General features: G+C 35.9%; 8 protein-coding genes, 1 long non-coding RNA gene and 7 other non-coding genes across 21 annotated transcripts; 11 read left to right on the top strand and 5 right to left on the bottom strand.

Annotated features, from left to right (window-relative positions):
• Positions 1-89,878: 89,878 nt before the first annotated feature.
• Positions 89,879-92,476, top strand: LOC140172084 (uncharacterized). Its single transcript, XM_072195432.1, has 3 exons — positions 89,879-90,419; positions 90,551-91,108; positions 91,473-92,476. The coding sequence occupies exons 1-3, from the start codon at positions 89,879-89,881 to the stop codon at positions 92,474-92,476; spliced, it is 2,103 nt and encodes a 700-aa protein (XP_072051533.1).
• A 32,692-nt stretch (positions 92,477-125,168) lies between these two features.
• LOC140171178 (uncharacterized) lies at positions 125,169-133,864 on the bottom strand. Its single transcript, XM_072194376.1, has 2 exons — positions 133,643-133,864; positions 125,169-129,031 (listed from the first exon to the last, which is right to left on the bottom strand). The coding sequence occupies exons 1-2, from the start codon at positions 133,700-133,702 to the stop codon at positions 127,331-127,333; spliced, it is 1,761 nt and encodes a 586-aa protein (XP_072050477.1). The 5' UTR covers positions 133,703-133,864; the 3' UTR covers positions 125,169-127,330.
• Positions 133,865-159,928: 26,064 nt separating this feature from the next.
• On the bottom strand, positions 159,929-416,777 carry LOC140172083 (tachykinin-like peptides receptor 99D). Its single transcript, XM_072195431.1, has 5 exons — positions 416,597-416,777; positions 308,523-308,654; positions 258,588-258,725; positions 161,823-162,935; positions 159,929-160,324 (listed from the first exon to the last, which is right to left on the bottom strand). Exons 4-5 carry the CDS (start codon positions 162,582-162,584, stop codon positions 159,929-159,931), a joined length of 1,158 nt encoding a protein of 385 aa, XP_072051532.1. The 5' UTR covers positions 162,585-162,935; positions 258,588-258,725; positions 308,523-308,654; positions 416,597-416,777.
• Positions 208,684-210,614, top strand: LOC140171176 (uncharacterized). Its single transcript, XM_072194373.1, is given in 4 exon segments — positions 208,684-209,074; positions 209,076-209,302; positions 209,305-209,652; positions 209,655-210,614. Coding segments are annotated over 4 exon segments (1,782 nt in total). The 5' UTR covers positions 208,684-208,796; the 3' UTR covers positions 210,584-210,614.
• Positions 416,778-465,899: 49,122 nt separating the features above from the next.
• Positions 465,900-474,536, bottom strand: LOC140172111 (uncharacterized). Its single transcript, XM_072195454.1, has 4 exons — positions 474,460-474,536; positions 472,270-472,407; positions 467,970-468,138; positions 465,900-466,368 (listed from the first exon to the last, which is right to left on the bottom strand). The coding sequence occupies exons 1-4, from the start codon at positions 474,461-474,463 to the stop codon at positions 466,275-466,277; spliced, it is 405 nt and encodes a 134-aa protein (XP_072051555.1). The 5' UTR covers positions 474,464-474,536; the 3' UTR covers positions 465,900-466,274.
• Positions 474,537-489,034: 14,498 nt separating this feature from the next.
• Positions 489,035-498,212, bottom strand: LOC140171175 (uncharacterized). The gene is made up of 4 exons (XM_072194371.1): positions 497,965-498,212; positions 493,152-493,289; positions 490,530-490,698; positions 489,035-489,706 (listed from the first exon to the last, which is right to left on the bottom strand). The coding sequence occupies exons 1-4, from the start codon at positions 497,966-497,968 to the stop codon at positions 489,628-489,630; spliced, it is 390 nt and encodes a 129-aa protein (XP_072050472.1). The 5' UTR covers positions 497,969-498,212; the 3' UTR covers positions 489,035-489,627.
• An 18,266-nt stretch (positions 498,213-516,478) lies between these two features.
• Positions 516,479-524,553, top strand: LOC140171173 (uncharacterized). Of its 5 annotated transcripts, XM_072194367.1 has the most exons (16): positions 516,479-516,864; positions 518,009-518,146; positions 518,380-518,535; positions 518,793-518,948; positions 519,203-519,358; positions 519,616-519,771; positions 520,026-520,090; positions 520,127-520,199; positions 520,455-520,610; positions 520,865-521,020; positions 521,276-521,431; positions 521,686-521,841; positions 522,096-522,251; positions 522,506-522,661; positions 522,924-523,106; positions 523,340-524,553. In XM_072194367.1, exons 1-16 carry the CDS (start codon positions 516,776-516,778, stop codon positions 523,359-523,361), a joined length of 2,130 nt encoding a protein of 709 aa, XP_072050468.1. In that variant the 5' UTR covers positions 516,479-516,775; the 3' UTR covers positions 523,362-524,553. The 5 variants fall into 5 exon arrangements, with proteins under 5 accessions (XP_072050468.1, XP_072050467.1, XP_072050471.1 ...); XM_072194366.1 differs by having other exon boundaries at positions 520,026-520,199; XM_072194369.1 differs by lacking the exons at positions 520,026-520,090; positions 520,127-520,199 and having other exon boundaries at positions 516,480-516,864.
• A 13,808-nt stretch (positions 524,554-538,361) lies between these two features.
• Positions 538,362-538,435, top strand: Trnaa-ggc (transfer RNA alanine (anticodon GGC)). The gene has a single exon. It is a non-coding gene; the product is annotated as a tRNA-Ala (tRNA).
• A 676-nt stretch (positions 538,436-539,111) lies between these two features.
• On the top strand, positions 539,112-539,185 carry Trnaa-ggc (transfer RNA alanine (anticodon GGC)). The gene has a single exon. It is a non-coding gene; the product is annotated as a tRNA-Ala (tRNA).
• A 362-nt stretch (positions 539,186-539,547) lies between these two features.
• On the top strand, positions 539,548-539,621 carry Trnaa-ggc (transfer RNA alanine (anticodon GGC)). The gene has a single exon. It is a non-coding gene; the product is annotated as a tRNA-Ala (tRNA).
• Positions 539,622-540,558: 937 nt separating this feature from the next.
• Trnaa-ggc (transfer RNA alanine (anticodon GGC)) lies at positions 540,559-540,632 on the top strand. The gene has a single exon. It is a non-coding gene; the product is annotated as a tRNA-Ala (tRNA).
• Positions 540,633-540,862: 230 nt separating this feature from the next.
• Trnaa-ggc (transfer RNA alanine (anticodon GGC)) lies at positions 540,863-540,936 on the top strand. Its single transcript has one exon. It is a non-coding gene; the product is annotated as a tRNA-Ala (tRNA).
• A 364-nt stretch (positions 540,937-541,300) lies between these two features.
• Trnaa-ggc (transfer RNA alanine (anticodon GGC)) lies at positions 541,301-541,374 on the top strand. The gene has a single exon. It is a non-coding gene; the product is annotated as a tRNA-Ala (tRNA).
• A 234-nt stretch (positions 541,375-541,608) lies between these two features.
• Trnaa-ggc (transfer RNA alanine (anticodon GGC)) lies at positions 541,609-541,682 on the top strand. Its single transcript has one exon. It is a non-coding gene; the product is annotated as a tRNA-Ala (tRNA).
• A 10,846-nt stretch (positions 541,683-552,528) lies between these two features.
• Positions 552,529-565,616, top strand: LOC140171172 (uncharacterized). 2 transcript variants are annotated; one of them, XM_072194364.1, is made up of 8 exons: positions 552,530-552,892; positions 553,264-553,359; positions 558,158-558,283; positions 559,515-559,640; positions 560,836-560,961; positions 562,257-562,382; positions 563,686-563,787; positions 564,094-565,616. In XM_072194364.1, the coding sequence occupies exons 1-8, from the start codon at positions 552,804-552,806 to the stop codon at positions 564,113-564,115; spliced, it is 813 nt and encodes a 270-aa protein (XP_072050465.1). In that variant the 5' UTR covers positions 552,530-552,803; the 3' UTR covers positions 564,116-565,616. The 2 variants fall into 2 exon arrangements, with proteins under 2 accessions (XP_072050466.1, XP_072050465.1); XM_072194365.1 differs by lacking the exon at positions 563,686-563,787 and having other exon boundaries at positions 552,529-552,892.
• Positions 565,617-570,479: 4,863 nt separating this feature from the next.
• LOC140171171 (uncharacterized) lies at positions 570,480-574,899 on the bottom strand. Its single transcript, XR_011861574.1, has 3 exons — positions 574,379-574,899; positions 571,795-571,886; positions 570,480-571,062 (listed from the first exon to the last, which is right to left on the bottom strand). It is a non-coding gene; the product is annotated as an uncharacterized lncRNA (long non-coding RNA).
• Between the last annotated feature and the right edge of the window lie 1,817 nt (positions 574,900-576,716).

Below are 576,716 nucleotides of genomic sequence, written 5' to 3'. Positions count from 1 at the left end.
TAAGTCACTAAGTTAGGATCTCGAGATCCTAACTTCGTGATTTAGAGCTTGTGTAACAAGCGCCATCATTTGAAAATTATTATGCTGGTGCTTGCAACGCAAGTTCTAAATCACGAACATGATGCAGTCATGTCTACAGTAGAATTCATCTCGACCTTTGCAGGACTTAACCCCATTAAAAGCTATTAAACCAAGATAACACTCATTGAAACAGCTCAACTGATTAAATCGGATCTTCTCTGGTTGTGCACAAGTGTCTGTTTTCATGTGCGATATCGCAATAAAGCTGGTATTATAGCTTCAGTTGGGTAACCGATTATAAAGGAAACGAAAGGAAACAATGGTATGTGTAGCTTTGTTCACGAAATGAGACAATTGCCTGCTTTTTGTAAACCAGCATTCTTGAAAATGAGCAACATAATGATTGTTGACTTAACACGGTTTGGAAATAATTTCTTCATATTTTTGGATTATCTGTCGTTTACATATCCTTCCTAAAACACCAAAGTACGAATATTTCCAAACGTCTAAATTAGCTAAAATTTAGGACATGTTACAAAACTATATTGTCTAGAATTTTAGAAGAGTACTTTTAATATTGGCCGGTTATTTTTCACACAGCGACGTTAACTAGGCAATGTACTATTACCTATAACATTAACTAAAACACCAAAGTACGAATATTTCCAAACATCTAAATTAGCTAAAAATTTAGGACATGTTAAAAAACTATATTTTCTAGAACTTTAGAAGAGTACTTTTAATATTGGCCGGTTATTTTGCACACAGCGACGTTAACTAGTCATATCCCCATACTTTTAACGTAGGGCTATTTGTAGAGGTCACGCGTCAATGGGAAAGAGTACTGTGTATTGTGTATAGGAAAACGGACAGTAACTGCAGTATGAGTTACGATCTCGAGATTATTATAGGCTTGAAACCTGTGCAAACACACCTTTCGGATACGCGAGAACAATGGTAACTGAAGTGGGGCGCTTACACATCACTTTATACTCGTCACTTATTAATAGTCATCTGCCAGGTAAAGCGTTAATATACTGCCAGGTCAGTTGCCGAAGCTTTTTGTCCCAAATAATGATACCACTTGTTTTTATAAATAGCCTGTCGGCATGAAAGAAACAATAATTTTCGTAAACTATATGTCTCCATGTTTATATAACTTCTTTGGTAGTGCACTAACATGTTGTTTGGAGCTGGATCGGTGCTTTTTGAAAGACCGCAGAACAGCCAACAGGTTAACCATCGCCAACAAGGCTATAGAGTGTCCCATGCCTCTGCCGGTCGACTACCTCCTTCTGCAACTCCAACGTCCTTCCAGGCTTTCCTATCAGAACTCTTATCAAATCATAGCTGCAAAAAGACGGTTAGCTTATAAGTACTCTTCAAAGACGAGTAACAGACTGGAATAAACTGCCGTACCACATCACCATAATACAGGACTCCAACAAATTCCAGAAAGAAACAATTAACCACCTAATTATCAAGAAATAAAATATTAAGGGCATTATACATTTAGAGTGAGACCTTATAAGAAACTGTTGAAAGTTTGTGGAATTTGTTTGCAATAATTGTCATTTGTCTGAAGCCTTTTTCATACATTTGGAATATAGTCTACAAATTTTCAGCTATTTAGGTAAGAATTGACATTGATAATATTGAATATAATAAATGTACATAGACCTTGTTACATCCTTAATCTAACTTTACAGACAATATTGAAATGGACTTTAAATAGTAATTTTGAAATTATTTATCTGCGGGGGGGTGTGGCAAGATTTACTAAATTTTGACGTCATCATTGATTTATCAAGTGTGATGTGCCCAGAGTAATTTAATTTGATCATTTATCTTTGTTTACAATTTAAAGCTATGCCATGAAGGACCATTTTATGGATAGGGAATCCCCTAGAATGTAAGGTGGATATGACATCATTTTTGGAAATTCCCCAGGAAGTGTTGTAATGTGAAAGGTTTAGGCTTGGGAATTTCTAGATTACATTATAAGTTGTGAAAGTAGTAATTTGCTATTAATATAATGGGATTTTTTGGGTGTTTAGTATGTAAGAAAAGGTAAACATGATTTTTATTTTAGGGAAGACAGATAACGGAGAAGATCTAGAATACGTCAAAGTGCGCACCTCTTCCAAGAAAGGAATACATTCTTCTGTCGATTTGCAGAAGTCTAGTTTATGAAACAACACATCTGCCAATGTAAGTGGAAACATGGGGACTGTATGTAGGCAGACCTGTTTTCCATTAGAAATTGTGTGACGGGTGAAATGAGCACCAGTTTGTAGATTGTCATCTGTGCGAGGATTTTATATGCAAAGGATATAAAAGTCTTCAGTGGACTTCGCTGAACAGTGATCTGCGCAGGACAAGTGAATGGATAATACATCAGACATTGTAATCAACAACAAGAAGAATGCTGCTGGTTAAGTAACATTACTAAACAGTGTATTTGATTGATGCTGACTGATTGTGTGCCATGTTCACTCACAAAATTATTGTTAACTCATACTTTACTTTCGATTAAAGATTCAGACATTGTTAACTTAATCAAACAGTGTGTTTTGTTGTGCACTATGAAGTGAATTAGGGTAAAAGGTGTTTTAGCCTTGAGTCATTAAAGACTCGAAACACACGTAAACACACCCCTATGACAAATAATTCCAAATGTTAAATATATGTTATCAAGCAATATATTGCACGTGGTTATGTTATGATATAGACTCAAAATTCCTACCATTTGTGTAGCGTGGACTACTCTAGTCCCGTGGTTGCAGCGCACGAATGTCATGCACTTAATTCAAGTTGGAACCTTGGCAGGGGAATATTTATTGTATTTTTTTCTAACCAGTACTGCTGTCACATGTGTGTTTTGCTTACGACAATGGTTGTTACCGCATTGAATGACATAAGCATAAGCCACTATCGTCTGCGGCCTTTGCATTATCAGGTTAGCGCCCCCCGTTTCACAACAAATAATATTTCACACTCAAAAAGATGAAGTAAATTGTACTCAGTACTCAGATTTTGTTTCCTGATCAGGCGTTGACATCAAATGTTTCCATGTTCACTATAATGTCTAAATGGAACCAGTGATAGCGTACTATTTTGGGAAGCATAATAACCCAATTCAGTTCATATCATGGTTAAAAAAGGTGATATATATTCTGATTTTCCTGATATGAAATCCAAAGGCGTACCGACCGGGGAGCATAGGATAAGTCCCCACCCCCCTCCATAAGCTCGAAATACCGGGACAAAATTGACCAAAAGTTGTAATGTACATCTTTCTTTGGCCCGGTCCTAAGCGACAATTGTCCTCAGTTTGGCCCATTTTAGCATTAACTTCGCGCGTATTTGTCCCAGTCATATTAGGACCAGGTCAATGGGACGATTGGGAAATTTTGCCCACTCTAGCTCGTGCCCTCGGTACGCCCCTGATGAAGCCCAAATCTTACATATAATTTATCAAGTTCATTTCCTGTAGGACTGCAGCCCTAATACTGAAAGCACTACGGAAAAAAATTATTTGAAGGTGCTTTATGTTACTTAAAAGAAATATGAAGCAAAGAGTATTCGTGAAATTGGAAGGAAAATAATACACTTTGGAAAATCAAGGCGCCATCCGTTAACAATCGCATCCTGTAAATCATCGCGAACTCTTAAAGGTGAGTATTGTACAAAATGATGGTACAAAGTCATGGATATTTTTGATCTATGAATCAAGACACATGGATCCTATGGTAACCACGCAACTGCTAGTTTCAGTTTCAGTTTCAGTTTCAGTTTATTTTCACCATACAATATAATACAAAGCAAATAATGAAAGAAAACATTGGTGGGGCGACCAAAAAGAGCAAGGCTCGAAATGTATGGTCACCCTAGAAGTTGCAAATGATGATAATTATAGATTACTACCTTAAATAACTACTAAAAACATGACAACTACAAACACGGAACAGGACTGGGTAAGTGCATAACAGGACCGGACAGGACATGTGCAACTAAACACTAAGGTGAAGGCAGTGATGATGGCATATAGCAAAATTCAAATTAACTATAAGTTACAGGTACAAAATAAACAAACCAATTAAGTTACTGATAATATGACAACAGATATGACTTATATTTCCTTTTAAATACATACAGTGATTTGGCATTCTTTAACTCATGTAAAATTGTATTCCAAATCAGAGGACCTTGTCTTCTAATTGTATTTCTTGCTAAATCAGTGTTGAAATTATACGGACGATAAAATGAGGATATGCGGGTGGGGTAGCTGTGAAAGGACCTGTTTTGAATGAAATAATCGGCAAAATTAACTGGAAGGTTATTGGAAGCATAGTTGTGCATAAATGAACAAAGGGTCAATTTGTGGATGTCATAAATAGTCAGAGTATTAAAATTCTTAAATAAAGGTGGAGTGTGCTCGAGCCAGTGAGAATTTGAGCAGATCCTCATAATTCTTTTTTGTTTTAGATGGATTGAGTGGAGATTGGTGTTATTTGAATCTGCCCAAATTAAATTACAATAAGATAGGTGGGGAAGCACAAGAGTATTGTATAATGAAAACAATGTTTTGGAAGGGAGAACTTCTTTAAGGCGATACAAGATACCACACTACTTAGATAAAATATTAACAACATTTGAAGTATGTTTTGACCAAGTTAAAGACTCGTCTAAGAGAACTCCAAGGAACTTTGTATGGGAAACTCTGGAGATTTTGACTCCGTCAATGAAAATATTTAAATCATTATACACACGATTGCTATACCTGTTTTTAAACATAATGTAATTTGTTTTGTCTACATTTAACGACAACTTATTTGATTTAAACCATACAGAAAGCTTATCTAATTCCTGGTTAACAATAGTTATTAAATCAGGGAGGTTAGCATGCGAAACAATAACATTTGTGTCATCTGCATAGGTTACAAAAGCAAGTTTATCAGAAGAAAAAGCAATGTCATTTAGGAAAATGATGAAAAGTAAAGGGCCTAAGACTGAACCCTGGGGCACACCACATGTTATATTACGATATGATGAGTTACATTCATCTAAACAAACATACTGAGTTCTATTGGTAAGGTAACTCTTGAACCACTCGAAGGCACTTCCTCTGATACCATAATGATGAAGTTTATCAAGAAGAATGTGATGATCAATCGTATCGAAGGCCTTCGAGAGGTCCAAGAAGATGCCCATTGTATGTAATCTTTTATCAAGGTCTGTAGCAATCTTATCATAGGCGGTAATGAGTGCCATGTAAGAGGAGAGCTTTTTTCGGAAACCAAATTGACAATTATGAAGCAAATTATGACATTCAAGAAATTTATACAATCTTTTATGAATAATACTTTCAAAAATTTTGGAAAACACAGGTAAAACAGATATAGGACGATAATTGTTACATAAAGTAGCATCACCAGATTTGTAAATGGGAACGACACGTAGCCCGGTATGTCGCCCTCTATATTATAAAATGAGACCCACATCATGATATGCCGCACTGTAAACGTCAGAAGGAAATTGCATTTATGAAATACGACAAAACAAGGTTTCTCGATAATGGGTCAATGTTTCTACAGGAGGCGCTGCTGACTACGTGATCTGGCTAATTTGCTTTATTGAAATGAATTTGTAAATCAATATGGATCGTTCTGGTTATGAAGGGAAGTAGAAACATCGCTGCTAAATCAAGATCGTCATTTTTGAAACATTTGGAATTCTCTTAATGGTATAAAGTATTTTTTCCAGTTCATCTCAATTGCTAGTACTCATTTTGTTTCTATATTGGTTCAGTTTTCAGGCTTTGATAGAAATAACTTTAAAAGGAAAACAAAAACTACAACAACAAAATACTCTTTACGTGCCCTTATCTGGGGTTAACGACCCTTATCTAGAGTTAAGGCACCTTATGTGGGGTTTAGATGCATTATCTGGGGTGTATGTTCCTCATTTAGGGTTAAGGCACCTTATTTGGGGTTTGGACTGCTTTATCGGGGGTCTACGTCCCTTTTCTGGGGTTACGGCGCATTATCTGGGGTTTAGATGCCTTATCTGGGTTTAGACTGCGATATGCTAAGGTTAAGGCATCTTAGCCACAGGTAAGGAACGTAAGCCCAGGATAAGGCCGTCTAAACCACAGATAAGGCGCCTTATCCTTAGATAAGGGATGTAAACCCAAGATAAGGCAGTTTAAACCCCATGTAAGGGACATGAACCCCAGATAAGGCGGAAATGACACACTTATGCTTCTGCTCTCATTCAAAAATCACATTTACGCTCTACCAAATGGGGGCCATCTTGGATTTCTGGGCAAAAATTATGTTATAACGTCAAATTAATGTCAGATTCGGATTTCTTGGGGTCGAATTACCGTAAAAAGTGTCGTTGTACACGATTTTAGGTACCCTAGTTCCAAACTTATTTTTTCAAGATGGCGCCGGCGGCCACCATCTTGGATTTCTGGGTAAAAATGAGGTCGTAATGTCAAAGTAATGTCAAATTTGAAATCCTTGTGGTCGACTTATCCACAAAAGTGTCTTTGTACACGATTTTAGGTCCTCTGGTTCAAAACTTAATTTTTCAAGATAGTGCTGGCCACCCTCTTGGATTTCTGGGTGAAAATGATGCCGTAATGTCAAACTAATGTCAGAATCGGAATCCTTGTACTCGACATATCCGAAAAAGTGTCTTTGTGCATGATTATAGGTGCTCTGGTTCAAAACTTAAATTTTCAAAATGGTGGCGGCGGCCATTTTGGATTTTGGCCTCTAGCTAAAAATGCCGGGATTTTCGCGAGGGACATGGGGGCTATGTTTTTTCTAAATGGTCCATAGAAGTCGAATCAATCATCAAACCTTACTAGCCAGAGAGTGGTCACCAAATTGAAGTTTTTGGCCTAACTACGCCCTTGTCCATAACGAAATACCTAAGGTTGTGGTTATTGCCATCCAGGTACTCTATAATACAATAACGCTAGCAGTTCTGTTAATGTAGATGGAAGTATATCTGCAGTTTAGCTCGATATGCAAGTTTTATGATTGCACTAGCAGATTACAACTGAAACAACATTTAATGTGTAAGAGATCAAAATATCAAAACTCGACCGCCGGTTGACCGCCCGTTCCGCGCGGTTTACGGCTCCCTAACTAAACCGATAGAGTACCAGCAACGACAATTTATTTTATTCAAAAAAAATACCAGCATTCAATTTTTACTGATTGCTTTTCAGAGCATTGGAATTTGTTTGGGGTCACTTTTATGAAATTTACTTTTACGCTCTGTCTCAGAGATGAAAGTTAACAAATTAAAAGACACCAACCAAATTTGTTAACTTCATATTTTCAATTTTCCTTGGTCTTCAAATACCAAGTGCCATTTCCCTAGAAGGTTCGACATACTTCCATTAATTAACTTCTTAGAGCTGAAAGTTAACAAATTAAAAGACACCAACCAAAGTTGTTCACCTTTGGTGCTGAAATACCAAGTGCCGTTCGCATAGAAGGTTAAAATACTTCCATTATTTTAGCCTTGGCTTTTTATACCAACATTTCTGTATCAATATCTGTAGGGTGTTTTTTTTAAGAAGAACATCAAATTTGATCACAGTCTCTATCTGCTCCTATATTCTCGTTGCTAAAAAGCAGTGGTTTTTGTTGTTTTGTTGGAGTACAGCAGCTTTGTTTACATAATTTTCAATAATTCTCTTGACCAAATGATATTTTATGGTCATTTCAGTTTGGTACAGAAATCCAGATTTAGTTGATGTGTGTTGGTAAAATTGGCACAGATCCTTTATGTAATTCCCTCTATTATCATGCATGTCTGGATAAATCACACAATGGGAGTTCAAAATGGTGAGAACGTACTACTCAAACCAAGAATATTGTTCAAAAGCCGCCGTCTATGTCTTAAGGGTATGTTTTGCGTGAAACAAACCCATTACTTAGTACTCCTTCCATTAGGCATAATACATGTTGAACATGCTGAATTATTTCAAGGTTTCCTTGATATGTCAAACGATAACTAAAACTTGATCAAGTTAATTCAGGCAACATGAGATATGGAAAATAATAATTGATTTCAATGATCTCCAAATATATTTACATATTCGGCCAATATTGTGTGCTATGATTTTAATTAGGTCACGATCTGAGTGGATTCATGGAACATGTATCATCTTTTGCAAGTAATACTTAGCTTCAGGGTTATTTGTGACAACAATTCATAAAGCATTCTCTCTCCTCTTGTCTATCGTCTAGAAAGGAGTCTCTTAATTAAACCCTTATTCTATAAACCCATCTAAATAAAGGTCTACTTTAAAAGAGTGTCCCCTTTTTGTATAATACCTGATGGTTGGTAGGGACATATTGCCTGATGCCGGATTCAATAAAAAAACAATCCATAGACCAACCATGCACCTAGAATGACGCTTAACATTTTGTTTATTTTGTTTCTCTGCAAAGTCTGATTCGTTGACTTCTCTCCTGTAACAAATGTTTTATAACAGGTTTGATGTTTACAGATGCCACGGGCTATTAGTAATGTTGCGATGCTGAAATAAGGAACCTTTTTGTTTTTGCGTGTCGAAGTTACAAGGAAGAGAAGTGAAATTTATGTGTCCTATTCTCTATTTAACAGGTCAGTGTCTTATAGAACACCAACTTGCGTTGTACAATGGATAGATCAAATCAAATCTCTCCCCTGTCTCTCTCACTTACTCATTCCTGCTCCATAAATATATCCACCAAAAACACGTTGCAAACGGAAAGAATGCAGGAAGTGTCAAAAAGCGCCCATTTCTGTTACCTTTATGAAACTTAGTCTCATTTGGAAAAAACAATTATTGAAGTTTATCAAGTTAAAACAGGTAATATTTACGTTACTCACGGGTAAGTAGACTATGCCATAGTCGAATTTTGAGAAATTTAGAAATAGGCCTATGTTATCAATCTCGATAATATAATGTAATAAATAGTCTATAAGCAAATCTAGTTGCCCTAGATGTAGGGATTCTAAGTGATCATTTGTGTCCTGCCTTACTTTTGTTTTTTAATATTTTTTGAAAGAGGGCTCCCTTCATGCCTACCAGTGATTTTCTAGCAGTCTGTTTTATTTTCATGATTTTGGAGAATTGCTCACGTTACTCACGAAAAATACGACTATGGACAAACGATTGCGGTTAAGTCAGTGACGCTACAATGAGAATAAAATTGGCTCCACCCCTTGACCAATCAGAAACAGCGAATAGTTTCCGTCTCGTCCATAATTGTACAGGGGTTCTTGTATTTGGCAAAAGATAATACAATTTATTTAAAGAAAAATCAACGGTGGTACAAATCGATCAAGATTATATTTAGTATTTACTGTGATAAATATCGAATAATAACCCAATAAATAAGAAATACCTGTATGGAAAAGTCAAATTATACAACGCCAACTATTTGTCATCCCCGTGGGAAAGTGCAGCAATTTATTTGCCAAAATCGATCAGCAGGAGAAAATACCCCCAATTTGCATATAGCATCTATCTTGGCCTGTTTACAGGTATCACGAACCTCACTTGTGTAGTGCACAAACCCACAACTGAGTGCAAAATATTGGCATGAGACAGGACATTATTTTTAAAAATAGGCCGGCAAGATCACATCACAACACAATGTTGACTTTTCTGTTATTTTAGGGGCTGGCATTTTTTTTTTCGGAAGGGTGGGGGTCATAGATTTTTGGAAAGAAAAATAGGGGGGTCATTAAATATTTGATGAGATAGTTTGTTTATTTTTAATTCAAAAAGACTGATTTCAATACAATTTTAGTCTGTTTAGGGCTAAGGTGTATTGGTGGGGGGGACATAAAATTTTGTTGCCGAAATAGGGGGGTCGCAATTTTATTGACGCGAATGTTTTGTTAATTGCGGCCCCGTAATTAGCACTAGTTACTTCAGGTGCTTTTGATATTTAATGGCATGCCGAAAGACGGAAAGAGCCTCGTTTTGTGTGCCGTTTTGTCCGGGCCTTCATGCAGCCAAACCTAGCTAGCTACGTAACGCTCAAAGAAGATGTATAGTAGGGTGATTCACAAAAATGAAATTGGTATTTTTCAACGGGACACCCCTCATTTTGTTCATTTTGGTAATAAAATCATACCTGCAAAATGTGAAAAAATTCAAAAAAGTTTAGGGGTGCTACCGGTCAATGAACTTTTGTACACAAAGTCAATGGGATTTATGAGCCATTTTCTATAAAAAAAAAAAAAGCCATGTTAATTTTCCCTGATTGTGCCAAAAATATTTGATCATAGTGTGAGTAATGTCCTTAAAATAAATGCTAAAGAAAATTGTAAAATGTTAACCCGCTTTCCAGAAAATTGCATTTTGTGAAAACTGTTACATTTGGGGCAAGGCAGTTGCTGGAACAGCCAAAATATTATGGTACTTGGCTAATATAAAGTTGTGTTTATGGGGCTCTAGTTCTTTCTTTCTTTTTTTTAAATGTATGTAGGTTTGTAACTGTAAATTATGTTATTCAAGTGTTGAATGTGTGTAGGTTTGTAATTTTATGTAAGTGTAGTGTAATGTTTAATGTGTAATCCAGTAGTAAATGTGTCTTAGCCACTCTAGCTCTTGTCACAAGTACCTTGCACAAGGTGTAGTTTTGAACTGGCCACTATCCAATGTTGTGACCCCAATTTATATACATTTCTTTTCAACCATGGTGAATCTAATCCTTCCTGTGGTCATTCAATTCAAACAATACAAATCTTCATCAGGTATGGCCATAATGACCACCCTGATACAGATGTATGGATTGGGGTAAACTAATATGTGAAGAATTTTAATCTTTTTTTTTTATCAACAGTTCAGTTCAATAAGGTATATATTTGGGGTGCCTGGTGGGATTCCAGGGGATATCCCAGGGTATTCTTTTCTTGAGCTACACTCCCTCTGTCACTTTTGAAACATTTTTTATTATTACAGTCAACTCAGTCTGCCGCCTGGACAACCAATTCTTTAGAAATGCTTAGTCGCGCTAAAAGTCGATCGATACATGTAAAAAATCAGCACAATTCAGAGATACACCTTTTGCTATGAAATTAATTTTCTCGGTCAAATATAAAGCAATATTTTTTTTTCTTCAGTAATGTCAGTTAAAAACTTGGTGCTTGGATATACATTTTTTTAAAATCCTGGTGTTAAAATTAAGCATCAAATTGTGTCTTTTAGTGTGATATTTTTGATTTTTATAGGCCTTGAATTCGCCTGCGAGCTTTTTACGGAATTCATGTTTTAGCGTCTCAAACTAACATAGTTTGCTAAAGAAAGATATTTCCCACCTCTGTAAAGCACATCGTGTGGGTCTATATGTTATAGTTTTGTCAGAATTTCCGTTTTTGTTTTACCCTTTTTCCATTCAGTCTCCGAAAATGTCAAACTAAGTAAAAAGTAGGCAATGGTGAGTACTTTTATCTCGAGAGCAACCAGCTGAAATAGTCGATATTTCCTTTGTTGTTATCCAGGTCAATTTTTCATTGAAAGCAAATTGCCCGACCAGCGATTAAATCCCCAATTGGGTGTTCTGGTTAAACATGATCAGTAGGAGCGCTATAGGTCTGGGAATTTCTTTGCTATATTGAAGTTCTGGCAACACTATAGCCATGCCGGTATTCCTATTAAACCCAGGGATATCGATCCACAATGCTAGTACTAGCCTTTAGATTTCACGTGTTGATTTAGAAATTTTTCAGCCGACAGTGAAAGATGGTGAAATCAAAACGGAAATTCTGACAAAACTATGATATATAGCTCACGGTGATGTGCTTTAGAAAGTTGGGGAAAATCCTTCATTAGCGAACTATATTACTTTGAAAAGCTAAAAGGTTGATCCAAGAAAAAGCTCGCGGGCCGAGCTGAAGCCTATAAAAATCGAATATCTTACACTAAATGACTGAATTTCAGGCCTAAGTTTAACACCAGGATTTAAAAAAAAATCAGTATCAAGCATTATAGTTTTCCAGCCATTTACTGAAAAATGAAAATTATTGCTTTTCATTTGGCTGAGAAAAATTTTTACACTGAAAAGGTGTAACTCAAAATTTTGCTCATTTCAACACCAATTTCGATCGTTTGTATTGCCTCATTAAATGACTGAGTGAGCCTTGCAGAACAAAAGAATCGGTTGTGCAGGTAGCTGACTGAACTATGAACTTTAATTTGGTAAAACCCATGTTTTCACAAAGTAAGGTATATCATTGAACATTTACTTCAGTTTTGCAAGCCTGGTAGACTTTTTAGGCCCCGAAATAAGCGTTTGAAATTTTTGACAAAAAATCCCATTGACTTTGTGTACAAAAGTTCATTGACCGGTAGCACCCCCTAAACTTTTTGAATTTTTTTCATATTTTGCAGGTATAATTTTATTACCAAAATGAACAAAATGAGGGGTGTCCTGTTGAAAAATACCAATTTCATTTTTGTGAATCACCCTAATGTATAGTCCCTATCACTGGCTACAAAAAGGCCATATCAAAATAATGTCTATCAGGTAAATAGTCATCCGAAATTCTAAAATAGCTACAAATATAGACGGATTAAGAGAGGCATGAACTAATTTTCCCATTATTATGAAATATTTATCTTTAAAAAAATGATTACTACAATAATTTAATAATCCGCACAATCGTTCTCCATGTGTCGCGAATAATTTCTTTCCTTGAAGACAATATTGTCCCTGGCTAGAACTATCGATGTAAATGCGTTCATATTTTGCTTCCCAAGGTAAACTCACATTCCCGGGGGGGCACTTCAATATGAAATGGATATAGGTGTAGGGCTGGCACTTTCGCATCAAGGGGCATTCGGTGAGAGCAAAATGTAAAAAATATGGGGTCATTGGGTGAGAGCATGATTTTTGGCATTCGGTGAGAGCAAAATGTGAAAAATATGGGGTCATTGGGTGAGAACATGACCTTTTTTTTAAAAGGAATCTTTGGGTGAGAGCTAGACTATGCCATAGTCGAATTTTGAGAAATTTAGAAATAGGCCTATGTTATCAATCTCGATAATATAATGTAATAAATAGTCTATAAGCAAATCTAGTTGCCCTAGATGTAGGGATTCTAAGTGATCATTTGTGTCCTGCCTTACTTTTGTTTTTTAATATTTTTGAAAGAGGGCTCCCTTCATGCCTACCAGTGATTTTCTAGCAGTCTGTTTTATTTTCATGATTTTGGAGAATTGCTCACGTTACTCACGAAAAATACGACTATGGACAAACGATTGCGGTTAAGTCAGTGACGCTACAATGAGAATAAAATTGGCTCCACCCTTGACCAATCAGAAACAGCGAATAGTTACCGTCTCGTCCATAATTGTACAGGAATTCTTGTATTTGGCAAAAGATAATACAATTTATTTAAAGAAAAATCAACGGTGGTACAAATCGATCAAGATTATATTTAGTATTTACTGTGATAAATATCGAATAATAACCCAATAAATAAGAAATACCTGTATGGAAAAGTCAAATTATACAACGCCAACTATTTGTCATCCCCGTGGGAAAGTGCAGCAATTTATTTGCCAAAATCGATCAGCAGGAGAAAATACCCCCAATTTGCATATAGCATCTATCTTGGCCTGTTTACAGGTATCACGAACCTCACTTGTGTAGTGCACAAACCCACAACTGAGTGCAAAATATTGGCATGAGACAGGACATTATTTTTAAAAATAGGCCGGCAAGATCACATCACAACACAATGTTGACTTTTCTGTTATTTTAGGGGCTGGCATTTTTTTTTTCGGAAGGGTGGGGGTCATAGATTTTGGAAAGAAAAATAGGGGGTCATTAAATATTTGATGAGATAGTTTGTTTATTTTTAATTCAAAAAGACTGATTTCAATACAATTTTAGTCTGTTTAGGGCTAAGGTGTATTGGTGGGGGGGGCATAAAATTTTGTTGCCGAAATAGGGGGGTCGCAATTTTATTGACGCGAATGTTTTGTTAATTGCGGCCCCGTAATTAGCACTAGTTACTTCAGGTGCTTTTGATATTTAATGGCATGCCGAAAGACGGAAAGAGCCTCGTTTTGTGTGCCGTTTTGTCCGGGCCTTCATGCAGCCAAACCTAGCTAGCTACGTAACGCTCAAAGAAGATGTATAGTAGGGTGATTCACAAAAAATGAAATTGGTATTTTTCAACGGGACACCCCCTCATTTTGTTCATTTTGGTAATAAAATCATACCTGCAAAATGTGAAAAAAAAATTCAAAAAAGTTTAGGGGGTGCTACCGGTCAATGAACTTTTGTACACAAAGTCAATGGGATTTATGAGCCATTTTCTTTACAACACAAAAAAAGCCATGTTAATTTTCCCTGATTGTGCCAAAAATACTTGATCATAGTGTGAGTAATGTCCTTAAAATAAATGCTAAAGAAAATTGTAAAAATGTTAACCCGCTTTCCAGAAAATTGCATTTTGTGAAAACTGTTACATTTGGGGCAAGGCAGTTGCTGGAACAGCCAAAATATTATGGTACTTGGCTAATATAAAGTTGTGTTTATGGGGCTCTAGTTCTTTCTTTCTTTTTTTTAAATGTATGTAGGTTTGTAACTGTAAATTATGTTATTCAAGTGTTGAATGTGTGTAGGTTTGTAATTTTATGTAAGTGTAGTGTAATGTTTAATGTGTAATCCAGTAGTAAATGTGTCTTAGCCACTCTAGCTCTTGTCACAAGTACCTTGCACAAGGTGTAGTTTTGAACTGGCCACTATCCAATGTTGTGACCCCAATTTATATACATTTCTTTTCAACCATGGTGAATCTAATCCTTCCTGTGGTCATTCAATTCAAACAATACAAATCTTCATCAGGTATGGCCATAATGACCACCCTGATACAGATGTATGGATTGGGGTAAACTAATATGTGAAGAATTTTAATCTTTTTTTTTTATCAACAGTTCAGTTCAATAAGGTATATATTTGGGGTGCCTGGTGGGATTCCAGGGGATATCCCAGGGTATTCTTTTCTTGAGCTACACTCCCTCTGTCACTTTTGAAACATTTTTTATTATTACAGTCAACTCAGTCTGCCGCCTGGACAACCAATTCTTTAGAAATGCTTAGTCGCGCTAAAAGTCGATCGATACATGTAAAATCAGCACAATTCAGAGATACACCTTTTTGCTATGAAATTAATTTTCTCGGTCAAATATAAAGCAATATTTTTTTTTTTTCTTCAGTAATGTCAGTTAAAAACTTGGTGCTTGGATATACATTTTTTTTTTTTCCTGGTGTTAAAATTAAGCATCAAATTGTGTCTTTTAGTGTGATATTTTTGATTTTTATAGGCCTTGAATTCGCCTGCGAGCTTTTTACGGAATTCATGTTTTAGCGTCTCAAACTAACATAGTTTGCTAAAGAAAGATATTTCCCACCTCTGTAAAGCACATCGTGTGGGTCTATATGTTATAGTTTTGTCAGAATTTCCGTTTTTGTTTTACCCTTTTTCCATTCAGTCTCCGAAAATGTCAAACTAAGTAAAAGTAGGCAATGGTGAGTACTTTTATCTCGAGAGCAACCAGCTGAAATAGTCGATATTTCCTTTGTTGTTATCCAGGTCAATTTTTCATTGAAAGCAAATTGCCCGACCAGCGATTAAATCCCCAATTGGGTGTTCTGGTTAAACATGATCAGTAGGAGCGCTATAGGTCTGGGAATTTCTTTGCTATATTGAAGTTCTGGCAACACTATAGCCATGCCGGTATTCCTATTAAACCCAGGGATATCGATCCACAATGCTAGTACTAGCCTTTAGATTTCACGTGTTGATTTAGAAATTTTTCAGCCGACAGTGAAAGATGGTGAAATCAAAACGGAAATTCTGACAAAACTATGATATATAGCTCACGGTGATGTGCTTTAGAAAGTTGGGGAAAATCCTTCATTAGCGAACTATATTACTTTGAAAAGCTAAAAGGTTGATCAAGAAAAAGCTCGCGGGCCGAGCTGAAGCCTATAAAAATCGAATATCTTACACTAAATGACTGAATTTCAGGCCTAAGTTTAACACCAGGATTTAAAAAAAAAATCAGTATCAAGCATTATAGTTTTTCCAGCCATTTACTGAAAAAATGAAAATTATTGCTTTTCATTTGGCTGAGAAAAATTTTTTACACTGAAAAGGTGTAACTCAAAATTTTGCTCATTTCAACACCAATTTCGATCGTTTGTATTGCCTCATTAAATGACTGAGTGAGCCTTGCAGAACAAAAGAATCGGTTGTGCAGGTAGCTGACTGAACTATGAACTTTAATTTGGTAAAAACCCATGTTTTCACAAAGTAAGGTATATCATTGAACATTTACTTCAGTTTTGCAAGCCTGGTAGACTTTTTAGGCCCCGAAATAAGCGTTTGAAATTTTTGACAAAAAATCCCATTGACTTTGTGTACAAAAGTTCATTGACCGGTAGCACCCCTAAACTTTTTGAATTGTTTTCATATTTTGCAGGTATAATTTTATTACCAAAATGAACAAAATGAGGGGGTGTCCCGTTGAAAAATACCAATTTCATTTTTTGTGAATCACCCTAATGTATAGTCCCTATCACTGGCTACAAAAAAGGCCATATCAAAATAATGTCTATCAGGTAAATAGTCATCCGAAATTCTAAAATAGCTACAAATATAGACGGATTAAGAGAGGCATGAACTAATTTTCCCATTATTATGAAATATTTATCTTTAAAAAATGATTACTACAATAATTTAATAATCCGCACAATCGTTCTCCATGTGTCGCGAATAATTTCTTTCCTTGAAGACAATATTGTCCCTGGCTAGAACTATCGATGTAAATGCGTTCATATTTTGCTTCCCAAGGTAAACTCACATTCCCGGGGGGCACTTCAATATGAAATGGATATAGCTGTAGGGCTGGCACTTTCGCATCAAGGGGCATTCGGTGAGAGCAAAATGTAAAAAATATGGGGTCATTGGGTGAGAGCATGTTTTTTGGCATTCGGTGAGAGCAAAATGTGAAAAATATGGGGTCATTGGGTGAGAACATGACCTTTTTTTTAAAAGGAATCTTTGGGTGAGAGCCGAAAAAGCGCCACAGAAACCTCGAAAATCGAATTTCTAGTTCTAAATGGCTTCAAATGTCTTTGTTTTTTCAAAATAAGTAACAAAATCAGTGGTAAATGAAAGATGCTGTGCAAATTGAACTTGTAAGGGTCTTTGGGTGACAGATCAAATGGAAAAATAGGGGGTCTTCGGGTGACAGAGCATGTGTTCATAAAAAATATGGGGTCTTTGGGTGACAGCGATGCTGAAAAAGGGGGGTCTTAACGGCCCTACATACGCGTCACCTCCAAAGTTGGAGTGCCCCCCCAGGCTCAAATTGTGCGCTTCTTCTAGTCTGGGATTTCCCACCCGACAAAAAGTCCTAGCAAACGGTGCTGCTTTGGTAGAAAATATATTTCCCATATTATATCTAGTTGGTAGCTTAGGAACCGGGGGGGCTAGAATACTCTTCATCCCCGGCCCCTCCTCCCCCCCCAACAATTTCAGGTGAGTGAAAAAATGTCATTAAAATCCAGAAAACTAGGTATTTTTGGCAAAATTTTCTGACCTAAAGGGGGGAACCGCCTCCCAGAATGGGTCATCAACAAATTCCATTTTGTCAGCCACCCCCCCCCCCTGCTAAAAATCTGGGTAGAATGTCGAAAACGTCTTTACCAGCCATGGAATGATGAAGGACTTCTTCTGAGCCAGTTTACAATTTTGAGAGAAAATGAGAATGCATGATGAATCACAGTTTTTTGTATCGCACCCGGCCGGCCTCATCAGCAGAATTCCCTGAAGAAGTCTCGGGTGATATTGGCCATGTCATGGTCCGTCTCTAAACAGCGGAGCTAAATAATTATGTTTATAAATCAATTTAGGTATATTTTTAGCCGGTAGAGACACACTTTTGAAGTTATTTACCCGATCAGGATTTATCCACACACGTACATTGTACATTATGTGTACACACACGACACGTGTATGAACGTATTTGACTGGTTCATCACATATAAACAAACTTTGAAGTTTTACCGCAAGAGAGCCAAACACCACGGGAACAGCATAAAATGAGGTCACAATTATGCAAATGAAATTGATTACTATCGAGAAAATTGTAAGGCCCCGCCTACACAAATGCTGCATCACAATTGGTTAATTTATATGAAAATGCATTACATCATGCTATTCTTAGTAGGCCAAAAATCCGACATTCTTGCCATAGGGGCCTGTGTTAAGCATTTTGACCGCAATCGAATGTCAGTAGTCCACTTGGGTATCAAGCTAACAGAGGGCGTACGGTGACTGAATAGATCAGGAAAATCTATCAATTGTGCACACAATCGGAGTTTTAAATGCAAAGGTAATTCTGAATATGCACAATGGCAAGTGGACTACGGAGAAGTCTAACGGGTAAGGTGTTAGCTAATTTGTTTATCGCTACAATGAGCTGAAAGGATGGATCCCTGATTAGCTTAAGTCATTAGGTGGCTTAGTTGAGCGTATGCACCGGGTGGAAATCTACTGGTAAGACGAGAGCAGTAGCGTAGCCAGCGGGGGGGCAGGGGGTGCAGAGTGCCCCCCCTGACAAAAAATGAAAGAAAAAAGTGCCCCTCTGACAAAAAATAAAAGGGAAAATCAGAAGGGCAAAGGAAAGAAAAGGGCAAGGAGCCCTTTTCTACCGAAATTCAGCCCGAAAATACACAATTTTTCCGCGCTACGCGCGCATATTGCAAAGATTAAGCCCTTTCCATCCTGATAATGGGCGAAAATAGTGTATTTTTTGCGCGCTACGCGCCCACATCGTCCCAATAAAGCCTTTTGTCTCTATGTATTGTATGATGCAACTGTAATTTTTTTCGTCTGTGCCCTAAAAATTTGATTTTGCCCCCCCCCTGACCAAAAAAGCTGGCTACGCCCCTGGACGAGAGTCAGCATAGCACTATATGACAATGCAAAATGAAAAAAAAAAGAGTAAATTATACTCAGTTTCTTTTAAACATTATAGCATAGTAAATTATAGGTAGTGAAACCCACGGTATAATGTGTTAATATTTTGCTGCTCCTGACAACTTCATAGTAGTGTGGTATGCTGTTAATAATCCTCATGTCGAGCCTTTATCATGTGAATATATTTGGATGATTTTTAGTGAAACTTTGATTGTTTTTGTAATCGTATTACACTACTTTAACTAACCAAAATAATTTCAATTCTAATCTAACATTTACAAGAGATGATACTTTAAAATGAGAGATAAAAGGGACAAATAATGACTTTTATTGCAAATCTCTCGATTATTAGATTGGAATTTATGACTATAGTGTTACTCTGTTTACATACCCAATTGAATAATTGAATTATTATTCGCTTCATTCATTTAATTTTTAGGGATCACCATAATCACTGAATCCTATGCCTATATAAACTCAGCCTGTATTAGCCTATATCGAAAAGAGGAAACCAATAAGTTTATTTGAATTCTTTTCGGGAATTTCTTGAACAAAATAATTCGCCTAATTGTACTCATAAGGACCCGCTTGAAGCCGTTCAATTAATTTAAAATTGTAAACACAGAACATAGTGACATAAAAACATTGATCGCAAATGATTCTAAGAAGGAGGAATAAAATAAATGTAATATTCATGCGATTGTTAAAGTGATTGTAAACTGATTGTTAAAAGTTTGCTAAGTACAACTAATCTTAATTAATTCTCTGAAATAAGCTAAAGACGTGTTTCAACCTTGAGAAATCGGGTCTAACCTTCTTAAATTATTATAATACTATTTATACGTCAGCAGACAAATGAAGAAGTAAAATAAAAATAAAACAACAACACAACGGCAACATTTACTTAACATCAAAAGTGCCTAGATTAATTCGCCGAAATAAGCTAAAGACGTGCTTCAACCTTTTAGAAATCGGGTCTTACCTAAAAGTTGTAAATATTTTACTCAAAGTGTATTTCTTACCAGTCTATAACTTCAGTGACACACTTTCATGACAGTACTATATATCGTGTCTCGTCACCTCTGCTTCAATAAAGCATCAGATTTATTGACAGTATTGCAACCTAACCTTACATAATACAACAAAGTAAATTTTGCTCTGATCTGGTTTGCTCAATCAAAGTCACGAATGTTTCCTATAAACGTGTGTCTTTTTTATTAGCCAATTCAATATGTGTAACCGGTGGGACTATAAGTGACATAAGAAGATCATAGAATCAAACCAGAACTTCATAAAATATTAAATACGACAGTTTCTGTTTGAGAAAAAAGCAAAGAAAAGATGTTGACATCACAAAACTCCTTTTTGGCACGCACACTTACTCTTAAATCTAGTTGTAAGATTAAAATGCTTTTGATTCAAATGTCACTATTTTCTAGGTCGACATTGGAAACGAGCGTGAAATAAGCCAAAATCGTGTGACTCAGAAAATGCGTCTAAAAATAACAGTGAGAAAAAGGGAGAGCGGGATATGGGCAGAGAGAGAAGACGAGTGATGAGAGACAGAAACAGAAATAGAGACAGAGAGACAAACAAAGGGGACACCTTAAGTGTATTCTCCAAAATACACTTAATATCGATGGAAAAAACACACCACATGCTTCCCCAATACCGGATTCCCGTAGATACGTACTCGTCGGATGTTCGTAATACAACATGAATGTGAGGTGTACTTTTGTCCGTGGGGGTGGAGTGTTGCGGAGTAAGCATGCGCGTATTTTTTTTTTTGGGGGGGCTTTGGGGGCGCCAGCCCCCCGGGGTCAAAGCAGGGGGCGGCAAAATGAAGGGGCGGCGGAAGAAGAAGGGGCGGCAAAAAGAGGGGCGGCGGAAGAAGAAGGGGCGGCAAAACGAATTAGTAAAGATAAAAGGGCGGAAAATGTGAAAAAATTGGACTATACATCAAAATGTGTTGCTTTTGGGGCGGTAGCGCCCTTAAATCCTTTTTTTTTTGCTCTTCACTTTTCAAACGACCGTAAAAAAATTAAGGCAACCTTTTCGGGATGTTGAGGAAGGGCGGCAAAATTGGATTTTCTTCAGCCCCCCGGGGAAGGGGAGGCCACGGTACGCTACTGGCAGAGGATGATTTAAGGAAGCCCCATCATGCACTGTAAATGTGTTATCACTAGAGTTTCAACTGCCACTTTACTTTTCAAATCCCATTGAACTCTGTGCAAAAGATGTTGTTTTAGAATTGCCCGTGTGTCGTCATTATTTGGTCGATTTCAGATCTAAAGTGATGTATGCATGAATGATAATTCACACCTTCTGTAGATAACATAAAATGTGAAATCGACCAACTATTTGAAGGTGTATTTATTGTAAATATATCTGTCCAAATTCAAATTTAACCATGCACGTGTGTATGCAGTGGGCGGGCAGTGGTGTCATGTTTACGCACACAGCTGTGCTAACCGCAAGACTTGCTGGGAAGTGCTTAAATCATCCTCTGCGCTACTGGTAAGTATTTGCGAGAGTGTGTGTTAGCCTACTTCTGTCTTTTTGCAGCGTATGCTCGTGATAAACAAGTTATTGCTAGGGGGAGGTGTGTAAGTAAAACGATATTGTTCAGTCTCTCACATCCCTGTTCAGGGTAAGTCGTTTTCTTATTCGACTTAATACCTACGTACTTAAAGTTTGTTTAAGTGAAGAGTGTGTATTTACCCTGCTTACCTGTTTGTCTACTTTGCTGTTTGAAACTATTTGTCTGCTGTTTCCATTCAAATGGCTGCATACATGTCACAAAGTTAATCCTACATTCTTTTATCACTGTCACATCCCTGGTGAAACTAATGTTCGCACCCTCCACTCTCTACATTCAATTGAAATTGGTGTACGACTACTAGGTTCGAATTCAATGCTAGGAACGACTAATACATACAAAAGAATAATATATGTCCATTTATGACAATGGCAATCCAAAACACGGACTCCTCCTTTTACTCTGCATGTGAGGTAACACGTGATAAAACGATATTGTGTGGACCTTTGTCGCCGTATCAACTCTCGCATCCTTTTTTCACGATTCGGGTATGGACACTTTCTATAATAACCTTTTCACTCTAATTTGGTCCTCGCTGATTTGGTATTGACATTGGTCTTTTATGATGTGAAGAAATATCATTATTTGGGCCTTCGTTATACCTATCTTCAGCATTACTCAATGCTACCTGAAGGGATAGGCTTTTATAGGTGCATTTCCTTCTGTAGCTGCGATAATCCGTATGTCTATCATCTATGTCTGTATTTTCGGAAAATCCTTTTAACCAGTCTAACCTAATATTATCATACGCTTCAAATCGTGTATTAATATGTTTGTGATCACGTGGTTCATCCACGATTATCTTTGAGAGAAATGTCAGCAGCTGCTACACCATGTGCGATTATAAACGTACTTTGAGTTCGCATGGTTTTATGGGTTTATTTGGTTAGGAACATTATTACATAGTTATAATGTCAGCTCCAGCGAAGAAGATAAATTCAACCACGTGATTAGGCTCGCAATAACATCCAAAACAAAGTGTCTCTTACGATTTGTGACGAAGTAGAACGCGTATGGCCACTTCACCGGGCGAAAAAACTACACACTAAATCGAAATGTGAAGGCATATACCGTAACACACGTGTGTTCCACTGTTAGACTATTAAAACAGTTGCAAGTGTTTAGTTATAAACTAGGTCTACACAGTAAATATTTTTTACACTCTAAAAACAATACACTATTACAAATCAAAATCTAAACATCTTGATAACTTTGAAAAAAAACATGCGAAAACATTTAGAATTTTAAAAATCAACGTATTCAACGCCCCAGCAGAATGTAAATATCATGTGCCTTCATTGTATCGGTGCATAACGCTTGTAATTTGTTAGAATATATAGGACAAACGGAAAGGTATTAAATTACAAATAATGCAAAACTTCAAATATTTTACAAGCCAGGCATAACACGATTTGTCGACTTAGTATATCGTGTAGATTGGCCCACAATAATATTGCACCTTCCACCTTACACAAATTTAAAACGAAGAAAAACAATCTCACATTTACACAAGCGCGAATAAGGACAAAGTTATTGCATAAATGCAAAAAAAGTAAATATATCATTTGAAATTATATCCCCTATTTAATTACAAATATACAAACCAAATAAGGAATGAAAACACCACACAATTTGGAATTGTCAAGTTTTCATTGGTTTAAATAATGCAAATTCGTAAAACAAATTACAACAACCACTTGAATATTTGAAGATAAATATTGAGCTAAACACAGAGATTCCCTCAAGTTTGATGATCAAATATAAACACAGCAAAATTAAAAAGTCTCCACTAGTTCCATCCCCATTTAATCAGAGTCTGATAAGTTTATGGTAAAATAATCTGTATAATAATTTTCTATACACTTTCCTTCGAAGGTTGATACCAAATTTGATACCAAAAGTTTAATCATCGTGAGCACAGGAACCGTTGTTTGGAAATTCGTGCAATTTTAAAAATGACAAATTACGAATTGACCACGCAAAAGCCAATGCATGGTATCAGCTTATTATGTGGCCTGAAGCAACCCGTGCAGGAACTATTGTACACTTGCCTGGGCACAATTGAAAGAGCGGGGTATTTGATTTGCATTTTGACATGCATGGGTAAACCTTTAACCGGCATAGGCATAAATAGGCATTCAGGCGACGTAATTCTTGGCACTCACGTTAGCTCCGCTACGTGATACAATTTCCTATGTCATTTTTAAAATTGAACGAATTTCCAAACAACGATTCCTGTGCTCACGATGATTAAACTTTTGATATCAAATTTGGTATCAACCTTCGAAGGAAAGTGTATAGAAAATTATTATATGAATTATTTTGCCAAAAACTCATCAGACTCTGATTAAATGGAGATGGAACTAGTGGAGACTTTTTATTTTGGCTGTGTTTAGTTACAAGTCTATACCTATGTTACCTTGGATAAAGCGTGATGCTCTGTTTAATTTACGCTTTATTTTCGAGCTAGCATTCTGAATGTGTGTCATCTAAATTCAAAATTCTACTTGCTAAAATTTGAAAAACAATCCACAAAGAAGCACCGTCCATCGGAGTGGACCAGGTCCCATAAGTTTCTCCATTGCATATTACAGATTAAGTATAAGGAGTGTAACATATGTAAGGCATGGCTTCAAACTAAAACGCCAGTTCTGCCCAGGGCGCCCGAGGGTTGACCGGTTGTTGCGTTTTGAAGCCACCCTAGCATAAAGCATATTGCAATCAAAGCATAAAGTAATTGAATAATAAATTATTTTTAGCAGATGAAATAAGGATGAGAGTAGATGTCAACAAGATGCAGTAATCAATCAGTGCAGGTTATTTTTCGAACTCCAGTCTCATGTTTTCCTCACATAATTACAGTTCTCGACAACGTTGCGCGTGTCACGCGTGTGTGGCGTAATGCCGACGCACCCTCTCTGGTTATCACATGTAAGAAGAACAAGGTAATGCGATACTCTCTCGCTCGTTTTTTTTTTTATGGTATAACAGTCACCCATAATAATCTCCTTATTCAACCAAAGCAAGGGGATGACACTCTTATTCACATTTTCATTTTACAACGCAAACCTATATCGAATCCCGGTGGTTTGCAAATAATGAAATGTCCGCATCCCAGATCAATTAAACCCTGGTATGAATTATTTATTAGCTTTCGCCACGATCCGTTTTGCAATAACATAAAAGCACTTCAAATAACAGCCCGTTGAGTTCAATGAACTACGCCCTGAAACCGATGGAGAAGTTCCCCGTAAAGAAGCTCTCCCATTGACCTCTATACAGGTCAGTGAGCTCTCCATACACAAATGAACAAGTACAATAGGACAAGGCCAGCACCTATGACCTGTTATTTTGAAGTCTTCTAAAGCTTAATATCTTGAAGATTAGTATTCGTTTGTACATATGGACTGCGCATTTATGATGCAAAATATTAGTTCTTACATAAAATTACAAAATATTGGTATTATGACACACGGTAGGTGATATAAAACGACTAATAAAATCATGTCATCATGACGTCATGTCAAAGGTTCATTGTATCCCGTATGTTTGTCTAAATTAATTAATATTTTCAGAACAATTTCTACACCCATTTAATATGTACTCAGGTGGAACCCGACTTTTCTTAATTTTCATTTCTTTTTATGTAACAAATTCAGGTTTTTCCATTGCGCGGGGCCGCCGGGCAATACAAATTTAATGCTAACATTGAATAAACGCGGAATTAAGAATATGCGTTTCTAGTATATACAGCGTCTGACTCTACCTGAGGACCTAGCCTGAGACCCATGGGCTCCAAGAATGGCTCTCCATACACAAATGAACAAATACAATGAATGGTCGCCATTGCTCTCCATACACAAATGAACAAATACAATGGAGAGTCCGACTGCCATGCAAATGAGCCAAGTGTCCTCTCAAGGTATGCTCTGTGTTCAAAGTATGATCCAATCAGGGATCGATATAATGGGTTAGGCATCGTAGTATTACGTAACACACCGAAAGATGTAGTTTAACTCTAGACAATAGGCGCCATATTGCAGGAGGGTTAGAGTTCATAGAGGAAACGTTAAAGGTTAGTAGATTAGGTCACCCAGGCACATCACTAATGTGTTTCACGAGTTGTAATACCGACAGGTAAAAACATTGATTTTGTAAAATTCTCCCGATTTTTTTTTTTTTTTAAATAAGGTTAGTACTTCAAACCATTCTTTGATGAATCTATGCAATATGACGGTAATTTTTGAAACATCTAAGAATCAATCTTAAACATCTTCATGATATTCATTTTTTGCGCATGGTCAAAGCATGCTCTTGCGCTATCCACAGACTATCCGGTGGAAACTTCAAAGCAACGATCATGCGTTAATATTTACAAAATGGCGAATGATGTAGTTTAAGTCGAACAATAGCGTGACCGGCGTGACGTAGTTTTTGGCATTGTTCCTATATGCACTTTTACCCTCCTGATCCAATTCAGCCAAATCATCACTGCCGGCTTTGGGCAGGTATGTTCATGTAACAAACGTTCAATACTATGTTGACCTTCTTATTATGAATGAGCTCTACTATTTCCCAAGTAATATCTATTATAAGGTGGACTACTCGCGTACTTTTAAAGCTAATAAAGTAGAGAAACAAAATACAATTGACTCTTTTACTCGTTATTACCCAAATTTTAAACCTCTAACATCCCTTTTGAGGTACGCATTTCGTTGTGCAATTTACACATTTTGACGCAATCTATAACGCTTTGACGTATTTCGTCGCGTAATCGACGCAATTAGTTACGCTTTGACGCAAATTACGACGCAATGATGCATTTTGGACGCAATTCGTTACGCTTTGACGCATTTCACGACGCATTGACGCATTTTTGACGCAATTCGATACGCTTTGACTCATTTCACGACGCATTGACGCATTTTGACGCGATTTGTTACGCTTTGACGCATTTTGTTACGCAATCGATGCATTTTGATGTATTTGTGCATTTTGTTGTATATTTGGGGTGATGTATCGAAAAGAAGAAACCAATAAGTTTATTTGAATTCTTTTCGGTAATTTCTTGAAAAAAATAATTCGCCAAATTGTACTCATAAGGACCCGCTTGAAACCGTTCAATTAATTTAAAATTGTAAACACAGAACATAGTGACATAAAAACATTGATCGCAAATGATTCTAAGAAGGAGGAATAAAATAAATGTAATATTCATGCGATTGTTAAAGTGATTGTTAAAGTGATTGTTAAAAGGTTGCTAAGTACAACTAATCTTAATTAATTCTCCGAAATAAGCTAAAGACGTGTTTCAACCTTGAGAAATCGGGTCTAACCTTCTTAAATTATTATAATACTATTTATACGTCAGCAGACAAACGAAGAAGTAAAATAAAAATAAAACAACAAAACAACGGCAACATTTACTTAACATCAAAAGTGCCTTACCTAAAAGTTGTAAATATTTTACTCAAAGTGTATTTCTTACCTACCAGTCTATAACTTCAGTGACACACTTTCATGACAGTACTATATATCGTGTCTCGTCACCTCTGCTTCAATAAAGCATCAGATTTATTGACAGTATTGCAACCTAACCTTACATAATACAACAAAGTAAATTTTGCTCTGATCTGGTTTGCTCAATCAAAGTCACGAATGTTTCCTATAAACGTGTGTCTTTTTTATTAGCCAATTCAATATGTGTAACCGGTGGGACTATAAGTGACATAGGAAGATCATAGAATCAAACCAGAACTTCATAAAATATTAAATACGACAGTTTCTGTTTGAGAAAAAAGCAAAGGAAAGATGTTGACATCACAAAACTCCTTTTTGGCACGCACACTTACTCTTAAAATCTAGTTGTAAGATTAAAATGCTTTTGATTCAAATGTCACTATTTTCTAGGTCGACATCACAGCAGCTTAAGGGAGTATCCCATCATGCATTGCAGTATATCTGCATGCCCCATAGCAAATGTATACAAAATATAAACAAGAGCCGCTTAGATATTGAGAGCTATGGATAGTTTCACAATACTTTAGGGGTCATATTTTTGCAAACAAAAGTCTAAGCTTCTCTGATTTAAGCAAGTTATTTAAAGTTGAAGTGAGGGATTTTGTGTACATTTTCTATGGCACATTAGGTTCTATTATGGTACCGCAAAGCATAATGGGATACTCCATTCAGCTGCTGTGGGTCGACATATTGGAAACGAGCGTGAAATAAGCCAAAATCGTGTGACTCAGAAAATGCGTCTAAAAATAACAGTGACAAAAAGGTAGAGTGGGATATGGGCAGAGAGAGAAGACGAGTGATGAGAGACAGAAACAGAAATAGAGACAGAGAGGCAAACAAAGGGGACACCTTAAGTGTATTCTCCAATATCGAGGAAAAAACACACCACATGCTTCCCCAATACCGGATTCCCGCAGATACGTACTCGTCGGATGTTCGTAATAGAGGCCTTCAGCCTTTCGCCATCTTGTGGGTACAAATGATACGCGTGTTCATGCGTCTGATACTACGCGCAGGTCGCAGCTTGCCACGCAGTTGTTACCACGCATCAACGCGATGATTTTGCTGTTCACGCATGGAGATCGAACGACCATCGCACCGTGTACCCACAAGATGGCGGCATATGACGTCACGCTGACGGCCTCTATACAACATGAATGTGAGGTGTACTTTAGTCCGTGGGGGGGGTGTAGGGGTGGAGTGTTGCGGAGTAAGTATTTGCGAGGGGGTGTGTTAGCCTACTTCTGTCTTTTTGCAGCGTATGCTCGTGATAAACAAGTTATTGCTAGAGGTGTGTAAGTAAAACGATATTGTTCAGTCTCTCACAGAATAATGTATGTCTATTTATGACAATGGCAATCCAAAAGACGGGCTCCTTCTTTTACTCTGCATGTGAGGTAACACGTGATAAAACGATATTGTGTGGACCTTTGTCGCCGTATCAACTCTCACATCCTTTTTTCACGTTTCGGGTATGGACACTTTCTATAATAACCTTTTTACTCTAATTTGGTCCTCGCTGATTTGGTATTGACATTGGTCTTTTATGATGTGAATAAATATCATTATTTGGGCCTTCGTTATACCTATCGTCAGTATTACTCAATGCTACCTGAAGGGATAGGTGCATTTCCTTCTGTAGCTGCGATAATCCGTATGTCTATCATCTATGTCTGTATTATTTTTCGGAAAATCCTTTTAACCAGTCTAACCTAATATTATTATACGCTTCAAATCGTGTATTAATATGTTTGTGATCACGTGGCTCATCCACGATTATCTTTGAGAGAAATGTCAGCAGCTGCTACACCATGTGCGATTATAAACGTACTTTGAGTTCGCATGGGTTTATTTGGTTAGAAACATTATTACATAGTTATAATGTCAGCTCCAGTGAAGAAGATGAATTCAACCACGTGATTAGGCTTGCAATAACATCCAAAACAAAGTGTCTCTTACGATTTGTGACGAAGTAGAACGCGTATGGCCACTTCACCGGGCGAAAAAACTACACACTAAATCAAAATGTGTAGGCATATAACACGTGTGTTCCACTGTTAGACTATTAAAACAGTTGCAAGTGTTTAGTTATAAACTAGGTCTACACAGTAAATATTTTTTACACTCTAAAAACAATACACTATTACAAATCTAAATCTAAACATCTTGATAACTTTGAAAAAAACATGCGAAAACATTTAGAATTTTAAAAATCAACGTATTCAACGCCCCAGCAGAATGTAAATATCATGTGCCTTCATTGTATCGGTGCATAACGCTTGTAATTTGTTAGAATATATAGGACAAACGGAAAGGTATTAAATTACAAATAATGCAAAACTTCAAATATTTTACAAGCCAGGCATAACACGATTTGTCGACTTAGTATATCGTGTAGATTGGCCCACAATAATATTGCACCTTCCACCTTACACAAATTTAAAACGAAGAAAAATAATCTCACATTTACACAAGCGCGAATAAGGACAAAGTTATTGCATAAATGCAAGAAAGTAAATATATCATTTGAAATTATATCCCCTATTTAATTACAAATATACAAACCAAATAAGGAATAAAAACACCACACAATTTGGAATTGTCAAGTTTTCATTGGTTTAAATAATGCAAATTCGTAAAACAAATTACAACAACCACTTCAATATTTGAAGATAAATATTGAGCTAAACACAGAGATTTCCTCAAGTTTGATGATCAAATATAGTTACTAGTCTATACCTATGTTACCTTGGATTAAGCGTGATGCTCTGTTTAATTTACGCTTTATTTTCGAGCTAGCATTCTGAATGTGTGTCATCTAAATTCGAAATTATACTTGCTAAAATTTGAAAAACAATCCACAAAGAAGCACCGTCCATTGGAGTGGACCAGGTCCCATAAGTTTCTCCATTGCATATTACAGATTACGTATAAGGAGTATAACAGATGTAAGGCATGGCTTCAAACTAAAACGCCAGTTCTGCCCAGGGCGCCCGAGGTTGACCGGTTGTTGCGTTTTGAAGCCACCCTAGCATAAAGCATATTGCAATTAAAGCATAAAGTAATTGAATAATAAATTATTTTTAGCAGATGAAATAAGGATGAGAGTAGATGTCAACAAGATGCAGTAATCAATCAGTGCATGTTATTTTTCGAACTCCAGTCTCATGTTTTCCTAACATAATTACAGTTCTCGACAACGTTGCGCGTGTCACGCGTGTGTGGCGTAATGCCGAGGCACCCTCTCTGGTTATCACATGTAAGAAGAACAAGGTCATGCGATACTCTCTCGCTCGTATTATTTTTTTTAATGATGATGGTATAACATTAACAGTCACCCATAATAATCTCCTTATTCAAAGTATGATCCAATTCAGCCAAATCATCACTGCCGGCTTTGGGCAGGTATGTTCATGTAACAAACGTTCACTACTATGTTGACCTTCTTATTATGAATGAGCTCTGCTATTTCCTAAGTAATATCTATTATTATAGGTGGACTACCGTTGGTATTCCATTAACAGAGACCCTATGATACGTATGAGCAACCTGGAGGCGCACCTGTTATAGCTTTGCTAAGGGATATAAACAGAAGGTTGCGGTGAAACAGTGTATCTTACAATATATTCCAAATATGCAAGCGAATTTGTGTCGTATAGATACCGTGGTATGAATATGTCAACATTCATAACAAACGTGAAATTTATTACCATAAGTAAACATCGCATAACATGGAAACCCACAATTATTTATACGAACTATTGTTAATGTACAAGATGGTCTAAGTATACATCCGAGTAAAATTAAAATACTTGCAAATGTCTTTTTTGTTTGAATTATGACTTGTCAACGTATGGTGAATATTTATAAACTTCGCTATCAATAAATTGATTTTCTTAAAAGTGTATATTGTCAAGTTGAATCAACAGAGTGCACCTTTACATCATTCATAAATATACAATATGATATTAATAAAGGACATTATTCAGAGAGAGCTCTTGAATTTTATGATATTAAAACTAGTCTCTAAATGTAAAAAAACCGGATTGGTTAGAGTGATCACTCTAATCGCAACGGTAGATTCATGCGCGGTGGTTCAAATGGACTGATTTTGCCCTCGCCCTCTTCTTGATCCATTTGAGATTGAATTGCACATCTTCCCAGATTGAATTATACTCTTTCTAGAATATCTCCCTTTTTTGTCTTACTCTCTTTCATAATTAATGGCGCTAAAACATTGAGCTTTCGCATGTATACTTGACGCAAATTTTTAACAAGACTTCGGAACATTAAATTAAAAAAAACTGTTATGAAGGACTATGTGACTCAGTGGTCGTTATAAGCATAATATGGCAGTTTCTTTTGATAGACCTTTGTTGCAGAGTAACCGGAATCAATTAAAAATATCGACAAACACTGACAAACATATTGCGTGAATATTGTCGTTTACCCTTAAATAATTCATACTTAACGTTATTCATGCAAAACCTCAGTTTTAATTCAGTTGCAAACACTTGCTGTTGAAATTCATGACCATAAACCACAGAACACCTTGTCATTCACAACCACCCATATCCCAGGCAAACACAAACACTCTTGCCCCCTTTTCTTGCAGCCGCATTGACCATCTAAGCGACGTTAACGTTCCACGGCAATGCAGGTTCAAACTCACGTGTTATGCTCACAATACTCGTGACGTACAAAACAGATTTGAATTGGACTAAATTGTTATTTTATATACAAAATACGCATCCTTTAAGCACGAGAGTGTTACGAAGCACGTGTTATAGTTACTATGTACTTGAAGTGCATCTAATGAATCCAGATTGATCCGAATTCAAAAGCATCGTGTGAATAACCATCAATATAGTCATGTGTTGTTATAAATCAATGGATTTGGGACAGGAAATGTCCATTAGTAGACCATTCACGATCTAAGGTTGAAAAAATTATTCTTGGCTGCTGCATGATACGCATTTTTATAACTTTGCCTGCACCAATTGCACTATATTTCTATATCATCAAGAACTAAAGAGATAATTAGGGACCCAAACTTATGCAATCAATATTGAATCAAAACGGTTTAGGGGGGGCTAGGGAAATTCTTTTTTTCGCTGCCTTTGGATTTTAATTAAGAAAAATCCTTAGACCAACCAAGCATCTCACAATCTCATGCATTTTTATTTCTCTGAAAAGTCGTAAAATTTTATCTGATTCGTTGACTTTTCGAATGTAACGAATGTTTTAGAACAGAATTGATGTTTACAGATGCCACGGGCTATTAATAACGTTGCTATACTGGAAATATGGAACGTATTTAGTTGGTTCTATGATTGTGCGTAGACTTGTGTTGATTCAAGTTACAAAGAAGAGAAATGGAAATTTATGTTTCCTATTCTCTCATTTGACAGGTCCGAGTCTAACATTTTAGAACAGCAAATTACGTTGTTTTGTATTAAAAAGATAGATAGTATAACTTCTCCTCGCTCTCCATTTCTCATGTATATATATCAGGAGAGAGTGCGATTGGGATTGGGAATTTCCCTTCGCAGTGAATATTGACTAAAATGGACTCGCGCCGCTAATTAAAACATTTTTCATTCAGAGTCAGATATATATCCACAACGTGACGTCATCGGGTCATTGCAAATGAATTGTGCACTGATTCCAAGCTAGTTTTGATTTTCATATTTTTGCACCTTCCCGATGAGCTATTTCAAAAATTTAAAAAAGGAAATATTATCATTGATATCAGAACTTAAATATTTTCAACAAAATGATAATATAAACTTCAATGCTCCATATGACCTTGTTCTTGATACTGGGCACCCAGACGGTCAGGGCTTAAAAATATCAAGGCAGCAAGACCGGCAGGGCTGATGCCGGAAACTCCCAGAGTGTATAGTGTCCCTGCAGAGAAAGAAAGCGTCAGAAACCTTAATGTAACATTGACCAACAGTGGGTGTGAATGTGTAGGCAATTACAGTAGAGAAAATAATAACATGTATATAGTAGGTAGAGTGCCCCCTGACAAAATATGAAAGAAAAAGTGCCCCTCTGACAAAAAATGAAAGAGAAAATCAGGAGGGCAAAGGAAAAAAGGGGGCAAGGAGACGGTTCAGTCTCAGGAATAACTTATATTACCGGTAATATTCTCTTCTACTGACAACTTACTGACAAGCAATTCTCAGCTCTGAGCACTGTCGAACCTTCACATTTTTTAAAATTAAAATATACTTCGTGTTTAGAGTGCTCTGACGTCTTCTATGTTGTATTCCAAACTTATTTGCGAATTTTGTACTGTTTTTGCATCGTATTAGGTTACTTTATATACCCCATAGACTGCTTTAAAATCTAACCAAGCTTTACCATGAAATGATACTTTAAAATAAAAGATAAAAAGGGAAAATAATGAATTTTAAGACACATTTTTTGATCATTAGATTAGCATTTATTACCAGTATTATTCTGTTTACATACACAACTGAATAATTGAGTTATTATTCTGCTGTAACTTATTGAATTGAATCCAATTATGTAAGTAGGTTTACGGATTCCTGTGCCTAAATCGGTCTGTTTCCCGAAAATCAGCCAATAAGTCTCTTTTGATTCCTTTGGGGAATTCGAAACCAAATAAACCGCTAATTGTAGTAGCTTACTTCAGTACAACACCGACTGAATAAATATTAGACCCGTTTGAAGCCGATGTTTCGGGGTGTAAAAAACCCAGAAAAAAGCAACATAAAACAATGATCACAAATTATTCCACAATGGAGGAATCAATCAGGTGAATTGGCTGGGGAGAAACTGAGTAATATGAGAATGCTTAGTACCAAACAACTCAAGGACAAGGTTAAGTAGAATTCAAAAGAATAGCAAAAATAGCAAATTTATACATGAAAGCAAAATATCTTGACATCGCAATATGCAAAAATAAATTATAATGGCATTCAAAGGTAACAACTTGCAATTGAGGAGGTTGGAAGCTGAAGATTTTGTTGCAATTGTTTTTTATAAATCGTGTCTTATCTTACATTACATTATTATTGTGATGGTATAAAGCTTGTTGAATAAGAATCTTTTTTGGCACGTACACATAATATTTTTTTCTTAAGTCTGATTTTAAGATTAGAGTAGTTTTATTAAAATGTCACCATTTTCGAGGCCAATATATTAGCAATATTAGTGACAAAAAAAAGGAGAGTGGGATTTGTACACAGTGAGAAAATAAGAGAGAAGAAAGAAGAGATAGAGAGAGGAAAAAGAGACGAGAGATAGACAAAGGAAATTAAGAGACAGACAGAGAGAAGACATCCATAATACACATAAGATCGAGGAAAACAATCGTATGCTTCACTGATATCGGATCCCCGCAGGTACGTACTCGCCGAAAAATGTGCCTGGAACATGACTGTGAGGTGTACTGTTGTACGTGTGTGACTTTTTACCAACTACATGAGGATAAACCACCCAGTGGTGTAGCGTCATAGTGGCACAGGGGTGGGGGTGGGGGCACCCCAATCGATTGCAAAAATTGCCAAAAAAATGGCCCGTGTCCCCCCATCATGGTCGGTCCCCCCCCCAATAAGATGACCCATGCTATGCCACTGCCTGCACCCTATGACTTCCACAGTTGTCGGAATAAGACCCCCTTGGTTTACGAAATGGCCGGTATCCAGTGGATGTTCTCGACAGTTGGGTGGTAAATTTCGGTCTGCGCCGGTCTTGGTTGGGTATTTTCTGGTCACTGAAAAAAAGGTCCATGGTTGTAGGCCTTTAGAGGTAGGTGTATGGAGAAGTAGGTGGGTCTGTAGCCAATAGCACCAAAAGACGCCTAAGAAAACCGGACGGAACCGGCGGTCAACCGCCGGTCGAGTTTTGTTTTCATCCATAACCTTGGACGTCTAAGATGTAATCTTAGACATCCAAGAATTTTGTGGTAGACTTAAGTCAACGAATCACAGGGCCAGAAATCACAAAAACAATCATCTTGAAATAATCATGAAATTTTGTGTTTACGTTGTGGCCAAAAATAATGGTGAAATTTTTATTGTTTCTTCGGCCAATTTTACACTATAGGGGATGGCATTTTCTTTGTAGGGGTTGACCACACACGGTTGACATTTTTTATCCACTTCAAAAATGTTTTCTGTTCATCCCGATTGCTCAAGTGACTGTAGCTGAAGGGTACATCCCTCCCCCTTTTAGATTGTCGGCATGGGCGAAAAATTGAGGTCAACAATTTTACAAATATCCCCCACATATTTGGGACCTACTTTAGAAGAAGATGACAACTCGAACGGATTATTTATAAGTGAACTATACGATATATTGGCATGAAATCATTTTTTTCACAATAAATCATTTATGAAGTTCACTACTACGGCATCGGTAATTTAATTATTATTCGCTTCATTTGTTTAAATTTTAGATAGGGGTCACTGATTCCTGTCCCCAACTCTATAGCCTATATCGAACAGAATAACCCAAAAATTTATTTGGATTCTTTTTGGGATATCTTGACAAAACAATTCGCCCAATTGTACTAACTTACTGTGAATTATTTGAATAAGTATGGGACCGGTCAATTAATTTACAAAAATAGTAAACACAAAACAAAGTGACATAAAAGCAATGAACGCAAAACAATGATCCAAACAACGAGGGATAAACTTAATGTAATATTCATGCGAGTTAATTACAGAAACTGTGATTATTAAAAGTTTTTAATGCACTTAATCTTTGTCTGTAGGAACTGTGCTTAGTAAAATACTCAATTCGGAAGGTTAAGTAAAGTATGAAAGAATAAACAAACATAGCAAACTAGCAAAGACAATTGCGGGCAAACAAGCAAAAGAAAAAACACTTGCTTATCATCAAAAGTACCCAGATGCGGAGAAACATGCAAACAAAAAAAGCAAAAAAACACTTGCTTAACATCAAATTACCTAAATTAATTCGTCGAAATAAGCTAAAGACGTGTTTTAACCTTTTAGAAATCGGATCTTACCTATTTATACCGATTGCCAAGACTAGAGACAAAATAATGAAGAAGTAAAATGCAAGTTGTAAATATTTTACTCTTAGAAATATTTCAATATCCATTAGGTGTATTTCTTACCAGTCCATAACTTCAGTGACACACTTTCATGACAGTACTATATATCGTGTCTCGTCACCTCTGCTTTCATAAAGCAATATATTTATTGACAGTAGTGCAACCTAACCTTATATAATACAACAAAGTAAATTATGCTCTGATCTGGTTTGCTCAATCAAAGTCACGAATGTTTCCTATAAACGTGTGTCTTTTTTATTAGCCAATTCAATATGTGTAACCGGTGGGACTATAAGTGACATAGGGAGATCATAGAATCAAACCAGAACTTCATAAAATATTGAATCTGTTAGAGAAAAAAGTAAAGACAAAATGTTGACATCACAAAACTCCTTTTTGGCACGCACACTAGTGTCTAGTAGTTTAAATGCTTTTGATTCAAATGTATCTATTTTCTAGGTCGACATATTGACAGCACGCGTGAAATAAGCCACAATCATGTGACTCAGAAAATACGTCTAAAATAACAGTGAAAAACGGGAGAGTGAGATATAGACAGAGAGAAGACGAGAGATGACAGACAAACAGAAATTGAGACAGACAAACAAAGGGGACACCTTTAAAGTGTATTCTCCAAAATACAATTAATTTCGAGAAAAGATAAAACCCGCATGCTTCCCCAATACCGGATAAATTCAGTAAATTTTCATCGTCAACCGTGTAATTGAATGAGATTATTTTGAAATTTTAAAACGCTTGAAATATCACAAACAAATAGGCATATGTTAATAAATAATATAAATACAAGCTAAAACCGTTGGGGTTCGATAATGAACCCCACAAAACTAACCAAGTTTATTAAAAATGCCATACGGCCGGGCGGTTTCACAGGTTACCGGCTCGATCATGTCATCCACCACCTGCGTCGGATGATCGTAATACAACATGAATGTGAGGTGTACTTTTGTCCGTGGGGGTGTGTAGGGGTGGAGTGTTGCGGAGTGAGTATTTGCGAGAGTGTGTGTTAACCTCTACTTCTGTCTTTTCGTAGCGTTTGCTCGTGATAAACAAGTTATTGCTAGAGGTGTGTAAAACGATATTGTTCAGACTCACACAACCATGTTCAGGGTAAGTCGTTTTCTTATTCGACTTTACGTACTTGGATTTTGTTTAAGTGAAGAGTGTGTATTTACCCCGCTTGCCTGTTTGTCTACTTTGCTTTTTGTCTGTTGTGTATATTCAAATCGCTGCATACATATCACAAAGTTAATCGCACCCTCCACTCTCTATATTCAATTCAAATTAATTTACGAACCCGAGGCTCGAATTAATGATATGAACATACAAAAAGGTATGTCCAGTTATGACAATGGCAATCAAAATCACGGACTCCTTCTTTTACTCTGCATGTGAGGTAACACGTGATAAAACGATATTGTGTGGACCTTTGTCGCCGTATCTACTCTCACATCCCTGGTTTCACGTTTCGGGTATGGACACTTTCTATAATAACCTTCTTACTCTAATTTGGTCCTCGCTGATTTGGTATTGACATTGGTCTTTTATGATGTGAACAAATATCATTATTTGGGCCTTTGTTATACCTATCTTCAGCATTACTCAATGCTACCTGAAGGGAGAGGCTTTTATAGGTGCATTTCCTTCTGTAGCTGCGATAATCCATATGTCTATCATCTATGTCTGTATTTTCGGAAAATCCTTTTAACCAGTCTAACCTAATATTATTATACGCTTCAAATCGTGTATTAATATGTTTGTGATCACGTGGCTCATCCACGATTATCTTTGAGAGAAATGTCAGCAGCTGCTACACCATGTGCGATTATAAACGTACTTTGAGTTCGCATGGGTTTATTTGGTTAGAAACATTATTACATAGTTATAATGTCAGCTCCAGCGAAGAAGATGAATTCAACCACGTGATTAGGCTCGCAATAACATCCAAAACAAAGTGTCTCTTACGATTTGTGACGAAGTAGAACGCGTATGGCCACTTCACCGGGCGAAAAAACTACACACTAAATCGAAATGTGTAGGCATATAACACGTGTGTTCCACTGTTAGACTATTAAAACAGTTACAAGTGTTTAGTTATAAACTAGGTCTACACAGTAAATATTTTTTACACTCTAAAAACAATACACTATTACAAATCAAAATCTAAACATCTTGATAACTTTGAAAAAAACATGTGAAAACATTTAGAATTTAAAAAATCAACGTATTCAACGCCCCATATATATTTTCAAGTAGAATCAACAGAGTGCACCTTTTACATCATTCATAAATCCAAAATATTATATATATGATTGATTCCATATTAATAAAGGAAATTATTCAGAGAGCTCTCTTGAATTTGATGATATTAAAACTAGTCTCTAAATGTAAAATATTGAAATTTCACTTTTTTATGGATTGTCTTCAATAATCACTCCAATCGCAGCGGTGATTCCATGTGGGATGGTTAAAGGGTCTGATTTTGCATGATTTTGATCTCAGGGGTTGGGGGTTGGCGCCCCGTGCCCCTTCTGGATCCGCCCATGAAAGGATTCAAAATTCACTCGTTTGAGAGTGAATTGCATACTTTCCCAGAATGAATTACATTCTTTCCAGAGTGAGTTACACTCTTTGCTTTTTGCATAGTTAATTACACTCTTTCTAGAGTGAAATATCGTCTGTCTCAATCTCTTTGCTAAAAATGATGCTAAAACATTGATAGAGCTTAAGTATGTACTTGACGCAAATTTTGAACAAGGCCTCGGAACTTGACTCGTCGTTAGTGGTCGTTACAAGCATGACAGTTTCTTTTTATATAATTTTATTTCATAGTAACCGGAATCAATTAAAATATTGACAAATACTGACAAACACATCGTGTGAATCTTGTCGTTTACCCTGATATAATTCATACTTAACGTTATGTTTGCAAACCGTCAATTTTAATTCAGTTGCAAACTCCAATCTTGCTGTTCAAATTCATGACCATAAACCACAGAACACTTTGTCATTCACAACCAGCCATACCCCAGGCAAACACACTCTTGCCCCCTTTTCAAGGCGACATTAACGTTTCACATCAATGCAGGTTCAAACTCACGTGGTGACGTACAGAACAAATTTGAATTGGAATAAATTGTTATTTTGTATACGAAATACGCATCCTTTAAGCACGAGAGTGTTACGATGCACGTGTTACTGTACTTGAAGTGCATCTAATGAATCCAGATTGATCCGAATTCAAAAGCATCGTGTGAATAACCATCAATATAGTCATGTGTTGTGATAAATCAATGGATTTGGGACAGGAAATGTCCATTAGTAGACCATTCACGATCTAAGGTTGAAAAAGCATTCTTGGCTGCTGCATGATACGCATTTTTATAACTTTGCCTGCACAAATTTCACTATATTTCTATATCATCAAGAACTAAAGAGATAATTAGGGGCTTCTTTGGTGGTCCCAAACTTATGCAATCAATATCGAATCAAAATGGTTTATGTCGCGGTTTAGGAATTCAACGTACACATTTTGAATTGCAAGTCATTCATATTTATTACAGACGATAAACACATTAATGTACTTTTTGCAAGGATTTTATTTTGTGGAGAGGTATTACTATGTCAAGAGTTGGTCCAACCATGCCAACTGTGAGCGTATCATGTATAAATAGTTGTATTAACCGACCAGTAGTCAGAAGCTGGAAAGACAACAGACAAACAGTGCTCCACGCAGCGACGACGCCTGGGAAATAATTATTTTGTACAGGAAGGTACTAAATCAATACCCGGGATCAATACACGTGTAACTGCTATACACGATTTGATATTCAGACGATAAATCTTTGGATACCGGGGTAGAAAATGATGAATATCTCGCGTAATTTTTTTGTTTATAAAGAAGCCAATTTCAAGGCTTGCACTTGAATATATGTGTTGAAAGAATATGATAGTCGTTAGCTTGCGTATTGTAAAAGAACTGTGCGTTTTAACTCAAAAACTGACAAAAATTCTGATTTTATATGTGGAGAACAAAAAGAAAATGACAGCTGCCCTCATTCGTAAACACTTGGGTCACGGAAGATACACGGTACTATAGCGCAGCGTAGGCCACTGGTGGAGGCAGTCTAAAAGCAGATGACGTACCATGCTCACTGACATCTATAGAGGTCAGTCACCAGGCTATTGTCAATAGCCTTAGTCGGATGTCCCTCGGCCCATTATGCGTCTCATAACTATTAAACAGGTCGGAACAAAATGGCCATGCGTGGCTGTGGATTTGATCTACCATCATGGCGATTTCTGCCATGAAGATATCGGGGCGATGACACTATGCCTCACAACCGCGACCATATTATGAGCATCCCACAAGCGCACACGGGAACACACGAATGTACACCAACATACAAACCCCCATACAACCCCATACACTCCCCGTATACATCCACATGCATCCATTCCCCCAACCACCCCAAGGTGACCATCTAAATTTCGTTGATTCCAAATGAGAGCATTCTATGAAATTGACAAATGTATTACAAATGAATTCCGAAATGGGTAGTTGTAAATTTAGTAACGTATCGAAACGTATGGAAATGGATGGAAATGGATGGAAATGGATTGGAAAAGGATAGGAACGGGTCGAAAAGGATGAAAATGGGTTGGAATGAATCAAAATGGGACTCGAAACATCTCGAAATGAGTACAATAAGAGCTAAAATTTGTCAAAATGTGTTTTCTTATCCCGTGTCTTCATTTGTTTTCTTGTCTTCCCTATTTTTGCATTTCTTTCTTTTTTGCTTTTTCTTTTCATGCAAATAAAATTCAAATACTAGTAATGGAAGGAAGAAAGAACAATTAGGCCTCGATTTTCTTTTAATTAATCAATTAACGCAAGAAGTAAATAAATGAAGTACAATTCTTCTTTAATTAAGAATAAATAAATTGATTTTTAGATTAATATGAAAAGATATTAATTAATTAAATAAATAGTTGTACTTTATTTTTCTCAATGACATTATTTATTAGCATTAAATAATAACTCCATGATCTAATGAGGTGTAAGTTGGAACATAATGACTTGACAAGCATTACAAAAAAAATCAGGTTTGAAAAAAATTGACCAAACTCAATTTAAAAGTTCGTACAATTAATATGTCTTTAGGGACCGATCGTTATTTACGGCAGGGGGGGGGGGGAATGGGTGTTTTGGCAAAAATATCGACAAAAAATTTCACGTTCCCCCCTCGCGTCCGCTCAAAATTTTCGCGTTCCCCCTCGTTTTCCCAACATTCTCCATTTAAAATTTAACAATCCCCCTCTTGGTTCAACTAAAAATTTCAGGTTCCCCCCTCAAGACCACAAAAAATTTCGTGTTCCCCTAAATTTACCCATTCCCCCTGCCATAAATAACGATCGCTCCCTTAACTTTTGATTTATATATATTTTATAGGCATATACCTGCATGTGGGAGGATATTGCTGGTATGAGTTTCCAATTCCCCTATCAAATACACCTTAAAATGTGTTTAAATTTAATCTGAGCATAAAATTCTAAAATAATTTGATTTATATGATTTTATAGATATCATATCTATAGACCAATTTGGTGAATGAATTGTCGAAAAATACACAATTTTTATCAAGACAATTTTCACCAATATTTTTTATGATGCAGTTCTTCTCCAGGATTGTTACTTTCTATATATAGTACCAGTAGTACTTAATAGCTGATGTACTATAGTACTTCAAAAAAGAATTTTAAAAGATTTATATTTCAATAAAGACAATAATTATCTTGAAAAGTTTGCAACTGGTGTATGCATGGACATTTATTTACACAAATTATGTTGAAAATCTGTTTTATGTAGTAATATTACATTATGGCCTTGACCTATTGAGATCTGCCAAGGTTTCATGCTGCTGTGGCGGCTTTGTATAACTGGCCACACTGTCCAGTGATTTGAGCATTTTGATCGACGGGTGAAACAAATTTTGACGAATTTTAGCTCTTATTGTACTCATTTCGAGATGTTTGAGTCATATTTTGATTAATTACGACCCATTTTCATCCTTTTCGATCCGTTCCTATCCATTTCCATCCATTTCCATCCTTTTCCATCCATTTCCATACGTTTCGATACGTTACTAAATTTACAACTACCCATTCCGAAATAAGATGGCAAAATTTTCGAGCCAAAATGAGGTCTGGTTATTTAAAGTGCTTAGGAACGGGGAAACCCTCAGAGTTGATTTTGATGGAACGTAGGTGTGCTGTGATGCGGTCATATAATAGGAGAGATCAAAAAAAGGGTGCTGGATGTGACAACCAGCCATTGCTTAAGGGGTCCAAAATGAGCGTTTATTGCGTTTCGACAGTATTTTTTGTGGGACATGAGAGCACCTCAGACCTATCGAATTGCATTCTGAATACGAAGCATGTCTTTCTGATATCAAATAATTTTCATTTTTAAAAATCACAAAATAATACAAATTTTATAACAAATTATAAAAATTTGATATTTTTCAAATTTTTGATATATAACAGTCCTCGAAGTAAATTATATAAATCTAATGATATATTCTTAAAGTGTATGTAGCAGGGAGGAAAAGCCGACGGTCAATTGAAAATTTTGACATTTCGTATTGAAGATATGGATTTTAAAAAAAAAAAAAAAAAAAAAAAATTAGGTCTTTTGGGAAAAAAATCCATATCTTTAATACGAAAGGTCAAAATTTTCAATTGATCGTCGGCTTTTCATCCCACCTACATACACTTAAGTATAAATCATCAGATTTATAAAGTTTACTTTAAGTACTGTTAAATATCAAAAATATCAATTTTAATGATTTGCCATAAAATGTGTATTGAATTGCGAATTTCAAAAATCAAAATTATTTGATATCGGAATGACATTCTTCATATTCAGAATGCAATTCGATATGTCTGATGTGCTCTAATGTCCCAAAATAAATACTGTCCAAACGTTCATACCCCAGCCCTTAAAGGTTTCTTCTTCTTCTTCTTGTCTGAAAGGGAACTCTTAATCAAAACCCTTATTCTATAAACCTTTGTCTAAATAAAAGTTTGCTTTAAAGCGAGTATCAACTTTCTGGATAAATACCTGATGGCAATGACATACAGTATTGCCTGGTACTGGATTTTAATTAAAAACAATCTTTAGACCAACCAAGCATCTCACAATCTCATGCATATTATTTTGTTTCTCTGAAAAGTCGTCAAATTTGATCTGATTCGTTGACTTTTCTCCTGTAACGAATGTTTTAGAACAGGATTGATGTTTAGAGATGCCACGGGCTATTAATAACGTTGCTATACTGGAAATAGGGAACGTATTTAGTTATATCAATGGTTCTATGGTTGTGCGTAGACTTTTGATTCAATTTACAAGGAAGAGAAAGGTAAATTTATGTTTCCTATTTTCTCATTTGACAGGTCCGAGTCTATCATTTTAGAACAGCAAATTACGTTATTTTGTATTAAAAAGATAAATAGTAAAGCTTCCCCTCGTAGTAAAAATTGTAGAAATCAGTAAAGTCAGAAATTAGTTAAGTGAGAACAAATGAGTTATGTAAATATATAATGTGATGAAATCAACGAAGCAAATAAAATAAAAGATAAAAAAAAGCTTCCCCTCGCTCTCCAGTTCTCATGTATATATATCAGGAGAGAGTGAGATTGGGATTGGGAATTTCCCTTCGCAGTGAATATTGACTAAAATGAATACGCGCCGCAAATTTAAAAAAAAAATTCATTGACTTTCAACTCACTATATTTCTTTTAAGACGGAGAATAAACTTTACATTCAAGAATAAAATTGTAATCATGAATAGCTACATATTTACGATGGTATCAGATTCAGTGATTTATTTAAACATATTTTAAATCTATTTTTAAATAAATTAAATACCGTTCTCTTTCATGCTCTTTCTCTCTCTTCTATCTCCTTCTGTTGCCTAGCCGTCTCCATCCGATATGATTGTCTGTCTTGTTTCTTTCTCGTCTAAAGATAGTCTTGCTCTATGTCTGCCTCGCATTCTCTTTCTAATTGCGCGCTTTAATTGTAAGTGAATGAATGAATGAATGAATGAATGAATGAATGAATGAAAGCGCTACATGTATACATGATCTGCATTTTTGTATGCGGTTTCTTGAAACCTATATTATGGTCTGACAGAATGTGTTAAGCGTACTGCAATCGCAAAAAATAGCAACATCCGTCCGGCACCTCTAGTCAATGCGTAATTCAATTGCATAATCCGTTGGACTGGTTTTCGATTTCTTCTTTGTTTTCATTTTCCTGGTACTCGTGTACCCTATCTATTTGCGATGGATGATGTATTAAGGATGGGTAACAAGTAGAATCGCCGCTAGGGTTGAGACACGTGTCATTTAGTTTCTAATTTCAAAGCAAGTTTACGATAGTCGACAAAAACGTGTTTTCTCTTTTAGCTGTACTTTTCTTTGGCCATTATTTTAGCATGTCGAAATGCCGCTTTCTTTGTATTTAAATCTAACCCCTTGTTCTAATCTCACTACCTCTAGCTTCCCCACCAAACAGTAATGGGTACTACTACAGCCACACATGAGCAAAAGTACGTGAATTGAACACACCTGATAAATGGGGGAACAAATTTGTATATTAAATTATAATGTTTACGTTATACAGTAGCTTATTTTCCTCGCTACAATGAGCGCAAAGGATGGTCCCCAGATATTAGTTCGAGTTATTTGGTAGCTTAGTTGAGCGTACAGTTGAAAAACTACTGTGGAAATCAAATAGTGTTCCACAAAGTATAAAAATAATACTTTTAAAATGTTAACTTTCAAGCCTATACTACAGATTATAATAGAGGTGGAGAAACCTACGGTTTAGTCTCAGGAATAATTTGCATTACCAGTAATCACTGTCGAACCTTTAACATTTAAATATATTTGGTGTTTAGAGTGCTCTGACGTCTTCTTTGTATTATTCCAAACCTATTTGTGAAATTTGTACTGTTTTTGCATCGTATTAGGTTACTTTATCTACCCCAAAGACTGCTTTAAAATCTAACCAAGGTTTACCAAGAAATGACACTTTAAAATAAAAGATAAAAAGCGAAAATAATCCATTTTAAGACACATTTCCTGATCATTAGATTAGCATTTATTACCAGTATTATTCTGTTTACATACACAACTGAATAATTGAGTTATTATTCTGCTGTAACTTATTGAATTGAATCCAATTATGTAAGTAGGTTTAAGGATTCCTGTGCCTAAATCGGTCTGTTTCCCGAACATCAGCCAATAAGTCTGTTTTGATTCCTTTGGGGAATTCGAGACCAAATAAACCGCTAATTGCAGTAACTTACTTCAATACAACACCGACTGAAAAAATATTAGACCCGTTTGAAGCCGATGTTTTGGGGCGTAAAAAACACAGAACAAAGCAACATAAAACAATGATCACAAATTATTCCACAATGGAGGAATCAATCAGGTGAATTGGCTGGGGAGAAACCGAGTAATATGAGAATGCTTAGTACCAAACAACTCAAGGACAAGGTTAAGTAGAATTCAAAAGAATAGCAAAAATAGCAAATTTATACATGAAAGCAAAATCTTGACATCGCAATATGCAAAAATAAATTATAATGGCATTCAAAGGTAACAACTTGCAATTGAGGAGGTTGGAAGCTGAAGATTTTGTTGCAATTGTTTTTTTTTATAAATCGTGTCTTATCTTACATTACATTATTATTGTGATGGTATAAAGCTTGTTGAATAAGAATCTTTTTTGGCACGCACACATAATATTTTTTTCTTAAGTCTGATTTTAAGATTAGAGTAGTTTTATTAAAATGTCACCATTTTCGAGGCCAATATATTAGCAATATTAGTGACAAAAAAAAAGGAGAGTGGGATTTGTACACAGTGAGAAAATATGAGAGAAGAAAGAAGAGATAGAGAGAGGAAAAAGAGACGAGAGATAGACAAAGGAAATTAAGAGACAGACAGAGAGAAGACATCCATAATACACATAAGATCGAGGAAAACAATCGTATGCTTCACTGATATCGGATCCCCGCAGGTACGTACTCGCCGAAAAATGTGCCTGGTCAGCCTGGAACATGACTGTGAGGTGTACTGTTGTACGTGTGTGACTTTTTACCAACTACATGAGGATAAACCACCCAGTGGTGTAGCGTCATAGTGGCACAGGGGTGGGGATGGGGGCACCCCAATCGATTGCAAAATTGCCAAAAAATGCCCTGTGTCCCCCCATCATGGTCGGTCCCCCCCAATAAGATGACCCATGCTATGCCACTGCCTGCACCCTATGACTTCCACAGTTGTCGGAATAAGACCCCCTTGGTTTACGAAATGGCAGGTATCCAGTGGATGTTCTCGACAGTTGGGTGGTAAATTTCGGTCTGCGCCGGTCTTGGTTGGGTATTTTCTGGTCACTGAAAAAAAGGTCCATGGTTGTAGGCCTTTAGAGGTAGGTGTATGGAGAAGTAGGTGGGTCTGTAGCCAATAGCATCAAAAGACGCCTAAGATTATACACCTAAGGGATGAAATGAATTGTTTTAAACAATGAAAACCGGACGGAACCGGCGGCTAACCTCCGGTCGAGTTTTGTTTTCATCCATAACCTTGGACGTCTAAGATATAATCTTAGACATCCAAGAATTTTGTGGTAGACTTAAGTCAACGAATCACAGGGCCAGAAATCACAAAAAACAATCATCTTGAAATAATCATGAAATTTTGTGTTTACGTTGTGGCCAAAAATAATGGTGACATTTTTATTGTTTCTTCGGCCAATTTTACACTATAGGGGATGGCATTTTCTTTGTAGGGGTTGACCTCCCCCTTTTAGATTGTCGGCATGGGCGAAAAATTGAGGTCAACAATTTTACAAATATCCCCCACATATTTGGGACCTACTTTAGAAGAAGATGACAACTCGAACGGATTATTTATAAGTGAACTATACGATATATTGGCATGAAATCATTTTTTTCACAATAAATCATTTACGAAGTTCACTACTACGGCATCGGTAATTTAATTATTATTCGCCTCATTTGTTTAAAGTTTAGATAGGGGTCACTGATTCCTGTCCCCAACTCTATAGCCTATATCGAACAGAATAACCCAAAAATTTATTTGGATTCTTTTTGGGATATCTTGACAAAACAATTCGCCCAATGTACTAACTTACTGTGAATTATTTGAATAAGTATGGGACCGGTCAATTAATTTACAAAAATAGTAAACACAGAACAAAGTGACATAAAAACAATGAACGCAAAACAATGAAACTTAATGTAATATTCATGCGAGTTAATTACAGAAACTGTGATTATTAAAAGTTTTTAATGCACTTAATCTTTGTCTGTAGGAACTGTGCTTAGTAAAATTCTCAATTCGGAAGGTTAAGTAAAGTATGAAAGAATAAACAAACATAGCAAACTAGCAAAGACAATTGCGGGCAAACAAGCAAAAGAAAAAAACACTTGCTTATCATCAAAAGTACCTAGATGCGGAGAAACATGCAAACAAGCAAAGGAAAAAAAACACTTGCTTAACATCAAATTACCTAAATTAATTCGTCGAAATAAGCTAAAGACGTGTTTTAACCTTTTAGAAATCAGATCTTACCTATTTATACCGATTGCCAAGACTAGAGACAAAATAATGAAGAAGTAAAATGCAAGTTGTAAATATTTTACTCTTAGAAATATTTCAATATCCATTAGGTGTATTTCTTACCAGTCTATAACTTCAGTGACACACTTTCATGACAGTACTATATATCGTGTCTCGTCACCTCTGCTTTCATAAAGCAATATATTTATTGACAGTAGTGCAACCTAACCTTATATAATACAACAAAGTAAATTTTGCTCTGATCTGGTTTGCTCAATCAAAGTCACGAATGTTTCCTATAAACGTGTGTCTTTTTTATTAGCCAATTCAATATGTGTAACCGGTGGGACTATAAGTGACATAGGGAGATCATAGAATCAAACCAGAACTTCATAAAATATTGAATCTGTTAGAGAAAAAAGTAAAGACAAAATATTGACATCACAAAACTCCTTTTTGGCACGCACACTAGTGTCTAGTAGTTTAAATGCTTTTGATTCAAATGTATCTATTTTCTAGGTCGACATATTGACAGCACGCGTGAAATAAGCCACAATCATGTGACTCAGAAAATACGTCTAAAATAACAGTGAAAAAACGGGAGAGTGAGATATAGACAGAGAGAAGACGAGAGATGACAGACAAACAGAAATTGAGACAGACAAACAAAGGGGACACCTTTAAAGTGTATTCTCCAAAATACAATTAATATCGAGAAAAGAAAAAACCCGCATGCTTCCCCAATACCGGATAAATTCAGTAAATTTTCATCGTCAACCGTGTAATTGAATGGGATTATTTTGAAATTTTAAAACGCTTGAAATATCACAAACAAATAGGCATATGTTAATAAATAATATAAATACAAGCTAAAACCGTTGGGGTTCGATAATGAACCCCACAAAACTAACCAAGTTTATTAAAAATGCCATACGGCCGGGCGGTTTCACAAGTTGCCGGCTCGATCATGTCATCCACCACCTGCGTCGGATGTTCGTAATAAAACATGAATGCCCGCACTATGTGAGGTGTACTTTTGTCCGTGGGGGTGTGTAGGGGTGGAGTGTTGCGGAGTGAGTATTTGCGAGAGTGTGTGTTAGCCTCTACTTCTGTCTTTTCGTAGCGTTTGCTCGTGATAAACAAGTTATTGCTAGAGGTGTGTAAAACGATATTGTTCAGACTCACACAACCATGTTCAGGGTAAGTCGTTTTCTTATTCGACTTTACGTACTTGAATTTTGTTTAATTGAAGAGTGTGTATTTACCCCGCTCGCCTGTTTGTCTACTTTGGTTTTTGTCTGCTGTGTATATTCAAATCGCTGCATACATGTCACAAAGTTAATCGCACCCTCCACTCTCTATATTCAATTCAAATTAGTTTACGAGCTCGAGGCTCGAATTAATGATATGAACTTTACTATAACATACAAAAGAAACAGGTATGTCCAGTTATGACAATGGCAATCAAAAACACGGACTCCTTCTTTTACTCTGCATGTAAGGTAACACGTGATAAAACGATATTGTGTGGACCTTTGTCGCCGTATCAACTCTCACATCCTTTTTTCACGTTTCGGGTATGGACACTTTCTATAATAACCTTTTCACTCTAATTTGGTCCTCGCTGATTTGGTATTTACATTGGTCTTTTATGATGTGAACAAATATCATTATTTGGGCCTTCGTTATACCTATCTTCAGCATTACTCAATGCTACCTGAAGGGATATGCTTTTATAGGTGCATTTCCTTCTGTAGCTGCGATAATCCGTATGTCTATCATCTATGTCTGTATTTTCGGAAAATCCTTTTAACCAGTCTAACCTAATATTATTATACGCTTCAAATCGTGTATTAATATGTTTGTGATCACGTGGCTCATCCACGATTATCTTTAAGAGAAATGTCAGCAGCTGCTACACCATGTGCGATTATAAACGTACTTTGAGTTCGCATGGGTTTATTTGGTTAGGAACATTATTACATAGTTATAATGTCAGCTCCAGCGAAGAAGATGAATTCAACCACGCGATTAGGCTCGCAATAACATCCAAAACAAAGTGTCTCTTACGATTTGTGACGAAGTAGAACGCGTATGGCCACTTCACCGGGCGAAAAACTACACACTAAATCGAAATGTGTAGGCATATAACACGTGTGTTCCATTGTTAGACTATTAAAACAGTGTTTAGTTATAAACTAGGTCTACACAGTAAATATTTTTTACACTCTAAAAACAATACACTATTACAAATCAAAATCTAAACATCTTGATAACTTTGAAAAAAAAACCATGCGAAAACATTTAGAATTTTAAAAATCAACGTATACAACGCCATAGCAGAATGTAAATATCATGTGCCTTCATTGTATCGGTGCATAACGCTTGTAATTTGTAAGAATATATAGGACAAACGGAAACGTATTAAATTACAAATAATGCAAAACTTCAAATATTTTACAAGCCAGGCATAACACGATTTGTCGACTTAGTATATCGTGTAGATTGGCCCACAATAATATTGCACCTTCCACCTTACACAAATTTAAAACGAAGATTTACACAAGCGCGAATAAGGACAAAGTTATTGCATAAATGCAAAAAAGTAAATATATCATTTGAAATTATATCCCCTATTTAATTACAAATATACAAACCAAATAAGGATTGAAAACACTGCAAAATTTGGAATTGTCAAGTTATCATTGGTTTAAATAATGCAAATTCGTAAAACAAATTACAACAACCACTTCAATATTTGAAGATAAATATTGAGCTAAACACAGAGATTTCCTCAAGTTTGATGATCAAATATAGTTACTAGTCTATACAAAGTATGTTACCTTGGATAAAGCGTGATGCTCTGTTTAATTTACGCTTTATTTTCGAGCTAGCATTCTGAATGTGTGTCATCTAAATTCGAAATTCTACTTGCTAAAATTTGAAAAACAATCCACAAAGAAGCCCCGTCCATTGGAGTGGACCCGGTCCCATAAGTTTCTCCATTGCATATTACAGATTACGTATAAGGAGTATAACAGGTGTAAGGCATGGCTTCAAACTAAAACGCCAGTTCTGCCCAGGGCGCCCGAGGTTGACCGGTTGTTGCGTTTTGAAGCCACCCTAGCATAAAGCATATTGCAATTAAAGCATAAAGTAATTGAATAATAAATTATATTTAGCAGATGAAATAAGGATGAGAGTAGATGTCAACAAGATGCAGTAATCAATCAGTGCATGTTATTTTTCGAACTCCAGTCTCATGTTTTCCTCACATAATTACAGTTGTCGACAACGTTGCGCGTGTCACGCGTGTGTGGCGTAATGCCGACGCACCCTCTCTGGTTATCACATGTAAGAAGAACAAGGTCATGCGATACTCTCTCGCTCGTATTTTGTTTTTTATATATGATGATGGTATAACAGTCACCCATAATAATCTCCTTATTCAAAGTATTATCCAATTATTCAAAGTAATATCTATTATAATAGGTGGACTACCGTTGGTATTCCATTAACAGAGACCCTATGGTACGTATGAGCAAGTTGTAGACATACCTGTTATAGTCCGTAAATAAATTCATCAGGTTTGCAGAAATTCAGAATACAAAGTTCGTTTTTCAAAACCAATAAAATACTGTTTTTCACTGACCTGACAGTTTCGAGTGTCTTGGGCGACACTCTTCTTCAGAGTGATCTATGTCCACACACCTCCGGCGGATTTCGGCCTGTAGGGGGCGCACTACTCGCGGAGATGATTGGGTCATAGATGTGACTTAGAAAATGGGCCCCCTCGTCTCTGTTCATGACTTGCGGGGATTTCTTCCTTATCCAGATGGATTCCATAATTCTTCTTGATCTCGCGTCACCTTCCTTGCTAAGGATTTTGGACCCTTGCCAATCGATGACGTGATTTTGTTGTACAGAATGATCGGCTATGGCAGATTTGCTGAGCTCACTTTCGGACTGTTTTCTGGTCTGACGGGTGTAGTTCTTTTTCAAACCCGTTACTTTGTCCGTTTCTTTCATGTGTTCACTTAATCTCGTGGAAAATCGTCGCCCGTTTCACCCACATATGACTGATTACAATTTGAACAAGGGATCTCATATACACAGTCTGTTGTAGAGTCCGGATCCCTCTTGTCCTTGGGGTGGACGAGCATTTTTCTCAATGTAGAGTTGAGTCTCATCGCTGTAGCGATTCCATGTTTTTGGAAAATCCTATTGGCCTTCTCCGATAATCCGCTGACATAAGGTATAACTACCAGTCCTTTGGATATCTCGCTATTTTCACTTTTCTTAGATGTTTTCATAGTCTTTTTATTTGCAATCTGTTGTTTCACCTTCTTGAAGGACCAATTTGGATAGCCACAGAGACTAAGTGCTTTTTTGATCTTTTCCTCTTCTTGTTGTTTGTCATCCTCGTCCGAAACTAAATTATTCATTCTGTCCATTAAAGTTCGGACAACACCCAGCTTGTGGTGAACTGGGTGATGAGACTCAGAATTCAGCAAATCTGCCATAGCCACTCTTGCCCCCTTTTCTTGCAGCCGCATTGACCATCTAGGCGACATTAACGTTTCACATCAGTGCAGGTTCAAACTCACGTTTTGTGTGCATAATACTGGTACTACGTATAGAACATAATTCGTCGTACTTGATGTGCATCTAATGAATCCAGATTGATCTGAATTCAAAAGTATCGTGTGAGTATCCATCAATATAGTCATGTGTTGTTATAAATCAATGGATTTGGGACAGGAAATGTCCATTAGTAGACCATTCACGATTAGTAGACAATTCACGATTAAAGGTTAAAAAGCAAATCTTGGCTGCTTCATGATGCGAATTTTTAAAACTTTGCTTGCACCAATTACACTATATTTCGTTATCATCATGATCTGAAGAGATAACAATTAGGAGCTTCTTTGGACACAAACTTATGCAAGGAATATTGAATCAAAAACGGTTTAGGTCGCGGTTTAGGTATCACAAGAACAAATTGTGAAGTCTTTTATATTTTAATATAAAACATGATAAGAAAAGGCTGACTCTTTTGCACATTATTGCACTTCTTGCAAGGATTTTATTTTGCTGAGAGGTACGGCTATGACAAGAGTTGTGGCAACCATTCACCTGTGAGCGTAGCATGTATAAATAGTTGCATTAACATAATCATGATGGTAGTCGGAAACTGGAAAGAAAACAGACAAACAGCTATTTTCTGGAATAGCCCAATGTACACCATCATACAAACCCTATAAAAGCCTATCCATCCCCCGAATACATCCACACCCCTCCCGCCCGTACACCCCAGCACACCCCCACCCACACAAAGTTGACCCCACCTAAGCATATTATGTTTGTATAGAATAATTAGTTAAGTGAAGTGTGCAGAAATCCGTGTTTAGGAACGTTTACCTTATGAAAATACTGTGGAACAACCATTTGTTTATCGCTCTGACGACTTCAGTACTTTTCATTGATTCGAGATGTGAGCATTCTATGAAATTGACAAATGTAGGCCTATTATACTCTTCACGCCTTCTTGGTTCAGGATGATATCTTTTGAATAGTGGCTCTAGATCACTCCAATACTCTTCACAGAATTCCGAATAAGAGTGCACAATTTCAGAATGTTGGCTCGAAAATGAGGGTGGGTTAAAGTGCTTGGCAACGGGGAAACCCTCAGAGTTGATTTTGATAATTTTTGAGATGCTGTCATGAGAGTTCCAAAGAAGGGGTGCTGCATATGACACCGGCATATGACAACCAGCCATTGCTTAAATGCTGCTCCTTCTTGTATGAAAGGGAACTCTTAATCAAAACCCTTATTGTATAAACCTATGTCTAAATAAAAGTTTTGCTTTAAACCGAGTATCCCCTTTCTGGATAAATACCTGATGGCAATGACATGATCCCAGCAAAACAAAAACGTTTTTAAAACGTTTTAAATAAGTTATATTTTGGGTTTTGGTTTAGGTAAAAACGTTTTAATAACATTAAAATGTCGGGTTATATAAAGGTCATGAAATCGTTTTAAAACGTTTTGTATGAAAACACACTACAACAATATTTTTAAAATGTTTTCGAAATGTAATTTTTAACTATTTTTGCAAACATTTTTGGCCAAATATTTTGTCAACACTTAAATAACATTATGTTAAAATATTTGCACCCAACAAACACAGAAATGTTCTTAAAATGTTTTTTACAAAACGTTTTAATAACATTTAAATGTCGGGTTATATAAAGGTCGTGAAAACATTTTAAAAACGTTATTGTAAATATTTTGGGCAAACATTTTTTGCAAAATATTTTTCAACCCCAAAATAACATTCTGTTTAGAATGATTTGTACCATGTTTTCGAAAATGTTTTCGAAATGTTATTAAAACGTTTTTATACCCTTTATATAACCCGACATTTAAATGTTTTCTGTATAACATTTGTGTTTGTTGTGCATTAAATTACCAACAAATGTTATTTAATGTTATGAAAACGTTTTATACCATTAATGTACCCTTTATATAACCCGACATTTAAACGTTTTCTGACAACCTTTTATAACCTTTTGCGAATGATGTCGAAAACGTTTTGTGTTTGCTGGGATATTACTTGGTACCGGATTTTAATTAAGAAAAATCCTTAGACCAACCAAGCATCTCATAATATCATGCATTTTTATTTCTCTGAAAAATCAAATTTGATCTGATTCGTGGACTTTTCTCCTGTAAGGAATGTTTTAGAACAGGATTGATGTTTACAGATGCCACGGGCTATTAATAACGTTGCTATACTGGAAATAGGGAACGTATTTAGTTATATCAATGGTTCTATGGTTGTGCGTAGACTTGTGTTGATTCAAGTTACAAGGAAGAGAAATGGAAATTTATGTTTCCTATTCTCTCATTTGACAGGTCCGAGTCTAAAATTTTAGAACAGCAAATTACGTTGTTTTGTATTAAAAAGATAGATAGTATAACTTCCCCTCGCTGTCCATTTCTCATGTATATACATCAGGAGAGAGTGAGATTGGGATTGGGAATTTCCCTTCGCAGTCACTATTGACTAAAATGGACACACGCCGCTAATTATAACATTTTTCACTGACCTTCAAATCGTTGTATTTCTTTTAAAACGCAGTATAAACTTTACATTCAAGAATTACAATAATAAATATCTACATCTTTACGATGGTATTTGATTATGTGATTTTTGTAACATATTTTAAAGAATATTTGAAAGAATATACAGGAACTGTGTACATTTGTGTGTACTGCGGTACGGGGTCAGATATCTTTTCACAACGTTATAAACAGAAAAAGGTTCCCGCAAATGAAATGCGCGCTGATTCCAAAGACCCCAAAAGCTAGTTTTGATTTTCAAATTTTTGCATCTCCCCGATGAGCTATTTAAAAAAAGGAGGAATATTATCCTTGATATCAGAACTTTAAAAGGGCATTTCGTGATCCACAGCATCATCCCCCACTTTTAACAAAAAAAGTTGAGATTTTTATACCACTGGAAACCTCTGGCTACAAAATGTTTATTTAGAAAATATTTCTTGCAGATTAATTCGTTTATCAAAGATATCGTGAAATTTTAATTTCGTTCTGGTATGCCAGAACGAAATTACAACACATTGTCTATGGAGCAGTGTAATACACATAATCATGCAGAACTCCCAAACGCAAAATCGGAATCAACTGAAATTTTGGGAATAAGCTTTTTCGTGGATATCTACTGAAAAATGTCATAAAAAGAGGATGCTAGGATCACGAAATACTCCTTTAATATTTCAAACAAAATGATAATCTTCAATGCTCCATATGACCTTCAATGTTTTTTCCTGATACTGGGCCCCCAGACCGTCAGGGCTGTAAAAACATCAAGACGGCAAGCCCGGTAGGGCTGATGCCGGAAACTCCCAGAGTGAGGATTTGCAACTAATGGAGTTGACCAACATTGACCAACAGAGGGCGTAGAGAAAATAATAACCTGTATATAGTAGGTAACTTAGGCAAACAGTACACGCTGTATGCCTACGTGTGAATGGGGTGCAATAGAATGAAGAGCAATCTGTGAGTGATATCTGCATATGTAGCATTGATAGCAACATAAGATGAAATAGAATCAACAAGTGATTTAATTCGACACCCAATTCTCTTTCATGCTCTTTCCTCTCTCTTCTATCACCCTCTCCTATATGTTTGTCTGTCTTACTTCTTTCTCGGTTAAAGATAGTCTTGCTCTCTGTCTGTCTCGCTCGCTCTTTCTAATTGCGCGCTTTAATTGTAAGCAAATAAAATAAACGAATGAATGAATGAATGAATGAATGAATGAATGAATGAATGAATGAATGAATGAATGAATGAATGAATGAATGAATGAATGATTGATTGTAAGCGCAATACATGATCTGCAATTTTGTTTGCGGCTTTGTGAAACCTATATTATGGTCTGACAATTACAATAATAATAGCAACATCAGTCTCAATAACATAGTTTTTCCGGCACCTCTAGGCAATGCGTAATTCAATTGCATAATCCGTTGGACTTGTTTTCGATTTCTTCTTTGTTTTCATTTTTCTGGAACTCGTGTACCCTATCTATTTGCGATGGATGATGTATTAAGGATGGGTAACAAGTAGAATCGCCGCTAGGGTTGAGACACGTGTCATTTCTATTATCAAAGCAAGAATGTACTTTCTCTTTTGGCTGTACTTTTTATTTATCCATTATTTTAGCATGTCGAAATGGCGCTCTCTTTGGTGTTTAAATGTCTGTCACACTACACCGAATAGGTCTTCCGTACAAGAAACGGATGGCATTTTAGTAAATCCGTTGTTGTTCGTCAATGATCGTTTTATGTTCTTTTTATGTCCTGCTATCATCCGCCAAATGCGTTTCGTGTTAGGTGATGTTCGTTAAGTCCGTCGGCAAGTTTGTGCATGCACAAAACTTGAAACGGAGTGTACCGAATACACAAGTTCGGTATTTATCCGATGTGTGTTCGTATGGTGCTGCATATTGCCGGAGTTTGTTCGCTCTCCTTTCGTTCATGTTCGTTCATTGTTCGTTGCACTCGGCCCGTGTTCGTTGCAAATACGTTCCTGTGAGGCCTTCACCACCGGATAGCATATTTTTGCATTCGGTGATGTACGTTGACCCAGACCGTCTTAGTGTCACACTACACCGGATCGGTCTTCCGTATAAGAAACGGATGGTATTTTAGCAAATCCGTTAGTGTTCGTCAATGTTCGTTTTATGTTCTTCATATGTCCTGTTATTATCCGCCAAATGCGTTTCGTGTTAGGTGATGTTTGTTTAGTCCGTCGACAATACGTTTCAAGTTTTGTGCATGCACAAAACTTGAAACGGAGTGTAATACACATGTTCGGAAGTTGTCCGATGTGTGTTCGTACTGTTCTGTATATACCCTGGGTTTGTTCGTTATTCTTTCGTTTATATACCGCGGGTGTTTGCAAGGTTTCGCAGGCGCTTGTGTCGGATGTAGGCCTGTGGCGAACATGTGCATCGATCATGGGGGGGCTTTCTGAAGGGTGTGTGACGCAATATCATATTTCCCCCAGTACTTTAGTGACTGACAAGTATAAAAAGGGGAAAGGAGAGAAAAAAGAAAAGAAAGTGAGAAAAATTGAAGAGAGAAGAGAGAGAAAAAGTTAAATTGCACGTAATTTAGTAGTAGGCCTATGCATGTAAGTAGTATTGAGGGAGGGGCACTTTCTGAAGGGTAGAGGACGCAATATCAAATTCCTACCAGTTTTAGTGATTGACAAGAAAGAAAAAGAAGAGAAAACATGGAAAAGGTTAAATTGTATACGTTATTGAGTAGGCCCAGGATAGTAGTACTAGTTTAGCCTAAGTATAGGCCTGTGATTATTATAGACAGTGCTTAAATGTGGTTCCTTGGCCCAAAAGCCTGTGAAAATTACTGCCGGCCAGTCCATATTATGCAGTCCATATTATGCAGATATTTTGTCACCAAAGTCAGTATTTAAGACGGACTTATAGGTCTATTCCTGACTTTAACATATCAATCCATGCATGCTTTACCTGAAATTACGAGTCTGAAGTCTTATATCTAAGTGTCAGTGGATCAGTGTAACATTTTAAATTTTGCAAATTCAAATCGGGCCTTCTTTGTTTTTTGTTTAAGGCAATAATAGTGTAAAAATGATGCACTAAAAACAATTTTCCAAATTTTCCATTTTAAAAACTAAATTTATACACAATAGGCCTATGCCTAATAATGTAAATAGGCCCTACTGTCCCCATGCAAATGGCTTCAATTGGACCTTCATTTTCAAAAATGGACAAGTCTTCCTTTTTGCTTCTGCTATGGACATCCACGTGTTATTTTTGAAACAATTGTTTATATTATACAATAATGGTGAAAACTTTTTAATGGCTTCAATTAGGCTTTCGTTTCACCAATTTGCGGCTGTTTCAAACTAAAATAGTACCCAATAATAGTGCTAAAATTAATAAAAAAAATGACAAATGGCTTCAATTGGGCCTTCATTGTCCAAAGGTTTCTCACCTCTATTGCCCCCGGACGCTGGTTGCCCTGATATATCAGATTTGTAGCCCTTTTGTACTTATTAGCCAATATTTGACCATTTTCGTCAAAATTTACCCCTTAAAGTTGTCTTTCCCCACTTTGTTCACCCTCTGAAAAAGTGCTTGCTACGTCACTGCCTCTAAGGGGTCAAAACCCTCTCAAACACCCTCTCCTCCCCACTTTTCTGATAGGGTGGACGTCCCTGTTGGTGCCACATGCGACGGATTCGCCGGTCATTTGTCGGACGTTGAACGATTGAATATAAAACGCCTGCAGGATTATTAGCGGCCACAACGCATAGAGAAACGAACGGGAATCGGACCCCCAAATCCGGACATTTGTCGGACGTTGACCCCCAAATCCGGTCATTTGTCGGACGTTGAACGATCGAAAATAAGACGCCTGCAGGATTATTAGCGGCCACAACGCATAGAGAAACGAACGGGAATCGGACCCCAAATCCGGTCATTTGTCGGACGTTGAACGATCGGATATAAGACGCCTGCAGGATTATTAGCGGCCACAACGCATAGAGCGACGAACGGGAATCGGACCCAAAATCCCACCGAATCTTCTGCCGGACGGGTGATTTTTCCACCGAATAAAATGTTTTTGTATTCGGTGATGTACGTTGATCCAGTCCGTCGTAGTGTGACAGACCTATTAAGTCCAACCTCTTGTTCTAATCTCACAACCTCTAATCCCCCATCAAACAATAATGGGTGCTACTACAGCCACAAAAGCCACAACATGGCAAAAGTACGTGAATTGAACACGCTCGAGTGGGCCGGTAAATGGGGGAACAAATTTGTATAATTATAATGTTTACGTTATACAGTAGCTTATTTTACCTCGCTACAATGAGCGCAAAGGATGGTCCCCAGATATTGGTAGCTTAGTTGAGCGTGAAAAACTACTGTGGAAATCAAATAGTGTTCCACAAAGTATAAAAATAATACTTTTAAAATATTAACTTTCAAGCCTATACTACAGATTATAATAGAGGTGGAGAAACCTACGGTTTAGTCTCAGGAATAATTTGCATTACCAGTAATCACTGTCGAACCTTTAACATTTAAATATATTTGACTTCTTCTTTGTATTATTCCAAACCTATTTGTGACATTTGTACTGTTTTTGCATCGTATTAGGTTACTTTATCTACCCCAAAGACTGCTTTAAAATCTAACCAAGGTTTACCAAGAAATGACACTTTAAAATAAAAGATAAAAAGCGAAAAGAATGAATTTTAAGACACATTTCCTGATCATTAGATTAGCATTTATTACCAGTATTATTCTGTTTACATACACAACTGAATAATTGAGTTATTATTCTGCTGTAACTTATTGAATTGAATCCAATTATGTAAGTAGGTTTACGGATTCCTGTGCCTAAATCGGTCTGTTTCCCGAACATCAGCCAATAAGTCTGTTTTGATTCCTTTGGGGAATTCGAGACCAAATATACCGCTAATTGCAGTAACTTACTTCAATACAACACCGACTGAAAAAATATTAGACCCGTTTGAAGCCGATGTTTTGGGGCGTAAAAAACACAGAACAAAGCAACATAAAACAATGATCACAAATTATTCCACAATGGAGGAATCAATCAGGTGAATTGGCTGGGGAGAAACTGAGTAATATGAGAATGCTTAGTACCAAACAACTCAAGGACAAGGTTAAGTAGAAAGAATAGCAAAAATAGCAAATTTATACATGAAAGCAAAATCTTGACATCGCAATATGCAAAAATAAATTATAATGGCATTCAAAGGTAACAACTTGCAATTGAGGAGGTTGGAAGCTGAAGATTTTGTTGCAATTGTTTTTTATAAATCGTGTCTTATCTTACAATATACGTCTAGCCCTTTTCTATTCACAGATTATCCATTGTATTCCTTTTGTTTGAGGTTCGTTGCCTCGACCATTACCTAGAGTAATGGAGGTAGCTAGCTGCCCAGAGACCGTTATCAACACAATAGCTCAAGATAACGGTCTCGGGCAGCGAGCTAAACAAAAGGAATACCATGGACATTCTAGAAACACTATGGAAAGGATCAGATAGAATTTTGGAAAAAATGCATTTACAGCTCGATTTAAATGCAAATGTTACATGGCAAGAGAAAATTATAGAGGGCGCCTGCAGTCCGTATAACAGTAATTCATATAACACCACTGGTGCTCAGTTAGATTTATGCAAATTAAATTTTAATTAGCCTAACGAAGTAAATATTCATAAATAAAAGTAACCCGTTTCGTTGAATGTAAACTCAGTACATGTATATAAACTTGCCATTGGTTTTCAGAAGGGAATCTGCCTTTATCCTTGCCCAACCCAAAAACGCTCAACGGTCCATGCAAGTTAGCTGCTAGGCAAGAACCCCCGGGATACTACCCGACCAGGGGAACTTCGCAAACTAACCTGCGGTACTCATTACAAGTCAAGAGGCTGGGGGTGCAAAGCCTTACTGTGACCTACCCATAATGGGGAGCACCATTGGACACAACGTTACCAGGTCTTACAAATATCTGCTTATACTCACAGTTTTCTAAGATATAAATTTCATGGTGTTGAAACAGATGGTAGTCAAAACGTTGAAAACTCTATATAATTTGCATTATTCATTAATCATTTGAATAATAATGGTCACGGGGTGAATAAACTCCAGCGGATTAAAGCAAGTGAATAACCTACCAAACCACTTCAAATACAATTGTCAATTGTGATCAATTCTGTATTGATTTGATAAAATCACTTGCATTTGTCATTAAATAGACTCGCACGCAGGACACATGGGAAGAATATTACACTATCTCGAGGTGTTTTTATTTTGGGAAAAAACCCACAACTTTTACAAAATAATACATCAGTTTTTGCCATTTGTTTTTTTTGGAAAATTAATACACTTTTACAACAAATTCGTTTATTTTTGCTCGCCGTATATGTAAGATAAACGGTTCAAAACAGACCATCACCATAGATAATCGGTGTCTTGTTGAGGTATGGTTCGCATGTTAGTCGCTCGGAAGTCATAGTGGCACGGGGAGGGGTCACCCCAATCGATTGCACAAATCGCCAACAAACTGTGTCCCCCATCAGACCCAGTACCCTCAATCATGGTCGGTCCCCCATTATGATGACCCACGCTACGCCACTGCCTGTTACTTAGGACGTCCACAACACCCTAGGAAGACAACATTGCAAAGCATCGTTTGATGGGGTATCCAGTGGATGTTCTCGACGGTTGGGTGGTAAATTTCGGTCTGCGCCGGTCTTGGTTGGGTATTTTCTGGTCACTGAAAAAAAGGTCCATGGTTGTAGGCCTTTAGAGGTAGGTGTATGGAGAAGTAGGTGGGTCTGTAGCCGATAGCATCAAAAGACGCCTAAGATTATACACCTAATGGATGAAATGAATTGTTTTAAACAATGAAAACAGGACAGAACCGGCGGTCAACCGCCGGTTGAGTTTTGTTTTCATCCATAACCTTGGACGTCTAAGATGTAATCTTAGACATCCAAGAATTTTGTGGTAGACTTAAGTCAACGAATCACAGGGCCAGAAATCACAAAAAACAATCATCTTGAAATAAACATGAAATTTTGTGTTTACGTGGTGGCCAAAAATAATGGTGAAATTTTTATTGTTTCTTCGGCCAATTTTACACTATAGGGGATGGCATTTTCTTTGTAGGGGTTGACCACACACGGTTGAAATTTTGTTGTCCACTTCAAAAATGTTTTCTGTTCATCCCGATTGCTCACATGACTGTAGGTGAAGGGGGTTTATGGGCAATTTGTTGTAATGTAGTTCCCCTCCATCCCTCCCCCCTTTTAGATTGTCGGCATGGGCGAAAAATTGAGGTCAACAATTTTATAAATATCCCCCACATATTTGGGACCTACTTTAGAAGAAGATGACAACTCGAACGGATTATTTATAAGTGAACTATACGATATATTGGCATGAAATCATTTTTTTCACAATAAATTATTTATGAAGTTCACTACTACGGCATCGGTAATTTAATTATTATTCGCTGCATTTGTTTAAATTTTAGATAGGGGTCACTGATTCCTGTCCCCAACTCAGTCTGTATTAGCCTATATCGAACAGAATAACCCAAACATTTATTTGGATTCTTTTTGGGATATCTTGACAAAACAATTCGCCCAATTGTACTAACTTACTGTGAATTATTTGAATAAGTATGGGACCGGTCAATTAATTTACAAAAATAGTAAACACAGAACAAAGTGACATAAAAACAATGAACGCAAAACAATGATCCAAACAACGAGGAATAAACTTAATGTAATATTCATGCGATTTAATTACAGAAACTGTGATTATTAAAAGGTTGTTTAATGCACTTAATCTTTGTCTCCAGGAACTGTGGTTAGTAAAATACTCAATGCGGAAGGTTAAGTAAAGTATGAAAGAATAAACAAATATAGCAAACTAGCAAATACATTTGCGGCCAAACATGCAAACAAGCAAAATAAAAACCATCTCAAAAGTTAGGTCTTTACACTGGGAAGCTTTCTCTTGCGAAGGCACCATGTCAACAATGCCTAGAAATGTTGCTTTTTGCCTTGTACGTAATTTTTCGCCGTTCACTGCTATTCCCTTTCTCCGATCAACACCAGATAAATCGACCTTCCTTTTACGCGCTAATTAACCAATCAAGGATCGTAAAGAATTTGATTGACAGTGACGTCAGACGCAAACTAGTCTTTTTATCTTTGTCTTCAATTATAAAGACGTGCTTTAACCTTTTAGAAATCGGATCTTACCTATTTTTACCGATTGCCAAGACTAGAGACAAAATGAAGAAGTAAAATACAAGTTGTAAATATTTTACTCTTAGAAATATTTAAATATCCCCCGGGGGAGGCACTCCCTATCTGAAATGGCAGGGATGTGCCTCGGCCATGTTAAAAGTAGGGGGCGTTCAGGTCAAATGTACAATTACAAAAATATGGGGTCATTCAGTACACAACCTGAATAAAAATGGGGTCATTCGGTATGAAACTTTGAAAAAAGGATGGTCATTGGGGTAACAAAAAGTAAAATGGGAGTCATTGAGTACAGGATTGCCAAAAGAGTATCATTAAGTACACATAAATAAGTGCCAAACTGCATAAAAACAACTTGGCCACCTTGGAAATGTGAAAAATCTCATTATTTCTGGAGGAGAACACAAATACCATCTAAATTTGGGAATTAAAAGGGGGTCATTGGGTATAGCAGGAAATAGAAAAAGGGGGTCATTGAGTACATGAATTTTTTAAAGGGGGTCATTGGGTAATAGGTATAGGTATGACCATAACACAAAAAGGGGGTCATTGGGTACAAGCCGGTTTGAAAAAGGGGGTCTATCCCGAGGCACATGATGCATATCTGTCATGGAAGTGCCCCCCCCCGGGAAATATCCATACGATATTTAAGTGTATTTCTTACGAATCCAGAACTTCAGTAACACACTTTCATAACAGTAATAAATATCGTGTCTCGTCACCTCTGCTTTCATAAAGCATCAGATATACCGGGTCAGATATACTGACATATTGCAACCTAACCTTACATAATACAACAAAGTAAATTCTGTTCTGATCTGGTTTGCTCAATCAAAGTCACGCATGTTTCCTACAAACGTGTGTCTTTTTTATTAGCCAATTCAATATGTGTAACCGGTGGGACTATAAGTGACATAGGAAGATCATATAATCAAACTGGAACTTCATAAAATGTTGAATACGACAGTTCCTGTTTGAGAAAAAAGCAAAGAAAAGATGTTGACATCACAAAACTCCTTTTTGGCACGCACACTAGTGTCTAGTAGTTTAAATGCTTTTGATTCAAATGTATCTATTTTCTAGGTCGACATATTGGCAGCACGCGTGAAATAAGCCACAATCGTGTGACTCAGAAAATACGCCTAAAATGACAGTGAAAAAACGGGAGAGTGAGATATGGACGGAGAGAGAAGACGAGAGATGACAAACAGAAATTGAGACAGACAAACAAAAGGGACACCTTTAAAGTGTATTCTCCAAAATACACTTAATATCGAGAAAAGAAAAAACCCTCATGCTTCCCCAATACCGGATCCCCGCAGATACTTACTCGTCAGATGTTCTTAATAAACACGATTACATGCACTATGCAAGGTGTATTTTTTGTGCATGGGGTGTGAATGTCTGGAGTGTTGTGGGTGCAGGGGTGCGCGTGGGGGGGGTTAGCTTCTACGTCAGTCTTTGCGCAGCGTTTGCTCGCGATAAGCTATTGCTAGATGTGGGTAAGACAACATAATTGTTCAAACTTAGTCGTTTTCTTATTTGACTTAAAAGGGCATTTCGTGATCCACAGCATCATTATTTCACTGGAAACCTCTGGCTACATAATGTTTACGTACAATTTCGTTCTAGTATACCAGAACGAAATTACAACACATTGTCTATTTTCATAATTATGCATAACTCGCAAACGCAAAATCGGAATCAACAGAAATTTTGGGAATAATGTTTTTTTCGTGGATATATACTGAAAAATGTCATAAATGTCTAGGACCAAGAAATACTCCTTTAACCTACGTTCTTGAATTTTGTTTGTTTAAGGGAAGGGGTATGAACGTTTGGACAGTATTTATTGTGGGACATTAGAGCACATCAGACATATCGAATTGCATTCTGAATACGAAGAATGTCTTTCTGATATCAAATAATTTTGATTTTTGAAATTCGCAATGTAATACACATTTTATGGCAAATCATTAAAATTGATATTTTGGATATTTAGCAGTACTCGAAGTAAACTTAATAAATCTGATGATTTATATTTTAAAGTGTAAGTGTAGTATTTTAAAGTGTAAGTGTAAGTAGTTGGGATGAAAAGCTGACGATCAATTGAAAATTTTGACCTTTCGTATTGAAGATATGGATTTTTTTCCCAAAACACCAAAAAAATTAGGTCTTTTGGGAAAAAAATCCATATCTTCAATATGAAAGGTCAAAATTTTCAATTGATCGTCGGCTTTTCATCCCAGCTACATACACTTTAATACTATATCATTAAATTTATAAAATTTACTTCGAGGACTGTTATATCTCAAAAATGTGAAAAATATCAAATTTTAATAATTTGTCATAAAATTTGTATTATATCGTGAAAATTATTTGATATCAGAAAGACATTCTTCGTATTCAGAATGCAATTCGATAGGTCTGATGTAGTTGATGTGCTCTCATGTCCCACAAAAAATACTGTCGAAACGCTCAAAACGCTCATTCCAGTTCCCTTAAGTGAAGAGTATGTATTTACCCCACTAAACCCGTTTGTCTACTTTGCTGTTTGAAACTGTTTGTCTGCTGTTTCCATTCATTTCTAAAAATGTATAGGACAAACGGAAAGGTATTAGATTACAAATAATACAAAACGTCAAATATTTTACAAGCCAGCATAACACGATTTGTCGACTTAGTATAATCTTATAGATTGGCACAATAATATTGCACCTTCCACCTTACACAAATGTAAAACGAAGAAAAACAATCTCACACTTACATACCGTGATATGAATATGTCAACATTCATAATAAATTTGAAATGTATTTCCATGAGTAAACATCAAATAGCATGCAAACCCACAATTTATACGAACTATTTTTAATGTACAAGATGGTCTAAGTATACAACCGAGTAAAATTCATTTATTATCTGAAATGAAACTTGCAAATGTCTCTTTTGTTTGACTTATGACTTGTCAACATACGGTTAATATTTATAAACACTTAGCTATCAATAAATTGATTTTCTTAAAAATATATATTTTCAAGTAGAATCAACAGAGTGCACCTTTTACATCATTCATAAATCCAAAATATTATATATACGATTGATTCCATATTGATAAAGGAAATTATTCAGAGAGCTTTCTTGAATTTGATGATATTAAAACTAGCCTCTAAATGTAAAATATTGAAATTCCACTTTTTTATGGATTGTCTACAATAATCACTCCAATCGCAGCGGTGGTTCCATGTGGGATGGTTAAAAGGGTCTGATTTTGCATGATTTTGATCGATTTTAGGGGTTGGGGGTGTTCAACAAGACCTCGGAATATTGAGTTAGAAATTCTTTATGAACGACTTCTTTATTCAGTAGATAGATAGATAGATTTATTATTATCTTTTCACTCATTACATGATACAAGAAAAATACATAAGAATAATACATTATAAAGATATAAATAATAATACAAATATAATAATTATGGAAATGCATAATACAACGATGAGTGAAGGAATTACAGTAAAGGCCCAAAGGCCTGTAGCTCTGTAACCCTTGATACAGGTATATGGCATTTATTTGACATGGCAGCAGGTTGGTAGACAACAAAATGCCGAGTCCAACCAACCAGCTGTCATGTCCATCAATGACATATCCTATGTTAACATTTAAGGAAAAAACAAATAAAAATAAAAATGCACATATCAAAAACTAATTATTGAAGTAAATTAATGAAATTAGTGAACAAAATATTGGTGAGGTACACATGATTGAAAGACTAAGAATAGCTTTGCATAAGATGTTGTTTATACTTTTTCCGGAATTGCTTCACTGATGACGAGCACTTGATATCAGAATCAATAGCATTCCAAAGCTTTATACCTGCATATTTAATAGATTTCTCACAAAAGACTTTCTTGACTCGAGGTAAGATGAGATTGTTTCTATATCTAGTGTTTATAGCGTGAATTTCAGAGTGCTTTGTAAAAAGGTCGTCAAAAACATTGGGTAATAAGCAATTTGTATGTTTATACATGAATGTCCCAAGCTCTAGAGCGTACATATCTTTGATGCTTAAAGTATTATATTTAAGTAACAGAGGATTAGTTCTAGATCTGTAATTACTGTTACTAATAATACGCAATGCTCTTTTTGAATTTTAAACAGATTATGAATATATGAAGAGCAGGCACATCCCCATGCTAAAATACTATAATTCATGTACGGCAAGACTAACGAACAATATAATGTATACAAAGCTTCACTGGGTAGAAAATGTTTAACTCTGTTAATAACGCCGACATTTCGAGAACAAGTTTTAATGACATTTACAATATGCTCCTTCCAAGTAAGATTTTGATCAATTTGAAGGCCTAGAAACTTTGTGCTGGTGACTCTTTCAAGAGGGGTGACTTCACTATCATTTGAGTCAAGACAAAGATGTAGAGTATAGTCAGAGCATGTATTTTTACCACTGCCAAGTAACATGTAATTGGTTTTTTTGGCGTTTACAGATAGTTTGTTTACTTTAAACCATCTGTCTATATGAGTAAGCTCTTTATTCATTACTGTTTCTACCTCCTCAAGTTGGCTGTGTGAGAAAAACAAGTTGGTATCATCTGCAAAGGATATAACATCGAGAGAATTTGTAACGAGATGGATATCATTCACATACAGAATAAAGAGCAGTGGCCCCAATATTGACCCCTGAGGCACGCCACAAGTGATATTTTTGCTCTCTGATGAAACACCATTGTAAGTTACAAACTGTTTTCTGTTACACAGATAGTCTTTAAACCAGTCATAACATACACCTCTAAAGCCATAATGGTATAGTTTACTAAGAAGTATTGAGTGATCAATTGTATCGAACGCTTTCGATAAATCCAGGAAGATACCAGCAGTAAATTTGTTTTCATTTACTGCGTCCGTAATTTTATTCACCAAATCTATCACTGCCATATATGTACTGTGGTTCTTTCTAAAACCATATTGGCGCTTATACAAAATGCTATGTGTATCTAAGTATGATACAGATCTGTTGAATACAAGACGTTCAAGAATCTTTGATAGAATGGGTAAAACAGAAACAGGACGATAGTTTGAAAACAAATCACATTCATCCTTCTTATACAGGGGAATGACCTTTGCTATTTTAAGACTGTCTGGTACTCTGCCAGTGGAAATGGATACATTGAAAATGGTTACAAGTGGATGCACTATTCCAGGAGCTACCTTTTGATGATGAATGAACCAAGACCATCCTGGCCTGGACTTTTATTTGAATCAAGTTTATTGATTATTTTGAAAATTTCATGTTCAGTGATGGGTGTAAATAGGACGCTGTTGTTGTTCGCAATCTTACTCTTTGAAAGAAAATGTGAATAGTCAATGCCAGGAATACTGTCAATTGATTGACCTAGATTTGGACCAATGTTTACAAAGAACTCGTTAAAGCCATTAGCAATATCCTTTGAATTAGTGTAAACTTTATTTTGTCCCGAAATTTATTAGACTGTTTTAAAACTTTATTCTTATTCAAAATATTTTTAAAGTTTTCCAAGTATTTCTCATATCATGCTTGTAATTTTCTAATTTATGAGTGAAATAATTTTTCTTAGCTTTCCTTAGCACTGAATTTAATTTGTTTCTATAAAGTTTATATCGATCTTGTTTATCGGCCGTTCGGTGTTTCAGAAACGATTTGTATAATTTATTTTTATGATTAATTGAATTCAGAATACCTTTAGTTATCCATGGCGAAATCGGCTCATTTTTCCTCCTATTTTTAATTTCTTGGTGGGAATACACTCATCATATAAAATACTAAATTTATCCATGAATTTATTATACATTGCGTTAGCATCATTTGGTGATTGACAATTTAAGAATTCATCCCAGTTGACTAAAGAAAGTCTGTTGTTTAGTAAGTTTATGTTATCATCTGTAAATTGCCTTTTATAGTTACTTTTATTTTCTTTGCATAGATTATTTTTTTACTATTTAAATCAATATTAGTCCTGGCAAAGATTGGAAGATGATCACTGATATCTGCTACAAATATACCAGAATGATACTGAGTGTTGTTATTCGTAATTATGTTGTCAATAATAGTAGCAGAAGTTTTGGTGATTCTGGTTGGCTTATTAATTATTGGATGAAATGTATAAGAATATACCATGTTCAGAAAATCGCCTATTGGTCTATGAATCTCTTCCTTCAGCAGGTCTATGTTATAATCACCGAGTAAGTAGCTGATTTTATTCTCATTCGAAATTTTATTCAAAGTATAATCAAACTCAGAGTTGAAATGGGCAATGGGGTTATCATTTCCCGGAGGTCTGTAGATAGCTCCTACAATAATATTCTTGCAATTTTCTCTTTCAATTTCGACAAACACTGATTCAAATGTTTGAGATGTTATTTCAGTTAAGTCAGATCTAATTTTGAAATTTATGTCATTGTGAACAAAAATGCCAACACCACCTTTGGGTCTATCTACTCTGTTTTTATACACAAATTGGTAACCTGGTAGCTGAAAATAATCAGGTGGTGTACATTTAAAGTAAGTTTCGGTGACGGCAATGATCGAGAACTGTTGGTTGATGGATTGCAACAATAACTTCAGTTCATCAAAATGCTTGTTCATACTGTCTATATTAAGATGAAAAATTGAAAGACCAGATGTACCTTCACTGATTGAGCTCGAGTTGTTAACATGACTGTTAAAGCTATCATAGGTGAAATAAGTGCTGTTACAGTTTGTGTTTTGCTCGCTTTCATTTGAATTGAGATCATCATCATCTCTTAGAGGATTAAAACACAATTGATCATAACAATGAATATTATCAGCATTAACATGAAAGTCTGCATCTGATCCTTCAATAGCATCAGTGAAATCATCATCATCACTATAATGATTAAAAGGAAAATTAACTATTCTTGTGGTACATTCAGAACAACTCCAAAGATTTGAAGATATTTCATTCCTGTTTACAAGGATGCAATCATTGTGAGCATAACCATGACATACAATGCAGTAATTATGGTTGTTATCAATTTCATTAACATATTTGGAACAAATAATACAGATGTGTGCATTCAGCATTTGAAAGTAATTTAAGCTAACTAATAAGATAAATAATAAGACAAAATTACACAAACAAACAATATACCTGCAAAATTATTTTTTTGCAGCACCTGGTCTCTCGACCAAAATGAAATTTTTTTTAAACATGTCTAAGCAATCAATTTTAAGGAACTGAGCAAATCAACACAGTAAAAATTTGTCTTGCACCTGAGACAGTAATTCAGATGATTTTAAACTAAATATACCAACATTTTATGAAAATATAAATGAAGCAAAATCGTTTAACTGGTTGACCATAACCATCGATGAAAACAACTAAATAGCAATATATAAAACGAATTGACAAATATATCTTGAAATTATCGATGTATGTAGATGGCTGATGCAGATACTGGTATATTATCGAGTGCCGATAATAGGGTTATGTTTACAACAAACAAGTTAATCAAAATCTCATAAATTATGGCACTCTCAAAAGAAGACAGATTTGAAGTGTTAAGTGGTATAAACTGATGATCAATATAATACACTGTAAAACTCAACCACTTGTATAGAACATGGTGAACTGATTTACTCAAAATCATTGCACAAAACATAATGAGGTAAATCATATGGAATAGAAAATAAGTTGAAATCATGGAAAATGCATGCAAGCCGTAACGTCCAAATTTAGTGCAAAGGAGGAAAAATGCAAACAATTTCGTAGACCAATTGAAACAAGGGCATTCACACTGTAATTAGGAATCCCGTTCTGGTAAACATAAACAATACCTTGCACAATATGATTCAAAATAAACTTCAAACACATTTGATTTGAACATGTGTTAAAGAAATCACAATTAGATTGAATGTGATTGATCAAACAAATAATATGAACAAAAGAATTCAAACGCAGTAACGTGGTTTTACACGAACTCATTGCATAAAATGGAATGATGCATAGCATATTGAATGGAAACAAAAATCATAATCATGAATTCATGTACCATAACGGGGTGCCAAATTTAGTGCAAAGGAGGAAAATGCAATAAAAGGAGGAAAATGCAAAAAACAATTTGCATAGACCAATTGAAACAAGGCCTTTACACTGTAATAAGGAATCCCGTTCTGGTAAACATAAGCAATACCTTGCACAAAATATGATTTAAAATAAACTTCAAACACATTTGATTTGAACATGTGTTAAAGAAATCACAATTAGATTGAATATGATTGATCAAACAAATAATATGAACAAAAGTACTCAAACGCAGTAAACTGGTTTTACACTGGTCGTTACAAGCATATATGACAGTTTCTTTTTATAGAATTTTGTTTCATAGTAAAAATATTGAAAAACACTGACAAACATATTGCGTGAATATCGTGGTGTACCCTTAAATAATTCATACTTAACGTTGTGTATGCAAAACCTCAATTTTAATTCAGTTGCAAACTCACATCTTGCTGTTCAAATTCATGACCATAAACCACAGAACACTTTGTCATTCACAACCACTCATACCCCAGGCAAACACAGACACTCTTGTCCCCCTTTTTTGCAGCCGCATTGACCATCTAGGCAAAACTAACGTTTCACATCAATGCAGGTTAAAACTCACGTGTTGTGCGCACAATACTCGTGACGTACACAACAGATTTGAATTGGAATAAATTGTTATTTTGTATACAAAATACGCATCCTGTTAGCACGAGAGTGTTACGAAGCACGTGTTACTGTGTACTTGAAGTGCATCTAATGAATCCACATTGATCTGAACTCAAAAGTATCGTATGAATATGCGTCAATATAGTCATGTGTTGTTATAAATCAATGGATTTGGGACAGGAAATGTCCATTAGTAGACCATTCACGATCTAAGGTTGAAAAAGCATTCTTGGCTGCTGCATGATACGCATTTTTCAAACCTTGCCTGCACCAATTTCACTATATTTCTATATCATCAAGAACTAAAGAGATAATTAGAGGCTTGCTTGGACCCAAACTTATGCAATTAATATTGAATCAAAACGGTTTAGGAATTCAACGTACACAGTTTGAATTGCAAGTAATTTATATTTATTACAGACGATAAGAAAAGTCTGACTTTTTAAAGACATTAATGTACTTTTTGCAAGGATTTTATTTTGCGGAGAGGTATTGCTATGACAAGAGTTGATCCAACCATGCCAAATGTGAGCGTAGCATGTATAAATAGTTGAATATATGAATACAAAACCCACCCAAGTCCATACGTTGGCCAAATTGAGTTAAGCATGGGAAATTGTTGCTATACATAGGCCTGTCATATGTATGAAATAACACCTCAAATTCATCCTTTGTGTCTATTGAGCATGTGAGAAATAGCATGTATGAAAGAACCACCCAATTCCGTGATTTGAGTCTTGTAACACATTGATTGAAATCCAGTATGTATAAAAGTCCACTTGTAACACATTCATTGCTGGAGAGTGACTTTTGAAAGAAAAATGGGTTTAATAAAGGAACGTGTGGTTTATATTACATGGCAGAATGCTTATCAACATTATACATACCTGTGTGCTTTATTTTGTATTATCTTACTAGTGGTAATCTCATTCCAACGTTGTTGTCTTTGTATATGATTAAAAAAAACACCCAAGTCCAAAATTTAAAATGAACCCTACAAAGTCCCTGAAATGCTAATCGTCATACTTTATACAGTTTAATACACTCATTTGCACGTAAAACTTACCATATTGACCAGGTAAATCTAACTTAAGGAATTAAAATGATACACAGGTTTTTTTCTCAAAATCACTTCCCATGGACTTGGGTGGCTTTTGTATTCATGTATTCAGTTGTATTAACCGATTAGTAGTCAGAAGCTGGAAAGACAACAGACAAACAGTGCCCCATACAGCGACGACGCCTGTGAAATAATTATTTTGTACAGGCAGCTACTAAATCAATACACGGGATAAATACACGTGTAACTGCTATGCACGATTTGATATTCAGACGTTAAATCTTTGGATACCGGGGTAGAAAATGATGAATATCTACCGTAATTTTTTGTTTCTAAAGAAGCCAATTTCAAGGCTTGCACTTGAATATATATGTTGAAAGAATATGATAGTCGTTAGCTTGCGTATTGAAAAAGAACTGTGCGTTTTGAACTCAAATACTGACAAAAATTCTGATTTTATATGTGGAGAACAAAAAGAAAATGACAGCTACCCTCATTCGAAAACACTCGGGTCACTCGCGGTACTATAGCGCAGCGTAGGCCACTGGTGGAGGCAGTCTAAAAGCAGATGACGTACCATGCTCACTGACATCTACGGAGGTCAGTCACCAGGCTATTGTCAATAGCCTTAGCCGGATGTCCCTCGGCCCATTATGCGTCTCAAAACTATTAAACAGGTCGGAACAAAATGGCCATGCGTGGCTGTGGATTCGATCTACCATCATGGCGATTTCTGCCATGAAGATATCGGGGCGATGACATTGTGCCTCACAACTGCAACCATATTATGAGCATCCCACAAGAATGCACACCAACATACAAACCCCATACATTCCCCGTATACATCCCCATGCATCCATTCCCCATCCACCCCAACAAGGTGACCTCATCTAAATTTCATTGATTTGAGATGAGAGCGTTCTATGAAATTGACAAATTATTACTCTTTACGCTTGCTTTGTGCAGGATGATATCTTTTGAATAGAGGTTCTAGACCACTTCCATGAACGGTGCATCTTCATAGAATTCCCAATAAGATGACACAATTTCAGAATGTTGGCTCGACAATTAGGCCAAGAAAAAAAAATGTTTGTTTGTCCTTTCCCGACCGACCGAAAATCACGAAAATCTTGGGTCGCGTTTTTATTTTTTATTTTTTTCCTTTATAACCTCAAAATTTGTAATTTTTGCCAAAAAATCATATAAAAAACAATTTATACTTTTCTAAGATATTTTTGAGCGTTTTTGAAACCCAAACTTTGCCAAATGATGCCTAATGACTACGATATGTTTCCATGACTGTTCTCATTTTTCTTTGTTTGTGTCTTGTTTTTGAAACAAGTGGGACGATATAACGCTGTTTACATCTTAAAAAAAAAAAAAAAAAAAGAAAAAAGAATCGACCTACCGACCCTCCTGATTTTTTTCATGAAAGGGCAAACAAACAATTTATTTTTTTTGGCCTTAGGGTGGGTTAAAGTGCTTGGCAACGGGGAAAACCTCAGAGTTGATCCTGATGGAACGTTTAGGTGTTCTGTGATGCGGTCATGTATACATGCGGTCATATATATGCGGTCATAAGAGTTCCAAAGAAGGGGTGCTGCATATGACAACCAGCCATTGCTTAAAGACTTCGCCTTCTCCTTGTCTGAAAGGGAACTCTTAATCAAAACCCTTATTCTATAAACCTTTGTTTGCTTTAAAGCGAGTATCAACTTTCTGGATAAATACCTGATGGCAATGACATGATATTACTTGGTACCGGATTTTAATTAAGAAAAATCCTTAGACCAACCAAGCATCTCACAATCTCATACATTTTTATTTCTCTGAAAAGTCGTCAAATTTGATCTGATTCGTTGACTTTTCTCCTGTAAGGAATGTTTTAGAACAGGATTGATGTTTACAGATGCCACGGGCTATTAATAACGTTGCTATACTGGAAATAGGGAACGTATTTAGTTATATCAATGGTTCTATGGTTGTGCGTAGACTTGTGTTGATTCAAGTTACAAGGAAGAGAAATGGAAATTTATGTTTCCTATTCTCTCATTTGACAGGTCCGAGTCTAACATTTTAGAACAGCAACTTACGTTGTTTTATATTAAAAAAAGATAGATAGTAATGCTTCGCCTCGCTCAGGAGAGAGTGAGATTGGGATTGGGAATTTCCCTTCGTAGTGACTATTGACTGAAATAGACACATGTTGCAAATTTAAAAAAAATCATTGACTTTCAATTCGCTGTATTTGTTTTAAAACGCAAGAATTGTAATCATGAATATCTACATATTTACGATGGTAATTGATTCTGTGATTTTGTAACATAATTTAAATAAATTAAATACCATTCTCTTTCATGCTCTTTCTTTCTATTCCATCTCCTTCTGTTGCCTAGCCGTCTCAATCCTATATGTTTGTCTGTCTTGTTTCTTTCTCGTTTAAAGATAGCCTTACTCTCTATCTGTCTCGCTTTCTCTATCTAATTGCGCTCTTTAATTGTAGGCGAATGAAATAAACGAATGAATGAATGAATGAATGAATGAATGAATGAATGAATGAAAACGCTATACATGATTTGCATTTTTGTACGCGGCTTCTTGAAACCCATATTATGGTCTGACAGAAAGTGTAACGCGTACTGCAAGCGCAATAAAAATAGCAACATCCGTCCGGCACCTCTAGGCAATGCGTAATTCAATTGCATAATCCGTTGGACTTGTTTTCGATTTCTTCTTTGTTTTCATTTTCCTGGAACTCGTGTACCCTATCTCTTTGCGATGGATAATGTATTAAGGATGGGTAACAAGTAGAATCGCCGCTAGGGTTGAGACACTTGTCATTTAGTTTCTATTTTCAAAGCATGTTTACGATAGTGGATAAAAACGTGTTTTCTCTTTTAGCTGTACTACTGTGTCTGTTTATCGAAAACAGACACACACGGACCAGTACTTACAATTCGGTTCTAATCACCCGCTAATTCAGAAACTCGGCGTGGTCAATACTTTGTTCCATAGAGCTGATTCCATCATTACCAAGGACTCCGACAAGATCACGGAATATCAACATCTGCGCAAAGCTCTGGGTAACTGTGGTTACCAGGACTGGGCTATAAACAAGGCCCTGAACAAGGATAACACCAAAACCGCTACCACGAGCACAAATCAGACGGAGAGAACTACAAGTATCACTATCCCATACCACGGTGATTTGTCTGAGAAACACAAAAGAATTTATCGCGACCACGGGATCACCACTCCCCGCACCACTCATTTTAAACCTACAAACATGATCCGCCAGTCCTTAGTGCATCCCAAGGACAAGGGCAGTATCAGTGGAGTGGTCTACGGGGTACGCTGTTCGGGTGAGAAAGCCTGTCAGGACTCCTACATAGGAGAAACCGCCCAACCTCTTCATTATCGCATGCTACAACACCGCAGAGCTAGCTCAGGTGGAAACGGCTCAGCGGTTTTTCTACATCTGAAAGCCAGCGGACACCACTTTGACACCAAGGATGTCCGTATTTTAGCATGATGCACTTATGGTCCATGGCAAGCCCGATTCGACCTTTGTGGCATTAAACCCAGTTAACAGGATATTAATCCAGTAAATCGATTCAGTAAAGCAAATAAGCTCATGCATTCGATCACTAACGACAACCAGCTTCGGTCGATTACCCCAGCTGCAGCGTGTGTAAACTCTAATTTGCATAGAGGCTGTACGTGAAATTATTGATTGGCTCCAAACAAAGGATTTGAACCGGTGCACCGTAATCATGTCGCAGTGCAGTCCATTCAATCAAATGTTGTCATCAACCTATTTGATCGCAGTGCATTGTTATGTGTGTGAGACGAACTGTCGCGGTTGATTGCAATCAAACAAACGATGTCTTATGTATTACTTTGTTCCGTGATGAAAATCGTGATGTTTTATTTAATCACTCTCGAAAAAAGCATTTCTTTTGTAGGCCTATTACTTTGTTATGTGATGAAAATCGTGATGTTTTATTTCATCACGCTCTAAAACAAACGATTTCTTATGTATTACTTTGTTTCGTGATGAAAATCATGATGTTTTATTTCATCACTCACGAAAAATTGATTTCTTATGTATTACTTTGTTTCGTGATGAAAACCGTGATGTTTTATTTCATCATCACGCTCTAAAACAAACGATTTCTTATGCATTATATTTGTTTTGTGATGAAAATCGTGATGTTTTATTTCACCACGCTCTAAACAATAATTATAGTTAAATGCATTTTAAGAAAAAATCTTATTAAAACAGTATGTTGTTTAGAAAAATGTAGAGTGATGATGATGATGATGATGATGATGATGATGATGATGATGATGATGATGATGATGATGATGATGATGATGATGATGATGTCTCCAAAAGTGTCCCGGTTTTTTTTTCTTGCCCTAAATCGTGCGTATCTATTAATAAGGCACTTCAATAATCAATAATCAGTCCGTGACGGCCTCCACTAACTAGCTACTAACTTGGGTTATGGGCGCTGAATTTCATGTTCACTGTCACTTACTCATTAGCGAAGTACGACCCTTTTTCAACCACCTACAGTACCCAATTTCGGCATACTATGTAAGAAACTCATCATGATGATCGAACAGAGAGTACTTTAAATGTAGCTTGTACCGTTTTCAGCTGTTTTCGTGTGGCATTCTTCAGAAGTGAGCGGTCCGTTTACCAAAATTTTCGGTCAAATCTCCATTCAATTAACACGGGACGTTGGCTAGCTATGTCTTGCCCTCACTCACTATTTTACCAAAGTACGAATATTTCTGAGCATCTAACCTAGCTGTAATTTTAGGTCATGTTAGAGGAATATATTTGCTAGAAGTTTTTGAGGGTACTTTTAATATTGGCCGGTTATTTTTCACACATTGACGTTAACTAGACAAATGCCTATTCTTCTAACATGGCACGATTTGTACAGGTCACAGCTCAATGGTGAGAGCACTGTGTATTGTGTATAGGAAAACGGACAGTAACTGCAGTATGGACCGTGAGCAGCGTTGGTTTGAGCGGGGTGTGAAAGAGGCTATCTAGGTGAGGGCGGAGCAACCATCTGTCAACCGTGGAGGAGGCGTCCGGGCCAAGCTGTCACACGGCTGGGACCGAATCATAAAGGACATTCCTCGCCGATTGTCATCAATACCGGAAGAGTCCGGTACTCAAGGTCATTTGCATCACAACCCAGCTGAAGACTGAATATTTCAGTCGCAACGTCGGTTCGTCCGTAAAAATTGGTATGTCTGGTTGACCAGATTTAATTTAAACTAACCAAGCTTTAGCAAGAGATAATACTTTAAAACAAAAGATAAACAGTGATAATAATGAATTTTAAGACACATTTCCTGATCATTAGATTAGCATTTATTACCAGTATAATTCTGTTGACATACACAACTGAATAATTGAGTTATTATTCTGCTGTAACCTATAGAATTGAATCCAATTATGTAAGTAAGTTTACGGATTCCTGTGCCTAAATCGGTCTGTTTCCCAAACATAAGCCAATAAGTCTATTTGGATTCCTTTGGGGAATTCGAAACCAAATAAACCGCTAATTGTTGTAACTTACTTCAGTACAACACCGACTGAATAAATATTAGACCCGTTTGAAGCCGATGTTTTAAGGCGTAAAAAGCTAGAACAAATCAACATAAAACAAATAAATGATCGCAAATTATGCCACAATGGAGGAATCAGTCAAGTGAATTGGCTGGAGAAACTGAATAATATCCCAGCAAACACAAAAACGTTTTAAAACGTTTTAAATAAGTTATATTTTGGCTTTTGGTTTAGGCAAAACGTTTTAATAACATTAAAATGTCGGGTTTTATAAAGGTCATGAAATCGTTTTAAAACGTTTGTATGAAAACACACTACAACAATATTTTTAAAATGTTTTCGAAATGTCATTGTAAACTATTTTTGCAAACATTTTTGGCCAAATATTTTGTCAACACTTAAATAACATTATGTTAAAATATTTGCACCCAGCAAACACAGACATGTTCTTAAAATGTTTTTTACAGAACGTTTTAATAACATTTAAATGTCGGGCTATATAAAGGTCGTGAAAACATTTTAAAAACGTTTTTGTAAATATTTTGGGCAAACATTTTTTGCAAAATATTTTTTCAACCTCAAAATAACATTCTGTTTAGAATGATTTGTATCAAGTTTTCAAAAATGTTTTTGGAATGTTATTAAAACGTTTTTATACCCTTTATATAACCCGACATTTAATGTTTTCTGTAAAACATTTGTGTTTGCTGTGCAGTAAATTACCAACAAATGTTATTTAATGTTATGAACACATTTTATACCATTAATGTACCCTTTATATAACACGACATTTAAACGTTTTCTGACAACCTTTTATAACCTTTTGCGAATGATGTCGAAAACGTTTTGTGTTTGCTGGGATGAGAATGCTTAGTGCCCAACTCAAGGACAAGGTTAAGTAGAATTCAAAAGAATAGCAAAAATAGCAAAATTATACATGCAAACAAAATCGCGACATCACAATATCCAAAAATAAATGACATTCAAAAGTGACAACTTGCAAGTGAGGAAGTTAAAAGCCGAAGATTTTGTTGTATATTTTTGTATAAATCGTATATATACATTACTTTATTATTGTATAGTAGCGATCACCAAGATTATAATCAATCAAAAAGTGTAATGCTTGAAGAATAAAACTCATTTTTTGGCACGCACACATTTCTTAAGTTTGATTGTAAGATTAGAGTAGTTTGATTCAAATGTCACCATATTCGAGGCCAATATATTAGCAATATTAGTGACAAAAAAGGAGAGTGGGATTTATACAAAGTGAGAAAAGAAGAGAGATGAAACTAGATAGCACTGTTGTGTTTGACCAAACACGAATATCTATGACTGTAATTCCCACCCTAACACCCCAACCCACCATGAAAAACTTAACCCATCCTGACACCCCGTAATATGTTTAATGCTAAAAGGGCTATCAGTATACAAATACAGGACATTGTAGCAGCTTTATTTACTGAGTAACGGCCGGCCCTATGTTTTAACATTTGGGGTCCTGGGGCCCATATTATGAAACATATGGGGCTCTTATATATCAATAACAATATAATGCTAAAGACCTATTAGGGTGCCAAATGTGAGCCCAGTAGCTACTTTATTTGCTGAGAAACGGCCGGTCCTTTGTTTTAACATTTGAGTCTCTGAGGCCCTAACTTTAAGCATCTGGAGCCAAAATGGGCAATAGGCACATCTGCAAGTTAAGGCCCATAAATGTGCCACATATGAGCCCTTGTTCCCTTGTAGTTTTAGACCTAGCCTTGTAAGTCTGTTGCCCCATATTTAAATATTTCGGGCCCTGTGGCCCATATTATAAGACATATGAGGCTCATGTATACCTGTAAATATAGAGTTGCCCGATTTTAGTTTCACCGTGCTAAACCTAAGATTCGGGGGCTATATCCTGGTTTTGCGGGCTATTCCTAGGAATGGGCTTCAAAACCTTAGAATAGCTACCCGGATTTGAGTTTTGCTTGGCTAAACCCAAGATTCGGAGGCTATACTATAGTATTGCTATTGTTGCCCATTCTTAGGAATGGCCTGCAAAACCCTAGAATTGCTACCCGATTTGAGTTTTGGTGGGCTATTCCTTAGTTTGGGGAGCAAAACCCAAGAATGGGCTGGCGAAACCTGGGTATAGCGACCGATTCTTGGGTTTTGCTCGAAATGATACACTTATGCTTCCATACACGTACTCCCCATTCGATTGCAAAATTTAGGAAAAATGCTGAAAACGGCTTGATTGACCGCCGGTTCCGTCCGGTTTCTATTGTTCTAAAAAATGGAAACCGGGCGGAATCGGGCGGAACCGGCACGGCCCTGATTTGGTAAAACGATCTAACTTGAAATTGGGACATTTTGAGATAAATTCATATCATGGGTAATGTGACGGCGCTCTTTCCATTGGTGACATCCTAAAATCATCACCATGCCACCAAATAATGAGATTTTTATATTTTCTAAGACATTAGATCTGTTTAATAATTTATTTCATTCAAAAAGAAAAACGTCAAGTGTTCAAACTTTAAAGCTCTTTTTCTCGAAAGAGCGATTTTAATTTCAAGTTAGATCATTTTACCAAATCAGGGCCGGGCAGTCAACCGCCGGTCGAGTTTTGATTTCATCGCTAACCTCTAAGATGAAATCTTAGACATCCAAGAATTTCGTGGTAGACTTACACCAACGAATCACAAGGCCATGAATCACAAAAAAAATCACAATCATATTTAGCGTATTCAAGTATCGACCAATGCAATCTTGGGCGCCTAAATATTTAGACAACATTCAAGATTGACAAAATTCCATGATTAAAGGTGGTTTAAGATGCTTGCTGTTAGTAATTTCTGGCTCTCTGATTAGTCGATTTAAATCTACCTCGAAATTCCGACGTCCAAGATTTAAAAATCTTTGACGTCTACATGATCGTCTTTGGATTTTGTTGGCCGTCTGTAATAAGCTTGTTATTGATATATAGATGTTGTAAAAGGACATTTTTTATAGTAAGTCATTTTCTTATTTTACTTAATAGGCCTACCTACGTACTTGAATTGTGTGTGCTTAAGTGAAGAGTATGTATTTAGCCCGCTATCCTGTTTATTTACTTTGCTATTTGAAACTGTTTGCCTGTTATTGTTTCATATTGCTTCGACTGCTTCGAAGTTTCTCTTACATTGTAATTTTACAACTGCATGAGGTTAAATGTGGCAAAACGATATGCTTAGACCTTTGTTGGCGTAGCCTAAATAGAGTAATAGAACGAGTCCATGTTTTGCATTAGCAGCAGGCTCATGATTTTCAGAATTGGACACACCTTATTCATTTGTATTTTATTTATAGTAAACTTCATATCATTAATTCGAACTCTATGTCAGACACTAATCGGGGGGGGGACACTTCAATTTGAAATGGATATAGGTGTAGGGCTGGCACTTTCACACGAAGGGTCATTCGGTGAGAGCAAAAGGTAAAAAATATGGGGTCATTGGGTGAGGACATGATTTTTGGCATTCGGTGAGAGCAAAATGTAAAAAATATGGGGTCATTGGGTGAGAGCCGAAACAGCGCCACAGAAACCTCGAAAATCGAATTTCTAGTTCTAAATAGCTTCAAATTTCTTTGTTTTTTTTTCAAAATAAGTGACAAAATCAGTGATAAATGAAAGTAGCTGTTAAAATTGAGCTTGTAAGGGTCTTTGGGTGACAGATCAAATGGAAAAATATGGGGTCTTTGGGTGACAGCGCCGCTGAAAAATGGTGTCTTAACTGCCCTACATACGCGTCACCTCCAAAGTTGGAGTGCCCCCCGGGACACTAATCGAAATTTTGTAATATGGACACGTTCTTTACTTGCCGCCTGCCTGCCCCAATGTATGTCAGTCTGTCTGTCTTGTGATGTGCCCTGAGTAATTTAATTTGATGATTTATCTTTGTTTACAAAGTTACATGAGTGATGACATTTTGGAGGATTCCCCTCTTAAATTGAGCAAAACAAATTGAATCATATCTAATTTGGAATATTTGGAAACCCCCCTGAGGTTGTAAAGTGAAGATGATGTCACGGGATTCCCCTCAGGAAGTGATGTCAGGGGATTCCCCTCAGGAAGTGATGAAATGTGAAAGGTTAATGTTATAATTTAGACTTGGGAATTTCCCAGACTGCAGAATAGTGTGAAGGTAGTAATAGCCTATTGATAGAATGGGGGTTTTCCCAGTGCTTGATAAACTCCTCAACAAAAGTTTGGAAAGTTTTTTCAAGCATCTGTATCTCCAATTATTTGTGACATATTCATATCGTGTTGCATATCACTGGGTAGCTACAATACTCCCCTTGACAATGACACCCCATTTGAATCAATGACATTTTTCACGGCTGATTACACGCCTTGTGAATGTAGTCAGTCAACATTAATAGGTAAATTTTCACGGGAAAATTTTCTGGACACGTGACCAATGCGTATCAATGTGAGTGTAACCTCGAGCCTGATCTCTGACCCCCGGCGGTGACCTTGCTATTCAAGTCTTAGTAATTTGAATTGGAATAGTATTTTGACCGCAATTTTGATAGAAATGTGTGCATTGCAAATTTTTTGAATATTATGTTATCTTAATTTTTTCACAATATCATCAAAACGTAATTTCAAAAATATCTATCTACGGAAAAAAATATTTATCTACGGAAACTCTTACCATAACATTATTAACTTGCGACAAGTAACTTATTTTGCCTCAAAGGAAGAATTCTTCCTATTCTAATACATTGGAAGAACACCCGCTGTGCTCGGGGTCACATTCCATAATGCTAATATGTCTGCGCCCATGGGTGTCACGTGTCCAGAAAATTTTCCCGCGAAAATTTACCTATTAATTCTGACTGGTAGTGGGGTCTTAAACAGAATTTGCCAAATTGACCATTATTCTGTGCTCAAACAACGCTAGCCACTAACCTCAATAGCGGCTGGAAAAACCACAGGCAGCCACAATAGTCAGGCACCTTCTCCTCATGCTGCTCACCGACCTGGTTACACTTTACTGTGGGATGGAATTCCATTCTTCAACAAGGATTCGTCGCAGGTCATTCAATGTGGTTGCAGATGGGCTTCTCTGGCACGCACCCCGGTGGGTTCAGTTTGTATTTCAAGGTAGGACGTATGACCGTTCCAGGATTTAAAAATTACCCCTATTTCACGGGGAATCGAGGACATTTGCAGCAATTTTACCCCCTATTTTGCGCGAAATCAAGGAAAATTTGCCCCCAAATACCTCCCCTATTTTTATCATTTTGAGGACGCATTTTCATTTCACCCCCTTATCACGAGGAATCAAGGTCATTTTTTCGAAAGAAATACCCCTATTTTTACCATTTAAGGACGCTTTTGAATTTTTACCCCTATTTCACGCGGAAATGAGGACAATAACGAAAACTGTAGCGGTAACACACGGACGAAAGTCCTAAAAATATACCCTATTTTTCATTTCAAGGACAATTTTGCTCCAAAACACCCCTAATTTGGACAATCGCGAACAATTTTGTCCTCGAAAATTCCGCGGACATTTCTTGAAAAGTACCCCTAATTGGAACCATCATGCGTACACATTGTCAGTGAAGACTGAACCCACCGGGGCACGCACAGCACGATCAAGCTGGTCCCACAAGTGTTCAATCGGGTTGAGGCCTAGCCCCCGGGTCTGGCGAGCGGTGTCATCTTGGGGGATTGCATTAGGTCCCAGATTGTGAAGTTATGGGATTGCAGCTTGCTGCACAGAATAATGGTCAATTTGGCAAATTCTTTTTGAGACCCCACTACATTCACAGGGCATGTACTCATCCGTGAAAAATTTTATTGTTTCAAATGGGGGTGTCATTATATGCAACACGATATGAATATGTCACAAATAATTTGAGATATAGATGCTTGAAAAAACTTTCCAAACTTTTGTTGAGGAGTTTATATAAGAAAATGTAAACACAATTATTGACACAGTTGATAGTGTTGATCTGGGCTAGCTAGCTAATATGCTTACAGTCCAATTCCTTCAAAGAAAGGAAATTGCAAACCAGAAATATTGTATGTAGTCAAAGTACTACTATTTGCCAGTGTTGTGGGAGAAGATCTAGAATACGTCAAAGAACGTACTTCTTCCAAGAAAGGAATATATATTCTTCTGTCGACTTGCTGAAGTCTGGTGTTTTGATTCAACGCAACTGTCAATATAGGTGGGGACAACTGCATCGTAGTCCTGCTTCCTGAAGATATTGTGTGAAAGGTGGAAATAGCACCAAGTTTGGAGAAAGCAGCGCAAGGAGTTAAGTTTGGAGAAAGCAGAGCAAGGAGTTAAGTTTGGAGAAAGCAGCGCAAGGAGATAACGGTTTGGAGAAAGCAACGCCATTTTTGTGTGAGGATTTCATACACAAGGATATTTATAAACGCAAGTGTATACTGGACTTCACTGATTTTCGCAGGACAAGTGAATAAGGATATATTACATCAGTCGTCCAGAACATTGCAAGAACTTTATGATCACCAAGAAGAAGAATGCTGGCTAAGTACTAGGCCCATTCTCAGATAAAGCGTCCAAGTTTGGGCTCAGGAATTGCAAAATGCCAACCACGAAGAATTCGTGAAAATCATTCAGAATCGTAAACTTTAATAGTTTCAGAACACAAAACAATGCATGGGTGATTTTTCAACAATACTTCATTTTTGAGCAATATTACTTGTACGCATTGGGGGTAACGTATCAGTGGTAACGTATCTGTGAAGCCCTTTCCCACTTTTGTCTTAATCGTGCAAGTGTAAAAACTTACCGACTTAATACCCATAATTGATCAGTCATCACCCAATGTACTGAATTCTGGTATGGTATTTGGCTTCATTTATCACAGCGTTTTTTCCGAGGGGAGTAGAATTTAGGTAACGTATCTGTGAACGCATGAACGTAACGTCAGGATTTTTTGCCATTAATAGACCTGATTTTTTACTTTGAAACCATTGTGTTATGTACCACATATATAATATAACTATAGAGCCTGCTTGATCCATAACATATGGGAACATTCATATAGCCAGTTATTTTGACAGATTGTTATTCATTAGAAATATGGTAACGTATCTGTGAACAATTTTGGCGACATAGTCTCAAAGACCTGTTGGAAAAATTTAATAACTTGCGTTGTGATGTTTTATACTTTATAATTAGGGCATGATACCACTAATGAAAAGTACCTATAATCCATTATTATGCGCGCATGTTTAACGAACAGGGACACATTATACGGAACTGACCTTGGCTGGCGACATGGAGGAAAACAATGGACATGCATAATCAGCTTTATTGTTTTATACTTTCTAGGCATGTTACAACCTCCAGCCCCACACATTTTAGAAAGCAACTCCTAAGTATTAGTTATATTAATAAAAGTCATTTCTTTCTGACGAAACAAGTCTGAATACGACTTGACACTATGGGCGACACAGATTTGGCTTTTTGGACACTTTATCGGAGAATGTGCCAAATACGACTCGTAACAGTCTTACTGTCGGCCTGTTTGTCTATCTCTATCGGTCTCGTTATATCGTTTTGTTTGCGAAAGCCGTGTTCTACGTTTTCACTCCTGCCTGAAATATTTGCCTTACTTCGTTGATAATCTATGTATGTCTATCATTATGTGTCTGCATCTTCATGTGTAAGGTAAATCCATTTAACCAGTCTAACATAATATTATTATAAGCTTTAACGTGCATTATTCTGTTTCTGATCACTTGGCTCATCCACGATCCTCTTTGGGAGAAATGTCAGCATGTGCGATTAAAACGTACTTTGAGTTTGTATGGGTTTATTTGGTTAGGAACATTATTACATCGTTATAATGTCAGCTCCAGTGAAGAAGATGAACGTAACCACGTGATTAGGTTCGTGATAACATCCAAACAAAGTGTCTCTTACGATTTGTGACGAAAGTAGAAGGCGTATGTCCACTTTATCGGGTGACAAAACTACACACTAAATCGAAATGTGTAGGTAAATATACACATGTGTGCCATTGATACACTTTTAAAACATTACACGCATTTAGTTGTACGCTAGGCCTGCATATTGAATACATACTAAGAAATCGCAATCTCTCTGATAACCTGAAAAAAATTCATTTAGATTCACTTCCAAACACACTTCATTGTGACGATGCAAAACACTTTGAATGTTTGGAAATGTAAGAAAAAACACAAAGAAAAGTAAAGATATTATATTTACAAATGACGGCAATCTTGTAATGTTTTAAAAGACATTCATAAAATTATTATAAAATTTAGTACAAGGTGTCCCATGAAAATGTTACATGTAAGAAATGAATCGCATTTTGTGATGCTACAACAAAATAATGCAATTTTTCAGATATTATTTACTCAACCTATGTGCGCAAGATGATAGTGGTGTCAAGATTGGCTAACCATCAAAATATCGTACAACGAAAGTTGAACACAAGCACACCTTTGTTTTCATAATTTTTTACTTATTACTGTTTATTTTTCTCTTATTTTTTTCATGGTTGAACTTATTGCACAATGTGTTTCACATTGAAAAATTAAATATTGTACATTGTCTCTTGGTGGTAACAAATAAGGAAAGATGAAACAAGAACACGTTTTTGGTGAAGGCGACATGAAACTCTTGAAATAAAACTGAACAAGCTTTATGCTCTGTTCATTGGAATAAAATACTGCATCTGCCATGCTATGGCTACATCTATTCGAATTTCCCGCTAAAGGCACCGTGCTGTGACGGTGGTAATGAGCCTTGTGTTGCATTAATGTTCAGGAATGGTTGGAATGCGGGCTAATTACGTAAGTTGTGAACTTCACATTTACAGGGGTACTAGTAAAGTGTGCATAGATTATGTCATGAAAAGATATTTATATCTAACCATCTAACATTAACTTTTTTATTTAAATCTTTTTTAAACTTATAATTAAAATCTACTTGTAACCTTTTTTTGCGACACCCGGACCATCATGATTGTTGACTGCTCCTTCTTCCTCAAATAAATTGAAGATAAGAAAAAACAAAATCAAATTTACATAAATTACAGAAAGATTATTATATACAAGAAAGTAAATATATAATTTGATATTTTATCTTCCATTTAATCAATTTAATCAAACATTTGCAAATAAAATATGGAATGAAAAATGAACTTGTTAATGGTTTAAATAAAACATATTGCATGTTCGTAAAACATATTGCAACAATAATCACTTCAATATTTGAATGATAAATATCGAACTAAAAGTTTTTTAAAATCCTCTCAAGTTTAATGATAAAAAAAATATGCTTACTATTTTGCACCTATTTTAAGTTGCACTGAATAACAGGCATGATTCTGATATAGTGTCTTCTAATTCGGAATTTCATTTTAAACTACATTAAAATTTGGAAAATATTCCATGAAGCTGCACCGGCCATAATGAGGGTATACATTAAGGCTAAACAGTTACGAAATCGCCAGTTTGGTCATTCGGCTGACTTAAATATAGGTTAAACCACATATAGAAGTGTTGATATGAATAATCAATGATTTTAAGCGGATGAAATAAGGATAAAAGTAGATGCTTTAACTGAACCAATAACATGCATTAATCAGTTGTTATGTTATTTCTGAGACTCAAGTCTCATAATTTGCTTACATAACTACAGTTCTCGGCACAATGGTTTCACGCTTGACGACGTCCGCGCCCTGGTTATCGCGTGTAAATTGAACCAGGTCACTCGATGCAAAGGGGCTGGTTCATTTAATGACATCCTACATCGGCAAAAATTGCGAGGGGATTCTAGTAAAGGATGTAATACCAGACCTATTGTTATTCCATTTACCCTAAACGCAAATTATCAGGGCCCCTATCGATGGTATGCACACATTTTTAAATAGACTGCATCTCCTCATGGAAAATGTAGAACAATTTTGATCTGCCTCAATCTGGATTCAATAGCAGTATATAAATAACTTAAACACGTCAATTGGTCGTTTCAAGGTATTAGGATTTGTTTTGGTTTTTCTATTATCCTGCCTAAGCACTTGACTGACGTTATTACTGATAGCATTGTCTGTACTCTTTGTTTACAACATTAAAACTGGTAGAGAGCAGCTTCGGTTTTCATTTCAGTTTAGTACATAATCGTGTAACCGCAGAATCAATCAGTTTGAAGTTATCTTGATCAAAAGTATACAAAAGAAGTGTTTAAATTTCGCAGTGCAATATTCACGAGGAGAGAAATCGAACAAGTCCATCTTCATTTGAAAGCGTGGTGTAGATGTTCGAATAATCCTTGGATTATGTTCCTGATATAACAAGGGTCATTATACTAATTTAGTAGGTGTATGACTTACTCTAATGACGGCAACGATTTATTAGAATATTGTTAAAGCTTTTATTAATGTTGTCCTCCACACCCTTATTAAGATTAGGTTAATTGAATGTTAAGCCCACCGGTCCCTAATCGCCTCTCTGTAATTACCCAACTCCCACGTCCTCGAAGATTGACGTAGACTGGAACCCAGTGCATGTCAATCGCGTATACCCTGGATAGCTCAGCTTTGCGGCTGAGTGAACAGACGGGAGCAATGGGGGCAATACACTGGAGCCAGCCGGTTCCAGTGTATTGTTTAGTCTTCTTCAACATCGGACTAAGGGTGAGGAATCCCTGACAGAAACCTCTACTGACACCACGTCCTGCCAGCGCGTCGGTATATGGCAAAAATCCCTCATGAAACTATGGAAGACAAAGAAAAAAGAGGTCGTAAAGCCCATGGCCAGAAGGGGCGCAAACATCAAGGACCTGGTGATTGCAGATTGCCCAGTCGTGACATAAGATGTGAATCTTTGTATGGCGTCACACAGTCAAAGCCAATAGGAAGCTGTGTGACTGATGATGGTCACAAGATTGGACAAACACAACTCAACATATGTACATATAATACTAGAACATTGAGAACGGAAGAATCACTTGAATCATTGCTAGACGAACTGAAAGACTTCAAATGGGACATAATTGGACTATGTGAAACAAAACGAGAAGGAGAGGGCATTGAGGAACTCAAGGGAGGTGCTTGGCTCTATAACCAAGGAAAAACAGAGGCAAACAAAAATGCCAAGGAATTGGATTTCTTATCCACCCAAAATTCATAGACTATGTAAAGGACATGAAATATTACTCAGATAGAGTGATCTCTCTCATAGTACAGTTGACAGGAAACAAACAGCTTTGCGTAATTCAAGTGTATGCACCAACATCGGACTACGACGATGAAAAAGTTGAAGAACTCTACGAGGAGGTAAATAAGGCGATAGAAGACAGCAAAGCTGAGTACACCATAGTAATGGGTGACTTCAACGCCAAGATAGGAGAATGTCAATCTGGAGAAGAAGCCATCATGGGAAAGTTTGGAGTTGGAGAACGAAACAAACGAGGGGACATGCTACTTGAGTTTGCTGCGCAACAAGGACTTATCATTGCTAACACATACTTCAAGAAACATAAAAACAGGTATTGGACATGGGAAAGTCCCAACGGAATTACAAAGAACCAAATCGACTTCATCCTAAGTAGCCAGCGTGGAATTGTAGAGGATTGTTCTGTCATCACGAGTGTAGACATTGGTAGTGACCACAGGATGGTCAGAGCAAAGATACACATAGACAGGAAATTGGCAAGACTCAAAATCATTAGAAATCAAAAGAAAAGCAAGTTAAACATACTGAAACTGAAAGATTTGAAGAATGATTTTCAACTGGAGTTGAAAAACCGATTCGCATGTCTGGACATAGAAAATGCAGATATAGATACCAAATATGAGCTTATACCAATACAATAGTGGAGGCAGCTGAAGAAATAGCGCCAAGAGAGAGAAAGACCAAACAGACCACAGAGGAGGACAAAGCAATCGAAGAGTTAGATAAGAAAAGGAAAGAACTTAGAGAAGTAGAGGACAAATCACCAAAACAGAAGATAGAATACTCAGAACTAGTCAAAACAGTGAGAAAGAAAAGACGAGAAAGAAGTAGAAAGAGAAAAAAGCAGCAAATTGAATCCATCCTAGAAAGTGGCAAGGGACCAAAACAGATTACAAAAATGAACAGCAAGAAAACAAGAATTTGCCAAATGAGACAAAAGAATGGAAGCATAACCACAGACAGAGAAGAAATTCTAAATGTATGTACAGAATTCTACCAAGACCTGTACAGCAGTAAAACAGATGAAAACAGCGGAACCAGAGTACCCACAAAATCAACCGATGACACTGAAGTACCAAATATAACAGTTAGAGAAGTGGAAAAGGCAGTAACACAAATGAAAAACAATAAAGCACCTGGACCTGATGACGTATCAAGTGACATTTTTAAGATAGGAGGAGGAGATCAACAAACAGCTGGTGAAACTTTATAATCAAATCCTGAAAGACAAAAAGATTCCTGAGAAATGGAAGGAGGCAAAGATCATTCTACTTCATAAAAAAGGGGATAAAGCAGACATCAAAAATTACCGGCCGATAAGTTTGCTTTCTCATGCATATAAGATATTTACCAGAATAATCCAAAACAGGATCCAAAGAATACTAGACGAAAACCAGCCAAGGGAACAAGCAGGATTTCGGGCAGGTTTCTCAACAACAGACCATCTACACGCATTAAACCAGCTGATTGAAAAGGCGAATGAATACCAACTAAAGCTTTGTGTAGGGTACATAGACTATGAAAAGGCATTTGATTCGGTTGAACATTCAGATCTTTTTGCAGCCCTAAGAAGAATAGGAGTCAATGAAACCTATGTGCTCATCATAGAGGATATCTACACAGATGCAGTAGCCACAATCCATTTGGACAATGATGTGTCAAACCATATTCACATAAAGAGAGGAGTGAGGCAAGGGGATACAATATCACCAAAAATCTTTACAGCTGCCATGGAAGAGATTTTCAAGAAGTTAGATTTGGAGAAGCAAGGAATAAATATAGATGGAGAATGGCTGACAGACCTGAGATTCGCAGATGATGTTGCTTTAACAACAACATCAGTCAAGGACATGGAGATTCAATTAAATGGTTTGAACAGTGAAAGCAAGAAGATCGGTTTAAAAATACACAAAGGAAAAACAAAATTCATGACAAATTTCGAAACAAATGAGCCCATTGTAGTTGAAACTGATGAGATAGAAAAAGTAGAAAGCTACAAATATCTTGGCCAGACTGTGAAGCTGGAAGACAACACGAGAGAGGAAGTTCTAATCAGAATTAAGGCTGGCTGGAGCTGCTTTGGCAGATATAAAGACATTCTGTGTGATAAAAAACTATCAATGATATTAAGGAAGAGGGTCTTCAATCAATGTGTGCTGCCTACAATGACATACGGCTGCGAAACGTGGACAACAACTAAATACCTAGAACAAAAACTGATAACAACACAGCGGGCAATGGAAAGAAGAATGCTGAATATCACAATACGGGACAAAATTAGGAACACGTATATAAGAAATAAAACCAAAGTCAAGGACATTCTGGAGAAAATAAAAGAGGCAAAATGGAGATGGGCAGGTCATCTAGCAAGATCAAATGATAACAGGTGGACAAAACGACTAACAGAGTGGCAACCTAGAACAGGCAGAAGGCGAAGGGGAAGACAAAAACGCAGATGGCGGGACGACATTACATCATACATTGGCACAACCTGGGCTAGGATAGCGCAAGACAGAGAAACATGGAAGCTTCATGAGGAGGGCTACAGCCGACATGGGCTGACGTAGCCAGCAAGGCAAGGCAAGGCAATTGAATGTTGCTACAATTGCATTATTGTTTGATTCCAAGACATGGAGATCTGTCGAGTTAACATCGTATTATGATTACATAGATATTAAATATTTATACTTCTACAACTTTACATCTGTTTCCCTGTTCGCTTATTTATTATCCCGGTTATACTGTGGTCAAATATAGACCATCGAAATATTTTCTTTGTAAAATTGACATTCGACGAAATTTAACAATAACAATTTTGAAAAATTGGCAACATTGTCAGCTGTAGTTTATGTGAGTCTGTAGTAGATAATGAAGTGAATCCTTTCTATAGTATGGATTTGTAACCGATTGCCTAAAACCTACAAAGAGGTTCAAGTCTATATTGACGTATATCATGTATATGGAAAGACTTTGCACTATATCAGAATTGTATAGCTATAAAAGTGTTTTCATTATGTACAAATGATATTCACATATTGGGATGGATTTTAAAAACTAGAAAAACAGTACTAGGCAAGATGAATCTACAGGGTTCAAAAGAAATAACTCCCCCTAAATTTACAAAACATTTCTTTGCATAACTTGACATACATTTGGTTGATTTGGAAAAATTTAAAAACCTGTGAATAGAGGAATCTTTTTGCTACCCTCCCAATTTTCTTCTTTTTGAAAATCATTTTTTGTTGGTCAAAAATTATCACATTTCCCAAAAATGATGCTTTCAAAAAAAGTTGCACTTTACCACATTATGTACAAAACGTTCTCGATATTAATGTTAAGGTTGATTTAATTCTTGTTTTTTTTCCTTCACCTTTCTGTCTCTGATCCTTCAGGCATCCATGCAACCATCATTCAGTGCAAACCAAAGATTTGTTGAACATAATTTTCGCGTAAAATGAGATTTTCTTTGATGTTTTTAATCAGCAGTTGCTTCAAAATGATAAAATCACTAGGGTGGAGAAATGAGCTCTCCACGCATAAATTTGACCAAAAGGGTGAACATTTACCTGTAGTGGGTCAGTTGAAGCATCTTGCATTTTGATTTAAAATGATGGTTTTCTTGGATAAAAATGTAGCACTCATGATGTGGCCACTAGAGGTTGGCTGCATGCAGTTGGATGCTGACTTCCAACCTCCAATCTTTGTTGGCCATTTCTTTGTCATGTACGCATTTTCTTTGTCATGTACGCATTTATTCAAGAGAGCCGTTGCTATAGATCTTTGCAACTGTTTCAGTCTACCATTTGCAAGTAATTTTTTTTATCTATTCTAGCCAACGAAAGAAATAAGCATCACACTACAAACCTTATTTCAACTCCTATAGTGATTTGACCATTTTTGAAGCACCGACTAAAAACCCCATTCATGTCAAAATTGATGTCAATGAATCATTGTTTTATACTGAAAGGTGATTGCATGGGTGACTGAGTAATCGGATACATAAAATTTAAGAAAATTAACTAACAATTAGGTCAATCAAACCATTGATCACGTTGATATCGAGAAGGTTTTTGTACATTACATGTATAGGATGTTGAAAAGTGCAACTTTTTCTGAAAGCATCATTTTTGGGAAATGTGATAATTTTTGACCAACAAAAAATGATTTTCAAAAAGAAGAAAATTGGGAGGGTAGCAAAAAGATTCCTCTATTCACAGAGTTTTAAATTTTTCAAATCAACCAAATGTATGTCAAGTTATGCAAAGAAATGTTTTGTAATTTTAGGGGGGGGGAGTTATTTCTTTTGAACCCTGTTGATGAAAAAGCATTTTTTTCATTTTAATGTCAATTATTGGCATGCATAATAATAATAATAATTAAATAAAAATAAAAAAACAAAACGCAATAGGTTGCAGCTGCAGAAGGCTAACTGGAATTCCTATACTTCTCTGACTAGGCATAGATACTTTACTTGAATGATAGGAGCACTCGCATAGTAATAGTGGACAAGTCAAAGGTTTGTGATTTCACTTGAGCGATTAAGTTTGCCGCCGGCGGCTTTCACGAATTGAAGAAAATTAGTTGCGGACACCAAGATACTTAGTACTGTCATGAAGAGAGAGAATACAGAAAGAGGGAGAGAAAGAGAGGGAGACAGATTGAGATTGAGAGAAAGATAGAGATAGATGGAAAGGGAGAGAGGAATGAAGGAAGAAGGAGGAAGAAGGAAGGGAATGAGAAGGAGATGGAATTATTAAATGGACACTGTCAGACAATACTGATGATTTGTAAGGTCAGGTGCATAATCAAATCAGACATTATGTGGGGCTCTTATTTTGTAATCGTTTTGAAAAATACTTATTATGGTATGGTATGGTATGGGAGTGGTCTTGTCTAGTAATGGTGTGACCTTAAAATGAGTGTGGTCATGGCTGTTTTGAGAACATTGTAGACGTTTGAAATGGATAAGAATATTGAATGATATGATGAAATTGACATCATGCGACAAACGCCTCATATGATCGTGTTGGGTCAAGATTTAGTTGATGTGCTTGGGGATGATAATTTGCACACATACACATTCATTTTAGTATTACCTTATTATAATGCTTATATTCGCACGATGCATCGATGGGAGTTGTAAATATGGTGAGTTCGTGCTACACAAGCTTACACATGTGACATGTATAAACGTACAAAAACTACGTCTCAGGGGTACACGTATTTCGGGTGAAACAAACCTATTACTTAGTACCTCCATTAGGCATACCATATTGAACATGTTGAATTCTTTCAAGGTTCCCTTGAAATAATTTTAATTAATTAATGTCCCTAAACTGACGATATCTCTAGCGATAACTCAAACTTGATCGAGTTAATCGATGTAAAATGACATAAGAAACATAGTAGATGTTTTCAATGACCTCTAAATATATGTACATAATCGACCAATTGTGTTCTATGGTTGTCATTAGGTCACGATGTGGACGGATTCATGAAGTATATATCATCTTTTGTAAAGCAATGCTTATCTTCAGGGTTATTTGTGACAACAATTCATTACAGGCTTCTCATTCTTCTTGTCTGTCTTCTAGAAAGAGGACTCTTAATCAAAACCCTTATTCTATAAACCTATATAATATAAAGGAAAGTTTGCTTTATTGTAGAGTGTCCTATACCTGATGGCAGGGACATATTGCCTGGTGCCGGATTCAATTAAAGAAACATCCATAGACCAACCAAGCATCTGCATCTGAGAATGAGGTTTAATATTTAGTTTAATATTTTTCTGTAAAGTCGTCAAATGTGATTCTTTGACTTCCTTACCGAAATATTTTTGAACAGGTTGATGTTTAGAGATGCCACGGGCTATTAATAATGTTGCGATGCTGGAAATAAGTAACGTATTTGGTTATATCAATGGTGCTATGGCTGTGCGTAAACTCGTGTTGCAAGGAAGAGAAGGGACATTTATGTTTCCTATTCTTTCATTTGACAGGCCAGAGTCAAATTTTTAGAACACCAAATTGCGTTGTATGAAAACGGACGCACAACGTGATAGCTTTATTATTCAGAGCTTCACATATCCTTATTCAGGTGGATAATATTATAACCGGGATATATAGGGGTGATGACTGGGTACGGGGAACTAGCTGATGGCTCAGGTAGAGCCTTAAGGTATCGCAATAAACACAAAGCTTACAGTTTCCTCTTGCTAAACTAGAGTATCATTTTTTTTCAAGTTGCTCCTTCTTTGACCTCAAAAACGTACTTGCCTATATTTATATATAATTCAAAACAAATTTCTGACAATAACAATTTTAAAAAATTGGCAACATTGTCAGCTGCAGTTTATGTGAGTCTGTAGTAGATAATGAAGTGAATCCTTTCAATAGTATGGATTTGTAACCGATTGCCTATAACCTACAAAGAGGTTGACGTATATCATGTATATGGAAAGACTTTGCACTATATCAGAATTGCATAGCTATAACAGTGTTTTCATTATGTACAAATGATATTCACATAATTTATTGGGATGGATTTTAAAAACTAGAAAAACAGTACTAGGCAAGATGAATCTAGAAGAAAAAGCATTTTTCATTTTAATGTCAATTATTGGCATGCATAATAATAATAATAATTAAATAAAATAAAAAAACAAAACGCAATAGGTTGCAGCTGCAGAAGGCTAACCGGAATTGCTATACTCCTCTGACTAGGCATATATACTTTACTTGAATGATAGGAGCACTCGTATAGTAATATTGGACAAGTCAAAGGTTTGTGATTTCACTTGAGCGATTAAGTTTGCCGCCGGCGGCTTTCACGAATTGAAGAAAATTGGTTGCGGACACCAAGATACTTAGCACTGTCATGAAGAGAGAGAGAGAGAATACAGAAAGAGGGAGAGAGAGAGAGAGAGAGAGCGAGGGAGGGAGAGAGACACAGATTGAGATTTAGAGAGAAAGATAGAGATAGATGGAAAAGGAGAGAGGAATGAAGGAAGAAGGAGGAAGAAGGAAGGGAACGAAAAGGAGATGGGATTATTAAATGGACACCGTCAGACAATACTGATGATTTGTAAGGTCAGGTGCATAATCAAACCAGACATTATGCGGTGCTCTTATTTTATAATCGTTTTGAAGTGAGAAATACTTATTATGGTATGGTATGGTATGGTATGGGAGTGGTCTTGTCTAGTAATGGTGTAACCTTTAAATGAGTGTGGTTATGACTGTTTTGAGAATATTGTAGACGTTTGAAATGGATAAAAATATTGAATGAAATGATGAAATTGACATCATGCGACAAACGCCTCATATGACCGTGTTGGGCCCAGATTTAGTTGATGTGCTTGGGGATGATAATTTGCACACATACACATTTATGTTGGTATTTCCTTATAATTCGCACGATTGGAGTTGTAAATATGGTGAGATCGTACTACACAAGCTTATTCATGTATAATGTACAAAAACTACGTCATAGAGGTCCGACGTATTTCGCGTGAAACAAACCCATTACTTAGTACCTCCATTAGGCATACCATATTGAACATGTTGCATTCTTTCAAGGTTCCCTTGAAATCATTTTAATTAATATCCCTAAACTGACGATATCTCTAGCGATAACTCAAACTTGATCGAGTTAATTGATGTAAAATGACATATGAAACATAATAGATGTATTCAATGAACTCTAAATATATTTACATAATCGACCAATTGTGTTCTAGGGTTTTCATTAGGTCACGATGTGGACGGATTCATGAAGTATATATCATCTTTTGTAAAGCAATGCTTATCTTGAGGGTTATTTGTGACAACAATTCATTGCTTACAGGCTTCTCATTCTTCTTGTCTGTCTTCTAGAAAGAGGACTCTTAATCAAATTCCTTATTCTATAAACCTATATAATATAAAGGAAAGTTTGCTTTATTATAGAGTGTCCTATAACTGATGCCAGGGACATATTGCCTGGTGTCGGATTCAATTAAAGAAACATCCATAGACCACACAAGCATCTGCATCTAAGAATGAGGTTTATTATTTAGTTTAATATTTTTCTGCAAAGTCGTCAAATGTGATCTGATTCTTTGACTTCCTTACCGAAATATTTTTGAACAGGTTGATGTTTAGAGATGCCACGGGCTATTAATAATGTTGTGATGCTGGAAATAAGTAACGTATTTGGTTATATCAATGGTGCAGTGGCTGTGCGTAGACTTGTGTTGCAAGGAAGAGAAGGAAAATTTATGTTTCCTATTCTTTCATTTGACAGGCCAGAGTCAAATTTTTAGAACACCAAATTGCGTTGTATGAAAACAGACGCACCACGTGATAGCTTTATCATTCAGAGCTTCACATATCCTTATTCAGGTGGTGGTATTATAACCGGGTTGATGACTGGGTACGGGGAACTAGCTGATGGCTCAGGTAGAGCCTTAAGGTATCGCAATAAACACAAAGCTTACAGTTTCCTCTTGCTAGGCTGTGGTATCATTTATTTCCAAGTTGCTCCTTCTTTGACCTCCAAAACGTAAGCCCTGCAAACATCTTTCTTAACCCATCATCACCATGAATAATGTTCAAAGTTCAATGTTCAAAATAACGTATATATCGCCTAATATCCAAAGATAAATCAATATTCAGTGTATTTTACATGGAACAAGCTCTGAATTTTAAGTATTTTCTTAAAAGTGTTGACATTGTTTGGTGCTATTTTGTATGAAGTAAGTAAGCTCCAAAGTGCAGCAGAAAATGATCGACGCCAATATGAAACAAGGTTTAATTTGGTGTTTGAAGTATAAGAACATCAAAGTCAGCCATCGAATTAAACCACGCTACATCATTCAGGAAAACTAATTTTCATAGCCCTCATCTACAACCCCACTGTCACTCACGGACTGTCACTTCGCTTGTACTTAAATTTTAGAAACTAGGCCAAACCACATTATGGAATACTATACAAAAACAATTAATAACCAACAGGTTCTTTGCCCTGTCTCTTTGTCGTGTGACATCATATGATAGTAATAAACAAATAACGTAAGGGAACATAAATATTCAGTACACCATAGTTTGGCTGACAAAATTTTAAACATTTATATGGAAACTTACAGAATGCAAGTTCTACTGGCATTGCCAGAATCAACAGTGAATTTCAATGCTGTGTTGTTATTTTGTTTTTCTTAATTAAATCCTAAAATAGACTTGGTCAATATTTTATGAAAACCATGTCATTATTTGCTCTATGGTTTGGAATAACCTAAATAATTATGTACAAGCCTGTTCACGAACCTTGTCTATCTTTGTCTTGAGGGGGTTATATTCAATCAATATCTAGACATGTTATAGGAATACTATTATTGACAGATTGACCGGTATACTCGAGTTAGCCTGCTCGTTTCCAACCAATATATTTTTAACATTTTACTTTAAATGGGTGAAACAAACATTTAATGAGCATATTTTCAAGGACACGTTTTGATTTTACATGCAATAAATATTCAAATGAGTACAAACATATTTATTTATTTACTTATTGCATCATATTTACCCAGGGTGGCCCGATCAGCTAAAATGCTGTTCTTACACGCGCCCTGCATAACATTAAAAAACATACAGATACATTGAGTAATATAATAAAGCATAAACATATAAAGCACAATTGAAATAGAGTATACCAATTTACAAGTACTTAAACTAATATAATGTTAAGAACAAATCATTACAAAGTAGAATGACTGAAAAGCTGACACCTGGAATAACAGGACAGCAGAAAACGAAGATGGGGAGAGTGTCATCAAATTAGTTGAATTTTGTCTGAACACCACCCTACTTTGTACTCAGAGGGAAGTGTTATCAGCAGAAAGATGGATGCGCGATTGGAAGCCCCTGTAGCACCCACGTGGTCAACGCATACATGAAACTCTTCGAATGGAAAGATTTGTCATCAGCTCCTCACCCTTCGCAGTTGTTTCTTTGATATGTCGATGATACATTATGTGTGCTAAAGACCTCACACGTGGAAGAATCAAGAGTCACATCAGGATTATAACATTCAATTTACCAGGGAGGAAGAGGAACAGGGGCAACTTCCTTTCTGTGATACTCTAATCGTGCGTGTTAGCGAAGGCAGTGTCAAGATCTGTGTTTTCAGTTGCATCACCTTCTGGAACACAAATTAAGTGTGGTCAGGACGCTGAAGTGAAATAGTGAAGGATTCTTCGGATAAAGAGAAGGCGGTATCGCACATCGAGTCAGCGCTCCGTAGTTGTGGATACAGAGATTGAACCTTCTTACGTGCTCGCGAAAAGAAAGACAAATCCAACTCACAGGAAACTGCCCGAGTGCTCGAGCAGGGCCTTTACTGTCACCTTGCTTGAACGACTACGTAGAGCGTTCAATAGAGTAGATGTTCCAACTGCCTTTAAACCTCATTATACATTACGTCATACCTTAGTTTCCCCGAAATACAAGGTCGACAATTTGAAATGGTCGGGAACAGTCTTTAAAATTGCATGCTAAGATTGTCACACCACATACATCTGAGAGTCAAGCAGGAAGCTGGTATGAGACTTGCGGCACACAAGTCCAAAGCCGCTGGCTCTAAATCGGCCGTACAAGAACATGTGAAAGCGAGTAAGAACACGCACCAAATAGACTGGGACAACGTAAGAGTATTGGAGAAACAAACAAAAGGCTTTTCCAGGAGGGTCCTGAAAGCTATCCAGATCAAGAAGCAAGGACCGTCATTGAATCGAGACACGAGATTGGAACTAGATGTGGGACAATCTGGACAAACCCAGTGGCACCAGGGGCAGGAATATTCCGACTTCGGTGACGTCATCGAGTGTGATGTCGCTTGATCAGGTTGGCCTCTAGCCGTTTCCAAGACAAACATCAGAGCCAACAACATTGGCTGACGATGAGGAAGTTCCTCGAAAGCGCTTCCAATAAGCGAAATAAACAAATAATGCTGCAGTTCAATTTAAATTACTTTCCAGTACAAATATGCTTAGTTCTTAGGCGACTTTTCATGCATTTTAAGAACCTGAGATTGTACGGTTTTAACCGTATACTTAAAAGTATTAGAAGTTAAGTATAGAAGTAGTGTGTATCAATATCAACAAAGATGAAATATAAACATCGGAAGTTTGTATCCCCAAAAGTATTGGCAATATGTTTTACAAAATTTCAACTTGATGTATTAACGCGTTCACATGAGATCAATACAATCGATGTCATGTAAAATGTCTTTAAAATATTTATCAATATAATGACGGGACATTAAATTGCTTAGAGCTATGTATAAGACACCAACCTACTTTTCGTTAAATGTGCTATATAGTCCATACGCCTTCATGGAGTCAGTGATTTAGATACAGTTTTTAGTACAGGTTTGACGATCACGTGACAATTCGAATCATCATATCGAAATATCACGTGGGTAAAAATATCAATATCGATATCAATACTATTCGTCAATTCAGCCTCAAACCAATTCACCCACATGCTAATTCGAACCCTGTATATTGAAGTACAAAAAAGTTGGCCAAAACTATTTCGTGATTTTCTCCATAACCGTTGTTTTTACACCAAATCTGTATATTTAGATGCCTTGATGTCTTGCATTCGGTCACAAACCAATTCGTTGTACGTTGTGCACTTAACCCTCTATCTTTTAAACCAAATATCCTAAAGAGTCGTGTGATATGTCGAACTTTTCCTCAGGTCATAAAGAACAAAAAAAGTCAGCGTTCGCGTATCTGTACTATCATGCCGCAGTTATTGTGGCCCTCACAACACGGGCTTCCGGTGAGCTGCCGGTCCTAGGAAATGGAATATTACTGATAAATATATAAAGATGGCAAAATCAGTAAACCAGTTTAAGTTACAAATAAAGAAAAGTCTAATAAAAATTACATCTAATATTTAGGCATTATTTAATGACCTCACCCATCCCCACCCATCTCCACCCCAACTATCAATTTCTTCTGTGAACTGTGGAATGTCTATATGAAATGTTATAAATATTTATATTGCTTCTTTCTTTGCATGTTCTTCTCCTCTTTCTTTTATTTGTTAGCTTTGTGTAATTGTATGTTGTAACTTAAGGCAGTGTAAGGGGGCGCTCGCTTCAGGCCTTTTGAGCATCTCCTCATTCAAATGTTGTGTCTTTTATATATATTTTGTATATCGATTTGTATGAAAATAAAATGATGATGTATGATGATGATGATGTACATCATTTCCTACAGAGTCGTGAGATATGTCAAACTTTTCCCTTAGTCATAAGGAACAAAAAAAAAGTCAGTGGTCGCATATCTGTAGGATCATCGGTTAATGAGATATAGTCACTTTTTTTTGTACGTTGTGCACTTAACCCCCTTGTTTTTTACTTCTGGATATCGTTTGGAGTCAAATGATTTTTCATTTTAAAGCTTATGATATATTTTCTAAACACGAAATAAAACAAAATTGACCGCCAGCCGACTTTACAGCTGTTTCGTGATGGACGGTCACATATATTCATTAACATATTAAATCGTTTATCCCTTTTGGTCGATATTGAATTGGTTTGTGGCTGACTTAGCTTGGGCCAATGCATGAATTGGCATATGGCCAAGTCAACTGTGGACGAATTGGTTTGGGCCGAATCGACCTGATACCAGGAAATGCCGAAAAATTACGTACTTTTACAAGGCAAAAAGCAACTTTTCTAGGCATTGTTGACATGGTGCCCCCGCTAAAGAAAGTTTCCTACTATAAAGACCTAACTTTTGAGATGGTTTGTACGGTTTGAAGGTGCAAAATTAACAATAAGCTTAAAATAAGACGCCGTTAACGCCGGTTCATCATCAACGACTTTGACAGATGACGTCATCAGACGCAATCTCTCTCTTGATAATATCGACATGGACTAATATATAGAGCACGTAGTGTGATGGACTGGAAACTTCACGCATCGATCTGAGGACAGCTTTCAAACATAAGTCTTGATAGTAATACGCTGTTTTTCTGGTGGCAACAGCATTTTTCTACAGTCACGTGATAATGGCACCGGCCGATAATACACTGGGGAAGCCGACGGTGTCCACACTTCTTTTTTTTTTCCTTTTTCAGCTTTTTGTATTTTATCTGTACTTAGAGCTGGCGGGGGAGAAAGCATAAAATACATTCAGGAAAAAATACAACTCGAACCAAAGATCAAGGCTCCATTTCAAATTTAAACCTAAAAAATCACTCATTTTTGAAACCGGACGTTGTTCAAATTTGCGCCAAAACTTCAGCTCTGAAATAAAATATTGGGATTTTTTCTCATATTCCTTCATGTAGACACTTGCCAGAAGCAAATGAGCTGAAAACGGGCGAATTTTGACAATTATCTTTTGAAAATAAAGCCACAACAAGCTCAAATAAGCGGTGGACTATTTTAACCGAATTTCACTGGTACATAAATCGTGGAGTGATTTGGTGGTGCGCCCTCTGAAAAGATTTGAAGAATAGAAGGCTGACGTTGCGCCAAAACATGTGGGCCTATTTAATGATATACGAGGGGCAGTCAGTATATTTTAAGAGTTGACTCGTGACGTCATATGTGGATTGTTTTCATGGCATTTCTCAATGATTACATAAACAATGTACCTTTGTCTTTCAAACAACACATGTAAAAATTATATCATACACATGATTACGTAACATCATTAGCATAAAATCAATATACTAGGGACACTGCCAAATCACGCAAAAAGCGGGCCTTTTAAATTACAGAAAAAACACGTGTTTACAATGTCCGAAAACAGCAAAAGTACAAGGTGCATATGGCTAGTTTTGGGCAGAAATAAACACTAGGTCCTCCGTTTGCATTTGGTAAAATATGAGACTTGCCATTAAACTTTGGTGGAAATGGGACGTCTGGAAACTTCAACAACTTTAGGGCTTGAATGGAAGCAACATTTTTCTGCAAAAATGGCGAAAATGAAAAAGCAGTTATTACAAATGACATTAATTATCTCCAAAATGAAACAGACTAAAATATAATGACTGGTCACGTGTGAGAGCTGGTACTCAGTGCGATGATAACTGGTGCAAATGAAACAACAATCTGCGCATTTGCAGGTGGGCTGACCGATACAACATGGTGGAAATGCACGAAAATTGCTAAAATAGGGCCTAAAATATTACAAAATGCTATGAAAATTGTAATTTAAATATTCATATGAATTTTTATGGATGATCTCAACCTGAAATGAACAGAAAAGTTTTAAAAATAAATTTCTCATTCAAACGATGGCCGCTCTCTTTGTACCACTACTTTTTGTATAAATGTAACAATGGTACAATAACAGTTATATTTTAATCACGGATTCAAATATTTTCTAGGGAGACTCCCGTTTAAATGTTTGGAGATTAGTCAGCAGAACTGGAAAAAAATTTAAATTTCCACGTTTGCTATTTTTGGCAATATCAAGATTTTTAAAGAAAGAAAAGCCTTGTTTTTGTCAAAAATAAGACATACTTGACCACGCATTTTAAATAAACTAAAACCTTTACAGCCCAACAAACATAGTTTAATGAACTGGTAGTTTGTGTTCTATTACTGTTCCAAAAGGCAACATTCTCCATTCTTTAATTTCCGAGAAAATATAGAAAATACAACAATACCTGATTTCAGCCTCTTATTTCCCTTAACAAAAACGCCTCAATTTCACCAGGTGACTCTAGACCATTGATTTTATGCTAATGCTGTTACGTAATCATGTGTGTGATAGAATTTTTACATGTGTTGTTTGAAAGACAAAGGTACAGTGTTTATGTAATCATTGAGAAATGCCATGAAAACGATCCACAAATGACGTCACGAGTCAACTCTTAAAACATACTGACTGCCCCTCGTATGAACTACCACTCATGTTCTTGTCAGCGCTACAGTGCAAAACTTCTCTTTAACATTACATTCAAACTGAGACATTGTAAATTGGAACTGACACCAATTTTTTTCAGGAATACTTGTTTATTTTATCTCTTAATGAGAAGTATATATGAAAACATTTTCAGATATGAAATGATGCATGGAATCCACCAGCATAATAGATTCCTGCAAAAATGAGCATTTTTTTAAAAAGAAACTCTTTAACATTTAAACTTATTTTTTACGAGTAAGGCATACGGACTATAAGTGTCATGGTTTATTCAGCTCTTCTGGTGCAGAAATCAAATACCCTTTGTGGATATAGTTATCCAGGTGGCGAGCGGCATGATGAGCGGAGTGAGATGGCAAAACCGCTCAGTCGTATGGCATTTCCCATACACTCGGCCAGTTTTGTGGGTACATTATCGAACCCCAACGGGTTTAGCTTGTGTTAATATTATTTATTAACATAAGCCTATTTGTTTGTGATATTTTAAGCGTTTCAAAATAATACCATTCAATTACACGGTTGACAACGGAAATGTACATTTTTTACAATTTTATAGAATTCGTGGCGTTCACCACCTGTAGTTCTCATTAATACTGATTGCTTTAGTAAAATGTGACCTACTTTGTAGTTAACAGCGATACCCATTAGGCACTCTAATTGTTGTGTATGAATAATACATACAAGGGATTCATCTTAAGCTAGAATCTGAAGGTGACAGTTATTCAAATTAAGAACATAATTGGAACAATGATTGAAGCTCCTCACTTGATAATATTAATACTTGATACTAGAGATCATATTTATACGAAACAAAACCTATTAGGCACTCTAATTGTTCTGTATAAATAACACACACAAGGGATTCATCTTGGGCTAGAATCTGAACATGCTGAAGGTGACAGTTATTCAAATTAAGAACGTAATTGGAACAATGATTAAAGTTCCTCACTTGATAATATTAATACCTGATGGAGATCATAATTATACATCAGTACGTTGTATTTCGTGATGCTTTAGCATATCGAGGTAACAGATAAATAATTGAGAACCGATATCGTATGCTAATAGATATTATACTCTCTTCCCCTGCGATAATGTATTTATTCAATATATAGAACTTTTCTTTTACACAATTAATCACCCCACTGTATATCATACACATTATTAAACCCAAAACTGTGATATTATGGTTTATTGGAACCAAAATGACGTGCCACTTAAAACTAAACATTTAAAAAAAGTTTCAATGCTTTGAACGACTCACTACCAATCAAAATATTCCAAGTGCCGCATGGAATAAATCAAACATGTTTTGAAAAACAATCACCACACCGATCAAATTTGCAAGTTTTTGTAAGCAACTGCCAATCAAGTTGAAAACGTGATATCATAAACTCAATGCCACATGGAAATATTCAATACCTGTTTTGAAAAATGATCATCACAAAGACTAAATTTGCTCGATTATATGATGTGATAATAGACTTGGTATACTGCTTCAATTCGCTTAAAACGTTTTAATAAATTGGTTAAAATATGCTTCAAACAAGTAGATCCATGGTTTACAAGTGTCGTCTGCTTTTGCGTTCTTTATTTTGGTTAAAAATTGGTAGGCCTATACTGGTGGGGGGACTGGTGGGTGGCAAAAAGAGCAAAAGGTAGGTATAGAGAAAGTCAGCATCTAAAAGTCTGCATGGCACATCCCCTTCCAAATTCAAAGATCGCGGTATACACGTCACGTGGTGATACATTGGCCCTACGTACACTTTTTATAAGCTTTCTGAATAAAATTAGTGATATATTTACTAAACCTCTTGCTATTTTGTTATATCTTTTCAACACTTTAAATTTTGTTTATGGTGCGTCTACGATTCATATTGATTGTGAGCCACCAATCGAGCATTTGAATTCATATTAAACGTGATTTATGTACAGTCCACAAAATAAATAGGATACCATATTGTTTGAAGGATTGCATGTCCAACTAGAATTCTAAAAAAGATTTAAATGAGTGCTCCTTTCGTCTTGTGTCAATTAAAGATATTCCTGACTGAAATTGAAAACTGAAGATATGATTACAAAAGCGTTGTTAAGTCTAAAAATAGAAATTGCACTTTTGGTTTGTCATGTTGTTTACCCAGATATTCCATGTATTTCCATACTACAATTGATTGATTTGTGCAAGCGTTGTCATCTCAAAACTAGTCCCTTTGTTGTGGTCTCTTCTAATAACATTACCTTCAATAATGACACTGTCGTTTTAGTTTTCTTTCAAATCTCAGGTATTAATTAAGATATCAAATTCAGTTAACAATGATCAAATTAAAAATACGACAGTAGCGTTCAATGTGCTCTGTGCTAAAAATGAGGAACATTGGTACTTTTCTTTCTATTACTGTCATAGTACCAAATAGCTGAGGTGTTAAGTCAACATATTAGGACAATATTTCTGCTGATGACCCCATATGTTGACAAGGCTGAAAATAATAAGCCGTAAGCGTGCAAATTAGTGACACATCTTGTGCGTCACTTTTATTTTGTCAGACGATATCGCGTCAGGTATACAAGTTCGCCTATTACTGTTCAAAAGTGAACTTCGATGTAAGGGATCTCGTAAATTATTGCCGCCGGTGGTTCCAGTGGTACCCGTTTTCATAGTTGCTGGGGCTGATTCATTGATGGAGATGTAATGACATCGGGCACTTGGCTATTAAAACAGCCTTGATGAGTGTCTAGTAATGGTTTGAAACCATGCGTTTCTTGGAATGAAGAATACCATAAACATGATAAATCATACATAATTGTTACACGCAATTATATTTTTTGGACTACAGCTTTGCAAAGATTCAACACTTTTTTTTTTATAGAACTACGACTCTTTTACCTACCTATTTTGCCTGCTTTGTGCATATGAACCGACATTCGATTTATGTTGCTTAGCAGAAGCGTGAAAGTTATTTTGAATTCATTGTCGATTACATGAACATACATTAGGCTACATGATATCTTTGCTTTTAAAGTAACCTCACTTTCTTTTGATTTAGTTTTGAGAAGCCCTTTGAAATGAATGAGAATATTAAATGAAACTTGGAAATTAGCATCATCCGACAAACGCCTTATATGCTAGTGCTCTGTCCAGATTGAGTTGATGTGTATTCATATTGATACACAGACCCTTGAGGTAGTTCCCAATCATACTTATTATTGCGTCTGGACAAATCGCGTGACGATAGTAGTGAATATGGTGAGTCGAACGTACTAGTCATAACAAATATTGTACGCATCTGTCTACGTCTTAGGGGTATATTATGCATGAAACAAACCCATTACTTAGTACCCCATTAGGTATACATGCTCAACATCAGGTAGGCAGATGCTACATGATAGCATCAAACAAATGACGCAAGGGAACGTAACATGACATTTCTCTTCATCTTAGTTTGAATGTGAATATACCAGGGGGGTGGTCTTTGAAAAATCGATTTCGGGGTCCAAGCATTTGAAATGTTCAGTGGCGTATCAGGGTCAGTTGGTCAGAGGGGCAAAGACAAAACTATTTGTGGTGGACATCATTTTGGTCGGTTTTACTGTGATAATTGCGCGTAAACATGGTAAATTGTTTTTCAATTGTACGGTGATATTTTGTGTTTGCCAGAGCATTTGTCAATTTTACACTATTTGTTCCTAAAATGAATGTGTAATTTTGTGTTCACCGAGCCAAATTGGGACGGGCCAGTTTTAAGGAGTGAGGGGTTGAGTTAGCAAAACAACGCATTGGGGGAGGGGAGAGTTCAACGCCTAACCCCTCCTCTCCCTACAAAGACCACACTGGAATATACCAAAAATGCGTTATAGAAGTTCATAGAATGCAAGTAAAAATCGGCAAAATTGATTGCCGGAATTGTCAGCAAATGTCGATGCTGTGTTGTGCGATATTAGTTAAGGGATTCTTAAAATAGGTCCGGTCAGTATTTTGTGAGAATCATGTCTCTATCTGATATATGTTTTCGAATAACGGTAAATATATACAAGCCTGTTCACGAATCTTCTCCATCTTTGTCTTGAGGGAGTGATATTCAATCAATATCTAGGCATGTTATAGGAATACTACAATGACATAAGCCGATAAGGCAACAGATTGACCGAATACCCGAGTTAGCTTGCCCTTTACCAACCAACATAGGGTATACATTTTCAACATTGTCAATAGCTTACTTTTTTAATCATAATTTTACATTTTGAAGTACATATTTGGAATTTATAAAAGTATGTATTTGAATAAAGATGAATATGTCTAATTTTGGTTAGGTATTTTGTTGTCGTAATTCAAGAATGTGAGATTAAACATTGAAGTATGGAAGCAGTGTGTAGCAATAGTACAAACACAGGAAGTTGTTCCCAAAGGTACGACATTTATGTTCTACAAAAATCTAACTTGTTGTCGTAACGCTTTCACAGGCAATCAATAACTTCAAAATCGATGTCATATCTATTAATATATAATAGAACATAACATTTCTCAGGATATGAATAATACTTTAATTAATTAAATGTTGTAATCACTTGGGCTTGACTGCTGTGCTAAGTACTGTGATTTATGCAACTGCGAGTATATTCCATTGATGTCGCACTGAAATAAAAGTCTAAGGTTAACAGTTTGTAATAGTGATAACTTGAATTTTTCCAGTTCTGATCACCGCTGTTTGGTTGCAACATATTTTATTTCATTTTAAACTTTAGTCTTGGGTATTGATAATACGTAATATTTCTTCTTTATTTTTCTTCCGTTTACATATTATTCTACTTATTTATCTGTTTTTTCACAAATTATTATTTACTAATTTAAGCGTAAAAAGTTACTTTTTCAGAGTCTGAATAAAGCGACTTATGTCAATATGACAGAGTCCATTGTTTTTTGATTTTATAATTTGTTCATTTACTCAATGGGTAATTAACAACTCTTCACCACCTCTAAATATGCAAATTAGGTTTATAATAAATAGTGCCTACAATGTCCTAATTTACTTAATAATATCACTCATTTCTTTAGGGCAAAACTGGGTGTGATCTTAGCAGCCTCTGCCATCCTTTAATTCATGGGCGTAGCCAAATAAGCTCGCCCATTTTCTTTTCATTTGCATTCCCGATTTTCTCTTTTAATTATTTGTCTGGAGGGCCTCTTTTCTCTTTCCTTTTCCCCCCTGCCCCATCACGCTTGCATCTCTACTGCTTTCATTACATCCTGTTTGATTGACCTAATACCAATCCCTTTTTCAACTGACCAGAAACCTTTCAGACCCAACGGCACTGCAAGAACAAATCCTTTTCCAACCGAGATAATACCCATCCGAAACTTTTACAGGAGTCATAGGTTAATAAATGCCTTGTTGGGAGTGAAATTTTACAAAATAATGTACGCGTAATAGGACGCATTAACATCTCTGTACAAGTGCATTATTTTGTACAATTTCATGGGCAACAACTATAATTACGCATTTATTAACCTATTTTATACACGAGAAAAGACACGTTATTTTTGCTGTTTTTATAACAAAATTATCACTAAAGATGTGGAAAAATACAACCAAATATAAATGGATCAACCCACCTGAAAAATGAATCAATCCTACGCGACTCGAACACGTGCGAAAGCACTGCGAGTAGTACGCGGAGTTATACATAATCAATGCACTTCGCGTACTTTTCTAACTGCTTTTCTGATTGGCTGGTTTGTTATAGGAGTGTATGAATATTATCTTAATCAAATATCTATTTACCCATTTACTCACATATTGCTAGTGTGACTATATTATTTCTGGCACTACGTCGATTCAAGTACTCTTTTTGGATCATTTATGCTGATTGCTTTGGCGGAATGTTGCCTGCTTGAGGTTATGCAGCTGTAATTGTTCTAAATAACAAATACAAAGGATTAATATAAGTCTTGAGGTAGAATTATTTGGAACATATTTGGAACAATGAACTGAGACGAACTAACTGTATTGAAGCTTGTTATTCCGTTATGCTTCTTCATATCGAGGTATTGGTGAAATAAAGGTTGCCAACACTAGACAGGATTAGATTTGTGGACGCTTCACGTCAATTTGATGTCATGTGTTACGTCATGTGTTACGGTACCTTGTACGCTCTCGTGGAAAAAATGAGTTAGCTTGAAATTCCCCTGGACAAGGAACTTACTGCTAATTTGTCTCGTTGTAACCCGTACGAAACTCGGGGAGCTGATCCTGGTTGCGATGGTTATTTGTGGAATGTCTAGGGTGTGCGCTCTTGAAGCAGCAAAGTCCCTGATTTGTTGTTTAATGGTTTATGGAATGATGTGGGGCCGTAGTGGTCAGCGACAACCTGTAAAGTGTGCTGAGGCTTGTGGATCAACGTCTAGGCGTTTTGTCTATGCGTAGCACTATAAATCACTGCGCTTTTTTGTTAACGTACCGCGTTCACGAACGCAAACCTAGTCCTGTCTGCTGTTTACTTACTCGTAACTCCTACGTGATAGAAAATCAGTCATAAAAGAATGATCAGGTTATTTTTTACGAAGCAAATCGCTATCTTTCAATTGATACAAGCAAACCAGGGCAATATATCATGCAAGATAAACAAAATGTCAATACCTTGTTAGTCTGATCAGAGTTTCTTTAAGTTAATGCCTCTTTGAGAATACCTGTCATTAACGCTGATTGGTTTGGTAAAAAGAATGAAAGTACGGCTTCTTTGTGGTCAACCACGCTAAACATTAGCTATTAGCTGGTTTCCGATTGTTTGTAATAACAATCGGAAGGGATTTAAATACGTCTCGTTTGGGTAAAATGCAAATGTGATATATTTTAGGAGGAATATAATTAGAACAATGACCGTATAAGTAGTAGACTAACTAGATCACCATGTAGGTGTTTTACTTTTGCATTCACTAATTTGCACTGCTGTCAGACGCTCTGAACGATTCTTTGAAGCGTTTTGGTATAATCCATGTTTACATTTTATAAGTCTTTGCTAGATTATAAAACTGAATAAAATGTGTTACATTGTACGCTTGTGGCTGGTGTTAGTATGCGCATATCTAAAAGGCGGGTCTCTTATTTTGAATCTTTCAAAACAAATTTGCGATCTATTTCGTAGCCTTGTTGCTATTTTCATGTCTATTAGCACATTAACTTTTGTATATGGCGTGTCTAGTAGTAACATGTATTCATATTGATTTCGAGCCAACTCTATCGAGCACATGAATTCAGATTAAACGTGATTTATGTACAGTCTGCAAATAAAAGATTCCTTTTAAAGACTGTTTAAATTCGACTAAAAACTTTTTAGATGTGCGCTCCTTTCTTATTGTCAATTAAAAACACCACTAACTACGATCTATAATAAATGCATATCACTTGTTGGGTGCATTAGACGCATCAAGATCTCAGTACAGGTATTTTTTATAACAAAATTGTCACTAAAGTGTTGGAAAATACAAGCAAATATAAATGCATCAACCCGCAAGAAAAACGAACGTGTCCGAAAACACTTCGTGTAGTACGCGTAGTGCGATCCCGTGCATATACGTACACAATCAATGCATTGTCTGCATTTTTCTAACGCTTGCTCTGATTGGTTCTTGCTTTTTAAGAATGTATGAAATGACTTTAAAAGCGTTTTTATCTCTGAAAATATAACTTGCACTTGCTTGTCAGATTCGATTTATTTACACACTACAATTTTGTTCAAACGTTCTTACTTATAGCATTACAATTTACATAGCTAAAACCCAGAAGTGCACATTTTTTTTCAATATTGACAATGTATTTTTAGTTTTCATTCACAACAAATGTATTAATAAAGAAATCAAATTCTGTCAGCAATGGTAAAATAAAAATACAATAGCGTTGAAACGGAGTCGTGTAAAGTAACTGGTACATTGTATCTCATTTGTTTTTAGCATTGCATACGCGTTTCCAACAACGTTTCCACAAGACCAGGAACTGAATTGGGTTTCACCAGGTAACAGGCATAACTTGCCGCAGAATATCAATTTCAATTGTTGAATATACCGTTCCTCACACTATGAATATATTCATGTTGCAGAAAAATTAACAATCCCAAAGGAACACTAACAGTAATGAAATATTTGTTTTCATACAATTTCCAAAGTTCACAGTGATCTGAGTGGGGATATATATGCTAAGCTATGTGAGAGACACCTGCCGTTTCTCGACGATTCATCTCTTTTGTATGTACAGAGACAAGGGTAAACATTGTTTCCGAATATTCAATATTTCATCGCAAAAGTAGCTACATACATGTATTAGTAAACACATCACTCATTACGCTTTACAGTTTTTTAATCTTAAAAATGTATTAAACTCTCTTAAATGGGAACCCTATAAATAATTCTGTATATAAGTTTGTAGATATAGATTACTCTTTTCCTAATCGTTATTTTTAATCAGTAAATAAAATCATTATTACATTTTTGTGATCTCAGATGGCATGGCTTTTTGCAGCAATTCGTGCGAATCCGGGCTGCCGATAACCCTTCATTGCTCTACCTCTTCTGCCTCTAAAGCCAAAGTAGGGAAACATCAGCCAAACTTTAAAGTCGTTATTACCCTGTTCAATTTGGTTGACTTTTGATGTATACCTCTCCGAATATAGATCGTAGATTGATATTGATGTGAGAGACAGAAATATTGTGTGAATAATTAATTAAAATTATTAAAATCCACATCATAAACATGACGAAAAATAGAGGCTTTGCAACGATACCAATATCATCAATGCAGTGATGGAATAAAGTGGGGATGCATGCATGGGGCTACCTATCAGGTCTTCCGCATAGAAGTGAGTAGCACTTAAGGCGGGAACGTTATGTATGTTTGTATTTGGTGTGATATGCGAAAAACCCTGATGATCCCTTGCCCTTTATCGACGCTACATTACGACAACATCGTGTGATTTAAAGAGAGTGTACTTTAGACTGTACTTTAGACAGCATATTTATGCTTGGCCCTTTGGGTGGTTTTATTCGATATGTTTTTGACTCGAATGAACGTTTCATCCCACACAATCATGTTTGTTTGTTTGCAGCAGCGGTCTGGCTAGCAATATGTACTGTTGCTATTGCATGCTATTCATCACTTCTACTCTTCTTGCTCCTTTTATAACGTGTTACTTTTACAATTGCACCAAATTTTATATATTTTGTTTGGTCACAACATAAGGAGGTTTAGATTTATTACGGATTACGTAAGTGAGGATTTTTTCTGTTAGGTTTACGTTGTATTATAAAGTCCTAGGAATATTTTCGTATGTTTTGATCTTGCCACCATCGCTTAGTTTTCAACTCTATACGTTACGATCTTCCGAGCTTTTATGCAGACTAGTACTTCAAGTTCCAAAGAATTTGGATATTTTATAATTTTGACTACCTGTTTGACCTTAATTACCCGCTACCAAATATGCAAAACACTTTGAAGAGGTCAGCACAGGCCAAATTGGTTCAATATCCTTCAGGCATGCCAAAACACTTTCAAACCTTTGTTCCAATGATTTGGTCGCCAGACATTAGTACTGGTCTTTTATTAAATCGTTGATGATGTTGTGTTTTTGATGTTTTTGTTTTTATGTTTATCTTGGTTTCATTTTCTTCATTGACTCAAAAGATTCCATTCATATTCCCCGAAACAAATTAACCATTTGTAAAGTTAGTTAAGGCATGGGGTATGGTCACAAAACTATGCCACCATCTGCTCAATGGTTTGGAATAACTGTAAATATAAACAGGACTGTTAACAAATATTCCCCATGTTTGTCTTGAGGGACTGATATTCAATCAATATCTAGGCATGTTATGGTTCAGGAATATTATAAATGAGATACGAAGAATAGGCAAAGTATCAACCGACATCTCTGTGTTAGCCTGCTTTCTTTACTCATTATTTTTAATCAAAATGTAAGCAATAAACCTAACTACACTACAACTACAAGACCTGCAATACCGTTGCCCTAATTCTAACCAAGACAATACCCATCCTAAACTTTAACCGCAGTACCGTAAAAACTCGATAGTTAGCATATGTGCTTACTATCGAGCGCTTTTAAAACATGCACATATGAAGAGCCCCATCCACAAAAGTGTAAAGGGTTTTGAGCAATTCATCGACACACATAGTTCTTTACGAACAAGTAAACCTGCAAATTTGTTTCTCAACTCCAATGATTTCATATGTGCTCGATAGTAAGTAATTACACACTATACTGCCATGCCAGTGCAGTGTAAGACTTGTGGATCTATGTCGATTCAAGTATACCTTTATTATTTTGTGCTTTGGTCGCATGTTGCCTGTTTGTGGTTAACAATTAAATATTAAAAGGTATTTGTACAAGTCCTTGGAGTAAAATGAGTAAGTGACAGGTATGCAAATCAAGAATATAATTGGAACAATGGACTAAGACGAACTGAGTTGAAGCCCGTCACTTCAGAAGAGTACGAGGGTTCAGAACCAGCTACAAAGCCGTGACTCACTATGATCAGCTCACAAAAATAAGTTTAAAGTTGGCTCCTTGCTTTGATCTTCAAAAATCAATATTTAACCCAGAATGTTTTTTGTTTTCTATTGAATTTTGTCATGACTAATGAACCCTATCTTTTATAGTGCCCTGGCGACTTTATACTCATTTTGTGGGAGCAGGTGATTGTGAGTTGAGGCTTTCTACTTCTAAACCCTCGACTGCATTTGAAGCATAATACAGGCTTTCCCATGATACGAAAATAAGTAGAAAGAAGTACCAAATAGCTGAGGTGTTAAGTCAACATATCAGGACAACATTTCTGCTGTTGACTCCATTATGTTGACAATACTGAAAATAATAAGCCGTAAGGGTGCAAATTAGTGACACATCTTGTGCGTCACTTTTATTTTGTCAGACGATCACAATATATCGCGTCAGGTATATAAGTTCGCCTATTACTGTTCAAAAGTGAACTTCGATGTAAGGGATCGCGTAAATTATTGCCGCCGGTGGATCCAGTGGTACCCGTTTTCATAGTTGCTGGGGCTGATTCAGTGATGGAGATGTAATGACATCGGGCACTGGCTATTAAAACAGCCTTGATGAGTGTCTAGTAATGGTTTGAAACCACGCGTTTCTTGGAATGAATAATACCATAAACATGATAAATCATAAATAATTGTTACACGCAATCATATTTTTTTGGACTACAGGTTTGCAAAGATTCAACACTTTTTATATAACTACGACGCTTTTACCTACCTATATTGCCTGCTTTCTGCACACGGGTGCATATGAACCGACATTCGATTTACGTTGCGATGACTCAAAAGATTAGCAGAAGCGTGAAAGTTATTTTGAATTCATTGTCGGTAACATGAACATACTATTACTAGTACATACTTATACATTACATGATATCTTGGCTTTAAAAGTAACCTCACTTTTTATTGATGGAGTTTCGAGAATAATCCAGCCCTTTGAAATGAATGAGAATATTAAATAGAAATTAGCATCATCCGACAAACGCCTTATTTGCTAGTGTTGTGTCCAGATTGAGTAGATATGTATTCATATTGATACACAGACCCTTGAGGTTGTTCCCAATCATACTTATTATTGCGTCTGGACAAATCGCGTGACGGTAGTTGTGAATATGGTGAGTCGAACGTACTATTAATAACAAATATTGTACGCATCTGTCTACTTCTTAGGGGTATATTATGCATGAAACAAACCCATTACTTAGTACACCATTAGGTATACATGGTGAATTTGTTCAAGGTGCCCTTCAGGTAGGCAGATGCTACATGATAGCATCAAAGCAATGACGCAAGGGAACGTAACATAACATTTCTGTACATCTTAGTTTGAATGTTAATATAACAGGGGGGTCTTTGTAAAATCCATTTCGGGTTCCAAGCATTTAAAATGTTCAGTGGCGTATCAGGGTCAGTTGGTCAGAAATATTTGTGGTGGACATCATTTTGGTCGTGTTTTACCAAGATATTTTAGTCTAAAATTGAAGTGCTATTTTGTGTTTTCCAGAGCATTTTTCAATTTTACACCATTTGTTCCTAAAATGAAGGTGTAATTTTGTGTTTACCGAGCCAATTTTACAAATTGGGACGGGGTCAGTTTTAAGGAGCGATGGGGTTGAGTTAGCAAAACAACGTATTGGGGGAGGGAGAGTTCAACTCCTAACCCCTCCTCTCCCTACAAAGACCACACTGGAATATACCAAAAATGTTGAAGAAGTTCATAGAATACAAGTAAAAATTGGAAAAATTGATTGCCGGAATTGTCAGCAAATGTTGATACTGTGTTGTGCGATATTAGTTAAGGAATTCTTAAAATAGGTCCGGTCAGTATTTTTTGAGAATCAGGTCTCTATCTGATTATGTTTTCGAATAACGGTAAATATTATACAAGCCTGTTCACGAATCTTCTCCATCTTTGTCTTGAGGGAGTGATATTCAATCAATATCTAGGCATGTTATAGGAATACTACAATGACATAAGCCGATAAGGCAAAAGATTGACCGAATACCGGAGTTAGCTTGCCCTTTACCAACCAACATAGGGTATACATTTTCAACATTGTCAGTAGCTTACCTTTTTAATCATAATTTTACATTTTGAAGCACATATTTGGAATTTATAAAAGTATGTATTTAAATAAAGACGAATATGCCTAATTTTGGTTAGGTATTTTGTTTGCGTAATTCAAGAATGTGAGATTAAACATTGAAGTATGGAAGCAGTGTGTAGCAATAGTATAAACACAGGAAGTTTGTGTTCCCAAAGGTACGACATTTATATTCTACAAAAATCTAACTTGTTGTCGTAACGCTTTCACAGGTAATCAATAACCTCAAAATCGATGTCATATTTATTAATATATAATGGAACATAAAATTTCTCAGGATATGAATCACACCATTTTACTTTTTTTAAAGTTTGACAGAGGCGGGGTTCGAACTCATTTGAACATATAATCGCAACTTCAACAAAAGCCTACCACGTGACAAGCAAAGGCAGAAAATGTACCATATTTTGGAATTGTATTTGCCTAAAAACATTAATGTGTATTATAATAGAGCTACCATTATTTATATTGTTGAATTCTTAAGCGCATACAGACAATTAATACGAGGGTACTATGATACACATAAATCGATTTTGATTTCGGCCATGTGTTCTGCAGTACATCGCGTCGGTTGCGAGGTATGGCCAGTCAGTCTACCATTTTTCTTGTATACACGTTCGATGTTGTTATCAATTATTTAAAAAATCCACATTAGACCCCAATTTTTTGTCAGGAAATAAAAGATTAGATTACCATAAAAAGGAAACAGTAATCTTTGGTGGGGTCTAATGTAATTTTTACATAGAATTGTCAACGTTTTTTCTATCCTTATTCTTGCTCAATTCAAAAAATATTTTGGCCTATATAAAATTGAATAAAATTCTCTGCCTCTTAAACGACATCAAGTGTGCCACAATTTGGTATCACGAATCGTTATATATGATGTGCAGTAAATATTCATATATTCTTTTATACATAGTATGCTTCAATTTTGACACAAAAAATATTTCATTGAAAACCCTCTCACTCGCCTATTTAAATAAGGTAACCACGCTTCCCTAGAATGGGCAATAAATTAGCATTAAAAGTTTTCTTATTTAGCAGCATTCTAGAAACTCTTGCCGTTTGACGAATAGAGGAGTAGATATGAATAATACTTAAATAATTAAATGATGTTATCACTTAGGCTTGACTGCTGTGCTAAGTACTGTGATTTATGCAACTGCAAGTATATTCCGTTGATGTCGCACTGAAATCAAAGTCTAAGGTTAACAGTTTGTAATAGTGATAACTTGAATTTTTCCAGTTCTGATCACCGCTGTTTGGTTGCAACATATTTGTTTTAATTTGTTCATTTACTCAATGGTAATTAACAACTCTTCACCACCTCTAAATATGCAAATTAGGCTTAAAATAAATAGTGTCTACAATGTCCTAATTTACTTAATAATATCCCTCATTTCTTTAGGGCAAAACTGGGTGTGATCTTAGCAGCCTCTGCCATCCTTTAATTCATGGGCGTAGCCAAATAAGCTCGCTCATTTTCTTTTCATTTGCATTCCGATTTTCTCTTTTAATTATTTGTCTGGAGGGGCTCTTTTCTCTTTCTTTTTCCCCCTGCCCCATCACGCTTGCATCTCTACTGCTTTCATTACATCCTGTTTGATTGACCTAATACCAATCCCCTTTTCAACTGACCAGAAACCTTTTAACGGCAATGCAAGAACTAATCCTTTTCCAACCGAGATAATAACCATCCTAAACTTTTACAGGAGTCATAGGTTAATAAATGCCTTGTTGGGAGTGAAATTTTACAAAATAATTAACGCGTAATGAGATTTTGATTCGTCTAATGCACGAGCCCCGAAGAGGGGAGCGAATAAGACGCATTAACATCTCTGTACAAGTGCATTATTTTGTACAATTTCATAGGCAACAACTATTACGCATTTATTAACCCATTTTATACACGAGAAAATTTTTGCTGTTTTTATAACAAAATTATCACTAAAAATGTGGGAAAATAGAACCAAATATAAATGCATCAACCCACCCGAAAAATGAATCAATCCTACGGGATGCGAACGCGTGCGACAGCACTGCGAGTAGTACGCGGAGTGCACATTTATACACAATCAATGCACTTCGCGTGCTTTTCTAACTGCTTTTCTGATTGGCTGCTTTGATATAGGAGTGTATGAATATTATCTTAATCAAATATCTGTTTACCCATTTACACACATATTGCTAGTGTGACTATATTATTTCTGGAACTACGTCGATTCAAGTACTCTTTGTGGATCATTTGTGACTGGACACCTCGAATCAGCCGTAAAGTCGGTCCGAACAATTTTGTTTTATTTCGTGTTTAGAAAATATACATCATAAGCTTTAAAATGGCATATCATTTGACTTCAAACGATATCCAGAAGCGGGGTTATGGTTTGTTGAAATCTGTTCCTTCAACAAAATTGTAAATTTTTTCGGTTGTACATGTGTCTCTTTTTCCACATTTCTGGTAATAAATATCAAACAGTCATAATTGGCGGTCATTTCAAATCATCCCCAAGTCAGTGAGGTTCAGGAATGTCCTCTCATTGTTAATTGGTGGTTATACATACCTAGACAAAATACAATGCTTTGTTATCCACCACATGTACAGGATTTAGCCAAAGCAAACAAAGGAAAGAACTATTTAAAGGATTCTATAGAAATAGGTAGAAGCTTATTATCCTCTTCAGCAATAGGATTATTAATTGGTTTAAACAGTGTTTGATGAGATACTTGTCGCGCCGAATGGAGATACCTATGAATACGACCTTCACGCATATTTTACACTGTAACTCAGAATACAATTTGCCGAGTTTACGGCTCATTCGTAGTGTCGACTCACATTTATGCTGATTGCTTTGGTGAAATGTTGCCTGCTTGAGGTTATGCAGCTGTAATTGTTCTAAATAACAAATACAAAGGATTAATATAAGTCTTGAGGTAGAATTATTTGGAACATATTTGGAACAATGAACTGAGACGAACTAACTGTATTGAAGCTTGTTATTCCGTTATGTTTGTTCATATCGAGGTATTGGTGAAATAAAGGTTGCCAGCGCCAACACTAGACAGGATTAGATTTGTGGACGCTTTACGTCAATTTGATGTGATTCAAGCGTGCGGATTGGTTACAGCAGTTAAAGTGAAATTAAATTCACGTCATGTGCTACGGTGCCTTGTGCGCTCTCGTGGAAAAATTGAGTTAGCTTGAAATTCCCTGGACAACTTACTGCTAATTTGTCTTGTTGTAACCCGTACGAAACTCAGGGAGCTGATCCTGGTTGCGAAGGTTATTTGTGGAATGTCTAGGGTGTGCGCTCTTGAAGCAGCCTGTCCCTGAATTGTTATTTAATGGTTTATGGAAAGATGTGGGGTGGTAGTGGTGAGCGACAACCTTTAAAGTGTGCTGAGGCTTGTGGATCAACGTCTAGACGTTGTGCCTGTGCGTAGCGCACTATAAATCACTGCGCTTTTTTTTAACCTACCGCGTTCACTAACGAAAACCTAGTACTGTCTGCTGTCTACTTACACGTAACTCCTACGTGATAGAAAATCAGTCACATAAGAATGATTAGGTTACTGTTTACGAAACAAATCACTATCTTTCAACTGATACAAGCAAACCAGGGCAATATATCATGCAAGATAAAGAAAATTTCAATAACTTGTTAGTCTGAACAGAGTTTCTTTAAGTTAATGCCTCTTTAAGAATACCTGTCATTAACGCTGATTGGTTTGGTAAAAAGAATGGAAGTACGGCTTGTTTGTGGTCAACCACGCTAAACATTAGCTAATAGCTGGTTTTCGATTGTTTGTAATAACAATCGGAAGGGATTTAAATACGTCTCGTTTGGGTAAAATGCATATGTGATGTATTTTAGGAGGAATATAATTAGAACAATGACCGTATACGTGGTAGACTAACTAGATCACCATGTGGGTGTTTTACTTTCGCATTCACTAATTTGCACTTCTATCAGACGCTCTGAACGATTCTTTGAAGCGCTTTGGTATAATCCATGTTTACATTTTATAAGTCTTTGCTAGATAATAAAATTGAATAAAATGTGTTACATTGTACGCTTTTGGCTGGTGTTAGTATGCGCATATCTAAAAGGCGGGTCTCAAAGTGATACTTATTTTGAATCTTTCAAAACAAATTCGCGATCTATTTCGTAGCCTTCTTGCTATTTTCACGTCTATTAGCACTTTAACTTTTGTATGTGGCATGTCTAGTAGTAACATGTATTCATATTGATTGTGAGCCATCTCCATCGAGCACATGCATTCAGCTTAAACGTGATTTATGTACAGTCCGCAAATAAAAGATTCCTTTTAAAGACTGTTTAAATTCGACTAAAAACTTTTTAGGTGTGCGCTCGTATTGCATATATCACTTGTTGGGGAGTGCATTAGACGCATCAAGATCTCAGTACAAGTATCTTTTATAACAAATTGTCAGAAGTGTTGGAAAATACAAGCAAATAAACTGCATCAACCCGCCCAAAAGCACTTCGTGTAGTACGCGGAGTGGGCGCCAGTGCATATACACAATCAATGCATTGTCTGCATTTTTCTAACGCTTGCTTTGATTGGTTCTTGCTATCTAAGAATGTATGAAATGCCTTTCTATCTCTGAAAATGGAACTTGCACTTGCTTGTCAGCTACTTATAGCATTACATAGCTCAAACCCTGAAGTGCACATTTTCCTTCAATATTGACAATGTATTTTCAGTTTTCATTCACATCACATGTATTAATAAAGAAATCAAATTCTGTCAGCAATGATAAAATAAAGAATACGACAATAGCGTTGAAACGGAGTCGTGTAAAGTAACTGGTACATTGTACCTCATTTGTTTTTAGCATTGCATACGCGTTTCCAACAATGTTTCCACAAGACCAGGAACTGAATTGGGTCTCATCAGGTAACAGGTATAACTTGCCGTAGAATGTCAATTTCCATTGTTGAATATACCGTTCCTCACATTATGAATATATTCATGTTGCAGAAAAATTAACAATCCCAAAGGAACACTAACAGTAATGAAATATTTGTTTTCATACAATTTACAAAGTTATTTGAGTGGGGATATGCTAAGCTATGTGAGAGACACCTGCCGTTTTCGACGAATCATCTCTTTTTTATGTACAGAGACAAGGGTAAACAGAAGTTGTGTACTCGATATCAAGTTACCCATATATTCCAATGGTCAAAACACAATTCGTTGGAATTGTTTCCGAATATTCAATATTTCATCGCAAAAGTAGCTACATACATGTATTAGTAAACACATCACTCATTACGCTTTACAGTTTTTTAATCTTAAAAATGTATTAAACTCTCTTTAATGGGAACCCTATTAATAATTCTGCATATAAGTTTGTAGATATAGATTACTCTTTTCCTAATCGTTATTTTTAATCAGTAAATAAAATCATTATTACATTTTTGTGATCTCAGATGGCAGGGTTTTTTTGCAGCAATTCGTGCGAATCCGGGCTGCCGATAACCCTTCATTGCTCTACCTCTACTGCCTCTAAAGCCAAAGTAGGGAAACATCAGCCAAACTTTAAAGTCGTTATTACCCTGTTCAATTTGGTTGACTTTTGATGTATACCTTAGCAAAAGGATAAGAAAAGACCCCTCATGCGCTGATGATGCGCAGTGATTATCTCTCCGAATATAGATCGTAAATTGATATTGATGTGAGAGACAGAAATATTGTGTGAATAATTAATTAAAATTATTAAAATCCACATCATAAACATGACGAAAAATAGAGGCTTTGCAACGATACCAATATCATCAATGCAGCGATGGAATAAAGTGGGGATGCGTGGGGCTACCTATCAGGTCTTCCGCATTGAAGTGAGTATCAACGCACTTAAGGCGGGAACGTTATGTATGTATGTATTTGGTGTGATATGCGAAAAACCCTGATGATCCCTTGCCCTTTATCGACGCTACATTACGACAACATCGTGTGATTTAAAGAGAGTGTACTTTAGACTGTACTTTAGACAGCATATTTATGCTTGGCCCTTTGGGTGGTTTTTATTCGATATGTTTTTGACTCGAATGAACGTTTCATCCCACACAATCATGTTTGTTTGTTTGCAGCAGCGGTCTGGCTAGCAATATGTACTGTTGCTATTGCATGCTATTCGTCACTTCTACTCTTCTTGCTCCTTTTTATAATGTGTAACCTTTACAACTGCACCAAATGTCATATATTTGTTATGTCGCAACATAAGGAGGTTTAGAGTTATTAAGGATTACATCAGTGAGGATTTTTCTGTTATGTTTATTATAAAGTCCTAGGAATATTTTCATATGTTTTGATCTTGCCAACATCGCTTTGTTTTCAACTCTATACATTACGATCTTCCGAGCTTTTATGCAGACTTGTATTTCAAGGTCTGCGCATCCAGATATACAAGAATTGCAAATCTTTTTGCCATATTATGCTGTGTGACAAGTATTCATTACACCGCAAATATCTTAAACAATATATTTAGCTGAAAAAGGGGTTGGGTGGGGAGGGCAAAATATGACTAAACATGCTTCCAACATACTTCTAACATTGTTTCAAACTGTCCGATTGCTTGAATTGATGGGCAATATGTTTGGCACACTTTGACAATGTGGTGGCACTCTTCATTGCCGTTCTGAGAGTTCAGCGACCAAATCTTTGGAACAAAAGTTTTGATAGTGTTTTTGGCATGCCTGAAGGATTTTGAACAAATTTGGATTGGGCTGCCATCTTCAAAGTGTTGATTATTTTGATTGGGGGTGGGGATGGGGTAGAATTAAGGTCAAACAGGGGGTCAAAATTCTAAAATACATTTGACCTTGAAAGTACACATGTCAAATTTGTTCAATATCCTTCAGGCATGCCAAAAACACTTTGAAACCTTTGTTCCAAAGATTTGGTCGCCAGACATTAGTACCGGTCTCTTACTAAATCGTCGATATTGTGTTCTTGGTGTTCTTTGTGTTTTCGTTTTTATGTTTATCTTGGTTTCATTTTCTTGATTAACTCAGAAGATTCCATTCATATTCCCCGAAACAAATTAACCATTTGTAAAGTGATTCTTAAAATAGGCTCGATCAATATTTTATAAAAACCATGTCACTATCTGCTCAATGGTTCGGAATAACTGTAAATATAAACAAGACTGTTTACAAATATTCACCACATTTGTCTTGAGGGAGCGATATTCAATCAATATCTAGTCCTGTTATAGTTTCAGGAATACTATAAATGAGAAGTATAGGCAACGCATCAACCGGCATCTCTGTGTTAGTCTGCTTTCTTTACTCATTATTTTTAATCAAAATGTAAGCCATAAACATAACTACACTGCAAGACCTGCAAGACCGTTACCCTAATTCTAAGTACAATTAGCGAAACTTGTTTTTGTTAATTGGTGTTAGTCCCGGTATCGATCGACGTTGAGGGCGTGTGCATTGGCCGTTGACGTCACAATTTGACTTCGGAATAGTTTTGATGGCCATTCTTTCAAATGAAAACCCACCCTACCCGCCCTTGTTTCGTTTGGGGGAAAAAGGGGTGGGGCGTTGAGGGCCTACTTTTTGGAGCCTGAGCGGTTTTTTCAGATTATTCGCGTTGGTGGGGACGCGCCCCCTTCGGGAACAAATAGGGGTTGTAGTACCCTCTTAACGGGAGTAGTATTTAATTACACACATACTGCCACTGCCAGTGCAGTGTGAGACTTGTGGAACTATGTGGATTCAAGTGTACCTTTATTATTTGTACTTTGGTCGCATGTTGCCTGTTTGTGGTTAACAATTAAATATTAAAAGGGATTTGAACAGGTCCTTGGAGTAAAATGAGTAGGTGACAGGTATGCAAATCAAGAATATAATTGGAACAATGGACTAAGACGAACTGAGTTGAAGCCCGTCACTTGAGAATAGTACGAGGGTTCAGAACCAGCTACCAAGCCGTAACTCACTATGATCAGCTCTCACAAAATGAGTATAAAGTTGGCTCCTTGCTTTGGTCTTCAAAAATCAATATTTCACCCACAATGTCTTTTGTTTTCTATTGAATTTTGTCATGACTAATGAACTCTATCTTTTATAGTGCCCTGGCGACTTTATGCTCATTTTGTGGGAGCAGGTAATTGTGAGTTGAGGCTTTCTGGTTCTAAACCCTCGACTGTACTTGAAGTATAATACAGGCTTTCCCATGATACGAAAATAGCCAATGTAATGACGAAATAAAGTGGGGAAGCATGCATGAAACTACATCAGATTATCCTCCTTTAAGTAAGTATTGATGCACTAAAGGGCGGAGAATGTTATGTATGTATGTATTTGGAGCATTGTGCGGAAAACCCTTATGTTCCCTTGTGTTGTATTGACGCTTCATTACGTCAACATCGTATGGTTTAGAACAGCTAAGAGAGTGTACTTTAGACAGCCTATTTATTCTTGGCCCTTTGGGTGTTTTTTATTTGATGTGTTTTTACATGAATGAACGTTTCATCCCAAACACTCACATCATGTTTGCTTTGCAACAGCGGTCAGCAACGGGTACGGTAGCGTTGCTATATTGAGTAGTTCTGCTCGCTTACCGAAGACACACTGGCGTTTTAAGCGAAACAATGAGGGATATATATATATAGATAGGCCACCTAGATTGGGACATAATAATAATGAAGATAAAGCAGGTAGCGTCTTACGTAGATACCAATGTAACACGTATGTCACACATAATTGTCTCTTTTACTATTATTCAGGTTTTGCATTGCGGGCTTGCGGGCAATGATTTGCTTTAATTCTACGATGCAATCTTCCGCTGCAAATAATGTGCTTTAATGCAGACTGGAATTTAGAGGACTGTCGCGTCCAGAGTTACGAAAATTGCACACTTGCTAGAAATAATAGTTCATTGCTTGAAACGTTTTTTTTCCTAAAACGTTTTATTTCCTAAAACAAATCGGTCATATTGTACCAACGACTTGTCTGATAAGGAGGGTAATAACCTTTGAATCAAACTGTGGCTAACAATGTTTCCCACATGACAACCAATATTGTTTCATCAGGCGAAGGTCACTTGCTGAACAAGGGCATCTGATGAAACTGATTCCCCTCTGGGTCATATATTGTATACTATAAATAGGGCTTTGATGTATGACAAATTGCTAAACTGATCGTCTCAGGACAGGAAATAATTAATTTCGGAACTAAAAGTGAGAAGAGTTGCTTAAACTTTGAAGGGACCAAACCTATAGCGAAATGTAAAGTACAGGGTGTCCCTGAAAGAACTGTATTGTCGGGACCTGAATTATTTAACGCATAAACCAAACATAACTAAATAATAGATATGGATGCGGAATATATCAGCTATCCACATACTTTTTGAAATTTGACAATTGACCGCTCCGTTTTTGAAATAAAAGAATTTTACGAAACTACCTCATTTTCAATCCGTTCAACGGAGTCAAATATCTATCAATACAATATACGCCTCATGCGCTGATGATGCGCAGTGATTATCTCTCTGGATATAGATCGTCGATTGATAATTATTGGATCCATGGAAAGGCTTGAAAATGAGGGAGTTTCTTAAAATTCTTATATTTCAAGAACGGTGTGGCCAATTATTTTCAAAATTCCTCAACCACACCAGTTATTTAGTTATTTTTAGTTGTGGCGTTAAAATACTCAAACAATTTAAAAAGTTTCCGACGATACAGTTCTTTCAGGGACACCCTGTATCTTGATTACATAAATTTAATCCATTACGATTTATATTGCTTAAATATATTGGTGTGAGTGAGAAAGGAAACTTTAATAAAACTCACTTTGAAATTAAAATTTCACACGCCATGACTACAGAATGAAACCGATATAATTCCATGATTGGGTAGAAAACGTAAATCAAGACACGTGTTCCAATATCTCCGTACACGGCATTCAAGACCGGAGATAATGTGCTGTACCGATGTATTAATACATCTCGCTCTAACGCTAATTGTAACCATTCCGATACGCTAATGGCAGCTAGGTATGTCAAACAAATTTTCGTTAATTTTGACAATGGGTATCTTAAAATGTAAATACTATGAGCACCTAGAAGGAATTGCGTCAGAACCCATGTATTCACTATACACACAAGGTCTTCAGCACAATAGCTCATAACGTTATAATAGGTGATATTTAAGTTTTGATCTTCGATGGTGGTAACAGCTATTGTTGCAATCAGCTTAAACAAAAACCAAAGGAAAACCCCAGCAGTAGTGACAAGTAGCAAATAGTCATTGGTAGACAGTGATGCAGGGGTGTGGTTAGTGTTTTTGTACATTTTATACGCTGAAATCGTACACAAGATAGTTAGCGGACCAAAAACCACAACTTTGACTCCCAGGAGAATGTACATTCTGTCAAACGGGCGAAGACTGTCACCAACGTATTCTAATGGACCATCGCGTAGAATAAGTCCAGCAATTAGGTAACTTACACTTGTTATCACAGATAGTAAGACACCAACTCGTTTGGCAGATTTGGGGAACAATGTGCTGGTATCTTGTAACTCTACATTCATCATTGACCTTAACATAGTGCGGTCTGATACAGTATCCCCATCATTAGACAGCAAACGATGCTCTTGGCTTTCCGTTATAATTGAATCATAGTTACGATAAGGAGAATAAACTTCATCATCAGTTCCTGTTTCGTCTTCAAAACAGGTTCGTCTTTGTGGTTTCTTTCCTATTGATGACCACATATAGAGAAGGATACCTACACATGTGGTTAAAAACTCGATAAAGAATGGTTCTAAAAAGCTTTGTGAAGTTTCCAACGCATTAGTTGAATTATTTGAATGACCAATGTTTGGTTGATGCGCAATGTCGGCTACGCTACTGAGAGTCAGAGAGATCCAAGTCCAGACTTTATCAGCTATCATCATCGCGATGGCATAGTGTAATGCAGTGACGTTTCGTAGTAATGCGCCTTCGTACATAATAAAGAAGATCATCTGAGCTGCTAGTGAGATCAGATGTGTCACATCATCTGTTATGACTACTATCGCTTCAACTGTGGTTTGATTATATGACATCTTAACTAAATCAATTATCAAATATATAATGCCTCCTATTCCAAATAGTACAAGTTGAAAACGATGTATATTTATATTCTCGTGTCCTCGGGAAGGTGATGATAGTGAAATATATTGCCCGTTAACGTCTAATGCTGGATGAGTTACACGGTGATTACTGTGACTCTCCGTTGGAAACTGTACATAACCTTTTCCTTCTATCTTTTTTCTTCCAATGATGAGGCCCAAACTAGTTGTAGCCACAGACAGAGCAAACATTCCACCAACTACGGTGGTAAAATTGGCCACATTAGTCGCAAAAGCTCTCGGATGATAAGATGGTAAGACCAAGACGGGAGCAAAGGCGAGAGCTATTCCTAAGGTTCCGAGAAGAAACACCAGGAGAAGTGCTGAGTGGTAATTCCCATAACTTCCTGATCGCTTGACCCAGTTGTTCTCTTCCTTTACATTGTTCGAAACAAAAGAAGATAAAGTGTAAATATTGTATAATATTTGAATTCTTCAATGAAAATTCTTCTTATTTATCATGCTTAGGCTTGTGTTTAGAGTAGAACTGTATATTGATATTCTAATAATATGAATTGCAGGCCCATCAATTAATGTTAAAAACGTGGATTAAGTTTTGAGATATATAACACTGCAATGTCAAACGGTGTACTATTAGTCTAGTCAATCTAAACAAATTAGTGGTGTCACTCACCACTAATTGCAACAGAATTTTTGTCACTTTTGTACATTTTAGAGATGTCCCTTGAACATCATACCAAAAATATACTAAAATATACTTGGTGGAAAGGTATTTTTTGGCGGGAAAAGGTCATGCAGGGGTCAAATTTCAAAATTGCTTTAATCTTTTTAAAAACTATACCAAAGCATTCCTCTAGTTTTAAGGATTCAGAAAAAGTATAGTTTGTCATATCTGTGATGTACCATTCTCAAGTTATAAGCAAAAAGGTCAAGGGTCAAATTTTGGGCTCCACGTGGGTCAACTTCGAAAAAATGCTCCGATCTCCTTTAAAATGGTCTAAATGTGTTCGTCCTTTAAAAACACTCCAAAATAAGAATAGTTTGCCATATCTTGGATGTTTCGTTACCTAGGTAGCAGGGTAAAAGTGGTCATTGACCATTGAACTCTATTGACCCCGACCTAGTTTTCGATGTTACGCATGTAATTAAACAACCGAAACAGTGCAAATATTCTTTAAATGAATTATGTTTGCAAGCCGAACAATTTGAGACCATTTTGGTTAAAATCAGACAATTTTAGTTTTTTGACCTCTGTTGAACACAATATTTGACCTTTGACCTTTTCGGTTATAACTCAAGAACCGTACATCACAGATATGGCAAACTATACGAAAATGATTGGAGCGATTTTGAAATTTGACCCCTGTATGACCTTTTCCCGCCAAAAACTACATTTCCACCAAGTATATTTTAGTATACTTTTTGTATGCTACATCTCTAACATTCATAGCAGTGAAAAAAATCTGTTGCAATTAGTGGTGAGTCAAAACCCACTTTTATTGGACTATATAATAGCAAACAAGTTAACACATTAATAGTTTACATACATACACAAATTAAACAATAACAATGACACCGCCGCGCCGTCAACGTCGATGCCAACTCCGTCAGTAGTGGTAGAAGTTGTACGTGTAAAGTCAATGGGAAGGCAGTGAAATCACATATTATTGATTGTGGGTCTGTATGCCTTGATGAGTGGGAATTCCCTAAATGAGTCATGTAATCTTGTCATCTTATCTTCAAACAGTAAAATCCTTCTTCTTCGTGACAATAGTAAAGAATAATCATGTAAAGATATACAAATGAAAAAACAATACTTTGGTATATAGAGTGTTTAATTGTTGCCATTTTAAAGTTACACTCTGTGGATTGAATTAAATTAGACCTAATAATAGACCCTCCCTCGGGTTAATGGACCCTCCCAATCTGTAGGCAAGTTGCCTTCCACTTCCCAGCATTTTGTGGGAATTCATTTTTACCGATCCTGGGTCAGACGAGTTTTCTATATATCACGTCCGTGGTCTCACTGTCTTGCCGTTTGTGTAAGCGGCTACTTAGCCTGACCAATCAATGTAGATCTCAGCAAGCAAGGCGATATTTGAAATGGGTTTTCATTGATAGTCTATTGATCATAACCAACGCAACTTACAATAGAACTGGGTTATGCATGTTATGTACCTACCATATTTGAATTGACAATGGGGCGGGGCTATCCTAATTGACGCAATAGTCACGTTACATAGCTTGATAAGGGAGTTTACTATCAAAATGTAACAGTCTCGGATTAAGAGAGCTATTATAAAAAATAAACAAGTCGGTATGTAGATTAATTGAGTTTTCGTCGACACAAAGTACTCTAGAAGCACTATAACTTTGTTGCTGGTAGTTAGGGCTAATTGGTGTGTTGGTATTAATCTTTGGAGTGAAGGAGAAGGTAGGTTTTAGCTCTAATTATTTACTCAGAGATGGAACCAACACTATGGGACTGTCTAACCTAACAACGGACGTTTGTTACCAGAGTGCATTAATCGCGTGATCAGACGCAATCTTATAATATTAAAGTATAATATAATGTATAATATTCAACATATTACAATTTAAATCTATATATGTTGAAATTGGCGAAATAAAGTAGAAACCCATGCCGCTTGAAATCGGGGTAATTCATTACGGGACAGTTCATTGTTGGCCTTAAGATCCAAACAAGGTTTGTTAAAAAAACTTTTCCTTGTTATTATGATCGTCCCTAGGAAATCTTTTTGTTGTTGTTTTTAAGTTGACTTGACGAGATATTGTCATCTCATCTTCTTGTCTTTAGAAAGTTGACATAACAAGGACTTCTCGGTGGCACTTTAAGTTTCCATAACTTATATAGAAAATAGTAGTAGCATCCTCTTTTGTTGTATTCGAGACAATTCCTATGCATTTAGATATGATTTAGTGTTAATTAATGAAATTGAACAATAATAAGGTCATATGCATTGCTAAGTTGATGTATGAAAAACATTACCAGAACGCAATTTGTAAGTCACATTAACCAGTATGTTTCGACTATATTTATAAATGCGTATATATAAATACGCACGTGACCCTTGGGGACGACCAGCAAGCGTGACCAAATCCTCATGCCATTGACATGGATAGGAACTCTTTAGATAAATACCATCAAATATAAGTATTAATTGAATTGCAAAATTATTACACCTAAGGGGACTCCGAATTTGTAATATGTTATCAAAAACAACATTTTGAAAGCATTTGCCTACGAAAAATATTTATCGACGGAAACGTTTATAATAATATCACAAAGTTAAGCAAAATAAACAATTTTGCTGCACAGTCTGGTGTTGTTTACCACCTTTGCATTCAAATGTACGGGAAGACCATCCGCTGTGTCGGAGGTCACTTGCAGACCTTCTACAAGCTGTTATGGCAGCGCGGTGGTTGTCACGTGTGTATTTATAAATACGTATTTATAAATTTAGTCGAAACATACTGTTAAAGTACTGCCGGATTCAGTTTGATACTTTTCTTGATGTATGTATTCTCTTATTTCCCAGTGATGTATTTGTGCTTTTGTCTATCAGCATAATGGATTTTACATGTATGTCACGCAAGTATTCTTGTCTTTCTATTTATCTACATGTAATTGTCAAATGTGGGACTTACGTATAATTACATTGAGTTAAGGAATCGGATAGCAACTTTTGCACAGTATTTTTTGTGGGACCTGAGAGCATATCAGACATATTGAATTGCATTCTGCATACGAGGAATGTCCTGATGATATCAAATAATTTGTTGAAATACGCGATATAATACTAATTTTATTGCAAATTATTAAAAATTGATATTTTAATTTCTTTTGACTTTAACAGTCCTTTATAACAGTCCTTTTTAACGGTACTTTATAAATCTAATGATATGTACTTAAATTGTATGTAATTGGGATGAAACATTTAACCAATAGAAACTGAGCATGTAAAGGAATAAAGAGCTTAACAAGGAGAACATGGAAACTGCAAATTAAAAAAAAAAGCTTCTGAAAATTTCCTCTTATACAGTCAAGAATACAAAGCTAACAAAGTAAGTCAAAAGAACAAAACATTGACATCTCAAAAAACAAAGATCAATATGATACCCAGGAATGATGAAATAGCTTAGCAATCGGCATGACTCATTAGTGGAATTCCCACCCATCACTAGGTATACCAGACCCACAATCAATAATCTATGACTCAACTGTCCTCCCATTGACCCTACACGTACAACAGAAACACACAGGCCTACAAACACACTCGATGTGGGGAACTACTTCCGTCACCATAAATGACCCATACCACCACCACCGCCTGACCACCGTCTTCGCCACAACCGACACCGCCAAAGCACCACCACCACCATTACTACCCTCGCAGCAACATCAACATCAAACAAAAGGTTTCACTTCCTTTCGTGTCATGTAAAATATTAGACAGGTCCATCCCAGGAAAAGACTTTTCCTAACCACACTTGGCACATATGTTGCTTGGGTTAATATGATCAAAAAAAAAGCCCACGGGCTACCTCGATTTTTCCTCTAAATCCAAGATGGCGCCCAAAATCATTTAAAAAATAATGTTTTGACATCTTTATGTGAAGTAAATGCCATCATTTTCGCCTAAAATGTGTAAGCAAAATATACAAACATATTAACTTCAGACAATGTCTCATCACTTGACCTTGAAATATTTGAAACGGCTGCCATTTACAATGTTCAGGTTAAAAAGTGTTTATTTCTTGGGATGTACCTGCTTATATTCCGTAAACATTTACATACTTAACTCGGGGAAATAATTGAACACATCATCGTTAACAAATTAATCACAACAAAATTAAAGAACAAGTACTCGAGATTCTACCCGCAAGTATGGCATCATGTTATATATTTAACATTATAATGACATAATTTGCAGTATAGCATACTGAGTTACAGTGACTGCTAAACTAACTAATCTGTTTCATAAACGTTATATCAGTTCTTACCTGGACATAAGGTTGGCTTGTTCTAACCATTTCAGACATTTTGTTGCTAATATGGTGCATAAGTTACGGTGTCAGGCACATTCTAAATCGATACAAGGAAATACGTTTCATGTCACTAACTTTTCGTGTTTCTACCTAGCCTTACTTGGACCTACAGACCATGAAACTGCCGGCTAAAACTGTGTTTTTGTCTGTCACATTGACATTGAAACCGCTAGCCTATACATGATCTACAATGCGTGTCAGCATGGTTTGTTGATTCAGTTAGGAAAGATAACATTTCCTAACCACGCAATATGTTTCCTGATCAGGGTACATATGACTTTGTTTAGTTATATTTCTAAATTTGGCGGACTAACCATGTAGTAGTCACGACGATTTAACGGGCGATTTAAATTCTGATCGGACATTATTTCTTTTTTGTACACTTGAACTACCGTGTTTTTTTATTTGAACATTTTTTCACCAAAAACAGTAATCACTTGAACGAAAGAAATAACATCAAAATTGTTATATATTGATTATTAGGAGTGGACTTCTATCTTTTAACTATGACGGGCCAATATAATCTACCAAAAAACGTTTCAAAACGTAAAAAGCGGCCAAAGTTTAAAAAATCTTTCCTGTGTGGCTTTTCACCCTTTTTTAAACTTGGTCCCATTTAGTAAAGTAGTATTAACATGAAGAATGAGTCCTAATTTTTACATGCAACAATGTACTCTTATAGGTTTAAGACTGTTCGAAAGCGGTGCAATATGACGTAGGCTACCGTATGTATTATCAAAAACATTTCAAGGTTTATGTTTTATTATATTGCGTGATCATAAAGAGTAGTAGAGTATTATATATACTTAGCAAATTGACTGTGTGTCAACCTGCTACATATAGGCCCTACATCTGTACATAAGGCGCAGAATCGCACATGACGATGAAGAATTTAACAAAGTGAGTATTTGCTACAAAATACATTATAACGTCTATACGGAAAAAAACTTCAATTACGCACGAACATTAATTCATTTGCTCTACAAAATAAACATTGACAACTAAGAAAACCAACAAGTAGCCTATAGATGACTTCGTATGTGTCTTTAAAAACTTTCATAAATGGGACCAAGTTTAAAAAAGGGTGAAAAGCCACACAGGAAAGATTTTTTATACTTTGGCCGCTTTTTACGTTTTGAAACGTTTTTGGTAGATATTAATTCTTTTTTGAGATAAAAAATATTGCGCGCTAAGTGGTTCTTTGTAGCCATGCGAGGTGAACTAGTTGGATATCCATATTTCGCGGTTAATGGTGCTTTGTAGCCCTGCGGGCAAACTAGTTGGATATCCATATTTCGGGGTGAGTGGTTTTTTGAAGCTCCGAGGGGCAAACTAGTTGGATACTGATCGGTCACTGATCCGGCATCATATTAACGCTCTACACAACAGGCGAGTATCAATAAGGGACCACACTACAGTCATGTGTAAGGGCAGTCATGTGTTAAGTGGTACCAAAGGGCAGTCATGTGTAAAGTGGTACCATTGTACTCACGTATCCCAAATGTGTGCTTGTGTGGGTCTGAAGTATATAAGGAGGCTTTAGCTGTCGATGCAATCATCTTTACCACCCACCTGACGTTAGGCGTTTCATTTAAATAAATTGAATGCTCTCGCTGATCGATTACACATGAAGGCTGCCATGTCCAGTCCATATATCTATATTACACTATAATGGTAATCGCTATACGTATACATGTAAGTATAAGTATAGGCCTATAAAGGTTGTTTTTAAGAAATTTCCATTTTTATTTTAAGAAGGAGATTGGTATAGAAATAGTGGCATACCCAAAGAGGGAAAGGGGTTGGGGAGGGGCAGATTCACCTCTGTGAGAAGTCTTGGGAGGGGAGGAGAGGAAGAGGGGAGGAGGGTATATGGAGAATGAGAGAGGGCTGGAGGAAGGGAGAAATAAAAAGATATAATAAAGACAAGTAGATAAATAGAAATATAAGGAAAATGATGGGAATGAGAGAGGGAGGGTGAGAGGGGACAATGAGAGCGAGGGAGTGATAAAGTGTAGGCATAGGAAAGAATAAGTACAGAGAAGGGAAAAGAAAGGAATGATGAATACATTTAATAATAATTATTAGGCCTATATAATAACTAAACACATAACAGCACCGGGCAGCCATTCGATGATGTCAATGCCTTTATTCGTTACGTAATTAAAACGCCCAGTCAGATGTATTTCACACCTACCAAACACAACTCACCCAATTTCGCAAACTGGACGTTGAATGTACACTCTCATGAATATTGATTGGCAACATTTTCCAATATGTCAGCGCTCTAATCGGAAACAATAGAACAATAGACCCTGCAGAGCGTTGTGTTAGCCCTCCAAGTTATAACATCGTTCACTTTGTGTTGAACATTGTATGTGGGCCTCGCTGTAATAACATAAAGATCAGTATGATCAGTGTGGTATCACAGAGCAGACCCTTGAGAGGGTCTGCTCATTTGGCTCATTTGCATGGCAGTCGGACTCGCCATTGTATTTGATCATTTGTGTATGGAGAGCAATGGCGACCCGTCATTGTATTTGTTCATGTGTGTATGGAAAGCCACTCTTGGAGCCCATGGGACTTAGGCTAGGTCCTCAGGTAGAGTCAGACGCTGTATGTACTAGAAACGCCCATTCTTGGTTCTGCGTTCATTCAATGTTAGCATTGAATTTGTATTGCCCGGCGGCCCCGCGTAATGGAAAAACCTGAATTTGTTACATAAAAAGAAATGAAAATTAAAAAAAGCAAGGTTCCACCTGAGTACATATTAAATTGGTGTAGAAATTGTTTTCAAATATATATATGAATTTAGACAAACATACGGGATATAATGAACCTTTGACATGACGCCATGATGACATGATTTTATTAGTCGTTTTGTATATCATAATACCAGTATTTGTAATTTTATATTATATAGAACTAATATTTTGCATCATAAATGCGCAGTTCATATGCACAGACGATTACTAATCTTCAAGAGTTCAAAATAACATGTTACTAAGCAGGTAATAGGTACTGGCCTTGTCCTATTGTACTTGTTCATTTGTGTATGGAGAGCTCACTGACCTGTTAATAGAGGTCAATGTGATAGCTTCTTTATGGGGCACTTCTCCATCGGTTTCAGGGCGCAGTTCATTGAACTCAGCGGGATTCTATTGCAAGTGCTTTTATATTATTACAAAACGGATCGTGGTTATTGCCTTGACAAATCTAATACATAATTCATACCAGGGATTAATAAATCCAGGGGTGCGGACATTTCATTGGTCGCAAACCACCGGGATTCGATACAAGTTTGCGTTGTAAATGAATGCGTGAATAAGAGTGTCATCCCCTTGGCGCGATATTTGATTTCTGAAAATACTCAAGTTGCCGTTCAAAATGCCTAAAAATCATCTAGATATTGCAATACTGTCTAAAGTGATGTAAAATTGTGGCAAATTTGTATGATTTATCGCACATAATTTCTGCGTAGCGTGGAGAATCATTTACATAGGATTTTGGAAAAAAATGTGATAATTTTAGGGAAATATAGAATGGCGGAAGAAACAAATAAAACATTTTCCTGGAATGTGTAGACCATACTCTTTCTGTTCCTATTGATTTGGATACTGAAATAATTCTTAAAATGAAGCTGTTGGGTGATTTATGTTGGCGTTTCTAGAGTGTGTCATTATTAGCAAACATCTAGGGATATTGTTGAGAGGGCACTCGATTCACGAGATTTCTTTTGCAAGAACGCCAAAATAGCACGAATTTTGTTGGTTTGCGACTGAAGAGTGTCCGCACTATAGATTTCTGCCATGCAAATTAGCTAGTGTCAGTGGGTAAGAAAGTGGCATCTTTTGAATCGTTAAGACAAGCCACATAATCTTATGTAAAACTCTGCTGGGTGTTTCGATCATGTATTATGCGTGTTTGGTCAAGTGAGGGTAATTTGTAAAGCATCAACTTGTGAACAAGTCATAGAGGGTTTGATCATGCTGATGATGTTGCCATTTTGGACGACTTCTGAGTGTTTAAAGCCCAAAATGAATGAATAAAATCGTGTATGAGATATTTGCGGGGATATTTGGGTGCATTGGGCACTTATGGGTTGGGTATAATAGATTTCTATGTATACAATTAAGTCTGATATATTTTCGATGGAACATATATTTTCACTTGAAAAGTTAGTAGTTTTCCGAATTGCAATTTCTGAATATTATATAAAAGGTGAGAATAAGACTATCAATGTAAGAGTATGGGATAATTTTGATTGTTAATAAATACGAAACGCCGGCGGTAGACATCAGCAATATCAGGGATTGCCGCGATTCTTGCAGTAGCTTTAATGAATAGAATACAATAGTGGATACAATAGCGGATACAATAGCGGAACAATAGAGCTCTCTTACGGGCAAATAAACCTCGTCGCGTTTTGCTAAATTTCACTTCTTCTTTTTCATGAACTAACCGTTATTTTTTTAAACTTGTGGCAAAACTTCGACCGAAGTTTTTAATGTTTACAGGTTACGCTAGCCTCGCTATGAATATAAATGAGATTCTGCGAGACCCTTCGTGCCGAGTTAACATCACCGTATGGCCAATTTGTGTACATGTACAGGGTGATTTTGTACGAAATCTAGAAAGTATTATTTTATCTGCAGTAAATGAAAATATCATTGAAAAGAGCAGATTCCGAACGTGTAAATAAATTGTTAAAACAAGAACTGTTGTATTTGCTTTCTGCAAACCCGAGTTATACTCATTTGAATAAAATCACCCATTTTTGTAGCTGCACACGGTTTCTCTTCCCAAGCATGTAGTCATGATCATGGTAGTGTGTTGACTGGTATAGCGCGATATTCAAACGCAAAATAAAGTTGTGTGGCAGGAGTGGTTTCGATCAATAACGCCTAGCAGGCTACATCATGGCCTAAAGACTTCTGATTTAAACGAACCTTATAATGGAGATAAAGATTAACCAATGGTAACGTTTTCCTACACCACCTAAAGGGGAAGAACATCTGCTGGTGGCGTATGTTGGCGTACATCATTAACCTAAATATATTTCTCAAATGAAATCTGCATGCATAATGAATTATACTCACTTGATAGAAATTAAACAAGCAAGAATATGCGACTGGTAGCAAAGCTGTGCATCTTTTATTCAAAATTCAATTTAGTCAAATAGATACAACTTCATAATATTCACATTATGTATACATGTAAAAAACGCAACAGTTCGTTTTATGAACAAAACAAAGAATCAAATGAGCTTTACTTTTTACTTTTGTACTTTTTTGCGAAATATATAAATCAAAACTAAGTCATCATGATGCAAAGTCGAGCATTGTGACCTCTGTCGCACGTGCGTGTTGATATTGTAATGACGTCGATGTTTGTTTCTTTCTCAAGGGATTTTGGAAAATGACAAAAATGGCAAATTATGGCATGATTGTTTTGTGATATGCACTCGATGTTAAGAATAAGCAGACACGAAACACAACAGTTTGTCCCGTCTCAAGTTGAGAGTAACGCCATGTTGGATTTCGCAGTGGCAGATTCAAATTTAGCACGCTAACCTAAGCCAGCGGGGCGTATATACACGCGTAGAAGAGCGACTTGTTCGTACGCTGGCGACGTAACCGCGTAAAGTCACTGATTCGAATCTGCCGCTGCAAAAAAGACTAGTCAAATTATGAAATCACCCATTCACATGCGTTCATCTCCCAAAAGCTCACACAAAAATATATCAAAAGTCCCAGAAAATCAAATTTGAAATGTGGGCAAATCTTGTTTAAGATTATTCCTCTCGTCTTAAGGGATCCAAAATGAGCGTTTATTGCGTTTCGACAGTATTTTTTGTGGGACATGAGAGCACCTCAGACCTATCGAATTGCATTCTGAATACGAAGCATGTCTTTCTGATATCAAATAATTTTCATTTTTGAAAATCACAATTTAATACAAATTTTATGACAAATTATAAAAATTGGATATTTTTCAAATTTTGATATATAACAGTCCTCGAAGTAAATTATATAAATCTAATGATATATTCTTAAAGTGTATGTAGCAGGAGGAAAAAGCCGACGGTCAATTGAAAATTTTGACCTTTCATATTGAAGATATGGATTTATTTCCCAAAAGACCTAATTTTTTTTGGTGTTTTGGGAAAAAAAATCCATATCTTCAATACGAAAGGTCAAAATTTTCAATTGATCGTCGGCTTTTCATCCCACCTACATACACTTTAAGTATAAATCATCAGATTTATAAAGTTTACTTCAAGTACTGTTAAATATCAAAATATCAATTTTTAATGATTTGCCATAAAATGTGTATTACATTACATTTCAAAAAATCTAAATTATTTGATATCAGAATGACATTCTTCGTATTCAGAATGCAATTCGATATGTCTGATGTGCTCTAATGTCCCAAAATAAATACTTTCCAAACGTTCATACCCCAGCCCTTAAGGATTCAGAAAAAGAATAGTTCGACATATCTCCGATATACAGTTTTCAGTTATAGGGCAAAATTTGAATTCCACATGGACAAAAATTGAAAAAAAATTCTGATTTTGATAAAAATGGTTTTAGATTGTTACGCTTTGATCAACTTTGAATTTCATCTCCTGCATAAGCGGTCGTTTGGATTTATGCAAATTAAGCACTCTTTTACTACTCGGATTTTCGGGTTCTTTTGATATGTTATTCAATATGCTTTTCTGAAATGACTGGTTGCAGTTAGTGGTGGTTAAGCCCTTTTTTCTTAATAAGGCGTTACTCTTAACTTGAGACGAGAAACACTATATACATTATAGAATTGCAGATTCATACGTAGTGGTAATAAAATAAAAGCAATTTAAATTAAACTTCAACACCACTTGTTTATTTTCGCTTACCGGGAGCGCTTTCGAGGAACTTCTTCGTCATCAGTTGATGTTGGTAGCTCTGATGTATTTCTGGGAAACGGCTACAGACCAACCTGATCAGGTGACATCACACTCGATGACGTCACCAAAGCCCTGTCCCTGGTGCCACTGGGTTTGATCAGGTTGTCCCACACAGGACCTTGCTTCTTGATCGGGATGGCTTCCAGGACCCAGTCTATTTGGCGCGTGTTCTTATTCGCTTTTACGTGTTCTTGTACGGCCGATTTGGAGCCAGCGGCTTTAGACCTTTAGACATGCAATTTTGTAGACTGTTTCTGGATTCCGACTGTTTCAACTTTTCGACCTTGTCTTTCGGTGCAACTAAGGTCTGTCGTAATGTCTGATGAGGTTTTTTAAAATGCAATTGGAACACCTGCTGTATTGAACGCTCTACGTAGTCGTTCCGAGGTACCTTCAGTGTAAGGCAAAGTGACAGTAGGCCTAAAGGCCCTACTCGTGGACTCAGACACAGTTTCCTGCGAATTGCATTTCGTTCTTGGCACTAGCACGTAGGAAGGTCCAGTCTCTGTATCCGCAACTACGGAGCACCGCCTTGATATGCGAAACCTCCTCTTTATCAGACGGATCCATCACTATTTCGCTTCTATGAATCAGCGTTCTGACCACATTTAATTTGTGTTGCAGTGTGAGTTGGTTTTCTGAAGAATTTAATCTGCACACTGCCGTCGCTAACCCGCACGATTAGAGTATTGAGGAAACGAAGTTGCCCGTCTTCCTCTTCCTCCCTCGTGAATTTAATGTTATTGTCCTGCGTATTGACGTGACTTTGAATTCTTCCACGTGGGCGGTCTTGAACACACAGAATGTATCATCGACGTATTGAAGACACTAACGTGGAGGGTGAGGAGCTGATGACAAAACTTTCTTTTCGAAGGATTCCATGTACGCGTTGGCCACCAGGGGCTACAGTGATCCATATTAAGAACCAAGGACCTTCACTGAACCGAGACACAGGATTGGATCTAGATCCTGTGTGGGACTTCGGTAACGTCATCGAGTGTGATGTCACATGATCAGGTTGGTCTCTAGCCATTTCCAAGAAATACATCAGAGCTAGCAACATCGGCTGATGACGAGGAAGTTCCTCGAAAGCGCTCCCGGTAAGCGAAAATAAACAAGTGGTGTTGTTTAATTTAAATTACTTTCACTATACATATTGTTGGCGTATTATTATTAGCAATAGTATAGATGAGGTGACATCAATGTTTATCAACAAAGGCAAGGGACTGGTATCATCTTTATGCTTGAATGAACCCCATGTAACCACTACACTGTTTAATAGTCTTATTGTGATGTGGCGGGAGTTTTAAAAACACGAGCCCTGAACAAAATATGATGCGCGCGCATACTGCCAGGCAAAAAACAATGGAAATTGTGATGATGCGTGCGCATACTGTCAGGCATTGACGTCAGAAGTCACATCATCTATAATGGTATAATTAGCGAAGTAAAACACCACAATTTCTGTTTTTTTACTTTGTAGCGTGATTGTTTTAGGTCAAATATTTACATAATAAGTGTAATGCTATAACTTAATGCATGCATTCAGTAAGCCAAACGAACATGATGCAGTCATGTCTACAGTAGAATTCATCTCGACCTTTGCAGGACTTAACCCCATTAAAAGCTATTAAACCAAGATAACACTCATTGAAACAGCTCAACTGATTAAATCGGATCTTCTCTGGTTGTGCACAAGTGACTGTTTTCATGTGCGATATCGCAAATTTAATGTATTCATAGCTTCAGTTGGGTAACCGATTATAAAGGAAACGAAAGGAAACAATGTTATGTGTGGCTTTGTTCACGAAATCAGACAATGTCGTGCTTTTTGTAAACCAGCATTCTTGAAAATGAGCAACATAATGATTTTTGACTTAACACGGTTTAGAAATAATTTCTTCATATTTTTGGTGTTATCTGTCGTTTACATATCCTTCCTAAAACACCAAAGTACGAGTATTTCCAAACATCTAAATTTGCTAAAAATTTAGGACATGTTACAAAACTATATTGTCTAGAATTTTAGAAGAGTACTTTTAATATTGGCCGGTTATTTTTCACACAGCGACGTTAACTAGGCAATGTACTATTACCTATAACATTAACTAAAACACCAAAGTACGAATATTTCCAAACATCTAAATTAGCTAAAATTTAGGACATGTTAAAAACTATATTTTCTAGAACTTTAGAAGAGTACTTTTAATATTGGCCGGTTATTTTTCACACAGCGACGTTAACTAGTCATATCCCCATACTGTTAACGTAGGGCTATTTGTAAAGGTCACGCGTCAATGGGAAAGAGCACTGTGTATTGTGTATAGGAAAACGGACAGTAACTGCAGTATGAAGCACCTTAAGATGCCTCTTCTTACAACAAAACCAATACTTGCTACAAAAGGATTGAAATAGGTTGACAAATAGTAGCCTCATTAACAGTCACCTGAAACGATCATACTAAGCACCCCATCCTTGTGTTTACTTATAGTAGGCAGTGCTTATTATACAGGAGAAATAGGTTATTAAAGCTACAAAAGCAATTCATATACAATTGTATGTTGATTTCGAATACTTGATTTTTTATTTGTGTGTAAACGGACGTATCTGTACAGTATTTCCCCTCTACAGTGTACTTTAATTTTCGACGGACGATGTGGAACAAGACGTGTGGCGTGTACGTACACCAGGTTATAATTTAAACAAACGCTATATAAACACTATATAGACTGTGTAGCTACGAACACGCGGGATTACAGTTGCCTCTACGCGTTGACATCCGGGGTTGACATCACCGATTGCGCGGATTACTAGTTGGGAGATTAAAATTAGACAAAATAATGCAATTGCGCTGATGTTGATGCGTCTAATGCACGAGCCCCGAAGAGGGGGAAGGGGGGGGGTGCATTAGATGCATCAACATCAGCACAAGTGCATTACTTTGTCCAATTTAATTTATCTCGCAACAAGTAATACGCGTTCATTAACCTATTTCATAACCTATTTCATATGCTGTTTTTATAACAAAAGTATCACTAAAAAAATTGGAAAACAGAATCAAATATAAATGCATCAACCCGCCTGAAAAATTAATCAAGCCTAAGCGACGCGGACGCGTGTGTAAGCCCCGGGGTGTAAGTACTGCGCGTAGTACGCGGAGTGCACATCATATACAATAAATGCATGGTTTGGATTTTTCTAACGCTTACTCTGATTGGTTCTCGCTATCTAAGAGTGTATGAATAATAGATAAATTTCTACTCTTAGCCTAATGATTTTGAACGTTCAGTTCTTGTAATGCTAAGAGTAAATTATATCTTTATTTTCTACTTTGTATTCTACTAAATCGCCCTTTTGTCTTCGCTATCGTGAAAACAGATAAAGCAACAAACGAAAAAAACAAAACAACTTCTGACAGAGATTTTTTTGCAGATATCACCTATAACATTTGGATGCGTAGAAAATAATTCATATCACCGCAAAACAAGAACTTGTGATATCTTGAAGTAAACATGTCATTGACCATAAAGTGTACCAGTCATGTGAGATATCACACAAAGTATTGCTGACAGGACATATCTTATTTTTTAATACCCCTATGCCTACTAAATCTCATTTCAAAAAGTTGATTAATCAATTATGAAATAGCAGAGTAAATGAAAAGTGAATTTTACCAGGTTTCCTCTCGGAGCTTAGTGTTTGTAATCTCTTTATGTCCGCTAGTCGAACAATTTCAGGTAGAATTGAGCAATAATTCACTTGGGTATTATGTCAGACAGGCACTTAAAGGCCGTATCCATCGGGAAATCTGATTGTAACGTTAAGGGGTATGCAGGAATATTCTATATTCAAATTCAACTATTTGCCTTACTGAAAGAACAAATGTTAAGGGCGTAAATCACCAAATAACTTCTCCATTGAAAAGCACGTAAAAATCACCTTTTTTAAACGGCGTTTTCTACCAGGCGTGACAATATTTTTCACTTTTTAACGTCATCCCTGTATTAATTAAGGACTGAAATTTCATTTAAGCTTCAATTTTGGGGAACTTTATAGATTCAGTTTTTATTAAAAAATGTTGAAAAGCGACGCCGCTATTTCAACGCCAAAACTAGCATTAAGACTTGTTCCGTTAGCAGTAATTCGGACAGGGCCTACTTTTCTTGTGAAATCGATTTGTATAATTTCATATCTATTTTAGTCATTAATAGGTTAGCATCTTTCATTTAAATCACAACATGCCATCCTCACGAAGAACATGGTCCCTAAGGACACCACATTGTCTCATGTAGCCATATACGTTTAACCGGAACTCATCACCATTGCACCTTTCGCGCAGTGATTTAGTGTAATACGCCCTTAATCTTTCCACAGAGTAGACCAGTGCACATAAACGTTGAAAAAACCCAGTGCATCCGGCCGGATTCGAACCTTACCTAAGATTAGTTTGCATTAATAGATCAATAACATAACTGTCCATAGGTCTATCATACATTGCTACTTTGTAAATAAATAAGACGCAATCTTGTGTAAAAAAGAGAAAGCTCATTTGAGTCATTTAGTAATTAGATTGACTCAACTTTGATTAACGTTAAATAATAATTTATTCAGCGTTGAGCACCAAGTGACTCAATCTGCTGAGTTTTACCCTTTCTTTTACTCAAAATTGAGCAATTTGTATTTAACAGTGCATGCAAGCGTAAGTATGAGTATGGTACCCGAATTCAACTGCCTTGCTCGCCCGGGTTCTCTTTGTCCACGGGAAAAATAAAACACCACAAGTTCTAATAAAGATTTATCTCATTTGAAAATTTAGTTTCCAAATAATTCATTGCTTTGGTAAATGTTCACATTGAAATCGTTGTAATCTGCGCAGAATGGAGAGTAGAGGGGAGTTCGGAAGTTTACTTTTCAAAGCAATGTTTCATAATAATAATGTTTCTTTAATATTTGAAATTACACATATCAATGCGTCAGTATCTTACGTAAGGCGCCATGCAATAAATATTTGTGCCGGGGGAGGGTTTTTCCAAATCGCCTGGAAAAGATTGCTACTTGAGGCGTATGCTTCACCAGCTTCGCACAGCTTAAATTTAGATTTGCATTGTCTACATTGGTGATGCGAGCGTATCGGGCAGAAATGCATATTGTAACCTTTTCAATTTTTCTCTGTAACATTTTATTCAGTAATAAGTTGCCAATCACACTTCACGGATTGTATACGGATGATGTAACACATGGAGGCACAATGACACCTGGGCATAATACCTTGTCTACCAAATTAGTTTGCCTACTCAATTTTCCGCCTAAAATTCATTTCCCCGTTTAAACCTCAGGGGCATACAATTAGGCTATGCCTATGTTGCTGAGAAATTATGTGCCTTGGTGTTTATTAATTGTTGATCACACGCACCTTTTATAGGTTGTCACAAATTAGGCAGCATTATGTATGGTCACTACGAGATGTCTGGTGTCTCACTGTCTTTGTATGTCAATATATAAGTCATCATAGAATATTGTTGATTGTATTGGTCTAATATGCATGCGTGGTACGTCCGTCACATAATCATGGTAATTATGGGCAAACTACAAACACGATTTAAATGTTCTAAACAGGACATTGAAAGTGAATGGGCGATCAAGTATAGTTTTTATAAACTCCTCAACAAAAGTTTGGAAAGTTTTTTCAAGCATCTGTATCTCCAATTATTTGTGACATTCATATCGTGTTGCATATCAATGGATTGCTACAATACTCCCCTTTACAATGACACCCCATTTGAAACAATTTTTCACGGCTGAGTATAAGCCTTGATCATTATTCTGTGCAGCAAGCTGCAATCCCATAACTTCATAATCTGGGACCGAATGCAATCCTCCAAGATGACACCGCTCGCCCCACATAGCCACGGTAGTCAACGACTAGCCTGCCTACAGAATATGGGAGTAGAGTCAAAATGGCCTGCCATCAGGCCAGACTCCGGTCAGACCTCAACCCGATTGAACACTTGTGAGACCAGCTTGATCGTGCTGTGCGTGCCAGAGAAGCCCACATGCAACCACATTGAATGACCTGCGACGAATCCTTGTTGAAGAATGGAATTCCATCCCACAGTAACGTGTAACCAGGTCGGTGAGCAGCATGAGGAGAAGGTGCCTGACTATTGTGGCTGCCTGTGGTTTTTCCACCCGCTATTGAGGCTAGTGGCTAGCGTTGTTTGAGCACAGAATAATGGTCAATTTGGCAAATTCTGTTTGAGACCCCAATACATTCACAAGGCGCGTACTCAGCCGTGAAAAAATGTTATTGTTTCAAATGGGGTGTCATTGTAAAGGGGAGTATTGTAGCTATTCAGTAATATGCAACGATATGAATATGTCACAAATAATTGGAGATACAGATGCTTGAAAAAACTTTCCAAACTTTTGTTGAGGAGTTTAGTTGCACCAAGTATTCTTACATAGAAAAATTGTTCGGACACTATGAACAGGTATATATTCTGTAATGATTAAGTATTTTAGAAGCCTGACTGTGTGATAACAGAGTTCTTTATGTACAATTCCAAGAAAAATGAAAGTGTTAGACTCACAAACCTAGTGACGTTTTACCACTATGAGTGAAAATAAGCCCCTCGTATTTATTCAGAGTGTCTTTTCATTTTCTTTCAGCCATCTAGTGGTCTTGTAAGCGTCGATAACTTTTGAGTCATCCCAATTGATGGAATGATTCAATATATTCAACTTACTCATCACGCCATCTACGGCGATAAAGGAAACATTCAGATCAGGGAACGCTGAATTATGCAGGGCTGTCAACTCTCACGCATTGGCGGTGAGTCTCACGCATTGGGTCACTTTCTCACGGTCTCACGCCAAGGTAGTATAATCTCACGCCTAGGTAGTAAATCTTACGCAAAAAGCTAGAAAATGAGTAAAATCTCACGCATCGTCATGGATAATTTGTTGCTCCTACCCCAATCCCCCCACCCCCCCACCCGCTTTTCACATTCCCGAGCGCCGTGGCTGACGGTGGCTCAAATATTCATGGTACAAAATTAACATTGGAGACGGCAAATCCCGGTACGCCTCTGTCTCACGCCAAGTAATTCCAAAAAGTTGACAGCCCTGATTATGGGAAGGGCGACTGGAATTACATCACGAGATGATGTATCCTAGGTCTGGATAATAGATGCCATTAGCGGCAATTTTGGTTCCTACATGATGTTATTCACGTGTCGTAATACTTCAGTACAAAAATGCATTAGTTAACAGGTTTACCATTTTAAATGATAAGTTCAGCATATAATATATTCTGTAGTAAATCGATAGAATATGACGGTGATTGTTGAGGTATTATGTAATTCCAGTCACTTGAACTTTTTATTTTTATTTATAACATTCGGCCGAAGGCCCGAAGCCAGGCTAAGCCCAATAGTGCCCATCCGGATATGACGGGACAAGGATATGGGAAGAGGTTCGATTTTAGAGGCAGGAGGAAAACCGGAACACCCGGAGAAACACCTACGAGGACGAGCATGGATCGGCAACCAAACTCACATGTGACACCGCCCGCATGGAATTGAACCCGGCCACAGTGATGAGAAGCGAGCGAGAAGGCCAATACACTTGATAAGTGTTGTAACCATTCGACTCGGCATTGCCCTTATGAACTCTCACCCTCCTGGGCAGATGTGATGGGTTGCTACACTGACGAAACCACTTGTGTAGTGGTAACACTCAGAACGCTACTGACCACCCTCGATTGTTATGCATAAGCGTACTGGAAGTCGATCGCAACATCTTGTTGTTGACAAGATGTTGCGATCTGAGATTGTTGCTTTAACATTCATTTTTACGTTAAATTTACATACTATGAGCACTTTGGTCCAGTGATAGTGTTAATTTTATCATTCCTCGCACCAGGAAATGTGCTGGGGATAGAGCCTTTTCAGTGACTGCTCCAAAGATTTGGAATAGCTTACCATCTACAATCAAGAATGCTATCAGCCTGGACTCATTCAAGTCTTTGATCAAAGCTCACTTATTTCCTTAATTTTTGCTGCCATTGCTTTCTGTTTCTGTATTTTTGTTTAAACTTTTTGGTGTTCTTTTCTCTTGCGCCTTAAATCCCTAGGCAAAGGCGCATATAAATACTTGTTGTTATGTTATGTTATGTTAAATATAAAATAATAATTGTATATTTTTCAGTATTGACAGATAAAACCGGTGCTTGGATATACCGTTTTTTTATCCTGGTGTTAAAATTAGGCATGAAATTGTGTGTTTTAGTGTAAGATTTTTTTGTTGCTTTTACAGACCTGTATTTGGCTCATGTGCGCTTTTTTGAGGGTTAACTTTATAACGTTTCAAACTAATATGGTTTGCTAAGGAAAGATTTTTCCCAAGGCACATCGTACCGGACTATATATTATAGTTTTGTCAGAATTTCCGTTTTGATTTTACCATTTTTCATTTGCGACTTTCAAAATGTCCAACTCAGAACTTTAGTGCGAATGCAATCAGCAGAAATAATCGATATTAATATTTTGGCATTCAGAATCACCAATCCATGGGTATATTCAAGCGTTGATTTAGAACAAAAATGGCAGTCAAAACGGAAATTCTGACAAAACTATGATATATAGCCCGGTATGATGTACTTCAAAAAGTTCTTTCATTTGCGAACTATATTAAATTAAGTTGAAAAAATATTGAAACCAAAAAAACTTCACGGGCGAAATTAAGAGGTGTCAAAATCTAGAAGGCTAAATTTCACGTCTAAGTTTAACACCATCATACAGATACAGTATCAAGCAGCATGGTTTTCTGCTGATATTTACTGAAAAATGAAAGTTATTGCTTTCATTTGGTCGAGAAAATATATTTTAACGTAAAAAGGTGTAGCTCACAATTTTGATCATTTCAACACCGAATTCAATCGGTTCCAGTGCTTAAATAAATGACGGAGTGAGCCTTGTATAACAATAGCCATCGAGTGACCAGACTTCTGAGTGGTAAAACGTCCCAAAACATGTGAGTCCAACACCTTCATTTTTCTTGGAATTATACAAAAAGAACTATGTTAACAGTTGAATATAACATTCCAAATGAACTTGTTCAAAGCCTGACTATTTGTTTCCATAAGTCCTGCAGCACATACCACTCACTTGTCGAGAAGTTAGATATTTTAAAGTGTTAAACTTTAAACTAAAGAAAAGAACGGGCATACCACGACGGCTTGCAATATTATAAAAAAATTAGAAAAGTTGAAAGAAGTGTCCAGTCTGCTTTCTGTATGCACTAGGGTGATTGACAAAAATGAAAGTGGTATTTTTCAACGGGACACCCCCTTCATTTTGTTCATTTTGGTAATAAAATTATACCTGCAAAATATGAAAAAAATTCAAAAAGTTTAGGGGTGCTACCGGTCAATGAACTTTTGTACACAAAGTCAATGGGATTTTTTGTCAAAAATTTCAAACGCTTATTTCAGGGCCTAAAAAGTCTACCAGGCTTGCAAAACTGAAGTAAATGTTCAATGATATACCTAACTTTGTGAAAACATGGGTTTTTACCAAATTAAAATTCATAGTTGACTGTAATAATAAAAAATGTTTCAAAAGTGACAGAGGGAGTGTAGCTCAAGAAAAGAATACCCTGGGATATCCCCTGGAATCCCACCAGGCACCCCAAATTTATACCTTATTGAACTGAACTGTTGATAAAAAAAAAGATTAAAATTCTTCACATATTAGTTTACCCCAATGGTGATACCAGCTTTTGAAATCTTACGTAATAGTAACTATCAAAATCCATACATCTGTATCAGGGGTGGTCATTATGGCCATACCTGATGAAGATTTGTATTGTTTGAATTGAATGACCACAGGAAGGATTAGATTCACCATGGTTGAAAAGAAATGTATATAAATTGGGGTCACAACATTGGATAGTGGCCAGTTCAAAACTACACCTTGTGCAAGGTACTTGTGACAAGAGCTAGAGTGGCTAAGACACATTTACTACTGGATTACACATTAAACATTACACTACACTTACATAAAATTACAAACCTACACACATTCAACACTTGAATAACATAATTTACAGTTACAGAAAAAAAAAAAAAACATTTAAAAAAAGAAAGAACCAGAGCCCCATAAACACAACTTTATATTAGCCAAGTACCATAATATTTTGGCAACTGCCTTTAAATGTAACAGTTTTCACAAAATGCAATTTTCTGGAAAGCGGGTTAACATTTTACAATTTTCTTTAGCATTTATTTTAAGGACAATACTCACACTATGATCAAATATTTTGGCACAATCAGGGAAAATTAACATGGCTTTTTTGTGTTGTAAAGAAAATGGCTCATAAATCCCATTGACTTTGTGTACAAAAGTTCATTGACCGGTAGCACCCCTAAACTTTTTGAATTTTTTCATATTTTGCAGGTATGATTTTATTACCAAAATGAACAAAATGAGGGGGGTGTCCCGTTGAAAAATACCAATTTCATTTTGTGTGAATCACCCTAGTATGCACTCTGCATCTGGAGAGAGTAGTTCGGAGTCATGTTTCTTTAAAGGAGAATAAGTAGTCAAAGGTTATATACAAAATGTAAGCGAAAACATCTTAAATGCGGACTTTTTGTTTGTAACAATACTATTTCGGGAACAAAGAAGTCAGGTGCAAACAGATCAAAGATTGTATTTTAATAAGTAACAGTTTATGCATAACCTTGATTGCTGTTGATGTTTTTAAACACTTAAATCAATGTGGCCATGCATCATTTCAGAGCAAATTTCTTACTTGAATGCTCTTGCGCGTGGTGTGTTGCTAATCTTCGAGTATCGAGTTTCGAGTTCGAGTATCGAGTTTCGAGTTGCAATTTTCGAGTATCGAGTTGCAATTTTCGAGTATCGAGTTGAAATTTTCGAGTATCGAGTTGAAATTTTCGAGTATCGAGTTGAAATTTTCGAGTATCGAGTTGAAATTTTCGAGTATCGAGTTGAAATTTTCGAGTATCGAGTTGAAATTTTCGAGTATCGAGTTGAAATTTTCGAGTATCGAGTTGAAATTTTCGAGTATCGAGTTGAAATTTTCGAGTATCGAGTTGAAATTTTCGAGTATCGAGTTGAAATCTTCGAGTATCGAGTTCAATTTTCGAGTATCGAGTTGCAATTTTAATTTTCAATCTGCTTTTGAAGTAGGCTATAGGATGTCCCTCTCCGACATGAAGAGAAAGCACAAATGTTTAACCCTTCTCTATCCAATTTGTTATTACGTTCTCCACGGAATTCGTAAAAGCCCCGGTAAAAGCACACTAGTTGTTCATAAAAAGGGGTAGGCCTACTAGTGGATAGGTATTAACCTCGGGGGTATTACCCTCCCGAAGTATTTTGCCTTTCATATATAGTAAATATGGATTTCACTCGAATATTGATCATTTTGTAGGTTTTCGAGTTTGTTACTCGAAATGCGCTCAAATGAACGAAGTTCGAGTTAAACTTTTCTGTTGCAATGATGCATTTGTCGCACATGCGGCCCTTAATCAAAGTGGTAAACACATATTATTAGGCCAAATGTTAATCTAGATTGATCTGAAGTATTTTGCCTTTCATATATAGTAAATATGGACGAGACTCGAATATTACTCATTTTGCAGGTTTTCGAATTTTTAACTCGAAGAACGCTCATTTTGCAGGTTTTCGAGTTTGTAACTCGAAATGCGCTCAAATGAACGAAGTTCGAGTTAAACTTTCCTGTTACAAATGATACATTTTTCGCACATGCGCATGCACAAAAGAAATGTGTGCTAAAGCTTAAATAAAAGCGTTTTGGGTTACGGTAAACTTATCTGTTGGGGTGTTGGATCCCGGGCTGGATACCACGATACCACCCCTTCGTTGGACTATATGGTTAATCTAATGATATGAAGTAAATTTAGTTTACCTTACATTATGAGGTATGAATGAAACTCGAACATTTAAAATTTTGCAGATTCTCGAATTTAAAACTCGAAGTAGGCTCATGTTAAAGGTTTTCGAGTTTGAAACTCGACGTATGCCAAAATGAACGATTTTCGAGCTATATAAAAAGTAGAGGGTGCTAAAACTAAATAAAAGCGTTTTAGGGTTACGTTAAAGTCATCCGTAAGGGGAGTTGGATACCACGGTACCATGCACCCCCTGCGTTAGAGTAGGGTTAATCTAATATGATGTGAAGTAGTTTGCTTTTCATTATAATAGGTATAAATGAAACTCTAAAATTAAACATTTTACAGATTTTCGAGTATAAAACTCGAAGTAGGCTCATTTTGCAGGTTTTCGAGTTTGAAACTTGAAGTATGCTAAAATGAACGATTTTCTAGTTTGAATTTTCTGATGCAGATTTTCCTTTTTTCTCGTTATCCACGAGCCCTTAATATAATGGTAACGTGTATATATCCCGGTATATTATATAAGTTAACCCTAGTCTAATTTTAGTCATTCTTGTATCAATGTATTCCTACTCTGGAGGGTAATACCCCAGAGGTTAATACCTATCCACTAGTAGGCCTACCCTTTTTATGAACAACTAGTGTGCTTTTACCGGGGCTTTTACGAATTCCGTGGAGAACGTAATAACAAATTGGATAGAGAAGGGTTAAACATTTGTGCTTTCTCTTCATGTCGGAGAGTGGACATCCTATAGCCTACTTCAAAAGCAGATTGAAAATTAAAATTGCAACTCGATACTCGAAAATTGAACTCGATACTCGAAGATTTCAACTCGATACTCGAAAATTTCAACTCGATACTCGAAAATTTCAACTCGATACTCGAAAATTTCAACTCGATACTCGAAAATTTCAACTCGATACTCGAAAATTTCAACTCGATACTCGAAAATTTCAACTCGATACTCGAAAATTTCAACTCGATACTCGAAAATTTCAACTCGATACTCGAAAATTTCAACTCGATACTCGAAAATTTCAACTCGATACTCGAAAATTTCAACTCGATACTCGAAAATTTCAACTCGATACTCGAAAATTTCAACTCGATACTCGAAAATTTCAACTCGATACTCGAAAATTTCAACTCGATACTCGAAAATTTCAACTCGATACTCGAAAATTTCAACTCGATACTCGAAAATTTCAACTCGATACTCGAAAATTTCAACTCGATACTCGAAAATTGCAACTCGATACTCGAAAATTGCAACTCGATACTCGAAAATTGCAACTCGAAACTCGATACTCGAAGATTAGCAACACTCTTGCGCGTGTACACAGATGTCGTCCAGGATATGTCTATTCTAAACAATAGCGAGCAACATAATACTAAAATACCTTTTATTTTCATGATCACGATTGCCGCTTTTTTTAATACTCGTTCTGAAATATGTACTGAGTGTCTGTCGGTGCGTAGTGGAAAGTGGGGGTATGTATCTGATTGTCTGTCGGTGTGTCTGGGTGTCTGTCTGTCTGTCTGTCTGTCTGTCAGTCTGTGTGTCTCTTAGTCTGTCTGTCTTTCCAACTGTTTTTTGATGCATTATTGTTGCCAAAAACGAGCTCTGTGGGTGGGATAACTGGGGGGGGGGGGTGCGCTCGCATACGTGCTTTATTTGTATGTGTGTGTCAGCCCGTTTTATTTTTAAATCTTTTTAAAAATCTTTGAAAAAATCTTTTTGCCGTTTTGTTTATAGGGGCCTATTTGTTTGTTTTTCTTTGCACGTGCGTTTGTGTTGCTGACGGTATGAGTGGGTGTTTAATTTTATGAGGATATTTTTTGGTATCAGCCTATTGGTGATTGCCTGTCGTTGTATCATTGCCTATGATCTATATTAGATAAAGACGAGCCGCGACGCTTTCTTGATTAGGATTCGGGAAGAAAATATGATCTTTTTTTATCCTCCATCGCGTGGATGTGGCATAAGTGTAGGATAGACTTACGTGTGGTGGGATGTGGAGGTGGGGTGGGTTAGTTTTGGGTGTGTATTGCAACAATAAAGTAAAGGTTTCCAGAGGGTCTACCTTGTAGAGTTGATGGTATTTTGTGGTGTGTGTTGTCCCATTGTTTTGTTGGGTATTTTGTCAGTGCTTTAATAGTCCATAGATGGCACACACCATGTGGATGCCATTTACACCATTAATTGGAACATTTCCTACCGTTGAAATAATTTACTATAACTACTCATGTCTAGCATTAACGTTCAGTGACGTCCGCAGGTTTACAAAGATGGGTGGCCACGGATATATTCCCTCGACTGTTGGACCGACTGTTCAAAAATGTTTGGCTCGTTTGACAGTATTTTAAGACTGAACAGTAAAATAAATGATCAGTATGCCTCGACTATATTTATAAATACATTTTTATAAATGCGCACGTGACCACCTCCGCGCTGCTATAACAGCTTGCAGACAGTAAGTCTCGAAGAGACCTACAGCATAGCGGGTGCACTGCCTATATATTTGAATGCAAAGGCTGAACTACACGAGACTATTGTGCAGCAAAATGTTCTATTTTGTTCACCTGTGTGGTTATATTTTAAACGTTTCCGTCATTAAATATTTTTTCCGTCGTCAAATACTTTCAAAATGCTGTTTTTGATAATATATTACAAATTCGGAATCCTGCCATGTGTAATAATTTTGCTATTCAATTAATACTTAAATTTGATGATATTTATCTACAGTGTTCCTATCCTTTTCTGTATAGTGGTCAATGCATGAGGATTTGGTCACGCTTGCTGGTCTGGGTATGTCGTGCCCATGGCTCAATTGCGTATTTATAAAACCGTATTTATAAATATAGTCGAAGCATACTGATTATAGGGTCTTTGTAATGAAGTCACTCTGTCTGGTCTCTTTAGTATAGTGTCAGTAGGAAGCGATTAGTAGTCAATAAGATACTGTTGTTGGAAGTCATTTAAAATAACATTTGTTATCTTTAAGCAGTCGTGATTATAAGCTTGCGCTTGTTTAGGTGTGGGGAATGCAACACCACTGCTGTAAATATTAAATGTCAGGTCCGTAGCTTGTCCGTACTTTAACCCAATTTTAACATTGGCACATAATAAAGAATAATGTTTGATATCTGTCGTCAATCCCGAAAAGAAAGAAAGAAAGAAAGAAAGAAGGGTAGATAGAAAGGAAAAAAAGATAGAAATGAAGAAAGAGAAAGAAAGAAATGAAAGGAAGAAAGGAAAGGAAAGAAAGAAAAGAAAAGAAAAGAAAAGAAAAGAAAAGAAAAGAAAAGAAAAGAAAAGAAAAGAAAAGAAAAGAAAAGAAAAGAAAAGAAAAAAAAAAGAAAGAAAGAAAGAAAGAAAGAAAGAAAGAAAGAAAGAAAGAAAGAAAGAAAGAAAGAAAGAAAGAAAGAAAGAAAGAAAGAAAGAAAGAAAAAAGAAAGAAACAAGCACACAAAATACGAAAGAAAAAGGTTGTCGCAACAAGTCACCGAAGTCTTGCAAACAAGTCGTCAATTTCGTACCTGCCATTCACCGATTAGATAATATTTTCTCACAGTACCTTAAATTTCATATTTCACGTCGATACCTGAAAATAGCCCCATACACCATATAATAGAATACATTAATGGATCTTGTATTTATAACCGACAATGACCGATAGCACAGCGAAGGGCGTTTAAAGAAAAAATTCCCTTTAAAAGGGAAAGCCAGCCTCAATGTAGAAGAGGTCTTGTAATTAGTTTTGGTCAATGTGAAAGGCATTTTTAGGATCACGCTTACATCTACATGACAGTCCACCAAACCATCAACGATGAGAACATGCACACTGAAACAGCAGAAAACATTAATTCCTAATCTCATGTCAACTCTTTTAATTCATTACATGTACTCCAAATTGTTCTGGTCTGTTTGTTTTGTTGTTGTTGTTGTTGTTGTTGTCGTTGGTTTTTTTGTCTTTTCAGCTTTTTACCCACGATATCTCAATTTCCAATTTTGTAATACCAGAACTTACGAACTCAATATCTTCGCTTAGGAATGTCCGATTTCACTGCTTTCGATATATACACTGCCGGTTTGAGTTAACTTACATGTACATTTTATTTTAAAATAACTTAATTAATTCGCAATGTATAGTTTAAGCCTACTATATTATAATAGATAGTGGCCAGCACATTTATAAAGGACTGGTTACTCACTACAATCTTCACTCTTAAACTGTGTTTTTCTGAATGTGCTGATCATGTTGATTGCTAGTCGGAAACTCCTGCGAAGCTATGGACATGGCATCTTACATACTCCATTCTATAACAGTCTGCCTAGTGCCTTGTGTGTTTTCTCTTCAATCATTTTGTTGAATGTAATTTTATGAATCAAATAGTTATGTGTCATTTTATTTATAATAAAGAAGTTATTAAATTAATAAAGTAAGACAATTTATTTATCTATAAGTGCATGTCAAATGGGGTACATTGTTCAATACTATATGCATAAATTATGCCCATATTATAGCTAGGCCCTAAAAACTTTATTTTGCATCGGATTTTTCCCGTTGAAAAGACAAAACTGATGTTTATGATAGCAACCATTTCATCAATAACATTTTGAGTCATTTTTATCCATAAAACGACACAGGATATGATAGATAACTACTTTCACATCAATATGGTCCATATGATCACATATTGTTGAGAATCTGTGATATGATCCGGGGATATGATGAAGATTTTGATTCTATAGATCTGTTATCAACATGAGATCACGCTGTTCAGTGGTCAAGGAGTAAGGACCCCGGTCAAGGACACTGATATGACATCATAGGTGATGTCAGATTTTCTTCTGCTGACCATATGATGCTATATATATTAACTATTATTGTTACATTTAGGCCTTTAAACTTTTAAAGTCATAATTAATTAGTTCAAACATAACTTTGGTAATACTCACTCGTTTTCGTTCGTTGAAACGGCAAAACATACTTACTTTTCCTAACAAATCGAATTAAAATATTTAAAAAAAAATTTAACCACAAAAAGTAAAAAAAAAAAAACATTCCAATACCACTAAAATATAATCTCTTGAGTAAACTGACCCCAAACCTGAAACAGGTACCAGCCCCGAATGGGCTGGCGAAAAGGAATGAGTACCCAAACATTGCCTTGTCATATTGTCGTGTTACAAAGGCCCGTCAAGTTGTCTACCTGTAAAAACAAGTTTGCAATACAATATTCGGGACAATATTGTCATGTTATGTATCGTATTATCAATCAGAGTCAACCTCGGATATTTTGAGTCGCGCTACTATCTTCGAAACATTTATTCGCACTCATGTTCTGAAAATGAAATTCGCTACTTAAAAATGCCTTGACATAAAAATAAAATATAGGTCATTTCAATAACAAAAAGTGAGATACTTGTTTAATGTTAATATTCGATTGTTAGTATCAATTTACACTTTGTAACGCTCAATTCAAACATTTCTTTGACATTTTAAGTTAAATGCAAACCATGTATCGATATTTCTATGTAACGCATCATGTATTGCTGCACCATTTTGTCAATATTCTTGCAAACCGCTTCGGCGCCGTTTAATACTTTTCTTTTTAAATTGCCCTTTCGAATGCGCTACTTTATTCATGTTTTTGTTTACACATCAACTAGATTCAAGCACATACAAACAAATTAAACATTTGATAAATTAATGAGAAACCTAATTGCCATTGCAATTCATGTTACATACAGCAAAAGAATGAATGAAACATATTTCTTATTATCACTTCTATTCTAGATTTAATTGTGACCTATAGGGTGCACACCGATAAATAGAAATTCTCTAAAATAGCGTAATGGTCGAAAATCAAAGTATTCGGACTTGACTCTTATTTATTCCTAATTAATATGATTTGCTATTTCAATGTTAAGCGAATTGCGCAGTTCATGATATTTTAAAAGCTTTTGCCTAAACTCCCAAAATGGGAGCACGGAACTACGGTAAGCCAAATAATTAAGGTACCAATTATGTTTACCCCCTGTATATCCTAAACAAAGACAGATATGTCATAATTGGAACCAGCGGCCAATAGCTGCATGTTTTAGCTCGAATTTAAGACCTCATTTGTTGAAATTGTTCTAGAATAAAAACACAACGATCCATTGATTAGCACGTTAAAACTAGCGTCGTGCTTTCATTGATTAGAACACAAATGTGCAATTTTTGATTTCGTTTCTTCATTAAGTTTTAGATCACCATTTCTTTAATCATCAACCAATTTCAACAAATGTCTGAAATAAGAGCTAAAGAGTAGGTATTGGCTGTTTGTTTTAATTTTGACATATCTGTTTTTATTTAGGATACACAGGGGTGAACATAACTGGTACCTTAATTCATTGGCTTACTGTACTTCAGACCTGCAATGGTGACCAAATGACGATTTGTAGCTGGATTTCGTGAGTTTTCGCCACACTAGATTATTCAATCTGACCTTAAACCTAAAGAAAATGCTACTCTTGAAAAACTGTGAAACTCAATGCCACTTTAAAAGCAGGCCTTCAACACAATAAGTCTATGGAGATATATTAATTGGTGTGTAACCTGTATTCGTAGCTCGTTGTTCTTTTCTACAGGTTTATCTATCCTTTTGCAAAATTCAAGCACACTGTAATTTCGGTTTGATATAAAACATATTTAACTCAACAAGACACTGTACATTGATAAGTTTTAATTTCACATTAACCATTATAATATATACTTCAAATTCCAGCTCGACCATAAAAGGCGTTTAGATAGTAGGGCTGGATTAAGACTTTTGTAGTTTTATGAGAGGGAAGAAATAGAACTAGAAATAGAACTCGAAATGTTTTAACAATCTAGCTGACCATGATGTTGATGAAATTGTAAACAAGGTGCGACACTGAGTTCCGCAAGTTTGGGTCACTTTTGCAACAATTATTGATGGTTTAACATTCGACCAATTTAAGGGATAAAATGGTGTGAATGAAATGGAGGTCTCTGAATCTACGGGTTTAAGCTATTACGGAGACCTCCTCACAACATGCACAATGTCAAAATTTCCCCTCTCTGCCCTCTGGTTTAATACCATGCTTAATCCAGCCCTTATTTGTACCAACAGTAGCGTAATTGTCTTAATCTAGGGGGCGCTGAGGGGGAAACATCATTCAACAAGGGAGTGAAATCGGGACGTAGACACTTTTATAAAACAGTCAGCTTATTATGTCGTTTGGATAGGGGTCCTCACTAATGTCCACTCCCAGATTTATGCCACTGTTAACTGATATCTACACCCATAGATTTTAAATTAAAATCTATGCTACACCATACTATGGTCTGTATTGTTGTGTGTCCGCGGTGTCCGTCTTACGCTAGGCGATTGAGAATAATCTCCCAATGACCTTGAAACCACGAGTTCTCGATGTTTCTGATGATAGATTTTTGGTCCGCAGCCTTTTCCACGGCACATGCCACCAAGAAATATGCATTCAAACACACCTTTAAAGCCCTGACGGAACTTTGCGTTCATCCAGCAATATATGAGTGGGCTATGACAGCAGTTACTCATTGCAAATAACATGACAAGAAGATAGATAAGTTTGATGTAGTAGAAGCTGTGTATGTAGGGGAAGACATCTTGAAGAATTGTGAAGACGTGGACTGGAAAATAATTCATGGCAAATAACAGCACAATTACAGCAAACATCTTCACTAACTGTAAATAAAATATAAAGAGAGAACAGAGTGTAAGTGAGTGACAACTTGTCGTAATGGCTGCAGTGATTGGAAAACATGGGCCTGCGACGTGAGTAGCGATCTAATGAGAGTGATATTGCATAATTATATTGGTGATGAAATTGCGACGCGCTATTTACCCGAGGGCCCTTGGCGTGATCTAGTTGAATTGGTCAAATTGTGTGGTAGTCACGTATTTATGTTGTAGATGGTTAGCGACTATTGAACCTGTGGCGTTAACGCATTGGAAAAAAAAAGGCAAATATATAGCCTCTAAACATAGTATAAATGAGTTCTTTTCTTCCTTTAAATTGGTTAATACATAGTTTAACTATTTTGCTTACCAGCCTCGGGGATTCATTTGAAAAATAGACGTGTTTTTATAGTAATTTTCTTGTTACATTGAAATTTAAAATGAAATTGCTGATGGAAGTAGCGATTGATTTTAAGCCAATGAACGGGATCGTACTTCTAAGATTATACATGATAGATATAAAGAATGCATCTCATGTTTACAGCAATATCAACTGACAACGAGACGAGTACATAACAAATTATTTACGATATATTGATCGAATCAATAGATATCCACATTTGCGGTCATGAGCCTTGTCCGCAGCACGATATCACCGTAAAGGCTCGAACCAAAAACATTGCAATCATGAGTCCATCACGTCCTCGTACACTAGAACAAACTCTACGTCTAGTCTGCTCAAGTCGGCATATAGCAAGCTAGTATAAGAGACGGTTTGAAATAGGCAAATGGTCGTCCCGATTCTCGTAAAAGGATAATTACTCCATCTTGAAATTAAAAAGTGTCTAAGAGTTTTGAAAATGCCCCAAAATGTCAGCAGTCGATAAATGCGGCATGTAATATCCCAAAATGCTTACCTACTAGGTTGCATGAACACCGACAAAACATTAGCCTTTAGGTTACCTTATTCTTACACAAGTCATATCGAATGCTCGATACTTTGTGTATGAATTAATCTTCCTGTATTGAAGCCACTGACATGACAAATTAATACGCGGCATAAGCTTTCTATAGATATTTTGATGATGGCATCGGGTGACTTTATTTCTGGTTTCATATGATAAAACATACTTCATAATGTTCGCTGTGGACTTCTGACATTCTCAGCCAGACTAGGAGTAAGATATCAATAAAGATAAAGGTACAGACTACCTCTCAGCTGAAAGAAATTATTTAGAAATTCCGTTTAAATTGGAAATATTACCATCGCATGGACTAGGAAAGAGGTTAAATATATTTTTGGAACACAGCTACAAATCACTTGCATTAACTCTGCCAGTTAGTAATTTCAGTGATTAAAATTAAGTAAATATTATTAATAAATTGGTCTTTTATAATTTCACAACGTGTGTTTGCACAATATTGCCTGCATCAATGTTTGATTATTAAAAAATATATCAAAGTGATTTATTGAACGTATTTAGTGAACAGCAACTTTTCATACCCTTTTCTTTGCATCTGTTCTCTGTTTTGCCCCTGTATCTTCCATTTCTCCGAGAGTTTTTTGACCCCATAGAATTTTTCCAATTCTCCAATATCCAATCGCTAGTACAAAAAACGACAAAAAGTACTGTAGTACCATTCCAAGTACACTGTACACTCTACTGTTCCAGTTGTTAGATTCTAAACAAGAGCTAATGCCATTTCCGCTTTGTACTGAAACGTAAATTGCTATCGGCAAAGCCCAAGCGCATGCGCCGATCCAAATGAAGGCAATCATGTATTTTCGTTTTGAAGATCCCGAGCGAGTTTTCACTTTCAAAGGATGTACAATTGCAACATATCTATCCATTGTCATTGCGACAAGAGTATAAATACTAACAGAAACTGACACACTTTGTACAAAGCTTACAATTTTACAAGTTGCAATGCCAAATGGCCAGGTAAAATACAATGTGGAATAAAAGGTAAAATTCACACAAAAGATTGCCATTAAGATATCTCCGATTGCCATATTGACAATAAAATAATTAGTTCCGGTACGCATGTGTGGATCAGAAAGCACAATGTAACAAACTATAGCATTCCCGCCAACTCCGAGGACTGTTACGGATCCAAAACAGACGGCGAATAATACTTGTAACCAAATTGGCTCCTTGTAATAAAAATCCAAGAAATTATAAGTTGCATTCGGGTCTCCAGTACTTAGGTAACTATCCGTATCGTATGTTGTTACAACGTCGAGTAAATCAGAAACATTCGACATGTTAAATTATTGTTTTAATTCCAGTAGATTGTTATTAGGGTAATAATTCCAACTTTAAGTAACACTATAGAGATGCTAATCTGAAACGTAACTACATCGATGTTTATACTGGTTCGTTGTTATCATTTGCCTAGCTTCTTGAGTTAGTGAAATGACACCACTGGTTTTGAAGAGGCTCCTACTCATCCACCTTCTCTCTGATTAACGCCGCAGAGCATCTACAAGGCATGATATATCCACGTCAACATAGTATCTCCTCGTCTTCAACAATTTCTGTTTTGTTTACGACGTAAGGGTCTCCTATTTAAAACCCGTCAGCCATCTTGAATGAGTATCTTGAGTGTGGATTACCTGAATAAAAATAAAAATATAGATATAATATTCAGATTACAATATACTACCGAAATAAACACAAACATAGAAAATATCAAAGAAAATGTTTAAGTCATGCGTAAATAATGCTGGGTAATATCATTTGCAAGAACAAAACATGACCCGGTTTATAGAAGTGGGTTGTATTGTGTTTGAAACTTAACTTACTCTTCTGAAATATTAGAATAAATAATAGAATTAGGTAAAGCAGAAGAGAGAATCGCGTTATTCAAAATTTGATGTATTAGACTGATGTAAGGTGAACTTTATAAATTTACGCGCTACTCTGCCCTGTGGAAACTAACGTAATCATCTAAGATGCTACTATGATTGAGAGAAGTGGCTTAAATTTGGCAGGCCCTAACAAGATGCTGTATCTGACTTGTTAGCTGGATTTATAATCCAAACGCTTTGCATATGTAGCGATTCGTATTCAATATAGCAACAGAAACAACCCAGATTATTGGTCAGATTTCAACCTAATGAAATATGATGTTTTTTATGCCTTATGGTTTGTTATTTGGTCACGTGACTTCAAATAGTCACGATCCCATCATCATTGACTACTAAGCATTAATACAAGATGCAAGACCTTGAGATGCGTGGTACGTGTATCTGTCACTATCTGTGCTAATTATACCAGGGATAAAAGTAACATAATATGTATATAACTTACATACGGAACCTTGCACCGATTCGTACATTTAAATCAAATGAATTAATATGAATGTCAAGTGTTTAAAAGTCTCTTTCTCAGCGTGAACACCCATAGCAAAACACATCAAAGTATGTGGAAAATAAGAAACATTTCCGTAAATATGTAAAGGATATACATTCAAATATTTCAAAAAGTATTTCAATTTAATGAATAAACATGAAAAATACAATTTGATTGAATATCGATGAGTGCACAATACGAAACACAAAATGAAATGCATCCATTATTAATGATCTTCTAAACAGTATTTTACCAAGTTCCAGTGAACCCGAATTATCATTGTACGTTGGTGACCTTGAGATTCGATCTTGTGGTTTAACATGCGAGGCAAAGATATGAGGTAAAAATCTGATAAACATGGAAGAGTCTCACCAAACCAAATTTACTGTTAAATATTTCACATGCACAGCTAACTTTGCTTCAAGTTTGTTTAATGTCGAAGAGTTGGCGTAACTTCAAAGTACTTTGCTAACAATAAACAAATGTATACTGCATAATCAATTAAAGTACCCACTAATTAATCCTCATCCCTGGCGACTGGTCTCTAGATTTTGAAACCATTTGCACCTCACAACTTTCTGGGTATACTAATCAACAACGTATCATTAGGGTAAAATTACTCGGCGTCTTTTTGGCGACACAAAAGAAAGGTGAATTACTCGAGCTCCTTAAGCGTCACACCTTACACATTGTCCCAATGCAATGTGCGTTTTTCTCTAAAGGTGTCACGTGAGATGCACACAAAAAATTCTACTGCGTACGATTTTGTCCATTAGCAATGCATTCTGGACAATAGAGCTTATGGGTTGTCTGTAATTTCGTATCTTAGCACGAATAAAATCCGTGATATAAAGTGGTGTATAGAAAGGATGAAACCGACACTGCCCTGTCTGGTCGCTTAATAAATCTCTGTGTTCAGGCCGAGTTTCGTGACTAGAGCTATTTACACAAATTACTCTGAATCGGACACCGAGCTGTGACCATCAGCTTATGAACATTGTGAGAGGCTTTATAGCAGCTAGCTAGATTCGACTATTCGGATTGCAATGAGGTTAATATACTTTATACTTTTCACAAACATTTATCACTTAGCACTCATGATGCGCTTTAATTATTACCTGGTAAAGGTGCAATATTGGCATTAGTTTTGCGTCTACTATGGTTAAATCATTACTTGCTTTCCTGACCATAGAATACCGAACGAACGTATATAAGAGTAATAATGATAATGGCAAACGAAGACGAATTAACCTTTTGAAAGAAGAAAGAGAAGAATAAGAAAAGGAGACTAAAAAGTAAAGAGAACAATGATCAAAAGGAAAAGAACCACAAGAAGTACGCGAACATGAAAAAGAACTATTATCGTGTCACAGGAGAACAAAATGTCCTCGTCAAAAAGTTTATTATTTCTACTTAAAGTTCTAGTTCAAATAAGGCAAAGGTGCCCTAACAATCATTCCTACCAAAGTCAAGAACATAAAGTCAGATCGACTCCTTTTATTGGGCCCAAACACGAAGCTACATGAGACGATTTAAGTAATTATGTAATGCTATCAGCATTCACGGGTCGCTCAATAGTCTGGTACTTCGTGACAGTGGCAGTGCGGAGTTAAACAGATAGCATGTCCTGAAGGCTTCTAGCTATTTTAGATACTTCAAAACAAGGATATCTTATTTAACTTAAACAGGACCGTCATCACTAAAGTGCAAAAATGTCAAGACCAATATAGAAAATTGACCAAAATACAAAGGATATCATCATTGAATTGTTTTCATTCAATTTCCACCGGTATCACAGCATTTGGAATCATCTCCATCCTGAAATGCGCATAACTTTACTCCACCTAGAATTGGTAGCATCTTAGATTCATGCAAATTAAGGCTCATAAGTGCGTTATAGCAAATTTGTTAGATAACCCAACATGACACGTACATTTGAGGTATCTTAGATTTCTCCACTTTTACTATGAAAATGCATGGGGTGCGAAGAATTAGTTTCAAATTGCTTGCGGTCAATCATTATTTGCTTTTCTTATTATAGCTTGCTTCTAATAACTTGAAAAGGGATATTGGTTAAACTTGAGATAAAATCTTTACTGAGCTACAAATTTATCACATTTGTCACTAAGACATATAATCAGCATATACTATTGGATTTTTTATGATAAATTGAAGCGACCTTAGGACTATCTACATTGAAAGGCACTTGAAGATTAATTTTCATCTCAAATGCTGACATGGCCGAGATCTGGATCAAATAAATAGCACCTGATATAACCAGCCGTCTGCATGGTGAGCATCAGACTTCTTACGGCCGCAGAACTAGCGCCACCGTATTCGTATTAAATAGGAGCATTAGTCAATATCATATTGACTAATCCGTCGTTACGGTGTTTTCTTTCAGACCAGATAAAGTATATTTACAACAGATTTCATTGATTTGACTTATATTAAATCTGCATCTGAATCGTGCACAGATTTAGATCTAAACAGCTGGTTTTTTATAAAACTTTTAAAAGATTGTATACACCGTTGGCCAAACTTTTAAGTAAGTTTTAATGACGTGAAAGGCTCACGTCATCACCATGCGATTTTTTGCTGCCACGTTCTTATCTGATATGTTAGTTAATGTTGAAGTGATATATTTCCAAAATGCGGTAAAGCCTGCATTCTGCCTCGAGCAGCCTAATTATCGATTCTTAGCGTATCGGTAAGTCTGCTAAGAACGAATCTATTTGGAATAGAGTGTGGCGCATCATATTGGGGAAGGATTACAATGACTCTAATGAGGCATTGACGAGCATAGGTAATATATAACCTCTTAGCTGATCTTTGTACAACATTCTTACTACTGCCTTCAAATCAAATATATTCAGGAGTCGGTTTCACCAATCCAAGAGGGTCATATGCCTGAAGTCTAGAAAAAAATTTGACGAATAAAATTGCAAATTTTGGAACAACTCAGTTCCATACCTTATAGGATTTCGCAACGGCAATGGATCTGCTTGATTTTATTTGTTGTTTCAATTAATCTGAATCCTTGTTATTAGCCTGTTGTATCTTTCTATAGACGAATTCCTACACCTCAATGGCAGCCATAGCTGGGTCCCCGTCGGCGCTATCTCACCTACAATGTGAAATGATGCGGCCTTGGAGGGTATTTTAAACTGCATTCTATCACCCGTGTAACACGTAGACAAAAGAATGATGACAGTTTACAACACAAAAGAATCTAACATCGAATTTTAAGCGGCTTTAATCCAGCCATTTGGGCAGTCACAACACCAGTTTGGTGCTGTGGGGACCCAGTGATGGCCGACCAAATCCTGACCATGACTTGGCTCGTTGGATTCGTCTATAGTGCAATTAACCATGCAATATAATTACTTGATGCAATGCTGATATTCCTACGTCTGTAATACCCCTCGTTAAAGCAATATTATCAAGAAGTGTCACGGTTGTTTGATGTGATCATTTCCCAGCAAACACAAAACGTTTTCAACATCATTCGCAAAAGGTTATAAAAGGTTGTCAGAAAACGTTTAAATGTCGGGTTATATAAAGGGTATATTAAGAGTATAAAACGTTTTCATAACCTTAAAAAACATGTTTTGATAATCTACTGCTCAGCAAACAAAAATGTTTTACAGAAAACGTTTAAATGTCGGGTTATGTAAAGGGTATAAAAACGTTTTAATAACATTCCAAAAACATTCTTGAAAACTTGATACAAAACATTGTAAACAGAATGTTATTTTGGGGTTGAAAAAATATTTTGCGAAAAATGTTTGCCCAAAATATTTTCAATAACGTTTTAAAAACGTTTTCATGACCTTTATATAACCCGGCATTTAAATGTTATTAAAATTTTTTGAAAAAAACATTTTAAGAACATTTCTGTGTTTGCTGGGTTCAAATATTTAAAATAATGTTATTTAAGTATTGACACAATATTTGGCAAAAATGTTTGCAAAAATAGTTTACAATAACATTTTTGAAAACATTTAAAAATATTGTTGTAGTGTGTTTTCATACAAAACGTTTTAAAACGTTATCATGACCTTTATATAACCCGACATTTTAATGTTATTAAAACGTTTTTACCTAAACCAAAAGCCAAAATATAACTTCTTTAAAACGTTTTTAAAACGTTTTTGTGTTTGCTGGGTTATTATATTTTTCCAACAAAAATTATTATAATGTTCAATTCTAGACCTGAATAATACCAACAGCTATCACACTAATAAAAGGTGTATACACATATATTTTGGAGCAATTTTTAACATAGTTTCTACATCAAATTATTCATCTTTTTCTGATTTTTTGTGATAATTCTAATTCTATAAACTGTAGATTTGTGTACAAATTGAGGGCGCTATTTAGCCAAATAATAAGACTTATACCTTACATTTTATGATAAAAAGTTTTTGAAAATTCCTTGTCACTTGTTAGTCTGTTTGCTGTTGTTATAACACCATTTTACAAATGTCTATCTCTTGTAAACAAGATTTTGGATAAATAGCGCCATCATTGTTCAACGTTTCTTAAAAATTACTCAGTTTTACATGTCATCAAACAACCGTGGCGTAGCGACAATAATACTCTCTTTATTTGGATCAGTTTGTCTGTATTCATATGTAAAGCTTGGTGGGATTTTGATTTAACCCAAGTACTACGAAAGGGGCAACCCACTTAGGATTTCCATCCGGCATAAGGAACGCACATGTTTACTCCCAAACCACTTAAGCTAATCGTAGATCCACTATTTGCGCTCATTGTATAATAACATGTTTACACCATCACCTTAGCCGGTGTACAACCGACCATTAAAAATGAAGGCGGGGGTTGTTCAGGGTCACCATAGGTTTTATAGGTTTCTACAGTAAAATTCATGATTTTCATTTTGCTTTTGTAACAGATATCGACTTTGTACTTGGTAGTTAAGTTGAAAAAATCATTTCCTTTCATATATAGGAGAGATATTTAGATGAAAATTTTGCCTATACATTACGTGGGGAATGTTTGTAATTATTTTGGTAATACCGAATAGAAGAACTATACATGTATGTCCTGATTTTGTGAAAATAACTGCGAATGTGTGCTCTTTATAATACTTTAAGTAAATAAGAGGCACTATAAATTACGTAAATTTACATTGATTCGTATCAAGCTGGATAACTTGCAAGACTGCAATTTCAAGAGATGCTCTTAATATTCAAGTAGTGCAAATACTCTGCATTCTCACAGTATCTAGTATCTCCATCTGTGCGAAAGTTCACTTAATTCTCAACGTGCGACAAGCTGTCGTGACTCATTAATTCATCGTAAGCAACTCAATAACGTTTATTCGAAATACAACCTCTGTGAAACTCTGTCTGTCTGTGGGGTCGGGTGTGTGTCTGTCTATCTGTATGTATCGCCCTTAATGCAGGGGTGTAGCAAGCGGATGGACAGAGTTGACGAAGTACAGGGGCCCGAATGTTTAGGGGCCATGAGCAAAACGAAAATAAAATAAGGGCTGATGAAGGAGATGTCAAGCAGGTGGACAGAGTGGACGAAGTACAGGGCCCGAATGTTTAGGGGCCCTGAGCAAAACGAAAATGAAATAAGGGCTGATGAAGGAGATGTTAAACAATTCCTTGTTCATTGGCCTCGAGGCTCTTGCTTACTCTCTTTCTCTTCTCTTATAATTGAAAGCTCTCTTGTGATAATAAGTTTAATTCTCCACTCTGCTATTGTATTTATTATTATTCCCTCTCAATATCTCATCTTTCCTTAATTGTCGTAATTTATGAATTCAATTCTTACAAGTTGAACTATTCTTCCTACCGATATAATGATCAAAGACAACATTTATGAAAGCTGTAAAATGTATGTTTTAGGAGCTCCACGTACCATAAATAACAGGATAAACGTAAACATAATTTGGTTCCTGCGAACATGTGGCGAGTTTACTGTTATAACAAACTATATAAAAAAAACTAATAATTATTTTTCCACACATATGCGGGTAATCAAGTAGACTGCGAGTATTGCACCTGTGTTATGTAATTGTTGTTGGATGCATTCCACAAGATATAATCAATGCTTATTGTGTGAAACACTCAGTACATGACAGCAGGATTTGAATAATCGGAATAAATGTGACGTGAAATCAATCGTAACATATTGTCATTTCAATACTTCTGTTAGTTTTGTATGATTTTATTTATTTCGTCATATTTTCGATAGTAAGAACTCATATTGGATTAAATGTCGATGACACTTTCTTACGAAAGGAAGTGAAGGACCAGGAACAAATAGACGAGTCGTTATCAGGCGAGATTGTTCCTCAATGTTTTTAGATAAAACACGTACCAACAATGTGAATAGGTAGAAACCAAGATTATAATAGTGATAAAATAATAGTGATACATTACCGTTACATCCAAGACAATCGTACCAACTATTCTTAGAATCTTAAATATGGTATATTAGTAGTTTCATCACATACTAGCAAGGAAAACAATGTTATCAAGGGAATGAGTATGACATTAGCTAGATCACCTCCAGTGTTAATGCATTACACGCTGCTAGAGATATTAAACACATTGAAAATATTGTGTTATTTGAAACATTGACTGTTTAAATGACATATAAACCAATACTAGGCATGTTTTTACTAATTTGAAGGCATTTTGTCATCGTGAATCTAGAAATAGTCATGTTCAGAAAGATTTTCAATTTTATAATTTTGGTAATTTTACTCCGTGCATGTAGTCTACTTCAATAATAGGTACGTGATATTGTGGAGTTGCTCTTAAGTATGCGTTGACTTAAGTCTTTAATTTCTGATACAATAACATGTCGACGACGAGGCACGTGCTATAGACACTTTACACCTGGCGTCAAAACATAGATGAAAACAAAGCAAAGATGTTGCTACAAAATGAAGACGTATCCGAACTTGCCGACAGGGCATAACAGCTATTGCGATTTTTTCATTTTTATGTGAGGTTTTTATTTACCATGCAGGCTATCAGAACTACTTTGTGAATTACTGTGTGTGAAAGGTGATGACACCAATAGCGTGAAAGCATTTTGTTTAAATATTGCTCTGTGTTAAATCAATCTTTTTTTAAAAGCTTGACACCAATAGGGATTACTAATCCTGCATAAACCATTAACCAAGGTTTTCGGGTTCATTGAATCAGTAGTTTCGGGTTCATTGAAATGCACTCTCAATAGTTTGAATATCGTCATAAATCAAGTTTAAGATGTATAGTTGGGCACAGCCGGTAACTGATAAGCCCGAAACCGACCTGATAAGGATGTCTTTTTAACAAGTATGCTTTCATGATCATGTAACTTTACACATAAATTTGGCATACTAATGCTATATACTTGTTCTGTAACTATTCAATGGGTGCCACAACTTAACACGCTCTGCGTTTCTGTGGCATCCACATCTCACACACCAAATTATTATAGTATTATTTTGTAATACTAAAGTATATTGATATTTCTAGTATCTCATTTGTATATTATTTATTATGTAGGCTATATATTACATTATACTTGTACCGATGTGTGTTGTGATGAAAATAAAACTGAACTGAACTGAGCAGGATACAATTTGACATTGTAGTCAATATCGGAAGTCTTTGTTCATACACAAAAACCTTTACTGCAATACTTGTAGTTTCATTTTATAACACTGGTGTTTTATTCCCTTTTAGAGACAAAATATTAATAATTATGCGGGTTTCCCCGTCACTTTTAAGCTACTCCTACTAATTTCAAATATTTATACAGGGCCTATACGCTTTCGCGTGATCACTGACAGTGCATTTAAATAAAGGTGCTGCAAATGTAGGAAAATCAACATTGCTATCAAAATTGTATCAAGTCAAGCAGCACAAGAAGTGTTTCAAAACGAGTTAGTTTCAACGAGACGCGGTAATTACGTGCAAGGGTTGGAACATCTTGAAGCTTACTGTCTTTTTCCAGTGGTACCCAACGGTCATCTTTCTTATGTACATGTATCACGATGTGTTTTGTTGATTTATTAACATAGTGTATAAAGCGGTTGTTGAACCTTTACAGAAACCGTTAAAATGTAGCACATGTACATTTATTTGTTTAGAATGCGCAAGGTGTTACAACTTAATTTACTGCAAGAATGTTATTTGTTTCAATCCTCTGCCCGATGTTAACTCATTCATAATATTACGTCTACGTAAATAGAATTCCATGAAAAAATACACATATTAAATATAATATGGTTTCATTTTTCAATTGTTTGGAATTACATAATAATTTCAGCTGTTTAACAAATCTGTCAAGTACGACGTATACATGTTGATTTCATAAAATTAAACTCAGAAAGTTGTTCTTTTTATAGGTAACATTGATCAGATAACGAGGCAAAGTAAGCACTTCATATTTAGTAAAGATCCGCGCACAAGCGGATTATTAGCTTTAATATTATCTTCCATATTTAGACCATCTGTCTGAATCGCAATATATAACGCAGCGTCAAATTTATAAGGCGAATGATCACATTACAGATGACACGCTAAAATGAAATAAAGTATATAATATGTATATGATGTACATGTAAATATATACTGTATAATGCTTGGGCTTTTAAGCCAATAATTTGTCAAAAGTAGCCTTGATTCAAATCGTCGTCCTTTCCTTTGACGCTAAACATACCAAAATAGTGAATTTTTTAAGCCAGAAAAATTGATCTTGAATTTTTCTAGGCAGAAAATTAGTCTTCGCCGAAGGCGGAGTAGGTGGTAGTCTATCGCCGGCGAAGGCGGCAAGATATGCCAGAAAAATAGTCTCCGCCGAAGCTGGAGAGTCTAGGTAAAAACACCATACAAATATTCACAAAATTAGTCCCCATCGAAGGCGGAGTTGGAGTTGATCTACCGCCGCCAAAAGGCGGCGAGAGATACAAAAAAAAAGTCGGCGGAGAGTTTAGGCAAAAATCCAATAGTGCCGAAGGCATGATTCCTTCACTTCAGACACTTCAACATTTCCATTTACTATCCATGGACGCTAAGGACTTGCAGTAAGTCTAGTCAAAAGGAAAGTGTGAATTTAACACCCAATAATATATGCTATATATCACTAGCTATCAATACTTGTCAGTTGTTAATAAAAATGTTTAAAGATAAATCATAATTTATACAGAAAGTCACGAGTAAATTTGATATCTATTCATATAAATTAATATAAAGCAGGTAAAATAGAGTACGCATGTTTTCACATTTAGTTGAACTTAAAACATGTCAATAGCTAATTAAAGAGAAACACGGGTTAGAAACAACCCGCGGTCATTAACTACAGTCACCGTGAAAGATTATATCCTCAAGTATAATTCTTTGTCGTTATACAAACATAACGATAAAGTAATTATAATGATTACCCCTGCCAAAATAAATCAGGTTGAAACAACATATCATGGGGCGCTTTATGATATAGATACTATCAGTTTCAAGTATAAAATCAGGTCATGAAGGTCTGTGTTATTTTGTGCATTTCCCCTGTGCTAAAATGTATTTGTAACCTATGCATCTATCTTGAAGTAGACAGAAAGAAAGTATCTCGTAAAAATTTAACTTAAGGCCAGAGCTGTTACTGCCACAACTTTTATTAGACAAAGAGGTACAAACATGCAAAGCTTCCTTCGGTGATTCTAGAAATGGATGAAAAAAAATAAATATCCATTGACACCTATTAAAATCGATAGTGAAATTTAAGTGACGATAAAAACGACTAATTTAGGTCCTGGTTATCATTGCTATCAGCTTGCAAGGAACAGATGATAAAACAAATAGTTCGCTCATCGAGTCACTAACAGAGCGCACTTGTGTGCGAAATTTTAATTTGTTGTGAAATATGAACTGGTGCTATTAGGTATCTTACCACTTAAAAATAAAAGCATTTGCTTCCGATTTATTTCAAGCTTTTACAGTGTACGGAATTTATTCAAATTGGGTATGGTAATAACAAAGATAAGATGAAAGCTGATATTGTTAGAAAAGTAATATGCATCATTTTAGATATACAGATAGTACACTGAAAATATAAATGTTTACGTTACTGTAACACTTCTTAACACATGAACATGTTTATTAATTTATAGTGCGCTACGCACAGGCACAACGCCTAGACGTTGATCCCCAAGCTTCAGCACACTTTACAGGTTGTCGCTGACCACTACGCCTCCACATCATTCCACAAACCATTTAACAACGACCCAGGGACTTTGCTGCTTCAAGAGCGCACACCCAAAGGCATTCCACAAATAACCTTCGCAATCAGGATCAGCTCCCCGATACGAGTTTCGTACGGGTTACAACGATACAATTAGCAATAAGTTCCTTGTCAAGGGGAATTTCAAGCTAACTCAATTTTTCCACGAGATTAAATTATTTAAGAAAAACTAATACAAGTGCTATATGCTCAAGGCATCGCTGCCCGGGGAGCGTAACCCGTGTGGCTACCGGTAATCGTGTGCCTGTCATGCGGGGGTCTGAGGTTCGACTCCAGGGGGTGCCAAGTGACTTATGTGTTCATCTTCTCACTTTTTCGTTTGTTCTTTAACTTCCGATAGCAAAAAGAAGTGTTAGGGTTAATCACGTACTTTAAAAAAATATATTTAAAAAGGGAGTTTTAATTGGAATAGAGAGTTGTAATTACTCTCTTAGTTTTACACCTTGAAGTCAAGCTTGAATCACAAAAATTGAGAACCCTGACATTTGACAGCAAAGGATATGTGAAGGTCACTTGGCTGCACATGCCTTCAAGGTACCGTATTCTATTCCATTTTCGTGTTCTCATTTTACTTTATTGTCAGTTTATATAATAACTTTAATTGGACTATATTGTTCGTGTCTTAGGTTACGCAGCGCTTGTATTTTCCTCCTATTCTCAAAGTGGCATGATTTATGCCATTGTATTCTATATTGACATTGCAGTTGAAAGTAAATTGAACCTATATTCGTGTGGATGTTGATGTAGACACCGTGTTTTAAAGGTAGGTGACCTCATCCTACAACTTACCACATCAAACTTGAGATTTGGCCATGAAAGCGCATGATTGTATAAACGATATACATGTACGAAATTAGAACAAAATTACACTATCTCATCTGTACAATAATGCTGATCAAAGGTATTGGCAGTATTTGACTGTTTCTAAATAAAAAATAAAAAATAAATTAATACTGTAATATGTAAACTTGATGTGGACTAAAATAAAACTTAAATAAAAGGTTAAGAACATTAAAGCCACCCTTTAAAGCCTGACATGTACAAGTACAAAATTTCTTGTTACCAAGGTTACAGTAAACTGTGTTTTTTTTTCATTTCAGGTAAATATGTAAATAAACATTTACAATGTAATGTTGTAAAATATACAGCACTTGGGCCTACAGCAGTTTTTTTGTATAATACACCTTTTGACAATTTAGGCCAAATGTCCATACTTCCCACTTTTCAGGACGGATTGACTCCGTTGCCGTTTCCAATAACCCCGATGACAGTAAATGTATAATACTCTTAAACGTACATTCACGAAGACGACCACGTGCTGCGTTAATATTAAAATGAAAATCAACTGCCTTCTACCGCCTCTTCCGTTTTCTGCACTTCTTGGGTGTAGGTTATTCTTGTTTGTTAACGACCATAGAGAGACTAGCTTAAGGGGACAGATGTCTTCTCAACCTCTGCTGCACCGCTTACCGACTGTAGAATGATGTCTAGCTTGCTAAGTGACCAAAATATTTTCCTTCTTCTGATTCCTTGGTTTATTTAGAATATATTGACAGACTACTTTTGGCTCACTTTTAAATTAATATCGGATGGTATACGGCAATTGATTTTTATGCTTATTTATTTAGTCCTCTTTAAAACCAATCTTCTTCTTCTGTAATATTTACAATTTGATTTCTTGTTCTTCTGAATTTGACACATATATAAAATGTGTCGGTATAGTGCAAACTTTGTTCATCACGGATCTCCAATGAGTTTTTTTAGAAGCTGGTTGAAAATATTTGGCAAGACATAATTCCCTTCATCTCTGTTCCGCATTTTCCCTTCGGCGCCTGATCTAACGAAAACGTAAGGTAAGTAAGGAAAACATCTCCAGTCCCATGAGTATAATATTGATGGCTAATGTTTACATAGAAATATAACTTGGATATTTGGAAATATGACACGTATTGTTGCTGAACTTTCGGAGTGTAGCGTATGTTTCGATTCAATACTCGATACTCGAAATATAAGACTCGAAACTCGAAATATGAGGCTCAAAACTCGAAATTTGAGACTCGAAACTCGAAATATAAGACTCGAAACTCGAAATACAAGACTCGAAACTCGAAATACAAGACTCGAAACTCGAAATATAAGACTCGAAACTCGAAAAATTTAACTCGAAACTCGAAATATGAGACTCGAAACTCGAAATATAAGACTCGAAACTCGAAATATGAGACTCGAAACTCGAAATATAAGACTCGAAACTCGAAAAATTTAACTCGAAACTCGAAATATGAGACTCGAAACTCGAAAAATAAGACTCGAAACTCGAAGTATAAAACTCGAAACTCGAGACTCGAAACTCGAGACTCGAAAATTTGAATCGACACTCGAAACTCGAAGACAAGCAACACACCAGTTTAATCTAATCAAGTAGTAGCCTGGATTATTATGTGCTGGACAAGGATGGGTCAATAAAACATTAATAGTTAGGGGAAAAAGTTCACTTTGGTGACCACTCTCTGGCTAGTAAGGTTTGACGATTGATTCGACTTCTATGGACCATTTAGAAAAAAAATAGCCACCATGTCCCTCGCGAAAATCCCGGCATTTTTCGCTAGAGGCCAAAATCCAAAATGGCGGCCACCACCATTTTGAAAATTTAAGTTTTGAACCAGAGCACCTATAATCATGCACAAAGACACTTTTTCGGATATGTCGAGTACAAGGATTCCGATTCTGACATTAGTTTGACATTACGGCATCATTTTCACCCAGAAATCCAAGATGGTGGCCGGCACCATCTTGAACAATTTAGTTTTGAACAAGAGGACCTTAAATCGTGTACAAAGACACTTTTTTGGATAAGTCAACCACAAGGATTTCAAATTTGACATTACTTTGACATTACGAACTCATATTTACCCAGAAATCCAAAATGGTGGCCGCCGGCGCCATCTTAAAAAAAAAAACAAGTTTTGAACCAGATTACCTAAAATCGTGTACAAAGACACTTTTTCCAGTAAGTCGACCCCAAGAAATCCGAATCTGACATTAATTTGACGTTACAAAATAATTTTTGCTCAGAAATCCAAGATGGCCCCCATTTGGTAGAGCGTAAATGTGATTTTTGAATGAAAGCAGAAGCATAAATGTTTCATTTCCGCCTTATCTGGGGTTCATGTCCCTTATATGGGGTTTAAACTGCCTTATCTTGGGTTTACATCCCTTATCTAGGGATAAGGCGCCTTACCTGTGGTTTAGACGGCCTTATCCTGGGTTTACGTTCCTTACCTGTGGCTAAGATGCCTTAACCTTAGCATATCGCAGTCTAAACCCAGATAAGGCATCTAAACCCCAGATAATGCGCCGTTACCCCAGATAAGAGACGTAGACCGTCGATAAAGCAGTCCACCCCCAAATAAGGCGCTTTAACCCTAAATGAGGAACATAAACCTAAGATAAGGCATCTAAACCCCACATAAGGTGCCCAAACTCTAGATACGGGTCGTTAACCCCAGATAAGGGTCGTAAACCTCAGATAAGACATCTAAACCCAAGATAAGGCGCCTTAACCCCAGATAAGAGACGTAAACTCAGATATGACAGTTTAAACCCCGATAAGGCGCCGTAACCCCAGATAAGGGACGTACACCTCAGATAAACCAGTCCCAACCCCAAATAAGGCGCCTTAACCATAAATAAGGAACATAAACCTAATATAAGAGAAGTAAACCCCAGACGGCGCCTTATCTGGGGTTTAATAATAATAATAATAATGTACACTTAATAAAGCGCCGGTATCCGTCGAGAGACGCTCATGGCGCTTTGCAAAAAACAACCAATGTACAAAGATACAAACATATTATAACAATTTTAACAAAAACAGTTCATCAGTGTTGTATAGTTCATGATATACAAATCTTGAGTCAATTAAAAGCATTTTGGAACAAATGTGTTTTCAAATTTGTTTTGAAACTACACAAGCTCTTGGCAGAGCGAACCGAAAATGGCAGATTGTTCCAAATGGTTGCAGCTGAAACATGAAATGATCTGCTGCCCCACTGGTTTCTGGCAACTGTTTCTTGAAGAAGTCCTTTTGTAGTAGAACGGAGGTTACGAGTTGGTGAATACATTTCTACAAGTTCATTTAAATATGCTGGAGCTGATATATACAAGATCTTGTAGACAAACAAGGCTATTTTAAATGTGATTCTTTGTTCAACTGGTAGCCAATGCAAGTCATGTAAAACAGGTGTAATGTGCTCACGTGGTTTTGTGTATGTTATAAGTCTGGCAGCAATGTTTTGAATTCTCTGTAGTCTGTGCAGTTGGGTCTTTGTGATGCCATGCAACAGAGAGTTGCCAATGTCTATCTTGGATGTTATGAAGGCATGTACCATCATTTCGGCAGTCTCCCTGTTTACATGTCTACGAATACGACCTATGTTTCTAATGGACGCATATGCTGCTCTACACACTGTTGTAATATGGTATTCCATAGAAAGGGATGAGTCAAAAATAACACCCAGGTTTCGAACCTCTGATGATGGGATAACATTAGCATTTCCTACCCTGATATGTGGAACATGGACTTTTGCAGTTTGATATTTTGAACCAATAACCATGAACTCTGTTTTGTCATCATTCAGTTTCAAGTAGTTATGGGACATCCACAATTTTACCTCATCAATACATGTTTCCAAGCGATTGATAGCAGCATCTACGCTACATTGGTCAGGGTCTACAGAAATATATCTGGGTATCGTCCGCATAGCAATGGTAATCAAGACCATGGCTTTGTATAATGTCACCAAGTGGTAATGTGTATATTGAGAAAGCGCTAGGTCCGATGACAGAGCCTTGGGGAACGCCATAGTCAAGACGGACTTTTTCGGACCTTTCATTATTTATGCACACAAGCTGATATCTGTCATGCAGATATGATTTAAACCATTCTAACGCTACGTCATCAATTCCAATTTGATATTTCATTCGATGGATAAGTAATTCATGGTCCACAGTGTCAAACGCTGCAGATAAATCTAATAGCACTAGCAGTGTGATTTTCCCATTATCCATTGCTTGAAGCAGGTCATTTTGTACTTTAAGCAAAGCAGACTCGGTACTATGGTGAGCACGATATGCTGACTGGTGATCATCACATAATCCATGTTCTTGGTGGAAAGGGTTTAATCTCGCGAGAACTACACGTTCAAGAGTCTTGCTGAGGAAGCTTAGGTTTGAAACAGGCCGGTAATTTTTAAGTGTATTATGATCTAAATTCTGCTTTTTAATGAGCGGGCGGACATGCGCAGTCTTAAATTCCTGTGGCACAACACCCGTTTTCAAAGAGTGGTTAACAATGTCTGTTATCAGCGGAACAGTAGCACTGGCACATTTTTTTAGCAGAGAAGTAGGAACTGGGTCTAATTCACAAGATTTTGTTGGTGATTTGAACAAAATGTCTTGGATTTCCTCTTCTGAAGCAGGTGCAAAGTTGGTGAGATGATGAAGTGGTGCTACAGGTTCATTGCATGATAAGTCATCGGCAATCTGAAAACCATTTCTGATTTTCTTAATCTTTTCAGTGAAGAAGTTACAGAACTTGTTGGCAAGGTTTTTATCTGAGTCACAGTCTGGGAGAGGGGACTCCTGCTTATGATGAAGCAACTTATTTACAATGCTAAAAAGCTGTTTCTGGTCATTGGCATGGGCTACGCATAAGTCATTATAATAATTGGCTTTGGCTTTGTACAATTGATGATCAATCACAAGTCGCGATTTCCGCTACTTTTTCTCCAGTTCTCTGCGTTTCTGCTTTTCAGCATGGATTTCATCATTATACCAGCTGGTGTTGGGTCTGATCGTTACAGTTCGCGTTTTTGCTGGAGCATGTTTATTAAGTAATGCGCTAAGTTCAAAGTCATATTTTTGTGTTTTGCTAGACAAATTTGAGGAATTGGTTGAAAGGTCAATGGTAGCAATATCATCACATAATGAATCAATGTCTATTCCATTTAATTTGCGAGCAGTAATTGACTTGGTGATGGCCGATGGCTTCTTTAAAAAGAGATTACATTTGACCACGTAATGATCTGAGAGTCCATCAACACCGTGAAGATTGGGGAAGACTGGTGGATCAGATATGCGTGTGATGAGCAAATCTAATGTGTTTCCATGTATGTGTGTTGGGAAAGTAACGTGCTGTTCGAGTCCAGTAGCAGATAACACATTGAGGAATAATTTAGCATCCACAGTTTAGACTGCCATATCTGAGTTTACGTCTCTTATCTGGGGTTAAGGCGCCTTATCTTGGGTTTAGATGCCTTATCTGAGGTTTACGACCTTTATCTGGGGTTAACAACCCTTATCTAGAGTTAAGGCACCTTATGTGGGGTTTAGATGCCTTTTCTGGGGTTTATGTTCCTTATTTAGGGTTAAGGCGCCTTATTTGGGGGTTTAGACTGCTTTATCTGGGGTCTACGTCGCTTATCTGGGGTTATATGCCTTATCTGGGTTTAGACTGCGATATGCTAAGGTTAAGGTATCTTAGCCACAGATAAACCCAGGATAAGGCCGTCTAAACCACAGATAAGGCGCCTTATCCCTAGATAAGGGATGTAAACCCAAGATAAGGCAGTTGAAACCCCATATAAGAGACATGAACCCCAGATAAGGCGGAAATGACACATTTATGCTTCTGCTTTCATTCAAAAATCACATTTACGCTCTACCAAATGGGGGCCATCTTGGATTTCTGGGCAAAAATTATTTTGTAACGTCAAATTAATGTCAGATTCGGATTTCTTGGGGTCGACTTACCGGAAAAAGTGTCTTTGTACACGATTTTAGGTAATCTGGTTCAAAACTTATTTTTTTCAAGATCATGCGCCGGCGGCCACCATCTTGGATTTCTGGGTAAATATGAGTTCGTAATGTCAAAGTAATGTCAAATTTGAACTCCTTGTGGTCGACTTATCCAAATAAGTGTCTTTGTACACGATTTAAGGTCCTCTTGTTCAAAACTAAATTTTTCAAGATGGTGCCGGCCACCATCTTGGATTTCTGGGTGAAAATGATGCCGTAATGTCAAACTAATGTCAGAATCGGAATCCTTGTACTCGACATATCCGAAAAAGTGTCTTTGTGCATGATTATAGGTGCTCTGGTTCAAAACTTAAATTTTCAAAATGGTGGTGGCCGCCATTTTGGATTTTGGCCTCTAGCGAAAAATGCCAGGATTTTCGCGAGGGACATGGTGGCTATTTTTTTTCTAAATGGTCCATAGAAGTCGAATCAATCGTCAAACCTTACTAGCCAGAGAGTGGTCACCAAAGTGAACTTTTTCCCCTAACTATTAAGTAGTGCTCAATTTGTTCTAAAATAATCTCGTAATAATGTCTTTAAGAAAGATTGCCAAGGAGCGATTAAATAAATAATTGAATGTGCAAAGCTTCGCACGATAGATGTTTAAACAAGGTTTACAATGATATTCACTGATTCGCACAGTCAAGTGCAAGAGTAAGCAAGATAATCGGATTGAACCTATCTGGATTTATTTATGAAACACAAACCAGAAAACCATTCAAACAGTTAAAATACATGTAGAGTCAGGTCAAGAAATCGTATAATATATTTGTGGTCATTTTCCGTTATTTACTGTTTAAAGTGAAGAGTTATTGATTTTCCCCACAAAATTATGAATAATTAATATTCTTTTCCTGAAAGGAGTGATGTGTGGAGTCGAAAATGGTTAAATTGGCTCGTCTTTGAGATTTTGTGAGTTTGGGTCCTCAAATGCAGGTGTATATTTTTCCACACGATTGATTGGAGACAGAGCAGTTTTAACAACATGAATAGTTGTCTTTTGTTAAAAGACAATTTCTGATCCACCAACTTGCTTGAAAAAAGTTAAGATTTTTAAACCAAAAAAAATCTATGACTATAATATTTGTGAGCCTAACCCTTTGGATCGTTTGACAAAGACATCGTCTAATTTCTATTTATCTCTGTCGACAGACATACATTTCAACACAGTGGCCTATTGGGTCTCAAATTCAATGTCCGAAACAAAATGTGGAAAGCTTTTTTCGTGGAATATTTACACGTCAGTTGAAAATCATTTTGAAAAATCATCTTGTACAATAGCTACGACTTTGAAAGTAAATTAAGTATAAGCTTCATATTTGCTGTGGAGAATACACGTCATCGACATCGTATATTAGTGTGTTAACAAAATTGTACTTTTATATGGTGATGCATTATTTTTGTGAAATAGTATACTGCATTGATATGAATGTGTACCTTATTGGAAACTCCTGAAACTAAAGGCTTTTAACCTACGACATCTTGAGTAGATTCATTTTAACATGGCTGTCTAAAAATGTTGCACCAAAATATGAACTAAAGCAGATAATACAGATATGGCTCACTACTATTATGAATATCTTTTGAACCAAATCACGAAATGCCCCTTTTAAGTAATTGGCAACAGTCGTGTTAATTGAAATTGCAGGGACATGAGGACATTGCACTGCTGGGAGCGATAGGAGTTAATTACAATGTAGCAGCTTAGTCAGTAAAATGATGAAATATCCAATCGACCGTATCATCCATGATCAGACCAGTGATTTTGATTGTTTCAATTTGATCATATACGACGTAAGTATACGTTATTTTTAACCGAAATATCGACTGTCATTAAGCATTTCTTTAAAGCACAAAACGCAATACCCAACATAAAAACGTTATTGTGTCAATCAACAGACTACGTACATTCACACCCCTACCACCACCTCACTTTAAATAGTCTAGATACATAATAATAATTTTAAAAAAAGCGCAGTGATTTATAGTGCGCTACGCACAGGCAAAACGCATAGACATTGATCCACAAGCCTCATCACACTTTACAGGTTGTCGCTGACCACTACGGCCCCACATCATTCCATAAACCATTATACAACAATTCGGGGACTTTGCTGCTTCAAGAGCGCACATCCTAGACATTCCACAAATAACCATCGCAACCAGGATCAGCTCCCCGAGTTTCGTACGGGTTACAACGAGACAAATTAGCAGTAAGTTCCTTGTCCAGGGGAATTTCAAGCTAACTCAATTTTTCCGCGAGAGCGTACTAGGCACCGACAGGGTTCGAACCCGCAACCTCTCGCACCATAGTCAAATGCCTTGTCGATTGAGCTAACTTGACTGCTCAAATAATGGGATCGTAGCGAGCAGGAGGTTTTGCATATTTGCATATTGAATATTTCTGGAGTGGTTTCCTAAGCCTTTTTAGAGCGTGTTATTTAAAGGTTGCCCCGTAAATTTGTGCCATAAATTGCTTGCCACCTTCTCGGCCTGTCAAAACATCTCCCCCCCCATTTAACACTCTCCAGTGCTCATAATTATTGCACAGCCCCTAATGGGAAACGGTACATATCATCAACAAATCACATTTCTATCGTACTTTCAAAGGCGAATATAATATTTCGATCAACATAAGTAAGCTCTTGAAGAGAAAAGAAAATCGCTCCAACAGTAAAGGATAGTGCGCATAATACTGTATCCATAAGGTTCAGACATAGGCTCACCTTGTGGTGGATTTCATGCTCTAGCCAAACTGACCACATGGGGAGGTAATGAGATTACCCAGTGCAGCCATTGTCCTAGGAGGATGTTACTCACCATATTTAGCACTCTCATGGACTGCATATATTACTGCATTACAATCGATGCAAAAGTGATTTTTACAGATCTTTTTTTCACACGTGTTAGTGTCTGGGAAAAGTCTGGTCAAAAAGGTGCACTATATATTTATCATAATTATAACGCAGCTTTGTGATGTTTGCTGTGATTGCAAGCAAGAAACGATTTTGATACTTGATAATTTCAGGTGTTTTGATTTGCACAAAATGTGATTTTACTCATTTGTAATGTGTCACGTTTACTTTGGTTTTACAAACTCAGGCGTATTTCTGTGTAATAAGATGGAATTCTTAAACATGTAAAAAAATATATATTCGCAATTCTAAAGTACAAATTTGAAAATAGCATACCCTTAAATGAATGTCTTCCTGTTTTATTGTAGGGCATTTTATGCTAACAAACCATACTACTGGTCATATTGGCATGTTCTTGTCACATTTCAATTCAAGGTGACGAATTCAGATAGTTAAACATGGATGTTTAAGACATTTATTTATCATGCACTTACTTACAGACCACAACTTGTTTATTAGACGCAGGTTTGTCTTAAATTTAGACGACACAATTCATATTAAAGTTCTCCTATCCATTTGAAAAGATTAAAAAAATTTATCAACATCTCAGTTCTCAATCTCAAGTCTTACATCATTATTTTCAATTCGTACTTTGGATCAATTCATTCCCTTTTAGCACTATGCTATCGGCGTATGGAGACTTTGTTCTTCCGTCAACTGATGGGGCCAATAGGTCGCTGTTATTAGGCTATTTGGTCATGTAACGTACGTGTAGTGATATTTAATAGCTCATTTGCTTGGCATTCCGATGTTCATTCCTTTCTCGCAAGAGCGTGACTTGAAAGCAAAAAATAAAAATAAAAAGTATGCTCGTGTAAGAGAAATAGATTAAACATCTTAGAATTAGAATTACTTGAAACACTTTTAATGAATCGTATTGTCAGGAGTGTTGGGGATCTTATTGTCTATCAATCATAAATCCAACTATCGAATGCGAAGACCGGCGAGTAAAAACAATATATGGTATTTTTTTTAAACAATAAAACATTTAAAACAATAGATGGTCTTTTACATATCATTATTAACTATATCAATCATCATGCAATAGATGACAAAGAATTTGCAGCCACTTCTGGTTAGGTATACCAGGTGATGATGGGACTTTACTTGAGATCTTTATTCAAGTATAGTTTGATACCCTCACAATGGAGCAGAGGATGTTAGAGATAGGACAGAACATTTCCTAAGGTCAAAATATTAGGAAACCTTTTCATGATAATTATATCCGTCCACTTCATCTTAACGTGACCTCTTATTTATAAGAAATGGTCGTTTCATAAAAGGGAGCAAAACCTGATAATGTGAAATAATCTGCTAAAGGAATTAGCAATCTAAAACCATTGCAATTGATAAGAATAAATGCAAAGTAAAAAATAAAATAAACTTATAAATAAACTAATAGTAGTAGTGCGTTAGTATTTAAAATATTTTGGCAGGTATTGATGACTATCAAGTAGGTCACGTGATCCTTTGATGAAGCCGAAGACGAAATCGATTTTTCGGACGAGCGTTTGAGGCAAGCAAACCATAATATATACGATGAAAGTCTTTTTGAGTTTTTGAAAGGCGGAACTGAAGCGTATATTAACGATTCTTCGTAATTACGAGACGGTTACGGTATTGGTGAGTGTAAATGAAAAAGCACAATTACTTGCAATAAGAAGGAACTAGCCCGTTTGGCAATCTGAAGAAACGAATCTAATAGTAGTAAACACAGTCCCTTTCTGTGCAAGGCTAAACCTTTCTTTGTTCATTTCCTGACAAGTTTCTGTTTGTTCGTTCGGGTAAGACGGCTTAGAATAGAGAGGTGTTAGTTCTACAACTCTGGCCAAGGGGCTGCCTGCATCAAATTTTGTTTCTGGGAGAGAATTTCATCTGAAAACGACATTGCTGGTGTAGATTATGAAACGAATTGCTCTAAGCACGCGATTAGCAGGACTGAATAAGTTCGGCCTCATCTAAACCGTAAGGGTTTTGGGTGACGAACTTTGTTTACTACAAAACGTGCTTTCCGTATTTTATTAACCTATTTCATTTCAGATTATTCCAGAAAAAAGAGGAAGAATGATAATCAAATTAACTGATTTAATTTCTGTCCAAGTGTGAGGAATTACATTTCTCTGCTGGTCTGCTACAAAAATGATAATAAAACGACACGTTGAAGTCTGTATCACTCGGTTGAATACTACAATGGAGAATGCGCACAATAATTGTTATTTTCAATAATGGGCACAACATGAGGCTTATGTACTTGTTTAGAAACGGGAATATCATTTATTGAGGTGATTTTATTTCACATGGCATGACACATGCTGAACACTAAGTAGACATAAATTAAGTGAACATGAAAAGTAATGTGACAACAAAGGCATTTAAACAGATTTTTACGTTTACTTTTATCAGTTGCATAAAAACAAACACTTCACCTCACCAATATTGTGAAGCACAATTTGTCCTTTTTCACATGCTAACCCGGTTGCTCAATCGTCTTATGCTTAAAGGTTACAGGGACTAATAAAATAGGTGCTTTGTTAAGCCAGGCGTGGGCATGAATAAACATGGCCATCAGATGACAAATAATCATTGGACGCGCTACAATATTACCCATCTATTTCATTGCACGTGAATTATCTGTGTATTCATCACGGTATGATTTCACATTTAAAGCTCATTTGTCACGGCATGGACTAGACAAAATTCGGCTAATGATCTCCAAAGGGCTTTAGCTGAACTGACATTAGGGTATTGCGTATATTGATTAATTTGTTCGTAATACGTGACATAAATATTAGGTCATTCTACGCAAGGAAAACCTCCCCAGTCCCATAGAGAATAGATAATGTTATTGTTGAAGTTCGAAATCTGAAGTTTCTTAAGTGTACCTGCTGAATTATCCATTCTGAAATAAGGGCAATAAACCATACATTTCTATTTTGTGCCAGGGCAGAACATAAATTAATTCAGAGATATTAGGATTTTGATAGCGCTTCGAAAGAAGAACGTGTAAGTAGGAAGTATCATCTTCCCCATCACCCCAGGCCAGTACTATTCCTATATGCAAGAATCCAGACGAAGGAAATATTATTTTGGTCTGCAATACGTCCATAGTGGCAATTTCACCATCTACGAGGAGGGATTTATCTTCTTCAATAGCCAATTTCTTCTATGAGTAAATCAATCAATCTTTATTTCATTCAAAATACAACAATACAATAACAGCAAAACAACACATTTGAATGAGGAGATGCTCAGAAGGCCAAAAAGGCCTGAACAAGCACCCCTTAACCTTAGCCTAAGTTTCTTAATTTGTCTAATAAAATACAATTACATACATACAAACACCCCCACCCTCTTTCATACATTCATGTAGAACGAACTAAGCAGGAAAAAAATGATGAATAAAGAACATGCAGAATATAAATTAGGATTTCATAACATTTGCTCTCGTACGTATATCGCACAAGAAAGCTGACATTTTGTGAATATAGTATAAATGCTAAGAGATCAGTTAATTTTAATCGATTTTTTGTTTTAAAAGGGAGAAAAATAAAAATAAGTAAATCCAAACTAAGAGGTATTAAGTGTACATTTCTTTTAATTTGGGATCTAAAGAGTTTTACTGATGTAGCCGTTTTGGCGCATCTGTCAATCGAATGCCATTTTCTTGGCCCGGCGGTTCTTATTGTTTTGTTAGCAAACTCTGTTTTTGTAAGACAGATCTTGTAATCTTCAGCGTTTCTTGTGTGATACCTGAGGTGATTCCTCTGCTCAACAAAATAACTATTGAAGGCCTTTGGTAACTGATTGGTATTATACTTAAAAGTGCTTAGTTCGAGATCATAACTATCATAAACATTAAGCAAATTGTAATTCTTGAAAATAGGGGCTGAGTGACTTAAAAAGTGACTATTCGATATCATTCTAAGGGCTTTTTTTGAAGTTTGAAAATCTTTTCCAAATATTTTTGACAAGTATTTCCCCATGCTAAGATACCATAGTTTATGTAAGGAAGTATTAAAGTACAATATAGTGAATACATTATTCGCTCGGGGACAAAATGTTTCAGTTGGTTTATTACACCAACACCTCTAGATATATTCTTTGAGATGTTGGTAATATGAAATTTCCAAGTTAAATTCTCATCAATTGTCACTCCAAGAAATTTGGTCTTATTCAACCTTTCCAGGATTACATTATCTAATATAATATTTTTAGTAACATTGTACAATACGTGTGATGTTTTGTGATGTGTACCAAGCACCATATAATTAGTCTTGCTTGCATTCACTGATAGCTTATTAGCCTTAAACCAATTATTTACTTCTTTTAATTCATTGTTGATAAGATCGTATTTGGACACAATGTCCTTATGTGAATAAGTTATAGAAGTATCATCGGCAAACAAGACAAATTTTAGAATGGTGGAAGTATTTATGATATCATTAACATACAAAATGAACAATAATGGGCCTAGGATGGAGCCTTGAGGTACTCCACATATTATATCTTTATGTTCAGATTTACAAGAATTGTAATACACATACTGTTTTCTATTATGTAAGTAATCTTTAAACCATTTTAAAACGTTTCCTCTAAAACCATAATGTTCCAGTTTATGTAATAAAATACTATGGTAAATCTAAGAAAATCCCAACAGTTGTCTCATTGTTTTCGACAGCATTACTAATTTTGTCAATAAATTCCAAGATCGCCATATAGGTAGAATGTTTAGATCTAAAGCCAAATTGCTTATCATTTAGAATTTCATATTTATCAATGTAATGTATGCATCTGTTGAACACAAGCCGTTTTTCAAGTATGTTTTTTTGAAAAGCATGGCAGAACAGAAACTGGACGATAGTTTGAGAAAACTTCTGGATTTTCTTTCTTATAAATGGGAATTACCAAGTATTTTTTGGCAGAACAGATCTTTAACTCATTTGGTACTACACCAGCAGTAATAGACAGGTTGAATATAATAGTTAATGGAATCGATATTTCCTTTGCAATCCTTTTTACCACGTAATTACCAATAGTATCGTGACCAGCACTCTTGTTTTGATTAAATTTATGTATTATTTTTATAACGTCTTCATCAACAATTGGTTTCATGTACATGCTACTGCTTAATGGGCTCTTTAAATAATCATAGTACTTCTTGCCATTTGTTGTAATCTTGGAAGCTAATTTAGGTCCGATGTTAACAAAATATTTTTTAAATTCATTTGAAATTTTCTGGGGATCTGACACCGTTTCGCCTTCATCATTTTTGAATTTAGCTTGCATATTTCTTTTGTTGTTACGTCCAATAATACTATTTATTGTTTTCCATGTTTTTTGTAGATTGTGTTTAACAGATTCAAATGTCTTTTTATAATACTCTCTTTTTGATTTTCGTATTAACGTGTTTAACTTATTTCTATATGTTTTGAATGACTCAAGCGTTTCATCACATGGCTTTTGTATATACCTCTTATACATCTTATTCTTAGTTTTTATACTTTTGAGAAGACCTCTACTTATCCAAGGAAATTTTGGTTCTTTTTTATTATTACTCTTGTGTTTTGTCAAAGGCACACATTCATTATATACATTATTGAAAATACGTATAAACTTATTGTAACTATCATTTACATCTTCATTATCCAGTTCAGCATGCCAATTCACATTGAAAGTTTTTGCTTCAAATTATTTATATTACAAGTATTATGATTCCTCTTATAAAAATAATTTCTTTCATCAGGCGATGTTTTTCTTACTGCCCGATTTTTGAGTACTATAGTTAATAGATGATCACTGACATCAGTAACTATTATTTCTGAGTTTACATCGTTGTGATTATTTGTAAGTATATTATCAATAATGGTTGCACTATGTTCAGTTATTCTAGTTGGTTTGTAAATTGTTGGCATGAACGAATATGAATAAACAAGATTAAGATACTCATGAGTTTGTTTGTGAATTGCTTAGGTAGAAATAAGAAACATAACGTGAAGCACTACTGCTCTATCTCCGAAGTGCGTCTGTTTTGTGATTACTATCAACTTATCTGCATTAGTAGATCTATAAGAAATTTATACTATCTGACAAAAGTATTATTTTTTTCACGCCCATTACTTTCTAATGAACACTGCAACATCATCAAACTAAATCGAATGACGTAAAACAAATCAAACATTTTTCCATTTGCAATACCCATGTGTAAAATGCATGTTGTATAAGGAATTACATCGCTGCACCATTGGTTACGTTATTAGTAGCGAATCGAGTTCAATTTTTATGAGAAAACTAAGGTTATAAAAAGTTTAATTCAGAATTCAAATGAGGTGTTTTTTGTCTGTTTATATTTCCCCCAATATTTATTAAACTTAAATTTTTTTAACTTAATTAATTTAGAAGCAATATTTAGATCATAATAATATTTTGATCAATTGTAAGTGAAAAATATGGATAACAATCCTTCATATCTTAAAATTAGAGAACAAGCGATAGGAATTTTTGTCTTTACTAACCATATTGCTTATGCTTTCCTTTTTCTCTGTTTTTTCTCGCCTGGTCATGGGCAAGGATAAACATTGATAAACAACAAGAAAAATGTCACACAAAAAAAGCGGTTATTGCATTATTCAAACCTAAGACGTTTGACTTTTTTAGGGAAGATTAATGGGTGAATAGTAACTATACGCAAAAACAACACCCGCACACTATATCCTACAAACGCCCAACAACCACCACACACACCCCACACATCCTCACACTCTCGCACACCCAAACACACCCCACACCGCACAAACAACCCCACAAACACACAAACACACCCCACATCACGTGGAATCGATTCAATTGCCCTTGATACATTAGTCTACTGTAGTAGACAATTTTAATTATAATCAGTTTTTTTACCTTCCCCTCTGACAGAGTGAACCAGGTGGAGGGAACGCCAGATAACAGTGATTTTAATGAAAAGAGTCTACTAAAGTAGACTAGTGGTACATTAGCTCTCCTTTATATATTACACATTGTATATCAGGACCATACTCATAGAGTAATGTTACGTAATGTATTTCTTGTTCGATATGTATTAATCAAAGAGAAAGAACGGCCATCTTCAACAGAAAATGTTCCACACTCCCAATACCCCCTTGCATGATGCAAAAGGTCCCAGGTGACGTGACCATTCTCTCTTTTTTTCTGAAATGAATCTGTTAACCCAATACATTTACTATTAAAATATTCATTTGAAAATATTCAGGGGAATGGGTTCACGGAATTTTGCATTTTGCTTATTTTATTTCTTGTCTGCTGATTTTGTCCTTCAATAAGAAAGCTCGGAAAATCGCAGCCGCCCATTAACTACGCTTAAGTTCCTTAAGCGTAGATTTACTGCATTATTTAATAGAGTTTTTTTTTCATTTTTCTTGCCCTTTTCATATCTATTGATTACCATATTAAAGCTCATCATACACTGGCAGTATGTCGATTATTATTATGAGCTCAGATAATACGCTCAATATTTATTTCTTATCATATCACGCACATCTGAAACAACACACTAAAAATTAATGTTATTAGCTATTATATATTACGTCACAAATTATAAGATGTATAGTTGAGTTAGCAAAGCCTTCAACCGATAAGCACAAAACCGACCTAATAGGGATACAATCAGACATTGTACATCATAAATATACACAAACACCTTAACTGCAATACGCAGATGTAGTTTCATTTTATAACACTGGTGTTTTATTCCCTTTTATATATAGACAAAGTAATGAGAATCATGTGTGTTTCTCCGTTCTTTTAAGCTACTGTTACTAATTTCAAATATTTATATACGGCCTAGGCTTTCGCGTGATCACTGAAATAAAAGTGTTGCAAATGTAGGAAAATCAACATTGCTATCAAAATTGCAGATCAAGCAGCACAACAGTGTTTCAAAATGAGTTCATCTCAATGAGACGTGGTAATTACGCGCAAAAGTTGGTACATCTTGAAGCTTACTTACTTTCCTTTTCCAGTGTTTCCTATCTGTCATCTATCTTAAGTACATGTATCATTATATGTTTTGTTGATTTAAAAAAACGACAGCAAAAGAATTCAGGTAACACTTATATTCACCCCTTTATATCTTCAAGAAAAGACAAATAGGTCAAAATTAAAACCAGCAATACCTGTACCCGTTTGCTCTGATTTAAGATCTTATTTGCTGAAATCGGTTGAAAATTAAAGAAAAGGTGATCGAAAACCCAAGGAAGGACGGAATCAAAAGTTGAATTTTAATATTCTAATCAGAGACAAATCACGGGAAAGCACGTGCGGGAATGCTTTGTGTAGAAATCAATAGAGCATCCGATAGAGTAATTAGCAACTTTTGAATTTGAATCTATTGACTGCTGGTTCTAATTATAGATTTGTTTAGGATATACGGTGAAAATAACTGGTACCTATAAATTCTTTTCCTGTCTGTAGTTCATAATCGAGACGGTACGATAAAGCGGTTGTTGAACTTGTACAGTTATTTTTCCTGTCGCTCATAATCGAGAGACGGTATAATAAATTATAAATAAAACTTGTACAGAGAACCGTTAACATATGGTAAAAATATAACACATGTACTTTTATTTGTATAGAATCTCGGTATAGAATGCACAAGGTGTTGCACGTTAATTTACTACATGAATGTTATTTACCCCTTTCAATTGCAATCCTTTGCCCGAAGTTAACGCATTCTCAATATTACGTCTACGTAAATGGAATTCCATGAAAAATACACATATTAAAAATACTATACATTTTCAAATTGTTTGGAATTACATCATAATTTCAGCTGTTTTACGAATCTTTTAAGTATGACGTATTTGTTGATTTCATAAAATAACTCAGCAAGTCGTATTTTTATAGGTGATATTGGTTGAGATCAGATAACGAGGCAAAGTAAGCACTTCATATTTTGTAAAGATCCATGCACTAAGCGTAGTACCGTACCTTACATAATTAACTTTAATACTATCTTCAATATTTAGGGCATCTGTCTGAATCGCGTATCGTCATATTTTCATACTCCTCCTTCATAAGGAGAATGCTCACATTACAGATGACAAACTAAAATGAAACAAAGCATACGATGAGCATAATGCGATGTACATGTAAATATATATACTGTACGTATATGATTGGGCTTTCAAGCCAATAATTTGTCAAAAGGAATATGCGAATTTAACACCCAACTATATCTTATTAGGAATCTATAGGGCCCTACTTGTCAACTGTTAATAAAATTCTTTTAAAGATAAATCATATTTATACCCAAAGTCACGAGTAAATTTGATATCTATTCATATAAATTGATATAAAACATGTAAAATAAGGTGCGGAGTACGCATGTTTTCACATTAAGTTGCACTTAAAACATGTCAATAGCTAATTAAAGAGAAACACGGGTTAGAAACAACCCGCGGTCATTAAATACAGTCACCGTGAAAGATTATATCCTCAAGTATAATTCTTTGTCGTTATACAAACATAACGATAAAGTAATTATAATGATTACCCCTGCCAAAATAAATCAGGTTGAAACAACATATCATGGGGCGCTTTATGATATAGATACTATCAGTTTCAAGTATAAAATCAGGTCATGAAGGTCTGTGTTATTTTGTGCATTTCCCCTGTGTTAAAGTGTATTTGGAACCTATGCATCTATCTTGAAGTAGACAGAAAGAAAGTATCTCGTAAAAATTTAACTTAAGGCCAGAGCAGTTACTGCCACAACTTTCTTTTAACATTTATTAGACAAAGTGGTACAAACATGCAAAGCTTCCTTTGGTGATTCTAGAAATGGATGAACAAAAGTAAATATCCATTGACACCTATTAAAATCGATAGTGAAATTTAAGTGACGATAAAAACGACTAATTTAGGTCCTGCGGTGAGTAGGGTTATCATTGCTATCAGCTTGCAAGGAACAGATGATAAAACAAATAGTTCGCTCATCGAGTCACTAGCAGAGCGCACTTGTGCGAAATTTTAATTTGTTGTGAAATATGAACTGGTGCTATTAGGTATCTTACCACTTAAAAATAAAAGCACTTGCTTCTGATTTATTTCAAGCTTTTACGCTATACGGAATTTATTCAAATTGGGTATGGTAATAACAAAGATAGGATAAAAGCTGTTATATTCTTAGAAAAGTAATATGCATCAGTGTAGATATTCAGATAGTACAGTGCAAATACAAATGTCAGGTGTTGTAAGACTTTTAAACACATGAACGCCTTTATTATCATATAGTTAATATTCGCGTTATCCAGAAATTACTGGTATTTTCAGAAACCTCTACTCCTACATAATTATTAGAAATACAAAATAAAGCCTAACATTCAATTTCATTCCCGTTTCAAATACTTAAATTTATAAATGGTTATAATTTTAAACAGTATAAAAGCTTCCTTAATATAAACACCATGTTGAAATTGTTAACATGTTAATGTAAACACTTTTAGATTAACTTTTAGATTAAAAGTGTTATAGAAGCCTGAACATTTTTATTTGCAGTGTATACAACTAAAACGTATTTTATACATGGTTATTCATAAATAAAATGTGAAGGTTTAGAATAATATCGTTTTATTCTTTTTTCCCAAGAAAACAGTCATGTCCGCGACATATTTATTTGAAATGATTGAACGAATTTCAAATCATTCAAATATAATTAATATAATTGATCAATATAAGTCTCTTTACTTTCTAAATAAACGATCATCCAAGTGGATAATACACGCGTAATATTTAACATTATTAATTGTTTCCAGTATTCGTGAGATTTATTGTTGAGAAACGAAAATATTGAGGGGAGGGGGGTCATCCCCTATATTATATTTCAGGTATATTTTATTAAATGTCATAGCAGTATTAAAACACTGAATTGCGACACAATTTACAATTTATAAACATCAAAATTTACACAATAATTAATACAACATAAAAATATATCTATGTACAATTTCAAAGTAATATATTACTACATCAAAAAACATATTTAAAAGAAAAAGGAATTATAAAAACACAATTTAAATCAAATTCATAAAAGTCACAGAGGTAAGAGTAGTGCACTATCCCCCGATCTACGCCTATGGAAAAGGTCACATGCTACAAAATGTCCATAAAGTCGGTATTTTATATTCACGCCTTTGCTCAAAGCGCTTTACATTTTTATTTCGCTGACACTAAGATATAATATGGCTGCCAACAACAAACGTCGGTATGACTACCTATAACAGCTCGCCATATACATCTGGGTGGAGTGGGACAAGCGAAATAAAGTGTCGTGCCCCAGGACACAACACTTTGTCAATCAAACTAATCTTTCGCGCAGTCTACGTGTTTAGGTTTGCTTCTAGGGGCACTTTGTCAAAGACTAACATACAATCACAGCTACATCCGATTTCTAAATTCTTTAATCCCATATTTAAAAATTTATCATTAAAAAGAGTTGGAATCGAGAGTTGCAGTTACTCTCTTTCTTTTACACCTTGAAGTCAAACTAGAGTTATAAACATTGAGAACCTTGCCATTTGACAGCAAAGGATTATGTGAAGGTCACTTGGATATGCCTTCAAGGTACCGTATTCTATTCCATTTACGTGATCTCATTTTACTTTATTGTCAGTTTATACAATAACTTTAATTGGACTATATTGTTCGTGTCTTAGGTTACGCAGCTCTTGTATTTTCCTCCTGTTCTCAAAGTGGCATGATTTATGCCATTGTATTCTATATTGACATTGCAGTGGAAAGTAAATTGAACCTATATTCGTGTGGATGTTGATGCAGACACCGTGTTTTAAAGGTAGGTGACTCGATTGACAGCCTCATCCTACACCTTACCACATCAAACTTGAGATTTTGCCATGTGATGAAAGCTCATATTTTTCTAGTATTCCCAGCTTATCCCCAATGGTGGTACACCACCTGTAAATTTCAATAGGTATTGCATATACCTTTCTCTTCTAATCCAAGGCATGATTGCATTTGAAGGTACGGTGTTCATGTACAAAATTAGAACAAAATGACACTATCTGTACAATACTGCGAAATAAGAGCATTGACAATATTTGTTTGCTTCTAAATAAAAGGACAAAATTAATTAATACTGTATTATGTAAATTTGATGTCGACTAAAATGAAAACTATAGCTGTGCAAGGTTTATAATAATTATAGTTTATCATTTTTCTATCTTTATAGTCCCATGATCGTCAATTTGGATTGGGGCCATGGGGACGTATCCCCTCCACTTAAACATTGGAAAATGAGACATTTTGTCTTATTTTTAGCCACTGTTTGACAATTTAAGCCAAATGTCCCCACTTCCCACTTTTCAAGACGGATTGACACCATTGCCATGTCCAATGACAGTAAATGTAGAAAGCGCGTGCTGCGTTAGGGATGAAATCAGAACTCGACCGGTGGGTTCCGTCCGGTAGGAGCCGGTCGAGGTTTTACATCATCCCTTAATATATAATATATAAATGAAAATCAACTGCCTTCTACCGCCTCTTCCGTTTTCTGCACTTCTTGGGTGTAGGTTATTCTTGTTTGTTAGCGACCATAGAGAGACTAGCTTACGGGGACAGATGTCTTGTCAACCTCTGCTGCACTGCTTACCGACTGCAGAATGATGTCTAGCTTGCTAAGTGACCAAAATATTTTCCTTCTTCTGATTTGTTGCTTTATTTCGAATAGTTTTACAAACTACTCCTGGCTCACGTTTAAATTAACAGCGGATGGTTTACGGCAATTGATTTTTATGCTTATTTTCCTTTTTAAAAACACATTTCTTCTTCTGTAATCCTTACAATTTGGTTTTTTTGGTTCTTCTGAATTTGTCACATATAGAAAATGTGTCCGTATAGCGCAAACTGTTTTAATCACGGATCTCCAATAAATTTTGTCAGAAGCTAGTCGAAAATATTTGACAATATTTGATCAAAACTTCTTAAGGAAAACATTTCTAGTCCCATGAGTATTGATGGCTAATGTTTACATAGAAATATAACTTGGATATTTGGGAATATGACACGTATTGTTGCTGAACACAACTTTTGGAGTGTAGTGTATGTTTTGATTCACTTCAATCTAATCAAGTAGTAGCATGGATTATTTTGTATGTGTTGCAAGAGGATATGGGTCAATAAAGCACTACGTGGTACTCAATTTATTCTCAGCAATCTCGTATTAATGTCTTTAAGAAAGATTGCCAAGGAGCATTGGAGCGATTAAATAAATACTTGGATGTACAAAGCTTCGCACGATAGATGTTTAAACAAGGTTTACAATGATATTTTCTGCAATTGACATTCGCACTGTCAAGTGCAAGAGTAAGCAAGATAATCGGATTGAATCTTACTGGAGTTATTTATGAAACAGTTAAAATACATGTAGAGTATATTTCCGAAGAAATCATCAAAGAAATCATCAAAAAACTATTGAATTAGTCTTAACTGTGGTATATCACATTTAAGACTAATTCGACATTTTCAATGATATCTTCTGAAATACAGCGATTTGGAACTCCTGATTTCAACACTAAGTATGTTAATTAGAAAAACAGGATCTCTCATTTGGTATCAATTTATTACAATAATAAAATCACTGTAGACTATATTATCATGATAATGTATAAATGTCAGTAATTCCATAAGGAATTAGTTAAGAAACATTTAAGTGTTATTTTTGCATGAATGCTTGAAAGGGATGACATTTTATGTTACACGTCAATTTTTGAAGAATTCCATTTTACAAATATATCAGGTCACCTTCCGTTAAATTAGAAGAATGATTTTTAGGAAGCATGTTAATTGGCTCATCTAGTTGTAAGAATTTGTGAGTTTGCAGGTGGATACTTGCCCAAACGGACGATTGTAGACTGCAGCTTTAGCTCATCTTGTGTTAAAGGACACTTGCTTGGACAATTTGTATACCATCAGAAACCTAGAACTGTAATGTTTGTGAGCCTAAACTTTTGGATCGTTTGTCAAAGACATCGTCTAATTTGTATTTTATCTCTGTCGACAGACATACATTTCAACACGGTGGCCTATTGGACGCGCAAATTCAATGTCCAAAAATGTGGAAAGCTTTTCTGTTCATGGAATATTTATACATGTAAGTTAATAACTGCACATCAGTTATTTGGAAGGCATTTTGAAAAATCTAAATATTTTGCCTTTCGAACCTTTACCAATATTAAAATAGCTATGACTTTGAAAGTGAAATAAGTATAGGCTTCATATTTGCTGAGGAGAATACATGTCATCGTATATTAATGTGTTAACAACAATTGTACTTTTATATCGTGATGCATTATTTTGGTGAAAAAGTATACTGTGTTGATATGAATGTGTACCTCATAAAAGTCAATCATGGAAACTCCTGAAACTAAAGGCTTAAACCTATGACATCTTGAGTAGATACATTTTAACATGGCTGTAACCTTTGTCTAAAATGGTGTACGAAAGCTAAAAAACTAAAGCAGATAGACTCATGGCCTCTCTACTATTATGTATATCTATTGAACCATACCCTATAAAGATGATGATAAAATCACGAAATGCCCCTTTTAGGTAATTGGCAACAGTCGTGTTAATTGAAATTGCAGGGACATGAGGACATTGCACTGGGGGCGATAGGAGTTAATTACAATTTCTTTTAGCAGCTTAGTCCGTAAAGTGATGAAATACCCAAATATCCAATCGACGGTATCAGACCAGTAATTTTGATTGTTTCAATTTGATCATAATATGACGTAAACACAGTAAGTATACGATATTTTTAACCGAATATTAGATTGTCATTAAGCATTTCTTTAAAGCACAAGAACGCAATAACCAACATTAATACTTTATTGTGTACATCAATAGACTAAGTACATCCACACCCCTCCCACACCTCATTTTAAATAGTCTAAATATATTTAACACTTCTCATAATTGTTGCACATCCCCTAATGGGAAACTGTACATATCATCAACAAATCACATTTCTATCGTACTTGCAAAGGAGAATATAATATTTGGATCAACATAAGTGACTTCTTGGATCTGAATAAAGCTATAGAATTTTGATACATTTGAAATCAAACCAACAAGAAATCGCATCCCACAGTAAAGGATAGGGCGCATAATACTATATCCATAAGGTGCAGACATAGGCTCACCTTGTGGTTGATTTCATAGTCAAGCCAAACTGACCACATGAGGAGGTAATGAGATTACCCAGTGCAGCAATGCAGCACTCTCGTGGACTGCATTACAATCGATGCTAACCTGATCTTTAGGGATCTTTTTTCACAGGTGTTAGTGTCTGGGAAAAGTCTGGTCAAAAAGGTGCACTATATTTATCATGATTATAACGCAGCTTTGTTTGCTGTGATTGCTTGCAAGAAACGACTTTGAAACGGGGTAATGTTAGGTGTTTTGCTTTGCACAAAATATGATGTTTCTCATTTGTGTCACATTTACTTTGGTTTTACAAATTAAGGCGTATTTTTGTGTAATAAGAAGTAGTTGTTTTATGTAAAAAATATATAAATTCCATATTCTAAAGTACAAACTTGCAAATACCAAACCCTTAAATGAGTGTCTTCCTGTTTTATTGTGGCCATTTTATGCTAACAAACCCTACTACTACTGGTCATATTGGAATGTTCTTGTCACATTTCAATTCAAGGTGACGAATTCAGCCAGTTAAACATGGATGTTTCAGGCATTTATTTATTATGCCCTCACTTACAGACCACAACAGGTTTGTCTCTTAAGATTAGACGACACAATTCATATTAAAGTCCGCCTATCCATTGGAAAAGAAATCTCAAGTTTTGCATCATTATTTTCAATTCATAACAGCCATCGCACTTTGGATCAATTCATTCCCTGTTAGCACTATGCTATCGGCGTATGGAGACTTTGTTCTTCCGTCAATCGATGGGGCCAATAGGTCGCTGTTATTAGGCTATTTGGTCATGTAACGTACGTGTAGTGATATTTAATAGCTCATTTGCTTGGCGTTCCGATGTTCATTCCTTTCTCGCAAGAACGTGACTTGCAAAATCTCATAATTACTTTTAATGAATCGTGTTTTCAGGAGTATTGGGGATCTTATTGCCTATCAATCGTAAATGCAACTGTCAGAATTTATAAACGACGAGCGACGATTTAAAACAATAAAAAACTTCAAACAATTGATGGTGATTTTTAAAATAATAGAAAATTTAAAACAATAGATGGTCTTTTTACTTATCATTATTAACTATATCAATCATCATGCAATAGATGACAAAGAATTTGCAGCCAGATCTGATTAGATATACCAGGAGACTCCACTAAAAATTCATGCAGATCTTTATTCAAGTATAGTTTGATACCCTCACAATGGAGCAGAGGATGTTAGAGATAGGACGGAACATTTCCTAAGGTCAAAATATTAGGAAACCTTCTCATGATAATTGCATCCGTCCACTGACCTCTGTATTTTTCTTATTATCAGAAAAGGGAGCAAAACCTGATACGCTATAGTTATATAATGTGAAATAATCTGTTAAAGGAATTAGCAATCTAAAATAACGTAAAACCATTGCATTCTACTTAAGATCAATTGATAAGATGGGAATAAATGCTAAGTAGAAAATAAAATAAACTAATAGTAGTAGTGCGTTAGTATTTAAAATAATTTGGCAGGTATTGATGACTATCAACTAGGTCACGTGATCCTTTGATGAAGCCGAAAAGGGGAAATGGAAATCATGACGTAACAATTCTTTTCGTACGAGCGTTTGAGGCAAGCAAACCATAATATATACGATGAAAGTCTTCTTGGGTTTTTGAAAGACCGGAACTGAAGCGTATATTAACGATTCTTCGTAATCATTACGAGACGGTTAAGTTATTGGTGAGTGTAAATGAAAAAGGACAATTACTTGCAATAAGAAGGAACTAGCCCGTTTGGCAATCTGAAGAAACGAATCAAATAGTAGTAAACACAGTCCCTTTCTGTGCAAGGCTAAACCTTTCTTTGTTCATTTCCTGACAAGTTTCTGTTTGTTCGTTCGGGTAAGACGGCTTAGGATAGAGAGGTGTTAGTTCTACAACTCTGGCCAAGGGCCTGCCTGCAACAAATTTTGTTTCTGGGAGAGAATTTCATCTGAAAACGACATTGCTGGTGTAGATTATGAAACGAATTGCTCTAAGCACACGATTAGCAGGAGTGAATAAGTTCGGCCTCATCTAAACCGTAAGGGTTTTGGGTGACGAACTTTGTTTACTACAAAACGTGCTTTCCGTATTTTATTAACCTATTTCATTTCAGATTATTCCAGAAAAAAAGAAAGAATGATAATCAAATTAACTGATTTAATTTCCGTCCAACTGCGCGGAATTACATTTCTCTGCTGGTCTGCTACAAAAAATGAAAATAAAACGAAGTCTATGGTATCACTCGGTTGAATACAACAATGGAGAATGCGCACAATAATTATCATTTTCAATTATGGGCACAACATGAGGCTTATGTACTTGTTTGAAAACGGGAATATCATTAAATTATTGAGGTGATTTTATTTTACATGGCATGACACATGCTGAACACAAAGTAGACATAAATTAAGTGGACATGAAAAGAAATGTGACAAAAAAGGCATTTTAACAGATTTTTACTCATTTTGCGTTTACATTTATCAGCTGTATACAAACAAACACTTCACCTCCCCAATAAGTGTGACGCACAATTTGTCCTTTTCACATGCTAACCCGGTTACTCAATCGTCAGGGACTGATAAAATAGGCGTTTTGTTTAATAAGCCTGGCATGGGCATGAATAAACATGGCCATCAGATGACAAATAATCATTGGACGCGCTACAATATTACCTATCTATTTCATTGCACGTGAATTATCTGTGTATTCATCACGGTATGATTTCACATTTAAAGCTCATTTGTCACGGCATGGACTAGACGAAATTCGGCTAATGATCTCCAAAGGGCTTTAGCTGAACTGACATTAGGGTTTTGTGTATATTGATTAATTTGTTCGTAATACGTGACATAAATATTAGGTCATTCCACGTAAGTAAAACCTCCCAGTCCCATAGAGAATAGATAATGTTATTGTTGATGTTCGAAATCTAAAGTTTATTAAATGAACGTGCTGAATTTCCCATTCTGAATAAGGACAATAAACCATACATATCTATTAACATAAATGAATTCAAAGATATTTGGATTAAGATAGCTTCGGAAGAGGAACGTTTAAGTATGAAGTACCAACATAATTATTTCCCATCACCCCAGGCCAGCACTTTTCCCATATGCAAGAATCCAGACGAAGGAAATATTATTTTGGTCTGTAATGCGTCCATGGTGGCAATTTCACCATCTACGGGGAGGAAATTCCTCTTCTTCAATAGGCAATCTATTCTTTATGTAAATTTGCTCAGGTAAAAATAAGAATCCTAACGCGAATCACTTCTAGTCTAACCAAGGTTACAAAAACTTTGATTCAGAATACAAGCAGAAATGTGAGGTTTATTTTTGGCTGCTTATATTTTCCCGATATTTATTAAACTTAATATTAAATTTTGACTTAATCAATTTAGGAATAATAATCATATTATTATAAATCATATTTTAATAAATTGTAAGTGACAAATATGAGGGAAAAGTCTTCAAATCTTAAAATAATTAGTCTTACTCCCCCTGCATGATGGTGGCTGCTGCATTCAAATTGATTTCTCCAATATATCATATATACAGGGTTCAAAAAGTAAAATAATATATTATAGCTGTCAACACTCTTTTAATGTGACTAATGGCTATAAGCACACACGATGTTCTTCAGATTTAACATCTTTTCTCTAGAACACTGGTAGTTGACATTTTGGACACTACAATGAGTGATAGAATATTGAAATGCACTATTTTCTCCTTACGCTACGTTGATAAATCAAAAAATAGTTATTACGCTACGTTGATAAATCAAAAAAAATAGTTATTAAGCTGCATTGAAGGAAACAAGGGTGTTCCATTAATACGGCATGCTAAAAAGGCAGACGCACGATGGGTTATCATGAGTAACTTGTAAAGAAAGTGGTTCGGTGAATTACCAGATATCAGCGGGTTAAACAAGTTATCTAGATAGAATCTGGTCATTTAATACATGCAATTTGGTGGCCATAGAGGATATGATAAATAACAGGGTGACGGAATGTCCTGATTTTATTAGAGGGGTCTACATACAGACACGTACTATGCCATGGCTGATTTGAAAACATACAAAATGGAAATCATTATGTAATATACCTTATATATAGGTTAGTTGAGATTACTTTTAACAGTAAACGAGAGCGAATGCCGCTCCAAATATCTGGAAAACACATTAAGTTGGGAGCTGTGTAATTTTATTTTGGTATAGAGGTGACTGACTTGATTAATATTTTAAGCCTACCTGATTGGGTTGCCCTTGTAAATTTGCCTGGTCAGCTAGATGGGTCTTTAGGTACTTTAACAGTGTACATCGGTTATATTTATAAATGCGCTTTTATAAATACGCACGTGACCACCTCCGCGCTGCCACAATTGCTTGTAGATAGTAAGTCTCGAAGTGACCTTCTATATAGCGATACATTTGAATTCAAAGGCGGAGTATTTGTCTATTTTGTTCAACTTTGTGATTATATTGTACCCGTTTCTGTTGTTGAATATTTTTCCATCGTCAAATACTTTCAAAATGTTGTTCTTGATAACATATTACAAATTCGGAATCCTCCCATGTGTAATAATTTTGCTATTCAATTAATACTTAAATTTGATGATATTTATCTACAGAGTTCCTATTAGTCCAATAGATTGCCGTAACCGTTGCACAAATCATGTTAAATTTGCCATATTTGGCAGAAATACAGTACTTATAAAGCTTATAAGGCTATGCAGCCATGTCAACAGGACCCATATTTTGTGGGGAAAGGTCATTGAACTTTTACACGGGGGTCAAGTTCAAAATTGCTCGGACTTGGTTAAAAACAATAATGTGTTATTTCAATTGATGCGCGGGACGATACAACGTTCACTTGATGAATCATGAAAGTACCCCGTCCTTCGGAGGGGACGTTAAGCCGTCGGTCCCGTGTGCAGAGAGCCATTACTGTACATGTATCTCGCAGCCAGTTTCGAAAAGAGTAGGGTGTTAACCCCTAACTGTTCCCAACCAGTCTCGGTATTCAAATGGACCCTAATGGAAATAAGCTTCAATAGAGGCTTTCTTGGGTTATCCAGGGTTATCAAAAACCCGAACAAAATCAAATCAAATCAAATCAAATCAAATCAAATCAAATCAAATCAAATCAAATCAAATCATGAACGGGTATCATGGCTTAAGGCACAGTAATCAATATAAGGATTCCAAAAAGGTATAGTTTGACCTATCCACGACTTACGGCTATGGAGTTATGGGCAAATAGGTAACATTGTGACATCATAGGTCGAATTTTGGCTATACAGGGGGCGAAAATTAAAATAGCTCCGATTTTGTTGAAAATGGTCTCAAACTCTTTGTTTTGCCATGAGAAATCAGAAAAAGAATTGTTTTCCCTACGTAGGATGTTTAGTTACCATGGTAATAAAGCAAAATAGGACAATGTCCACTAAATCGCATTGAGTCAATTTGACCTTCCCAGCAAACACAAAACGTTTTCGACATCATTCGCACAAGGTTATAAAAGGTTGTCAAAAAACGTTTAAATGTCGGGTTATATAAAGGGTATATTAAGAGTATAAAACGTTTTCAAAACCTTAAAAAACATTTTTGATAATCTGCTGCTCAGCAAACAAAAATGTTTTACAGAAAACGTTTAAATGTCGGGTTATATAAAAGGGTATAAAAACGTTTTAATAACATTCCAAAAACATTCTTGAAAACTTGATACAAAACATTCTGAACAGAATGTTATTTTGGGGTTGAAAAAATATTTTGCGAAAAATGTTTGCCCAAAATATTTTCAATAACGTTTTAAAAACGTTTTCATGACCTTTATATAACCCAACATTTAAATGTTATTAAAAGGTTTTGAAAAAAACATTTGAAGAACATTTCTGTGTTTGCTGGGTTCAAATATTTTAACATATAATGTTATTTAAGTAGTGACACAATATTTGGCAAAAATGTTTGCAAAAGTAGTTTACAATAACATTTGTTGAAAACCTTTAAAAATATTGTTGTAGTGTGTTTTCATACAAAACGTTTTAAAACGTTATCATGACCTTTATATAACCCGACATTTTAATGTTATTAAAACGTTTTTACCTAAACCAAAAGCCAAAAATAACTTATTTAAAACGTTTTTAAAACGTTTTTGTGTTTGCTGGGTTGCCAATTATTGTATTACCTGGTTAAGAAAGCACTCGTTGAGAGTTGTAACTATTTTATTTCTCATTTCTTGTAACAAGATTAATAATTTGAGACTATTTTCAACAAAATCAGATCAATTTTCATTTTCGCCCTCTGCAGATCCAAATTTAGACATGACATAACAATGTTACACTTTTGTACTTAACTCCGTAACCAAACGTCATCATGGTCATAGATAAGTCAAAGTATACTTTTTCTGAATCCTTATGGCCAAAGGATGACGATTGTGTGGGTTGTGAGTAAGTTTTAATAACTTTGAACTTGATCGCCTGTGCAAAGTTCAATGACCTGTCTCCACTAAATTAGGGATGTTATTGAAATGGCTCCATAGCCTAGATTAATCACCTCTATAAGTACTATTACTTTGCCAAATTTGGAAACTTTAACACGATTTGCACGATTGTAGTGCCTATGAAATCTCTTGAACTATATCCTTTTCTGTATAGTGGTCAATGCACGAGGATTTGGTCACGCTTGTTGTTCTTGTCGTGATGCCCATGAATCACGTGTGTATTTATAAAAGCGCATTTATAAATATAACCGAAGTACACTGTTTAAGAAACCTTTAATTTTGGTCACAACCTTTTTTTCATTTAAGTACACGCCCGTTTCAATGCACATCCTAGTAAATATTCAAAAGCTAAACATAGGGGCAATTCAAAATGATGTCTAGAGCTCAAGGTCAAATACAACGGATTATAAGCAAAATCCCGGAATTTCAAAATGTGACATGCTCGAATAATATCCAATTGAAAGGGTTATATTCCAGGGATTAGAATAAAGTAATGTTTTGTTTAATTTCTATCTTGCATATTCAGGTGGTATGTTTAGTTTAATAAATAGCTGATGGATCTGAAATGTATTTCATTTATCTTTATTTCATCCGTGTGGTAATATTCCCCAGGTAAGTTATAGCCCAAGGAAAGACACATTTTCGCCGGATTTCCTTTTCGACTGATTGGATTTGACGGCAATAAATGAATATATATTCAGGTTGTCGGTGTGTGAATTAAATCAAGCGACGCTTCAATTCAAAGATTTGATTTAATAACCCAATAAACATATGTTTTACAGTAAACTTATTTAGGTTATACTGAATGATAGAAAATGACATTTGTCATTTTGAAAGTTATCACGCATAATACATGTATTGCATTATATTTCAGGGTAAGGAAGATTTTATGAGCAAAACAGTCAGTGCATGGATGGTCAGTGCGATCAACTATCTGCTCCCATCAACTTATGCGAAGCAACAATTGTGTGATCTAATTTATGTTTGATGAAGGTCGCAGGTGTCCTAGGATTAAATCTTACCAATAACAGTAAATTATTTACAGGACGATTGCTGCGCCGCGCTTAGAAATATGCTCTAATACTTAAACTTAAAGTCCTTGCCTTCCATTTGCTTGGTCCATATCTAACGTAGGCACCCTGACTTTAAATTGTATGTCTCTATGGCGTATTGGTGCATTTTAAATTGCACAAAATGATTCCTTTGGAGCGTAGCCTCTACGTAGATAGTAGCCTAGTTCACCGGTATTGTTAATTCCCCATACACCCAGATGCTTTTTTTCTAACCTACTAAAAAACTACTTCAAATTTTGTTGTTCCCAAAATAAAATATTGTCCCATGGGTGGGGGTACTAGGGATTTTAAGGATTACGAAGAAGTAGGTTAGAAAAAAACCCATCTGGGTGTATGAGGAACAATAGCGGTGAACTAGACTATAGGTCTTTTGTAAAGTACAGCAAGAGGCTCAACCTAGCCTGCAGATGTACACTAAGCCAAAAAAAAGATACTTATAATTTTTCACAAGGTCATATCTTAAAATCCTCTCCATAAAAATGAACAAAAATTGCACACAGGATTACTTCAATACTCTACTCTAAACACTGGTCAGTAACCAAACAGTTGTCCAACTGACACAACAGCAAAATGCACTGACATGCAACACCTTCCTGGACCACATTCACAGCGCAACAGATTACTTTGGCTGGGTTCCAATTATTCGCCTGTACATGAACAAAAATTACACACAGGATTACTTCAATACTCTACTCTAAACACATGTCAGTAACCAAGCAGTTGTCCAACTGACACAACAGTGAAATGCACTGACACGACCGGGATCACATTCACAGGCGAATAATTGGAACCCAGCCAAAGAAATCTGTTGCGCTGTGAATGTGGTCCAGGAAGGTGTTGCATGTCAGTGCATTTTGCTGTTGTGTCAGTTGGACAACTGCATAGTTAGTGACATGTGTTTAGAGTAGAGTATTGAGGCAATCCTGTGTGTAATTTTGGTTAATTTTGATAGACAGGATTTTAAGATATGACCTTGTGAAAAATTATAAGTTTCTTTTTTAGCTTAGTGTATAATTAAATGATTATGGAAACAGTGGAGTTGAAAGAATCCTGTCCGCCACTCACAGTGGCTCAGATATCAGTAGTGGTAAAGGCGATCTTCATCCAGATGTTATATTAAAAACATACACTGACATTCCACATACATCGACTGGCGCGAACGTGAGGAACAAACAAAACTACTTTATGCTATGCTGTTGAGAGTTATCACTTAATTAAACGATAAACACCGCTCATGCATGATGAAATAATATTGTCATAACCCAAGAAACTATTTTCCGACTCAATTAATTCTTCATAATTCGATATTGCCATATCGTAGGTGTTACAAACCAGAGGGATGATTTAGAATCTTCATAAAGTTATCAAAATATAAAGCATAGGTGACAGACGTCTCTCGTCCATCATTGTTTGTCTTTAGAGACTATCTTCCCGAAGTAATTAAATTTTACATTGATATTTTAAATATTTTTACAGATACTATGTACATTTTAATAAGTAGAAGTGGAATCAACTGTTATATGGTACATCTATCAGCAGAAGTGGAATCAACTGTTATATGGTACATCTATCCGTCTCATCAATATCCTAACTGAACATTGTGCTGCTTCTCTTGACAGTTTCTCTGATGAAATCACTGAACTCGAAGATGACCTGCGATCATGTTGTACAGAGGCCCAATGGGAACAGTTTAATAATGAGATAGATTTATGTTTGTCCACACAGAAAGCCGAACTTCTTGATCGCAGAAACAGGAAGATCCGTGGCATCTTGGAGAAACGTCAACAGCACAACAGAAGACGGTTTAGGCGCCCTGCAGCTACTAACCATGATAACGAAAACCTTCCCTCCACAGTCGTTAATTTATCATCCTCCTCTCTTTCCTCCGCTGAATTGGATCTTCTCTCCAAGGGCCTCAAGTTCTGTCCCACCCCTCCAGAGGTTAACCAGGTAGAACTCAGTCAGGATCTCACTCAATACTATCGTCGCATACGTCTACGGGAGTTTTTCCTTGATGAGCCAGCATCTGAACCTGAGCCTTTTCGCAAGAAAAGCAGTTGGGTCCCTCCCAAGAACAGGGTTCCAGCCATGGAGACATACGTGCAGGTTGTTAGTTCCCAAGTTAACAATTCTGCCCATTCTTCCCACAGGACACATGACAACTTACCCCGTGAGGAACGCCAGGCACTCAAGTCTCTCAGAACCAGGACTGACATCATCATCAAGCCTGCTGATAAAGGATCTGCTGTGGTTGTCATGGATCGCCAAAAGTACATCGATGAGACCATGAAGCACCTCAACAATCGTACTAACTATGCTCTTGTTGATTCTAATCCTACTGACTCTTTCTCTCAACAGATACAGACCACCCTGGATGACATGCATGCTCGTGATGAATTAACCGACAAAGCCCATGCATTTCTCTCTCCTACAGATTCTAAAGCTGCTCGATTTTATCTCCTCCCCAAGATCCACAAGCCCGGGAATCCTGGTCGACCCATTGTATCCGGTAATGGTTCCCCCACTGAGAACATATCTCTACGTTGACCACTTCATTAAACCCCTTGTTTCACAGACTCCGTCATACATACACGACACCCCGGACTTTCTCAGGAAGCTTGAAGCCATCACGGACCAGATCCCCAGCACTGCCATCATTGGCACTTGTGATGTGTCATCCCTGTATACTAATATCCCATTCAGTGAAGGAATTGCAGCTACCTGTGAAGCGCTGTCTAGAAGTGACCACACCAGTCCCCCATTGATGATCTGAAGACTCTCATGAATCATGTACTAACTAAGAACAATTTCACCTTCATGGGAGAACACTATTTACAGGTATTTGGGACATCGATGGGGACCCGCATGGCACCGTCGTTCGCCTGCCTCTTCATGTCTAGACTTGAAGAGCAGATGTTGGATGCTGCCCCTTGTCGTCCATGGATTTGGTGGAGGTACATTGACGATGTGTTTTTCATCTGGACCAGAGAAGAAGACAGCCTTCACACTTTCCTTGACCATGTCAATTCCTTCCACAGAACTATTAAATTCACATCTGAACTTTCTCACCACCAGGTCAACTTCTTGGATGTCACCATCAGAAAGGAAAATGACTCCTTGTCACAGATCTCTACACCAAGCCCACAGACAGTCACCAGTATCTACACTCTTCCAGTTGCCATCCCCAACATTGTAAAAGTGGTATAGCATACAGCCAAGCTCTCCGCCTCCGCCGCATTTGTACTAATGATTCTGACTTTTCACAGCATGCTAGGGACCTCAAGAGGAACCTTACAACTAGGGGACACAGCGCACACAAAGTGCAGCAGGCCATCAACAAGGTCAAATCTCTTCCCAGGTCAGATGTACTGAAGCAGAAGCCCAGAAGCCAAGACACCAATACCAGAGTCCCTCTTGTGGTCACTTTTCATCCTAACCTCCCTCCTCTCCGCAGCATCACTAATGACAATCACCATATACTTCAAACTTCAGATCGGCTACAACGAGCGGTTCCCGATAACCCCATCCTGGCCTACAGACGTCCCCGCAATCTTAGAGATCTTCTTGTGAGAGCTGAAGTCCCCCCTCTTTCTGATACTATTCCTTCCACACAACAGGGTACTGTCACATGTGATTCCAGGTGTGTTGTTTGCAAGGACCATATCCAAGAAGGGGATTCTGTCACCAGTAATTCCAACAATTCCTCCCACAGGATCAGGGGCAACATCACCTGCACCACATCTAATGTAGTGTATCTCATTTCTTGCAGAGTTTGTGGTATACAGTATGTGGGAGAAACCAAGAATGCACTTAAGAAGCGGTTTTATGGACACCGGTCCACAGTCAACACCAAGAAGCTTGACACCCCTGTTGGTGCTCACTTTAACCTCCCCAACCACTCTATCTCCGACATGATCCTTCAGGGGATTGAGTCTTTAGGCAACCGTCCTGACACCGTCCGTGCCAGCAGGGAGAAATTCTGGATGAAGCGCCTACGTACCATCCAGCCACATGGTCTCAACATCCAAGAGGGAAACGATTAACTTGGTTTTCATTATCATAATATTCCAACCACCCCCCAATTTTTTTTTTTTTTTTTTTCCTTCCTATTTTGTTATTTATATTTTCCATCCACTTTATTATTTTAGTTTTTATTTCCCTTTTACTTCCATCATCATGTATTATGTTTTTGTAGTTTTTATTTTTACCACACATTTTCATTTTTCTATTCAGCCCATTGTCTTCATTCATTTCCTTATCCCTCTCATCTCCATTCATGACATCCCACTTCCTGCCCCAATTGATAGTTCCCAGGAACCACTTATGTCTTCTATTGTCTTGCTAATTTCCTTTTCCTTTATGTCCATGTCACTATATATATGCATGTTTGTGTGTTGTCTTGTCACTTTGTTTTGATAAAGATCCTGCTAGGATCGAAAGCTCAGGCCCTAAACTTTGAAATTTTACTTAAACAGGCTATTTTTGTGGATAAGCAGTTTACAACAGCTCACCTTTTAACGTTACATTTTAATAAAATATAAAACAAATTGATATGGAAATTGGAATATAATGGAGAAGATTCATTTCACGACAGGATGGCATATGCTTGACAATATAAGTAGGTCATAACTTAATGTAATTGAACCCTGCTATTAAGATAAATATTATATGACACACAAAATAATGACACAGACTTTACAGAAGACCTCTCTAGTGTTTAGGGTTTAGACGTATACCGTATTGGGTCATTCTATATACGTCCCATTGAGAGTTGTTGCTGTTGTTGTCAAAATCCAAAGCTTGTCAAAGTAAAGTGCTGACTTTATCTTACTGAAATAAGGACATAAAATATTACATTTCCACGAAGTTCCAGAGCAAAACAAATAGAATGAATAAAGGCCCATTCAGTGATTTGCTCATCCGGACGATCATAAATATCATCAAAATTCAGATTTTGGGACCTTTGTCATTGTCATAGATGTGCTAACATAGCCTGCTAGTGGTTCAGCCGAGAGCCATGTATTTAGGACAAAATATAAGACATTTTACATGAATCTGTAATTTATATACTCACAGTATATAAATTAGCTACATGTATTTGAATAGGGCTTCAACTTCGTCAATACTGAGGTTTTCTTAGTTTTTTGCCAAATCTTTCATTTCAAAAATACCAAATGACAATTTATATGACTTATCCTTCACTTTTAAGCAATTTATAAACAATTTTAAATTTTTTACTGGGATCGCTGGGATCACTGAATGGGTCTTTAACTAAAGTACCAACATCTTCCCATCAATTCAGACCAGCATCTTTCCCATCGGCATAGATTTGCAAGAATCCAGACGATGGAAATGTTAGGTCTCTAATGTGTCCATGGTAGTAATGTTACAATCTACGAGGATATGATTTCTCTTCTTCAATGACCAATTTGTTCATTGTGTAAATATGCACAGGTAGAAACTCGAATCCTTACGCGAAGCATTGCATTAGTAGATCTGTAAGACACTTATTTGATCAGAAAACATTATTTTTCTCAAACTCATCACTTTCTGAGGAACATAGTAACATCATGAAACTGAATTTAATAAATCGAATGACAAGTCAATCATTTTTTCATTTTCAATACCCATGTGTAAACGAATGTTTGAATAACAGCATCGAGACCAAGTACAAATTTTATTAGAAAATTCAAGTTATAAAAAGTTTTATTCGGATACAAGAGAATTTTCTGGGTACCTTCATTTTCCGCAATATTTAATGAACTTAATATTAAATTTTGACTTTATTTACCTTAGGAATAATATTTAGATTAGGATTAAAATCATATTTTAATCAATTTCAAGTCAAAAATTCTTCAAATCTTAGTACATTTCGTTTTATTGGCTGCAGCCAAGCCGAATGATTCAAAGGTATTCGCTCCTATATATATCAAATTTACAAAAGACAATAAGTAGTATTCATAAGTCTGGTATTCGTGTTAGTTGATAGCAAGATTATGATTTCTCCGATCTTAAGGCTAACCTCGGGTTTTTTTTATATCAAACTTGAGACACTTGCAAGCAATCCGTCTGTGCCAACGAATGAATCTGCTGCGATGATATCTACCATAAAAGGAATCGCTATTAGCATAATTCAAACCGAAGATATGTTATTCTTAAAGGGAAGTTTGGGCAACGAGTGACCATTATGCGCAGACACAACCGCATCACGCACACCCCCAGAAACACACCCCACCCATACACACCCACCCCACACCCCTAGCCAAGAAACAAACATATTACACACCGCACAAACATGCACACACACAAACAGTAAAACTTCACTTGGAATCGATTTAGTTGCATGTAGGTGGAGGACAGTGAAGTTTTTTTTAATTTTATCAAAGAGCTTCAAAGATAAAGAGTGCCATCTTCAACAGGAAATATTATTATTACCTAGGTGGGGGGGGGTTACACCCCACCTAGGTATTGGAATCTGTCGTGTATGTTCTTCGGCTGGAAACAGAGACTAATCTATCAGGGCACAGTTCTTGAACCCCAATATATTTGTATATTCATTGAATAACCTTTGACAATTTGGGTACAAAAAAACTCATACTCAGTAACAAATTCAAAATGCTACGTCACTTTGCACATATAATCATGGAAGTATACTATATAGTGAGCATGGTCAGAACAGAGATCAAAAGTAGAATCAGCTGGAATTTGATTACCCAATTGGGTAATAAAACCACCCCTTGCTGCAACCCAGTCACAACTCTAATTTCACTGACCTCCAAGCAGGTGATGTCAGCCACTTACTCCGATTTCACCATTCAGAAGTTCACTGTTGTTGTGGATATTATAATGTGCAGATGATGAGCATTGATCATGTTGATTACCTAGCTGGGGGATTTACAACCCCCACCCGAGCTAGGTACTGTTTTGCTATCCGATCTTTCTTCTTTCTTCTTCTTCTTTCTGACAATAACTTCAAATTATTGCTTCTTCTCCTACATGTTACACCCTACAATTACGTCACTTGCACCACAGACCCTAGAAAGTTCTATGGTCTGTGCTTGCACATATGTATCGGCTATATCCAGTGGCCATAGGGTCTAAACAGAATTGAGGTCAAAGGTCATTAAGAGGGCATTTCCGGTATTTAACCAAATACCTTCAAAATGCTTCTTCTGTCACATCTTATATATAGTACAATGATGTCATTTGCATATATGCATCGGCTATACCACACGCCTATAACTTGCATACAGAATTGGGGTCAAAGGTCATTAAGGGGGTAAAATCTTACAATTGTATTATCTGGATATCTGTAAGGGGTATGGGGCTCAAACTCGGTGACAACAAATCTCATGACCAGGGGAACGTTTTGCAGGGGTCAGGTCAAAGGTCATGCAGAGGTGAAATTTTAGAAATGCATTTCCTGTACATCTGTAAGGAGTACGGGGCTCAAACTTGGTGACAACAAACTTAATGATCAGGGGAACATTTTGGAACACTTTGCAGGGGTCGGTCAAAGGTTATCTGGGGTTAAATCTTAGAATTCACTTTCTGGATACCTGTAAGGGGTATGGGGCTCAAATTCAGTGACAACAAATCTCATGACCAGGGGAACATTTTGCAGGGGTCAGGTCAAAGGTCATATAGAGGTCAAATCTTAAAATATCTTTTCTGGACATCTGTAAGGGGTACGGGACTCAAACTCGGTGACAACAAACTTGATGACCACGGAAACATTTTTGAACATTTTGCAGGGGTCAGGTCAAAGGTCATCTGGGGTTAAATTTTAAAATTGCATTTTCTGGACATCTGTAAGGAGAAAGGGACTCAAACTCGGTGACAACAAACGTCATGACCAGGGAACATTTTTGGAACATTTTGCAGGGGTCAGATACCTCCACAACACCAACACGCCCCACCTAGGTTTGTGGTCTATGACCATCATTTGCCACTAGTTATTATTATTTCGCTCATCTTCGGAATCCTTTTCATACCTATTAATTACCAAATACAGTACGCTGATTATTACTATGAGCTTAAAATAATGAGTGCCCTTTTTAGCCAATACGGTATGTCGATTATCATCATGAGTTCAAATAACGTCTTATCATATAAGACGCTAATCTAAAACAACATTAAATTATTAGCTATAGGCTAGTTTTTGTTCTCCATCCGATTGCGGTGTCTTTAAAATACACTCCCCTTTCAAACACACAATGAGATCCACTTCAAATCATTTTAAGTGGATTTAATTGGTTGTTGCTCCATAACCGATACTGCAAATACTGCCTTTATAAAAGAAAAGAAAACATCTGAAATTAAAAAAACACGTTTATAGTAAAATTATGTCATGTAATGCTATTGTTACCGATAAGATATGATTGCATTTGAACTGATTTGTAAGACCTCTACTACTGTTCAAGTCCAGTCTACGTGACTACATAAACAAGGTTTCTCGGTGATTAGCAAAACGAGATAACATGACATATCATTATCCCCATTGAACATGTTGAATAATAATCGGTCGTGTCGGCATAGAGTTTTCATGATTTATTCATACGTATCTCAAAGCTGCAATACTCCTTTACAAACAAACATTCACACAACTGAATTAAAGTTTTAACTTCAACACTAATTTTTCGCTCACCTGGAACGTTTTCACTAGTCCGACTAGCGTCTTCAGCAGATGGTGAAGACGCTAGTCCCCGCGCTAGTCGGACAAGTGAAAACGTCCAGGTGAGTGAAAAATAGTGTAAGTTAAAACTTTAATTCATTTTATCTGCCACTACGTATGAATATCCACTCGTATATTCACACAACTGTCTTCAGACTTAACATCTTTTCTCTAGAGCAAGAAGGGTAGTTGAAGTTTCAGACCATACAGTTATTACGCCACAATGACGAATACAAGCATTAATGTGATATGCCAAAAACACACGCACAATGTGATAATTAACATGTAAAGAAATATCTCTCTAAGTGGTCAGGTAAATTATCAAATATCAGTGGACTAAAAAAGGAAGTTGTCAGCGATGTTAACCAGACCTATATAGAACATTTAATCTGGTCATTTGATACATACAATCTGGTGACCACAGAGCATATGATAAATAACAGGGTCACAGTATGACCTGATTTACCGGGATTTACAATTCATTCTAACATAACTCAAAGTTATATAACTTAAGGGTTAGTTGAGAAACAGTCTGGTTTTAAAAGTGAACGAGATGAAATTAAAGTGATCTAAAGCTTTGATTTGGGTCGCCACTTGTGCAACAAAACATATACTTTCTTATTTAAAGATCATTTGAATGCACAGCCTAGTAATTTTGTACTCATAGGATTTGTTTAGTTTTTAGGCTAAACATTGGAGTAATTCAAAATTGTTTCGATGTCTGGAGCTCAAGGTCAAATGCAACGGATTATATGAAAATCCCTCAATTTCAAAATGTGTCATGTTCGAATAATATCCAATTGAAAGGGTTATATTCCAGGGGTTAGAATACAGTAATATGTTTTTGTTTAATTTGTATCTTGCATGTTCAGGTGTTATGTTTTGTTTAATAAATAGCTTATGGATCTGAAATGTATTTCATTTATCTTTATTTCATCCGTGAGTTAATATTCCCCAGGTGAGTTATAGCCCAAGGAAAACACATTTTTTTCGCCTGATTTCTCTTTCAATAGATTGGATTTGACGGCAATACATATATTCAGGGTGCCGATCTGTGAATTAACTCAAGAGACGCTTCAGTTCAAATATTCTATTTTATAACCCAATAAACGTATGTTCAATAATGAACTTATTTAGGTTATACTGTATGATAGAAAGCAACATTTATCAAACAATGTATGTGCATTTGTTTTGTCATATTTCGGTTGAATGTGATCTCTCATTGTATTGTATTAAAGATAGGAAGATTTTATAAGCAAAACAGTCAGTGCGATCAACTGTCTGCTCCCACCAACTTATGCGCAGCAAACATGTTTGAGGAAGGTCGCAGGTGTCCTAGGATTTTGTTAAAACCTTTGTTAAAACCATGCATTTAAATAAGGCTCATGAATAAGGAAGTAGCTGTTGGGCAACGCTTGTGCGTTTTATATCCATGAATAAATATATCCTAAATCAAATCATAAAATATTGAGCAATTCATTGATGATCATTATTGTATAAAAATAAATAAGCGATAAATATAGAAAAAACTTCGACGTTGTATCAACGTTGATTCAACGTCGAAACCCTAACCGGTGCCCACTGGGCAACTTTCCTAGAGACATTTTGGCTTTGAATTTTAACTTTCTGTTTATGAAATGTTCATAATAGTCAATACCGAATACGATATTAGCACTAGATGAGTGATACTTTGGGAAAAAGAAGAAACAGCGAAAACGAAATATACGGAACAAGAATCTTGGGTCTAAAAATATGAAGATGAAACCCATGGTCTTGGCTTGGGGTTCGAACCCACGCTTCACTGATGCATTCGGTGAGCAATCGAGATTGATTGTCCTACGTCTAGCACAGCATGCCGCTCTGTCAACTTGTTTATTGGAGTGATATTTACTAAATATATGGTAAAATACGGTAACAGTCACCAATTATTACCGTATTTCTAACCAAGGTTGGTGAAACATCCATTTTAAGTGAAATACGAACTTGTTGGAAAAAAAAGAGAAATACTCGGCCTCTTTTAACAATAACATCACCATTATTTGCTGTTAGGAAATGACTACAATTCTTTCGTTTTCACCCACTGCGCTGCTATTTTTGCTGTATCTGTACATTATGTATTGTTACACAAGAATAACCATCAATGAAATTCTCAATATTTTACGATTTATTCATAGCCAAACTATGCGTACAAACCGGCCGAACATTGCACAACGGTCACTTAATTATTCTCAAGTCTCATTTAAAGTCATGATCGAAATAATGGTGCTGCTCAGCTCCAATCTGCCTGGTTATCAGTCGCATACCAGTAAATACCTCTACAATCATTTTTACGGACCCAATTTGTCCTTTTATACCTAACTTTGCTAACCCGCTTGCTCAATTTTTTGTTTTTTGTATTAATGATTAAAGTTTACAGAGACCGGTAAAATATATAGGTGATTTGTTAATAGCCAGACGTGAGCATGAATAAACATCACCATCAGATTGCACATAATCATTGGACGCTCTATAAAATTACCCATTCATTTCTTTGCACGTGATTTATATGTGTGTTTTTCACGATATGATTTCAAATTTAAAGCTCATTTGAAATGGCATGGACTAGACGAAATTCGGCTAATGGTCTCCAAAGGGGATTAACCGTTACTAGCAATAGGGTATTGCGTATTCTGATTAATTCCTTCGTGATACGTAAAATAAACACAACGTAATACTACATGAGAAAAACCTCCCCAGTTCCATTGAGAGTAGAGTAAGTTTTTCAAATGAATGTGCTGACTTTACCATTCTGAAATAGGGACATCAAATCGGAGCAAAACAAATAAACGATTTCTCAGATTAGAAAAAAGAACATTGTATATCTTTTTACATTGTCGACAATATTTAACTGTAGTATAATTCTGAAACATAATTCTGAATGTTACCATTTCTAAATTAAGGTTGCTATCACATTCTCATAAACTGCCGCATATGATCAGTTTAAGATCATTTGTAAACTGACTATATACGGCAGTTTAGTGGAGATATTACTATAGATATTACTATATCTGTCTTAGTATTTGTCACATTACTTTTGTATCTTTGTAATAATATAAATGATATACTGCGCTGTATTACTTATTCTATTGTATAGCGAAATAAAACTACACCGAACTGGACATACAAGTAGCAAGTACCAACATCCTTCCAATCACTCCAGGTCAAAAGGTAAAGGAGACGATTCTGTATAAACAGTGATCGGAGTGCCCATCTCTCTTTCATTGGCGATTGGGCCAGACTCCTCCATGTAATGTTGCTATAGGGGGATCGCTACACCTCCTCCACAGCAAGTCTGTTATACCTTCCCAGCATTTAAGAATGCCGGTACCCATTTATACACCTGGGTGGAGAGGAGTAATCGAGATAAAGTGCCTTACTCAAGGGCACAACATGATGGCCTTGCCGGGGCTCGAACCCGCAACCTTCCGATTATGAGTCGATGCCCGTTCCGCTCGGCCACCGTGCTCCCAGGTCAGTATCTTTCCAATTTCCCATCGATATAGATTTGCAATAATCCAGACTAGGAAAATGCTAAGTCTCTAATGCTACATGATGGTAAGTTCACTATCTACAGGGAGGGGATTTCTCTTCTTCATCGACCAATTTATTCATTGTGTAAATTTGTTCAGATAGAAACACGAATTCCAACGCGAAGCACTTCTCTAGTCTATATCTTCGCTGTGCGTTTGTTTTTAGATCATCATCAACTTATCTGCATTAGCAGATCTGTAAGAAATTTATATTATCAGAAAACATGGTTTTCACTTTCTGATGAACGTAGTAATATAATCAAACTGAATTTAATAAACCGAATGACGTAACACAAATCAATCATTTTTGAATTTTCAATACCCATGTGTAGACGCATGCTTGATTAATAGCATCGAGACCGAGAACAAATTTGATTAACAAATCCAAATTATATAATAAAAGTTTATTCAGAATAGAAGGTAGCATTTTTTTGGGTACCTTCATTTTCTCCAATATTTAATGAACTTAAGCTTAAATTTTGAATTAATTACTTTAGGAATAATATTAAGATTTGGATTAAAATCATATTTTGATAAATTTCAAGTAAAGAATTTTCCCTTCATGATAGTGGCTGTAGCCAAGCCGAATGATTCAGTTTTATTCGCTCCAATATATCAAATTTACAAAAGACAATAAAGTAGTATTCACAAGTTTTATTTCATAAATATTTCGTAAATATTTCATAAATATTTTGTATAATATTTTTTGTATTTTGTATGTGATGTTGCAGATATATGTGAAAATAAAAAATAATAATCTGAAGTCTAGTATTCATGCTAGTTGTTAGCAACATTAAGATCTAACCTCGTTACTTTTTTGTTGTTGCTTTTTTGATGTGTTATCAAACTTGATCCACTTGTGTAAACCAAGCCTCCCATTAGTGTCAGCAAATGAATCTGCTGCGAGGATATCTACCATAAAAAGAATCGCTATTTGCATAATTCAAACCGAAGACGTGTTATTCTTAAAGGGACGTTTGCAAATGAGGAAAGAGTGACCATTATACGCGGACACAACCGCATCACGCACACCCCACAAACACACATACCACCCCACCACACCGACAGGCCCACACCTAAGAGCAAACAAAACCCATCGCACACCGCGCAAGATGCTAACGCTAATCTGAAATCTGTTTCAAAATGCTCCATCCGTTTGCGGTGTTTTTGAAACACATGCTTCTTCGAAACACACAATATAGGATTCACTTCAAATCATTTCAAGTGTATCCTATGTGTGTAGGCACTACAGCGATTAGAACATTAAAATGCACATTTACTTCTTTCTCCTTTTCTCCTTTAACAACAAATAGTTATTAAGCCACGTTGATCATGTTATCATGGTTCTATTAATGTGGCATAAAAAAGAGCAAACGCAAAATGTGATAATTAACATGTAAAGAAATGTCTCTCTACGTGGTCCGGTTAATTACCAGATATCAGCGGACTAAAAATCAAGTGTTAGTGTTATTTAAATGTCAATAGACCGAGATAGAATATTTTATCTGATCATTATTTTATTATGCAATCTAGTGGCCACAGAGGATATGATAAATAACAGGGTCACGGTATGTCCTCGTTTAGTGGTATTTACATACAGACACATGCAGACACATACTATGCCCTGACTAAAATATCTCCAAGTTATACAATTTAAGCGAAAAGCAAAGGTAACTGCCCTAAATAACTTCAATTTTGGTCGCCACACGTGTAACAAAAAATAACACTTTGCCGAGTGGGCATATAGTTACGCAATTTCATGGCAATAGAGAGATAGAATAGTGAATACAGGTTCGCCCCTTTACCTTTTTATGACACTTAATTTATTCATGTCAATACTGCAATATGAATAGTTGTCAACACTCTTTTAATAAAGACTAATGGCTATAAACACGCACATTTGTCTTCAGGTATAACATCTTTTCTCTTTTTAGTTTTTACGCCACGTTGACGGAAGCAAGTGTGTTCCATTAATGCGGCATGCCAAAGAGCAGGCGCGCAATGTGCCAGGGACAATGTGATGGGTAGCATGTAAAGAAATGTCTCTGTAAGTGGTCCGGTGAATTACCAGATATCAGCGGACTAAAAAAGTTGTACGCGTTATTTAAATGTCAACTAGACCTAGATAGAACATTTTTATCTGGTCATTTGATACACGCAATCTGATGGACACAGCGGATATGATGAATAATAGGACACGGTATGACCTGATTTACCGGGATTTACATACAGACACATGCCACGTACGTATACCCTGGCAGATTTGAAAACATTCAGCTGATGGAAATCATTTGGTACAATACATTCTAACATATCTTCAAGTTATATAACTTAAGGGTTAGTTGAGGAATATACTGGTTTTAAAAGTAAACGAGAGCAAAGGTAACTGCCCTAAATAACTTTAATAAGAACACTTAGCCGAGTGGGCATATAGTAACGCAGTGATATGACAAATTTACTCACTCCATTATATGGAGGAATATGACCCAACATCTTCGATAGAGAGAGAGGCAGGCTCCCCGGCCTGTGAACAGAGGTTCGCCTCTTTACCTTATGACACTTAATTTATGCATGTCAATGCTGCAATATGAATAGTTGTCAACACTCTTTTAATAAAGATTAATGGCTATAAACACGCACATCTGTCTTCAGGTATAACATCTTTTCTCTAGAGCACGGGTGGATGACGTTTTACACACTACAGCGAGTGATTAGAACATTGAAATGCACTAGTTTTTCCTTTACTTTATCTTTCCAAAAATAAAAAAAATAGTTATTACGCCACGTTGACGGAAGCAAGTGTGTTCCATTAAAGCGGCATGCCAAAGAGCAGACGCGCAATGTGCCAGGGACAATGTGATGGGTAGCATGTAAAGAAATGTCTCTCTAAGTGGTCCGGTGAATTACCAGATATCAGCGGACTAAAAAAGTTGTACGCGTGATTTAAATGTCAACTAGACCTAGATAGAACATTTTTATCTGGTCATTTGATACATGCAATCTGATGGACACAGAGGATATGATGAATAATAGGTCACGGTATGACCTGATTTAGCGGGATTTACATATAAACACATGCCACGTACGTAAACCCTGGCAGATTTGAAAACATTCAGCTAATGGAAATCATTTGGTACAATACATTCTAACATATCTCTACGTAATATAACTTATTATTAGTGGAGAAACATACTGCTTTTAAAAGTATTAAACTAGAGCAAAGGTAAGTGCTCTAAAGGAACTCCAATTTTGGTCGCCCCTTTACACGTGTAGGAAAACAGTAATTAGCCGAATCAGCATATAGTCACGCAGTTTTACGAAAAACTCACTCAATTATATAAAGGAATAGACACACAATGTGATGAGTAACTTATAAAGATTTTTTATCTGGTCATTTGATACATGCAATCTAGTGGGCACGAAGGCTATGAGAAATAACATGGTCACGGTATATCCTGATTTAGTGGAATTCACATGTAGACACATGCAGATACAGACATATACCCTGGTAGATATGAAAACGATCAGCTAATTAAAATCAGTTGGTTCCGTACAATACATGCTCCCATTCATGTATCTAACATGAACATCTAAAAAAGTAACTACCCCCCCTTAAATAATGACCATTTTTCAACAACGGGCGATTGTATTACAAATATGTAAAATGCGTTGGAGGCAGAATTTATTTCTGCGCATTTTGACACCCCATTTGTAGCAATTGTCTACATATTGACGCCACAGCGTACATTTAAGTCAATGTAACCCAAGATTTAAATGTTGCAGTAAATTCTATTGACTTGTATTCAGTATAATGGAAGGAAATCTGTGTAATGATATCTGAGTGTTTTTATATTGTTGTAAGTGCAACTCTCTACATTAAATTGACCGGTGTTTTATTGTTTTGTTTATTGTTTAATAAAATAGCCCGTTTTTGAATAATGGTCATTATTTAAGGGTGTTAGTTACTCTTTTCGGGATGTTTATACGTATCTGTAAGTTATAAAACTTAAGGATCAGTTGAGACTACTTTTAAAAGTAAACGAGGGTAAATTTAAGTACTTTAAAACAGCTTCAATTTTGTTCGCCACATTGTAACAAAAACAATTCATTTTTTTTATTTACCCGCCCATTTGTATGGACATCCTAGCAAATTTAGTATTCAAAGGCTAAGCTTAGGGGCAATTCAAAATTGTTTCGATGTCTGGAGCTCAAGGTCAAATGCAACGGATTATATGAAAATCCCGCAATTTCAAAATGTGTCATGCTCGAACAATATCCATTATTGAAAGGGTTATATTCCAGGGGTTAGAATACAGTATTATGTTTTTGTTTCATTTTTATCTTGCATTCAGGTGCTGTGTTTTCTGAAATTTTCTTTATTTCATCCGTGAGTTAATATTCCCCAGGTGCGTCATAGCTCAAGGAAAACACAATTTTTCACCTTATTTCCTTTTCGGTTGATTGGATTTGACGGCAATAAATAAATATTTTCAGGATGCCGATATGTGAATTTATTTTAAGCAACGCTTCATTTCAATGATGTTATTTAATTATTTTAATAATTTTGTAATAAACGTTTAGGCTATTGTCAAATATTCTATTACCCCCACGACCCATTATTCAAAATCGCGCACTGTGATTTGTTGAAACGCGTCACGTGAAAGACCATTTATTAGCAATAAAGTGGCCAGGGCAACGAACTTAATGTTCTTCTCGCATCACAGCGCACAGCAAAGCGAGATGCAGTATATTAGCGTCGTTACGCATTCTACGCAAAGCATTACGCTTGGTTATGCGTTCACAATACTCGCTATCACTTACGCTTTAGCTACGCGCAGGCCCTCCACCTTGAGGTTAACAACTTGAAATAAAAAAAAAAAAATGTGATATTTTCTCTTTAAATCGCACAATTTTGTGGTAATAGAATAGAAATAAAGGGTGCAGCATTATTCTTTACACGCAAATAATGTGTCCTCGGCAGTAAAACGTTTAATAATGGGTTCGGCTGCGCCTCACCCATTATTTACGTTTTACTGCCTCGGACACATTATTTGCGTGTAAAGGATAGTGCATTACCCTTTATTTCTTAAATAATAATGTGCGCATATATTTTATTTTGATCTAATGCGATTTTGCACTATATTGCATTGCATTTGAGAGTGTATAAGATTTTACAAGCAACAGTTAGTTTGATCGAGTACCTGATCCTATCAACTTAAGCAAACCAGACTAGAAACAATTATGTGATCTAATATTTGTTTGACGAATGTCGCAGGTGCACAAGCATTAAATGTTACCAATAGCATTCAATTGATTGTCGTTGGTTTAATATCTACATTGCACTCAATGACAGTGGAAGAGCCACGTCCTTTGGAGCGTAGAATCTACGTAAAAATGTCTTGCGCAAAGTGCTTCAAGAGGCACAACATAGCTTTAATGTAAACTTCAATAATTATGGAAACAGTGGGGTTGAAAGAATTGTGGCTCTCACAATTGTATTTCGGGTGGCATCCAAAAGGATCTCTTCGTCTGTCAAAAAGGCGTTTTTCATGGCACCAGATATTATCACACACTGGCATTCCATATACATGGCCAGGCATGAACGCACGGACAAATTAAACCACTCTTAATCTTGCACTCTTCGCCAGGTACCCATTATTGTTAAAACCTATCACTTAATTAAACGGCAAACACCGTTCATGCATAATAAAATAATATTTTCCTGACCCAAGAAACTATTTCCCGAAGCAATTACGAGTTTGCATTGGCATCGATATCCGCCAACAATAATACCATAGCGCAAGTGTTTCAAACCAGTGGGGATCATTTAGAATCTCCATAAATAGTTGTTGAAATATAACGCGTAAGTGGCGAACACTGCTCATGCATTAAATGACATTATTTGTCTAAAGAGAATATCTTTCCGAAACAATTATAATTTTACATTGATATTGGTATGATAGATAAGTCCATAGCTGACGTGAAGCAACCCAGTGAGATTCATTTAGACCATTTGCAATTACTTTATTAACTAAATAATATATGAACGTGCCGTAAGACTCAACTATCTTTAATCATATGATTAAATCCAGCATCCCGTATGCGTTGTATATATCCTCAGGTAAATTACCCAGTGCACCAAATTCAACGACACCTTGGGCACGTAGAAGTTAAATCTTTATAAGCAACCAAATCGGTTCTGTGGATTTGGCTTAATTATATAGTGTGTTCAATTGTCGGACCTTATCTTAAAGCAAGATATCAACCGGAGCGTTTAACACGCACCGCTGATAATTTTTTTGTGATTATTGCACTGCACATATATTAAGAAATTAATTGGCATTGCTACTTGTATTTCCCAGTTATAATTAACAGACTTCATTTAAAATATCGGTCAATCGTTATACCGATTTCAATATGGTACTATTCACCAGCCACCAAAATGTATAACGACTAAATTAAATGTCAAATTACACGATTATTACCATTTTCTTATCTCTGCAATCTTTACCTTTCATATATTAGAAGTCTGTGCTGCTTCCAGACGCCCTGTCTGGTACCTTTTCCGTCAAAACATAGAGGCGTCGTTATATTGAATTTGAATTTCCGTATGGTGGATAAGAGTAAAGTGGTTTACTTTGCTTTCCACACGATTTTGTTCAACTTTTGTAAGCAGACCAGTTTGTAAGCACTTGTCTAGTTCTATGTCTAGTTCTTTTTTTAAGTGGAGTTTTTCTTTATGAACATAGATAGCTTGCCTCAATAGTTGACAGCCCACACAGGATTATCTTCCCATACGGTATATGGAACCTTGTGGTGTCTGGATATTTTATTCGACATGAGAAAATAGACTCTCCACAAAGCCGCCGATACTGGATCAGGTACAGTATCATCTACTATAAACGACACTTTTCATAGACACCAATAAGTAGTAAGAGGCCAACATATCTTTAACGATTTTTTGTTTGGCCAGAGACATCACTGGCCTACCATGAAATATCTTTTCATAGCAAGCTTGAAAATCTGAAATGGCGAAAGTAATACAGGGGAAATCTGATTAATAAAGCTGTAATTAGGTGTTGAATCGATAGCAGTAAGCGCAAATTGCTTGTGACCGAAGAAGCTTGTTGTTCCTTGTAAAGTAGAATAGCCCATGCAATTGCTCCGTTATCAATCATTCTTCCACAGCTGACTTTGGCATGAAGGAGGGTAATATTTTCTGTAAGCGAGCACAAACCTCAATCATGGTACAATTGATAGAATATCAGTCGACCAATCATCTACTGGATTACCAAATCTATATGGTAATTCTATTGCCTAGTTATAGTTCCGTTTGTGTAAAAAAAGGTTTCATCTCAAAGTAAGCTAGTATAAAGACCTAATGTTTGACTTGTTTTAGCTCTACCTTTTTTTGTAAAGTTACTGTAAGCATTTTACGAGCTATTTACATCAGCTAATATGATTATATCAAAATACAGAAATTTATAAGGAAGGTAGTGCTTTTAATTAATAAATCAATTAATTAATCAATAACACAAGAAAAGGGTCCTGGATGAGGAGGAGGGGGAACTGGCATGGACCATAAAAATTGGGAACATTACACAAGCAACCAAACACATGACAATCCTGTGATCATATAGAAGACACATAATGCCGACATACCATTTGGTACTGACACATGACAGCAAGCGAAGATGGACATATCACCGAACATTGTTTACCCAAAGAAACCTAAGCCGTACGTACAAGATGAGGTTGTAAATGATTTAGCTTCCCAGTTCCTCCGATTAGATGGTATTATGTATATAATGCTTTTCAAACATTATGAAGTCTATGGGTTTAGCGCAGAATAGTAAGTTTTGATTTTCAGATAATTTGCAAGTGGCAAGGATTTGTAAACACGTGGGACCAATTTTGAATGTATTTCCATGCTAATTTCGGTGGCCATGACTGCTTCGTTTGACTTTCAGGTTGCTTATTTGCAAGTATGAGGAAACAAAAACGATTGACCGAAGTATCTGTCATTTATCTAACATCTATCTTTGGTCTGGCGGCAGAATGTATTAGTATTTCCCAGTGGGCACAGGTTAGGATTTCGACGTTGAATCAACGTTGCTACAACGTCAAAGTTTCAACCTAACCTGATTTCTACCTGATTTCAACCTAGAGGTTAGTTGAAATCAGGTTGAAATTCAACGTTGATACAACTTTGAAATTTCAACCTGGATTTCAATCAACTTTCAATGCAAAAAATAAGGAGGTTGAAATCAGGTTGAAGTCGAACGTGATTTCAACCTGTTTGCAACGCCAGGTGTGCCCACTGGGTTTGTAACTTGGCAGACGTTTCGTTTAAAGAATGACCATGATTTGTTTTAATGGGATATCAGCCAAGGTTCCATAATAGTGACAGGAGATTGTTCAGTGTTGGACCAATGACGTGGCCTCCCGTACATTTTTTCGCGGAAATAAAGATCTTCGCCTTTGGTCAGTCTGTAAGGAGATTGCTCGTGTTTTGGATTAGCAACCATTTTGAATGGAAGACTAAACTATGTTTCAAATTTTTAAAAAACATTTTCATTCTGTGCAATGTGTGTTGAAGATCGTTTTACTCATTTTTAATCTCATCCGCATGACACACAGAATGTTATTCATTACCCCCAGGCAAAAATAAAATTCATGGGTATTCCCAAAATTCGCTACTGGTTGCTATGCAAATCATGCCATGAACATGGCATGTTCATGCCATGAACATGGCAAGACATGCTGATTCTTTTGTTTTGTACATGGCATGAAAATCCTCTATCAAGGATTCATGGGTGGTTAATTTTGAACCCATTAAATTTGTAATTGACGCCCTTGAATAAAGAATTAATGGGCATGGAAGTAGAGAAAATATGACATTGACCATGATTCATGCCATGAATTACCCATGAATAAGGAATTTATGGGCATGGAAGTAGAGAGAATTTGACATTGACCGCGATTCATGCCATGAGTTACCCATGAACATGCCCTGAACATGTCAAGGCTCTGACTAAACGCATGACAAAATAAAAGCATGCAAGGGCATGAATATTCATGTGTGAGCATGAACAACCCATCAAAATTCCCAAATTCATGAAAATTCATGCCCGTTGCTAGCGAAAATAGGCCATATTCTTGGCATGTTCATGGCAAGATCTTGGCATGTTCATGGGCATGACTCATGCCTAAATTTTTGCCTACGAGCACCTGTGTTATGCATACATGGTAACGTTGACCAAGAGAGCACGAGTTGATGCTATGTCCTACAGGTCAATGCAAAGTTGGGATTTTATCTCCATTTGTGATTTTGACGCAAGAAAAGCATATGTTCCTAGCTAATGCTTGAGCACATAATGGTATTCAAAATAATTAGACTTTTGGGGGCTGACATTGTACCTCATAACGCCCCTCCCGAAGTCAATAAAGTGTGGCTGGACACATTGTCACTAAATTTGATTTTGAGATCTTCCGCATTTTATGGTTATCGATAATCGTTATCTCAGAACAGTAAGACTTAATTTGAAGGCGGCGTTTTTGGTAAGAGGATGTTCAACTTAAACCTACATAATTATGTAAAATGAATAAAGAATGAAAACAGATTTTTTGCTTTACCACCTCACAGATCATATCTAACTGATGCCTGATGGTTTCCAGCGACATAATCCGTTTCACTTTATGTCTTATCGTTCGCATGGTAGAAGGAAAGTGGAAAGGTACTGCCGTGTTAGTGGGCGTTTTTATCAGCAAAAATAACCGTAACACATGGTGGGGCAATCTTAAAACTACTCTGGTTGAATATATCCCATTCGAAAATGATATGACGTCAAAGAAGTCTACAGGGAGCAACATGGAGTCAAGATTTACTAAAACGGATACATTTTACAACTACTTATATACTGCACGACGAGTGGTGTCACAACCTAACTTGGAGTTGCTGGTTAAAGTCGGGCTCGGGGGAAACATTTGCATATTGCCATTAATAGACTTATGCAGTTAATGTCTTGCGGATATAATTGAAGTTAACAAAACTAACAATAGTTTAATTTACCTCTTTACTTAAAATTAAATATCTTTGCCGTTACGGGATTTCATATAATCTATAAATAAAATCATCTGGGCATTTATTCCTTATTGATAAAACTTGAGAATAATTATTGCAAATTATCCAAATTTGTTCCATTATGCTCAGGTGCCTTAACTCATTGAATCTCAAAGATAAATTTCGACATTCGTTGTTGAAATCGAATCCACAGCTGCGTTCTCTACGGTAATTGGCACCTGCAAGTATCAGCTACACTGTAAAAACGTGAGTAACTTTTACCCAAGAGTAACCCAAATATGAACCATTCAACCATTAGTAAAATACTTTCCATTGAACACAATACAACATATTTTACCTATTTTGAGTTGTTCAATGGCTCGTCCAACAGTGGATAAATATTACCCATCTTTTTAACAGTGTAAGTGTTTTATTGAATTTTTTCATGTACATACCCTTAAGGTAACCAATCAGTTACCCGAAGCGTTGAAGGTCTATGTATACAGATAATAACCTATTATCAGCTATTATAGTGTGTATGTGTAATAGTATGTTAAGTTATTATGCTTTTAGATCTGTATTATAATATTTATTGTACTTGTTAGCTGATATAATATTTATATTTTTAATTATTGTGCCTTGGATCAAATTCGTATACAATCTGATGGTTTTGCCATTATGCCGCTCTGTATTTTTCTCATGGTTGGATTATGCAGTTCTCCGTTTCCTTTTGTTGTGTTCTCTTCTGTGCCTCCGGCTGCGGAGCACTGCATGATCTGACTCTTGGAATCATTTTGCTTTTGATTTGATTCTTGTTTTTAACTTATTTAATTTTGTTAATGCATTGTTGGTGTTGCCATTATTATTTGTACTTGATTGGAGTTGCATAGTGACTCAGGGTGGTGGACTGGTCTGCGTTTTGCCGGCTCCTTGTTTTTGCTCTGTTTTCTTCTCCCAGCTCGGCTCCCCACCTAAGAGTTGCTGTGTGCTTCCAATCTTGTGCAATGTACCCGGTCATTTTCTTGCAATATTATGTATGTGTAATAGTATGTTTAAGTTAGGCTATATATTGTTTTTAAATTTTTTGTTCCCTAGGTTTTATGTTTTGTAAAGCGCCCAGAGGCTATTTGCGTTGGGCGCTATATTAAATCTCTCATTATTATTATTATTATTAACCTCAGTAAAGTAAAATTCGTATTACAGAAAAGCAAATGGAGATGAGACTCTTTCCTTTCCGTGTGTAGTAAAATCATTATTTCACCAAATTAATGTTTGACCCTGGCTGGCACTACCCTCTGGTATTAATTCCTGCCCTCTATCAGTTAAGTAATCTGATCCCCTAATTGGATCTATTGGCTCTGGTCAAACCACATGTTTGACCTTGTTTGTCTATGTGTCTGACCCCTGGTAGTGTTTTTTACTTTAGGCCTAACTTTCTGCCACATTTTCTTAAGTAAACTTTTATTTGTTTGTCAACTTTATTTATTATTTATGCAAATTGCTCATTCCATTATTATACATCACTTCCTTCCCTGATCTCATCAAAAGGGATCTTGATATTAATTATTATGTGTAGATTTAGAAACATCTAAAATAACTCTCTCTCTTATGCTGAATGCTGATACTATGAGGAATACATCGAGAGCACTGGCTCAAAATATCATCTTTTCTTATATTGTGTGATTTTCTTGTTGGATTTGTATTGCCAAGGGAATCTTCCATCGATTCCCCGAACCCCAGGACTTATAGATTTACTACATTGGTGTGCAGCGTGTGGGATTTGGCGCGACTTTTGCAGAATGTTTATGCAGGACATTATGAGTGATAATCATAATGGATAGTTTATTTACAACACAAATACTAACACAATAATATACCATAACAAGGTGCCTATATTACTAGGCCTGCAATAGTAGTGCAAGAAATTATGAGTATGTGTAAATGATTTAACCAGTAAGGGTAATACGCAGTTGCCAAGTGTACGCACAAACACATTGTATGTGTATAGGGTAGCGATCCGTATTGGTTGAATCGTGTATACGTACTAGAACTTATAAGAGTATATGTGTATGGTTTAACCTGTACGGGTAATGCGCATATTGCTAAGTGTATACGCATGTGTATGGGCTAGCGATCCATATTGGTTGAATCAGGTGCATATACTAGTCTAAGTTGCTCTGTCGTGACATCTGATTTTTTTTTTTTTTATTGTGTATGATAATGCTCGAACAACAGAATATCAGATTTCGGGGCAGTTAACTTTAATCATGAAGTTTACAAGCACAAGTAGCTGGTAAAGAAAATAACCAGTAGTCTAAATATAAAATAGTAGCTAGTAGCCCTGCTAAGTTACATCATGGTGTATGCCCGTGGCTCGACCAGTACTGGTAATTTGCTACCCCCCATTACGGTGTAAATCACAAATGGTTCTGGTATTGAATACGTTACGGCGTACGTGAGTTATAGCAAACCATACCGGTACCCAGTCGAGTCAAGTGCATATAGATGCATGTATATAGCACCCAGCCGATAAATGCACAATGATTCAATCTAGATGAACCTTTTTTCTAAATAAATAAATTAAAATAATAGGCCCGAAAATAATTAATTTATTAATTTAATTAGCAAATAAATAAATAAAAATAAATTAGTGAAATAATCATAATAGTAGTTCTAATACTAGTAGTGTGGTACATGTGATTTAACCGCCGAATAAAGCGCTTTAGGTGGTATTTCTTCGTGCTTATTTTATTTATAATACGTATTGCGTACCGTGCTGATTCCATCAGGTGTACTACACTCACTAGTAATAGTATAACAGTTAATTAAATAATTAACAAAATAAATAATAAAACAACAATCCTGTGGCATTTTAATAATTATCAAGAATTTAGAGGCCGCAATTAATTTTCAACTTTCCATTATAAAGAGACAAAAAAATTTTGCACAGAACGGTAGATTAATTTTCCTTGCATATTGGTATGGTGAACTAGCTAGGTCCTTGCAGTGCAAACTTCAATCCTTTTGTTTTAATTTGAACAAATTGTTTCATGCCCTTTCAATATTGCATTTAAAAATTTTTTAAAGTACACTCAATAGCTCCCAAGTTGCTCATTCTCAACGTAATTATTATCAAAACATCATGGCAGAAAGGTATACACCTGATACTGACCACAGCCCCACCACCCCTCGTCGCTACCGTCTGATGGATGAAGTGGGCTACGAAGACTGGGATGATGGACCCCTGATGCCCCGTGCCCGTGATTGGGACGAGTGGGACAAGGACCCTGAACCGTCGTACCATACTCCACGGTCTCCCACCAGGGATGTCAAAGACCAACAAGCTCCCTCCATCCATCGCCATAGACCACGGGACTGGGACGAATGGGACAGGTATCCAGACTCATCACCCACCAGACACCACAGGACGCCGGACAGGGACGCCCAGACTCTCCAGCCGCCTTCCTCCATCCGCCGACACGAAAGACTTGATGACCGTAATCCTGACTCACCACCCACCAGACGCCACAGGACTCCGGACAGGGACACCCAGACTCTCCAACCACCTTCCTCCATCCGTCGACACCAAAGACTTGAACATGAATCTCCACGTGCCTTCAAAACCAGAAATCCCGACCGGTACGATGGAACGACACCGTGGTTGCAATACATGGCGCACTTTGATGCGATTCGCTCCATCAATGCCTGGTCAGACGAGCAGGCAGCAAGACACCTAGCTGCCAGCCTCCGAGGCAGTGCTTGCCGGGTACTATACCCCAAACCAGTCTTTAATGGCAGAGAACGGCCATTCCGCCTGCAAGAATTAATCGACAGACTCCGTCGTCGGTATGGGCCAGGGGAGATGGCAGAAAACTACTTGGCCATCTTAAAGCAACGGTCGCAGAAACCAAAGGAAACGTTGCAAGAGTTGGCTGAAGACATACAAGAGCTGACTATGAAAGCGTACCCGGAAGCTGAGTACAAATTTTTGGATCGTTTGACAATTACTCACTTCAAAGATGCCATCAAGGAGGCAGAAGTCCGTGAAGCTGTCCACCGGGCAAAATCTACCTCCTTGGATGATGCACTCAATGCAGCTCTGGAGGCAGACAATTGGAGGCGGCTGGAAATGAAAAGGAACACATTTGTTCGTCAGATGACGAGTGCTCCGACCGCATCACCAGCGACAGGGGAAGTGGCATCGCTACGTTCCGAAGTCAAGCAGCTGTCAGAGATGCTTGGTAATCTGATGACAAAATCTGACAAGCGCCATCCATCAACGTATAAACAACGCCGTCCACTGGTATGCTGGCATTGCAATGCCCCTGGACATAGAGCAGCAATGTGCCCAGCAAGATCTCAGCCGCCACCAATGTCTCAACCACGACAAATGTCTCAGCCACCACAGATGACTCAGCCACCACAGGTATCGGGAAACGGACAGCGGCCCCTCGATCAACCGGAACCATGGAACCAACTACCGATGGGGCCGCCCCCAAACTTCCAGTAAGCTCCACATCCCTTGTAATTCCATTAGAGTGGACACCAACAGGACTCTATACCACTATCATTTTGGATTCACTCCGTGTCCGCTGTCTCATTGACTCCGGGTGCAACACAGATACCATGTTGTCAGGTTGGTTGTTTGAAGGTATACCAGAGGACCAAAGCCGGGACCTACTTCATCCCCTCCAAACAATCAAGCAGGCAAATGGATCTCAGTTGGATTATTATGGGAGTACCAATATGCAGCTCTCCATCGGCACCACCACCAGGTTGGCCAAAGTCTGTGTGGCTGACATTGAAGAGGAGGCCATACTTGGTATGATCGGCCTGAAAGCCCTTGGTGCCTCAATCGACTTTAACAACAACACCTTAGTGATCAACAGACACCCTCAAGCATCTCTGGACGAAGGAGGGGAGAGTGTTCCCAACATAAACTGTCATCGCATCCTTCTACCAACGCATCTGGAGGATCTATATCTCCGCACAGTCAGCTCTGTCCCTCCTGAACACCAAGCCAAGATCGCTCAATTATTAGCAGAATATAGTGATGTGTTCTCGACCGGGGAGTTTGATATTGGTGTTACCGATGCGATCCACCACAATATCACCACGCAAAATGACACTGGCCCAATAAAGCAAGCTCCGTATCGTGTTTCTGCTTTCCAGCAACAGGAGATAGATAGGCAGGTGAAATTGCTCCTAGAGAAAGACCTAATTGAGCCATCCACTGCACCATGGGCAAGCCCCGTAATATTGGTCAAGAAGAAAGATGGCACAAGCCGAATGTGCATCGATTATCGCAAAGTCAATGCATGCACCAGGAAAGATGCGTACCCTATTCCTCGCATTGATGACACCCTTGATGCTTGGAGCGGATCCAAGTTCTTCTCCACCCTAGATCTTGCTGCAGGGTATTGGCAGGTCCCCCTCGACCCAGATGCTAAAGAAAAATCTACATTTTGTGTGCGAGGAGGATTATACCGTTGGAAGGTCATGCCCTTTGGCCTTACCAACGCCCCCGCCACCTTCTCTCGTCTTATGGAGAACGTCCTTCAGGGACTCCAGTATCAGAGCCTCCTCATCTATCTTGATGATGTAATAGTGTATGGTGATTCTGTCGACCAGCAGATTGATCGTCTACGAGTCGTATTCCAGCGTCTCCGTCAGGCCAACCTCAAGCTCAAGCCCGCGAAGTGCGACTTGCTACAAACATCAGTTGTCTACCTTGGCCACACAGTTTCAGAGAGTGGGGTGGAGACAGATCCAAAGAAGATCGAAAAAGTCCAAAACTTTCCACAGCCACAGACAGTCAAAGATGTGAGGAGCTTTCTTGGTCTAGCTTCCTACTATAGGAAATTCATCAGAAACTTCGCTGGAATTGCACAGCCTCTTCATGAATTACTCAGGAAGCATACTCGTTTTCGCTGGACAGAAGAGTGCTCCCAGGCCTTCGACCATCTGAAGAGCCACCTTACCACAGCTCCCATCCTGGCCTACCCTAGACCTGAAGGTCAATACATCCTTGACACAGATGCCAGTGCTTTTGGGATCGGTGCGGTACTCCAACAAGAACAAGACGGAGAAGAGAAAGTTATCGCGTATGCCAGCAAGTCACTGAGTCGAGAAGAACGCAATTACTGCACTACCAGAAGAGAACTCCTCGCCATCGTCATGTTCCTTCAGCACTTCCGTCACTATCTGTACGGCCGACCTGTTACAGTTCGCACAGACCATGGTTCTCTGAAATGGCTCATGACCTTCAAGTCTCCTACTGGACAGCTCGCCCGATGGCTGGAGAGATTGACTGAATATGACTTGGTGATTGTGTACAGACAGGGCAAACGTCATGGCAATGCAGACACATTGTCAAGACTACTGCCCTGTCAAGGCGATTCTTGTGCCAATCACACCAGGCCTATTAAAGTTAATCGAATCAGTCTTCATCCAGCCTGGACCCGAGAACAACTATGTGAAGCGCAGAGACAAGACAGCACACTTCAGCTATTGTATACTTGCAAGTCCAGAGGTGAACAGCGACCAACTTGGGACCAAGTCAGTGGATTGTCTCGTGCCACCAAATATTACTGGGGACTGTGGGACCAGTTAGAATTACGCCAGGGTGTCATGTGCAAGCGCTGGGAATCAGATGATGGAGCCACCATCAAGTACCAGATCATTGTACCCGACAAGTATGTGGACACCGTCTTGCATGAATTACACAGCAACACAATGGCAGGACACCAAGGTGTAAACAAGACAATTGCGAAAACCAAACATCGTTTCATCTGGTATGGGATGACCTCAGATGTTCGTGCCTGGATACGACAGTGTGACCTATGCAGCAAACGCAAGCAACCCAGGCAGAACCCAAGAGCGGAATTGGTACAGTTTAAACCTGGTGAACCGATGCAAATTGTAGCTATGGACATCCTGGGACCACTTCCGGAATCGTTCGGTGGTAACCGCTACATTTTAGTAGTTGGTGAATATTTCACAAAGTGGATTGAGGCGTTCCCCATCCCAGATCAAGAGACAGAAACCATCGCTCGTTGCATAGTTGACAAATTTATATGCCGGTTTTCTGTCCCACATCAACTTCACAGTGATCAGGGGAGGAACTTCGAGGCAGCCATCATTAAAGACATCTGCAAGCTGCTGGGTATTGAAAAGACCCGCACCACCCCATATCATCCCTCCAGTGATGGGTTTGTAGAGCGATTCAATCGCACGATGATGGAGATGGTGTCCAAACTCATTCACCCAGACAGACGACAACGAGACTGGGATGAGAAGCTGCAGTTTGCTATGTTCGCATATAGAAGTACCCCGCAAACATCCACCGGAGAGTCTCCAAATATGATGATGCTAGGCCGTGAGGCAAATACACCAGTAGATGTAGGGATGGAGCAGCCATTACCGGACTCCCATGACCCTCTTACCACTGACTATGCCAAAGATCTACGTACCAAGCTCTCCATAGCACATGAAAGAGCCAGGAAGCAGCTACAACTAAGTGCAGTGCGACAAAAATCCCACTACGACAGGAAGGCCACTGGAAGCGTATTTACCGAAGGGGATTTTGTATGGCTATCCAAGAAGGCTACGAAGCGCGGTATGTCTCCCAAATTGGACATGAAGTGGGAAGGTCCTTTTCTGGTGATCGATCGGCTGTCAGATGTCATTTATCGGATCCAAAGAAATGGGCCAAAGGGTCTGCAGAAGGTTATCCATTTTGATCGTCTGAAACCATATTGTGGCAAACCTCTCGCTTCATGGCTCCATCCTACTAAGTCGACACCAATAGAAGTCCATGAAGAGGAACCATTATTAACTCTTCAACACCCAGATGATGAAGCCGCTGGTGATACAGATGACGCTCAGGATCAGCAAACAGGCAGTAGTGTGTTACTGGACCAGCAATCCCCTATCAGCAGGCCAGCAACTGTAGGAACATCAGCAACCCACCAACGGAGAGATGTGCTTTCTGGTTCCTCATCAGCCAATAATAGTCAGAGAAACACCAGCCATGTAGCAGAACTTCAGCCCAGCAAGACAACCAGTCCGGATGACAGATGTGATACCAATCTACAGAAGAACCGCTATCCACAACGAGATCGAAAGCCGCCTGATAAATACAGGTAGATGCCTGGTATTTTTGTACACATCTACCAAGTACAGCCACACGGATCCATGCTGACTCTGTCATACTGTGACTACTCCGAAAAGTATGCAAGCTCGAGTTACATGGCAGCTTGCCAACGAAACTTAAGGTGTCAGTCAGGATTGATAACCTGTAAGATCAATCTCTACTCACACTTACAAAAAAAGAGAGAAGAAGATGACCAGAAAAAGGAAGAAGAGAATGTTCGAAGAAGAGAGTTCGATTGTATATCGATTGATTAACCTTGAGATCAATCTAAGTTGGATAGAAGAAGAGAACAAATTGGGTTAGTTGATTACCTTTAAGATCAATAAGTCCAATCTGAAGAGATGTGATGTTGAGAGAAGAAGAAGAGCAGCAAAGAAGAGAGAAGATGATATGTACGACTGTGTGCACCTATGTCTTGCCCGTCAGCAGTTAATGAAGTACAAATGACTGAAGCTTACTGAGGTGAATGGAGGAACAAAAGTCTATGGCCATAGATGAATCATCGGTAGGAAGACAAGACTACCAAGGATGAAGAGAGTATCCAGACTCAGTAGAGGAAGATATCATCGAGTAGGAATTATAAGACTACCATGGATGATGCAGGAGTAAAGGCATGTTGTAGTAAATCAAGACTACCGCAATTGGAGATTACTCTGGATTAGGACTTCATTACTGTCGCTGTGTAGTGTATCTCAAGACTACCAGGTATAAGCGATATCATTATGTTGGAGAAATGTCACTTTGTAGTAAATTAAGACTACCACAAGTGGAAATTCAGGCTTTTCATTATCGCTGTGTAGTATATCTCAGGACTACCAGATATGAGTGATATCATTGTGTCGGAACCAAAGCCTAACCAGACTAAAGATTATGGACAGACATTGACGCATATAGTTGTTACATTACATGTGAAAATGAGTAGCTGCAATTACAGCTTCACTCCATCCACAAGAATAACAGTAGAGCATTGGATCCTTGAGGTTTGGCCAGGCACATCAAGTTAAAACTTCCTACATCGGTCAGTGTGTGTGTTTTCCAATCTGCCATGCACCAAAATTCTGTTTTGCCTATTCTTTTTGTTTTATTATATTAGGTATTTCTATATTATATGTAGTTAGCACCAGTAATTTTAAGTACCCTTCTGATATATGAATCTATTTGTGTCATATATCTCCCAGGCATTTTTAGTATGTTACATTGTATCTATTTCACCTTACCATTATGTTTTATTATGGTGCCCAGTTATTTACTCCCAAATTTGACATTTTCAGATGTGCAGCATATAGCTTTGGACCTGATATGCTGATCAATGTTCATTTTATTTTAGCATCAAGTTTTGAAGTCACAAAAATAACAGGCTAAGTTTCTTCTGAATATTCTTTTGATTAAGATTGGTATTGAAAACAATCCTGGTGTCGCCATAAATTAAAAGGTGAAACCTTTAATTTTCAATTTGGCAGAAATTTTATCGTAACAAGTAAACTGTTACGCATTATTTATCTCCATATCTATGTTTTTTTGGTTTGTTTTTTTTTTGCTAAAAGTAATTAGTGTACTGTAAGATAAAATTAGACTTAGTTTTGTTTCTTTGTTTTATATCTCGTACTAAAACAAAGTACAGCCTTTATGAAAACAAGATAAACCATTTAAATTTGGATTGAGTTCTTTTTGGATATTAACTTCTGATGCATGATTCAGTATGCATTGTGATAAATTTTTATGATAATTTTAAAGTTCACGGTTGTCATTTACAACTCTTAACTGCAAACAATATAATTATGTAGGCTAGCATTAGATTTAAAAAAAAAAAATAAGACAAGTGCTAAAGTAATCTTTAAGCAACACTATATACATAAACAAGATACTAACACTATCCATTATGATAAACAGCAATTCATACTGGTGGAATCCCACTCTCCATGCTTGGCGCTACCTGAACTTGATCAATACAAATGTATACAGGTAGACGGTATCTGAACTTGTTTTCCAGAGGAATGCCTATAAGAGACTTCGTGAATGTACACACATTATTGTGATTAAAAGCAATATCCATACTGGAAAATCCACTTTCTTCACCAGTGGATCATCGAAAATGGACATTTGCTGTTTCGTGCAGAACTATATTATTTATAGTCATATATGTTGCCAGTGAATTAGGAATGGACAGTTGCTGATGACTGCCATAACTCTATCATCTGCTAACAGCTGAGTAGATGAGGAAGCAGTCATCGTTTGCCATTAAAATACACCAAACATTGCCTAATGATGTGCATGATTGTGACAGCGGAAATGCCAGTGTTCCGACGAAAATTATGTTAAGTTTATCACACACCTTCTGCTTTGCAACAAAATGCTGTCAAACTGTTCCTGTATTGGGATACCAGTGTTCTTGCACACTAGTTTTGGTGAGACAATTAGCCAATGTGTGTCAACCTTTAACATGATTAATGGAACTACAACTTTTGATTGCTTGTACATGTAGCGTAGACTCTCGCCAATGTTCCGTCTAAAAAAAAAAACCCACCTGGACGACTGGCTAGCTGTACACTTCCACATATACATGTGTTAACTGCGAACTTCCGCCTTTTAATTGTGAATAATTTGTACTTATACTGTACAATCAGGATCAAGATATGCTGTCCACTATGAACTTACACTTAAAATCCTGATTGTTTTATCAGCATTAAATATACGCATTATGATCCTGACGAGTATTGCTGCCTTTGAACTCATACTCATGGGAAATTCACTCACATATTGTTGCGCGTACCAACTAAGCTTGCATATTGTCATCAAAATATAGTCTCCGCTCGGCTACCATTGGGCAAGCTTGGCAGCAGTATTCAAGTGATTCTTATTATCATACTCTAAATGAGCTTGGGCTTGCAATATTCACATTTTCAGTAACTCTTAGTATTGGACTTGCATACTGGAGTGAACTGGACAATAGTACTTTTGAGTATTCACAACGATGCACACCATGCTCACCATGTCATGTACCCTTCAGTATTTTTATGGTGTCCGTCTGATACAAGGAGGAATGCTCAACTCATACATTTGTATAACAGCGAACATGCATGTGTTCATTTTCAGTCATACCCAAATGAAACATGGGAACTACAATGTATAGGCTATAATCGACTCATACATGTATTTTAATGGACTTATACATGTATCTTCATGAACCAACTATTGACCAATGAGCACATACATGTACATGTGTTGTTACGCATATATACTGGTGATCAGAACAATTATTGATCTAATATGTACACCACAACATGTGTTTTAACTTTTGTTTATTTACTCATATATACTCCACTTAGCTTAGTTTTCATATTTACTTTCCCGCACTGGGTCAGTGCTATTTGAGGGAGGGGAGTGATGTAGTAAAATCATTATTTCACCAAATTAATGTTTGACCCTGGCTGGCACTACCCTCTGGTATTAATTCCTGCCCTCTATCAGTTAAGTAATCTGATCCCCTAATTGGATCTATTGGCTCTGGTCAAACCACATGTTTGACCTTGTTTGTCTATGTGTCTGACCCCTGGTAGTGTTTTTACTTTAGGCCTAACTTTCTGCCACATTTTCTTAAGTAAACTTTTATTTGTTTGTCAACTTTATTTATTATTTATGCAAATTGCTCATTCCATTATTATACATCACTTCCTTCCCTGATCTCATCAAAAGGGATCTTGATATTAATTATTATGTGTAGATTTAGAAACATCTAAAATAACTCTCTCTCTTATGCTGAATGCTGATACTATGAGGAATACATCGAGAGCACTGGCTCAAAATATCATCTTTTCTTATATTGTGTGATTTTCTTGTTGGATTTGTATTGCCAAGGGAATCTTCCATCGATTCCCCGAACCCCAGGACTTATAGATTTACTACACGTGCACTATCTATACATGTATTTTTTATTCCTAACATTTCATGACAAAAAGTTTTTGAAAAATTTCATTGTTAATTGTTACTCTTTTCCTGATGTTTTACTGATGTTTTACTGGCATTATACCAGTGTCTACCCCTTGTAAAGGTGTAAACAAGATACTTGCACAGATGATAATTCACAAAGAGTAAGTGGAATCTCACAGATTTCTTGTGCTGGATGCCAATGGGCTGTGAATGTGGTCCAGGTGGAATGAGCGGACAATAACAATAAATTTGCATTTCTGGACTGTGAAATATGCACACGTTCGTGTTAAAATTGAATTAATATCGTATTAACAGGCTAAAACACGACATCCATGAGGACGACACAACAACGACGACTATGACGATCTTTTTCGATTCAACAGCTCAGAAAAAAGGGTTTAACTAAGAAATTAAAATACGGTATATGAAAATTATGATTACATTAAATTCACCTAGGTGGAATGTGTGGACAATAACAATAAATTTGCATTTCTGGACTGTTGGTACGCTTGCACAGTGACGGCACCCTCAAATCAACGGTATATAGAAAACTACGCATATACCAACCACTTAACAATATTTGACTCCGCTGATTATTAAATCACAAATTAGGTGTGATCCAACCTACTCATATCACTAAGATTAATTTTTTTAAATTAAATTGGGATTAAAAAAATACCCCAATTTTAGCATGAAAGTTCATCTGTATTGGTAATCCATATATAGAAAGATTTTAACTTTCTGTATGTGTGCTCGATCGGTTCAGTCCGCTGAAGAAGGCTGTAGTAGCAACAGCTGAAAATTACGGAATTAAATATTTTGTATTAAGATCAAGAGTTAAAATCTTTCTATATACCCCAATTTTATTAAATAAGATTACAAAAGGTATTGTAAATTAAAAGTTTTGAGCTTAAAAACATAAAGGCCGCAAGCCCGGTAGGGCTGAAGCCGCCGACTTCCATAGTATCAAAGACTAGTGGAGTTGCAATATTGAAGAGCACCGCAGGGCATGAAAGCAAGGTAAATGGAATGGGTTACGAACTGTCACTAAGTATGAAGTATGGTGGGCTGTCTGTAACAATTTTGTTAAATTCTTGTTACAGACAGCCCGTCACCCATTTCATACTTTTACATTTTAGATTTACCCCTCAATTTCCCTTATTCTTCAGGCCCTGCTCTCTGTCTATCGGGGGCTAATGTATAGTTGAAGCTAGATCGCTAGTGTTTCTTTGTAGCCTTACAGGGTAACCTTGATGGCTATTGTTTCTTTGTGACCCTGCGGGGCAAACCTGATGGCTATTGCATTATTGTAGTTTTTCCAGCCTCCCCTCCACTACACCTCTGGATGCTTCAATTTAACAAAGCTTTTATATACGACACAAACTTAGTAACAACAGATGACGCTATCACTGCACTAAAATTTTAACACTGATGGTAACCATATCACACTGATGGTAACCGGCATTACAAGCCATTCTCTTGGTGTGACGTCACACCATCACCAATCAGGACGTAATGTAGATTTCAATTTAAAAAAAAATTGCCAATTGAGTTACGTGGAAATAAAATACTCAGAATCAAAGTTCGCAACTTCTAATTACTCGTCTGCTGGTGATGATTCGTTTTATGATAATTTATTCACATCCGAATGACAGGATGTGAGTATTTTAAGCATATTTGGCGATTTGTCTTGAATTGAAGAATTAAAAGAATTTAAACATGAATTATACAGCTATTCTTGTTGACAGCTCATGTAACCTCTTCCTTGGCCATTTCTCAAGTTGAGGAATCAAATCTCTCACATTTAAGAGGATAAAACAATAACTTGTGTCCTATAAAATGTTGAATACATTCAACAAGTTTGAAAATACTTGTTTACCTAAAGAAAGAAAGACACGGCAAGTACGACGTTCATCGAAAAACAGTTTGCGTCGCAGTGTTCGGAAACAAACATCTTCAATTATTCAAGACGGGTACTAATGCAACTTACCCTAGAATTCACATAAGAACACTTCTACCAAATGTATAAGTTCTCATATTGGTTTTCACCCAAAATTCAACAACTTACCGCAAACTATTCCCTGTAGGGCAATAGATTTGATTTCCGCATAATACGAAGCAGCGCTAGAGTATAATACTAGGCTGTGACCCAAATACATCTTGAGGACCAATCATATTTCATGTTACAGAATCGAATCATTTGTTCAATAATAATGAAACAAAATTCTGGGCATCAATGTTCAAACTTGTTATGGCATCCTTGTTCTCAAATGATGGTAGTAATTGAAACCTTAACCGAATAAACTGCTGACAAAAGGCAAATTGTGCAAATAAAAAGTACACACAAGTAATCTAGTATAGACGAATCTAAATTCACGCATTCCTACACCTGACTAGCAGCCTTTAGTTGGGTAGCCGTCGGCTACAATGCACTCAAAATGTGAAATGATTCGGCCTTGGCGGAAATTTTAAACTGCACTCCATCACCCGTGTTACACCTTCCGCGAAAACACAGGTAGACAAAAGAATAACACAATACAGTTCCCTTCGACAAAACACACAGCATGGTCTATTCGCTGTTGAAGTGACATAATAATCGGATTAACTATACGCGGTATCTATGCATTGATGTACTTGCGAACAAAAGGACTATGTAGATGCGACGGGATTACCTGCGGAATTATCTCCATTATATACATTATTAGCTATTATTATATTAACCCTCCTCGTCCTTACATCTTCTCTAGGTGTTAGGCGGCTTTTATTTGCACAATTGGACGCTCAAAACACCAGGTTGGTGCTAGCGGCTACCCAAAGATGTCCGACCAAATCCTGACCATGACTTGGCTACTTGGATTCGTCTATAGTAATTATGATTGATGTAAAGTAGTAACAGCCACATTACGTCTTATTGCATTGCATTTGTTTTTGTAGATTCTACGTATAATATAATGGATAAAGCAGCTTGTAGGTTGAATTTGTTTTATATTATTTTTTTGTATCAAATGTTTGTTGCTAACTAAAATAAACGAGCTCATCAAATCACATCTGTGGTCAAATGAAAATTACTACCAATTATTCGCCCCAGACTCATGTTTTTCTCATTTTCTCAAAAAGATGAAACTGGGGACTAATTTAACTGATTCGATTCTATATAATAAAGACTGGATAATACACATATCCGAAACATGTAGATTACTAGTAAAATATAATATATCGTGGGTCGCTTACACGTGTATCAGAAGAGCAATGAATCTATTTTCAGTGAAATCTATAACGTAGATATGGATATCAAATACCATATCCGCTTATTTGAGTTATTATGCAAACGGGACAGATTTTTAGGGATGAGACGATTGATATTATGAAAGTTGATACATCATATAATATTAAATCAATCAATCAGTGTTATTTCTGGCATTTTTAGTGAACTTCGATCAGTTGGACACTTGTTTGATATCATTTATTGGTGAAAAGATTCTGTTTATAGAAAAACGCATTGCAAAATTGTTTTTTTTTAACAGTGATCAAATTTTCTTTTGTTCTTAGTAGTAAACATGTTAAAATTACGGTGAAGTAATACCAAAGTCAATCAAGGGTTAGAAGACATATTGAACTGTCTGCTGGTCTAAATGTTTACCATATATTGGATATCTGATTCTAGAACATTATTATTCTGGAATCTGATACTGCGAAGTTCCAGTTCACACTATTATAATGACCTACATATTGCCCTAGTATTTTCCATCATATTTTACGACTCAATTTTTCAATCAGCGTCATTGGGGTTTCAAAGATATTGGATAATGTCATTTTTATTGTAACTTGACTGTGAAGCAAACCGATATATTGAATTTGAATATTTTTAATACAGATAAGTTTGGTAAATATATGTAACATATGTTGCCACATGATATAGGCCTCTATATTAAAGTAACACCAATTTCATAATTTTAACTGCCTGATGGAGAAATGTTAAACGAAAAAGGAACGTCAGTACCTCGCAATTACTTTTACTTATTTTGTAACCCGAATATGTGGCTCGTCTCTTCACATAAATTAGCTTAAATTATAACATCAAATGATGTGAGATACACACACTTTCGTGTTAAAATTGAATTAATATCGTATTAACAGGCTAAAACACGACATCCACGAGGACGACACAATAACAACGACTATGACGACGTTTTTCGATTCAAAAGTTCACTAGACGAGTATAACTAAGAAATTAAAATACGGCATACGCACTGTTGTAAAATTATGATTACATATAGGGAGATACCCAAGAGGACACGTTATCAAATAATCGTTGTATGATTGGTCCTTAGGGGTATATTAATGTAAATGGTTTGCCCTGTTCAGAGAGTGGTGCGTTCTTTTCAGAGCGTTACACGTGACTACGGATTCAATGTCGGCACAAATGTGAAGGAAATAAAAATTCGCTAAATATCCTACACGTATTCTTTCATTGCCAGAACTTTTGCACAATATGAAATTACTTCAAATTACCAAAAAGAATAAGTCCAGAGGAATATAATTTAGTACAACCAATAAGAGTAGTTTCATAAGAAAGAAAGAACAGTTTACCAACCCAAAGTGTTACAATTAAACAAGACAACGTATAAACACAAATTCCGACCGGCACACAACCCAACTGAAAAAAGCAAGGAAATGTGCCGGCATAGGAATCGAACCCATGACCTTCCGATCACTAGACGGATGTTCTATCCAATAGGTTCATACTTTCTAAAGTTTAAAAATCGTCGGGCTACATGAGCTTACATCAACTTCACAACCGTTGATGTTGACCTCACCATGGCCTGAGGTTGTGTGTCATTTGCTTATACCAAGTCATTTGGTTATCTATCTAAATTCTGCTTTTGTAATATAACGTTTAAGGTTTGTAGAGTATCCTTTATGCAAATAATGTAGCATCCACTGGAAAAGCGTTTGTCACTTATAGGCCACATTATTCATCCTTAATACAGCATCACCTTTAGAGCTTAATTTATATTCTATGCAATGATGATTTCTACATGTTGTCTGTTTAATTCGAGCAGATCGTCTGCTGAGCCCCGTAAGAAAAACAGTATTTGTAATGCACCATTTCAACTAACACTTTAAAGACGCATTTATTTATACATAAAATATTTTCGAATGGTGTAATTTACTAGTATGCAAACAATACACAATGTCTGTGGGCTGAGAATATTCACTAAACGTAGGCAAGGACTCTGTTTTCTAGTGTACAGCGATAGGTTGATTCTCGATTCTACGCGGCACCAACTTGTTGGGATTGTGTGTGGGGGTGGGGTGGGGTGGGGGGGTGGGGGTGGCGTGAGGGGGGTGTGTGCGGGGGATGTGGGTAAAATGAAATCTGGTCAAAATCTAAAAATATGGCAGTTTTGCCCCAAAGAGGGGATTTACAAAGATTTTGGGTCAACGAGAGGAAAGCTCAAGGAGTAGCAAGTGGTTTTAAAATCGTTCCGTTTTCTACAAGAAGATAACAAACAATATTCTTATGTTCCCTCCTTACTACCTCAGCACCAGTATCGGTACACATCACCATAGGTAGATATTACAAGGCCTTCTTTTGTGTCCGCAATTTTTAATAACACTTCAGGACTTTCAAGTCACAATGTTGAAGAGGACACTTTGATGCCTGACTCCGTGCGACCCACACTTGAATGAAGTCACATGGGGATGCAGTCCAAATATTTAATGGACTAGCATGCGAAAAATCTTAAATCGTTTCTTTACGTCTATCAATCACTTCATCGCTAACATGTCATACTTCATGGAACTGTAATACAACGTGTGTAGTAAACATAATTTGTTTAAGGAAAAAAAGACGTGGATGAATATCAAACCCGGGCTATTTTGCCATTGATTTTTTTGTAGTGACTGACATACCGTGTCCATACATACTTATATACCACCATTTAAGTATCCTTATGTTATGTTGAATAGCAAGCGCCGTGACAACTGACTGATGTAAGTGTTTATCTTACCACGGGCTTTCGAAGGAAGTTTAAGTAGTGCTAATTCAATGATATTAAGGGATCTAAAATGAGCGTTTATTGCGTTTCGACAGTATTTTTTGTAGGACATTAGAGCACCTCAGACCTATCGAATTGCATTCTGAATACGAAGCATGTCTTTCTGATATCAAATAATTTTCATTTTTGAAAATCACAATATAATACAAATTTTATGACAAATTATAAAAATTTGATATTTTTCAAATTTTTGATATATAACAGTCCTCGAAGTAAATTATCTAAATCTAATGATATATTCTTAAAGTGTATGTAGCAGGGAGGAAAAGCCGACGATCAATTGAAAATTTTGACCTTTCGTATTGAAGATATGGATTTTTTTTCACAAAAGACCTTTTTTATTTTGGTGTTTTGGGGAAAAAAATCCATATCTTCAATACGAAAGATCAAAATTTTCAATTGATCGTCGGCTTTTCATCCCACCTACATACACTTCAAATATAAATCATCAGATTTATAAAGTTTACTTCGAGTAGTGTTAAATATCAAAAATATCAATTTTTGATGATTTGCCATAAAATGTGTATTTCATTGCGAATTTCAAAAATCAAAATTATTTGATATCAGAAGGACATTCTTCGTATTCAGAATGCAATTCGATATGTCTGATGTGCTCTAATGTCCCACAAAAAATACTGTCCAAAGGTTCATACCCCAGCCCTTAACAAGCTGGGGATAATTTTGATAGATTTGTTTGAAATGTCTTTAGCCGTGGTTTGCATTCTTCGGTAGCTTTGTTTTCAAGGGGTATTTTGCGATTCTACTTCTTTACCTATACCTTATTTTATATCATTTTAGCTGGACATCAAACTGGTCATTCCCAAATTAATTATTAATAATATTGGCCAATCTGGTGTTAACAACCCGTCTATTCCCTTGTTCACAGACCTGGGAATAGGTTCGATTACAAATTAATCTGATCCGATGACCACTTATCATCAGATTAAATTTCGTCTGAGCGAGACATGATTACACATACGGCTGTAAACAAAACTCAGTATAAAGCTGCTCATTTAAAGGCCCAAGTCCCCTATGTTGTTGGCATATCATTTGACTTTGAATTTTGATTATTTTGTACGTCTAAATATGAATGTAAGGTCTTTTCCTTCTTCATATATTAATCGTTAGACATATCTAAGAAGTCCAATTATATACTGCTCTCTTTTCATTTCGCTTCAACTATAACATCACGCCATAGTTTCCCTGTAATGTAAATAAGAGACTCGAACTGTACGTTAAGACGCCCTCTGGGATATCTACAGAGTAGTGGCCAATCAATAACAAGAAGGCAACTTCTCCCGTCATTCAAATCTCTTGGGAGGGGATGTAGAGCATCTTCCTGTCAAATACCATAAAGGTCACCTCAAAAATCAATCATAATCAATCCAAACACATTTGTTTATAAGTAAACCCACAGTTTACAATACAAAAAAATAATTACTGTCAAATATGGCTATTTTACGGGATTACCTCTGAAACTGTCAATGCTGGCTTACTTCTTTAAGGCCAGAGAGAAATTGAGACAATATTGCAATGCATAGAAAATATAGACAAATACAAATTTATTCTTGGTGAAGTAGAGCGGCGAATGGGTGAGGGAAGGCCATGAAGAATGCTAAATAAAAGTTGGAAGAACGGTAATTACAAGATGCTTGTTCTTCCTCCCTCCCTCCCTCCCTTCCTTCCTTCCTTCCTTCCTTCCTTCCTTACTTCCTTCATTCCTTCCTTCCTTCCTTCCTTCCTTCCTTCCATCCTTCCTTCCTTCTATCCTTCCTTCCTTCCTTCCATCCATCCTTCCTTCCTTCCTTATATTGCAAGTGAATACAGGGTGTATCAAAATGATTGGTACCGAAGACTTCTCATTTTTTACCGAATTTTTTAAATATTTTTTGTGCCAGTTTGGGGTTAATTGTTTAAATATTTGTAATTATAGTAGTTTTATCTTCTCTGAGAATTTTAGATCATAAAAGTAGCACATTCTATTCAGTAGTTACATGATTCTAAAGGAAAGCAGGTGTTTTAACACTTTTCATCGTAACGCTGGATCAGTAGCGCACCATTTTCAAAGCTCTATTTTACTGCAAATACCTTGTGAGGATGATATGTTGAAAATCATGGAAATGTTTAATATTTTCCTTGCCTATTTCTTCATTCATAATATATATTAATGTAATAATCAATATTTATTGCTTGAGAGTAATATTATTGACTTGAATAAGTTAGGTGGGGTGAAAGAAGTTTGTGTATCAACACCATCCAGGGTGGTAATTTAAATTGTATTTTGAGATTACTAAGTAGATGGTGTGGCAGAATGGCTATAGACTGTAGACAGTGTGGGTTAGTTTAGACCTGGTAAAAGTTATTGGAATGCCTCCACAGTATTCCACACTTCAGTGTGTATTCAGTTAAGAATCACTGGTCGACACCAAGCTGCGGAAAAGTGCAGAGAAGATCTAGGAAACAGTTTCTAAGAGCAAGGCGTATCCCATGCAAATATGCTATAACTTGCAATGCTTCAGAATTTGATATGGGCAGTTACAGTATGGACCCATTCTTTCAAGATAGGGCTTCACCCCACACTGCCAGAGTCGTAAGGCAGTGACTTCAGGAACTATCTTTCTAAAAGCATGTGTAAAGCAATTTTATGTTATGTATGAGATATTGAAGAGTATGTATGCAATAAATGGTTCAAGCAGTGAACCTATTCAGCTTGTGTTGTGTAAGTCAAACCATGATTTCGTCGATCTTCGTTTAAATGACAATAGCTCCCAGATGCATAAACCTATCAACTTCATATTAATAGATCAATAAGTTAACATATGCCCCTTTCTATTTATAGTACAAAAACTATATTAATTAGCAATTTTATATTTTTGATATATTTTTAAAAATGTCACATAGCCCGGTACCAATCATTTTGATACACCCTGTATTATGTGCTTACGGGCCAGTATTTATTTAACACAAAAATACGCGTTTACGCCTTCATGCGTACCCTTCAAATCCAAAGTTCAATGTCTAACGCGTACAAATTCTAGAAAACGTAGGCTTTCAAATATGATTTTAAATAGAAATACCCGATATTGTGACTTGGAATCGAACTGACTCATAATCTCAAATGGGCTGAACACATTAATAATATTGCAACTAAGGCCAACAAAGCTCTCTGGTTTGTAAGACTGTAAGACGTAACCTCTGGCGATGCCCTTCATCAATCAAGCAACAAATGTATTTCGCACTTGTCAGACCTATCCTAGATTATAGTAGCGTAGTGTGGGATCCTCATACCGCAACAGATATACAGAATCTGGAAATGATACAAAGAAGAGCAGCGTGTTTTTGCACCAACAACTACAGGAACACCCCGGGCACTGTCACAGATATTCTCAACAAATTGAATTGGCCAACACTACAGCACAGAAGAAAAACGTCACGACTCATGACAATGCACAAGATTCAGCACCAAGAAATATCTGTTCCAATCCCAAACTAGATACAAAGACAATCTGCCACTGGGGGGTGACCGGCGAAGCCGCGAAGCGGCGAATTCGAGCCGCGAAGCGGCGAGTACGAGCGAAACCCAGTAGTTTCTCTCCCTATGGATAATATAGGTACACGGTCTGTAACACAGACTCGGGCAGGTCCGAGGCCGGCGACTCCCATACAACAATTGAACACTCCCAATATAAGGGCCCCGCAGTTCAAGAAAGCAAGAGTAAATTTAATGTAACATTGACCAACAGAAAACCATTAATGTAATTTCACACAATATGATATATATTCTACTTTTAATATTATTGTTTTAAACTTTTACCCCTTAATTTGCCTCATTATTCAAGCCCTGCCTCTATCGGGGGCTGATTTATAGTTTAAGCTTGTTGGACATCCATATTTTGCGGTTCGTGGTTCTTTGTAGCCCTGCGGGGCAAACTAATTAGATATCCAAATTTCGCGGTTAGAAGTTAAACAGTTTTTGTGTTTTTTTTAAAACGGAGATGATAGTTCTACTGGAACGTCACGTTGTCTAATAATTTCGATCCTGGATAAACCCTGTTGGATTTATGAGCAAAATACAATATGCATGGTCCTATCGACTCTCAAAACAAAATAACGGTTATAGCGTTGGTCATGTTTTAGACTAACCGAGAGTTCCTTTGGTTTTATATATATGAATATGAATGCTAACTAACGTGCTATGTGTATATCATTGTATATTCTTGTACTTTTACTAGTTCTTATTATAGTAAATTTCCTAGGATACAAACAATTCAATACTTTACACACATTATGCATTAAACCACAGAGACATTAAACATCAATTACTAGTAACATGATATCCGTATTCAAATATTGACCTTGAAATATTCCATGATTTGTCATAAATGTAAAATTAATGTATAAAATCATTGAAAACCGAAAACTAATTGTGTCTCCCCAACTGTTTATATAGTAAAGTCTTTTTTTATTGCGGATGGATGCTTGTTTTAGTATAAACCAATCATTGCATACACATGCATTAATTTTCAATATCAAGTACAGAATAAAAGTGGTATTTATTTACCATCGGGCTCAGAAAATTGTTCATCTACTTTGATGGTTTCTTTTCCATTAACTAGTTTGTGATTCCATGGTGAAATGCTCTTACTTGCCGCAGACATAAACATGATCAACGCTAATTTAAAGGCACAGCATACATCCTATGAAATTCTTATCTTATGTATTTGATTCCATACCATGATAAAACGCCCTTAAATGACGCAGACAGGAACATTATCAGCATTAAGTTATGCAAGAGTTAAAGGCCCATTCAGTATTTTGCTCATCCCGACGATCGTAAAAATCATCAAAATTCAGATTGCGGTACCTTTGTCATTGTCATAGATGTGCTAACATAGCGTGCTAGTGGTTCAGCCGACAGAGCCGCGTATTTAAGATAAATAAGGCATTTACACGATTCTGTAATATATATACTGACAGTGTATAAATTAGCTACATGTGTTTGAATGGGGCTTCAACTTCGACAATACTGCTGTTTTCTTCTTTTTTTCTTTTTTCATTTCAAGAATACCAAATGACAATTTAAATGAACTTAAAGGGACCTTAATGGGAGAACCTACCCCCACCTTCGTTCTATTGCCAGTATGTATTTGATTCCATGGTGAAATCCCTTACTTGGTGCAGACAGAAACATAGCTACACAAAACTGTGGTCTAAGACCACGAACACCATCGTGGTGTGACCCCTTAATGACTTTTGGGCCCCAAATCTCTGAATACCCCATAGGCATTGGCTAATGTCAATGCACGGTGCACGTGACATCATTCTGCTGTGTTATTTGTGCCACTAAGAGACATTTTGAAGGAATATCGTTTCGGACCGGAAGTTACCCCTTTATGACCTTTAACCTCAAAGGAAATAATATCACATAAACATTGGATAACAACAATTCCTGTCTTAACATACCGTTACTGTGCTATGTTTTTTCTGGCTAAATAGGTATTTCGTTTTAGACCGGAAGTGAAACCTTAATGACTTTTGACCCCAAATAAAATAATACCATATACACATCGGGTAATGTAGCATTTTGAGTTGAAATCATGTTTTTGACCCTTGTGACCCCTACGTGACATTTGACCCCATGAGTCTTGTGTGACATATATGGGCATGGTCAGTGATGGTTTTGACCAAGTTAGATCAAAATCGGTGTAAACATATGAGTGCTAGAGGCTAGAGCACAGAATATCTGCTATGAAATTATCTGTTATGTATTAATGTATTAGGCTTCAAGATATACATCATAGCACTTTATTCTATTTATAGAAAGATTCTAAACTGGGATACACACGGAGGTACTACTAGACAGCAACATAATGTAGCCCCTCTTTATATCCAGAAACATTATTTTAAGAATGCTACAAAGTACTCAATTAGTACATGGAGAATCCTAGAGTTTATCTTGACGTGACAGGAACTCATCTAGACGCATATGTCTATAACTAGAGCATCATCTAGACACTTTAGTCTACAACTAGTAGAGTGCTTCTTATTGTAGAATATTAACAGTATATGGAAAATCAACGGGCACCATCTCCATAGAACTACATCACCCGCTATAGAAAACGCAAATTTTTGCATATGATGTAGATTCAGCATCTAGAATGTAATGTAAGAGCAAGGTGACACCAACGCACTCGCAAAACAAAATAATTTCACAACTCCCTGGTATAACATTTACAATGTACTTGTTTCTATTGCATCCACTCCTTCCTATCTTATCTCACGTAAGCGCACACACCTACTCACATTAAACCATCCTACATCCGAACATAAACAGGTGACACTTGTATGTTGACAAAAAATAAAGGTTACAATACAGTTCTAACCTTTGACAACTCAATTCCTCAAGTTGAACAGCTGCTACATATTTGCAGGAAATGAAAAATGACAATGTAATAATATGCATGATGTCAACTATTATTAAGTACAACCCTTTTCTACTTTATAGTAACTTTAGTTAAATGCACTCAGCTAAAGTACACAGAAAATCAGATCAAATTAAATTCAGTCCTTGGTCAGCGTGGTTCAAATTAAGCTTGTCCTGTTGAGCCAAAAGGATATCATTTTCAATGTAGTAGTTTTTGCATCTAACCCATTCGAAAGTCACTTACACAATAACTGTGTTCTATCAGATTGGCATGATTTAGATCATGATATACACATTAATATTAACTATCTGATGGTGTATAGTAATGGTCGACATTAGTGTAACAGACTGGGAAACTGATCACTACCCACGAGCTACCAACATGTGTAGGAGTATAACATTGAAAAAACTGAGCTGGTTTTAATCGCAATTGTCTCAGTAGATGAGTAGTCACGATAGAACTTGATTTACTTCAAGGAAGCCAATAATAATTAGCTATAATTCTTTATTATTTTAACAATGAATACAGGGTCAGCGGCCGGAATACGAACAAGAAACCTACTCACTCCTCTGTGATTTCCATGCCGAGCAATTCAATCAACTACTTAGAGTAAGCTTCTATAAAAGTAAATCACTGACATGTTTACATAAAATCTGTAATGAATTTAATTGAACTAATTTGTCCTTGAATAACGCGAACACCCCCAATCCCGAAAGGATATGGCATTCTTTATTTCTTTATGCTATCTCAAGTTCAACCTGCGAGCTATTGCTTATTTAAAAGCCGATTAAATCCCACTTTGCACTTGAGTCCATATTTGTCCTATAAATACTTTCCTTAATTACTTAATAAAAACGATACGTCCCATCAGTACCTACCTTAGAGTCTTCATAGATGAGCTAATTAGTATGGAAATGTGGAAAACTAGAAACAGGTGTACACCGAGCAGTTCAAAAATCGCCACTGCTAAATGAAGTTTGGCATGTCCCTTTCCATTAATAGCGATAAGTTAAATCGCGCGGACAAACCATGGTCAGTCACCCTATGGTTAATTATATTCAAAGTATCAAACAAGATTGGCGATGCATTCGCTGTCTTGTCACCCACGTAAAACAAATACGTGTATGGGCGAATGTAAGATACTTGAAGAGTATTAAGAAAATACTTTGCCTGGGATTATAAAGGTCTTTGTATACAAAATATGATACATGAGATTGAATGTTTGTTTAAAACCGGGATTTCAGGGGAGTGAGAGAATGGACATTAACAAGAGGCACTTACTATACCTTTCACCCGCTGACTAGATAACAGAATCATAACTTTCAACCACATTGAGATAAATAGAGTGTTTTTATTTGAAATATTTCTGCGACATATCTCTTGAAAAAAGTCGAGAATGCAACAAAAGTCAAACGTATCTACTTATTACCAACTTCACCCAAGTAGTAAAAAGATTTCTGGTAAGGTAACGCCAAGTGTTACATTTGTTGGCTAACATTGTATATTGCACGTTTTTGTTTTCATGTAGTCCCACCAGTGTAAAGTGAGTAAGCGAAGTTTTCTTCGTGGCTTTAGTATTTATTGATCTATAACATCTGATTACACTTTGCATAAATAACTTTTTAAATCTCAGAATACGCATGAAAACAATGATTTTACAATACGAACGACAAAGTCAACGACTGACTCTCATATTTCCAATTGAGCCATTGAAAGAAAAATAAATTATGTAAAGCGCGTGATTTATGGTATCTTTTTTAATTTCAAACATTTGATATGATTTAGGGGATGTATTTTATTCATGGATGCTAGTCTCCGTGATCAAAGAAGGTATTGTATCTTCCGACCTTAACCTTACTTCTGAAAAGCAGACCCCGATGAGATGAGAGATAGCAGATGCCATTTCATGATCAATTTGCTTTGTTCAGGTTAAACAATATGTTATATAGATTGATTTCATGATTCTATACTCAAAATTAACCTGCCTATATTTGGTATATACGTCCTTGCAACTTTACAAATAAAGTAAAGACAAAGTGACATTGTATTTAAGCAATGCAAAGTAATTTGCCAGTCTTGTTCAGTACACACATTTGTAAAGGAAACTCAATCTGGTACCTTTTTAATATGAATATTGGCAATAGTTTTGGTTTTAATTAAATGTTATACCTGAATATCTGATTGAGTTGGTGGAGCAGATCAGGGAGAACTGCCGAATATTACAAATAAACTTTTTGCAGATTATTGTGAAAATAAACACAAAAGGTGCACAGATTGATATTTTCATGCAGTTTCTTGGAAATGACACATAAAATCTTGTTCGCCTTGTTTAAAAGAGAGATTACATAACTTCAAACGTGGACTGTCGAAATGATTGACAAGTGACTTTTCCGATCATAGATTCTGTTTTTAAATATGATCGTTTTTGTGAATTATTTGGTGTTCACCATTTGAATTAAAAGTTTTATAGACTCATGTGAGAATATCTTGCGTATTATTTACGGAACAAACAATAGGTTATCCAATTGAAATCCATACACCCCCAGTGGAGGACATGACGTTAATCTCCCACACAGGGGGTGTAGATTTCAAATGCACCTCCCTGCGCGGAAAATTAAGGTAATGTCTCCCATAAGGGGTGTATGGATTTCAACTGGAATAATGTTTCCCAATATTGTTAAGATATGATGCTGTACCCAAAGGGTAGAATAACCCTTATCCCATAGTCATATTTACCATCTGATACTACCTACATGTATATTGGTAGCAAACAGGTATACCGTATTTCTTAACACCTGTGATTGCGCACGTACACCAGAGATTTGTTTGCTCCATTTGACTTAAACTTCAAAACATCCGATTTAAGTAAGAAATCGGTATTTTAGTTCGATACAGCATAATACTTACAATCTTTTACATGTTTTTTAAGTAAGTACATTTTGTTTATTTGTATCTATTTTTAGAACGTAGTCAAGTATTTTCAAGGTTCTATAAGACATAAAAATATCTTAATGGAATGCATACACATTTTACCTATCCATTATAAAAATATCTTCATGACTAATAAAGACTATGCCCATTGAATTAAAAGAGTTGTGTCTGCACATTAGTTTCTCGAGCTGTATTGCGGGAAAAGAGTGAAATCTGAAAGTTAATAGTCTTATGTTTGCTACATGATCAGCCCTTAGAGGAACGGGGCAAAATGAATTGTCCAGAAACTCTCTCTGTATCTTTTATGCAGAATCTGTATGCCGATTAGCCCAAAATAGTTGACTGAATATTCTTACACAATCACATTGCATAGTGACATCTTCAATACTGGGTACGATATTAACTTGAAAGTCGTGAACTAACACTTTGATTTACAATAAGTATTTATACTATATTAGGTAATGACCAACTTTGACTGAACTAGCTTTGAGAAACATATTTTCAAATCAATATCAAGCAAACTAATTAACACAAAAACGTTACACCATACTTGAACTGATTTAGCAACTGATACCTTACTTATTTTTAACGTAACCCCAAATACATTTCATTTTTGCATTGTTATTATTTTGACCAAGTGGTCAGTGAATGTTTGGATCCCGGATTGATAGAAAAAAATACTGACCTTCTTGTCCACTCAAATTGCCACTCTAATTAATTGATTATGCGGACATGGGAGAAGTTGAGGATGGAATTTAAAGTGACCTAAAGACTTTTCATTGACCCCAGCTGTTACATGGTTCTTGCATCTCGATAGCTCAGAGCAGTAAGAATAGCATAAATATGCAGCTAATCTGTAAAATATGACCGATGGAGTGGTATAACCAGATAATAAACACGGTCCCGTAGGATATGAGCTTGTAGGATTATCATATTAGAAACTAAGTTCTCAAGTCCAACAGCATGATAAACACCTCTATACAACAATGAAACTTTTGTCCTGTTTGCGTATCAGCAGTACATTTATTTCCCAGGATTTAGAATATGTTTAAACAGATATTCAAGGATAGAATCGAAGATTCGGCTTGCTTTGATACTTGATAAAATGATAAATGAATAACACTATAAAATTTATATCGTTCGTATTCAATATCTCTATTTTAAGTTCTACAAAAATATGGAAAGGATTATGGTACATCGTGTGAATTACTTGTTATAAAGGCCAATGCATATTACGGAGGTATAGATAACCTATAAAATCAAATCCCCATTCATCCTACATAAAGATCCCTTCATTAGGAAAAATATTGTCTACAGACAAAGTAATCAAATTTATATCATAACATTCCTTGTGCCGTTTGCAGGGCACACGGGGATAAATGGCTTTTAAAACATCCCCTTATTCACCATGCTTCACAGTTGCTATGAATGGTATTCTAATACAGCACAATCGTGCAGATTGTGCTGTATTAGAATACCATTCATAGCAACTGTGAAGACTGTTATAATTATGTGGAGACCCCGGTTGTGGAAATATTACTATGGCATCAGTAAAATGGTTCTGTTCAAAGGGATAATGTGCTTAAAATTAATCTTTGTAATATTGGTCGGTTTTTTGGACTCCAAAAGTACTTCCAACATTAATTTTGTCCAAAGCAAATTTATTTATTTTCATTTGACTGTAGAGCCGGCAACTACAAAGTTTTTCCAAGTAAATTGTTGTTGGTATCCCCCAACAGCTTCTGATTAAAAGTCAGATAGCTTTTCCTTTGTCACCCTGATCTCCTTTTGCCATGTGGATGAACATAAAGAGTATACCTTCTTCAGGGCTTCTTCATTGGCATCGTCAAGATATGTCCAAGAAAGCAAGGTTGACGCTGCCTTACATTTCGTATATATAACCCGAATAATGTATATTGGTAATGTATAAGGGGCCGTTCACAAACACTTGTACGGGGGGGGGGCCTGATGCAAAAAAATTTACCCCCTTTACAGACCTCAAAAATTTCAGGGCCCCCCTTTTTGACATGAAAATTACGGGTCAACCCCATAGAAAAGCATATAAACTCAATTTTCCCAGGAAAATTTGTGGTCATTTTTTTCAGGGCCCCCACTTTGGAAGGTCAACAATTTTCAGGGCCCCCTTTTTGCATCAGGCCCCCCTTACAAGTGTTTGTGAACGGTCCCTAACGCATTTATGAATAATAACAGGGTCAGTTTACCGATTATGTTAAAACATACCTTGTTTGTTCGCAGTCGCTTGACAAAAGTGATTCCAAGTTTGCTCGTTGTGATGGCCTGTATTAAATCACTATACATCCGTAACAGAATTTCCTGCATTAGTGCTAAATTCGGACGAAATCAAGTTTTTGGCGGCATCTGAAAATGGATCAGAAAACATATTTTGAACATCAGTGAACTAAAAGTAGTAGTAAATCGAAAAGGACACTGAAAAAAATCATGCACTCGATTATTGTATTAACACCAGATCGATCAAATACTCATGGCTAGCTTATTTTGCCAAACGGTATCCAGTGTGCTCATTCTAATACACTTTCTAGTAGTGTTTTGGTAGTAGTGATTGGTGAGATTTCGGATTTTAACACGGTGTTTGCTATGCACTTTTTAAACCTACATCCGTATAAATAAGTGTGATGTATTACAAATGTGGGATGTTTTATAAACCATTGATCCCCGTGTGCAAACGGAATAAGGAATGATATAAATGTGATTACTTTGTATGTATACAATATGTTTCCTACACTAAGATATGGCCTTAAAGCTTACCCATATTAATCAAAAGGCAATTCAAATAATTATGCCAACATTTTCGCGGGTAGACTTAACATACACAATCATACCCACATATTTAAGCAAATACAATTCAAATGCTGCATGGTGTTCCAAAATTATTAGAACCCAGCTGTGTGACAGATTCATTCAACCTTTGAAGATTCAATGCACCATCAATATGATTAAGATAATTATATGTGTTTGCATCATTTGAACAGTTTAAGATCCTTGCTCTTAACATAACATTATTATTATTATTATTATTATTATTATTATTATTATTATTATTATTATTATTATTATTATTATTATTATTATTATTATTATTATATATTATTATTATTATTATTATTATTATTATTATTATTAATGTTGGCTACTAAATGCATAGTGTTTGATATTTTCTGGATGAAGTAAAAACAATTTAATTTCTAAGCTTTGCTTTTTCAAATTATGGCCCTATCGAGGAGAGAATTTAAAAAAGAACGCTAACACAGCTAGTCGTTGAAATGAACATTAAACCTTTCAACCTTTCAAACTTATAAAACTGTATTAAAATTTCATGTGGAAGATGAAGTAAAGAGAATTGAAATGGTCAAAGAAAAACACCCTGAGTTCTTTTGCGTCATAGACCTTCCAAGTGTAAAGTAGCACTAATACGACTATACGACTGCTACACGAGGCCAAAAAAGAAAAGAAATTGTATGTTCGGTCGGTCGATTACCTTTTTCTTAACATTAAAATGTTAAATATACCTGCAGCTGCCTAAATAATATATAACTTGCAATATTATGCTATTGTGGTAATTAATATGTTAAAGCAGGTTTTAAGAGATAAATTGTGTTTAAAAATATACATTTTGGTCAATTAGAATGCAAACATATAGATTGAAAAAAAGTGTTTCTGGACTTTGAGGTCGGTATTCTTTTGTACAGTAAAAAATTTCTTCCCATTTTTCAAAATTAGGGTCGGTCGAATGAGGCCAATCATACACTTTTTTTGGCCTTATGCACCTTATCAAATTCATATGACGGGTTAATTTTTTTCAATTATTAATGTCTAGCTGTAAAGCTACTGAGCCATTCCCAGACATGCTTGGTTCCATTTAAATGTATTATGTGTTGTAGATTTTACTTTTCAAAAAGGTATGAACAATTCATAGCATGACATTTTAGAAGGTAGTTATTTCAGATTTATAAAAATCTCAATTAGACGGCATCACAGAGAGCGTATAGTTGGTGAACGGTGCGGCTAAATGATGCGCCATCACAGAGCTGTGACAGCGAATCGATGAGTCGGTACGAATAGTGTGATTTTACCGCTCCTAGAGGACTAACGAAAACGGGCCAAGTACACAATTCTCCTATCATATATATTTCATTGACCTGATTATTAGACAATATAAAAATAACCTATTGGCATATTAGCAGCCATTGTAAGGAAATTATCAATCGTAATTTTCTGATAAAGATGGAAATGATTTAATCGATAGGGAAAATTGACTATAGTATTATCAAGATATATCTGAATATCTGCTTTGTCATATTTGCTTTCCTAGTAGTAGGGATGCCCACTCTCAATACAGTTTCCACTAGAACGATTTTTCATTTACTGTGTGCGTGCACTCACACACGTATTGTCTATGGAGAAACTGATCGATACAAGAAATCCCAGGCATGTTAAATGGCGTACATACTTGTTTTGATCCAAATGTAGGCCTATATCAGGGTGTTTCAAGAAATTCCTGATTCCACCAGAAAACATTCACCAAACTTTTTCCTGTTTGGTCAGTAAATAGAGAGGACCTTCCTGCATGAAGAGATCAACTTTTTTAATGAAAAATTTAATGAGATGAGAACTACAACAGGTTGAAGTGACACCATTCCGTGCATCAGGTGTTCAAACGCAATTATCTCCGAATTTGGAGTGAATCAGACAAGCAAACTTACATACTCATAAAATTTAACTATTTATGAAGACAAAATGTGTAGGATGTTAAGAAATTTAAGAATGTTTAAGCCTACCGCGGCCCATCTCAAATCATGCACTTCCCCGTGCACTTCTCACTACCATGTCCATTTCATAGGGAGTATAAAAACCGGGGACCATCATGGCTTCCATGCACACAGTGTATTGCTCAATGTAGTAAAGACAACCTTTGAGTTGGAGCAAATTTCTCAAAATTGGTAGTGATTAATGTTACCAAACTTATACCATGATGAAATATAATAATTTTTGAAGATAAAATGTGCTGACCTTAAAAGATTGAACAATGTTTAAGACTACCGCTTTTCATTTGAAATAATGCACTTATTGTTCATCTCCTCTATGGAGATATTTTCCATGGCGGCCATCTATGATGCTTGAGGTTTCAACAAACAAACCATGGGTTTTGAGGTCTTATAGTTTTTGTTGTATGTCAACAAAATCGATTAAATTTTCAGGATGATCTTATTTTCATGTTGTTATAAGCAAATATAATGTTCCAGATAAGATAGTTAATAAATACATTAAGAAAAAGTACCTTAAAGTTGCACTTTCTGTTAGTATTCCTTTTTGGACTTGAACTTTTTAACATGTTCTAGCAGCCCTATATAAAACCGTGACACTCGAAAGGCCATATCTCTGGAATGAAACGTCCGATTAAGATTATTTAAACGCCAAAATGTTTCTTTCATCAATTCCCATCCAATAAGTTAGGTCTGAATCAATTTAAAAGTACTTCAATTTTTAGTGGACATGCCTACTAGTAGTGCATAACGCAGCAATTGAAATTACGTAATCGTTATTTTCTGCGGAATTACAAAAATGCGCACGCGCAGTGTGAAGGTAAAATTCGATGTATCGTAGGCATGATGGGATATAGACAATTAGGTCGACTTACAATAGAAAAAAAATTATGTTTCTAATTTAGCTAACTTTATTAAACACAAATCAAATCAAAAAACAAAATACATATTTAGAGTGAAAAAACTGCAGAAAGGATACAATCAAATATTTCTCTTTATGCCTGGGCATTATCTAGCAGTGTTATCAACAGGGTAGGAATAAAGATTTTTTTTATGTACATTCCTTTCACATTATGTGGTAATTGAACAATACCAACACTACCCATAGCTAAATAAAGTGTAAAACTAAGAAATACTATAAAACATACATCATTTTGCCTTGGAGTAATCTAATACAAAGTTGCAATTCTAGTACTTTGCTGACAAGGCGATCTCTTAAAATCACTAACCCGTGCCTGCTCGTGACACCCAACACTGGAAAGTGTTAGTTGACTGGCTTAGCGGCTTAAGCTGAGTCTGTCAGATTCTAGAACATATTAAATAATGAATTAACAAAATAGCGGTGATATGATGCAGTCGTCATTAACAACAAGCATGCGCGTATTTTTTTTTTTGGGGCTTTGGGGCGCCAGCCCCGGGGTAAAAGTAGGGGCGGCCAAAATGAAGGGGCGGCGGAAGAAGAAGGGGCGGTAAAAACAGGGGCGGCAAAAAGAATTACTAAATAAAAAAGGGCGGAAAAATTTGATAAAGCATAAAATTTTTTTTGAATAAATGGTAATGTGCTGCTTTTAGGGTGCTAGCGCCTGAAACCCTTTTTTTTTTTTTTTTGCTCTTCACTTTTGAAACGACCGAGAAAAAATTGGGTCAACCTTTTCGGGCTGTTGAGGAAGGGCGGCAAAATGAATTTTCTTCAGCCCCCCGGGGTTGGGGCGGCCACGGTACGCCACTGCAAGCATTAGCACAAATGATAATCAATAATTGATTTCATATAACGCATCTAGCACATCCGTTGAACCCGTAGTAGGCAGGTAAGTGATTTGAAAGTAAAATTCGCCCTATAACGTGAACTTTGGAGGCTGAGACAAAGTTAACTCAAAATGAGACTGAAATGAGTTTGATAACACAATAATCTGTTTTTGTGGTAAAAAGGTAAAAACCTATTAATCCCCTACAATAATAGCATAGTAAGCTCCTCTTATTTTTATTAGCTTTTTACTCACTTATGTCAGGTATAATTGAATTCTCAAATAGTTTAATTTTGATATTCAAGCAGAGTACGTTACGTGTTGCATTGTGCCAAGACAATATTGGATCCTTAATATGGAAAACGTATTTTTCTTATTTCAAGTAAATGTTGGTTATAAGATTGAATATTTTTACAATTTACATTTTATCACAAGTAAATTGGTCTCTGACTTACATTTAAGAAAATATTTCTAAACTTCAGGGGTGCCAATAAATGCTACTTTTATATATCCTTTTGTTTAATGCTGTGTAAACTACAATTAGTCGGGATGAAAAATGCACACTCCAGAAGTATTGAATTCAATGCACGCTGATACTAATGAGCCAGATATTAACATCATAGAGTTATTACAGATGCAAGTAAAAAGTATGTTACATTTTATTCAAAGCTTTTCAGAAGAAAAACACGCTTTCAGTGATTGCTTTCATGACATTCAAGCGAGATATAACCATTGTAAGACAATTCAGTATTGTTTTAAGACAATTAGTATTTTCTTAAAGATTAAATGTAAATTACCCGTTTCCTTGCACAGTAAATCAAGGCAATGTGCCACCACAGGCACGAAAGCGCTATTCTGTATTAATATTCACTTTAATCGAATCATGGTAGCATTTTCTTGATTAACTATATTGACTATTTCGCTAGGCACAAAATTCAGACTAAATACTGCGACGGAATATTACATGCAAATCCTTGTAATTTAACCGTTGGCAAGGTATTCCTGAAATGATATTTATAACAGCATATTGAAAAAAATATCGTTCATTCTTACTTATTATACTTTTGTTTAAATTGTAGATCACAAACTTTGTTTGTTCAGGATGGGATTATACTTTAATTCATCTTTACTATGAAGTAAGTTATCTCTGGACCATTTTAATTAGTTGACAGGAAGAGAAAGTGAATGCGTCTATACTAGCTGTGGTGGTTACAATGTAGGCTGATCAGGGCTCTGCGCCTGTATAAACACATGATTAAGGTGATCACTGAATGATAATAAATGGTTTATAAAGTGTGTCTTGGGTCTTGTAAAGTGTGCTGAGGCTTGTGGTTTTCCCCTGTGCATAGCGCACTGTAAATAATTGCGTTTTTATATATATCACACAGCTCACGCCTATCCCAAAAATTGAATATTACGTGTATTTCAAAGGCGTTACAGGCTAACCCAGTCTCTCTACTAACTAACATTAAGCACAATACAACAGTCTTAAAGTGCTAATATTGAGCACATTAGCGTAGTGATAGCGCCAACTGTTGTTATTCAGTATTCCGTTTAGAAAAGTTTTGAAGCTGTATTTTGACACCAAAAATAAAGGCTAAATTGTTAAGTTAAAGCATCCCGGGGGTGAAGAGGATGTTGAGATTGGACAAACAAGGCAAACTATAAAAAGTAATGAAGTAACAATGCTTGTGTTGCAGCAGAGTACTATCGAGGTTCGAACTCATAACTACGGATTACGAGAAAACTACTCAAAGCTGATATCTTTGATCATAGAGCAAATGGCTCATTTCTAAAAGTCCAGTAAATTTGGCTTTATGGCTACTTAGCCAAGCCGTTTAATACAAGTAAAGTGTCATTGCCCGACACTGTAAGGCGACCCTAATAGCCATGGCGCATGTAACAAGATCGTTAGCACACCTCTCTAGAGGCAACACCGGAATATCTATACAATTTCGTTGTATAAAGTATTCTTACATTCTAAGGATGTATAATTACCTTTTATTTGCAGATAGTACCCATAAAATAAACTTTGTGGTCATTCCAAATCAAACAGTGTGTAATGAACCATATACGTAGATACCATTCACCAAAGAATGAACGATGACAAAGACAATTATGCTCTCTTAGGGATTACACGGCGAGCGAGGTGGCGTGAGGTTGGTGTTAGGTTTGGGCATTGCGTTTTGCGTGTTTCCATAGTGACGTATAGTTTTGTATTTATTGTTTTCAATTTGCCAGTAATAATGTGTCTTTATTGCTGTTGAAAGTTATTTAAAGATAAAATCTATTCATTTTACTACAGAAATTTCACATCAGTTACAAAATATAATGAATGTCTGATTTACACAACTCGATTTTATATTGACACATCTACAAACTAGATTTTCTTAAAAAGTTGTTTATTCGCGGTGGCACACTATACACCGCTATGGAATACAGCCGAAGAAATTTAATTTTTAAAATTATTAATACAATATTAATTTAATTTAATTATTAATTACGGTAACTTAATTTTTACTAAATGAAATTTCAATTAGTAAAAATTAGGTTACCGTCTTGAAAACTGCTTTTATGATTTATTTGAATAAGAATAGAACATTGAAGTTGACTCAATTTTTACAACCAAAAAATGTAAAAAAAAAACTATCGCGGATTATTTCCAAAGACCGGAAGTCAATCAATCACATCACATTTAATCCATATATCTAATCTAATGTAATTAGATTTATTTGTGTACATATGCTGAATACAATGCATGATGAATAGTTTTTACAACTCGAGGAAAATCCCGGGGTGAAAGGCGATGGCATAAATCCACTGGATAGTCAATGGAATTATTTCAGTAGCTATCAACTCTGTTCTGCCGTGAAAAATTGTAACCAAAGCCATTTGTACTTTCCCCTTCAGGGGGTCCTATTTGCAACAGAGGACAGTATAATACAGAAAATATTTGGCGACCATTTCTTGTTATTAAAATAAGTAAAGTTACAATCTTGGTATGAATTCCGCATTTCTTAAACTTGGGATCACCAAAATCACAAAACAGTGTACAAAGGGCCAATTCAATCTCCCCATTGCAATGGATTAGCGACAAAGAACTAAATTATATTGGATATGACTAAAAACAATCGCTAATCAATGGTGATTTTACTATCGGAGGAATGGTAAATATATTCAGCGGCGGCTACCTGCAAATAAAAATCCCTGCAGGTCTTCAACCACGCCCAAGCACGTCTTTTAATTGATCGTTATAGGACATACGCCATTTCTCCATCATGCTTATAGTGTTACTACCTGTACTTCTCATGATATTAAGTTACGTTTTCAAGGTAAACCTACTTACAGAGCCAAAAGTGGTGTCAAAGTGCTTATAAAATGTCACGTTGAAGTTTCAGTGAAGGTTTATTTGTAAATTGTAGAGAAGGTCACTCCTAACGTAATAGAACTTCAGAAACAAACAAAAGTACCCATGAGGAAGGATTCTCAAATTCATTAATTATTGCATAATACCGTGAATAATCTGTGATCCAACACAGGTTTTTCACGGATTTTTCAAGCAGTCACAGATTTTTCACAGAAAAATGTCTTCTAGTGAGAATAGGGTAACGATGTCGTTCAACCAAATCTTGCAAGTACTATTGTATGAACTCTCACACAACTTGGAAATATGACATGCATAATAAGATATTTTTAAGATAACAATGGAAAGTTAATGTCTTGAAAATGTTTTTTTACCTCATACTTTCAACCATATGGCACTGCATACTCCTCTCATGTATAAATGAATTAATAAACAAGCAGCTAATGCCATGGTCTGACAAAATTATAAGCATATTTCTATAACAGCCCGTCACCGATATTTATGGTTAGAGACAACCCGTCACGCACATAATGAAATGCATACTATTTAGTATTTTAATAATTTTGTTAATAATTTGCCATAAAATTATATACCTAATTTTAAAAAGTCAAAAAGGACATTCCTCGTATTCAGAATGTAATAATTTGAGGTGTCTGATGTGCTCAGGACCTACAAAAGTTCTGTGCAAACGTTGCTATCCGATCCCTCAATTTCAAGGTTATGTCTAGAGCTGTCGATGGCATATTACCTTGTGAACTAATCTAAGAACACATAACAAACTATTTCAGTTATATACCGGTTGAACAAACTTGACTATATTGCACCTGCCCATAACTGACGTGACTTCAGTCAAATGCGAGGCCAACTTATGGGACTCGATTTACGAAAGCTTATAATTTTGAATAAAGATAAATGAAAGAACAAGCAACTGTTGGAAACGGGTTCGAAATAACGTTGAAATGTCTTCTTTGGAACTGGTAGTTTTTGAAAACTAGACGGTATCATTTTAAAATTGACTCTTTCATACTTCAACAAGCCAAACAGTGACTTTATTAAAATATCAAAAACTGTTTGTCATGCGCACGGTATTTGAGGCAGGAATATAGCGGTGAGTTGACATTAACTTAGTGCTTTGATTAATTAATCTTGCTTGAGCAACTGGTGCACTCTCTGTTTCATAGTGCTTTGATTACTTACTCTTGCTTGAGAAACCGGTGCACTCTCTGATAGTGCCCTGAGTTGTGTGCATTGTTTGCATAACAATGTACCATATTCATGCCCGTCTTCGCTAGGTTTTCGGAAAGACATGAATTGGGCATGTTTTGACAATGTTTCTCTTAATATTCATAATTCATTAGTCTGTCTACGGGGCACATCCCGTAAAATATATATGAAATACCCCCGTAAGATACATGATTGAACTGGCAATTGGTTATATCATAGTGCTTTTATGAGGTTCAAGGGCATAATCAACCACGAATAAGCATGACATTATGTTGAGAAATATGCGCATAATTATGACAAGGGAATGGTTTTGCAGCTAGGGTCTCAAAACATAAAGACGTGCCACAAACTACCTTTCGTCATATGTATACTAACAGTAAGACCCAATGTCTTTGAGGAGTTTACTATTCTTTAATTCTATTGGACCTTAATTTTCATAGATTATGAGTGTCATCGATATATGCCAAAAGCTGTGAATTCCTGTACTATATTAAAAGGGGAATAACTCATGTCTGCTGTAAAAGCAAAATATTTTCCTACAACGGTTTTGTGCAATACTATGTCATTATTTTGTAACAATATATAGATACTCTACCTAATTAATTATCACCATGAGCCTGATGAAAGTTATCACACAACAGGACAATGGCCTTTGGATTATTACCTACACCAGGTATTCACTCTACGCTTAGCGTAATGATACTTACTGATATTAATGCATGTTATTCCATAAATCGACTCGCTTATGGCATTCATGTTCTCACCCAATACAGGACAGCCTTTTGCAAAATGTAAACTAGAGAAGGTCAGTTACACACTATATGTAGCTGCCATCAATATGTAGAGAGTAAACATGTAAACGTCGATAGCTAATCTAGTGCTAATTTTAAAGCCCAGTGTCATGTATTCTTTCAGCGCGTTGCGATGCCATCGTTCTATCAATAATAATCGTTATATTGTACTTTCTCAACACCCTGTCGTTTGGATGGGAAAAAGTCATATTGGGTTTTTTTAAATGACACGTTTTATTCTGATGGTGGCTTGTTTCACTTTTGTTTTGACTTCACGACCTTTATTTGAAGCAGGGTTCGGTTTTTGCCGGCAAAAACCTGTTTTTTCTGCCTGTGGCTGTGGTTTAAACCGGCAAAAAATAGCAAAAACTCACATATAGTCACTGAAATATTAAAAAGTAACACGGAAAGCTCATAAACAGTAGCACACAACTTTTTTTCCTTTCTTTTCAAACATATTTCTTAAGTTAACGGATAATTTATTATATTTTAATAATTTGTTAATAATTTGCCATAAAATTATAGGACGAATTTAAAAAGTCAAAAAGGACATTCCTCGTATTCAGAATGCAATATTTTGACGTGTCTGATGTGCTCAGGACAGGACCTACAAAAATATTGTGCAAACGTTGCTATCCGATCCCTCAATTTCAAGGTTATGTTTAGAGCTGCCGATGGCATTACCTTGTGAACTAACCTAAGAACAAATAACAAACTATTTCAGTTATAAACATGTTGAACAAACTTGACTATTGCACCTGCCTATAACTAGACTTCTCCGTAGTCCACTTGCCAATTGTGCATACTCTGGCTACATTTAAGCTTAAAACTCTGATTCAATTAGTTGTGCACAATTGATAGATTTTCACATCTGATCTTTTTAGTCACCGTACTCCCTCTGTTTGTTAGCTTGTGATTTTTAACTCGGATAATAAACTGGCAGATTCTAAAATTCTAAAATAGAATTATTGTTCAGTATTGAAGTGCCATTATAATTATGCCATTATGATATGTTGCATTCAATATATGCCATCGTTCTATCAATAATAATCGTTATAATGTACTTTCTCAACACCCTGTCGTTTGAATGGAAAAAAGTCATATTGGTTATATTCACGACCTTTATTTGAAGCAGGGTTCGGTTTTTGCCGGCAAAAACCTGTTTTTGCCAGTTTTTGCCTGGTTTAAACCGGCAAAAATAGCAAAAACTCACATAGTCACTGAAATATTCAAAAGTAACATGGAAAGCTCATAAACAGTAGCACACAACTTTCAACATATTTTTTGTCTCATCAAGTCTTAATTCTGTAAAGTGAAAAAGTTTTCAATTTGATATATGCCACATTTCGGTTAAATGCACTTGGGCAATGAAAACACATGCATTTTTAAATTTCTTAATATGTTATTTATAATTACAAAATATGGTCTTGTTGCACTCAAGAAATTATTTTTGTAACTTAATAATTTGTTCTGAGAGGAAAAAACTGAACTATAAATCACTTTTTTTAGTTTTTGCCAATTTTGCCGGCAAAAATTGTTTTTGCCAAGCGGTTAAAACCGCGGTTTTTTCCACCTGCGGCAAAAACCTGCAAACCCTGATTTGAAGTAGGTGTACTGATATAATATAGCTGGTAAATTGCAGTAAGTATCTTAAGAGCAGTTTAACCAGTGGGTACTGTCAACGTGATTCGTTCTACTTTTTCCTCCACTTTTTTCTCACCCTACCAAATATATTTGTCATTATACCATGCATTTTGGCCTCAACGATTTCGTTAATTTAGATAATGATTATATAACATGTGTTCAAATATACACATATGTGGCAAAATAATCCTATACACACACATGCCCGTTTTGTAAAATATTACATGTATTTCAAACCTAAATGGTCTAAATGGAATCATGAAATCCTGACTTCTAGAAAGTGTTTAATATTTCGTGTCGTTTTATCGGCTTAGATGGCATTGCCAGTTTAAGTGCTGATTATTTTGTCTAAGGGTGGTAAAAAATGAGATTATGGGGGTGTAGAGCTTTGACGCTTGGGAATGAGTAGAATTTTTACTCCTGGACAGTTTAAGCTGTTCAAGGTCAACGTTTCCACATGGGTCAAAATTCAAAACTGCTCAAATTTTGTTTAAAACCATGCCAATCAGAAGGATTCGGAAAATGATCACAAGGATTCGGAAAATGTATAGTTTGACCTACCTACAACTTACCATCCTGAAGTTATAAGCCAAAAGAGCAAAGGTTATACAGGGTGAGTCAAAAAAGTGCAATAGAGAAAAGAATCCATTTTTATTTAAGAACCGAGTTGAACTTTTTAGGTTTTAAAACATTTTATATATGGTATATCCATCAGTGACCTTGTGCGAAAAGAAGTAAGGAATTAGCATTTACCCTTTTTTTATGACACATTTTATAGCGCTACCCAATTTTAATGTTTGTCCAAGAGACATCTAAAATTTGAATGTCAGCCCACTCTGTGTTAGGTAGATTTGGATTAACTGCAATTTTCTTTTCTTTTGGCATTAAAATAAAATCTTGGTCTTGTTTAAGGAGAAGAAACATTATTTGTTGTTATTTTCATTTTACCTTTACTTTAAAGATGTTTATTCTCTATCAAAAAGATGTCAAAAAAATGTCAAAATTAAATGCGCGCAAATTGAAGTGGAGTGAATTTCAAAATATCCAAAAAGTTTGACATATTGGGATTTAAAAAAACTGGTGTTGGAGTCGAGTGAGGTATGAAGGACTTAAAGTAATGTTAGAAAGTTGGTTTGAACAGAAAAAAAAAAAGAAATTAAAATAACGCAAAAAACAACCTTATTTAAGTTAAAGTCAGTTTCAGGTCTGGTGTCTTTACCGTGCACTGTGTGCTCTTATTCAAAATACATGGTACTTCGTGGACAAATAACGAAATTGGGTATCGCAGCAAAAGGACTCATAAAAATTAAACGGTAGTCGCGATTCACTTCATATTTTCATAGAAGGTGGCCATTGAGTGTAGCATGTATAGAATCTTTCAATATTGGGAAAGTTCGACTTGGTTCTTACATAAATATTTATTCTTTTCTCTATTGCAGTTTTTTTGACTCACCCTGTATTTGGATCTAAAACAGAAAAGATGATACAAATTTGATGAAAATTTTCTCAAAATGTTGGTACTTTTATCTCAAAAAAGTCTCAAATAGTTATAACTACCTGTAAGGACTAGTTACCTTGGTTACCGGTCATCATCAATATGGCTCAACTGGCAATGAACTATTTTGCTCAATTAGCTAGGTAAGCAGTTCAGGTGCTCCAACGATTCTTTTTTTAAATGTTGTTATCACAAAGAGAACAATTTGGGACAATTGTTATAAAACTTTTTTGGTTGAACTCATGTGGCTCCTACCACATAATTCCACCACTGTAAGTCGTAGATAGGTGAAAATACATATTTTTAAATCCTCATAACGAGAGGAATCTTTGGTGCGGGTATGACAAAATGGACCAGGTTTGAATTGTGACCTCTGAATAAACTTTGACTTTGATCTCAAATTGCCCAGGGGTGATATTTTACACCTCTCGGAATCTCATTTTGTATTAGCCATAGAACAATAGTCAACAAAGAAAAACACTATCTGGCAAAACCTACCTACCAGAATACTATTTTTTATGTATTTTATGTGCCTATGTTTAAAGTAATCCAAAACTGTGTGCAGAAAAATGTTTGTCCATACCTTTTTGACCAACCCAAAATTGCTTTTTACCCTTTGGGTCTTTAATTTTTTACTGTATTGCTATTGCGTGTGTCTCACAATTCGCTATTTATCTCCCCACGGCACAAATATTTACATCTCTTAATTCGCCGTAGAAGTGACGTCATAATCGGATTAACTACCATAGCCCCTATCTCACCCAGGTAGGGAATATAAAATGGTTACATGGTCTATCACATCCATGATCCTATTACAAGGCAAATAAATAATCTAAAAATAAACAACATAAAAAACATGGAAATGAGTTTCACATCACATTCGCAGGGTATTCATGGTAAAGCTAGCCACCGACAACCTGGGCCTCCACAGACCAATCAGACTAGCTACTTATTGGGTACCAGATAGGGGACCAACCTATTATCATGATTATGCTGCAATGTTCACCTACAATTAAGCGGCTTGGTTATGCTCTGTTTTATTTGTTCATTTTTGTACATGATTCGAGCTTATCATCTTATGCCTTCTTTAGTTTATTTTATTTTGTATAATTTTAGCATACAGTATAAGGAAGATTGAATCACATTATGTTGAGTGTTATCGGCACAGATAACTTTAAATGGACAGACTTAACTGCCGAAACACAGTTAATTCCAACCACTTTTGTGTTAAAAGAGACCAATGTAAGAAATTAAAATAATTTCTTGGCGCATGGCAGTCGAATTTGGAACTGGGTCACATACAGTATAAGGAAGATTGATTCGCATGTGTCGAACAGATAAAGGGACAGACGTTTTAAACCATTTCAACAATATATTGCACTTCTGCGTTTCTGCGTCAAAAGAGACTAGTGTAAGAAGTTGGCATAGAGTCTGGGCACAAACAGTCGAATTCAGAACTGGTTATCGTACGCACGCTACCAGACGGTGCTAAGCCAATATACACTTGCTAGGGGAATAACTTATGTTTTGTACAAAGGCGTTGGTTTTTATCATCAAACACGGCCCTGCACTTCTTAGATCGCCTTGATAAGAGTTCGAAGCCCTGTCGTCAACAGAGGGCAGTAAACTCGAGGTAAAGAATATCCCATATCATGATATCGCGCTAATGAGCTGGGCAGTAACTGTAGAAAAAGCTTGTTTCTGGCGAAAATTGACAAGTAACTTGCACAAATTTCTAGATACAGTTACTATAAGGTCGTGCGATGTATTCAAACCATTTGTTAACCATTTCTTTTTTAGGGAGCAATAATTATTTATCATGAATATTATTGTAATGTTGATGACATCATAGTTACTCGCATTTTGTTCATTTTTAAATTTTGAAACATTTAACGCTCAAAAGTCACACAAAATCAATCACATATATTTTTCTTTATTTCACCAGAGTGTCCTTGCCAAGATTCTAGCATCAGACCATGCGCTTTCTCTCAAGATACAGCCTTCATAAGTGTTAGGTCACTTCTGTACAATTCTTATAATTTGTTTCATGCATACAAATAGCGATGCACGTTTTTGTTGTGTTTTTAATAGGTTTTCATGTCCGATTTTAACGATAAAACATTATTCCCTATAGAAAAACAATATGGCAAATCATACAACAGTTTGTAACATTCTCCATGAACTTAACCATCTATGTTTGGACTGTGATGTAATTAACGTGTGTAATGAGACTTTCTCTTTCTGAATCTGACTTGTAAAATATTATTTTTCATCACAATTTCTCATCAAATTCATACATTTCTGGGTCAAAAGTCAGGTAAAGCACTTTGTGGTTTTGAAATTTGGTTTAGAAATAACGCTAATAAAATCATTTGGGTTGATCAAGCAGTTGCTTTTTATGATTTTCAAGGCAATATGCATAAATGACGAATCTGCATGTACATAATTTTTCACTTCAGTAAGCTCGTCTTTTGACCAACGTTCATTATTGATCACGGGTTATATTGTATGCGATTGACATCAAAGAACCACATGTGTATGAGCTTGTGCATTGAATTGAATTACACAATGGTTATTCAGGTTATTGATCGCTAGATGGAAGCGAACATGATACATATTAATACGTAGGATTCCATGCCTGTGCGCCAGTGCGGGGATTTGAACCCTAGCGACCAGAACTATGAACACTTTGAAGTGTTAGCACCTTGCAGGGCCGTGCAAAGTGACCAATTTAAAATTATTGATAAAATCTGGGAGCAGAGAATATCTTTGCATTGTACCTTTAATATTGTTGATGCCGCAAATAAGCATCTTAGAAAAATCGCATCTAAATATCAATACCACCTCCAGTTTATTTTTTCAGACAAGGCTGTTTTTGTCGTCAATGATGTCCGGTTCAAGCTCCCAAAATATTTGCTATCGTTTTACGTACAAGACTAAGGGCAATTGATCCGGATTGTAACAAGAGCTAACTTGCTTTATTTAATAATAGTACCATTGTATAAACAACTAACGCGTAATTTGCTTCGAGTTTGTATACTTGTTCAGACAGATGTCATAAATTGGAGCGTAGGAAAACACACAATGGCCTAATGGTTTACATCACGGAATAATAGAAATCCGAATCAATGTGATTTACAGGGTGACATTGTCGTCATCTACCTCGCATTGCATTCATATATTAGGCCTTTATAAACATCTCAAAAAAAGTAACTAACCCCCCTTAAATAATGACCATTATTCAAAAACGGGTGATTGTATTAAAAATTATGTAAAATGCGTTGGAAGCAGAATTTATTTCTGCACATTTTGACACCTCATTTGTAGCAACGTCACAGCGTACATTTAAATCAATGTAACCCAAGATTTGAAAGTTGCAGTAAATTCTATTAATTTTGCATTTGCAATTTATTGTTTTCTGGGCTATCGTATCAAATGAGGTGTCAAAATGCGTAGAAATGAATTCGCTTCCAACGCATTTTACAGATTTGTAATACAATAGCCCCTTTTTGAATAATGGCCATTATTTAAGGGGGGTTAGTTACTTTTTTGAGATGTTTACATACAATACAGAAACATTGCGCTGGGAGAGAGCTGAAGTATGGCGGTATGCCCGTGTAGTCTATGAGCTAAATCTCATACGGCCTTAATTAAGGATTGAGTTCAAAACCCATGTCTACCAATATTGGTTGCCATGAGGTGTTAGGATAGACCCTCTGGATCACTGCTGTGGGTAGTGGACTCAAATTGTAAGGTACGTTTTTTGCTAGAGGTCACGAAATGTCACACAGGGGTAAAAAATTTAAAATGCTTCGATGCTGTTGATCTATTGTTACTGAGTTATCTTACAAAAACCTAATTTTTAGGCAAAATGACATGTTTTTGGTTGTACGGGGGTCAAAATGTTAACTTACTCTGATTTGGGCAAAAATGGTGGCAAATTGCTCATCTTGATGTAAGAATCAAGAAACAGATTCAGATTCAGATTCAGATTAAATTTATTTCAAATTCGTGGCCCGTAGGCCAAATTACATGAAATATTGTATTTGCATTGTTTACATTAAAAGACATAAAAAAAACATATAAAATATACATAAAACACCATAAAATTACTCAAAGAAATTAATTGCACTTGTTGAGGCAAAATCTCACACTCACACTCATACAGCTCACACACCCCTACATCTCCATACACACCCCACATACACCCCCCCAACTATCAACCCTCCATATACACACACCCACACACACCCCAGATGCTCTAAAGAATTTAATTTTATAAAGCAGTAATTAATAAATAACATAACAAAATATTGCACATAAATTGGACCAGCCAAATTATAAGGGACAAATTGAATACATCAAGATAAAATGCTGTCATAAAATCACAGTTAAAACACACCAGCTGAATATGAACATGATGACATGCACTAATTAAGTAGATGAGTGAGATAGGATATTGAGCTGTTCCCATATCTTTTTGTTTTGGTGCTGGGGACCTGATAGTTCTTGCACTGTCTAATTCATATTGTGGGTCCTGATATTGTGTTGAAACCATTCTGAGTACCTTCGATGTGCAATGGAAGTCAGAAATCAACAGTGGCCTATATAGCCAACCAATGGCCTGTGACCTTGTTTGCATCTCATTAAGTGAACACAGTAGAGAGGCAAAACTATTCTTTTTCTGGTTCTACTCAGCTACACAAACAATTTGCTACCATTTTTGGCCCAAATCGGAGTAAGTTGAAATTTTGATCCATGTACAACCAAAAACGTGTCATTTAGCCTAAAAATTAGGTTTTTGTTGAATAACTCAATAACGATAGGTCATAGATAGCACAAACTATGCATTTTCTTAATCCTTGTCATCAGACGAGTAATTTGATCTCTCAACAAGATCGAAGCATTTTCAATTTGTTACCCCTGTGTTACCTTTCGTGAGCTCTAGCGTAAAACATACCCTACAATTGGAATCCACTATCCCCAGCAGTGATCTAGAGAGTCTAGACTATACCAACACCTCAAGGTAACAAAATAATATTGGTAGACAACTAGACATGGATGTTGAACTCGAACATTTTTCAAAACCCCTTGCTCCTAGACTAGTGTAGACTGTAGACGCAGAGCAGGCAAGCGTGAGGTGGTCAAACGGCTAAGGCGTTGCGTTGTCTGTCGGAAGACTACGATCTGCGAGAGTTCGAGTCTTGGGCTTGTCTTAAGTGAGAATTCTCTTTCTGTCGCAAAATATTCCTATAAGGTCGGAAATCCTGCCATTATGTTCTGTTACTTTGAAGAATATAATTATAGATTTTCTTCTACTTCTTAGCACGTGCAGCTTTGTAGGTAGTGTATGTGCGACGTCTTGTGGTTCGGAAAGTCACGTACTCGTATATTGGTCCGGTGTACAGAAAGAGTCATCCCTGTGCACGTTAAGTATCAGAGTTATTTGAAAAGAGAAAGGGATCATTCCAGGTTCTGATATTACTCAATCTTAGGTAAGTTAGGTTCCCTTATAAGTTGGCATGATGTTATTAAAAGCCCTGTTGATTAATCGAGAAAAAAGACAAAGAAAGAAGAGTACCACATTGAACCTCGTTAGTGTGTTACTGCTCTGGCAAATGTAGATTGCATTGAAAGATATAACAAAGAAAACCTAGTCGGAAAACAACACAAACTTATTTATAAGCGTATACTAGAGGTATATACGACGTACAGTGAGAAATAGCAAATAAGTAGGGATTTTGCATGGGCAAAACATGATTGATTTTTCAGCACAGGTCGATCCGAGAAAAAAGTGATTATCATAAAAACTGTTTTTTATTTTTTGGTAATAATGATAATTATCTCAGTTATCAATGTCTGAAAATCTAAGTTGAGTTGAATGCATGTATTGCCATCCATAATGAAATGTGAATGATGAAAGTCATATTTTTACCATATCAAATCTCAAGCTATGATCAAGTTGTTTGTACCGACTTTGATCTCTTTCTGCTTCATTGGGTGTTGTGTTGTGTTTTTGTTGTATATTATGTGTATTGATCCGAAAAAGCCGTGTCTGACGGAAAGCGGTTCTGGGAATTCAAATTGATTCATTCTCGATACGATTGCGACCCGGGGATTGCGACGAGCGAATGAGTTTAGAACAATGAAATTAATTGTTTCTTTTCAAAGCAACAATAAACGATCCAGCTCAGTCATGTCAGTTATCCTATCACAATCGCTAGATTTTAGCGATTGCGGTATCAATTTAACTTGAGGGTTTCTTCCGTTCTCTATGTAAAAGAGATAACATCAACTCTCATCTTTGCCGTGCTTCAGAAAACATAAATTCTTAAGAATAACAACACAAGAAATCACAAAAATTGGACATTGGGATATATTTTTCATGGATCAGATCATTATGAACCGAATCTTAAGAGATAGTAAGCATCCAAATTATGACGTACAAAACACTGTTGAATTCATGTTTTGGAGTAGCTTAGGCGGAAGCTTAGGGATGGTAGACAGACTTATTACTATTAGTGACACTAAAATACAGGGAGTGGGATAGATCGACTAAGAACACAAATTACAAGATAGTGGAAGAAAGAGTGAGAGAAGGGAGCCGAAAAGTGACAGATGGATATAAATAGGAAGATTATGGTAATGAGAAAAAAGTAAACAAAAGTAAAGTTAAAGACAGCTAAGAAGAAACAATAATGAGAGATGGATATTAATATTAGTCAGATAATCTTTTATCAAAACAGGCAGATGGGTAAATTAAGCTTGTAACAAAATATATAATACGGTCCCTCCGTGTTACGTGTAGTTTCGTTGATTTTAAAACAATAATAAGAACATGCTGAAGTTTTCAAAATGTTTCAAGTTGCGTAAAATTATAATTATATATAATTCATATAATAAACAAAATGTTTCCTTTTGCGTTACCATCAATCTTATAATCTTATAGATAAATTACACCATATCGTGTTAGAGACTTATTGCACACACAAAAAAAATCATACCGATATCAATTGCTTATATAAGCGCAAGTTTTCTTATGCTGAAGATAAGAGTAAAGCACCTACGTGATAGCGTGGATCAAATTATATAGGACACTCAACATGCTTCCCGAACTTAGTTTATGTCAGTATCGGCCATATAGCAGGCATCTAATAGGCCTCGAAATTATACACTAAGCCTGGAGCAAGTGTTGCAGACACATTAATACTCACTCCTATGGTATATCCCGAGGTAAAAGCAGTCCAGAATAAACATTTCATTTCATTTTCATTTAAAATAAGAGCATGAGAAGGGGCTTCTTCGATGACATATCCTGACCTGACCTATTTTATGATGGGATCTATAAACCTGTATTCAATCATGATTTTTGTACAACCTACTTGTTTGATAAAGTCTAAGGGCGAGTTTCCCGACAGGAGTCTTATTAAGCCGTAGTCTTAAGGTGGCCTTGAGGCTACTAAGCCTAGCCCGCTCTCGAAGCCCGAGTCTTAACTCTAGCCGGATTTCTTCAACGCAAATTCAACCTAGTCTTAGTGGCCTTGTAGGCTTAACGCTTGACAACCTCGTCCCTTTCAACCAGCGACTTAATTGTATAGGCTGTTGGAGGTAGATGTACATAAGCTGTGGTCCTCACGGTTTACCGTACTAACAAGGTTGCCGTCTCATTATCGCAATGTTCCCGGCGCAAAGACTAGCCTGGACCCGCGGTCTTGTGCTTGGGCTTATACCGTACACAACTTGATGCAAGAATATTGTGTCTGTTTTTGTGTCTTTTATGTATTATTTTATTTCCACTTGACTTTTTATGAGTCCAACTTGTATGAATGATACGTCTTTGCTTTATACTCGTGATTTTTTCTTTGCATCCCATAAAGGGTAAAACTGTAAGCCTAATGGAAAGGAATCTGTGATTCCCCTAAAAAGGAAAGCAACCAACGTGCTATCTACTGCTGATATCAGTAGTCTTCTCAGATCTCACATGAAGTTATCTGTTGGTACAATATTTATAATTATTTAAGTAGAAGATATAGCAATATTATATGCATCTTATCCGTAAATTCAGTTTTAATACTGCATGAATTATTGTTTCGTGTCAAATATTTACTATATCTTTACCAATTTTGTCCTTCTTCTATTGTATTAAATTGATGTCCAACCTGGTATAATATAGGCACTCCAAAATAATATTGTAATAGGCCTACTTATGAAAAGCACGAGTATCAAACTATTAAGGCTTGGATAGGGACAGGTGGTATCATATAGGTCTTCATGATGATGATGATGATGATGATGATGATGATGATGATGATGATGATGATGATTATGATGATGATGATGATGATGATTATGATGATGATGATGATCATGATCATGATGAAAGAATTAAAAAAAAAATTATATTCGTTGTTAAAAAAATCATCATTCAAAATGAGTAGGTCTTATGATAGCAACAGCTACTTAAAAAATTCAACTAACTCAAATGAACACTAAAATAAAATGTTGAAATGTTCAACTAAATCGAACAATTACCTACCCACAGTGGCGTAACTAGACATTTTCATTTGGGGTGGGGGGGGGGGGAAGCGGGGGTAAACATAATAAATGAGGGGCAGGCATCGTTCATGCTGTTTGGGTTTGTAAGGGGTGGAGTGGGTCTGAGGAGTTATGGGATCTGCTTGCAATGTGTCCCCGGAACATTGGCGTAGATTTCTTTTTGACATGGGGGGGAGGTGGGATTGAAAAAAATGGTACAAATGCCATATTTAAGCTATTAAAGCTGGTGACATAGGCCAATGGTACAAAAGTGGGATCAATACAATTTATTTAAGGGATCTAGAATGAGCGTTTATGGCGTTTCGACAGTATTTTTTGTGGGACATGAGAGCACCTCAGACGTATCGAATTGCATTCTGAATACGAAGCATGTCTTTCTGATATCAAATAATTTTCAGTTTTGGAAATTCACGATATGATACAAATTTTATGACAAATTATTAAAATTTGATATTTTTCAAATTTTTGATATATAACAGTCCTCGAAGTAAATTTTATAAATCTAATGATGTATTCTTAAATTGTATGTAGCTGGGAGGAAAAGCCGACGATCAATTGAAAATGTTGACCTTTCATATTGAAGATATGGATTTTTTTCCCAAAAAGACCTTATTTATTTTGGTATTTTGGGGAAAAAAATCCATATCTTCAATACGAAAGGTCAAAATTTTCAATTGATCGTATCTGGGCCATATGGAAGAATAGGGGAATACTTAAATTTTCCCCTGAATATGGACCCAGTATAAAGAAGAAATAAACAAACAAACAAACAAACAATCGTCGGCTTTTTATCCCACCTACATACACTTTAAGTATCCATCGTCAGATTTATAAAGTTTACTTCGAGTACTGTTAAATATCAAAAATATCAATTTTTAATGATTTGCCATAAAATGTGTATTACGTTACGAATTCCAAAAAATCAAAATTATTTGATATAAGAAGGGCATTTTTCGTATTCAGAATGCAATTCGATATGTCTGATGTGCTCTAATGTCCCACAATAAATACTGTCCAAACGTTCATACCCCTTCCCTTAACCTTAAAAATTGAGTTTTTAAGGTTAAAATGACCAAATATGAGGTTAATTAAAAACTCTCAGAAGTAGGCCTAATGTACCTTTTTCATGGGGGGGGCAAGAGCTCCCTCCCCCCCCCCAGTTACGCGATTGCTTACTCATGTTAATTGAAAGACCGTCAAAAATATGAAAGATAAACTTTGCGTTACAATTTAAATAATTTGTAAATTGAAATAGACCAAGGCTTACGACCTAAGACCTGCTCTGAGGCAGGGCCAAGAAAAGCCTCTGTAAGCCTGGTCTAACAGGCTTGCGTAGACTACGGCTACAGAAGACTGATTTCGAGAAATGCAAATTTTACTGAAGCCTGGGGCTAATCCTACAAGCCTGGCCCACGGGCTAACGAAGCCTCGAGGCTATGGTAGCCGTGCTTCGGGAAATACGTTTTCAGTTAAGACTGGTCTTGCGACCTCTTAAGCCTTGAGGCTAGACAAGCCAATTGCTAAGCCACCCGTCGAGAAATTCGCCCTAAGTGGCTTCGTTGGCTATCATATAGCTTTGGCTACATTAGTTGCCTCGTGGTAGAAGTTGATCATCTATTTATATTGATATTTACTTGATAGTCTAGATCACGGACTACAATTTAGCAGCAGGGAATTACGGGCTGCACCTGGTCGACCCTTAAGGGGGTACTACACCCCTGTGGTAAATTTGTGACTATTTTTGCATTTTTCTCAAAAAATAATAACACACTGGTAACAATAGTTATGTATATTATTGGGGCAAGGAATCCAATTACTATACTGAAATTTCAGTGACTCAAGACAAGCGGTTCAGTATATATGATAGGAAATGAGGTACATCATATCGGTACCTTATTTCTTATCATAAATAGCGAACCGCTTGCCTTGGATCACTAAAATTCCAGTGTAGTAATTGGATTCCTTGCCCCTATAATATACATAACTTTTGTTACCAGTGTGTTATTAGTTTTTGAGAAAAATGCAAAAATAGACACAAATTTATCGAGGGGTATAATACCCCCTTAATCCATTGTTTAATAACATTTTTCTGCGGAGAGATTGGACCTGGAAAACACACTTTAGTATCATTGTTGTTACTAGGCTAATCCATGAGGTTTGGAAAATACTGGGAAATACAATGCTGTCAAGATTTGTTTGGGTTAATTCTATATGAATATGGCTAGAGAGGTCTGGGTGGAGGTGAGATGTATGTTCCCTTCAAGAAAACTTAATATTATTTTTTTTTATTGCAAGGGTGTTATATACAGGTATTTCTTTCAAGCTGCGAAAAAAATTTATATTAAATGCAATAGTCAATCGCTTGCCTTCAGAAAGTGCAGAACCAAAACAAATAATAATGAAAAAAAAGGATTATCATTCAAATTTTCCTCAAAACGACATGAACAATTATCACGCTTCTTTTTCACTTTCAGTTTCTGATGAATTCCTTCCCGAAGAAGCGGCCTCTTTTTAGATATTGACATTTCACTCGGCATTCGATATCATACTCCACATTAGTTAATGCATAGTTGAGCATATGACTGTGTTCAATAATAGATATATATATATAGATATTGTGACAGTAATTTACTAGAGCTAGCCCCCAAACCATCGATTAGTTGTTAGCTATTGAAGGGAACGCACTTTAAGTTGGTCATGTTAAATAAAGTTCGTTATATTATATTAAAGATAAAATCAGATGGAACATTTTGTATCATACATCATCAGATAAAAGTTCCCTCAAGCATTATACTATCTTAAAATTCGTAATTTTCATGACAGAGAAAGCTGGCAAACTGAATCTTAAATTGGAATGTTTGTGCAATGCACGTTAAGTCGCTGTAGGTTGGCTATAGGCTACAGATAAATGAAGCCAAAAGTTGCCGATTTCAAACTAATGAAGAGATACGATATCTATGTCGTTAAAAATACATCCAATGACAAGTATCAAGCCTCCTGCACTATCTTCCATTGATACCTATACACAATCGACGCACATTTTTAAGTAAGTCACAGGAAGATATTCACACAGTAATTATTGCAAGATATTTTCTTCAAATTCGGAATGCTACAAAGGCCTTTGCTTGAGTAAATAACAACATGAAATGGAAGGTCATCGGGGCTCTTCTCCTTGTTTAAGTTCATACGACTGGTGCTGTGGGCTAGTAATGTTATCGACATGCAAAAGATCAACACCAGTCCCTGCACCCTGATGTTCCGCGGGGTCGTGCAGAGAACACATTTTGTTGTTCGACCTTGATGAAATAATGGATTTACACAAGAATTCTAAAATGGAAAGAGCCGGGGGAAAAGAGGCACAGTATTGCATGTTCTGACATACTTTGGCACAAAGTCAAATTCTGACTTCAAAACCTACAGTGACAACTTTAAGGCTTGCATAAAGTTACCCAACGCGAGTTCCGTTATTCAAAATTCGAAACGGAGAAGCCCTTAACTTTCAATTAAGATATAAATCATCAGACGAAACACTCGCATCCTTCACTTTTAAATGGGAGGAATACTGTATCTGTAACGATTTTAAACGAAGAGAATGGTAGTTCTGTTTTACCTATGGGGACATCAAACGCCTACACTGCACACAGAATTATGTCAGAAAGCGCGCTCTCCCTTTGGGTCAGAGCACAGTTCTTTCGTGGTTTTGATGACAAAGAAAATAAGAAGGATATCGCCGAATCATTGCATTTTATTTCTCGTTAGTATCAGGTAAAACATGAATATTTTATTATCTTGAGGAAACTCAACTACTTCAAATCCGATTATAGGGTATAAAACAGTACCATGATGGTGGTGTCCCACAAATATAGACAGGAGGATGAGAGTGCATAAGGGCAATGGCGGGTGAGTGGTTACAAACAATGCTAGACTTAAGATACATATTACTAACGCATGCGTGTTCACCAACTACAGTTTTAGTCTCCCCCGCCTTCGCAACATACACTGAAGATGGAGGAAAATACTAGTTGATCAAATGATCAGATAATTCTATCAGCATGTAATACCAATCACCACCACCACCATAATTCATCGATTTACTACAGATACTTGTAGTTTAATATTGCAAAATGTTAACAAATGTAGCTATTGCCGTGACTCTAAGTACTAGAGCTATGCTTTACGATATATATTGTACACAATATTGTATGCCAATGATAATAATAATTCAAATTCTCATAATAATATATATTAACATTCAAAGGGACAGGTGAGTTTTCTTAAGTACGCATGTTTGTATTTATTACAAAATACACAAGTTGTAAATATGGTATGCTGTATTCCTCAGGACAGTACAACCTGCATCTCAGACTCATACTATAACGTTATCACTATGGGCCACAATGGCCTCATCCCAATGGCATAGTTCAATAACTTCAACTAAACCAATCACAGTGCAAAATTTGCAGAGTATGAGTTTTTGTACCCAATTTTTCAAAGGTCATTCAATGATTGTACAAACATATTGGGTTCAAGAAATGTGCCCTGTAAGATGAGCATGTTGTGGATCCTAGTGTATGGTACTTCTTATCGTAACTCTATAATCCGGTATCCACTATCTTGGAGACAAAGCTTGGACAAGATTGGTTTTCAACATATTTCCGCTTTTGAGGAAGCCTTTTTGGATACACCTGGTTGTATCAAGTTTAAGGTTCGTATAGCAATGCTTTCGGGTTTTTCATTGCTTAGTGCCTAATGTGATGGACAGAAACGCCTAGGCGTGTTTGTTTCAATGATTGGGCGGCAAATTCGTTCATTTGATTGGCTATAGTTGTTATGTAATCCTCCCAATATCAATACGAAATACAATTGAGATGCACAAGTAGGGCAATAGATTCAATGAGACGAAGAAACTGAAAACGACCTACTTTTTCAAAATAAATAAATAGGTTTCATATTCTGAGGGCAATCAAAATTCCGTATTCTTTATTAATATTGCCTTGCCCTATTTAATACCATTTATAGTTGGGCAGACTTAATTAGGGTGTACGCCTAATGTAGTTTCAAATTAAAACAGAACGATTTATCATATTTTCCCTTTCCTTGCCAGTTTCAAGTAGCACCATATTTGTATTTTTCCTAAATCTCAAATAAAGATTATTTTAAAACTCTGCCTTCACTTTTGAAGTGTTGACGAATTCAAAAAACGAGTCGTGTCGCATTATTTCCAGTCTTTGAAACCAGAAGCCGATAAGATTTTAAGACACAAGACACTGAAATGCGTTAATATTGATTTTAGAATCACCTGTAAGTCGGTTAAGAAGCACAAGTATGTTACAGTTTCAAAAAGGTCTGGGAGATTTGTCTTTACGTGACGATGTGGAACTATTTAGTCAACAAAAGCAGTAAGATTCAAGGCGTTTTGCAAGACTGTTTGCAAAGTTTGCTTAAATCTGGAAATCTAGAAACATTAATATTATTAAATGGGTCAATTTACGCGAGGTTTCTAAAACACATATATAATTCAGTCCATTCACAATAAGATGCACCTCCATCGTTCGATGGGGAGAGGCTAAAATACGCAGTGTATCATGGGAAAATTTCGACAACCAAAGCCCGCGTAATACGAATACAACACAGGAACATACGTCATTGTGGGTTTAAATGTCATTATAATGATGTTACATGCGAATGCACAATAAAAAGCTTTTTATAATTATATTAGATTTATATTAGATCTATTTTCTATCTATTGATCACAGGGAATCCTTCATGGAGCTGTTTTCAACATTTTTTTTATCACACCATTATGCAGTTACTGTCCGTTTTTCCTATTCACACACAGCGCTCCAATTGATTATTGACCTCCAGCTCACTCACTGTACTGTAGGTATAGACAATAGACTAGTTAGTGAGCTGGTGGGAAAACCCTTCACCCAATATTAGCCATAGAGGCTCACATGTGAATTATAATATTCATCCTTACCGTACTACAATTTGAAGTAAAAAATGTCACGGGAAAGCTGTTGTCGAGCTATTTTTCCGAAGAGAGAATTCCAAAATTTCATAGTAGTCGGACGTGTAATTTCAATGGCAAATTGTGCTCAACAGCTGACTTGTGATAGCTCCAACTTCGAAGGGGCACCGTCGGGTGATCGGTTTGCTCAAATTTTGCCATAGAAGCTGAAAATAAACTTCAATTCTTTCCCGTGTTAAGTCTAAAACCACATGTTTCTCATTTACTTGTGTGATACAATCACAATTACTCTGACAAATTTGACATGAGTTGGTTAACAATATGCATACTATTGTTCTCATTTGGTAAACAAAGGCCACGCACACCATTGTTACTGTGCGTTTGCTTTGTAATGGTGCATCCGACTGAAATCATGATACCTATTTCACCACAGCCATAATGCACAGGTAAATCAGAAACATGTGCTTGTGGATTTAACCATGGATATGAGACACATCCCTGATTTAACATAGTTGAGCTGTTTTCAGTGAGGTTTATCTTGGTTTAATGGGGTTTAAGTCCTGCAAAGGTCGTGGTGAATTATGCTGTAGACATGACTGCATAATGCTTGCGTGAAAATCCAATGGCAGCTACTAGAACTCCGTTGTCGACTCAAGAGTAAAAAATGTGACTGCCAAGAAGCAACCGCTGGCGGCGCATCGTATTGTGAATCGCGAGAATTTATAACATTTCTTGTTGTAAAGAACACCGAAGTTATAGATACTATATCAATAACACACGTCACCTTACTGTTTCTTGGTCTCTGTCATGATTTTTATAACCACACAATCATTTCAATGAACCGCTATGTGTGGAAATCAATAATGATTGTCAGCGTAAAGAATGTTCAAACCTAAAATAACGCATCTTTCATTTCAGAGATGAGCAAAATTACTATACAAAAACACATGTGTTATTCATACTAATGCAGTTGTTACTTTAATACAGTGTTTAATATAGTGTGTATAACATTTTTACGAAGATAACAACGTAAATTGAAAGGAGTGCTTGATAAAAACTAGTCAAGAGAACAGACATGCTTCAGAAGTGGATATTAAACAGTGGACCTTCTAAATGCCATTAATCAGCTCATTGAGAATGCAAATGAATAATTATAATAATAATAATACTAATAATACTTAAATTTTATCTAGCGCATTACATCAAAAAGATCACAAAGCGCTGAACAATATTAAAACAAAATATAAAAGTACAGATAAAATATCTATAAAAAAAAGTACAGATAACATAATCATAAAAAACAAAATACAATGAAGATAATCACGAGATAATATAAGATAAATGAAAAATACAACAACACCAAGATGGGTAATGCAATGAAGGAAGAAAAACGAGCGGAAGAAGCATAAACACATTGCAATAACCAACTGGCTAACAGCAAAAAGCAAATGATTTAGGCTCGCCACAACAAATTCACAAGAGTAAAAAACAAATCAAACTGAGCGGGCGTACACCAAGAGCAACAAACAATGTTCAACTATTCAATGTTTTATTATTTTGTTTTGGTTGTCAGTATTTGTGCCATAGATTAAAGCCATTGGGGCCTGGACCAGACTTACATTTTGCTATTCTGCTATCATTGTAGTGACGTTACCTTAACTCTTGTGTTGTGTTGCATAAGTCTGAATGCAATAAGTACATTTCCGTGAGTATAGCGTATCTTTGGCTCCTGAGTGTACCGAGTAAGATAAGGTTCTCCAATTAAACAAGTGTATGAAGTTGTGTAAGCCAGATAAATATTTCATTTCATTATTCATTTCCTTATGTCCATGAGCCAAAATAAAACGTTTTGGGATACAAATTTTCTTTGTACTTTTAAGTACTTACTTCATGTTTGATGTGAAAGTAGAACATTTTCCTCTTCCAGAGGAGCTATAGATTTATGGGGGGGTAGAGCATGGACCAAGTGTTCCCTATGTATAAATCATAAGTCTCTGGAAAAGATTTAGCATTTAATTGTGTTTGACCTTTTTTCCCTTTTCTTTCTTTTCTTTTTTTGATGAGAGTGGTCGATATACTAAAAGCTCTGAATATGTTCCCAAATGGCAGACACATCCCCGTACGCTTATTTCATTAGGGTAATACTTCATGGTTGATGTGAAGGCAGAACATTTTCCTCCGTATAATTTGTGTAAAACTATATCATTGTTTTTGTGGTAAACTTTATACCTACTCCCTACGCTCGAATGTTACACCAGATATTTACCTCAGGTAAAAAAATAATACAAAATACAACTTAGAAACATTCTTGTCATCATTATTATTATATCACCATGAGCCTGACGATTTATGAAAGTTATCACACAACAGGACAATGGCCTTTAGATTTACCTTATTCACTCTACTCGTAACAGTGCTGGGCGCAATGGTAATTATAACGCAAGCTATTCCGTAAGTTGATTTTGCTTATGGCGTTCATATTCTCGCCCAATACAGGAATAGCCTTATGAAAAATATAAACTAGACAAGGCCAAAATAAACATTATATAGCACCTCAATATGTAGAGTTCACATGGATAGATTATCCAGTGCTAATTTGAAAGCCCAGTGACATGTATTGATAATCTAATATAATTTGTATTGTAATATTTCAACACGCGCTCGTTTCGATGAGAAATAAGTTATCTTGTTGAAAGACACAACCTTTACTCCGCTGAATTGTTTCGATGTAAGGTAACTGAAGATAACATTCCTGATATAGTGCAATTATTAACCAGGGAATGTTTATCAATTTTGTCTACCGAATGTAATGTTTCTCATAATGCCAAACAATTTCGTTGAATTTAGATATTGATTATGCAACATGTGTTCATATACACAAATTATTGATGTTGATCTTACCCCAGTTTTGCCATTTCCCCCAAGGCACAAAATAATTGTAACTCTGATCATGCTAACTCGTCTGTAGTCTCGTTCCCAACCGGTTTGTGCTCCTCAATCACTGTGACGAGCATAAACTGGCTGGAACCAAAACTAATTCGTTGGCAGTCGCAACACATAGTGCCGTATGTGAAGGACAATGCGACTCCATTTGAAATTGAAGCTTAAGGTTTAGACTATTAAACTGTAACTTCAATTGTTAAAAAGGAATAAATATTCTTATTAAAATTATTAATTAATTAGATATATTTTAACTTTCTTACCATATGGAAAGGTTTGCATACGAAAACGATTCTCTTATAAACCATCTATGGACAGTTTCCACCTCGATTCACCTGAGCACACATTTTCGTTCAAGAGCTTCCAAACAAGCAGTGAATTGTCTCTACACAGTTTTTGATTACACTACACGGTTGAGTGCATAGCATAGTAAGAGCTGTGTGAACTTCTAGTTAGAAAATATGCCTCTGTGATTGGTTTTTGTCCAAACTTCAAGTGTTCCCTTAATCCAATTAGAATTTTTTTATATCGAACGAAAGCTAACACTTCCCCCTAAAACATTTCTTCTCATTAGGTTAACAGATAACACAATTCAATGTTTATAGCGACCTATTCCAACACAATTTTTGACCAAAATGAAGGTTTTAAAAGTCAAAACCTCAAGTGTTCCTTACAATATTACAAACTGAAAATGAAAATAATCATAAAGCACATAATTATATTTCAAATGAACCGCACGATGAAATGATTTAAGTATACATATGAGAGTACCTTATGGCAAAGCTCGCCCACAAATAGACTAGACCAATCAGGCTAGCTACTTACGGTGTCCCAGCCTATGATTATCATGATTTATACTGTAATGCTCATTTGCAATTCGTCGGCTTATGCTCTGTTTTATTTGTTCAGTCCTCTACATGATCCGAGCTTAGCATCTTATCCTCCTTTATTTTTATTTGCTTTTGTATAATGTTTGCATATACAGCATAAGACAGGTTGAATCACGTGTGTTGAGCGAATATCGGAACAGATAACTTTAAAGGAACTGCTGAAACACATGTTTCCAACACTGTCTCTTAAAAAAACCCCAAATATTACAATGATTTAATGCACCAATTTACAACAGGCCAATATCCTATTCACGTTCCCAAACGGTGCTTACTACAGGAATAACTTGTTTTATTTGTTCATAGGTGTTGGTTGTGACAACGTGACCTATTTGTGCTTATTAATCGAATCGAACCCAGTTTGGTTTTTTTTTTAGAAAAGGCTGTTTTTGTCGTCAATGATGTCTGGTTCAAGCTGCGGAAATATATGCTATTGAGTTTGTATACTTGTTCAAACAGATTTCATAATTGAAGCGTAAGAAAGCATATACCGCACATGTAATGGAACAATCTTTACGGACTACTGTTATTAATCCGAATCAATGTGATCTACACTACACGGCGACATTTTCACCCAGAAACCAGCCGCTTGAGTTTTGCGACATTCGGAAATGATGCAATACTGTTTCGAGTTGCGAGCTTTTACCGCGTAGTGGACCGCGCCATAGGCGTTCATTATAAGACGCATACAACGTCGTGCTGAGGGGCCGTTGTATTGCAGTATCATATGTATGCATATGTCTCTGTAAGCATTTAAAATCTATGGTGTAAGCAGCGAAAGTCAAAGGAGTACCGCAATGGGCAGCGCGGTTCTGCTCTCTCCAATATAGTTTGCCAACATTTAAGGGACTGTGTAATCATTATTTTTCCCCGGGATGCAAACAGGGGAGCAAGCAGTTTTTTTGGCAAGTCAAAAGGGATTTTTGGCCAACCACGGAGAGGACTTGACAAACATGTTGACCTTTTACCTATTGACGTACAAACTTGCGACATCTTCTGAATTACCACATCTGTTAGGCACATGGCTATATTTTGATTTTTTATTGCTGCTGGGCTCTGCACCCTTCATTTTCCGGACTCCTATTTGCCCTGACAGGAAGAGGAGGGACGGGGAAGCAAAGTTTGTCATACCGAGAAGGGCAAGCATTTTTGACCAGGGCATTCTGAAATTTGCTAACAGATAATTATTGCCCAATCCCTAAGATAAAAACGTGTAGATAGAATCTTGCAAAGAGGAACTAGTGGGAGAACGAAAACAAATTTCTCAGCGTACCTAAGTATCCTGTAAATAGTACTGTACAAGTCAAAACAAACTTGAGTAATGAATGTGCATTGCTTACCCATGCTAGGCTATAACAGCGTGAGTTTTATGACATTTTGTGACAGGACAACTAAAATGAAACAAACGTCTTAGATACAATTTGCCGGTAAGCAAATTATATGACAAGTTACACATCAAAGTAATATTTGTAAATCGTATTGTCTCGCATAACAACTGCTTTGGCAAGCGATACAAAAATATAATCAACAAAGCATGTGTGAAACATGAATAATGTAGGTAATTACATTACTTATACTATAATGTAAAGTATGTAATGTAATGTAATGTCATGTCATGAATGTGGAGGTCGTTCACTTGTGTAACTGCTTTTTAGAGCAAACTTACTTTCTTCATCATCTTTAATATCATATATTAGGTTTGCAACTTCTGTCGGCAATGAAAGAATTGGTTGCCTACAATCTGCGTTACGTGCTAAAGGCGGCGTAAAAATGTGTTTCAATGTGGAAAATTCAATGTGCACCACGTCGGCATAATCATTTACATCGGATAGACAAATAAGACATTTTGAATTGGTTGAATTCTGTAATTATTGTTTTGTGGCGGTATTGATAGTTATTTCAATTGTCATGGAATATAAGTTGAGTTGAGAGTACTTGTGTGTATTGTCAGGCATATTGTAATGTGAATAATGGAAGTCATTTTTGACGATATAAAATCTCAAGATATGATCGATTTGTTTTTACCGACTTTGATCTCTTTCTGCTTCATTGGTGTATGTTTTTGCTGTATAATTTGTGTATTGATCCGAAAAAGCGGTGTTTTGGGGCGTTTTTTCAAGTTGTCTTAACACTTATGTCCTTGTCTCACCGCAAGCGCTTTTGGTAATTCAAATTGATTCATTCTCGATGTGCTTGCGACGAGCAAAAGATTTTAGACCAATGAAATAAATCGTTTCTTTTCCAAACAACAATAAACGACTTGGCTCAGTTGTTCCATCGCAATCACTAGGTTCTATTGACTGCGGTATAAATTTAAGTTACGGGTTTCTGCCGCTCACTGTATTCATGAGAAAGAGATAACATCAAATCTCATCGTTGTCATGCTTTCACAAAACATTTAATTTCAAAGAATAACAGAATAAGAAATTTACGAAAATTGGCGTGAATGTGATGTGTGATTAAACAGTGGGGATATAATCTGTATGAATCGGATCACTAACATGCACCGGAAGCATATGCGCTGAATAATCATTTATATTGTGACAAGGCTCAATATGTACAAAGAAACCGAATTTAAGGTGACATCCACCCACTATTGAATAAATGTTTTTGATATACGTTTGAAGAGGTATACATGCTTATTAGCGAGGCTAATATACAGTGAGTGGGAGTGATTGACAAAGAATAAAAAGACGGAAGAAAGCGATAGAAAGAGAACTGAAAAGTTACATACATGTAGATAGGCAGAGAATACGTAAACAAAGCACAGTTAAGAAGACATATACAAGAAGCAACAGAAAAATACAAAGAGTTAAATATAGTCGGATTAACCATTAAGAAAACACTCAGATATATTTACTGCTGATATACGGTATATATATATAATATATAAAGAAGCACCAATATAAACATGCATTTCCTTCGTGTTACTTGTAGTCATGGTAGTGTTAAGCAATAACATTTCCAACACTAAATGACTTAAACCAACGATCTGCACGTTTCATAATAAATCTTAATAATAAGGAAAATGCTTTCTTCTGCATACCGTCAATCTTATAATATTATCGATAAAGTACACCTTAGAGTACTATATGTCACTTCTTTTCATAGGATCATTACGCACACAAAAATCATACCGATATCAATTGCTTATAAATATGTAATCTTCAACAGAGCAAGTTTACTTATGCTGAAGATGATAAGAAAACTCCTACGTGACAGCGTGGATCATATATATAGGACACTCAACATCTTTCCTGAACTTAATTCATTTTAGCATCGGCCATATAGCAGGCATCTAATAGGCCTCGAAATTATACGCTAAGCCTGCAGCAAGTGTTGCAGACACATTAATACTCTCTCCTATGGTATATCCCGAGGTAAAAGCAGTCCAGAATAAACATTTCATTTTATTTAAAGGAAAATCTGAACATGGACGTCTTCAATGACACACCCTGACCTGGCCTATTTTAAGCTGGGATATGTAAACCTGAATATAACTATGACTTTTTCATTTGCACTATAACTACCTGTTTGGCAGAAAATAAGTGGCTTCGTTGGCTGCCATGTGGTAGATGCTTCATTAGTCATGTTAGCTGCCTTGTGGCAGAAGTTGATCATCTATATCATCTACTTGTTATTCTAGATCACGTACTAAAATGTAACAGTATTTTAAAACGGCATAGCGAGCCTCTTTGTTGATGATTGAAATGAAAAGTTTATGGTTTAAATGCACCGTCAATTTCACCGGTGAATGAAAGAAATAATTTATACGCTGATGCTGGATCTGTGTCCTGGTTGCTTGTCGAGAGGTTTTAAATATACCGGGAATCAGTGGTCAATTAGTTGGAGTCCATTCTATATGAACATGGCGAGTTGAGGTTGGGTGTGGTGTGATATATGTTACATCAATATAAACATTGTGATATACACTGTTGTTGCCTGACGCGGAAAATGATATTATACAGCTATTTGTTTCTTCGTTATTACAAATTTGTGTTTTCTTGAAAAAACTAAGTTATTCTATACATTTGTAGACTAATTCACTAATTCAATAATAAAATTGCGTTCAATTTTAGAATGATACACCAACTATATCACCATTACAAATTGTGACCATGGATCTTATACGTATATATCAGATATATACCGTTATGATTTCTTCTGAAAGAAAACAAAACCTGATACAATATATTGGTCATAATCAATCGCTTGCCGTTAGCAAGTGGAGAAGGAATTCGGTTTAATTTAATTATCCAATTTGTCACCTATGTGAAAAAATATTAATAAAAATAACAAGCAGCTTCATTAAATTTTTCATCAAAACAACATTAACAATCATCACGCTTCTTAAACATAAATGTTTTTCACTTAGCTATTTCAGATGAGTTCCTTCCCGAAGAAGCGGCCCCTTTTTGAATATTGACGTTTCACTCGGCATTCGATATCATCCAGGTGGTGTATGACGCAGTCCCTAAATTCAGTAAATTTTCATCGTCAACCGTGTAATTGAATGGGATTATTTTGAAATTTTAAAACGCTTGAAATATCACAAACAAATAGGCCTATGTTGATAAATAATATAAATACAAGTTAAAACCGTTGGGGTTCGATAATGAACCCCACAAAACTAATATGGAAAATGCCATACGGCCGGGCGTTTTCACGAGTTGCCGGCTCGATCATGTCATCCGCCGCCTGATATCATCATTCCACATTTGTTAAGGCATAGTTGAGCGTGACTCATATATAGAAATATATATATAGAGAGAGATATTGTGACAGTGTTTTACTAGAGCTTGCCCCCAAACCATCGATTAGTTGTTACCTATTGAAGCTGGGGAACGCACTTTAAGTTGGTCATGTTAAAGAAATTTCATTATATTATATTAAAGATAAAGTGAGCTGGAACATTTTTTATCATACATCAATATATAAAAGTTTCCCCAAGCATTATACTATCTTGAAATTCGTACTTTTTAAGACAAGATACCTGGAAAACCGAGCCGAATGGTTACGCAATGTATGATACGTCGCATTAGTTTGGCTATAGGTTGAAATTAATTGAGATCCAAAGTTTTCGAATTCAAAATTAATGAATCATACAATATCTTTTAACAAGTATCAGATGAAATTGTTGTGTGAAACGTTCTTTAAGTCCAATGTCTTCTACATAATATTTTTAGCAAGTCGGAGGAAATTATTTACATATTGACAATGAAAATGTCGTGCAGTAATTATTGCAATACATTTTCTTACGATTCGGAATACTTCAAAGGCATTTGCGTTAGTAAATGAAAGAGAGGGACATTGGGTCTCATTTAAGTGCATCCGACTGGTGCTGTAATGCTATCGGCATGCAAAAGATCATCAACAGTCCCTGCACCCTGATGCGTCGAGGCTTAAGGCAGAGAATGCTTTTTGTCGTTAGATTTTGATGAAATAATGGATTTACACAATAAGTCTAACATAAAAGAGCGCCACAACTGCATGTTCTGACATACTTGGCTCAAAGTCAAATTCTACTTTCACTATATTAATTCCCTTGTTCTTACTTTGAAGGAAAACCCAGTTGCACACCTTATTGCACAAACGGTCAGTTACAAATGCAATGCGTGTGGTAGGGTGTGTGTGTGTTCAAGGGAAATATGATAAGACGAAACACTCTATTTTATTTTATTTTATTTTATTTTATTTTATTTTATTTTATTTTATTTTATTTTATTTTATTTTATTTTATTTTATTTTATTTTATTTTATTTTATTTTATTTTATTTTATTTTATTACTTTATTAACAAACAAGGTTCAAAAGCACACACAAAACCCATGACACATATGGCCAACGTGCCAGTGCAGAATACCAGCATGGGCCAATACAGGGACAACGGAGCAAAAACAAACGAATACATACATACATACAAACAGCATTTAAAAGAGCAATTAAAAGAGGCAACTAAGCGATGTTTGTTCAAAACAACAAAACACTATGTTTTGAAACTCAATGCCTATAAGAAATTAAAACGAAGATATAAAAAGAGACAAGTAGTCTCCACCTATACAGGTGTCTCCAAGGAGTGCGAACAATCGGTAAGTCAAAGGACTAATACCCATCAAAACATTGTGACAGCTTTTTATTTTATTTCACTTAAACAATAAAACACAAAAAGATGGCAACCATCTGCAACCCTCGCAATTTGATGGTCATACCACGGGGAAAAGTGGCGGGCTCATTATTTTCACTAAACTGAACACAAAGGGTGGCCCTACAATTATATTTAATAATTTGAAGGTCTATTTATGAAATTTAGCGCTGCATGATGGAAAGTCGTAGGACACGAGTTGAATTCTGAATTGTAAAAAAGTAGAAATAAATGGTTCGCAGTATCGTACACGTTATTCATAAGTAATTTTGTTTCTATATGAAGAATGATTTAAAATGTTGTTTTGAACCCTGTTATTAAAAAAGGATGTATGCCAGTACCAGCCTATTGCGTCAATTTTTATTAAGCATTATATATATTTCAGCACCAACAGGAAAGTATGTGAATAAAATTAATTTTATACACAGCTTTTGTACGTCAGTTTTGTTGGTGAGAATACTTTATACCGCTGAGAGGCTTGTACAAAATCAAATAAAAACAAGACATTCAAGTAAGAGGTAAATGTACTATAATCTATTTGCAGTGAGGAAAATGAGGTAAATGGTTCAGACTGCAAATTGATATTCACATCTTCACGTCCTCAAGCAAGATTTCTTCAGAATGTTAGGACACACGGAACTTTGTCACAAGTAAAAAGACGTCAAACTGTAGTTGTTATAGTAGTGTAGACAAGTTAATTTACGTATGAGGTAGACAAAAAGGAACACCAATGTTTTTGCTTGCTAGTGACTCTAAATATCCTCCAGAACAACATAATCCAAAAAAAAAAAAAAAAAGGGCACAGGGGAAAAAATGTTAATTTGCATATTTCCAAAATGGCCGCTAATGCAGGCCTCAAATTTCAAAATTGGGGGAATGTGAATAAATATCATATGATTGTATTGATCTCATTATTAGGATTCAGAAAAAAGTATAGGTTGATCAGGGGTACAAAAATAAAAAATGCTCCGATTTCGTTCACAGTGTCTCAAATTGTTCCACTTGCAACAACATTGTAAACAAAGAATAGTTTGCTATAGCTCAGGTATTTTGTTACCTGGGTAACATCACAAAATAGATCAAGATTAACATGATTCAATGGGCTTTTAATTTGTTTACCTGTTATCCAGGTAACAAAACACCTGAGATATGGCAAAGTATTCTTTGCTTAAATTTTTTTCTCCAAGCGGAACAATTTGAGACCACTTTGAGCAAAATCGGAGCATTTTGGGGGATTTTTTACCCCTCTACATATTCATGGGGACCAAAATTTGACATTTGACCTTTATGCCTATAACTCAAGAACTATACATTGGAGATAAGTCACTATACATCGAAGATAGGCCAGTATACTTTTTCTGAATCCTAATAATGAGAGGAATACAATCAGATGATTTTTATCCATATTGCCCCAATTTTCACATTTGAGACCTGCATTACCGGCATTTTGGAAATATGCAAATTAACATTGTCCCCTGTGCGCTTTTTAGCCCTTTTCGGATATGTTTGTCAGGATGGTATTTAGAATCACTACCAAGCAAAAACATTGGTGTTCCATTTTTGTCTAGGTGCGCCCATTTTGGTACTTCAATTGATTGATAAGTGTACATGGTTATCATACTGATTTATAAGTGCGCGGAGTTACCATACTGATTGGGACATGTGCCAGTTCATACTGAAAGGAAAGATATATTAACAACGAGTATTTTAAGCAAATCTTTGAGTCAATTTATAGTGTGAAGAAGAGGATGCAGAGGAAAATGGGTATGAGTTAATATAAATGTTCAAAACTATCATACTCATGGATTAGTGTGCAGAGTGATCATATCGGCTTATGTCAAATCTGCGGACTCATTAATGCGGTTGCTAACTCCAGTTTGATAAGTGTGCAGGGAATTACCACGTGGTTCTATAATCTACCATTGTATGTGTCCAGAAATAACCTGCTAATTGATAAGTGCTTCATACTGATATGTATACGTTCAGCATTACCATTATAGATTCATCAGTGTGGTGAAATTTCCTGATTGAAAAGTTTGCAAATACGCATACGGTATTGTTTCAACGTACTAGTATCTCTACATTCGATTGATTGTGCTTGAACATTTCTGTCGTCTAATCATTCGTTTGGAGCGATTCAATTTGTTTCTCCATTTGAATGATTTACATATTCCTTTCTTAAGATTTGTCCTTGTATATTCAATATGGATTTAGCTTGGGGTTGAGTGTGCGCATTGTTAAAAATTAACAACCTAACGTTGGTAACATTACCCGTCATTTTAACAGTACGAGTTGTTGTAGTTGATATAGCTGTTATTACCTTTTCGTAAATATAATATGATGATGTAGGAAGGCCCGATCTTATGTCAAGTGCATACATAACATTACATGTTGGGTGATTCATAATTTACATAATGTTGTAGCAGATCAGGGGAGAATCCAGAAGGGGGCACGGGGCGTTGCCCCACAAAATCGATAAAAAATAATGCAAAAATCAACCTATTTTATTCAATTATACTCTGTATGCCCCCTCCCTAATTTACCATCCTTGATTCACCACTGCAGATCATCAATAAGTTGATTTATCGATTCAACGGAATATATGAGACATAATATTATTATAAGGCCTTCCTTTGTGTAAAATAGTAATAAAACTTCAGTACTTTCAAGTCACCATGTTGAGAGGTACGTCAATGTCCGCGCATACTTCAATGATATCACATGGGGATGTAGTACAAATATTGAAAGGACAAATTAAAATGGTTAGTATGAGCAGCATCTTAAATAGTTTCTTTACGTCTATCAATCACTTCATCGTGTCATACTTCAAGGAACTGTAATGGAAATACAACGTGTTAATTTTATAAGCATGATTTTATAAGCAAAAAAAGATGCAGATGCATTTCAAATCTGTGATAATAATCATTGTTTATAGTCACAGACAATCTGGTGTAAATAACCCGTCTATTTTTTCATTGGAACAGGTTCGATAACAAACTAATCTGATCTCATGACCACTTTTTATCAGATTATATTTCATCTCAGCGAAGACATGATTGCATGTTTTGCAGTAGATCATTGCACATAAGACTGTAAACAAAACTCATGATAAAGGTGACCGTTTAAAGGCCCATTATTGTCATATATCTGCCTTAAAATTTTGATTACTTAAATTATCCATCGAATTATGTATACAAGGTTTTTTTAGTAAGAAGGCTAAGTAAATGTTGGAAGAACAGAAGATATATGCTGCATATTGATATTGGGGTTAGCTACAGACAGGAAAGCGAGGCAAGAGGTACATGTATTAAGACGATTATCGTATTAATACCCTAATAAATTGAACAAGAGATATAAACATTAAAGGGTATATTCCCATTGGCAGCCAGTGGCGTAGTCAAGGGGGGGTCATGTGAGGGGCATTTTAGTGGGATCTGCCCCTGTTACACGGCTGTTTGATGTATATAGAATTGGCTTCATTATTAACTAAATGCTTAAAAAATTGGGCTACTTGAGAATCCTTTACCGCGGCCTGGCGAGTCAATGCGCCGCGCCTTGACGCTGAAAAGTTTTGGCAACACTGACTTCAATGTTATCACATGGGGAAGCAGTACAAATATTGAAAGGACAAATTAAAATGGTTAGTATGAGCAGCATCTTAGATAGTTTCTTTACGTCTATCAATCACTTCATCGCTAATGTGTCATACTTCATGGAACTGTATTAATACAACGTTTTGAATTTATAAGCATGATTTTATAAGGAAAAAAAGACAGATGCATTTCAAATCTGTGATATTAATCATTGTTTATAGTCACAGACAATCTGGTGTAAATAACCCGTCTATTTTTTCATTGGAACAGGTTCGATAACAAACTAATCTGATCTCATGACCACTTGTTATCAGATTATATTTCATCTGAGCGAAGACATGATTGCATGTTTTGCAGTAGATCATTGCACATAAGACTGTAAACAAAACTCATGATAAAGGTGACCGTTTAAAGGCCCATTATTGTCATATTATCTGCCTTAAAATTTTCATTAGTTAAATTATCCATCGAATTATGTATACAAGGTTTTTTTAGTAAGAAGGCTAAGTAAATGTTGGAAGAACAGAAGATATATGCTGCATATTGATATTGGGGTTAGCTACAGACAGGAAAGCGAGGCAAGAGGTAAGAAGACGATAATCGTATTAATACCCTAATAAATTGAACAAGGGGTATAAACATTGAAGTGTATATTCCCATTGCCAGCCAGTGGCGTAGTCAAGGGGGTCATGTAAGGGGCATGTTAGTGGGATCTGCCCCTGTTAAGAAGTCTTACCCTCTTCCCTGTGGGATTTTGGCCGTTCTGATATTTAAGATTTTTAGGCTCTTATGTGCTTTTCATATGAAAGCTTCTTTGCCCCGTAGTACCTTTTGTCCACCCGTTGAAAACGTGCTGGTTATACCACTATTGCCACCCCTATGCAATATACATCTAAATAAATATATTATTTTCTTTGTAAAGTTCAAGCACAAATTATTCGGCTGCCACTAAGATACATTAGAATCAGTTTGCTTGGGCGTAGCCGTAGCGCAGTTGCTCTCAACACTTGTTTAATAAACTCCCGAATAAATTGAATGATAACATAAGCTCTTCATAATGGGTAACAATACGTATGATGAAATTGGACTAACCTGCGCTCTTCGCACAACAAGGTAATGTTACCAATTACCTCTATCTATTCCGAAACATTTTGTCTCTTATCTCACGAAAGTGCAAACACCTACCCACATAAAACCATCCTAACTTCAATTATACAGGCGACACTTGTATGTTGACGATAAATAAAGGTTCAAATACCGTTTGAACCTTTGACAACTCAATTTGTTAAATTGACAATCTGCTGCATTGCAGGAAATAAAAAATGACAATATCATAATGTGAATGATGTCAACTTCTTTTACAAGTACAACCTTTTGTACTTTATAGTAAGTCCAAAATGCACTCAGATAAAGTAATCGGAAAAACAGATCAAATTAAATTCAGTTCTTTGTCAGCGTGGCGTACATTAAGGCTATACGAGCTATTGTTGGTCAAAGCAGCCAAAAAAAAAATCGATTTTCATTATCTGAATCAATATATTATTGAAAAATAACACTTTGGTGTTTTGCAAAAGTTCATTCTACAAATCATATACTTTGTAAACTTGCTTAATTTATTGCTGTTAATGAGTTATGTGCGTTTTACAAAAGTGTTGTTGTGTCAGCCCTCTTTACAACATAACTCAAGAACCACAGGACCTACAAAAGTATCTGTGATATTTGAGTTCTTCTACACGCTCGCTATGAATTGAGCAATGCAATCTTTGCTAAAGCTCACTACCATTCGCAAGATGCTGTGAACTACTTTTTTTCTGCTGCTTCGACCAACGATACATCGTATACCCTTAAGCATTTCCTATGAGCCAAATATGGTTTCATTTCTAATGCTGCAGTTCAATAACCTTCACAGCTCAAAATATTTTGTATCTAAACATTCGAAGATCACTATATATAGAAATATATTGAGGTTAAAGAACTGTATTCTTTCAGATTGGTATTCTTTAAATCATAGTATTGTTTTAATGGGCAATGGGCTGCACAACCCATATAGCTGAGTAAATGTTCAATAAAAGAAATATCTGAATTTTCAGGTTTGCTTCCTGAAAACGACTGGAATTCCAGTTGTTAATGTTACTGGAAAAACGTGGAAATGCAATAAAATAAAAATCGTGGAATTGTCCAAAATAAGTATAGGATTCTCGATTGTGAATTATATTTAGCTGGAATTTGTCGTATGTCATGTATGTAGACACTTTTGGAAAGTGTGGATTTCCAGCAATCATAACTGATCAAAAAGGTCCGGAAATCCAAACTAGGGGGTGTGCATCTATTTTTTGGAATAGCCCAATCTGCGTAAGAGTGTATGTGTGTATGAGGGACATACGAGAGACTGACAATAATGAACATTATTGGTTCAATTGTTCTGGGGACGGCACTCAATTTTAAAATTCCACGCGCAAAAATGCGTAGTATTGGTTCATTAGTTGCCTAACATGGCTTACCATTATTAGCAATCTGTCCCAAAAATCCAGTTGTCACTAAAATGGGCAAGACAGTTGGCTGGCACCGCTTCGAAGAGCTGCCCCTTACATCATTCCTGTCCAGAGAGCCATCATCTACAAGTGTATGACACAGATTGAAGATGCCATCAATGGCACTGGTGGTTTAGCGCAACTGCCCGCAACACCTACCTCAGCTTGGTTCTATTCAAAACAGCTCCACGCGCATCATAAAGTTTCCAGTAGACGAGTACTTTGACTACCATATTCACTCATTAAACCACCTCTGGACAAGAGAACTCCAGAACTACTCTGCCAGCTGATGCCAAACATACACAACCTAGATCCTAGGCTTCGACGACGGTCCTAAAGATCCTACGAACTTACAGTCGACATTATTAGCCATCTTTTGTACGATCTACAGCCCGCATTTGGAAATTCCCAGCTTCAACAAGGTAGTTAATAGCTATACATGTATGTCTCAAATATATCAGCAGTCTCTACAATATGATAGTTTCATGATTGCCTAGATATGTCTGGTCATAAAAAAAAAGTATAATAGCGCACTCAGTTTGTGAAATAATTGCAAAGGGGTCTGGTTTGAAAAACAAAAGCAACATATCCTACAACATTGATTTATATGTCGATCCAATGTTTGTTTGATGCCAATCAGTAATTTCGTAATGCGTAATTCGTGACCTACAAACCCCATTTTCTTCATGTACATGTATTTTAAAACATTGAATACAAGGTCACCAACCGGAATCAAAACAAATAAATTACACATTCCTCTGTGATTTCCATGCCGAACATTTCAATCAATTACCTAAAGTAAGCTTTTGAAAGTAGTTCACTGACACGATTGCATAAAATCTGTTTCAAGTGTAATGCATTTAATTGTACCAATCTGTCCTTGAATACAGCAAACTCTACTAATCCCAAATGGACTTAGCATTCTTTGTTTTACGCTATGTCAAGTTCAACCTGCGAGCTATTGTCTAATTATAAAAACCGATTAAATCCCACTTTGCACTTAAATGCATTTACGTCCTATAAATACCTTTCTTAATTATTTTATCAAGACAATACGTCCCATCAGCACCTACCTTAGAGTCTTCATAGATGAGCTAATTTGTATGGAGATGTTTCAGAAGGAAACAGGTGTATACTGAGTAGTTGAATAATCGCCTCTACTAATTGAAGGTTGGCATGTCCCTTTATATTTAGCGATAAGTTAAATCGCGCGGACAAACCATGGTCAGACACCTTATGCTTATTATTATACTCAAAGCATCAAACAGGATTGGTGATATATTCGCTGTCTCGTCACCTACATAAAACAAATACGTGTATAGACCAATATAAGTAACTTCAAGAGGATTAAGAAAATACTTTGGCTGGGATTATAATGATCTTTCTATTTAAAGTATATACAAGAGATTGAATGTTTGTTTAAAACCGCGATTTCAGGGGAGTGAGAGAATGGACATTAACACGAGGTACTTACTATATCTTTTACGCGCTGATTTGATAACATAACCGGGAACATAACTATATATAAGTTTTAACCACATTGAGACAGATATAGTGTTTTTAAAAACAACTCGTGAATCCGGTTGAGGGACATGAGGGCAAACATAACTATTTGAAATGTTCCTGCAAAATATCTCTTGAAATAAGATAAAAATGTTAACAAAACTAAAACGTATGAACGTAATACCAACTTCATTCAAATGTTTTATAGTTGCTTGCAGAATGGTTGCGAGGCATTGGAGGTAGTGGCGTAAAGTCATAGGGGCACGGGGGAACGTCCCCCCATCGATCCGAAAATTTAGAAAATCCCATAGAAAAATTGCCGGAAAGCGGCTTGCGGCCACCCATCAGGCTCGGTGCCCCCAATCATGATTGGTGCCCCCATATGATGATCCAAGCTACGCCAATGATTGGAGGTCGGCATCGTAAGTGGCACATGTTGTTGGCTAAAATACACCTTACTCAGAAAAAAATTAAGATCATACAAGATTGAAATTTCAAAAATTGATCAGATCATGTTATAAACCACGCCAAAGTTTTGCTCTGATCATACTCTTCAGAAAAAGTATGGTTTAACCTCGAGTAATAAGCAAAAGGGTCAAAGGTCTCATTTTGGGCTCCACAGGTGTCAAAACCTTAGAAACTCTCAAATGGTCTCTAGTTGTATGAATTTTGATACCAATTCAAAAGAAATAGTTTGCACCATCTAGGATGCCAATCTATACATTTTCTGAACAATTAATACCAGATGAATGCTTTTGTATGGTTTGAACAACATTTGAACAAAATACCCATTGAACCATATTGGCCTTGACCTGTTTGGCGATGTTACCTATGTAACGATACTTTCTAGATGGTTCAAACTATTCTAAAATTGAATTGCTTTTGCAAGACGAAATTGGAGCATTTTCTAGGCTTTAACCCCAATGGAGCCCTAAATGCGACATTTTACCTATAGCTCGAGAACCATACAAAAAGTATACTTTTTCTGAATCGTGTTGACCACATGAATACTTTGATGTGGTTTTAAATGAAAGGTGATACATTTTGACATTTGACCCCCGTATGACATTGAGGGAGCCATAACTCTTTTTGGAGCAAGGTACATTCCTGGTAATGCAAGGTCTTCAGCAGAGTTATAACTTGGTTCCCAGCCTTATTCAAAAAACCTGCACGACATATGATAACCATATAATTTACAACTGGACAATAACTTTGTATATTGCACGTTTGTTCGAACTATCGTCACCTTGTGACGCGTGTAAGCGAGTTTTCTTCGTGGCATAACTATTAATAACATCTGATTGCACTTCGCATAAATATATAAAAATAACATAATTACGCATGTATATCAGAATGAAATCAGCAAATAATGGATTTTATAATATGGTTTGATCCCCTAGTGGAAAAAATTCATATCCAATTATCCGCTCTTTCCATTACCGCATTGGAATTTTGGACAGGTGCTGGTGATGACAAAGACCTCGCATCGAGTTCCGATCAGGGTCACGCCTGTCTGCTCGTACATCCTACCGTGTCCCTCTAATCATCACGATGATTTATACAGGCTAAATAAGAAAAGACGTCTATCGCTGACTGCTTTATTTCCACTTGAGTCATTAAGTCTTTAACTTGAATTTAAAGCTGGGAAAATATATATATGTGTATGTTTTGATTTTTAATACCTTTTAAAATTTAGATTCATTTTTCATCCTTGGTCAAGTGAAATATTGCGTCCTTGTCCTTTATCTTTTATATCTGGAAGTAAGTTAAAATGAGAAGAAAGACAGTCGGTGCCACCTCTGGAACATTTTAAATACTTTGTTAAGTTTTTTCCTTATCTTCAACCATCAACACGATAAATTGATTTTGTTATGGTTACCAATAATGTGATCTAGATTGATTTCATGATTCCATACTCAAAATGAACCTGCCTATCTTTGGTATGACTTAAAGTCTTGCTTTCTACTTAAATTTGAATGAAATAAAGATGAATGAATGAATGAATGAATAAAAAAATAAATGTAGATATTTATATAGCGCTTTATGACGTAAACAGCTTCAAAGCGCTTTACATTTATTCCGCCGTTATTGGAATATGTCGGAACCACGTTTGCAGCCTACAAATGGCGCAGGGTTCATCAGTATAACGACGGTGACTACCCCTAACAGCTTCCCATTGCACCTGGGTGGGGTGAGGCAAGCGAGGCAAAGCGCCCTGCCCAAGTTCGCAACACGGTGGTGGGACGGGGACTCGAACTTTCTTTTGACTTTAAATAACGCAGCAGAAAACAGTAATAGACAAGGGCAATATAACATTGTATTAAAGCAGTGCGAAATATGTTACGAGTCTTGCTTAGAAATGATCACGTCTGTAAAGTAAATTCATGCCTGTACCACGTTTCCTCTGAAATACTGGCAATAGTCTCACTAGATTTAGGGTTTGATCAAGTGTCAAAACTGAATATTGATTGAGTTGGTGGAGTAGATCGCGATGAACTACGGACTAAGATCAAAGCTGAACCGTGTTTTATATTTTAAAGCTGCTATTTAAGTTTGAAACTAAACACTAAAGGTGCACCGATTAGTTACTAGTACATTTCTGGCGATTGGTCATTGGAGAAGGTGGTCTTTGTAATTAACAGTGACCTAAAGACTCTGAATTAGCCTGCATGTTCTTGCATCTCGATAGCTCTGAGCAGTAAGAAAGGCATAGATATGCAGCTAATCTGTAAAAAATGACCAAAGGAGTGATATAATTTAAAGTGTATTTTGGTCTAAAGTGTATTTTTGTCAATCATACATAATAATGCTATTCTAATTTAATTATATTGATTTAATTGTTACTGCCTAAATGTATTGATATTTATTTATACCAGTGACTCTTGTTTACATTTAATTTTATTACTTTGTTGAGCTATTAGTATCACTTGTATATTGATGTTGATGATTGATGAAAATAAAATATGAATGAATGAATATAATTAGATAATAAACACGGTCCTCCCGTAGGTTATGAGCTTTTATAAAAGAAACTTTTTCTGTCCAACAGCACGTGGTGATGGAATAAATAGTTCTACCTTCATGTAAGCATTATCATGAATTCTAAGGTTTGCGTTAGTTTTGTTAACATTCTTATCTTATTTCAAGAGGAACATTTTAAATAACATAAGCTATGTTTGCTCTCATGTCCCCCAACCGGATTCACGAGTTGTTTTAAAAAACACTTTATATGTCTCAATGTGGTAAAACTTATAGTTATGTTATCAATTCAGCGCGTAAAAGGTATATTAAGTACCTCTTGTTAATGTCCATTCTCTCACTCCCCTGAAATCGCGATTTTAAACAAGCATTCAATCTCTTGTATATACTTTAAATACAAAGATCATTATAATCCCAGCCAAAGTATTTTCTTAATCCTCTTGAAGTTACTTATATTGGTCTATACACATATTTGTTTTACGTGGGTGACGAGACAGCGAATATATCATCAATCTTGTTTAATGCTTTGAATATAATTAAGCATAAGGTGTCTGACCATGGTTTGTCCGCGCGATTTAAGTTATCGCCAAATATAAAGGTTAGATGTAGGGTTACGGATATCAAAATTATTATGCTTATATAAAAGAAAGTCCAAAAATACTTCGGTACAAAGAGTGAAACCGTCTTGGTTAAAAATTAATTTAGAATATATTCAGATAAATTATAAATTCAAGAACAAACCCCAAAGCTTCTTTGATATTTTTATAAAATGAATAACACTATAAACATTTACTTTGTTGGCGTAAAATATCTCTATGAAGATGAATAAAAAGTTGAAAAAGATAATGGTGTATTGTGAATACTGTATTTTAAAGGTCAATGTTTTACATACATACTACGAAAGTATAAATGGCATATAAAATCAAATTCCAATTCATCCAAAATGAAGATCCCTTCAGTAGGAAAAATATTGTCTACAGAAAAAGTAATCAAATTTATTTCATAACATTCGAACTGCGGTTTATTTTGCACACGACGAGCAATAGCTTAATATAAAACATCCCCACATCCACCCTGTTCACGCTGATTTAAATACCATCCATTTCAACATCTAAGTACCATTCATAGCAATAATGATGTCTGTTTTATGCAGATATTCCGGGTGGGGAAAAATTACTATGACATCGGTATTACTTGTATGGTATAGATAGACATAAGTACTTGTTTTTCCAAAACGAGATATATTACGTAACACACTTTTTACAAAAATAATAAAAGCAAGAGAAACGATTTTTTCTCGAAATGTAAGGAAACAATATACAAGACTAGTTTTACCGCTTTAAATTAATATATTTCGTATAGATACCCCAATTAGTGTAAACTGGAGTAAGGTTTGTGTAAATAATAACACGGTGTGAATTGAATGCTGCTAATTGAATGCCACATACTGGATATATAGGAGTCAACTACCCTGCTAAAAACAAACCTTGTTAACGATGGTAATTGCCAATAATATGGAAAATTCTAATTCAATTAAATTTAATTATTTATTTAGGTTAAAGTGAATTGTATTTATTTTGTAAAGCAATTGTTTCTTTTTTTTGTGTTACTTTTGTACATTACTTATTGAAGGCACACTCCCGCTTAATTTGCATGGATCATGCAAGTTCAACATGGCTGTTACTTGTTGGGGTGCCAGGTTCTAAATTTGAGCCTTGACAGAGAAAAGGTACTAATTATAAAACAAATAATTTATTTTTCGGGCAAGTTGAAATACTTTGCTGACAACAACCGCAGCAGTTGGTCCAATCTGGAATAACGGGCAACATAGTCGTAAGTCAAAGTAAAGTGCAAGCCCTTTTGTGTGCGTCATATCTTGTTTTGGCAATGTTGGCCTTTACTCAAAAAACCTGTCTCCGGCTGTCTGTGAACTCTTTTTTCACTGAGATATGCCCGGTATAGTCTAATATTACATCTTTTACTTTCCTTATTTTCATAAAAACTACTTACGTTTATTAAAAATCGTTTTCTCCTAGAATGTGGTGAGCTGTACTAAACCTGCCTCAGACTAAACCACTACTGCCATAATGAAATTGGCTCCATTAGTGCAAAATTCGGACGAAATCGAGTTTTTGTCGGCATCTGAAAATAGGTCAGAAAACTTAATAGTATGCTTCAACTCTAAACACGCACATTACCACCTTAGTTGAAGGTAGCTGATAAACAATGTTTCAAAGCCACTGAAACATTAAAAACATGTACTTAATAAAACTATAATTATGTACTAATTATAAGAATTCGAATGAAATACTTGGTACTTATCACACTCAAAAGGAAATTAAAAGAAATAAAAACGATATATATTTTTTTGCATGAACACTATATGGAACACTCGCGGCTTTATACATAGCTTATATTGCCAAACGGTATGCAGTATTATACTCATTATATATATACATTAAAAACTTCTTATAAAACTTAATTTGCAATAGCGTGATTTGTTATAATACATTTTAATCTACATTAGTACAAAAAGTAAAATACATTTATGGTTACAAAAACATACATTATTTTTCTGCACTACCGTATTTGAGTTGTACTTCATTCATTATACCTAAAAAGTACCACGAACTAAACCACTAATTGGCATAATGGAACTGGTTACATAAGTGTTAACGTTGGACGAAGTTATGGAGGCGTCTGTAAATAGGTCAGAAAACGGAAATCGACCGAGTTACAAACTGTTGTGACGATAATTCATTCGATAAGTGAATATTGATCATAGTGCAGTAAGCCATGATAACCATTCATCAGGTGAACGTTTTATATCCGTGCATCAATTGTACTGACTGAAACGATGTTTTGTTTGTGCTTTGATAAAGACTTCACTCCTTGTTAACCCTGCAACCGATAAAGACGTGCCCAGGTATGGCTCATGAAGTTTAGTTAGATTGGTCAACATGATGGCGATTATAATTGTCATCATGTCTTGAACGTGAATCATATTCAATTATGATGCGAATGAACTCTGGTAAGACTTATTATTAACATACACCTTGTATTTTGATCAGTTTGTCTGATGATGTAAATTCATAATAAATTGTTAAACTTTATTTCTGTTTCATTTGGTTCATTTCGTGATAGTCATCCCCTTTCCCGTTCATTATCCCTCATCCTTTGGGACTCCAAATCTGGTACCTCGCTCTGCTTTCCCCTTGGACTAAGTCTCCAATTTAGATTCATAACAAAACCAATGTACCAAAAGTAGATTAGCAAACAAGACGGAAAGGGAAAAAAAGCATTAACAGTTTTCTTTTCCTACACTCTGTAACTACACCAGGCACAAAAAGAAACTCGTCAGTTATATTCTTCTTTGCTGTTCAATAACTTGATAATTGTGAATTATTCTGAAATATACATTTTGTTAATTGGTCTTTGCTTTCTCATTTGACACCCTGTTCGTGAAAAACGAACAAGAATTGACCAAGATATGCGCCTCCAAAGCCTCAAACCCCAAAATCAAAAGTTGCATTTTCAACGATTTTCAATGGGAACGCATCGTTGTATTGCGCACAAGCACCACGGGCCAATCAATAATGCACACAGTGTAACAGGCACAATTGAATCGTTAAAATTGCAACTTTTCATTTTGGGGTTTGAGAGTTTGAGGCGCATATCTTGGTCAATTCTTGCTCAATGTTCACGAACAGGGTGTCAAATGAGACAGAAAAGTCCGATTAACAAAATGTATATTTCAGAATAATCCAAAATTATCAAGTTATTGAACAGCAAGGATGAATATAACTGACGAGTTTCTTTTTGTGAGTGGTGTATATTAATACTAAAGAAGTGGCTTGGGAAGATATTCAATATTATGGGGAGGGGGGGGGGCTGACAAAACTAACATTCGTTGTGTGGTTCCCCCCTCGGAATCGCACAATTCTGCAAAAAATACATTCAAAAACACTTATTTTTCCTGGTTTATGATGACATTTTTCACTTCACATGCAATTATTGGGTGGGGCTGAAGGGTTTTCGAGCCCCGCACGAAGATTATTGAGAACATTGAAATATGGCCTTCGCGCTTACCATTATTAACCAAAGGAAAATCCACAAACGATGTCAACGATTTCAACAAGTCATTGGGGCTCATATGTGTGACAGATTCCTTGAACTTTAGAAGTTTCACTTTGCCACGTACATGATTAAGACAACAACAGATTTTCCCACAATTTACACAACTCAAGATCCGCCCTTCCCTAAATATAAAATAACAAAACATAGACTTTCAAAGGTCTCTCAAAGGTTGCAGTATGTACAAGACCTAATTTTGAACACATTGTAGTAGCACTTGACATAAACAACCAATTATCATTATTATTATTATTATTATTATTATTATTATTATTATTATTATTATTATTATTATTATTATTATTATTATTATTATTATTATTATTTTCGTATGTATTGTTTTGACGTTAGCATAAAATATCTTTTTCGCCTTACCATATTTTATTATAAAATTTATATAATTATGCATATTTATATGTACGGGGCTGCCCAGAGCAGAACAAATGTATGAAATATTTTGACACCACATAATGTATATTCCGTTTGCAGACAGCCCGTCACTATTTTCAAATTTTATATTTAAGCAAGCGGCAGCGACCAACTCCTGGTGGTATTGGTCATCTCTCATGGAGGCTTTTAGCCATAAAGGCGCTTGCGTCTGCATAGTTTTCCTCTATGGGGATAAAAAATATCGCGGACACATCCCAAAACTTACTGAAGTTGGGTCCAATAATAATATATAAATTTATATCGGTGATCTAAATCAGTCATAGAATTTAAAAATTTGTTGAAATGAACATCAATCCTTTAAGCTGTCAAACTTCTAAAATTGTATTAAAATTTCATATAGAAGATGAAGCGATGACAAGTAGAAATTGTAAAAAGACGATTACACTCGGGTTATCTTATTTTGCGTCATTAAAGTTAGAACTCCCAAGTGTAAAGTAACACTAATACGACTATATTTAATGCCTGCTACATTACTATATGTAACGTACTAAATGACGTGTTGCTTTGTTTAATTATTTATGTCTTTTCTTAAAACTACTGGATCATTCCCATACATGCTTGGTTTCATTTAAATGTGTTATGTGTTGTACTATTTTTCCAGTGCGTATGAGCAATTCTTAATCTAAAATTTTGAGGATCTCAACAAGTCAGCAATCGATTCATCACAGAGAGGGTAAAGTTGGTGAATGGTATGGCTAAATGATGCGCCAACACAGAGCTATGACAGCGAGTCGATAAGCCGTTTTATACGAATAGTATGATTTTCCCGCTCCTGGAGGACCAACGAAAATGGGCCAAGTACAAAATCCTTCTATCATAGTGCATCGACCTGATTATTAGACAAGAGACACGTGACCTACTGGCATGACATGGAAGGGACTATTTACATGTTATTTAAAAAACAAATGTGAATCGACCATTACTGGCAAGTCATCACTTTTTGTTTGTTTGATATAGGCAAGCTGCTAATCTCCCAAATTTGGTGCAATTGTGTATTTAACTGTAAGTATTAGAGATTCCACATAGGACGTGTATGGTGCATGGTGCAAAGTTTATATGAAGATGTAGAGCCATTTTGAAAATTATCCAATCTTCTTGAAAGATACGTCAATTTATTTGCCTAATAACAATGATCTAGACCTACAAAAACCTGATACAAATATTAGGAATATGTCAACATTGAAAAGATGAAAACAAATGATAAAGTGCTATGTTTTTTAAATTATGCTTCTCCCCTTCAAGATAATGTTTCTAACCATCGATAGGGTTCATTCCATATATAGCGTGAAAGGATACAATAAAATGTTTCCGTTTTTTGTTTTATCTCGCGGTGTTGTTGACAAGACAGAAAAACTACATCTTTTTCACATATAATAATTGAACTGATCCGAGACAAATTCATAGCTAAATGAAGTATAAGGTTAAGAAATAATATACAAGATACATCATATTGCCTCTGGCGTAGCACATTAGAGTAATCGTATACAAAGTTGCAATTATAAGACCTTACTGACAAGGCAATCTCTTAAAATCACCAACCAGTGCCTATTCTTGACACCTAACACTGCGTACTGTTAGTTGCCTGGCGTAGCGGCTTAAGATAAGGCTGTCAGATTCAACACCCATATTCTACAATGAATTTTTAAAAAAATAGCGGCGATATGATTTAGCCGTCAATAACGACATGCATTAGCACAAATGATGATCAAGAATTGATTTCCTATTTAACTCATCTAGCACATCATCGGAACCCCTTTAGCAGGTAAGTACGATGAAAATGAAATTTGTCCTAAAGTGAACTTTAAAGGCTAGCTCCAAATGAGACAAAATAGGCATACAAAATGTTTATTCCCTGAAATAGAAGGGTCCTATTTCAGTACGTATGGTGGTTACGGGTTATATTATAAGTATATTTTTATGCGTTTATATGTAATAAGATTTATTTTAAAGTGTAGCTGAATTATCTATTCTAATTAGAGTAACCTGTTTACAAAGTGATGTCTTGCATAATCACAGCAATTATTGGAACCTCCTTACTGAAGAGCAGGAATTTACGAACATCTTTTATTTTTGGTAGATGTAGATGGGCAATTCCAAGCATCGTTCCGCAACGCGAAGTTTGCATATGCAAATTAGGGTCGTTTGGAAAAGTTTCTTCCACCTTAATCTTTCACTTACCAAAATTAGTTTCCATTATACTATTCACCTACCTAATTGGCGGCTACATTAAAAAGAATTATGTGCAAACTTCGCGTTGCGGAATGATAGTGCTTGGAATTGCCCAGATGTCAAACAGTGTGCCAGATTAGTAGCCTGGGCATTTGGAAAAAAAAAGGCATTGTCTGGTATTTGAGATGATATGTGTTCGGTCTATCCGTAAGGAATGAGGAGGTCGATCAGTCGCAGGTTGAACAATAACAAAGAACATATGCATACTTGAAGAAGTATCCCAACGACAGATGGAATGGTTTGGCAATACATGTTCTCCATATATCTAACAACAATTCTGTCTCGTCTCCAAACTTACCATGCTTACAAAACGACCTCTAGGCCGCCAGGTCGCCCACATAACAATGGAAAGGCCAAATATATGATACTTCTTAAGGAAGCTGAACATCACGCTCACGAAAGGTTACAGGTTACGCCAGGTCGCCCACATAACAAATGGAAAGGCTAAAAGATACTTTTAAAGGAAGGTTACAGTGAAGGAAGTGAATTCAGTAATCCTCATTTGAGGTCAAAGGTCCACACTTACCTGAGGACATATGTCAAGCCAAGTGCTGTATAAGTTAAAATATTTTTACAACTGACATCTTTCCCACAAGAATATTGGCCTGTTGTGAATTATTTATAAGCATCAGACGGTGCCAACAGGTTCTCATTTTATACATCCTTTTGTTTAATTTTGTGCAGAATATAATTTGCCAAGATGTAAAATGCGCAGATGTGTTTCATTTAATACAAACTAATACTAATACTCCAGATATGAACATCGTAGAGGTATTAATACCGACGCGACACAAGTTTACTCGATTTTTTTCACAACTTTTGAGAAGAAAAACACGCCTTTCAATAATTGCTTTCACTGCATTATAATCATTGTTAGACAATGTTGTATTGTTTTAAGACAGGTTAGTGTTGTCTTATTTTTATACATAAAATTACTAGTTTCCTTGCACGGTAAATCATGGCAATACACTACTGCAGGCGCGAAAGCGCTATTCTTTATTAACAGTCACTTTAATCGAATCACGGTAGTATTTTCTTGATTAACTATATTGGCTATTTCGCAAGGCACAAAATTCAAACTAAAATGCTGCAACGAAACATTACCTGCTTATCATACCTGTATTTGTCTCCTGGCAAGGTATTATACTTATAACAGCATATTGAGAATATATCATTCACTCTATTATTTACTTTATCATTTTTAATATCAAGTGGACAAAACGGAACAACTGAAAAGCGTTACACCCAAGGTTCGGTATTAAACGTTTTCACGAGATCACATCTTTAATGTCCTATTGCATGACTACACGAAGCAACACCGCTTGTACTGTGGAGACTCGAACTCATAACTACCGATTAGGGAAACTCTTCTTGACTATTGCCCATTTTTTATGAATCCATTTTTATCCTTGCTAGAATGGCTCCCTTCTAAAAGTCCAGTAAAGTACGCTTTAATATAGCTACTTAGCCTAGCTAAGTGTCAGTACCAGACAACGAATTGGTCAGTGTAAGGTGACTCTAATAGCCATGGTATATGTTTACATCTAATTAGACCGTTAGCACACCTCCCTAGAGGCAATATCACACCACAGCATCGAATTAATTTCCTTTATTATATGAAATATTATCACATTCTTGTCACATTAAAAGTGGTATGTGGAAATTACCCTTCATTTGCATTTGCCAATAAAATAACTTTCACGTTCGACTATCCACCCAAATAGCCAGTAACCCACACACCCACCCCCGCGCTCGAGCTGACAATTTTTCATGCTTGACTGAACTTTTTAAACACATCATTACATCCGTGTTGATTCATGATAATGCGTTTTTCTTAGTTTCAAGGTTATGTTTAGAGCTGCCGATGGCATTACCTCGTGAACTAAACTAAAACAAATAACAAACTATTTCAGTTATAAACAGGTTAAACAAACTTGACTATTGCACCTGCCCATAACAGAACTGACTTCAGTTATGCGAGGCCAGTTTACGGGATTCTTTTCCATCTGATTTGATATACAAAGTTACCCTAAGCTTGTGAGGCAGTTGAATGAGGTAAATATAAGAAGAAACTACGGTTGAAAACAGGTAACGTCAAGAGTAAAGCTTACTTAATTTCATTTAAAAAAAATCAATTTATTTTAAAAAGTCTTGGGAGGAACTTTTAAAACTGGCAAACCCTTTAGCCCAATGGCAGACGTGAGGCAATTATTTAATTTAAAGTTACACAATACATTAACACACATTATGCTCTTATGTAAATAGTTCTAAGGAATCCCAATTTGCAAACCTTAAATGGTCTAGACATCTAGATAATTTGCATGTTTAAGCGTTTCCGTATTTCTTTCCTTTTTAGAGCGTTTTATTTAAAAGGCGCCCCGTGAATGTGTGCCACAAATCGCTTGTCCCACCCCCTCGGCTTGCCAGAAATTGCTTGCATTTCGGCTTGTTTCTTGCAACTCCGAGTTTATCCTCCCACCAGGGCTCATAATTATTGCACAGCCCTGACAGTTTCATGTTTTAAACAGACATCCAGGCCTGTATAGTTTCCATTATTGTAATATATTTTCGCTATCGTAAGCAAAAGACGGGAGCTAATTTCGTGAAATAATTTATTTTGGAAGATATTTGTGTGCGCCGGTGGGTGTGTTGGTTATACACGGTTTATGCTGAATAACTTGAGAAGAATCAATCAAAAGAACAATTCTAATAATAGACATATTTTAAGACATAAACAACCATAAAGAATATAAAGATTGGCATCAAGAGAGAATAAGTCAAACTAAAATAATACAAAAAATAGCGTTCTTGCACTATAGTGACAGCAGTTAAGTGCAGTAAATGTTCTTCCATTTAATACATGAAGTGGGTGGGAGCAATTGAATATATGAATACAAAAGCCACCTAAGTCCATACTTTGGCCAAATTGAGTTAAGCATGGGAAATTGTTGCTATACATAGGCCTGTCATATGCATGAAAGAACAACTCAAATTCATTCTCTGTGTCTATTGGGCATGTGAAAAATAGCATGTATGAAAGAATCACCCAATTCCATGATTTGAGTCTTGTAACACATTGATTGAAATCCAGTATGTATAAAAGTCCACTTGTAACACATTCATTGCTAGAGAATGACTTTTGAACAAAAAATGGGTTTAATAAAGGAAAGTGTGTGGTTTTTATTACATGGCAGAATGCTTATCAACATTATACATACCTGTGTGCTTTATTTTGTATTATCTTACTAGTGGTAATCTCATTCTAACATTGTTGTCTTTGTATATGATTCAAAAAACCACCTAAGTCCAAAATTTAAAATGAACCCCACGAAGTCCCTGAAATGCTAATCGTCATACCTAATACAGGTTAATCCACTCATTTGCACGTAAAACTTACCATATTGACCAGGTAAATCTAACTGAAGGAATTAAAATGATACACGGGTTTTTCTCTCAAAATAACTTCGCATGGACTTAGGTGGCTTTTGTATTCATGTATTCAATTGCTCAATCGGCGCTGTTACGCACTTACGACACATATTCAATCGCGATGATAAGGTTACTTAAACTGTCTATTTCAGAGTGACGGAGGTATTTTTTTATTGTTGCGCAATTTAAGCAAGAAGCAAAACCTGCGAGGAAATAATTTGTACAACCCAGCAAACACAAAAATGTTTTAAAAACGTTTAAAAAAAATTATATGTTTGGTTTAGGTAAAAACGTTTTAATAACATTAAATATCGGGTTATATAAAGGTCATGAAAAACGTTTTAAAACGTTTTGTATGAAAACACACTACAACATTATGTTTAAAATGTTATTGTAAACTATTTTTTGCAAACCTTTATTCCCATATATATTTTGTCAATATTTGCAGTAGGTGACCAAAAATTATTTTTTAATGTTATAACACCGTTTTATGTCCTTTATACACCCTTTGTATAACCCGACATTTAAACATTTTCTGACAACCTTTTGCGAATGATGTCGAAAACGTTTTGTGTTTGCTGGGAAGGCGTATCTAGGCATTAACAGCACGAAACTATCATCATAGTGACTGCTGACAGATTTGCGCCCATATAGCTATTAAGATCCATATACAGGGTGTCCCCCAAAAAAGAGGCCCCTCATTGCGCCCTCTTTTTCTCCTGTTTCTGAAAAGTTGATCAAATGTATTTTGGTATGTAAAGAAACCTTAAATCGTTAGCTTTAATAAACCAAAACAATTATTTCAATCGGCTCACAATTTTTGAAGATATACCCTCTTTAAGAAATGTACCCGTTTTTCGCTCTGTCCACGGATGAGGTTTGGCTACATCAAAGATCTAAACGAAACACATGGTTAATGACATGGATAGATAATAGCATTAGGCTTGGGAAAGCATTCACTATAAGCGAGGATCACCAGCTAGCTTCAAACATCTTCGCAACCCCCTATTACTGCTGCATTCGCAAGTATCCGGCGCACAAGGATGGTACGCAACGCAATTGATGCAATGAGGACTAGGGCTGAAACCTGTTTTAGTCAAGGGTCAAGGAGGCAACCAGGTAGAGGGCAGTGCAGCACAGAAAACTCACGTCAAAAGAACCAAAGACAAACTAAACAGCCCTTTTCAGGGCTACCTTTTATTCAAAAAAGAGAAATGACTTATGTTGTCAATAAAAAAGCAAGAAACAATAAAGTAAGAAAGTAATAAACATAATAAAACAAAAAGGCATAAAATAACGGAGAAAAACATAAGTAATTGCAAGTATAGCAAAAGAAGTCTCGTCCCACATCAATTTCGCCCAAAGTAATGACACTTATCAAAATCCATAACCCATAAGCCACCGGTAAAGCACTTTCCCTAAAATAAAGTTGTTATTTTATAAAGTTATCATCGAGGAATGTTTTATATTCATGCATGGTATATGTACTTTTCAATCTTTGAAGTAGCAAACCTCCTCCGTGGACAGAGTGAAAAACGGATACATTTCTTTAAAAGGGCATATCTTCAAAAGTTATGAGCCGATGGAAATAATTGTTTCGGTTTATTAAAGCTAACGATTTAAGGTTTCTTTTCATACCAAAATACATTTGATCAACTTTTCAAAAATAGGAGAAAAAGAGGGCGAAATGAGGGGCCTCTTTTTTTTGGGACACCCTGTAGTAGGAATATACGCAAGTAGAGTTGCCTTTTCTATTCCATGATTAGATTAAAAATGCTCCGGTTTCCTACGAATAAATTATTATTGCATTCCGTACTCCGTACTCCAGAGGACAGAATAACTGTACCCAATGCTTATGATCAATTCTTATTACATTCATCTTGTGGGAGCTTTTAAATCTGGAGTACATTGTGTCTGTAAAAAATCTCCTTTTCAATAACAACAGCAATGACACCGGATTATATAAATCTTGGTCAAGAACGGTCCTCAAGATATCACCGTATTTGTTAAGGCTGTTTTGGATATACTTGGTTGTTTCAAGTTTTCTGTTTTGCATAATAATACTTTTAGTTTCTTCATTGCTTAGTGCCAGATTTAATTGATACATCCGAGAAGGTGTGCAAACCCTTTATGGTATTGAAAAACAGACATGCGTAGGTGTGTTTTATTTCAGTAATTCGTTCATTTGATTGGCGATAGTCGTTATGTAATCCACCCAATATCAATACGAATGATAATCGAGAAGCACAAGCAGGGCAATAGATTCAATGAGACTAGGACACTGCCAACAACCTACTTATAAATAGTTTAATGTTCAGAGGGCAATCACACTTCCATGGTGTTTGCTTTTGCCCTATTTAAGTTGCCCTATGTAGTTTGAAATTAAAACAGAACGACTGTCTCCTATTTTCTCCACCCTTTTTTGTGTCAACTTAAGATTTTCTCCATTTCTTCCTGTTACAAGCAGCGAGAAACCGATCATATTTTTATATTATTCTTTTAGCTATTTGATAAATAGTGTTTTAAAATTATGTCATGAGTTTTCAAAGATTTTCAAAAGTACTGACGAATTTAATAACAAGTCGGTGTCACGCTCTTTTCAAACATCATGTAATGTTTTATTTTCAATGTTCTCCTGCATTATGTAATTCTGTGTAGTTTTTCATTTTCTGTATACATGTTTTTCTCCCATTGAGCACAGGGAAATAAAAGCCGTTTTGGCTATGTGAAATAAAAAAAAAGTCGGTGTCACATTATTTCCAGACTTTTAATATTGATTTTAGAATCACCTGTAAATCGGTTAAGAAGCACAAGTATGTTACAGTTTTAAAATTCTGGCAGATTTGTTTTGACGTGACGATATGGGACGGACTATTCAGTCAACCAAAAAGTTCCAGACGTTTAACAAAAAAGTTCAATCAAACCTGATGAAATGGATCAATTACCGGTGGAATTTATACATATCTCTAATTTAAGACATTTCTGACTTCAATTGACTTGCAGATGTTACTTTTATTACAAGTATTTAAGGATGAAATAAACGAAAACAAGGCTTTTTATACACATCGGACGTTTACCCAATATAGTATGTAAAAAGAGAAGCGCAATATTTCAGTTCACTACATATTTCCCATTGGGTGCGTATTCTGTTTTCTCTGATCAAAATCGTTCACCCTTCGGTGTCACATTATTTCCAGACTTTGAAACCAGGAGCCGATAGGATTTCAATATACAACAGAGACAGAAATGCGTTAATATTGATTTTAGAATCACCTGTAAATCGGTTAAGAAGCACAAGTATGTTACAGTTTCAAAAGTCTGGCAGATTTGTTTTGACGTGACGATGTGGGACGGACTATTCAGTCAACCAAAAGGTTCCAGACGTTTTGCAAAAAGTTCAATCAAACCTGATGAAATGAATCAATTACAGGTGGATTTAAACATATCTCTAATTTAAGACATTTCTGTCTTCAATTGACTTGCAAATGTTACTTTTATTACAAGTATTTAAGGATGAAATAAACGAAAACAAGGCTTTTTTTACACATCGGACGTTTACCCAATATAGTCTGTAAAAAGAGAAGCGCAATATTTCAGTTCACTACATATTTCCCATTGGGTGCGTATTCTGTTTTCTCTGATCAAAATCGTTCACCCTTTTGGAAAATTGAAAACCAGACAGCGCTATTTCAAAATTGACGTAGTGATTATTAAATTAGCCAAACAGCGTTTTATTGGAATTCCAATGACCTTGTTCTGAAGTCAGGTTCAAGTGTACTTTTTGTCTTTTAGAATCAGAATCAGAATTGGACATTCAGATTGCGTTATGGGTGTTTACTTATGTGTTTTAATTAATTTGTTTATAAGGAACCGGGGGACTTTCTGTTTGAATGCATATGGTATGTGCCCCGGTTTGGGGCGCATTGTCTGAAATTCGGTATAGCAATGTCCCCTAACATTCCAATGTTTGGTAGGTTTTAGAAAAGACAAATGCACCCAAATTTCTTAGTACAGTCCAAACCCTCATATCCGGCCATAATGGGACCAAGCATTGGCCGGAGAAGTGAAAATCCGGATAAGTGAATTACATGTAATTCTGAGTGAGATTTGTTCTTACCTGTAATTCTGCATTTAATGTCTGAAGTGCTAACATTGAGACAGCAAAAGGTTAAAAAAAGTGTTACTCAAAATGGGGTATAACACTGAATTATGGTATTTGAGTTATGTATTTCTACATGCTTCAGTGCATGAAATCAAGTTTCAAAACATAAAAAACATGTTTTTCTATGAAGATCACATGTCCGGATATTAAACAGAGAGATCCATATAAAAGAGGTCCGGATAAGAGAGGTTGGACTGCTATATATTTTGACAATGTTTTTCTATATTTAACACAATTTAGTTATATCTGCGACATAAATTCTAAGAACCCATAAGTAACATGATAGAATGGGACATAGTGCTGTCTACGAGGTTCATGAGCAGAATTAATTGTTTATTACCATGATGTTCAGTCGCGAAATATGCGCATAATTATGACAAGGGAATAGTTTTGCCTTCGGGTATTTCCCACTTGCACTCACCTGTACGTATGTGTAGTGAAGATATACTCATCATTTTGTTTTAAAAGACATTTTGACAAACACCTGAACTAAAATTTTACGAAGATATATGTGCTCAAACCTTTTGTGCATTTTTTTTTCACTCCCGGTAGGCTTGATTTACTACTTGAGAAAGATTTTAATGTTTCACATTGATGAGATGGTGAACTAATTGAACTCGCAATTTTGACCTCAATCCATTGCGTAGTCATAATGCAAAAGGGTGACAAATTAATGGTAATATTTTCTTTACGATTACACAGTAATGTATATAACGAAACACCCCCCACAAAAATGACGGGGACAACGTAAAGCCTATTATAATGTAGCCTCACTTGAAGTGAGAGTAAAAACACTGTGACAGATCACGTCTTATGCAAGATATCCAGTTTTATGCAAGCCAGTCAGAAGTAAACACAAACTAGGTAACTGTAGAAGGATGGATAGTGAAGGCAAGTTTTATTATGTTGTTTTGGTTGTCAGTCTTTTGCCACTTGACACTTTCCAGAAGAGCCATAGAATCAAACCATTGGGGGCCTGGACCAGACTAACAGCCTGCTGTCATGGTGGTGACGTTACGTTTAATCCCATCGGTTTTGTTGTATATAGAGATCTGAAGGCAAGAAGTACATTTCCATGAGTATAGGGCCTACGCGCGAAATGTTATAGCGGTAGGTCAATATCTAGCTCAGGTGAAAAGAATATTTTATCATTATCATTATGTTACCATGCGCCTGATGATTTTCTGAAAGTTATCACACAAAAGGACAATGGCCTTTGGATTATTACCAACATCACATACTCACTCTGCTCTTAGCGCAATGATAATTATGATATTAATGCATGCTATTCGATAACAACTATGTTGCTTAAGGCTTCTCGCCCAATACAGGAATAGCCTTTTGCAAAATGTAAACGAGACAATGCTAAGTTAGATTACACATGGTAGCACCTCAATATGTAGAGAGTAAATGTCGATAGCTTATCCAGTGTTAATTTGAGTGTCACGTATTGATGATAATTGCTTTGCCATCGTTTTAACAACATTAATCGCCTATATCGGTCGTTTCTATTGTGTCATGAAATGAAAGCAGACTTGAAATAATCCACCGGCAAAAATTAGCCAACAATGTCTACAAATCTAAAATACCATGGACAAAACTGTGCAGAAATAATAATATATATAATTTTTGACCTGCCCAATAATTACATGTCACTGCTTGAGGACTGCCGAGGTATATTGGTCTTACGTTTCGTCCCCAATTGATATCTCCCCACGGCACAAAATAATTTCATCTCCCCTGATCGACCTAGCTAATTATGTCAATCTCATCTGTTCAGAATGTAAAATTTAGTCTATTACAAGCATTATACTGTTACCAGCCAAATAAAGAAGCCAAAAATTAAAAACATATCTTCAGTGGAAATTCTAATAATTATTTACATTCTGAGAATATTAGAGTTTATATGATAAAGCTTGCCAACAATCAGACTGGACTTCGAAGGCCATTTGGGGTAGCCAACTAGCTCAGGAACCAGCCTATTTTCATAATTATGCTGTAATTTTCATCTAGAATCGCGTGCGTTGGGGGTCATTTGAATTGATAACTATAAGGGCGTAACGTCTATTGCCATCCATCAGTTGTTTCTTTTTTCTGTTTTTATTGTTCTATTATTTATCATTTCAATGATTTATTGAACTAACGTTCCACTGCAACAGCGTTTTTGTGCGAAAAGAGGCCGATTTAAGAAATTGATTAGTTTCATGGACCCTGGGGCAAAGATACTCCGAGCGAGTATCATAGCAGTCGAATAATAATTGCCACAATATGTTACGACAGAAAGATAGAAACTTGAAGATTTAACAAAGGAAAGCTGGTGGAAGAACCACACAAACCTATTTCTCAGCCTACCGAAGTACCCATAGAGAAACCTGTACAATTTAAAATTTGCCGGCATTAGCCAACAATATAACAAGCTGTAAATCAAAGTATGTGAGTACGTTGTAATATTCACGTGAATACTGCAGGTAACAACATTACTTACACAAGTAATCATGATAATGTGTAGGTCGTTCACTTATGTAATTGATTTTGAAACAAAATTATGTTCATCATCATGTTCTTACAATGTGTTAGGTTTGTAACTTTTGTGTAAGAAAATTTGCTAAAGGCGGTGTAAAATGTGTTCCGACGTTGATTTAAATGTGCACCATGTCGGCAGAACTGGTTTACAATGGTAAGGTAGATAAGACATTTTGATTTTGTTGAATAGTTTAATTGTTGTTTTTCGGTGGTATCTATAGTTATTTCACCTGCTTATGTCTTATCAGCAATAATAGAATGTGAATGATGGAAGTAATTTGTTTGTCGCTATAAATTCTCAAGATTTTCTAAATTCGTTTTACCGACTTTTATCTCTTTTTGCTTCATTGGGCTGCAAGTTGTATTTTTACTGTATTTTGCATTGATCCAAAAAAACGTGTTTTTGGGGTGTTGGTTTAGTTGTTTAACACTCGTGTTATTGCTTCACGGAAGGTACATTTGGTTATTCAAATTGATTCATTCTCAATGCTCTTACGATAAGCGAATGAATTTGGAACAATGAAATTAATTGTTTCTTCTCAAAATAACAATCACTGTTCTTGTGGCAATCGCTAGATTTTTAGCGCTGGGGTTTTTACACTGTGTGTATCTAGAAACTATAATATAATAACACATCTTTGCAATTAAAAGATGGGGATATAATGTATTATGCATGGATCGGATCACTTACATGCACAGGAAGCTTACACGACTGTAATCATCCATATTCTGACAGAGTTTAATATGTACAAAGGTGACATCCAATCATTGGTGAATAAATGTTTTCAAGTACGTTATGGGAGAAAGATAGACTTCAATATTAGGGAGACTAAAATACAGTGAAGGAGCGATTGACAAACAATGAACGAAATTGAGAGGAAGACTGAGAGAAGGCGACCGAAAAAAAGAAAAGTGACATAGATCAGAACAAATGTTAATGAGAAAATAAGAAAATAAAAACACATTTAACAAAAATACTAAGAGATGGATATTAATTTTAATCAGATAATCATTTGTCAACAAATGCAGAGGCGCTTAAGTTTATCACAAAGTATATATTATATTCACTGAAGTTGTGTTTCTAATTGCGTATCATAATATTCCATTCAGGTGATAAGCATAATTTTCACTTTGGAATAGCCGTACTCATTTTTGTATTGTACGGCGCCTCTTTTTATATAATTATTGCGCAAAAAAAATCATACCGATAGCTTATAAATATGTAATGTCCAAAGTTTACTTAATTTAAAGCAATAAAATCATACATACAGGACACCCAACATCTTTTCTGATCTTCATTTAACAACGGCCATATAGCAGGCATCTAATAGGTCTCAAAATTATACGCTAAGCCTGAAGCAAGTGTTGTAGACACGCTAATACTCTCTCCTATGGTATATACCGAGGTAAAGGCAGTCCAGAATAAACATTTCATTTCATTTTTATAGACAATAAAAACATGAGAAGGGGGCGTCTTAGATACCACACCCTGACCTGACCTATTTTTTGCTGGGATCTGTAAACCAGTTATCAACCATGGATTTTTTATTTGAACTAACTAAATGTTTGGCAAAGAAATAAGTAGCTTCGCTGGCTGCCACATGGTAGAAGCGTCATTAGCTGCCTTGTGGTAGAACACCGACCAAATTTAGCAATATTTGACAATTGTGGTCATATATGAATATAACTTTTTTGAATATACAATCCATACAACTTTGAATGCAGTTGATCCAATGTTGAATTACAGAATTATTTTTTCCGCGGAGACGCTGGATTTGGAAAAGACATATTAACATCTTGGTTTCTATGCATGTTCTTCATGAAGTTTTTAATATAATGAGAATCATTGAGAAATATGATGTTCTGTACCAAAATAATCCATTTCCCAAGTTTTGAGGTAAATTGCACTAGTCCTTTTCATATTAGAAGTAAAAACGTGTTTCACAATGGCCCATAGAAAGGTATGTGTGATAAACCATAATTGGGTATGAGGTTAACACTTTTTTGATTCATAACATCTAAACGGAATATAATTTGGGCCTAAATTTATGAGAAAAGTATGCGATTTCTTCTGATGCCAACATCTCTAGGAAAAGGTGGGGTATGAGGCTGTCGATCAGGGTGATCCATCTTTAATTAAGGCATGTTCTAATACTTTTCAGACTTAACAAAAGTTATAAAAATAATAAAATTTTAAAATGATGCACGAACAATATCATCAATTAAACATTGTGACCATGGATCTACCAATATCAGATAGACGCCTTTATGATTTCTTCTGAAAGAAAACAAAACCTGATACAAAATGTTGGTCATAATCAATCGATTGCCGTTAGCAAGTGGAGAAGGAATTCGGTTTAATTTAATTATGTGAAAAAATATTAATTGAAAAATAACAAGCATCTTCATTAAATTTTTCATCAAAACGACATTAACAATCCTCACGCTTCTTTTCCCATAAATGTTTTTCACTTAGCTATTTTAGATGAGTTCCTTCCCGAAGAAGCGGCCCCTTTTTGAATATTGACATTTCACTCGGCATTCGATATCATACTCCACATTAGTTAATGCATAGTTGAGCATATGACTGTGTTCACATATATAGACATATATATATATAGATATTGTGACAGTGATTTACTAGAGCTAGCCTCAAACCATCGATTAGTTGTTAACTATTGAAGGGAACGCACTTTAAGTTGGTAATGTTAAAGAAAATTCGTTATTACATTAAAGATAAAACATGACATTTTGTCATCCATCAGCAGATAAAGGTTTCCCCGAGCCTTACATTATCTTCAATTTCGTAATTTTCAAGACGGAGATGACAAACCAAAACTTATTAAATTGGACTGATTACGCAATATACGAGACTTCGCCTTAGGTCGGCTATAGGATGCAGTTAATTGAAGTCAGAAGTTGTCGAATTCAAAATAATGAATCATACGATATATCGAGTTGTTAGAAATACATCCGTTAACAAGTATCAGATCAAGGTGTGTAACATTGCTTTATGCTAGTTTTATACTGTCATGCCGCTTGCCGCTGAGCGGCGTGACGCACTGCATTGTAGACAAACGGACACAACCATGGCTTGCAATTGGCTATTACGTCATTCCGCTTCCCGAAGCGACAAGTGGCATGGTAGTATGACAGGGGCATAAGTCGTCAGCCTTCTATATAATCTTCCTTTAATAGTTGTAGCAAGAAAGAATGGTACAATTTTTTTACTACTTCTCAGGAAATATTATAAATTGTGTAGTAATGGTTGCAATGTATTTTCTTACATTAAAAATACTACAAAAGCCTTTGCTTTAGTAAATAACAAAATTAGATAGAAGGTCATCGGGATTCGTCTTCTCGTTTGAGTGCTTCCGACTGGTGCTTTGGGCTAGCAATGCTATCGACATGCACAAGATCAACAGCAGTCCCTGTACCCTCATGCTTTGAGACTTTAGGCAGAGAAAGCTTTTTATCGTTAGTTCTTGATGAAATAATGGATTTACGCAATAATTCTAACATGAAAAGAGTGTTAGGCTTGTATGTTTTGACATACTTGGCCAAAAAGTCAAATTCTATCTTCACTATTTGAATTGATAAGTTTGATGCTTGCAAAAGGTTTACCTGGCCAAATTTCTTTACTCACAGCTCAAAACGGACAAACTCTTTTACTTTCATAATTGTTATGAATATTGCATCGCCAATCGCCAAACAATTTACCCGACCGGGGAATGTAGCTGCTCCAACCTAGCGGGGAGATCAGTGGAAACCTAGCGCACAGGCAGTTTCACTGTCCCAGCTATGGGGAAGCGAAGTGGGGCCTTGGAGAAGGTACCTAGAGCTGACCCGATCGCCCGAGCAACCGCTTTCCCAGTATCAACAAAACACCAAGGCCGCAAGACCGGCAGGCCTGAGGCATGAAACTCCCATAGTTGAGTTCTTTACTAATGAAGTTCTGATATAGAAGGGCCCCGCAGGGCAAGAAAGCAAGAGTAACCTTAATGTAACATTAACCAACAATAACTTTAATGTAACATTGAACAACAGTAACCTTAATGTTACATTGACCAACAGTAACCTTAATGTAACATTTCACCAACAGAGGACGCTATTTATGCCGTATATTCAGTGCGATATAGACTGAATATAATAATTATTAGAGAGACCAGGCTGGTTTCAGTTGTCCTGTAATTATGTCGTTCACGCCCGCACTTTTGTTATTTTTAATTGAGTTTATTGCATTTTTAACCTCTTCTGCACTGAATAGGGTTTTCATTTCAATTGGTTGGATTGGAATTCCCGTATCCGTTTGATTATTCTTCTTGAACATTTCTTACATTATCTTTATTATTATTCTTGGACATTTTCTATATTACCCTTACCTTTATTATGCTTATTGGACATTATTTTGCTTGTTGAAAAGTAGAAATAAATGCTCGTAGTATGAATGAAGAACATACCTTCAGCTGAAAAACAAAACAAAAGATAATGCCTATTCACGGATCCAACCAAGGATACCGTTCATCCACATCATTTATTTTCGATATAGTTGTTCTCTGTTTTGCTAGCCTTCCAGCTTCTACCAGGGATGTCAAGTTAATGGTTGAGGAATCTGTCTTTCTGCAATCCATCCATCTCTTTGCTGGTCTTCCTTTTGGTCTCTGTGGGAGTATACTTGCTTCCAGGAGGATTTTGGGGTATCTTTAGATGTGTCCAAAGAACCGCAGTCGTTTCTGAGTTACTCTCTTTAAGATGGTGTGGTTCATTGCTAGCGATTGGCAGATGGTTAAGTTTTTAATTTTGTCTAAACGAGATACTCCCAGGATTTTTCTCAGACACATCATCTCGAAGACAAGCAGACGGTTCTCATCTTCCTTTTTCAAGGCCCAGGTTTCTGCACCATATAGCAGGCTGGAAAGAACAAGTACTCTGCACAGTTCAACTTTGGTTGAGCGGCGAATATCCTTTGCACTCCAGATTGGTTGTAATCTTTGAACTGCACCTAGTGCTTTGCCTTTGTGTTTGACATCCTCCTTGCATGTTCATCTGCCAGATATTTTGCCCCCGAGGTAGATGAATTCGTTTACTTGATTTAAATTTTGTCCATTAATATTGATGTTGAGCTGGATTTCTTATCGACTGATGACTTAAACTTCTGTTTTGGAGATGTTGATCTTGAGCCCTAGGTTGGAGCTATTTTTGAATACTTTGTCCACAAAAGTTTGGAGGTCCCTGGGTGTTTCTGCTATAATTTATCAGTTGCATAAAGCATAACCAGTTCGAGGAGGATATTGAAGAGTTGGGGCGAAATTACGCATCCTTGGCGTACACCCACTGTTGTATGGAACCATTCCGTAAGGTCACTATTTACTCTCACTGCATTGTTGGATTTGTTGTAGAGGGCTTTAAGCATATTTATTATCTTAAGCGGAAACCCAAAGAAGCTGAGTGCTTTTCATGCGCCCTCTTGCCATTCCCTGTTCAAGATAGTTTTCTGTAATTTGTCGCAGTGTGAACAGTTGATCCTCAGTCGACCTTCCTGGGCGGAATACATGCAACAATATTTACGGAAGATTCCTTGAAATGTTTATATATTGCAACTTTTGAACGGTTGTAGTTATTGATATTTGCTGTTGTTACTCTTGTGTAAATATAATTCAACATTCAGTACACTCTCACTGCCCTCTAATAAATCGATGACCTTTCTACCAAAATCCAACCCTGCAGACGCTAGACGGCGGTCGAAATTTTGAAACTCAAACCACCTTGGTAAATACGGAATACCAAATGACTCCCCATATATGAATGTTATATCATTAAAACCCTCAGCACTCCTATCATGTAACTAAACCTTACCACGAATGATTCTGGCGATGATATATTTTCGGTTGGCCCACTCTTATGTCGAGTGTATACATAATATTTCTTACTGAGTGCTTCCATATATGTTATTGTAACTTCCATAATATTGTAACAGACTACCCTTCAGGTCACCATTAGCTTGATTCTCGGATTCTACAGAATACATGTTACTGATGATACTTGCTCGCTTATCCTATACTCCGATTAGGTTCATCTCGGTACCAAAAACTGATCATTTTGGCAAATTACGGTTTGATAATAATTTTCTTTGCTTATCCTGAATGTCTTATTCAATTGTTCATAAAGTCTTAATTGAAAATATAAATTGTAGACACAATAAAGTGGAAAGCATCTATGTTTATTGAAGCTGGTGAACCGTATTTGGATAGCAATTCATTATTACCATTGTAGTGTGAAATGATATTGATTTTACTAAAAAAATACATAAATGATTATTATTAGATGAACATTACATTTCAAATCCGTTGAAACTTAAAGCAATTGTAAATAACAGAAGCACAGGAAAAAACATAAATGTTGCCTTGAAGGAACCAAACATTGTAAACCATTGTCTTGTTATTGTCAAGCTGGCGTTATGTATTGCTTGCGATTTCGGGTTTGTTCTCGAATGCCTTAGCAATCTTATATTAGTTAATTTCAAATAAAACTCCAAAATATTGAACAAACAAGTAAGTAGTTTCAATTGTCTTTGTATTGCCCTGAAAAGAGTATGTCCAATAATGCCAGTAAAATTAATCCAAGGAGTGATTTGTCTGCAATGATAATACGATTCCATTTTCTATTGGAAAATATCAAACAATGTAAACAATATTCCCATGTTCCCTCTTTATGTTTTTAAACTTGCCAAGTCACTATGTTGACATTGACCACAATTTGTGATGCTTGACTAAATTTTTTAAACACATCATTACATCTGTGTTTTCAGACAGGTTTCTTACTTTCAAGGTTATGTCTAGAGTTGGCGATGGCATTACAAAATGAACTAATCTAAAACAAATAACAAACCGTTGTAGTTATAAACAGGTTGAACAAACTTGACTATTGCACCTGCCCATAACTGACGTGACTTCAGTTATGCGAGGCCAGTTTACGGGATTCTTATCCATATCTGATTTGATGTACAAAGTTACCCTAAACTTGTGAGGCAGTTGAATGAGGTAAATATAAGAAGAAACTACGGTTGAAAACAGGTAACGTCAAGAGTTAAGCTTAATTAATTTCATTTAAAAAATTCAATTTATTTTTTGGGAGGAACTTTTAAAACTGGCAAACCATTTTAGCCCAATGGCAGAAATAATATAGACAAGTACGCGAGGCAATAATTTAATTTAATGTTACACAATACATTAAGACACATTATGCTCTCAGGTAAATAGTTCTGAGTCTAGTGAATCCCAATTTGCAAACCTTAAATGGTCTAGATATATGTTGCTAGCGCAGCGAGCAGGAAAATTTGCATATTTACGCTTAAAAGCGTTTCCGTACTGTTTTCCTAAGCCTTTTTAGAGCGTTTTATTTAAAAGGCGCCCCATGAATGTGTACCAAAAAGCACTTGCCCCACCCCCTCGGCTTGCCAAAAATTGCTTGCATTTCGGCTTGTCAAAAATTTCTTGCAACCCCAATTTTATCCTCCCACCAGGGCTCATAATTATTGCACAGCCCTGACAGTTTCATGTTTTAAACAGACATCTAGGCCTGTATAGTTCCATTATTTTCATATATTTTCGCTATCGTAAGCAAAAGACGGGAGCTAATTTCGTGAAATAATTTATTTTGGAAGATATTTGTGTGCTCCGGTGGGTGTGTTGATTATACGCGGTTTATGCTGAAAAACTTGAAAAGAATCAATCGAAAGAACAATTCTAATAATAGACATATTTTAAGACATAAAACACTATAAAGAATATAAAGATTGGCATCAATAGAGAATAAGTCAAACTAAAATAATACCAAAAATAGCGTTCTTGCACTTTAGTGACAGCAGTTAAGTGCAGTATAAAATGTTCTTCCATTTAATACATGAAGTGGGTGGGTGCAATTTGCTCAATTGGTGCTGTTACGCACTTACGACACATATTCAATTGCGATGATAAGGTTACTTAAACTGTCTATTTCAGAGTGACGGAGGTATTTTTTGATTGTTGCGTAATTTAATTTTATAACAACCCAGCAAACACAAAAATGTTTTAAAAACGTTTTAAACAAGTTATATTTTTGGTTTTGGTTTAGGTAAAACATTAAATGTCGGGTTATATAAAGGTCATGAAAACGTTTTAAAACGTTTTGTATGGAAAACACACTGCAACAATATGTTTAAAATGCTTTCAAAATGTTATTGTAAACTATTTTTTTCCAAATATTTTATCAACACTTAGATAACATTATGTTCAAATATTTGCAGTAGGTTATCAAAAATATTTTTTATGTTATAAAAACGTTTTATGTCCTTTATACACCCTTTGTATAACACGACATTTAAACATTTTAAGACAACCTTTTGCGAATGATGAGGAAAACGTTTTGTGTTTGCTGGGAAGGTGTATCTAGGCATTAACAACACGAAACTATCATCATAGTGACTGCTGACAGACTTGCGCCCATATAGCTATTAAGATCCATATAGCAGGGATATACGCAAGTAGAGCGTTTGAGATGCCTTTTCTATTCCATGATTAGATTAAAAATGCTCCGGTTTCCTACGAATAAATTATTATTGCATTCCGTACTCCAGAGGACAGAATAACTGTACCCAATGCTTATTATCAATTCTTATTGCATTCATCTCGTGGAAGCTTTTAAATTAGGAGTACATTGTGTCTGTAAAAAATCTCCTTTTCAATAACAACAGCAATAACACCGGATTATACAAATCTTGGTCAAGAACGGTCCTCAAGATATCACCGTATTTGTTAAGGCTGTTTTGGATATACTTGGTTGTTTCAAGTTTTCCGTTTTGCATAATAATACTTTTAGTTTCTTCCTTGCTTAGTGCCAGATTTAATTGATACATCCGAGAAGGTATGCAAACCCTTTATGGTATTGAAAAACAGACACGCGTAGGTGTGTTTTATTTCAGTAATTCGTTCATTTGATTGGCTATAGTCGATATGTAATCCACCCAATATCAATACGAATGATAATCGAGAAGCTCAAGCAGGGCAATAGATTCAATGAGACTAGAACACTGCAAACAACCTACTTAAAATAGTTTAATGTTCAGAGGGCAATCACACTTCAATGGTGTTTGCTTTTTGCCCTATTTAAGTTGCCCTATGTAGTTTGAAATTAAAACAGAACGATTTTCTCCTATTTTCTCCACCCTTTTTTGTGTCAACTTAAGATTTTCTCCATTTCTTCCTGTTACAAGCAGCGAGAAACCGATCATATTTTTTATATTATTCTTTTAGCTATTTGATAAATAGTGTTTTAAAATTATGTCATGAGTTTTCAAAGATTTTCAAAAGTACTGACCAATTTAATAACAAGTCGCTGTCACATTATTTCCAGACTTTGAAACCAGGAGCGGATAGGATTTCAATATACCACAAAGGCAGAAATGCGTTAATATTGATTTTAGAATCACCTGTAAATCGGTTAAGAAGCAGAAGTATGTTACAGTTAAAAGTCTGGCAGATTTGTTTTGACGTGACGATGTGGGACGTCTATTCAGTCAACTAAAAAGTTCCAGACGTTTTACAAAAAGTTCAATCAAACCTGATGAAATGGATCAATTACAGGTGGAATTTAAACATATCTCTAATTTAAGACATTTCTGACTTCAATTGACTTGCGGATGTTACTTTTAGTACAAGTATTTAAGGATGAAATAAATGAAAAACAAGGCTTTTTCACACAGCGGACGTTTACCCAATATAGTCTGTAACAAGAGAAGCGCAATATTTCAGTTCACTACATATTTCCCATTGGGTGCGTATTCTGTTTTCTCTGATCAAAATCGTTCACCCTTTTGAAAAATTGAAAACCAGACAGCGTTATTTCAAAATTGACGTAGTGATTATTAAATTAACCAAACAGCGATTTTATTGGAATACCAATGACCTTGTTCTTAAATCAGGTTCAAGTGTACTTTTTGTCTTTTAGAATCAGAATAGCGGTAAGTTGACATTCATTGGACATTCAGATTGCGTTATGGGTGTTTACTTATGTGAATATGGTATGTGTCCCGGTTTGGGGCGTATTGTCTGAAATTCGGTATAGCAATGTCCCCTAACATTCCAATGTATGGTAGGTTTTAGAAAAGACAAAATGCACCCAAATTTCTTAGTATATATTTTGACAATGTTTTTATATTTAACACACATTTGGTTATATCTGCGACATAAACTCCAAGAACCCATAAGTAGCATGATAGAATGGGACATAGTGCTGTCTACGAGGTTCATGAGTAGAATTAACCGCTTATTACCATGATGTTCAGTCGAGAAATATGCGCATAATTATGACAAGGGAATAGTTTTGCCTTCGGGTATTTCCCACTTGCACTCACCTGTACGTATGTGTAGTGAAGATATACTCATCATTTTGTTTTAAAAGACATTTTGACAAACACCTGAGCTTGCATTATTGGAATAAAATTTTACGAAGATGTCGGTGCTCAAACCTTTTGTGCAGGTTTTTTTCACTCCCGGTAGACTTGATTTACTACTTGAGAAAGATTTTAATGTTTGACATTGATGAGATGGTGAACTAATTGAACTCGCAATTTTGACCTCAATCCATTGCGTAGTCATAATGCAAAAGGGTGACAAATTAATGGTAATATTTTCTTTATAGGGGAATATTCATAAATTCTTATTTATGAAGGAATACATAAGAAAACGAATTTGTTCGCTAATGAAGACATAATACAGAAATGATTACACACTAATGTAGGTAACGAAACACCCCCTAAAAATGACGGGGACAACGTAAAGCATATTATAATGTAGCCTCACTTGAAGTGAGAGGAAAAACACTGTGACAGATCACGTCTTATGCAAGATATCCAGTTTTATGTAAACCAGTCAGAAGTAAACACAAACTAGGTAACTGTAGAAGGATGGATAGTGAAGGCAAGTTTTATTATGTTGTTTTGGTTGTCAGTCTTTTTGCCACTTGATACTTTCCAGAAGAGCCATAGAATCAAACCATTGGGGGCCTGGACCAGACTAACTGTTTGCTATTCTGCTGTCGTGGTGGTGACGTTACGTTTAATCCCATCGGTTTTGTTGTGTATAGAGATCTGAAGGCAAGAAGTACATTTCCATGAGTATAGAGCCCTACGCGGGAAATGTTATAGCGGTAGGTCAATATCTAGCTCAGTTGAGAAGAATATTTCATCATCATTATTATTATGTCACTACGCGCCTGATGATTTTCTGGAAGTTATCCCACAAAAGGACAATGGCCTTTGGATTATTACCTACATCACTCTGCTCTTAGCGCAATGATAATATGATATTAATGCATGCTATTCGATAATAACTTTTACTTGCTTAAGGCTTTCATGTTATCGGCCAATACAGGAATAGCCTTTTGCAAAGTGTAAACAAGACAATGCTAAGTTAAATTTCGCATGGTAGTTTCCAGCATCTCAATATATGTAGAGAAATGTCGATATCTTATCCAGTGTTAATTTGAGTGTCATATATTGATAATCTTGGTAGTGCATTGCTGTGCCATTGTTTTAACAACATTACTCGCCGATATCGGTCGTTTCTATTGAAATGAAAGCAGACTCGAAATAATCCACCGCCAAAAATAAGCCAACAATGTCTACAAATCTAAAATACCATGGACAAAACTGTGCAGAAATAATGATACATATAATTTTTGACCTGCCCAATAATTACATGTCACTGCTCGAGGACTGTCGAGGTAAATGCTCTTACGTTTCTTCCCCAATTGATATCTCCCCACGGCACAAAATAATTTCATCTCCCCTGATGGACCTACCTAATTAAGTCAATCTCATCTGTACAGAATGTAAAATTTGGTTATTACACGCATTGTACTGTTACAAGCCAAATAAAGAAGCCAAAAATTAAAAATTAAAAAAATATCTTCAGTGGAAATTCTAATATTTACATTATGAAAATATTAGAGTTTGTATGATAAAGCTTGCCAACAATCAGACTGGACTTCAAAGGCCAATTGGAGTAGCCAACCAGCTCAGGAACCAGCCTATTGGAGTAACCAACCAGCTCAGGAACCAGCCTATTATCCTGATTATGCTGTAATATTCATCTGGAATCACGTGCGTTGAGTGTCATTTGAATAGTTAACTTTAATAAAGGGACAGGCGTAACGCATAATTCCTATCCATTAGTTGTTTCTTTTTCTGTTTTTCTTGTTCTATTTTTAATCATTTCAATGATTTATTGCACTAACGTTGCACTGTAACTGCGTTTTCGTGCGAAAAGAGGGCGATTTAAGAAATTGATTAGGGCAGATATACACCGAGCAAGTAAGGCAGTCGAATAATAATTGCCGCAATATATTACGACAGAAAGATAGAAACTTGAAGATTTAACAAAGACAAGAAACTACAAAATAGGCGTGAATTTGAGGTGTGATTAAAAGATGGGGATATAATGTATTATGCATGGATCGGATCACTAACATGCACAGGAAGCTTGCCCGACTATAATCATCCATATTCTGACAGAGTTCAATATGTACAAAGGTGACATCCAATCATTGGTGAATAAATGTTTTCAAGTACGTTATGGGAGAAAGATAGACTTCAATATTAGGGAGACTAAAATACAGTGAAGGAGCGATTGACAAACAATGAACGAAATTGAGAGAAAGACTGAGAGAAAGTGACCGAAAAGAAGAAAAGTGACATACATCAGAACAAAGAGAAAATAAGAAAATAAAAACACATTTAACAAAAAATACTAAGAGATGGATATTAATTTTAATCAGATAATCATTTATCAACACAGGCAGAGACGCTAATTAAGTTTATCACAAACTATATATTATATTCACTAAAGTTGTGTTTCTAATTGCGGATCATAATATTCCATTCAGGTGATAAGCATAATTTTCACTTTGGAATAGCCGTACTCAATTTTGTATTGTACGGCGCCTCTTTTTATATAATTATTGCGCAGAAAAAATCATACCGATAGCTTATAAATATGTAATGTCCAAAGTTTACTTAATTTAAAGCAATAAAATCATACATACAGGACACCCAACATCTTTTCTGATCTTCATTTAACAACGGCTATATAGCAGGCATCTAATAGGTCTCAAAATTATACGCTAAGCCTGAAGCAAGTGTTGTAGACACGCTAATACTCTCTCCTATGGTATATACCGAGGTAAAAGCAGTCCAGAATAAACATTTCATTTCATTTATATAGAAAATAAAAACATGAGAAGGGGCGTCTTAAATACCACACCCTGACCTGACCTATTTTTTGCTGGGATCTGTAAACTAGTTATCAACCATGGATTTTTTATTTGAACTAACTAAATGTTTGGCAAAGAAATAAGTAGCTTCGCTGGCTGCCACATGGTAGAAGCGTCATTAGCTGCCTTGTGGTAGAACACTGACCAAATTTAGCAATATTTGAAAATTGTAACGCAGGTGGTCATATTTTTGAATATACAATACATACAACTTTGAATGCAGTTGAGGTAAATTGCACTAGCCCTTTTGATAAAAGAAGTAAAAACGTGTTTCACAATGGCCCATAGAAAGGTATGTGTGATAAACCACAATTGGGTATGAGGTTAACACTTTTTGATTCATAACATCTAAACGGAATATAATTTGGGCCTACAATTTCACTGAGATTATGAGAAAAGTATGCGATTTCTTCTGATGCCAACATCTCTCCTTTAATAGGAAAAGAAGGGGGATGAGGCTGTCGAACAGGTGATCCATCTTTAATTAAGGTCTGTTCTAATACTTTTCAGACTAATTCACTTTTAACAAAAGTTATAAAAAATAATAAAATTACGTTCAATTTCAAAATGATGCACGAACAATATCATCAATTAAACATTGTGACCATGGATCTACCAATATCAGATAGACGCCTTTATGATTTCTTCTGAAAGAAAACAAAACCTGATACAATATATTGGTCATAATCAATCGATTGCCGTTAGCAAGTGGAGAGGGAATTCGGTTTAATTTAATTATGTGAAAAAATATTAATTGAAAAATAACAAGCATCTTCATTAAATTTTTCATCAAAACGACATTAACAATCCTCACGCTTCTTTTGCCATAAATGTTTTTCACTTAGCTGTTTCAGATGAGTTCCTTCCCGACGAAGCGGCCCCTTTTTGAATATTGACATTTCACTCGGCATTCGATATCATACTCCACATTAGTTAATGCATAGTTGAGCATATGACTGTGTTCATATATATAGACATATATATAGATATTGTGACAGTGATTTACTAGAGCTAGCCTCAAACCATCGATTAGTTGTTAACTATTGAAGGGAACGCACTTTAAGTTGGTCATGTTAAAGAAAATTCGTTATTACATTAAAGATAAAACATGACATTTTGTCATCCATCAGCAGATAAAGGTTTCCCCGAGCATTACATTATCTTGAATTTCTTAATTTTCAAGACGGAGATGACAAACCAAAACTTATTAAATTGGACTGATTACGCAATATACGAGACTTCGCCTTAGGTCGGCTATAGGATGCAGTTAATTGAAGTCAGAAGTTGTCGAATTCAAAATAATGAATCATACGATATATCGAGTTATCAGAAGTATCAGATCAAGGTGTGTAACATTGCTTTATGCTAGTTTTATACTGTCATGCCGCTTGCCGCTGAGCGGCGTGACGCACTCGCATTGTAGACAAACGGACACAATCAAGGCTGGCAATTACGTCATACCGCTTCACGCAGCGGCAAGTGACATGGTAGTATGACAGGGGCATAAGTCGTCAGCCTTCTATAAAATCTTCCTTTAATAGTTGTAGCAAGGAAGCAAGGAACAATTTTTTACTATTTCGCAGGAAATATTATAAATTGTGTAGTAATGGTTGCAATGTATTTTCTTACATTAAAAATACTACAAAAGCCTTTGCTTTAGTAAATAACAAAATTAAAGAAGGTCATCGGGATTCGTCTCCTCGTTTGAGTGCTTCCGACTGGTGCTTTGGGCTAGCAATGCTATCGACATGCAAAAGACCAACAGCAGTCCCTGCACCCTGATGCTTTGTGACTTTAGGCAGAGAAAGCTTTTTATCATTAGTTCTTGATGAAATAATGGATTTACGTAATAACATGAAAAGAGTGTCGGACTTGTATGTTCTGACATACTTGGCTAAAAAGTCAAATTCTATCTTCACTACTTGAAGTGATAAGTTTGAAAAGTTTACCTGGACAAATTTCTTTACTCACAGCTCAAAACGGACAAACTCTTAACTTTCATAATTGTTATGTACATTGCATCGCCAATCGTGAGATAAGGGGAACAATTTACCCGACCAGGGAATATAGCTGCTCCAACCTAGCGGGGAGATCAGTGGAAACCTAGCGCACAGGCAGTTTCACTGGTCCAGCTATGGGGGAAGCGAAGTGGGGCCTAGGAGAAGGTACCTAGGGTTGACCCGATTGTCCGAGCAACCGCTTTCCCAGTATCAACGAAAACACCAGGGCCGCAGGGCCGGCAGGCCCGAGGCACGAGATTCCCATAGTTGAGTTCTTTACTAATGAAGTTCCATTATAGAAGGGCCCGCAGGGCAAGAAAGCAAGAATAACTTTAATGTACCACTGACCAACAATAACTTTAATGTAACATTGAACAACAGTAACCTTAATGTTACATTGACCAACAGTAACCTTAATGTAACATTTCACCAGCAGAGGGCGCTATTTATGCATTGAATGGTGTTTTCATTTCAATTGGCTGGATTGGATTTCCCGTATCCGTTTGATTATTCTTCTTGAACACTTCTTACATTATCCTTATTATTATTCTTGAACAATTTCTATATTACCCACAGAGATGTATCGTTCGAGTCGGACTCGGACTCGAGCCCGGACTCGAGTCCATTCTTTGTCGGCCTCGGACTTGGCTCGGACTCGGACATGAAAAGACTCGGCTCGGCTCGGACTCGGACACAAAAGGACTCGGACTCGAAGCCGAGTCCGGTCCGAGTCCAGTCCAATTAAATCCATGTAAAATGTGAAATGATAAATCTAAGAAATGTCAAAATAGATCTCAAATTTGTTGACTTTACTTATTTGAACATTTTCCAAATTAATTGGGGGCTGTCAAATCTGTGATCTGTCATATATCCTACATATCCAGCAAATTATTTAGATTTATCTGTCACTTAGCAGAATCATAATTATTATTGTTATCATTAATTTAGTAATGAAATAATTGATAATTAATTAAATGCATAATTTGAATATTTGGACTATAAAAAATATCTAAGTTTTTTCATGGAACTTTCCAGTCCATTAAAATTTAAGAGAGAAACATGCACATGCACTGGACCCTACATCTCAGCTCCCACTCAGTAAATTGGTAGGTCCATGACAGGGCTACGGTGTCTGTAGTTTGTGTGTGCTCAATACTCACAGCACATTTGTGTGGGACAATTTTAAAAAGATGTTTAGAATTAAAGGTGAATTTCTGTTAGTATGATTATTATTAAGATGATGATGATAAAGATGATGATGCAGAGATGCCAACATTAACATCCAGAAAATAGAGAGGATTCAAACAAAAAATAGGGAGACTTTCAAAATTACATGCAACTTCAAGGGCACAAAATTTGCCAGAAATATGGAGGTTGCCAAATTTGGGTGTCAAAATGGATAAAAATATTTACAATAATAGGGAGCCTCCCTCTAAAATGTATTTGAATACATTGCAATTCATTTACACATCTGTATGCTTCACACAGCCTAGTGACATTTCTCTAGTCCTGAGTTTACATGTAGTGTGCCACACACACACAAATACCCCCACATGACTGCTGTCTGATACAGGTGGTCTGATACATGTAGTTTTTACCTTCAGGAGTTACATGTAGCTGCTCATGGTACGGGTATGGTCTTTGAAGTATTGTGTGTACCATGTGTCCGGTTGGTTGACCTGGGTTGAGTCTTTGAAATGTCAACTGTGTGGGCTGTGGGGTGAGGTGGGGTGGGGTTTGGTAGGGTGGGTGTGTAGGGAGAGCGGTGTGTGGTGTGGTGTAGTGAGTGACCCTTTGACCAATGACCTTCTCTTTCTGCAATTTTATCATCAAAATGCCTTAAAATTATGCGGAAACTTTGAAATTTTCTTTTTTTCAGCAAATTTGTATTGTAAATTGTCAAATTAGAAACAAAATATAAAATTTTGCTCCATTATTTGGAATAATGACCATTTTTTTCAAAATTTTATACAAAATGACCCAATACCCAATTACCCTAGCTTTTTCATTATGTTATACCCAATGACCCATTTTTATACAAATTCTTACTAAGCAATGCCAGTAGGCAGATACATGTCACATTCAAGTTGAATGACCCCCCCACCTCCGGTCATGGACTCTGACCGAGTCCGGACTCGAGCCGGACTCGAGTCCGGACTCGGGTCTTATTTTTGTTGGACTCGGACTTGGCTCGGACTCGGCACCCCGGACTTGGACTCGAGTCCGGACTCGGACACAAAAGGACTCGGACTTGGCTCGGACTCGGATACAAATGGACTCGGCTCGGACTCGGACAAGCTGGACTCGGGTACAAGTCTGATTACCCATACCTTTTATATTACCCATACCCATGCTTATTGAACATTATTTTGCTTGTTGACAAGTAGAAATAAATGCTCGTAGTATGAATGAAGTACATACCTTCAGCTGAAAAATAAAACGAAAGATAATAAAAAAATGCCTATTTCACGGATCCAAACAAGGATACCGTTCATCCATATCACCCTGTATGCCTTTATTTATTTTCGATATGCAACGGTGATTTCATATGTGGTCTGAGCCAAAGCCAATTCAATTTCAAATAATCATCCAAAGAAGCATGCTTACAAGAATAATTGAAAAAAGATGAATACAAATACCAGCCTATAGGAAAACTTTTATAAGCGAAATTTTAGCACCGACAGTAAAGTATGTACATAAATGTTACGCACAGCTATTGTACTTCATTTATGTTATTGAGGATATCTTATACCGTTGAAAGGCTGGTTATGTTTACCCTAAACATAATCAAATAAAAACAATGATGAAACAAAAACAAGAGTCTTGTTTTTGTTTCATCTTTGTATTTATTTGATTATGTTTAAAACATTAAAGGAAGAGGAAAGGGACTATAATCTTGTTGCAGCAAACAGAAATAGGTAAATAGTTCAGACTGCAATTTTATATTTCCCATCTTCACTTCCTCCTGCAAGCTTATTTCAGGATGCCAGGAAACATGAAACATCGACAAAAATAAAAAGACATCAAACTGGCATGCCTTAAAAGTTTGCAAATAAGCACACTGTTACATCTACATTTGATTGACTCTGCACTTATAATGAAAAACGAATTTGACTTATTTAAATGTTTCTGCCTCATAAAATGTCATTGTCTGATTAAATTGAACTCTCGTCCAATATCTTGGCATTCTTGGGGTTGGATGTAAACTTATAACAAACTTGGTAATTTACCAAACTTTGTACTAACCATGAACAACTCAACTGTTAGGTGAGGTTCCATGTAACAATATTCACAGAAGATTCCTTGAATAATGTTCATAATATTGCAACTTTTGAACGGTTGTAGTTATTGATATTTGCTGTTGTTACTCTTGTGTAAATATAATTCAAATTCAACATTCAGTACACTTTCACTGCCCCTCTAATAAATCGATGACCTTTCTACCAAAATCCAACCCTGCAGACGCTAGACGTCGGTCGAAATTTTGAAACTTAAACCATCTTGGTAAATACGGAATACCAAATGACTCCCCATATATGAATGTTATATCATTAAGACCTTCAGCACTCCTATCATGTAACTAAACCTTACCACGAATGATTCTGGCGATGATATATTTTCGGTTGGCCCACTCTTATGTCGAGTGTATACATAATATTTCTTACTGAGTGCTTCTCCCATATATAATATTGTAACTTCCATAATATTGTAACAGACTACCCTTCAGGTCACCATTAGCTTGATTCTCGGATTCTACAGAATACATGTTACTGATGAGACTAGTGCACAAACGTTTATTTTACATGAGTTAAAGCTCGCTTATCCTATACTCCGATTAGGTTATTCTCGGTACCAAAAACCGATCATTTCGGTCGGCAAATTACGCTTTGATAACAATTTTCTTTGCTTATCTTGAATGTTTTATTCAATCGTTCATAAAGTCTTAATTAAAAATATAAATTGTAGACATAATAAAGTGAAGTTGGTGAACCGTATTTGGATAGCAATTCATTATTACCATTGTAGTGTGAAATGATATTGATTTTACTAAAAAATTACGATTTTCGGCTTTGTTTTGTAATGCCTTAGCAATCTTATATGAGTTAATTTCAAATAAAACTTCGGTCAAAAATATTGAACCAACAAGTAAGTAGCTTTGATTGATTTTGTATTGCCCTGAAAAGAGTATGTCCAATAATGCTGGCCGATTATCCAACGAGTGATTTGTCTGCAATGATAATACTGAAACGATTCCGGTTTCTATTGGAAAGTAACAAACAATATAAACAATATTCCCATGTTCCCCTTGACATTGACCACTTTTTTAAACACATCATTACATCTGTGTTGATTCATGACAATGCATTTTTCTTTTCAGACAGGTTTCTTACTTTCAAGGTTATGTTTAGAGCTGTCGATGGCATTACCTCGTGAACTAAACTAAAACAAATAACAAACCGTTGTAGTTATAAACAGGTTGAACAAACTTGACTATTGCACCTGTCCATAACTGAAGTGACTTCAGTTATGCGAGGTCAACTTACGGGATTCGTATCAATATGATTTGATGTACCCTAAGCTTGTGAGGCAGTTGAATGAAGTAAATGTAAGAAGAAACTACGGTTGAAAACAGGTAACGTCAAAGGTAAAGCTTATTTAATTCCATTTTAAAAGTTCAATTTATTTTAAAAAGTCTTGGGAGGAACTTTTAAAAAAGAAATAAAATAGACAAGTACGTGAGGCAATAATTAAATTTAAAGTTAACACACATTATGCTCTCATGTAAATAGTTCTGAGTCTAGTGAATCCCAATTTGCAAACCTTAAATGGTCAATCAAAAGAACAATTCTAATAATAGACATATTTTAAGACAAAAAAACATAAAGAATATAAAGATTGGCATCAAGAGAGAATAAGTCAAACTGAAATAATACCAAAAATAGCGTTCTTGCACTATAGTGACAGCAGTTAAGTGCAGTAAATGTTCTTCCATTTAATACATGAAGTGGGTGGGTGCAATTTGCTCAATTGGTGCTGTTACGCACTTACGACACACATTCAATCGCGATGATAAGGTTACTTAAACTGTCTATTTCAGAGTGACGGAAGTATTTTTTGATTGTTGCGTAATCTAAGCAAGAAGCTAAACCTGCGATGAAATATTTTTTGCATTTCTTTTATAACAACCCAGCAAACACAAAAATGTTTTAAAAACGTTTTAAACAAATTATATTTTTGGTTTTGGTTTAGGTAAAACGTTTTAATAACATTAAATGTCGGGTTATATAAAGGTCATGGAAACGTTTTAAAACGTTTTGTATGGAAAACACACTGCAACAATATGTTTAAAACTATTTTTTCCAATATTTTGTCAACACTTAAATAACATTATGTTCAAAATATTTGCAGTAGGTTATCAAAAATATTTTTAATGTTATAAAAACGTTTTATGTCCTTTATACACCCTTTGTATAACCCGACATTTAAACATTTTCTGACAACCTTTTGCGAATGATGTCGAAAACTTTTTTTAGTTTGCTGGGAAGGCGTATCTAGGCATTAACAGCACGAAACTATCATAGTGACTGCTGACAGATTTGCGTTTGAGTTGCCTTTTCTATTCCATGATTAGATTAAAAATGCTGCGGTTTCCTACGAATAAATTATTATTGGATTCCGTAGTCCAGAGGACAGAATAACTGTACCCAATATTTATTATCAATTCTTATTACATTCATCTTGTGGGAGCTTTTAAATCTGGAGTACATTATGTCTGTAAAAAATCTCCTTTTCAATAACAACAGCAATGACACCGGATTATCCAAATCTTGGCCAAGAACGGTCCTCAAGATATCACCGTATTTGTTAAGGCTATACTTTGGATATACTCGGTTGTTTCAAGTTTTCTGTTTTACATAATAATACTTTTGATTTCTTCATTGCTTAATGCCAGATTTAATTGATACATCAGAGAGGGTGTGCAAACCCTTCGTGGTATTGAAAAACAGGCACGCGTAGGTGTGTTTTGTTTCAGTAATTGAGCGCCAAATTCGTTCATTTGATTGGCTATAGTTGTTATGTAATCCACCCAATATCAATACGAATGATAATCGAGAAGCACAATCAGGGCAATAGATTCAATGAGACTAGGACACTGCAAACAACATACTTAAAAATAGTTTAATGTTCAGAGGGCAATCACACTTCCATGGTCTTTGCTTTTGCCCTATTTAACTCCTGTATTGTCAACGGTTATAGTTTCGGGGCAAACTATAGTTTGAAATTAAAACATAACGCTTTTCTCCTATTTTCGCCACCCTTTTCTGTGTCAACATAAGATTTTCTTCTATTTTCTCCATTTCTCCCTGTTACAAGCAGCGAGAAACCGATCATATTTTTATATTTTCTTTTACCTATTCGATAAAGAGTGTTTTAAAAATTATGTCATGAGTTTTAAAACATATTCAAAAGTACTGAAGAATTCAATAAACAAGTCGGTGTCACATTATTTCCAGACTTGAAAACCAGGAGCCGATAGGATATACCACAAAGGCAGAAATACGTTAATATTGATTTTAGAATCACCTGTAAGTCGGTTAAGAAGCACAAGTATGTTACAGTTAAAAAGTCTGGCCGCTTTGTTTTGACGTGACGATATGGGACGGACTATTCAGTCAACCAAAAAGTTCTGGACGTTTTACAAAAAGTTCAATCAAACCTGATGAAATGGTTCAATTACAGGTGGTATTTAAACATATCTCTAATTTAAGACATTTCTGACTTCAATTGATTTGCGGATGTTACTTTTATTACAAGTATTTAAGGATGAAATAAACAAGGCTTTGTCACACATCGGACATTTTCCCAATAATAGTCTGTAAAAGGAGAAGCGCAATATTTCAGTTCACTACATATTTCCCATTTGGGTGCGTATTCTGTTTTCTCTGATCAAAATCGTTCACCCTTTTGGAAAATTGAAAACCAGACAGCGTTATTTAAAAATTGACGTAGTGATTATTAAATTAGCCAAACAGCGATTTTATTGGAATGCCAATGACCTTGTTCTTAAGTCAGATTCAAGTGTACTTTTTGTCTTTTCGAATCAGAATAGCGGTAAGTTGACATTCATTGCACATTCAGATTGTGTTATGGGCGTTTACTTATGTGTTTTAATTAATTTGTTTATAAGGAACCGGGGGACGCTCTGTTTGATTGTATGGGTATGTGTCCCATTTTGGGGCGCATTATCTGAAATTCGGTATAGCAATATCCCCTAACATTCTAATGTTTGGTAGGTTTTAGAAAAGACAAATGCACCCAAATTTCTTTGTATATTATTTTGACAATGTGTTTCTATATTTAACACAATTGGGTTATAAATTATCTGCGACATAAATTCCAAGAACCCATAAGTAACATGATAGAATGGGACATAGTGCTGTCTACGAGGTTCATGAGCAGAATTAACCGTTTATTACCAAGATGTTCAGTCGAGAAATATGCGCATAATTATGACAAGGGAATAGTTTTGCCTTCGGGTATTTCCCACTTGCACTCACCTGTACGTATGTGTAGTGAAGATATACTCATCATTTTGTTTTAAAAGACATTTTGACAAACACCTGAACTAAAATTTTACGAAGATATATGTGCTCAAACCTTTTGTGCATTTTTTTTTCACTCCCGGTAGGCTTGATTTACTACTTGAGAAAGATTTTAATGTTTCACATTGATGAGATGGTGAACTAATTGAACTCGCAATTTTGACCTCAATCCATTGCGTAGTCATAATGCAAAAGGGTGACAAATTAATGGTAATATTTTCTTTACGATTACACAGTAATGTATATAACGAAACACCCCCCACAAAAATGACGGGGACAACGTAAAGCCTATTATAATGTAGCCTCACTTGAAGTGAGAGTAAAAACACTGTGACAGATCACGTCTTATGCAAGATATCCAGTTTTATGCAAGCCAGTCAGAAGTAAACACAAACTAGGTAACTGTAGAAGGATGGATAGTGAAGGCAAGTTTTATTATGTTGTTTTGGTTGTCAGTCTTTTTGCCACTTGACACTTTCCAGAAGAGCCATAGAATCAAACCATTGGGGGCCTGGACCAGACTAACAGCCTGCTGTCATGGTGGTGACGTTACGTTTAATCCCATCGGTTTTGTTGTATATAGAGATCTGAAGGCAAGAAGTACATTTCCATGAGTATAGGGCCTACGCGCGAAATGTTATAGCGGTAGGTCAATATCTAGCTCAGGTGAAAAGAATATTTTATCATTATCATTATGTTACCATGCGCCTGATGATTTTCTGAAAGTTATCACACAAAAGGACAATGGCCTTTGGATTATTACCAACATCACATACTCACTCTGCTCTTAGCGCAATGATAATTATGATATTAATGCATGCTATTCGATAACAACTATGTTGCTTAAGGCTTCTCGCCCAATACAGGAATAGCCTTTTGCAAAATGTAAACGAGACAATGCTAAGTTAGATTACACATGGTAGCACCTCAATATGTAGAGAGTAAATGTCGATAGCTTATCCAGTGTTAATTTGAGTGTCACGTATTGATGATAATTGCTTTGCCATCGTTTTAACAACATTAATCGCCTATATCGGTCGTTTCTATTGTGTCATGAAATGAAAGCAGACTTGAAATAATCCACCGGCAAAAATTAGCCAACAATGTCTACAAATCTAAAATACCATGGACAAAACTGTGCAGAAATAATAATATATATAATTTTTGACCTGCCCAATAATTACATGTCACTGCTTGAGGACTGCCGAGGTATATTGGTCTTACGTTTCTTCCCCAATTGATATCTCCCCACGGCACAAAATAATTTCATCTCCCCTGATCGACCTAGCTAATTATGTCAATCTCATCTGTTCAGAATGTAAAATTTAGTCTATTACAAGCATTATACTGTTACCAGCCAAATAAAGAAGCCAAAAATTAAAAACATATCTTCAGTGGAAATTCTTATAATTATTTACATTCTGAGAATATTAGAGTTTATATGATAAAGCTTGCCAACAATCAGACTGGACTTCGAAGGCCATTTGGGGTAGCCAACTAGCTCAGGAACCAGCCTATTTTCATAATTATGCTGTAATTTTCATCTAGAATCGCGTGCGTTGGGGGTCATTTGAATTGATAACTATAAGGGCGTAACGTCTATTGCCATCCATCAGTTGTTTCTTTTTCTGTTTTTATTGTTCTATTATTTATCATTTCAATGATTTATTGAACTAACGTTCCACTGCAACAGCGTTTTTGTGCGAAAAGAGGCCGATTTAAGAAATTGATTAGTTTCATGGACCCTGGGGCAAAGATACTCCGAGCGAGTATCATAGCAGTCGAATAATAATTGCCACAATATGTTACGACAGAAAGATAGAAACTTGAAGATTTAACAAAGGAAAGCTGGTGGAAGAACCACACAAACCTATTTCTCAGCCTACCGAAGTACCCATAGAGAAACCTGTACAATTTAAAATTTGCCGGCATTAGCCAACAATATAACAAGCTGTAAATCAAAGTATGTGAGTACGTTGTAATATTCACGTGAATACTGCAGGTAACAACATTACTTACACAAGTAATCATGATAATGTGTAGGTCGTTCACTTATGTAATTGATTTTGAAACAAAATTATGTTCATCATCATGTTCTTACAATGTGTTAGGTTTGTAACTTTTGTGTAAGAAAATTTGCTAAAGGCGGTGTAAAAATGTGTTCCGACGTTGATTTAAATGTGCACCATGTCGGCAGAACTGGTTTACAATGGTAAGGTAGATAAGACATTTCGATTTTGTTGAATAGTTTAATTGTTGTTTTTCGGTGGTATCTATAGTTATTTCACCTGCTTATGTCTTATCAGCAATAATAGAATGTGAATGATGGAAGTAATTTGTTTGTCGCTATAAATTCTCAAGATTTTCTAAATTCGTTTTACCGACTTTTATCTCTTTTTTGCTTCATTGGGCTGCAAGTTGTATTTTTACTGTATTTTGCATTGATCCAAAAAAACGTGTTTTTGGGGTGTTGGTTTAGTTGTTTAACACTCGTGTTATTGCTTCACGGAAGGTACATTTGGTTATTCAAATTGATTCATTCTCAATGCTCTTACGATAAGCGAATGAATTTGGAACAATGAAATTAATTGTTTCTTCTCAAAATAACAATCACTGTTCTTGTGGCAATCGCTAGATTTTTAGCGCTGGGGTTTTTACACTGTGTGTATCTAGAAACTATAATATAATAACACATCTTTGCAATTAAAAGATGGGGATATAATGTATTATGCATGGATCGGATCACTTACATGCACAGGAAGCTTACACGACTGTAATCATCCATATTCTGACAGAGTTTAATATGTACAAAGGTGACATCCAATCATTGGTGAATAAATGTTTTCAAGTACGTTATGGGAGAAAGATAGACTTCAATATTAGGGAGACTAAAATACAGTGAAGGAGCGATTGACAAACAATGAACGAAATTGAGAGGAAGACTGAGAGAAGGCGACCGAAAAAAAGAAAAGTGACATAGATCAGAACAAATGTTAATGAGAAAATAAGAAAATAAAAACACATTTAACAAAAATACTAAGAGATGGATATTAATTTTAATCAGATAATCATTTGTCAACAAATGCAGAGGCGCTTAAGTTTATCACAAAGTATATATTATATTCACTGAAGTTGTGTTTCTAATTGCGTATCATAATATTCCATTCAGGTGATAAGCATAATTTTCACTTTGGAATAGCCGTACTCATTTTTGTATTGTACGGCGCCTCTTTTTATATAATTATTGCGCAGAAAAAATCATACCGATAGCTTATAAATATGTAATGTCCAAAGTTTACTTAATTTAAAGCAATAAAATCATACATACAGGACACCCAACATCTTTTCTGATCTTCATTTAACAACGGCTATATAGCAGGCATCTAATAGGTCTCAAAATTATACGCTAAGCCTGAAGCAAGTGTTGTAGACACGCTAATACTCTCTCCTATGGTATATACCGAGGTAAAAGCAGTCCAGAATAAACATTTCATTTCATTTTTATAGAAAATAAAAACATGAGAAGGGGGCGTCTTAGATACCACACCCTGACCTGACCTATTTTTTGCTGGGATCTGTAAACCAGTTATCAACCATGGATTTTTTATTTGAACTAACTAAATGTTTGGCAAAGAAATAAGTAGCTTCGCTGGCTGCCACATGGTAGAAGCGTCATTAGCTGCCTTGTGGTAGAACACCGACCAAATTTAGCAATATTTGACAATTGTGGTCATATATGAATATAACTTTTTTGAATATACAATCCATACAACTTTGAATGCAGTTGATCCAATGTTGAATTACAGAATTATTTTTTCCGCGGAGACGCTGGATTTGGAAAAGACATATAACATCTTGGTTTCTATGCATGTTCTTCATGAAGTTTTTAATATAATGAGAATCATTGAGAAATATGATGTTCTGTACCAAAATAATCCATTTCCCAAGTTTTGAGGTAAATTGCACTAGTCCTTTTCATATTAGAAGTAAAAACGTGTTTCACAATGGCCCATAGAAAGGTATGTGTGATAAACCATAATTGGGTATGAGGTTAACACTTTTTTGATTCATAACATCTAAACGGAATATAATTTGGGCCTAAATTTATGAGAAAAGTATGCGATTTCTTCTGATGCCAACATCTCTAGGAAAAGGTGGGGTATGAGGCTGTCGATCAGGGTGATCCATCTTTAATTAAGGCATGTTCTAATACTTTTCAGACTTAACAAAAGTTATAAAAAATAATAAAATTTTAAAATGATGCACGAACAATATCATCAATTAAACATTGTGACCATGGATCTACCAATATCAGATAGACGCCTTTATGATTTCTTCTGAAAGAAAACAAAACCTGATACAAAATGTTGGTCATAATCAATCGATTGCCGTTAGCAAGTGGAGAAGGAATTCGGTTTAATTTAATTATGTGAAAAAATATTAATTGAAAAATAACAAGCATCTTCATTAAATTTTTCATCAAAACGACATTAACAATCCTCACGCTTCTTTTCCCATAAATGTTTTTCACTTAGCTGTTTTAGATGAGTTCCTTCCCGAAGAAGCGGCCCCTTTTTGAATATTGACATTTCACTCGGCATTCGATATCATACTCCACATTAGTTAATGCATAGTTGAGCATATGACTGTGTTCACATATATAGACATATATATATATAGATATTGTGACAGTGATTTACTAGAGCTAGCCTCAAACCATCGATTAGTTGTTAACTATTGAAGGAACGCACTTTAAGTTGGTAATGTTAAAGAAAATTCGTTATTACATTAAAGATAAAACATGACATTTTGTCATCCATCAGCAGATAAAGGTTTCCCTGAGCCTTACATTATCTTCAATTTCGTAATTTTCAAGACGGAGATGACAAACCAAAACTTATTAAATTGGACTGATTACGCAATATACGAGACTTCGCCTTAGGTCGGCTATAGGATGCAGTTAATTGAAGTCAGAAGTTGTCGATTCCAAAATAATGAATCATACGATATATCGAGTTGTTAGAAATACATCCGTTAACAAGTATCAGATCAAGGTGTGTAACATTGCTTTATGCTAGTTTTATACTGTCATGCCGCTTGCCGCTGAGCGGCGTGACGCACTCGCATTGTAGACAAACGGACACAACCATGGCTTGCAATTGGCTATTACGTCATTCCGCTTCCCGAAGCGACAAGTGGCATGGTAGTATGACAGGGGCATAAGTCGTCAGCCTTCTATATAATCTTCCTTTAATAGTTGTAGCAAGAAAGAATGGTACAATTTTTTTACTACTTCTCAGGAAATATTATAAATTGTGTAGTAATGGTTGCAATGTATTTTCTTACATTAAAAATACTACAAAAGCCTTTGCTTTAGTAAATAACAAAATTAAATAGAAGGTCATCGGGATTCGTCTTCTCGTTTGAGTGCTTCCGACTGGTGCTTTGGGCTAGCAATGCTATCGACATGCACAAGATCAACAGCAGTCCCTGTACCCTCATGCTTTGAGACTTTAGGCAGAGAAAGCTTTTTATCGTTAGTTCTTGATGAAATAATGGATTTACGCAATAATTCTAACATGAAAAGAGTGTTAGGCTTGTATGTTTTGACATACTTGGCCAAAAAGTCAAATTCTATCTTCACTATTTGAATTGATAAGTTTGATGCTTGCAAAAGGTTTACCTGGCCAAATTTCTTTACTCACAGCTCAAAACGGACAAACTCTTTTACTTTCATAATTGTTATGAATATTGCATCGCCAATCGCCAAACAATTTACCCGACCGGGGAATGTAGCTGCTCCAACCTAGCGGGGAGATCAGTGGAAACCTAGCGCACAGGCAGTTTCACTGTCCCAGCTATGGGGAAGCGAAGTGGGGCCTTGGAGAAGGTACCTAGAGCTGACCCGATCGCCCGAGCAACCGCTTTCCCAGTATCAACAAAAACACCAAGGCCGCAAGACCGGCAGGCCCGAGGCATGAAACTCCCATAGTTGAGTTCTTTACTAATGAAGTTCTGATATAGAAGGGCCCCGCAGGGCAAGAAAGCAAGAGTAACCTTAATGTAACATTAACCAACAATAACTTTAATGTAACATTGAACAACAGTAACCTTAATGTTACATTGACCAACAGTAACCTTAATGTAACATTTCACCAACAGAGGACGCTATTTATGCCGTATATTCAGTGCGATATAGACTGAATATAATAATTATTAGAGAGACCAGGCTGGTTTCAGTTGTCCTGTAATTATGTCGTTCACGCCCGCACTTTTGTTATTTTTAATTGAGTTTATTGCATTTTTAACCTCTTCTGCACTGAATAGGGTTTTCATTTCAATTGGTTGGATTGGAATTCCCGTATCCGTTTGATTATTCTTCTTGAACATTTCTTACATTATCTTTATTATTATTCTTGGACATTTTCTATATTACCCTTACCTTTATTATGCTTATTGGACATTATTTTGCTTGTTGAAAAGTAGAAATAAATGCTCGTAGTATGAATGAAGAACATACCTTCAGCTGAAAAACAAAACAAAAGATAATGCCTATTCACGGATCCAACCAAGGATACCGTTCATCCACATCATTTATTTTCGATATAGTTGTTCTCTGTTTTGCTAGCCTTCCAGCTTCTACCAGGGATGTCAAGTTAATGGTTGAGGAATCTGTCTTTCTGCAATCCATCCATCTCTTTGCTGGTCTTCCTTTTGGTCTCTGTGGGAGTATACTTGCTTCCAGGAGGATTTTGGGGTATCTTTAGATGTGTCCAAAGAACCGCAGTCGTTTCTGAGTTACTCTCTTTAAGATGGTGTGGTTCATTGCTAGCGATTGGCAGATGGTTAAGTTTTTAATTTTGTCTAAAAGAGATACTCCCAGGATTTTTCTCAGACACATCATCTCGAAGACAAGCAGACGGTTCTCATCTTCCTTTTTCAAGGCCCAGGTTTCTGCACCATATAGCAGGCTGGAAAGAACAAGTACTCTGCACAGTTCAACTTTGGTTGAGCGGCGAATATCCTTTGCACTCCAGATTGGTTGTAATCTTTGAACTGCACCTAGTGCTTTGCCTTTGTGTTTGACATCCTCCTTGCATGTTCATCTGCCAGATATTTTGCCCCCGAGGTAGATGAATTCGTTTACTTGATTTAAATTTTGTCCATTAATATTGATGTTGAGCTGGATTTCTTATCGACTGATGACTTAAACTTCTGTTTTGGAGATGTTGATCTTGAGCCCTAGGTTGGAGCTATTTTTGAATACTTTGTCCACAAAAGTTTGGAGGTCCCTGGGTGTTTCTGCTATAATTTATCAGTTGCATAAAGCATAACCAGTTCGAGGAGGATATTGAAGAGTTGGGGCGAAATTACGCATCCTTGGCGTACACCCACTGTTGTATGGAACCATTCCGTAAGGTCACTATTTACTCTCACTGCATTGTTGGATTTGTTGTAGAGGGCTTTAAGCATATTTATTATCTTAAGCGGAAACCCAAAGAAGCTGAGTGCTTTTCATGCGCCCTCTTGCCATTCCCTGTTCAAGATAGTTTTCTGTAATTTGTCGCAGTGTGAACAGTTGATCCTCAGTCGACCTTCCTGGGCGGAATACATGCAACAATATTTACGGAAGATTCCTTGAAATGTTTATATATTGCAACTTTTGAACGGTTGTAGTTATTGATATTTGCTGTTGTTACTCTTGTGTAAATATAATTCAACATTCAGTACACTCTCACTGCCCCTCTAATAAATCGATGACCTTTCTACCAAAATCCAACCCTGCAGACGCTAGACGGCGGTCGAAATTTTGAAACTCAAACCACCTTGGTAAATACGGAATACCAAATGACTCCCCATATATGAATGTTATATCATTAAAACCCTCAGCACTCCTATCATGTAACTAAACCTTACCACGAATGATTCTGGCGATGATATATTTTCGGTTGGCCCACTCTTATGTCGAGTGTATACATAATATTTCTTACTGAGTGCTTCCATATATGTTATTGTAACTTCCATAATATTGTAACAGACTACCCTTCAGGTCACCATTAGCTTGATTCTCGGATTCTACAGAATACATGTTACTGATGATACCTGTTCGCTTATCCTATACTCCGATTAGGTTCATCTCGGTACCAAAAACTGATCATTTTGGCAAATTACGGTTTGATAATAATTTTCTTTGCTTATCCTGAATGTCTTATTCAATTGTTCATAAAGTCTTAATTGAAAATATAAATTGTAGACACAATAAAGTGGAAAGCATCTATGTTTATTGAAGCTGGTGAACCGTATTTGGATAGCAATTCATTATTACCATTGTAGTGTGAAATGATATTGATTTTACTAAAAAAATACCTAAATGATTATTATTAGATGAACATTACATTTCAAATCCGTTGAAACTTAAAGCAATTGTAAATAACAGAAGCACAGGAAAAAACATAAATGTTGCCTTGAAGGAACCAAACATTGTAAACCATTGTCTTGTTATTGTCAAGCTGGCGTTATGTATTGCTTGCGATTTCGGGTTTGTTCTCGAATGCCTTAGCAATCTTATATTAGTTAATTTCAAATAAAACTCAAAAATATTGAACAAACAAGTAAGTAGTTTCAATTGTCTTTGTATTGCCCTGAAAAGAGTATGTCCAATAATGCCAGTAAAATTAATCCAAGGAGTGATTTGTCTGCAATGATAATACTGAAACGATTCCATTTTCTATTGGAAAATATCAAACAATGTAAACAATATTCCCATGTTCCCTCTTTATGTTTTTAAACTTGCCAAGTCACTATGTTGACATTGACCACAATTTGTGATGCTTGACTAAATTTTTAAACACATCATTACATCTGTGTTTTCAGACAGGTTTCTTACTTTCAAGGTTATGTCTAGAGTTGGCGATGGCATTACAAAATGAACTAATCTAAAACAAATAACAAACCGTTGTAGTTATAAACAGGTTGAACAAACTTGACTATTGCACCTGCCCATAACTGACGTGACTTCAGTTATGCGAGGCCAGTTTACGGGATTCTTATCCATATCTGATTTGATGTACAAAGTTACCCTAAACTTGTGAGGCAGTTGAATGAGGTAAATATAAGAAGAAACTACGGTTGAAAACAGGTAACGTCAAGAGTTAAGCTTAATTAATTTCATTTAAAAAATTCAATTTATTTTTTGGGAGGAACTTTTAAAACTGGCAAACCATTTTAGCCCAATGGCAGAAATAATATAGACAAGTACGCGAGGCAATAATTTAATTTAATGTTACACAATACATTAAGACACATTATGCTCTCAGGTAAATAGTTCTGAGTCTAGTGAATCCCAATTTGCAAACCTTAAATGGTCTAGATATATGTTGCTAGCGCAGCGAGCAGGAAACTTTGCATATTTACGCTTAAAAGCGTTTCCGTACTGTTTTCCTAAGCCTTTTAGAGCGTTTTATTTAAAAGGCGCCCCATGAATGTGTACCAAAAATCGCTTACCCCCCTCTCGGCTTGCCAAAAATTGCTTGTTTCCCAAAATTTCTTGCAACCCCAATTTTACCCTCCCACCAGGGCTCATAATTATTGCACAGCCCTGACAGTTTCATGTTTTAAACAGACATCTAGGCCTGTATAGTTCCATTATTTTCATATATTTTCGCTATCGTAAGCAAAAGACGGGAGCTAATTTCGTGAAATAATTTATTTTGGAAGATATTTGTGTGCTCCGGTGGGTGTGTTGATTATACGCGGTTTATGCTGAAAAACTTGAAAAGAATCAATCGAAAGAACAATTCTAATAATAGACATATTTTAAGACATAAAACACTATAAAGAATATAAAGATTGGCATCAATAGAGAATAAGTCAAACTAAAATAATACCAAAAATAGCGTTCTTGCACTTTAGTGACAGCAGTTAAGTGCAGTATAAAATGTTCTTCCATTTAATACATGAAGTGGGTGGGTGCAATTTGCTCAATTGGTGCTGTTACGCACTTACGACACATATTCAATTGCGATGATAAGGTTACTTAAACTGTCTATTTCAGAGTGACGGAGGTATTTTTTGATTGTTGCGTAATTTAATTTTATAACAACCCAGCAAACACAAAAATGTTTTAAAAACGTTTTAAACAAGTTATATTTTTGGTTTTGGTTTAGGTAAAACATTAAATGTCGGGTTATATAAAGGTCATGAAAACGTTTTAAAACGTTTTGTATGGAAAACACACTGCAACAATATGTTTAAAATGCTTTCAAAATGTTATTGTAAACTATTTTTTTCCAAATATTTTATCAACACTTAGATAACATTATGTTCAAATATTTGCAGTAGGTTATCAAAAATATTTTTTATGTTATAAAACGTTTTATGTCCTTTATACACCCTTTGTATAACACGACATTTAAACATTTTAAGACAACCTTTTGCGAATGATGAGGAAAACGTTTTGTGTTTGCTGGGAAGGTGTATCTAGGCATTAACAACACGAAACTATCATCATAGTGACTGCTGACAGACTTGCGCCCATATAGCTATTAAGATCCATATAGCAGGGATATACGCAAGTAGAGCGTTTGAGATGCCTTTTCTATTCCATGATTAGATTAAAAATGCTCCGGTTTCCTACGAATAAATTATTATTGCATTCCGTACTCCAGAGGACAGAATAACTGTACCCAATGCTTATTATCAATTCTTATTGCATTCATCTCGTGGAAGCTTTTAAATTAGGAGTACATTGTGTCTGTAAAAAATCTCCTTTTCAATAACAACAGCAATAACACCGGATTATACAAATCTTGGTCAAGAACGGTCCTCAAGATATCACCGTATTTGTTAAGGCTGTTTTGGATATACTTGGTTGTTTCAAGTTTTCTGTTTTGCATAATAATACTTTTAGTTTCTTCCTTGCTTAGTGCCAGATTTAATTGATACATCCGAGAAGGTATGCAAACCCTTTATGGTATTGAAAAACAGACACGCGTAGGTGTGTTTTATTTCAGTAATTCGTTCATTTGATTGGCTATAGTCGATATGTAATCCACCCAATATCAATACGAATGATAATCGAGAAGCTCAAGCAGGGCAATAGATTCAATGAGACTAGAACACTGCAAACAACCTACTTAAAATAGTTTAATGTTCAGAGGGCAATCACACTTCCATGGTGTTTGCTTTTGCCCTATTTAAGTTGCCCTATGTAGTTTGAAATTAAAACAGAACGATTTTCTCCTATTTTCTCCACCCTTTTTTGTGTCAACTTAAGATTTTCTCCATTTCTTCCTGTTACAAGCAGCGAGAAACCGATCATATTTTTTATATTATTCTTTTAGCTATTTGATAAATAGTGTTTTAAAATTATGTCATGAGTTTTCAAAGATTTTCAAAAGTACTGACCAATTTAATAACAAGTCGCTGTCACATTATTTCCAGACTTTGAAACCAGGAGCGGATAGGATTTCAATATACCACAAAGGCAGAAATGCGTTAATATTGATTTTAGAATCACCTGTAAATCGGTTAAGAAGCAGAAGTATGTTACAGTTAAAAAGTCTGGCAGATTTGTTTTGACGTGACGATGTGGGACGTCTATTCAGTCAACCAAAAAGTTCCCGACGTTTTACAAAAAGTTCAATCAAACCTGATGAAATGGATCAATTACAGGTGGAATTTAAACATATCTCTAATTTAAGACATTTCTGACTTCAATTGACTTGCGGATGTTACTTTTAGTACAAGTATTTAAGGATGAAATAAATGAAAAACAAGGCTTTTTCACACATCGGACGTTTACCCAATATAGTCTGTAAAAAGAGAAGCGCAATATTTCAGTTTACTACATATTTCCCATTGGGTGCGTATTCTGTTTTCTCTGATCAAAATCGTTCACCCTTTTGAAAAATTGAAAACCAGACAGCGTTATTTCAAAATTGACGTAGTGATTATTAAATTAACCAAACAGCGATTTTATTGGAATACCAATGACCTTGTTCTTAAATCAGGTTCAAGTGTACTTTTTGTCTTTTAGAATCAGAATAGCGGTAAGTTGACATTCATTGGACATTCAGATTGCGTTATGGGTGTTTACTTATGTGAATATGGTATGTGTCCCGGTTTGGGGCGTATTGTCTGAAATTCGGTATAGCAATGTCCCCTAACATTCCAATGTATGGTAGGTTTTAGAAAAGACAAAATGCACCCAAATTTCTTAGTATATATTTTGACAATGTTTTTTATATTTAACACACATTTGGTTATATCTGCGACATAAACTCCAAGAACCCATAAGTAGCATGATAGAATGGGACATAGTGCTGTCTACGAGGTTCATGAGTAGAATTAACCGTTTATTACCATGATGTTCAGTCGAGACATATGCGCATAATTATGACAAGGGAATAGTTTTGCCTTCGGGTATTTCCCACTTGCACTCACCTGTACGTATGTGTAGTGAAGATATACTCATCATTTTGTTTTAAAAGACGTTTTGACAAACACCTGAGCTTGCATTATTGGAATAAAATTTTACGAAGATGTCGGTGCTCAAACCTTTTGTGCAGGTTTTTTTCACTCCCGGTAGACTTGATTTACTACTTGAGAAAGATTTTAATGTTTGACATTGATGAGATGGTGAACTAATTGAACTCGCAATTTTGACCTCAATCCATTGCGTAGTCATAATGCAAAAGGGTGACAAATTAATGGTAATATTTTCTTTATAGGGGAATATTCATAAATTCTTATTTATGAAGGAATACATAAGAAAACGAATTTGTTCGCTAATGAAGACATAATACAGAAATGATTACACACTAATGTAGGTAACGAAACACCCCCTAAAAATGACGGGGACAACGTAAAGCATATTATAATGTAGCCTCACTTGAAGTGAGAGGAAAAACACTGTGACAGATCACGTCTTATGCAAGATATCCAGTTTTATGTAAACCAGTCAGAAGTAAACACAAACTAGGTAACTGTAGAAGGATGGATAGTGAAGGCAAGTTTTATTATGTTGTTTTGGTTGTCAGTCTTTTTGCCACTTGATACTTTCCAGAAGAGCCATAGAATCAAACCATTGGGGGCCTGGACCAGACTAACTGTTTGCTATTCTGCTGTCGTGGTGGTGACGTTACGTTTAATCCCATCGGTTTTGTTGTGTATAGAGATCTGAAGGCAAGAAGTACATTTCCATGAGTATAGAGCCCTACGCGCGAAATGTTATAGCGGTAGGTCAATATCTAGCTCAGTTGAGAAGAATATTTCATCATCATTATTATTATGTCACTACGCGCCTGATGATTTTCTGGAAGTTATCCCACAAAAGGACAATGGCCTTTGGATTATTACCTACATCACTCTGCTCTTAGCGCAATGATAATATGATATTAATGCATGCTATTCGATAATAACTTTTACTTGCTTAAGGCTTTCATGTTATCGGCCAATACAGGAATAGCCTTTTGCAAAGTGTAAACAAGACAATGCTAAGTTAAATTTCGCATGGTAGTTTCCAGCATCTCAATATATGTAGAGAAATGTCGATATCTTATCCAGTGTTAATTTGAGTGTCATATATTGATAATCTTGGTAGTGCATTGCTGTGCCATTGTTTTAACAACATTACTCGCCGATATCGGTCGTTTCTATTGAAATGAAAGCAGACTCGAAATAATCCACCGCCAAAAATAAGCCAACAATGTCTACAAATCTAAAATACCATGGACAAAACTGTGCAGAAATAATGATACATATAATTTTTGACCTGCCCAATAATTACATGTCACTGCTCGAGGACTGTCGAGGTAAATGCTCTTACGTTTCTTCCCCAATTGATATCTCCCACGGCACAAAATAATTTCATCTCCCCTGATGGACCTACCTAATTAAGTCAATCTCATCTGTACAGAATGTAAAATTTGGTTATTACACGCATTGTACTGTTACAAGCCAAATAAAGAAGCCAAAAATTAAAAATTAAAAAAATATCTTCAGTGGAAATTCTAATATTTACATTATGAAAATTATGAAAATATTAGAGTTTGTATGATAAAGCTTGCCAACAATCAGACTGGACTTCAAAGGCCAATTGGAGTAGCCAACCAGCTCAGGAACCAGCCTATTGGAGTAACCAACCAGCTCAGGAACCAGCCTATTATCCTGATTATGCTGTAATATTCATCTGGAATCACGTGCGTTGAGTGTCATTTGAATAGTTAACTTTAATAAAGGGACAGGCGTAACGCATAATTCCTATCCATTAGTTGTTTCTTTTCTGTTTTTCTTGTTCTATTTTTAATCATTTCAATGATTTATTGCACTAACGTTGCACTGTAACTGCGTTTTCGTGCGAAAAGAGGGCGATTTAAGAAATTGATTAGGGCAGATATACACCGAGCAAGTAAGGCAGTCGAATAATAATTGCCGCAATATATTACGACAGAAAGATAGAAACTTGAAGATTTAACAAAGACAAGAAACTACAAAATAGGCGTGAATTTGAGGTGTGATTAAAAGATGGGGATATAATGTATTATGCATGGATCGGATCACTTACATGCACAGGAAGCTTGCCCGACTATAATCATCCATATTCTGACAGAGTTCAATATGTACAAAGGTGACATCCAATCATTGGTGAATAAATGTTTTCAAGTACGTTATGGGAGAAAGATAGACTTCAATATTAGGGAGACTAAAATACAGTGAAGGAGCGATTGACAAACAATGAACGAAATTGAGAGAAAGACTGAGAGAAAGTGACCGAAAAGAAGAAAAGTGACATACATCAGAACAAAGAGAAAATAAGAAAATAAAAACACATTTAACAAAAATACTAAGAGATGGATATTAATTTTAATCAGATAATCATTTATCAACACAGGCAGAGACGCTAATTAAGTTTATCACAAACTATATATTATATTCACTAAAGTTGTGTTTCTAATTGCGGATCATAATATTCCATTCAGGTGATAAGCATAATTTTCACTTTGGAATAGCCGTACTCAATTTTGTATTGTACGGCGCCTCTTTTTATATAATTATTGCGCAGAAAAAATCATACCGATAGCTTATAAATATGTAATGTCCAAAGTTTACTTAATTTAAAGCAATAAAATCATACATACAGGACACCCAACATCTTTTCTGATCTTCATTTAACAACGGCCATATAGCAGGCATCTAATAGGTCTCAAAATTATACGCTAAGCCTGGAGCAAGTGTTGTAAACACGCTAATACTCTCTCCTATGGTATATACCGAGGTAAAAGCAGTCCAGAATAAACATTTCATTTCATTTATATAGAAAATAAAAACATGAGAAGGGGGCGTCTTAAATACCACACCCTGACCTGACCTATTTTTTGCTGGGATCTGTAAACTAGTTATCAACCATGGATTTTTTATTTGAACTAACTAAATGTTTGGCAAAGAAATAAGTAGCTTCGCTGGCTGCCACATGGTAGAAGCGTCATTAGCTGCCTTGTGGTAGAACACCGACCAAATTTAGCAATATTTGAAAATTGTAACGCAGGTGGTCATATTTTTTGAATATACAATACATACAACTTTGAATGCAGTTGAGGTAAATTGCACTAGCCCTTTTGATATTAGAAGTAAAAACGTGTTTCACAATGGCCCATAGAAAGGTATGTGTGATAAACCACAATTGGGTATGAGGTTAACACTTTTTGATTCATAACATCTAAACGGAATATAATTTGGGCCTACAATTTCACTGGGATTATGAGAAAAGTATGCGATTTCTTCTGATGCCAACATCTCTCCTTTAATAGGAAAAGAAGGGGGATGAGGCTGTCGAACAGGTGATCCATCTTTAATTAAGGTCTGTTCTAATACTTTTCAGACTAATTCACTTTTAACAAAAGTTATAAAAAATAATAAAATTACGTTCAATTTCAAAATGATGCACGAACAATATCATCAATTAAACATTGTGACCATGGATCTACCAATATCAGATAGACGCCTTTATGATTTCTTCTGAAAGAAAACAAAACCTGATACAATATATTGGTCATAATCAATCGATTGCCGTTAGCAAGTGGAGAGGAATTCGGTTTAATTTAATTATGTGAAAAAATATTAATTGAAAAATAACAAGCATCTTCATTAAATTTTTCATCAAAACGACATTAACAATCCTCACGCTTCTTTTGCCATAAATGTTTTTCACTTAGCTGTTTCAGATGAGTTCCTTCCCGACGAAGCGGCCCCTTTTTGAATATTGACATTTCACTCGGCATTCGATATCATACTCCACATTAGTTAATGCATAGTTGAGCATATGACTGTGTTCATATATATAGACATATATATAGATATTGTGACAGTGATTTACTAGAGCTAGCCTCAAAACATCGATTAGTTGTTAACTATTGAAGGGAACGCACTTTAAGTTGGTCATGTTAAAGAAAATTCGTTATTACATTAAAGATAAAACATGACATTTTGTCATCCATCAGCAGATAAAGGTTTCCACGAGCATTACATTATCTTGAAATTCGTAATTTTCAAGACGGAGATGGCAAACCAAAACTTATTAAATTGGACTGATTACACAATAATACGAGACTTCGCCTTAGGTCGGCTATAGGATGCAGTTAATTGAAGTCAGAAGTTGTCGAATTCAAAATAATGAATCATACGATATATCGAGTTGTTAGAAATACCTCCGTTAACAAGTATCAGATCAAGGTGTGTAACATTGCTTTATGCTAGTTTTATACTGTCATGCCGCTTGCCGCTGAGCGGCGTGACGCACTCGCATTGTAGACAGACGGACACAATCAAGGCTTGCAATTGGCTATTACGTCATTCCGCTTCCCGCAGCGGCAAGTGGCATGGTAGTATGACAGGGGCATAATTCGCCAGCCTTCTATATAATCTTCCTTTAATAGTTGTAGCAAGGAAGCAAGGAACAATTTTTTACTACTTCGCAGGAAATATTATAAATTGTGTAGTAATGGTTGCAATATATTTTCTTACATTAAAAATACTACAAAAGCCTTTGCTTTAGTAAATAACAAAATTAAATAGAAGGTCATCGGGATTCGTCTCCTCGTTTGAGTGCTTTCGACTGGTGCTTTGGGCTAGCAATGCTATCGACATGCAAAAGAGCAACAACAGTCCATGCACCCTGATGCTTTGCGACTTAAGGCAGAGAAAGCTTTTTAATCGTTAGTTCTTGATGAAATAATGGATTTACGCAATAATTCTAACATGAAAAGAGTGTCAGGCTTGTATGTTTTGACATACTTGGCTAAAAAGTCAAATTCTATCTTCACTACTTGAAGTGATAAGTTTGAGGCTTGCAAAAAGTTTACCTGGCCAAATTTCTTTACTCACAGCTCAAAACGGACAAACTCTTAACTTTCATAATTGTTATGTGCATTGCATCGCCAATCGCCAAACAATTTACCCGACCAGGGAATATAGCTGCTCCAACCTAGCGGGGAGATCAGTGGAAACCTAGCGCACAGGCAGTTTCACTGTCCAAGCTATGGGGAAGCGAAGTGGGGGCGTAGGAGAATGTACCTAGGGCTGACCCGATCGCCCCAGCAACCGCTTTCCCAGTATCAACAAAAACACCAAGGCCGCAGGGCCGGCAAGCCCGAGGCATGAAACTCCTATAGTTGAGTTCTTTACTAATGAAGTTCTAATATAGAAGGGCCCCGCAGGGCAACAAAGCAAGAGTAACCTTAATGTAACATTGACCAACAATAACTTTGATGTAACATTGAACAACAGTAACCTCAATGTAACATTTCACCAACAGAGGGCGCTATTTATGCCGTATATTCAGTGCAATATAGATTGAATATAACGATTATTAGAGAGACCAGGCTGGTTGCAGTTGTCCTGTAATTACGTCGTTCACCCCAGCACTTTTGTTTTTTTGTTCATTGAGTTTATTGCATTTTCAACCTCTACATTGAATAGGGTTTTCATTTCAATTGGTTGGATTGGAATTCCCGTATCCGTTTGATTATTCTTCTTGAACATTTCTTACATTATCTTTATTATTATTCTTGGACATTTTCTATATTACCCTTACCTTTATTATGCTTATTGAACATTATTTTGCTTGTTGAAAAGTAGAAATAAATGCTCGTAGTATGAATGAAGAACATACCTTCAGCTGAAAAATAAAACAAAAGATAATGCCTATTTCACGGATCCAACCAAGGATACCGTTCATCCATATCACCCTGGATGTCCTAATTTATTTTTGATATGCAACGGAGATTTCTTATGTGGTCTGAGCCAAAGCCAATTCAATTTCAAATAATCATCCAAAGAAGCATTCTTACAAGAATAATTGAAAAAAGATAAATACAAATACCTGATACCAGCCTAAAGCAAAATTTTTATAAAGCGAAATTCCAGCACCGACAGTAAAGTATGTGCATAAATGTTATTCACAGCTTTTTCATTTATGTTGTTGAGGATATTTTATACCGTTGAAAGGCTGGTTATGTTTACCTTAAACATAATCAAATAAAAACAATGATGAAACAAAAACAAGAGTCTTGTTTTTGTTTTATCATTTTTTTAAAATTTTATTATGTTTAAGACATTAAAGGAAGAGGAAAGGGACTATAATCTTGTTGCAGCGAACAGAAATAGGTAAATAGCTCAGACTGCAATTTTATATTTCCCATCTTCACTTCCTCCAGCAAGCTTATTTCAGGATGCCAGGAAACATGAAACATCGACAAAAATAAAAAGGCATCAAACTGGCATGCCTTAAAAGCACAAATAAGCACACTGTTACATCGTGTATCTACATTTGATTGACTCTGCACTTATAATGAAAAACGAATTTGACTTATTTAAATGTTTCTGCCTCATAAAATGCCATTGTCTGATAAATTTGAACTCTCTTCAATATCTGGTATTCTTGGGGTTGGATGTACACTTATAACCAAACTTTGTGCCTACCATGAACAACTCAACTATTAGTTGAGGTTCCATGCAACGAAAGTTTCCTTGAATTGTTTATATAATGCAACGTTGGAACGGTTGATATTTGTGTTGTTACTCTTGTGTATTCAAATTCAACATTCAGTACACTCTCACTGCCCCTCTAATAAATCGATGACCTTTCTACCAAAATCCAACCCTGCAGACGCTAGACGGCGGTCGAAATTTTGAAACTTAAACCATCTTGGTAAATACGGAATACCAAATGACTCCCCATATATGAATGTTATATCATTAAGACCTTCAGCACTCCTATCATGTAACTAAACCTTACCACGAATGATTCTGTCGATGATATATTTTCGGTTGGCCCACTCTTATGTCGAGTGTATACACAATATGTCTTACTGAGTGCTTCTTCTATATATGTTATTGTAACGTCCATAATATTGTAACAGGTCACCATTAGCTTGATTCTCGGTTTGTACAGAATACATGTTACAGATGAGACTTGTGCACAAACGTTTATTTTACATGAGTTAAAGCTCGCTTATCCTATACTCCGATTAGGTTGATCTCGGTACCAAAAACCGATCATTTCGGCAAATTACGGTTTGATTACAAATTTTCTTTGCTTTTCTTGAATGTCTTATTCAATTGTTCATAATTGAAAATATAAATTGTAGACACAATTAAGTGGAAATCATATATGTTTATTCAAGCTGGTGAACCGTATTTAGATAGCCATTCATTATTACCATTGTAGTGTGAAATGACATCGATTATACTCAATAAAAAACTAAATGATTATTATTAAAGTTTAAATTTACAGCAATTATTACAAAAATAAACATTTAGATGTTGTTTTGAAGGAACCAAACATTGTAAAGCATTGCATTGTTATATTGTCATGTTATTGTCATTCTGTCGTTATGTACTGCTTACGATTTCGGATTTGTTTTCTAATGCCTTAGCAATTTTATATTAGTAAATATTGTACAAACAAGTAAGTAGCTTCGATTGATTTTGTATTGCCCTGAAATGTCCAATAATGCCGGTGAAATTAATCCAAGGAGTGATTTGCCTGCAATGATAATACTGAAATGATTCCGTTTTTTATTGGAAAATATCAAACAATATAAACAATATGCTCATGTTCCCTGCTTACTTTTTAAACTTCAACACTTTCAAGTCAATATGTTGTGAAATCACATGTGATATACTCTGTCCAAATATTCAATGGAAAAATTAAAATGGTTAGCATGCGAAACATCTAAAATGATGTCTTTATTTCTATCAATCACTTCATCGCTAGATTAAAATTAGATTATTTTAGAATTAGAAAATTGGATTTATATAGCGCATTTTCTCCAGATCTTAGAGGACTCAAAGCACTGTAAATTACGCTGCCCGATGAATCATCACAATCAGATCTCATTAGATAGGCCAGTTGCTGCCGAACGGCGCAAACCCATCAGCACTTAGATTGTAACATCCACCAATTATCTGTGCAGCTCCCCAAATTCCGTCGGGTAGTTTTTGATAACTAAGCAACTGATCACCGATTTTTGCGATACAGGAGGAAACCGGAGATCCCGGAGAAAACCTGCGAGAGCGAGCATGGACTCGGAATAAACCAAGTGCACATGAGTCCTTGGGTCGCGCCAGGGCTTGAACCCGGGACCTCAGTGGTGCAAGGCGAGGGAACAACCGCTGCGCCAACTCGCTCCCCCGGTAAAGTGTAAAAGTTTTCTTATTTTAGCAGCATTCCAGAAACACTTCGCGTTTGGCAAATAGAGGAGTAGTTGAATAGCAAGCGCCGTGACAACTGACTGATGTAAGTGTTTATCCTACCACAGACTTTCGAAGGAAGTTTAAGTAGTGCTAATTCAATAAGATTAACAAACTATGGATATTAATTTTGATAGTGTTGTTTGAAATATCTTTTAGTGATTTGTATTCTGTGTTAGCTTTGTTTAACTGGATGTATAACAATATATCATTTACAAAAACCAATATAAGCTTCAGTGGAGTTATTGTATCCAAGGGTAAGAATTGAAGAATGTTGTGGAATAAGTGTTCCGGTGCAAACATGTAGACAATAAAATACAGGCAATTTTTAATAGACATGCTGTGGTCAGAAATTTTACACTGATTTTGTTTTGAAACTTAATACTCATGCCTGTACGGTTTATTTGTATTTTCAGACTAGGTGATCTCCGGCCTATTGTTTTTGAAAAATTGGCACAAAATTAAAAAGATTGTACCATTTTGTTTATAGTATTACTTTCAAACACTTCTTTTTTTCTTTTGTTTCAAAACAACAACAACAACAAGAAGGTGCAGAAGTAACTACGAAAAAACAGATATACATTATTTGCATAATACACAATCTCATCAATCCTACATAATAGTTCATGGGCCCACGCCTGAAATTCAAGGTATTGCTACCAGTCGGGGGGGTAAATCTCATCTTTGTTTTAAACCTAGGGGTCATGAATTGCTATGATAGCCATTCCAGTATGGCAGCTTAGTGATAGAAATCCACGATGGCGTCCAGAATGGGCGCCGTTTTGACCTCGTAGCCTATTTTGGACGCCATTAACCCAGTTAAGGTCATATCACATCAAATAATAGGCTGTTGTCAATATCAGAGATAAAATAAATTCCAATGCTTGTCGTGATATATCAAAGTTCCAAATTAATCCGCATAACAGCTCCAAACGTTTTACATTATAACGTCTATGTATTCGTAGTATGCTTTAGTGCAGCCATTATATGATTTTACATGTGGAACGAGTCATTCCCAAATATTAATTGTTAATGACCAATATGATGTTATCAACCCGTCTATTTCCTATTTCACCGAATGTCCTTGAACAGGTTGGGTGACAATTAATCTGATCTGATGACCACTTTATATCAGATTATATTTCGTCTGAGCGGGACTCGACTAGACTGCCTACTGCTGTAAATAACACTTGAGACAATGCCGATCGTTTAAAGACCCAATTACCCAATGTTGTCTCACAATCACTTTAATGTTAATTATTGTATCCGTCGAAAATTTATATGTTCTTATGAGAAAAGGAGAAGAAAAAAGAGAAGAAGATGAGATGGAGGAGGAGGAGGTTGATGGGGATTTCCAGATTTCCGATTATATAACAAACTAAAATGAAAACCGAAACTTGCTAAAAATGTGAAGTTTCTCACAAAGGGTACAAACAAAGATATCGATAATAACGTCACTCAAGAGCTTAGGCAGGATAATAGGAAACCACGTGACCAAAACCAAAACTAAAAGTCAATATTTGAAATGACTGATTCTCTTGAACCCTTCACCAAAAATCTAAGCAAGTTGGAAGAGAACGAAAGTTCAACAAGAACGTGGAATATGGTCTATGATTAAGTAATATCAGCGTATGATGTCGCCTGTGTGATGTCGTCCGCGTGGTCTGTGCTATTAAAGTTTCTATTCGAAGAACAAGGTAATTTTTCCACTCCTATAGACCATGCATTTACGTGTTTATTTTTCCAACAGAAACCTTCGTGTTTTGCCTCACGAAAGTGCAAACACGTCAAACCATCCACATCCAAACACACACAGATAACACTTGTATGTTGACATAAAATAAAGGTTACAATACAGTACAAAGCTTTGACAACTCAATTCGTCATACTGTCTAGCTGCTGCATTGCGGGAAATGTGAATGATGTCAACTTCTATTACAAGTTCAACCTTTTCTACTTGACAGTAACTATATACCTCAATTAAATTCAAATGTTGTCAAATGCACCTAGAGAAAGTAAACAGGAAGTCAGATAAAATTTAGTTCTTGGTCAGCGAAGTTCAACTTAAGCTTTTTATGAGCCAAATATGTTATAGTGTCCAATGGTGTATAGATGAAGGTTGACTTGAGGATGCTGAGTATGAATTTTTGTACCTAAGCCATTCAAATGCCACTTAATGCTTAACCTATCAATCAACCAATCTATCAACCAATCAATCAATCAATCAATCAATCAATCAATCAATCAATCAATCAATCAATCAATCAATCAATCAATCAATCAATTTATCAAATTTTAAAATAAGAAATGAACATCAAAACATTAAATATTATAAAAAAAATACAAAACGATCGAAGATTGGCATGTTGTATATCATAGTAATGTTTTTTAACATTCGTCAGATTGTATGTGTATATGAGGAACATACGGAAGACCAACGGCACAAACGTTATATTGGTTCAATTGTTCTTGAAAGGGCACTCGATATTTCAAAATTGGTCAGTGTTTTTACGAAAAATGATGGTCATGATGGAACACTCGGTTTTTTGAAAATAATTGCAAAAGGAGTCAGGTCTTGACAAGTCCGCGCGCAAAAACATGCTTCAACATTGATTCATGATAAGTCGAAGAATGCTTTTCTTGATGTCAATCAACACGATCGCATTAAGTATTTGTGTAATAGAAAACCGACATTCAGATCTCAATCGTACTACCATAATTTACTTCAAAGAAACCCGTATTTTCGTAATTTTACCGGGATGTTTTAAAACAAAAATATATATACAAAGTCACAGCCGAAACCAAAACAAGAAAATCACTCACTTCTCTGTGATTTCTGTGCCGGAGCACTTACATAAAAGTAAGCTTCTGAAAGTAAATCACTGACATGATTGCATAAGATCTGTTAATGTAAGTGCAATGAATTTAATTAGACCAATTTGTCCACAAATTAACGCAAACACTGCCAATTCCGAAATCTGCAGTTCAACCTGCCAGACAATGCTTATTTAAAAACTGATTCACCCACTTAGCACCACTTAAGTGCATCTGCCATATTAATACCTTCTTTAATTACTTAATCAAAAGGATACATCCAATCAGTACCTACCTTATAGTATCATAGATGAGTTAATGGACATTTTGAAAAAGAAATAGGTGTTCACCGAGCAGTTGAAAATCGCTGCATGAAGGTTGACATGTCCCTTTACATTTAGCGATAAGTTAAATCGCGCGGACAAACCATGGTCAGACACCTTATGCTTAATTACACTCAAAGTGTCACACACGATTGGCGATATATTCGCTGTCTCGTCACCTACGTAAAACAAATACGTGTATAGACCAATAAGAAACTTGAAGAGTATTAAGAAAATACTTTGCCTGGGATTATAAAGGTCTTTGTATACAAAATATGATACAAGATATTGAATGTTTGTTTAAAACCGGGATTTCAGGGGAGTGAGAGAATGGACATTAACAAGAGGCACTTTTACGCGCTGATGTGATAACAGAACTATAACTTTTAACAACAAGAGGCAAATAGAATGTTTTTAAAAACGACTTGTAAATCCGATCGGTGGACATGAGAGCAAACACGACTTATGTTATATGAAATATTTCTGCAAAAATTCTACAAAAGATAAGATAAGAATGTTTTTAAAAGCTCACTCTACTTATAACTTCACTAAAATGTTAAAAAAGCATGTTAGTTGTTTGTTGAATGGTTGCATTGGGAATGTCAAGTGTTATTTGTTACCTAACTTTGTATATTGCACGTTTGCTTGAACTATCGTCACCCTTGTGAAGAGAGTAAGCGACTTAACTTCGAGCTTGAGTATTTATTAATAACATCTGATTGTACTTCAATTTTCAAATGATTTTAAAAATACCATAGTAAAACCAACAAATAGCAACCATTTTAAAATACTAACGATATAGCCAAAGAAGTTTATCACTGACAGCCTTATTTCCGCGAGAGTCGTAAAAATATAGTTTAAAAGTGGGCAAAGTTTGTTTGTTTGTAAAAATGTTAGTACCTATTTAAATTCAGGATTAGAGAATGTATTTTCTTCACGGATGGCAGTCTCCGTGATCAAAGAAAATATTGCATTCCGGATCCTAACCTTACTTCTGAAAGTAAGGCCCCATCTAAAATGAGAGGAGAGACAGTCGGTGTCATTTCGTAAAAGTGTTAAAACTTCAGTTTCAGTTCTTCTTCAAATTGTCGCCCCTTAACATGATCAATTTACTTTGTTCTGGTTAATCAATGTGTGATCTAGATTGATTTCATGATTCCATATTCAAAATGAACCTGCACTATTTTCGAAGTCTACCTTTCAACTTTATAAAGTACTAGCAAAAGCAAAGTGAGCATGTCTGTGTATGAAACTCAATCTGGTGTCACGTTTCATATGAAATATTGACAATAGTCACAGTAGTTGTAGGTTTGATCAAGTGTCATAACTAAATATTTGATTGAGTTGGTGTAGTGGATCGGAATGAACTACGGACCAAGATCAAAGCTGAATCGTACAGTTTCTTGTGATTGCCATCTATTCATATTTGCCCTTTCTTAAGGAGAGACCTCCACAGATTCAACCGTGAACTGTCTAAATTGCTGATCCTGAATTTCCTCTTGTGGGTAGTATATACATTGTTGTTATGTTAATTTGGCGTGGAGCTGATGAAATATTATTCCCAATTTTGATGGATCAAAATAAAATGATCAAATATACCGTGTCCTGCATTTTACTTGTATAATCATATGAGAATATCCTCCTTTATTCTCTACATACATTGGATGCTGTACTCCCGATAATAGAATAACCAGCACGCCTTGTTTAGAATCATCCGATAATACCCTCCCGTATTCTGTAGTATAATTAAACGAAATGGTTAAAGTCAAAATGTACGATCTTATAATATGAAATTGGTTAATTTTGTTTTCAATCCTGATTTTTTGGCATATTTATAATGTTTAAACATGTCCAAACTTACAACTACATGGAATCAGCCAAATTTGTTGTGTTTGTGGGTCAACAGGGTAATTTTGACATAAGGTTTATTATGACTGTAAGTTCCCCATAGAACTCCGTGTTAAACGGCCAAGGTAGCGAGTGGTGTTTCTTTGACTTTACTTTGTTATTTTAGCTTAAAATGGACAGAACCCCTTCCCGGCAGTTCTTACTAATATTATTTCAGCATTTTGGGTATAAAAGAATAACAAAATTAAATTTTGCCGGAAATCGTACATTATGGCTTTAAGATGATATGTTTTACGCAGAATTACCCATATCCTATGTTTATAATACCACCCACAATGCATGAATAGTTTCAACTATTATATCAGGTATGTTGTATTTAATTCTTGAAACATGTGATTGCGCACGTACACCAGAAATATTTGTTCCATTTGACTTAAACTTAAAAACATTCGGGTTTTATCAAGTAAGAAATCGGCATTTTAGTTCGATAAAGCATAATACTAACAATCTTTTACGTGTTATGTCAGTAAATACATTTTGTTTATTTGCATCTATGTTTAGAAATAAATCAAGTATTTTCAAGGTCTTATGAGACATACAAATATCTCAATGAATGCGTAAAAATTTGCCTATCTATTATATAAACATATTCATTGTTAATATAGAAGTCGCTGTGTGCCCATGTAATTAAAACAGTTGTATATATAGGAATTAGTTTTTGAGATGTCTTGCGGAAAAGGCATGAAGCCTGAGAGTCAGAAAGGGAAAGGCATCATAAGTCGAAAAGTCGGAAAGAGAAAGGCACGAAGCCTGAGAGTCAGAAAGGGAAAGGTATGAAGCCTGAAAGTCAGAAAGGGAAAGGCATGAAACCTGGAAATCAGAAAGGGAAAGGCATGAAGCCTGGAAATCAAAAAGGGAAAGGTATGAAGCCTGAAAGTCAGAAATGGAAAAGCATGAAACCTGAAAATCAGAAAGGGAAAGTCATGAAGCCTGAAAGTCAGAAAAGGAAAAGCATGAAGCCTGAAAGTCAGAAAGGGACAGGCATGAAGCCTGAAAGTCAGAAAGGGAACTGAAATTCTGAAAGGCGTACGTTTGCTACGAGATCAGACTTTAGAGGAATGTTGCAGAGTGAAACTTTCCGTATATCATTCGCATGAGATGCCATCTTTGTGCCGATAAGCCCAAGTTAAATAGAAACTATTTCACAATCACATTTCTTAGCGACTTCATCAATGCTATTGTATATACAATATTATATTAATATAAGGTCATCAACTTTAAGTTAGTATGTGACAAAACTGTGAGAAACGTCGTTTCACACAAAAACAAAACAAGCAAAGCGACTGCTTAGTGCCAGAAGTGGGTAAATACAATGGCTTTCCTGTGAACATTTGGCAATTTACTCACAGTACTCATTTACTAGTATATTGTACTCATCTACACATGGTAGCTACATATGGCAGCTATTGCACTTGCCCACTTCTAACGAACAATCACAGGAACAAGCAAGCCAAAGGCGTCACAAAACTTGAATATGAGCTTATGAAGCAAGTAGTATCCTTACCTATTTTTTCATTTTAATACCAAATACATGATTGTATTCGCTTTTATTTTACAAAGTGGTCAGTGAATGTATTGAGTTCGACCTCCTTGACCACTCAAATGAACCACTCAAATTAGGTGATTATATTACCATTTCGCGGGCATGGGAGTAGCTGAGGTTGGAATTTAAAGTGACCTATAGACTTTTCATTGACCCCAGCTGTTACATGGTTCTTGCATCTCGATAGCTCTGAGCAGTAAGAATAGCATAAATATGCAGCTAATCTGTAAAATATGACCGATGGAGTGGTATAACCAGATAATAAACACGGTCCCGTAGGATGTGAGCTTGTAGGATTATCATATTAGGAACTTGTGCTAATTTTCAAGTCCAACAGCAAGTAAAGGCGGAATAAATACTTCGGTAAGTGGTGAGATATTTTTGTTATCAATAGAGGTACATTTATTTCCCATGATTATTACATAGAATAATGTTCAAATATATTTATGTTGATATTTATAAAATGATAAATGAATAGGATAAAAAAGGATTATTTTATGTCGTGTATATCACATGTTAAGACTGTAATATGAGTCGAGATGGGGCTTTCCAAATAGCGTGCCGAAAATTGCTTGCCCCCCCCCCCCCTCGTAACCTGCCCACCCCCATTTGCACATGTTAAATTTGTTGGTTTCGTTTTTGCAAACCTTAAATGGTCTAGATATATAATGCAAGTGAAGCAAACACGAAATTTTTATTTGCGTATTTTAACGTAATTCCTGTTCCTCAGCCATTTAGAGTGTGTTATTTAACAGTTGTCCGCAAATGCATGCCAAATATCGCTTGCCCTCCCTTTCACCTTGCTAAAAATTGTCTGTTTTAGAATGATCAGATATGTTACAAACCACTGAACCAAAAGTAGATAGAACTAGTGTTTTATTACGTGTATACAAATGCATGCGTATCGCAAACGAGTCGAAAAGGAAATTAAAAACCTGACGATTTATTTTCCTGCACTCGATTTTTATAACACTATATCGAACACTCGTGGCTACATAGTACATACACAGCTTATATTGCCAAACGGTATCCAGTTTACTCATTATACTCATATACATCTGATCCTGTTTTGTCAAACAAAACATAGCTTAGTTCCTTTATTTTAATATTTGGCCCATTTTTGGAAATATAAGCAAACTCATAGCCTCTACTTAAAATGTTGAGTGCTATGACAAAGTCTGAATTTTGAGTTTGTGGTTCATATTAAAATTTGACTTTTTTTGCCAGTTAGTACTAGCGAACGGATTAGAATTTAGATATGTTTCAAAACAGGATAATATTTTAAGCCCAACAAAATTAATTCTGTATTTTTCTGGATTCGGGAGTAGACCTGACGTACCCTATAACTTCTTACCTATAGACGAATCCAATTCACGTATTCTACCCCTCAATGGCAGCTGAATTCCATTCACCTGAAATGTTGTAGCCTTAGCGGGGATTTTAAACCACATTCCATCGCCCGTTTCATACGTAGACAAATATAAGAATGGTGAAAGCATACACTCTTGTTCCGGCAGTTAACAGTTGCCAAGTATAAGAAGAAAAGTTTAAGATTTTTAAACAATTAATGTTCAAAGGCGTGATTTTGCGCTTAATCTGCAAAGTTTAACGTATGTTAAAAGACTGTTAAACCCGAGCGTATAAAGGTGGTTATTTTTTTGTTACGTTAAAAGGCGTTAAACTGTGTAATGTTTAGTGGAATTGTACTTTACCTGTTTAACGATACATCTCGCGCCACGGAATTTTAACCAATTATTGTTTAAAATGACAAAAGCAAATGGCGGCCACGAGTGAATGCTGGTCGTGCTGCTTATGGTATCCTGAAACTTCGTTCAAATAGGTAGGTTTGAGTCAATCAGGTTGCACCAAACTCGAGATTCGTTTGATAAGTTATGCATAGACATCATTGAGACATAAAGGATGGATATTGATGCGTTCATTTGCTAGATTTAACAACGTCATTGGGATTGACATTCTAGCGATACTGTACTGTACTGTTCTACGTGCACGGTACATGTATATCACCAATGTGTGTACCGCGATGTTCAGTTTTGGGCATACGCACAATAGCTTACAATGTAGACCAGATGCATTGAAGTATCGGTATGCTGGATACCGTATCGAGTGTGTGAATTTATTAGCGTTGATGTATTGTATTTTAGCATTGTATCGTAATGCATGCGAGAGAGAAAGGCTTACTAGATTTTATTTTTTTACTCGGATACATTGCCCGGATACATAGCGGGTTGAACTGATAAAAAAACCCACTTTATGCATGAAATTGTATTTGACAGTTGACCAAGATCTGATGACTTCAAATCTATCATGAATTATGTTTCAGTATAAAATTAAAAAAAAAGAAAGAAAGAAAGTCCCAATCATAATTAAATCCAATACAACCATTGATTAAGCAGTTGTATTTCTTAAACAATCCTTAGATAAAATAGAACATATAAATCATTATCTGTTTAGAGTTATTAAGCAAATATTGATTAAAAGACCTTAAACAACCTAGTTGGTTAAGCACTTAAACTTGAAGCTGGTTAAAGTGCTATATGCATTTATTGGTTAAAAGTGTTAACCAACTATTGATTTGAGCCTTAAACAACAAGAAAATTAAGGTCCCTTAACCAATTTTTCGACGAGAGGACCACGTAACTAACACGAGTTTAAGATTGATTAAGATTGTTTAAGACTTTTTTAATTGGCGAAATAAGAGTGTATGACACAGTACAATATAAAAACGGTAAGCGGTTTTAAAGCCTTAATGTACGATCTTTTTTTTTCAGAATATACCATTATTTTTTTTCAAAACCAATTTGTTGGCATATTTGTAATACTTATACATGTTCCAACTTACATCTATGAGCAACTGTGAAATTCGCCCTATTTGTAGTAAAACGGGATGATTTTCTGTTGGTCCGACATATTATCATAATTTTTCAGATTATGATAATATGTCGAAACGATCGCAAATCTTAATCTCCTATGAAGCCAGTTTGGTTACGCTCCCTCCACACATGTGGAGGGAGCATAAACTAACTCTGAGGCCGCACTCGGCGTTCTAATCCAAAAAGTGCGAGATATTTCAAGTGATAGAGGTGAAGTTTATGATGTTGTTTCTTTGCAAATTTGCAATGTTTTTCGCGTCCAAATGTATTGGGAACTTTCATAGTGATTGCATATTATCATTTTGGAAGAAAAAAAGAAAAATCTAAAATTTAAAAAGATCGTACATTAAGGCTTTAAATCTCAAGCGTCTGACCTAATTTTAGCTACCGTAACGATGTAGACTATAATACTGTCAGCAACGCATGAGTAATCCTGCTTAGAACTCTAATTATGAGAGAACTTGTGAGTTATGTGCCAGCTGGATGACTTGATCCTTAAATTGCTGGAGAACAGTGCGGTTAGATGAGGTGCTGATTTTTCAGGTAGGGCTAGCTTTAGTTCAGCCATGGATAGCCATATCTTCATCCTTTATATGTATGATATCCACTGTTGCGGTCAGCAGTAACACTCTTCATATTCTTCATTTTCTGATGCTGAACATGACATGTGGCGGAGGAAATCTTTTGATTCAACGGCTCTCAGGGCCGGATTTACCATAGGGCCAGATGGGCCCGGGCCCAGGGCCCCCAAATTTTTGGAGCCCCCAAAATTGCCCTGTGCAGTGCGCATCTTCCATTTTTGCCGAAAACACCATGTATTGGGCCAAAATAGCCTACAAAAATTGCAAAATTGCGCACTGGCCTGTTATATAGCAAAATATGCTTCAATTCGGGCTAAAATAGTCTAAAATTGAAATTTTTTCATGCGCTTTGCGCGCAAATGTCCTAGTAAAATATAGAAAACTGCGTCCACTTGAGTGCACGTGCCTTCCTCACGGTTCGTTTGGGGCTCCGAAATTTGGCCTGGCCCAGGGCCCCCAAAAAGGTTAATCCGGCCCTGACGGCTCTCATGTTCCAGGCATAGAGGCGAGTCACTGTTTATTTAGTGAATGTCAGCTGCTGGCCATCTTTCGGGCCATCTGTGTAAAACAGAACCAAGCCAGACTGGACTAAAACAATTCTGGAAAAGCAATCGATTACAAAAACTACTTTACACTAAATAAACCAAATACTAAACCGAAATACCAAATGATAAGCCAGTGGGAACTAGGAACGTCAAATGCAGGGACTGTTGGTTATGGTAAGTGCCATCTGTCTATCTTCAAACCCCTCGTTGTGTCCACATAGAATGTTCGCACTCTATACCAACGTGGAAAACCAATCAATTATTCACAGGTTGTGCTGAACTGGCATTGTCGACGTGCAGGAGTACCTTGCTACATCCAATCCAACTGAACAGTTATGGTCAGATGACTGGAACTGGAAATATGGCCGACCATTTGGACCAATTCAAGAGCCATAACATCCATCTAGTCCTAGGAGATATCAATAAGAGAATTGGGCTTGACCGCTGACAGCCATACCTCTCACTAAGCAGTCATAGAAACTATGAAACTACCAATAATAATGGCGAACGGCTAGTCTTCAACATGTGTAAGGAGAACAGCGTACGTCCTGCACAGATGAGATTTCCCCAGCGTAAGTTACGGTTCTGGACTTGGACTCATCCCACAAGCACAAAACACCAACTTGACCACATCGTAATTAACAGCAAGTGGGTTAACTCATTGAGGAACTACCATGCATTTAACTCTGTCGAACTAGACTTAGACCATCGCGTTGTCAGTATTAGACTAGTCACCAGTCTCAGAACCAGCACAGAAAAGCCATGCAGGGAACCGAAGTTCAACTGAAAAAAGTTGCAAGATCCTGCCAGAAAGGAGAAGTCCTAGCTTGAGTTATCTAACAAAGTTGAAGCCCTGCAGAGGGCTAGCACCTCAACAATTTCAGAACAGTATGACAGCTTTGAAACCACCGTTAAATAAGTGGCTGAAAATGTGGTTAGAGAGCGCAAACCTTGACTAATGCCAAGTTGGGTGTCGGATGAGACTATGGCACTTAAAGATGACAGAGATGAGGCCAAAAAAGACGGAGAAAACTCAAAATCATGCTGAACGAATCAGACAAAAGAGATGAAACTGCAGCACTAAGCAAGCCAATGGATCAACTGCAGATAGCTGATGATATGTGCGATTACACCACTACATGGTAAATCATTCATAAACTCTCTGAAAGGACAAGACGCAAAGTGTTAAAATCAAGAAGAGAGATATATATGGAACGGTTCCGGGCAGTGCTACAGACCTACTGGAAGAATGGAAAGAATATTTCAGTGCCTTGCTTAACAACGATAAACCAACAAAGCAGCAGGAGATGATCATATGTTAATATCATCCACAAACCGACCCTTTGTTGATCCAACATTGAGAAGCAACAAGGCCAGCATCCAGGACACATCCGTGCACAGCGGATACACATCCTTGGAAGGATTATGGGAGAATTTAAAGACCACCAAATTTCTCTTACTCTATCGACTTTAAGAAGGCCTTTGACTCCATCAGTTCGTTATGTTACTCATAGTACGTCATTATGACATTCTTGAAGCAGTGGTCAATGCCATTTAAGCATTGTACATCAACACCAGAAGCGCTGCAATGGTAGATGGAAATATCTCTGAGCCTTTTGGCATATGCACTGCAGGTTTGCAGGGAGATGCTCGTGCTCCATTTGTGCTCATCCTAGTTGTTGACTATCTCTTAAAGAAAGGCACTGCTGAGACGGATTTGAACTTTGCGGATGACATCTAGAGTCCATTATACATAAGGCTCAGGCACAGTTATCCAGGATAACTTTAACAGCAGAAGATGTTTAACAGCAAAAGATGTTGGCCTCATAATCAGATAACATAAGACAGAGTGTATGGCATCAAATTGTGATCCCACCCCACACTTCAAGTCTTTGGCAGCCCAATCAACCATGTGTCTTTTGACAATGTACATTTTTATACTTACTTGTAAATTTAATGTATTGTGTCAGAGGTATTGTGTCTACTCAAACCTCTTGTCTGGCCTAATATGCTCCCTTTTTAATTTGTATATTTAAATATGTTATATGTCAATAAATTGGAATTGAAGAGCTTATTTCCAAAGTTATCCAAACCGTGTTAAGTCCACAACCACACGTTTCTCATTTACTTGCGTGATACAATCACAATTACTTTGACAAGTTTGACATTAGCAAGAATAAGTTGTACCATCAACAAGCCATTATTTACCAAAACAATGGCAGACAACATATTCTAAATTAGCGTACCTGATTTTTAAAAACAAGCTGGTTGCCAGTCTACTATGGTTGAAGTTCAGACATTTTAACTTTTTGATTAAATGCAAGGAACAAGAAAATCACGTATTATGGACCTATCGTGGATGGATTTAAATCGGGCATAATAAATAATTCAAAAAAGCGTGTCCACAGCTAGTCTTTGAAATGAACATCAAACCTCTCAGCCTTTCAAACTTCTAAAACTGTATTAAAATTTCATAGAAGATGAAGTAAAGATAAGTACAAAATGAAGTAAAGAGAAGTAGAAATGAAGTAAAGAAAGACAATTACCCCTGGGTTCTTTTACGTCATAGAAGATGGACCTCCCAAGTGTAACGTAACACTAATACGGCTATATTTGATGTCTGTTACATTACTATATGCAACGTACCAAAGTCATATGACGGATTACTGTGTTTAATTATTAATGTCGAGTCTAAAGCTACTGAGCCATTTCAAGACATATTTGGTTCCATTTAAATTATGTGTTTTATTTTTCCACTGGGTATGAACTATTCGTAATCTGACATTTTATAAGCATTTTTTTTCAAGAAGGTAAAAATATCTCAACAAGTAGGCATCCAATTAATCACAGAGAGTGTATAGTTGTAAACGTTATGGCAAAATGATGCGCCATGGCAGATCTAGGACTACGAATCGATGAGTCGTTACGAATGGCGTGTTTGTTTCCCGCTCCTGGAGGACCAACGAAAACGGGCCAAGTACACAATTCTTTTATCATAGTTCATCGACCTAAGATACATGACCGACTGGCATGGCATAGACTAAAGATACATGGCCGACTGGAATGGCATAAGAGGGACTATTTACATTAAAATAATCGTCAATGAGTATCGCGCATGAGGTTCAAAGACGTGAGTATCCCATTGCAAAAAACGAGTAGTAATTACTACTAGTTTTTGTTTGACAAAGATGGAAATGATGATTTGATCGATATAGTTAAGGTGCTAGGCTCCCAAACTCGGTGCAATCGTGCACTTATGGTGATAAAAGCATAAGAGTTCCACACTCCAAAGATATAGCGCCATTTTGAATTTTACACCTAGTAACCACTAGAGGTCACGACAGGTCATAGAGGGTAACATTATGACAATGCTCCAATCTTGTTGGAGTATACACCAAATTATTTGTATAATTACAATGATCTAGACATGTCATTACAGAGTTATTCTGCCAAAACCTGATACCAATGTTATGAATATTTCAACAGTGAAGAGATGAACAAAGGCTACACACAAAGGATACAATAAAATATGTCCTTCTTTGTCTTTCCATTATCTCGCGGTGTTTTTAACAAGGCTGAAGAAAGATATCGTTTAACTACATCCCTTTCACATTATATGGTAATTGAACAGTACCAAGACGAATCCATAGCTAAATGAAGTATAAGGTTATGAAATAATATACACGATACGTCATATTGCCTCTGACAAAGCACATTGGAGTAATCTAATACAAAGTTGCAATCCTAGTACTTTGCTGACAAGACGATCTTTTAAAATCACTAACCCGTGCCAATTCATGATACCTAACACTGCGATGTGTTATAGTTGCCTGGCGTAGCGGCTTAAGCCGAGTCTGCCAGATTCAACAACATATTCCATAATGAATTAAAACCATAGCCGCGATATGATTTAGCCGTCAATAACGACATGCATTAGCACAAATGATGATCAAGAATTGATTTCATGTTTAACTCATCTAGCACATCATCGGAACCCATAAGTAGGTAAGTATTTTGAAAGTAAAATTTGTCCTAAAGTGAACTTTAAAGGCTAATCCACATAGTTAACCCAAAATAAGACTAATAATTTGATCAAAATAAAGCAATAAACTGTTTTGCGGTTAAATTGGCATACACAAATATTAGTATATTAGGCTCATCCTAAAATTGCTTTGAGATATTTAAACAGTACTTATGATGGTGACAAGATTATTATTATCGTCCTATTATGCGTTTATGTATAAAATATTTATTGTGTAGTATAGTTGCATGATTAGATATAATATAATTTCGATATTCAAGTAGAGTAGCATATTTACAAAGTGATGTATTGTACCATCTTAGAAATTATTGAAACCTCCTTACGGAAGACAGAAGATTTTTTAGTATAAATATCATATTAGCAGCCTGAGCATTTGAAAACTAAAAGGCAGCATCTGGTCAAACCAAAATATCTCAAAGCCAATGAAAGTGAGGATCTACAGATACCTTATTCTTCATATTGTTATTTACGGAGCCGAATCTTGGACATTGTGCAAATCAGACCAAAGCAAGCTCGAAGTATTTGTAGAGAGATGTCGTTGGTTTATCCAAGCTGTTCGCCTAATGGACAAGATACGGAATAAGATCAGGCACAAGCGGAACATAATAATGACCATATTTGAAAAAAAATCCCAAAGACGAATAAAATGTTTTAGCCATAGACTTCGTCTGCCCAACCATCACCTCCCCTCTCCAAGCTTACCAGAATGACTTCACTGTCCCTAGGTCATCAGATCGCCTTCCTAACAAAAGATCAAGTGCAACACGACATAGAGATGCCACTACAGGAAACTGAACATCATCCGGCTCAAGGAAGACTGCACCGGAGGTGGTGTATTCGTTCGAAATCTAAGGACCACACCGGCCTCAGGACATAAGTCAAATCAGTCATGGGATGTAAGCGAGAATATTTTTACAACCTACAAATTTCAAGAAAATTGGTCTGTGACTTATTTATAAACATCAGATGCGCCAACAATGTCTGTAATAGCTCATTTTATATATCCTTTTGTTTAATGTTGTGTAACATACAATTAGTCTGGATGTAAAATACGCGCACCAGACGTATTACATTTAATGCATACTAATACTAATGCACCAGACACGAACCGACACAAATGAATACCGACACAAATGTAAAAAAATGTACTCGATTTTCTTAACTTTAAAACCACGCCTTTCTGTGTTTTTTGATGGTACTGCAGCGTGTTATAACCATTGTAAGACAATTTATTATTGTTGCAAGACAATTTAGTCTTAAAGATTAGGCCTATACATAATGTACAAGTTTCCGTGCACAGCATATCAAGGCAATATAATACTACTGCAGGTGCGAAAGCGTTATTCTGTATCAATATTCACTTTAATCAAATCACGGTAGCATTTTCTTGATTAACTATATTGGCCATTTCGCTAGGCACAAAATTCAGACTAAATACTGCGACTTAAATATTACCTGCATGTTACATGACTGTATCTCTGTAATTTGACCGTTGGCAAGATTTCATTCCTATATGATATTTATAACAGAATATTGAAAATATATCATTCACTGTATACTTACTTTCGCTTAAATTGCAAATCACAAACAGAAAGGGACTATTATATCTTATCGCAAACCATCTTTACTTTGCATTTTATTACAATACATCTTTACAGAGTGAGATGCAGACTTGGCATTTAACGTATTCACCGTGGTGACGTCATCCTATTCTATGATTACACAAAGTAACACCGCTTGTATCTTGGAGACTCGAACTCATAACTGCCGATTAGGGAAACTCTTCTTGACTATAGCAGCGGATGAATTTATTGTTGACCTTGATAATACAAATAGTTCCTAAAAGTTCAGTAAAGTTGGCTTTATAGCTGCTAAGGGCTGTGCAATAATTATGAGCCGGGGGGGGTAAAATTTCCAAATCGCCAAAAATCGCTTGCCCCCCTCTCGGTCCGCCAAAATCCTTGCCCCCCCCTCTTGGTCCGCCAAAATTCTGTGCCCCCCTTGCACATGCCAAATTTTGGGATCCCAATTTCAAATCTTAAATGGTCTATATACATAGAGCGCAGCGAGCAGGAAAATTTGCATATTTAAGCGTTTCTGTACCGTTTTCCTAAGCCTTTTTAGCGCATTTTATTTAAAAGGCGCCCCATGAATGTGTGCTAAAATTGCTCCCCCTGCCCCCTTTTTCTCGGCTTGCCAAAAATTGCTTGCCTCCCCCTTTTGGCTCGCCAAAATTTCTTGCCCCCCAATTTTACCCTCCCCCAGGGCTCTTAATTATTGCACATCCCCTAAGCCTAGCCATTTGATAGAAGTGTCATTACCAAATAAAGAAGTGGTCAGTTTAAGGTAACTCTAATAGCCACGGCATGTGTTTACTTCTTATTAAATCGTTAGCACACCTCCCTTTAGGCAAAATCACACCACAACATCGAATTAATTTCGTTTATGAAATATTAATATATTATTATATTCTCATTACAACAAAGTAGACTGAGGAAAGGTAATTACAATTTATTGTGGATATTACCAATAGAATAACTTTTGTCTTCCAAATCAACCAATGTGAGACACTGGTATTGAACCTTTTGTTTGCTTCAGAGACACTATGCTCTCTTTCTAAGACAATCACCCGTGATATAGATGTAATCCATTGTTTTTGTGCGTGAAATTTTGTCAACTTCAGCGTTAATTGTGAGAATTCCAGGGGTTTGTCATTCAAATTGAAATAATTCAAATCCACTGGATACTCAATGGAATTATGTCATCGACTCTGTTGTGTCATGAATCGCTGTCACCAAATAAAAAGCACTCGTACGTTCCTCTTCATTCGTGTTTCCCCTAGCAGCATTAGACAACATTTTATATTTTGGTGAACATTTTTGTTGTTGAAATGAGCAGTAGAGCACTGTTATAATCTTGCTATTAATTCCAAAGGATGAGCGATCAAGTATACTTACAAATGGAAGAATCGTTTTTTAATACGAAGCGTATGTCTCATTTTAGTGGCTACGACTGAAAAAACAAACAATCGCTAATCACTAACAATGCAACTATGCATGTGAGAAATGGTAAATACACTCAGTAGCTGTTACCGGCAAGTGATAATTACTGCAAAGCTTCAACCACGCCCAAGCACGTCCATTAATTGATCGTTATAGGACATACGCAATTTCACCATCATGCTTATAGTGTTACACGTACTACTCATGATATCAGAGTTAACGTTTTCAAGGCAAACCTACTTATAGAGCCGAAATTGGTGTCAAAGTGCCTATAAGATGTCACGTTGAAGTTTCAGTGGAGGTTTATTTGTAAATTTAAAAGAAGGTCACTCCTAACGTATCTAATAAATTTATGACATCAGAAGCAACTATATTTGAAATGTGTACGAAATACTCATATAGAAATTTTCGCACATGTATTATATTTTTAATGAGAGAAATTGACAGTCTTCTTTTGCTTCTTGACATAATTTGTTTTGTTAACACCTTTACGCTTTACCCCGTTTCCTTCCGGTTTCTATTGTTTTTTTTTACAATGGATATAGGACGGAACCGGGCGAGATTTGATTTCACCCCTTACATAAAATGCAGTATGCACTCACAAGCAATAACTCATTCGAAGAGAGTACGAACACCAACACAATTCGAGTATAGAAGGGTCGAAGAAATAACGCTATTCATTAACTGATTGCAAACAGTAGCCAAGAACGTTGTTCTTAGGGACATTCGAAATTAAATGGATCAGGAATTACAAGAAATTACTTTGGAAAATTATGTGCATTATGTACATTGAATGAAGTATCAAAAGTAAAGAAGACACAATATTGACTAATCTTCTCGCTCAAGTACACGTGGACCCCGACCAAACCTCACCCACATACACACCCCCAACCAAACACACACAATTACAACCGCATTAGTAACAATTTACTTTTTGGTGTTTTGCTAAACATTTTATCATAATTATCACCGCCTTGATTCATAATATACGATTTTTCTTTCAGACAGATTTCAAGGCTATGTCTAGAGCTGCTGAGGGCACTACCTTATGAACTCATCTAAAACAAATAACAAACTGTTTCAGTTATAAACAGTTTTAACAAACTTGACTATGTGCACCTGCTGTAAATGACGTGACTTCAGTCGAATATGCGAGGCCAACTTATGGGATTCGTATCTCCTCTTATTTGACATACAGAGTTAGGGACCGTTCACAAACACTTGTTAGGGGGGCCTGATGCCAGAAGGGGGCCTGCAAAATTTTGACCCTCCTAAGGGGGTGGGGCCCTGAAAAGATTTACAACAAATTTTCCTGGAAAAATTAAGTTTATATGCTTTTCTATAGGGTTGACCCATAATTTTCATGTCAAAAAAAGGGGGGGGGGGCTGAAATGTTTTAGGTTTGTAAAGGGGGGCCCCAAAACATTTTCGCGATGAATTTGTTTTTGCATCAGGCCCCCCTTACAAGTGTTTGTGAACGGTCCCTTAACCAAAGCTTAGAGGTTGAATTAGGTAGATGAAAGAACAAACAACGGTTGGATTTTTGTCGGCCATGAAAGGTTCTTCATGCAGTCATGTAATGCCCTCACGCCTCAAATACCAGGATTGTAAAACGGACCAGCTTCAAAAGAGAAGTAAACTGATATCAAGGTACCAACCAGTCAGCTTTACCATATTGATAACAGCTGTTAATGACTTCATTATGCATTGAAATGCATTTGAAAAAACAACCAAAAAACAAAACAACCACCAACAAACACAAAAACAAACAACAAACGTCAGGAATAACGCTTAGTCAGAAAACAACTATTGACCTTTTCGGTAAATCCCATAACCCTTTGCGAGTACACCTGAGAACTCGTCATTTGACGTCACGCCGACTTGCAATGCGCAGTAACGTCAGCGGAATGACCGGATTGAGCAATCTTGAAGTGTGACGTAATCGGATCGGGTCATAGACCTTTGGTAACTTGTAGCGCCCTCCAGAGATTGTTGGTTGGCCCTTAGTTTAGTAAATTTACGCCTGTCAAGTACTGTTAAAGGTAAGGGTAAAAAAGGCCGATAATATTCTTAGGAGAGCTGAGAGATTATTACTTAATAGTATTAGCCAAATTGTGAACAAGATCGACAATTTTTAAAAAGATCGCTAGTGAGTTACCTTGCGACGTCACCACAGAAATAAAAACACACACTGAGAGGTCACAGGTCAAGGAACAGTTCAAGGATTGTTGGATAAGAAAAATGAGAATCTCAGAAAACTAACAATATTCTAGCGCTTCTAGCGTACGATTGCTGTGAATGGGTGAAAAACTGTTTGGAATGAATACTTAACGATTCAGAGCTAATAGCTGTTGCTGAATGGCGTAGGGTTTGTCTGTAAACAGAATGTTCTGTTTGTAATTTTCTTCGTACGAGTGCTTTCGTGTGCATGTAAAATGACGACCATTTAAAACATGGAGAGTAGTACATCCATTGATTGCTAGTGACTTGTATTGATATCACAGTTGATTTGCCTGAATCAGGGTTTACTTCAATCAGGCACCTTTTCGCATTGCAAATTATCATAATAACAGCAATAATGTCGATAAGTACTTGTGACAATGTTAAATGTATATTCATTAAAGTTGCACACAATTCATTGCCACACATGTGCTCTCATGTAAATTAGTTCTCGTTTTTAACTCGTTTAGGCATACGTCAATACTTGATGTAGCTATCTATCTTCTTGTTTATTGGAACAAAAACGCTAACATTGTAAGCGAGGGCTTACAGAAACTTGTTACATGATTTGCACAACACACTCGATTATATCATACTTGGGTAAGTATTAAATGTAATAAGTGATACATGCATTGGAATTTAAAACATTTCGTAATTATGGGTTTAAACATATTGAAATCCTTTAAGTATTTTGGTGGGGCCTAAGAGTGCAACAGACATGTCGAATATAGTATAATATATAATATAGTACAAATTATAAAAAATTGACATTTATTTAATAGTCGTCGAAATAAAATAAAATAAAATATAAATCTTATGATATTTTCTTAAAGTGTATGTAGCTGGGAGGAAAAGCCGACGACCATTTGAAAATTTTGACTTTTCGTATTAAAGATATACATTTTTACCCAAAAGATCTATTCAGAATGCAGTTTGATATGTGTTAGATCACAGTTTTTGACGGATATTTCACGCGATCACAGATTTTTGTCTCATAGTGTTCTCATGTCCCACAAAAGATATTGTGCAAACGTTGTTATCCAATCTCTTAAAGACACTCCAATATTTAAAAAAAAAAAGCAATCTTTGCTTACTCGGTTGTAAGTATAATTATTTTATAATAATTACAATGTCACACTATACACAATGTACGACATATTGCTACATCGCTGAGCTATCGTAAGCAGATTACGAGAGTTTGGTGGCATATTTCGGAAAATATCTTATTTGCGTGTGTTGCAGGTGTGTTGCTTATTCGCGTGTCGTGGTGAACAACGAAGTAACAATTACACTTTAGAATGACAATGAGTTAATGTTTTTGTATTTTTTGACATTTGTAAAAGCAAATAAACGAACGAAATAATGTATTTATCAGCAATAGCTCCCTTACACTACTGTGACAGCTGATAAGTTCACTACCAAACTTCAGAATGACAATCCTAATAATAGTTTTTTTCGAAGTATTATTGACATTTGTAAAAGCAAATAAACGAAAGAAATAATGAAAACAATAGAATAGAGTATATATCAGCAATAGCTCCCTTACACTACTATGACAGCTGATAAGGTCACTACTACACTTTAGAATAACAATCCTAATAATAGTTAATACTTCAAACTATTATTGGCATTTTTAAAAGCATAAACGAAAGAAATAATGGAACCAATAGAGTGTAAGTCAACTTAATTAATACCAATAGCGTCCGTGCACCAAAGTGACATCTGATAGTTGGAAAGATTATTATCTCGTTTCTTCCGATCCATTTAGAACTTGAAGTACTTTAATGCCTTCTGGGAATCTCGGATAAAAACAGACTCAGATCGTGACTTTTAGGTTTATACGACCGACCATTTCGCAACGTTTATTTGCAATTTTGTAATATGTCGACAATTTCCAGATAATAATTATTCTTGTGTCTTTTGCAGGTATGGCACAGGTAATTGGTGTAAGATAAATGTAGTGTGCCAGATAATTACACTACTATTTCCAGACACGAATCAGAACTTTATCCCATGGTACAAATCAGAGACGGGATAACAAATATAGAGAGTACTCTATCCCACAGAAGAAATTTTTGATTGAAATTAACTTGCAGAGGTTACTTTAAAGAGGCCGTATTTGGTTTATTTTTCATTAATTTGTCTTTGAATTCATTCTATATTGATAGCGATTGAACATATACTCTGTAACTTATGCATACAAAATTGTGATTGATTCTTGACTATGTTAACTCCTTGTCGAATCACTATTATAAAATATCAAAGAAAACATATTAATAAAAAATACGGAGATTACATTTAATACAGAATGATATTGAAGGATGAATTAAACAAATCTGCACATCGGACGTTTACCCATAGTCTGTAAAAAGAGAAGCGCAATATTACAGTTCACTATACATAAACATCTCAAACAAAGTAACTTACCCCCTTATATAATGGCCATTATTCAAAAAGGGGATATTGTATTGTATTGTATTCTGTGCATTTTGACACCTCGTTTGATAAGATAGCCCAGAAAACAATAAAACACCAGTCAATTTAATGTAGTAAGGTCCAGATTTGAAAGTTGCACTTACATATACATTTTTACAATACAAAAACACTCAGATATCATTACACAGATTTCTTTCCATAACATTGAATCAACAAAATCAATACAATTTACTGCAACTTTCAAATCTTGGGTTACATTGATTTAAATGTACGCTGTGACGTCAATATTTAGTCAATTGCTGCAAATGAGGTGTTAAAATGTGCAGAAATAAATTCTGCTTCCAACGCATTTTACAGATTTGTAACACAATCACCCGTTTTTGAACAATGGTCATTATTTAAGGGGGGGGGGGGGTTAGTTACTTTTTTTGATATGTTTACTATACATACATGTATTTTCTATTGAATGCGCATTCTGTTTTCAATTATCAAAATTGTTCTGTATTGTTTTGGTTTGGAAATCAGACGTGTTATTTCAAAATGTAGATACAGCAGGATGTATCAAGATGATTGGTAGCAATCAGCTTCCAGTGATTAAAGACAAGACTGTCATACCAAAATACAACATATGAGCTACCTTATTTACAGATGAATGCTATAAAAAGTTATACAACTATAAGTCATGGGCATTTGAAGAGGATCCTATGTTGCATATTGAAAAAGCAGGCTTGTCAATAAACACCAAAAACTGATGGGTACCAATCATTGTGAAGATAATATTTTAGTGGAATAGCAAAGACCTTATCCTTAGATCAGGTTGAAAAGCAGTCTGAATATAGCGGTAACTTTTAAAATTTTAAGTATTAATTAATATAATAATGATAATTATTTTTATTAGATATAGGGCACGTGTCCTGGTTTGGAATGCGTTTTTACAAATGTTGGTATAGTTATATCCCCTAATTGTTTGGTGGGTTTCAGCAAAAACAAATGCACCCAAATTAGGCACATTTTGACATTGCTTCTCTAATTTTCACACAATTATTGCTTTCTGCGACAAACAATACATTGATGGGTCGTAAAATTTACTTCTCTACAGCCAGTATTCATTTACGGAGAACATTCCATAAATTATATGTGAATGACCCACATAAGATACACGATTGAACGGGCAATTATTAAAATCATAGTGCTATCTGTGAGGTTCAAAGGCAGAATCAACCGTGAATAAAAATAATATTTAGTCGAGAAATATGCGCATAGTTTTTAGAAGGTTAGGTGTTGCGCTTTCGGATATTTACCATTTACACTCACGTGTATGTACAGTAAAGATATACTCATCATTTTGTCTGGCAAGATTTGTTTTTAAAACACTTCGTAACCATGCTGCCGTGCGAAGAAAATTTGATGTCAGAATGCCTCTTAATTTAGTTTTGTTAAATTCAGAACTTCCACTTAAAATCAGAAGAGTAAAGGTTATCTGGACCAACCTAATTATTTGAGGAAAGATTTTATGTTTGACATTGATGAGATTGTAAGATATTTTACAAAATCTATTGTGCGGTCAATATAAAAGAGTACAGATGCTCAATCTAATGCTCATTTGTTTGTTAGGGAAATATTTTACACTTCGAAATGACTATTTATGAAAGAATAAGTAAAACTGAAGTAAAATAAACTTGTTCGCTATAATGAAGTCATATACCAAAACGATTAACAGGTGAATTAACGAAAGATCCTTTAGAACAATGCCGGCAAAATTACATGCGTATATGATGTACTTCCACTTGAAATGCGAGGAAAAACACTGTGACAGACCACGTCTTATGCAAGATATCCAGTTTTATGCAAGCCAGTCAGAAGTAAACACAAACTAGGTAACTGTAGAAGGATGGATAGTGAAGGGAAGTTTTATTATGTTGTTTTGGTTGTCAGTCTTTTTGCCACTTAATACCTTCCAGAAGAGCCATAGAATCAAACCATTGGGGGCATGGACCAGACTAACTGTTTGCTATTCTGCTGTCGTGATGGTGACGTTACGTTTAATCCCATCGGTTTTGTTGTATTGTATTGTATTGTATTGAACTGAAGGCAATAAATGCATTTCTATAAGGGTAGTGAACTTTGGCTCCTGTGTGTACTAGTTGAGAAAAGGTTCTCAAAACAATTGTATGTAGACGTGCCACAAAATTGCCCTTTGCCATTTTGTCATACGTAAATGTAGTAACAACACAAGTGGGCCCCATGTATACACCATAAGTCTCTGGAGAACCTATATTGTTTAATTCTGTTGGACCTTAACTTTGTTGGATTATGAATGTCATCGATATACCAAAACCTCTGAATATACACCCAAAAGGCACATTCGCGTACGATATTTCATTAGGGAAAGACCTCATCGTTGAGCCTTCATCGTAAAGCCAGAACATTTTTCCTCCAACGATTTTGTGTAAACCTATGTCATGGTTTTTGTGGTAAACTTTATACCTACGCTCGACACGTTACACCAGGATAGGTCAATATTTACCTCAGGTACAAAAACAATACAAAATGAATCTTAGAAACATTCTTGTCATCATAATTATTATATCACCATGAGTTTAGCGATATTCTGAAAATTATAACTCAACAGGACAATTGCCTTCGGATTATTACGTACATCAGTTATTCACCCTGCTCTTAGCGCAATGGTAATTATGACATAATGCATTCTATTCCACAACTTGTCTTGCTTATGGCGTTCATGTTCTCACCAAATACAGGAATAGCCTTTTGCAAAATGTAAACTAGACAAGGCCAAGATACACATTATTTTAGTTTCCAGCACGTCAATATGTACAGAGTAAACATCGATAGATGATCAAGTGTTAATTTGAAAGCCCCGTGTCATGTATTGACGATCGTTGCCGCGCACTGCCGTGCCATCATTCTAACAACATTAAACACGTATATTAGTTCTCAACATACGGTCGTTTCGATGAGGAAAAAGTTATAATTGAAATAATGGTCGTGATATAAAACAAAAAGTGATATAATGCAATGTGCATTTTATGGCCAAAATGCCAAAATATCCTAAATATCATGGCCAAAAGTGTGAAAAAAAAGTTTTTGAGTTGTTCAATAATTGCTCTTGCTGGCCTTTTCAATTGATATCTCCCCACGGAGGAACTTTATTGATGACTGCATCGTAGGTCCTGGATTGAGAGGAGGTTCCTCCCACCGGACATGTATGGCCTTCATGACCCCTCTATCAAACCACTTATGTTCTCTGTCGAGCACTAACACATCTTCAAATGTATGTTTTGGAAATTTGAGGTACGTATAAACTGCTCAGTTTTTGCTGGCCTCTTCCAATTGATATCTCCCTACGGCTCAAAATAATTGCACCTCCCGTAACAGGCATAGCTAATGATGCCAATCGCACTATAAATGTGAAATTTAGTCTATTTAATACGGGTATTATATCCATATACAAGCCAAATAAACAAGCTACAAATAAAATGACAGAAATACATAAAATAATATTTGAAATGCATTATGGAAATGAATTAAATATTCCATTTCTGAGAGTAGTTAGGCGTGTATGGCAAAGATTGCTACCATCCATACTGGGCCTCCAAAGACCAATCGGACTAGCTACTCACTGTGGACCACACTATTTGGCAGCTTGTGCTTTGCTGTTTTGTTTGTTCAATCCTGTACATGATCCGAGTTTATCATCTTATGCCTTCTTTATTTTTATTTGCTTTTGTATAATGTTTGCATATACAGTATAAGAAAGATTGAATCACATTGTGTTAAGTGTTATCGGAACATATAACGTTAAAGGAACATGCGCAACTGCTTGAACACCTAGTAATTAGTTAACATGCAAAGTTAATATTCAGTTAATCTGGGCTTCCTATATTGATAGCTACGATATCACGTCTTATCCGATATAAAATACGCTGCTACATACACTTGGGCATAGGTTATTTTGTCTCCCCTATATATAAATTTTCACAGACTCTTTGAACTGAATGGCATACACAATGTTACTTTGTTTATGTCTGGGTTGTCCTTCAAGTGCACAAGTTTCTGTCACAGAGTGTTGCAGTATTTCTAGGAGACGGGGACGTTGTGCTTCCCAAAATACGGGACGGGAATGTCTCTTGGACGGGTGCTCCTCGTGGAATGGAATCAGAGGTTGTAGGTGTTGATTTCTCGCGGGGTTTGGTGACTCAAATGTCTAGTTATCATTACGTTCTTCCAATTTAGCCTCTTCGTTTGGACGGAATTTTATCTGTGCGATGATAATTAGTTTGTGAATGCTCCGTATATTGCTCCATATTACTCCATATATGGACAGTGGTACTCAGCGAGCCATTGTTCTCAATGTTAACAAAACAGACCAGAATGGAAGCTTGTTGCCCTGTACACCTTCCTGGGTTAAACTGATATTATTGTCTGTCTACAACGTTGATGTGTTCGAAGAGGCAAAGCGGTTCGCCTTTTTAACTTCACGAGAGTGTCGTCCACATAACGAAACCAATGCGTTGGTGGTGTACCATAAGTTTGTAGGGCTAGCCGATCAAAATTTCATGTTTATCTACGTGGATGATTGTTAACATAAACAAATATTGCCTAAATACTTATTTGCAACATTTATATATTTATTTCCTCTCTTATCTTTCTGAACATGTGAATGATCTAGTGGTAACTTTTCACAACAATAAAAGAGACCAATTGAATAATTTGATTAGTTGCTTGGCCTCTAGGGCCAAAGATACTCCGTAAGAGCAAGGCAGCTGAATTCGGAAATGTGTCATCGTATGAGAATTCTTTCAAAAGCGGTGAGAATTGGACAAAACGATGAGAATTTAACATTTTCTCATTTCTATGAAACTTTCTCATTCAAATGGATGATATACTAATTATTGTGTAAACAACCTGTCACATTGTTTTAAATGAGAAAGTTTACACGATGATAAAGCATGCCCCGATCATTCCCATGTGGTTTAATGTTTCATCCAATTCTCATTTTAAATTTTCACTAGTGATCATTAACGTGACCTATTTGTTATTATTGATCATATCTTGGAGCATAGAATATCTATGCATATCCCTTTAATTTTGTGAGGTAGGAAATAAACTTCTTTGTGAAATCGTATCTATAATATCGATATCGCCTTCAGTTTATTTTTTCAGACAAGGCTGCTTTTGTCGTCGATGATGTCCGGTCCAAGCTGCAAAAATATTTGAGATCGTTCTACTTGCAAGACTAAAGCAACTGTGACAAAAATCTTGTTGTAATTTAATGAAAGTACCATTGTATAAGCCTAATTTGCTTTCAAGATTAGATACATGTTCAGAAAAACAAATTGAATCTTTACGGAATCCGAATAAATGTGACACGTAGACTTTTCACGCAGTAAAGCGCCACTTTGTGAGTGTTACGACATTCGAAAACGTCTATTGTAAATATTGCTCTGTGTGTGTGAACTTCCTTGCATTAGTTAATCAGCGTGCAATGGACTCGCGCCTTAGATGTTCATAGTCAGATTGTAGTCATAGTTATAGTGAGAGCGTTGCAATATCGCGGTAGCGCAGGGCACAAGAGGTGAAACAAGCGCATCTGTTTTCTCCAATATTTAGTCCAGTATCTATGAGAAGCATATTTAATTTTTTGGCCCTTGTGTGGCCAAAAAAGCTGACCACTCCCCAACATTTGATCTTTTTGCTTATAACTCAAGATCGGTATGTCGCAGGTAGGTTAAACTATACTTTTTCTGAATCCTTGTAATGAGAGAAATTTTAACCTTTAACCTTGAATATGGCCGGAATGCCGGGAATTATTTTTCGTTAACATCTTGAATATGTTATATAGGACCATAAAAGTAAGCTAAAAAGTTGGTTTGGTAGAGTCCTGTGGGGGGGGTGGTCATCATTAACTTCCGTAGATACCGGACTAAATGTTCAAGATAGAAATTTGCAGATATAACAAAAACAACTAGTAGGAGAACAACAAAAAGTAATTTCGTCGTACCAAAGTACACAGGTGGGAAGGACTTGTTATGTGAACCGTCAAACTTTGAATAATGGAATAGAGCAACTTAATTGGAACAAACACCTTCTTAGTCACAATTTTCTGAAGTAAGTTACAAAATCAAAGTAATTTTTTAACACATAAACATGGAAAAATAGATACAACGATACTCTCGTAAAATGGTGTGTGAAACGTTAGCTATTAAGATTTACATGAATAATGGGAGTAATCCGATTATCTGCATTCTATGTTCTGTAATGTGTAGGTCGTTCACTTGTGTAACTACTTTATAAAACAAAATTATGTTCTTCATCATGTGCTTACAATGTGTTCGGTTTGTAACTTCTGTCGGCGATGAAATATTTGCGTAAGAAATGGTTGCATATAATCTAAGTTACCTGTTAAAGGCGGTGTAAAAATGTGTTCCGACGTAGAAAATTCAATGTGCACCATGCCAGCAGAATCGCATTACATCGGAAAGGTAGATAAGACAGGTGATTAGGTTGAATTATGTAATTATGTTTTGTGGCGGTATTTATAACTATTTCAATTGTCAATATCTTGGAATTAATATATTATAATCTAAGAATATTATAAGTTGAGTTGAGAGTATGTATTGTCATCCATAATGGAATGTGAATGATGGAGTCATATTTTACCATATTACATCTCAAGATATGATCAAGTTGTTGTTATCGACTTTGATCTCTTTCTGCTTCATTGGGTGTTGTGTTTTTATTGTATAGTATGTGTATTGATCTGAAAAAGTGTGTTTTCTGGATGCTCTTTCTGGTTGTCTTAACACTTATGCCCTTGTCTGACGAAATGCGCACTTAGTAATTCAAATTGATTCATTCTCGATTCGCTTGCGACTAGCGAATGATTTTGAATTGATGATATTTTTGGTTTCTTTTCCAAACAACAAACCACCGATCTAGCGACTGCGGTATAAATTTAGTGTGACTTCCGTAAAGGGTTCCTAGAAAAGATAACATCAATCTCATCGTGCAATCATTATGATCAGAAAACATTTAATTACCATGAATGTGATGTACGTAGGAATAAAGAGTGGGATATATTATGTATGGATCGGATCACTCACATGCACTGGAAGCATATGCGACAGTAATCATCTATATTGTGACAAAGCTGAGTATATACAAAGGAACCGAATTAAAAGTGACATCCAACTACTTTTGAATAAATGTTTTAGACAAAGACCGACTTACCAGCGAGACTAAAATAAGAGGGAAATATCGACAAAGAGATGAAAGAGAGCGAGAGAAAGATTGCGAGAACGTGATCTAAAAGTAGACAAGTTACACAAACAGACATGACCAATTATAAGATATTTTAATGAGAGAAGACGTAAAAAAATACACTTAATAAGAAGACCAGTACTAAGAAGAAACAGAAAAATACATTGAGTCAATGAGAGGGTCAATGAATGAATGAATGAATGAATCTCTATTTCCATGATAAAAAAACAACAAAATACATTGAAATTACACATCAAAACACGAAATAATACAAAGACAATTATGGAGGAGATGATCGAAAGGCCAATAAGGCCAGCATTGATCATCCTCTTACAGAATTAAATTAAATTAAGAACAACGACGAGGCTGCAATAATTTGTTATAAAATGAGATCAGCTGTAATTTATATCTATTTCAAAAATGTTTGAATTTGCTACTTTAAGGTTATCGTTAAAGGACATTTCATAACAGTGAGCCGGTAGTCCTGATTGAATGTTGAATGCATATACTAGTCGGATTAACCATTTATAACTAATATAAAAACACTCAGATACGTAAAGAAGCAACAATATAAATACACGTGTCCTCGTTGATTTTAAAACAAAACTATGCTAACACTAAATTTCTTAAAGGAGCATATAAAAATAACAGATGTGGAAATAGGAGTATAAACTGACCTGTATATACCAGTTGTAGTCCTACTGTATATTGCATATTGGATGGCGTAGGGGAAAGTTAGCCCATATTTGCAAGACTACCCTAGCCTTCAAAGAGAAACAAACCTACTCATGTTACCCTCTGGCCATGGGCTGACCTGGTGTCAGATCTTACCTAGGGAAAGATGACATTCCAATATGCACCTTTAAACCAACGATCTGCATATTTCATAATAAAGTGTAATCCGTAATAAGCAAATTGGTTTACTTCTGAATACCGTCAATGTTATAATACACCTAGGTTTCATTATCATTGAGGTATAGGACTTTTTATTTTTTCGGAGAAGAGCAGGTAAGATAACTACTTGATTATATTTCTACATGTTCATACTACATACTCTGAAAATTTTAGAAAATTCGCACGAGTCCGTTTTTTTAAAATCACATTTTTGTTCCTAAAATGGGGGTTATAGCGCCCTCAACGGGCACTCTCTCCATAGAGCTACATGTAAAGACCAGTTATAGACAAATGGCCCTAAAATAAAACGGACTCGTACGAATTTCTTCAAATTTTGCATATGATGTAGATTTAACAACATCTGGAATGTAATGCTAGTGATGTCGTTGCTGCTCTTCTAAATTCATGTTTAAAATGTCCGCCCCAGACCAAGGTGAATACCATCGCTAAAGTACACACCTGTCATTTTAATAAAATAATTGCACACACAAAAAGCATACCGATATCTAACATGTTATCTTCAAAAACGTAAGTTAACTTATTCTGAAGATAAGAGGAAAACACATACGTGATATAACGTGGATCATGTATATATATAGAGAGAGGACTCAACATCTTTCCTGAACTTAATTCATTTTAGCATCGGCCATATAGCAGGCATCTAATAGGTCTCAAAATTATACACTAAGCCTGGAGCAAGTGTTGCAGACACGTTGATACTCACTTCTATGGTATATCCCGAGGTAAAAGCAGTCCAGAATAAACATTTCATTTTATTTTTTATAGAAAATGAGAACACGAGAAGGGGGCATCTTTAATGATACACCATAACCCGGTCTATATTATGCTGGGATCTATAAGCCTGAAATTTTCATTTGTACTAACTACTTGTTTAGCAAAGACTATTTGGCTTCACTGGCTACCTATTACAGCCCCCGTCAATAGCGGCCTTATGGTAGAAGTAAATCATCTATTTATAGTATCTACTGCTATTCTAGACCATAGACCGAAACCTGGCAGCATTGCGAGCTCTGTTGCTGATAAACATTTAAAAGTTTCAAATGTATCGCAAAACCCAATGCAGCCGAGTCCTCACCTAATGTTTAATTACAGAAAATATTTTTCTGCACAGAACAGACAAGATAAGACTGTGAATAATTAGATGGGTGACCGCGACGTGTGTGGGTTTGATGTATGTTACATAATACATGACGTTCCTGTATTGTACTATACACTGATATTTCGAGATTCCGCAAAATGACAATATATTGGTCATAATCAATTGCTTGCCGTTAGTAGGTGGAGAGTGAATTCGGTTTAATTGAATTACCAAAATTGTCAGCAATGGGAAAAAATAATTATGAAAAATGTGTTTCCTCACTCACTCATGCCTCGTCAACATAAATGTTTTTCACTTAGTACTTGCTAATGAGTTCTTTTCCGAAGAAGCGGACTCTTTATACATATTGACATTTCACACGGCATTCGATATCATATTTCACATTTGCTAATGCATTATGACTATGTTCAGATATACAGACATATATATAAATATTGTACCAGTGTTCTACAGGGGCTAGCCCCAAACCATCGATTATTTGTTATCTATTGTGAACATATTTTAACTTGGTAATGTTAAATAAATATTTCGTTATATAATTTCGTTATAATAGGAATCAATAGAAACATTTTTTCGTGCATCAATAGATAAAAGTTTCCCAAAGTATTATAGTCTGGTATAAATCATTGACACCTGGTAAACCGAACCTTACGCCAAAAAGTTATCGATTCAAAGGAATCATATAATATCTTGAGTTGTAAAAAAAGTTAAAGTCGACTGCTTTCTACACAATCTTCCATTTATACCAATGCACATTCGATGCACATTTGTGCAGTAAGTCAAAGGAAGATTAACGAAACGAAGTACTTGTTCAGAATACTACAAAGGCCTTTGCTGTACTAAATAACAACATGAAATTGAAAGACATCGGGACTAGCCTTCTCGTTTAAGTGCATCCGGCTGGTGCTTTAGGCTAGCATTGCTATCGACATGCAAAAGATCAACAGCAGTCCATGCACCATGATGCTTCGTGGCTTAAGGCAGAGAAAGCTTTTTATTGCTAGACCTTGATGAAATAATGGAGTTACGCAATAATATTAATACAGAAAGAGGCACAGAATTGCATGTTCTGACACATTTGGTACAAAGTAACAATCTGACTTTATAACTTTGAGGCTTGCATACTGTGTGTCCAAAGCGAATTTATTTATTTGTATTCAAAACTCGAAACGGACAAATCCTTAATTCAGGAATAGGCTTATAATTATGTTCAGACACTCGTATTCTGCACAGTCTATAAGAACTTGAGACGAGAAGATCAATAGTTGTTTCACAGTATGGGGACAACAAACGCCTGCACTGCACGCAGGGAAAGCGCACCTGATGACAAAGCAAATGAGAATATTGTGTTTTATCCCTCTTTAGTATCAAGTAAAACCTAAAAGCTCCATTAGAAATCCCATTGCATATAATTTTATCTTGAAGAAACTCAGATCAGATTATTGGGTATCGTTTTCCTAGATCTGGACCACTTGATCTGAACGTGTTGTCCCATAGATTGCGAGCACATAGCAGGAAAGACAAGCGCGTCAGGGCGAATCGAAACTTTCATGTCAGCAGAACAGGTTGGTTGCTACTGGCTATACTGATACTTGGCTGGCGGTGCTTTTACTTTGACTCTAATATGATCTATTTTTTCAGTTCTACCTCACTAGAAGTCTCTCAACACATACATGTTAAATCCTTGGGTCTCCAAGTTGAGGCCAAAATCCTTTAGGGCTTCATATCGCAAACCATTGGACTTAACAAAATATTATCATTACACCAATCCAAGGTCAAGAAAACACATCACTAGACAATATGGCAATCACCAGGCTACTATCATCAAGATTCAAGTTTGCTGCAAATTAAAAATCAATATTTGTGTAAGCAAAGATTTATGTCCTTTCATGTTTATGTTTCCTATGAGCATGAATGAATCTTGTCATGTCCGGGTCATGTTTCTGACCGTCATACAGTTTACTCGTATGCTACGGATAACGTCTGGACAGGTATGTGTTAATGCAATTTATCGCAAATAACGCATCTGCATAAACGACAAGATACAAGCAAAATCCAAATCATAAGTAAAACGTACCATTGCCAAGTACCAGTAACATTGCTTTTGCATAGCAAACAAACATTGAATAGAGAAACAGGACGGTATCATAGCCATCGCAAGAAAACATAATTGCAGAACGGAACAACAGACTTTACTATGATTCAATTTTGCACCAAACTCAAATTCACTATGGGCAGCATAATTGCCTAAATTTTGATTTACGACCTTATGGGTTCCGTGTGAGCACGAATGAGTCTGGTCCTGTTCCTGGCCTCCCGCCTGGCCTTCGCTCATTATACACGGATGATAAGGATAACGTCTGAACAAGAACTTTATAATGCAATTTAACACAGACAAAGCATCTGCAAATGGCAATCAGGTGACATATTGCTATTACAGTACAGGTGTGTCTTATTCTGTACTCGGATGATATTGGGATAATAAAGGCATACAAATGAGGATATGATGTATTTGGAATTATTTCCTATCCTCTTAATCACAGATTTTGTGGGCTACAACGTTTCAAGACACAGTGGGGATAAACTGTACTGATGTCAAATTGGCCCTCCGGCATTGTGGGTATGAGGATTGGAGTTTCATACGCGCAAGAGCCAAGAAACAACCGATAGCTACGCAAGAAAGTCCTCCTTCCTCTACGACAAAGAGTAAATCTTTTGTCATTGTCCATCCAAGTAATTATCAGAAAGAATTGGGCGAGTTTTCGGCAGTTACGGAATCTCCACCGTGTTCAAACCCCACCTGACCTTGAGTCTACGTGGGAGAAACCAAAAGGACATTGTGTGAGAGACTCAAAGAGCATACTGCCAAAACAACGAGTAATACCTTATCTATTGCCCAAGACAACATATATACAGGAGTCCTGACCTGGGAGGTGCCGCTGTTATCTGTAGAGAAGTTTGTTCAGCGCAAAGTGAGGGAGGTTATTTGCATAAAGAAGGAGACCAACCCCTACCTAAACAGGGACGGGGGCCGTGAACTCTCAAGACTTTATGATTCTCTATTGGAAATAACTAGGACACCACCAACGTCCAGATTGGGTAGATGATCAAATAGTCAACATTCTGCTACCACCAGCATATGATAGAGAAGGCTTTCTCCGAAATATACGGATCAAAAAAGTAAGTGTTGCGGACGTGTTTTAAACTCTCACACATGTATACTACCAACACGTGTAAGCGTATTCATTCCAGTCAGTACAATTGTTTACTAAGTGATAATGCTGAGCCTTGGAAAAATACATTTGATAGTTTAATATTATAATTAACAAAACAGTAATCTCCATGCTTCCTACAATTTGAATACATATTTATCCAGTATGCTTCTTTATATTTTCTATCAATAATGGGAGCCCTAATAATGACAAGTTTGGACATTTTCTCACCTAGGTTTATTAAAGTCCTAACCATAATGTAATAGAGAAATATTTCCATCGTCAACATCAAAAGTGCAACATTTCTTTCAAACAGGAAATAAAAATAATTATGCCTTTAACAGAGAAATAGGTAAGACGTTGTTATCAAGACTCGCCATCTCAACGCTAATAAGAAAACATAATTGCAGGACGAGACAGAAATATTGAACAAACGCTTTTGTTTGATTCAATTTTACACCATTCTGAAAATCACCATGGGTAACATCATTGTCTAAATATTGGTTAACGGTCTCATGGGTCCCAAATGAGCACGAATGAGCCTGGTCACGCACCGGGCATTCACTCATTGTACACGGAAGATAAGAATAAAGTCTGAACAGGAACTTTGTAATGCAATTTATCACAGTCCAGGTATCTTGCAAAGGACACCTAGGTGACCTATGGCAGCACAGGACTAGCGTGTTGTCGTATTCGGTAAAAACTAATTTCTGACAATGAAGGATGAAAGACTGCATGACTTCGGTAATAATAGAGAGAATTTCAACTTTACATGTATGCAACATAAACAACACGTTTCTTGTTTGTTTGTGTGTTTGCCTGTGCTCATTTATCATTTATGGAACAAAAGCTAACTTGTGGCCACTTTCACCCAATTCAATAACCTGGTCATTCTTTTCATTTAACAAGAATATCCAGGGGCATAAGGGTAATTCATCAGTAGACAAGCAAAACAACAATGTACAGCTGGACAAACTGTGACCTTGAAAATATTATTTTCACTCAAAAGTTCACTCAAAATATGCGAATGGTAACTTAATAAAGAAAATCTCAATAACACCAACACCAAACATACAGCATTTCTGTCACACAGCAAACAAAACTATACCGAGAAAACAGCAAATCTTTGCAATAATAGTTAAAGCAAACAAACCATCTCAAGGCTAAAATAACATAACTGCTGGACAAGATAGCAAACTTCATTTTAATTAGATTTTACACCAAACTAAAATCACTATTTGAAATGATCGTTTATTATTACTTTATTAGAAAACTTTGACATTTCCTTCTTCAGAAACAAAAATTTGAGAAATATTATGAGAAATATATTAGGAGGATGGGTTTTCAAAGTACAATCCTGATTTACAAGAGCAAAAACAAACGCTTACAAAAAGCATGAAGCTCAAAGCGATTATTTCACACTAAGAATTGGAAATAAACTGAAACATTTCACTAATAACATCAAAAGTGAAAGATCAAACTAAAAAGGTACATTCAACAACAACAACAAAAGAAAAAACAAAAACCCGGCAAAACTTGAAAACAAAGGCCTTTCATCTAAAGACCAAGTAACCATATTCATGGACAAATTTACAGCCGTGTCCAAAATTACATTTGCACCAAGGTACAAGTAACGACCACTAACATCATGTGCAATAACGGATTATGTCAGAGAAAAACCACAATGTCTACCCTTGGTAAATAAGGATGACCTGGTCTTTTTTCTTGGCTTTTTATTTCAAACGTTTCAATGAAATGATATTACACTAATTTAAAGTGTCAATGATGACATGGTTCACTGAGATAAAAGAATAATGGTATGATTTTTAATTCACGGACGTGAACCTGATATCTCCTATAAGATGGGCGATACCACTTTTTTTGAACGAGGCCGACGGCTGGGCTTTTTTTCACCCAAATAATACAATCGTGGTATCGTCGTGGTATGATACGACACTTATGTTTAAAGATATTTCATATCAATATGAATAATTGTCATAATCATCTGCAGTGTAACGTATAATCCGTGTATATCGGCCAGGAGCCAATGATATGGCAAGTGTTTAAAAATGACTATTATAATTCTGTACATCAGAATAAAAAACAAAAACAAAAACAAATTTCTGGCAAACTCAGACTGACGCAATATTGATGTCTCTGACTTTGATAAGTTTAGCATCAGAAGGAAATTATTTGAACATTTCCGAATACATTGCGATAGCTTAAAAAGTTTGAATAAAAGTTCTTTCAAAAAGTAAACACGCATAATTATGTCTTCAACAGAGAAATAGGTAAGACGTTGTTATTAAGACTCGCCTTTGCAAGGCTTGGAAAACGTAATTGAAGGACGGGACAGAAAACTTCACCGCGATTCAATTTTGCACCAATTTTAAACTCACCGTGGGTAACATCATTGTCTAAATATTGATTTACGGTATCATGGGTTCCCTATGGGCACGAATGAGTCCCGGTCATGAAACGGGCCTTCGCTCATTTTAAAGGATAATAGAGATAACGTCTGGATAGGAACTTTGTAATGCAATTTATCAAATTCCAGGCATCTGCAAAGGACACTCAGGTGACTTATTCCAGCACAGCTGTACATATTGTGTGAAATCGAAAACACTTCTGACAACGAACGACGAAAGATTGCATTAAGACATTGACTTAAGTAATAATAAGGAAAAACAAGGAACGTTTTTAAATGTTCTTTGTTTCGCATTTACATGCAAATGAAGCAACCCCAAATCATTCATTCTTTGTGTATAATGTGCACTCCGCGTATTACGCGCAGTGCTTTTGCGTGCGCTGGCATTATTCATGTTTCGGGCGAGTTGGTGCATTTATATTTGGTTCTATTTTCCAATATTTTAGCGATAATTTTGTTATAAAAACAGCAAAAATCACATGTTTGTTTTCTTCTCGTGTATGAAATAGGTTAATGAACGCGTATTACATCAGCGCGCATATATTATTTTTGTCTAATTTCTCTCCCAACAAGTAATACGCGTTCATTAACCTATATATAAGGGTCCGTCATAGTAGAAAAACAACGAAATACAATGATATATATAATGTACGGCTATACAAATTGTGACCTTGTAAATTATATTAATCCACACAATAGATGCGAATGATAACAACAACAACACCAAATAACTGACATTTCTTTCGCACAACAAACAAAAATATGCAGAGAAAACGGTAAGACTTAATAAAGGCAAACCATCTCAAGGCTAACATAACATAACTGCTGGACAAGATAGCAAACACTTTAATTAGATTTTACACCAAACTAAAATCACTATTGGAAATTATCGATCATTATTACTTTATCTGAAAATTTAAAAAAAATGTCTTCTAATTTCCTTCTACAGAAGTTCCATAAAACATATTAACACGCAGTTTGATTGTTTTACATTTTCGCCGTGCAAGTATTAGTATCATAATAAAATTATGAGAAATATACTAGGAGGATATGGTATCTAAAGTACAAATCCTAATTTACAAACGCAAAAATATATGCTTACACAAAGCATGAAGGTGAAGGCGATTATTTCACACTTGAATTGAAAACAAACTGAGACATTTCACTAATAACATCAAACTAAAAAGTACCTTCAACAAACAAATTACTGGCAAACTCAGACTGACTCAATATTGATGTCTCTGACTTTGATAAGTTTAGCATCAGAAGGAAATTATTTGAACATTTCCGAATACATTGCGATAGCTTGGAAAGTCTGAATAAAAGTTCTTTCAAAAAGTAAACACGCATAATTATGCCTTCAACAGAGAAATAGGTATAAGATGTTGTTATTAAGACTCGCCTTTGCAAGGCTTGGAAAACGTAATTGTAGGACGGGACAGAAAACTTCGCCGCGATTCAATTTTGCACCAATTTTAAAATCACCATGGGTAACATCGTTGTCTAAATATTGATTTACGGTATCATGGGTTCCCTATGGGCACGAATGAGTCCCGGTCATGAAACGGGCCTTCGCTCATTTTAAAGGATAATAGAGATAACGTCTGGACAGGAACTTTGTAATGCAATTGATCAAATTGCAGGCATCTGCAAAGGACACTTAGGTGACTTATTCCAGCACAGCTGTACATATTGTGTGAAATCGAAAACACTTCTGACAACGAACGACGAAAGATTGCATTAAGACATTGACTTAAGTAATAATAAGGAAAAACAAGGAACGTTTTTAAATGTTCTTTGTTTCGCATTTACTTGCAAATGAAGCAACCCGGTAGTTCTTCTCATGTAACAATAATATACAGGTGTTTCATATACTCTTAGAAAGCGAGAACCAATCAGAGCAAGCGTTAGAAAAATCCAAATCATTTATTCTTTGTGTATAATGTGCACTCTGCGTACTACGCGCAGTGCTTTTGCGTGCGCTGGCATTATTCATGTTTCGGGCGAGTTGATGCATTTATATTTGGTTCTATTTTCCAATATTTTAGCGATAATTTTGTTATAAAAACAGCAAAAATCACATGTTTGTTTTCTTCTCGTGTATGAAATAGGTTAATGAACGCGTATTACTTCAGCGCGCATGCATTATTTTTGTCTAATTTCTCTCCCAACAAGTAATACGCGTTCATTAACCTATATATAAGGGTCCGTCATAGTAGAAAAACAACGAAATACAATGATATATATAATGTACGGCTATACAAATTGTGACCTTGTAAATTATATTAATCCACACAATAGATGCGAATGATAACAACAACAACACCAAATAACTGACATTTCTTTCGCACAACAAACAAAAATATGCAGAGAAAACGGTAAGACTTAATAAAGGCAAACCATCTCAAGGCTAACATAACATAACTGCTGGACAAGATAGCAAACACTTTAATTAGATTTTACACCAAACTAAAATCACTAGGAGGATAGGTATCTAAAGTACAAATCCTAATTTACAAACGCAAAGACATATGCTTACACAAAGCATGAAGGTGAAGGCGAGTATTTCACACTTGAATTGGAAAACTGAGACATTTCACTAATAACATCAAAACTAACAGATCAAACTAAAAAGTACCTTCAACATCAACAAAAGAAGAAAAAGAAAACGGCACGACTTGAAAACCAAGGCTCCTCAGGCGCGTCATCTGAAGGCCAAGTAAACATTTTCCTGGACAAATTTACAACACTCACCAAAATTAAATTGTGCACCAAGGTACAAATAACGACCACTGTGTGCAATCACGGTTTATGGCCCTACATACCCACAGTGCGTATACATACTTCGGATTCCCTTGGTAAATTGGATGACCTGGTCTTGTTTCTTGGCTTTTTATTTCAAACGCTTCAATAAAATCATTACATTAATTTAAAATGTCTATGATGGCATTGATCACAGATTAAAGAATAATGGTATGGTTTTCGATTCACGGACTTGCATATATTGTCTCCGATAAGATGGGAGAAAACACGAGGCCATAGGCTGGACTATTTTCACCCAAAAATGATATGGCCGTGTTATGAGACGATCACTTTATTTTTATTCTCAGTATTTTTGTGGGACACGTGAGTACCTCTGAATACGAGGAATATCCTTCTGATAATACACATTTTAAGACAAATTGTTAAAAAATTATATTTTTGACATTTAAATATCCTCGAAGTAAACTTGATTAATCTAATGATATGTACTTAAAGTGCATGGAGTTTGACCTTTCGTATTTAAGATATACATTTTCCCAAAAGCACCTAAAACTTTAATATATAAATTTTAAATAATTTGCCATAAAATGTGTATTATATCGCGAGTTTCAAAAGTACATTCCTCGTCTTCAGAATGCAATTTAGTGTGTCTGATGTACTCTCAGGCAACAAGAATAATGTGGAAAGGTGGGTTGATCCTTAAACACTTATGTTTAAAAAAACCTGTCATATCAATATAAATAATTATTCCGAAGATTCTACAGAAGTTACAAACAAAAATGTCTAGCAGACACAGACTGACGCAATATTTTAATATGTCTGCTGTATAAATCAAATAAGTGTTGGCAGACTTCAAAAAATGATTTTTCTTCAAACTTTGTGCATGGATGCACCTTGGGTCAAAGTCAACAGGAATGACATTAATATCGCCTCTGCACCCTTGGTTGCCATGGCAACCGCCAAAATGTCAATTTGCCCAATTTTCAGTATTTTCAGCATTTTCCCTTGCAACAAAATGTAGAAATATCAGGTCAGATTTCAGGATGAAGGAAATCATGTTCAGTACCCTTCTTTTATACAGTAAATAAGACATCCTTCCTCTCTATAAAAATCATGTAAACACAAACAAATCATTTTCAGAAGTGGGTGACACCATTATGTAAAATAGGGGTGTTTTTCATTATTTTCGGCCATGCCAAAACTTGTGTTGGGAAAATTGATGTAACCCCCAAAGTAACACTTTTCTCACAATTATCTGTTCAGTGTAGGTAGATAAGATATTGGTCTAGTGATATCATGAAAAAAAAGTTTTGGTAATTTTCATACGTGGGAGCAGTGTTGCCAGGAAAATTGCACAATTTTCAGGTTTTTTTATTTAATATATTATGAAAAATAAGGGCTTTTATCCACCTAGGGGATGATGATGCATTTTTATGATATTAGTATGAAGACATTACCAACTGTAGTGCATGAGTATCAAGTATTTCTTCCTAAGTGTTGCCAGAAACCTCACTTTTTTGACGTTTGAGATTTTATTTACAATGGAAAATACTGATTTTAACAGACAACAGTCTCTTGTTAATTTTATGCAACACTCTAGTATTGTGATTGGATTAAGTGCATGGTGTGTCATGATTTGCATTGGTTTCAACACCAGTGTTGCCAGTACATTTGCTCTTTCAGGTGCTGTTATAAAGAAACAGCGAAACCAGTGTTGCTAGTAACATTGTCTATTCAAGTCAGTTTACAGGATAATGACAAAGGTTACAGGTGTACAGCACTCACTGAAAGCCAAACTGGAGTCTAGGTGACTCTACAAGCAGAGTCCAGCCACTCTGGGACTCTATGTCTAAAATGACTCCATTGAAGAGTCATATATTTCTTGACTCCGCTGAAGAGTCACTGTTGATGACTCTATACAGGAGTCATTTGACTCCCAATATAGAGTCATTTTAGACATAGAGTCACGTAGTGGCTGGACTCTGCTCCTAAAGTAACCCAGACTCCATCAATAGAGTCACCCTGACTCCATTACAGGGTCACTCCGACTGTCCGAAATAAAGAAAATAATGATACACATAGATGTACATCAAGTTAAAAATTCAAAGTATAGAGTTTCACGCCATAGGCGAAAATTTGGCTTGACCACCATCCCCTTGGAATGGGAGAATATACATTCTATGGTGTCAAGAGCCAAGCAATTACAGAGTCTGACTCCCTTGAAGAGTCATAAATTTCTTGACTCCGTCGACGACTCTGAATGTAGAGTCAATTGACCCCACAGGTAGAGTCAGCTGACTCTCCTGTGATAATCTGGTGACTCCTTTGGAGAGTCAGTGCTAGTTTACTCCACTTATAGAGTCACTTGACTCCATTCTGGCTATCAGTGCTGGTATACATGGTATACTCAATATTTCAAATTGTGAAGTATAGCGGGTCCTGAACTACTACTCACTTTTAGGTTTAGGTTTAGGTTTATTAAACAAATACATGGCAGCCAAAGGCTGAATTGTGTACCGTAATACAAAAATACACAAATAAATATAAATATACATAAATACAATATTATTCAAAAACAGACCAAGATGAGAGATATCAAAATGTGAGCAACTAAAAAAAAACTTTGGTAGAAGTCTGAGGAGAAAGAGAACTAAACCAGAGGCGAGAAAACCATACTTGAGAAGCTGGATATAGTAGGGCACCGGGCTGTTGGCGAATCTTTCTGTGCGCATTGTCAGCCTGGTAAATTCATCATCATTCCTAAGACTCCTACCATGGACCTCCTTCCTTCGACGAGGGAGAAGCCCGCTAGTGCGTTCACAAGAAGGAAGCGACTGAGGAAATGTAAGACAATGGCTTTCCCTCCTAGTGGAAAGGGGTTCCAAGTTGCAAGTACTGAGAGCATGTTTGTAAGAAATGTACTTGTTATAACCTAATCTTGCAGCCTTTTGCAGGCCCTCTTCTGGATACGTTCAATCATCAAGGATTGCTTGACAGTAAGAGAAGAATGCCAGATGACATCTGCATATTCCAGGAGAGGGCGAACATAACAGGAATAAATGGTGATCAATTCAGTGGTGTTGAAACCAAAACGTTTTAACTTACTAAGAATAAACAATCTTTTGTTGGCATTTTTGCAATTATGATTAACTTGAGTATCCCATTTGAGATCCGCCTGGATGTAAATACCAAGAACTTTGTCATGATGAACATACTTAAGGGAAGCGTTACCAATATTAAGGTCAGAACGTGGAGGTGGATATCTCATGTAACAGATGTGGATAGCTTGACATTTATCAGGATTTAATTTAAGTTGGTTTTTCAAGGACCAATCCAGGAACTCATCAAGATCAGCCTTTTGTATTATTGAGGTTAAATTTACTGTTTAAATTAAGTGTAGGGTCGTCCCAGCAAACACAAAACGTTTTCGACATCATTCACAAAAGGTTATAAAAGGTTGTCAGAAAACGTTTAAATGTCGGGTTATATAAAGGGTATATTAAGAGTATAAAACGTTTTTATAACCTTACAAAACATTTTTTGATAATCTACTGCTCAGCAAACAAAAATGTTTTACAGAAAACATTTAAATGTAGGGTTATATAAAGGGTATAGAAACGTTTTAATAGCATTCCAAAAACATTCTTGAAAACTTGATACAAAACATTCTAAACATAATGTTATTTTGGGGTTGAACAAATATTTTGCGAAAAATGTTTGCCCAAAATATTTGCAATAACGTTTTAAAAACGTTTTCATGACCTTTATATAACCCGACATTTAAATGTTATTAAAAGGTTTCGAAAAAAACATTTTAAGAACATTCTGTGTTTGCTGGGTTCAAATATTTTAACATAATGTTATTTAAGTATTGACAAAATAGTTGGCAACAATGTTTGCAAAAATAGTTTAAAATAACATTTTTTGAAAACATTTAAAAAATATTGTTGTAGTGTGTTTTCATATAAAATGTTTTAAAACGTTATCATGACCTTTATATAACCCGACATTTTAATGTTATTAAAACGTTTTTACCTAAACCAAAAGCCAAAATACAACTTATTTAAAACGTTTTTAAAACGTTTTTGTGTTTGCTGGGGTGTGTCTTGAGCTCGCCACGTAAAAAAAGTGGCGACGTTACATTTTGCCAAAGTCGACTCAAAACAAATGATGATATCTCTATCAAGCAAGAAGGTATTGTCATGCTTGTGGTCTCATTTTATTGCTAAATAAAATGCACTTTCAGCCCTGTAAAAGAAATACTTGAACTTTTTTAATACTGACACTGTGCTTCATAGAATTCAGAATGGGCAGGGTGGCGGTGGTGGGGGATGTGGTGGTGGGGGATGTGGTACACACAAACTCTATGGGATTAGTATTTTTAGTGCGTAATCTGCTTCTGTAAAGGCTATAAATTGGATTTGGACTCTATTTAGCCTCTAAAACACTCATGGCCTTACAGCTAAACAATTCTACTAATTCTTTTTATTAATTTATGATTGGTTTAGTCTAGAAAATACAAACTTTTCCATACAAAACTACCCGTTGTCATATTAAACACTGTAGTAAGTAATGCAGATGTCTTCAAAATCTAAAAGTTACTGTAAAATTTTAATTACTTATCCTATACATAGTCAAAGTATAGATTTTCTGAAGGGAAATTTGACGAGGAATCGAAATATGGACATATTTTTTCTGTATGGGTTAGGGGGGAAATGTTTAGGTTCAAAATATGTTGTATTGTAAAAAAATCTAACATACTTTGGGACACCCTATATTCCGAGATTACCAAACAGCTGTGATTTTGGTTTCTTCCAAAGTCAGTTGGCTCTCCATATCCTCTAACCAAATGAATGTTGTTTACTTCCAGTTTATTACTGTAAGTTGGTAATAAGCAATGCATTGAGTGACCCATTTTTTATCAAAATCTTTTTATTCCACCCTGTATAACTTGCAGGTCACCCTGTATAATGAGTTGAAATGTATATATTTGAATTGCTTATGCCTTCAGCCTTCCAAAAATGTATACTTTTGCTAGTTTAGGGTTGATGATTGTAGAGATAATCTAAATAGAAACCCGGTTGGTGTAAAAATTCATGATATTTGTCATGTAACGCTAAGGGTGGCGAGTTCAGGACACACGGCCGTAGTATACCTTACTTTGCTCGCTGTGATTTCAACACCAGTGTTGCTAGTAACCTTTTCAGTTATTTCTACTTGTCTCCTTTATTATTTGCGATGGCGAACCTGATGAAAAATAATGTTTATTTATATAATTCCCGTCGATCATGCCACTGTTTTTCCGTGTAATATTTCCTCACAGGGAGGATGGCAATTTATTTCTCGCATTTACGGCCCTAGCTACTATGGCTATTTGCGGGGTGGAGATAAGTTCAAGTGACCGCTTATGGGTTCGAATTTCAACCAGCCTAATCATGAAGCTCCCATGGCCAAGTGGTTAAGGTGTAGGTCTCGTAAACCTGAGGTCCAGGGTTCGATTCCCAGGCGGGATCACTTTTTCTACTTGTCTCCTTTATTATTTGCGATGGCGAACCTAATGAAAAATAATGTTTATGTATATAATTCCCGTCGATCATGCCACTGTTTTTCCGTGTAATATTTGTGAACTTGTAAAAACAAAGAGTCTGATCAAGCAAACTGTTTCAAAACTATTATACCTCAACATCGACACCTCGGACATTCCCAGGGTCGTAAACGTCCGTATATCAAGAAAATTGAAAGCTTTGTGGAAGGTTGTTCCTGTTTAGTTACAAACAATGTTTTGAACAATTTCAAAACATGTAATGTTTTTAAGCACTATGTCTGTAAATGTCGGTTGGCAATCTTGTATCTTCCGTAATGTGAGTCATCAAATGAGATGAAAAAGGATACTCTGCTGCATCAGATCTAGTGTATGAACTGCAACAGACATAGCTAACCATGTTACCTCTTTAGATTCTTCTGTAGCTTTCTCAATTGTTTCAAAATAACTGAAAATTTTACTAGCAATACTGGTGTTGAAATCACAGCGAGCAAAGTAAGGTATACTACACTTAATTTAAACAGTAAATTTAACCTCAATAATACAAAAGTGAGTTTTCTGGCAATACTGTTGTTGACATGTGAATAATAGCAGTCCAGGACCCGCTATATTTCACGCTTTGAAATATTGAATATACCATGTATACTACCAGTGCTGTTAACCTCCTTTTCTGTAAGTTTGTCAGTAAGAGTGTCATTATCCTGTAAACTGACTTGAATAGACAATGTTACTAGCAACACTGGTTTCGCTGTTTCTTTATAACAGCACCTGAAAGGGCAAAGCTACTGGCAACACTGGTGTTGAAACCAATGCAAATCATGTCACACCATGCACTTAATCCAAATCACAATACTGGAGTGTTGCATAAAATTAACAAGAGAGTTGTCTGTTAAAATCAGTATTTTCCATCGTAAATAAAATCTCAAACGTCAAAAAAGTGAGGTTTCTGGCAACACTTAGGCAGAAATACTTGATACTCATGCACTACAGTTGGTAATGTCTTCAAACTAATATCATAAAAATACATCATCATCCCCTTGGTGGATAAAAGCCCTTATTTTTCATAATATATTAAATTAAAAAAACTGAAAATTGTGCAATTTTCCTGGCAACACTGCTCCCACGTATGAAAATTACCAAAATTGTGACCTTGAAAATTGTATTAGTCCACACAAGAGAAATTATTAAAGAAATATGCTAATAACAACAACACCAAATGTTCAGCATTTCTTTCGCACAGCAAATATGAAGAGAACACGGTAAGACTTCACAATTAATTAAGGCAAATCATCTTAAGGCTAAAAAAAACCATAACTGCTGGACAAGATAGCGAACAAGATAGCAAATCACTCTATAGGAAATGATCAATTACTATAAAATTTATTTGAAAACACGCACATATTTTCTTGAAAATTCCTTCTACAGAAAAAAAAAATGAGTATCAGTATCATAATATGAGAAATATATTAGGAGGTATTCAAAGTAAAAATGAACCAATGAAATGGCAAGTGATTAAAATGACGATTAGAAAACAATGACCTTAGATGATATTAACAGTGTTAAACGAAAACGAATTTCTGGTAAAAGTAATTGACGCAAAATTGATGTCACTGACGTTGATCATTTAAACATCAAAAGGAAATCACGTCAACATTTCCGAATGCATGGCGACAGCTTGGGAAGTTTGATCTAAATAGAGTAAGAGGATCGACGTAACTGGTTTTTGTTGTTGTTGTTTTTTGTTTTTTGTTTTTGTTTTGTTTTTTGCTGACACCGGGAATGAAGGTTACCTTGTCTAAATCTGGCTATTTTAGTATCAGAATCTTCGTGGTGTAAGCATCAAAAAGTTAAAAAATATATAAACATCATGAAAAACAAAACAGGGACGTGCATTTAATAGAGGAAAAGAAGCTAGGCAAAAAATAGTGGTTTGTATTTCAAACGTGAAATGCAGCTGACAACTGAATACTGACACATTTCAGCAATCACTTCAAAATCGTACATTGTAGAAAATATGCCATCACAGACAAATACAAGACTTTACAAATAAAGCTTCTCATACTAAGACAAGAAAACATATTGTTGGACAAATAGGAACTTTCCCGACGGTTCAATTTTGCAGCTCGATATTAAAATTAACATGGCCGAACAAGCAACTAATTAAATCAACCTCCCGTATCTCCTGTGTAGGATGTCTCTGGTGTTCTTAGCTTTCAAAAACCTATAATGTACATACAAGTATGCTTTAATTTGTCACAGACTGAAAACGACAGCCATGTGTCCTCTCCTCTCTCAGGTGTACATGACCGGCTTAAAAACAGAACAAAAACGCTATTATTTTTTTCTCGATAGGATGTCTCTGGTGTTCCTGGCTTTCAAATCTCAAATTTACCTACAATGTACAGACAGGTATGCCCTAAATTTGTCTCAGACTGAAAACGACAGTACGAGTGTTTCCAAAAGCAGCATCAAGTTTTTGAATAATATTCATAAAACATACCCTGGCACAAAGTATACCGCAACAACTAGGCGATAACACAATGTGTGTTATTACAGGACTATATCAATTGGCATTATTTTATGTTAAACATCTATGGTGTTACTATGACCAAACAATTTGCCTGTCACCCTCCCTGTGGTAACTACGACAATGTTTGGTTAACACCCATTTCTATATAATGTTAAATACCTACTATTACAGGGGCTATACTGACAGACACACACAATATAGAGTCAAATGCGTTAGAATGTTAGATTCTCTTGACCTTTCCTGCTGTCATATCTTCTTAAGTGTGTTAAAACTGAGAAACGTATTTAAAAATCCGGGTAGTGGTCAGCCTATATACTTTGAAACAAGAAATATTGCTTTACTCTTACATCGAAAAAGGATGATGCAATTATAATACATCCCACTTGGTATTTGACATTAGTTTTACTTAAATTAATACTGATCATTCTTTAACATCGATGTGTGTATTCAAAAGGTAGATTTTGACTTTTCATCCTGTTTCCCGTTAGAACAGCAAGCAAAGTTAGGAATTACATAATTGAAGTTATAACAAATTGTATGTTCAAGTTGGACCCATCGTGTCAAGTGCGGTGATTATGCATTGCGCCAAGGGCATTGGAGTTCTTGTGAGGCGAACGTCTTTGTATCAAAGTTACATCAGACAAAGTTGAATATTATCACTTATAGCATTAAAAGATCAAATGACCTTGAATCTATTGTTTTCATATTGTATGTTACAAATATCAAAATATGAAAATTACATTTTTGTTTCATGTGCTGAAAATTACGATGAAAAAGTTAATCTTAAGGATCGAAATTAGACATATTGAATATTTTAGAATAGAACACAAAAACAAAGAAATATAATATACTTCGGTGATGACATTACATTCATTGTTGTCATATAAATATAATAACAACATCATACACAGAATTGTGTTCGACTTTTTAACACAAATTATATGAAGTAACAGATGGAATTAAAACTATGTACATTAGTTTAGTATTATTTGCTTATTGTTTCTGCTTCTGTTATTGTCCCTTCTTCGTTTTGACAACGTGTGTGTTTCAGCTGATCGACACATTTGGAAATCTGGATAACGGTAAGTCAATTTTGGAACCGGAAACATTTGTCTAACTCTAACCAATGCCGAAATGATATAATGATGTTTACAACTTTTATTTCAAATTTTGTTTAATCTATTACAACGAGAAGTCGATATAAACACAAATGTTTAGCATTTCACCTTTAACGCCATTTTCCTGTATGTTTTTTCAAATTCAAATAAGTTAGAGTTTGACTTTTCACCTTACTCTATCGTTTAGATTTGAGACGAAACGGGAAGTACAGTAGCAAAGTTTTGTCGGTGTTGAGTTATCCCGACTTGACAAGATTAAAACATGACGTTTATTATGAAAAAAAATGTGTAAACTTACCAATCAGAAGATGATTTGTGGTACCAAAATTGATAAGGCTTAATCCTTGTATTTATGTATATCCGACTCGATCAGAATTAGTTTGTGCGGTCTTATCCTGTAAGTTAATCCCAGCCGAGTTTGTGCTTGGTATTAGATGCACACACCAGGCGGCAGTATTTTATATTGCTTGCGCTCAATGCTGCGCTATATGAGAGCACTGCTGATGTGAGTCGTATATTGCCAGCTATTGCCCGTAGTGGCCCAATGTATTGACTTTACAAATCACGATTGGTGTCGTATCATTGCTTAGTAAACGGATGACACGCACAGGCCGGGGCAACTCCCGTGATTTAATTGTACAGGAACCCCCTGGAGGATGTTTAGTGCGCCCTCATATTTTTACTACCATTAATCGCGCACAATTGTGTACCAGAGTGACCCGTTTGTTTTATGCAGGTAGCCGACACTTTCAGGGTGATATCGTAGTGAAATATTTACATTACTTTGACTGTAACAGTATTACTATTAGTCAAACTTTGATGTCGATTTCAAATACGCATATTCTCCTCATTTCCAGTATCACATCATTTCCAAGATAGAGAATTTGTTTTCGTAACATCCTCAAACTTTGACGTTGACGCTTGCGATTTCATCATTGCTGATGACGATACTAAAGGAACCGTTCAATTTTTACGGCAGGGGGTGGGAGTTTGAAGAAGATTCCGAGTTTCTTCGGGATCTTGGGGGAATTTGAATTTTTACCTTGAACCAAGAGGGGGAATGTTAAGTTTTAAATGGAGAAAAGGGTAAAAACAAGGGTGGAATCCGAAAATTTGAGCAGACTCGAGTGGGGGAAGCGAATTATTTTGTCGATTCTTTTTACAAACTTCCATCTTCCGCATGTCGCAAATAAATTAGTGGGGTTTTGAGTTTACTTTCAACGAAAACGTACTTTAAGGCAGATCATTATTGATAGCTGAAAACTTTATGGAGGTAGTGATTATTGGTGATAAAAATAAAGTGGTTTTTTCTGTTGTTCCTGCAGTTGATGGTGGTGGTATTCCTTTCAAAATATATTTCATTCACGATGTTCGTCCTCCGACATTTTTGTGTGGGAGCAGGGGAACTTGACTTTGCGATGATTTATTCTGGTATCGACATGCCCAAACCTTACAACAAAATAAGCTGACAACATACCTGACTCCTAAAGGATTTTTTCTTCATCTGCACCACCCTACGCCAATTAATATAATATCAAAACCTCTATTTAGGATAAAAACAGAGTTTGGTTTTCCAACGACTTTTTTTCTCAAGAATATAGTAAGTAATAAAACCCATTTTGTTGCTGTCTTTATAATGTTGCATTTTGAGCATCAAAGTGAGCTCTATGTTATCTTTCTAGAGATCTCTAATAATTTCCGCAACAACCTGGTCATGATCATGATGATCGTCAAGCCTGGGGGAAGAATTTCGCCTCAAGATGATAAGCATAAAAATATTAAAAATGACACGTAACCATATATATATCGCAGTACACTAATATGAATACCTGCGGCACTAGACATGAAATGGCAGTGGAGGATCATATCAACAACACTTTTTACAAGTTTAATGAGCCATACTCAACAAGGACGGGGCAGATTTCAATTTCCAAGAATCTACGAGACTGTGATCAAGTCAAAAGACCATGACCTTGATGATGAAAGATAGAGTACCATTTGGAAATTATGAGATACGAAAAATTTCTTTGTATTTAGATCAAAGGTTTTCATTCACAAAAAACTTTTCCTTACAATGAAAAATTCAAAAACTTAAAATGTGATTTTAAATAATATGTAAAATGGTTTTTATTTGCTTCCGCTCACATTATGACGTTATAGCGATATTATGTGTGGAATTCTTATACTTACAAGATCACGGCCGTATATGAGTTGATATGAGTTTCGGCAGTATGAGAAACCACACTATTAAAATAAACTCCTCACAAATGAATAGAATCTATTCAAATGTGACAAGTATGACTATTCCGAGGGGGGGGGGGGACATAACAGAATCTTGTCAGAATGAAATGGGTCATTTTGTCAAATAATGTTTTGAGATCTTGTCAATTATTTGAATAGTTACTTGTTAAAATAAAACGGAAACTATAAGATTGTCGGTTCAAAGTGATAATTTACCAAATCTACATCAAAACGAATTGATCAAAAAATAAATGATTAGGGATTCTATTCAAAAAATGAATAGTGATTTTGTTTTTGTTGTCTAAATTCGGTAGTCTTTTTATTATTGTTTTACAGCTGTAGATCTTTATTCAAAAGGTATCATTTATTATCCATTAATATGTACAGTTTTAAAGTTTGCCTTTTGCCCACGGACACAAGCACCGATGTTCCAGAATACCTTTATAATAAATCGTGTTCTGAAAGTGTTTTTTGTACATACGTTACGGATTTATAAAAAATGATCTTGACATATATATTGTTGCTTCGGGGAGGTTGTTAAGGACAAGGACATTATATAATATGAACTTGACACTTCAATTTGGCGAGAGAACATTACACTGAACATGCCGAACACTTAACATGCTGTCATGTAAGAGGCCTGAGTTTGGAAAAAATAAGACATGTTTAATATATTATTTGCTACGAAGTACACACCTGCATACAAAGTTGTATCATAATCTCTCTCCGTCTGACACCCTTTCTATATTTTCTCTCTTCATGCCAATAATTGGTGCTCATCTAATTTTCTTTAATTTGTGAAAACCGCCAGCTCAAGTAAATCAACAACCTTTGACTTGTGCAATATTAAATATCCGCTGGTCCTATCTTCCATAAAGTATTTACGGTTAGTCTATTATTTTTCTAAAGAAATATTAACATTTATGCCAATATTTAACATCTACGTGAACAATACTTCCAAACGGTTACAACTATTTATCAACGCAACAACAGTATTTTTTATCCGAATAATTTCAGAGCAACCATACTCAGTCATCAGCAGTGTGATACTGGTGAATGGCCTTTACTTTTTGACAATGTCCTTTTTTCACATTTTGGAAGGTGTTGGAAAGAACATATTGCCGACATTGCCTCTCTCTGTATAGCAGAGCACCACAAACGCACAGGGCACGGTGCCAACACTGACAATGTCGCAGTGCTCTGCAGAGAAAAAATATATTGCTAAGAAAAATGAGAGAGGCGTTTTTCAGCAAGAACCTGAAGAAAGAGACCAGTATTCCCCTAATAAGGACGGGTAGAAAACTGTCCAAAATCTATGACACTTTACTTCTAAAAACATATTCCAACAGGTCAAAAAAGAACATAGTCAAGAAGAAAAAATCATACGACGTACATCAGTCATTATGGAGTTTGCGAAATGCGGTTCAAAAGCACAAACTTCAACATCTAGAAGATTATAGACGATTATCTATTCAAAGCCAGGACGGTGGTGGTAGCCAAGGCAGAGATGTAAATAAGGATAATTTACTGGGTGGGCAATTAAAATTTTTTTGCCCCACAAATCAGGAAAAATAATTTACTGGGTGGGCCTCTATAATTAATGGCATCCAGGGGTTTGGATTTTCCGAAATGAGGATTGTTTTACGACGAAATCGGCTTGGATGTAAAAAGCGGAATCAACCCCTAAATGAACTTTTGGTGGCTCTTTTTATCGTCTCCTCAAGGAATGGGCTTTTTGTGATTTTTCACAAATGTTCATTTCGCAAATTCATTATTACACTCAAGTATCACACCGCTGATGACGGAGTGCGATTACTCTGAATTGTATGGTTGCCTAAGTTTGACTGATTGTGAATGACGTAGTGTTCTGTGGTTTATGGTCGTGAATTTAAACAATATGATTAGAGTTACAATTGAATTAAAATTGAGGCTCTGCAAACATAACGTTAAGTATGAATTATTAAACTGTAAACAATGAGATTCACACGATATGTTTGTCTACTTAAATGGACCCTGACACCTATATGAGGATCTAAGATATTTCTACGCTCACTGCTTGCTTCTTTTGCTATTCCAGGGGCGTCGCAGTTTGCCAGTTTGATAGTTCTAGTCTAGTTAATATTTTTAATTGATTCCAGTTGCTTTGCACAAAATAATTGTGGAAAGTTATGTTTATTCTAAACCAGATTCTATCAAAAGAAGCTGCCATATGCAATTGTGTTAAGTATGTGTCATGTTCTGCCAATAGGTTGGCACCATTACATATCTCTCTAAATGTAAAAGAGTAACAAAATGGTGGCATCCACAATCATATTACGCAATTGCTTCTATGAAATCAAAAATGATAATGGCGAACGGCTAGTCAACACGTACGGGGAGAACAACCTACGTTCCAGTGGCGTAGCTGCCGGGGGGGAAGCGCAAGGAAAAAAGAGGAAAAAGGAGAGAGAGAGAGAGAAAAAGAGAGGGGGAGAGGGAGAGGAGGGGAAAGAGAGGGAGAGGAGGGGGAGAGAGGAGAGAGGGAGAGGAGGGGAAAAGAGATGGGGAATCCATACGATATGCAATACCATGCGATTATTGTCAATAAGTCTGGCAACAATTGAATATATGAATATAAAAACCACCTAAGTCCATACTTCGGCCAAATTGAGTTAAGCATGGGAAATTGTTGCTATACATAGGCCTGTCATATGTATGAAAGAAGAACTCAAATTCATTCTCTGTGTCTATTAAGCATGTAAAAAATAGCATGTATGAAAGAATCACCCAATTCCATGATTTGAGTCTTGTAACACATTGATTGAAATCCAGTATGTATAAAAGTCCACTTGTAACACATTCATTGCTAGAGAGTGACTTTTGAACAAAAAAATGGGTTTAATAAAGGAAAGTTGGTGGTTTATATTACATGGCAGAATGCTTATCAACATTATACATACCTGTGTGCTTTATTTTGTATTATCTTACTAGTGGTAATCTCATTCAAACATTGTTGTCTTTGTATATGATTCAAACAACCACCTAAGTCCAAAATTTAAAATGAACCCCACGAAGTCCCTGAAATGCTAATCGTCATACCTAATACAGGTTAATCCACTCATTTGCACGTAAAACTTACCATATTGACCAGGTAAATCTAACTGAAGGAATTAAAATGATACACAGGTTTTTCTCTCAAAATCACTTCCTATGGACTTAGGTGGCTTTTGTATTCATGTATTCAATTGTCTATTTGGGCCCTCGCCCCCCTAGTGCAGGGAAAAAGAGAAAGGAGGGAGAGAGAGAGAGAAAAAAGATGGAGAGAGAAGGGAAAGAGAAAGAGGGAATCCATAGGCCTACGATATGTAGTGCCATACGATTATTATCAATATACTCGACTTCTTGAAGACAAAGAAATAGAAATCTTTTGAAATGCTAATTGCACAAAAGCACCTATAGGAGCAGTATATTGACTAAAACAAATAAAATAATAAAATGGCCAACCCAAAAAGAAAAGTCGAAAAAGGTGGTCAAGAAGGCTGTGTCCGACATTTTCAGTATCGACACAAAATTGGCCGTTTAAGTCATTTTCCATTGAGCTATTTCAAACTTAAAAAACTGTTATCATTTTTCAAACTAAAATAGGCTAAGGTATGTTCCCCAAAACATCATGTTTTGGACTGAAATATGGCAACATTGCTAAATTTTGGCATTTACGTAAAATTTACCTTCATTTTCGGCTAAAATTGTCTGAAATTGGACATTTCAACTTTAACCAGGAAATTAGCAAGAATTATGGCCAAAATTCATTTCTATTAAGACCACATTTGTAATAAAAAGGCAAATTTTTCTCGTGGAGCGCGCAATTTCTTTGAAAAAGTAATAACCCAGTTTACTCTCTTGGGCCACTGTATTGCCAAATTTAAACCTACTAGTATTTCCTTTGTTTTTTATTTTTCTTTGATATATTTGAAAGTGTACTTTTCTTTGAAATTACACTTTCTTTTTGATGGGGGTGCGTCGCACCACCCGCACCTACCCCATTTTTGTTTGGTGGATTTGGGCCCCCGCCCCATACAGGCTTGCCCCCCCCCCCTGGAAAAAAATTCCAGCTACGCCACTGCTACGTTCTGCACAAATAAGATTTCCCCAGCCTGGGATGAGACAAGAAAGTTATGTTATGTTCTCCATATTACGTCATTATGGCATCCCTGAAGCAGTCAGCGCCATTCAAGCCCTTTTCAACCACTCCATGCAGAAGCGCTGTAATGCTGGATGGAAATATCTCTGAACCTTTTCAAATATCCACTGGGAGTCTTGCAGGGGGATGTTCTTGCTCCGTTTGTTTTCATCATAGTTGTTGACTATTTCCTAAAGAAAGACAGTGCTGAGACGGATTCTGGAGCCGTAACACACCAACGTTAGTCCAGGATACTCCCAAGTTAAATGATCTGGACTTTGCTACTAGAGTCCACTATACTAAAGGCTCAGGCACAGTTATCTAGGATAGCTTCACAGCAGAAGATGTTGGTCTCATAATCAGCGTACCTAAGACAGAGTACATGACAACAAATTTCAAATTTCAATATCATTTTCTGTATTCCACACACGCACGCTACACACTTAACATCCATGGCATATACGTTAATAACCATACAAAAATATGCAACACAGCCACATACCCGCTCGAATACACAAATCCCCAAAACACACCCACCGCACCCCCACACGCCCTACACACCAAAATATACAATCCTCCCCGCCTAAGTGGTGAACCACAAACCACCAAATAACATTCAAACACACAATTTCTACGAACTAGTTTTAATGTACAAAAGTACGTATAAAGTTATTTAAGGCTAGCAATTATTTTAAACGGTTTGCGATTTGGTAGTTCACAGCATCTTGCGAATGGTAGTGAGCTTTGGCAAATATTGCATCGATCATTTCATAGCGAATGTGTAGAAGAAGTTAAATATCACAGATTTACTTTTGTAGGTTATAGGTCCTGTGGTTCTTGAGTTATGTTGTAAAGAGGGCTAAAACAAAAACACTTTTGTAAAATATGCATAACTCATTAACAACAATAAATCAAGCATGTTTTAAAAGTATATGATTTGTAGAATGAACTTTTGCAAAACATCAGTGTTATTTTTCAATGATATAGATAGTGACCAACAATACCTAGTCTACCCTTAAGATAAGATCTGAAATGCATCTCTCTTGTTTTTGTTTAAATTATAACTTGAAATATATTGATATTTTCAAAAGTGGATATGTTCAAGTTACCTCAATATAGTACACCTTTTTCATCATTCATAGATCTCTAAAGGTACATACACGATATTATTTCCATATTAATGAAGGAAATTCAGTGAACTCTCTTGAATTTGATGACGGTGCGAAAACAGGGACGTGAAACTTATGACGTAAACTTTGAACAAGGCCACGGAACATTGATATTTACAAAAATAGTTGTGATGCCGCCTACTTGACTCTGTGATCTTTAAGCGTTGCATGGCAGTTTCATTTGATAAAATATGGTTTCAGAGCAAACGTCAGTTTACCCAAACAAAGAACCCGAAATGAATTAAAATATATATCATTTGAATTTCATCGTGTACCCTTAAATAATTCATACTTAACATTATGTTTGCAAAACCTCAATTTTAATTCAGTTGCAAATTCTAATCTTACAGTTTAAAGTCATGACCATAAACCACATAGCACTTAACCCCAGGCAAACACACATACTCTTTACCCTTTTCGTGCAGCCACATTGGCTATCTAGGCGACACTTTACGTTTCACGTCAATGCGATTTCCTATTGACAAGTTTTGACCCGTAGAACGGATTTGAATCAAAATATATCATTTTAATACTGTATATGCGTAACACCTCATAATTTTACTCAGCAGATATTACCCCTTATTACATAGAAATAGATGTACATCTAATGAATCCAGATTGATCCGAATTCATATAGTGATGTGTTGATGGATCTGGGACAGGAATTGACCATTAGTAGACAACTCACGATCATTGTAAATTATTGCTGGCTGCTACGGCTGCATGATGGACATTTTTTAAACTTTGCATGCACATGTCATGTCTCATAATATTTTCTCTTCTAGTTTAGAAGATGATGAAAATCGAGAACTAATGAGCCTATTATTTCATTAGCTTGTTTGGACCCAAACTGTTGCAATTCAAGGCGGCATGGGTCGCAATGAGTCGGCAATGAATTAGAGTACACAATTTGAATTATATTTTGAGTCATTTAGTAATGATTGAGGATCATAGCAGAAGAACTCGAGATCGCGACCCCTGTCAGATTCTCTAATTTTGAGGTCCTAGTCCTGTAGTCTACAGCTTGATAACTATTTGTAAATCTAGTTCAAATTTTAGACCTCTATTAGGCTTCTAGTATTGGAATTCTGCTAACTCCTTACACTACTGTGAGCAGTTTGCTGTTTTACAACTTCAAATAGCCAAAGACCGCAACAGGCGCCAATGTCGTCAACTCGGGCTTTTATCAAGGCTGGCATTGACAGTACTGTCTGCAAACATGGCAAACGACGGGCTTTCTATGGTGAAGGAAGATCTTATCACCAACCTTTGCAAGGAAGCTAACAGTGATGAACATAAGGAAACACATCGTTGAAATCGAAACAACATACCTCATGGTATGACTCTCACTATTGAAAAACCTCATGAACAATATGGTAGTGCAATTTTTGGTTCAGTTATTTATGCTAATAACATATCTTATTTCTACGAATTAATTTGGGGAATTTTGATGTTAAGCAAGTGTTTTTAATTTCTTGTCATTATTTTTACTTAACCTTGAGCATTTGGCATTTTGCTAAGCACAGAGAGAGCTGGAGAGAAAGGTTATATGCACTAAGCAGCTACTTTAATCACGATTTCTCCAGTCAATCCGCATGAATAGTACATTTATTCCTCCTTGTTGGAATAATTTGCGATCATTGTTTTTTTCTCGCCTTGTTCTGTGTTTAAAATTTAAAATCAATTGACCGGCTTCAAACGGATCTCATACTTATTCAGTCAAACAATTAGGCGGATTATCTTGTCAAGAAATCCCCGAAAACATTCCAAATATACTTACTGGGTTCTTTTTCTAAATATTAACTCAGTTAACCGAATAATTCAATTATTCAATTATGTATGTAAACAGAGTAATAATACAGTGATCAATGCTTATACGAGGGGCAGTCAGTATGTTTTAAGAGTTGACTCGTGACATCATATGTAGATTGTTTTCATGGCATTTCTCAATGATTACATAAACACTGTACCTTTCAAACAACACATGTAAAAATTATATCATACACATGATTACGTAACAGCATTAGCATAAAATCAATATGCCGAATCACGCAAAAAGGCGGGCCTTTTAAATTACAGAAAAAACATGTGTTTACAATGTCCGAAAACAGCAGAAGTACAAGGTGCATATGGCTAGTTTTGGGCATGAATAAACACTAGGTCCTCCGTTTGCATTTGGTAAAATATGAGACTTGCCATTAAACTTTGGTGGAAATGGGACGTCTGGAAACTTCAATAACTTTAGGGCTTGAATGGAAGCAAAATTATTCTGCAAAAATGGCGAAAATGAAAGGCAGTTATTACAAATGACATTAATTATCTCCAAAATGAAACAGACTAAAATATAATGACTGGTCACGTGTGAGAGCTGGTACTTAGTGCGATGATAACTGGTGCAAATGAAACAACAATCTGCGCATGCGCAGGTGGGATGACCGATACAACATGGTGGAAATGCACGAAAATTGCTAAATTCCATGTAAATAGGGCCTAAATTATTATGGATGATCTCAACCTGAAATGAACAGAGAAGTTTAAAAAATAAATTTCTCATTCAAACGATGGCCTCTCTCTTTGTACCACTACTTTTTGTATAAATGTAACAATGGTACAATAACAGTTATATTTTAATCACGGATTCAAATATTTTCTAGGGAGACTCCCGTTTAAATGTTTGGAGATTAGTCAACAGAACTGGCAAAAAAATTTAAATTTCCACGTTTGCTATTTTTGGCAATATCAAGATTTAAAAAAAAAGAAAAGCCTTGTTTTTGTCAAAAATAAGACATATTTGACCATGTATTTTAAATAAACTAAAACCTTTAGAGCTCAACAAACATGGTTTAATGAACTGGTAGTTTGTGTTCTATTACTGTTCCAAAAGGCAGCATTCTCCATTCTTCAATTCCCGAGAAAATATAGAAAATACAACAATACCTCATTTCAGCGTCTTATTTCCCTTAACAAAAACGTAATCATGTGTGTGATAGAATTTTTACATGTGTTGTTTGAAAGACAAAGGTAACGTGTTTATGAAATCATTGAGAAATGCCATGAAAACGATCCACAAATGACGTCACGAGTCAACTCTTAAAACATACTGACTGCCCCTCGTATAATGATCGGGAGATTTGCCTTATAAGTCATCATTTTCCCCTTTTATCTTTTATTTTAAAGTATCATCACCTGCTCAAGTTTAATTAGATTTTAAACAGTGGCGGCGCCACGGGGGCATGGGGGGGAGTTCCCCCCGGCAGAACTCTTTCCCCCCGTAAAAACTCAAAATTACAAACATTTCTACTTTTGGCAGCAATTTTGGGCAAAATTGGTTGATTTTGCCCCCTCGAAAAAAAAGTCTGGCGCCGCCCCTGATTATAGTTAAAACAGTCACAAATATTACTGATAAGTGAAAATCAATGCTATAAGAGAATACCTACAAATAGATGAGTCAGAGTGATGATATCAGAGTGAGAGAAGCAGATAAAAAGATTTAAATTTTCCACTTTTTGCACAAGATATAATGGGCAGGTACTTTTGATCTGCTGACAATTTGAATCTATGAAATTTTTCAACTTGGCATTTTCGCAGTCAAACTAATGAGCATTGTACATTTTGTTTATATTATGCTATGTCATCTATAGGGTCAAAAGAAATAACCCCCTAAAATTACAAAACATTTCTTTGCATAACTTGACATCTGTTAGAGGAATCATTTTGTCAACCCTCCCAATTTTGTCCCATTTCCAAAAACAATTTCTTTGGGCAATAATAATCACATTAATCAAAAATGATGCTTTCAGACAAATTTCATTTCTCAACATCCTATATCTGTAATGTACGAAACGTTTTCGATATCAATATTATGAGTGATTTGATTGTTTTTTCTTCACCTTTCTGTCTCTATCATCCATGCAACCATAATTCAGTGCAAAACCAAGCAGGGAAAATTTGCGCTCCAGTAGTAATTTTCAACTTCAAGTTTCTCGTACTCGACTGTCAATAGGGGACCACGCCTTCAATGTTGCTGCCCCGCGCCTTTGGAACTTGCTCCCCCTCCATATCCGCCTTTCACCCTCAGTCAATATTTTCAAGAAATTGTTAAAAACTCACCTTTTTCCATCTCAATAATGTTTTGTTCCTTATATGCATCCTTGGTATTTGCCTACATTTATTTTGTCATTTTATTTGCTTTGGGGTTTTAAAAATTGTACTTCTTGTATTTTAATCATGTTAATAGGGTCTATTGATGATTTATCGTGTTGCTTTTTAATAATTATTGTTGCACATGTAAGTGATATTTATTTTTGCTGTATAATTTTATATTATTGTGTTTTTAACCATGTTATATGCTATTGTACAGCGCTGTGGTAATTTTTGATATAGCGCTCAATAAATGATGTGATATATAAACAATGATTCGTTGAAATGAATTTTGACATAAATGGGGTTTTCTTTGAAATTGTTAAACAGCGGTTGTTTCAAAATGATAAAATAAATGATAAGGCGCATGCACTTGACCAATAAGGTGGCCATTCACCTGTAATGGGGTAGATCGAAGTATCTTGCATCTTGATCTTAAGTGGTGGCTTTTATGAAAACATCATTATTTGGAAAATGTGATTATTCTGTCTTTGATCATCCATGCAACCATAATTCAGTGCAAAACAATGATTCGTTGAACCTTGGTTGGCCCAGGTTCATTCTTAGTGTTAAACAATGATGCTGCCATCTCCAATGTTCAGCTAATTTCTGCACTGAAATATGTAGATGATATTACACTAGTGGAGAAATGTAAGTTGAAATAGCGAAGTCATCTTCAAGAGCATCTGACTAACTTTGATCAATGGTCTGAGAGCAATAATATGTCACTCAATGCAACCAAGTGCATGTCGATGATGGTTGGTTTTTCTAAATCACCAGTAACACCTTCTCCGCTATTATTATGCAATCAGCAATTAGCAGAGGTTGATGTTGTCAAGGTATTGGGTGTTCAGATCAGCAGTGACTTAAAGTGGGACATTCATATTAACAATGTCATAAAACGTGCTGCAGGTAGATTGTTCATGTTAACTACTCTTAAGCGCTTTAACTTGCCCCTGCAAGATCTGATCATCATTTACGTTGGCTTCATCAGACCACTGCTAGAGTACTCGGTCTCTGTGTGGCATAGCAGTCTCACAAATGTTCAGACCGCTGCTTTAGAAAGAGTCCAGAAGCGGGCACTGAGAATCATGTTGCGTCAGCAATATACATCTTATCATGATGCACTCCAAGTATGCTCCCTAGACCCGTTGGTTAACAGAAGGCAACAAATATGTCTTGACTTTGCCAAAAAAATACTTGATGACCCAACCTTCCGCGACTGGTTACCCACTGATAGGTATTCTGCCCATGGCAGAAACTTGCGTGGAGCTTACAAACTCACAACCCAAACTTGGAAAACCAAAAGATACTGTGACAGTGCAATACCTTACCTAACCAGACTGCTGAACTCCTAACTGCAATATTTCCCATAGTTAGTGCTAATATTTTCATACCTGATGTGCATTTCAGCAATTTAACCATTTGTCCCTTTTGTTTACAATCCATGTGTTGCCTCTGTTATATATTTCAAACGTGCAATAGTAATAGTATTTGAATTTCTGATCTTATAGTATGCTTTGATATGTTTTATTGGTCTTGTTGCTTTGGAGCGAGTGAACATGCCCCCATTTGGGGTTTGGAGTTTTTTTCTCCTCTGGGATCATGATGACTCGCCCCAACACGACTCGCTATTATTTTTTACTGTTTTCTATTTTAATTAATGTATTTCTTATGTGCAATATTGTTCATTGTTTAATCCATTTATTTATCATATTTATTGGTCATTACTATTAGAATAATTTTGTCCTTGGGGTGAGACCACCTCCTTTTGCTGCGGACTTCTCTTTCCGTGGGATCTGGTTGCAGGAGGAGGTCTCGCCCCTTGGTTTATTATGTGTAATTTATGTGATATTTTTGATATTTATATATATGTCATGCTTTCTTGTTGCATGTTGTTTTATACTGATTGTAAATTTCACATCAATTCAGCTTTTAGCTGCTACTGTGTATTTTAATAAACCATGAATGAAACCATGAATGAAATGAATTTTGACATAAATAAGGGTTTCTTTGAAATTTTTAAACAGCGGTTGTTCAAAATGATAAAATAAATGATAAGGCGCATGCACTTGACCAATAAGGTGGTCATTCACCTGTAATGGGGTAGATCGAAGTATCTTGCATCTTGATCTTAAGGGCTGGGTATGAACGTTTGGACAGTATTTATTGTGGGACATTAGAGCACATCAGACATATCGAATTGCATTCTGAATACGAAGAATGTCATTCTGATATCAAATATTTTGATTTTTGAAATTCGCAATTTAATACACATTTTATGGCAAATCATTAAAATTTATATTTTTGATATTCAACAGTACTTGAAGTAAACTTTATAAATCTGATGATTTATACTTAAAGTGTATGTAGGTGGGATGAAAAGCCGACGATCAATTGAAAATTTTGACCTTTCGTATTGAAGATATGGATTTTTTTCCCAAAACACCAAAAAAATTAGGTCTTTTTGGGAAAAAATCCATATCTTCAATATGAAAGATCAAAATTTTCAATTGACCGTCGGCTTTTCCTCCCTGCTACATACACTTTAAGAATATGTCATTAGATTTATATAATTTACTTCGAGGACTGTTATATATCAAAATTTGAAAAATATCAAATTTTTATAATTTGTCATAAAATTTGTATTATATTGTGATTTTCAAAAATGAAAATTATTTGATATCAGAAAGACATGTTTCGTATTCAGAATGCAATTCGATAGGTCTGAGGTGCTCTCATGTCCCACAAAAAGTACTGTCGAAACGCAATAAACGCTCATTTTAGATCCCTTAAGTGGTGGCTTTTATGAAAACATCATTATTTGGAAAATGTGATTATTCTGTCTTTGATCATCCATGCAACCATAATTCAGTGCAAAACAATGATTCATTGAAATGAATTTTGACATAAATGGGGGTTTCTTTGAAATTGTTAAACAGCGGTTGTTTCAAAATGATAAAATCACTGGGAAGGAGAAATGAGTCCTCCGCGCATGCACTTGATCAAAAGGTGACCATTCACCTGTAATGGGGTAGATTGAAGTAACTTGCATCTTGATCTAAAGTGATGGTGATGGCCTTTCTGAAAACATTATTATTTGGAAAATGTGATTATTCTGTCTTTGATCATCCATGCAACCATAACTCAGTGCAAAACAATGATTCATTGAAATGAATTTGGACATAAATGAGGTTTTCTTTGAAATTTTTAAACAACAGTTGTTTCAAAATAAAATTTAAAGATAAAATCACTAGGAATGAGAAACTAGTTCTCCGCGCACTTGACTAAAAAGGTGACCATTCACCTGTAATGGGGTAGATTGAAGTATCTTGCATCTTGAAAGCATCATTTTTTGGAAAATGTGATTACTGTTAAGAAAAGGAGAACGTTGGGAGGGTAGCCACAAGATTCAGCTCTTCACAAGTTTTTAAATTTTACAAATCAACGTAATGTATGTCAAGTTGTGCAAAGATATGTTTTGATGTATTGTAATTTTAGGGGGGCGGTATTTTTTCATCCTTTATGTATTGCTTTCAGGTAGCATCCACCTGAAGAAGGTCTTATGCTGAGCATGTGATACTTGTGAAAAATTAAACTATATTAAACTATTAACTACTACTGTCTTAATGTAATAGAGTAAAAAACTCACTCTCCAAAAGAGTGAAAAGAGTAAAGCTACTCTAAAGGAAGTACAATTCACCCCTAAAAGAGTAAACTCACTCTTAAAAGAGCTATAGGAGTGGAAACTCCCCTCACAAGGTATGATATACATGTAAGAGACATTACTCGAAAAAGGGTGATGGTCCTTATACCTTGAAATTGTGGTTTTACTCTTTCAGAACAGATGTTTACTCTTCTACGAGTGATTTCACATGGTTTTCACTCTTCTGGAGAGTGCGTTTTTCACACTTTTACATTAAGGAAGTACATACGCTTCCGTGCACGAATTTCTTTAATCTCTCTCCCTCTTCCTGGGTTTATGGAAAATGGAAGAGAGAGGATTAGAGAGAGGGTGAGAGAGATACGTTGATTCGATGTATGCATTTTATACAAATACAACGCAATTTGGTGTTCTACTATGCGACTCTGACCTGTCAAATGAGAGAATAGGAAATATACATTTCTCTTCTCTTCCTTGTAACTTGAATCAACATAAGTCTACGCACAGCCACATAACCATTCATATAACCAAATGCTTTCCTTATTTCCAGTATCGCAACATTATTAATAGCCCGTGGCATCTCTAAGCGACAAACCTGTTCTAAAACATTCGCTACAGGAGAAAAGTCAACAAATCAGATCAAATTTGACGACTTCAGAGAGATAAAATATTAAACCTCATTTTGAGAAGCTTGGGTAGTTTATGGATTTTTCTTTAATTGAATCCGGTACCAGGCAATATGGTCCTACCATCATGTATTTATACATTTAAGAATACCTTTATTTAAATTTGGGTTTATAGAATAAGGGTTTTGATTCCTCTTTCTAGAAAACAGATAAGAAAGAAGGAGAAGCCTGTAACCAATGAATTGTTATCACAAATAACCCTGAAGCCAAGCCTTGCTCTACAAATTTAAAGATATTTAAGAATCCACTCACATCGAGACCTGAAAAAACCACAGCACTGTGCACAATTGGCTGATTATATATGGAAATCAATTATTATTTTTCATGTCTCATTTTGCATCAATTATTTTTATCAATCGAGTCATCGATTGAGATATTATGTACATAATGAAAATGATTTCACTGGAACCTTGAAAGAATTTAGCATTTTCAATAATATGAATTCGGCAGAGTGACGAATCGAGCATTTTGAGCAAATTGAGTTATTGTATGCTTGTGATTCCATGTCCAACTGACTTGTCTCAGGTGATCTTTTATTTCCACCAAAAATTAATGATAAATCTTAGCTTGCCAATGATATGATGTTGTCCGAGCAATATATATGACCTTTAATGGGTAGCTATAGGTATCTTCTATGCAGTAGCGTAGCCAGCGATGGGGCAGAATGACAGAGAAAATCAGAAGGGCAAAGGAAAACAAAAGGGGCCCGATCATGGGCCAAAATAGTGTAAAATACCAAATTTTTGCGGGCTACGCGGGCACATCGTCCCAATAAAGCCTTTTTTGAAGCTCAAAGACATACAGTCTCTATGTATTCTATGATACAACTGTAATTTTTCTTCGTTTGTACCCTGCGAAATTTTATTTTGCCCCCCGACCAAAAAAGCTGGCTACGCCCCTGCTTCTATGCAGTGATACCAAAATAAGTACAAGCAGTCCCCACACGATACTGCTATGGTATAATTATGTCAGAGTGCAGTCGCAAATCGGGAAATCATAGAAAATTATACACAAAATATAGGCCAATATTGTTATTTCTACTGTAAAATCCTTTCACTAAATATTACGGGGATGACTAATTATAACTAAGTTTAGAATCTATAGAATCTATAATCTAGGACAACCAGTAATTTTGACATAAAAGCCCCAAATCAAGGATGAGTGCGATTTATAGTTACCACGTAGGTGAATGCGGATTCGTCCCCGTATACCACTCTTTGCATAGGGGTGGACACTTTTGGATTTGGCATAAAGCCACATTGCTGTAAATACTTGTTTTGAGGAATATATCGAATGTTTCAGAACATGCAAGAATTGCAAATAATAGGTGCGCATTCGCATCTATTATACACATTTCAAATGAGTGCTCACGAATGTTCTCAATTTTTAGAATGATCAATGGAATGGTACCAAGATTTTCAAACGCCGTTTACTCAGAACAGCAGTTTTGCGTATTCGGCACTCTGCCGTGTTCATAACGAGTATGCCTGGAGTAATAAGTAATGGGTTTGTTTAACGCGAAACATACCCACATGACATGTTTAACAACTTCCACCGTGCAATTTATCCAGACACAATATAAGCAAAGGGTACCAATTACTGTGCCAATATGCATCACTCAATCGGGATCCATCAAATGAATTTCATTCGATACGCTTTTCCAGTTCAAAGTGCTACATTATTCTTAAAACTCCATCGAAAATGAACTTATTTTTAAAAAGTGCGATATACCCTAAGCCAAAAAAGAAACTTGTAATTTTTCACAAGGCCGTATCTTAAAATCCTGTGCATCAAAATGAACCAATATTACAAACAGGATTACCTCAATACGCCTACACATGTCAGTAACCAAGCAGTTGTCCAACTGACACAACAGCAAAATGCACTGACATGGAACAGCTTCCTGGACAACATTCACAGCCCAACAATTGGCACCTAGCACAAGAAATCTGTGAGAAAGTGGAATAGTGTAGAACATGACCTGTTTATTGAAGAAAGTGTGTGAAAAGCAGAAATCAGCTCTGTTCCACACTATTCCACTTACTCTTTGGAAATTTTCATCTGTGTAATAGATATTCAAACGCCGTAAATTATTACTGTAAACCTGCCTACCTACCTGCCTGCCTATGTCGAGTGGTGTCCTCGAACTGTGATGGCCCTCCATATCTATATACTGTAAACATTAAGTGTCATATCTACCTATTCTGCACTGATTTGACATTAACATTAAGAAATTTGAGGCATATGTTACCACAAATCCCAACTAAAAATAAAAATATAGCATAATTATGCTTTTACTTTTCATCAAATTTGAGAGGATTTTGAAATACCTTCAATATTCATCATTAAATATTGAAATGGTTGCTATCGTAGTTTGTTGAACGAATATGTATTATTTTCAGCCAATGACACCATGACAAGTGAAACGCATGTAGTGTTTTCATTCCATATTTGGTTTTCAATTTTTGATTAAATAGGGGATATAATTTCACGTTACATATTTACTTTCTTGTATTTATATAATAAATATTTTTCAGTGTACGTGTTCGTGTAAATTTGATTTTGTTTCTCTTCGTTTTAAATTTGTGTGAGGGGAAGATAAAATATCATTGTGGGCAATCTACATACATAATATAACAAGTCAACAAATCGTGTTATGTCTGGCTTGTAAAAAACGACACTATTTCCGTTATTTGTAATTTAATACCTTTATTTGCAATAAGAGTTCCTTATTATATTCATATCTAAAAAGATTCGAAGCTTTATGTACCGTCACAATCAACATGATAAAGATGTAGGATAGTATTTTTCCGCAATTTAAATGTTTTAACATGGTTGTTTAAAAAGGTTATCAAGATGTTTAGATGTTTGATTATACACGTAATAGTGTATCGTTTCTTAGAGTGTGAAAAGCCCTATTATATTCACTGTGTAAGCTCGAACTCACTGTTCTGAAAGTGTAAGAATGGTACACATGTGTTTATTTGCCTAGACATGAGTTCAGTTGCCCGATGAAGTGGCCATACGCGTTCTACCATCGTCACAAACCGTAAGAGACACTTTGCTTTGGATGTTATCGTGAGCCTAGCCTAATCACGTGGTTGAGTTCATCTTCTTTTACACCGGAGCTGACGTTATAACAATGTAATAATGTTCCTAACCAAATAAACCCATGTAAACTCAATGTTCTTTTATCGCCTGACATGGTGTTGCAGCTGCTAGCATTTCTCTCATAAGGGGATTGTGGATAAGCCAAGAGATCAGAAACATATTAATACAAGCTGAAGCTTACAATAATATTAGGTTAAACTGGTTATAAGGATTTACACTAAGATGCAGACACAGATGATAGACATATGGATTACCGGTATGTAGTAGGAATTGCGGCTAAAGAAGCAAATGGTACCACAAATCCATACCTCTTCAGTGAAGATTGAGGGAGGTTAACAAAGGCCTGAACAATGATATTTGTTCATATCTCGAAAATACTATATTGTTATTATTTCTCCTAAAAGCCCGAAGAAAGCAGATTTTTTAGGCTGCAGTGAAAACGTAACTGACACACTTTTGCAAAAAAACCGTATAGAGAGAAATATAAACAGATATTTAGCCGGATACCGGGTGAGCGATGACCAAATCTACATTCAATTCAGATTGGTGCATGATTTTGAGGTTGGAATTAGTGGTATACTCCGAAATACAAAGGAATAAAGAGGCAATGACGTCTTCTTCATAATACACCTATATTAGGATCGAGAAACACCACCCTGACATAGGATCCCCATATACTTGTACTCGCCGGATGTGGTTCAAAATTCAAATACCTATGTGTGAACATTTTGAGGTGCACCTTTGTGCTTGGGCGGTGTTGGTGCTGGCACGGTTGTTTGGTGTGATCATTTATCGGTTTTGGTAACAAAACATTATATAATTTTCATTTCCAGGCCTAGACAATGTCAACAGCTATCATACTAACATTCAAATATAGTTTATAGCAATTTCGTGATAGCTTCTACTTCTTCTGTGTTTGTGTGGATAGTTTGTTCGTGTTAAGCTTGTTATTGATCGTAAAAGAACATTTTTCAGAGTAAGTTTTCTTATTTTGCTTAATGTCTAAGCACTTGAATTGTGTATTTATGTGAATAGTGTGTATTTACCCCGCTCATCCATTTTGTCGCTTTGCTACTTGAATATACAGTAAGCCAAAAATTAAGGTACCAGTTGTGTTCACCCCTGTATATCCTAAATAAAGAGGCAATGACGTCTTCTTCATAATACACCTATATTAGGATCGAGAAACACCACCCTGACATAGGATCCCCATATACTTGTACTCGCCGGTACCTTAATTTTTTGGCTTACTGTATATTCAAATAGCAAAGCGACAAAATGGATGAGCGGGGTAAATACACACTATTCACATAAACACATAATTCAAGTGCTTAGACATTAAGCAAAATAAGAAAACTTACTCTGAAAAATGTTCTTTTACGATCAATAACAAGCTTAACACGAACAAACTATCCACACAAACACTAAACACAGAAGAAGTAGATGCTATTACGCGCCCACACGATTGCTTGATGGCATGTACAAACTGTACAATTATAGGTATTGTAATTTCGCATCTTAGAAAAAAATAAAAAGAGATCATGGCAACAATGTTATTTGCAGTGGAATTAGTAACATTTTGGCTAAAACTTAGTTTCTTGGTTTCTTTACTATACTATGATCAGCTCTTAATAGGCAGTGGACTTCGGTTGTATATATAAATGCGCATATATAAATGCGCACGTGACCAGATGGCCAGTGCCATGTTCGTGTTACCTCACTGTCAATCACTGAAATTGCGACCACAGTTCCAGGTGGTGGCCGCATTGCATTCTCTAAATTCAGTAAATTTTCATCGTCAACCGTGTAATTGAATGGGATTATTTTGAAATTTTAAAACGCTTGAAATATCACAAACAAATAGGCCTATGTTGATAAATAATATAAATACAAGCTAAAACCGTTGGGGTTCGATAATGAACCCCACAAAATTAACCGACTATATTGGAAAATGCCATACGGCCGGGCGGTTTCACAAGTTGCCGGCTCGATCATGTCATCCGCCGCCTGCACAGTTCTGACCTTAAAGCCAATCATGTCCCCTTTCATACTTTCATGCCGTTGCGACAAGAGGCATGACTTATCAGCCATTCACAAGTCTTGATTGTGTCTGTTTGTCTACAATGCGCGTGTGTCACGCCGCTCGGCGGCAAGCAGCATGATAGTATGAAACCAGCACTATGTCATAGATATGGCCAATTGGCACGCCCATTTAGCACGGAAATTATGAAATATAAGTTTGTAAATCAGCTATATCTAGCTTTTCCGTAGTTAATTTTTTTTCCGTGATGGAAAACGTTAATAAAGAGTTTATCTTTCGGGTCAAGTTATTTTACCCTTTGCAATCAATGCCACTATTTTGCAAAAGCAATTTTCCTTGCGACCTGTCATTTTCCCCTATACTTTTGAACGGGGAGTTTATGTACATCCGGGTACCTTATATCGCTTAATACGGTATGGCGACTTGTAGATGTCACGTGCGCATTTATATATGCGCATTTATATATACAACCGAAGTCCACTGGTAGGCGGGAATTATTTGGGTTTTGTTACTGCGCGAGTCAATAAAGTTCCAACTTACGCACGCGTAAATTCACAAAAGCGCGCGTCATTCACGCAAAACGCAAAGCGCAGTTCGCGTAGGTGCTGCGCCTAGCTGTGTGTACGCCATTCTGTATCAATCCACGATGTTATGAGTCCCGCCTATTACGAGCTGATCAGAGTATAGTTCGGGCTCAAACGCTATGCTCAATTAACGAAACGTCCAAAACGAGTTAGGCCACTTTTGACATTATTCGCGCATAGCTTGCATTGTGTAAAATCGAATTTCATGATTAGCAATTGCATTTTATTCTTTTCAGATGAAAATAAAAGGAGTCATAACGTAAATATATCACTGATATACAGTAGAATCAGTGATATCTTGGCTAAAAGAAAAACTTTACTTGGTGTCTTTCCTAGTTCAGGTTCAAACGCTATGCCCGATTTTACTTAATCGTCCGAGTTGACGCACTTATCAAGTTTGTACCGCGTTTTTTTTGTGTTTTTCTCACTTAATTGACATTAGTAAATAAGTAATATGATATTTATTTCAAGATCATAAATTGAAAATGTTACATTGTTTAAAATTACCTATCTTAAGAGCACCGACCAGATGGTTCATGATTCAACTCAATTCAGCCACTTTTGCTTTGCTACACAGACACAAAAGTAAAATTTAATACAATCAATAAGTGACATGTTTGCCGAATTCTATTTTCTAAATTGTATAAATTATTTTGTTACAACCTGTAATACTGTGTTCATTTCATGGCGGCGCTATTTATCTTTACAAGGGGTAGATACATCAGAAAAATGAGTAAAAAATAACAAGGACATTTTCTAAAAATATTTATCATAAAATGAAAGGAATAACTCATATTATTGAGTTAAATTAAACTTTAGATGTATGTAAATAGCGCCCTCAATTTGCATACAAATATACAATTTAAAGAATAAAAATTACAAAATCGCTATAAACTATATTTGAATGTTAGTATGATAGCTGTTGACATTGTCTAGGCATGGAAATGAAAATTATATAATGTTTTGTTACCAAAACCGATAAATGATCACACCAAACAACCGTACCAACTCCAACACCGCCAAACACAAAGGTGCACCTCACAATGTTCCAAACACATAGGTTTTTGAACCACATCTGGCGGGTACAAGTATATAGGGATCCTATGTCAGGGTGGTGTTTCTCGATCCTAATATAAGTATACTATGGAGAAGACGTCACTGCCTCTGCCTCTGTCTCTATTTCTGTTTCTGTCTCTAATCTGTCTTTCCTCTCTCTCCTTTTCTCTCTGCCATTGGCTGCGTCACGGGCGGGCAGGGGGATTCCCCGTAAGAACTCGTGCTCCACCATTAAAAACTTTAAAATTACAAAAATGTTCACTTGAGCACAAAATTGGTTGGTTTTGCCCCCCCCCCTCCCCGAAATTCAATTACCCATCCCTCAGAAAAAAATCCTGGTGCCGCCACTGCTCTCTGCTCGTATCATACCATTCTTTTTTAATTCTGTTATTTTTAGACGTAATTTTCGAGTCACACGATTTTAGCTTGTTAGCATGCCAACATGTTGGCCTAAAAATGGTAACACTTGAATCAAAACCATTATATTTATAGAACCTTACAAGTAGAATTTGAAGAATAAGCGTGCGTGCCAAAATGGAGTTTTGTGATGTCAAGTCTTCTTTTTTTGTTGCTTTTTTTTATATGATGACACTACTCTGTACAATTTGTTATGCAGGCCTACTTTGAGCCTATAATCTCCCTACGTTACCTTTATTCCCAACGGTTACACATATTGAATCAGCTAATAAAAAGACACACGTTTATAGGAAACATTCGTGACTTTGATTGAGCAAACCAGATCAGAGCAAAATATAACTTGCTGTATATGTAAGGTTAGGTTGCAATTCTGTCAATATATCTGACGCTATGTGAAAACAAAGGTGACGATACACGATATAGTACTGTCATAAAAGTGTGTCACTGAAGTTTAGATACACTGCAAGAAATAAACTTAAATATCAAATGAATATTTAAACATTTTGTAAGAGTAAAATATTCATAATGATAACAATTGTATTACGTTTTAATTTTTATCGGTAGTATATATACAATAAGATAAGGTAAAATAAGATAGATGAAGGAAAAACATACGTTTAGCTCCCAACCTACTCAATTGCAAGTTGTTACCTTTGAATGTCATTATAATTTAAATTTGAATATTGCGATGTCAAATAAATGATTTTGATTTTGCTTACATACATAGGCTTTGGAACCGGAGGGCTGGGGGGCTCAGACCCTCATTAATTTTGGTGCGGGGCTGGAATACCTTTCAGGTCCTTCCCCCCCAATAATCATAGGTGAAGTTAAAAAATTATGATAAAATAGAGGGCAAATGGGTGTTTGTGACCTATATTTTGAAAATTATCTGACTCCGAGGGGGAAACCCCCAGGGTGGCCCACCAAATATTGCACAATTTTCAGCCTTCCCCCCCACCCCCAATGTTGACAATCTTCCTAAGCCAATGGTATGTACAATTTTATAAACAATTTTAATTAATATATTGCTATTCTTTAGGATAACTTCTTCACCTTATTAAACATGATTATTCACAGTTTCTCCTGTCAATTCGCTTGATTAATTCCTCCTTGTTTTTTTTATATGTTGCTTTGTAGCCTTTGTGCTTTGTTGTCTCATATCTATTCAGAAGGTGTTGCACTAAGTTGCTACAATTGGTACAATTAGACAGTTTATTTGTCTGAAATCCCTGTTCGATATCGCCTGAAACAGACTGATTTAAGCACAGGAATCCATTGAACTTATTTACATAATTGGATTAAATTCGATAAGTTACAGCAGAATAATAACTCAATTATTCAGTTGTGTACAATTGTGTGTATGTAAACAGAATGATACTGGTGATAAATGCAAATCCAATTATCTGGATATCTGCCTTATAATTTGCTTTAGAAGTAGTTATGCAACATGATTAATTACCATAGCAATGGGTCTATTTTCGAGTGTATTGCCCTGCACTAGACCTACGCTATACCTCTACATTACACCTTAGGTTATCAAAACTTTGGATCGTTACACACAGCTGAGTCCATGTACGTTTCACTCACACCTGTACGATCGTTGTCTTTGAAAAGAGCGAATTCAATTCAATCTATGATTGCATACATCATGTACATACACATGCAAGGCAGGTGATGAGTGCAGACTGCTTGTAGTGCGAGGCAATACATTCAAAAATTGTTTTGACCCATTGCTGCGGTAATTAATCCTGTAACATCACTACTTCTATGACGAATTCATTATTTTTCATTTTGATCTCTTAATTTGAAGTATTCGCTGCAGTGTTGTTAAAGTCATTTAAAAGTGATTACATTTTAAAAGTAACTAAAATAAACTAATAGGATAACAAAAGCAACACATTCAATGACAAGCTGTCTTGTAAAAATCAACTTGAAATACCAATATTAAAATGCAGACAACAGAGCTCAGCGCTAAGACCTCACAAACAAGAAGATTCGGGAGAAGTGGTGTATTACAGACAAAAAGTAAATGATTTTTCAGAATGGGCTAAAAGCAATCATCCGCTCAAACTTTTCTGATTTTCCCTTTATTTTAAGCATCGAAGTAGATGCATTGACACAACGTTGCTATGGTTACTATTCTCACACATTTATTTTATCTTGTTTATTGCGATGGTTTCAGATATAACCATTATTCGCTTATAATAAGAAGCTGTTAGAAATAAGTTCTGCTCTTGACGCCAATATTGTGTTTCACTTAACGCATTTGGTAGAAGCTCTGTGTGACATATCACATTGAGGTTACATAACGCATAACAATAACGATTTATATAGCTCAAGATAATTGTCAAGCAAAATATAAAACTATAATCTTGCAGTTGCAATAGCAAATGTTAGAGTCGAAAAAGTATGACGAGAACAAATAACAGATCTGTCGTCAAGATGGTGTTTAGTTATTTTAGTTACTTTTGCAAATACTCTGTTGCATTCAAATTCAAATGCATTATCAGTCCATATAACTACAGTATTATTGTCAAAGTTACATGTTGTTTTGCTGAAGTCACTTTTGAATATATCGGTAGAAATGAATAGGAAAAACTTAAACACATTCAGAAAACTCGGAATATTTGAATTAGATAGAATCACGAAGTTATGATTTTAAAACTTTCAAAGTAAAATGTATGGATTTTTCATGAAATATGCTAATTGTGCTGAGTATGAGTGCTTAATCATGACATTAATATAGCGCTAAATCGGAACCATTTTCGTAAGAAAAATTAAAAAGTAAGTGCAAAAGGACCAAGTGTATCACAAAAAAGTTCAATTTATCGAGGAGCTATTACTTATTAAGATAAAAGGAGCCACCAAAGGATCACCTAGGGTGATAGAAAATCCATTTTTTACAGCAAAAAAAAAAGAATGCTGGCTAAGTACTAAATAGTTAAAGAGTGATTATATTTGATTATTGTGTATGTGCATTTGTTGTCATATATTGTGCCAATCATAACTTGCTTTCAATTAAAGACTTAGATTTTGTTAGCTTAATCAAACAGTGTATTTGTGTTGTGCATTCGTGTGAGTCCGAGTAAAAGGTGATTTTGGCCTTGAGTCAAGTACGACTCGTAACACTGTTATATATACTAGTAATGATCTTCCTCATTTCAAGTATTTTGTACTTTATAATGAGTGATTAGGAAACTAATGCTACACATAGTGTCTGATAGCAACTGTAGTTATTGAAGTGACAAGCTGACGGTTCTAACGCTATTTGGTCATGTTTTTTATGTTGAGCACCAGTTGCGTTGCATGTGTATTTTTCAAACAAATCATATGCTTTTACAGGTTTGGTACTATAACTTCAAAAGTTTACATTAGAACCCAATAAAAGTATATATTCTGAGAGCATATACTCAGACGATTTCAGAGACGATACAACGGGAGTCATTATACAGGGTGACCCATATAATATACAGGGTGAAACAAGCAAAATAAGGATGAAAATATTAATTCAGTTAGGGGTGTCACCCCTCGACGTACATTGATGATGTAAAGTTTTGACACATGTTTAATATAGTTAACTTAATTGCCCACCCAGCCATAGGGAGCTTTTAGCGGTCAAGTACTTCAATTATGTAAATACAGGGTGGTCAAAAATCTATCAATATTTATATAAATTTCTTCAAAACACCCCTTATCTGGCACTGGAGATGCAAATTTTCATGATTGAGGCATGTAACTAGATGTAAAATAAGCTCAACAATCCAGTTTTGAAAGTTAAAAGAGAATTTGACAAAGCATTTTCGTAAAAATGGACTTTTTGGATCAAAAGTGAGCATGAGGGTGCTCTTTCAGATTTGTCGCAAACTTTCTATGTTTTACTAGTTTTTAGTTTACTGAAGTAAAGAGGATCACAACCAAGGTCTGCTTAAGAAATTTGAGTCTTTTATCATGTTTCGTTTGTCCATAGCACCCTTTTGAATGTTGCCTACATTAAATCCCTATTCAAATACATAGAGGGCAACAAACTTTATTAATGTAGCAACAAGTAATTAGTAATTTTTAATTGTCTAATTAACAAATACTGAGGCAATGAATGCTAAACATGATATCACTTGACTGAGATCAAGTACAGAAGCAAGTAGAAATCCATCAACGGCGGAGGATCACCATTGTACAGCATTGTGATCCTCCACCACATGATCCTCCGCCACATGAGCCACCCCTAACTAATTAGACTAAGGAAAATGTCTAAGGAAAAAAAATAGTACTAAACAAGCTCATAATAAATATCAAATAAACAAGCTACATGCATGTAAACACGTCTTGATGAGTAAGAATGTGAACAAAGCCACCCTTTTTAGGTGCCCAGTATAAAAAACATGATCATTTAGCGTATCCCGACCGTGGTGACCTTTGACCATGTCAAAGGTCACCAATTTGTTCCACACATTTCATCCACACATTTTTTCCTTCCCGTCCTCCACCATTCATTTTTTGCTTCCGTTCGCACCCGTCTCCCTCTCCCTCTCCCTCTCTCTCGCACTCCTCTCTCTTTCTATCTCTCTCCCACCTGTCTCTCTATATTTCCCTCGTTATCTCTTCCTTCAATCAGTCTCTCTGTATTTTCTCTCTCCATTAGTCTCTCTGACTGGTATCCTCATGCAATTTTCTTCAATTCGTGAAAGCCGCCGCGCCGGCGGCAAACTTAATCGCTCAAGTGAAATCACAAACCTTTGACTTGTCCACTATTACTATGCGAGTGCTCTTATCATTCATGTAAAGTATCTATAGTATCAGAACAGTATAGGAATTCCAGTTAGCCTTCCGCAGCTGCAACCTGTCGCGTATGGTAAAAATATATTTTGTAAATAATTTTTAAGAATTATTTTATTCGTAACAATAATTGATATCAACCACAAAAAAAACCGCTTTCAAAGTATTTTTTAGTTTTAAGATCGGTCTCAGTATTCTGATACTTTTGAACATAATTACAATAATTTGTGAACATAATTAAAACATTGTAGACATCGCAGTCCTGATAATATAGTGCAAAGACCGTCCATCAATTCAGACTTTGTCCTCTTTGTAAGTTATCGGCAATCAGTTGCAAATCCATATCCAAATTTTATATTTTACTCGACTAAAATGCAGATGACAGTGTTTCTATTTTCTAATATAATATATATAGTGTTATCGTCGGCAATATGTTTCAAATTTAATACAATTGTATTGAAAGGTTGTGGGAATGATTTTATATGAATTTAATTTTACTCTTTCGCGTGTTCACTGAAAGTGAGATATTTTAGACATTGTTTTGTATTGTATCTTTAAAAGTACGTAAAAGTATATATTTTCAGAAATGAAATAATGCAAGGAATCTAACTAGCATGGTAGATTTTTGCAACAATGAGGTTTTGACTGGGTGCCGTCGTGATATATATTATACAACTATATGCATGCATGCTACACCTACTGTTGGACCAACCCTTGTCATAGCGAACACTTTGTTAATATGTACCTCTCAGCAAAATGAAATTATTGCAAGGAACACATTGATGTATTCAAAAAGTCACACTTTTCTTATCGTCTGCAACTCCAACAGCAATCCATGCACCAATCCTATAAATAACTAATTCAAGTTGATGTTTGAATCCAAACTAGTTCATAATTGGCTCGGCTCATAAGTGCAATATGTTATTCGTCAAACTAGAAAAAAACACACATCAAAATGAGTGAGCAGCGTGTACTTCGGTTATATTTGAGCACGACATACCCAAACCAGCAAACGTGACCAAATCCTCATGCATTGACCACTATGCAGAAAAGCATTGGAGCTCTGTAGATAAATATCATCGAATAGAGTATTAATTGAATGGCAAAATTATTACACATGGGGGATTCCGAATTTGTAATTGAAGACCTGAGCACAAGAAGACCGTAACCCAGCAAACACAAAACGTTTTCGACATCATTCGCAAAAGGTTATAAAAGGTTGTCAGAAAACGTTTAAATGTCGGTATAAAACGTTTTTATAATATTAAATAACATTTGTTGGTAATTTACTGCACAGCAAACACAAATGTTTTACAGAAAACATTTAAATGTCGGGTTATATAAAGGGTATAAAAACGTTTTAATAACATTCCAAAAACATTTTTGAAAACTTGGTACAAATCATTCTAAACAGAATGTTATTTTGAGGTTGAAAAAATATTTTGCAAAAAATGTTTGCCCAAAATATTTACAATAACGTTTTTAAAATGTTTTCACGACCTTTATATAACCCGACATTTAAATGTTATTACAACGTTTTGTAAAAAACATTTTAAGAACATTTCTGTGTTTGCTGGGTGCAAATGTTTTAACATAATGTTATTTAAGTGTTGACAAAATATTTGGCCAAAAATGTTTGCAAAAATAGTTTACAATGACATTTCGAAAACATTTTAAAAATATTGTTGTAGTGTGTTTTCATACAAAACGTTTTAAAACGATTTCATGACCTTTATATAACCCGACATTTTAATGTTATTAAAACGTTTTTGCCTAAACCAAAACCCAAAATATAACTTATTTAAAACGTTTTAAAAACGTTTTTGTGTTTGCTGGGAAGTCCATATTTGTCATTTTGAGATATGATCGATTAAACTGTTTAAAATAAGATAATTTGGAAACCAAAAAAGCCACAATATTGATACTTCTCAGGTACATGGGTATAGGCAAGAAGAATAATTTTGTATATCAACCAAGTAAATATCTGTGATATTGATCGATATTGATCGATTTATCATTTTTGGACTTACGATAACGATATTATTTATGGATGACTCTTATACAAGGTGTCCCAGAATGATTTATACCGTGTTTGAACAAAATATCAAAAATATATATCCAACAGTGTATGTAATCTTAATAAGTGCAATACAGTGCCACACATGTCTCCTATTTATTCTGTGACTTTCATGGAAATAGCTTGATTCGTTTTCGCGTGACATTGCTTTTACTGAAAATGGAGAAAGTGGAGAAACACATGACCCTTTATCACCATCGTCCAGCCGCACTGTGAAATATATTGGAGAAATCCTACATTCTTTTTTAGGAAATACACCAAATTTGGCACAGATGTGGAGCTTACAATGCAAAATAATTCTTGATATGGGATTAAGTGAAACATTTTAATATGACATCCGATATTTAGGTTGAAAAAACATACTTTTTATGTGATTTTTAACCCAATTATTTTTATCCAAAAATGTAATCATTACAGAGGATATAACTTCCTCAAGCATCCTCCGCAGTAAATTTTAATCTTCTTCGTCACGTAGCTGCGGGTTTGCCAATATACTGTCGACATAAATGCATGTTGTGACACTAAGGACGAACCTTTTCTATACTGTTTATGAAAAATCCATCTCTGCCGGCATTTCAAAATGAAGAATTGCTTCGTAACATCATAAATAAACGATAGATATCGACTACTTAGTAGAAATAAGAATAACATTTTCCAAAAAACTTTGTGCTGAACGGTTAGTAATTTTACAGATTTTCAAAATAGGTTGCTTTGTCAAAACTTGGAATTCACCATTTTTACGCAATCCTCTCTAACTTCTACTAGAAACGTCCAATTTTTAAAATCTAAAAAAATCTGAGCAAGCTAAATATATGTAGAACTTAAAATGCAAAACAATATGACCAATAAAAATGCCCTTCATACCTAAAAATTTCCATCTTTCTCGGAATAAATCATTCTGGGACACCCTGTAGTACACACACAATCATCATCGTAGAAATGCGAGTGAAGCAGGAGCAGCTAATCGTGTTCCTTATCACGGTTTTCCACTTCGTGTTTGGGGTAGTAGTTGGTGGGGGTAGATAGGTATATGAGGCGGGGTGCGTGTATGGTGGCGATGCTGGGGATGTATTTGCGATGGGTGAATGAATATGCTGCTGTGTTGAACATTATGTATTGTCCTGATCAGGGTTCTCCACGTATATGGTTGAATCCAACCAAAAGTGTCCACGGGCCAAAAATAAAAGCCCAAAATAAAAGTCTCCACAATTTTTTCCTTTTGCCCATTGATGGCATGTTGGTCTTATAGGAACCAAAAGTGCCATCACTAATCTTGAAAAATAAATCCAGGATGTGTGATAGTAAATGTGACATCAAAACCCAATGTTGCCTACGAATACCACTAGGATGCTTTCACTATCGCAATACTAATCAACCTAAAACATATGGAATATTCCCATTTTGTCGTGTAATGTAGACCACGGGGTGTCAGGAAAATGCTAGCTCAACCAGAAAATATTTGTTTTTATTTTTATAACGCGATCAATATGATCTTAGTCAATTTATGCTAGTTTATTTTTGAAAATGAAGTTTAGGTCAGTTTCTGTATTTTATTTATCAAATGAGTATGAATAAATTTACATATTGTATAAGAACGAGTGGAATATCTGTTTTCAGGAATATTAGGAATTATACGCATACACCTAATGCTTTATAAAATGATAGGTGAAGAAACCCGGGTATTCGTAGGTAACATGAGCGATTTAACAATTTCTATATTGAGTTTAGAGGTTCAAATTTTGCTATTATGATAATGAATGAATAAAATGGTAGTTTTTAGATCTCTTTCAGATGGTACGTCCAAATGAATAAGTGCTTTTACCTTAGATCAAAATTTGTTGATGCTTTTAGCAAGATTTTGAACACTTCATTTTGATATACAAGTAGTTAAACAGCAAATTTACATAATAAATAATTGTTGAATGAATCCGTATATGGGTAATAATATTGTCCGGGGGTACCGCTTAAAGTTTTTGACGATTAATTTCCATTGGTAGGGACACTTCATTACACAAGAATTAGACTTTTGGTGGATATCGCAGTCAAATCTTCATTTTATAAAGCACTTTGAATGTATTATTTTCTTAATGTGCGTTTATTGATCATGTATATTTAATGTCGGTTCTCAGTTGAAAGAGGATTGAAGTAAGAAACAAAGGCACTAAAGTGACTTTAATTTGCTTAATTGCACACAAATCGCTTAAAACCGTTATTGCAGACTTGTGAAGTCCATCTTGGAGTCAGTTACGTCTTGTGGCCTTTCGTTTGAGGGCAACTATAATTCGCTTTATACTAGGGTCCACCACTGTGTTGTCTAGATCATGAGACAATGAGAAAAGTCGTTTTTGTCCATGGTATTCGTAGGTAAATTTAGCGAAACGTCAAAAGCTACTTTCGAATAAACCAATTTGGACACAAATTACTCAGAAACCAGAAGGTCGGTAAACGTTTAAAATGAAACACACATGACAGCTGACAAATCCAAGTATGTATCCCCTTCTAATCTTCTTCGAATCTGATTTTTCTTTCAAATGAGCAGACCGTCGTCTATTTCAGTACATATTTTTTAACAATTAAGCCGTATTCAGTTTTGCATGGTGGGCATGTATGTGAATTCGCAACTTTCATTGACATATGATTTGATAGCAAACATACAGGCCTTCGTTATGTACCAATATGGGCATTGGTATGAATGGCGGTGTTTCACAATACTGTCATGATGTCAAATTGTATTCGTAGGTAACATTCGGTTACAGAAATTTACCTACGAATCTCAGAAATATTTAAACGCAGGCTATTGAAACTTGGTAGAAATAAAGAGTGTATTACCCTGCACCTATTGCTTAACTATTGTTTACTATTCTCTCAGTTTGTGGAAATGACACAGCTTTTAACATGTATTCGGAGGTAATGCATATTTTTTACCAAACCTACCTTGTGCCATTTAGAATTTCTGGCAGCTAAACACAATAATAAAGATGTCCGAATGCAATGCATTTCAGTATTGGACATATCAAAGCTTGTATCAATAGCGCATTTATTAGTGATTTCCATTTTTTAAAGATATATCTAGTGCTATGAAAAATTGTATTCGTAGGTAATGTAAGAAAATACCACTCAAAAAATTATCACAAAAAATTCATAATTATGTACAAATATGTGAAAAATTGAACAGGCAATCTTTGAATACACACCTTTCAGGAAATCAATTTAGATTCAATCCAATGACTTCTTTTGATAACTGATGTAGATGTTTTTAAAAATACCTTAAGAAATATTTTGAAAAAATGGGTCAAAATAGCATGTTTTTGGGTCTCTGTGTCTAAGTTTTTCACAGAAGGGGGTCTTATTATATATGGCGCGAAGCGTATGATCAAGGCGAATAAACACAATACAAAAACGAAAGCCAATTGTGTAATACTTTTAAGTTATGGCCCTGAACATGCCGTGAACACTTTTGGTTGGATTCGACCATATGCCTACAATATGAATATAGTGCACCGTTAAAACCAGTTTGCCGAGTGTCTCTTTGTTCAGGAATTTCTCATTAAATTAGATATCCGTTCAAGTTCAAAATAAACTGGTATCTTGATGTAAGCACAGTTGACGCACCAGGAAAATTGTAGAATATATATCTACCATAAGAAGTGTAGCCTGTGAACAAGGTCGTATCTGACAATACCAATGTATGCGGATCACACAATTACTCCATGCAAACTCAATGTATATACGTTGATTATCATGAACATGAAGCAGCTGCTAACATTTCTCTCAAAGAGGATCGTGGATGAGCCAAGCGATCACAAACATATTAACACACGATTTGAAGCGTATAATAATATTAGGTTAGACTGGTTAAAAGGTTTTACACAACGATGTAGACCCAGATGATAGACATACGGATTAGGTCTACATAGTAGCATCACAGCTAAAGGTGAATATTGAAGAAAGCTTTACAATGCATAGTTTCCATATACCGAAATACCATTGTACGACGTACGACGTATATTATATCCTCTAAAACACGACGTAGGCTGAATATTTCAGATAAATATTGTGAGCGTACGCGTACTTTCGCAAACAAAACGGTATAGAGAGATACAGAGCAAAACAAACAGAAAGACAAACATACAAATAGTCAATTAGACATACATTTAGGCAGATACCGAGTGAGCAACGACCAAGTTTACAGTGAGAAGGTAAGTATAATGTATTCATACCAAAATGCGGAAATAACACCTGTGTTTGTAATAACATCATTCGCACACTCCACTCTTCTTCTTCTTCTTCTTCTCAAGTTCCGTCGACAGGGTGGCTTTATAAATATGCCACATTTCGTCAACACTAGTGTTTAGGGTACTCGCGCGCAAAAAGAGATAAGGGGGGAGGGATAATGGCAAAAGGATAAGGCTGGATATCAATCTAAGTGCTGTGTATGTGCTGTGCTGAAAAGAATTGATATCTAACGTGCTGCTTTGGGATGGTTTGGTAGTGTTTGAAGCTGCTGCTTGAAGGCGTCGATTGAGGGCGCGCCAGCTACCTCTTTGGGCAACTCATTCCCGTCTCTCAATGTCCGGGGGAAGAAGGAGAGCCGGTGAACATCCGTTTTGATGAAATCATTTCTCAGACTGTGTTTGTGTTTCCCTTTAGTACTGATAGTCTGTTCTGCTGCTTACAGTTATTTGGTTTTGTCTATACCTACAAGGCCATTGAGAATCTTGTACAGCATAAATCAATCTGCTGTTTTTCGAACGATCTTCCAATGTGCACCATTCCAAGTGTTCCAGCATGGAAGTTACACTAGCTTCTCTCTTGAAATTATGGACATCTGGCTGTCCGTCTCTGGATCCTTTCCAAGCTGTTGATGGCTTTCTTTACATGCGTATCCCATACGCAACTAGCGTATTCCAGAACTGGTCTCACTAGTGTCTTATAAGCAGCTGCTTTTACTTTCTTGGAGAAAAACCAGATGTTTCTTTGCAGGAAAGAATATGATACGTTGACAATAGAGTTTCTCTACATTCATTTCTAATTGGTGTACGACCAAGAGGTTCGAATTAATGGTATGAACTTTGCAGTAAAATACAAAAAACAAAGTGTGTGAATTTCTGAATTTCACCTCATATGCAGTAAATGGCAAAAGAATGTAAGAAAAACTTTGAGACAGGGATTCAGTCATATGTGACCAGACAAATGACGTATAGATTCAAAGTAGACAAACAGATAAGCGTGGTAAATACACTCTTTACTTGAACACACATAATTCAAGTGCGTAGGTATTAAGAAAACGACCTGCTCTTAACAATGTTCTTTTACCACATCTAGCAGAACAATTGCATTACATGCTTTTCACGAGCACACCCTGCGTAAAGATAAAAATAGAAGCTACACACCCGTCCCACACCCGCTCCCACACCCACATACCCCTACACGTATTTACCAGCAAACAGAGACTATGTATTACTTATTTATCCAAACGCGGACGTGTTTGTTCTGTTTTTCTGCGCTTAACCGGGGACGTTGACACATTTTACACAAATTATGCAAAGTGTTTTGGATTTTACCCTACCAACTGGAGACTTGTGATCAACAACAGAGGAAACACTCTCAAATGCATTATTAGGCTGATTACAGTCAAAGTCACATCGCAGCCAAGCTCAACGTACACGGTTGGAATGTAAAGAATACACACCTTCCACCCCCCACACACCCACCCCCACAAAAGCACACCTCAAGGCAAAGAACATCCGGCATAATTGGGGATACACTTTACATGTCCCCACTATGTCTATCTCTCTGTCTCTATTTCTGTGTCTGTCACTCATCTCCCCTGTTCTCTCTGTACATATCACACTCTCCAATTTTGCCACTCTGTTATATTTAGACGTAATTTGTTAATCACACGATTTTAGCTCTTTGCTGTGCGTTGCCAATATGTCGGACTCGAAAATGGTGATATTTGAATCAAAACCATTTCAATCTTATAACTAAACTTATGAGTACGTGTGCGTGACAAAAAGAGGTTTTGCGATATCAGCATCTTCTTTTCGTTGCTTTTTCCCAACCATTATATAGAAACTGCATTGTTCAATAGTTTATAAGTTCTATTTTGATTCTATGATCTTCCTATGTCACATATATTCCCACCGGTTACACATATTAAATCAGCTAATAAAAAAGACACACGTTTATAGGAAACAATCGTGACTTTGATTGAGCAAACCAGATCAGAGCAGAATTTACTTTGTTGTATCGTGTAAGGTTGGGTTGCAATTCTGTCAATAAATCTGATGCTTTATGAAAGCAGAGGTGACGAGACACGATATATAGTACTGTCATGAAAGTGTGTCACTGAAGTTTAGATACAGGAAATAAACTTAAATATCGCTTGAATATTTAAATATTTGTAGGAGTAATCGCAGCTTCTCCAGCCAATTTCTTGTGGTTTTTACGCTTTAAGGTGACTTATTATAAAAAGTATCATTTCCATCCCATGTTTTGGAATATTATTTGCCGTAACTCAAGAACCGCATAACTTAAATATAAATAATAATAATAATAATAACAGCACTTAATATAGCGCTTTTCCAACCTGATCAAAGCACTTTACAAAGATACAAAATATATACAAAAACATATAATACCAGAAAAAAGGCTTAAAAAAAAAAAAAAAAAAGCAACAATCAGTACAAGTGAGTTTTTAGGTTACTCTTGAAACTATCTACAGTGGGGGAAACTCTGATGTTTAAAGGGATGTTGTTCCACAGTTTGGGTCCCTGTACACTGAAAGACCTATCACCAATTAATCTGTTGCTCCTGGGGACAACTAGACGAGTTGCGTCTAACGCCGAGCGTAAACCCTCTCTGGTTGGGATATAGATCGTCAAACAATCAGACAGGTAGCTTGGTGACAGGTCATTCAATGACTTGTAGATGTATAAGAGGATTTTGAAAATGATGCGTTTTTCGATGGGTAGCCAGTGGAGGGAGTCAAGAAGCTCGGATGACGAGTAGCGGCGAGGGACTTGGAATACAATGCGAGCAGCTCTGTTCTGTAAACGCTGGAGACGAGCAATATCGGTAGACCTGCAACCAGATAGAAGAGCATTAGCATAGTCTAATTTTGAGAGAACAAGTGCTCGCATTGCATTGCTACAAGTATCTTGATCGATATAACGACGAATTCTGGATATATTCCAGAGGAAGAAATTCAAAGATTTACACAAGGAGGTTATGTGAGATGACATGTTCATTGCTGTATCAAATGTTACGCCCAGGTTTTGATTGTAGCTGAAGGTGTTATTACAGTACTACCAATGCAAATTGTAGTGTTGAGAAGGCGATGCATGTTATTTGGGGATGCAGCTATGAAAAAAATCAGTTTTGGAATCATTGAGTTTGAGTTTGTTTTGTGTCATCCAGCAACGTATTTCTTCCACACAGGATGACAGCTTGAACAGAGCACTAGCTGCTTCACCTGGAATACTGGGGTTGAATATGAAATACAATTGAATATCATCTGCGTAGAGATAATATCTAATACCATGATTTCGGATTATTGAGGAGACAGGTTGAGCATACATAGTAAATGCTTTTGGACCAATGACCGATCCTTGAGGAACGCCGTAATTCAGAACATAAACATCAGATATTGAACCATGTATACTGACATGAAATGTGCGACCGGTCATATATGATTTGACTTTCTTGACTTATTTCCTATAAGAACAATGAACTAATAATAAATACACTGCATGTTTTAGGTAAATGACTATAATTATCTGAAAAAATTGGCCATCTCACTCGCTTTAAAAACAATAATTTATTGAGCGGCTTCAAACAGGTCTCATATTTGTTCACCAGTGTAGTTAGTTGCTACAATTAAGCGGTTTATTCTGTCTGGAATCCCCCAAAGGAATCCAAACATCTGAAACAGTCTGATTTAAGCACATGAATTCGCGAACCTACTTACATAATTGGATTCAATTCAATAAGTTGCATCAGAATATTAACTCAATTATTCAGTTGTGTATGTAAGCAGAATTATATTGGTAATAAATGCTAATCTACTGATCCGGAGATTTGCCTTATAATTTATTACTTTCCGGTTTTATCTCTTAATTTAAAGCATCATCTGTTGTTAAAGTTTGATTAGATTATAAAATCATTCTCTTGAGTATGTAAAGTAACCTAATACGATAGTAAAAAAAACTAATAACACTGATCAATTAAGTTTAAACAAAACAGATAAGATGTGAGAGCACTTTAAACATTATACAAAAAATGTTAAAACATGAGGATTATTTAAGTTACACCACAGTTCTCAGAGCTAAATATTTTTCAAGTTGTCAGTAGCAGAAAATAGTGCATTTTTTCGAAACTACACCATGAGTTTCTCCACAGTTGACAGCTGGAAAAGCCCCAGGACCAGACAGCATCCACCCAGTTCCTTCTTCATGCATGTGAAGCAGCCACTGAATAGATTTGAAGCTTCTCGACACATTCAATGCAAAGGTGTTAAATCCCGAAGATCTGGCGCGGAGCCCGGGCGCGGAGCAACAGTGATCTCCCTTCTAAACCCAGCAATCCAAGAGATGATTAAATAAAAATTCCTTTAAAAAGGAATGGGGCGCCCAATGTGAGCTTGGACGTGATATGGTGAATTCCATGGCATGGTGTTTAGATTTGGTCCCGGGGATTTGGTATCATAATGATTTTTTCTAGGGAAGAGTAGAAGATGATCAAATGCAAGAGAAATGTGTTTGATTGGGGAAGGTGTATCACAGGACCGTTTTGGATGAAATAAATTGAATTGGAATGAAGCTGTCGTGTCAATTTGCGATTATGTGGGGTGGGGGAGTTCAATTTTGGGGCATATTGTAGTGATGATATTGCTTTGGATATTGAATATTGTTGAATTTTGTTATGCAGGGGGGTATATGATGGATAGTATAGAAGACACAAATAAGTATGCTCCCCCTGGCAAAATATCTATGTTGACCAAAAGAAATGTTTTTATGAATGTATATAAACGTCTGCGATACATATACATCATAACGTCTGTGATACATATAGCCTACATCATCTACTTGCTAATACACTGAAAATCTAATAGAGATGAAGGATAAAAAACAATTACAGAACATTCATTCTTCATAAAAGTAGCTATATGGGTATACAATGTTTACAAGATAAGAACGTTAATGTTTTGTACATGAACGTAACATCTTTGATACATAGTTGTTAACACACTGAAAATCTGACTAGAGATTTACAATTTGATGATATCCAAAAGAATACTTACTAACTTCGCATTGAAGAATTAAAAAAATTACAGAACTTTCATTTGTTAACATACACGTAGCAATGATTAACAATGTTGAAAATACAAACGTAACGTTTTGTTCATAAACATAACATCCTCGACACATCTAGGATCCGCATAATTTGTTGATTAATGTCATAAACAGTCACAAAAGATTTATGGTCTGATCATTTTATCATTTTAAGGGGGACCCGATATTGCATTTGGAAGAACCAGGCTTTTCAATTACTATCAAAACTGCTGGGTACCAAACTTTTTGATACAGCTTGTATAGTAATTTGTTCTAATTTCCATGCAAAAGGAGCCAGTTGCTTCATCCTTAAAACAAATAGGCTACACCATAATTTCCAATTACCCCATGCAGATAGATAAGACCTTGGTAAGATAAGCATGTTAATTGTTATGTCACTATCACTATCTTGATCTTGATAAGATGCCTGACTTTGAAACTTTGGGTACAAAACTCATACTCTGCAAGTTAGGTCAAATTTTGCACTATGATTGTTTATTTGAGGTTATTGGACTATGCCATTCAGATAAGGCTATTGTAGTCCATAGTGTTGGTCACCGTCTATCGGGTTCTAAGAGGCGGTAAACTGGTTACAAAGGTCAAAGTGGTTACAAAGGTCAAAGGTCTTGATTTATTTGGTGTTTTTACAAATCCATTAATTTTGTCTTTTAAACAAAGAATATACGCACACCATTTTATCCTGTGCATAACAGAAAACAATAATAAAATAAAATCCAAGCATATTGTGGTTTTATTTCTGAGCAAGGGCATAATTTTAGCAAAACAATTGCGGAGTAAATCTAGTAAGAGTGAAATTAGAAGCTTCTCACAAACTCATGCCTATATTGTGGGCCGCCTCCGTAGAGGGCGCCCCACAAACTACAGACCTATATCATTGCTGAGCATTCCACCGGCAAACACCGTGACATTACTCACTTAAGACATCGAGGATTGCTTTGATGTCAATGAGAAAGCGGGACTGTCCTTGTTGACCTTACCGCAACATGCATACGACACAGTATGGCATCGAGGAATGGCACTCAAGCTTCTAACCCTTTATGCCCGGGGGGGCCACTCATATGAAAGTTGTAAGCATCCGCGTGAAAGAAAACGCGGATTTAGGGTGGTTTTGAAAAGCAAAACGAGGATCCGCGCGGATCCGCGATTAGGAATCTCAAAACACTCATTTTAGTAAAAGAAGGGTGTTTTTTAAAGGATGATCCTCGCTTAGGGTACGTAATTTTATAAAATTACCCAATTAACGGACATTAGTGGTGACATATTTATCAAATTATTCGGCACAAAAGAGTGGTTTCTGAGCAATTTTACCAACCAGATTTTAAAAATGGAGCCGACTTCAACAGTGCCAATTTTAAGCTTACTGATATCACTGTACCGACACACGCAATGTCTATCCTTGTTTGGGCCAAATTTCTAACCAATTCCTCGATTAGGGTGTTTTTATAATGTCTATTGTTTTAGGGGTAAATTTCAAGACAATTCCTTGCTTAGGGTGTTTTTATTTCAGTTCATCCATGTTTAGGGTCAGTTTAACAAATTTTCGACATCCTAGCTTAGGGTCATTTTTGAAAGTCAATTCACACCGATGCTTACAACTTTTATACATGAGTGATCCCCCCGGGCCTTTATGATTAAGAGTCTTGGGATTTGACAAGTGGCCGTCATTTTCACCAAAACTGCCAGTCCAACATTTGACCTGAAAACCTAAACCAGACCTCTGCCACATCTAGGAGTTCGGTCAGGTAATTGCCATAGTATGATAGCCTTGTCGTAAAACTTATTTAAGCATTATTTCAAGCATTAGTTTACCTGTACCAAGAGCAAACTGTCCCTCCGAAATGACAGGTGGATGGATGACTAGCTAACACCCTCTACTAAGCCCGTCTCTCTATCTCTATTCCTGTTTCTGTCTCTCATTCTATCTATGCATATACGGCTATACCACTCTCTTTTTTTGACATTCTGTTATAATATAAAATACTTCGTAATTTTGGGTCACACGATTCACTCGCGTTGCTTATGTGTCGGGCTAGAAAATGGATGAATCAAAAGCATTCTAATCTCCTACAACTAGTTCGAGTGACATGAATAGTTTTGTGATGTTAACATCTTTGTTTACTTTTTTATACGTGGAAACTGCCCTGTGCAATTTGTTATTCATGTGTAGTTTGATTCTATAATCTCCCGATGTTACTTTTATTCTCATTGGTCACACACTTTGAATTAGCTAATAAAAACGACACACGTTTATAGGAAACATTCATGACTTTGATTGAGAAAACCAGATCAAAGCAAATCAAATATAGAATACAATACAATACACAATGTCGCTATGATGTCATGATATGAGGTCGCCTTTGCAAATTTGGGAAATTCTGCAGATTTGGGGAATTGATTTTCGGCTTAAAATTCAACAAAAATGCGATTTTCACAAAATTTTCTCCTAAATATAAAAGGAAATGAATCTTTTCATCTAACTAACCAGTAAAAAGTCAGAAAATCTTAGAATAATTGTACAAGAGCGAAATGAAAATCATTAATTTTACTGTCGAAACCAATGATGGGCCTCACCAACCTCCCTTCTATGGTCATCATTGATGGCCGCCCCCGGGTAAAGTTCTGGGGTAAAACTGTTATCACTGTTGTGGCGATATATTATTTTATATCCCGTGCCTTCTATTTTTATTTATTTATTTAACCAAAATTATGGTGTCATTCACCCCGAGTGAGAAATCACTCTCTCGTATCATTTCGATTAGACTATCGTAAAACGTCACAATGGTCTTTTGTAAGCGGAGGTCTTGTGGACGACGCAAACTGAGAATGAATTGTAGCTTGTGGCAGTCACTCAGAGGCATAACACCTCTCCATAAACTCTCCGTGTGCGTCAAGATTTGAACACAACTTCTTAGTTTAGGGCGAGAACAATTCTCGCTAATTATTACTTGATAATGGAGTTTGTTCTACTCCTAGTTCACTTGTTAGTTTTAATATAAAGTTTCATACCGAATGAAGAAGATGTAGTAAGTAATAAATAACTTAAATATCAGTAAATTGTGGTTTATATTGTCTTGTTGTTTGAGTGATAATATTCGTGCTTGGCTGAGTATGAAAGCTTAAATAAGACCTTGGTTGAACCTCGAGTTCTATGGGAGAGCTTTTTATTAGCGCCCCTACCGATGCCAAATCTACGATGAAGAGCCGAGGAACAGAACTACCAACCAGAGAGACTAGCCGAGACGAGTGAACCAAAACGCATCTACCAAGCCGTGTGATTATTCCTGGTACCTACCTCGCCGCCTAAAATATTTAGCGAGTCCTATTCCCAAAGTTCTTTATTAGATCACTTAAATGAGCGCACAGGATGGATCTACGATTAGCTTAGGGCGTAAACGCGTGCGTGTTTTTTATGACGGATAAAAAAATCTTAGGGGGTGGTACAATGGGTTAATGGGTTTTGTTCGATATATGCCAATACAATCGGATTTAGGTGCAGGAATCAGTAAACCTATTTAAATATTGAATTAGTCTATTAGAGTCTAATTTAGACAACCCTAAAATATCACCGTAAGGGTAAACATGGGTATGACTTTTATGAGCTTACAAAAATGATCATGCTATCATATTAATATGTAAATTTTCTTATTATAAATTATCAAATTATGTAGCAGCTTGTAGCTACGTTTAATCTCCTCCTGCGGTGCAGATAACTACCCTAAACATCATTATATAAACATAATGATGTGAATGTACTGTGTTATTTTGGATGAATTATTATGACCTTGACCTACCTTTACCTATGCCGTTCACTCCAACTGGGGGTTGAGTGGTGGCATCCGCATCACAATGTCCCGCCAAACTGTTCTGTCATCTGCTGTACGGCTGGCATTTACTTTGGAGTTTAGGTTAGTTCTTTTCCAGTCAGCTAGCAGGCAGTCTCTCCACCTCTTTGGTGGTCTTCCTCTAGGTCTGACTCCCTGGATGTGACATTCAAAGGCCATCTTTGGAAGGCGTGAGGGAGGCATCCTCTGGACGTGGCCAAAATAATGCAGTCTCTTCCGGGTTATTCTGTCCAAGATGGAAAATTCAACACCCAGGGTTTTGCGGATGATGGTGTTTCGGATCCTGTCTCTCCGTGTTACTCCCATTATCTTCCTAAGGCACATCATCTCGAAAGTGAGCAGTCGATTCTCATCCTCTCTTTTCAATGTCCAGGTTTCTGCTCCGTATAGCAATATAATTGACAAAACAAGGACCTTGTAAAGCTCAATCTTGGTGTTGGTTTGGATGTCCTTAGCACTCCAGATACTCTGTAGTCTCTGCACAGCTCCTAGGGCTTTGCCTATTCGAAGTTTTATATCTTCTGAGCAGGATCCTTTTTGGGTGATTTTTCCTCCTAGGTATGTGAACTCATCCACCTGCAGAAGCTGGGTATCCTCTTTGCATATGGCCTGGACGTCTGTTTTAGCGATATTTATTTTGAGTCCAAAAGCTGAGCTGCTTTGATGAATGAGGCTAACTAGTGTCTGGAGGTCTTCTTCACTGTTAGCAATTAGTGCAATGTCGTCTGCAAATCGTAAGTTGTTCACCACTTGTCCTTATAAATCACTTGATCCAGCAATCCTATGCTAATTATGTATAATATTTATCACTGTAAAGTGTAATACGGTATATTGCAGCATCATATACATAAACACAAATAATGAGTTGACAAAATCAGTTTACATAAATATCAATATTGATATTATTGTTATTGACCATGTAGGATATTGCAGATAAAGCATCAGCTCGCGGTCTATAACGCTGATATACTTATCATCAGATATCATCAATTGCATTTGATCATGTTTGTTTTCATGTCCCTCCATATTGTTTAACACTAGGCAAACAGTATACATAATATACTATTTATTCCGATGATAATGAATCACGAAGCTGACGGCAATTTCCTGTTGATCTATGCATACATCAGTATGTCGTCCATGTCTATTGGTTTGACATATTTTGCTTCTTGCCAATCAACCATTTCAGCAAACTAGTCTACTCAATTTGTTCTGTACAGGAAAAACCTATAATTATAAATTGATTAAATTGGACATGATAAAAAGGAACAAAGTGGTGATTCACAAAAACAGTTTCAATTCACAAATGGCAGCAGGTCTACGCTCAAAGACGTGGGTTTGACTTCCACCATTCTGTACGGGTATTATCTCTTCAACTTATCTCCTCCAAGATATTATTCCTAACCTTGAGTCATCTTGTCACCAATTAAATCTTCACTAAACGTCAGTTTGGGTTCCTTCCCAAATCCCCTACTTCTGTTATGCCCTCACTACAGTCCCCCATGATTGGCAAATGTTTATTCAGATCGTTTTGGCCCTCTTCGATATTTCTTAGGCATTTGACCGTGTTACCCACAGCCCCTCATTCAGAAACTAGGAGGTGGGAGCGCCGGGGTAATCATGTCTAATTTTGTCATTCTTCTGGTTTAGATCATACCTCTTCAATAGATCTCAGCTGGCCCAGAGAGCCATCATCTACAAGGCCATGATATTGGTCTGCGAACAAATGAGTATGAAGATCATCGTATTCAGCAATTGAGCCACCGCAGGCTACTTGGAGCAGCCACCCCCTTCTATCGTATGTTCTACAAGGAGGCCGCTGACCGTGGCCCCTGAGTTGTTATGTCAGCTGATGCCAGACATCCATGTCCATGACCCCAGGTTGCGACGGTCTGTGAGATCCCATGACCTAGCAGTGGAAGTCCCAAGATCAAACCTTGTCAGCCATGAAAAATAATTTCTACCATCTACAGCCCAATTATGGAATTCTCTTCCTGCCCAAATTCCAGCCATGAGATCAAGGGCCAGCTTCAAATCGGATATTTTTTAAATTTTGACCTCTGTGTATGAAATGTTTGACATTTGACCTATCCGACCTTATAACTCCTGAACTAAGCACCGTAGAAAAATATGACAATTGACTTTCTTTATTCCCTGTGATGAGAGGAACAATTTGAGATACATTACAACATAATGGGTCTATTTTTAAGTTTTGGCTCCACTGTGACCTTCGACCCCTCGTGTGAACCACAGGGGGCATAGAAAAAAATGGAACAAATGTAGCAAAAGAAAATTCCAAACCCATAGCGCCCTGTACTACTCTCGTGGTCTCTGTACATTTACCATATTAAAAAAAAAGCCCGCCGCACTATTGGTTTTATCCAGGTAGATCCTCTGCTTGTGTTACCATCAGCACTGCGCTCTTCCCATTTTCTTTCGCGCCCTTGTACGCCCCATCCTTGAATTTGGGTGAATCACGTGGCATCTCCTTATTGTGATGTGCCCCGAGTAATATAATTTGATCATTAAACTTTGTTTACAATAAAAAGCTATTTCATGAGATAGATAAAAAAGGGTAAACCCTTTCAAGTAATCATGTAAGAGAATGTGTGTTATGACATATTTTAGGGGAAACACCAATTGGTCACTCAATTAAGTCAAGATGTATTAATACAATCTTGGGGATCCCTAAGATTTTGGGTGTTTGTGAGTATAAAGAAAACATAGTTTCTGGGCAGAAATTATGAAATAAGTTCTTGAAGGCTCTCTATGTGTTGTAAGTATGTGCATCTTCAAAGAAAGATATACATTAGAGAATGAATTTGGAGAAAACCTGATAATTACAAGCACTCGCTGAGCAGCAAGACTTTCCCTCTAAGCTTTTAATCCGATAAGCGGATTATCTATTTGTTTTCATGAATTGGAAGACAATCTTTGGTGTATTACTGAGCTCAATCATCTGAAATTACTGGAGCGTGAGCCACGCAGGCTGGTGGCTCAGCATAGTATTTTATTAACAGAAGGTTTTCTCCAAATTCATTTCCTAATGTATGTGAACCAGTCATTTGCGTAGCCAATAATGTACAGCAACGAAGGAGATTTTGAGTACACGAAAGTGATCTTCCTCCCCATGTGATTAATATTCTTCTGTCGACTTGTTGGAGTCTGATTTATAAAACAACACATCTGTCAATAAATTGGATCAATGCAAGAAAAAGCCTGTTTCCTAGAGAACGCGAGTGATTGGTGAAAGCAGCATCATTTTGGGAATTGTCAGCTGTGCCAGGATTTTATACGCAAGTGATATTATATGTGTACAATGGATTTCGCTGAACAGTAAATTTTGCAGGGCAGGGGAATAATGGCATGCATTAGTCTTCCAGAACATTGAGTACAACAGTATCTCAATTGTAAATTATTTGGCATTGCATTTTGTATTATTGTTACTAACTTATTACAACATGTGTTTCTCTGTATTATATCATTTATGTGTGTTGAGATGAAAATAAACTGAACTGAACTGAACTGAACAGAACTTTGCAATCAACAAGAAAAAGACTGCCGGTTAATTAGTAATTACTAGTGTGATTATATTGTATGTGCATTTATTGTTCATGTGTAAAATCAATATCAATCATATTTTACTTTTCATTAAAGATTAAGATATTGTCAAGTTAATCAAATAGTGTCTTTTGTGCGTTCGTGTGAGAAATGGGAAATAGTCTGTAATTGAAATTTTTTTCACGCGCTTTGACCATTAAAAGTGGTCCAAAATCTTCTTGCTTCCCGTCCCCAAGTTTTAATGCTTTCTCCACCAATGGATTCAATGAAGCTAATCTTGTTTATCTTCTTCGTAAAAGCTATAAATTCATGCTAATTTTAATCTATGACCATTAACCATGCATGTATAAAGGTTGTTGCCAAAGTCTATAAATCACTGTTTATGCATTATGCCCTTGAAACTCAATGCTGAGTTTATCGTCCCATTTTTTCAGTTCATAATCATGATAATGAGGCAACTATTTCATTATTCATTATGTTCAAGGTTTCTTTATATTGATAAATAAGCAGCCTTTTTACCAATGCTTATGCGCTTTTGATCATTCTATTTGGGTATTAAAAGTATAATTATCTTGCTTTTTGTTTAAATCAAGTTTTAACACAAACATATAATGTATTCCGAATTATATCAGTCTGCTTCACTCCGATTTGCCGGGCGATTTGCACTGATCTCTCCATATACATTTCAAGATATTCATTTCAAGGGAAAAATGGGGGATGGGGGATTGATGCATTTATAATACAATAAAAATTCCTTTAAAAAGGAACAGGGCGAGCAAATGAGGAAGTGTCAAGATAAAGGTGTAGTTATTTTATTGTTTGAACTGTTTCTATAATTCGCATCGATCATAATGAGTATGTTTTTACGTACCTCAAATGACAAGGCCCATGATCTTGCAATGAGACTGTACAGTGTATGGACAGTGTAGCCTATTTGTCTAATCATTTTGACTATTTAATTCTGACCATTGTGATTAAAACAGGCTTTCAGATTGGTGAGCTATTGTGTACCAAGTGATAAGGCCGGCCACGTATAATAAAAATACACTGGATAATTCCCCGGGATAATTCATGACAGCCTATTTACTGGCAAAAGGTGGGGCCAAATAAATCTTAGTTGATTCTTGAACACAATTTAAGCAGGAACCTTGAGGCAGAATTTGAATACATATTATCCTGTAACGTTTACTTAGCCTAACAGTCAATGAACGTTCATTGTTAGCATAATAAGTAGCTTTGGGTATCCTATGTTTATGAAAAAGTGTTTACAAACGAATAACATCTGTTATACATATATACATCTACTTGCTAATACACTGAAAGTCTAATAGAAATGAAGGATAATGAACAATTACAGAACATTTATTGTTGATTAAAGTAGCTATGTGTATACAATGTTTACAAAATAAGAGCGTTAATGTTTTGTACATGAAGTTAATAAGCAAATAATGCGCATAATTATGCCCCCATCATCATTATTAATGTTTACATGATAGGCCTACGTCTGTTTTACATGTCAATGTCGTTCCGCGGTTATTCTTTAAAACGAAAATAATTGCACCTAGGCCTAGATAAAAACATTCCTTCTTTATCGATGAATGAAGAAATGAAAAAATTATCGAAGAAATGAAAAAAAAACCCAAAACAAACAATCTTATTAGAGATGTGACGGCCATACTATGAATTCAAAACTTCAAAACATTACATGATGTTCCGAAAGTCACAACAGAAGAAGATCAAAAGAAGGTTGATGGTTGTGGTTATGCCAATAATGGCCCAGAACGGTTCCGAATGTCATCACAAAAGATGCCCCCATCCCATTCCAAAAGAAGGTGCTAAAAGTCATCACAAAAGAAGGTTGATGTTTCCAGTTTTTTCATCTGTTTTACATGTCAATATCGCTCCGGTTCGTTACCAAAAATACTGGCACATACCTTAAAATCTTCTGAAAGTCACAAACGGGTTTGTCTCAGCCATTTATTAATTTCTAGAATATGCCTCAAATACTACCTTAAGATCTACGCATGACGACATCATAAACTTTTTTTTATTGCCATTGCATGCAGTAGGCCTATTTAACTATTTTACTGCTAGCAACATTTGGCATTTATTGGACATTGAAAACGTATACAGCTGTATACCACCACACCAGGTTCAACCAAGTTAGCAGATAAAGGGCAACCAGGTATTGACTTTTCTCCTGGTAAATTGGTCAATAAGCAAACATTCTAGGTCTGAGCAATCCGACAGCCTCGTGAAAAGGACATGTTGACATAAATTAATTGACTGTGTGGTTATAGTATCATTAACAGATTCTATACGCTATAGCAGAACAACAAGCACATACAGGCAAGTATTTTGCCTGTATCAATAAAACTATAATGAGGCTATTAATGTAGCCCAACTGTACGTATAATCTGGTAATACCGCTAAATCTTAAAGAAATGAAAAATATCTGTTGCAATTTTCGGATTTGCATAAAAGTAATTCTAGTTCATCCAAGTTGTAAAACAATTATTTCTTTTAATACAAACACATTCCTTGCTAAGACAACTTTATAGCACTGTTTGAATATCAACATGAAGTAGTAATGACAAATTTAAATGTACACTATCGCATCTGTAGTTTCCAGATTACATAGACAGCACGATTATTTTATTTTTATTCTGCAACGCTGTGAGGAAATAAGTAGACCAAAACCCATCGCAATAAGGTCGAGAAACGCTTCGCGTTTCTCGCCCAAAAATAACAAAATCATGCAAATCAATTTGTTAAAAATATGTCTTTTAGTCTCCTAGTTAAATATTTATAAACAATTAATGTCCATCTGGTGAAAACATTGGGCAGCTTTAGTTCAATTCTAGTCTATGCTGGTATTCCAAAGGTATAATTGAAATAATTGGATAGAGCAAGGGTAAAACATCTGTATATTTCTAATGCTCAAATATTTAGATGAATTCTTCTAATAGTTATCAAGGCTTTCTATAGTGTTTGAAGGCTTCAAATACAAAAGGTTTTTTTTTAAATTTTGCAGAACATAACAATTTGCGTAACTCAAACGCGGCAAAAAAATCGTAACGCGGGCAGGAGACGATAAACTCAACATGGAGTATAAATGGCCCTATTGGAATTGAAGATATCGATGTAAAGCTGAATGTTTCCAGGAGCAACTTTCTTCCAGATGACTACATATCTGTAGAGCAAAAATAAAACATAGATATATATTTATCTTGTGAGTCAGAAAATCGAATAATTTATAATGGCATATAAATCTAGACTATACTTGAAGACCGGTATTGCGAGAAAGTATTGATAATTCAAAAAATAGTTTAAAGATGTGTCGGCCTAAACCGCCTCGCAAACAAACAAACATAGATGCGCAGTGGCGTAGCGAGGGGGGGGGGGGGCAAGGGGACAAGGGGGCAGTTGCCCTGGGCGCCACCCTTAAGGAGCGTCAAATTAACCAATTCACCATTGATTCTGCGCCCCTCCAAGCGATGAAAGTCTAAATTTTCGCGCGCTATGCGCGCATTTGTTTCAAGAATGGAGGGTGGCGGCTATAATGTATACTTAGCGCTGGGCGCCACAACCCCATATGGAAAGGTTTCTATACAAAAACGATTCTCTTATAAACCAACATGTGCACAGTTTGCACCTCGATACACCTGAGCACACATTGTCGTCCCAAGAGCTTCCAAGCAGAGAACAACAAACAGTGAATGTCTCCACCACAGTCTTTGATTACACTGTACGGTTGAGTGCATAGTAATGTAGGAGCTGTGAAGCTTCTAGCTAAAATGGGCCTCTTTGATTGGTTTTTGTCGAAACGAAAGCTCATATCAAACGAAAGCTAACACTTCCCCCTAAAAACACTTTTAGTCACTAGATCAACAGATAACACAATTCAATGTTATAGCAAGGCGAATGTGGAAAATCTGTTGAAAACTAATGTAGGTTTTACAATATTTTTCAAATTATATGTCATTAATTGAAAAAGCACACTTATAATGTCCATATACTAGAGTCACTAAACTGAGCAATGGTCAATTCTCTTTAAATTGCAAATCTTGTGCAAAAAGTTACAATTTTCGCCTGTTTTGTCATACGGTTGTAAATTCAATGAACTATGACTTTTAAAAAAGAGCGCTTACAAATGCGCCTTAGTTCTTATAGACTAGGTCTACGTTATTAATTCTAAAACTGAATTGATTGGATGAATGAATGAATGAATGAATGAATGATTGAATGAATGAATGAATGAATGAATGATTGAATGAATGAATGAATGAATGAATGAATGAATGAACAAAAATTATTGAATGAATAATTAATTAATTAATTAATTAATTAATTAATTAATTAATTAATTAATATTAATTAATTATTAATATTAATTAATATAAAACGAAGTGGTATTTATTTTAAAAGGGTATTTCGCTTTTCCCAAAAACAGTTTAGATTTTTGTGTTTATGTACACAAAATTTCTTGCAGATTGATTCGTTGAATTACGTTCTGGTGTATCAGAGTAACATTACAACACAATGGAGCAATGTAATACACATAATAATGTATAACTCGCAAACGCAAAATTGGAATCAACTGAAATTTTTGGAATAAGCTTTTTACGTGGATATCTACTGAAAAATGTCATAAAAAGGTGATGCTAGGATCACGAAATACTCCTTTAATGTCTGGTTCAAACCTATACCCCTCCATAACATAAATGTAAACCAGGGCCTCCTTTCATGCCAGTGTAGATTTATCATTATTATATTTTTGTTAGATGTACGTACTTGCCAACATCCATGACAGCACCCGTATCGTTGAAAAAGGTATAGTTTCCTCTCTCCCAGAATGTACCACCTACGGGCACGCTATCCGCTGTCGGGTCCAGGAGAGCCGTCACATTTTTCGCATTACTTATTCCTTTCGCGATTAAACCCTCTGCAAATTTTTCAAAAGCTTTGAAAAGAAAACATTATTCTTGATTAAGTTCATCAGGACTGTAATATTACATTAATTCTGCATTTCTTCTAATCAAGTCCAATTGAAACACTTACTGTAGTTTCAAGAGCTAAGGTCTGCTCTTTTCATCAGCCAGATGATGCACTAATCAATACATCATAAAGGTGGCTTAATTTGAATGTCCCATCAACTCTGTTCATAGATTGGGTTCTCTGCCTCCGGATCCAAATGGATTCCTTGACCCATCTTGTATACTTGTCATTTTCAGTTGTTAGAATTGCGCTATCCTCCCAGCCTATAATCACTCAGAACGATGGTCAAAAATTCTTTTGTTATGCATAGTCGCGCTAAAAGTTATGATTGGCCAAGTGGTCCAAAAAACGTGTAAGACAAACGTGTAAGGTTACACGCGTAAGATGGCATCTTATACGTGTAAGATGGCATCTTATACGTGTAAGATGGCATCTTATACGTGTAAGAATGAAGCGGGATTCTTGAACTGACGAATCACAGAGTAAGAAATCATAAACAACCAATCATCTCACGCGTAGCAAACTTCGACCAATAACATGTAAAAGACGTTTTACCAACAACTTCTTACACGTGTAAGATTTAGATTTTTGTGATGGGCGATACGCTATATATTGGCGGCGTACCGAGGATAAGGAGAGCTCGTCACCAACATCATAAGCGAGGCAATTTCTAAATTTGTCAGTGCAGTGTAGTTTTTAGTTTTTAAAGCTTACATTTTAGTATTATGTCCGCATGAAATTGCATTCAGCATGGTAGGCAACCTAATTGTGTTTGGCTACTTTTCTCCGTTTTAATGTCTGGAGTCAATTAATACTCAATAATATCAATTAATTTCAAGAGCATGAGAGGTGAAAGTACATTGTAAATTCAAATCAAGTTTGCAAAACTATCGCAAAAACTATAATGCATCGATATCGAGGCTGAGATTATTTATCGCTCGTCGTATGTACCAGTCAAATTGGAATACCGTCCATCCCTAATACTAGGCAATTCTTACGCGTATAAGAAAAGCTATGGCCCGATTTCATTGGTGGAAGATGAATACGCGTAAGATGATTGGTTGGTTATGATTTCTGACTCTGTGATTCGACAATTTAAGAATCCCGCTTCATTCTTACACGTATAAGATGGCATCTTACACGCGTAAGATACCATCTTACACGTGTAAGGTTACACGTATAATCTTACACGTTTTTTGGTCCACTTGGCCACTCATAGAAAGTCGATCGATACATGTTAAAATCAGCACAATTCAGAGATACACCTTTTTGCTATGAAATTGATTTTCTCGGTCAAATATAAAGCAATTTTTCTTCTTCAGTAATGTTAGTTAAAACATAGTGCTTGGATATACATTTTTGTTTAAAATCCTGGTGTTAAAATTAGGCATGAAATTGTGTCGTTTAGTGTAAGATTTTTGATTTTCATAGGCCTTATCTCCGTCCGCGAGCTTTTTTCGGAATTCATATTTTAGCCTTTCAAACTAATATAATTCGCTAAAGAAAGACATTTCCCACCTCTGTAAAGCACATCGTGTGGGTCTATCTATTATAGTTTTGTCAGAATTTCACCTCTTTTTACGTCATGCTCCTAAAATGTCAAACTCAGTACTTTATCTCGAAAGCAAGCAGCAGAAATAGTCGATAATTCACAGTGTTGTGCGTTAGAAAGTTGGGAAAAATCATCATTAGCGAACTATATTACTTTGAAAAGCTAAAAGGTTGATCCAAAAAAGGCAGAGTTGAAGCCTATCAAAATCGAAAATCTTACACTAAATGACTAAATTTTACGCCTAAGTTTAACACTAGGAATTTTTCCTGACATTTACTGAAAAAATGATAATTATTGCTTTTCATTTGGCCGAGAAAATTTATTTTACATTGAAAAGGTGTAACTCAAAATTTTGCTCATTTCAACACCAAATTCGATCGTTTGTATTGAATGACTGAGTGAGCCTTGTACAACAATAGATATCGGTTGACCGTCGTTCAGAGTGTAACATGGTTATTTTGAGCTACGTGCTCAGCTAATGCGGAAGTGAGAAATTCTGATTCATATGCTTTCCTGTTTGCCCTGGTAAATCTGTTTTTCGATGTTTTCCCACTGATTTCACATGTTCCTGTTTTCTGGTACCAAACGCTCTGCCGGTTTCTCCAACATATGTAGCTTCACAACCTTGGCATGGAATTTCATATGCACAGTCCGTGATTTTATCCTTTTCTCTTTTGTCCTTGGGATGTACCAGAATGTTACGCAGAGTGGTCATGGGCTTCATTGCTGTGGCAATATTATGTTTTTTGAACATCCGCTGTGCTTTTTTTGACAGACCTTGAACATAAGGGATAACAACAAGTCCTTTATTCCTGTTGACATCATCTTTCTTTTTCGTTGGTTTAACTTGCTTCTGCTTTTGTTTTATGGCACTTTCCACTTTGTCAAAGGCCCAATGAGGATAACCAAATTTCTGGAGGGCAGTTTGGACGGTCTGTTTTTCAGCCTCTTTGTCACCCTCATCTGTTACTACCTTGTTCATTCTGTCTAGTAAAGTTCTTATCACACCTAGCTTGTGTTGTAGCGGATGATGGGATTGGAAGTTAAGATACTGGTTGCTGTGTGTCTTTTTCAGGTTAACAAGAACTCCTTGAATAAGTTCATCAGGATTGTTAGATATCAATTATTGGTAAATTATGCTTTACAAATCCACTTGATTACTCACGTTTTTAGACGTTTCATCTTCCTACGGAAGACTTCATCAGTAATGTGATGAACCAGCAACACTCCTACTCTCATCTCCAGAGGGTGTAGTTCTTTGCAATAGCTGGTCATATACATGACATACTCACTCAATCATGTATATGACCAGCTATTGCAGTTATCTTTCAAAGCTATCTTTCAATGCTTTGTCTTCTTCTAGCTTACACTTGATGATGTTAAGCGCCTCGTCTATTAGTGTATTTGTGAATAATGACACTACATCATGTGAGTTGAACATATCACTATCATCAATAATTACGTAGCATCAAAAAACAGATTTACCAGGGCAAACAGGAAAGCATCTAAATCAGAATTTCTCACTTCCGCATTAGCTGAACACGTAGCTGAAAATAACCATGTTATAGGCTGTGAGAATAGCGCAATTCTAACAACTGAAAAAGACAAGTATACAAGATGGGTCAAGGAATCCATTTGGATCCGGAGGCGAGCACCCAATCTATGAACAGAGTTGATGGCACATTCAAATTAAGCCACCTTTATGATGTATTGATTTCTGGTGATGAGAGTGTTACTTCAATCAATACCAACAAGAAGTCAACTGGCAACCCAAGCAGTTCAGTGCATCATCTGGCTGATGAAAAGAGCTCTTGAAATGTCCTATACAGTAAGTGTTTCAATTGGACTTGTATAGAAGAAAAGCTGAATTAAAAGAAAACATTATTGTCTTAATCAATATTATTGTTTTTATTTAGCTTATACATTAAGTAACCAGCTGCCCCTTCCCGTGGAGCATCTTGCCTCCCCGCTTGCCTCCCGCACCGGTGGGGTACTGGCAACCATAATGTATTAAATTTGAGAGTAATACTTCGCCCCCGGCCTCCTCTCTAGAAAAAAAATCCTGGCTACGTCACTGATCCGTCGGTACATCTCAACCCGTCGCATCAGTTTATCTTACCACACGTTAGTAAAGTAATGTGAGGGTGAAATTAAAAATTTGCATAATTTATCAGCTAATTTGCATCAATGCTAATTAATTATGCAAATGCACATTAGAGGGCGGCTAGGCTATATAATACATTAGAACATAATTATTAGAAACACTTTGACCAAGTTTCAGGGCAAAAATATGCAATATGGATTTTTAGCAAAATATTGGCAAAATTATATATTAATGAGCTTTTCCACTCATTTTAGCTCATTAACTTTATTGATTATTTAATAAAAACAATACGATACAGACGAAATATTATTGATATATTTTGAAAACCTTATAACCGATTTGCTTCAAACAAAAAGCATATTGATAAGTGTTCTTTGCTCTATCTGATTAAAACAAGCATAGGGCACTTCCAAAATGCCTCAAATACCACCTTAACATACCTGCTCTTCCAATTAGAGGGGGAGACCCTGTTGGTAATACTTGTGTATCTTCAGTGTAAAGAGCTGCTATGCCTTTTGCGTTTTTATCCCTTAACATCTGAACCCATTTCTTATTTGTTTCGTTAATTAGACTAGCAGCTGTAAGATAAAAAATGATATAATTCTATAAGCTTTTAAAATATGGAGTAGAAACGGCTACCGCAACTGCCCATCGACGAGACTGCTCTCAAAATGTCCGATTTTAAACTATTTTTCTGGTGGATTTGTTCACCTTTGGACATGGTGTTGCACCTGATCTCCCTCTTGACCAAGCTAATTCTACTAACAGGCAAAAAATGTGGCATGAGTCATGCCCATGAACATGCCAAGATCTTGTCAAGAACATGTCAAGAACATACCCTATTTCGCTAACAACAGGCATGAATTTTCGTGAATTTGGGAATTTGTGACTGGTTTTTCATGCTCACACATGAATATTCATGCATTTGCAGGCTTTTTTGTGTAAGGCGTTTGGTCAGCGCCTTGACATGTTCAAAGCATGTTCATGAGTTACATATGGGCATGAATCGCGGTCAATGTCAAATTCTCACAACTTCCATGCCCATAAATTCCTTATTCGTGGGTAACTCCTGGGTATGAATCGTGGTCAATGTCAATAATTCTATATTTCCACGCCCATGAATTCCTGATTTAAGGGGATCAATTATATTTTTAAGGGGTTCAAAATTCACCCCAATGAATCCTTGATAGAGGATTTTATGGCATGTCCATGCCACATACAAAACAAAAGAATCTGGATGCCATGTTCATGGCATGATTTGCATAGCAACCAGTAGCAAATTTTGTGAATACCCGTGATTTTTTTGCCTGGACATATAGGTAGTATTAATAAAGCAGGAAAGTTGACAAATGCATTATAAATATAGTGTTGACCAAAGCAGTCCTGACCCTAGTTCCAGTAACTGTAACTCGTCGTACCTAGAGTTACAGTTCACTCTACTCTTATCTATTCCACAAATAAGAAACATCACAATATGTGGGCTCCATTTGGGCTCTAAGGATGTAGCTGAGGAACTCTCTCAAGGACAGTTTGGGCATGCACTGATGATTTTAATCCCATTGTACCAGGGTTTGGGCGTGCCTGGATGATTTTAATCCAACTGTACTAGTCTATACTCACAAAGTTGAGGTGATTGATCTACATTGATCTCATCTTTTGGGTGAATTCAAAATTTCCTGAGTTGGCAAAACCTGCAATCTTCATGGGAGTAATTTACTTAGTGCAAAAGTGGTCAAAATATTGCTCTGAAAAATGTCTTGATTTTCATGATTTGGATTTATCATATTGAGCAGCATTCTACTTGTGATGTTTCTACACTGTGTAGAGAGGGTCTACAGCATCTCTGAGGTAAAACTGACAAATACAAGGTATATTTCTTGATGCTTGAAGTTTGGATTTCTTAAACGTACAGTGCATCCCTATGTACCGCTGCAAGACTTCAGGTCCGTAGATGTCATTATGTTTATGATAAAGACTGAAGTCTTGCTGGCAGGACTATCCTGACCCCAGAATGAGCAGCCCTGACCAAAGCTCCTCTTCAAAAATGAACATATATAGCTAATACTTTTTATTTTACCGTTAAAATGTATTTATCATATTCGCGTTACATTATACTATTCTGTACTCTTATCGCAAGAATCACGCTTTCATATTAACTTGTGCTCCTCTGTGCTATTGTTGCTATTGTCAGATTTAGCGCCTTCATGCGCTGGAATGATGCCATCGAATTATGGTACTTTTTGTATTATATGAATACAAATATTTTTGAACGAAAACACTATCATTCTATTTGAATGATATAGCGTTATTATAAACTGCATTATTTTTCACAGTGTGATCATATTGTCCAATTTTGATAAAGTTTAACATTAAGACAAAAGGGCTGGGTAAAACGGAGAGCCAGATTCCAGATCTGTCATGGCATTGTACCATGATGTATATCCTATACTTTATCCAGAATATGGCATATCAGATACTTTGTATACTCCAGAATATTGTGTACGTCGTATCATATACCCATGATATGACATCAAGTATATTCAAAATTAAATGTAAAATGTACAAGAAAAGATATTAGGCCTATTGCCGTAAATGGTAAGAAATTCTGTAAGTAGGCCTACACAACTTACCCATAGTTTCTGGAATTTCAGTTGTCTCGAGGCGACGACCCCTATTGTATGTACTCTCAGTAACAGACTCGGAGCACAAGTTCTTTTTGTTTATTTCAACGAGGTACACAAAAATGGCCTACTCACGGATGACAAGACTGGATTTTGTTACAAGCCGTTAAAGATTATAGACAGTCTGCCGCCTGGACAACCAATTCTTTAGAAATGCTTAGTCGCGCTAAAAGTCGATCGATACATGTAAAAATCAGCACAATTCAGAGATACACCTTTTTGCTATGAAATTAATTTTCTCGGTCAAATATAAAGCAATATTTTTTTTCTTCAGTAATGTCAGTTAAAAACTTGGTGCTTGGATATACATTTTTTTAAATCCTGGTGTTAAAATTAAGCATCAAATTGTGTCTTTTAGTGTGATATTTTGATTTTTATAGGCCTTGAATTCGCCTGCGAGCTTTTTACGGAATTCATGTTTTAGCGTCTCAAACTAACATAGTTTGCTAAAGAAAGATATTTCCCACCTCTGTAAAGCACATCGTGTGGGTCTATATGTTATAGTTTTGTCAGAATTTCCGTTTTTGTTTTACCCTATTTCCATTGATGCTCCGAAAATGTCAAACTAAGTAAAAGTAGGCAATGGTGAGTACTTTTATCTCGAGAGCAACCAGCAGAAATAGTCGATATTTCCTTTGTTGTTATCCAGGTCAATTTTTCATTGAAAGCAAATTGCCCGACCAGCGATTAAATCCCCAATTGGGTGTTCTGGTTAAACATGATCAGTAGGAGCGCTATAGGTCTGGGAATTTCTTTGCTATATTGAAGTTCTGGCAACACTATAGCCATGCCGGTATTCCTATTAAACCCAGGGATATCGATCCACAATGCTAGTATTAGCCTTTAGATTTCACGTGTTGATTTAGAAATTTTTCAGCCGACAGTGAAAGATGGTGAAATCAAAACGGAAATTCTGACAAAACTATGATATATAGCTCACGGTGATGTGCTTTAGAAAGTTGGGGAAAATCCTTCATTAGCGAACTATATTACTTTGAAAAGCTAAAAGGTTGATCAAGAAAAAGCTCGCGGGCCGAGCTGAAGCCTATAAAAATCGAATATCTTACACTAAATGACTGAATTTCAGGCCTAAGTTTAACACCAGGATTTAAAAAAATCAGTATCAAGCATTATAGTTTTTCCAGCCATTTACTGAAAAAATGAAAATTATTGCTTTTCATTTGGCTGAGAAAAAATTTTACACTGAAAAGGTGTAACTCAAAATTTTGCTCATTTCAACACCAATTTCGATCGTTTGTATTGCCTCATTAAATGACTGAGTGAGCCTTGCAGAACAAAAGAATCGGTTGTGCAGGTAGCTGACTGTAGAGAGACTAAATAATGGTAATCACTGCTTATTTACAGCACTGTCAATACAGCTATAGTCACCGGCGCAGTCGCAGTAGCCAGCATTGTCAGTCCGGGGTAAACGTCAGAATCGTCCCTATTTGTGCTCTCCTCCACCTTCTTTCTCTATTTTCTCCCCTTCTTCTCGTCCCCATTTTCCCGCTTCTCCGTCCCCATTTTAGGTGTCCGGTGGGGGTGGGGTGGGGTGGGTTGGTGCGGTGGGTACAGTCTTCCCCCTTGTCCTATCCGCGCTGGCTACGCTACTGGACCTGCAACTTTCAGGTTCCCAGGTACCTAAATATTCACCAGGTCTATTATCATTATTTTGCAGCATAGTGCAGCATACATGATTCGATCTTTGCAGTACTTAAGGTTAAATGCAATTGATTTTCAAGGCTTGATTCCAGAGGGGCGTAAGTTAATAATGGAAACAGCCATGCAGAAAAGAATGAACTCACGCGTACAATAGTGTATCAATCTGAACTAGGGCCACGGACAAACCGCGGCTCATGTGTTGCAGGGATAGGGAAGGGGCGACCATGATAGGACCATATGGGCTGATGGGGGGGTGATTGTGGGCAGCCATTTTCGGCAATGTTCCTTTGGATTTTCTACATTTTCAATTTTTAAAATTATCCTGGATGATATCTGTCGTGAAATAAATCAATGTTTCTATAGGCTATAATAGGCCTAGTATGCCTATTTATACCCTGATTATGCAATATATAGGCCTACAACAATAACTACAACAACAGTAACATACAAAACCAACAACCAATATTTTGTTAATTTGTAAAAATATATTCATAGGCCGCGCCTATTAGACTAGTATAGCCTAAAAATTCCTGAATTATATAATGAAAAAAAACGGGCAAAAACAATCAATCGCTGCAGTCAGAAAGAAAGAAACGAACAAGAAAAAAGAAAGAAGTGAGAGAAAAATAAAATAAAATAGATGGAATGGACCACATAGGGACTCGAACACGTACCAAAGTTTTCCAGATCAAAACTATAGTATTATATAGTCGAACGTGAGTCCAGCGCGCTAACCGATTGAGCTACTGAGTGACCTGTGAAATCGATTGACATCTCAAACTGACTATTATGGAATAGTGCATACCAGGCTCTTATGATAAACAATCTCATCACCGCTGTAAATGTCGGAGGTATCGATGGCGAAAAACTTCGATTTTTGCAAAAGTAGCTTAAATTTGGAGTGAAATTCAAATGGTAAAGGAATCGACATACTTTTGAAAAATAATGTAGGCAGTTAGAAATCAAAATTAACGTTCCACAATCCAGATATCGATAATGTAACATAACAGTGTTTTGTGGTACAAGATTCTCAAAAATTATTCCCCAAAACGGGCTAATAAAATTTTATCGGTACTGTATTTGGTTCTTCCCCATGGCAACATTATTTCTTTGGTCGATTTGTAGTACAATACAAAAAAGGAGAAAACAATCACTCGGCGTGATTTTATACGGAGCGAATATTTGAAAAAAACTGCATGGAACGTGTTTTTGATCTTGTGAACATGGTGCGTAAAAATGATTTAAACGAAGGATTTTCAAACGGATTCTACAAATTTGTATAAACACACAAAAATAATGTTAAGATACATCCATGCACCAACATTTGACTCACTGCGATATTTGATTGCTGAGAAAACGCGGTTTTAGAGAACAACTTTATACGTCTTTTATACGTTTTTTACGTTTCTTCGTGTAACCTTAAATCTGGTCATGGAGGTAGTAGCACAGAGAACCTATTCTTGAGAGGGCACTCTATTCACGTGGTTTCTTTTCCAACGCTAAAAGATCACGAATTTTGGTGGTTTGCAAATGAAAAGTGTCCGCACTATCGATTGATTACGTAACTGTTATGAATAATTTATTAGGTTTTTCAATGCAATCGCCTCGACCCATTAATACATATTATCTGTATTATCAAAGTACTTGGAATAGCAATCCGATGAGTTCACTGAACTACGCCCTAATACTGATGGAGTTTTAATGGCGTTAATCCTCTCCATACACAGATGAACAAATACAATAGATGAAGGTCAACACGTATGACCTCTTATGTGACATGTTATATGTGATGTACAAAAACCTGAATATCATAAAGATCAGTATTCGTCTGTGCATATGAACTGCACGTTTACGTTGCTAAATATTACTCATTATATATTATGACAAATATTGGTATTATGACAATACGATATATACATTGTATATAAAACGACTAATAGATCCTGTTATCATGGCGTCAGGTCAATGTTCATCATATCCCGTATGTTTCTTGAAATTCACTCATATTTGAGACAAATTGCTGTGCCCATTTTATAGGTGCACAAGTAGATCCGTGTTGTTTTAAATTTTCATTTCTTTTTAATGAAAGAATTAAGGTTTTCCACTGCACGGGGGCCACAAGGGTGATACTAATTATTATTTTTTTAATGCTATATTTTCAAAACAAATACGTGTTCCCGGTTGGCTCTATAGCGATTTCACAGAAAAGGTATTTCTAGTACAATGCAGCGTCGGACTCTAGCTGAGAGCGTAGCCTAAGTCATTATAGTAGGGATGACCAATGAACCATCAACTTGATTAGAACACTCCCATAGACATGCAGGGAGCTCAACTGTGCACTGCTTGCACATACATTTCTAAATTGATCTCATTCTTTTATTTTTCAATATTTTTTTGTAAAATTTGGGGACATTACTGCCAATTATATTTTGTAACTATCTTGCAAATTACAGCAACATAACTTATTTTGTTTTTCTGTAAGTGCGAGTCAAAATTGGTCCATCGCCACAGTGCGCTTAATTGCCAGTGGCTGAGTTTAGCACTGCTCAAGAATGGCACAAAATATTCAAATCAGTAAGATCAGGTGAAAAACGTGGCCTACTGAGCTGTAATTTGGCAGAGTTGCCAGTAATACCTCTATCATACCCTCGGTAAAAAGGTTAAAAAATTGAACAAGTAGATCTCGAGTTACAAATTAAATCACCAGCTTCCCTTTGGAATTTTTATATTCCTTTCAAATCATGTTAAGAAGACACCTTTCTGAACATAAATGTGAAGTTTCGTGCTCATTCGATGTATTGTTCACCTGATCTTAACCCTAAACGTTTTCTTATATTTAGGCCTATAACATCTACAACTTGCTGCTGGCTATACCTTGTTTAGGACTTTCAAAAGAAGTACCTGAATGTGCAACCATAACTGTTTCAAAATAGCCCGCGATAGTCATGCAGGTAACTCCGAGGTCAAGCATTGAATTGGTTTGAACAAAGATACTCATAATGTATTGAGTGCTACTTTGGTTTGAATGAGGAATACTACAGGAATACACATGAGCATGATGAGGATAATCTCTATTGTTGTGAATGAGTCAATGACCTTCAAAACTTTAGATTTTGTTTACATACACCAGAGAAGATGAGAAAAGAGGAGGTCGCTCGAACATTATAATCCGATTGCCCACAGTTAACCTCCATTCACTTTTCTTTGTTTGGAGTACTTCAAACACCACTTGAATATTCCTTTGTGGTGATCTGTTCATCCGCCACACGCTCGACTGATTCAGTAGTTCTCTTAGTGGAGAAAATATACCACACACGGAAGTACATCGTTAAATTCCCAATTTGGCAGTCAAATCATGCTTTTTTTTCTTTAAAAAAATTAATACTAACTAGGGTGACCATGATTTTTAAACGAGTGAAAAAGCATTATATATATCGCAACTCCCATTAAAAAATTCAAAAGTTTTGTTAAGTTATGGAAAGTCAAGCATAATTAATTTTCCAGTAAAATTAATATAAGGTCAAAGAAAAGAAATTTAAATGATAATCATTTGAATATTTGCGGCTGTTTACGGAAACTTAAAACTAGTGTAATCAGTAATTCAAACTCGTGTCAGTTTCTCCATATACTCCCGTTTTGTGTCCAAACGTGTCCAAAAATGCTATTTGGATCAAAAGTGATGGTCTTTTTCACATGGAACTCGGGTCAAACTTAGCAGCCGGTCATGCCAAACAATACAGAAATTATATTTCGCGGTCAACTGACGTAACAAATTGACATCCGGGCATGCGCCGTTTAGAGCTAGACAGTCGTGACTCGCAAAGCCACTTATCGTATTAGTTGATCAATCGGATTAGATCATTGTTTCCATCAATAGGCGGATGCACACATTATTTATTTGATGTGGGCAGCGAGCGACCTCCTCTTTTATCATCTTCTCTGCATACACCTACTAATTGGTCATATTAAACCCAATAACATTGAAATTCTTGGTTGTGAAAAAAAAGTTCACCTACTTAGTGCAATTTTGATTTTGTGCCATATCGGCTATCTTGGATGATTTTTGGCAAATGTCCTATAAATGCATGATTTCAATGCCTAAGTATGAAAAAATAAGTTATGCCAGTGACTAGTTAAGTGCCATTTCATAAGAAACCCTTTGATACTTTCACAATATGCTTGTTTCATGTTTGCAAATATGTTAAAATAAAGAAATATATAAAGGTAAATATATGCTTATGCCAATTTGCTCCCAACTGCTATTTTTGGACCTTGTCATTTTATTTCGTTCCAATGACCGGTCAGAATGGGAAACTTTGATAATTCATAATTCGAAAAGTTTTTGACCGATTTTGACCATTTAACCACCAAAATACTTATGTTGATTAGTTCTACTCAGAAAACAATCGTTTGTAGCAATAGGGTCAACATGAAATTTTGATGGTTATCCCTAATTATAGACTCCAATAATGGCTCTCCATACCACAATGAACAAACACAAAGGAGGGTAGTCTCCTCCGTGGCCAGCTTGATTTCGATGGAGCGAAACCATATTGGCTGCGGAGGAGACGGGTAATTTTGCCATGCAAATGAGCTGAGTGTCGTTTTCCCTGGTAGTAGAGAAGGAGAAAGCTCGCACACATTCTATTGTACAATCATAATTGCCGCCCTTTGAGGTTTCCAGATCAACGTTTTGATTATGTAACACGATTATCACTTATAATCTCTTGTGTTGTATACATGCATGGTCGCACACTTGTGTGCGCTATAAATATGATGAAACAGCATAAGTCATTCTAACTTGATGAAAATGATGCACATTATGCTTTACATCTCTTTTATTGGCTAGTTTAAAAGAGGGCTAAGGACGCGGTTTATTTTGAAACCTCGGGGGAGGAACAATTGTTAAAGTTTTGGGTAAACAAATAAAATCGGACCAACCCGGGCAGTACCGGGCAACACTGAGATACATCTCGTTTGATGGGAGTATAATTCAACTCATCAATGCGCAATTTATTTTAATAAGATCTTCGTATTTTTAAAACAGTGGTTAAAACAATTTTACCCGTCCTTAAAATGTGTGCGAACTGCACTATTCCATAATAAACTGGTTTTTGTCAAGGGGGGGGGGGCGAATTTGTAAAAAGTGGACTTTGTTCCCAAATTTTGGACCTGAATGTCAAATCAACAAAGTTTGCTCATTTTACAATTTGGGTGTAACACTATGAGTCCAGGGGCCCCGCATTGCTCCCTGTCCATGGGCAGCCGAGGCTCCTGAGGCCCCTGAGTTGGAGGCAGGGGCTATTTTAGGGGAAAATAATACTGCACGTTGGCAGGAATGTTCTGGTTACATGTACCTTTGCCTCAATGCCCAAGCAGGCTACATGTTGGCACTTGAGCAGGGTGTTGGGGGCTCAAGAATTTGTTCCCCCGGTTTATGAGATTTCTTTATTAATTACTCATTTTGGTGATTTTTTTTATCTAACCCAGTGGCGTAAATATTTATCTTTGAAGGGGGGCTGGCGGTCGCCTTGGGAATATTCTACAATCTATCCACCAAGTGGAGGGGGAGACTGGTGGTACCACAGCGTCATCATCCCTATATCTATGTGTCAGAAATTGCCGTGATAGTACGGCGAATCCTCTCGTTTTTCAAAAGCTACGCATGGCGATTTTGTTCGAGATAGGCCGAGCGACCCAGGCAAAGCATACCATTTACACGATATGAGATACCACAGAGCCTGCCGCAGAGTTTCTATTCTACGATTTGCGCATGATCAGTACCACATATGGTGTTGCCATTACAAGAAAATCGATTTGTTGTCAGGAAAAACCCAGGTTTTGTTTCCAATACACTAACTCGAAATGTAATACACTAATTAGCGGGGATTGCTGTTTGCTGTGGATATATTTTACTGCATTTTATCCGTAACGATTTTGAAATCATTCGTCAAAATTGTGATATATTCAACTCAATCAACTGTTTGAGAAATGAATTATATAAAGGAACACGTGTAAGATCCAGGTGCTGTATCTATAATACAATGTACATTATCGACACACTATATCACTTTCTTTATATGCTTCAATAATAGAATATTGATTTCAATCGAATTGAATACATCTCTCCATTTTGAGTTTGTACTCCACCACTGAGCGATCTAGCGATCGATTTCTAGCCAATCAGATAGGACTCCTTTTCTTGCGTTCGGTGAAATACCAATCGCCCGTCGCTCAGCAACGGAGTATTAAGTTTATATTTATAATACTGGGTGTCGACACTTGTGTACCGTATTTATCAATGCTCCCAAGCCCTTCCCTGGCAAATGTCCCTTTCTCTTTTTACGCCTATTCAGCCAGTTTCCTCTTGTAGCTTCTTGTGATCCCTAATGCGTTTGTTTGTTTTGGTTTACCATGCGTAAATCTATTTCCGACTTAAACATGTAGGCTATATATCTACAGTGTGGGCTATAGACGAATCCAACGAGCCAAGTCATGGTCAGATTTTGGTCGGCCATGTTTGGGTCCCCGCATGCACCAAACTGGTGTTGTGAGTGCTCAATTGGGTGGATTAAACCCGCTTAAAATTCGATGTTAGATTCTTTTGTGTTGTAAACTGTCATCATTCTTTTGTCTACGTGTAACACGGGTGATAGAATGCAGTTTAAAATACCCTCCAAGGCCGCATCATTTCACATTTTAGGTGAGATAGAGCCGACGGGGACCCAGCTAATGGCTGCCATTGAGGTGTAGGAATGCGTGAAATTGGATTCGCCTATAACATGTATAATGTGATTAAGCATCATTTGTTGATCTCCTGTTCCAGTGTTGTCTGTTGGGCAATATGTTGTGCATATGTTGTATGTCTTATATATTTTATCCACTCCTGCATTTAGGGTCCGCAATATTGATCAATAACATTGACCGTGTATGGGCCGCATTAGCTGCGCGGAAGGTCGCGTGTTCGATTCCTATGTCAGTGCATTCTCCGATTTTTTTATTTTATTTGAAGTTTATACTAACATTGGTTAACTCGTTTGTCTTAAGGGGGTACTACACCCCTTCCCAATTTTGTGCCTAATTTTGCATTTTTCTCAAAAATTATAGAGCATTGGTGACAAGTAAGATATGTATATTATAGGGGCAAGGACTACAACTACTGCACTTGAAATTTTATTTCAGCACAGACAACAGTTGTGGAGTTACAGCCAAAAATGAGGGAAACCCAATATTTGATCAATAAATCAAAAACTACTTGCCTTGAGTTGCCGAATTTTCAATGCAGTAGTTGCAGTCCTTGCCCCTATAATATGCATATCTTACTTGTCACCAATGCGCTATAATTTTTGGGAAAAATGCAAAAATAGGCACACAATTGGCCAGGGGTGTAGTACGCCCTTAAGTTTTAATTGTACCTTACTAATGATATTTTTTATTGTTAAATCAATGTTATTATCATTTATATTATCATATACCAAAAAAGGGTCCAAGAATTTAGCCTTGGTTAAACTAATTTTGAAACTTTAATTGTAAACATTTAATATCATTATTTATATTATCTGCAATTCTCATTTACAATTTCCTCAAAATGTTGGCGTCTCGGGACGTGTTGTTGTTTTAAAGAATAATACACGATTAAGAATATTGCAAATAATAAGCATGTCAACCAAACGGTTCGCTAGTCCTCCATTCTCATTATTTTGTGATGTGACGTTTTTTTCTACCAAAACTAAATATCTCCAAAAATAGACATTTGAACCTAGCTACAGCTAGATGAAAGTACACACCTGGTTCACTAATAATAAAATTAATGCTATTATATATGTTTTATAAAATGTTAATCAACACATTTATTACTGGGAGTTATTTAAATAGGTAGGTTTTCATTAAAAATGTAAATCCATTTGATTGATTCATTATTTTCACTTAGCTACAGCTTAATGAAAGTACACACCTGGCTCACTAATGTCAAGTTAACGATATTATGTTTAAAAATGTTTTAAAACGGTATTATGTTTTATGTTAATCAGAAAAGAAATATGTTGGATGGTGTTATTTAGAAGGGTATGTTTTCATTTCAAATATAAATTCATTTACCCGGTAATTGAATTGTAATATTTTTACCTAGCTGTAGCTTGATGAAAGGACACGACATGATGTAAAAACGCATACAAACTCTGCAAAGGTGCCTACAATTTCTTAAAATATCGCACAGCTGCTAAAAATGTGACAAGATTTCTATAAATTTCATAACTTTATTGACACGCAAAGGTGCATATAAGATATCTGTCAGTGCAAGTTGTATAGAATTTGTTAAAGTTGCATACAAGTATTGGGGGCTATAATTTTCTTCGGAAGGGGTCCCAAATATACTGGGTGTCATAATTTTTTGGAAAGAAAAATAGGGGGTCATAATTTTTGATGATCAAAATGTAGGGAGTCACAAGACGACCACAGATACTGTGTTTATTTTATTCAAAAAACTAATATCAATACAATTTTAGCCTGTTTAGGGGGTAAGGTGTATCGGCGGGGGGGGGGGGTCATTTTTGTTGCCAAAATAGGTGACTCGCAATTTTATTGACGCCGACTTTTTTGAAAATTTGGGACTTCCCTTCCGAAGAAAATGATAGCCCCTTATTACAAAAAAAATAAAAGCACTGCCTATGAACTAAATATAGTGCTTAACTTAAAACTTAATCACTAAGATGTTCAGTTCATATGATGTTCAATTGTCTACAAGCATTACAGATAAAGCTTTTTAAAGTATTGAATACCAAAATGGTATTAAAATACCAAAATTAAAGTATTGAATTAAAATTAAAATTAAAGTATTGAATACCAAAATGGTATTAAAATACCAAAATTGGTATTAAAATACCAAAAAGATTTGATGAGTTTATCATTAATTTAGTATTCAGGATAACTCAATAGAAATACGGTAGGCCATGTGGATTGGGGACTTAACTTAAAATATCAGTAGTAAACCTAAAACGTTCGTGAAGATTCCAAAACCATTAGTGTTCTTTCCTCATTTTGCAGAGGATTTTTCGACTCGATCAGTCGTACTTTGTAAAGGAACTTTTTTAATATCCTGGTCATTTGTCGGGTTGAAACTTGAATTGTATATAAATATTATCAGCACAGATTTTGAATTCTCATTGCACGGATTTTTATCCTCACTGCACGAACGTGGCATGGGTGACTGTGTTATCGTATACATAAAAGTTAAAGAAAACAAAAACCCCGACAAAAACACCATTAAATCAATCAAAACATTGATCTCGAGAGGCTTTTGTAAATTACATGTACATGATGTTGAAAAGTGCAACTTTTTCTAAAACTTTTGGAAAATGTGATTATTTTTGGACAAAGCAAAAAGATTTTGAGAAGAAAGAACTTTGGGAAGGGTAGGAAAACGATTCCTTAATTCACCTGTGTTTAAATTTTTTCAAATCAGTGAAATGTTATGCAGGGAAATGTTTTGTAATTTTAGGGAGGGGGTATTTTAAACTCTTTATGAATAGACATAATTTCCATTAAAATGACACAGTGATAGGTCCACTTTGAGAATATGGGAATAATGGGAAATAAGTATTGGAGTCCAAGTCTTCTTTACGGGTGGCTTCATGTTTGTGACATGTATCTAATAATCATGAATTATCATGGTTGACATTGCAAAATACCTCTGAATGTAGTAGGACGACTACCACACTACCCAGCAAACACAAAAACGTTTTAAAAACGTTTTGAATAAGTTATATTTTGGCTTTTGGTTTATGTAAAAACGTTTTAATAACATTAAAATGTCGGGTTATATAAAGGTCATGAAAACGTTTTAAAACGTTTTGTATGAAAACACACTACAACAATATTTTAAAAATGTTTTCAAAAATGTTATTGTAAACTATTTTTGCAAACATTTTTTCCCAAATATTTTGTCAACACTTAAATAACATCATGTTAAAATATTTGCACCCAGCAAACACAGAAATATTCTTAAAATATTTTTTTCAAAACCTTTTAATAACATTTAAATGTCGGGTTATATAAAGGTCATGAAAACGTTTTTAAAACGTTATTGCAAATATTGTGGGCAAACATTTTTCGCAAAATATTTGTTCAACCCCAAAATAACATTCTGTTTAGAATGTTTTGTATTAGGTTTTCACAAATGTTTTTGGAATGTTATTAAAACGTTTTATACCCTTTATATAACCCGACATTTAAACGTTTTCTGTAAAACATTTTGTGTTTGCTGGTCAGTAGATTATCAAAAAATGTTTTTTAATGTTATGATAACGTTGTATATACCCTTTATATAACCCGACATTTAAACGTTTTCTGACAACCTTTTATAACCTTTTGCGAATGATGTCGAAAACGTTTTGTGTTTGCTGGGTACCCTCTATTTTAATACAGGGTAACAAAGAGGCACTGGTAAGAGACTGTACAATAATTATGAGCCCTGGCGAGCAGGAGGAGGTGATTTTGACAAGCCCAGCCTTAGTATTATATTGATGTTTAAAAGTAATAATACCTATTTCAATACATCCAAAGGTAAGGTCCAGGGAAATTATTGAGGTCTGGAATAGATATTAAAAAAAATTGAAGTTCAAACTAAAGTTCACAAGCGTCTGTCCTGAATTTAGTTCAAATGTCTATTATTTAGTTCAAATAACTAAATACTGGAAATACTAACACTCTATCTTCCTATACTTCTTCTGTTATGCTGTGTAGCCTGATTTATGAGAAATCATAATAGATACATTAACAATTAATTATTGTCAACCTAAATATTTCACTTTCCGAAATATGTCGACATGATAATTAGTTTGTAAATAATTACTATGAGGATCTAGGATAAAACCCAAATTATTCCGCATTACAAATATCAAATTCCGATTTTTCCGCTTTGTAATTTTTACGATGGAAAATTCTGAATTATTGTATATTCAGTTAGAACGCTGGACAACCGATTCTTTAGAAATGCATAGTCGCGCTAAAAGTCGATCGATATATGTTAAAATCAGCACAATTCAGAGATACACCTTTTTGCTATGAAATTTATTTTCTCGGTCAAATATAAAGCAATATCTATTTTTTCTTCAGTAATGTCAGTTAAAAACATAATGCTTGGATATACATTTTTTTTTTAATCCTGGTGTTAAAATTAAGCATCAAATTTTGTCTTTTAGTGTGATATTTTTGATTTTTATAGGCATTTAGTTCACCCGCGAGCTTTTTGCAGAATTCATTTTTTAGCGTCTCAAACTAATATAGTTTGCTAAAGAAAGATATTTCCCACCTCTGTAAGGCACATCGTGTGGGTCTATATATTATAGTTTTGTCAGAATTTCCGTTTTTATTTTACCCTTTTTCCCTTCATGCTCCGAAAATGTCAAACTCAGTACCTTATATCGAGAGCAACCAGCAGAAATTTTCTGTCCCTCCTATCTCCAGGTGAATTTTGAATGACCCCCCCCGCCATCGCGGGTTGGCATTTTCATTACAACCTTCAGACTTGTGTTCGGGTTTGTTTTTAATTTGACATGTAGGCCTATTTGTCATAATTTAGCGCTATATGACCCACTTTCTAAATGTATAGCCGTGCTATATAAATGTTATTATGTACCTATAGGCCTATGGGGGTGGGGTGGGTGCGGAGGTGAGGTGGGTAGTGGGGTGTATGTAGGGATGGCAGGAGTGGTACTCAACACATTTTAACCATGACTTACAATGCAAGGCTCATTGTTGCCATAAAGGAACGCTGGGCCTGGGAATTTCTTTGCTATATTGAAGTTCTGGCAACACTGTAGCCAGACCGGGCACCCAGAGATATCGATCCACAATGCTAGTATTAGCCTAAGATTTCACGCGTGGATTTGAACAAATTTCAGCTTGTAGTCAAAAATGGTGGAATCAAAACAGAAATTCTGACAAAACTATGATATATCGCTCACGGTGATGTGCGTTAGAAAGTTGGGAAAATCCTTCTTTAGCGAACTATATTACTTTGAAAAGCTAAAAGGTTGATCCAAAAATAGGCTCGCGGGCAGAGTTGAAGCCTATCAAAATCGAAAATCTTACACTAAATGACTGAATTTCACGCCTAAGTTTAACACTAGGATTTGAAAAAAAAACAGTATCAAGCATTACAGTTTTTCCTGACATTTACTGAAAAAATTAAAGTATTGCTTTTCATTTGGCCTAGAAAATTAATTTTACATTGAAAAGGTGTAACTCAAAATTTTGCTCATTTCAACACCAAATTCGATCGTTTGTATTGCCTCATTAAATGACTGAGTGAGCCTTGCATAACAAAAGAATTGGTTGTCCTGCGTAGAGACTGTATTATTATATCGTAAGACAGAGACTGGGTTTATTATGTTGAATTTTGAAGAGGATTAGCGGCGTATCGGCGTAACGCCCTGTACCCGCTGTCAAATGAGTTCAAAACCTGCCTTTTTCAAAAGTCACAAAATTCAATCAAATTCAGTAGGCCTGTGCTTGTTAACTGCAAGGTGTATTGGGACAAGGAATGGGACTGGTCACCTTCAACTCACTGTGCTGAGCTCTGAGGGGATTTGCATAGCTGAATGATCATCTGCTGGGGGTTTGCACAGTACATCGGTGAGGTTCTCATCCTGGTTACCACCAAGTGAGTGTCGGTCCCACGTGACCCTCAGAAGACCACCAAAATTTGGCTCTTTTAGATGTAGGACCAACAGATTTCAATCTAGTCCCCTACCCTTTCTCACCAACCTCCTTAAAGCAACTTAGTACTTTTTGCCAGTCATTTTTTATATTGCTCCAAATCCAGTCAACATGGTCAAGTGCAATTCTTAATGTGTTCATATTTATTTATTTTCATATTACAAAAAAATAATGAATTGATTACACTCAGTAAATGTTCACTTGGTTAGGATTTTAAACTGAAGTCAACCACATGTGTTTTCCATTAGTAACAAGCCACGAAGGCAGTTTTTGTCTTCCATTTGTGCCCATTCAGCCAATTCAGTCACATAACTATTTCTAAGTTTTATTGGTACAAAAGTTTACCTGACGATGTTATACGATGTTATGACGAAATATTGATGAGCCCAGCATTTACTAAAATTAACCTTTATTTCGAGTTAAAATAGTCTGAAATTGCTAATTTTTTCACGCGCCTTGACCATTAAAAGTGGTCCAAACTCTGCTTGCCCCGCCCCCTAAATGTTAATGCTTCCTCCACCAATGGATTCAACGAATCTAATATTGTCTATCTTCTTCGTGATCACGGGTTCGAATATTCAATCTACAGATAAATCATCCCATTTGAAAACACGATATGAAACAATCTTTGGATTTTTCCATCTACATGTACAAAAATACACTATATATTCATGCTTATTTAAATCTATGGCCATTAACCATGCATGTATAAAGGTTGTTGCTAAAGTCTATCATTGTTTATGCATTATTGGAATTGAAGATATCGATGTAAAGCTGAATGTTTCCAGGAGCAACTTTCTTCCAGATGACTACAAATCTGTAAAGCAAAAATAAAACATGAATATGCGTTTATCTTGTGAGTCAGAAAATCTAATAAGTTCTAATGAAATATAAATCTAGACAATACTTAAAGACCAGTATTGCGAGAACGTAGTGATCATTCAAAAATTAGTTCAAAGATGTGTTGGCCTGAACCAAATCGCAAACAAACAAACAAACAAACAAACAAACATCAAACAAACAAACAAACAAACATAGATGTACAGTAGCGTAGCGACGGGGGGAACGTGCCCTGGGCGCCACCCTTAGTTCAAAGATGTATTCAAAAATTAGTTCAAAGATATGTCGGCCTGAACCGATTCGCCAAAAAACAAACATGCGCCTTAGTTCATGTAGATTAGGTCTACGTCATTAATTTAACAAATGAATTATAAAACTTTTTTTTTCACAAAAAGTTTAGACCTTTATACCACTAGAAACCTCTGGCTACATTATGTTTATGTACAACAAATTTCTTGCAGATTAATTCGTTTAGAAAAAATATCGTCAAATTTGAATTACGTTCTGGTGTACCAGAATGAAATTACAACACAGTGGCTTATGGAGGAATGTAATTCACATATTAATATGATTAAGGTATAACTCGCAAACGCAAAATCGGAATCAACTGAAATTTTGGGAATAAGCTTTTTTCGTGGATATTTACTGAAAAATGTCATAAAAAGAGGATGCTAGGATCACGAAATACTCCTTTAATGTCTGGTTCAAACCTATGCCTCTCCATAACATAAATGTAAACCAGAGCCTCCTTTCATGCCAGGGTAGATCTATCACTATTATATTTTGTTAGATGTACGTACTTGCCAACATCCATGACAGCACCCGTATCGTTGAAAAAGGTATAGTTTCCTCTCTCCCAGAATGTACCACCTACGGGCACGCTATCTGCTGTCGGGTCCAGCAGAGCCGTCAATAATTTCGCATTGCTTATTCCACTCGCGATAACACCTTCTGCAAATTTTTCAAAAGCTTTGAAAAGAAAACATCATGTCTTAATCAATATTATTGTTTTTATTTAGCTATACATTAAGCAACCACCAGCAAACACAAAACGTTTTCGACATCATTCGCAAAAGGTTATAAAAGGTTGTCAGAAAACGTTTAAATGTCGAGTTATATAAATGGTACATTAATGGTATAAAACGTTTTCATAACATTAAATAACATTTGTTGGTAATTTACTACACAGCAAACACAAATGTTTTACAGAAAACATTTAAATGTCGGGTTATATAAAGGGTATAAAAACGTTTTAATAACATTCCAAAACATTTTTGAAAACTTGGTACAAATCATTCTAAACAGAATGTTATTTTGGGGTTGAAAAAATATTTTGGAAAAAATGTTTGCTCAAAATATTTACAATAACGTTTTTAAAATGTTTTCACGACCTTTATATAACCCGACATTTAAATGTTATTAAAACGTTTTGTAAAAAACATTTTAAGAATATTTTTGTGTTTGCTGGGTGCAAATATTTTAACATAATGTTATTTAAGTGTTGACAAAATATTTGGCCAAAAATGTTTGCAAAAATGACATTTCGAAAACATTTTAAAAATATTGTTGTAGTGTGTTTTCATACAAAACGTTTTAAAACGATTTCATGACCTTTATATAACCCGACATTTTAATGTTATTAAAACGTCTTTACCTAAACCAAAACCCAAAATATAACTTATTTAAAACGTTTTAAAAATGTTTTTGTGTTTGCTGGGCAGCTGCCCCTCCCCGTGATCATCTTGTCTCCCTCCCCTCACAGGTGGGGTGCTTGGTAACCATGCATAGTGTATTAAATTTGAGTCCTTTTATGGCAATTTTTGGCAATTTTCGTCAAAAGTTTCCCCACTGAGATTATACTTTGTCCCCGGCCTCCTCTCTGGAAATATCCTGGGTACGCCACTGATCCGTCGGTGCATCACAACCCGTCGCATCAGCTCATCTTACCACACGTTATTAAAGTAATGTGAGGGAGAGTGAAATTAGTAACTTGCATAATTAATGAGCTAATATGCAAAAATGCTAAAATGACGATTTATGTGCACGATAACTCAATAAATACAGCACCTATAGGTAAGCAATTATGCTCATCATAAAAAGCATGATTGACTCAAGACCAACAAACACAAAAACGTTTTAAAAACGTTTTAAATAAGTTATATTTTGGCTTTTGGTTTAGGTAAAAACGTTTTAATAACATTAAAATGTCGGGTTATATAAAGGTCATGATAACGTTTTAAAACGTATTGTATGAAAACACACTACAACAATATTTTGAAATGTTTTCAAAAAATGTTATTGTCAACTATTTTTGCAAACTATTTTTGCCAAATATTGTGTCAATACTTAAATAACATGATGTTGAAACATTTGAACCCAGCAAACACAGAAATGTTCTTAAAATGTTTTTTTCAAAACCTTTTAATAACATTTAAATGTCGGGTTATATAAAGGTAATGAAAACGTTTTTAAAACGTTATTGAAAATATTTTGAGCAAACATTTCTCGCAAAATATTTTTTCAACCCCAAAATAACATTCTGTTTAGAAAGTTTTGTATCAAGTTGTCAAGAATGTTTTTGGAATGTTATTAAAACGTTTTTATACCATTTATATAACCCGACATTTAAACGTTTTCTGTAAAACATTTTTCTTTGCTGAGCAGTAGATTATCAAAAAATGTTTTTTAAGGTTATGAAAACGTTTTATACTCTTAATATACCCTTTATATAACCCGACATTTAAACGTTTTCTGACAACCTTTATAACCTTTTTGAATGATGTCGAAAACGTTTTGTGTTTGCTGGGGAAACCGTTTTCTCACTTTTTTAAATATTTTTGTCTATTTCCGATTTTAGGCGTCATATTGTGCAAATAGGCATTTGTGAATTTTTAAAAGTTCATTTTGATGCCTTATATGGTCAATATCTCAAAATATAAGGCAAATATCAAAACACTAAAAACAAACCGGTTTTTGGAATGGTGCCTCAAGATTAAGAAGAAAATATAACAAAAAGTTTTGGAAAGAGTGTTTTTTGTTATGATGTACCAAAACAAAATTGCCAAAAATTCACTTTTTTGTGATTTTCTTCATAATTGTTGTTTTACACCAAATCTGTATTTATATTAAAATTCATGTGTGTCTTGCCTTTATAACAATGTATACTTTTATATGTCTTGCGTGAATAATTGCAAAGTTATGGCACTTTTATTACATGCATGTCTGAGAGTACACAGCCACCTTAATAAAACAATAAGATACAAACAAAATATAAATTGATATATTTTGAAAACCGTATAGGCCTAACCGATTTGCTTCAAACAAAAGACATAATTGATAAGTGTGCTTTGCTCTACTCAATTAATCTGTTTAAAACATGCATAGGGCACTTCCAAAATGCCTCAAATACCACCTTAACATACCTCCTCTTCCAATTAAAGGGGGAGACCCTGTTGGTAATACTTGTGTATCTTCAGTGTAAAGAGCTGCCAAGCCTTTTGCGTTTTTATCCCTTATCATCTGACCCCATTTCTCATTAGCTTCGTTGACTAAACTAGCAGCTGTAAGATAGAAAAATAATGATATTCTATATAAATGAATCCATCGAATGTCCATAAAGATCCAGAACATGTTGGTCACCTCATCTCATCGCATATCTCATATTCTTCCACTCCACGTATGGTTTTCGTCTCAAATCTTTGAGCAAGTTCATTAGGAATGTTGATTTTAACTGTAACTGTTGTTCATTTTGAACAATTCCTACAAACAACGAAGTTTTTTTAACTCAAGTTTTAGTGAGGAAACCCTCCTTAGCGACTATAAGACTTATTAAAAATTAGAGAGGGATCCAACGGCAAAACACAAAAGAGAGTTAGTTTCCATATTGCAGAGGCTTGAAAGAGAGGATAAAATCAAGAAGGCAGACAAGAAATTTCTGTATCCCACCTCTGAAAATGTTCCGAGAATTTATGGCAGTCCCAAAATTCATAAAGATGGAACCCCGTTGCTTGTCTTGTTGCTGTCGCCTGCTTAAGCTATTCGGGTGATATCTACCGCCCCCAGGGGGCACTGTAGTGGTGAAGGGGGGTATCAGGCGCGTCCGTGGACTCTCAAAAAGCACCCTAAACAAGTATTTCTGAGACTGAAATTTTCACCCCTAAACAAGTATAAGTAGCACGATTTGCTACCCTAAACAAGTAGTTGTCTTTCACCCCAACCCTAAACAAGTAATTTATGCAATTATTACCCCTAAACAAGTAAACACACAGAAACAGGTACTTTTAACCCTAAATAAGAAGTTGCTGCCTTCATGACCTTTTTGTCGATGTGCCGGCGGCTCTGCATAGCCAGAGTCTTGTTCAAGAAACATGTTAAAGCTTACCTCACAGGTCATGCAGTATGTCCAATATTCTCAAGATTTTTGTGCCAATAATTTCCCCTTTTTGGATCACAGGTCCAACCCTTTGGATTGAAATATTAGAATTTATTTTTTGGGATTGGGATGTACCCAATTCTCCACATTTCCAAGAGAATGATTTTGAACTGCAAGTCCAACGCAAATGACGACCATGACGATTGCAAACCATACATTATGAAGTTGGGAGACAAACACGGCCAGTCTCGCTTGGTCTATTTCCTAATTTCGTCTCCATTTAAAACATTCTAGAGCATTAATTATCATGCTGGATTTAGTGGTAAATCCAACCAACCCGGAAACTCATTGATTTATATTTTAAAAGGAAAGCCAGCAAATAGTTCCAAATTATTCAATCGGCGTGTTTGTAAATACCCCCGTAAAATGTAACACATGTCAAAAGTTCGTTCACACAGCTTGTTTACAAAGTTCGTGGTTGCATTAATTGGCATGATTGGGCAGGAAGCTTATCAAGACTATCATGAATATTGATGAGTTTAAAGAGGTTCCGCCAATTGGAAAGTCTCTTATATTTTTCCTCATATTGACTCCACAGTTAAGAAAAAGGCAAAACGCATGCTGATTGGTTGTATGTTCTGGCCAGGTTGTGACCTTGTCCGGGGACCTCGTGTTTTATGCTAGCTGGACCAGTAGGGATCTGTCATCGCGGACAGCTGAAGGCTGGCTTTTGGGGTGTAGCATTGAAGTAGGGAGAAAAGACCGCAGATTTTTCTTTCACTTTTCAAGAATGAAGGAGAAAGCACAAAATCCCAAACTTGGCAAAATTACCCTAAGTACGTAAGAGCTCCAAAAACATACCCTTTTGCACGAATTTTACATGAATTTGATACCCTATTCACGTTACGCACGTAACGCGCCCCAGTCTGAAAAAATACCCTTTTTACGTGAATTTACGGACGCGCCTGATACCCCCCTTCACCACTACAGTGGCCCCCCCGGGCTACCGCCAACGGTTCGGCATGGCTATGGGAAGTCCTCTCAACCCCCTCGCGTGTAATATTTTCATGGAGTGCTGGAACAGAGCCATTTCCACGGCCCTCGTAGCCTGTCGCCCTCGTCTCTGTAAAAGATACGTATATGACGTTTTGGAAATAGTACGCAAAGGAGAAGTAGACAACCTATCGGAACACTTAAATACCACTGACCCCTTCAACAGCGTCAAATTCACATACGAACCAAGAACATGAAGGTTCGATTTCCTCCCTCGACAACCTAATCTCCAGAAAACCGGATGGATCAGTGAAACTCTGTATCTACCGTAAGAAAACGCACACTGACCAATATCTTCAGTTCTCCTCCTACCATCCCTTATATCAAAAGCTGGGAGTTGCGAGAACGCTGTTACACAGGAGTGACGCGTTGGTAACAGAAGAAGCGGACAAACAAACAGAGGAGAGTAAAATTCGCGAAGCAGTGACCACTTGCGGATATCCAGAATGGTCAATTAAGAAAGTCCAACAAGACAGATCCACTCCTAAGACAAAACTTACTTCAAAGCGAAAAGATGACAGTGAGAAAACCAAAGGCATGGTTGTGTTCCCTACATTAGAGGGCGTTTCTGAGCGAGTCTCCCGAGTGTCTCTACTGCCATGAAACCACATCGCATCATACGCAGTATGCTCGTCCACCCTAAGGGCAAACTTCTCCCACAACAAAAAGCGGAGGCCATTTATGAGATCAACTGCGGTGACTGCACCAGTTCCTATATTGGTGAAATTGGCCGTCCCTTCGGTACCCGACTTAATGAGCACCATTTACACGTGCAAATCTGTCACAGACATTCACAAATCTGCTATCACTGATCATGTGGCCTCTACAAATCATTCAATCAATTGGGAGGAATCCAAAGTCATCGATCGTGAAGCTGATGAGACTACCAGGTGGCTCAAAGAAGCCATTTAGATCCACAGAAAAGGACATGACACTCTAAACAAAGGGCCTACGCACTCAACAACATCTTTGACCAGCTCATGACGCCCTATGTTACCCATAAAAGGAAACAGTCAAATGTGATGAGTTGCCAGTCTAGTGGTGAAACGTCAATAAAAACGTGAGTTAGAAAACTTCGTTTTTTGTAAGAATTGTTCAAAATGAACAATATTTACAACTGGTTTTCATCTCGCAACTGAGATTTAAATCTCGAGCAGCCTTGTAAATATACCACCATGAGCCACCCGAGATCTTCCTGAGCACATTATTGCTATCAGACGAGACTGCTCTCAAAATGTCCGATTTTGAAGTATTTTTCTGCTGAACTTTTGGACATGGTGTTGCACATGAGCCCCTCTTGACCAAGCTAATTCTACAAAATATGAAAACAAATATGTAGTAAATGAAGCGGGAAAGTTGAAAACACATTACCATTATATCGACAAAATGTGCAGTGTTGACCAAAGCACCCGACAACAAAAATGAACCTACACCAGGCACAAAAAGAAACTCGTCAGTTATATTCATCCTTGCTGTTCAATAACTTGATAATTTTGGATTATTCTGAAGTATACATTTTGTTAATTGGACTTTGCTTTCTCATTTGACACCCTGTTAATGAAAAAACGAACAAGAATTGATCAAGATATGCGCCTCCAAAGCCTCAAACCCCAAAATCAAACGTTTTTCAATGGGAACGCATGCTTGTATTACACACAAGCACCACGGGCAATCAATAAAGCACACAGTGTAACAGGCACAATTGAATCGTTAAAATTGCAACTTTTTATTTTGGGGTTTGAGAGTTTGGAGGCGCATATCTTGGTCGATTCTTGCTCTATGTTCACAAACAGGGTGTCAAATGAGAAAGAAAAGTCCAATTAATAAAATGTATATTTCAGAATAATCCAAAATTATCAAGTTATTGAACAGCAAGGATGAATATAACTGACGAGTTTCTTTTTGTGCCTGGTGTATGTAGCTAATACTTTTCTTTATTTTATTAATAACATTTATTTAGGTTCTACATGTATATACGTTCTCTTTTCCTGTCACAAATTAACTCGAGTCACAGTCTTAGACAGAGTGGAATCAGTTGATCAAATAATTGGTAAAATATAAATTAACAAATATAAATATATTAGTGTTTGGTTGAATGGTTCCTAACACAACAAAATTGACCTCGCTATTTTATGCAAATAGTTGGGTCCAGTGTACCGCCATCAGTTCTGTTTTGAGTCACTTCCCGGGTCACTTCACCCGAACCAATTCCTCACTTACATTGTGATGTCTTAATTAGCATGTCAGTGAGGTGCCCCCCCCCCCCCCCCCAAATGTTGCAAATGTACACAAGAATGTTCAAATAAGAAAGACTGGAGGTGATTTGCACTTTGATATAGGGCCGCGCCTAGGCAAATTCATTTTGGGAAAAGGACTATTTATTTTGGAAATACAGCAAAAAATCCTATCCTTAGTGACGCTGGAATGATGCCAAATGAAGAATTATGGTACTTATTTTGGTATTATTTGAATATTTAACAAAACAATAGAACGAAAACTCCATCATTCTATTTTAATGATTTAGCATTATAAACTGCATTATTTTTCACAGTGTGATCATATTGTCCAATTTTGATAACTTAATTTTTTACATTTGACAAAAGGGCCCCTGGAAAAGGGCCCATGATGTATAGCCTATACTTTATCCAGAATATGGCGTATCATAGTGTGTATATAGTTTGTACACTATATCCATGATATGACATCAAGTATATTCAAAATTAAATGTAAAATATACAAGAAAAGATATTTGGCCTATTGCCGTATAATTAAATGCATACAAATTCTGTAAGTAGACCTACACAACTTACCCATAGTTTCTGGAATTTCAGTTGTCTCGAGACGACGACCACTATTGTATGTACTTCTCAGTAATAGACTCAGAGTGAAGTTCTTCTTTTTGATTATTTCAACGAGGTGCACAAAACTGAGTGTATATATAGGCCTACTGTTGACAAGACTGGACTTTGTTACAAGCCGTTACAGATTACAGAGTGACTAAATAATGGTAATCACTGCTTATTTACAACACTGTCAATACAACTATGACCTGCGACCAAGGGGGTGACAATAAATTCACGGTTGTTCTATTAGCAACGCAAAACCTATGAAAAATTCCGCTGGTTTAGATAAAAAATGAGGCCAGTTATCGATCCGTTATGAATAATTCATGTTCGACCCCTTAGATCATGTTAATTGAGATTGGAAAATAACAACGTTGTTAGTTTTGCGAACTTTGCTTGTTCAATGAGAGCATAGCGCGCCCCTAATACATCTGGGCACAAACCAGGCGAAAACGATCCAGTTTATGAAATGGCGGACGGGTATTCCCATCAGGCACCAGTGATATGTTTTTTTCAAAGAAAGTCTACTAATTTGATATGAAATGACATTTTGCAATAGCAATGTCAAAATTAGGACTTGATGTCAATAATATGAAGGAAATACGTAACAGAGGCAAGGTATGAAATACAAGTAGTATTTGAAGTTACAATAACCTTTTGATACCCGACCTGACCTTCCATCATGGCGCCTTATTCGTCTTATGTGTTTCAATTTATGGTATAAATCTGACTAATATGGTCACATGTTGACATATCATGTGTTCAGGAAATCACGTGGCAACATTTTACGATTTCAGGCTTGTTTGCCATTTGTACTCTTTTATTATTTATCTTTGTTAATGAACATATATTTTGTTCATGAAAGTTCATCTGTGTTGGTATAAATCATGATTTTGATTTAAACTTTTGTTCCAAACACAAGGAATTAATTCCTACCTCGGAATTTTCAGATGGTACTCCATCTTTCATCACTCGCTGATGAAAGATGGAGTACCATCTGAAAATTCCGAGGTAGGAATTAATTCCTTGTGTTTGGATCAAAAGTTTAAATCAAAATCAAGAACATATATTTTAAATGTTGGTAAATCGTGGTTGGCTGCCCATGATATCTGTTAAATTCAATGTTTTATGAATATAATTCTACCACGCAGAGGGGGTCACGCAGCAGAATTTCACACCACCTGACTTAGCTAGATTTTGAAGCTCTGCTTTCAAATTCACGTAAATTTCAAAGTTTATACACTTAATATATTTAATATGATACTAATTTTTTTGTTATAACCAACTGGTACACGAAATATAATTTACTAGCTTATTACCTATACAGAAAGGTGATTATCAGCCTTCACTCAGCAATTTGACATGCCCGGCATATCCAGCCATTCTCCGCCTGGCTAACATGACTGTCGCCCTCTATAAGCCTGTGCACAAATTTAATAACAATACGCTATTTACATATCAATGCGCCTCATGCTAATTTTTATTGCCGCTTCCAGGTATTGTTCTATGCTGCGACTTTCAGGTTCCCAGGTACCTAAATATTCACCAGGTCTATTATCATTATTTGCATATCACAACTCGTTATGCAGATACTCACAGAGGGAGGTAAATAATAAATGAAATTCTTTTCATTGTTGTTCCATGGAGCCCCGGCATACAGCCCAGGGCATGCAGCTCCATTGTTCTTGCCCACGCACAGACCCGTAAGCAGGATTTTTTTTTTTGGGGGGGAGTTTGTGCTGATTTCGAAAAAAAGTGGGCTTTTTTTCACGGGAGCGATTTTGTGAAAAGAGGATTTTCTTCCCAAAATTTGGACATTTTTTGACAAAAAAAAGCGTAAAAACCTGGTGAATGTCAAGTATTCAATCGTGTACTCTCAAGCTTCATATCAACAAAATTTGCGCATTTTACCATTTGGATGTAACACTATGACTCCTATGAGTAATAACTCGACCTGAAAATGTCACTCCTTGGAAAATGTTGATGTTATGATAATATAGCATACATAGAGGAATTATTCCCGGAGCCTTGTGTCACCGCGAGAGTCCGGCATACATAATAGCACAGTTTATACGATACATACATGTGGGCCTACACGTTGTACTGTACACAGTACTGTGCTTTGGTGAGTAACGGTTAAGGTCAAGTTCAACCTGTGACATTCCATTCCAATGCGTGGGCGCTATTATAGTCTTGAGGTCAAGACACAAAGTGAGAGTGTGCGTATATAGGCACATCATCGTTTTCCCGGGACCATTTTAAATCTTTGATCGAGGCTAACTTCCCTTTCACTATTTGAAATGTTTGGCATGTATAGGCATAGAATTTTTATGCAAGAGTATATAAATATATGACTAAAACAAAATCGCAATAATTATTATTTATATCCATATGCCTATGCAAAATGCAAATAAACGCGGCATCTTCATGTACACGTTTATGAATAAATTAAAATCAAGTTTCTACTTGTAGAAGTTAAAATTCTTCTTTAAGGCATACATTCAATTGTAAATTTCCAATATTCTATTGATAAAACTTAAGAAACGTTTAACAGACGTCGGCGCAAAATGTTTGGAGAACATTGCAGACGAATGTTTTATAAACGTCATGAAAGAACTTAACAATATATAACGTTCACAATACGTACTGTGAACGTCCTAATAATACGAAATTAAAGCTTCAACATTTATAACCAAATCACGATGTTTTAAAAACGTTTTAAAAACGTTTTGGGAAGACGAAGACGTAAAAGACCTAAGCAGAACCTATTAAAAACGTCTTGAAAACGTTTTGTGTTTGCTGGGTCCTAACGGTCATTTGTAGGTTATGAGTTCATTAATAAAATAATATTTTTGGTTTCTTTTTAGGACATGAAGGGGGTATCAAAGATGAAATAAAGCGGAAGAGCAAGTAAAAAGACTGATGCTGACTTAGATGAAGGGTGAGACATCTGCCGTAGAAGTTGAGCCTATGTTCAGCTCTGTTTGCCTTCTGGTGGCAGTGGTCTGGTCTTGGATGAGTGATGAATTGAACATCTTGACTGTCGGTTTGTTGATGATAGCTAATGGTAGTTTGTTCCATGCTGTAATGGTTCTTCGGTAAAATGAATGAATATCTTGGTGTTATGATAGTATACTGTGCTTCATGCAGGTTTCTTGTCCTAACTAGCCTGTTGATGACTTGGATGTAGTACCTGGGAATGATGGTGGATCTTATACATCATGGAGAGCCTTGAGACCTTTCTTTTTTGCTAGAGTGTTGGCAGTTCCAGGTGGTTCATCAGAGCAGTGAAACTAGTTTTTCTGCAAAAATTCCTGGCAATGAACCTAGCTGCTTTTCTTTGTACAGTTTCCAGGGAAGTTATTTCTTGCTGGGGATGATCCCAGCAAGAAGGAGTATATTCCAAAGGTTGTCGTATTGATGAGAACTCTTACCTCCTTTGGACAGCCGTATAAATTCCTCTGAAGAAAGTTGAGGGTTCTTTGTGCTTTACCGGTGATAGATTTGACATGGTGTTTCCATTTCAAACTAGATGAGAGTTCTACTGCAAGGTAGGGACTGTGTTCTAGTTGAACTACCGTATATGTCTGATCCCATCATGCTATACATGTGCTGGATAACTTTCCCTTTCCTTGTAACACGAGGAAAGGTGCACTTCTTTGGCTTGAAGCTCATTTGCCCCTGTTCTGAGCAGTTGACCATGGTGTTGAGAGCTGCGTGGAGTTTATCAGCATCAGTCTGGGATTTTGTAGACCAGGCAATCATCAGCAAAGAGCTTTATGGTGCTAGATGTATCTTCTTTAAGGGTAGACGAAGTGTTGTTGGTCGAAGCAATAAAAAAAATCGATTTTCATTCTCTAGATCAATATATTATTGACAAATAACACCTTGATGTTTTGCAAAAGTTCATTCTACAAATTATATAATTTGAAAACTTGCTTAATTTATTGTTGTTAATGAGTTATGTACATTTTACAAAAGTGTTGTTGTTTTAGCCCTCTTTACAACGTAACTCAAGAACCACAGGACCTACAAAATTATTTCTGTGATATTTGAATTCTTCTACACGCTCGCAAGGAAATGAGCAATGCAATTTTTGCCAAAGCTCATTACCATTCGCAAGATGTTGTGAACTACCAAATCGCAACATTTTAAAATAGTGTATTACCTTAATGTCGTTAGTATAAAGGATGAAGTACCTGGTACAGTCCGTTGGGGACTCCTGAGATGACACTTGTTTCGCATGAGCACTATCCATCAACTGATTGCGTTCTTCCTGTGATTCCATACCAGTCAGTGGCGGCTCCACGGGGGGGCACGGGGGGAATGCCCCAGTCAGAACTCTTTCTCCCTGTTGCCCCCAGTAAAAACCAATTAAGAAAGTACCACTTTTTGCGGCAATTTTGCGCAAAATTTATTGATTTTACCCCCCACCCCTAAAATTCACTTTGCCTCCCACCATGCCACCCCCACCCAAAAAAAAACAATTCCTGGCGCCGCCACTGATACCAGTCCAGTTTATATAAAAGACGTTGGCGGGACTTCATTGATAACCCATCCAATACCCATTGATGTATGTTGCTCCATCAACTCGTACAGAAAACATACTTTCAAACAATATCCGGGATCTAAAATTAAATAGTCATATTAAGCCGACTGTTATAAACTGAACTAGCACATAACCGAAGCGTTGGCAATATTGTACCCTATTGTCAATGATTTCTATGTCTTTTGTTCTGGATCGATGAAGATCGATGGCCTTGTTTTGCAAAGCTGATCTACAAAAAAGGTCAACTGCCTTAGTCAATACCTACAATTATAATGCAGTATCTGTCAAAGGCATCAATTTTGCCCGTCCCTAAAGAGCAAACTCTAAACGTCTAAAATGACGGCCAAACGGGTGGCTAGCTAAGACGGATCGTAGAGGCTTTATATGAATATACTAAATTTCCTTAAAAAATTGACACAGTGATGGGTCCACGTTGAGTACCCCCTCTGCCCTCTCTCCCCGTGGGAAATAAGTATTGGGGTCCACGTCTTCGTTACGGACGGGTTCGTGTTTGTGACATGTATTTAATATACTCATGAATTAATATGGTTGACATCGCGACGCTATACCAAATACCTCTGAAGCAGTTGCACGACCACCATACTGCCCTCTATTTTAATATTTTAATACAGGGTAACAAACAGACACTGGTAAGACGCTGTGCAATAATTATAGGTAAAATTGGTGGGGGACAAGAGATTTTTTGGCGAGCCGAAGGGGGGGGGCAATTTTGAGAAGCCGAGAGGAGAGTGCCTTTTAAATAAAATGCTCTAAGAAGGCTTAGGAAAACAGCACGGAAAGCGCTCGCAACATATTTCTAGATCCGTATCTAGACCATTTTAAGGATCCCAACAATTTGCCATGTGCAAAGGGGAGTGGTGGGAAATATTGAGAGGCTGAGAGGGGGAAGCAATTTTTGTCATGGGGCAGGCGGTGATGGAAGCGATATCGCCAATTTTGAGGTCGCCATTGGATTAACACATAATCATGAAATCGTCACAAACAATTCTAAATTTGTTATGTGGTGTCAAAGCAAAATTATCTTACTTAAAACCGTCGGGGTACGACAAAGTACCCCTCTGCAAGTATGTTAATTTTCCATTTGTAATGGCTAACCGTGTATTTCGAATGGGGCTGTCAGCCCTGTATCTTCGCCAGCCTCGTACGTCACGTGTTGCGCTTCCTACGCCGCCTGTCAAGGGGCAAGCAATTTTTGGTACGCCATTTGGAAATGTTACCCCCAGAGAAACTCATAATTATTTAACAAAGATGACTATTTGTTCCAATTCCAGTGGAACCTCATGAATATTGTCCTGGGTAAAATTATGCCAATGTTCACTGGGGGGCATAAGATATAGCACTACCAGCCCTATTATATTGATTTTTAAAAGTAAAATGCTTATACCTATTTCAATACATCCAAAGGTCCAGGGAAATTATTGAGGTTTCACTGCTGAAGCTGGAATAGATATAAACAAAATTGAAGTTCAAACTAAAGTTCACAAGCGTGTCTGTCCTGAATATAGTAGCTGCTTCTAATATAAGCAGTGGCGTAGCGTGGGTCATCATGTGGGAGGGGGGACCACCGGGTGATTGGAAGCACAAGCCTTTTTCCTATGGGATTTTCTAAATTTCCAGATCGATGGGGGCACGTACCCCTCCCCCGTGACCCTATGACTCTTCAGCACTTCTAATGACCCCTGAGAATTTTGCCAAAACAGAGCGCGCAAAGTCCCTTGATTTTGATTACTAGTATTTCAACTGTAAATCCCCCGAAAGACCCAAATTGCTCATTTCTGGTTTTTTCTCAATCAGAAAGCAAATGAATATCCTTAGTTTTGAGAGGTCGCATAATTAATGACCCGCCATTTCCCACTAAAAACTATGATGTGCCCCGGGGTATTTCTGAGAGCACATTAGAAATGTTTAAAACGAGGAATGTCCTTCTGATATTTTTTTGTAATTCCCGATATAGGCCAACACATTTATATTTTTGAAATTTAACAGTCCTCAAAGTAAATTATATCAATCTAATGACATGTTACAAAAATTTCAGAGAGTACTTTAAATATTGGCCGGTTATTTTTCACACAGTGGCGTTAACTAGGCAATGCCCGATACCTTTAACATACACTGTTTGTAGAGGTCACGCGTCAATGGTGAGAGTACTGTATATTGTGTATAGGAAAATGAACAGTAACTGCAGTATCTCATGCCAATACCCCAGAAAGTTGCCAGTAGCGTAGATTACTTTTTGACATGGGGGAGGGTGGGTTTGGAAAATATTTTGAAGTATAGTGGATCAAACACCTTTTGGCGACAGAATAAGTTTATGGTACAAATGGTGAATCGCGCGAAAAATTTTGCCATATTGAACGATATATGGTGTCAGGATTAACCGGCCCTAACCCTTGTACTAACGGGTTTTCAGACTGACGTGGTCGGATTGACGGTGTTTTGGACTGACGAACAATATCCCAAACCCCCTTTCGAATAATATCCAAAACAGGGATCTAAAATCAAATAGTCAAGCCGACGTGGTAAAAGATCTTCCGCTGAGTGCACCAAATCCGCGTAACTTCGGAGTAAGCTACTAGTTTAGTAACTTGGCGAGTATCTCGCATTTTGAGACTTCCAAATCGGCGTAAGTTACTAGACTAGTAAGTTCTATTGTTATCATACTCGGCAACTTACTCTTCATCTTTTGCGGAGTAAGTTGACGAGTATCTCATAAATTCGTGACTTCCAAATGTGCGTAAGTTACTAGACTAGTAAAGTTACGCCGCAGCTATTGTTATTAACTCGGCAACGTACTCTTGATCGTTGGAGGAGTATGTTGGCGAGTAAACAAATCGATTCATATAGATAGAGGAGAAAATCATTGATATTGATGAGATTTCGGAAGTAAATAATAAAATATTTCGCATTAGAGCGTATTCTGCCAGTGGAGCGTCTCGTATGCAGCACCGCAAACCTTTCGGATTCCATTTGTATCTTCAGTCGATAGCATAATTATAGTAGGCATACCATTTAAATTTTACTAAAGAGTCAAAGTCCCGTTACTTTATGCGTTTATTTTATGCCTTAAAAATTCATGACATTATTGTATTCTATATAGGCCTATTACACTGAGTAATAATTCGAATCTATATAACTATTTTCATGTCTGGGGAAAAATGTGTTCAAAACTCAAGATATCTTCTATCTCTAATAGTAATATAGGCCTACATATAAATTATCTTATTTCAGGATCACCCCAAGCTTCAAGAATTTCGAATAATTGCAAGTTTTGTGCCAAATAAATATTCCCTTCACACGACTGGATACAATGACAAAAATGAGTTTTTTCCTCATAATTATAATCTTTTATTTTAACCTGATAACGGCAGATCTATATATCCCAATCCGACTGGCCCTGGATGGTATATTTCCCAACCCCGGTTCGTATCGCATGGTTGCAGGGCTAAAAAATAACACACTATCACAAAACGCTATATACCCCATCCCACCCCTGGGGCACACCATCCGGTTTGAATAGAGTAGGCCCACGATTATCAGATATTTTGTCCAAATTGAAAACAATTTTGCGACATTGTTACCAAATATCATTAAAAAAAAACTTGCGCTTTTTGTGATGTTTTTAAAACTACAAACCTTTATCCTAAAATTGGGGAGCCATTATTATACAAGAGGCCCCAAAATGAGACCCATATTTGCGGCTTATCATGACATACGGACATTTGAACTGAGCACTGAACCAAGCTGGTCTTTGCAGGGGTTGGTTTGCTAACTCACACCCCCCCCCCCAAATAAAATTCTAACCCCTAAAACCAACTTCACAAAGAAAATGTCAACACCCTAAAACCAATCCCCTAAAAAATCAACCCCCTGACCCCCAGTATAAAATTGTAAATGGCCCGGTAAACACACAATTTTACCCTCATTTGGGCAAAATATCACCTTAATTTTGATATAAAATTGGATCGATTGAGCCCATATTTATTGGTCGAGCTATGAGTTTTAATATATTGGACGAGACATAGTCGAGTCCAATATTTTAAGACCCATAGCGAGGCCAATAAATATTGGGCGTAAAGCATCCAATTTTATCATTATTATGTTTTGGATCCAATATTTTCACACACTTGGATTCATCAAAACATAATAATGAGATATAATCTGATAATGGTGTACAATTGAAATTAGCAATTATCACAAACAGGACCAAAATGATACACACCAATTTTTTCTTTTTCTACTACAACTGACCCTGATACGCGACTGAACATGTAAACTACTTTGACCCCAAAAGGATTTTTACAAAAACTACACTGCTGAGTCCCCCACCCCCGGCGGGTTACCCCTTCTGACATGGTGTGACAAAATAGATCATAAACCTATAGGCCTACCACAAAGCACGCGAAATACGCTGATATGGTATTTAGTTTGTACCGGGGTATTTAGTGACATAACACTGCCTATTGTTAAAATTGAATAACAATTGACCGCGTGGTTAAAAACGCGATATTAAAGGTGCTGATTGAGATGTACTGCTTCATTAACGAAGATACTAAAGAAGTAGTTACTCGCCAGATACGCTTCAGCGCAAGTCCCAAAAATACTCGTTTAGTAAGATACGCGGCAGTTGCGGAGTAGTTACTAAAGAAGTAAGCTACTAAACTAGTAAGTTACGCGGATTTGGTGCACTCAGCGGCTTATGTTATAAACTGAACTAGCATAATTAACCGCAGTGTTGTATAACCATAATTTTCGCCAGCCCATTCGGGGCTGGTACCTGTTTCAGGTTTGGGGTCAGTTTACTCAAGAGATTATATTTTAGTGGTATTGGAATGATTTTGTTTTTTACTTTTTGTGGTTTAATTTTTTTTTAAATATTTTAATTCGATTTGTTAGGAAAAGTAAGTATGTTTTGCCGTTTCAACGAACGAAAACGAGTGAGTATTACCAAAGTTATGTTTGAACTAATTAATTATGACTTTAAAAGTTTAAAGGCCTAAATGTAACAATAATAGTTAATATATATAGCATCATATGGTCAGCAGAAGAAAATCTGACATCACCTATGATGTCATATCAGTGTCCTTGACCGGGGGTCCTTACTCCTTGACCACTGAACAGCGTGATATCATGTTGATAACAGATCTATAGAATCAAAATCTTCATCATATCCCCGGATCATATCACAGATTCTCAACAATCTGTGATCATATGGACCATATTGATGTGAAAGTAGTTATCTATCATATCCTGTGTCGTTTTATGGATAAAAATGACTCAAAATGTTATTGATGAAATGGTTGCTATCATAAACATCAGTTTTGTCTTTTCAACGGGAAAAATCCGATGCAAAATAAAGTTTTTAGGGCCTAGCTATAATATGGGCATAATTTATGCATATAGTATTGAACAATGTACCCCATTTGACATGCACTTATAGATAAATAAATTGTCTTACTTTATTAATTTAATAACTTCTTTATTATAAATAAAATGACACATAACTATTTGATTCATAAAATTACATTCAACAAAATGATTGAAGAGAAAACACACAAGGCACTAGGCAGACTGTTATAGAATGGAGTATGTAAGATGCCATGTCCATAGCTTCGCAGGAGTTTCCGACTAGCAATCAACATGATCAGCACATTCAGAAAAACACAGTTTAAGAGTGAAGATTGTAGTGAGTAACCAGTCCTTTATAAATGTGCTGGCCACTATCTATTATAATATAGTAGGCTTAAACTATACATTGCGAATTAATTAAGTTATTTTAAAATAAAATGTACATGTAAGTTAACTCAAACCGGCAGTGTATATATCGAAAGCAGTGAAATCGGACATTCATAAGCGAAGATATTGAGTTCGTAAGTTCTGGTATTACAAAATTGGAAATTGAGATATCGTGGGTAAAAAGCTGAAAAGACAAAAAACCCAACGACAACAACAACAACAACAAAACAAACAGACCAGAACAATTTGGAGTACATGTAATGAATTAAAAGAGTTGACATGAGATTAGGAATTAATGTTTTCTGCTGTTTCAGTGTGCATGTTCTCATCGTTGATGGTTTGGTGGACTGTCATGTAGATGTAAGCGTGATCCTAAAAATGCCTTTCACATTGACCAAAACTAATTACAAGACCTCTTCTACATTGAAGCTGGCTTTCCCTTTTAAAGGGAATTTTTATTATGATTTATATCTTTTTGAAGGGGGTGCAATTTTAAAGCATTTCATCGTGTCGTCTGACGATTGCCTTTTTAGGCATGAAACTCAGAGTAACGACTACCTATTCTGGATGGGCTGTTCTTTGAATTTTTATACGCTCTCCCTTTTGGGGTTGAGGACTTTATTCAAACTATGAGGAAAACGTTGTTATTTATTTATTTATTTATTTATTTATTTATTTATTTATTTATTTATTTATTTATTTATTTATTTATGTATTTATTTATTTATTTATAATATATATATTTATTTATTTATTTATGTATTTATTTATTTATTTATTTATTTATTTATTTATTTATTTATTTATTTATTTATTTATTTATTTATTTATTTATCATTTTTCTAACATATAAGGCAAAATGTTGTGATTGCCGGATATTTCCTTTAATATGATGTGTCTTGCAGTATTTGGGAAGGTTGACGAACCTTTATTAGTTTTAACCTTGAATAAGTTTGTATTTTGTTGTGTAAAATGAATTGTATCAAATCAAACATGCTCAAGGGCACGTAATTGTAAGGGAACAATCAGATGTTTACACCGGGGGTCACAACAAAATTAGCCCTTTGGCCCTCGCTCCTAAAACTTCGTGTTTCCCTCTTTTCTATTGACGTAAATATTGTCCAGTCCCTTGCTGTCACCATCCTTGCCATACCCAATGATATTCTAGCCCCTGCAGATTTACCGGCACCTTTTCTTCAGCTCACAACAAAGGGTAGTGACGTCATGGATGTAGTTAACCGTAAACTTTCACAGCGACGCAGTCAATGACAAACCAAGTCAAAGTGTATTCATCTGAGACTAATATCAAACAAAATTAAACAAAACATTTGTTGTATAACCTTCAGGTAACGCTGACTCATTAAAAAAAGTTGTATTTTACGGTATTTTATTTAAAATTTCGATATGAAAAAACTGATATGATCTTCATTATGTTGCGGAAAACATGTTATAAGTTTGTCGTATTAATTAAGGGTAGACGAGGAATTGTTGGTCGAAGCAGCAAAACAATTTATACTATCTAAATCAATATATTATTGAAAAATAACACTTTGAAATTTGAAAACTTGCTTGATTTATTGTTGTTAATGACTTATGTACGTTTTACAAAAGTGTTGTTATTTCAGCCCTCTTTACAACATAACTCAAGAACCACAGGACCTACAAAAGTATATCTGTGAAATTTGAATTCTTCTACACACTCGCTATGAAATGATCCATGCAATTTTTGCCAAAGCTCACAACCATTCGCAAGATGCTGTGAAGTTGTGAACTACCAAATCGCAACAGTTTAAAATAGTTAGATCTGCTGTTACTGTTGCTATTGTTGTTGCATTTGCAGTTCTTCATAATATACTGTAGTTCTAGATTTTAGACCAGAATTTTATCTTGACAATACTACGAGATATGTTGAGATGAAAAGTGAAAAGTGAAATATTGGAATCCGGTGATTTGAATTCCATAGGATCCGTGTTCTACCTTTTGTTAACACTGAAGCAGCCCCAGGGTCAATTGAAATATAGATGTAGCGAAAGTTAATAGGGGTCTATATTTGACTTTTTGAAGTACTTGGAACACGTATTAACAAGTCATGTAATTTTTTTAAGGCAAGAAGGGAAAATATTATTAAATTTTATTATTCCACAGTCTCATGGACTGTGTAGAATGGTAGACTGTTAAAGAGGACGGCAGTACGTAGAATGACGAAATACGGTATTAATGAAGATGCGTTTTTGCACTACCAAGTTGGCATGCATGGGAAGAAAGACATGGAAAAAGAAAGAAAATGGAAGACATTTGAAAAGACTTCACATACACGACTTCATGAATTAATGCCATGAATTTAAAGTGATATATTCTGGTGATAGAAACTGGTGGTTGCAATGGATTATTTCACATTCTTAGTCAGTGCGAGTGGTCTATTACGTAGCACATAATCTGATTGGATAATCGCATGATTTTGGGTGTCGTCTATCAGGCTTTAGACGACGCCACGTCATCATGAGTGTAACACGCTCATAGAGGTGCGAGTATATATCGCGTTGTATGCGTAGACGCAGTGCGGAATACTCGCACGCGCTAGCAGTACGCGCAACAAAAGATGTGAAGTTGTAAACAAGTTTCGTTCATTTCAGAAAAAGGGGAGTTTTTATGACGGTAACTTAATTTTTGTTTTAGTTTACAATAATTATTATTAAAATAGTATTTAAACTGACTAAGTCTAAGAATGAGAACAAACGATATGAATTTTTATTTTGACTATCCTCTACCTATGATAGACTGTCGACAGCCAGGTCCAATATTTTCATCGTAGTCGCCGGCATCCACTACTCAAAATATTGGACCTGCCTGTCGTCTATCACACGGTAGAGGATAGTCAAAATAAAAATTCCTATCGTTTATTCTCTAATACTATCTAACAGCTAGTGTTTGGAATCAGTCCTCTGGTGGCCTCTCGCTGTCTCTCCACTGGTTACCAGTAAATCAAAGGATTTTTTATACGATCATTGTGTATGCATTTAATGTCTTAAAAGGGCATTTCGTGATCCACAGCATTATTCACTTTGTCGCGCTCTTTTACATGCGTACCAGAGTAACAGTATGGACTATACATGTATAGGGTCCACAACTTATAAGTTCCCCCCTAAATACTTTTTAAAATAAGTCGAAAAATATTTGACGAAATGCAAAGGTGTAAAATGGAATGGGTTCAACATATGGTCCAAATTATAGCGTCACACGTCATTGCGTTTGGTCACAATGGTTCATTATGTAAACAAAAGAGACCGTTTTTAACAGTGTTAAAAGTTACATCTGAGTCCATAGGAGGCAATTAACTCTAAAACAATACAGTAGGCCAGGAATATTTATGTGTTTGTTAAAGAAAACTTAATCTTTGTTTTTCTTCCTTTTCAAAAGTAAAGCAGGTGTTTAATTCTTTTCTCTTTAATCGATAAATGGCTGAGTTGTACTTGGGCGGGATATGTACTGCGGTGAGAATAGAGCATACATCGCCAGTAGTTCATCATATGTGAAAATTAATTTTTTTAAATGCCACGTTTGCCCGATTTCCTTCGCGGTCGACCAATAGGTTTGCTGAATGAAAATGTACCAGTGAAAGAAATTGCTCGTCGTGTGGGAGTTGCGCCCAATGCGATTCGAAAATTGAGAACACATTTTCAGGTTAAAGGAGAAGTGAAAAATCAGCCGAGAGTACCTCGTGGACGTGTCACGTCTGTTCGTCATGTCAATAGTGAATTTGGCTAAAACCAGCATCGACGTTGTAATGCACTTGTTAACAGTGTAGGAGGACACATTACCTACTGAACATCTAGACACATCCATTACAAACACATGAACAGACCTGACATACAGTATTGTTTGAAAATTGGCTCCTATGGACCAAGGTGCAACTTTTCAAACTGTCTCTTTATTTACATCATGAATCATTGTGACCGAACGCAATTGTGTGACACTACAAATTGGTCCAGATTTGTAAAACAAATAAGGTTACTCATAACTTTTTACAATTTTACATTTCGTTAATAGTTTTCGATTTCTTTCAAAAAGCATTAGGGGGAACTTATAAGTTATGCACCCTATATAATATATATATATTACATTTAAAATATCAAAATATTCTGATGAGTGTAGGTCGGCTTCGGCTGACCTGCATGAAACAATATTGTAAATATTGCTTTAATAAACCACCAAGTCTATTTTAAATGTATTCCAGCTCCCTTCTTGGTTGAGCACTTTACTGTGGATGATTTATCTTACTTGGATTTATTTAATATATATATTATATCATTATGGGTGGGTTAATGAGTTACTTTTCTTACAGCTAAAAGCCTACTGTGATTTTTGAGGATCCTATTACATTTTTAAAAACCTGACTTAACCTGCAGCGTTACCTTAAGTTGATGACAGGTCTATCGTCACGCGTAAGGTAATCGCGAGAAAATGAGTCATTCATAGGGAAGTCAACACCACTCTCAACTTGTTTATTATTTTTGAGTTTAGAAGTTCATTGACTTGTCACAAGTTTTTGAGGACTCTTACGATATTTTACGCTCATTGTCTGATCGGAAATAATGGTGTTTTGAAAAAATATGACTAAGTTTTCTTGTTGTTTTATCGGAAGTGAGCTTTTCTTTTTATGTCGCCGGTGTTCCAAATATGAAAACTATATCTGGACCTATATTTTCCAAAATGACTAACTTTGTCTTCAGAACAGGTCCCCAGATCATTCGTCATACCAGCGATTTGAACGAAGTCACTCAAAATCTGAAATCAAATTGCTTTGGCACTAAATGTTTCACGTATGTTTTGGAAAATGTCAAGTGTTCGTGAACTCGTGCCCATGTTTTGTTCAACTAAATTAAAGAATATCTATTTGGCCCCCTATTTTAAATACTATTTGCTGCTGATAGCTATGTATTATTTAAAATGCTATCTACTGCTGATAGCAATTTATTATTTAAAATGCTATCTACCGCTGATAGCAATAAATTATTTCAACTGTTATCTAGCTATAATGCTGATAGCAATGAATGATTCCAACTACTATCTACTGCTAAAATCAATAAAGTCGTTCTACCGCTAAAGCAATGAATTAATTTAAATGCTATCTACTGTTAACAATAAACGACTTCATGAATTAATGCCATGAACTTAAAATGATATATTCTGGTGATATCACACTTCTCCGTAGTCCACTTGCCCATTTTGCATACTCTAACTATTACATTTAAGCATAAAACGCTGATTTGTATTAATTTGTGTGCAATTGATAGATTTTCACATCTGATATTCAGTCACCGTACTCCCTCTGTTTGTTAGCTTCCCAAGTGGATTTTTACTCGGGCTTTCGCGATCAATAAACTGGTAGATTCCAAAATCAGAATTGTTCAATATTAAGTGAGCAATTATAATTATGCAAGATATGTTGCATTCAATATAACTTTTATTGTCACTATTAAATCATCTAATTATATAAACTCTTTATGACAATTTTTTGCTGTTGAACAATTTGATTCTAACAAACATCAGTATAATTTTGAGTTCAACGGAATGCGTTCATCATGATAAATAATAACATATTGTTTTAATCAAAATTTGACTATGGCATAGTCTATGGTGATATCAACTGGTGGTTGCAATGGATTATATCACATACTATCTAGCAATTAGTGTTTGGAATCAGGCCTCTGATGGCCTCTCACTGTCTCTCCACTGGTTACCAGTAAATCAAAGGATTGTTTATACGATCATTATGTATGCATTTAATGTCTTAAAAGGGCATTTCGTGATCCACAGCATCAACCCCACTTATCTTTAAAAAAAGTTGAGATTTTTATACCACTGGAAACCTCTGGCTACATAATGTTTATGTATCGAAAATTTCTTGCAGATTAATTCGTTTAGCAAAAATATCGTGAAATTTGAATTATGTTCTGGTACACCAGAACGTAATTACAACACACTATCTATGGAGAAGTGTAATACACATAATCATGCATAACTGGCAAACGCAAACGCAAAATCAAAATAAGCTTTATTCGTGAATTTCTACTGGAAAATGTCAGAAAAAAGGATGCTACATACATATCTCATTGATTTTGTCCAGTTCTGACGGATACAAACTTCCCAGCAAACACAAAAAATATTTAAAAACGTTAAATAGGTGTGACGTTTTGCTACTGTTAGCAATGAAGCAATCAGCAAACGCAAAACTTTCCTTAAAACGTTTATCTAAAACGTTTTAAATGTCGGGTTATATATTTCATGAATAAAACGTTTTAAAAAATCTTTTTTCAAAATATTCTGTCTATTGTCAACAGTTAAATAACATTCTCTTAGACTGTTTTGCATCACGTTTTCAAAAATGTTTTATTAATGTTATTAAGAACGTTATCATACCCTTTATATTACACGACATTTAAAACTTGTGTGTTTGCTGGGCAATTCAACTGTCACCGGTGTAGCCAGCTGGGTGGGGGAGGGCAACCAACATACATTTTCAGAGATAAAATGGGGACGGTTAAATTTTGGCAAAAGCCAAGACAAACTGGAATGGAAAAAATTAACTAACCACTAACCATTTACTTGTTTTTATATCACAGTATGATTGGTGTCTGGAAAACGAGACCGAAGAAGATAACAAAACAGGGCCGTGCCCCAGTTTTCAAAAAACGGAGCGCGTTTTTCAAAAAACAAAGCCGTGTGCTCGTTTTTGAATCCCGGAGGTGTGTCCCAGTTTTCAAAAAACAGGATCCGTCCCCGTTTTAAAAATGGGTCGCGTCCGCGTTTATGAAAAACAAACCTTTTCATTTCTCCGTTTTCCAGATTACCCTATATAAACGGAACAAAAACACAAAAAACCCAAAAACAACAAAACAAAACAAAACAAAACAAAACAAAAAACAAACAATTAAACAAACAATAAATTATTTCAAATACTATCTACTGCTGATAACAATCAATGCAAATGTTATCTACTGCTGATAGCAACGACTTATTTCAATTTCTGTCTATTGCTGATACGGTTGATAACAATGAGTTATTTGAAATGCTATCTGCTTCTGATAGCAATTAATTATTTGAAATGTTATCTGCTGCTAATACTAATGAAAACAAAAAGAAATTCTATCTACTGATAGCTATATGAAATATCTCAACTAATATCTACTGCTGACATGGCTGGTAACAATTGTTTATTTGAAATGCTATCTACTGCTGATAGCAATGAATTATTTAAATGCTATTTACTGATGATAGCTATAAATTATTCTAATTATATCGACTGCTGATAGTAATAAATTATGTCAACTTTTGTTGCTGCTGAAATCAATAAACTCATTCAAATGTTGTTTACTGCTGAAAGCAATGAATTCTTTCATAATGCTATATGAACTGATTCCACTGAAGCCATCTTTTTTAACAATGATAGGAATCAATCTAAATAGATTGAAAAATAGATTGGAAGGTTTTTTTGGTTTGACTCTAACTCTTTTTAGACTGATCTTACTATCCAAAAGTGTGTTACTCCTAATATACTGCCAAATGGCATGTGTTGCATATTTTTTGAATTAGATTTCAAATTTGTTCTTTCTACTGAAAATGATTTGTTCTTAATACGGGACGGCAAAAGATTAAAAAACAATAAATACCAATCCTTTCTGCTGCAAATTCAATCGAAAAAGATTTACCTCTAACTTTAATTGCTAAAAAGTTTAAAAAATAAAATCACCCGCCTGCATATACAGTCGAAAACGAGTTTGAAAAGGCAAGTCAATCTTTTTGATTGGATATTTGAACTATTTTTCGCCTCTGCATTTCCAACAATCACGACTTGACAAATAGTATGGAAATCCGAGCTCCTCTATATGCATCTATTATCTGGAATAACCCAATTTTGTAGCCTGTATTTTAACCTGTTGGTTGAAAACGCCAATTCATGCCATGCTAGTCTCATACACCACCCGTCTGTTGAGTCACTCACGTATCACACGTTAGCGTGATTAATTTGCTACGGTGCAAAACCTAATCATGCATCTACGTCTATTGTGGTCACTCTCTGATGGACGAAACTAACGCTTGAACAATCAATATAAACACAAGCTACTTCCGATGACAAAAAGAAAGTTAACCTTACGAGTAAAAATTAGGACGTGTCGCACCTTATGACCTAATGCCAAAAATAAGATAAAAGGAGAGCGAAAAGTGAGATGAGTTCAGTATCGTAGATGATTCCATAGTGTTCTGTACCAGTGAGTGCAAATACTAGAAATCTACTTTAAAATCTAACTTAATTTTGACTTGACTATTCTAATCATCAGAATTATCGTAACCAAATTTATGTGCAATAAAATTATATTTGTGCAATACGTCTTCAGATATATTTGAAAGTTTTCATTCTGTTCAAATTTTGTTAACAATATTTTGGGATAACTACTCGTTTATCGATTCATCATCATGTCGAAACTTATTCTAGTTTGCCTTCTCACTACTCTGGCCGTCGTGTTATTTACTGATGTAACATCTTCTGCACCTGTTGAATTACAGTAAGTTATTATTATTATTATTATTATTACTATTATTATTATTATTATTATTATTATTATTATTATTATTATTATTATTATTATTATTATTATTATCGTTATTATTATTATTATTATTATTATATTTATTATTATTATTATTATTATTATTATTATTATTATTATTATTATTATTATTATTATTATTATTATTGGTATTTCAGTTTGATTTTGTATATGAAAATTATTTTAAAAGAAAATCCAAAACCATCTAATAAAAACATAACGGCGCGGAGTAATGGTTTCAACTTCACCGTATTCAAATAGAGTATCTATTTAAAAGAGATATGAAAACGAAAAGATTGATTTTGAACCATTTTCTGTTGGATTTCTTCGGACATTTTAAAATTCTAGATTTGTAACTATCGCGACTTGATCGCATTATGGCACAAAACCAATGAAAGAAATATTATTTCTTTGAACCAAATAAAATACCAATTAAATTTTTGTTTTGGGTGACATCACGGCGAATTTCACATGGTAAAATTCTTCAGCAGTTCTGCATTACATTATCTGTTCACGTCCACAATATCCCGAAAATATATTAACCGGCACAGTGAAGAGAGAAGTGATTAAACAATTGACATTATTAATCTCAATTATTCTAAAATATGTGACATGTCATGCCAAAAGGAGACACTTTTGGGCAGGATCTTAAAATATGGAGAAATAGCCAAAAATCTGCCCCGGGGTGATTTTTTCACAATTTGGGTTTGTTGCAAATTTGTAATGTTATTAAGGTTTAAAATGTTGTCTGATAGTTTCAGACTGGAATATAACTGGCATCTTGTATTTTTTGAGACATTTTTCAAGGTAATTCCTACTGTCGACATTGTCAATAATATTTTTAAAGGCCGATATCTCAATTTCCAATTTTATAATACCATAACTTACGAACTCAATATCTCCGCTTAGGAATGTTCGATTTCATTGGGGAAAACGGCGTTGTTCAACAAGATATGTAAAGACCTCAAAATTGATAACCTGTCCAAAAGTGTCTCCTTTTGACATGACACGTCACATATACAATAATGACGCTATTTTAGGGAATTTGATCATTTGTTGTTAAATCTTATCCTTTAATTTATTCTTTTATTATTATCAGACGTCGCTCAGCTGAAAACAGTGACTCTGGCGAAAACAGCAACTCTGGTGAAAACAGCGACTCGGGTGAAAACAGTAACTCAGCTGAAGATACTACTGAAGCCAATGATTCCACCACTGTAGATGACCCTTCAAGGAGGTAAAAATAATATTACTCAATGAAGAAAACTCGCTCGCAATCCCGAAACTAAGCTCAATTGTTATGTATCACACTATCAAATTTGTTCACAACATATACCTAAAATATATTAACCGGCAAAAATTGACATTATCAATCTCGATTTTTCTTTAAAAGACATAATGAAGCTACTTTAGGGAACTAAAACTATATTTTGTTAATTTGATCATGTTTTATTCCTTTATTTTAATTAGACGGCGCTCAGGTGAAAACAGCGACTCTGATGAAGACAGCGACTCTGGTGAAGATAGCAACTCTGGTGAAGACAGCAACTCGGGAGAAGACAGTGACTCAGCTGAAGATTCCACTGAAGCCAATGATTCCACCACTGTAGATGTTCCTTCAAGGAGGTAAATAGATTATTACTCAATAAACAAAAATCGCACAAAATTCTGTAACCAAGCTCAATTGTTATGTATCACAATCTTGAATCTGTTCACAACATATGCCTAAAAGTATATTAGCAGGCAAAGTGTTGAGAGAAGTGCTTAAATAATTAACATTATCAATCTCGATTATTCTTAAAAGGAAATAATGGAGCTACTTTAGGGAACTATAACTATATTTGGTTAATTTTTATCATGTTTAATTCCTTTGTTATTATTAGACGTCGCTCAGGTGAAAACAGCGACTCTGATGAAGACAGCGACTCTGATGAAGACAGCAACTCTGGTGAAGACAGCAGCTCGGGAGAAGACAGTAACTCAGCTGAAGATACCACTGAAGCCAATGATTCCACCACTGTAGATGTTCCTTCAAGGAGGTAAATAAACATTACTCAATAACGAAAATCGCACACATTTATGTATCTAAGCTCATGTGTTATGTATCACAATCTTGAATCTGTTCACAACATATACCTAAAAGTATATTAATCGGCAAAGTGTTGAGAGAAGTGCTTAAACAATTTACATTATCAATCTCGATTTTTCTTTAAAAGAAATAATGAAGCTACTTTAGGGAACTAAATATATATTTTGTTAATTTTATCATGTTTTTTTCCTTTGTTATTATTAGACGTCGCTCAGGTGAAAACAGCGACTCTGATGAAGACAGCGACTCTGGTGTAAAGAGCAACTCTGGTGAAGACAGCAACTCAGGAGAAGACAGTAACTCAGCTGAAGATTCCACTGAAGCCAATGATTCCACCACTGTAGATGTTCCTTCAAGGAGGTAAATAAATATTACTCAATAACGAAAATCGCACACATTTATGTAACTAAGCTCAGTTGTTATGTATCACAATCTTGAATCTGTTCATAACATATACCTAAAAGTATATTAATCGGCAAAGTGTTGAAAGAAGTGCTTAAACAATTGACATTATCAATCTCGATTATTATTAAAAAGAAATAATGAAACTACTTTAAGGAACTAAAAATATATTTTGTTAATTTTATCATGTTTTATTCCTTTGTTATTATTATTAGACGTCGCTCAGGTGAAAACAGCGACTCTGATGAAGACAGTGACTCTGGTGAAGACAGCAACTCTGGTGAAGACAGCAACTCAGGAGAAGACAGTAACTCAGCTGAAGATACCACTGAAGCCAATGATTCCACCACTGTAGATGTTCCTTCAAGGAGGTAAATAAATATTACTCAATAACGAAAATCGCACACATTTATGTAACTAAGCTCAGTTGTTATGTATCACAATCTTGAATCTGTTCACAACATATACCTAAATGTATATTAATCGGCAAAGTGTTGAGAGAAGTGCTTAAACAATTGACATTATCAATCTCGATTTTTCTTTAAAAGAAATAATGAAGCTACTTTAGAGAACTAAATATATATATTGTTAATTTTAACATATTTTATTCCTTTGTTATTATTAGACGTCGCTCAGGTGAAAACAGCGACTCTGATGAAGACAGCGACTCTGGTGAAGACAGCAACTCTGGTGAAGACAGCAACTCTGGTGAAGACAGCAACTCAGGAGAAGACAGTAACTCAGCTGAAGATTCCACTGAAGCCAATGATTCCACCACTGTAGATGTTCCTTTAAGGAGGTAAATAGTTTATTACTCAATAACGAAAATCGCACACATTTATGTAACTAAGCTCAGTTGTTATGTATCACAATCTTGAATCTGTTCACAACATATACCAAAAAGTATATTAATCGGCAAAGTGTTGAAAGAAGTGCTTAAACAATTGACATTATCAATCTCGATTTTTCTTTAAAAGAAATAATGAAGCCACTTTAAGGAACTAAAAATGTACTTTGTTAATTTTAATATGTTTTATTCCTTTGTTATTATTAGACGTCGCTCAGGTGAAAACAGCGACTCTGATGAAGACAGCGACTCTGGTGAAGACAGCAACTCTGGTGAAGACAGCAACTCAGGAGAAGACAGTAACTCAGCTGAAGATTCCACTGAAGCCAATGATTCCACCACTGTAGATGTTCCTTCAAGGAGGTAAATAAATATTACTCAATAACGAAAATCGCACAAACTTCTGTAACTAAGCTCAGTTGTTATGTATCACAATCTTGAATCTGTTCACAACATATACCTAAAAGTATATTAATCGGCAAAGTGTTGAAAGAAGTGCTTAAACAATTGGCATTATCAATCTCGATTTGTCTTTAAAAGAAATAATGAAGCTACTTTAGAGAACTAAATATATATATTGTTAATTTTAACATATTTTATTCCTTTGTTATTATTAGACGTCGCTCAGGTGAAAACAGCGACTCTGATGAAGACAGCGACTCTGGTGAAGACAGCAACTCTGGTGAAGACAGCAACTCAGGAGAAGACAGTAACTCAGCTGAAGATACCACTGAAGCCAATGATTCCACCACTGTAGATGTTCCTTTAAGGAGGTAAATAGTTTATTACTCAATAACGAAAATCGCACACATTTATGTATCTAAGCTCAGTTGTTATGTATCACAATCTTGAATCTGTTCACAACATATACCTAGAAGTATATTAATCGGCAAAGTGTTGAAAGAAGTGCTTAAACAATTGACATTATCAATCTCGATTTTTCTTTAAAAGAAATAATGAAGCCACTTTAAGGAACTAAAAATGTACTTTGTTAATTTTAACATGTTTTATTCCTTTGTTATTATTAGACGTCGCTCAGGTGAAAACAGCGACTCTGATGAAGACAGCGACTCTAGTGAAGACAGCAACTCTGGTGAAGACAGCAACTCAGGAGAAGACAGTAACTCAGCTGAAGATTCCACTGAAGCCAATGATTCCACCACTGTAGATGTTCCTTCAAGGAGGTAAATAAATATTACTCAATAACGAAAATCGCACAAAATTCTGTAACTAAGCTCAGTTGTTATGTATCACAATCTTGAATCTGTTCACATCATATACCTAGAAGTATATTAATCGGCAAAGTGTTGAAAGAAGTGCTTAAACAATTGACATTATCAATCTCGATTTTTCTTTAAAAGAAATAATGAAGCCACTTTAAGGAACTAAAAATGTACTTTGTTAATTTTAACATGTTTTATTCCTTTGTTATTATTAGACGTCGCTCAGGTGAAAACAGCGACTCTGATGAAGACAGCGACTCTAGTGAAGACAGCAACTCTGGTGAAGACAGCAACTCAGGAGAAGACAGTAACTCAGCTGAAGATTCCACTGAAGCCAATGATTCCACCACTGTAGATGTTCCTTCAAGGAGGTAAATAAATATTACTCAATAACGAAAATCGCACAAAATTCTGTAACTAAGCTCAGTTGTTATGTATCACAATCTTGAATCTGTTCACAACATATACCTAAAAGTATATTAATCGGCAAAGTGTTGAAAGAAGTGCTTAAACAATTGACATTATCAATCTCGATTTTTCTTTAAAAGAAATAATGAAGCCACTTTAAGGAACTAAAAATGTACTTTGTTAATTTTAACATGTTTTATTCCTTTGTTATTATTAGACGTCGCTCAGGTGAAAACAGCGACTCTGATGAAGACAGCGACTCTGGTGAAGACAGCAACTCTGGTGAAGACAGCAACTCAGGAGAAGACAGTAACTCAGCTGAAGATTCCACTGAAGCCAATGATTCCACCACTGTAGATGTTCCTTCAAGGAGGTAAATAAATATTACTCAATAACGAAAATCGCACAAAATTCTGTAACTAAGCTCAGTTGTTATGTATCACAATCTTGAATCTGTTCACAACATATACCTAAAAGTATATTAATCGGCAAAGTGTTGAAAGAAGTGCTTAAACAATTGGCATTATCAATCTCGATTTGTCTTTAAAAGAAATAATGAAGCTACTTTAGAGAACTAAATATATATATTGTTAATTTTAACATATTTTATTCCTTTGTTATTATTAGACGTCGCTCAGGTGAAAACAGCGACTATGATGAAGACAGCGACTCTGGTGAAGACAGCAACTCTGGTGAAGACAGCAACTCAGGAGAAGACAGTAACTCAGCTGAAGATACCACTGAAGCCAATGATTCCACCACTGTAGATGTTCCTTTAAGGAGGTAAATAGTTTATTACTCAATAACGAAAATCGCACACATTTATGTAACTAAGCTCAGTTGTTATGTATCACAATCTTGAATCTGTTCACAACATATACCAAAAAGTATATTAACCTGCAAAGTGTTGAGAGAAGTGCTTAAACAATTGATATTGTCAATCTCAATTATTCTAAATAGGAAATAATGAAGCTACTGTAGGAAACTAAATAGAACTATAATTTGTTAACTTTATCATGTTTTATTCCTTTGTTATTATTATTAGACGTCGCTCAGGTGAAAACAGTGACTCTGATGAAGACAGCGACTCTGGTGAAGACAGCAACTCTGGAGAAGACAGCAACTCAGGAGAAGACAGTGACTCAGCTGAAGATACCACTGACAGTAACTCAGCTGAAGATTCCACTGAAGCCAATGATTCTACCACTGTAGACGATCTTTCAAGGAGGTAAATAGTTTACCACTCAACAATCTCAAAAAATTCTTATCAAATTACGTATTAAACTGAGCAATTCAGTACCACACAAAAAAGCCGTTTGCAAACCTCAAACTGTATTAACTGCCGCAGGTTGTACGGGTATTTTCATTTTGAATTATTCATTTTCTTAATTCTTGAACGGTATAAGCTAAAACTTTAAAATTTAAAATGTTTTTTTTTCTCTCTTTTCTTTTTCAAATCAGACGCCGATTTGATCATGAGTGAAATCCTGGAAAGCGGTGAACGGAGTAAATGTAAAAATTAAAGCCATTCAGGGCTTATTTTTGTGCTTGCAAAGAGCCGGTAATCATGATAACCTTAACAGTTCAATGTTGCCATGTTAACTTATTGTAGTAGTTACTGTTTTGTAATTAAGGTATAATTTATCCCATGTTTGTCGGTAAAGTTTTCAGTCTTGACTTTTTAAATATTTTGTGTTGCTTATTTTCTTTGGAGAGACTTTGTGTTCTGTGCGCTATTTCATTTATTCATTCAGTACCGGTATCATAATTATATAAAGGAAGCAAAGCAAACAAATTCTAAATCGTTCCTGAACTTGAACAATTATTTGAAAACGTAGTATGTCGTCTAAATAGAAAGACGTTTTGACACGGGTTTTGAAATGTATATTGAAGCTGGTCTTCTTTATTCTATACATGATTGTGCAGTGTAATATTTCGGTGCTATAACAGTTATTATTGTATGTATTAATCATGTTAAATAAATGCGCGTAATTATGACTATTTCGGCTAGAATGTTATAAACGTGCACAAATTTAGCACTCCAGCAATGTCGGGTTATATAAAGGTTTTATAAAAGGTATAAAACATTTTTATAACATTCAAAACATTGTTAAAAATTTGCTGCAAAACAATCAAACATAATGAGCTATAATGTTATTCAAGTGTTGACAAAAATGTTTGACAAAAATATGTTTCAATAGCATTTATGTGTAGACAAAGACATGGCATAATAATTGGGGCAGCATTAGCTACATGTTGGCAACAAAGGCAGATAGAACCACACTCCCAGACAGTTGGGCGGGACCTCAATACAGAGCAAACAAGCATGTATAAAGGAAATACATGAGCAGCAGGACATGAGAGCAAATGACATGAAACGGACAGAATGGTTTGGAAGTGAGGACTACAAATAGATAATACTATTACTTAAAGGAGTATTTCGTGATCCTAGCATCCTCTTTTTATGACATTTTTTAGTAGATATCCACGAAAAAAGCTTAGTCCCAAAATTTCAGTTGATTCCGATTTTGAATCAATACAATAAACAATAAAGTTCAACAACCAAAAATGAATAAAACTTATTATAATGGTAAACCAATTGACGCTTGTTAAAAAAGAAAAACCCATTTTTTTGTTTTGTTAAACATTCACAACATTTTAATATAATAAATATATAATGATGATGTTAATAACAAATGAGTATGTTGTCATTGTTTTGTTTTTCAGTAGCAGTGTGATAAGTAATAATTATGTTCAGTGGTGGCATTTTTCAGGACTATTAGGTGGGAACAAAGTAAATTTTAGGGTAGAGGGCAAAATAAGAAAATGTGTCTAAATTGCAATTTTTGTCCCCAAAGAGTGAAATTTTAGTGATGTTTTTGTTCTGACTATTGGGAGGGACTGGGATGATCCATATCGGCCAGGTATGTATCTTCACTGTTGGTCACTCAAAAATATTCCACGGTATAGAGGCCAACCCCATGAAATCTTTGCGTCGTTAGATCGTTGTCAAATGGACAAATCATTATCAAAATGTTCAGAAGAGTCTGGAGAATCATTGTTTCCGCTATGTTGACAAATTTGTAACCCGCGCGTTCTATCCCGTTTCCTATGGTACTTGACCCGTGACCTCGTGAGATGCACAAAATGTGTTCTTTTTAGTGATTTTGAGAATTTTGGCCAAAATTAACCATTTTTAATCATTTTAGTTTCAGTTTCAATTTATTTACCATATAAACAACTCAATGAAAAGATAGATAATAATGGAAGGATGACCACAAAAAGAGTAAAGCTCAGGATTTGACCACCCTGACAAGTAATAACGAAATACAAAACAATGCAGAGACAAAGACACCATTTATGTGTAGACAAAGACATGGCATGATAATTGGGGCAGCATTAGCTACATGTTGGCAACAAAGGCAGATAGAACCACACTCCCAGACAGTTGGGCGGGACCTCAATACAGAGCAAACAAGCATGTATAAAGGAAATACATGAGCAGCAGGACATGAGAGCAAATGACATGAAACGGACAGAATGGTTTGGAAGTGAGGACTACAAATATATAATACTATTACTTAAAGGAGTATTTCGTGATCCTAGCATCCTCTTTTTATGGCATTTTTAGTAGATATCCACGAAAAAAGCTTAGTCCCAAAATTTCAGTTGATTCCGATTTTGCATGTTTGCGTTTGCGAGTTATGCATGATTATGTGTATTACACTGCTCCATTCCGCTGAGTGCACCAAATCCGCGTAACTTACTGGTCGAATCCAACGAAAAGTGTACACGGCATGTTCAGGGCCATAACTTAAAAGTATTAATCAATTGACATTCATTTTTGTATTGTGTTTATTCGCCTTGATCATACGCTTCGCGCCATATATAATAAGACCCCTTCTGTGAAAAACTTAGACACAGAGACCCCAAAACATGCTATTTTTACCCATTTTTTCAAAATATTTCTTAAAGTATTTTTAAAACGTCTAAATCAGTTATGAAAAGAAGTCATTGGATTGAATCTAAATTGATTTCCTGAAAGGCGTGTATTCAAAGACTGCCTGTTCAATTTTTCACATATTTGTACATAATTATGAATTTTTTGTGATAATTTTTTGAGTGGTATTTTTTTACATTACCTACGAATACAATTTTTCATAGCACTAGATATATAAGACGCCAGACTCTGATAATCCAGAACGCATTCCACTGGTCATCACTTACCATCCTTCGCTTCCCAAACTTTCTCAGATACTTCACAAACACTTGCGTATCTTGCATTCTTCAGATAGATGTAAGAAGGCTATTCCCAACCTACCCATGGTAGCTTATCGGAGAAGTGCTAACATCAAGGACATGATTGTACGTTCATCCCTACCTCCAGCCCAACCTCCTCCCAGAGGCTCGATTGCATGTGGCTCATGTACTTTATGTAATCATGAGATCCACTCTAAACCTAAATGGGGTGGGGGCTCACCAGTCGCACACACCAAGAAAGGGTCGTCTTTCACTAGTTCTTCCACAGGTGAAAGTCATGTCATCCACAAACACCTCAGTTGTCAGAGTGAGAATGTGGTCTACCTTATCACATGTGCTAATTGTCAAGTGCAGTATGTGGGAGAGACAGGTCGTAGCCTGGAAACCAGACTGACTGAGCATTGTGCCGATGCTCGTCTTAACAGAAATACACCAGTAGCTAAACATTTCAACCTCCCAGGACATTCTGCTAATCACATTACTGTCATGTGTATTGACAAACCCCCAAAGACTGACACTTTCATGCGAAAGAAACTTGAGAAAGACTGGATCTCTAAACTTCAGACAACCCAACCACTTGGCTTAAATGTTAAAGATTAACATGCCAGTGTATCTTTAGGCCTATGGATCTTGTTAGCATTTATGACTGGACCTACATGTAGGCCTATATGTTTGATGTGTCAATTCACATTTGGCTTTCTTATTGTAGGCCTTGTTGTTTGCTAATATTTTTCCAGCTTTTAGCAGTCCCTGTATCACTACCTATTTTGGCATATTTCATGTCAATTTGCAACGGTATTTCACTGTGCTTTGGTTTCAGTGATTTTTGGCTTTATCACTTTCATCCGTAGGCCTATATCTGTACATGCACTGAAATTAAATTTTATCATGCATGGACCACATGCTTTCTTACTTTCTCTGTTTTTCTACCTCCCCTTCTTTTCAGTATGCATATTACACTTTAATATTTGAGACCTTCATTGACTTGTGTTTTATCCAGCAATTTTTGGCTTATTTTTCACTATACATGTATTGTGTAGGTCTATAAACATTATTTGTTCTTTATTTAATATGCATTACTTTTCTCATAATATTGCAGTTTGAGTGACATTAGTCCACTTATCCTATCTATTCATTCTCTACAACCTCTATTGATTGCGACCCCACTTGACATTCACTTCCTGTCAATTAGGACAATACCCTATTGTCCTGTGGTGGTGCTTATTTACATATAGTGTTTCCCAGTCTAACTTTGTAGTGAATTTGCTCTCAATGAGAGAAGACACAACTTATTTTGCTCTGAGTTTGCTGTCTTTTTTGCTACTTATTTCGATTTGAACTTGCCTTCAATTTTTGACTTGAATTTGTTTTTAAACTACAGCATGTAGTTTTTGTTGTTTGCTTTATATTTTGTTGTCTGTCCCTGAAGAAGAGCAGTTTATCTGCTCGAAACGTCAGTTGTTTTTTGTCTGTTCTGTGTTTGTCTGCTATGTACACAGTGATTTTCATCACTTCCAGTGTACTGTTTTCCTGACACTTTTGTGGGCTCTGGAATTGGCAATTTTTGGCCATCGAACTTTGCCTGTTTTGTGCCTACTCTGGATGTTTGGTTAAGCGTGTCTGTTTATATGCACAGTGATTTTCATCACTTGTTCTAGTGCAGTTTTGTATTACCATTGATCCTTGTTGTTTTTGCAGGTTCAGCACTTACTTCTGTGGGCCTTGGAACTGGTAAAATTTGGCTATCGAACTTTGCCTACTTCTTCTGCCTACATTTGCTGTTTTTTGTCCCCCTGCATACTGTCTAGTCTGCATTTTACTTGTTTCCCCACATCAAGTTGGTGTACCTTGCTTTTTTCTTTCCACTAGATATATCTTTAAAAATGGAAATCACTAATAAATGCGCAATTGATACAAGCTTTGATATGTCCAATACTGAAATGCATTGCATTCAGGCATCTTTATTATTGTGTTTAGCTGCCAGAAATTCTAAATGGCACAAAGGTAGGTTTGGTAAAAAATATGCATTACCTCCGAATACATGTTAAAAGCTGTGTCATTTCCACAAAGTGAGAGAATAGTAAACAATAGTTAAGCAATAGGTGCAGGGTAATACACTCTTTATTTCTACCAAGTTTCAATAGCCTGCGTTTAAATATTTCTGAGATGTCAACAATAAAAGCAAGTATTCGTAGGTAAATTTCGGTAACCGAATGTTACCTACGAATACAATTTGACATCATGACAGTATTGTGAAACACCGCCATTCATGCCAATGCCCATATTGGTACATAGCGAAGGCCTGTATGTTTGCTATCAAATCATATGTCAATGAAAGTTGCGAATTCACATACATGCCCACCATGCAAAACTGAATACGGCTTAATTGTTGAAAAATATGTACTGAAATAGACGACGGTCTGCTCATTTGAAAGAAAAATCAGATTCAAAGAAGATTAGAAGGGATAAATACTTGGATTTGTCAACTGTCATGTGTGCTTCATTTTAAATGTTTACCGACCTTCTGGTGTCTGAGTAATTTGTGTCCAAATTGATTTATTCGAAGGTAACTTTTGACGTTTTCGCTAAGGTTACCTACGAATACCATGGAAAAAACGACTGTTCTCATTGTCTCATGATCTAGACAACATAATGATGGACACTGGTATAAAGCTAATTGTAGTTGCCCTCAAACGAAAGGCCACAAGACGTAACTGACTCCAAGATGGACTTCACAAGTCTGCAATAACGGTTTTAAGCGAGTTGTGTGCAATTAAGCAAATTAAAGTCACTTTAGTGCCTTTGTTTCTTACTTCAATACTCTTTCAACCGCTGTGAACCGACATTATTAATACATGATAGGGTCTAAAGTATCAAAAAACGCACATAAAGAAAATGATACATTCAAAGTGCTTTATAAAATGAAGTTTTGATTGGGATATCCACCAAAAGTCTAATTCTTACCTACAAATACTGAAATGTTACCTACGAATACAGCATAATACATGACATGTGTAATGAAGTGTCGCTACCAATGGAAATTAATTGTCAAAAACTTTAAGCGGTACCCCAGGACACTATTATTACCCATATACGGATTCATTCAACAATTATTTATTATGTAAAATTGCTGATTAACTACTTGTATATCAAAATGAAGTGGTCAAAATCTTGCTAAAAGCATCAAAAAATTTTGATCTAAGGTAATAGCATTTATTCATTTGGACGTACCATCTGAAAGAGATCTAAAACTACCATTTTATTAATTCATTACCATAATAGCAAACTTTAAACCTCTAAACTCAATATAGATATTGTTAAATCGCTCATGTTACCTACGAATACCCGGGTTTGTTCACCTTTTCATTGTATAAAGCGTTAGGTGTATGCTTATAATTCCTAATATTCTTGAAAACATATATCCTACTCGTTCTTATACAATGTGTAAATTGATTCATACTCATTTGATAAATAAAATACAGAAACTGACCTAAACTTCATTTTCAAAAATAAACTAGCATAAATTGACTAAGATCATATTGATCGCGTTATAAAAATAAAAACAAATATTTTCTGGTTGAGCTAGCATTTTCCTGACACCCTGTGGTCTACATTACACGAAAAAAGCGTTAATGGGAATATTCCATTTGTTTTAGGTTGATTAGTATTGCGATAGTGAAAGCATCCTCGTGGTATTCGTAGGTAACATTGGGTTTTGATATCACATTTACTATCACACGTCCTGGATTTATTTTTCAAGATTAGTAATGGCACTTTTGGTTCCTATAAGGCCAATATGTCATCAATCAATGGGCAAAAGGAAAAATTGTGGAGACATTTTTATTTCGGACTTTTATTTTTGGCCCGTGGACACTTTTGGTTGGATTCGACCTACTAGTTTAGTAGCTTACTTCTTTAGTAACTACTCTGCAACTGCCGCGTATCTTACTAAACTAGTATTTTTGGGACTTGCGCTGAAGCGTAGCTGGCGAGTAACTACTTCTTTAGTATCTTAATTAATGGAGCAGTAAATCACAATCAGCACCTTTAATATCACGTTTTTAACCACGCGGTCAATTGTTATTTAATTTCAACAATAGGCAGTGTTATGTCACTAAATACCCCGGTACAAACAAAATACTATATCAGTGTATTTAGCGTGCTTTGTAGTAGTAGGCCTATAGGTTTATGATTATGATATCTATTTTATCACACCATGACAGAAGGGGTAACACGCCGGGGGTGGGGGACTCATCAGTGTAGTTTTTGTACAAATCCTTTCGGAGTCAAAGTAGTTTACGTGTTCAGTCGCGTATCAGGGTCAGTTGTAGGAGGGGGAAAAAAAAAAAAAATTGGTGGGTATGTGTTATTGTGATAATTGCTCATTTCAATTGTAAGCCTACTTTAGCCCAAAATTAAGGTGATATTTTTTGTTTTCTATGCCAAAATTCATTTATTTTGCCCAAATAAGGGTAAAATTGTGTGTTTACAGGGCCATTTTCAATTTTACACTGGGGGTAAGGGGTGAAATTTTTAGGGGGTTGGTTTTAGGGGGTTTTAAACATTTTCTTTGTGAGGTTGGTTTTAGGGGGTTGGAATTTTCTTTGGGGGGGTTAGCAAACCAACCCCCCGCAAAGACCACCTTGGTGAAATGACCGTATGTCATAGATAATAAGCCGCAAAATATGGGTCTCATTTTGGGGCTTCTTGTATAATAATGGCCCCCAATTTTAGTATGAAGGTTTGTATTTTTCTAAAACATCACAAAAAGCGCAAGTTTTTAAAAAATGATATTTGGTAACAATGTCGTAAAATTGTTTTCAATTTGGGCAAAATATCTGACAATCGTGGGCCTATTCTGTTCAAACATTAACCAGATGGTATGCCCCAGGGGTAAGATGGGGAAGGGTATATAGCGTTTTTTGATAGTATGTAATCACAGATATATCTGTGATGTAATTTTGCAGCCCTACAACCAGACGAACCGGGAATGGAATAAACAACAGGATAGACGGGCATATAATTCCTCGAGGGTCAGGAAATATACTTAAAATAAATCCCATCCAGGGCCAGTCGGATTGGGATATAGCATATGGATCTGCCATTATCAGAAGAGATTATTATGAGGAAAGAATTTATTTCTGTGATTGTATCCAGCCGTGTGAAGGGAATATTTATTTGGCACAAAACTTGCAATTATTCCTAATTCCTGAAGCTTGGGGAGATCCTTAAATAAGATAATTTATAAGTAGGCTTATATTAGAGATATAGAAGATATCTTGAGTTTTGACAACATGTTTCCCCAGATATGAAAATATTTGCATAGATTCGAATTATTACTCAGTGTAGTATATATAGAGTACAATTGGGGACCTTTCACAAACACTTGTTAGGGGGCCTGATGCAAAAAGGGGGCCCTTACATATTTTGACCCTCCTGGGGGTGGGGCTGAAAAAAAAATGACCACAAATTTTCCTGGGAAAATTGAGTTTATATGCTTTTCTATGGGGTTGGCCCCCCTAACAAGTGTTTGTGAACGGTCCCTTGTCATAAATTTGTAAGGCATAAAATAAACGCATAAAGTAATGGGACTTTGACTCTATTGTGAAATTTAAACGGTAGGCCTACTATAATTATGCTATCTACTGAAGATACAAATGGAATCCAACATGCATTCGCTAATCACTATATTATGTGACACGTCACAGGGAATGAATAATGATTGATTGATTGATTGATTGATTGATTGATTGATTGATTGATTGATTGATTGATTGAAGAGCGGTTATACTAATTATCGATGATCACCCCCTTCTATATTGTCTTGTTCTCCCTTCCAGAATAAATGTTCCGTCCGTAGGCCTACATGAAAGGTTTGCGGTGCCGCATAGGAGACGCTCCACACACAGAATACAATCTAATGCAAAATATCTAATTATTTACTTTCAAAATCTCATCAATTTCAATGATTTTCTCCTCTATCTATGAATTAATTTGCTTACTCGCCAACTTACTCCTCCAACGATGAAGAGTACGTTGCCGAGTAAATAACAATAGCTGCGGCGTAACTTTACTAGTTTAGTAACTTACGCACATTTGGAAGTCACGAAATTCTGAGATACTCGCCAACTTACTCCGCAAAAGATGAAGAGTAAGTTGCCGAGTATGATAACAATAGAACTTACTAGTCTAGTAACTTACGCCGATTTGGAAGTCTCAAAATGCGAGATACTCGCCAACTTACTAAACTAGTAGCTTACTCCGAAGTTACGCGGATTTGGTGCACTCAGCGGTAAGTGTTGTAATTTCAGAACGAAATTCAAATTTCACGATATCTTTGCTAAACGAATTAATCTACAAGAAATTGTTCGTACATAAACATTATGTAGCCAGAGGTTTTCAGTGATATAAAAATCTCAACTTTTTTGAGAAATGTGGGGGATGATGCTGTGGATCACGAAATGCCCTTTTAACTTGAATAACAATCAGTACATAAAATAATGATAATTACTTAATGAACTTTCATTAGACAGTAAATTAGCTTTATACATTAATTCAAATATTTTAACCAATTAAGGAATTACGAATAGTTGTTTCAATTTTATTGTATTCCATAGAATGGGACCCTGTCTTCTGATCGTATTTCTGGCAAGATCAGAGACAAAATTGGGAGGGGAAACAATTCAGAAATAATCAGAAAAACTATTCGTAAATTTATACATAAACACAGCTTTAGATAATTTATGAACATCATATACAGTAAGATAGTATTAAGTCTGACAAATAACGGTGTCGAATGTTCAAGGAAAGGTGAATTCGTGCGTATAATACGCTTTTGTTTGCGATTAATTAAATCTAAATTGCAATCATCCCAAATTAAGCTACAAATACTGAATATGTGGGAGAACTAAAGTACAGGGTGTAACAAAAACAATTATACAATTTAGAAAATAGTAGTAGGCAAACATGTCACTTATTTGATTGTATGGAATTTTACATTATCTTCAAGATAATTTCCTAAGCTACTAAATAAGGTTTGTTTCAATAAATCGGTGGTCTACAAAACGAAAATATGGTCAATAATTTTATTATGTAAAGTAGTCCTAAAACAGCTTGGCCACTTTCGTGTCTTTGTGTAGTAAAAGTGACTGAATTGTGTTGAATCACGAACTATCTGGTCATTGCTCTTAAGATGGGTAATTTTAAACTATGTATGGGGCATATCAGGGGTATTTTAATTACTAAACCTGTAAGAAATATCACATTAGTTATTGCTAATGTCAATTATGTGAAAGAAAAGAAGAAAAACCTTTGTTTTTGTTCTGAGATCTTTGACGATAAGCATGCGAATTCGTTTTACGCGGTTCAAACTATCTTGAAATGTGCGAACATGGCAAAAAGTGGCCCATCGGGCGATTAATTAAATCGGGCATATATCCTTTGAACCAAAACTAAGAAAGAAACCAAGTAAAGGTTTTCTGTTAGCAAAGATATTACTAATTCCGCTGCATATTAACATTTATGCCATGACATCTTTGATTTTTTTTTCTGAAAAGCAAAATTAAGCAATGCAATTAATTATTGCATAATCAGGAAAATCTTTATTTGCGGTGCAAATATGATATGCGCACTCATGTCAAAAGTGGCCCAACTCTAATTCCAGTACAGATAATATTGTTGCTATAACCCATTTTATTTTGTTCTGAAAGGCAAAATTGCAATTGTATAACTTTTTTGGTTACAGTCGGTAATGAGAACAATATTTACGTGTAAAACGTGCTTTATGCGTACACCAGAATATTTGTAACGTGTACATTATGATCTTTCCAAAACATTCATCCAGAATTAAACCAAGGAATTTTGTGCTTAAAACTCGAGAAATAATGTCATTATCAACGGATGTAGGCGACGGGTGGGTGTTGAGTGAGTCTCGAATGCATTGTTTAAAAAACGAATGACAATATTTTCCTAGGGTTTAGGTTGACTTTTTCACGGTTTATAATAGTGCAAATGCATGTTTGTCAGCCATGCATGCAAAAAGTTAAGTTATCACGTTATTTAGGCCCCAAGTCTATTTTGGTTCATGTTATGATGACAATAACATTTGAATATATAATAAACACGCCTTACGAGTACACATTAGGACGTGCCGCAACGCATGACATGATGCCAAAAACTTAAGATATAAGGAGAGCGAAAAGTGAAGTAAGTTCAGTATCGTAGATGGTTAAGGTTCTGTATACCAGTGAGCGCACATACATGTAATACTTAACTTTGGATAACCAACCGTTCATCGATTCATCATCATGTCGAAACTTATTCTAGTTTGCCTTCTCACTACTCTGGCCGTCGTGTTATTAACTGATGTAACATCTTCTGCACCTGTTGAATTACAGTAAGTTATTATTATTATTATTATTATTATTATTATTATTATTATTATTATTATTATTATTATTATTATTATTATTATTATTATTATTATTATTATTATTATTATTATTATTATTAGCGTTAATATTATCTAAGATTTTAGAACGAACCGTTCATGATCAACTTTACAATTACCTTAGGCTTATACGTTTGTGAAGATTATCATTCATCCAGGTAGTAAACAATTACCTTACTTGAAACAATATTTCAAATCCATGTCAATCAAATTTTAGACTTAATCACAGTACTAATACTGCTCTTCTAGATGTAACTGATTATATCCTGAATAACATGAATGACGGTAAAGTAACCGGGTCAATTTTCTTAGATCTTAAAGAAGCCTTTGATACGGTAAATCATGATATTTTATTTGCTGAATTGTACCCATATGGTATCACTGGTATGTCAATGGACTGGTTCAAAGCTGTCAATATAAATTCTACTCTTTCTTATTTTAAAGATAATTTATATTGGGATACCACAAGGATCAATACTGGGTCCTTTGTTATTTATTATTTTTGTTAATTTGTTTACCAGAATCTGTTAATTGTAGGTGCGTAATGTATGCAGATGATATAACTCTCTTAGTTAGTTCACCAGATCCAACAATATTACAGACTGATCTCAAGAGTAACCTTGATGTGATGTCTAGATGGTTCAAGTCTAATAAACTCACTTTAAATATTAATAAGACTAAGATCATGCTATTTGGCCCTAGATAGAAATTAGGTAAATTTAAGGACACATCTCCTACCTATGGAAACCAGAGCATAGAAATTATAAATAAATACAAATATATAGGTGTTGTATTTGATCCAAACTTATCTTGGAGTGAACATGTAAATTATATGTCATCTAATGTATCTAAACGTATTGGTGTAATTGGTAGAATATAAAATTATCTTCCACATAGTACTGTGAACATGCTCGCTAAGCTCTAGTCTTCCCTCATTTTGACTATTGTAGTTCTGTATGGAATAATTTCAATGCTTATTATCATCATGAGCTCCGGGTCTTGCAGAACAAGCTTGCTCGTATGCTTCTCCACGCTGACATCAGAACTCCAATTGACAAAATGATGGAAACCCTGAATTGGGTAAAACTTAATTGTAGATGGGATAATCAATCACTGCTTGTTACTTATCAAGTGTCTGAAACAAATAGCTCCATCCTACCTCTTATCTACTTTCACTTTTACCCACGTAACACATAACAGATATACTCGAAGTCAAACCCGTAATGCCCTGATTGTTCCTGCATGGAATATTCTTGCTGGTAAAAGAACCTTCAATTACAGAGATGCGGTACTCTGGAATAATCTTCCACTGAACATTCGTTCAAACTTTATGGCCATGAGTATGTATGAGTTCAAAAATGCTATTGCTGTTTAACAATACTGTGTACATGTATAATTATATTATTTATGAGTTTTTTATGATAATAATGGTCATGCTTGTATATACAATAATTTCACATCGTCATTTTGTATTATAATATTCTTTGCATTTTGATTTTTTTTATATTGTCTGATCTGGACCTCTTGAGAGATCAGTACTTATGTATTAAAAGAGCTTACCAGAATAAAAATAGGGTGAATGAATGAATGAATGAATGAATGAACATGTTCAACGTTACGGTAAACAAGGTTTTGTCCTGTTCAGCATATCATAATAACACTACCAGATTCTTATTGGTGCCGCCTAGAGGTACACTACTGCGCAGCTATTTCATTGGTACTCGTCTGGGTACTCTAGTACCCATATCGTAATCATGGTAATCACACATACAGCACACACACCCCTACTGGACTGGTACTTTAGAGTAGCCACAAAGTAGCTGGGCAGTAAGTGTGTACCTCTGGGGCGACAGCAATAGGACTCTGGTCGTGATCGCAGTATATTGCAACCACAAGGGTTTCTTCTTCTTCTTCTTCTTCTTCTTCTTCTTCTTCTTCTTCTTCTTCTTCTTCTTCTTCTTCTTCTTCTTTTCTTTTGGCAATAAGTTTCAAATGTTGCTCGGCCATTCTGCTGTTCTTAAGAATCACCAATCACATTTGGTCCTGGAACTTTTTTATCATGGTTCTATTAAAGTGAACAGCATTTTTGAAATTTTTCACGCAGATTAAGACGCGTTATTCGCTCCGAACAAAGCAAAAGTGCAGACAGTGATTCCAATATAGTCAGTAATGAATCAACTAAGAGTAAAGTATTTTTATTGTTTGTGTGGCATCTGAAAACAAAACAGGACATTGTGGGGTTTGATGCTGCAAAATGATATATTTTCTCTCATTATATGACAATTTTGTTGTAATATTACCAAAATTCATCCGCACGGCTTCGGTTTTTAGTAAATATTCGCCCTACCTAATTGTAACTTTCAGCTTCGAGGGCACACTGCGATTTGAAGGTGTTTACGGTTCAGTGCGTTAAAACAAGAAAAGTCTCCGGTCAACTATTTATGTTGAGTTTTTGATCATTTGGCATCTAAATCATCTACTTTCACCTGATATTGGTGGCGTTTAACTGTGAGAGTTCTGAATATGAGAAAATTCTGCCCGAAATTAGCCATTTTGCCATTGAAAACCGTGTAATAGATAATTAGTGCTGTTGAACCATAGTATCGATTTATCAGTGCGTAACTTAAACGGCGCATAACTACACTTAGGAATAAAAAAAAACAGCGGTTTAAAAAAAATATTTTAAAGAACACTATCTAGAAATGATATTGATATGTGTAATTTTCAATTAAATTGCTTGGCTCAAGAGCAATCACGATTTAAATTGATAAATAATTTTACCTAACTTTCATGAAATATGCAAGTTTCATCAGATAATAAACTGAAATGTAATTAAAATATAGATGATGTAATGCACAATTTACATACCCTAGAGAAAACTTAACAAGGTGATGAAGTGTAAGTATCATGAGCAGAATCAGTTTGGAGTTATAGATTTTCAACTAGAAATACACGATTTTGGTTTTATGCCAAAGATGCCAAAATCGGCAAAATTAGGCAATTTTCATCTAGAAACACTGGGACATGTGATCCAAGAATTATCACTTTAATGAAAGATGGTTCAACATATCTGATGCTTGGACCAAATTTAGAATGATTTCTCCAACCTTCATCCCCGAAGGTCAGGTGGGTTAAAACAAAAACACCCTTAAGTTTATTCAAGAGCAGTTATGTAAAGGCACGATCATTTACCCTCTTTCTAAATTGCACTTGTTTTGCTGAATATATTTAACTTTAAGCACAGTGTAATTGAAGCAACACAATGTTTATACTTTTACAGACGTCGCTCAGTAGAAGAATCCAATGAAGACAGTGATTCGGATGAAGACGATGGCGCTGATGACGATGCTGGTGCAAAAAGGTAAATAATTTAATACATAGTACTAAGTTCTGCATAAATTTGATAAGTTTATTCAAGAGCAGTTATGTAAAGGCATGATCGTTTACCTTCTTTCTATTGGGTAATAATAAAGAGGCTAGATTGCACTTGTTTTGTTAAATATATTTAACTTTAAGCACAGCGTAATTGAAGCAACATAATGTTTATACTTTTACAGACGTCGCTCAGTAGAAGAATCCAATGAAGACAGTGAAGAAGATGAAGATGATGGCGCTGATGACGATGTTGCTGCAAGAAGGTAAATAATTTAATACATATTACCAAGTTCTGCATAAATTTGATAAGTTTATTCAAGAGCAGGTTATGTAAAGGCATGATCTTTTACCTTCTTTCTATTGGGTAATAATAAAGAGGCTAGATTGCACTTCTCCATCTGACTCATTAGCTCAGTTGGCAGAGCATCGGTCCGGCGATCCGAAGGTCCCAGGTTCAAATCCTGGATGGTCAGTGAAATTTTTTCACTGGCTGTCATTTATGTATGTGGAGACTTGTGTTAAAAAAAACAAACAAAAAAAACCTTTCTCAGAATTAGTTTCCCACATGGTTAAACTTTATTTCTCCGTCTCGACTATGATTTCGGAATGATTTCCAAACCTCTTTCTTAAAGCTTCTTGGATGAGAAGATGATAGAGGGCGGGTATTGAACTGAAGGCCTATAGAAAATAACATCACTGCTCTTCTCCATCTGACTCATTAGCTCAGTTGGCAGATCATCGGTCCGGCGATCCGAAGGTCCCAGGTTCAAATCCTGGATGGTCAGTGAAATTTTTTCACTGGCTGTCATTTATGTATGTGGAGACTTGTGTTAAAAAAAAACCTTTCTCAGAATAGATTGCACTTGTTTTGTTAAATATATTTAACTTTAAGCACAGCGTAATTGAAGCAACATAATGTTTATACTTTTACAGACGTCGCTCAGTAGAAGAATCCAATGAAGACAGTGAAGAAGATGAAGATGATGGCGCTGATGACGATGTTGCTGCAAGAAGGTAAATAATTTAATACATATTACTAAGTTCTGCATAAATTTGATAAGTTTATTCAAGAGCAGTTATGTAAAGGCATGATCGTTTACCTTCTTTCTATTGGGTAATAATAAAGAGGCTAGATTGCACTTCTCCATCTGACTCATTAGCTCAGTTGGCAGAGCATCGGTCCGGCGATCCGAAGGTCCCAGGTTCAAATCCTGGATGGTCAGTGAAATTTTTTCACTGGCTGTCATTTATGTATGTGGAGACTTGTGTTAAAAAAAACCTTCTCAGAATAGATTGCACTTGTTTTGTTAAATATATTTAACTTTAAGCACAGCGTAATTGAAGCAACATAATGTTTATACTTTTACAGACGTCGCTCAGTAGAAGAATCCAATGAAGGCAGTGAAGAAGATGAAGATGATGGCGCTGATGACGATGTTGCTGCAAGACGGTAAATAATTTAATACATATTACTAAGTTCTGCATAAATTTGATAAGTTTATTCAAGAGCAGTTATGTAAAGGCATGATCGTTTACCTTCTTTCTATTGGGTAATAATAAAGAGGCTAGATTGCACTTCTCCATCTGACTCATTAGCTCAGTTGGCAGAGCATCGGTCCGGCGATCCGAAGGTCCCAGGTTCAAATCCTGGATGGTCAGTGAAATTTTTCACTGGCTGTCATTTATGTATGTGGAGACTTGTGTTAAAAACCTTTCTCAGAATTAATTTCCCACATGGTTAAACTTTATTTCTCCGTCTCGACTATGATTTCGGAATGATTTCCAAACCTCTTTCTTAAAGCTTCTTGGATGAGAAGATGATAGAGGGCGGGTATTGAACTGAAGGCCTATAGAAAATAACATCACTGCTCTTCTCCATCTGACTCATTAGCTCAGTTGGCAGAGCATCGGTCAGGCGATCCGAAGGTCCCAGGTTCAAATCCTGAATGGTCAGTGAAATTTTTTCACTGGCTGTCATTTATGTATGTGGAGACTTGTGTTAAAAAAAAACCTTTCTCAGAATAGATTGCACTTGTTTTGTTAAATATATTTAACTTTAAGCACAGCGTAATTGAAGCAACATAATGTTTATACTTTTACAGACGTCGCTCAGTAGAAGATTCCAATGAAGGCAGTGAAGAAGATGAAGATGATGGCGCTGATGACGATGTTGCTGCAAGAAGGTAAATAATTTAATACATATTACTAAGTTCTGCATAAATTTGATAAGTTTATTCAAGAGCAGTTATGTAAAGGCATGATCGTTTACCTTCTTTCTATTGGGTAATAATAAAGAGGCTAGATTGCACTTGTTTTGTTAAATATATTTAACTTTAAGCACAGCGTAATTGAAGCAACATAATGTTTATACTTTTACAGACGTCGCTCAGTAGAAGAATCCAATGAAGACAGTGAAGAAGATGAAGATGATGGCGCTGATGACGATGTTGCTGCAAGAAGGTAAATAATTTAATACATAGTACTAAGTTCTGCATAAATTTGATAAGTTTATTCAAGAGCAGGTTATGTAAAGGCATGATCTTTTACCTTCTTTCTATTGGGTAATAATAAAGAGGCTAGATTGCACTTCTCCATCTGACTCATTAGCTCAGTTGGCAGAGCATCGGTCCGGCGATCCGAAGGTCCCAGGTTCAAATCCTGGATGGTCAGTGAAATTTTTTCACTGGCTGTCATTTATGTATGTGGAGACTTGTGTTAAATAAAAAAAAACCTTTCTCAGAATTAATTTCCCACATGGTTAAACTTTATTTCTCCGTCTCGACTATGATTTCGGAATGATTTCCAAACCTCTTTCTTAAAGCTTCTTGGATGAGAAGATGATAGAGGGCGGGTATTGAACTGAAGGCCTGTAGAAAATAACATCACTGCTCTTCTCCATCTGACTCATTAGCTCAGTTGGCAGAGCATCGGTCCGGCGATCCGAAGGTCCCAGGTTCAAATCCTGGATGGTCAGTGAAATTTTTTCACTGGCTGTCATTTATGTATGTGGAGACTTGTGTTAAAAAAAACCTTTCTCAGAATAGATTGCACTTGTTTTGTTAAATATATTTAACTTTAAGCACAGCGTAATTGAAGCAACATAATGTTTATACTTTTACAGACGTCGCTCAGTAGAAGAATCCAATGAAGGCAGTGAAGAAGATGAAGATGATGGCGCTGATGACGATGTTGCTGCAAGACGGTAAATAATTTAATACATATTACTAAGTTCTGCATAAATTTGATAAGTTTATTCAAGAGCAGGTTATGTAAAGGCATGATCGTTTACCTTCTTTCTATTGGGTAATAATAAAGAGGCTAGATTGCACTTCTCCATCTGACTCATTAGCTCAGTTGGCAGAGCATCGGTCCGGCGATCCGAAGGTCCCAGGTTCAAATCCTGGATGGTCAGTGAAATTTTTTCACTGGCTGTCATTTATGTATGTGGAGACTTGTGTTAAAAAAAAAAAAAAAAAACCTTTCTCAGAATTAATTCCCACATGGTTAAACTTTATTTCTCCGTCTCGACTATAATTTCGGAATGATTTCCAAACCTCTTTCTTAAAGCTTCTTGGATGAGAAGATGATAGAGGGCGGGTATTGAACTGAAGGCCTATAGAAAATAACATCACTGCTCTTCTCCATCTGACTCATTAGCTCAGTTGGCAGAGCATCGGTCAGGCGATCCGAAGGTCCCAGGTTCAAATCCTGGATGGTCAGTGAAATTTTTCACTGGCTGTCATTTATGTATGTGGAGACTTGTGTTAAAAAAAACCTTTCTCAGAATAGATTGCACTTGTTTTGTTAAATATATTTAACTTTAAGCACAGCGTAATTGAAGCAACATAATGTTTATACTTTTACAGACGTCGCTCAGTAGAAGATTCCAATGAAGGCAGTGAAGAAGATGAAGATGATGGCGCTGATGACGATGTTGCTGCAAGAAGGTAAATAATTTAATACATATTACTAAGTTCTGCATAAATTTGATAAGTTTATTCAAGAGCAGTTATGTAAAGGCATGATCGTTTACCTTCTTTCTATTGGGTAATAATAAAGAGGCTAGATTGCACTTGTTTTGTTAAATATATTTAACTTTAAGCACAGCGTAATTGAAGCAACATAATGTTTATACTTTTACAGACGTCGCTCAGTAGAAGAATCCAATGAAGACAGTGAAGAAGATGAAGATGATGGCGCTGATGACGATGTTGCTGCAAGACGGTAAATAATTTAATACATATTACTAAGTTCTGCATAAATTTGATAAGTTTATTCAAGAGCAGTTATGTAAAGGCATGATCGTTTACCTTCTTTCTATTGGGTAATAATAAAGAGGCTAGATTGCACTTGTTTTGTTAAATATATTTAACTTTAAGCACAGCGTAATTGAAGCAACATAATGTTTATACCTTTACAGACGTCGCTCAGTAGAAGAATCCAATGAAGGCAGTGAAGAAGATGAAGATGATGGCGCTGATGACGATGTTGCTGCAAGAAGGTAAATAATTTAATACATATTACTAAGTTCTGCATAAATTTGATAAGTTTATTCAAGAGCAGTTATGTAAAGGCATGACCATTTACCTTCTTTCTATTGGGTAATAATAAAGAGGCTAGATTGCACTTGTTTTGTTAAATATATTTAACTTTAAGCACAGCGTAATTGAAGCAACATAATGTTTATACTTTTACAGACGTCGCTCAGTAGAAGAATCCAATGAAGACAGTGAAGAAGATGAAGATGATGGCGCTGATGACGATGTTGCTGCAAGACGGTAAATAATTTAATACATATTACTAAGTTCTGCATAAATTTGATAAGTTTATTGAAGAGCAGTTATGTAAAGGCATGATCGTTTACCTTCTTTCTATTGGGTAATAATAAAGAGGCTAGATTGCACTTGTTTTGTTAAATATATTTAACTTTAAGCACAGCGTAATTGAAGCAACATAATGTTTATACTTTTACAGACGTCGCTCAGTAGAAGAATCCAATGAAGACAGTGAAGAAGATGAAGATGATGGCGCTGATGACGATGTTGCTGCAAGAAGGTAAATAATTTAATACATAGTACTAAGTTCTGCATAAATTTGATAAGTTTATTCAAGAGCAGTTATGTAAAGGCATGATCGTTTACCTTCTTTCTATTGGATAATAATAAAGAGGCTAGATTGCACTTGTTTTGTTAAATATATTTAACTTTAATTTGGTTCGAAACGATGTTTCTGGAAACCAGAAACTGAATTTAGAACCATTTGAATAGATTGAATAAGTTAAGCTAAATACACTGAGCAAAATAGTTTTTGTTTGAAGGAAATCGGACATACGGTTGTCAAGATATGCATGTTTTTAGTTTCTTTGTATTCTATTGTTTTTGCCAATATATTGATGAAGTTAATGAGGAAAATTGGCAAAATGTGCTCATGAATATTCATGTTTGCCAATATTATACCAATATCTTATGAATAAACCTTCATACTACTTTTATTTTATATGATTTTGACATGAAACTTTGCCAATGTGTTTCTATGGCCTAAAACATTACCATGTGATTTTCCCGCCCATCTAATTTGCATATTTGCATAATTAATTAGCATTATACGTAAGGCTAATTAATTATGCAAATATGCAAATTAGATTTGCGGGAAAATCACATGTTAAAGGTTTAGGTCATAGAGACACATTGGCAAAGTTTCAGGTCAAAATTTTAAAGGTAAAAGTAGTATGAAGGTTTATTCATAAAATATTGGGAAAATATTGGCAAAAATTAATATTAATGAGCACATTTTGCCAATTTTCTTCATTAACTTCATCAATATATTGGCAAAAACAATAGAATACAAAGAATCTTTCAACAGCAATATCTCAAAAACCGTTTGTCCGATTTGGCTCAAATTTTAGAATTAAGAATATTTTGCATATCTCTCTGCAACAAGTCTATTTTAATCTCAATCAGAGCAACTTGATTTTGCCTTTCGTACCACCTTAAGCACAGCGTAATTGAAGCAACATAATGTTTATACTTTTACAGACGTCGCTCAGTAGAAGAATCCAATGAAGACAGTGAAGAAGATGAAGATGATGGCGCTGATGACGATGTTGCTGCAAGAAGGTAAATAATTTAATAAATATTACTAAGTTCTGCATAAATTTGATAAGTTTATTCAAGAACAGTTATGTAAAGGCATGATCGTTTACCTTCTTTCTATTGGGTAATAATAAAGAGGCTAGATTGCACTTGTTTTGTTAAATATATTTAACTTTAAGCACAGCGTAATTGAAGCAACATAATGTTTATACTTTTACAGACGTCGCTCAGTAGAAGAATCCAATGAAGACAGTGAAGAAGATGAAGATGATAGGGCTGATGACGATGTTGCTGCAAGAAGGTAAATAATTTAATACATATTACTAAGTTCTGCATAAATTTGATAAGTTTATTCAAGAGCAGTTATGTAAAGGCATGATCGTTTACCTTCTTTCTATTGGGTAATAATAAAGAGGCTAGATTGCACTTGTTTTGTTAAATATATTTAACTTTAAGCACAGCGTAATTGAAGCAACACAATGTTTATACTTTTACAGACGTCGCTCAGTAGAAGAATCCAATGAAGACAGTGATTCGGATGAAGACGATGGCGCTGATGACGATGCTGGTGCAAAAGGTAAATAATTTAATACATAGTACTAAGTTCTGCATAAATTTGATAAGTTTATTCAAGAGCAGCTATGTAAAGGCATGATCGTTTACCTTCTTTCTATTGGGTAATAATAAAGAGGCTAGATTGCACTTGTTTTGTTAAATATATTTAACTTTAAGCACGGCGTAATTGAAGCAACATAATGTTTATACTTTTACAGACGTCGCTCAGTAGAAGAATCCAATGAAGACAGTGAAGAAGATGAAGATGATGGCGCTGATGACGATGTTGCTGCAAGAAGGTAAATAATTTAATACATATTACTAAGTTCTGCATAAATTTGATAAGTTTATTCAAGAGCAGTTATGTAAAGGCATGATCGTTTACCTTCTTTCTATTGGGTAATAATAAAGAGGCTAGATTGCACTTGTTTTGTTAAATATATTTAACTTTAAGCACAGCGTAATTGAAGCAACATAATGTTTATACTTTTACAGACGTCGCTCAGTAGAAGAATCCAATGAAGACAGTGAAGAAGATGAAGATGATAGGGCTGATGACGATGTTGCTGCAAGAAGGTAAATAATTTAATACATATTACTAAGTTCTGCATAAATTTGATAAGTTTATTCAAGAGCAGTTATGTAAAGGCATGATCGTTTACCTTCTTTCTATTGGGTAATAATAAAGAGACTAGATTGCACTTGTTTTGTTAAATATATTTAACTTTAAGCACAGCGTAATTGAAGCAACACAATGTTTATACTTTTACAGACGTCGCTCAGTAGAAGAATCCAATGAAGACAGTGATTCGGATGAAGACGATGGCGCTGATGACGATGCTGGTGCAAGAAGGTAAATAATTTAATACATAGTACTAAGTTCTGCATAAATTTGATAAGTTTATTCAAGAGCAGCTATGTAAAGGCATGATCGTTTACCTTCTTTCTATTGGGTAATAATAAAGAGGCTAGATTGCACTTGTTTTGTTAAATATATTTAACTTTAAGCACGGCGTAATTGAAGCAACATAATGTTTATACTTTTACAGACGTCGCTCAGTAGAAGAATCCAATGAAGACAGTGAAGAAGATGAAGATGATGGCGCTGATGACGATGTTGCTGCAAGAAGGTAAATAATTTAATACATATTACTAAGTTCTGCATAAATTTGATAAGTTTATTCAAGAGCAGTTATGTAAAGGCATGATCGTTTACCTTCTTTCTATTGGGTAATAATAAAGAGGCTAGATTGCACTTGTTTTGTTAAATATATTTAATTGGCACGGATATAAGCAATATTCAATGTGCTTTTTTATATGGTGGAAATATATCAGTTGGTGGTAAAAGCATCTTAGATATAAGTAAACAACACAATGTTTTGTTCGATCTTTTTTCGTTTATATTCCAAACTCACTAAGCTAAAATGTCGTGATGTTTTTTTCTCAAAAACAGACGGCGATTTGCTCATCAGTGAAAACATCGATAGCTGGTGGAAGCTGCTAATTCAGAATAGTAAAAGGAACCAACAATGACAACCAAATAGGCAATATCGATATTTATCATAAACATGATAAATGGTTAATGAACATGAACAATTTGAAAACAAAAAGATGATATCTAAATCCCTGTAAAATAGGGTTTTGACACTCGATTAATGCGATAACATTGTAAAATTAATATTGAAGCTGGTCTTCACGTATTCTTCATAATTGTATCCTACAGTATATTTTTATATATCAATCTGTGTTATATAAAAAAAGGTATTTTATATTATTTTGTATTAATTAATATTACGTTTAAACTTGGTTTTTTTCAGACAAGGGCGTAAAGGACAAAAATACGTATAGCCTATATGTATCGACGAATATGCATCACTATCAATTATAATGGAGCTGTTTTGTGTTTAGCTCTCGTTTTCAAAATATGATTTGTAATGTGGTGCCGGTATTGGTTAAAATTATTTTGATAATTTCATTTTATTTAATTAGAAATGTCTTGTACTTGTCGCCGATGAAATAATCGTATTGAGATTGAATTTGTTGTGTCCTACTCAATCTATACGAGTATTAATGCTATGATGTACAAAAAGTAAGTCTCCATTATGTACCAGATGCTCTAAAGACTAACTTTTCATAAGACAAGAAACAGTAACATAGTTTTAAGTCCAACTAAAAATGACTAAAACTTATTATATAAATGGTAAACTTTTTGATGCATATAAAAAGAAAAATCATTTGTGCGGGCGCGCGCGTGTGTATGGGGTGTGGGGTGGGTGGGGTATTTGTGTTTTAACATAGTTTCCACAACTTTTCAATAATAAATACATTATATTATAATGATGATGCAATTTTTTTATATTATAACAACAGATGAGTGCCGGGTATTTTTGTCACTGTTTTTTGATATCAAAAAATATCTTTAAAAAAGCGCAGCGATTTATAGTGCGCTACGCACAGGCACAACACCTAGGCGTTGATTCGCAAGCCTCAGCACAGGTTGTCGCTGACCATTACGGCCCGACATCATTCCATAAACCATTTAACAACAAATCAGGGACTTTGTTGCTTCAAGAGCGCACACCCTAGACATTCCAGCATACATTCACTTTCTAACTCAGTTCTGCCAAGAGAAAGAATTAGCAGTAAGTTCCTTGTCCAGGTGAATTTCAATTTTTTGCAAAATATTTGGTCAACAGTTAAATAACATTCTGTTTAAAGAAGAATATTTTATGAATGTTATTAAAACGTTTTTAATACTCGTTATATATCCCGACATTTAAACTTTCCCGTAAAACGTATGTTTGCTGGGTTTTCAATCTTTGAAGTAGCCAAACCTCCTCCGTGGTACAAAACGGGTACATTTCTTAAAAAGAGCATATCTTTAAAAGTTGTAAGCCGATTGAATTTTTTTTTCAGTTTATTAAAGCTAACGATTAAAGGTTTCTTTACATACCAAAATATATTTGATCAACTTTTCGGAAATAGGAGAAAAAGAGGCGACAAATAAAATCGCCCATTCATGGCGCGGTGGTCCCATGTCATGCTTAATAATGCGTCTGTCTGATCATTCACACGGCTGAAAAAAATCGAAGACAAAAAAAGTCAAAAAACATTACTAGCGCGCAACAATGTTTTTTTATCCATGCATGCAAAAAGTCAAGCTGTCGGACATCTATTTGGGTTCATATGATGACATTAACCTTCGAATAAACACGCGACTTGCTACTGCCGAAAATTCACCTTCACCTTAGGCCTGAAAAAAAATTGCTTGATTGGCGTAACCTGACCGACCCTAAAAATAGGCCCGACCCAAGAATTTTTTTTCTTATTTTTTTGCACATAAAAAAAAAAAAAAGAAAAAAAAAGTTCCAAAGCCTTTATCAAACGCGATTTACAGCTTAAAATGTGTAAAAATTTTTTAAATTGCCGACCGACCTACCCTAATTCTTTTTTATGTTACGCCAATCAAACAATTTTTTTGGGTCTTACCATATAAAATATGCTTACGAGTACAAAATCCGTGCGGCACCTCATGACATAAAACAAGATATAAGGACAGCGAAAAGTGAAGTGAGTTCAGTATCGTCGATGGTTCCTCTGTGTTGTGTATACCAGTGAGGGCAAATACCAGAGGTCTACTTTAGAATCTTATTTCATTTTGACTTAATTATTTTAATCATCAGAATTATCGTGACCAAATTAAATCGTGCAATATCAAAATTATATTTGCGCAATTTTTTTTGATAACCATCCGTTCATCGATTCTTCATCATGTCGAAACTCATTCTAGTTTGCCTTCTCACTACTCTGGCCGTCGTGTTATTTACTGATGTAACATCTTCTGCACCTGTTGAATTACTAGTAAGTTATTATTATTATTATTATTATTATTATTATTATTATTATTATTATTATTATTATTATTATTATTATTATTATTATTATTATCGTAAATGAAAATTCTCTTTGCGTGCGTTGTGTAAGAAAATCTAAAATCATAAAATAAAAACATAACGGCGCTAAGTTATTATTATTATTTTTTCACTGTCTTTATTCTCTCACTAACATGACTACATGTATTATGGAACAAAACATTGTACCAGAACAGCACCAGTCCAGTAACCGTGTGTACTGTATGTGATTCTGATGTGGGTACTAGAGTACCCACACGGGTACTCTCTAGAGTACCCACACGGGTACTCTCTAGAGTTCCCACACGGGTACTCTCTAGAGTACCAATGAAGTAGCTGCGCAGTAGTGTACCTCTAGGTGGCACCAATAAGAATCTGATAGTGTTATTATGAAATGCTGTACAGCACAAAACCTTGTTTACTATAAACGTTGAACATGTTGAAGTTAAAAGCATATCTACTTTTGGCGCCATTAGTTTAAATTTCCTTGGACAAGGTGAAAAAGTGGTTCATCGGATAGAATATTTTAAATATTTATTTCTTTCCAATGCTGCCAAATTTACAATACAAATTATATGATGATAAAAGTCTATAAAAAGGGGATCATTGGGTATCCAAACCTAAATGAAGGGGATCATTGGGTAGGACTTTAAAATAAATATACGCATCACTTCAAAAGCCCTCCCTCAGTAATACACTTCTAAAAAAATTATGAAAAGGTTCACTATATGCACCCTGTAGCCAGTGGTTTTTTTAGATTTCTTTTATTTTGACTGGGGAAAAATCCCAAGATTAGGAGAAATGCCCCAATGCCCCCTTGTACTTCCACTGTCTATAGCCAGGATTTATTTGACAGGGGCGCCAGACTTCCAATATGTGGGATGTTTGAGGAAAGCCAAATGTCTTTGGACCTTTTACACATATCTCTCAGAAAGCATACATTCACTTTCTAACTCAGTTCTGCTAAGAGAAAGAACTTGGTCATGTCTAAAAGGTAAAATTGGAAATTCCTCCACTTAATTATTCCATGCTGCAATATTCACCTTGTTATAGCAACCCGGACTTTACCTTGCTTACTTGCTTATGTCGACTTGTCTAGTCGGACTCCGCTGATGGCTCTCCACACGACTCTGTTCTGCATGCAGTGCTTAATGTCTTGTCTTTCTATCCCAGTGTCCTCGATTAGTTGCTTAATGTAATCTTTCCGTGGTTATCCTCTTGATCTTTTACCATGCGTAGGCTGCCACAGCAAAGCTCTGGAAGCTGCCTCTGTTTCACTTCTGGCACAGTGCCCAGCAAATCTCAGCCTTTTAGTTTTCAGCCTTTCGGAAATTGGGGAGAGATTGCCGTGCAGCTTCTTATTGGTGGTGTGCGACTGCCAGGTAACATTAAGTGCCTTTCTCAGTAGTCCTGTGTAACAACCATGAAGCGCCTTCCTAACCTTTGATGTAATTGTCCAGGTTTCTGCACCATACATCAGAACTGATTCGACTGAGGTGGTGAAAAGCTCGGTTTTAAGATTTCTAGACAGGCTGCTCTTCTATATCTTGTTCATGCTGTTGCAGGCCCTCCATGCCTGGGCTTTCCTGATGTTGAAATCCTTTTCACTGCTGAATCAGCCTGAATTATGAAGTCGTCGGTGATTCCATCTGGTGTGGTAACATAGGCAACAGTGTTCTCATAGGTGTTTCCAATAGCCGCCACGAGTTTCTCTGGTACTCCATAAGCTCTTAGAATGTCTAGCATTTTCCTTCGATGGATGGTGTCAAATGCCTTTTTAAAATCGATGAAGACCAGTGCTGCTTGCGGATTGTTGTTGTTTATCTCTTCAATAATTCCTCTCAAGGCCAGTATCTGTGACACTGTAGACCTTGGTTCATTCATAGTACAGGATCCAGGAAGGGACGAATTATGTTGCGTAGTAAGCAAATGGTTTATTTCAAATGCTATGCTGCTGATATCAATGGATTATTTCAAATGCTATCTATTGCTGGTAGCAATGACTTTATATTTTAAATGCTATCTACCGCTGATAACAATGAATGATATAAACTGCTATCTACTGTTGATAGCAATGGATTATTTTAAATGTTAATTCAAATGATAACTACTTCTGATACCAATAACATATTTCAAATGCTCTATACTACTGAGTACTGATATCATTCAATTCTTTGAAATACTGTTTACTACTGTATTAATAATGCCTTATATTTCAAATGTTATCTACTGCTGATAGCAAATAATCAATTCAAATGCTATAACTACCATGACTACTGATATCATTAAATTCTTTAAAATACTGTTTAATACTGTGATAGCAATGCATTATATTTCAAATGCTATCTACTGCTGATAGCAAATAATCAATTTAAATGCTATACTACTGATATCATTGAATTCTTTAAAATACTGTTTACGACTGTGATAACAATGCGTTATATTTCAAATGCTATCTACTGCTAATAGCAAATGATTAATTCAAATGCTATATACTGCTGGTAACAATGAATTAGTTCAAATGCTATCTACTACTGATCTGATAGTAACAGATTATTTCAATATCTAATGCTGATTGCATTAAATTATTTCAAAATACTACACACACTAAACATAAGTATTGCAACATCTCTAAAATAGAGGTTTTCAGTTAAAAATGAGTAAACACTCAAATGGCTTCTATCAGTTCTACATTACGTAATATATATCACGATTCTTCCCACGAAACAGTTAATACTAGCCAAATCACGCAGGGCGAAGTGTTATTCAATTTGGTGGTAAAATACTTACGAGAGCTTAAAATGACGGAAGTTCAAGAAATTGTTTAATGCAGAGCGGAAGTATTGGTATTTCAACCCTCTTTACAACATAACTCAAGAACCACAGGACCTACAAAAGTATATCTGTGATATTTGAATTCTTCTACACACTCGCTATGAAATGATCAATGCAAATTTTGCCAAAGCTCACTACCATTCGCAAGATGCTGTGAACTATCAAATCGCAACAGTTTAAAATAGTTGCTAACCTTAAATGGAAGAATTCACTAATTCAAAAGTTGCAAACAGTGAATAGAGAGTTTTGCGAAAATTGACCTTCTTCCATGGGTAGTTATATTTGTTTTACTCTTTACCATTGATAGCAACTGCTTCATGACATAAAATAATGCCAAAAGCAACGAATAATATAGTCTATGAATCCATATCCATGATTACCGCATGATTATTAGGTATTACTATAAAAATAACAAATTGTCCCTGTCATCATCGATCCGTTTGTATATCGCGCACGTCGGTATATACATTTTGCAACATAAAATGAAAGAAAAGACGATTCCATAGCGTCTTATTTAGAAATCATAATACGTACACAGAAAAAAATGTAGACGGGTTTTTTTAAAAATATTTTTTGTCATTTGCTTGATCCTGCTGCTGTTGCTGTAGTTGTTATCGTATGCAAGTTTTTCCGATTAATTGAATTTTAGTTAGAGGCAACCTTTTTACAAAATATTGTAGGCATTTTAGTCCGTCGTAACATTCGCAATAGTTACCCTTAACTTCTTGAAAAGCATGCTAATCACAGTTTTTAATCTCCTGACTTTTCATAGTTTGGATGATAGTGACTTCGTTGAGTTTTGATCGCGTGACAAAAGTTTATTTAAATTCGGAACTTTTAACGACAAATAAAACTGCAAATTCATGCCGCGTTGGTCTCATGCGTGCCATGTTTCAGTCTGATAAGTCGCACAGTTGAAAGAATCCAAAAAAATAAGAAGTTTAAACACAATATTAGCTCGCGCACACCAATGCTTCACAATGTAATGCATGTTTGCACACCAATGCTTCACAATACATGTTTGTTAAGCCATGCATGCAAAAAGTAATTTGTTACCTACGTCTATTTATGTTTATGTTATGATGACATTGACCCTCAAATAAATAAGGAACACTTCTGTCATGTGACTTCACCTTACGAGTACAAATTAGGACGTGCCGCGCCTCATGACATAATGCCAAAAATAAGATAAAAGGAGAGCGAAAAGTGAAATGAATTCAGTATCGTAGATGATTCCAGAGTGTTCTGTACCAGTGAGTGCAAATACTAGAAATCTACTTTAAAATATAACTTCATTTTGACTTAACTATTCTAATCATCAGAGTTATCGTGACCAAATTTAATTGTACAATAAAATTATATTTGTGCAATAAGTCTTCAGATAACTTTGCAAGTTTTCAATTTGTTCAAATATTTTTGGATAACTACTCGTTTATCGATTCATCATCATGTCGAAGTTCATTCTACTTTGCCTTCTCACTACTCTGGCCGTCGTTTTCTTAACTGATGTAACATCTTCTGCACCTGTTGAATTACAGTAAGTTATTATTATTATTATATCAAAAATATAAGAAACACCAATTTTTAATAATTTGCCATAAAATTGGTATTATATCGCGAATGTCAAATGCGTGGGGGGGGGAGTACACAAGCGATACTTGACTGGTACTGGTGCTACATTGGCCCTTAAAAGAGTAGCCACAAAGTAGCTGGGCAGCAGTGTAGATCTGAGCGACAGCATAGGAATCTGGTGTCATCGATTCGCTGTAACCACCGTTTTCAAAGAATGGTTTCTTATGAGCGGGTTCTTTAAGTTTCATTGCTATTCCGCTGCATTCACATTTGGTCCTGGCGTCCTATCGCGGCTCTATAAAAGTGAACATCATTTTTGAAATTTTCTTCCTGTAGATTAAGACGCGATATTCGTTCCGGAAGCAACAGTGTCAGTGGAGAAAGTGATTCCAATGAATCATCTAAAAGTGAAGACGCGGATGCTATAAAAAGGTAAGGTGATAAACAACTTTCAGCTAAACCAATTCTTCAGATTTTTAGACCCTATATGGTTTATGGAGGGTTTATCATATCTCTTGACCTAATCAATTTCTACCCCGAATTTCGACCAAGTATCTGATGACGGCCACATGTGTATCTAAAGCTTAGTAAACAAAGTATTCAGAATGTATGCACTGTTAAAGCCATATTATAACATTTGCTGAGGAGAACGCCCTCAAAAATTTTTTAAATTCTGGTTTTTACACGATTGTAATGTACTTTAGTCACTAAAGATACTCTGCAAAAATCAAGACTTTAGGTGCTGTAGTTTTGTCAAAATCCGAGATTTTGAATAAAACGATGAAACCGGTGTTTTATTATTACGATGGAAATATGTCGAACACGTATGCACAGTACGTACACGGCGTGCGGGATACACATACACACACATCCCGAGGATCGTACCGTATTACAACCGCGGGAGTAACATGCATGGGCGCTAGTAGTAGTAAATTCCAATTTTCTATGCTTTACCTCACTTGTTCAGCTCAAAATTAAAAGGCGACATATCTGACAGTAAAAGCTAATATTTTATGGAAAATAAATGCTAATCTATTTTTACAGAAATGTTATAATATGGCTTTAAGTATTACTGGAACTAAGACATATATATACCTGAAAGGTTCGGCAAATGTGTAAATCAGGGTGGAGAAAGATAAATGTTGTATCAAATATCTTAAGGGATCTGGAATGAGCATTTTGAGCATTTCGACAGTATTTTTGTGGGACATTCGAGCACATCAGACATATCGAATTGCATTCTGAATGTACGAAGAATGTCTTTCTGATATCAAATAATTTTCATTTTTTGAAATTCACGATATAATACAAATTTTATGAGAAATTATTAAAATTTGATATTTTTCACATTTTTGATATATAACAGTCCTCGAAGTAAATTTTATAAATCTAATGGTATATTCTTAAAGTGTATGTAGCTGGGAGGAAAAGCCGACGATCAATTGAAAATTTTGACCTTTCATATTAAAGATATGGATTTTTTACCTCCCAAAAGACCCAATGTTTTTGGGTGTTTTGGGAAAAAAATCCATATCTTCAAAACGAAAGGTCAAAATTTTCAATTGATCGTCAGATTTTCATCCCACCTACATACACTTTAAGTATATATCGTTATGAATTCGGCAGAGTGACGAATCGAGAATTTTGAGTAAATTGAGTTATTGTGTGCTTATGATTATGTTTCAGGTGATCTTTTATTTCCACCAAAAATTAATGGTAAATGTTACTCCCTAGATATCGAAATTTTGTTATTTGTTTATTAATGAATTCGACCAAAAGACGAATCGTATACTTTGCTGTACAAATCAGGTTGATCTGTAGTATTGTATAGCTGGAAACCCCGAATTTTCTATATTAAATGTCCTATACTATTATATTTGATACCAACGGATAGCTATAGGTGTTATCTATCAGTAATACCAATATAAGTACAAACATTCCCCACATGATATCGCTATGGCTTAATAATGTGAGTGCACCCTCGTAAAATCCCAAAAATTGCATGCAAAATATAGGCCAATATTGTTATTTTTGTTTTAAAATCCTCGGGTTTTGCTAAATATTACAGTGATGACTATTTTATAACTTATATAACTTCATAACGATATTATCAGATTTATAAAGTTTACTTTATAAAGAGTACTGTTAAATATCAAACATATCAATTTTTAATCATTTGCCATAAAATGTGTATTAAATTGCGAATTTCAAAAATCAAAATTATTTGATATCAGAATGACATTCTTCGTATTCAGAATGCAATTCGATATGTCTAATGTGCTCTAATGTCCCACAATAAATACTGTCCAAAGGTTCATACCCCACCCCTTAAGGCAACTGAAATTGAGCTTCTGCTGGTAAACATATTTATTGACGTAATCGAATCTTCTACCGAGGGTACTTGAATATAAAAGTGACGAACCTGTGCCTACCGGAGACTCTATGGGATGATAATAAAATAAACTTGTTTTGGTAAATATAGTCATTCAATTCGGAACCAGATGGATGGTGAAAGATAAATCTTGTAGCAGATATCTTAAGGCAACTCAAATTGAACTTCTTTTTAGTAAACATATTCATTGATGCAATCGATCTGTCTTCTTATCTAATATATGAGAATAGTTTGTGGTAAAACTAGCTTAGTTTTAAAAGTCATAAAAATATCTACCCAAGATAGGGGGGTCGTATTTTTTTTTTGCTTTTGCTCGCAATAGGGGGAAGGGTCCTAAAATTGACTCCGCTCACCAACATATTTAAGACCCCCTGCCGAAGAAAATGACACCCCCTTAGTCAAGAACGCTTATTTAAAGGAACGACCATTCACCTTCTTTCTATATGATGATAATAAAAAAGCTAGATTAAACTTGTTTTGGTAAATATAGTCATTCATTCTTTTAATTTAACAATCAAAATATGTGCACAATCTTTCGTTATATAATGTAAAATTTTTGCACCCTTTGCACGCCTTCTTTACACACACGATCAAAATTTTAATGCACTCCGCACACTTTCGTCGCTCTTAAGTTTTGGTGCGCTACTCGCCTTTGTTCCGGTAATGAATACTTTGTCTTGAGTCTGTGAAGGGGGGGCCCAAGATAGGGGTGGTCGTAAAATGTTTTGCTCGCGATAGGGGGAGGATCTTAAAAAAATTGACTCCGGTCACCAACATATTCATGACCCCCCTGCCGAAGAAAATGACAACCCCTTAGTCAAGAACGCTAATTTAAAGGAACGACCATTCACCTTCTTTCTATGGGATGATAATAAAATAAACTTGTTTTGGTAAATATAGTCATTCAATTCGGAACCAGATGGATGGTGAAAGATAAATCTTGTAGCAGATATCTTAAGGCAACTCAAATTGAGCTTCTTTATAGTAAACATATTCATTGATGCAATCAAAAAGGTTGTTTACTTTCTCCCGTGCTCTTTAACATTTATTTGAATAGTATTGTGAATGAAATAAAAGAATTAAAATGTGGTGTTCCTGTGCTTGACACAAAAATTGATCTGCTAATGTTTGCAGATGATATTGTACTTGTTGCTGAAAGTGAAAGTTCACTTCAAAGAATGTCAGACTGTGTATCAAACTGGACTAAAAGGTGGCGTATAAGTTTAAATGACACAAAGACTCAGGTAGTTCATTTTCGCACTAAAAGCCGTGATAAATCAAATGTACAATTTACATGCTGTGATACTAACATCTCTACAGTAAATGGTTATAAATATTTAGGCATTTGGTTTGACGAATATCTTGATTTTCATGTGTCTACCCGAAATCTAGCTGCTTCTGCATCCAGAGCTCTGGGAATGGTCATCAGTAAAGTCAAAGCCCTGGGTGGTATCAATTTCAATTCTTTCACCAAGCTCTTTGCCTCTTTCGTTGGTCCAATTTTAGACTACGGCAGTGGGGTCTGGGGTATCGATGAGTTTTCCTCGATTAATTCTGTGTTCTACCGCGCTTGCCGATTTTTCCTTGGTGTTGGGAAATATGTTCCAAATGACGCCATGCTTGGTGACTTGGGATGGGTTTCCCTTTGAGCGTCAAATGCAGTCAGTGGCTAGATTGTGGAGTCGTCTTTCAAAACTAGACAGCAATCGTTACCCAAGTAAAGTTTTTCAATGGTCCCAACATTTAGCAGGTAAAGGTATTAAGAACTGGTGTTACAAAGTAAGATCGTTATGTTCTAAGTTGAATTGTGATCTAATTCTGAGTATTTCTGAACAGATCGGTACTCGAAACTTAGTTAATCATATATCCGATGCTGCTAAATTGTTTGTAGAAAATCGTTGGAAAGAGGCAATCTTTAATGACCGAAGAAAGAACCCAAATGCTCGCAATAAACTTCGTACGTATCCGGGGTACGTATCGCACCTTTAAAGCCATTTATGGGACTGCTGATTATGTAAACACCGTTATGAAGAAGTGTAATAGACGGGCTTTAGCCCTCTTCAGGTGTGGATGCGCTCCAATTGCCATTGAAACGGGTCGTTATAATAACACTCAGGTACAGAACCGAATTTGTAATATTTGTAATATGAATTGTATTGAAGATGAGTTCCACTGTTTTATAATTTGTTCAACGTATAATGATATCAGATCCAATTTCTTTAATGACATGGTTAAATTTAACCCAAGTTTCTCAAATCTTTCAGATTACAATAAATTCATTTTTGTAATGTCAGATGGCAACCATTGTTGCAGGGTAGCAAAATTTGCAAATGAAATTCTCACACTTCGTCAATCTATTGTGTACACTAAGGGATAAATAAATTGTAATTATTATTTAGCTGTCTCCTCATGTACACGTCAACATCATGCTTGCTTCTGCCATGTTGCGCATTTGCGGCTTCTAGCATTTATTTTGTTCTTTTGATCTAGGCCTAAAAGCATGATGGGCGTTTGATGAGGTTTCAGCTAACATTGCCTTGTGTTTATTTTTTTTAAATGTATATGCATGTTATTGTTTTAAAAAACCTTGACTATATTTACATGTATTATTATGTGCTATTTATATGTATTATTTATGTGCTATATTTTTATATTGTATATTATTGTTTTGTCACTCATAAGCCAGAATTGGCTGGTCTCTATGTGAGAGTGTGACGTTAATAAAGATTTAAACTAAACTAAACTAAACTAAACTATATGAGAATAGTTTGTGGTAAAACTAGCTTAAGTCTTTAAGCACAGTGTAATTCAAACAACACAATGTTTGTACTTTTACAGGCGTCGCGCAGTAAGCGAAAGCGAAGACAGTGATTCGGATGAAGACAGTGATTCGGATGAAGCTGAAAATGAAGACCAGTCCAATGACGATTCTGATGAAAACGATGACGCTACTACTTCAAGAAGGTAAATTATTCAATACTTTGTACAAGATTTAACTTTTGCATACTCTTGTTAAGATTAGGGCTGTCATTTTTTTTTCGGAAGGGGGTCATGAATATACTGTGGGGTCATAGAAGTTTTAGACCAAATATAGGGGGTTATAATTTTGTAACACCCAAAATAGGGGGGTTATAGAACTATTAATGGCTGGTGACTCCAAATTTTCGCGCGCTGCGAGGGTATTCTTTTAATTTAACAATCAAAATATGTGCACAATCTTTCGTTATATAATGCAAAATTTTTGCACTCTTTGCACGCATTCTTTACACACACGATCAAAATTTTAATGCACTCCGCACACTTTCGTCGCTCTTAAGTTTTGGTGCGCTACTCGCCTTTGTTCCGGTAATGAATAATTTGTCTTGAGTTTGTGAAGGGGGGGGTCATAAAATTTTCTACCCAAGATAGGGGGGGTCGTAAAATTTGTTTTGCTTTTTGCTCGCAATAGGGGGGAAGGGTCCTAAAAATTGACTCCGCTCACCAACATATTTAAGACCCCCCCTGCCGAAGAAAATGACACCCCCTTAGTCAAGAACGCTTATTTAAAGGAACGACCATTCACCTTCTTTCTATGGGATGATAATAAAAAAGCTAGATTAAACTTGTTTTGGTAAATATAGTCATTCATTCTTTTAATTTAACAATCAAAATATGTGCACAATCTTTCGTTATATAATGCAAAATGTTTGCACTCTTTGCACGCCTTCTTTACACACACGATCAAAATATTAATGCACTCCGCACACTTTCGTCGCTCTTAAGTTTTGGTGCGGTCGTAAGGGGTGGTCGTAAAATGTTTTGCTCGCGATAGGGGGAGGATCTTTAAAAAATTGACTCCGGTCACCAACATATTCATGACCCCCCTGCCGAAGAAAATGACAACCCCTTAGCAGACTTGTAACGAGTCATGACTCGAGACTCGACTTTTCAAAAATGAAATGACTCGACTCGGATGTTCAAATTTTCCCCATAGAGATTGTACAGTGACTCGAGTCATTTGACTCGACTCGACTCGAGATATTGCAAGAAATGACTCGACTCGACCATGAAATGACGTGACTCGTTACAACTCTGCCCCTTAGTCAAGAACGTTAATTTAAAGGAACGACCATTCACCTTCTTTCTTTGTGGTAAAACTAGCTTTAGTCTTTAAGCACAGTGTAATTCAAACAACACAATGTTTGTACTTTTACAGGCGTCGCGCAGTAAGCGAAAGCGAAGACAGTGATTCGGATGAAGACAGTGATTCGGATGAAGCTGAAAATGAAGACCAGTCCAATGACGATTCTGATGAAAACGATGACGCTACTACTTCAAGAAGGTAAATTATTCAATACTTTGTACAAGATTTAACTTTTGCATACTCTTGTTAAGATTAAGGGCTGTCATTTTTTTCGGAAGGGGGGTCATGAATATACTGTGCGGTCATAGAAGTTTTAGACCAAATATAGGGGGTTATAATTTAGTAACACCCAAAATAGGGGGGTTATAGAATTATTAATGGCTGGTGGTGAGTATTCTTTTAATTTAACAATCAAAATATGTGCACAATCTTTCGTTATATAATGCAAAATTTTTGCACGCTTTGCACGTCTTCTTTACACACACGATCAAAATGTTAATGCACTCCGCACACTTTCTTCGCTGTTAAGTTTTGGTGCGCTACTCGCCTATGTTCCGGCAATGAGTAATTTGTCTGGAGTCTAAGGGGGGGGGGGGATCATAAAAATATCTACCCAAGATAGGGGGTCGTAAATTTTTTTGCTTTTTGCTCGCAATAGGGGGGAAGGGTCCTAAAAATTGACTCCGCTCACCAACATATTTAAGACCCCCTGCCGAAGAAAAAAATGACACCCCTTAGTCAAGAACGCTTATTTAAAGGAACGACCATTCACCTTCTTTCTATGGGATGATAATACAAAAGCTAGATTAAACTTGTTTTGGTAAATATAGTCATTCATTCTTTTAATTTAACAATCAAAATATGTGCACAATCTTTCGTTATATAATGCAAAATTTTTGCACTCTTTGCACGCCTTCTTTACACACACGATCAAAATATTAATGCACTCCGCACACTTTCGTCGCTCTTAAGTTTTGGTGCGGTCGTAAGGGGTGGTCGTAAAATGTTTTGCTCGCGATAGGGGGAGGATCTTAAAAAAATTGACTCCGGTCACCAACATATTCATGACCCCCTGCCGAAGAAAATGACAACCCCTTAGTCAAGAACGTTAATTTAAAGGAACGACCATTCACCTTCTTTCTATGGGATGATAATAAAATAAACTTGTTTTGGTAAATATAGTCATTCAATTCGGAACCAGATGGATGGTGAAAGATAAATCTTGTAGCAGATATCTTAAGGCAACTCAAATTGAGCTTCATTTTAGTAAACATATTCATTGATGCAATCGATCTGTCTTCTTATCTAATATATGAGAATAGTTTGTGGTAAAACTAGCTTAAGTCTTTAAGCACAGTGTAATTCAAACAACACAATGTTTGTACTTTTACAGGCGTCGCGCAGTAAGCGAAAGCGAAGACAGTGATTCGGATGAAGACAGTGATTCGGATGAAGCTGAAAATGAAGACCAGTCCAATGACGATTCTGATGAAAACGATGACGCTACTACTTCAAGAAGGTAAATTATTCAATACTTTGTACAAGATTTAACTTTTGCATACTCTTGTTAAGATTAGGGGCTGTCATTTTTTTCGGAAGGGGGGTCATGAATATACTGTGGGGTCATAGAAGTTTTAGACCAAATATAGGGGGTTATAATTTTGTAACACCCAAAATAGGGGGGTTATAGAACTATTAATGGCTGGTGACTCAAAATTTTCGCGCGCTGCGCGAGCATTCTTAATTTAACAATCAAAATATGTGCACAATCTTTCGTTATATAATGCAAACTTTTTGCGCGCTTTGCACGCCTTCTTTACACACACGATCAAAATGTTAATGCACTCCGCACACTTTCTTCGCTGTTAAGTTTTGGTGCGCTATTCGCCTATGTTCCGGCAATGAGTAATTTGTCTTGAGTCTGTTAAGGGGGGGGGGGGATCATAAAAATATCTACCCAAGATAGGGGGGGGGGTCGTAAAATTGTTTTGCTTTTTGCTCGCAATAGGGGGGAAGGGTCCTAAAAATTGACTCCGCTCACCAACATATTTAAGACCCCCCTGCCGAAGAAAATGACACCCCCTTAGTCAAGAACGCTTATTTAAAGGAACGACCATTCACGTTCTTTCTATAGGATGATAATAAAAAAGCTAGATTAAACTTGTTTTGGTAAATATAGTCATTCATTCTTTTAATTTAACAATCAAAATATGTGCACAATCTTTCGTTATATAATGCAAAATTTTTGCACTTTTTGCACGCCTTCTTTACACACACGAGCAAAATTTTAATGCACTCCGCACACTTTCGTCGCTCTTAAGTTTTGGTGCGCTACTCGCCTTTGTTCCGGTAATGAATAATTTGTCTTGAGTCTGTGAAGGGGGGGTCATAAAATTTTTCTACCCAAGTTAGGGGTGGTCGTAAAATGTTTTGCTCGCGATAGGGGGAGGATCTTAAAAACATTTACTCCAGTCACCAACATATTCATGACCCCCAAACCGAAGAAAATGACAACCCCTTAGTCAAGAACGCTAATTTAAAGGAACGACCATTCACCTTCTTTCTATGGGATGATAATAAAATAAACTTGTTTTGGTAAATATAGTCATTCAATTCGGAACCAGATGGATGGTGAAAGATAAATCTTGTAGCAGATATTAAAGCAACTCAAATTGAGCTTCCTTTGAGTAAACATATTCATTGATGCAATCGATCTGTCTTCTTATCTAATATATGAGAATAGTTTGTGGTAAAACTAGCTTAAGTCTTTAAGCACAGTGTAATTCAAAGAACACAATGTTTGTACTTTTACAGGCGTCGCGCAGTAAGCGAAAGCGAAGACAGTGATTCGGATGAAGACAGTGATTCGGATGAAGCTGAAAATGAAGACCAGTCCAATGACGATTCTGATGAAAACGATGACGCTACTACTTCAAGAAGGTAAATTATTCAATACTTTGTACAAGAGTTAACTTTTGCATACTCTTGTTAAGATTAGGGGCTGTCATTTTTTTTTTTTTTCCGAAGGGGGTCATGAATATACTGTGGGGTCATAGAAGTTTTATACCAAATATAGGGGGTTATAATTTTGTAACACCCAAAATAGGGGGGTTATAGAATTATTAATGGCTGGTGACTCAAAATTCTCGCGCGCTGCGCGAGCATTCTTTTAATTTAACAATCAAAATATGTGCACAATCTTTCGTTATATAATGCAAAATTTTTGAGCGCTTTGCACGTCTTCTTTACACACACGATCAAAATGTTAATGCACTCCGCACACTTTCTTCGCTGTTAAGTTTTGGTGCGCTATTCGCCTATGTTCTGGCAATGAGTAATTTGTCTTGAGTCTGTTAAGGGGGGGATCATAAAAATATCTACCCAAGATAGGGGGGGGGGGTCGTAAAATTGTTTTGCTTTTTGCTCGCAATAGGGGGGAAGGGTCCTAAAAATTGACTCCGCTCACCAACATATTTAAGACCCCCCCTACCGAAGAAAATGACACCCCCTTAGTCAAGAACGCTTATTTAAAGGAACGACCATTCACCTTCTTTCTATATGATGATAATAAAAAAGCTAGATTAAACTTGTTTTGGTAAATATAGTCATTCATTCTTTTAATTTAACAATCAAAATATGTGCACAATCTTTCGTTATTTAATGCAAAATTTTTGCACTCTTTGCACGCCTTCTTTACACACACGATCAAAATTTTAATGCACTCCGCACACTTTCGTCGCTCTTAAGTTTTGGTGCGCTCTTCGCCTTTGTTCCGGTAATGAATAATTTGTCTTGAGTCTGTGAAGGGGGGGGTCATAAAATTTTTCTACCCAAGATAGGGGTGGTCGTAAAATGTTTTGCTCGCGATAGGGGGAGGATCTTAAAAACATTTACTCCAGTCACCAACATATTCATGACCCCCAAACCGAAGAAAATGACAACCCCTTAGTCAAGAACGCTAATTTAAAGGAACGACCATTCACCTTCTTTCTATGGGATGATAATAAAATAAACTTGTTTTGGTAAATATAGTCATTCAATTCGGAACCAGATGGATGGTGAAAGATAAATCTTGTAGCAGATATCTTAAAGCAACTCAAATTGAGCTTCTTTTTAGTAAACATATTCATTGATGCAATCGATCTGTCTTCTTATCTAATATATGAGAATAGTTTGTGGTAAAACTAGCTTAAGTCTTTAAGCACAGTGTAATTCAAACAACACAATGTTTGTACTTTTACAGGCGTCGCGATGTAGGCGAAGACAGTGATTTGGATGAAGCTGAAAATGAACACCAGTCCAATGACTATTCTGATGAAAACGATGACGCTACTACTTCAAGAAGGTAAATTATTCAATACTTTGTACATGATTTACTAAGTTTTACCCTCTTGCGGTAATAATAAAGATGCGAGATAGAGCATGTTTTGAATATTTAATTTACACGAAGGTGGTAAATAGTCAAAGTGTTTTCTTATGAAGTGGAAATATTAGTTGGTAAAAGTAACTTTAATTTTTAAGTACAATACGGTATAAGCAACATATCTTGTTCGATCTTGGTTTTTTGCTTTTTTGTTTTTGTTGCTTTTTTCCCGTTATATTCCAAACTCCCTCAGCTAAAATGTCATGCATGTTTTGTTTCCAAAAACAGACGGCGATTTGTTCATCAGTGAAAGCGTCGATAGCTGGTGGAAGTTACTAAATCAGAATAGTGAAAGGAATCAACAATGACAGCCAAGCAGACAAAAATGATATTAATCATACGCATAAAATATTAATGAACGTACTTGAATAATATTTGAAAACGTGCAGATTATACTATTAAATCCCCTGATCTAAACAAGCGTTATGACACGTGGATTAACATTGTAAAAATAATACGCTGATCGTCTCGTATTCTTTATAATTTTAGCTTATAGTATACTGCGCCAAGAGAGTATCCTTACGCTTGGAAAAATAATCACAATTTTAAACTTGAACCATATTGGAATAAATTTGTTTTTGTAAAAGATGCACTAACTAATCCTGCACATTATGACACCACATTGAATCCAATGTGACCTCCAGAAGTAAAGTTACAAGCAATTGAATAGACGAAGGTCCAGTTTTAAAAGTGACAAATTGGCCTATACAAGGCGCAAAAAGATTCCAACAAGCGCAATAAAGAGACTACACAGTTTCTTCAAAGAAACTTTATTTAAAGCAGTATTTATTTCAGTTTTTTACTTCTCTGAACTTTTCATAACTTGCATGTTATTTGTCAGCTCTTTTGTTTCAGTTTTCTTTTGTTCCTTTTGTTTTAAATTAAAGACACACACAAATTAGCCATTTATCACTCTCAAACCAAATGTCTAGTCCGTGGAGTTTTGAATAGGCCAGTGTGTCACTTTTAAAACTGGACCTTCTTCTAATCAAATGCTTGTAACTTTGCTTCTTGAAGTCACATTGGATTCAATGGGGTGTCAAAAGTGCCGGATTAGATAGTGCATCTAATAAAAAAAACCACATTTACCCCAATATGGTTCAGTTGTGATTATTTTTCCAAGTGTAAGGATACTTTCTTGGAGCAGTATATATATTTCTGTAATCAATCTGATACAAAAATAGTTATTTTATATTATTTTGTATTAAATGTGTTTAAACTTGATTTTTTTAGCCAAGGGTGTTAAACGTATAATACGTTCATAAATTGATTTATAAAATGTTTGTTTCTCCTCCCATAGATGTTGCAATGTATTGTATTTCCAATGTTTTCAATTTTAAGAACTAAAATGCCTAAAATCACATGTTTAACATATCTATAAATATTTAAGGTCAAATCGAAGCATTTATTCCTGTATGTTTTTTCTTTCGAATAAGGAATCTGAAATGCACTAAAATTGTTCCAAATATGATACATTGTACATGTATGCCCCACCATTAATTATAATGGAGCTGTTTTGTTTTATCTCTTGTTTTCAAAATATGATTTGTAATGTGGTATTGGTTAAAATTATTTTGATAATTTTATTTTATTTTATTAGAAATGTCTTGTACTTGACGCCGATCAAATAATTATATTGTGATTGGAGTTGTGTCCTACCTAATGTAAACGAGCATTAATGCTATGGTGTACATAAAGTGTTTAAATGAATAAGACAAGAAACAGTAATAAAGTTGTAAACAATTTTGCAAGTCCTATATTTTGTCTACTTTCTTTAACACGCAAAATAAAGACAGGACAGGCCAACTAATAACACTCTTAAAGTAGGTCTACATTTCTGCGTGGTGGTAAAAACCTAACATTTCCCGCCTATTACGAGCTGATCAAAGTATAGGGCCACATCACATATAGACCACATACATGTTTACGAACACATGCTCTGTCACCTAATGACCCCTTATTTTTCCATTTGATCTGTCACCCATGTGCTCTCAGCCTCTCACCCAATGACCCCATATTTTTTTAAATTTTGCTCTCACCGCATGCCCCTTACTGTGAAAGTGTCAGCCCTACACCTCTATCCATTTCATATTGAAGTGCCCCCCCCCCCCGGCCGGGATATTACCTCAATTAAAATGTCAACTTTTCTTGAATGGATATGAAAAATTTAATTATAATTTGTCATTAAACCTATACGTTAGTATGTAAAATATTTTGAAAAATGATTCTCCATTCAAAATTGACATATGGGATATATCAGTCAGTATCTTCAATAATGGTTGAATTCATATCCATATTAGCCACACAGCCGTCATATTCCGAAATAGTGGCATGTCAAATATTCACGACAAAGTCATGCGCATATTTTTTGGGGCTTTTGGGGGCTAGCCCGGGGTAAAAATAGGGGCGGTCAAAATGAAGGGGTGGCGGAAGAAGAAGGGGCGGCAATCGAAGGGGCGGCGGAAGAAGAAGGGGCGGCAAAAAGAATTAGTAAAGTATAAAAAATTTGGAAAAAATTGTAGCGTTAGCGGTTATAATCCTTTTTTTTTCTCTCTTCACTTTTTCAAACGACCAAAACTACTATTGTACAAAACTACTATTGTACGGTACCAAGTTTTCCCATTAAAGGAGTATTTCGTGATTATGCATGATTGTGTATTTAATACACTGCTCCATAGACAATGTGTTGTAATTTCCTTCTGGTATACCAGAACGAAATTCAAATTTCAGGATATCTTTGCTTAACGAATTAATATGCAAGAAATATTTTGTACATATACAATAAGTAACCAGAGGTTTCCAGTGATATAAAACTCTCAACTTTTTTTGAGAAAAGTGGGGGATGATGGTGTGGATCAGGAAATGCCCTTTTAGGCCTAATTGATATATAACCTTTAAGTGATAATATCTAATGAATTAAAAGGGCATTTCGTGATCCACAGATTCATCACCCCATTTTCTCAAAAAAAGTTGAGATTTTCATACCACTGGAAACCTCTGTCTATAATGTTCATGTACCAACAATTTCTGGCTGATTAATTCGTTTAGCAAAAATATCGTGTGGCCTATGGAGCAGTGTAATACACATAATCATGCATAACTCGCAAACGCAAAATCAAAATCAACTGAAAGTTTGGGAGTAAGCTTTTTTCGTGGATATGTACTGAAGAATGTCATAAAAAGAGGATGCTGAGGATCACGAAATCCTCCTTTAATTAATGACATGTGAAAATTTGTCAAATTGTAGAGCTTTGTCAAACTGTAGAGATCCCGGGGTAGAGATAGTACATAGATTATAAAATGAAACTTATCTCATTTTGTCAAAAATGATTGATATGTCAGTATGTCATCTGAGCGACGAAATGATATCATCTAGTGGTGTGTCTTATTATACAAAATCAAAATATATAGCATCTGTCTTTGAAAATTCAAATTTAGATTTCTTTTAAACCAATTAAAATGACATCTAAGGCATTCAATATAAAATAGAATATCTAAGGACATCTAAGGCATTCAATATTCAATAGGATATAATATTGATTTTATGTGATAATATTACAAATTCCTTCTTATCTTCTGTATATTTTCATACATTTTCGGTTGAAAAGATTGTTATCCAAGAGGTTGTGCACCAGCAGGTCGCCTCCGGGGTCGCCTCCTCAACCTCTGTAATTTTGTGCTGTTTTATATGGTTTTTGTGGAGTATTGTTTGTATTCTGCTATGTACAAGTGTTTATTATAGACTGCTCCATCTACTGAGGATATTTATTTGAACTGGATCTGCTTTTGAAGTTAGAAATTGTCTTTTAAAGTTTCTAAAATTGGATGGACCTCAGAACTACCTAGACTACAGTATAGCATACAGTTACTGTTAACCCTTTCTGCACTGTACTAGAGCCACTTCAAACTCTACTCATGCTTGGTAAGCCAACTTTAATGGGAACATCAATTATTTAAAGTGACTGTTTACAAGAACTACAATAGTCATGCTGACCTGCTGGTTTCAAGTACTTGTAATTCTATTGACAGTTTCTCATGGTGGTCAATATGTACAAACAACAACATATGATGAACTATGGTGTCCTTTGACTCCTATACAATATACTGTGCAATATGATCTGTGTTATGTTCATCCCAGATTTCCAACCCTTATACATCAGAGCATAACAACTTCTGGTTTTTTTAAAGCACGCATTCCATACCACCATAACTCTGATGCTACTTTTCATCTCCGCCTCCTTGTTGCTGGTGATGTAAACCCTAACCCCGGACCTGACCAATGTCCATCACCATCCCAAACGTCGAACTTTGGCCATCGCATTATTATGATCGTGACAAACTACTTGAATTCAAAGACTATGGAAAATCCACTCATATCAACCCTGATGTTTGGAAATGTCTTAGAGCTTTAAAGATCAATTCCATGCCTGTAACTCATAGAGGAAAAGGTCCCAGGATAAGATTCCGCACAGATTCACCAAATGAAGTTGAGCCTGAAAATAACAACGTTAGCCAGGACACCGGGATCTCCACAAGGAAAGATGATAGAAACTGTAAAATAAACAATATTAAAATAAACAATATTGACTCTGACGATGTTTTAAAAACCTTTTCTAAGAAGGGTATTCACATTATCAATCTCAATGCCCGTTCTGTTTGTCCCAAAATGAGTGAATTGAAATTGATTGCATCCAATACTAGAGCCAAAATAATTACTGTCTGTGAAACATGGCTGGATGATTCAGTCACCGATAATGAAATCAACATTCCTAATTTCTCTATTATCCGTAAGGACCGCAACAAAAATGGCGGCGGTACCTGCATCTACATTCATTCTGATTTGGCATTTAATCCCAGGCCTGATTTAGACATTCCCAAAATGGAAGCTATTTGGACTGAGATTTTGCTACCAAGATGCAAACCTTTTATTGTTGGTTCCTGTTACAGGCCTGAAAAGCATTCACAATTTATCAACAATCTTGAGAATGTCCTTTCAAAATTGCCTGCTGATTCTGAAGTGATTATTTTGGGTGATATGAACATGTGTGCTTTACGTAAAGACCGAGTATACACCAAATATGCTAACATGTTGCACTTGTTTGGACATAAACAACTTATTCATACCCCAACTAGAATCACCCCTACCACAAAGTCTGCTCTTGATCACATTATATGTAATTATGACAATGTAATCAGTCAATATGGTGTGGTAACAACTGGGTTAAGTGATCACTTTTTCAATGCACTGTACAAGGAAGTCATCCAAACCAACATTTAACGAGCATAAAAGAGTTAAAGTAAGATCTTTAAAGAATTACAGCAAGGAATCTTTCATTGATAAGTTGTCTGAATCTGACTGGTCTGAAATATTGTTATGTAACGATGTTGATAGAGCTTGGTCCATGTTTTGTAACATATTCTTGAACACACTTGACTCTGTTGCTCCTCTAAGGGAAGTTCGGATTAAACAACGCTCTGAACCATGGATGACAAGTGAGATTATTGATAACATCAGAGAAAGAGACTGTTTGCTTGCAAAATTTAATAAAAACAAACATATGTCTGAGTATTATAAAGAGTATTATAAAGAGTACTGTAAGTTACGTAATAAAGTCCAAAGAGAGATACGATCTGCTAAACAACAGTACATGTTGCATAAGATTGAGGCAAATAAAAATGATTCTAAAAAGCTCTGGAAAAATCTCAAAGAGCTTGGGTACCAAAACAAAACAAAAGACTCTACCAATATGGTTTCCCTGGCAGAAATTTGATATAGTTTTGATAGTATCAAAATTGTATCAAAATTGTATCAAAAAGTACTGTATCGAAAGTGTATCAAATTGGGACGTTTTTGATACATATCAAAAATGTATCAAAATATATCAAATTGTATCAAAATATATCAAATAGTATCAAAACATGTCAAAATGTATCAAAAAGTATCAAATTGTATCAAATCATATCAACTTTGATACAATTTGATACACTTTCAAGATTTTGATACGGTTTGATACTTGCAAAAATTTGATACGATTTGATACACTTGAAAGATTTTGATACAATTTGATACACTTGAAAGATTTTGATACGATTTGATACACTTGCAAAATTTTGATACGATTTGATACACTTGAAAGAATTTGATACAATTTGATACACTTGAAAGATTTTGATACAATTTGATACACTGGAAAGATTTTGATACGATTTGATACACTTGCACAATTTTGATACGATTTGATACACTTGAAAGAATTTGATACAATTTGATACACTTGAAAGATTTTGATACGATTTGATACACTTGATTGTTCAACAGCCAGTTTTTTTTTGATACACTATATTTTGATACTAGCTGATATCATATGATAACAGGATGTATTCCAAGTGTATCAAAAACTAATGCATCTATTTATACTTTCTTGAAGCAGCGTAACCCCATCAATGAAACGCTGATCTTCCTTGGGGCCCTATCAAAATCTGTATCAAAATTATATTAAAAAAATAGATTGTGATTACGGCAATAACATCATACATTATACCCTGCTGCACTTACAGAAAATTGAATAAATTAAATACGGTACTGCAAACATAAATTATGTATCAGCTCTCTGTAATATACATGACATCTTGGTTTATTCAAATTAACCATTTAAATAAAATCTTTCTGAATATAAGTTGCATGACTGGGCTGGAGTCTGACCCCTCATATCTGACAAAACTCATTTAAAACCAATGTCAGTGATACAGTGTTCAGTCTACACATCTTAAAATGCATTTGCGATAAACATCATTGACAATAGGTAGTCCAGAACACTCTTACATATGTATTTATGTCGGAGTTTCTTAATTATTTTATTTACATTTTCATGTTTTTAACTCGACATTGTGGCCCCGATCTTCATGATATACATGTACCCATATTTTCATGATTGTGGGAAAAATAGTCTTAAAGTTTGTCACTCATATTCCTTATTAAAAAACGGCATCCCTAATGAAAAGTTCTGAATCTGATGAATCCATTTTCCACAATTAAGACTGTGAGAAAAACATTTATGTTTTTCATATTTTGTCATCAATTGGAGGCATTTATTTTTTGCATGTCTATCTTCGTCACTGTTTTGCTGGGCTGATAAATGTATTCTATCATCATGTTCCATTGTAGTTTGCAGAGCTTGGGTTCCATTTCAGCAGCAACTGAAAGAAAATTGTACATAAAATTACGAATTAGTTTAACTTAAAAATTAACAAAATTAATATTTTATTGCCACTTACACATCTGGCCGTTTTCCAAAACAGCTGAAAAAATATTTTGTGTCAGCGAGAAATTCATAATCATCAAGGGTCTATGGTTAGCCAGGTATTTCCACATTACTTTTTTAGAGTCCGCCAGAGAAGGATACAAACATACATGTAGAGTACTGTCTTAACTTAACCCCTCCCCCTTTTTTTCCCCTTAATTTTTATATCAAAACTGAGATTTTTGGTATTGGCATAAAGCTCATATTTTACTCGTTAAGATTAGTAAAGTACGGTAATACTAAAATTTATCGCCTGAGATAAATTTCGTTTAGTGCATAATCTGCAATATTCTGCATATCCTGTGAGGCATTGTTAAACACACGTTTTGCTTCTCATCAAAACTGCACGAACAAGCTTAAGCAACTCAAAATTTGGAAACAATAATTTTAATGGTAAATTTTTTTTGTAAAGCCTCAATATGTACACTGTATAGAAATAAGAAGCTAAATTGCACTAGCAGTAGTGGTTTTAATATTTAGAAGCCAAAATGTGTTTCACAGAATCACAGTGGATGTAGAACCGTAAGTATATCAGACTTAAAATTTCACTGGGATTTATGAGAAAAATAAAAGAATTTTCTTCAGATTCAAAATTTTGAATAGGATAAAGCGGTTTTAAATACCGTACCTTTGGTAATCCTCCAGACTACAGTAGTGATTTATATGTTGGTGTTTGGTGTTGTGACAGGTATGGAACTTCACGGTTGCATATCACAGAAACTGTATGAAAAAAAAAATAATTAAAATTATAATGGTATTTGACAAACTATCTAGTCTCTTACAGACCTTCATTTTTGAGGAGCTCAATTGAGCCGGAGCTCCTACAGCTCTCCTTTTTATACTAATATTTTATAATTGAGCCCCTTGTCAAGCTCCTCAGCACACATAGGAGTGTGACTAACTGAGCTCCTGCTATTTTCAGAAATGAAGGCCTGCTCTTATCATAGGTGTTGGCCTTTTGGTTCGTGGAGAGACAGTCATTTTACTGGGTCAGTCCCTCTCAAATCACCAAATGGGTTGGCTGGTCACCCTCTCAGATTTTGTTTAAAATCACTTAGGCCGTGTAAAATTAATATTTTGGTTCTCGCCCCTCCCTCCTCAATTTCTGGGATTTGTCAGATTTTTTTTTTTTTTTTAGATTTTTCAATTTTTTAGACTTTGGAATGATTTATGAAATCTTCATACATATAAATAAGTTTATTAGAGAACAAGCATCACTTCCAAGTCTTTTTGTGGTACTCTAGGGGTTTATCCTCAGAATCTCACATTTGAAAAAAAAAAAAGGGCCTCATCGTTTCCTCGAGCACTGTTGGAGAAGACCGAAAACTACTGACAATGCTAATTTTACATTGAAAAAAAAAAAAAAAAAAAAAAACACCTCCCTCCCTCATCAATTCATGAAAATCCTCTGGACGAGAACCAAAACATTAATTTTATATGGCCTTATACCATAGCCCTATGTGCCCAATGAACACATTTCAAACGGTAGGTCTCTACTCCTTGTCGTTTCCGAGAACCGGCCTATTAAAAATGGGTCAGACCCCCCCACTTTTTGCACATGCGCGTAGAGACCTACCATTTGAGAGGGTGACCAGCGAACCTTTTGTGAAAACTAGGTGATTTGAGATGGTCTGACCCTACTCATTATTCTAAAAAGAGCATCTCAATTGCAGACCATGCCCATAGCATTTTTTTGCCTTTATTATTGTTAAAGCAATTATTATTATTAACATGATTAAAGCCATTTAATGCAGGGCTGTCAACTCTCACGCATTGGGTCACTTTCTCACGGTTTTTGATTCTCGTAAATTGGCATGAAATTGAGGCCCTGCTTAAAGCTCCGGCAGAAGAGCTATTCATGCAATGCTTTATATAAGGCCATGCGTTTTAACCTCGCCGACTTTTCGTCACACACTGATTTTTGAAATTCGCGACACTCTTTCACCTTCAAATGACCATATTTTTCAAACCATACCCCCCAGCATGATAAAAGTATACATTTTCTGAAAGGAAATTGAACAAGGAATCCAACAAGAGACTCAGAAATACTGTCAGATGTACGGTTCAAACGCTACATTTATGTGAATGAGACAAAACATCAACTGACAGTGGTACAGGGGTATAATGTCACTAACATTTCTGTGTTACCCCTGCATCTTATTTTATGTCATTTTCTAATAGATCATAGCAAGGTCTTTCTGCAATATATAAATGTATGGGGGTTATCACTTTTGTAAAATTATACAACCCTTCAAAAAGTGACCAAAATAGAATTAATTTTTCTTATTGTCTTGGAGGACATTGGCCTATCATATACCCTAAAGCAGCTAACTATTTTAACTTTGTACAAAATACAAGTGTGGATAATAATGTCAGCTTTCTTTTGATACCAAATTTATTGATAAACCCTCATTTTAAAGGAAAATAGCAACATATTTGCACACCGACTACGAGGCTCCCAAAATGAAAACTTGGCTTACAGTTTTGTGCAGAGTGCCCCGCTACCTCCACCACCCCTGCCTTGGCCAATTGGATTGAGTCCCATACTATAGATGTTCAAGATATCTTACTGACACCTTTCCACAATTAATAATGGTGTTTTAGCTGTCATTTGATACCAAATTTACTATCAAATCTATTTTTATTCCAATGATACATTAAAAAAACTAATGACCACAGTGAAAAATGTAATGCCACTCACCCATTTTAGATGTTGAGTTCAAAGCACTTGCCCCTATCATTAGCTCAAGGCAGTTTATTGTTTCAACTATTTTACAGAATAAAAGTTCAGATAACAATGTCAGCTTTCTTTTGATACCAAATTTATTGATATAAACTAGTTTTTAAAAAATTTCAACATTTTTGCACTCATGCGGCACCAAAAATGAAATTTCCCATTGAGTTTGCACATAGTGAGCCGCTGCCTCATGAGCCGCTGCCTCCACCACCCCTGACTTGGGTCATTGGATTGAATGCCATTCTCCTTCTGTTCAAGATACCTTCATGTAACTTTCCATAGTTCATCATTAATATATTAGCTTTCATTTGCTACCAAATTTATTGCCATAGCTTCTTTACTTTCAAAGATATGCTCAAAAAACAAAACGATCATGGCGAAAAGTGTGACACCACCACCCTTTTTTTTTGTTCAGTTCAAAACGCATGGCCATAATTTAAATATGTAATTAAATTATCATTATTTAAAATATTACCGTAATCAAAATGTCGATCAACACTGTGCTGCGACTGCTGACCTTGATGAGCAGAAGTGTAGTATCGTAGCACCACTGCAATGTGACTGCATTGTACGTCTGTGTGATGACTGTAGCTTTTCAATGGCATTAATGCACATGTTCATGTGTTTTAAGCTTACATCGATGTTGATCTAGCTCGATCTTCCTTCCAAGTTCCAATAACAGCTCTCAGTTGTCATGGTTGTTTGAGAATAAATGCACAATGGCCATAGAAACTAACACAGTGACTTTTGATGTGGAAATTACCTCCATAACAATTATTATTTTCGAAAAGTTTTGCAGAGCTCTGTAACCGTTTATTTCATACTGGCTGCCATTTTAAAAACTGTACAAAAAAATTCCTTTAAAAGGGGATGGTTAGCTACATCAGAGTTTTCTGGTCATATGGGAAGGAATACTTGTAGAGTAATCAGCAATGTCAGAGAAAAAGATTCTCAGGGGCTGCAAGATGGGATAATTCAATATTATTAAGCACCTCCCCCCCCCCCAAAAAAGGGGGGGGCAATATAAAAAAAAAATCAGAAATAAAAATTGCATTAAAAACCTTTGAATAAAAAAGAAGAGCATTTAAAAAAAAAAAAATAATAACAATATAAATAAATGGTTGCATTTTTTTTAATTTATTTATATTTTTTTTATCATTATTTTTTGTGTATTAAAAAAAGTATGTGGGGGTGGGGAGCAATTCTGTTCAAAAAAATCAGAATAAAAATGATTTTGCATTAATTTTTTTAGAAATAAAAAAAATTCGAAAAAAGAGCATTAAACATAAAAAAAAAAAAAAGAATAAATAAATAAATAAAAAAAAAAAAAAAATGAAATTTATGATAAACAGAAGGAAAAAAAATACTGAAGAAATTATTTTGTATAAAGAGAAACAAAAGAATTCCAAACCAAAAAAAGGAGTGCATTAAACAACAAAAAATATAAAATAAAATAAATAATAAAAATAGTAAATAAATAAAATTAAACAAAATTAAAGTAAAATCAAATTAATTAGACCTTTTTTTGTATTAAAAAAAAAATGGGGGGGGGTAGGTTGAAAAATCTAGAAGAAAAAAATAAAAATGAAGACATTTGTTTGGCATAGATAGAAATAAAAGAATTAATTCTGAACCAAAAAAAGATAGCTGTTCAGTGTTTACCAATCAAATCCTTTATAATTATGTTCATGCATGTATATTCCTTGTTGTTTTTTTGTGTGTGTTTTATTTTATTTTATTATTTTTTTGGCAAAATTGCATCAAAAATGGAAAGTTTTGTAATTTCAGTGTTTTACTGGGGGAACAGTAGGGGAAGAGTACTGATTGGGGGCATTTCCCCCATGCCTGTGTGGGACGATAAACACACTTCCATGCTTTAATGTTTATAATTTAATGTCCAAATCCCTGTGCATGCTCATCAATGTTTAATGTAAAAAAACTAGTTTGATAGCCATTTCAGTAACACAATTTTCAAAGTCCAATTTGATACAATTTTGATATAGCAATTTATGTAACAAAATGTTCTAAGTCCAATTTGATATGATTTTGATACAGAATTTTTTTCAAAGTCCAATTTGATATGATTTTGATAGAGAAATTTTTTATCAAAGTCCAATTTGATACAATTTGATATGATTTTGATACAGAAATTTTTTATCAAAGTCCAATTTGATACAATTTGATATGATTTTGATACAGAAATATTTGTCAAAGTCCAATTTGATACAATTTGATATGATTTTGATACAAAAAAAATTTCAAAGTCCAATTTGATACACTTTGATATAGATTTGATACTATCAAATTCATATCAAAAAACAATTTGATACAGTTTTGATATACTGAAACTATATCAAAACTGTATCAAATCAGGATTTGATACAGTTTTGATACATATTTGATATGAATTTGATATAGTTATTTCTGCAAGGGTTTAGATATTGATGGTAAAAAGTGTTTTGAGAACAAAGAAGTTGCTAATCATTTCAACAAATTCTTTACTGGAGTTGCTGCCAAACTTGTTGGTGAGCTACCTGAGCCAAGTGGTCTTTATGATGTTAACTCCAACAGGTTCCAAAGCTATTACAGTCATATCAGGAATGGATCCTTTGATCTCCATGAGGTCAGTGAGACCTTTGTCTATGATGAGCTAACCAATCTTAACATCGATAAAAGCACTGGCTTAGATGGCTTGCCTGCTCGCTTTTCTGAAAGATGCTGCAGAAGTCATTAAAACTCCAATCACATCTATTATTAATCTCTCTATCAGGACTGAAGTGGTTCCAAGTGAAATGAAAATTGCCAAGGTCAAA

Source organism: Amphiura filiformis, chromosome 15 (assembly GCF_039555335.1).
Source record: "Amphiura filiformis chromosome 15, Afil_fr2py, whole genome shotgun sequence".
Taxonomy (NCBI): domain Eukaryota; kingdom Metazoa; phylum Echinodermata; class Ophiuroidea; order Amphilepidida; family Amphiuridae; genus Amphiura; species Amphiura filiformis.
The sequence above is the reverse complement of the archived record's forward strand: the minus strand, read 5'-3'. Positions and strand labels throughout refer to the sequence as shown.

Bases quoted from the DNA above. Each gene is read 5' to 3' on its own strand.
- LOC140172083 (XM_072195431.1), bottom strand. From the start codon at position 162,584: ATGTCGAATGTTTCTGATTTACTCGACGTTGTAACAACATACGATACG. The intron at 160,325-161,822 runs GTATGAAAAGTT...TTTTATTTACAG, and splicing joins GAACAGATGCAAAGAAAAGG to TTAGTGAAGATGTTTGCTGT.
- LOC140171173 (XM_072194366.1), top strand. From the start codon at position 516,776: ATGTCGAAACTTATTCTAGTTTGCCTTCTCACTACTCTGGCCGTCGTG. The intron at 516,865-518,008 runs GTAAGTTATTAT...TATTATTATCAG, and splicing joins TCTGCACCTGTTGAATTACA to ACGTCGCTCAGCTGAAAACA. The intron at 518,536-518,792 runs GTAAATAGATTA...TGTTATTATTAG, and splicing joins GTAGATGTTCCTTCAAGGAG to ACGTCGCTCAGGTGAAAACA.
- LOC140172111 (XM_072195454.1), bottom strand. The intron at 468,139-472,269 runs GTATGTTAAGGT...TTCTTTTCAAAG, and splicing joins CCCTCTAATTGGAAGAGCAG to CTTTTGAAAAATTTGCAGAG. The intron at 466,369-467,969 runs GTACGTACATCT...TTTGCTCTACAG, and splicing joins GCTGTCATGGATGTTGGCAA to ATATGTAGTCATCTGGAAGA.
- LOC140172084 (XM_072195432.1), top strand. From the start codon at position 89,879: ATGAAATATTACTCAGATAGAGTGATCTCTCTCATAGTACAGTTGACA. The intron at 90,420-90,550 runs GCAAGTTAAACA...CCAATACAATAG, and splicing joins CATTAGAAATCAAAAGAAAA to TGGAGGCAGCTGAAGAAATA. The intron at 91,109-91,472 runs GTGAAACTTTAT...ATCTTTTTGCAG, and splicing joins AGGAGATCAACAAACAGCTG to CCCTAAGAAGAATAGGAGTC.
- LOC140171172 (XM_072194364.1), top strand. From the start codon at position 552,804: ATGTCGAAGTTCATTCTACTTTGCCTTCTCACTACTCTGGCCGTCGTT. The intron at 559,641-560,835 runs GTAAATTATTCA...GTACTTTTACAG, and splicing joins GACGCTACTACTTCAAGAAG to GCGTCGCGCAGTAAGCGAAA. The intron at 563,788-564,093 runs GTAAATTATTCA...TTCCAAAAACAG, and splicing joins GACGCTACTACTTCAAGAAG to ACGGCGATTTGTTCATCAGT.
- LOC140171175 (XM_072194371.1), bottom strand. The intron at 490,699-493,151 runs GTATGTTAAGGT...TTCTTTTCAAAG, and splicing joins CCCTTTAATTGGAAGAGGAG to CTTTTGAAAAATTTGCAGAA. The intron at 489,707-490,529 runs GTACGTACATCT...TTTGCTTTACAG, and splicing joins GCTGTCATGGATGTTGGCAA to ATTTGTAGTCATCTGGAAGA.
- LOC140171178 (XM_072194376.1), bottom strand. From the start codon at position 133,702: ATGCACCATATTAGCAACAAAATGTCTGAAATGGTTAGAACAAGCCAA. The intron at 129,032-133,642 runs GTAAGAACTGAT...AACAATGTAAAG, and splicing joins CAAGCCAACCTTATGTCCAG to GAAGAGAACAACTGGGTCAA.